General features: G+C 38.8%; 32 protein-coding genes, 2 long non-coding RNA genes and 4 other non-coding genes across 88 annotated transcripts; 19 read left to right on the top strand and 19 right to left on the bottom strand.

The window, feature by feature from the left end:
- Positions 1–12,408: 12,408 nt before the first annotated feature.
- On the top strand, positions 12,409–21,452 carry irak4 (interleukin-1 receptor-associated kinase 4). The gene is made up of 11 exons (XM_026919172.3): positions 12,409–13,041; positions 14,876–15,021; positions 15,594–15,779; positions 17,154–17,314; positions 17,447–17,511; positions 17,789–17,903; positions 18,277–18,386; positions 19,708–19,894; positions 20,169–20,231; positions 20,377–20,535; positions 21,303–21,452. The coding sequence occupies exons 1-11, from the start codon at positions 12,881–12,883 to the stop codon at positions 21,327–21,329; spliced, it is 1,380 nt and encodes a 459-aa protein (XP_026774973.3). The 5' UTR covers positions 12,409–12,880; the 3' UTR covers positions 21,330–21,452.
- A 680-nt stretch (positions 21,453–22,132) lies between these two features.
- On the bottom strand, positions 22,133–30,589 carry twf1a (twinfilin actin-binding protein 1a). Its single transcript, XM_026919173.3, has 9 exons — positions 30,434–30,589; positions 29,245–29,322; positions 28,225–28,403; positions 27,240–27,335; positions 26,519–26,623; positions 25,505–25,630; positions 24,448–24,598; positions 23,232–23,353; positions 22,133–23,076 (listed from the first exon to the last, which is right to left on the bottom strand). Exons 1-9 carry the CDS (start codon positions 30,456–30,458, stop codon positions 22,906–22,908), a joined length of 1,053 nt encoding a protein of 350 aa, XP_026774974.3. The 5' UTR covers positions 30,459–30,589; the 3' UTR covers positions 22,133–22,905.
- A 4,061-nt stretch (positions 30,590–34,650) lies between these two features.
- tmem117 (transmembrane protein 117) lies at positions 34,651–88,763 on the top strand. 4 transcript variants are annotated; one of them, XM_034307074.2, is made up of 8 exons: positions 34,651–35,032; positions 38,110–38,415; positions 59,617–59,749; positions 70,627–70,726; positions 74,828–74,925; positions 76,509–76,668; positions 80,930–81,059; positions 86,731–88,763. In XM_034307074.2, exons 1-8 carry the CDS (start codon positions 34,927–34,929, stop codon positions 87,369–87,371), a joined length of 1,674 nt encoding a protein of 557 aa, XP_034162965.1. In that variant the 5' UTR covers positions 34,651–34,926; the 3' UTR covers positions 87,372–88,763. The 4 variants fall into 4 exon arrangements, with proteins under 4 accessions (XP_034162965.1, XP_034162966.1, XP_034162967.1 ...); XM_034307075.2 differs by having other exon boundaries at positions 34,651–34,957; positions 38,107–38,415; positions 86,731–88,760; XM_034307076.2 differs by having other exon boundaries at positions 34,651–34,957; positions 86,731–88,757.
- On the bottom strand, positions 49,111–53,078 carry LOC113529538 (P2Y purinoceptor 1-like). Its single transcript, XM_026918779.3, has 2 exons — positions 52,752–53,078; positions 49,111–51,669 (listed from the first exon to the last, which is right to left on the bottom strand). Exons 1-2 carry the CDS (start codon positions 52,951–52,953, stop codon positions 50,645–50,647), a joined length of 1,227 nt encoding a protein of 408 aa, XP_026774580.2. The 5' UTR covers positions 52,954–53,078; the 3' UTR covers positions 49,111–50,644.
- Positions 88,764–102,613: 13,850 nt separating the features above from the next.
- Positions 102,614–169,946, bottom strand: nell2a (neural EGFL like 2a). Its single transcript, XM_026919713.3, has 20 exons — positions 169,599–169,946; positions 169,293–169,421; positions 161,467–161,617; positions 156,401–156,574; positions 156,109–156,205; positions 154,164–154,236; positions 153,984–154,066; positions 152,817–152,945; positions 151,155–151,257; positions 148,490–148,581; positions 146,773–146,875; positions 145,592–145,720; positions 135,929–136,054; positions 128,395–128,517; positions 126,151–126,246; positions 110,413–110,553; positions 109,889–110,082; positions 107,827–108,003; positions 103,291–103,515; positions 102,614–103,141 (listed from the first exon to the last, which is right to left on the bottom strand). The coding sequence occupies exons 1-20, from the start codon at positions 169,648–169,650 to the stop codon at positions 103,100–103,102; spliced, it is 2,439 nt and encodes an 812-aa protein (XP_026775514.1). The 5' UTR covers positions 169,651–169,946; the 3' UTR covers positions 102,614–103,099.
- An 11,151-nt stretch (positions 169,947–181,097) lies between these two features.
- Positions 181,098–188,541, bottom strand: dbx2 (developing brain homeobox 2). Of its 2 annotated transcripts, none has more exons than XM_034307522.2 (4): positions 188,100–188,541; positions 186,296–186,391; positions 183,087–183,271; positions 181,098–182,312 (listed from the first exon to the last, which is right to left on the bottom strand). In XM_034307522.2, exons 1-4 carry the CDS (start codon positions 188,350–188,352, stop codon positions 182,100–182,102), a joined length of 747 nt encoding a protein of 248 aa, XP_034163413.2. In that variant the 5' UTR covers positions 188,353–188,541; the 3' UTR covers positions 181,098–182,099. The 2 variants fall into 2 exon arrangements, with proteins under 2 accessions (XP_034163413.2, XP_026775671.3); XM_026919870.3 differs by having other exon boundaries at positions 186,296–186,388.
- A 4,935-nt stretch (positions 188,542–193,476) lies between these two features.
- Positions 193,477–195,763, bottom strand: szl (sizzled). Its single transcript, XM_053237114.1, has 4 exons — positions 195,404–195,763; positions 195,047–195,216; positions 194,817–194,909; positions 193,477–194,270 (listed from the first exon to the last, which is right to left on the bottom strand). Exons 1-4 carry the CDS (start codon positions 195,682–195,684, stop codon positions 193,960–193,962), a joined length of 855 nt encoding a protein of 284 aa, XP_053093089.1. The 5' UTR covers positions 195,685–195,763; the 3' UTR covers positions 193,477–193,959.
- Positions 195,764–198,972: 3,209 nt separating this feature from the next.
- mov10l1 (Mov10 like RISC complex RNA helicase 1) lies at positions 198,973–213,427 on the bottom strand. Of its 6 annotated transcripts, none has more exons than XM_026918692.3 (27): positions 213,270–213,427; positions 211,998–212,102; positions 210,346–210,533; positions 209,915–210,071; positions 209,675–209,787; positions 209,328–209,518; positions 209,088–209,228; positions 208,457–208,864; positions 206,604–206,804; positions 206,298–206,412; positions 205,579–205,756; positions 205,383–205,453; positions 205,153–205,244; positions 204,813–204,871; positions 204,569–204,678; positions 204,318–204,402; positions 203,958–204,139; positions 202,886–203,032; positions 202,411–202,532; positions 202,136–202,235; positions 201,804–201,950; positions 201,326–201,499; positions 200,976–201,125; positions 200,759–200,866; positions 199,732–199,872; positions 199,514–199,605; positions 198,973–199,055 (listed from the first exon to the last, which is right to left on the bottom strand). In XM_026918692.3, exons 1-27 carry the CDS (start codon positions 213,412–213,414, stop codon positions 199,022–199,024), a joined length of 3,756 nt encoding a protein of 1,251 aa, XP_026774493.3. In that variant the 5' UTR covers positions 213,415–213,427; the 3' UTR covers positions 198,973–199,021. The 6 variants fall into 6 exon arrangements, with proteins under 6 accessions (XP_026774493.3, XP_053093083.1, XP_053093079.1 ...); XM_053237108.1 differs by lacking the exon at positions 213,270–213,427 and adding an exon at positions 212,623–212,651; XM_053237104.1 differs by lacking the exon at positions 213,270–213,427 and adding an exon at positions 212,565–212,647.
- Positions 213,428–218,001: 4,574 nt separating this feature from the next.
- pclaf (PCNA clamp associated factor) lies at positions 218,002–219,713 on the top strand. Its single transcript, XM_026918698.3, has 4 exons — positions 218,002–218,146; positions 218,951–219,037; positions 219,239–219,413; positions 219,532–219,713. Exons 1-4 carry the CDS (start codon positions 218,101–218,103, stop codon positions 219,566–219,568), a joined length of 345 nt encoding a protein of 114 aa, XP_026774499.1. The 5' UTR covers positions 218,002–218,100; the 3' UTR covers positions 219,569–219,713.
- A 363-nt stretch (positions 219,714–220,076) lies between these two features.
- LOC113529648 (casein kinase I) lies at positions 220,077–250,981 on the top strand. 4 transcript variants are annotated; one of them, XM_026918996.3, is made up of 14 exons: positions 220,077–221,036; positions 232,859–233,157; positions 234,445–234,485; positions 235,145–235,214; positions 240,709–240,860; positions 241,269–241,503; positions 241,634–241,719; positions 241,839–241,923; positions 242,397–242,545; positions 242,721–242,828; positions 244,095–244,205; positions 246,463–246,569; positions 246,864–246,887; positions 247,340–250,981. In XM_026918996.3, the coding sequence occupies exons 2-14, from the start codon at positions 232,980–232,982 to the stop codon at positions 247,392–247,394; spliced, it is 1,401 nt and encodes a 466-aa protein (XP_026774797.1). In that variant the 5' UTR covers positions 220,077–221,036; positions 232,859–232,979; the 3' UTR covers positions 247,395–250,981. The 4 variants fall into 4 exon arrangements, with proteins under 4 accessions (XP_026774797.1, XP_026774798.1, XP_026774799.1 ...); XM_026918997.3 differs by lacking the exon at positions 246,864–246,887 and having other exon boundaries at positions 220,079–221,036; XM_026918998.3 differs by lacking the exon at positions 244,095–244,205 and having other exon boundaries at positions 220,080–221,036.
- An 867-nt stretch (positions 250,982–251,848) lies between these two features.
- On the top strand, positions 251,849–258,929 carry zgc:114188 (40S ribosomal protein S17-like). Its single transcript, XM_026919776.3, has 5 exons — positions 251,849–251,986; positions 252,754–252,905; positions 253,801–253,906; positions 257,375–257,440; positions 258,808–258,929. Exons 1-5 carry the CDS (start codon positions 251,984–251,986, stop codon positions 258,883–258,885), a joined length of 405 nt encoding a protein of 134 aa, XP_026775577.1. The 5' UTR covers positions 251,849–251,983; the 3' UTR covers positions 258,886–258,929.
- Positions 252,962–253,088, top strand: LOC113530225 (small nucleolar RNA SNORA71). The gene has a single exon (XR_003403121.1). It is a non-coding gene; the product is annotated as a small nucleolar RNA SNORA71 (small nucleolar RNA).
- LOC113530227 (small nucleolar RNA SNORA71) lies at positions 256,955–257,081 on the top strand. Its single transcript, XR_003403123.3, has one exon. It is a non-coding gene; the product is annotated as a small nucleolar RNA SNORA71 (small nucleolar RNA).
- Positions 257,484–257,609, top strand: LOC113530226 (small nucleolar RNA SNORA71). The gene has a single exon (XR_003403122.1). It is a non-coding gene; the product is annotated as a small nucleolar RNA SNORA71 (small nucleolar RNA).
- A 1,023-nt stretch (positions 258,930–259,952) lies between the features above and the next one.
- srpk2 (SRSF protein kinase 2) lies at positions 259,953–321,531 on the bottom strand. Of its 6 annotated transcripts, none has more exons than XR_008302348.1 (16): positions 295,063–302,014; positions 282,923–283,077; positions 282,295–282,403; positions 278,189–278,276; positions 277,852–277,939; positions 277,655–277,761; positions 276,829–276,994; positions 274,621–274,646; positions 274,214–274,481; positions 270,963–271,784; positions 270,212–270,312; positions 267,801–267,908; positions 266,936–267,005; positions 266,079–266,171; positions 260,936–262,493; positions 259,953–260,719 (listed from the first exon to the last, which is right to left on the bottom strand). XR_008302348.1 is itself a non-coding variant. In XM_053237109.1 (16 exons), the coding sequence occupies exons 1-16, from the start codon at positions 321,407–321,409 to the stop codon at positions 262,309–262,311; spliced, it is 2,469 nt and encodes an 822-aa protein (XP_053093084.1). In that variant the 5' UTR covers positions 321,410–321,531; the 3' UTR covers positions 259,953–262,308. The 6 variants fall into 6 exon arrangements, 5 of the variants coding, with proteins under 5 accessions (XP_053093084.1, XP_034163173.2, XP_053093085.1 ...); XM_053237109.1 differs by lacking the exon at positions 295,063–302,014 and adding exons at positions 321,070–321,136; positions 321,394–321,531 and having other exon boundaries at positions 259,953–262,493; XM_034307282.2 differs by lacking the exons at positions 266,079–266,171; positions 295,063–302,014 and adding exons at positions 265,620–265,712; positions 321,070–321,136; positions 321,394–321,531 and having other exon boundaries at positions 259,953–262,493.
- Positions 321,532–322,982: 1,451 nt separating this feature from the next.
- Positions 322,983–336,971, top strand: pus7 (pseudouridine synthase 7). Of its 8 annotated transcripts, none has more exons than XM_053237157.1 (18): positions 322,983–323,135; positions 323,608–323,730; positions 323,862–324,188; positions 324,805–324,889; positions 325,153–325,266; positions 326,319–326,463; positions 328,327–328,344; positions 328,592–328,703; positions 329,987–330,064; positions 330,282–330,410; positions 331,785–331,910; positions 332,027–332,088; positions 332,300–332,460; positions 334,216–334,342; positions 335,316–335,417; positions 335,553–335,682; positions 335,846–335,937; positions 336,470–336,971. In XM_053237157.1, exons 1-18 carry the CDS (start codon positions 323,092–323,094, stop codon positions 336,604–336,606), a joined length of 2,112 nt encoding a protein of 703 aa, XP_053093132.1. In that variant the 5' UTR covers positions 322,983–323,091; the 3' UTR covers positions 336,607–336,971. The 8 variants fall into 8 exon arrangements, with proteins under 8 accessions (XP_053093132.1, XP_053093131.1, XP_026775690.3 ...); XM_053237156.1 differs by having other exon boundaries at positions 323,859–324,188; XM_053237161.1 differs by having other exon boundaries at positions 323,014–323,135; positions 323,637–323,730.
- Positions 336,972–339,605: 2,634 nt separating this feature from the next.
- Positions 339,606–348,954, top strand: cd151 (CD151 molecule). 3 transcript variants are annotated; one of them, XM_026918726.3, is made up of 9 exons: positions 339,606–339,747; positions 342,559–342,643; positions 342,902–343,093; positions 344,408–344,482; positions 345,836–345,856; positions 346,022–346,126; positions 346,398–346,553; positions 347,467–347,553; positions 347,656–348,953. In XM_026918726.3, the coding sequence occupies exons 2-9, from the start codon at positions 342,560–342,562 to the stop codon at positions 347,713–347,715; spliced, it is 780 nt and encodes a 259-aa protein (XP_026774527.3). In that variant the 5' UTR covers positions 339,606–339,747; position 342,559; the 3' UTR covers positions 347,716–348,953. The 3 variants fall into 3 exon arrangements, with proteins under 3 accessions (XP_026774527.3, XP_053092953.1, XP_026774528.3); XM_053236978.1 differs by lacking the exon at positions 344,408–344,482 and having other exon boundaries at positions 347,656–348,954; XM_026918727.3 differs by lacking the exon at positions 345,836–345,856.
- A 164-nt stretch (positions 348,955–349,118) lies between these two features.
- On the top strand, positions 349,119–352,631 carry gatd1 (glutamine amidotransferase class 1 domain containing 1). The gene is made up of 7 exons (XM_026919813.3): positions 349,119–350,174; positions 350,261–350,337; positions 350,430–350,535; positions 350,825–350,932; positions 351,078–351,169; positions 351,270–351,363; positions 351,529–352,631. Exons 1-7 carry the CDS (start codon positions 350,126–350,128, stop codon positions 351,642–351,644), a joined length of 642 nt encoding a protein of 213 aa, XP_026775614.1. The 5' UTR covers positions 349,119–350,125; the 3' UTR covers positions 351,645–352,631.
- Positions 352,632–352,728: 97 nt separating this feature from the next.
- On the bottom strand, positions 352,729–359,115 carry chid1 (chitinase domain containing 1). 3 transcript variants are annotated; one of them, XM_034307580.2, is made up of 13 exons: positions 358,961–359,115; positions 358,330–358,456; positions 357,944–358,093; positions 356,950–357,082; positions 356,817–356,861; positions 356,114–356,220; positions 355,408–355,469; positions 355,156–355,248; positions 354,846–354,947; positions 354,295–354,447; positions 354,072–354,152; positions 353,082–353,121; positions 352,729–352,991 (listed from the first exon to the last, which is right to left on the bottom strand). In XM_034307580.2, exons 2-13 carry the CDS (start codon positions 358,435–358,437, stop codon positions 352,893–352,895), a joined length of 1,173 nt encoding a protein of 390 aa, XP_034163471.2. In that variant the 5' UTR covers positions 358,438–358,456; positions 358,961–359,115; the 3' UTR covers positions 352,729–352,892. The 3 variants fall into 3 exon arrangements, with proteins under 3 accessions (XP_034163471.2, XP_034163472.2, XP_034163473.2); XM_034307581.2 differs by having other exon boundaries at positions 358,330–358,453; positions 358,961–359,103; XM_034307582.2 differs by lacking the exon at positions 358,961–359,115 and adding an exon at positions 358,653–358,845.
- Positions 359,116–364,684: 5,569 nt separating this feature from the next.
- thoc5 (THO complex 5) lies at positions 364,685–375,737 on the bottom strand. 4 transcript variants are annotated; one of them, XM_034307053.2, is made up of 20 exons: positions 375,616–375,737; positions 375,113–375,210; positions 374,054–374,197; positions 373,815–373,928; positions 373,636–373,733; positions 372,729–372,875; positions 371,795–371,909; positions 371,273–371,405; positions 371,033–371,110; positions 370,619–370,662; positions 370,393–370,492; positions 370,165–370,273; positions 369,905–370,006; positions 369,434–369,530; positions 369,011–369,122; positions 368,283–368,386; positions 367,900–367,987; positions 367,616–367,731; positions 365,018–365,211; positions 364,685–364,874 (listed from the first exon to the last, which is right to left on the bottom strand). In XM_034307053.2, exons 2-20 carry the CDS (start codon positions 375,206–375,208, stop codon positions 364,811–364,813), a joined length of 2,055 nt encoding a protein of 684 aa, XP_034162944.2. In that variant the 5' UTR covers positions 375,209–375,210; positions 375,616–375,737; the 3' UTR covers positions 364,685–364,810. The 4 variants fall into 4 exon arrangements, with proteins under 4 accessions (XP_034162944.2, XP_034162945.2, XP_034162947.2 ...); XM_034307054.2 differs by having other exon boundaries at positions 375,601–375,624; XM_034307056.2 differs by lacking the exon at positions 375,616–375,737 and adding an exon at positions 375,531–375,554.
- A 2,166-nt stretch (positions 375,738–377,903) lies between these two features.
- On the top strand, positions 377,904–383,719 carry zgc:158398 (uncharacterized protein LOC568894 homolog). The gene is made up of 7 exons (XM_026919964.3): positions 377,904–378,034; positions 380,130–380,321; positions 380,465–380,720; positions 380,809–380,980; positions 381,073–381,229; positions 383,242–383,376; positions 383,526–383,719. The coding sequence occupies exons 2-7, from the start codon at positions 380,151–380,153 to the stop codon at positions 383,541–383,543; spliced, it is 909 nt and encodes a 302-aa protein (XP_026775765.2). The 5' UTR covers positions 377,904–378,034; positions 380,130–380,150; the 3' UTR covers positions 383,544–383,719.
- On the bottom strand, positions 381,380–385,219 carry LOC128318833 (uncharacterized). The gene is made up of 2 exons (XR_008302287.1): positions 385,157–385,219; positions 381,380–383,911 (listed from the first exon to the last, which is right to left on the bottom strand). It is a non-coding gene; the product is annotated as an uncharacterized LOC128318833 (long non-coding RNA).
- Positions 385,220–385,332: 113 nt separating this feature from the next.
- Positions 385,333–404,213, top strand: morc2 (MORC family CW-type zinc finger 2). 2 transcript variants are annotated; one of them, XM_053236838.1, is made up of 27 exons: positions 385,333–385,490; positions 387,175–387,319; positions 389,859–389,912; positions 390,010–390,044; positions 390,186–390,254; positions 390,373–390,463; positions 390,597–390,705; positions 391,252–391,411; positions 391,506–391,617; positions 391,735–391,860; positions 392,410–392,489; positions 392,638–392,720; positions 394,602–394,687; positions 395,814–395,954; positions 396,302–396,456; positions 396,546–396,674; positions 396,805–396,910; positions 397,060–397,192; positions 397,287–397,373; positions 397,670–397,960; positions 398,147–398,413; positions 398,538–398,598; positions 398,707–398,845; positions 401,063–401,239; positions 402,659–402,752; positions 402,942–403,130; positions 403,427–404,213. In XM_053236838.1, exons 2-27 carry the CDS (start codon positions 387,252–387,254, stop codon positions 403,493–403,495), a joined length of 3,111 nt encoding a protein of 1,036 aa, XP_053092813.1. In that variant the 5' UTR covers positions 385,333–385,490; positions 387,175–387,251; the 3' UTR covers positions 403,496–404,213. The 2 variants fall into 2 exon arrangements, with proteins under 2 accessions (XP_053092813.1, XP_026775332.2); XM_026919531.3 differs by having other exon boundaries at positions 385,333–385,498.
- A 521-nt stretch (positions 404,214–404,734) lies between these two features.
- LOC113530162 (glucose-dependent insulinotropic receptor) lies at positions 404,735–408,225 on the bottom strand. Its single transcript, XM_026919967.3, has 3 exons — positions 408,146–408,225; positions 406,808–407,755; positions 404,735–405,477 (listed from the first exon to the last, which is right to left on the bottom strand). The coding sequence occupies exons 1-3, from the start codon at positions 408,223–408,225 to the stop codon at positions 405,405–405,407; spliced, it is 1,101 nt and encodes a 366-aa protein (XP_026775768.2). The 3' UTR covers positions 404,735–405,404.
- A 10,761-nt stretch (positions 408,226–418,986) lies between these two features.
- Positions 418,987–423,470, bottom strand: prnprs3 (prion protein, related sequence 3). Its single transcript, XM_026919684.3, has 2 exons — positions 423,328–423,470; positions 418,987–422,650 (listed from the first exon to the last, which is right to left on the bottom strand). The coding sequence occupies exon 2, from the start codon at positions 422,648–422,650 to the stop codon at positions 421,019–421,021; it is 1,632 nt and encodes a 543-aa protein (XP_026775485.1). The 5' UTR covers positions 423,328–423,470; the 3' UTR covers positions 418,987–421,018.
- Positions 423,471–429,276: 5,806 nt separating this feature from the next.
- incenp (inner centromere protein) lies at positions 429,277–441,158 on the bottom strand. Of its 2 annotated transcripts, XM_053237187.1 has the most exons (21): positions 440,983–441,158; positions 439,966–440,115; positions 439,723–439,830; positions 438,770–439,386; positions 437,489–437,552; positions 437,312–437,375; positions 436,506–436,644; positions 436,287–436,320; positions 436,097–436,196; positions 435,763–435,897; positions 435,560–435,577; positions 434,014–434,123; positions 433,695–433,818; positions 433,395–433,517; positions 431,703–431,893; positions 431,465–431,579; positions 431,067–431,153; positions 430,893–430,976; positions 430,711–430,803; positions 429,994–430,141; positions 429,277–429,867 (listed from the first exon to the last, which is right to left on the bottom strand). In XM_053237187.1, the coding sequence occupies exons 2-21, from the start codon at positions 440,103–440,105 to the stop codon at positions 429,683–429,685; spliced, it is 2,679 nt and encodes an 892-aa protein (XP_053093162.1). In that variant the 5' UTR covers positions 440,106–440,115; positions 440,983–441,158; the 3' UTR covers positions 429,277–429,682. The 2 variants fall into 2 exon arrangements, with proteins under 2 accessions (XP_053093162.1, XP_053093163.1); XM_053237188.1 differs by lacking the exon at positions 435,560–435,577.
- A 187-nt stretch (positions 441,159–441,345) lies between these two features.
- On the top strand, positions 441,346–470,290 carry si:ch211-272n13.3 (ankyrin repeat domain-containing protein 26). 13 transcript variants are annotated; one of them, XR_008302369.1, is made up of 46 exons: positions 441,415–441,920; positions 442,385–442,712; positions 443,848–443,962; positions 444,197–444,370; positions 444,741–444,847; positions 445,000–445,137; positions 445,258–445,406; positions 445,730–445,756; positions 448,399–448,435; positions 448,525–448,615; positions 449,159–449,219; positions 449,298–449,488; positions 451,277–451,406; positions 451,500–451,564; positions 451,777–451,900; positions 452,254–452,343; positions 453,460–453,518; positions 453,633–453,708; positions 453,800–453,844; positions 454,082–454,399; positions 454,515–454,595; positions 454,704–454,768; positions 455,047–455,874; positions 456,722–456,963; positions 457,510–457,686; positions 457,946–457,979; positions 458,143–458,284; positions 458,488–458,701; positions 458,825–459,008; positions 460,119–460,265; positions 460,404–460,790; positions 460,966–461,547; positions 461,661–461,813; positions 461,979–462,154; positions 462,772–462,865; positions 463,218–463,244; positions 464,119–464,196; positions 464,656–464,790; positions 465,072–465,184; positions 465,695–465,839; positions 466,095–466,385; positions 467,283–467,518; positions 467,776–467,986; positions 468,292–468,349; positions 468,816–468,861; positions 469,037–469,129. XR_008302369.1 is itself a non-coding variant. In XM_034307364.2 (45 exons), the coding sequence occupies exons 2-45, from the start codon at positions 442,513–442,515 to the stop codon at positions 469,198–469,200; spliced, it is 7,149 nt and encodes a 2,382-aa protein (XP_034163255.2). In that variant the 5' UTR covers positions 441,346–441,401; positions 442,385–442,512; the 3' UTR covers positions 469,201–470,290. The 13 variants fall into 13 exon arrangements, 12 of the variants coding, with proteins under 12 accessions (XP_034163255.2, XP_053093152.1, XP_053093155.1 ...); XM_034307364.2 differs by lacking the exons at positions 441,415–441,920; positions 468,292–468,349 and adding an exon at positions 441,346–441,401 and having other exon boundaries at positions 469,037–470,290; XM_053237177.1 differs by lacking the exon at positions 468,292–468,349 and having other exon boundaries at positions 441,415–441,794; positions 469,037–470,290.
- Positions 470,291–470,535: 245 nt separating this feature from the next.
- ccdc77 (coiled-coil domain containing 77) lies at positions 470,536–478,383 on the bottom strand. 2 transcript variants are annotated; one of them, XM_026919358.3, is made up of 12 exons: positions 478,296–478,383; positions 477,592–477,644; positions 476,353–476,530; positions 476,059–476,201; positions 474,270–474,366; positions 474,094–474,175; positions 473,908–473,993; positions 473,501–473,649; positions 473,124–473,370; positions 472,370–472,495; positions 472,129–472,281; positions 470,536–470,892 (listed from the first exon to the last, which is right to left on the bottom strand). In XM_026919358.3, the coding sequence occupies exons 2-12, from the start codon at positions 477,630–477,632 to the stop codon at positions 470,746–470,748; spliced, it is 1,449 nt and encodes a 482-aa protein (XP_026775159.1). In that variant the 5' UTR covers positions 477,633–477,644; positions 478,296–478,383; the 3' UTR covers positions 470,536–470,745. The 2 variants fall into 2 exon arrangements, with proteins under 2 accessions (XP_026775159.1, XP_026775160.1); XM_026919359.3 differs by lacking the exon at positions 478,296–478,383 and adding an exon at positions 477,745–477,898.
- On the top strand, positions 478,310–483,226 carry hdhd5 (haloacid dehalogenase like hydrolase domain containing 5). Its single transcript, XM_026919361.3, has 8 exons — positions 478,310–478,808; positions 479,322–479,537; positions 479,635–479,747; positions 480,073–480,166; positions 480,493–480,526; positions 480,625–480,799; positions 481,320–481,508; positions 482,511–483,226. Exons 1-8 carry the CDS (start codon positions 478,716–478,718, stop codon positions 482,920–482,922), a joined length of 1,326 nt encoding a protein of 441 aa, XP_026775162.2. The 5' UTR covers positions 478,310–478,715; the 3' UTR covers positions 482,923–483,226.
- A 292-nt stretch (positions 483,227–483,518) lies between these two features.
- On the bottom strand, positions 483,519–491,088 carry LOC113529841 (ras-related protein Rab-19). Of its 2 annotated transcripts, none has more exons than XM_026919363.3 (5): positions 490,944–491,088; positions 490,408–490,461; positions 489,872–490,060; positions 487,143–487,326; positions 483,519–484,100 (listed from the first exon to the last, which is right to left on the bottom strand). In XM_026919363.3, the coding sequence occupies exons 2-5, from the start codon at positions 490,456–490,458 to the stop codon at positions 483,823–483,825; spliced, it is 702 nt and encodes a 233-aa protein (XP_026775164.1). In that variant the 5' UTR covers positions 490,459–490,461; positions 490,944–491,088; the 3' UTR covers positions 483,519–483,822. The 2 variants fall into 2 exon arrangements, with proteins under 2 accessions (XP_026775164.1, XP_026775163.1); XM_026919362.3 differs by having other exon boundaries at positions 490,408–490,483; positions 490,944–491,038.
- A 439-nt stretch (positions 491,089–491,527) lies between these two features.
- Positions 491,528–497,159, bottom strand: ccdc34 (coiled-coil domain containing 34). 4 transcript variants are annotated; one of them, XM_053237189.1, is made up of 8 exons: positions 497,040–497,156; positions 496,468–496,599; positions 495,620–495,886; positions 495,057–495,177; positions 494,783–494,890; positions 492,350–492,508; positions 492,130–492,259; positions 491,531–491,964 (listed from the first exon to the last, which is right to left on the bottom strand). In XM_053237189.1, exons 3-8 carry the CDS (start codon positions 495,877–495,879, stop codon positions 491,762–491,764), a joined length of 981 nt encoding a protein of 326 aa, XP_053093164.1. In that variant the 5' UTR covers positions 495,880–495,886; positions 496,468–496,599; positions 497,040–497,156; the 3' UTR covers positions 491,531–491,761. The 4 variants fall into 4 exon arrangements, with proteins under 4 accessions (XP_053093165.1, XP_053093164.1, XP_026775410.2 ...); XM_053237190.1 differs by lacking the exon at positions 494,783–494,890 and having other exon boundaries at positions 491,528–491,964; positions 496,386–496,599; positions 497,040–497,159; XM_026919609.3 differs by lacking the exon at positions 497,040–497,156 and having other exon boundaries at positions 491,536–491,964; positions 496,386–496,543.
- A 910-nt stretch (positions 497,160–498,069) lies between these two features.
- Positions 498,070–501,477, top strand: LOC113529515 (chymotrypsin A). The gene is made up of 7 exons (XM_026918745.2): positions 498,070–498,202; positions 498,385–498,488; positions 498,605–498,684; positions 499,006–499,084; positions 499,255–499,435; positions 499,611–499,744; positions 501,245–501,477. The coding sequence occupies exons 1-7, from the start codon at positions 498,151–498,153 to the stop codon at positions 501,404–501,406; spliced, it is 792 nt and encodes a 263-aa protein (XP_026774546.1). The 5' UTR covers positions 498,070–498,150; the 3' UTR covers positions 501,407–501,477.
- Positions 501,478–503,256: 1,779 nt separating this feature from the next.
- trnat-agu (transfer RNA threonine (anticodon AGU)) lies at positions 503,257–503,330 on the top strand. Its single transcript has one exon. It is a non-coding gene; the product is annotated as a tRNA-Thr (tRNA).
- Positions 503,331–503,426: 96 nt separating this feature from the next.
- On the bottom strand, positions 503,427–518,747 carry slc7a10b (solute carrier family 7 member 10b). Its single transcript, XM_026919998.3, has 11 exons — positions 518,379–518,747; positions 515,031–515,235; positions 513,987–514,138; positions 510,708–510,833; positions 510,045–510,198; positions 509,456–509,579; positions 509,150–509,253; positions 508,162–508,258; positions 507,857–508,006; positions 507,059–507,236; positions 503,427–506,464 (listed from the first exon to the last, which is right to left on the bottom strand). The coding sequence occupies exons 1-11, from the start codon at positions 518,626–518,628 to the stop codon at positions 506,334–506,336; spliced, it is 1,671 nt and encodes a 556-aa protein (XP_026775799.1). The 5' UTR covers positions 518,629–518,747; the 3' UTR covers positions 503,427–506,333.
- Positions 518,748–520,418: 1,671 nt separating this feature from the next.
- On the bottom strand, positions 520,419–524,860 carry faap24 (FA core complex associated protein 24). The gene is made up of 5 exons (XM_026919585.3): positions 524,605–524,860; positions 524,043–524,180; positions 523,553–523,692; positions 522,565–522,720; positions 520,419–520,893 (listed from the first exon to the last, which is right to left on the bottom strand). Exons 2-5 carry the CDS (start codon positions 524,149–524,151, stop codon positions 520,651–520,653), a joined length of 648 nt encoding a protein of 215 aa, XP_026775386.1. The 5' UTR covers positions 524,152–524,180; positions 524,605–524,860; the 3' UTR covers positions 520,419–520,650.
- A 60-nt stretch (positions 524,861–524,920) lies between these two features.
- bmb (brambleberry) lies at positions 524,921–534,131 on the top strand. The gene is made up of 13 exons (XM_026918865.3): positions 524,921–525,066; positions 526,070–526,337; positions 526,664–526,792; positions 527,790–527,975; positions 528,433–528,655; positions 528,865–528,981; positions 529,511–529,690; positions 530,617–530,823; positions 530,946–531,105; positions 531,899–531,963; positions 532,090–532,214; positions 533,613–533,713; positions 533,853–534,131. The coding sequence occupies exons 2-13, from the start codon at positions 526,077–526,079 to the stop codon at positions 533,980–533,982; spliced, it is 1,884 nt and encodes a 627-aa protein (XP_026774666.3). The 5' UTR covers positions 524,921–525,066; positions 526,070–526,076; the 3' UTR covers positions 533,983–534,131.
- A 5,886-nt stretch (positions 534,132–540,017) lies between these two features.
- ankrd27 (ankyrin repeat domain 27 (VPS9 domain)) lies at positions 540,018–564,548 on the top strand. Its single transcript, XM_026919397.3, has 29 exons — positions 540,018–540,170; positions 547,876–548,004; positions 550,115–550,225; positions 550,311–550,467; positions 551,323–551,477; positions 551,557–551,616; positions 551,714–551,767; positions 552,125–552,190; positions 552,887–552,963; positions 553,079–553,200; positions 553,773–553,851; positions 554,033–554,165; positions 554,563–554,655; positions 554,852–554,976; positions 555,522–555,604; positions 555,823–555,938; positions 556,617–556,709; positions 556,848–557,045; positions 557,754–557,798; positions 558,078–558,197; positions 558,287–558,331; positions 558,850–558,972; positions 559,256–559,453; positions 561,315–561,434; positions 561,591–561,755; positions 561,948–562,047; positions 562,160–562,199; positions 562,496–562,556; positions 562,645–564,548. Exons 2-29 carry the CDS (start codon positions 547,903–547,905, stop codon positions 563,032–563,034), a joined length of 3,231 nt encoding a protein of 1,076 aa, XP_026775198.2. The 5' UTR covers positions 540,018–540,170; positions 547,876–547,902; the 3' UTR covers positions 563,035–564,548.
- LOC128318917 (uncharacterized) lies at positions 554,971–559,262 on the bottom strand. The gene is made up of 4 exons (XR_008302344.1): positions 559,064–559,262; positions 558,859–558,961; positions 556,565–556,630; positions 554,971–555,961 (listed from the first exon to the last, which is right to left on the bottom strand). It is a non-coding gene; the product is annotated as an uncharacterized LOC128318917 (long non-coding RNA).
- Positions 564,549–576,716: the final 12,168 nt, after the last annotated feature.

Here is a 576,716-nt window from a genome sequence, read left to right as displayed (position 1 = left end):
TCGGCACTTGACACTTGTAAGACGTCTGAAGTGAAGCTGTCATCTTACCTAGCTATCTTCCACAGTGAACGCACATGTAAATCATAACAAACAATGTACTTAAATATTGGTATTCCATGAGTGCTATCTCCACTATGTTTTTAGACATCACTACCAAATGGCAGAGTCTGAAAATAGTGCACTGTATATTAAATAGGGCATAGTTTCAGACACAGAGCATGCTGCAGGAACAGACATACGCAAATACAGCATCTCTTAAGCAATCTGTCACACTCAGACCCTGCCATCCATCTGATGAGTAGAAATTGTGCTCTTGGGAAGTGACTAAATGTTGGTACGAATACAGCCATGCTTCCCAGTACTTACGTAGTGCTCTTACAAGTAAACCCTTGGGGAAGTTAATGAGTCCCTGTGTCCCTCTGCATGGATGGGTTGCAGTTGGCTGTTTCTCCCTCAGATGGCATCCAGACCCTGTCCCTTTAGGATGGAGTGGAAAGTTTATGTCCATGGTTTGCCTCTTCACTATCAGAAATGCTTTAGAGCCCTGGATAACAAAGACAATCCATCCAATTAAACAAATAATGACTTGAGTGGAGATAATTACAGCAGTGGAAACTGCAGACATGCACACCCTGGAGCAGAAGAGAAAACATGCATGAGTCGGTATATCAGACATCTAAACCCTGACATAGAGTCAGGGACCAGATCAGTTCTGGTGTCTGTATGTGGCTGTGTGTGATTCTGAGGGGAAATTGTTGCTAGTAAGTAGAATGTGGTCATAGAATTCACTATAACATGCAAAATACAGGGTGTCCCAAAAGTGTCCATAGACAGGGGAAATTAACACTTTTTAGCAAAATGTCTTCCAAAATTTTTCATATTCAGTTTATATTATTATTTTTTTTTTTTCAGATAGCCTTTAAGAATGCCTTTGACAAAAGAATAATGTGTTGAAATCATTCTTATGGCTGGATCAGGAAGTTGTCGCAACGCTGCGATGGACTTTAAGAGTAAACTTGGCAAGCGCATCACACACAACACTGTTGCCAAACCTATTAACAGATTAAAAAAGACTGGTAGTGTTGCAGACCAACCAAGAAGAGGACGTCTGCAAACATCCTCCAACGTGGTCCTGGCACACATAGTCCCCTGTGTATGGAGACTTTTGGGACACCATGTATAAAATTAGGGGTCTGTGTTTGATTATGATTACGATTGGTTGAATCTGTTTTTGTGAACACTTCCTACAGCAACCAATCTTGAATACCACAGTGCTGTTGAATTCTTCAATCTGATTGGTCAGAAGGTGTTGATTCATTTTTTATAACAGCTGCTCTGACAGCTCTGACAGTGACCAGGCATATCACAGGTTGGCTTTGCGGTTTCTTAGTAACATACATTTCTTTGTTTTATTATTATTTATTTCAAGAGGCGGGGCTGGAGAAGAGACACCTATTTATAGCTGCTATGTATAATGTAAGTGCTAAAAGGAACTAACTTTTTTCATGGACATTCCACACATTAAATGTAACTATGTATGTCATTCTTTAATAAATGAAATTCGCATTGGTTAATTGCTGTGGTAAAGGGAATAAAAGACTCTGGCTGTATTGTTATTCACACCATCCCATCACTGGTTAATTTCCTGTAACATGCCCTGTTGTGTTTTAATCTTTACTTAAAGAACAATCATGCAATTTATTAAACTCCTCAATAAGAACAAATGTAAGACATTTATTTCTACATTTTTCTAAACACAAATCAGTGTTTTAATTAGTCTATATTACCTCTTGGGCAGCTTTTCTCCCATCGGTAAACAGACTGATGGTGACTGATTATTAAACATTAGAAATAGTACAGTCTTTAGGAATAGGAGCTCATGATTCTTCTCCAGAGATTAATCTATTTAAACTGAGGCCTTGAGAACACGACACACTGACCCCCTCCTCTTCCCTGGGTGCTTTCATTCTTCACTGAAAAGACTCGAGGATTATAGCAAGGTACTAATTGGAGATCAAATTTGGTAGAAAGTCCATTGATAGAGAGCTTTCGAGCCTTTGTTGAGTTGTGCAAACTGTCTCACTCTTTATAGAATACTATGTGTAAGTACTACATTTGAGGGCTGTTAGGCCAGTTATCTGCATCAGTGCTTTCGTTCTCTACAGGCTAAGCACAGTGGAGGCAGACGTCAATTAGCTTGGGAAGGGTGGTGTTTTTTTCCACAACTTAGTCTAAACACTGCAGTTAGAAACACACTTTGTAGTGACAAAGTTGCTTTCCTTCAAACTAGTCTACAAAAAGTGGATCCAAGGGTAATCATAGTGTTACTTTGCTCTTTTGGTTAAACATGACTGAATTTGTGGCACAGTTACGTACATGATGTTGTATTTAGTAACATGCAGAGCTTATAATCTAGAAAATAGGAAGCTGCAAAAAAAAAGTTATACTGTAATATTATGGTATGAAATTGTTGTTATGACAAGACCAATACACAGAAATAAAAGTACAATATATGTTTAAGTTACTTATTCAATCAAAGGAGAAGGATTACACACGGAGAGAGAAAAAAGGGAAGCTGTTTTGACATCTCGTAAAATATAATTATTGGATTTAGAAATTGGAAATTCCATCCAGTGTTGAAATTAAATAGAAAATAGTAAAAGTCGCAAAACAGATGTGTTTCAAATCAATACCAGTGTGTTATTATATTTAACACAGGCAGTGTGGTCATAATTTTAAAGACAAATACGTGTAGTGTCGTAGCAAAGGCAACTTACCTTACTTGCATGATGCTTATCTAAACATCTAAACTCGTGGGGGAAAGAATTTAAAAAGCAGTAGCGATAGTGCATTAGAATAAAACAAAGCTAACTTACTTTCAACAAACAAATACTGCTTCATACTAAATGCAATGTGTGTGTGTGTGTGTGTGTGTGTGTGTGTGTGTGTGTGTGTGCGTGTGTGTGTGTTAGTATACACAATTGTGTGTGACCAGGCAATTAGTTGTCTGGTCAAAACATAGAGAACAAAGTCTAGTTTGACCTCTAACCTTCCTCCTGAGAGGTTAAAAGAGGTCATGGAGTAATGACACCTTTCAGAACATGAACAGAAATTACCCACTTACCTGTAGACTGCATGAATGGTTTCAAACTCACACCCAGTCACACAAAACCTTGGACCATTGGCACAAAAAAATATAACCTTTTCAATTACTTTACAGCCTTTAACATGTCCACTTCTCAAAAGGAGTTTGAGTATAACTATTGTTCTATTATTTTCTACTCTAGCCGTTGATATGGTATGGCAGGTAAAAATGGGCCTTTATGGATTAATAATTAATTAATTAATTAATTAATAATTAACTAATTAATTATTAGTTAAACCTTTGTTGTCCCAGTCAAACCACTTACATACCCAAACTCAGGTAGTACTCAGGTCACTAATGGACTTCAGCTACCCTTCCTATTTCTCTCTTAGATCTTCCCTGGTGATCAGCACAGTTTGTTTGTCTGGTCAGGAGAGATGGCTATGCGACAGAGAGCAAATAAAACTCCCTCAGAGCAGAGAGATATCTCCACATCTCCACATTCCTACTGGACCAATGAGAAACACAGCCCTGGGGCCACACAGATGAGGGGCCTTTTGTAGGAGATAGGGCTGGAGACGAGAAAACTTCCTCTTTGTTGGCTTTGGAAGATATTCTGATGGACGAGGGGAGGCCTGTCCACATATTTCCTCTTTTGAAGCCAACCTTCAGGTGTTTTGGTAAATAGCTGACTTCAAGATGGCGGGGGGAGGAATTGGTGTTCCATACTGTTGCCTCGCACCTCCGGGGTTGGGGGTTCAATTCCTGCCTCCACCCTGTGTGCGCAGAGCTTGCATGTTCTACCCGTGCCATGGGGGTTTCCTCCGGGTACCCTAGTTTCCTCGCCCAGTCCAAAGACATGAATTGTAGGCTGATTGACTATTCCAAATTGTCCATAGTGTGTGACTGTGTGTGCAATTATGCCCTGAGACGGGCTGGCACCCTGACCAGGGTGCCCCAAGCCTTGTGCCCCGGGTTCCCTGAGATATAACTGTTGTATAACTGCATACAACCGTTCATTATTAATAGTGTTATACATTATAAGTGCAGTAGTATAGAGTTGCAGTTCTTATTTCCCATTTGAAAGGCCTGACATAGCTAAGCATGTGCCTGAATTATTAGGGGGAATGCTTTTAACTTTAAAAACCCCATGCTTGGCTGCTTAGTAATTGAAGAGTAGATCCAGAGCAAGTGTTAGTGCACTACACAGACAACATTCCTGTTAAGGGTTTGGGGAAGTTTCCTCTGGAACTACTCATTGCTGGAAAACCTGAAAAGAATATACAGTTTGTCTTTAAATATAGTTTTAAAGTGTTATGGCGTGGGAGGGCTACAGAATTATCCCCCCACACAGCAAGAAGTCTATTCATGTTACTGTTGTCAGTCTTCTACTCCCTCCATTTCCTCCACCTTCTCAATTTTACGTCACAATTTTAAACAGCACACAATTCCATATCATGGTGAGCCAGTGATTAAAGTTGCAAACTCTGTGTTCCCATAAATGGCATAAGTGCTTTTTCTCTATGAGGTCTCATTTGTGTATGTATATACAAATTTGCATACGTAAGTGGCATAAAGCCTTAACAATTCCATCTGCTTGTTTTGGGGGATTAGAAAATTGTTAGACCTTTATAAGAGACAACAGCAGACCCAGCATGAAGTACTGTGCTGACTGGTAATGTGACGCACAAAGAGAGGATTTGAGAACCACACACTGTGCAGGGACGCTTCATGACTCACAGTAGAGGGAAAAGCTACAATGTCCTCCAGAATTATTGGCATTTTTTATAAAAAATTAACAAATACACTTGACCACTTTATTAGGAACACTTGTACACCTGCTCATTCATGCAGTTATCCACTCAACCAATCATGTAGCAGAAGCAGAATGTATAAAATCATGCAGATTCAGGTCAAAAGCTTCAGTTAAGGTTTACATCAAACACCAGAATGGGGAAAATGTGATCTCAGTAACTTTGACCTTTGCATGGTTGTTGGTCCCAAATGGGCTGGGGTGAGTTTTTTAGAAACTGCTAATCTCCTGGGATTTTCATGCACAGCAGAATAGTGCAAAAAACATCCAGTAAGCAGCAGTTCTGCATTTGGAAATGCCTTGTTGATGAAAGATAAGGTAAGAGGAGAATGGCCAGACTAGTTCATAATGGAAACTTAAATAACCGATCTTTACGACTGTGATGAGCAGAATAGCATCTCAGAATGCACAACATGATGTACTTTGAGGCAAATGGGCTACAATAGCAGAAGACTACATCAGGTTCCGCTCCTGTGAACAGGAAGAACACCCAAGAACAGGAATCTGAGACTGTAGTGGGAACAGTCTCACTGAAACTGGAAAGTTGAAGATATAACTATTAGTTTTCCTAATAAAGTGGATAGTGAGTGTATATAAAAAAGAACATGCAATAAGTGAGATTTTGAGCTTAAACATACAGGGATGCTGTATAGTTTTATTTAAACACATTTTCTTTCAAAAACATAAAGGTTTTTTTTGTTATAGTGCATTTTTTCCTCCAAAACACTGGTTTCAAAATTATTTTCACCCATAGAATTTACATATTTGGTGAAGACTCTTGTAGAGAAGAAAAACAGCACTGAGTTTCTATCTGTAATGACTGGCAATGACTGACATCCCATTAAGAATCTTGTACCACTTCTTCAGTTAGATGTTTGCACATGTACAATTCAGGCCACAAATCTGGAGACTGAGATGGTCATTGGCAGAGGTAAGAGGTTTTGGGCTAAACTCATGGTATTACTTATGCCATTAAAACTCCCTTAATGCCTAAAACCCCTTGGACCACCAGTCAGAAAAAAACCCTTAACATCAAAAATGCAGCACCATGTTTTACAGTGGCTATCCAGAATTTTTTTTTGTATACAGTCACTCCCACACATTCCTTTTTTTTTACCAAACATGCCAATGGTGTGTATGACCAAAAGGTTAGTTTTAGGACTCACATGACCACAATATACGATTCCAATTGTAGTTTCAATAACACTTTGTGAAGTTCAGACACTGCATTTTGTGGTTTACTTTCAGGAAGGGCTTCTTTCTTGCACCACTTCCAAACAGCTTGTTTTTATATAATTGGCATATAACAGTTGTGCATTTCTGTCCCCCACACATCTGTCTCAATGTGTGGCAGACAGTACGCTCAATGGTCCTGGCAATTCCTGGAAATTTCTCAACTGTTCCATACTTTTGAAACTTTTGTCCATTACTAATTTACTAATATCCATTATGCAGCTTTTTCATGTCAACATCCATCTCTATCATTTATGTACTTTTTATTTTTTGATTAATTTCTCTTTTTTTTAGTACATTTTAGATGTACTAAAGGGGACATTTTAAGTGTAGGTAGTGTTGATCATGTATAAAAAGCAATTATTTTCTTACATTGCAGTTTAATACTTATATCAGCTCTCTCCAGCAAGGCAGAATGCATTAAGACTTGGACAATAAATCCAATAAATTGGTTTTCTTAAATTCACAGTCCACTTACACTGATACATCTCTTCCACGGATACACGGAAATTTTGATTTTGGCCCCAGAGCAGTGTTTTTGTTTTTTTTTTCACACAGGAATCGTTTCAAGGATAGTTCAAACATAGTAATATATGAATTGAAAAAAATACATACAATTCATAATACCTGAAGAGCTATCTCCGTTTACAGTACAAGCTCACACTTGCTGACAAGAGAAAGTGGGAGGACCGGATGACATGTACATTGTATTATTCGAAGAAAGAAGCCCCTGTTTTTTTCTTCATTTGTCATTTAACTAAAGTCTTTAGATTGGGCTTTGAAGTCATTCAGACAGGTAACCGGTGTAATGCCTGGTGGATTGTTTGTTTAGCTTGAGAAAAGGCATAAGAGTATCTATTTCTTTTTAGCTGCCACTCTTGTGACACTTGCAGACTGAATGCCACAAAGGGGAAAAGTAATAAAGAGGAATGACTTTACGAAAGTCAAAAAAATTTTTTTTTTAAAAAAACATAACACAGTTAAGAAGGTGTGATGGGGCCTGTCTCAAAGCTGGCAAAGCTACAAAGGTGGTTTTGTTTGAATGTGTTTATGTGTGTGCATGTGCACGTTTCTATAATGTGTGGCTCAATTTTGAATTACAATGAAGGCATACTTCTTTTCTTCACTTGTCTACAGCATGACACACTTTAAAATGCCTAAGACACAGGCTGATGGTCTGTCTCTGTATGTAAAACAATTCCTAGGAGATTGAAACAATCTCAAACTGTTTGGTGGTGCAAACAAGAAGTACGAAAGAAGGTCCTCAAGGGTATTAGCGATATTGCTTTGTTCAATCACAACTGCACATCCTGAGTGGCGTTAAGCCTTAAGTCATATATGCAGACCACGGAGGATAAGACACTGCACAAATAGATCCTTCACCTCTGCCCTCAATAACTTAAACCTCAATAAATCTGACCATCAAGTCCTGAGAGGGAATTGGTAAGAATTACCCTTGGGGGCAAATTTGAGCTCTTGATCACAGTGGTAAGCTTCAGGGTTGATCAAGAAACTGCATCAAACTCAAATACAGACTAAACATGCACAGGATTTTGGTAAAGTTATAAAAACTTGTTAAAGCTTCCATTGGCATGCATGGATTAGTAGTGTGTCAGAGACTCAGCCTCCTCATCCACTTCCATTCTGAAGTAAAAGTTATCCAATCGCAATCCCCAAAATTAACCTTCACCTTATGAACAAAACTACAAAGCTAATCTCAGATCAAGGCTAAAGGGGAACTTTTGTCAACAATAGGCACCGCATCACCGGCGTCCATTCCCAAAAGCACCATTTTTCAGAGGTTAGCTTCCATCAATCATTCACTAAAGCTAATGAGAGATCCACCAATCAAAGGTCACGGCTGAGCTGGAATTGCCACCTGATTCCCAAACACTTACCTCAAGGCTATATCCTGTTAGAATCTGAACAAAAGAAAGAAATCAGGGGGAGGCTTTACAATATCTGGTGGATTAACCTTTTGTGCTGATATGTGGGTCTCCTGACCTGGCTGAGTGGTAGAATGATGACCAAGGATGGGACTGGATAAACAGAAAAGAAAAAAAAAATATTTGGAGGAGGTCACCTTTAGCTTTCCTTTCCTAATAAATTAAACCATAGGTCAAAGTTCTAAGCAAAAGAATAGGGCTTAACTGTCTAACACGCTGGTGCTAGTTAACATTTAGCTATAGGCTACACATTGAGTACCTAAAGATTAAATTGAGCTTGTGGAACTTAGTTACCAAGCTCAACACATTTAGTTTGGCTCAGTCAAACTGTGAATTTATGACTAAATCCAAACTGTACCATCCAAAATGCTTCAATCGTGTGAACTATAATGTTTCTAAATGCCACTACTGCCCTCTATGTGCTGCTACAGAAAACAAGCCAATCATCCAAAATAAACCAAACTCCCTTTTTCAGGGACTATAGGGAGTGAAACAATTTAATGCACTCTGTGGGTGGGGGTATTAGAGGCTATAAAAACAAGTACACATTTGTGCGCGCACACACACACACACACACACACACACACAAACACATGCGTGCATTTTTCTATTTAAATGTTGATAAAGGACCTAGTCCAGCAAAATTTGAACCATGTGCAAGTAAGTAAGGCTTGCATAATCAATGCACCTGGAACCTGGAGACATATTTCACTGTCGAGTTGTAATGAAAGCCCATCACGGTTTTCTTCTCTCCCTCAAGCAAAATGATTAATGTATTTGCTTTTTTTTATACAGATGTGGCTTTTTTTGCATGTATGTATGTATGTATAGGGTGATCTTTGTGTGAAATGATTGTATTGGCTCTTGTGTGCACAATGTAATTTTACAAAGGCGATGTATCCCTTTGTAAATGAGTATTGCATACTAACATGTATAACTTCCACAAAAAAAAAAACACTGCTAAATCCAAAACTTTTTTGTAATTCATCCATTTCATTAAGAACTCCAGGGCAGGGTCAAACGGGTCAAGAACTTTGCCATAGTGCTTTGCTTATATTGATTGCAGTGCTTCCTCCTCCTGAATGCAGATGCAGGCTGACTTCTGACACAGAGATTGTACTGAATAGTGAGAATGAAAGAATGGAGAGACAGGAAGAAAAGCCCCCCATGGCTAACCCTGTCTATCAGAGTGAGTGGAAAAGGAAGCTGGCAAGAGTCTTAGAGAAAGATCACTAATGACTATAGACTCCAAACTCTCACTTCTACTGTTTAGGCCTCAATTCACATCTGTGTCCTGTGACACTAGCAGTAGCAGTGTCTAATTGTATTTCTATACAATTAGACAGATCTATTGGGAAGTGTTATTTCTTGGTGTTTTAAATCACAGAGATCACGCTGAAATGCACTCCTGAGACCTCCTGTGCCACCATTTGCTCGTTTACTTTTGCTGCAGTGAACTGTTTGTTTGGGGAAAAGCTAGAAACAGGGAAATTCACTTATATAATCTTCTTATACACAAAGGTAAAATCATGATAATGATTAAAATGTTTGATGTAAAATTCAAACTAACACATGTTTGGGTGTACAAAATTTTCCAAAAATATCTCCTGGGATTTTTTTCTTAAAAGATTAGTCATTATTTGGTTATCTGTAATACCCGATGCAGCCCATCAAGGGCCATGAGGCTTAAACATTTAAAGAAATCAAAGGGAAAAGCTATCCCATACTAAGTTCCTTTATCTATTTGTTTAATTCTTGCTAATTTCCTGACCAATGATTTGTTGTTAAGACCATTAAAAGCTTAATATTTGTCCATTTTGTGTTTGACCCTTTTTTTTGCCCAGGAGTGTAGATACAGGTAATATACAGAAGATTTACATCCTGAGGTCTGTGTGTGATACTGGTTTCCCCTGCTGTTAACGTGATTTCTGCTCTGTACGCCACTTACGTGATCAGTGGGGTCCTGCTGATATTCCCTGCCCACCTCTGACCACTTCCTGTGCCAAGTGTGTTTCTCTGATGGTGATTTAAACCACTCTGGCATCTCTCCACCAGGGCTCTTGTTTTCCATCAGCAGGGGAGCTTCCTCTTCCCCTCCATCTCTCTCTCTTTCATTTCAGTTCAATTCAATGGGCTTTGTGGGCATGACAGTTTATTGCCAGAGCATTCAGATGATTCCAGCAACACTACAATAATAAATGGTAGTATCGCTTCTCTTACTCTATTCCCTTTTTGTGTGTGTTCATATATAAAGCACACTAAAATGATCTTCTTACTGAATTCAGTGCAGCCAGCACAAAGTTGGCTCACATTAGACAAATGTTTCTATTATTTTTTTTATTTTTTAAGAAATGGATCCTCATGAGTCTATGGATGGTTAACGTTTCTAGCTTTCTAAAGTTCTACCTTTTCGGAAAGGGAAACCTGCTGTTGTAGGATTCTACCTAGAATCCTTAAAATTTCCTTGAGAGGGAAAAAAATACTTTAGGCTGCTAAAAAAAAATTTCTGAGAATGTACTTTATTATTCTTAGCTTTCCGATCTCTTATTGGTTTGTAATATTTTAACATTCTGTATAATTCATGCCATTTCCAAACTGAAATAATGATTTCTTTTGTTCTATTAAGGTAGAAGAGGACAATAACAGTCCAAGAGCAAAAAGGACGACTATTGAAATGTTGGTGTGTTCATTAAAATGTGCTTGTGTCACTTTCATCAAAACATAGACACAATGTAGGTCTTGAATACATGTAAATGAAAGCCTTCCTGAATGAATATGGGGCAGTCTGAGTGTATTCAGCACTCACAGTCGTCACATAGTGCCCTCTATCATCAAGGAGAAACATTACTAAACCACTGTCTAAATGGCATGTCTATTCTGACACACACACACACACACACACACACACATACAGTATTAGAATACATCACTAAGCAAAGTTATATTTTGTCATTATGTTATAATCAATAGTTTAATAGCACAGATGATTTACACTTTCACTAAATATTGTGCCTTTATACATGCCATGTGGCTTTTTATGAAGCCTCGTCCCATATACAGTATAGTACATAACCTGCTCTATTCAATTGTAATGAATGTTTTTAATTACAGTGTATTTAAGTCAATAGGATCCTAAATAAGAACAAGATGGAGCTGGACAGTTTTTATTTCAATTCCAGTCTATAGAGCAGGAACAACCTTACACTGAATCTCTAACAACTATACTGAATATTCCCCTGATCACTGGGTAACATACACACATTCACAACACTTTCCTGTATCATGAAAAGAATAAGAGAATATTTTCATATTATTCTGATGCCAAAGCTGACAAGGACTATTAAAAACACACAACAGTTTTTTAAATTAAGCCTTTACGACTTGTTATCATGATGTTAACATTAAACGGTACTGTTCTCATATTGTTGTCATTCCCAAAGCACCTAAATCCTATTTTTTTTTATCCCCTGCAAACAATGCAGTTTTTGCCTTCTCTATCTTATTCTGGCCAAGCGAAACTAGCATGTGGAACAAATCTTAAACACACACCAGGATCTATAACTCCCAGTCCAAACCACAAAAGATCATACGTATCACATGGGAAATGACTGTTTACTCCATATGGGTTCTAGAAAAATATTTTATTAATTCACTCTCTCTGTCTACAGCCTATATATCAAAGGAGATTTATCTATCAACTCCTATCCAGTGCTTTGATGCCTGCTCTTAGTGAGCTAGCCCATGCTGTCAATATTTCACAAACAGCATGATGTTCCACTTCAAAACCTAATAACACAATAACACAATAATGAAATTCAGACACAGACCAGATCAGATCTGTCTCTCTAATCACCATTACTGAAACTCTGTGCAGATAGTGCTTATAGAAATGAGAGACAGAGAGATACACACTGTAAATTATATTCCAACAAGGCCCCAAATGCCCATTCCGCCATTTTTATTTTATTTAAGTGGTTAAACCGATTTCTTGACCCCACCCCCAGAGATACTAGATCTCTCAACACTCACAAATATTTGTGGGATAAATCAATCATTTGGAAGAATTTATGAATATTTGGAATGTCATAGCAACAACATACCTGCTGACATGTCATGAAATCTTAGACTGTAATTCAATAAAAGAGGATATTTGGAAGAAGGCCTATTTTATACAAAAACCAATTTAGAAACAGTAGTTGCAGACATTTAGTCAGACACTTGTGTTATAACACATACTGCTGTCTTTTGAAGAAAAAAAAAAATACAGTTTATGAGCTTTTATGATGCTGTGTTGCTTCTAGATGTCCTTCAGGATCCCACCACTGGAGGGCAGCATTGAGCTCTGCACGGAAATACAGGTCTCCAGTGTAAAACAGTGGTTTGTGGTTATATTCTACCGAATTTAGACGTTTTGACTTGATTTTTTACGTGTAGAAATGATGGAAAGATGAAAATAGTTTAATCATAAAGTTACCTAAGATAATATGGGGAGTGGTTTCTGCTTGAAAGGCAGTTGTCAGCTGGTAAAGGCAGTTGTACAGCTGCAGGGGAAATGACCTACAACAGAGGAAGTTGGTCAATATGGGAAACTCCACACGCACGCGAAGCAAAACAAGAAGCTCATCACTGCTAGTCTGGCAGCTCGTGCACTGTTTTCCTAGAGCTGTTAAAGTGGAGCTTTGGTTTTAAAACGAAAGAAAAGATTCTTTATTGGAGTGTAAGGCGGTTTGTTGATTTTAAAAAATCATAATAATCGTAATAATAATACTAGGTGTCTTCAGGAGCAGTGTATAGCGCGTGAGTATGAGCTCGAGCGTCACCTCTGAGACGTTAGTGCGGAAGCTGAGCCACTCCACTCTGCACAAACTCTCTGACTTCCTGGATCCACAAGACGCCTGGAAAACTGTCCTGGTAAACATACAGAAAGACACAGGAGAGCCGAGGTACACCCAGTTACACCTCAGGTACAGTATTACTCAAAACTGCACTCACTCTTTGTTTCCAGCTGCTAAAAACAACCCCCTACAGAATTTGTAATGGTTTTAATGGGAACTGTACTGTTTTAATGGAAACTCTAATGGTCCCTGTGGGTCTTCACTGGTCACTTGTTGCCATCTGTATATTGGTGGAATGTTATGTCTAGTGGATACCAATAAGGACCAATAATGGTTTTAATGGTTAGCTGGTTTTGTAATGGTTTGTAATGGTATTTATAGTGGAAACCATTAGAATTTCTGTCATGGTTTCTGTTGTTTTTGTTTTTGTTTTTGTTTTTTTCCATCAGGGCTGAGACATGGACGCTTTCTGGGAAAAGTTGATTCGCTGACACATGACATGTCAAATCAGTCATCATTTTTGAATATTTTTTGAATTCTCCCATGAAAATATTCATATCAGCAACTCAAAAAAGGAAAAATATTATGCTTAGAGATTAGTGTATATATATATATATATATATATATATATATATATATATATATATATATATACCAATACATACATCACAGTAACTCAGTCAACTATGCAACCTTCTGTTACTGCACATTATTTTGCAGAACATCAGATCAAGCGTGATGATGTGTTTTAATTTGCATCTCTGTGGTGTCAGTCATTGGCAATTTTAATTGCAGCATAAAATGCATCAGTGGATCAAAGTGTAAAACCTAAACCTGACCTGATACCAGTCCAGTATTTCAGGTTAATATCTGCCCTGATGATGGCGGCACGGTGGCATGTTTGCATCGCACCTACAGGGTTGGGGGTTCGATTTTCGGTTCCGTCCTGTGTGCATGGAGTTTGTATGTTCTCCCTGTGCTTTGGGGCTTTCCTCAGGGTACTCTGGTTTCCTCCCCTAGTCCAAAGACATGCATTATAGGCTGACTGGCATCTCTAAATTGTCCATAGTGAGTGAATGGGTGTGTGCAGTTGTGCCCTGTGATAGGTTGGCACACTGTCCAGGGTGTCCCCTGCCTTGTGCCCTGAGTCCCTCCAGGCTTCCTGTGACCCTGTGTAGGACAAGCAATACAGAAAATGGATGGATGGATGGATGGATCTGCCCTGATGAGATAGTCAGTATCAGATATCAGACATCTCTCAGTTACACACTCAGCATGAAGTGAACAATGAAAACAAGTACCAGGATAGCACAAGCAACCAAATAACCCATAATATAACTGCAGTTGTGTATTTCGTAAAGAAAATGCTTGCACAGCTTAAGCAAGTCCCTCGCTTTGCTGCTAGTGCATTGCTGTAGGTCAGGGGTGTCCAGTTTTATCCTTAAAGGGTCGATGTGGGTTCAGGTCTTCATTCCAACCAAGCAGAAGTCACATCTGAGTCTATTGAAAGCCAAGGTCAACTGATTAAGCTGGTGGAATCAGGTGTGGCTCCTGTTTGATTGGACTGAAAACCTGCACCCACACTGGCCCTTTGTGGATAAGATCGGACAGCCCTGCTATAGGAGGTTGCAGTAGCATTCTATGTGGTTGGAACGTTGTTGCTACTGTGTAATTTAAGCAAGTCCTCAGTGTTGCTAAGCATTTGCTAAGGTGTTGCTAGGTGGTTGCTATGGTATTCCATGTGGTTGGTAGGTTATTGCTAGGTTGCTTTCAGCCCTGATGGGATACTTAGTCCCAGATCTGACATCCAGCTTCAACAAAGAGGAAGTGAATATTGTAAACCAGCACGAGTTTAAAATGAAACAACAGAGGTCATGTACCATAATAAAGAAAAGCTGGCAGATTTCTCAGGAGTGTAACAGTTTGCAGATTGTTTTCTAATGTTTCTTTTTTCTGTTTGCAGGAGATTTGAGAGGTTGGTGGCCCAAGGTAAAAGTCCTACAGTGGAGTTGTTGTATGATTGGGGTACCACAAACTGCACAGTCGGGGAACTGGTGGATATTCTCATCAGACACAAGCTGCTCGCACCTGCCAGAGTACTACTGCCAGGTCATTTGATTTGTTCAAAATGTAATACCAGAACAACTGCTCTGTGTTGATGATGATGATAATAACAATGGCTAAATATTAAGAACTATTTGATTCCTGGCTCTTATATGTAGGCCTGTGTCGTGGGGCCCATTATTAAGAAACCATGGACAAAAATTGGTTAGATTTTCCCCTTATTTTATTTTTTCTGATTTGTTAAATCCAGGAAATGCATACTTGCATCTGGATACCTCAGTTAACAATAACAAATCTTTTGGGGAGTCTGACTAAACCAGTGAAATTGAAGATAAGCTCCTAAATGTTCTCCACTATTTTTCTATAGAAAAAAAGTCTCTTGACTTATAATATTACTTTATTGTCTCTGATTACCTAGCTACCTAAGATTGTAAAACATACTATTTTATTCCTAGGCTATTAATGTTTATTAGTCATTTTTCTAATAAACCCTGCTCAAACACCACAGCCCAAATATGTTTATGAACTCAGGTTTGTAACTCATAAAAGTGTGAGATCATTGTCACTATGGTCATGTCATAAAATCGTGGTTATTATTGATATGCCCCTGAAATTAGATATAACTCCAGCACCTGTTGCCACACATTGGAGAGAAGTCGAGGATCCACCCACTAAGTATCACCGGGAGCAGACTCAGCTTTGTGCAGTAAGATTAGATAAAGCACAGCTGAAAGAAGAAACCCCTTACGCGTTGCCTGACAGCACCACAGGACCGGAGGAGAATCAAGAGCCTAATGAAGAAGGTATGGTTGTCCACGTGTGTTCAGGTCATGTCGGGATTACAGTACGATACAGATATTAATGTGTACCGGTCCTAATCCGATACTGACATCCTCACAGTGGCTGGTCTGAGTTCATGCTCCTCAGCACAAATATCCCATTATTAGTAGCACATTGTTAGTATTAAGTAGTATTAAGTCCAGTGCCACTGTTTGTTGTAATCACAATATTTCACCATAAAAGACAGGTTTGGGGCTGTATATGCACTCAAACATTTTGAATGGCATTGAAGGGCATTATTAAATGTTAAATATGAAATCAATCATCCATGTAGAAGGCATGTTTTCTTTTATGTGGAGACTGTGGAGGAGACAGCATCATAATCACTGATAATATGTTAGGGACAGAAAATGCAGATAATGTAGGGAACTGAATTTTATATGGCCTGTTGATTTAAAATAAAATTATGAACTCTGTCTACTTAAAGTACCATAGCAGATAACTGCTTGGTCAGCTTATCCATTAAATCATTTTCTTTAGAGAAAGGCACAAACTAACCTAAATATGAATGCAAATTATTAATGATAAATCTTAAAATAGCAAACCAAAAGCAAGTACATTGCATGCAAACATTACAATTTTATTACCTCAGCATTGTTCAGTCACTTTACTGTGCTGGCACACTAAATAAAAAATAAAGGAATATGTGATTTTTGACCTGTTCAGTGACTTCTGCTGCAGTTTAGTTTGTTTTTCACTCCTGCCTAGGCTTCAGGGTTTCTGCTACTGTTGGTTCTAAATATTATTCTACGTCTGGTTCGTTGTGGAAAAAAATAGGGTGTATTGTATCAAGTACTATTTTAAAGGCTAGCGGCCAATTAATATAGGTGCGCCCATATAATCTAATAAAAAAATTTGAAATGATCTCAATTTAATGTGACTAGGATTAGGATGCTTTCTGTGTCCTTGTGACAGTCAGCCTTAATCAGCCTTATTTTGTCATCTGCTTTTATAATATATCATATTGCAATTCACACATTCCTTAAAGGCAAGCACTTGATTTAAAGGTAGTGGTTTAGACATGACTAAAAAGCTGCAGTCCCAAAAGCTCTATAAAAGAAAAATCTGGTGGCATGAATTGTCCACAGGCAATTTTAACAATCTGCACTTGTGTAAGCTTTCCCTGTGTAAATACTGATATATACTAATAACTTAACATACCAATACAAGTAAGTAAATCTGAATATTGCCCTATATTGTGAAGAAATCAAAAACCTTTATTACAATTTTGAGACAAATAAGCAAAAACCACTAAGATTTCACCAATGTTTGCTATTAGACATCAGACTCTGCAATAAAACCTAATCATATTCTCTGAATATATCCTCTGAATCTAGGTTTCTACGCCTTCAGCTATCGGGAGCTGACACAAATCACAGGGAACTGGGATGAACGGCCAGCTTCAGTGGGAGGCAGCAGACTCGGGGAGGGCGGCTTTGGAATCGTTTTCAAGGGTCTGCACAATATCAAGCCTGTGGCAGTAAAGAAACTGAATTTAGTAAGTCGTTGAGTGATGGACGTACATTCACGTGCACATACAATATGCTGGTAATAATAATAAGCAGCACATATGTGAACAGATGTGAACCAGTGTGCAATGTGGTCATTATTCTTGATCTTCTGCTCATAGGTAGATGACCTGTCTCCTGAGGAGCTCAAGTCTCAGTTCAATCAAGAGATTCAAACACTAAAGAGGTGAGATTACAATAAGCAATCTGATCTTCCCTACCCTTCTGTCTGTCTGTGTCAGTCTTTTCCCCTCTGTCTCTGTATCACTGATCTCTCATAATAACTGTAATAGCTTAGTATTTATTATTTAGATATTACATTTGCTAACTGCATACCATATATGATCATATGGTCATTCACTACATAGACGGTGACCCAGTGTCTGTTAGTTTGTCTAGAGCATTTTTCCCTTTCATGGCAATAATGTGTTTCTGTTTTTTGTTTTTTTTGTTTGTTTTTTCAGGTTAAAACATGTGAATCTGGTGAATATGGTTGGTTATTCCTGTGATGGCCAGTATCCATGTTTAGTCTATGCTTACATGTCTAACGGTTCGTTATTGGATCGACTAGCATGTTTGGTATGTCATTAAATATTTTGATCAGCAATTTTATGTCAGGTTTCTATACATAAGATCTCTGACTTTTTTGTCTTTTGGGTGGAAAAATTTCATAATTTGAGGAGGTTTACCACTATGTCACCACACCAGTCAGATGTTTCCAGTGGACATTGATTTAAATGGTTGCACTGAGAACCCCACATCCCAGTCTAAAGCAGTTTGAACCCTTTTTCATAACCTTTTTTTTCAGAATGACGATCCACAAATTCTATTCTATTTGTACATGCAATTGAGTTTAATCCAAACATAGCAAATTAGATATCGTTTACAACCAAGTACCAGTGGCTTTTTAATGTACTTTATATAAAACATTATTGGATAATCCTGTGTGCAGGAGGGAAGCAGTCCTTTGTCCTGGCAGCAGAGGTGTGCTATAGCACTTGGAACAGGCAGAGGCCTTGAATACCTTCACCACCACAACCACATACATCGAGATGTGAAAAGGTACTGAACTTAATTCTTAATTCTGACACATTAGAATAGTGCTGGTCAGCTTTGGACTCAGAATCCATACCTCAATGTTATATAATTACTTATGTGTAGTCATTTTGCATTGTAGTAGTCCTGTTTATTTAACAAAGATGGATTTTTATCATGAGGGTTTAGTTTATGTTCACACTTAGAAAATAATAGGTATGTCACGTTGATCTTATTAATGTTTATTTAGTCCCATAACCAACATTCAAGACATAAATAGCAGTTATTGCTGGGTATGTGAGGAAAACACATAATAAATGCATTAGCTAGCACAATAGCCAAGTGAAAGCTCTAATACGCTGCCCAGTCTCATGTTTTGGTTGCCTGGAAACATTTCTGAGTAGGCTAAAAAGTGGTAGCTTTTACAGAATGTAATAAAATATGGCAAACTAGTTAGCGAGCTAAGTTTGTTCTTTCAGACACAGATGAGTATAGCAATTCCTTCATAGGGGACAACTTGACTATATCTTTTTGTGTCTGAGATCTGACGTAGTATATTGTGTTTGCGTCCACAACAAAAAGTCATGTTGTTGGCCACTGGTTAGCTGTGAGCTGTTGTGTTTTATGTTCACGCTGCACATAAAGGTAAAAGATGGTGCAACAGAAAAGCGTTCACCATATCATTTGGAAATCGCAAGTTCAAATATCAACAATGCAACAGCCATCTGTGGCCGGGAGTCATGAGAGCAAAGTTGCTGTCTGGGTGGGAGGGATGGTATTACTCTCTCTCTTCTGTCAGTCAAATACTAGCCAATCTTGGGCGTCATGTATGCAGAACAGGGCAGATAGCACCTTCCTCCGAGTGTGTTACAGTGCCCTGTGATGCAGCAGTTCGAGGACACTTCACCTGTCTTAGAGTGAGCACGTGTTTGACCTACCCATCCTGGTTGGTAGCTGTCATGTGATGAAGGAGAGCTGACCGATTTGTCCATTCCTGTACCTGCAGGTGTACATGCACACACTGCGCCTTTCTAGTTTAAGAAGATTTTTAGCCCTGTACTCCACCACGAACAGTCCAATTTGTGCATTGCACCCAGTGCAAACATTCACACCTTAAAAGTTGAATCAGTCGAGTTATTTGACTCCCAGCCTCACATAGTTTTCATACTTGGTGTGGACTGCACCTAGGTTCTGTTGGTTTTCTGCCACCTCACCCAGGTTTGATATTTGGTCACACATACCAAACTCTTGATGTACGTGGCTTCAGTTTCTGAGAAAAACTATAAAAATGAATAATAAGAGTGCACTTTAATAAAATAATATGTACAAAATGTGTTTTACTTCTCAGTGGAAATATCTTGTTGGATGAATCCTTCGTTCCCAAGATTTCAGATTTTGGTTTAACGCGTGCATCGGCTAAGCTCTCATGTACGACAGTGATTACTGAGAGAATTGTGGGTACGACAGCTTACATGGCACCAGAGGCCCTGAGAGGAGAGATCACCCCAAAATCAGACGTCTTCAGCTTTGGAGTGGTACGTCAACGCTAAATTCTTAACAGATGGAAACTGGACACTGTAAATTGTGTAATTACAACATGAAAAGGTATAATAGTAACTTTTGGAATAGAAAAGTTTCAAATCAGAAGTGATGGAGGTATAATTCACTTGTAATTGCAAGTAAAACATACAGTCAACACACAACTTTACAGTGAAGAGACATCAGCCAGTGTTTTATAACAAATGAACCAATGAACCATGCACTCAGTACAGTTAGGCCACGGTAAATGTGACATGCTGGTTCTTGCAGGTTCTGCTGGAAATTCTGTCCGGACTCCCTCCTGTTGATGAAAACCGGGACCCAAAACTTCTGGTCAGTCCTGAGCACTGAATGCTGTTCTCATAATATTATTATTACACACTCTCAGCCACATTCATGCACCATTATCACACACTTGATGTCTTTTGCTCTGGTTGAAGCACTATTTCTGTAATGTCACATTTGTTGTCTTCCTCAGATGGAAATGAAGGATGAGATAGAGGATGAGGAGATCACACTGGAGGAGTTTATAGATAAGAAAATGCTGGATTGGGATATGGAGTCTGTGGAAAGGATGTACAGTGTGGCCAGCCAGTGCCTGAGTGAAAGGAAGAACAGGAGACCTCTGATGAAGGAGGTGTGTATTGCAATTTTGATGCATTAAAAAAAAAAACGGGAGCTGAAAATCTCATAGGAGTTACTTTTTAACATTTGACAAGCAAGTGTTATTGGATCAAGAGCCTGGCATGTTGGGGTATGCAAATGCGGGCTATGTAGCAATGGTTTATCAGGGGAAACCAGGCAAGTGTAGTGTGTGTAGGGTTGGTGGTGTTTCCAGTTAGCATATTTAAGTAATCTATTTTTTTAATGAAAGATAATGTTCACGTTTGGTATGTCAGTAAATATTTTGACCAACAGTTTTATGTCAGGTTTCTATAGCTGAGATCTCTGACATTTTTCGTCTTTTGGGAGCTCAGTATTATAATTTGAGGTAGTTTACCGTTATGTCACTACACCAATCATATGTTTCGACATGGCTCAGAGATCAGCTATTATGGACCTGAGCAAACACATCAGTGTGTTCTTTATTAAGCTGTATTCGTCCTTTGGAGCCGTAATATCATTTACCTTACTAAGTCCAGCTGTGCACAGTGTCATTGTGTTAAATGTTGAAGTGTGCTAATAAACAAAAACTGCTTTAGGGCAAAGCACAGCTTTGATAACTGCTACAAATATGTATTAAATGCACAAGCTTTAACAAGACAAGGAGTGCATTAGCACCATATCAACATAATTTGTATAATGTTTCTTGATGCAATACAGTGTCTATATATAAATCTAGGTAACTGAATAGATTTTTTTTTCATTTGTTGAACATTTCTGTGTTGTGGTTTCATCTGCTAGGTGGTGGCTGAGCTGGAGGGATCTTAAATCTTAAGAAAAATCTCACCTAGACCCAACAAGCAGAGCGATGAGAGACTGAACTCATTTGTACTTTATATTTGTTTTTGTTTTTTTTATTGCCCTATTAAAGAAATTCAAACTTCTCAGTAAGTGGTTTGATGTTGTTAAATTAAAGAAGTCACTTGTGATTTAAATATTTTTATTCTTTAAAAAAAACATTACAGAGAAAGCACTCTCAAGACCACCAAACATGAGACATAATTCACTATATAATTCCATTTACATGATTGTTGGCTCGTGCAGATGTTCAACAGTGGTTTATCGCACATTTTTGGCTTATATATATATATATATATATGTATTGTCATGCTAGAAGTTTTCCTGACACGTTGTGCTACATTGTAGGAAGTACACACCAGTGCCTTAGAACAAGCAATAGTAGCAATTAAGTGAGCTAATATTAAACAAATTATTATTGTAAATATTTATTTCAAGTAATTCATTGAATAAAAATTCTAAAGCCAATTCATCTCATCAATTCTTTTTTTCCCTCATCTCTCAGCGTACAGTGTAAGGTTTCACACCAGGCTTATTTGCAGCTTTACTTTCTACCCAGTGAGTCAAGATTTTTACACAACTCTGGGTTAACTGGCTGCTTTTTCTGGCTGTTTTTCACTAAACGGAGCTATATTAGACAGAATGCCAATCTAACCCACGCTACAAACATCAAAACAAGCCCGAATTCTATGCAACTGCATTAAAACGTACATCACTTGCATAGAAAAAAATACCTTTCTTGGCAAACGGGAACATGAGCACGTGACAGTCAGTCATATCAAAAATGATACTTTTATTGTGATATAAAAAGCAATGTCTAACGTTAAAATATCTGTGACCAGAGTTCGTAAATGTGAGCATACAGTGTTTTGTGTTGAATACATCTATAACTTAGGCCTCATGTAAAAATACAAAACTTTTTACAGACATTAAATTTGGAATTTAAAAAACAAAAATGAAAGAAAGAAATGGGTTTCGTGGAGGTCTTTTTGTTCTTGTTCACATTTCAGAGCGTACATGCTCATGCTAAAGTAGTAACCATCCAATAATGTAACAACTCTTACAGCACTCACTGACCTTTGCACAATACATGAGATTTTCAAAATGGTACATTCTACCGAGGTAAATGGCACCTTCCTATAGTGGATTGGGTTATACCAACATTCATGCTGGTGTTTCTAAACATATAAATGTGTGGTATTTACTACTAATGATGCCAGTGTCACATGTATGTTTTATGGTACTGCACTTAGAGTAAGATTTGATTGTGTAGTCCTGGCATTAATACACACTTTTTGTTCACATCACCAAATTTAGTTAGCTACAGAGGTCAAACCACCACATGATTAAGTTCCAATGCGTGCATAGTTCATTATGCATATGCTGCTGTCTTTGCGTTGATTTGGGGACAAAATATACATATGCTTTTTTTTGTTTGTTTGTTTTTTTTTTTTAAAGGTAGATAGCTTTGTGTAAAACAGGCCTCCATTGTTTGGAATGCTCCACTGGAGTACAGGGAAAAGAGGGAATGTGGTCAGATGTATGTTTAATCATCAGCTTCCTCGCCGTCTCCGGGGTGTCGAGTGATCCTGCGATCGCCTCTCCTTCCAGCAGGACCTTTGGGTTTAGCGAACGCCTGTTTGTGCGCATGCTGTTTGGGGTGGACCTCTTCATACAGGAAGTCAGCCGTCAACTCCTCCCCGTTATCAATTTCCATCTGCAGCGGTGAGAAATACAGATAAATTAGGAAAATATATGCCAGCTGATGCTTGTGCAAAAAGTTTTTTATTTATTTATTTATTTCTGGTTAGATGCAACTTACAGGAAAAATATTATTAACCAACCACAATAATATTTTTTAAGTTCTCGTACCTTTTTCTCTACTTCCATCTGCAGTTTGTTCTCCACCATGTCCATGAGAGGATTCTTACAGCTGGAGTAAAGCATCCTCTCTTTAATACTGCAGCTGTAGCCCGGCATCGAGTAAATAAACACTGAAACAGACAAAATGTTATATAGATTTTAATGTCTAGTTACCTCCAGAAGTGAAAAGGAAGAATTGCATCCAGTGATTCCATTTCACTTCCACTGAAAGACGCCAACACACTGATTGTCTAAAAGCAATTGTAGACTGCTATTTATTGATCTAATTTGCATTTGACATTCAATATAATAATATATAAAAAATAATAAATATCATCACTAAAACTACATCTGTCTTTATGCCTGTCTTATTCATAGCCTTACAGCCATTTTTGCAGTTGCGTTTGGTAAACTGGCTCCTTTATATATCTACCGTCATCTTTGCAGAAAGCCTAGACAAGCTTAGAAAGTTCATTAAGAAAACTTTCTACAACAATTTTGGAGGAAAAATATTTAAGTTTTCATAAACTAGAGATATCATGAGAGTTTTAATGATTTTTTTTTTGGCTCAGAATTCAGCCACAGAGTTATCTACCAGGTTTTCTCATACCAACACACATACTCTACACTCCTGGGCAAAAAAAATGGGCCAAGCCCAAAATGGCCAAATATTAAGCTTTTAATGGTCTTAACAACAAATCATTGGTCAGAAAATTAGCAAGAATTAAACAAATAGATAAAGGAACTTAGTATGGGATAGCTTTTCCCTTTGATTTCTTTATATGTTTAAGGCTTGTGGCCCTTGATGGGCTGCGTCGGGTATTACAGATAACCAAATAATCACTAATCTTTTAAGAAAAAAAAAAACATCCCAGAAGATATTTTTGGAAATTTTTGTACACCCAGACGTGTTAGTTTGAATTTTACATCAAACATTTTAATCATTATAATGATTTTACCTTTGTGTATAAGAAGATTATATAAGTGAATTTCCCTGTTTCTAGCTTTTCCCCAAACAAACAGTTCACTGCAGCAAAAGTAAAGGAGCAAATGGTGGCACAGGAGCTCTCAGGAGTGCAACTGTTTAATTCTTGCTCATTTTCTGACCAGTGATTTGTTGTTAAGTCCATTAAAAGCTTAATATTTGCCATTTTGGTCTTGCCCAGGAGTGTATATGCCAGAGTTACAATAACGATACAGCAAGAACATGGACAAAGACATTTACCTATAGACTCCAGGTGGTCTCCCTCATGTGTGTGTTTGTAGAGGAAGAAGTGGTAGCGTGCGGCATCTTTAGGAATCCTCTTGGGTAAATCTTTCAGTTCTGTCAGTTCGGTGTTCGATAACATGATGAGCTCCTTGTCAAAATCAATTTTCTGTTGATGAACAACATACAGACGTAAATCTTTTCAGCCTTTTGACATGTCACCGTCACTGTCTTTGTCACATTTCTATGAACCTTCACATTTCATGAATTCAATCCATCATGGACTTGTATACCTATTGCAGCCACCTTCCTGGTCTCAAAATTACAGACCACGCCCATTACACTGAATGTTTGAGTTAATCCTTTGCAAGTTTTTATATATAAGCGAAGAGTAAAATATTAAAAAATGGAAAGAGAAAGAGAAAGATATTGGACTGGTGTTGTGTAGCATCGTTTTGTATTACATGATGTCCACATAAATGACCTTCATTGAGTAGCATACTGTATATTTCTTCAGTATTAATATACAACATAAAGTATAAAAAAAAGAGAAAAATGTTTTATCAGAAAGCACTTGAGGAATAATTGTTCCCTCATAAGTACACAGAAGCTGTGTGTTTAATTCCTCTGCTTTTCACCCTCTTTCAGCAATTCTCTGGTGATAGTGACACACATCACTATTAATCTATTAATCTAATCACTATTAATTCAGTGTTTTGCTAAATTAATCATCATTTACTGCATTTTTTTTTTGTATTTTCCTTTAGATAATGATGGGCTTGATTGAATGATTGAGTGACTACCATTATATGTGGCAATATAGGCTACACAAGGACTTCAGACCATTGTGTTACAGTTCAAGAATGCTCATCTTACTTCAGTTATTATCTTCCACATCTACACCAGCTGAACCTGAATCAATAGTGTTAACAGTGATGCTTGATACAATGCCTGCATCAGTTCCTGGCTGCTCTACTCAGCTCTTTCAAACCAATACTGTATGCACAGCACCACTTTTTGGGAATATGTGGTGAGTATACCTCAGCCACCTTCACTACTGGTGTAGTTGGCTTACCAGCTGGACGTAGTTCAGCTTCTTGTCCTTGAACTTCTGCAATGCCTGCATGGCTTCCCCATGCAAAGGGAAAGCCACACCCTGCAGCGTCTGCTGCTTGGTGTCCACACTGACGTCAGTCTGCACCTGCACGCAGACAGATTCAGCACAAATGATACATATTTATTGCTTTACTAACTATTTTCAACTAATCTACACACATTAATACGATAAAAAGCATACATAAGCAGCTTTCATCATCATTTCCTGAATGCAGTTGAATACAGGATGTAACCCTGCCCTGAATAATGTCTGTATGAATGAAAGGAATGTCATATTATGCTGTTTCTAACAATAATTGGTGCCATCAGCAGCAAGCCTTTTTATCTGTATAATTGTTCTTGCCAAAACTGTGCTCTTAGATACACCATGAAAAACCATAATCTTCTAGTGCTCCTGTGACCAGTGCAGTATTACTCGCTTCTCATAGTCACTTCCTTTTTTTGCAATTTCTCCTTCTCTGATTGGCTAACTTCAGGAATGAGATATGGTCCAGCTTTTTCAGCGCATTTCCTTATATGGGTATGGCCTTGTGACACACTATTCCCATTGAAAACGAGGAGCTCAGCAGTTACAGCAGAGGGCAAAACAATCTGCTCTTTAAAATAGCATGGGATAATGTAGCACTGAGCCAAAGAATAAAAACCTTAGCTACACTACATATTTTAAAAAGATACTCACCTTTGCAGCAAAGAACATGGTGAGAGGCACGTTCTTACTCAAACCAAATGTGTTTATTCATCAGCTTCTGAAGGTGTCCAAGCATCTTTCTCTCTCTCACTCCAACTAATTTTACATTTACTTTACAGACACTTTTTCTCCAAAGTGACTTACAAATAAGCATGTGAAGGTTAAGGGTCTTAGCAGTGCTGGGACTTTAAATCATAACCAACCATTTACTATGTTTTTTTTTTTAATTATTGTTTTAAATCTAAGACCTAAATGTTTTTCTTGACCTAAATGAATCGTGTGTACCTCGCTGAGCTTCATCTGTCGCAGTTCCTCTTCAGCAGCAGTGAGTGGAAGAGGTGCAGACTGGGACATGAGGTACTTCTTGTAACCACTCAGAGAAATATCATCCTGAGGAAGAACAGTGAAAAGAGCGGGGTTCTTTATCCTGTCTTTCTTTTCCAGGTGTTTGTAAAGATGTAAAGATTTCAAATCCAAAGTTATTTAAATGTGAATTAGATACAGAACTTCTGAACTTCTTCTGAACCCTCTGACTTGGATGTTCTTGTAAAAGTGAATAAATTGTACAGAACAATTTTATAGCAAACCCTGTAATTTTATACAGCAGTATTGTTTCGTCTCCCCTTTACTGTCTGTTCAGGTTTGTTCATGAAAATAGTGCCCTTTCTAGTTTTTTCCCTTTAATAGTTCTGCTGTAGTATCTCATCTCATGATTCAGATTTTGCATTATGATCCAATTCTTTACCAAAAAAATAACCAGCAAAATAATTATAGATTCAGATAGCTGTCTATAGTTTACTGGATTTTGGTACATCTCTAATCTCTATCTACAGATTTAGGAGTGAACTGTCCTTCCTACACTTCAGCTTTAGAGCAAATTACATGCCACTTTTTTTTTTTTTTTGCTCTAGAGTCATAGTTTATCCATGTTAAACTACCAGTACACTACTTTATCACAAAGCAACCTGGCTATGCAAATATCACCTTCCTTATATAACATACATACCTTTACAGTGCCAAATATTTCATCTTTAATGTGCCCACCACCAAACTCCTTCTTCACTGTAGCCCTGGTAGCAGCATAAAGCATTTTATGCCTCACCTGTCAGGACACAAGAATAAACCAAAGTTAAATATTAACCAAATGTAAATATGAATTTTAATCCACACTGTATGAGTTCAGCTACACAATCACAGTGCTGTATTTCAAATTAGAACAACTTACAAAACTTATCACACCTCTTTCTTAATATTTTTATGAATATTTTTATGAATGTATGGGCTGTAACATCATTTTTTATTCTGCAGTGAAACTAGTTCAGTGTTAAGTGAAAATTAACTTTAGTTAAAAAAAAAAAAAGAAGAAGAAACAGCTCTTTGCTTAGGACACAAGTGTGTGGCTGACAAAGAACCGAAACTTCTTGGCAGACACGCTGTAAAAGAACTTAGACAGAACTTGCTGCATAAATAGCCTGCACTGAAAAGAGGCTATACCTTTGGGCTACATACAAGCATCAGGAAACTGGACATCATTAATACAGCACTGAGACAACAACAGAGGAAACCATACATGGCCATTGACCAGTGAAATCAGCTTCCTCTTATTGCTCATTACATTGATCAACATTTCGACTTTTTAAATGAAACAGCAACACTGATCTCAGACCTGTAGACAACTTTCAGAAACATCTATAGCCACACCCAGGATTTTGTTTACAAGTCCAAACCTGTTCCAGTTCTACTGTGGCATGAACATGTTCTGGTCGAAAGCATTCTGCTTTGTGTTACAGATTTGCTGGCTGAACCAGACACTTCACTCAGCCTTTATTATTTAAAAAAAAAAAAAGTCTCTATACAATAACAAAACTCAGAGAGCAATCATAAAGGTAAATAACCTTCAACATACATGAGTCAAGAGAGTACCATCCAGCACAGTTCATTTCCCCAACTATTTAGCACAATACAATCTAATCATATTTTAAAATTCTTACAGGAGAGTGGTCTGGCGACCAGGCGATGAAAACCCACTCGTGTCCTTGACTATTAGTAGAGTCCAGTCTATATAAAACATAGCATGGTAGATCCTTATCAAGAAGAGGGAGAACGAAGGAATTATAGTCTTCCTCCCAGCTCTGAGATGCCCGCTTGGTGTCACCGAGTGCTAGCTGTTCTATAAAGCACAAAAAAACAATAATAATAAAGCTATTGATTTCATCATGATTACATTCAGACCAATGAGGCAATACATTGATGGTAGTTCCTTACTCTACTTCATTATTATGCAAATAAACACACGATTATTTCAAAGACAAGCTGCTGTTCTTGATGTGTTGTTGCCATTTACATTTAGAATAACAGTGGCTATTAACAAAATTGCATACTTACCTTACTATGCTACATAATACCTCAAAACAGGATGATATGGAAATTAGTGCATATTAAAGAATCCTGTAGTACACATTGGACAGTATCATACTATACTGCATTGGATGCAGCCTGCTTAATCAGTTCACTAACTTACAGAGCAGCTATAGGAAAAAATCCATCAGATCAGTCAGATAAGGAAATTAGAACTGAGAAGGAAATTACATCATATCAAAACTCATTGTTTTTTCATGGTGTCACTCTATAGCGTAGCAGTCAACATTAGTACATCGATACACACTACAGCTGCACAACACATCACATGTCACCCCAGTGGAATGTGCCATGCACATATGACAGATACCTGAAATTTAAAAACGGAGCCTTATTACAAAGTACTAAATGTTTTACTGTATACAGTGAGTATCAGATGTTCCAAATGAGTGACACTTCTGTGATAGACTGAATCTCAGCATTCACATGTGACATGGCAAATAACTATGACACATTAATCAGGCATTCCGGTGTAACCCTTGCAATGTTGTGCAATACATGTTGTGATCACAATACGCAGCAAATAATAATGGCAACAGAGTATATTGTACGTTTGTGTATCCATACTGCAAGTGGTTATAATGTCTCCTTACCATCTTTGATCACAATCTTCAGAAGTCTATAATCTCCATTCCTGGCTCTGGCAAATATGTCTTTCACCTCCCCAGAAGCTTAAAGGTAAAACACAAAGAATTAAACAACAAGAAAAAAAAAAGGGGGGGGGGGCAGCAGCAGCATGTGCTCCCTTTTTCAGTGTACGTGGGCCAGATGTTTTTACACATCAGCTGCTGAATTCCACATCTGTATCACATTAAACCTGTCACTCAAAATATGTTTACTTCTCGGAAAGATTTTGTAAACGTGGCACATATTTGCAAAATGACTAAATGTTAAGTTAGAAAAGGACTCAAAATGTTGAAAATGAGGAATGCAACGTGTGTTTAACTGACTATACCATGTTCACATCGAAACTTGATTTGCACATTGCCTTAAGGTTCATCTAAACATGAACGAGAGTACCATCACCACTGTTATTTATGCGTGACCAATAGTTTTAATATTGCTATTAATTTATTGGTTGTTATTTATCTTTTATTTTTTTACTGCAGCATCTGTGAGAGAATGCAAATCTAAGAATTTCATTGTACAAGGATGCTTGTGCATGGGGCAAAGATCTTGAATCTAAGAAATCAATTTAAAAAATCATGTTAGATCCAGCTGCAGACCCAAAAATTCAGGGAAATGAATGCAGAGCAGCTGAAGTAAGGTGCCCCATACTACTGATCTACTAATATATAAATTAGTACACATGTACATACTGGTTAGTAAGGCAGTTTTGATCATAGCCTAGCAGTTAGTTAGTGATCTACATCCCATGGCCTGGTGCAGTGTTGGTTATGATCAGGCAGGTATTTGGGGTGGAAATGAGGCAGCTGTGTGGGCGAAGGCGTTGCCCACTTCCACATCTCTCAGCACAGCAGAAGCCCCTGTTTCCAAACACACATGCTGTTAGCGATCAGCCAGGGCTGGTGGATTGATCAAGCTGTTACCAGCATCACACCTCAATCCTGATCTTCAAACTAGCCTTGAGATCCACTGCAACCAAAGTGAAGAGCAGGTCTTACAGCCAGCTTACCGCTTCTCTCTTACTGTCACAGCTGAGCTACAGCCGAGCGGCCGAGATCTTTCAATCAATCTCACAGAAAACTCCATTCAAAATCTTTCACACGTAAAATACATCACGTGAGACAATAAATGGCACTGCAATATAAGGACATGTACCTTGAATTCCAGTCTGATGGGACATTTTCTCCTTCGATGCGAGCACTTGATATCAGAAGGCGAAAAAAAAAAAACCCAGGAACAAGGAAATAGAACTACAGTCACGTGACCGGCTCCGGTCAGTGGCGTCACTTGTCTTTCCTCCAAGCGTGTTGCAGCAATTGCGCATGTGCAGTGAAACCTTTTTCCGTGGCAAATGTACCACGTGCTTGATTCCCACCAGTGCCAGTGTAAGGCTCAACATTACAGGAAAATGGCTATTTTTTGAAGTCTAATAAGGAGTTTGCTTTTATTATAGCAAATGGATACTTTGGATAAAAAATATATTTATCCCAAATAAATATAGTATAATAAATAGATTATATATAAATATAAATGATAAATATAGTGAACTTATGTTAACATTTATATGTCTGTACTGTTAGCTAAGTGGTGTTTGTTAAGATTTCTCCGGTTACCTGACAGAAGACCGGAAGTGAGATGGGGAAGGGGCGGGACTGTCAATCATTCCGGTTTCATGTGTTGATTGGCTCCCATTTTTTATTAAGAAATAGTGCTAAAATTTTTATCACGAAAAAATTGCTCTTTTTTCCTGTTTTGGAGTGATAACTCGTTAGCATATCCTGGTATTAGAATGTATTTTATATTTTATAGTTTATATTTTTCTGTGCTGTTATCTTGGTATCACAACTTATTTCGCTTGTGATCTCGAGATAACAAAAGTTGTTTTCTTGAGATAATAAAAGTTTTTTCCTCGAGATAATAAGAGTTGTTTTCTCGAGACAACAAAAGTTGTTTTCTTGAGATAATAAAAGTTGTTTTCTCTAGATAAACAAAGTTATTTTCTCGAGATAATAAAAGTTGTTTTCTCGAGATAATAAAAGTTGTTTTCTCGAGATAAAAAAGTTGTTTTCTTGACATAAAAAAAAGTTGTTTTCTTGAGATAATAAAAGTTCTTTTCCTGAAATAAAAAATGTTGTTTTCTCGAGATCACAACTTATTTCTCTCATGATGTCAAAATGCACGATTAAGCATACACGCTGTACATCATAGATGAGCACATCCATTTTTACTCTGATCAGGGGCTGACACAGAGGAAATAGCTGTATGTTTGTCAGTGCTAGGCAATTTCCAAATTAGTTTCTGTCACTTGAGACTCAGAAATCTGCAGCTATACTGTGATCCTGAACAGGTGATCAGTTTCATCGCCAGTGAGATTGAGGGACTGGGATGTCAGCATGATGTTTCAGAGATGCCACCTAAATGGTTTGAGGCTCAGAAGACATTTTTACCTTCATCAAAATCATTGGAAGTAGGATTTAATTAGTACAGAATCGCCATAAGACGAATATATGACAGTGTGCCACTGACCACAGTGATGTATAGCCTAGTATCTACGTGATCTCAGAAAATAACCATTGTTATTGGAAGATCATGAGAAAATAAGTTATGATCTGCCACCCCTGTTGCCAGCTGCTGCCGTGGTGGCTCTGTTATGGCCCCTGGTGCGGCTTGTTGTCATTCACTGGGTTGGCACAGAGTACTCGCTGCCGAGCTTGTTTGCTGGCTGGTGTGCTCCTCCAGCCCCGGCTGCTATCAAGTGCCATCATGTTTCAGGGCAATTTCCTTCGCCGTCCTCTTCTGTTGCTGGGCCAGCTAGCCCCATCAGGAATGGCTTGGCTCGGTACAGAGATCCCATAGAGACTGGCAGCCATCCTCTGCTTCCCGGCAGCTTCACCTCCCCTTCTTTCTCTCACTGAGCGCTGTCTGGTCAGTCTCTCTCAGGAGTCATTCCACTCTGTCCAGCTGGCTTGACCAGTCCTATGTCTGCAACAAGAAGAGGTTTAACCGCTCAGTATTGTTAAAACAATGCACTTGCTCTTTTTTATTGGCACACCCTCATTTACAACATGAACACATGCTTGGTGTTTAGCACAGAACTGGCTTAACCACGGAAACCCAATTCAACTCATTGGTATGCAAATAAGCAATCACCACACAAAGGCACAACCATGCTACAATAGAAAATTATAGTGATTCACTTGCAATACTTCACTCAAATCTTTGATTGATTTTTTATAATGATTAATTTTACACATATTGATGTTTTCTTACAAACGTGAATCTTTCTTCACACTAACATCATAACCTCACATCCCCCACACTGAATTTTGCTCACTTTCTTGGGATACAGAGCTTACCCAGGCATTAAAAACACTTGAATTTAATCATCTTCACCTTTAGTGTGCACCAACATCCTAAATCTTGCCTTGGACACAAGCCAGTGTCAATGATCATATAATGCAGATGCCATGTTTTTTATTATTACTATTATTTATAGGCTCCAAGAAAGATATTCTAAGACTTTATCTAAATATAAAATGTTGTCTTGAACTTGTTATCTCTTACAACTTCTTTCTTTTCTGGGTAACATTTATAACCTAGAAATAAAAAGTGACCCCAAGACACAACTGTAGTCACCACTTCTGATGTTCCTCTTGTGCCTCACTTTGTGTGTGTGTGTGTGTTCCGTTACACTGCATTCCCGGTATGTGCTGTAGGGGAAAAAAATCAAAACAATGACCCGGGATTTGAGCATGACAGTGAGTCATGGTACTGGTCACTCTGTTTGTGGGTGTGTGGGTGTGTGTGTGTGTGTGCATGTTCGTATATATGTGTATATATGTGTGTGTGTGAATATGTGTATGTGGTTGTGTGTGTGTGTATATATGTGTGTGTTTGAATATGTGTGTTTGTGTCTATATTTGTGTGTGTGTATATGTGTATGTGATTGTGTGTGTGTATGTGGTTGTGTGTGTGTGTATATGTGTATGTGTGTGTTTGTATATGTGATTGCATGTGTGTGTGTGTGTGTGTGTGTGTGTATGTGTGTTTGTATATGTGATTGTGTGTGTGAATGTGTATGTGTGTTTGTATATGTGATTGTGTGTGTGTGTGTGTGTGTGTGTGTGTTTGTATATATGTGTGTGTGAATGTGTATGTGTGTTTGTATATGTGATTGTGTGTGTGTGTGTTTGTACATATGTGTGTGTGTAATTGTGTGTGTGTGTTTGTATATATGTGTGTGAATGTGTATGTGTGTTTGTATATGTGATTGTGTGTGTGTGTGTTTGTACATATGTGTGTGTGAATGAGTGTGTAATTGTGTGTGTGTGTTTGTATGTGTGTGTGTGAATGTGTATGTGTGTTTGTATATGTGATTGTGTGTGTGTGTGTGTGTGTTTGTACATATGTGTGTGTGTGTGTTTGTACATATGTGTGTGTGTAATTGTGTGTGTGTGTTTGTATATACGTGTGTGTGAATGTGTATGTGTGTTTGTATATGTGATTGTGTGTGTGTGTTTGTACATATGTGTGTGTGTGATTGTGTGTGTGTGTGTGTGTTTGTATATATGTGTGTGTGAATGTGTATGTGTGTTTGTATATGTGATTGTGTGTGTGTGTTTGTATATATGTGTGTGTGAATGTGTGTGTGTGATTGTGTGTGTGTGTGTGTGTGTGTGTTTGTATATATGTGTGTGTGAATGTGTATGTGTGTTTGTATATGTGATTGTGTGTGTGTGTGTGTTTGTACATATGTGTGTGTGTAATTGTGTGTGTGTGTTTGTATATACGTGTGTGTGAATGTGTATGTGTGTTTGTATATGTGATTGTGTGTGTGTGTTTGTACATATGTGTGTGTGTTTGTATATATGTGTGTGTGTGTGTGTGTGTGTGTGTATGTGTGTTTGTATATGTGATTGTGTGTGTGTTTGTACATATGTGTGTGTGAATGTGTGTGTGTGTGTAATTGTGTGTGTGTGTGTGTGTGTGTGTATATGTGTGTGTGAATGTGTATGTGTGTTTGTATATGTGATTGTGTGTGTGTGTTTGTATATATGTGTGTGTGAATGTGTGTGTGTGTTTGTATATGTGATTGTGTGTGTGTGTTTGTACATATGTGTGTGTGTTTGTATATGTGTGTGTGTGTGTGTGTGTGTGTGTGTATGTGTGTTTGTATATGTGATTGTGTGTGTGTTTGTACATATGTGTGTGTGAATGTGTGTGTGTGTGTAATTGTGTGTGTGTGTGTGTGTGTGTATATGTGTGTGTGAATGTGTATGTGTGTTTGTATATGTGATTGTGTGTGTGTTTGTATATATGTGTGTGTGAATGTGTGTGTGTGTAATTGTGTGTGTGTGTGTGTGTGTGTTTGGAGGCGGGCACTGGATGACAGAGTGGAAGGCGTGATCTCCCCTCAGCAGCTCTCTCTCTATCTCCATGCCTGCATTTGTGTAACACTGAAGCATCGCGGTTTGTTTACTGTGTGTCGTGTACACGGTGTAGAATCCCGGAGTAATGGTGCGCTGTGACTCTTGCCTGTAAGTCTGGCTCTGTGCTGTGGAGACTCCCCGCAGTCAGTGTGCACCTGGAGGCGGATTAGAGGAAGCTCCACTGGGGAAAGACGAGCTAAACGCCGCTCAGATGAGGTGATGGGCTCCGACAGGCTTTCGCACTGCCCTCGTAAGAAAACCAACCATGTTTCTCATGAATACCGAAGCAGTAAAAACTACACACCAGTCAATCAAAGTAATCCGGGTTAGTGTCTCCGAAGTGGCCCACAGCATCTCTCCGTGTCGTAAAGTGTCGCTTAGCGATAGGAAGCAGTTGTTTAGGTTGAAGCAGCTTCTCAAAACAGAGCCTTACACTACAAGTGTGTTCATTTCCTGCGTAAATGTGGGGTATAAACGCATTTACCTACACTATACAAACATATCCGGCTTTTTCATTTGATTTTCAGGTTGTGTACATGCCATATTGACAGTATAGCTGCATCACACGTGTGTGTGTGTGTGTGTGTGTGTATAAAGCCAGAGTAGGAGTCAGCTGCAGTGCTATTCCAAGCCTTCTCACATCACTGCTCTTTCCCATGCGGTTATTTTTGGGAAGTCTTCATTACCATGAGCTTTATTAATCATAGTGCTGGCCTCCCCTATACCTAGGCAACAGAAGTTTGAGGTGCAGCATGGTCTTGTGAAGCTGCAGATGCGTAAAAATAGATCAGCAACACTGGGATGAGCATGTTGTTGCAGTTACACTCCTGAGCAAAGAAAAAGAAAAAAAAAAAAGGGCCAAACCCCAAATGACAAATATTAAGCTTTTAATGGACTTAACAAATCATTGGTCAGAAAATGAGCAAGAATGAAACAAATGCACTCCTGAGAGCTCCTGTGCCATCATTTGCTCTTTACTTTTGTTGAAGTGTTTGGGGGAAAAGCTAGAAACAGGGAAATTCACTTATATAGTCTTCTTGTACACAAAGGTAAAATCATGATAATGATTAAAATGTTTGATGTAAAATTCAAACTAACACATGTCTAGGTGTACAAAAATTTCCAAAAATATCTTCTGGGAAATAACTTCTTAGTCGTTATTTGGTTATCTGTCACACCTGATGCAGCCCATCAAGGGCCACGAAGCTTAAACATGTAAAGAAATCAAAGGGAAAAGCTCCCATACTAAGTTCCTTTATCTATTTTTTAAATTTTTGCTAATTTCCTGATAAATGATTTGTTGTTAAGACCATTAAAAGCTTAATATATTGCCATTTTGGGCTTGGCCCCCTTTTTTTTTTTTTTTTTTTTTTTTTTTTTTTTTTTTTTTTTACCCAGGAGAGTACTTTTACACTCACTCACGTTCAGTAACTGCTTTGTCCTGGTCAGGGTCGAGGTGAATCCAAAGCTTGTGGCGGGAACACTAGGAGTGAGGCAGGAATACACCCTGGATGGGATGCCAGTCCATCACAGGGCACCGTGCACACATTCACACATTCATTCACACATAGGGGCGAGTTAGCATAGCAAATTCACCTACCATCATTTTTTTTATTTCTTGGGAGGGAGGAAGCCGTAGAAGACATGAAGGAGAACAAGCGAAACTATTCTCAGACAGTTCAAGATCAAACCAGGGATCTTGGAACTATAAGGGGGCAACACTACTTGCTGCCCACTGTGGTGTCCCAAAAATTGCTATCATTTAATTCAGAAACTAGATTTCTAGGAATACTCTATATGAACAAAGGTTTGCGGACACCTGACCATGACACCCATATGTGCTCGTTGTACATCCCATTCTACATTTTGTCCCCTTTTTACTGTTGCAATAACCTCCACTCTTCTGGAAAGGCTTTCCAATAGATTTTAGAGTGTGGCTTTGTAGATTTGTTACAATTCAGCCACATGAACATAAGTGATGTCACCCAGCATCAGTGCCTGAGGAGGCCTGGAGTGCAGTCCGTGTTCCAGTTCAGTGGGGTTGATGTCAGGGCTCTGTGCAGGCCACTCAAGTTCTTCCGCACCAATGTTGGCAAACCATGTCTTTATAAACCTCGCTTTGTGCACAGGGACATTGTCATGCTGGAACATGTTTGGGCCTCTTAGTTTCAGTGAAGAAAAAATCTTAATTCTAGACAATTCTGTACTTCCAAATTTGTGGCAGCATATGGGTGTGAATGTCAGGTGTCCACATACTTTTGCCCATATAGTTTACAAGCTTCAGTTGTCTCTGTTTCTGTACTGAACAGGGAAACGGTGTGTAGGATCATTTATGTTCAAGGGTGGCTGCAGGAATTTTGGGCCCTCATACAGGTTATTGCACTGTTAGCCCTGCAGCTTTGGTCAATTTTCATTACCTATGGTCAGCCCCCTTTGGCCCACTGTCTACTCTTGAGCCCTTGGATACACAGCCCTTTACAGCACCCCTGTAATGGTTATATTTACCCACTGCACACTTCCAGTAATCTACAAATAAACCTACAAATAAATAAAGTGTAGTTTAACGATACATGCAAGACATCAGATTAGAAGTTTAAACTATGTATTAATCCCTAATTTATTCAAAACTACATGTAAAATACTTAGAGTTAAATATAACTGCACTGCAGTGGTCAACCGACCAGAAGAAATGATTGTTCTGGCAATTCTTTTATGAATATATGATCATTTATGTTTTCTTCAGTAGTATAGAATGTTTTTCTAATTAATGCTGTGCTTAGACTTTGTCTGATGTGCAGTGTAGGGCGGGGTGACAATATAATATCGATATTACCATAAATTGTTTCACAACATGCTTTTTGGGGTTATCATGGAAATTGTAATATTATTACCATTATTAGTAGTAGTATTAGTATTTTTAATAATTATTATAACAGTAATATTATAACATATAATAGAACTATATATTATTTATAACATTTTAAAAATGCAACCATATTGCTGGCAGTTTGTGAGCAAACTTATATACTATATATAATACTAACATAATACTGATGCAAATGTATATTTTGTGTCATTGAAACGGCTTTGAGAATCATATGATATGATATTTCTGCCATCACCCCTTACTGCATTGGAGTTTTTTTGAGTGCGGATGCTTTGGGGTATGTTAATGTAACTCAGTATATATGTTTATAGTAAAATATGGAGAACTGGTTACATTTCAGTATAATTATTTGTGAGGAGCATTTTGGGTTGTCTGCTCAATTAATGGAATTTGTGTTGAAATACTTATGCACCTATGCCATGTACTTTATGCATACACCTATTACTTTTGCATAATTCCAGTTTAGTAATCTGGTACTCTGTTAGTTATTGCCCTCTGTCTCTTTTTTTGAGGAGGCGGGTGGATGGCGAGGATTAGAGGAATGGAGATAGGTGTCCGCTTCCGTTATTATTTCCAGCACCCATGGTCGCGCCTGGTTGTAGCCTACCTTGTCACCTTCTTCAACTTCCTCATCTTTGCTGAAGACCCTGTATCCCACAGCCAGACGGAGGCACACATGATTGTTGTGGGAAACTGTTTCTCTTTCATAGTGAATAAGTATCCAGGTGGAGGGTGGAACTTCCTGAAGGTGCTGATGTGGATTCTGGCGATCTGCACAGGACTCATTGCTGGGAAGTTCTTCTTCCATCGAAGGCTGTTTGGTATGTAAGCTGACCCTATTTTATGTTTGCAATTCGGCATATGATTGTGGTGTGTAATAGTAGTGTTTGTTACTGTTTGTAGTGCTGAGTAGATCCATTTTACACACTTACACTGTTTAGGTATTTGTGTACGCTTTGATGGTAGGACCTTGGACTTTCTCAGATTGGAGAGTTAGTTAAGAGTGAGGTCTCACAACAGCCTGTAGCATGATGATATTTGTGTACTTGATTTTCTTAACGTTCCTGACTGTATAGCTCTTATATGTGAGATGAATACACTTGAAAACATGGAAGCTCAAATAATAACTCACACCCCATCTGTTATAGTGCATGGTGCTGAGGAATCATTTAGTGAACATGACATATTTAGGTCACAATAAGACAAGTCCTCAAAATGCATCCTTAACGCAGCCTCTGCCTGTTTCTAACCTTTCAAACCTTACCAAACAAAAACTACACTGCCAAACTTCCTGACCTTCTGAGATGATAAACCCTTTCAAAATGAGCTTAAACTGTTACAGTAAACACATTAGAGCATGTGCAAATATACTGGTCATCAATGCCTATAAGTGTTGCTGTAAAAATATTGACGTGTTGTTATTTAACAGTCTGTTTCAGCGTGATTGAATTCTGTACTGTAAAGACCTGACTATACAGCCGTTTTTGGTTACTCCTATGAACCAGATCTCATCATGTCCATCAAAATGGAGTAACTATATCAGAATGAGCTCTTGTAGCCCATAATGAATCAAGTAACTGAGAGATTTTAGAGTACCTCAGACATTTTAATTAGGATGGTATAATTAGAGTGTGTGAGGAATAATTAGAATTATACCACAGCACTGTTGGATTCTCTTCTGATTGGTCAGCAGGTGTTGATTAATTTTTGATTAATCAGCACAGCTTTGTCAGCGCAGGCTGCCAGGCAAATCACGGGTTTATATTAATGTCCTGGAAAAGTCTGCAGTCTTGCATGACTCTGGCCTATGTTCAGTTTTAAGGATGCTCAAACCGGAGTCCACGCCTTCAGAAGCTTCTGTCTCGACGATTGCTCCGCTCTTGCTGACAGAACACTCTCCAGAGTGTAGCAGTATATCCAAAAAATCAGCTCTCATTTACACCAAACATTCTGCCCACATCACACCCACTCTATTTAGATTGCACTTGTTATTCATCCTGTACTTTATTCAACACAATATCCTGCTTCTCACCTTCAAAGCCTTATGTGGTTGTGCCATGGGTTACCTCAGTGAACTATTACTGCCTGTATATTAGGGCCCTCTAGTTCCAGTTCACATGTGGTCCTCAGATGTAGACTTTCTTCCATGGGTGGCAGGTCTTTCAATACTGTAGCACTCAAGCTTTGTAATCCTCTTCCACAGGGCTTCTGTGAAGTCTTATCTCTCTCCTGCTTTAAACACATCTCAAATGTCATCTCTTTTTTAGTGCTCTCAGTGTCTCGGTAACTAATCAGGTCCTCTCCTTCTACACACTATCTCTGTCTGGTTTCTGACATCTCAGTGTACCTTTATGCATCTGCTCTATCTCCATGAAGTCTTCTTGTATAGATGATTGTATGCGATGGTTATTGCATTAATGTTTTTTTTATGTGAACAGGAAAACATAAAGAAAAACATACATTTTCTCTGTTTAAACGTTCTGTAAGGAGAATGAATGCTTATAGCTGTAAGTGACATTGAACGATGAAGTGTAATTTGTAGCATGTAGTGATATTTGATATTTTATGCTTTTTTTATGGATTGTAAATAAGCTGTTGGACAGCACAGTGGCACAGCGGGTAGCGTTGCTGCCTCACAGCTCCAGGGTCCCTGTTCAATCCTGTGAGATTAATTTCATTTACATGTGTGAGGGTTTGTCTACAAGCCTGTGGTTCTTCTTTATAGAGACATTTACACCTTATACACAGTGAATAATATCCTCTAGCTATTTAATGGTGCCTGTTTGTGACAGTTTAACTAATGTATTGCAGTGTTATCTGTGGTCTGCCCGAGAAAGAGCTGTGAATAAGAGGCTTTATTTAGAATTTCCTTCCATTACAGAGAGTGCATCTGAAACCTTTAGTCATGTTGTACAGAACTAGGCTAGCAAGCAGATGAAGATGCATTCAGATGGCATTACTTTGGTGTGTGTGTGTGTGTGTGTGTGTGTGTGTGTGTGTGTGTGTGTGTGTGTGTGTGTGTGCGCTCTGATGAGCCTCTTAAGATCTCTTGTTGCTGTACAAGTATTTAAGTTTCTTTAGTAACAACTCATTCACTGGGATTTCATATAATCTAAGACTAATAATAAATTTATTTTTTAAAGAAAGCACTTTAATTTTACAAACAGATGCATATAATTATTGATATAGTTAAGCTTTCTGTAATGAGATGCTTATGTGACATTTATGGAAGGAGTCTCCAGTTTTCTGACATGGGGCTTCAGGACAGAGATATTGTGCTTTCCTATCCAATTTTTGTCTAATTTACTTGAAGAGAAAGAAAAAAGAGATGCTGGTGAGGGAATGACTGTTTATAGCTGCTGTAGGAATTAGCCTAATGTTGTGGACGTTCCACAACATTAAATGTAACTATGAACTGATACAAAAAAAATTATTATTCTTTAGTTAAGAAAAAATGCAGTCATTGGCAAGTTGCTGTGGTATAAAAGGAATAGAACACTATAATACAAGGACATGCCATTATAGGAAAATAATCACACCACCCTATTGTCATTTATTTTCTTTCAGGAAGTGCATCCTGTCATGTTTCTTTCCTTACTTATCTCATATCTGTTCATTATGTAAAAGTATGAGAGAGAGAGAGAGAAAGCAATGAAAACTGAAACTGAAAAGTGAGAGAGAAACACGACAGGATATGTGGCTTAAACTATCACCTAGTACTCAGCTACTTAAGGTTATGCATTTCCTTTAAGTTTCTATCCTTTTCTCTCTCTCTGTCTTTCTCACCATCTCTACATGTATTTACTTTCTCTCCTACCATTGGTCTTTTGCCCGTCTTTCTTTTTCTCTTTCTAGGTTTCTCTTTATCTTTCAGCCTTCCTGCTCTTTCAGCCTCTGTCTCTGTCCCTGTCCTGAGTATAAATTAGCCACTAGGTGTGGCATGTCACATCCTTTGGTCTTCAGTCATTTCCTGTGAAGGACACTGCACCCAGCCCAGCCATACTTTCCCTTCAGGGATCATTTTCACAAAGCTTCTAATGCCAAACACCACATAGTGAATAATAAAATAATAAAATCTCTTCTTAGATTACCACCAAAGATGAGATTATATTAACAGATATCACTTCAGTCAGTCTCAGGAGGGAACAATGTGCTTTCTAATGAAAGCTATGTGGTAGCTTGCTGAATACTAATGGAGGGTGCGAAACAATCAAAGCCTTTTGTTGTTCATTGTGCAGCCCACTCTCTGATCTGAAATGCCTCAGAAAATGAGTCTGTTAGATTTAGAGGATGGATGCCAAAAGTCCTACCGGAATAGAGACACAATCTGCATATGAATCATCTTCCTATGTCGAAGCCCTTTAAATTCTATAATTTGTTCTCCTCAACTGCTTTAAAGGATTAAAACAAATCAATTGTCAGCCAAAAAAAAAATAAAATACTGTATACGTCTATTTGCATTTGCTTTACTAGTTCACTAAATTTAAAGCACCTCTATTAAAACCCACCTACAGTTTGTCAAAAGACATACATTGATACTAGATCATGAATATTACTATGAAATAAAAAAAAAAAAAGATTTGCGTATAGACTGTGGGATAGTATACACTCAGTGTACCTACAGTATTTTACGTATATTATAACAAGCTACCTGCAAATTTTACCTTGAATTACAAACCTAAATGTAAATCTTAATAAGCTTTAGACACTTGAATCAGCAATGTATATCAACTCATTGCCCATTCTTGCCTGTAGTTGATGATTCAGAGATGATTCATATTCAAGTGAGTCATATACAATATAAAACTAGAGAACTTATATTAAAGACATATTTTGAATACGGTTGATATCATATGATTTTCAGTAGTCCAAGATGGAAGGGAGTGCTATAAGCTTTTAAAAAGTCCTTGTATTATAAGTGGTGTGTACAAATGGTGGTGGCCAGTATGGAGAAAAATATAATGGCAAATCATAGTATTTAAAGAAAAAACTTACATAAACTAGAATCCGCTTTCAGCTGCTTGTTACTGTCAGAAATAATAACGTAGCCATTGTTATAAAAGGCATCATGATATGGTAATTCTACTCATAGAAAAACGTATTGTGTTATAAATTGCTGTAATTAGGGGGCCAAGCACCGAAGGTGCATAGGCACCCTATTGTTATTCTATGCTTTCTTCTTCTTCTTCTTCTTCTTCTTCTTCTTCTATTCTGGCTAGAGTTGTGAAATTTGGCACACTGATTGGGGAGGGTCGAAGGAACATTTTGGCCAAATTTGGACCAAGTGTTGCCAACGCTGTAGCGCCACCATCCTATCCTGCAGGGCCTAATTTGGAAGTACTTTTATGGTCATAACTTTTGAACTGTTTGTCCAAAATTTAAAAGCCATCCCTGGATTCCCTGGGTCGAGACGAGTTCAATGCACCCTATGAGGTCAAAATTAGACTTTTTTGTCATCTTGGCTATTGTTAAAAACTGTTTTTTCGCTGCTCCTCCTACAAGTTTTCTCCAGTCATCACCAGATTTGGCACACATGATCTTCAGAGTAAGCCTCACAAAAATTATCAAAAGAATTTTGAATATTCCGAAGGGTTTGTCTGTAATGGGCCAACAAATCTGATGGCGAAGCCGCCAAACAGGAATTGAGGTTGTATCTCTGCAACAACTTTGTGCACTGACACAAAACCTCGTAGGCATTTTCAGAACCATGACCTGAGGCTATGCAACAAATTTCATGATACTGGTCAAACCGGAAACTGGTCACCCACTGGTCAAAAGTTACAATAACGTGCCAAAAATGCTCCTACAAATTTTGTCCAATCTTCACCAAATTTGGCTCACGTCATCTTGACACCTGTCTAAACAATGCTGCAGCAATGCCACCCTGCTGCCAATTTGTTCATCTAGACCTTTCCTCCTACAGTCAGAGAATTCCAAAACTGTCCATGGTCAAAACATATATTTCATGAGTGAAACTACAAATCACTCTTGAATATCTTACCTAAAGTTATGGCTTTGCTTTCCTGTGATTGCTTAGGCAAAAACTGTAGCATGTCTGTGAATGTGCGGCTCACCGAGTCTGGGTGCTTGGTCCCCGAAAATGCCGCTTGCAGCTTTAATATCTATATATTTTTCTCAAATTTCCCAGACCTAAGTAGCAGGCTTGATTTTAATGCTGTAAGTGAAGCAGTCCATGTCCAATCAGATCACATTCCATGAAACAACTATAGTCATTTAATAATAAACTTTCAACGTCTGTAGTTGATTTGGTTGAAAAACCACAAGCTGTCATCTATCCATCAGGATGTTGTGGTCCACTTTAAGTTCAAGGTTCAAGGTTTATTGTCATCTTGTAGTTGCATCTCCAAGGCATAGACTTGTTGTACACACAAACTGTATTCACATCCTACCCACCCGCATGCCTTTCCGTCTGCCCACAAAGAGACATTTAACATATTGTACTCAGAACCTACGACAAAAGAGAAGCGCTTCCATCCTGCCCTCCCCGTGTACCCTCCAAGCTGCCCCATCACACACATTAGGTATTGCACAGATAGTTACACACAAGTTATTTGGTTATTTCAAATAATGTAGTTATTTATAGCACAGTTAATATAGCACACTTCCTGTTATTGCACATATAAAAGTCATGGCACATATTCCCTAGTTATTGCCCGTAGTTATTGCACAGATTCCCCAGTTATTGCCTGTGGTTATTGCACATAATTTAGTTATTGCACAGATTCCCCAGTTACTTTCCATACTAGATGTGGTACGAATTCCTAGTTGTGCTCCTATTGTACTGTAGTTATTGCACTAATTCTTAGTTATTGTACATATTGAAGTTATTGATATAGCCTGTACACTCGGGGGCAAAAAAATGGGCCAAGCCCAAATGGCAAATGTCAAGCTTTTAAAGGTCGTAACAACAAATCATTTGTCAGAAAATTAGCAAGGATTGAACAAATGCACTCCTGAGATCTCCTGTGCCACCATTTGCTCCTTTACTTTTACTGCAGTGAACTGTTTGTGGAAAAGCGAGAAACAAGGAAATTTACTTATATGGTCTTCTTGTATGCAAAAGTAAAATCATGATAATGACTAAAATGTTTGATGTAAAATTCAAAGTAGCACAAAATTTGGGTGTACAGAATTTTCCAAAAAATATCTTCTGGGATGTTTTTTTTTTCTTAAAAGATTAGTCATTATTTGGATATCTGCCACACCTGATGCAGCCCATCAAGGATCACAAGACTTAAACATGTAAAGAAATCAAAGAGAAAAGCTATCCCATACTAAGCTCCTTTATCTATTTGTTTAATTTTTAATTTATTTATTTTTTAATTTCCTGACCAATGATTTGACCTTTTAAGACCGTTAAAAGCTTAATATTTTGCCATTTTGGGCTTGGCCCATTTTTTTTTGCCCAGGAATGTAGATGTGTGAGCAGCTTTTGTCCTGAACCTCCTACCTGATGGGAGAAGATTATACCTCAGGGAACACCTCTGGGAGCAGAGGTGATGACCCGTGTATGTAGGGTCCTTGATAATATTAGATGCTCTTTTTAGAAAGTGCAAAGTGTAGATGCTTTCAATTTCCATTAGTTGTGTACCAGCTTTTATGATCTATTGGGGTGTTGTTGTTGCATCTAGCCGCCTTGTTGCAGCTAGCATATTATTACTATTATTAGTAGTAGTAGTAGTAGTAGTAGAACGAGAAGGAGGAGGAGGAGTAATAGCAGCTAGTAGTAGCAACTGGTTCTTTCCCTGATCCTCAGTGCTAGTCTGGCATATTTCATCTATATTTGGTCACATGGGAAAAGAAGTTTATGGCATAAGTGGTGTGTTATTCCTACACAGAAGCAGTTACTGAAGATGAGTAAATGAATGTAAGGCAGCAGGATTTAGAATTATTGACTCAAGTACAGCATTTCATACCAATTTATAACAATCTCTCTATTTAATTCTACATGTACTGCTCCTAGAATCATAATCATGTGTAGGCAATAGGCTACATACGAGAAAAGTCACACAGATTTGTGCTTTGAATGTGAATGAGAATTGGACTCACCCTCTTTGATCATTACTTCACAGGTTTCATTACTACAGGTTCACCACCCTGGTCCTGGAGTACCCCCTGTCCTTCACATTTTTTAACATTCTTTCTGCTCAAACACACCCACGTCAACTCAGAAAGGTCTGTCTTGGGAGCAGGGAAAACACAACAGGGTTGGGAACCACAACAGGGTTGGGAACATGTGACTTAAATGAAACCAGCCTCAAATGTTGCTTGAAAACAGAAAAGGGTAGTAGCCTGATTAATATATCTACTGTATGTATATGATGAATAATGCTGGAGTTTTGCTTTTATTCCTCCAATTGATCACTAGGTGTCAGCATTTGTGTTAATGTAATCACATTCTTCAGAGTGTTGGGTTACTTTTGAACTGCTGCCTTTTACTCCATATCAATATACTGTTTAAATCTTTGTAAATTTACACTCAGTGAGCACTTTTTTAGAAACACCTGTACACATACAGGTGTGGCAGCAGTGCAATGCATAAAATCCTGCAGATATGGGCAAGCAGCTTCAGATAAGGTCCACATCAACTTCACATCAACCATCAGAATGAGGAAAAAATGTGATCTCAGTGATTTTGACCATGGCATGATTGTTCGTGCCAGACGGGCTGGTTTGAGTTTTTCTATAACTGCTGATCTACTGGGATTTTCACACACAACAGTCTCAATAGTCGAATGGTGCAATAAATTAAAAACATCCAGTGAGGGCAGTTCTGAGGACCGAAACGCTTTGTTGATGAGAGAGGTCAGTGGAGAATGGCGAGACTGGTTCGAGCTGACAGAAAGGCTGCAGTAACTCAGATAACCACTCAGTACAACTGTGAAAAGCAGAAAAGTATCTCAGAATGCACAACACGTCGAACCTTGAGGCGGATGGGCTACAACAGCAGAAGACCACGTCAGGGTCTGCTAATGTCAGCCAAGAACAGAAAACTGAGACTGCAGTGGGCACAGACTCATTAAAACTGGACGGCCGAAGACTGGAAAAATTTAGCCTGGTCTGATGAATCTTGATTTCTGCTGAGGCAAACAGATGGTAGGGTCAGAATTTGGCACCAGCAGCATGAACCCATGGACCCAACCGGCCTTCTGTCAACAGTCCAGGCTGGTGGAGGTGGTGTAATGGTGTGGGGAATGTTTTCCTGGCACACTTTGGGCTTGTTAATACCAATCAATCATCTCTTAAATGCCACAGCCTATTTGAGTATTGTTGCTGACCATGTGCATCCCTTCATGTCCACAATTTACCCATCTTCTAATGGCTACTTCCAGCATGATAATGCACCAGGTCACAATTCAAAATGAGTTCAGTATTCTTCAGTGGCCTTCCCAGTCACCAGATCTGAATTCAATAGAACGCCTTTGGGATGTGGTAGAACGGGAGATTCGTAGCATAAAAGTGCCCCAGAAAAATCTGCAGGAATTGTGTGATGCAACCATGTCAACATGGACGGGTCTCAAAGGAATGTTTCCAGTATATTATGGAATCCGTGCCACAAAGAACTGCTTTTTTGAGAGTGAAGGGAGGCCCTACCCAGTATTAGTATAGCGTTTGTAATAAAGTGCTCAATGAGTGTATATATTGTAAATATTCACATTCAAATAAAATGATTTACCTATATCCAATTAATTATTATTTAATTGTTTTCTTAAATCCAAATCTTATACCAAATTGACCCCAAGTCATTACACTCATTGCTGTAAAAACAACCAGCACACTGCTAAATGTGATTTCGTCTCATCCTCATAGCTATTCTTTTACAACAATATATGTAATTCTGTGACTCCATTTTTGGACCTTTATGGAGACTTTAAAAGCGATTTTAATACTGCTTTTTATAGTGTATCAAATTACATTACTTTTAAATAATAAGATACATTTTTGCAACAATAGTCATGACGTTTGGACTTGTCACATTTAGTCTTTGCCTGATTTCACTGATCATTGTCACACAGACCTGGCAACCCTGCGCAGACCCTGTGACTCTGAACGCTGATCTGAACACAATCCAGAACTGTGTCCTGGAGTTTGTCAAACTTGGACCTCCCCGCCATAATGCATGTGGTTTTAGATAGCTATATAAAGAACAAAGGCTGTAACCTTAAACATTATGACCCTGGCGTATAACATTTTGAGCATGCACTTTTTTTGTAAGATGAGGTAATTTGTCACATTACTTGCACTGTTTCCTTTCTTCATTATCAACTTGGCACATTGTCATGTGCTGAAGCTGTAAGTACAAAGCAGTGCTTGTCTCTGATGTGTGGAAATCGCAGGTTTGCTTTGTCTAGAAACAGTGTATCAGTGTGTTTGAACAGGCAAAACAGGACGCCTTGAGTGGAAGAGCACAGCTGCTGTGTGGTGTGTTTGCAAACACCTGCTGTGTTCTCACTGCTTAATTCACCACTCAAAATAGCTGTTAATTTCTCTACCCAAAATTTACTGATTTTCTGATTAGGCTTGAACTAGGAATTGTGTGAGCGTAGTGTTTTCTTGTCAGTGGCATTTTAAGCGTTGAGAAACATCTGAGTTTGCATCATTTATTCCAGATGACATCATCGACCAGGTACCCATTGCTAATGAAATCATATTCAGAGGCGCTGAAGTAGGCTGTTTATTCAGAGAGTAAACATTAAATCACCTTCTGCTTTGTTGGATCTATGGAAAGAACAGGTGTTTCCTATGTCCAAAGAGAAAAGCTAACAAATAAAATAAGCCTACTGGTTTCAAGATAGAGGATTTCTGCTACCTCTTGTTCACATTGGTGCTTAAAGAAAATCGAAAAGAATTTAACAAGAATGTTTTCAAAACACATACTGTAGATAAAATATGCACATATTTAACACATTTTATACTTTTGGTGTGTATTTTAATAGCAGTATCCTATTAACAGAGATCAGACAGCAGTATGCTCATCCCTGATTAATCGATGTGACCAGTGTTTCTGCACTTATCATCTCCCAAGGGTCAGTCATGGCATTAAACTACAGCCCTTTTACAACATGATGAATGGATTCTCTCTGGCTGAGTCCATGGGGAGCTGGGCACAAGTAGTTAGGACTGGGGTTCAGTATGCCTGGGTTCAGCCTGCATAGCCGGGAGGCCCCCAAGAGGAACACACAGACAATGACTTGACATTTATAATGTGACATATAGCCAAGAAAGGCTTACACTTTTGAATATTGAAATATAATAATGCAAATTACAGTGTGTTAAGGATGCAAGGTGCAAGGTTATTCATCTTATTGTTTTGTATAAATATATATAACCAAGAAAGGCTTACACTTTTGACTATTGAAATATAATAATGCAAATTACAGTGTGTTAAGGATGCAAGGTGCAAGGTTATTCATCTTATTGTTTTGTATAAATATATATAACCAAGAAAGGCTTACACTTTTGAATATTGAAATATAATAATGCAAATTACAGTGTGTTAAGGATGCAAGGTGCAAGGTTATTCATCTTATTGTTTTGTATAAATATATATAACCAAGAAAGGCTTACACTTTTGACTATTGAAATATAATAATGCAAATTACAGTGTGTTAAGGATGCAAGGTTATTCATGTTATTGTTTTGTATAAATATATATAGCCAAGAAAGGCTTACACTTTTGAGTATTGAAATATAATAATGCAAATTACAGTGCTATAAGGATTCATAACAATAATATTCAACTTCATCCAGTTATAAAGTTTAGTTTCTACCATTTCTTTAAAATATGTTTTGCAGAAACTATAACCGAATAAATGATTAAATTGCCCTCGAGAATTGCTTGAATTTCAGTTTATAATAACTACACAAACTCTGGAATTTAATCAACTTTCTCTAAAATCGGATTTCAAAAACCAGTGATGTTGTAATAACAAATACAATTAACATACAGTATAATTGTGCAGTCTTTGGCTGCAGACCAACAAGAATCAATTGATTCAGTTGCATGTGAAAATCACAAACTGGATAGCAGGCACTACGATAAACTTTATTACACACTTCTAACATTACTCATCACACATCAACTTACTCTGAAACACATTAATCCTACCTTTGGCAACTCAGAAAAGCAGAAGATGCTGGTTCTCCCACAGGTTAAATTTCCATAGGAGTTTCTCCTTCCTTTATCATTCCTAGGTCTTTCTTAAAAATGTGACAATGATGAATGAAATTCCACAAATTTCCAATGAGCCTCTGAATGCCAGTGCACTTCAGTGCTATCATGAGACTCAAGCTCAAGAAGGCTCAAGAAGAATGAGAAGGCTTTTGCTCTTCAATATTCAATCACAGTATTTTTTTCTTCATTTGTTTCCAATATTAGTCAGAATAAATTTTGACTTGATTTAAAATCCAGTGTTGATTAGTGTAGTATGTGCTGTACACAAGTAAAATAACCTGTAAAATAATCTTTCTCTGGATCCAGAGGTGTTGTATTTTTCAGAAATAATTTTTGTTTGCTAAAATTCAAATCAATCAGCAGAATTCACCAAATCTGGTTGAACAAATCAATGAATACAGTGGAATTTTGAAAAGGGCAGTAGTGGCTCAGTGGTTACAGCTTTGGACCTCTGGTTAGAAGGGTAGGATACAGGATTTTAATGCCACTTTTGGGCCTCTGAGCAAGGACTTTAGCTTAAGTCCAGAAACTAGAAGCTGGCAGGCTTTATTAGGATAATTAGACATATGTATGCTTTGTAGACCTTAATTCAAAAAGATGATTATGCTGGGAGATTTCAGATAGTACTTCTTAAATTTTCACCCCAAAAATAATTTTGGGGTCAATCAGTTGGTTAACATGTCAGTTTTTGGCACTTTTTTTTGGTGAATTCTGCTGAATTATTTGAATTTAGATAAATATTTATTTCTGCACATGAATAAAGCGGGCAATGCTTCCTAGACACACAAGGCCAAAATCACCACTGTTAAAAAAAATCCTGCCAGAGTAATTTCCCTGTCAGACTTCTTTCCCTCTCACAGTGGATTCTGAACACCCACCCTCCTGGTGTCCCTGCAGCACAGGCGTGCCATGGCCATCTTCTGCCTCCTCCATCTCTGCTGGAAGTGCTGGCTGGCAAGAATGTAGAGCACAGGGTCCAGACAGCTGCTCACACTGCACAAGGCCTCCAGGAACTCATAGGCTATGTAGAGTGTGTTCATGTTTTCAGTCGTCACCTTGCCAATGAATCGCATGAACACTAAAGTCACAATCATGATGTGGTAGGGGGCATAAGACAACAAAAAAACCAACAAAGCTGCTGTGATGAGAATGAGAGGCTTCCCAGTTCTGCGGGAAGGCAAAATCTGCCTTCTAGAGGCCTTCCGTCCTGACATGCTCCTCAACACCTTTACCATCTGGGTGTAAAAGGCGCCCATCACTACAAATGGCAGCAGGAAACCCACCAGTGTGCGCATTAGCGAGATGGTCGTGACATAAGAGAATGGGCCGTGGATGTGGTCCATGCAGACTGTAATGTTGCCAGGGCGATTCACGTCAAAGGTCATGAATAAATCAGGAATGGAACCCAAAATGAGGATGATCCAGGTGAAAAGGGAGCAGAGGCAGGCCTTTTTGCCATCCCACCAGCGCAGGGAGCTGAGTGGGTGAACCGTGCCAGTGTAACGATCAAAACTTATCAGAACCAGGAAGAAGATGCTACCATACACATTGATGTTGAAGAAGATCCTCTTGAACTGGCAGAAGATATTCATGCGTTTTATATGCGGCTGGCGTAGGGTGAAGTAAAATGTAAATGGCAGCAAAAGGAGCCAGGAGATATCACATAGCGCCAAGTTTAGCAAGAAAACCGTCCCTGTGTTCCAAGGCCGTTGACAGCAGGTGTAGTTCACAATGGCCGCCATGTTACCCAGCAACCCCACTGGTAGACCGATGACAAATAAGACCAGCAGGATAGAGCAGTACCACTTACCATCCCTGAACTGACTGCAGAATGGTGTGGTCTCATTTGGGTAATACAGGAACGCGTTCTCTTGGTGTTCTGTGAGGAGATATGGAGACGGAGCATGTTCTCAAAAAGTCTGATGTGTTTGACTCTATGTAGCTATGTGTTCAAATTTAAGTGTGATCTCTTATTAGATGCCCAAATCACAGAGAGTTTATATGTAGTCAATATTTAAATGTGGCCTTAATACTAACAATAGAATATGTCCAGTTTTTCCCTTCAGATTTTGTATCATACACTTTTCCAATATATTTGCCCTATTAAATTGCACACCAAGCTGTGTTTGTAGAAGGTGCTTTTATTCATTAGACTTAATATATCGTTTTCTGTAACTGGCCTAGTTGTTCGTTTTTCCATGTTAATTTTAATTGATATTATCATTGTAGGAAAAAAGCCTCACTATCCTACAACAGCAAACATTTTTAAAACAAATCTCTATGCTACACGTAAAATGATGATAGGAACTGTAAACCACATCCACTAAGGATCAGTTTCGTAGATTTCAGATTAAAAATCAGAGGTTATGTATACCCTAATATGTAATATGGCAAATATTAAGCTTTTAATGGTTTTAATGGTTTAACAACAATTCATTAGTCAGAAAATTAGCAAGAATTAAACAAATGCACTCCTGAGAGCTCCTGTGCCACCATTTGCTCTTAACTTATATAGTCTTCTTGTATGCAAAGGTAAAATCATGACGATGACGATGATGATGATGATGATGATGATGATGATGAAAATGTTTGATATAAAATTCAAACTAACACATGTCTGGGTATACAAAATATTCCAAAAATATCTTCTGGGATGTTTTTTTTTTTTCTTAAAAGATTAGTCATTATTTGGTTATCTGCCACACCTGATGCAGCCCATCCAGGGCCAAAAAGCTTAAACATTTAAAGAAATCAAAGTGGAAGCTATCCCATACTAAGTTCCTTTATCTATTTGTTTAATTTTTGCTAATTTTCTGACCAATGATTTGCCATTTTGGGCTTGGCCCATTTTTTTTGCCCAGGAGTATATATTATATATACTATACAGTTCTCTATATTGAGATTATGAGTGTCTAGTGTCTATTCTAATTGATCATGTGTGTGAAAAAGTTGAGTTCTTACCAGGATTATAAGAGTTATTGATGAGAAAATGGATCATGCTGAAAGACCGCTGCTCTGTTCTCTCTGTCTGTCTACCAACTCCACCCACCTCATCAATCAGCAGCGGACTGTGTGTGTGTGTGTGTGTTTGCCTGTGTGTTTTTAAGGACATGGCCCTGGTATATGAGAGTGTAAATACTGAGATCTGCATGTATTTATTCATGCACCACTACTAGGTTGGTACATACTGTGGCATTTCCTCCATACTGAGTTAATGTGAGCTTTCAGGACTTAACAGTTAACAGTGTTGTTAGGAGGCATTTATGAGGAACAATCTATTTTTTAGCTCACAGCAGTAACTAATTTGCCAATTTTGGAGCTTGTCAGTTATAACCACTAGAGGGAACTGTCTGCAAAGGGATGAGTTTTTAAAAAAAAAAAAAAAAAAAAAAAAAAAAAAAAAAAACAGGTAGAACCATGCAGGTTCTACTTGCGTCATCTGTATTGCAGTACAGTATACCAATTTATATTATGTCTATTAACTCCTGTTCTATTATCCACTAGCCAAAGCATTTTCTATCATGCTAACTCTACAAACCTCCACCACATTTGTCTCTCTCTCTCTCTCTCTCTCTCTCTCTCTCTCTCTCTCTCTCTCACACACACACACACACACACACACACACACACACACACACACACACACACACACATATTACACATTAATGACTTTATTATATGAGAATTTGAAAATTGTTATGACTTTCTGTTTTCTTTTCTAATAATAAAAGACCCAGAAGATTGACTTTTAGTTGGGTGTACGTGTGTGTGCGTGTGTTTGTCATGTTGTGCTACGTCGAGACGTATTGTGCTGCTAATATACAGCAGTCTTTATGTTCTCTTAGTAGGAGGGGGAGTTTTTCACTGTTTGATAGATTATCAAATGTTTGGTGTGTGTGTTTAATTTTGGGGTAGAATTTTTCTTTTATGTCTGTATATGGGGATTCTGTTAGGAAGTGCAGCTCTGTCTCAGTTGTGTTTTGTTTGCAATGTAGGCACAACCTTTTTTCCTGTGGGAACCATGTTTTCCTGTGTCTACCTGTTTCTATCGCTAGCTCGTTGTTTTGTTTTGTTTTTTTTTTTTGTTTTTTTTTATCTGTCACTGTATACAGATAGTCTGCCATGGTGTACTGTCTTTTTATGGCCAAATAGCACTGCATTTTACTGTGTTGTGTTTGGGTTTCCCAATAGGTGATGTAGTTTTGTTTCATTTGTATTGAAATTTGGTCTAATTGATTTGTTTGTCATTGTTGTTCTGGTCTAAAGTGTCAGTGTGGTGGGGGTCAGTAGGTGTTGGTGATCCTTCAGGGCTAAATCTTCGGAGCAGCTGAGAGAGGGGACTGTTTTCCTTGATCAACTCTTGGTATTGCAGGGCTTTGTAATGATGTGATTGGGAAATCTGATTGTCCATTTCTGTATTTTTATAATTAGTGGATATTTGCCTAATTCTGCCCTGTATGCATTGTTTGTTGTGTGCCAGTGTACTTGTAGGATATTTTTACAGAATTCTGCATGCAGGTTTTCAACTGGATGTTTTTCCATTTGGCAAATTCTTGGTTTGTTAGTGAACCCCACACCTCACTGCCCTAGAGGGCAATAGGCTCAATTACTGATTCTAATATTTTCAGCCAAATTATAACAGGAATCTCTAAGGGACACTTGATGGTGTAAAATGCCCTGCAGGCTATCTCTCAGTTCATTCACTGCAGAGGTGAAGTTGCCTCTCGAACTGATTTTTAGTCTAGATAGTTATAGATGAGTGAGTTATGTGGTTAGTTCCTAGTGTGAATGTGTGTTGTGTACCCTGGGATCTGGATCTTTTCTGAAAGGTCATGATTTTAGTCTTTTTGAGGTTTACTGCCAGGGCCCAGGTCTGGCAGTACTGCTCCAGCAGGTCCAGGTTCTGCTCAAGGCCCTGTTCTGTGGGAGATAGCAGCACCAGGTCATCTGCATAGAGCAGGCATTTGATTTCTGAGTAGCGCGGAGTGAGACCAGGGGCTGCTGATCTCTCCAGACTCCAGACAGTTCATTTATGTAAATGTTGAATAATGTTGGGTTTAGGCAGCAGCCCTGTCTCACGCTGCATTTCTGGGGAAGATATTTTCTTCATTTGTAGTTAATTTTTATTCCACATTTACTTCAGTGTACACTGATTTAATAAGGTCATAGGTCCACCCCCCCCCCCCCCCCCCCCCGGTCTTTCTTACACCTTCTAGCTTAAAGTGCTGATCAGTTCTCATCCTCCAGTCTCGGGTCACGCACAAGGCCAAAATGAATAGAATGAATGGAAGCAGATGGCTGATTACTCTACCATCAGTGTGATGTTGTAATCACATTTAAAATGAAAGTGCCCAACACACACACACACACACACACACACAGAGTTTGCCTCCATGGCTTTTTGGCTTTTTTTCTCTTAGCTTCCCCTTCTCTCTTTCTCTTCTCTATGTTCCCCTCTCTCTCACACATTCACACGTACACAAGTAATCAGTCACATCTACACACATACCGTTCACCTCCACTAGAGCTAAGTCTTTGAATGCCCAAAGCAATTAAGTTCATTCATGCAAATCAGTCCAATTATGCAACTAAGACAGACCTTGAAATTACCCGAACTGGGCTCAGCACAGAATGCAGGGAAATGTTCAGGGAAAAGTTCAGCAGTTAAGAGTTTCAGAGGGAGAGCCTTATTACCGTATAGATCAGTTTGTTCATAGTGTTTCAAACACAGTGAAAGCACAATGAGATATACAATTAAATATTCTGATAAATAAAGACATACAGGTATCCAATCGTGTCTAAAATAAAGTGAAGATTCTGTGTTTTATTAGAATAAATATATATTTTTTATACCATGAAATAACTGTCATTTAGAAATTCGTTACCTAATAGGCCTCGGTGATCAGGGACAGTGTAATCTAATAGAAATAATAGCATTTTGCTTACAAAAGCACTTCCTGGAGCAGTGCTGAGTTGCTTGAACCATCTCCGTGATGTCAGTATGGTTCAGTTTACGGTATAATGCTTAGACTGGAGTCCGCAGCCTCCCAGAATATAGTCCTAATGACCTCTTCACCAAACTGTTCACCAAACTGCCATCACAGAGGCAGTTCAAGGCCAGAGATGGCTTAGGGGACACCACCACCTGAAGTAATCAAACTCCTGAATAAGTGTCCTTTTCTTGTCATTACCCTCAAGCACTTCCTTTGAATTTATTATCAATTCTGCAAAGATCTTCCTAATTGGCACAGTCATTAGACTGAGGATTATTCAATAGCCTCAATTTGCTTACCACTTACAATTCGCTTTCCAGCTCTCTTCCTTTTTTTGAGAAATAAAAGCCCTGGTGGAAGGGAACTGACAGTAAAGTCTAAGCATTATGACCAATAATTTGCCACATAGATTGGGAGAACATGCATGGATGTTGGGCATGGTGATATAGTGAGGACAGTCTGGCTAGCTAATTGTAACATAGAATTGGGTCAGGTGGCTAAGCCTTCCTGATAATGATGGAAATGCTACTATTCCACTTCATGATATTGCAGCTTGTGGTCCCCAGGAACTTTCACTTGATCATATTGACAGCTGGGCCATTTATTTATAGGAGCAGGTAGGCACTTTGCTCTTCACCGTGGACCTACAGCATTTTCAGTGCTGAGTTGCTATGCACACAACATGACATGACAGGCTACTGTGAAATTTATCACTGTCATAGAGAAAGCCCACCATAATTGTGTCAGCAGCAATGAAAACAGGAAGAAAGACTGGCAGGGCACATGCTGTCTTCTATTGGTTAAGAAATTAGATCTATTGACAGATTGGAGCTGGGTTGACATGATTTTGTTTGGGTCTTGGGATTGTCCTAAAAACAGAGTTGAAGAGTCCAGATGTTATAAGACATGTTGAAGACCCGTATTCATCACATCATTGACTGAGCACTTTGCCCTGTAGGCTGATTCAAGGGAGGGTTCGTGAGTAATTTGAGATGGACCAGTACCAAGCTGGCTTCTCAGAGCCCCAGGGTCTCAGTGTAATGGGAAAATAAATGGCCTCATCATGCCTGAATGAAGGCCGGAGAGCTGTGTCTGGGAAAAAGAATAACGCAGGCTATCACTCAGACACAGAGAAGGCCCATAGGCTCATGAAGCTAATGCAGTAGTAAAGATGCAGTGTGTAAGTCAGACAAGTGTGCGTTTACATATACACACACTGAACTCATCCTCATCTTGTTGGCTTCAGACAGACACTGTTACAACATTCCCAGTTTGTCTGACTGGTTCTTGGAAAAGTAATAATCCCGAACAAGTGAAGTTACAGTGCTTTACCATTTGTGTTTTCATTATTAAAGAAAGTTGAGGTCAAAAGTTTTTTACATACCCTTTTCTGAATCTGCAAAATGTTTATCATTTTACCAAAATAAGAGGGATCATACAAAATGCATGTTATTGTTTATTTAGTGCTGACCTGAATAAGATATTTCACCTTGATTCTTGATCCACAGCTGTGTATTTTGTTCACCCCCTGGCTCTTAATGCATGTTTTTTCCTTATGGAGCATCAGTGTGCACCTTTGAACCTTCTGTAATAGTTGCATATGAGTCCCTCACTTGTCCTCAGTGTGAAAAGATGGATCTCAAAATCATACAGTCATTGTTGGAAAGGGTTCAAATATACAAAAAATGCTGGAAAACCAAAGAATTTGTGGGACCTGAAGGATTTTTCTGAAGAGCAGCAGGCAGTTTAACTGTTCAGGACAAACAAGGGACTCTTGAACAACTATCAGTAAACAAAAAAACACAGCTTTGGATCATTCAGGTAACAGCACAGTATTAAGAATCAAGGGGATGTAAACTTTTGAATGGGGTCATTTTTATAAATTCAACTATTATTTTCTCTTGTGGACTATATGTAAACATCTTTTATCTGAAATATCTTATTCAGGTCAGCACTAAATAAACAATAACATGCATTTTGTATGATCCCTCTTATTTTGGTAAAGTAATAAACATTTTGCAGATTCTGAAAGGGGGATGTAAACTTTTGACCTCAACTGTATTTCTCATAATATTGGAGACTTTATTCGTACTTACTTTATTCGTTCTTTATTCCATGTGATTATGTTACTAGCTGTGTCACTGTCTAATTTAATTCTCACTGCTTGATTTTATATTGCTTGGCTGTCTGGTGCTATACTCAGATACTACACTCAGTGCATGAAAGTAATATGTGGTTTTATGAGGATTTATGAGGATTTTTCTTCTGCCTATGCAACACTATGTGTTTGTGTACATAATTAGGCAGTCAGCTAATCACTCTTCTAAAACATATCTAAGAGGTGAGCCTCCTTAATGCATTTTTAATGGTGGCGATTAAACATTTTAACGGCAAATCATAAATAGCATTATACAAAGCTATTACGAGTAAATATTTGAAATAAATTAATAGAGTATAAATAAAATGGATTTCCATGAACTCTCTGCATGAATGATGTAAATACTCAATGTCTCCTTTCCTTAAATGCAATGAGATTTATTTTCTTACATCCAGTGGGTATTCATTATATTTTAGCATGTAGTGGTTAACAATATTATTGTCTAAGAGTGTGAAAGTCATCAGTAATTTGAGATTAAGTATACATTTTAACATATTACTTTGTTATCATACCACGCGTGGAAGTTGCCTTCCTATATAGAAGCTCAACAATATAAAATATGCCTCAAGGGGTCACTAACTGACTGCATGCTGGCCAAAAAAATCTTTTTCATATCCATGAGATATTAGCATCATGACTGCTGTTGTGGAGAAAGTGAACAGTGAGGCAAGTAATGTGGCTCTGATTACATGCTCTTCAGTTTATTCATTGTTGTTGTATTGTAATTTTGGTCATTATAGTTGTTATAATGGGAGTTGGCTTCAGTTCCATCACATCTCTGTTTGCAGAAACTTAATTGTCTCAGTAAAGATGATGCCAGCTGGGCATACAAATAAAACAGGAGAAACAATCCTTAAACATGACAAGTAATGAAGAGTAAGACATTAAACTAGGTTAGAACATGGATTTGAAAAGACAGAACCATGTTGGAAGTTTTGTATCAATTCAGTGTGCATATAGGGGATGTTGTGTTGTTCTCCTTGGCAACACACTGCATTATGAAGTTGGTGCATTGCAAAACTAATCTAATAACAATATAATAAGAATATTAGGAATGTGATTTATTCATTATTCAGTGCCCAGTAAGTGTTTCATTTTAAACGCACGTTCTGCGCTTAAAGCAAGATCCTACGTAATAGTGCAGCTTAAACTCAATTTCCCTGAAACATCAAGGCAGAGGAGAAACAGAAGGACATGATTACACATTCAGAGCAGACACTTTGCTATCTGAATCAATCTCATATTCTCAGAGAGGGAGTGTGCGCAAGAGAGAGTTATCCTGCAATGATTTGATTTTTTTTTTTTTTTTCGGTAATTTGATTCCCAAAGGAAGAGAAAAGAGAAAGCTTTACAGGTTGTGTGTGTCAGAACAATCTCGTCATATAAATCTGATCATATAAAGTCAACATGAAACCCAAACAGCAGATTAGAATCAGAAAAACGCCAGCAGTTTATATCATCTGAAACCCATTTTACTGCCAGGTGAATTATCATTAAAGTGAACTTAAGATAATGGACTTGCTTTGAATAAACTTTATATCTCTTGATCATCGGTTCTGAACCCATACTGATGAGAAATGCTGGGAAATGCTGCTAGGGATTGTGTGTGCATATTTTAAATGTTTTATGAAGATGAAGAGTTTGTACTTAGAATGGACTCTTCTCTGCGTACCAGGGCGGTTCCTACGATTGAAGATGTTTCGTGAGGACCATGGCTCCTGGATGACCATGTTCTTTAGCACTATCCTTTTCCTCTTCATCTTCTCTCACATCTACAACCTCTTCCTCCTCATGACTGAAGGCATGAGGTAAGGCCTCCTACTTTTGTACTTACTGCTTTACATTTACGTTTACATTTCTGGCATTTGGCAGACGCCCTTTTCCAGAGTGCCTTCCAGAAGTGCTTTGAATTCTCTATCAATAAATACATCCTGATACTGGTTCACTAGGTCATGGACTAAGAATACTATCAGGTAAAAAAAACTCTATTGGGGAAGTAATATAGTAAGAAAAGCACACAGGCAACACATTTTTTTTTTTTACTCAGAAACTAATCAGCTAAATTCCCTCAGAAAGTAATGAGCTGCTTGTTATTCAGAAGCTTATCAGCTAATATTAGTTACCAGGCAGCTAATATTCTTTACTCAGAAGCTAATCAGCTAATATTATTTACGCAGTCAGCTAATATTCTTTACTCAGAAGCTAATCGGCTAATATTCTTTAATCAGAAGCTAATCAGCTAATATTCTTTACTCAGAAGCTGATCAGCGAATATTATTTACTCAGAAGCTGATCAGCTAATATTACTTACTCAGTCAGCTAATATTCTTTACTCAGAAGCTGATCAGCGAATATTACTTACTCAGAAGCTGATCAGCGAATATTACTTACTCAGAAGCTGATCAGCTAATATTCTTTACTCAGAAGCTAATCCGCTAATATTATTTATGTAGTCAGCTAATATTCTTTACTCAAAAGCTAATCAGCTTATATTATATACTCAGTCAGCTAATATTCTTTACCCAGAAGCTGATCATCTAATATTCTTTTCTCAGCAGCTATTCAGCTAATATTCTTTACTCAGAAGCTAATCAGCTAATATTACTTACTCAGTAGCTGATCAGCTAATATTCTTTACTCAGAAGCTAATCAGCTAATATTATTTATGTAGTTAGCTAATATTCTTTTCTCAGAAGCTAATCAGCTAATATTCTTTACTCAGAAGCTAATCATCTAAAATTCTTTACTCAGAAGCTAATCAGCTAATATTACTTACTCAGAAGTTGATCAGCTAATATTCTTTTCTCAGAAGCTAATCAGCTAATATTATTTGCTCAGAAGCTAATCAGCTAATATTCTTTACTCAGAAGCCAATCAGCTTATATTATATACTCAGTCAGCTAATATTCTTTACTCAGAAGCTGATCAGCGAATATTCTTTACTCAGAAGCTGATCAGCGAATATTCTTTACTCAGAAGCTATTATCAGCGATTACAAAATGAAATTCTTGGTTACTCAGAGTGTCATTCCATCTCATTGTCAGTGTGTTAATGCTACACTGCTTACTAATGTCTGCAGACAGTGATTTTGAGACAGTGGTGATTTTTTCCACATTAGCATGCCCAGGACAGGCTTGTGAATGGATTATCTGAGTCACCTCTTAAACAGGATATTCATTAGATCATTTAAATATTGCATTAGCCATTTTGGCTCCATATCATGAAGCAAGATGAATGTCCCACTTAGGGCCTACCTTTTTGCCTGAGCCGTGGTTTCACGCTGATGTCTTCTGTTTCTGAAGCGGCCCAGAACCAACAAGGGACTTGAAGATTGAGTGTGTTTGTGTGAGCGTTATGACCACGATCCATCACTCCAAGGTTACTCTAAGCTGACAGAAAACACACCGGTCATTTATGTGCACATGCTCTGATAGCTGTCACTTTGTTGTTTCTCAACATAAAAACGCACTCGATACCTTGCTGACACGACTCGTAAAAATCCAGGCTGTATTAATTCAATAAACGTTCTAATACATTTTAGAGACATAAAATAACGCAACATTGTAAGCCCAGTACAGATTTTATTTCAATAACTTGTTAAGAAAATTACTATTTAAATTATGTTTTGGTAAACCAGTAAAGGATGAAAGAAGGTAGCTAGCTGATCTATTTCTCATAATTGTCACAAATGTCCAATTTTTCTGCCTAACCAACAAATGCCATGTTGTCAAGCTGTATTTGGGTCATTTAGTGTGAATTGCTGAGGTCATTCTGGTATGACCAACTAATTTCTCACACACCAGGAGCCATGACAGTGACATCCATCATATCCAATCGCTCTGATTGGCTGAGAGAGACAGGAAACGTGTCGCTGCATATTATCGGTCAATAAAGAATTGATTTGTGAATGCAGAATGAAATGCATGAGTAGCCTACACAGTGTCATTTTTCAAAAATATTGCTGCTGTCTTGTGTTTTTTCTCAAACATGAGCTAAGAACATGTGCTCATATCTAACTGCAGGATAGTTTTTTTTTGTTTTTGTTTTTTTACAACAGCTCAATTGAATTTGGCTCAACCACTGTTATGTTACTGGTCCCCCCTGATAGTATAAAACGCAGTTAATTCGTTTGGCACTCATGGCTGCCGATGGGTGGTGCTATGCCACAGCAGGCAAATATATCACGCACAGTGAGCATCTCCTCCATCGCAGAGCACTGTCTCTTCTGAACTGTTTTCCCTCCTTAACCATGTTCTCTTTTCTCAACCTCTCCTTTTCCCTCCACTTACTTTTCGGCCCATCCTGTCAGGCACTCAATGAGGAATTGTTTTGCTCTGTCGTGAGAAATTAATGTTTACACATGTGTAGACAGCAGACACGTGGGACGCTCAGCATGCTTTCTACAGGAGACATGCTGCTACACAGCCACCGCTGAGAGAGAGTGTTTTCCCTTCAAACACCTTTATTGGCACAGTCGCTTTCGCATTATTAAAATGTGCTTCTGTATTTTTTTAGAAATATACAAAGCACTAGTCAGACTAAATATTCTAAACATAATAGTTAGTTCTTCATATTAATTACCCTCTTGTAATTACACCTGAAAAATTGTGCAGTTTCTCTGATATGTTATCATGAGTCCGTTGATCTGACATCTGCATTAGATCTTGAGACTTCAGATCTTGTACTCTTTCATTTTGTTTCATCTTATCAGCCAGAAGGCAGAATTGCTTGGAACAATGAAATATTCAACATACATGTCATAAGGATCTGATCATTAGGATCAGCACAAGCAGATTATATATCCGGGTTAACAGTTTTTTATTCACGGTTACCTGATGGACAAATAGGTCCAGTAAGCTGCTGATATAACTCAGTCCAATTCAATTCAATTTTAGAAACCCGTCCTCTTCTGGGTGATGCTGGATAGTGGAATTATGAATCATCACACTTCTATATATAATAGCCACCAGCATTTTTAAGTCAGTCCTCCAACAATTGGAGAAAGAAGCTTTTTATTATATACATTTGTTGAAATTGGTTTATATATCTCTCAGCACCTAAAAGCTGTGGCACGTGCAACTCTTTTCTGAATCCTGCCACCTGCTGCACTATGCACATGCACCCAGGACGTGGATTGAGGATTGTATTCGATTCAATTTTATTTATATAGTGCTTATAATAATGGATATTGTCACAAAGCAGCTTTAAAGATATCCATATACAGATTTAGATTTATCTCTAATAAGCAAGCCAGAGGGGACAATGGGAAGGAAAAACTCCCTGAGACGACATGAGGAAGAAACCTTAAGAAGAACCAAACGCTAGAGCTGTATTCTATAGAGTCAAGCAGCTCTATGTGTGTTGGAAAGATCTTCAGTATAAGCATTAGGGTCATTTTTGATTTCAGTAGTTACTAGGAATTCTTTTTAATAGCCATACTGATTAGCTTGAATGGATGCTAGACAGTCTTCCTGGAAATCAGTGACAAAACAGTGATAAAACTGTTATATAACTGTAATGCATGCACAACACAGAGTCGCCTCACATTTAAACACTTGACTGAGCAAAAACAAAGATGCTAGTCAGACATGAGTAGTGTTTTTACGAGCGACGAGAGAACACCACAGTTCAAAGCTAAAATATCAGCCAAAGACTTTCTGCCTTTTTTGTGGACACAGACAACATATTTCATCACAAGAAAAGGGTAGAGACTAGGGCTACATAAAGTCACCCCACGCTGGGATTAAACTACCTGCTTATATTCCATACTCTGTATTAATGCATATAATTAACTTGTCATACTTTTAAGGTGAATTACATTAATTGCTGCTTTTTATCCTAATTGGACTTTCTGGCAAGCAAAACAAGAGACTGGGCAAACACACTGGAGTTTTCATTTCCCCAGTAGGCTAGCTAATGAATTTATAATTGATCCACCACTGTGTGTATCAGCACAATAACAAAAAGGCTGTCAATCAACTCCTCTGAAAATTTACCGTATTCATTTTTTCCCCTCGTGTAAGCAGGTAAGCATGTAGTGAACAGATTTAATCTGTAAAGACTATGTCTTATTGGAGATTTATGGCAATGTTGCCGTTTGTTTATTTCACAGATTAGCTGTAGGTTTTATTCCTTCTAATGGTGGCAGCATACACACTGTCACAATTGTCATACTGTTCCCATGCTTTTACATTCCTTTTCTGATATTTTTTTGTCTGGTATTTGGTAGATCTTTGTTTCTTGGGTAATCTTCACTGCTTACTTTCTGAAGTGCCTTCTGTCATGGCGTATGCATTACGTATGTATGTGTAAGTATATATTAACAGTATGTATCTCTGTTTTGCATACCCTCTATTTAAGCTTTCTTGTGTGTGTGTGTGTGTGTGTGTGGGTGTGTGTGTGTGTGTGTGTGTGTGTCTCTCTCTCTCTGCGTCTTCCTGTCACACCTCTCTTTTGTGTGTATGTTAGGACTGTCTGTCTCACCTGCTGTCTTTCTCCTCAGACAGCATCTGTTGCCTCTCATCTCATCTCATTGATATTCTTTTATTCTCCGTGACCTTCCAGCCCGCAAGGGTGAGGGGGGAGGAATATTCACCAAGCACCCCTCAACCACGAGCACTGAAATCAAATTTCAGCTGAAGATGCGTCCTAATGCTTTCTCTTATATTGAATAAATCATATTACTGTCACACATAAGATTGCACTATAAATGGGCATGAGCTAGGAGTTTTATGTTTAAACCTCTTTAAGAGATTGTAATAAGATCGTCATTATTGTTAAAGAACAGTCAGACGTTTGGCACAGAAGCTTTTGTTCTTTCTAATGTAGCTTTGTCTGGATTGGCTAAAAGATATTAGCAGTCATCTCAGGATAAAACCACTGATTGAACATAATGAAACATCAGTGTTGAGGTTTAGCCAGGGGTTAAATTAGGGGGATCATAGGGAAATGGAGCTCCCCCACCTTTCCTTTATGAGAATGAGAAGTGGAGCTGTACTAAAATCTAATGAAAATGTAAATTACAGGATGGTGTAATGGCGATAATGATGATCTGATACAGTTTCATACTGGTTCGTATAAAAATGCTTTCTTTTCAAAACTGTAAAACGTCATTAGTCGAGGCAGTTGTTAACTGCTGTGTATATGTGTATTTGGATATCTTGAAAATCTATGTGTAGTTAGTAAATTGAAGCACTAATGACAGAATCTGACATATCAAAAACACATTATAAATAATATTAATTGATGCCATGATGGCAAGAGTGTGATTGAAATATTATACATTCACCACATAGTGAAATCTTATGCCTTGCACACAGATACTGTTAGAGTCTTTAGTGTCTAGTCTGACTAATAGCAGAATTACTGATATGAACATGTCTTGCTGTGCTCAGGCTGTCACACAGCGGCACTTAGTATCTCATTCTGATTGGAGTCAGCGTCTGAGTGAGCACCATCACGGGACAGTAACCTGCACTCGCTGGCTCATTCTGTCTCTGTCCATTTGCTTGTTCACTGAGACTGTCATATCAGGGAGGAGGAACAGAGAACAGTAGGTGCTGCTCATGGAGTAAGCTTCAGGGAAAGAGTTAGACAGAGGAGGAGCCTCTCTCCTTTTCCCCATCTTAAGGCATCCATTATGGGCATAAATCATTTGCTAATTAAGCAGTGTTATTTAATTAAGAACGCCCAGCGCGTGAAGATCTCATTAATCACGCCCGATTTAGAGCCATGGTGCGTCTGTGCCTGGTGGAGAGAGGGATCTGCATGGACCCAGTGACACATCTGCAAAGAGAGAGAGAGGGAGAGAAAGAAAGAGCAAGAGAGAGAAAAAGAGAGAGGGAAAAAGGTGGGGGGGGGGGGGGGGGGAGTGAGAGGTTGACTGAGAAGGGCCTGAGTTATGGAGAGAAGGAGATGATAAGGAGGGGGATGATGGAAGATGGAGGAAAAGAGCATGCACATGTGAGAGAGAGCAATGAATAGAGGAGAAACAGATGGAGAGAGAGAAATAGAGACTGGGGTTTTTTCACCCACTTTTCTCAGCTATAGAAAGGAGGGCAAGGTAATGCACTAGAAGAGTCACAGCTACATTAGTCAGAATCACAGTGTTGCTTCATTCCTGTTTTTCCCTCCACGTGAGCCACTTGTGTAGATCTAACAGAACTCATTAGTAATCATATTCTGTGGTCCGGAGACCACCAACTCCAATTCACAATTCATTCAGAGAGATATAGAGAGAGAGATAAACCATGTTTTGTCTGCAGTTTATCTCTCCCCATGCAGGGGCAGCTAGGGGCAGAATGGGTCAAATTTAACAAGGTCACTGGTGCCCTGAAGTGCTGAGCTTAAAACATCTTGACCTACAAAATCTAAAACCCCATCTGGTGATGGATCTGGATGGTGATTGTTTCTGCTCCCACTCCCAGTGGGCAAAAAGTAGCCAATAATATTTAACTGGTGTAAACCTGTATTCTTTTAAAGCATTGTTATACGAAATAATGTAAATGGACACCAAATGGGCACTTGATATTGATCAATCAATGGAATTGATTTGCTCGATTGAACTGAATAAACTTTTAATTACTCCTTTGGCTGCTGCTGATGGCTAGGCATATGTGCTGTTATTGTCGGACAGTGGAAAGACACATATGTAACACAGCACAACTACAGTTATGATGCTAATTGTGATATGAAAGCATCCTGTGTTCTCTGAGTGTGACTGAACTGGGACCCAAATTCGCTCCTCAGGACTGCTTCTCCCCACAAAACAGTAGCAGTGGAGCTAACTAGGCCAGTGGGCAGGGCTAAAGCAGAAGGAGGCGTGGCTCAGGAGGAGCGATTGTTACCGTGACAACCAGGGTGGGTCCCATGGGAATAGCAGATATACATACAGCTAGAGCTATACATCAAGGATGTCAAATTGTATCTGGGTGAAAAAGTGTGTGTGTGTGTGTGTGTGTGTGTGTGTGTGTGCAAGAAAGAGAGTAAGAGAGCGACACTATCGTAGTCCACAGGATCCATGAATTACAGCCCAATACTCCCATCATAGTATAGTTTTAACATCAGGGGTTATCATAAATTACATAGGTTCAGCTCTGTTAGCTGTCAGTTTTTATGTTAAACATGTCTCATAAAACTCTGCATGACACTTCTAAATACTGCACTCTGTCCAAATCCCCCTGGGGCAGAGCAAAAAAATCCCTCTGTGTTAATTTATTTTTGATTTGAGTTTGATTATTTAGTGACTAATTGCTTATCATAAATGGTGTTAAACGCAGCTCTGTGCAGTGGCTGATTGGAATAAATACAGCAGGTGCCTGTGATAATGAGATATTGATATTCACACTAAGTTCATTTGGACCTGTTCAACTCTGACTTGTATTTTTTTTTTTTATTACATGCATTATGCAGCGGATAGTTTATGCTCAGTTTCTGTGCTTCTCTAAAAATTGCTTCAAGGAGCCAGGGAGCACTGAGAGACTTTCTGAACCGAGAAGGTATGGTGTTGATGGAAAATATTGTTGAATGATGGTGCAGTAGCCACACCAGTGCTTCGTGGAGATCCTTTGCAGTGGAGCGGAGAAGAACCCTGAGACACCACATTACTATTTTAATTGGAAGCTAAGTGGTTGGGTTGTATTTTCACCAATGCATTTTCACCAGTGTTCTTCATGCAAATGTACCAGATGGTAATATGCTCCCTTGAAATCAAGTGAAGGATATTTACATTAAATGTAGAGTGCTATCATGTTGGGATGCCAAGCAAAGACAATTAACCAGAAGCTGTTAATTACTATAATTCAGTTGATCTCTTCAGCATGTGACTAGACTTTATGAGTGAGAGCTCTGCAGCATCAGGCACCAAGGCTTGAGACTGAAGAATAAGCACATGCATATTAATGTGCATGGCTGGAGTCCTCTAGGCCCATGGGCTTATGGTACAAGTGGTGTATGATGTGTTGGACGGACTACACAAGCATACATTCAGAATCATTTATAATCTTGTCACGACCATGTTCAATGGAGGAAAGAGGACTCTGAACTTCTCTTCCCACGTGAAAAAATGCTAGAAAGTATGACTATGCAATTTTGCAATTTCTCAAGTTGTTGAGTCGAAGCAACAAGCAGAATCTTTAATCTCCACAATGAACCAGAACAGCTGGGTCCTCCTTCCAGAAGATCCCCTGTACTAGGCCTGATTTCCATCTAACCCCTGGAGGTTCTAATTAACACAAGGGCCGTAGGCAAAGTGGTGCTTTGTATATGCATCTTAGCACACTCCCAACGGGCTGCTGTGTTGTTGTTTAGCAGATAACCATCTCCGTCTTTCTCCATTCTCACTAGTGGTATAACCTCACTTCAGCAGGATCCATGTGTAATGGGGACCTTCGGTCTGCTTTAGTGTAAAGAGAGTAGCACTATGACATGACATTATAGCAGTTTATGGTTCTGATACAGTGACAGGTTATATTTGCACATTGCTTACTGACTGACTGACTGCTTCCCATTGTTGAAATGTCGGGGGGCTCCCAAGTGGCGCCACAAAAAAGCATTCACCCTATTGTTGCGAGATTGCAAGTTCAAATCCTGACTTGCTGTGCTGTCTAGGTGGAAGGGATTACATTACTCTTCCTTGTCACTCAGAGCCATTGTAACCAGTCATGGGCGTCTGTGAGCTCATGTATGTGGAAGAGGGTAGTTAGCACTTTGCTCTGAGTGTTCAGCCGCCCTGTGACGCAACATTTGACGCAGTTTGAAAAGACATGGCTTCACATGTCTCAGACGAAGCATGTGTTAACCTTCACTCATCCTGATTGATTGCTGTCGTGTGATAGGGGATGCTTCTTAATATTTGGTGTCCTAGACTAGCTTCATCTCCTAACTAACAGGATGCTGCTTTAAACATAGCCAACAAGTTTTAGAGATATTGATTTTTAACATTACTTACCTATGTTAAAAGGTTTCTGAATATGTGCACCACAGTGTCAGTACAGGGTTGGAAACACTCTTCAGGGTAAATCAGTTCCTCCTGCTCATCTTGTCTGAAACAGGGTTAGTGTAACAGCAGTGCAGCAGTGGTATATTTGATAGAGATGCTCAGGTGCTGGCTGAATGTAGTTTTACACTAAAGGGGCCTGACGCAGCTGTCTGTGTCGCTTACGCTAAGAACTGCTTCCCAAGTTCTACTTTTTTGCTGTGGTTAATTATGGTGATGTGAATGTCCCATTGACCAACTGTGGTCCTGGGAAAAGTAGTTTTGCCTATTTCTCTTTAAATAAGGCCACTGTGTTGTTTGTGTGTGCCTCATATGAATAGTTTTGTGTGTGTGTGTGTGTGAGAGAGAGAGAGAGAGACAGAGAGAGAGTGAGCATAGAGTGAGTTTTTTGGAGGAATATTGCGCTGATGTTTCAGCACACAGAACTTCCTTCATTAGACCAATTAACTTGGTACTGCATTAAAATTTCAGCCTTTATGAATAAGTCAAACCCCCAGGCTTTAATCACATGGTGTATGGGGTAGACAAATTTTAAGAGAGTACAGACACAGACACACAGTTAGGGATACAGAAAAATGACAGGAGGGGAGTTTAAAAATAAACAGCGCACAGATCCATCCTGTTCACAATTTGGTGCATGTAAAAAAAAAAGAGAGAGAGAGAGAGAGAAATTTTCCAAAATTGCTCTTCCTCTTGCTAGAAGCCTGTATGCTGTTTAAGTGTGATGCAGGGACTTGGACAGAGTGCTTCAGATTTATCGATCAGAATATACGTCCTCAGTGAAGGACTCCCTGTAGGATTGTTATAGTGACTGGCAGTGTTCCAGATCCAGAAGATGTTCTGAAGTGTCTTAACAGGGTGACAAATCTGCATCCTAATCACACAGGCTTTATGCACAAGCAAAGCGTATGAGCATCCATGCCTCTTGCGTTCGCTCTAATGAGGGCCTGTCCACCAGTCCTAACAGTGGAATATAGATGCACTTAATACATCATGCATACCTAACACAGGAAACTGATGGCAGTTTGCCAGGCTGTTTGATGCAGTATTGGTGTTTGTACAGTGAGACACATGAATGAATAAAGAGAAAATGAGTGTGGTGTAAGGTGTGTTGTTGAATAATAATCACATTACCAGCTCTTTCTTTAATGGCTGGGTGCATGTAATTCTCTGCTATGGGGAGGAAATGTCAGCTAATGGAAAGAGGAAGGGACGGATAATTGGCATTCATTAAGATGAGAGCCCGTTAAAGCTGTCTGTGTTCGTTAATAGGATAATGACATTACTACTTTAGTTCTGGGAGGGAGACAGGAGGATGCAGGATCAGCAGCGTTCATTCCATCATCAGCACATCCAACACAAAGTCGGCTGCAGTCACTAGTTCCCTGGCTCTGGCTATTTTCAGGTTAATTTGATTAGTTCTTGACTTCTAATGCCCAAGAATAAGCTACTGGCAGGGTGGAGTATTTTGTACTGTACGACTGTAAAATCAACTAAAGAGGCAGCATCTGATTCTACACTTGAAAAGTTTGGCGTTTTTCTTTCTGCGTTGAGGAAAATGGAACGCGATCGAGTGTGACAGCCAACGTCATGACATTTCATGACCATTTGTGGCCCTTTCTCCCTCTTCTTTTCATAAATCTTCTATATTCCTCACCTCCTCTCTCCTCTCTCTGTCTGTCTCTGCAGCACTCACATGGTTACAGAGTACATGGGCATAAGGAATGAGAGTTTTATGAAAATGGCTGCCGTTGGTACGTGGATGGGAGACTTTGTGACTGCGTGGATGGTAAGCTGCCCTTCAACTATACCTCTGTTTTTTTCACTTTTACCTCTTCTTCAGTAGCCAACATAAACATAATATTAAATGCCAAATCAATTTTTTTTTTTTTGGCAATTTTTTTCATTGCAGTTGCTTTGAGAACTGACCTTACAAACTTTCCAGTGTTGTTCTAGTGGAATAACTGGGTATTTGTTGCTAATGAGATTTTTGTTTAAAAAATAATAAGTTTCATAATTTAATTGAAAATTTAATCTGGCATTCTGAGTCTAATGGAAATAAATAACTTGAAATAAATAATTACTGAAATTCGTAAGTAAGTGGACAAAAATATTCATATACAATTTCATGGCATTAAATTTTATTGTTTATTTTTTCACATTACGCAAATTATTTTTATAGCGTACTCATCATTTTATTTATTTAGCTCTATTTAATCAAATGCTCTGTAGTACACAAAGAAATTGTGTAGGCCTATAGAGTAAATACTAAGTAATATAGCTTTAAAGAAATATTAAACTGTACCTTTCTTTGTCACTGGAGTGGTGCCATCAAGGGTCAATTTCTGTAGCTTTAGTGTATATCTATTACATTTAAAACAATTTATGGACCACTCTTGTACCTTTACTCAGCTTTTAGAGTACATTAAAGGTGCATTACACCTTTAAAGGCACACACACACACACACATACACACACACACACACACATACATATACATATACACACATGCATACACACACATACATACATATATGCATATTTACATACAGTATACATATGAAGGTACAGAAGATATTCCCTTGATGGTACCACCACAAGGAAAGGTTTACTACAGTTATAACCATTTTCCCTATTACTATTTCTAGGAATAGGAATTTGTATGTTCAACAAGCACAAATGGGTGTGATGGTCAGGTGTCCGCATACTTTTGGCCAAATAGTGTGGTTCAGATTGAATTGAGATGAATTGAGTATGATACCTTTGGCTGCACTTGAACCAACACATGGTGTACAGTTAACCTAGAATATATAAATTTATACCATGCATTTACACCGATCACCCATAACATTAAAACCACCTGCCTAATATTGTGTAGGTACCCCTTGTGCTGCCAAAACAGCTCTGACCTGTTGCCTGTTGAGGCATGGACTCCACAAGACCTCTGAAGGTGTCCTGTGGTATCTGGCACCAAGACGTTAGCAGCAGATCCTTTGAGTTCTGTAAGTTGTGAGGTGGGACCTCCATGGATTGGACTTGTTTGTCCAGCGCACGATTGGATTGAGTTCTGGGGAATTTGGAGGCCAAGTCAACACCTTGAACTCTTTGTCATGTTCCTCAAACTATTTCTGAACTATTTTTGTAGTGTGGCAGGGTGCATTATCCTGTTGAAAGAGGCCACTGCCAGTAGGGAATACAGTTGCCATTAAGGGGTGTACTTGGTGTGCATCAATGTTTAGGTAGGTCGTATGTGTTAAAGTAACATCCACGACATGTCAGGACACAAGGTTTCCCAGAAGAACATTGCCTAGAGCATCACACTGCCTCCACCAGCTTGTCTTCTTCCCATAGTGCATTCTGGTGCCAGCCCTTCCCCAGGTATGCGACGCAGACGCACCTGGCCATCCACATGACGTCAAAGAAAACATGATTCCTTAGACCAGGCCACCTTCTTCCATTGCTCCATGATCCAGTTCTGATGCTCACGTGCCCATTGTAGGCACTTTTGGTGGTGAACAGGGGTCAGCATGGGCACTCTGACAGGTCTACGGCTACCCAGGCCCATACGCAGCAAGCTGCGAAACACTGTGTGTTCTGTCACCTTTCTATCATAGCCAGCTTTAACTTTTTCAGCAATTTGTTCTACAGTAGCTCTTCTGTGGGATTGGACCAGACAGGCTAGCCTTCGCTCCCCAGTGCATCAGTGAGCCTTGGGCGCCCATGACCCTGTCACCGGTTCACCGGTTGTCCTTCCTTGGTCCACTATTGGTATGCACTAACCACTGCATACTGGGAACACCCCACAAGACCTGCTGTTTTGGAGATGCTCTGACTCAGTTGTCTAGCCATCACAATTTGGCCCTTGTCAAAGTCACTCAGATCTTTACGCTTGCTCATTTTTCCTGCAACCAACACATCAAATTTGAGAACTGACTGTTCACTTTCTTCCTAATATATCCCACCCCTTGACAGGTGCCATTGTAACGAGATAATCAATGTTATTCATGTCACCTGTCAGTGGTTTTAATGTTATGGCTGATTGGTGTGTAACCTATTGGCATTTATGCAGAACCATCAGATTGTGTGTCAGAATAATTTCTATATTTATGCACTTCTATTTTTTATTTCTTGTTTAATAGAAAAGAGGTTTAAAAACGTACATTCACTTATGTATTTCAATGAAGACAGTAGCAGCTCCTTCTTATACCATGAAATCAGAAGAACTCAGGATAAAGCATGTTAATGAGATTTATACTTGATCACAAGCAAGGGTCATTCTGAGTCACGCACAAGCATGCCGTGCCTATGTCTCCTGTCTCATCTTGGCTGGGTTAGCTATCCTGGGGGACAGAACTGTCTGTAGAGGATGAGTAGCCCCGTCAGTTTGGACTGTTTATGTGTGTGTCCATGTGACAGAGTGTGTTTGTGTATGCATAAATGTGTATGTGTGTGGGTGTGGATGGGGCTCAGCTTTGACAACCCAATGCTGCCTACATTACATTAGTATGCCTGACAGGGAAGGAGAGAAAAGAGTTAGAGAAAGAGAGAGAGATACAGTGAGAGAGAGAGAGACAGAGCAAGAGAGAGAAAGAGCAAACAGCCTCTGAAAGTGCTGAATCGAGACGTTACAAGGCTCTTTTCATTCCATTAATTCAACACAGCTCTCTATCAACGACCTCCCTTTCTCCTCTATGGGGCTTTGCCTTTTTTATGGGGGGGTGTGTGTCATGGTCCAAGGAGGGGACACATACACACTCTCTCTTTCTCTCTCTCTCTCTCTCTCTCTCTCTCTCTCTCTCTCTCTCTCTCTCTCTCTCTCACACACACACACACACACACACACACACACACACACACACACACACACACACACACACACACAGGCAGTTTCATACTGCTGGCCATAGCACAGAGATTTGATGCCAGTCTCTCCTCAGTGAGGAGACATGCTGTGTTCTTGCCTCAGGGCACACTAATCTATCGACACGCTAACCTTGGACAAAATGTGTCATCCTGAAAAGGCCAGATTTGCATAGAAAAAGAGAGAAGCAGAGGGAGACAGGACCAGAGAGGCATAGAGAGGCGGCTGAGTTTAATTACTTTTACTGATTCCTCACGGGTGATATTTTTTCCCAAACAGCAGTAAACTTTGACAGCAAAAGCGTGCTCTGACTACGAAATCCGTCTACAGGGAACTCGATTGTCTGTGTGTCAGACTTGTAGAAAAAGCAAGAGGGAAAACATTGAATTAAAAAGTACTGAATGTTGTATGTTATGTCTCTGTTTACTAACATTCCAATGGTGGATGCGCCAATATAATATTTTCTGTCCTGATTTCTTTCATATATCTATCTGCTGATTCCAGTATATAAGAATAAAAATGCAATGACCCACATTTGAAATAAAACATGGTTCAGCAGCTTTCATATGGCAATATTTGAAGCAGCGTGCAGTATATTTAAAGCAGTTTCCTGGCATTAACAGCACAGGAAGGATAATGATGTGTATCCATAATGTCAGTGTAAGGTAAGAGCACTGTGTGTGCCCATTTTTGAGTAGGAATAAAATTTAAAATAAAAAACAAAATAATAATAAAATAATATTTTAAATACTTTTGAAATAAGCAACATTTCAAACATGTCAAAAGAATAAGAAGAAATTCATACTTGTTAATAGGTAAAATGTCTAGAAATAGACTTAATAATCTTATATTTGTTTTAGAATGATGAGAAGCATTAGATAAACATCATATATATTCAATATGTTTATAGCTGCTAAGACATATTTTTGTGGTGAACTGTTATGGCCTGTATTAAGCATAGTTTCATCACATTTGCACAGAATTACCAACACTGATCCATCTCTCTCTCTCTTTCTCTCTCTCTGTCAGGTGACAGACATGATGCTGCAGGACTCACTGTACCCGGACTGGGGACGAGCAGCTCGACACTTCTGGAAACAGGGCAACAACAGAATCGTGCTCTTCTGGTGAGCTACAGGATGATTCTCTCCCTCAGGTGATGGATTTCTGGGGAAAACATGACAGGCATGTCAAATCAACAGGCAGCAGCGTGTGAGATACTATTATTTCTGTAAGCCAGTTGGAGGATGTTTACTGAAAAAGAGCCATAGTAGCCTGTAATAAATGTTTTGTGCATTTGTGTGGGTTTATGCAGGTATCTGTGAAGAACTATAATGACAGTAAAGCAGCTTACAGCTTACCGCATTCAACAGCACAGACGTTTACTCAGAAGAGTAATGTGTTGCTTTAAAGCAATAGTTCAAGGAAAAAATGACTTCTTACACAAGTTTTACACTGACCTCAAATCAAATAAGATATGATATGATGGTAAATTATTTTTTCTTTAGTTCTAACCAATGTTAACAAGACACATGGAAGTTATGACCAGTAATTATCTTAATTTATAAAAGGGATAGTTTTGGTCCTGACATCTGATTGGCTGAGCCACATTTGTAAAGTCCCTGATAAACGCACGCCAATGACCGCATCACAATAACTGAATTCTGTATTAAAGCACCAGGTTTTAAACCAATAAAACCTTTACACTTAAGCCATTGTTCTGTCAGTGAATTGCTTTAATCTATGTCTGTTATTTTGCTCAACAACCAATGCTTACAGTTAACACGCATTGTATGTTTACTGTGAATATTATTAATGATAATTTAAAGTATTTATTGAACACTGGATATTATCATATCGTTTTATAAAAGAGTATAACCCATGATAAACTCGTTGTATTGCAATTGCTGAAACATCACGTTTACCTTAAATGGCATGACATTTAAGATTTCTCCTGCCATCTGGTGCAGCGTTTCACAGTTCCAGTTGTGAGGATTTCTCTGTCTCAGCTCCTGATCATCAATTGATTGGTGTTACAGCAGGGAAGTGCAGTGCAGTGTAGGAGAAGGAAATTGGTCAAGTATAACGTGAAATAGGTGAAGCCTTGAGTTTTTGCTCTGAAGTTTATGAAGATTTTTATCTCACTTTGGAGTCACAGCCAGGTCTGAAGGTAACAGTTCACCTGACTGAAATGTCTAAAAAAAAAAAAGCCGTTTGGTTGTTCAGCATCGTAGAATATCTCAGCATACCTGGTGAAGGAAGAAGACCTAATAACAAATGACTAATATTTTACTTTCATTATTTTCTTTGCATCATTAATTTGTTTAACAGGACTTCCTGCATATCCTCTTTGTAAAATGCAACTCCACATGCACTTTGTCATGAAACTGTTGATATTATATTCTGATGGGGGGTGGGGGAGGGGTTTGATAGTATACTTAATACTTAACTGAAAATTGCAAATTGTTTGCAAGGGTAAGTAGTTGAACGCTTGTGTTTTTGCTAACGAGATTTCATTAGGCTTTAACTGTAAAAGCTTTAACTGTAACTGTTGCATACAAAATTAATTCAGCCTTCTTATTTCTGTTGAACGGCAGGAAGTGTCGTTGTAACTGCATAGTAACAAAGAACTTACATTAAAAATTTCACCACGTCATCAGCAAACCTACACAATTTGCTCTCTCTCTCTCTCTCTCTCCCTCTGTCTCAGGACAGTGTTGATTTCCCTGACCTCTGTGGTGGTATTGGTTATTAGTACAGACTGGATTAGTTGGGATAATCTGAACCGAGGGTTCTTACCTAGCGATGAAGTCTCTCGAGCCTTCCTCGCCTCCTTTATTCTTGTCTTCGACCTCCTCATCGTCATGCAGGTGAAGCACTGCCCTCTCCGATGACTGGTTAACTCTTATGTCCTTCTGCTTTCCTCTCTCTTTGTCTTGGCTTCTCCTTGACTCTCTTTTCCCCCTCCCTTTCTCTCTCTATTCACTTTATGCTCTCTGAAACAATTGTGTTTTTGTGCATTGTGCATGTTTTTTGAGGATCTCAGTTATCATAATCCCGTGCTTGTGTTTCTGGCTTTGTGTTTGAGTTTTTTCAACTGATTCATGTATAAGTGTTGATCTCTAAAGTGTGTACTCTATATAAGTCTCTCTGTGAAATATTGAAATAGCATGAGATTCAATTCATAATGTCACCTTTAACCTGAGAGTATTACCATTTACACTACCATTAAAAAGTTTTAAATCACCACTAAAATTAATATATGCAATAAATCATTGTAAAACGGAGCCAGCACTAAATGAGAAACTCAGAGGTGTGTCCAGAATAATTAACAGCTCTGTAGTTGATTCCAAAATGTTGAAAGATGATTATTTTCCAATAACAGAAGGTCAAGAAGTGTTTTATTCCCCTTATAACACAGGCATTTGCCCACGATTACATTTTTTTATTAATCAAGGAACAACACATCACACTTTTTAACTGTCTATAGTTATGTTTAATGTTGTGGCACATCCGTGAGATAAGTTACATTCCCTCACCAGCCTCTCTCTTTTCTCTCTTTTGAAGTTAATAAGCCAAAATAAGCCAAAATACTTATACTCCTCTGTCCTGTATCTCCTTACGGATAACTTCATATCAATGATTATATGTACTGTATTTATTCTTTCAATAACAGCACTTTTTTTATATGTTTATTATTAAGCTTAGATTATGTGGAGCTTCCGCTAGAAGTCCCTGTGAGTAAGTTGTTACTATAGGAACAATATCATATTAGAACAAGTACATTAATATAATCCTCTGATTTGCCTTGTGATTTACTGTTCTCATCTGATTTACTGTCACAGCTGCTGTTACAGCAAATTAATGAACACCTTTACAACAATCAGATTACAGAATTCTACAGCACTGTGGTATTAAATAAAATTACTCGTAGAGTGCCTTGTATATGCAAAGCACTGATCAAATTTGAAGCCCGAAACTTTGAGAAAAATTATCATACTTTAATAATTGCACTATATTATATATGCACTATATTAATTATTAACATATAGTTTTTCCCAAACTACTTGAAACCATACACAGGTGAACCATACATGACTCAGAACGCTTTATAAAGTGTTCCACTATTTCAGTCGTCCATGATTCAACTAATTAACATCATCTTGAGTAAAAATGCTGTGATTAGTACAAACCATTTCAGTTTCAGCAGACTATCGTTATCTAATGTGGTGATGCTCTGCCAGCTTAGGTCCATTGTGTGGCCGTTATTTTGCAGCCATTGTTTCTTTCTAGTTTGTTTTGGGGCTATTTACTTTCAGTACCTTTGGTGGAACTCATTCTTAGTGAGATTCAGATCAGAAAATTTATTTATTCAGTCATGAACATTCCACTATTTGGAACTGAAAAACTCTGAAAAGTTGCTTTAGTGGTATACACTAAGTTTAAACAGTAGTTTGTGGACACCTGACCATCACATCCATATGTGATTGTTGAGCATCCCATTCCAGATTTAGTCCCCTCTTTGCTGATATAACAACTTCCACTCTTCTGTGAAGGCTTTCCACTAGACTCTTGAGCGTGGCTGTGGGGATTTGTGTTCATTCAGCCACAAGAGCATTAGTGAGGTCAGACGCTGATGTCAGGTAAGTCTGGAGTGCAGTCGCTGTTCCAATTCATCCCAAAGGTGTTCAGTGGGACTGAGGTCAGGACTCTGTGCAGGACACTCGAGTTCTTCCACTCCAACCTTGTCCAAACCATGTCTTCATGGAGCTCATTTTGTGCACTGGAGCATTATCGTGCTGGAACAAGTTTGGGCCTTTTAGTTCCAGTGAAGGGAAATTGTAATGTAATTGTAATTGTACTGGATACAAAGACATTGTAGACAATTGTGTGCTTCCAACTTTGTGGCAACAGTTTGGGATAGAACCACACATGGGTGTGATGGTCAGGTGTCCATAAACTTTTGGCCATATAGTGTATTTCAGGGCCTGCTGCAGGGTAAATTGTAATTCCTTGGAAGCACTTGGTTAGATCTAAGCAGTTTAGATTCTCTTGTACACGTCTGAATTCATTCTGTTATCAAGCTCTAACTGCAACCATGTATTTCTGTTCTGGAGGTTAGTGCTGGGCATTGTGTGGTAAAACTTGTGGTATATTCTTCTTTTTAACACATCTGTTAGTCTTTGATAGTATTCTTTACCAGTTCCTCCTCCTCGGAGTACAAAACACACCACAGTCTCTGATGTGGTCTCATTTTTCAGCCTCGTGATGGTCTGCTTTACTGAACCTGGCACATCTTTGGGCCTTATGTTGAGAGATAACAGCATGCAAATCCACAAAATCGTGACTGGCCAATTACTTAGAGACTGCACTGTACCCATTAGCCTTGAGTTATTGTATCCCTCACAGATCCACCTCACTTTGATTTAGAGTAAAGTACAGTCCGCCCACATAGGACCTTGAATTCTGCTCAATATGCTCTTTCTGAGAGACACGTCCATTTTCCATTTGCGGCCCTGTGTACCCTGCAAACATGTTTATTAGCCTTATTTACGGCTTCAATTAGCCCTTTACATCTGGAATATACATCTCCTTAATCCATTGTTTCCCTCAGAAGCACAGTCAATAAACAGTGAGGTCTCCGATACAGGGATGTGTGGCTTTACCTTTGTCTGTGTTCGCTGTGTGTGACAGTCAATCTCCATGCGCTGTATGACGCCCCTGATATTTTATTCAAAGGCTAATTAACTTTCCCTGTTTGTTGACCCTGATCATACAGAACCTCTTCTGGTTCTTCTGGCCCTGGCTCTTAGCAGATTTACAAGACTTTTTTATTTAATATACTGCTAGTATGTTTATGACAGTATTGATATACTGCTAGTATGCTTAAAACAGGAGCTGAAGCTAGTGGAAAGAAGGAGAAGGAAGGAAGAGACTGTAATTATCATTTTTTTAATGAGAGGAGATTATTTTTGTTTTATACCACAACATTCTTGACTCCTCAAATCTGATTGGTCAGAAGGTCAGAATTTTCTATAACAGCAGCTCTGTAATGGCGACTGCTAAGTGTATATTAACAAGCTCATTCTAATATGTCATCATTTATTACACAGGTGGTTATAGACGCTCAACAAAAACTGATTTGAAAAAAGTATGTGTTGATATGGTGGAGTTTTCTGTGGAGAGACATTTTATTTGAAAGGAGTCACCAGTGTTAGCACATTGTACCAGTCACAGGGAAAGTCTTCAGGACAGAGGGCTTTGCAGTTTGACAAGCTATGTTTTTTTTTTTTTTTTTTATGAGAGAACAAAAAGAGAGGCTGATGAGGGAATGCCTGTTATAGCGGCTATAATGTAAGTGATAAGAGGAATTAACTTGTTTCATGGACACTCCACTAAATTAAACTATAAACGAATAAAATGTATGCTTTGTTGTTCTTTAAAAAATAACCAATAGTTATGGTTTGTTAGGCAGAAGGCAGAAGCACAATAAAACACTTTGGGATGTGCTGCACATGCACCACACCCCGCTGTGTTTTATTCATTACTTAATTAGAGGTATCTCTTGAGGTTTTCAAATTCAAGTTATCTAACACCTCTGTTCTTTTCTTCTGTATTCTATTTCTTTTTCTCTCCAACTCTAAAGACTAGCTTATGTGGTAATACATGTTGATATATGAAAGCTGTGGTCATATGTCATCAGCAGCTATTGAGATCCTACATCAACCACATGCTGTGTGAGGTTTGAATGGGTTTATACTCTCCTATATCAGTGGCACTACAGGCAGATAATAGGCAAATCTGACATCTGCTCATCTGATGTTTAATGTCACTAGTCACTGCAGAGCCCTGCAGAAACCTTCAGCAGACTCGGGGGTTTCTGTCTGATTGTGAATAAATGTCAAAAGAATTCATCAATATCTAAAGTTTTCTGAACTGTAAAAGTCAAAGAAGGACTTTTAAGGAGTGCCTGAAAAATCTTTCCATCTACTAATATTGGTGTCATCTTTTTTCTTTTCAAAGAGTTTATTGTACATGTTTGGAAGTTGGTTTCCAGCTTGTGTGTACTCTAAATTATGAACTTTATCATCCTCTGCTTGTATAACTATGTTTAGATTTTTCTTTCCCCAGGACTGGGAGTTTCCCCATTTCATGGGAGATTTGGATATGAACCTACCTGGCCTGTCTACAACTCAGCTAAAATTTAAACTCCCAGTCTGCAAGCGGATCTTCAAGGAGGAGTATCATATACACATCACAGGTATGCGTATATTCATTATCTGTTTATGTATTCATCCCCAACATCAGGGATCATTAAAATATAATTAAAGCAGTACAGTTATCTGGTCGTTATGTTCTCAGGCATCATTTCAGTTTCTTCCCATAGGACAGACTAAGAATATTTCACTTTGTAATTAGATATTTGACGATGGTGTTTAAAATGTAGGGACGCACCCAGTACTACAGCCCTTCAGCAGTGGTTGCCAAGGTTGTTATTGTCCCTTTGCTGGGCAGATTCTTTTCATGTTCCAGCCATCAGCAACATCAAGTTGCCAACTCACTGAACCAAAAAGCTCACCTAATTTTACAGTGTCTCATAAGTAAATCCCCTGGAGTTTCAGTCTGTGGTTATCAGGGGCTGCCAACGCTTTGTTTGCACTTCTGTGTGCCAGACACTGTTCTTGTCCCAGCTATCAACATGATCAAAGTGTAGCTTGATGGCAGATATATCCAAGTAAAAGTAAAAACACTAAGAAATTTGAACAGAAGGACATAAGCAGTTTACCACAAATCATGGTGGCAAAACAGAAAAACACCCAAAAGACACTTTTCCTAACTTTCCGTCACATATCTGGAAGTAGGAGCTTTCCAGAACACTCACAGCATCCAATGTTGTACACTATGCTATTTGTGTGGTTATTGCATGCACTATGAATGTGTTATCCTTTCTTTTTTATTGATCTATGCAACTAGGCATCTGTGTGACATTTGAGGTGTCATGGTATCCCAGATCATGCTTGGAACTTTCTAGAATGTTCCATGAACATACAACACTGATATACAACAGTTTCTGATACATGACAGCTGGTGAAACTGACGCTCGGCATCACTCAACAGTTAAAAGTATATTTTTTCATTGTCTTAAAGACATTTTGATGGAGGTTTCTAGTTAAAAATAAGTTTCTAAGAATGTAAACAGTGAACTTAATGCCCATGTTTAAAATTACTTCTTAATCAAAATGTATTAATACATAGTTTTTACTTAGTAATAAGTTATTTCCCCAAACACGTAGATTTCATTTGCCCCGGGTAAGCCGGGTATGTCAGATGCTCTGCCTGTTTGAGAATAGTTCTGATTTGTTGAACACTTTTCTTGGTCACTCCATAATTCAAAATGTGTTATTTAACAGTGTTAGAGACGTGAACAAATTTGTTGGTACCCTTCCACGAAAAAAGAAGAACCCACAATTTTCTCTGAAATAACTTGAAACGGACAAAAGTAATTGGCATCCATCATTGTTTATTCCATATTTAATAAAAATGAGACTTTGCTTTTGACTTTTGATTCAACAGAATATTTTAAACGATAAAACAAATGAAAATGGCATGGACAAAAATGATGGGACCCTTAACCTAATATTTTGTTGCACAACCTTTAGAGTATCTGTAGCTCTCAGTGAGACTTCTGCACCTGCCAACAGGTAGTTTGTCCCACTCTTCCTGAGCAAATTGCTCCAGCTGTCTCAGGTTTGAAGTATGCCTTCTCCAGACTGCATGTTTCAGCTCCAGTGATTCCATAGATGTTTGATAGGATTCAGAGCAGGGCTCATAGAAGGCCACTTCAGAATAGTCCGATGTTTTGTTCTTAGCCATTCTTGGATGCTTTTAGCTGTGGGTTTTGGGTCTTTATCCTTTTGGAGGACCCATGACTTGCCACTGAGACAGAGCTTTCTGACACTGGGCAGTATGTTTCACTCCAGAATGCCTTGACAGTCTGGAGATTTCATTGTGCCCTGCACAGATTCAAGGCACCCCGTGCCAGACACAGCAAAGTAGCCCCATAACATAACTGAGCCTCCTCCATGTTTCATAGTAGGTATGGTGTTCTTTTCTTTGAAAGCTTCATTTTTCATCTGTGAACATAGAGCTGATGTAACTTCCCAAAAAGCTCCAGTTTTGTCTCATCTGTCCAAAGGACATTCTCCCAGAAGAATTGTGGCTTGTCAAAATAAAATTCTAGTCTGGCTTTTTTATGTTTTTCTGTCAACAGTAGACTCCTCCTGGGTCTTCTTCTGTTGAGCCCATTGTCGCTCAAAAAGTGACGGATGGTGCAATCAGACACTGATCTACCTTGACCTTGGAGTTTAACTTGTATCTCTTTGGAGGTTTTCCTTGGCTCTTTGTCTACCTTTTGCACTATCCTTCTGTTCAATCTGGGGATGATTTTCCTCTTGCGGCCACGTCCAGGGAGGTTGGCTACAGTCCCATGGACCGTAAACTTCTTAATAATATTTGCAACTGTAGTCACAGGAACATCAAGCTGCTTGAAGATGGTCTTATGGCCTAAGCCTTTAACATGCTTGTCTATAATTTTCTTTCTGATCTCCTCAGACAACAGTCTCCTTTGCTTTCTCTGGTCCATGTTCAATGTGGTACACACGATGATACCAAACAGCAGAGTGACTACTTTTCTCCATTTAAATAGGCTGAATGACTGATTACAAGATTGAAGGCATGTGAGAAAACAGTTAGCTTGAAATATGACTATAATGAATATTTGTATACTGAATATTTATAATCTTTTCTAGGGGTACCAACAAATCTGTCCAGGCCATTTTAGAATATCTTTGTAGAACAAGCAATAATTTATCTCTTTTCACACTTTCTTTGCTTTACTCTATGACATACCAAAGGCGTGCAGGTATACATGAGATAATAGCTTTTAATTTCATCACTTTTCAGGAGGAATGAAGCATTGTTTCAATGCGCTGTAAGGGTACCAACAAATCTGTCCACATCTGTAATGTCTTCATCGTTGTTCTAAAATAATACCAGAATCGTTTTATTGGCCATTTATAAATCGGATAGTTTCAGTTCTAAAATCTGATCGGCAGAGCAGTTTTTGAAGTCGTTGCAAATTCCTTGATATACACACACCTGTGACTGCATGACAGTAATTGAATTCTGTATTAATGCTTCAGGTTTTAAACCAATAAAACCTTTACACTAAAACCTTTACACTTATATTGTGTCCATACATCTGTCCATTTTGAGGGAATCGATTGTTCATAAATCGATTGTATGTGGAAAGAAGCGTTTCCAGTGTGTGGTGTTTTTGATAGACATTTATCTGAAGCACCTGCTGGAGGGAAGGAGTTCAAATATGTGGAGGTCTGGCAGCAGGGAGTCAATAATGATTTTTTTTCTGCTCGCTTCCTGGCTCTGGAGAAGAACAGGTCCTTGTGGGAGGGCAGGTTGCTTCCTATGAGCTTTTCAGCTGACCTGAAAATACACTGCAGTCTCTTCAGCTCATTACTGGTTGCAGAGCTGAACCAGACTGTTATTGAGGTGGTGAACACACTCTCAATAGTGGCTGCGTAGAACTGGGTCAGCGGCTCCTGTAGTAGGTTGCTTGCTCAACTGTCACATGAAATACATCCTCTACTAAACCTTTTTGGCAATGCAGTCAATGTTGGCTTCCCAAGTAGATAGTGGTCCTCAGGAACTTGAATGTCTCCTCAGCCGTCACAGTCTTGTCCCGTATGATAATGAGAGATATTGATGGGTGCACCACCTGAAATCCAGCTCCACCATTTTGAGCATGTTCAGCTCTATGCTTTTGTGACTGCAGCAAAAAAACAATAGATGGTTAGATAAACAATTGATGGTTAGAGTTTGGGATGCGAGGGTCCCGCTGCTTCCTACCAGCCAGAAAGCTTGTGATCCAGTTACAGGTGGAGGCAGATATGCTGAGAATAATAGCTTGGAGTGGATCAGATCCAGAATGATTGTATTAAAAATGAAGAAAAAATTTCCTATTTCTGGAAGCATAAATCTAAGCTGCTCACACTTGTCTCTGAGGTGTACATGGAATTTCCACCCATAGTACGCAAGCTGGACTTCCAATGACTGACTTCAGAGTTTTCAACAGTAACTACGTCTAATATTTATTTCAGTATGCCTTTCCTGTGACAAGACGAGGGCAAACGAGAAACTAACATTCAGGACAATCTCCTCTGGAATCTGTGCCCACACATAAGTCATAAGACTTCCTCTGAGATCTAAGGACAAGCAACTCAGCAGACGCCTCAGCTAGACTTCTCGCTCACCAACCGAGGTCACACTATCTGAACTTAACTATAAAGCTTCTCTACTGACCTTCCCCAGTGTTGGCATAGTAGTGTAGCTATAATTACCTCATTTATCTTCAGTGTCCATATTACCACTGCTCACTGTACTCCATCATATAATATGAATACAGAGAGAGAATACACTTTCTCAATATACAGTGTATTTGCTATGCTTCCTCCTTTTCCTGCTGCTGTCCTATTTTCCATTCTACCATTTGCATTCACAGATTTTGTAAATAAAATATTTTATTTGTCTGTGTATTTCTCTTTTATAAATAAAGTTTTAGCAAACCACAAATATTATTAGGGTGAATTATGACTTATCATCAGGTTTATTTCATTTGAAGTACCTTGGACTAATGACACTCTTATTGGAATTGTTAAAGCTGTTAATGATTCTGAATATCTAACTGAATAGTAGTAATGAATCAACCTCTCCTACATTTCGTGCGTCACATAAATTTGTTTCGGTGAAACCTAACAGAGTGCTTGTATAAAAGTTTATTACCCAAGTGTTAGCAAGCCTCTCCTAAGAAACTGCCCTTTTAAATCTACTTCACCTTCTTTGGCTTCCTCTGTTTACTTTGATGGCTTTTTGTGGGAATGGTCTTTAGTTCCCTCATGCATTGCTTAATGAACTGCATATTCAACAATTAGCAGTTCAACGTTAACCTTAAACCTTAGTGTGTTGCACTGCAATTCTCTTTCATCAGAATAATTTTGCATAACTAAATTTAAAACATGCAAACATTAATAAGACTTCCGAAGTGTTAATTTCAGATCTTTCCTGAAGTACATGGCTATTTGTTTCTTAATCTACATGTACAGGCTGATTTCAGGCTTGTGTGTCAGTTCGCCACTGTCCTCTATGATGAAAGCATGTATGTGTAATTACTAATTTCTCTTCTCAAGGAAGATAACTGCTCTTTTAAGAGTTTATAGCAGTACATGCACTTTATTAGGAAAACCTGCACACTCATTCACGTAATTATCCAATCAGCCAGTCAAATAGGAGCAGTGCAACAGCAGTCTTTTCCAGTCTTCAACTATCCAAGTTCAAGTGAGCCTGTGTTCAATGTATCCTCAGATTCCTGTTCTTGGCTGACAGGAGTGGAACCTGATGTGCTCTTTAACTCTTGTAGCCCATCTGCCTCAAGGTTCAACCTGTTGTGGTTTCTGAGATGCTTTTCTGTACACCACAGTTGTAAAAAGTGGTTATTTAAGTTTTAGTCACTTTCCTGTCAGCTTGAAGCAGACCAGCCATTCTCCTCTGACCTCTCTCATCAACAGTGCATTTCCACCTGCAGAACGGCCTCTCACTGGATGTTTTTTTGTTTGTTTGTTTTTCCATATAATTCCATGAAATATTCAACCCAGCCTGTCTGGCATCAACAACCTTTTGCCATTCTGAAGTTTGATGAGAACATGAACTGAAGCTCTTGACCTCCGTCTGCATGATTTTATGCATTGCACTGCTGCCACATGATTGGCTGATTGAATGAATGTGCATGTATACAGGTATTTTCATAATAAAGCTGTGAGTGAGTCTTTAAGATAACTCCTTAATTTTCTTTATTGCAGGTAAATGGTTTAACTATGGCATCATCTTCTTGGTCCTCATTCTTGACTTAAACATGTGGAAGAACCAGATCTTCTATAAGCCCTATGAGTATGGCCAGTACGTTGGGCCAGGAGAGAAGATCTACACAGTAGAGGAGCCAGACACTCTTAGCCACTTCAACCGCAGCACGCTAACGTGGGAATGGCGATCGACTAACGTAGACCCCCGCACCAACCTCACATACATCCACAGAGACATGTTTCTCCACAGCCGCTACATTGGTGCCAGCCTGGATGTCAAGTGCTTGGCATTCATTCCAAGCTTAGCTGCCTTTATCCTCTTTGGTTTCTTCATCTGGCTTTTCGGACGTTTCCAGGACAGTGACACGTTCGTGGAGAGCCAGGACAAGACTTACGAGCGCATCAAACGTAAGTCGCCCTCAGATTTGGGCGTCACACCTGAGGAGGTTCATGTATCAATGAGTGAGACCCTGAAAAGGAGTGGCACTCCAGTGTTGCTGCTAGTGGATACTCACCATTTCGGGTCCTCAACTAACTCCATATCCCCCTGTTCTAATGAGACCCAGGAGACACAACCTAGCAGTTCTGTAGATAAAGCAGCATGTGCCGAAGCTGCAGATGTTAACAAACTGACTCCATAACCTTAAGCAAAGCTAATATAAACTCTGGAGAGTTGAGTTATGTTTCTGCCGAGCTCCTCCAACTCCATCCTTGCCTTGATGGGATCATTAATGATGACCAAGCCAATAACTGAACACATGCCTCTAACACAGGGCCTGCAAAGGGACATTGTAAGCTGGCAGTTAAATTCTTCAGAGACCTGCTTTCAAACTTGTAATAGAGGAGCTCACATAAAATTGAACAGTGTGTTTTCTACATTTTAATAAGCTTTTCAAGAGACTACTAGTGGCACTGAAATTTTGGTACTTCTAATAGTTCAACTTTCTTTTCATTAGAGTATTGTATATGGTCCAACGGTGCTTAACATTTTATTTTTTTTACATATTTTTATTGAGCTCCTTTGGTGCCTACATGGAAAATCTGTTTATATACCAAATGCATGGCAAAGTAGTCATGAGAATTAATCGGCAGAAAAATCTGTGCCTTCAGTAGTTGTGTCCATTATTGGACAATAGAGGTGAAAGGTCTTTTGAGACATCATTACATTATATTAATCTGTTATGCAATACAATGTGTTCAGAGTGTGTCTGGTATTAGCATTTTATCATTATATTTACAATGAATTAAAACATTTTCTTTTAAAAAATCACACCAAAACCAATTATACCAAATAGAAAGCTGAAAAAAATAGTAATCATCATATGGTCATTCAATAAATTGTTGAATTTTCACACAGAACTTGACTGTTTGTCATTTAAGTAACAGCCAATCCATCAAGATATTATGGGTATATATATTATAATATATTATATTTTGCATATATTTTGCTGGGACTGATTACTTCTTGTTCCTATTAAGATTTTATGTCATTAGTCTCATGTTTCTTTGATGAATTTCCAAGACTGTCATTTCGTCTTTACATCTAGTGGCACAACAAATAAAAACTGAGATCTGTCTATTATATATGATCTCTGTCATTCATTTGTTGAAGAGGTTTGACATGACCAAAGTTTTTGTCTGTATATTTGCTTCTGTTTTTGTTCATTTCACATTATGCTGTTAAATTGTTTTTCTTTTCAAAGAAAATATGAACATGTTTATTGATTTGCATGTCTCAAGTATTGTTATAGATAAATGACATTCAGCATCTGATCAGTGATGCTTTCTTGATGAAGTCTGGGTTGTTGTTTTGTGTACTGGTGAAAATGATGCTGCTGGTCTTGAAACGCTTCCAGAAGACCAACTGTTTCCATTTCAAATAGGCTCGGTCCACAGTGACCCTGTTGCCAAGCAACTCTTCAGGGCTGACCTCTTCCAGCTGCTGCCCCAATTAGTTCATTAGGGAGGGAAAATAACTTTGTGCAGCCAAGGCAAACCAAGTCGTTTAGAGGAAAATTTGGTAAATGACCATCAGCTCCAATTAAGGCCAGCATGTAAAGGATGCATTATTAGACCTTACCGTAAGACTTTCAAATACATGACTCATTCATTAGTGACCAGAAATGTTGATTGTTTTGTTATCAACACAATTTGTTATGTGTTTGTTATCAATATACAGTTAATGAAGGATAGTTAAAGCAACAGTTTGTATGAGTACATGTTTGAGGCAGAGGAACAAAAACAAAATTTCATTTTTGCCAATATAAGATCCCATGTATGAACCAGATAAATACAGGGGATTATGAGGAGACAGATGGAGTAAATGAACAGGATTGTACGCAAGACAAAAAAAATCCACAAATTAGTAGCACTTCAGTTATAAGACTATACATTTTTTTAATCCGACTCAATCAAGTTGGTATAACTGACATTTTTGGAAAATAATCTACTTCGCTTGAAGTGTAGGCCCTGAAACAGAGACAGCAGCTGAATTTGAGATCAAATTGAGTTGTTCTCTGTCTGGCCATCGTCTAAATTTCTCCCAGATCAGTTGTCATGTCATCCCTCTCTCCCCCATCTACTAGATCACAGTATCAGTTGATAAGTCTGCCATCAAGCCTCGGCAGAGCTTGAACTCTGAGGGCTCTCTGAATCTGTCAGACTTCCATCATGATTGCTCCTGTGAGATTGTGGTAAGGATATTTTTTGGCAGCTGCTGGTGTGTGTGTACGTTTGAGCTCCGAGATTGCCTTTGACACTCACACAGCAAGGGTGGACCATTGGACAAATCCCAGGGTAGAGTTCGTCACTTGTTCAGATGTGAAATACTGCTCTTCTCTTTTTTTCTTTCTTTCTCTCTTTCACTTTCCCCCCTCCATTTCCTTTGAATTGCTTTCTCCAAAGACATGAAACTATATTTTTATCAACACTACTGCAGGGAAAGCCAATACAATATCAGAAGATCCTCTTGCCATAAAGAACTAGGGAAATGAGAAATTACACATTTAGGCCCTATTTCAGTGTAATAGCCATTGTCCAAATTTAGCCAATCTAAAAATTTTATCTTGGTGACACTGAACAGTATAACATATCTTTCTAATTACTTTTGCCACAAAAATAACTCACTGTGGTGATGGATAAGAAAAAGAATCATTCATTTATCATTCATTATTCATCTTTAGTCAGCTTTATCCTGGTCAGGATCGCTGCAAATCCAGAGCTTCCCCTGGGAACACTGGGTGTGAGACAAGGACACGCCCATCACAGGGCACCATGTACATACAGATTCACACACTCATTCACACACTCATTCATACACAGGGCAATTTAGCATAGCCAATCCACCTACTGAAGTGTTTTTGGAATATAGGAGGCAACCGGAGAACATGCAAGTGAGAGAAACTACACACAGAGGTTAGAAATAAAACCCTTTCGCATCATAAATGTCATTGTTGCGTATACTGTACTATTATAGTTTTGTAGGTGACTTGAACTTGTAATTAATTTCTATTCTTTGTCTTTAATTTATCAGTGCAACTCATAGTAGGCACTACATCTACAAGTTAGGGTAGCTGAAAAGGTGATCATTTTCTATGAACCAACTGATTTATTTATTTTATATAGTACTATAATTTATATAATAAAGTTATTTTATATAGTACAGTTTTGAGTTTTTAATAATGATTCAAACACAACTAAGGTGTTGTAAGGGCTCATAGTTAGATGGTCATGTCTTTCCTAGAAATTTCATATTGTTATTAGCCTAATGCAAACTGCTGAAGTTAATTACTAGTCGACTCTAAAGGCAGCCTCACTAGTATTATCTCACTTCAGGTAGAGGCATCTGTTGCACTGCTCTCATCTCTCCAATAGAAAATTGGACATTTAGGAGCCAGCTGGACAAACCCAGCACGCCTGCTGTGACTCCACTTTCCAGCCTCTGGCAAAAAGCCACCACTCACTGAGAGCTGCAGAAGCCAGTCGTGCCAGGAGATACTGTTGCCAAATCCATCCCAAACACGCTGAGCTGTGTTATCCTACTGGCATTTCACTGATAATAAGTTCATAATGATTAAGTATATTCCTGTGACCTTAGTTCATTCTCCTCTAAGGCTGCATTTCAAACGCGTCTACATGGATGAGTAGATTTTCTCTGCTTTTGGATTTCTCTTTTCTTTATACTTATGTTATGTAAAAAAATAAAAATAAAAAAAAAAGAATAAAAGAGAACATACCCTTTACCCTTTTAATTGTACATTTTCCTAATTTTGTGAACTAGTACATCTTCCACAAATAAATGAAATTTTATATATTGTGTAAATTTTGTAAAATGTATCAGTAGAACCACTTAATGTTAACATTATCTTTTCTAACCTCAGAAATGGCATTAGGTCTCTTATATAGTATACAGAGAAAGGTGTTTTATGATTGCATTTATATGGAATAGACCTTCCAGCCATTAGAAAGGCAAAAGGCACTTAAGCAAAAGGCGTCAGAAAGGCACTTAATTGATAGCCTGGAAGATTGATTTCTTCATCAGTTACGCCAAAGGTTGCTGTTAATGGAGACAGATTGAGACAAATCCTAAACACATTTGAGTGTATTCTGTAAATCTAACCTGTATGGAGATTGAGGCATGGCTAAATGTGTGCGCAGAAGACCTTATATTATTTTGGTATCTGTTGCACAATAGACTTACGCTAGGGTTTATCTTTGCATGCTTCTCATTAGATATACTATATGCAGCCTTAATCTTAATCTTAATCTTAATCTTAACAGCCTTAATCTCATCCTGAATATTCAAGCTCCAGATCCATTTATCATCATTATGTTATATTATGTAATGTTTGGTTGGTGGGAAAGTTGGGCTAAATCAATTTATACAAAGTTCAGACAGATAGAAAGATACAGACAGGTGACAAATTAAAGGAAAAACCAAAATAAAGTATCTTAATAAGGACCACCACAACAGCTTCAATGTGCCTTCTGAAATTGTGCTGGAGGGATGAACACCATTCTTCCAAAAGATATTTCCCCAGTTGGTATCTTGATGATGGTGGTGGAGAACGCTGTCTAACACGTCAGTCAAAAATCTCTACCTGTGTTGAGGTCTGGATACTGCCGGGGCAATAGCATATGATTTACATCATTTTAATCCTCATCAAACCATTCAGTGAGCCCTCAAGCCCTGTGCATGGGGCAGTCATCTTGGAATAGACCACTCCCATCTGTTTAATCATAGGATAAAGATGATCAGTCAGGAAACATTGTATATATTTGCAGTGAGTCTCCCTCTAAAGGGGAAGTGCTAGAAAAAAAAAAAGTGCCAGGTCAAGCATTCAGGCCTGGTATACCCACTCACTTGCTTGTTGAAGGATGGCTCATCTGACCATATCCCTTTTTGCCTCAACTCTGTAGACCAGTGTCTGTGGTTTTCTTACCACCAAACTCTCAAATGTGCATTCGTCGTTGTAATGAGGGATTTCTGCACTGCAACTCTTTTATAATATCTAATAATATAATAGCTCTCTGTTTAGTTGTGGACTGTTATTGCTGACAGTCTGATCACATCATGCATTGACATTCTTAGTCACCTGAAAAACAGTTGCTCTGCTGTTTCCATATTGCAATAATGCACAAACATCATAGTCAGTAAATGTGCACTTTTAACCACAAGTTCCAGCCCTATTTACTGATGTCTTTCCCATAGTTCTAAATGCAGATGTCACTTTAGTCAGTGTTCCAGCTGAGGAGTCTTCATGACTGAAGCGCATGCTGTCCGGTCCCAGAAATGAACACTCATTCAAAATCAGATCTTTATAGGTCTTTTCCACATTCAAACTTGAGCCAAAATTGAGGTTAACTGAGCCTGCTCAGCATTTTGTACACATTCCACAGAGCATGGTAAGAGGTTAATTGTTTAATTGTATCAGGTAGTACATCTGTCTGTAAGCATCTGCACTATGTTTTTCCACTTATTTATTCAGGTTTTCCTTTAATTCCATACTTCATACTGATTTCCACCTTTGTATAATTGAACTACAGATGTAGCTTATAGATAAAGATATATGTTTCTGAGTATTCAGTCCACCGTGTAGGATCCAGCTACAGGTCTGCTACACTGAAACTTGGGGAAAATGAGGTTCAGCTTGAGGATGAGACATACGTTGTATTCGCATAATTACATTTTATGTTACATAAGTCAACTAATGGTTAACTTCATGTCAGTTTAATTTAATTTTTATTATTTCCAACATCTATTTTTGGATTTGATACTTAATCATTCATTCGTCAGTCTTTTCATTTTAATACACTGTCACAGAATTTATTCCATACCGTTTGGTGCGGCTGCTAGGCAATTATTTTTGAGATGTTTTTATTATACTCATATGTTAATCATCTTGACTTAAAGACTACTTGCTCAGTTTGCTTGGTATTCAGTTTCTGTGCATATTTTTGTATAATACATGATATGAAGAGACTGAGTGCCATTGGTCCAATTTTTAGAATCGTCTTTTTTGTTTTAAAATGTACTTTATGGGATTCCTCTCCACCAAAAATATGCTTTCAGACTTTCACGAACAGCACCAACAGGATTATCATAGAAGAGTTTCAGATAATATAAATTTGACACAAAGATTTAATCTGCCAATAACACTGTGTGTAAATCATCAGGACTGGGACTCAGCAGACTAAAGTAGGAAGTGGTTCTCAATACCCACAGGACAAAAATAATGTACATTTTTTTGCAAAAAAAAAAAATCGAATATGACTAATTCACTGGAGAGAATAAAGATTCTTATTGGAAACATTCTTACCCTTGAAAAATTTTGACCCTCTGGATGACTGCAAAAATGCCTGAGACACAAAAATGAGAGGCCTAGAATCTAGACCAGAGTTCATTTCACTACCTCTTATCTGATGATGGTTATCAAGCTTGATCCGGGATTTGAAAAGCTTATTAAGCAAATTATAGTCCAGGCTGCTGGAAGTGGTGTAATGGTGTGGGGAGTATTTTCTTGGCACACTTTGGGCCAATTAATACCAATGAATCATCGCTTGAATGCCACAACCTATTTGACTATTGTTGCTGACCATGTGCATCCCTTCATGTCCACCATTTTCCCATCTTCAAATGGCTGCTTCCAGCATGATAATGCACCATGTCACGAAGCAAGTCCTCTAAAACGTGTTTCATGAACATGACAATGAGTTCAATGTTCTTCAGAGTCCTTCCCAGTCACCGGATCTGAATCCAGTAAAACAACTTTGGTTTGTGGCAAAACGGGAGATTCACAGTATGAAAGTGCACCTGAAAAATCTGCAGGAACTTCATGATGCAATCATGTCCATGTTGAAATTCCTTTGAGATTGTTTCCAACATCTTGTGGAATCCATGCCATGAAGAATTGAGGCTGTTTTGAGTGCAAAGGGAGGCCCTACCCAGTATTAGTATAGTGTTCCTAATAAAGTGCTCAATGAGTGTATATGGATATAATCTTTATAATTACAGTCATTAATGAGTTGTAATTTATTGTAGTAAAAATGTACAGAAACTTTAAATGCAGAAGAAAGACAGGACAAATAGGAAAAGGGAAATTAATTCATCCCACATTTGCCTAGTGGTTTCTATCAGACATTATCCTGTAATGGATGTAACGGATGGATGACCTCCAAGAGTTCACTTATTCCTGAATCATTTCCAGGATACACTCAGTGTGTGATTAATGGAATGGATGTGTTATAAAGAATAATTGCCTTATCTTGCTAGAGAACCATGAATACTAGTGCTTTCCAGTTTCTATGCAGACAGTATGAACTACAGAACAAGATGGGAAGCTCTCAGAAGTCACTTAGGTTAATTGAATTAGGATTCTTTACACTGTAATATTAATCCATCTGGGGAAAGTAAATAAATAATAAATCACCACTGCTAATCGTTACAAGTGATCACAAAACAAGAACCAGTAGAAACCTATAATGATTTCAAAGATTTTTTTCATCACTGTAATAAGTTAATTCCAAACAAACCAGTAAACTTCACTTGGAACCTCACCTTGTCCCTCAACACCAGCTCCATAACCAAGAAAGCCCAGCAGCATCTCTACTTTCTGCAAAGGCTGAGAAAAGTCCCACCCCCATCCCCTCATCCTCACCATATTCTACAGAGGGACTATTGAGAGCATCCTGAGCAGATGCGTCACTGCCTGGTTTAGAAATTGCACCGTCTCGGATCACAAGACCCTGCAGCGGATAGTAAGGACAGCTGAGAATCATCAGGGTCTCTCTCTTCCCTCCATCATAGACATTTACACCACACACTGCATCTGCAAAGCCACCAGCATTGTGGATGACCCCACACACACCCCACACAAACTCTTCACCCTCCTGCCATCTGGCGAAAGGTACCGAAGCATTCGGGCCCTCACTGCCAGACTGTGTAACAGTTTCTTCCCCCAAGCCATCAGACTCCTCAATACTCGCTGACCGGACTGACAACACACACACATGCTCATACTCAACTGAACACCATCCCACTCCCTTTGCAATTTTTGCACATTTCTGTATTTACTACTTGCATTTTTGCTGCTACTGTATTTATAAAAATATTGTATATAATTTTTATAACTACTATACTCTCTACCTGGCTGCTATCCCAATAACTGTTATGGGAAGCTCATCTGCTGAATAATATGTCATAGTATGTTATATTTACATTCACAGCATTTTTATTATATTGTTATTCTTTAGCACTACCTGTTATATCTGACACTTTCAGACCAGAACTTTGTACTGGTCGGCACTGCACTGTCTCTTACTGTGCCCATTGTCCTGTTTTAATAGTTATTCTACTGTCTTGTGCTGTTTGCACATGTTTGCACGTGCACCATAGTGCTGGGGGAACGTTGTTTCTTTTCACTGTGTACTGTACTAGCTGTATATGGTTGAAAAGACAGTAAAGCCACTTGACGAGTTAAACAAATCAGAAAATAATACAATGTTCGATAGTCTGCAGGACATATTGTATCTCAAAAAGTGACATAAACAGAAGTGTGTTGGTCAGGCCATCATTTGTCAGAACAGACATTACCATATCAACAAATATACCGTGTTACTATTTAAACCTGGAGCATATATGGTGTATTAGGTTTCCTCATTCTGTCCAGTAGATCATACAGCACATAAAGCGGAGGTGGCAATATCTGCTCCTATTTTCCAGGTCATCCTTTTCGGCTTGCAAGCTGAGTGCAATTCAAATTGAGGAACTGGCCTTTCTAGAGTATCCAAATGAGTAGCTAACATGGCCTAACCTTCTTCATGGAAGGCTAACTCTGATTTGCATTCATAGATGACTATATGACTGGTGCGGTGGAATTCTGCCTTCAGCATTGCTACTTCATTTGAAATTACCACTCTTACAATTTTGTTAATGTATTCCAAAATGTTGGGTTGAGAGTAAGCAGTAGTTATAGACAGCTCAGGTTACCACTGGCTTTAGTTTGCTTCTGCTGCATCCTAATATTAACTAATAAACACACTCTAAGCTGATAAATCATTTAAACAATTAACTTAACATGACATATTATCAAGTTACAAGAGTTAGATCATCAGTGGTCAAAAAAAATCCCTTATACAGTGGAAGAGCTTGGATACTGTTGGCTGGTTTATAGAGAAATGGGAAAGATTCAACATGTGAAGGACATGAATATAGCCAGTTGATCTTGGCACACTAGCAGGTTATGTGCAAAACCATATTACTACTGTATGAAACAGTATGTCAAACTATGTACTGGGTAATTCTATGGAAAAAATAAAGCTGTGACCACAGCATGACTCATGTTTATTTTTAACAAAAGAAATGATATATAATGTACTGTATATTCTGTCCATCAAATATAAGTGATGCTTCCACCTCCTGCAGCATATTTCACCCAGCCACACCTCACTGTTTCAGCAGGGTTGGAAAAGTGTATTCCTTGTATTCTGTTATTTAATATCATTAATAAGGTATAGAGTCAGGTTGGAGAAGATTCTTATTTCTTTCTTAATTCCATTGAAGTGGTTTTGTCTGACAGTTAGCTCTGCAGTGTTGTGATTAATATCTCTTGACATTTTACCAATGTAAGAAAAAAATGTCACATTTGTAACATCACATTTTCCTCGGTAATGTGGATGCAAAAATAAATGAATGAATAAACTACACTTATCATGTTCATTGTAGTATTTTCATGTGTACTGCATATATATGAATATGGTATATAGTATTTATTCGTGATATCACCTCTATAACACTGATACATTGCTATTTAAAGTATCTGTAATATGTAAATATTACTTTTAAATATTTGTCTGCATTCTCCCTGAAAAATGTTAAGCTTGTGCAGGCAGTAGGCATGTTATGTGCTTTTGGTAGTTTTTGATGCCATATGTTGCCATAGTTCTCATCAACTGGAAGTCACTCACTACTGCTGAGGATGGCCCCACATGGACCCTGAAGATTATTGAGATTACTGAGGATGGTACCACTTAAAATCTATGAAGATGGCTTCTGAACAGTTATGCTATGATGGCTTAAGACCACAACCGCTATGATAGCTTTAGGACTGTAATTGCCACGAACAGATTTGCACTCAAGTTTCTATCAATAAACAGTGGATAAGTTCAGCAAAACAAACTTCATGTGAAACCTGTAATGAAATTCCTGGTTACACAATTGCACAGTTATAGAAGGGATTTATTTATAATTGCACTATCTGGTGTCACCCAGCTGAAGATGGGTTCCCTTTTGAGTCCAGTTCCTCTCAAGGTTTCTTCCTCATGTTGTCTCAGGGAGTTTTTCCTTGTCACCATCGCCTCTGGCAACCACTGAAAATGCCATTACTTAAAAAGCATGCCACATTTACATATATCCTATCTACCTTCACCAGTGGTCATAAATGTCATTTGCTTACTGAGATAAATGAATGAGAGTCTCATATAGTGGCACATCGTCAGACACCTCAGGAATAAAGCATTTTTCATGTAGTATCTATGAAGAGATAAATAATGCTTCCTGTTTGTGCAGACCCCACCTCCGCCTTGTCCACACCACACCACCATCACTGATTACACCTGTGGCCTTTTTTGCTGTTGTTGTTAAGCCAGTCAGCATAGAAATCAATTTCAATATTTCTATGGTTTATGTATAAGAAATAGGATTCTGAATTTTACATTGTGTCTTTTACATTGTGTCATTTTTGTTTCATGTTTTCTTATGTCTCCATAAACTTGCATCCTATCCTAATCTAGTTTCTAGCGTATATGATTTTGACCTTATTGCCAGTGTTTTTCAAGGAGCACATGATTCCCCTTCAAGACTCAGGATTTGGTTTATTTGTTGCACTTAGGATAATTGAAACCATATAAGATTGTAGTTTCTATTTTTTTCTGATTGTTCAATATATTGAAGGGCTAAAACATTGGAATGGGCACAATACAAACAAGTGTAAAGTCATGCACAGTGGTGGAAAGACTAGAAAAGACTGACTTGAGCAAAAGTACTACTGCTACTGTAGCATTAAATTTAAGTAAAAGTAGTGATCAAGAAATTTACTCAAGTAAGAGTAAATCATTCATCTGATGAAAATATCCTTGAGTAATTGCATCACAAATTACTTTTTTTATATTTCTACAACTGACAAAACTAATTCGAAAATGTTCTTTATCTGAGGAATGCTTTTTTGAACAGTTATGTTAACTAATCAAGTGAGCTATGATAACATGAACACCACCTTGATTATCAGTAGCATATAAAGAAAGGTATTGTTAGCTGGCTAGCTAAACTAGCTAAATCAGTTAGTAGCTTGTTAGGTTAATTTGCTAGCTAGCTAGCTAGGTAGCTAGCTCATGTTAATTCATGCATGTTTCTAGCTATATAGTTAGTTGTCTAGCAAACATTCCCCTTATGCATTATCTTCAGTGTTATCTTTAGGCTGTAGGAGCAGTATATTTAACACAACAGGCAATCACTGCTGAATGTTGAAGAGAGATCTTAAGTTTAATCTGGAGCTTTCATACTCTAATTCATTAAACTATCTGGCTAGCTAGTCTAACACACTCAGCTAACTAATGGCTTACCTGTATATGTTTCCACAGGTTGGATTTTGAGCAGAGAAATGTTTACATCTCCATGGGTTTTGGCTTTGCAAGTCATTATCATGCTCTAGTCAAATAAATGTAGGGCAATTGATTATTTTATTTTTTAAAAACTCCGGTAAATGTAATATGATTTAATTATACTCAGAATAGTACCATTACAGTGAACCATGTATTCAAGTACCATAATGAGAGTACATGTAGTTCACCCCTGCTGGCTTTTAGTCAGTAATTGATTCAATTAATGAAAAAAAACGTGTCTAATTATTACACTATGTTGCCAAAAATTTTGTGGACACCTGACCATCACCCCATGTGCTTGTTGAACATCCCATTCCAGATTTAGTCTGCTTTACTGTTATAATAACTTCCACTCTTCTGGGAAGGCGTTCCACTAGATTTTGGAACGTGGGGATTACATTAGTGAGATCAGGCACTGATGTCGAGCGAGGAGGACTGGGGTGCAGGCAGCGTTCTAGTTCATCTCAAAAGTGTTCGGTGGTGTTGAGGTCAGGGCTTAGTGCAGGCCACTTGAATTCTTCCACTCCAAACTTGGCAAACCATGTCTTCCTGGAGCTCGCTTTGTGCACAGGGGTATTGTCATGCTGGAACATGTTTGGGCCTTTTAGTTTCAGTGAAAGGAAAGTGTAATGCTAAAATGAATATATTTCATTGTCTCTAATTTTTTTTTTTGCAAGTGTAGACACTCAGAGTCAGAAAGATCTAACTACTAATGCTAAGTGATATTTTGTGATATATGTAAAATGGTTCAAATACACTTTTTTACAACTGTTTTGTTGAAGAGTTCACTGGGCAGAGTTAAACCCTTTCCCTTGTAAAGCTGTAGAGCTTGTGAAAGAATATTTTCTCTGATTACCATGTTAATTATTGTGTGACAGCCATAACTGTATTTTTAACAGTGAGGTGTGAATTGATGAGCGCAGCTCTTGCTGTCAGGTGTATGAGCCATGAGTTGTAAAATGTTGAGAAGCTCTAGTTTCTAAGAGCTTCACAAATTAATTGATGTAGTGTGCTGTTTGTTAACACATTACTTTAAGCACTTGGTAATAGAGCCTGGAAGATTCACAGAGACCAGATTTTTTTTTACTTTTTTTTACAGTGAGAATGAAATAAGACATTAAAGCGTATGAAAGTGTTAAGAAAAAATGCATAAGAGAAGTTTTTAGCAGAAGTAGTAGGGATTCTTGTTTTCAAAAAGTCTATATTCTACATATTCCTTCTACATTTTTGGGCAGTTGATAAACATTTAATATCCAGTTAATTACATCATCAATGTCACAAGATGTTGAAATCAATTCTCTGTACTCTAATGTATTCCTCCCCCTGCCCTTAGAGTACCATTGAGCATGTCATTTTAATTCATTCAAAATAATTTATGGAGATTAAACAATGGATTAATCTACATAAATTATTCTAAATAATGTTTGAAAAAAATATTTTATGGAGATTCATATATTGTTTAATATTTCTTAATAGCCAAGTAGCCAAGAAACTAGTAAAAATGCCAGAAGCTATAAATAAACATAAATATACCATTTGGCAATTCTAAATTTGGAAGCTAGTTAATCCCAACTAGGAAACTACCTCATATTTGTCACAGGCAGACCCAAGTCAGATTTTGCATGGAAACGTTATCAGCGAGTGGTTAATAGTAGCCAGGATATCTGCAGGACATACAGTACCTTTATGATGAATTCATTTTGTTCACCATTAAAAGGTAACGTAACACACAGGTTCTGTGGCGAAACGTTTCCAGGTGCTATGTCATTATCTAATATCAGATGTGATTGGTCCAAAGTCCAAACTGTGGCGCTTATTAGGTGACATCATTAACCTAGCTCATGGATAATGCTCCACAAATAATTTTTTACAGCAGTACTGATAATGTCTGAACTTCATTGCTTCTGGTATAAGATGAGCTTTAGCTTGCCGTCTACAACACATTTCCAAATTCTTTGCAAAAAAATGTTTTGTTTTTTTTTCCTAGAGCAGAAATATTTGCAGATACAGGGCATTTAGCACTGGAATTTGCCATGTCTGCCTTTATAAGCACTTAAGATGGGGATGGAGTTAAGGGATCTTGGGGGACTGACATGTAAACACAACCAAGCAGTCCATTATGAACCTCTTTTCTTTTCCAAATGTGTTTTTTTTTTTTTCTTTAGCATTTGGTACACTTGCTTTGCTTTACTTCGGTAATAAAACAATTATATATAAATATATTTATATATTATAGAAGAAATTCTTGCAGCCATAACCCCAATAAGAACTTTTTAAGAATCTTTCTTTTTAAGAGTCATTGAATTTTAAATTTGCTGAAACATTAGACAATCTGAATTCACATTATATAAGCAGAGCTGCAGGCTAAAAAGGAACAGATCTGCAAGTCGATAAGTCCATAAATGAATTTCTGATCAAATGCAGGTACAGAGAAAAAGAGAGAGCTGGGGGTTTTGGACTGTATCCTGGGTGCTGAGCGGATAATCTACAGGATCAGCTCCATCAGCAGACTCTGCTCTAGAGGGAAAAGCTGCAGCCAGGGAGCTTATTACCACTCAGATCTGACCCTACTGAAAGGATGAACAGAACCATTGACCTATAGGTGACTAAAGACTAAGACTAAGGTATTCATGAAAATAGTGAGATAAGAAATGTATTTCACTGGTGTGGTGTAGTGTATTTATTTGATGCGGGATATTTACTGTTGTCCAAGTTCTCTGGCTGGAGAAATCACCAACAGATTCACTGAGTGTAGTATATCACTTGAAGAAAAAAATTATAAAAATCAGAAATGAGGTTTCTGATTTAGAATTGTGCAAACTTCGTGCTCCCTAAAGCACATTTCAGCATGCTGGACATGTAGTGAGAAGACCAAGAGAAAAAAAAACTGCAGTCCAAGTGTGGAATGACCTTGTGTGTTCTGTATAATGTGAGCACATGGTGCTGCGTTTACATTTAGGACATGCTCCTATTTTCTCTGCTCTGCCTAAAAAATGCTGAATACTCATACAATATTCAAATATACAACAAGATGAGATGTTTGGATGTAAAATATGGAAAAATAAAACAAAATCCTTCAAACTGAAAGCAGATGCACGTGCACATGTATATGTAAAAAGAAAAGTTTGTTTTCAGATTTTTTTCCAGAATTTGAAGAGAAAAGTCCTCCGACACCTAGCCACAGTGTGTTTGTAGGTGATGCAGTTAAAATTAACATTTGGTGAAAGTGTGTTAGTGCAAATTAGCTTTTTTTTTCAGATATTTCATGCTATAATAACATTTAGTTGATAATAACATACAATTCATGTTCAAACTGGAACTTAAGCTGAATATTACTGCTTGGTCCAAATTGGTGTGCAAATCTTGGATAAAATGGATAAAATGCCACAGTTCATTTAGTTAGTGTTGCTTAGGGAGTTAGAGGCCCTTTAACTCAGTGTTAAAACTGACCAATAAACATTTAAATCAATATCAAGAAAAATGAGCCAGAAAACAGAAGGAAAAAAAACATCAGCAAAATAAATTACAAAGAAAAGTGAAAAAGTAGTAAACAGAACAAGTATATTTTTATTAAGCTTGATTCACATAATTTGTCTTTGCAACATTTATATTATAATACATAATACTGTGCTCGCAGATCCCATTTTTTTAATGCTGTTGCCACAAAAATTTGCCACACTTATATGACCAATCTTGAAGTTTAAAAAAGTAATAACTACAACACATCTGTAAATGGAAATGAAAAAACTTTATTTCACCATTAGACAAGAGCAAGCGGGATAATCCTTTAAAATTGTGAAATAAATCAGAAGGGAACGAACATACAAAAAGTGTTATGGAATCACAAAATATAGACAACTTCCATAATGTGATGAAAGAGAAATACAATAGCGTTTACATACTATCTAAGATCCCTAATTCTTTTACTGGTTTCATAAACATTTCTAAATGAAAGGATATGATTTTTAACATCCAGTGTGGTCATGCCTGTGTATACAGCATTCTGTACAGAGCAGTGAGCTGTTTCACCTCAGTGTGAAAAAATGGTTACTTTCTGTAGCAGATATGAACAGCAACATTCTCTGTCATCAGTTTGGTATAATACATACTTTGCATTTGGTATAAAGATGTCGATTTGGGACAGGGTGAAAACAGTGGGTTTCTTTTAAATGGAGAACAACTGTACAAACACCTTTAGCAAGATGGACTGCAGCTAAAGGCACAAAGGATCCACTGAGCAACAGATGTGTCCATTCTGAAGGGAAAGAAAGAGAAAGGAGAAAGAGAATTGAAGTTACATTGTATTAATGCCCAGGTTATAAGTATAGCACTGTATCTTTGATACAGTTCACCCATGTGGTGCTAATAATTTTCTCTCCGTGTGTGTATGTGTGGTGTAAAGACCTTGCACTGGCAGAGCGTGCACTCGGTGCCGTGTTTGACCCAGGAGGAGCCGCTGAAGCGCATGATGCCGTGTTCATCCTCGCAAGTCTTGGTGATGTCATTGCGGACGCTCTGAGCCAGGCAGGGGTCCGTGACGCAGCGTGGGCAGCATTCGCCCTCGGGCACCATGGTGAAGTCACAATGCGCCGGAGGGCACAACAACGGCCAGCAGTCCACCTCTCCCTGCTGCAGCCCACACAATACACCACTCAGCAAGTTCACTTATCATCACAGACTGCTCTCAGTAAGCTATTTGCTATATGGATAACATTAGTTACATTCAAGAGTATAAGAGTTTTGTGGTAAGGTCATGTTTTGCGTTTAGGTCTATACTTTATTTCCATATACATTTTATTTCATTTTTATACATCTTTATTTTAGTTTACAAAACATTCTCCAATAGTTCTAGTTTTTGTTTTCCTTCACTATACTGGTCCTGGTTGCTTTCCCAATAAATTGTGCAATACCCTTAGCCGCAGTTTGTTTATCCCTATAAGAGCAGAAAGAGAAGACGAGAATTTTACACCTCTGTCAAAACTTGGAAAGAGTGAGAGTGCTCATTTCTGTGAAGCCCCTGGAGTGCATTGCAACAAATAACTGAGCCCAAAGTAGACCATAATAAACAATAGTTACTGCCTCTGTAATGAGAAATGACCCTGCTTGGCCTGTACTGAGAGACTGTTTTCCACAAATGAAACACTACTCCTGCATATTAGCATACATTCTATCTGGTAATTAGGGTGTGGATTCATTTTAATATGTCGCATGGAAGTAGCTACACTCCTGATGGCACTAACCATATTTACAATGCAGAGCTTTGTGAGAAAGCGCAAGGCTCTCTGGAGCAAATGCTCCACTCTTCATTTCTCATAAATCACATGAAAGCAGCAGCAGAGAAAGCTGCACTGCCTCTGCCCCCTGCTACTCTCAGTAAGTCCCTAAAATACAGGTCATATATTTCACCCAACCTTATAGATTTGGGTAAGCAGTGGTATAGTTCTACCTGACCTATTTCAGATAACCCTTTTCATTTCACCAGGTTTAACACTAACCCCAGTGTGTGTGTATGTGTACGTGTGTGTGTGTGTGTGTGTGTGTGTGTGCCTGCCTTGTTTTAATGCATGAATCTAAGCAAGTGAGGAGAAAATAACTGCACTTAGCTTGTTATTTGTCCAAACGCTCAGTCATTTTTATTAATGGAATGTTATAGAGCAAGTGGACCGCAGTGCGGATGCAAACCCAGCAAATTATTTCAGCAGAACTGAACTGAGCCCTCCCGTAGAACCAGTCAACATTGGAAAAAGAATGGCTAAGCAACTCTAATTTTTTGAAACATTGAAACCAACATGGCTACTATTCCAGATCCTTGGTGGCCAATCATGAACTATTTTTTAACCAAGGCAGCTTATTGAGAAATGGAAGTGTTTATACAGACTTTAACAGATTTCATTTCATTTGCCCTCTCTGATCTGATGCATTTATTCTCTGCTTTGAGTTTATAACACACATCTCATCAGTTCATGGTGTTTGTCAAAAGTGGTAATGTGAAGCAACAGTGTGAAACAAAATATAAACATTTTAAATTGTCTCGTTAATAGCCATGGACTACTCATTAGTGGTTAAGCATTAAAAGGTCAATGTTGTCAATATTCAGTCATGTTAGTTACTTATCCAGACTTTAATGAAGCTGGATTTTCACATACTTTAGTTGAATACCCCTTTTCTTGATGTTAGAAAAGTGACATAACAAAAGAAGGGTGTAGGGGTCGCAGTGTAGGTGTGGTGAGACTTGCTAAGGAATTATAAAATTTGGCCCTGTATGCAGTTCTAAAACTTTAATCTGAAGAACCAGCAGAGAGCTTGTATTGTAAAATTAGTTCAGCAGAAAGCTCCTCTTTTGCTTTCACTGCAAAAAATTACATGAAAATATCTTGAATATAGTCAAATATGTCTATATTTTAAGATTACACCCAAAGGTATCCTATTATAAGATTACACTAAACCAAATAAAACATTAATAAATCTATTACTAAACATTCTTACTAATTTCATAAAGAAAATTTTGCTAATTTTGAGCATTTATGTGTAAAAAGAAGCAAAATTAGTCAGTAGAATAAGACAGTTTAAAGCTTGAAATTATTTTTAAAAATGTCAATTTTTTAAATTAATTTTATATTTTGTGTATTGTAAACTTATAACAGGAAAAACTAGATAAATTTGACTATATTCAAGATGTTTTCATTTGCTAAGACTTTTGTAATGTTGCCTTCTCCTCTCATTGAGAAGGCAATTAAATATCCTGTTTTCTCTCTAGTCCTTTTACCCTCCTGCCAGAATGCAACCCCGTATCCAGCAGGAGCAGCCAGAAAAGCATAAGAGCATACTAGATATCAGGAACCAGTTTTGGCACACATCTGTGTTCATATGCTAATGCGAAGCAGGAGGAGGGCTGAGAGAGAGGGCAAGGCTGTGTTTCACTGTGTTTCATCTGTCTAGAGCTTAATAAGAGCAGACACACCTCCACCCAGACAAGAGTGAAGGACATTTGTGGGGAAAGGTGCTACCCAGGAGGAAGCCATAATAGTTTTTTTCCTTCCTGAGGAGCAGAAACTCATCCTCATGAATGGCATGTAGTGCATTTGCATTTGATGAACATATGGATGGGGTGGAGGAACAGCTGAGATATGGAGGGAGGGAGGGAGGGAGGGAGGGAGGGAAGTGTCTTGTCAGAAGAAGTGTAGTGAAATGTGTTCCTCTTTCTTAGCTCTGCAGGAGAGCTGACAGCCAAGGGAAAGGAAGAAAGCAGGAGAATGGTAAAAAGAATGACGAATGAAGGGAATTCTGATGAATGCATGTGCTGCTCCATAGAGATCATCACCACATTCGATTATAGGATGTAATATCTGTGATTACTTAATATAAGATCCATGGCAAAATCCTCAGCTGGCTATTTTCCAAAGCATTCATTACTGTTTTTACTGTGCAGTTACATCAGCTATATCAAACCCATCAAATACAGGAGATATCATGCTACAGCTCATCGCCACTGGCAGGATTTGTGCTGTTTAAAATTTTGGTAATGATAAAAAAAAGAAAGTGACACATCTGATTATAAATGTGTTTCTCTTAGTATGCACTCAGAGTTGGTCATTTTAGGAGCAGGTCAAATAAAAGGTAAGAGATTAAAGTCAAGCTTCTTCTAGACTAGAAGAAAGGATGAAAGTTAGCTCCTTAAGCCTGTCATTATGGTCCTGAGTCTTGTGTTTCACTTGCTGGCAGACTACATTATACAGAACACACTAGATTAAGTTTCTCTTGTCATTCAGAAAACATTTGATTCAACCGATTCTCAGTCTTTCCCCGACCAGAGCAGATTAAACGCTTCTGACTGGCTGTAGTGCAACACAGTAGAGCCAAAAGTTTTAGAAAAGTATCTAAACTGTCTTTCTGTACATCAGAAATATGGCAGATAAAATGCTATATTTCGATATATCTTTACACCAAATAGCAGTGCAGTGCTTCTGTACTTTTACACCAACAACCTTACATTTACTTGGTAGCCCAGTGTCTCTAATTTAATGGGGAAAAACACATCTCTCCTCTCTCACGCTCTAAAGACAGTGCTGATCTCATCCCACCACAGTACATGAACTGGTTTTATCGTCTAATGCAGAGGTATTCAACAAAAATTTGTGAAGGTTCAGCTACATAAAATTCCTTAGTGCACTCCCAGTGCCAGTCCCAAGCCCAGATAAAATTGGGGAGCATTGCATCAGGAAGGGAATCCGGCATAAAAACTGTGCCAAATCAAATAAAATTTAAAAAAAATAATAAAATTCCTAATTTAGAAAAGCAGTTATCATGACTGAATGGTGACAAGACTTACCTTTTAATCCTTAATCATTAATAATTAGTTCATAGCTATAATTAAGACAATTAATTAAAGTGATTATGTTTTCCTTTTTCACTAGCGCTTCACTTTTGACTAGTGCCATGGACTCTGAACAGATGAGACATCTGTTCTGTAGAGAATAAAGACATTTGTCTGCCCAATCGTCCTTAAACATTCTGTTGTCGTCAGCTTTTTTAACAAGCCATGTTGTCACTTAAGTAATTAGACAACAGAGAATTAAATCTCTGAAAGTCTGTTCTGAAAACTCTTTCCTTTCTCATTGAGTTGCCTTCAAATAAATACATGTGCTTGGCCACAACAGATGATCTGCTGCAGAAGATGTGATGGCTCCAGTTTAAAAAAAAAAAGTTGCTGAACTACAGCCATTCTTTTTTCCATACATTGATCGGTTCTGCTGCAGTAATTCTTGAGTGTTCGGCTTGATCCACTGAAACACTGGATCCAGCTTGGGGCTGTGCACTGCCCCTGGTCTAATATCTCTTATCAGTCACTAGTAAAGCTGCCACCTGTTATAAGATCTGTATGTATTTTATCTTGATCATTACATATACAGGGAGCTGTGTGTGTGTGTGTGTGTGTCTCACCAGGCACTGGCACTGCTGGCAGTTTTCTGTCCAGGTGTCTCCACTGCTGTAAGTGACCAAGCCGTTCTGGTGCAGACACTGAGAGCTGAGGCGTGGGTCACACTCCGGACAGCAGAACAGGTCCACAGTGGGATTCTCACAATCACACACCATACGCCTGCACATCACCTCTCCCATCTGAGGACAAACAGACAGTAAACATCCATACATATCACCACTAAACTAGCATGCACATGTGTGCATTTGTAATTTGTATAGTACAAGAACAGCTCAACTGAGCAGTAACCTCGTGAAGTCTTTGCTTTGGTCCTGAAAATATCATCCTGACCAGTTCATATCAGACACATATCAGATAACCTTGATCATGCAACGACCTGTGGATCTCAGAAATGAGAAACTTTCCACTTCGCAAATACAATTATATGTTTGTGCTTCTGTTCAGTCAACCACAGAAGACCTAATTTTGACTGGCAGGTTCCCCATTTTCAAATCAATTAAAATGAGTCATCTAATTAAAAATGATTTTCTCGCTCTGTCCTTCACCATGAAGTGACTAATAGGAAGGCTGATTATTTAATATCTAGAAACTCATCTTCTTCTGTGCCACCATCAGACACAAGAAAAACATTTCAATTAAGTAGGTAATTACTGAACGTGACCAGAGAAACGAATGGAGGTCAGTCGGTTTAATGAAGATACTATTCTTAAAAGCCTTCAAGGTGTCGGTCAAATTAGCAGCAATTAACTGCCATCATTACCTAGTGATTAAGAGAGAAGAAACAGGGTGAATTTGACAGTTAGAAAATGCTACATTTTTAAACTGAAATACATTTATTTGTTGTAGTTTGATAACATTGATTAGAGCAAATTTATTTATAAGGGAGAGTCAACAACACTGTGTTTTTCAGACCATTTGAGTTCATTTGCCTTTCCTCTTTTTCTTTTATTTTGTTTTGAAATTTTCATCATTTTTAACACCATAACTGATGATGTGATTTTACAGTAGTTTAAAATGTATCAACAAAAATGATTATTACACATTTTTTAAATTTTATACCATAGCACTCCTGAATGCTCGATTCTAATTGATCAGAAGGTGTTGAATATTTGTCTATAACAGCACAGCTGATGGAAGCTCCAGCTGTATGGCCAATCACAGTTTTATATTAATGCACTCATTCTAATGCATTATTGTTTCTATAGTAATAACATACACAGGGACTCTCCACATAAACACATTTTAAAAACATACATAATTGTTGATATTTCTGTTAGGAGACATTTTTGGAAGGAGTCTACAGTAGGGCCTTTCGCACTGCTTTAGTTCCAGAACTAAATTTACAGTACTAAAGTACTGGGCGATTGTGCGAGAACTATTTCCCAGTACCGTTTAAAGGGTTGCATTCGCACCGACAGTGGGCACTAGGATGTGACGTAAGCCGGTCGACAGCGAAGTCATTTGTCCGCGGCGTTCAACAACGGAAATAAAGAAGAACAATGTAAACAACCGGAGGATGGAGGACGCTGTGATTGGAGCTGTGTTTTTGTTGTGTCTCGCGTCCATCTATCGCTGTTCTCCATACTTGTGAAATAAGTTGACACTACAGTATGTTTACACAGCGTTTTAAATCAGTACCAGTTGTGCTGGTTAGACCCTGCTCTGGAGTAGGAGCTAATTTGGTTCTTGAAAAAGGCAGAAAAAAGAGTCTGGTGAGGGAGCGACTGTTTACAGCTACTACAGCATAAGTGATAACAGGAACTAACTTGTTTCACTGATGTTCCACAAAATTAAATGTAACTATAAATGAATAAAAACAATGCATAATACAAAAATTGTTAGCGTTGGCATATTGTTGTGGAATAAGAGGAATAAAACGCTTCACAATGTACTGTTATTTGGAAATTAATTAACTTTGGTTTGGTCGCATCACATACACATCACAGGATTATTTTCCTATAACAGTGTGTCATGCTTTATTCCTTGCATAGTCCGCACTGCGGATTCATAACTGTCTGATGAGTGATGATTGAATGTGTGTCCTATCCATAGTATCTTACTCACTTGGCATGAGCAGACAGAGCACCTGTCATTGTCCAGGACCCAGATCTGCCCATTGTGTTTCACTTTGCTGTCATAGATGCAGTCACCAGTGCAGTTGTGTCCATGGGGACACCTGCAGTCATATCCACCATCCAGATTAAAACAGACAGTGTCATTGGCACAGGTATTCCTCCCTGTCTTACACTCATCTATATCTAAAGAGAGAGACAGACAGACAGATAGAAGGGGGATTAGTTCATTATGGGCATGAGATTGAGAGAGCAAGATGGGCTGGGTTCCTCATAGAAACTATTCAGTCACTGTTTTACTTCCCAGTAAACAGGACAGTTGACAAGGTGTAAACTGACAGTAAACAGGACAGTTGACAAGGACAGACTTTTATGGCAGCTTTCTAAAAATTTTCATATAATCTCAAATTCCAAACACTAAATCTTATGACATTCATTATTACAAGCATAACACTTACTGAAAATCATATAAAGTGTTTAGGTACAATGTAAAATGTATTTAAGACTTTAGACTACCTTCACATGACTCTCCTTTGGCAGTAAACATGCCGTTGTCATGGTATCCATCACGGCACTCGCAGTGGTACCAGCCAGGTAAGTTCACACAGGTAGCACGGCTGTCACACTGCACAAAGCCCTCAGAGCACTCATCAATATCTGCAGAAAGAGCAGGCAGGACTTTTACAGTTTTACTGAGTAATAATTGCTGGCTCAACCTCTTTGCTAGTGTTTATTTTTGGAGACTGTTATTCAACTTTTATCAAAAAATTATTCCAAGATAAGGATAGAAGTCCTGAAATAATGAGTCCAGAAAACAGTAGGAGTAGGATATAAAAAAATACAAAAACAAGATAAACAACTATCATTCATTAGGACCTTAGAAAAGAAGGAAGAAAGAAAAGAAAAGGTCCTCTATCTTATCAACAGAGGGTCGGTGTGGCTGCAGGTTTTTATTCCAGCCAAATAGGAGACACCTAATAGTCATCTGAAGACCAAAAACAGAAAAAACCTACAGCCATGCAAGCCTTACAGTACTCCACAAACTGAAATACAATACATGGAAATGAAGTTACGGAAACAGGCAATGTTAGTAGCACAAGAGGAAAGTCAGCAATGTTCTCATTTCGCTCTTTGACTAAAATATTGGTTGCCATATTCAACTCATCAAAAACATCAGCTCTATTAGCTAGATTATATATGGCTTGTTTCTGATGTTTATTTACATTTCAGGAAAGAATTGTTGTAATTTGGCTTTTGAATAGTGAAGTCTATGTACTATTTTAAACTGTATTAAATTCTGTCTTGTGATAACTGAACACCTCTTCATACAACCACTCAGGCTATAGATTAACTTCACTAGAGATTAACTTCACTGAGTAATGTGTCAGATAAAAACAGAAAGCACCCCTTTGGTATAAAGGCTAATGGACGTAATCCTCTCTATGGACGGATGGATGGCATGTGCCGCTGGTGTTCATTACATAAAATTTTCATCTTTTCCTCCCCAGTGGCTGCCTTTTAAAGCACCATTTACTGCCACCCTTAAGAAGGTTATTGACTATGTTCTCTGCTTAGCAGTGCAATGGCATTATGTAAGCTCGGCCTCTCTCCGGCATGATAATGGCATACAGGAAGACTGTGATCACTGATAAACTATCTGAATTACACAGCAAGTGGCTTTATGAAGACAAATCTGGCTTAATGTCATACTTCATACCACAGTGTTGCTGAATTCCTGATTGTGATTGGTCAGAAGGAGTCTCCAGAGATTTTTTTTTATTATTATTATTAACTTCAAAATAGAGAAAAAAAAGAGAGACTGGTAAAGGAACGACTGTTTTATGCTACTATAATGTAAGTGATAACAGTATTTAACTTGTTTTGCAGACCTTCCACAATTTTACATAACTATAAACAGATAAAACATGTCATTTTTAAAATATATTTAACTTAATATTTAATCATTTGCAAATTGCTGTGGTATAAGAGGAATAAAACACTCCGGGATGTGCTGTTAGATGTTGATAATGGCATCACATCACCTCAGCATTGATTTTTCTTTCCTATAACAACACACCCTGCCATGTTTTATTCCTTACTTACAATACAGTATACACAGAACAAACCCTAAAACATCTGTTATTAGTAAGAATTTAAAATAGTGCAATGTCACGTACAGAATTGTGGGTAAGATGAATATCAAACTGTCAGGTTAGCAGTACCTGTCAGCCACTGCATGTCACATGACCACGTCACATGTCCCATTGTTCATGCACACCTGTTTCCTGTTTCACGTTAATTATCACCACTATATAAGTTCTAGTTTTGCTGTATGTCTTTGTCAAGCTTCTGTTGCCGTTCACGTTGTGTGTGTGTATTGCTTTGCCTACCATAGCTTTGACCATAGTCTGAGTGTTTTGTTGTTTTGTGTTTACTCACCATGTTAGCTGTTCATTTGTGCACTGTTCAAAACAAAAGTCTGTACTCACATCCATCTTTGCCTCTGAACCATGACACAAACCATGTACATTAACGTTTACAAATGCGTCCGATCAGGAAAACAAACCTCATCTACAAAGGGCATAGCCGCAGTCCATTTCTCATAAATGACACAGTCTAGATTTAATAGCACACCCAGACAAATGGGTTTTAATACTCAGAGGAAAGGAGATTATATTTCGAATAATATTTCATTAGACAGCAATGGGCTGGGGGATGGGCCAGTTATTAAAGAGGAGGGATGAAAACAGAGGCACGGGGAGGTTTTAGTATGATTAAACGCTCCCACTAGGGCTGTAATGGGCTCATTATGATTGCCACGGATGCATCAGGCTCTGTCATCATGAAATTACTCTGTTGTATCCTGGGCTTCTCGCTCTGAGACCCACTTGCTCCTCCTGTAGAAGCTGCCACTCTGTTTGTCCTGCTGTTCCAGCACTGCAGTGAGGATTACTCTAAAGAAGATGCAGCATTTTTGGAATTCTTAGGACCAAACTGAAGCGTGATTGTGTGTAATAATCATGATTAAATGTGAGTGCGCAGCTTGGAGTGAGGTGAAAATGAATAGTTCTTTTTGATAACAAGCATGAGGAGGAATAATGTAAGCTGTTAGCAGCAAAATTATCCAAACTGCAACGCATTTTCTCTTCTCCTTTGCAATTTTGGGCTGTTGAAAGTTGCTAAATACTCTACTACATTGTACTCAAAAGAAGGCAATACACTTCTTAGATACACAGATAGGAAAGGCTTTTAACAGTACAAATTAAGGGTGGACAATCTAGACAAAATTTTATCTTGCAATATTTTGAAAATTTTGGAAAGTAACAGTATGTACATTTTTGTAATGTAAAAGGTCTTTTAGCTTTTACAAATTTACATTTTAATCAAGAAAGACTGTCAGATCCTGATGTGTTCGGTTTCCTGTAGAGAATTTCTAAATTGTTTGTCATTGCTTTTTTTTTCTAATGTCACCCTGCACATTATAAAGCTTTTCACTGTGTGTATTGCTATGTATTGTACCATTTGCTGACCTTCTACTCCCTATAGTGAGAATGGTACCAATTATTTACTCTGTCTGTTGTTTTTTTTTTTTTTTTTACCTCAACTGTGGGCTGCTTTTGCTTGCTATAAACATTATTGGCAGGTACTGTGCCACAAACTAGTCCAGCAGCAGTGTAATATCTAATATCCTATTCACAGGTCCATATAAATCACTCCACACTAATTATTTCCTAGCTATCTCTTTGTCTTAATTTTGTTTGTCATGTGCATTTAAAAGACCCATTCTGTTTCACCACACAGTAGCTGAATGTAATTTATACTTAATTATACTTAATTCTGCATGGTTACAAGGGGTGTGCAGTCAGAATTGTGAGAATACAGTTTCTATGGCTGTCAGTCACCACAATGTGTGTATGTAATATTTGCAACCTCTATTTAATCACAGCAACCAAGTCAATATTTGGCAAAAAAAAGACCCTTCGCCTATAAAAAAGTGTTCTTTTAGGCACAACGTACTGCAGTTTTACAAGAATGGCAAGTTTTTTTGGATAAGATACTTCTGGGGACTTTTGCTGCCATATTTGATTCTGTCTCTGCAGATAATACCAACAACCTTCATTATGTTTTACATTGCTCTGCAACATTAACTTATTTCGAAAATGAATATTTGGAAACCTAAACTTTGCTCTTTTCTACTCACACAGTAATTTCAGAAAATAATTTATATAAAAAAAATTGTTTGTGTGTCTATGGCTACATTCACACAGCAGGCAAAAGTGGCCCAAATCCGATCTTTTTCTTCAAATGTGACACAGATTTGTTACCTGCATGGCTGTGCGAACAGCAAAAAACACAGTGATTCCGATTTGGGCCACTTTCATATGTGGTACTGAAATCCTATACGTCTCTGATATGTGGCAATGCGACCAATGTATGAACAGGCAGATCGGAATTCATGTGACTTTTACATTAATCCAACTTGACATTCATCATAATTCCGGCTACCGAGAAGGAAAGATGGAGGATAACAGTGAAAGAGGATTTCAGTCGCAGGACAGTGAGACAGTGAGATAACAGACCTCATAAACATTTGGAGTGATGTTGCTGTACAAGCAAAATTAGAAGACTTATCTTTGAATATTATCTTTGTGTTAGCTGGCATGCAAAACATTAGCTAGTCTACACTGAAACATTCACTTAAAACTGCAGTTCACGTAAAGCTGGTGTAATTTTGCATCTCTGTTCTTTTTTTCTATTATGTATATCAGTTTTTCAAAAGCCTTACTTAGCAACAGCAACTAAGTGTGGGCAAGCCTTGGGATCAGTCATCTGTAGACCACAATCGTAGTCTAGATGCAGCCTCAAATGAAATGTAAACGTGTACACAAGTCTGCATTTCAAATTTCTGAGCTTTCTTTTCCATGTCAAGCTAGGGCCATGTGTGCTAACATGTGAAACATATGATTTTCTAAGAAAGCTTGCCAGACATGCTCCACTAAGTGCCCTAAACAAAGCACCTCCCTAGAGAAGAGTGTACACTTGTTCTTATCTCAGGTTCCACTGTGAAAACCCACGTACTGTCTTTGTCATTGCCAGGGAATTCAACTTTACGCAAGTGTAATGCATGTTACAGACCCACTGCAATGGCCTCCCTTTTCAGTAACTCACATTTATCCAGTATCTTACCCAGCGGATTACAGATTTTGTACTTTATTCAAAATGCTGTTTCCCCATGCACAGTGTGTACAGCGAAGAGTTCTGGACCTGTACATAAGCTAACAGAATCACACAAACAGCATTTGATTGCTAAAGACACGCAGCAGACGCCACCACTCATTATCCAGTCATCCAGAAACATTTCACTTTAAAATCTATATTTCAAAATACACTCCTGCTGTTTGCTTTGGTAAAATCTGTCATGATCTTTGTACTGGGTGAATTTGCACTTGGCAGGAGTTTTGAAATTGAAAAGCTGTTTGACTGCAATGCCCTCTAGCCAGAAAGAAAAGACCAAGACACCTGAATCCATGCCAGCTTGTTCTGCGTGTAGGGAATCTGAAGGCAGACAGAAGGCATGCAGACTATTTATACCACACAAGCATTTTGACAGCATTTTTAGCAGAGGATGGATGTACCACCGGAGCTAGCAAAGCTTTTACATTAATATATGTCATTTTCAGAGATGATTTTCAAGTCTAACTTCCACAAAAAAAAAAACAGAGAGATGAGATACAAGAGAAGTCAGCATTGACTGTGAGAAACAGTGCAATTATAAAGTTGAAGTGTAAGATCAGCATAAGCTTATTAAATTACGTGAAAGACTGCTGAGAGAGAGTAGCTACATGGGGACTATATCACCATGACAACATGGGAGGACTAAAGACATCTCCATATTTACTTTTCACACCCTTGTTGTGGTCTATGTCATTTAATTGCTACCACAGAATCTGAAATACAGTAAAAAAAAAAAAAAAAAAAGAAAAAGAAGAAGAAGAAGAGGAAGAAGAAGTGCTAAGATTACTCTTAATACCACTACTGTCATTAAATTTTTTTTGGGAATAATGTAATTGAATATGATTATCAATCTGAAACAGAGTAAAACAAAAGATGAGAACAAGATCAGTGAGAGAACAAACTAAGTGGAGGAGAGATGGTGGGTGGATGGTGAAAGAATGGCAGCGGGACTGAAGGAGTGAAGTAAAGGAGTGCAGAACAGGAGAGCAGGTGATGCAACGGCCACAGCTGTTCCCCTCATTATACTGAGCGACAAGCTGGAAACAAAGGCTCTATTAAAATGGCCCTCAAAGGGCAGAGGATGTGTGAGTCTACCCTTACTGCACTCGTTGATTCTGTCACTTGTCCTTCCTCCTGTGCTTTACTTTCTATCCCATCTTTCCCTGTGGACAGGAAGACTCAGAAGACAGCATGATGAGAGCTGAAACAGCAGCACTGAATGACAAGATCAGCTCACACTGAGACACGAGGGCAGACACTCTACTTAAAAAAAAAAAAAAAAAAGATCACTCTAATGATTTTAAGTGAAGTCAGGGGTATTAGTAGCAGCAGGTATATTTCTGGAGGTTCCCCATTCTCTAAAATCTCACTTATCTAAACAGAAAAGTGCATTATTTAGAAGCATTATTTAGAATGCTTCCTAAACGGAGGCTATAGTATCAAGCAGTTATATCAGAAAAGACTACTAAAAAATCACAATATTTGCAAAACTCTGGGGGGAAATGGTATATATCTTGGCATACATATACTTACTGTAATGTTAAGATACAAAAAGGTATCATTCGTAAAAAAAAAAAAAAAAAAAACAGTAGCCAAGAATGTTAATGTACATTAAAGAAACAAAGTGATTCATTATTTATTCTTTATTAGATCCACACAGGTGCAAGGGGGTCAAAACAATGTAAGTGTAGAGCAAGGCACTTTGGAAGGATTTGTCTGGTTGAATGTAGCCCAACCAACAAAATTCAACTGAAAAACAGAAACGTTTTAGGGCAAAAAAAAAAAAAAGAAAAACGTACAATAACCAGATTGTGTAAGTGTGCCCACCCCATAACTGATACTGTGTTAAAGCATCCTTTGCTTCTAATGCAGCACTCAATCAAAAGACTCTACCAACTTACCACATCATGATTTGGCAATTTTATTTCGCTCTTCCTCGCAAAAATGCCCCAGATCTATCAAATTGTGAGGGGATCTCCTGTACACAGCTCTGTTCAAGCCGTTCCACAGGTTTTCGATAGGATTGAGATCTGGGTTCTGACAGGGCCATTCCAAAACATTGATCTTCTTCTTCTGAAGCCATTCCTTTGTTGACTTGGATTTGTATTTTGGGTCGTTATTGTGCTGGAAGGTGAAATATTTTTCTTCATCTTCAGCTGTTTAACAGAGACCTGCAGGTTTTGTGCCAAAATAGATTGGTATTTGGAGCTATCCATGATTCCCTCTATCTTGACTACAGCCCCAGTCCTCACTGAAGAGCCCCATAGCATGATGCTACCACCACCACGTTTCACCATGGATATGGTGTTCTTTGGGTGATAAGCTGTCTTGTTTTTGCACCAAAATATATCTTTTAGAATTAGGACCAAATTCTAGAAGATTCATCATCAGACACATTTTGCCGCATGGTTTGGGGTGATTCAGGTGGGCCTGGATGTTAATTTTTAATTATTTTTTTTGTGAGAAAGCGCTGCAATCTAGCCACCCTACTCCATAGCCCACACATGAGAAGTATACAAGAGATTGTTGTCAGCTCCTTTAATGTTGCTGTAAGTCTCTTGGCAGCCTCCCTGTTCATTTTTGCCTTGTCCTTTCATCAGTTTTGGAGGGATGTCCTGTTCTTGGTAATGTTTCTGTGGTGCCCCATTTTCTCCACTTGTTGATGATAGTCTTCACAGTGCTCTTTTTTTTAAAAAAAATTCTTTTTATTTCTCTACTGATCAAAACCTTTTGACTGTGAGATCCAGTACACGCTTTAAGCTCTTTGCAGGCCCTGGCATCAGCAGTCGATTGAAACCATGAAACAGCTGATATTTATTTGGGGTTAATCAGAATTACTTCACAGGTGGATGATAATTACTTTGAAAATGACTCTAAATGTGATTGCTTAATTCTAAGCACAGTCGCATGGCTCATTATAAAATGTTGTACATACTTGTGCAACCAGTTTATTGTAAAAAATATTTTTTCTTTTTTTCCCCTAAAATGTTCCTGTCATTTTCACTTGAATTTAGTTGGTTACTATATCACAAGTGGAAAAATATCTGACACCAGTTTTCTTGGTTTCATCACAAAAATGGGATGATGAATTTGAAAGCATACAAAAAAAAAACACCAAATACACACTTCTTTTGAAAGTTGGTTATGCAAAACAAAACATCCTACTTAGGCACTACTACACTACTATATAAGCATGATTATTGCACTTAACCAGTACACATGGATTCACTGAGCAGGTCATAAATGGGGGATCTGTGTCACCTGGTATAGACAGCTCATTAGCAAGCCTAAAGAGATTCAAAAAAATCTTTGTGTTACACTAACTTTATTATAAATAGTTTGACCTTTAGTTGTACCTCTGCGCATTCTTCTATCTCACTCAGGCTTATTTGGCTCTGTGAGTGCTCTAGTCGGTCTCTGAACTCTCTATATTTGTGCATCTCTGTTTCTGTGTGAGTAATTGGAGGAGCTTCTGAATGGGGCTTTAATGAGGTGCATTTGCACAGAGCAGCACTTTAGGTCCCAGCCGTTATTAAGGCAAGTAATTACACAAATCTCCAGGAAAACCAGGCACAATCTATACAGGAACCAGACCAATGTCTAGAGCTTACAGTCAATAACATTGTCACGGCAAACACAGAGAGAGAGAGAGAGAGAGAGAGAGAGAGAGGGAGGGAGGGAGGGAGGAAAAAAGAGAGAAAGAGAATAGTATTATCATCTTTTATAAATGGCAAACTTTGTTAAAGTAACAATGTTCTATACCTTATAATTTCCTTATTAATATATTTACTTATATTTCTTATTAATATATTTACAATATTAGGAATTAACAACTATGACACTTGACCTGTTTGCTGTATATTCATCTATCACCCCTTGTTATGACCCCTGTGATTTTCCACTCTCTGTACATCAGTTTGTGATTCATTTGATTTTCCAATTTCCTTATTTGGCCGTTATTTCCTTTTCTTATTATATCTCCTGCTGTCTCTTGATTGATTTCATCTGTTGCTTGTGTCCTGCCAAGATTTTGTTTCTCCCCCAGTCCTCTGGAAGTCTTGCATGTTTATAGAGCAATTCTAAGCTGTTGATCCTCTTAGTCTATTTTTTTTTTATCTTCTTCCCAATTTTTTCCCTAGTTTTCTAGTTCTTTTTTTAAAACTTGCATATCTACTTAGAATAAAAACCTGGATTTACCTTTGTTTACTGTGTCTACTGGTTGGCGAACGTAATAGAATGTGAAGCGGTCTGGGAAAACCTGTTCAATGTCATTGGCGCTGAATTCAGAAAACAGCCAAAATGCTGAAAAATCTGATTTTGATGAAAATTTAGTTTTGACATCTAACACATACTTGACATCTCTACTTTAAAAAAAAAAAAAAAAAAAAAAAAAAAAAAAAAAAAAACATAAATATAAATGAGGCAGTGGTCTCTTCCACGATGTCAATGTCCACATCCAAAGCACACGAGGGCTCACTGACCGGTTTTAATGAGTATGAAAATGATGTAAATCATACACTATGCCCTCCACAGCACCATCTTAATGCAACTTAACTGAACCTCTGGGAGATTTTGGATCAATATGTTAGCGCTCTCCACCACCATCATCAAAACACCAATTGATTGAATATCTTTTGGAAGAATTATGTTCATCTCCAGGACAGTTACATAAGACTGGCACATTGTGGTGACCCAACAGCTTTATGTTGGGTTTTTTCCCTTTAATTTTCACCCATTTGAATATGAAGTGTTAGAAGGATTCCAACTGGGCCACTGATTAACAACATTCAACACAAATACCAATAGTGATCAGCATGTAGCCTCTGTATACTCACTGAGATAAAGTACACTTCAGTCTCTGAGGTTTGCTTTGTGGCTATTGACTTGCACTACATATTCATGCAATTACCTTTCAAGCTTTAAAGCTTGAAAACATACTGCTATGCTTTGGAATCTTATGAGTTTCCACATCTCTTGTTCTCAGAGTACAGCAATACAGAGTGCAGTCTATGCATTATACAGTGCTCTATGCATCATTACCCAAAAAGCGGACTGCTGCACTGCATTACAAGTATGCGCGTGTGCTGAAAAGTCCATTCCCTGGAGGGGGTTATGCCATGCTACTGGCTGTAGCTGCAGACTAACACCTGGGGAAATGACATCATCACTAGGACTAAGCAAAAGGTTTGGGCATGGAGAGAAGAATAGCACATTTTAGTTCTGTTTGCAAGTCTGGTCTGCAATATATGATTTGATCAGATAGATATTTCATAGTTCTGTGTTCACAAGGAATTTTTTTGCATCCATCAAAAAAGCACCATGCATTTCAATGAGTGTAGCAGTAGGAGGAGTGGTGTGTTTTGGTGTGTGTCTGAACTGAGAGGGAGATACTTGGTGATGAGCCCAGTTGTCCCACGTATATTTATATAATCTTTCTCTCTCACTTGTTCTCCATGATCGGTAAGCCCAGTGTGTTATGCTCTGTCATCCAATCAAAAAAAAAAAACGAAGTTAACCAGAGATGTACTATTGCCAGAATGTACGCTGCTATGCACGCTTGTCGGCCAGGAGGAAATGATCTGTCCAAGACATTCACGCCAGTGGTGTGGTTCAAAACTAGAGGAGAAACTCCAGAGCTGTACTATCCAGTGCTAAAAATATATAACGAGTTCACACCGAGCCACGGCTCTGCATACTGTCAGTGTGTGTACATGTCTATCAGGTTATAGCAAAAAATACATACATTTCACCTAATATCGATCTCCGTTCACAAACAGGCCTGACAAGACAGCAAAGCACATCACTGCACTTTCTGCCACATTGTGAACAAAGACTAAGCCTAACATTTCTGTGAGTAATAATCCTTCCCTAGTATTCCATTGTAGATAAAGGTGCCATTTTTCCCTGCAGTAACATTCTGCCTGTGTTTAGAAGTACACCTTGTACTTGCATGATTATTGCTTCTTTTCGTTTCAGTTTATTCATTTCACTATAAACACTGCCTTATAAGCTTTCATTCTATCTGTCTATCTACAGGTTGTCCAAAAAAGTCTCCATACACAGGGGAAATTAACACTTTTTAGCAAAATGTCTTCCAACATTTTTCCTACTTAGTTTATATTATAAACTATATACATTTTTTCAGATAGCCTTTAAGAATGTCTTTGATAAAAGAAGAATGTTTTGAAATCATTCTCATGGCTGGATTGGGAAGCTGTTGCAAGGTTGCGATGGACTTTTAACAGGAAACATGGCAAGCATATCACACACACTGTTGCCAAACTTATTAACAAATTCAAAAAGACTGGAAGTGTTGCGGACCAACCGAGAAGTGGACGTCCATGAACATCCACTGACAAAGGCACAACTCACGTGGTGCTGGCATACATAGTCCCCTATGTATGGAGACTTTTGGGACACCCTGTCTTTCCCTGACTCTCTCTCAGAGCTGTTGCTGGGTAGTCAGTAAATCCCAAACGTGTTGCTAAAAGCCAGTGCAGAGCAGCTAAGAGTGAGAGAGAGTGAAAGCATTTCTATGTTCACTCCACCCTTAGCCCCAACCTCCTTTATTTTCTCTCTGCTTCTCTCTGTGTATCCCCTGAACTATCAACACAGCTAATACAAATGAGAAAACCTCTCGGGTCATTCTGTTTGTAAGCAATTTTCTTGAAAAAGTAGACTCAAAGAAACAAAAAACCTGCACTCCTGAATGCTTTGACACATGTGACAGTCAAAATCAGTTGGTTTAATTACTATGCACAATTTCTATCACTGTTGGATGCCGGGAGACATCAACACACTCCAATGCATCAAAGGCACGACTAAATAAGCAAACACAGCATGCACAGAAGACACATAGTGATTCATAGCTGACATTTGCTGTAGTGCTGTATTGTAATGCTCTTCCCAGAAATGCCCTCGCTCTCCATGGGCATCTGAACTATGTCTGTCTTTCTTTTTCGCCATCCATCTATCTGTCACACTCTTTGTTTGTCTGCACAACTCACCCACTGAAAAGTTCATCATTTGAGTTCTTTGACTTTACACATTAAAAAAAAAAAAGCGCTTCACTGATTAATGTGTACTGTGCGCAAGTGAGAACAGCAGCTGTCAGAGTAGTAACAGGTTCACGGGGATTGGCGTGCACACACACACACACACACACACACACACACACACACATGTACTGCTCTTGTACAAAGTTAATAAATCTCTATTTAACACTGAACAATTTAGAGATTACTCACTCTCTCACTTCCAGTAACCACTTTATCCTGGTGAAACTGGAGCCCATCCTAAAAGCTCTAGAAGTGAGGCAGGAATATACCCTGGATGGGATGCCATTAAATCATATGGCACTAGACACACACAGTCACACACTCACCAAAACCAAGGGGCAATTTATCTTAGCCAATCCACCTACTGCCATTTTTTGGAAGGTGGGAGGAAACCAGAGAGCCCAGAAGAAACCCATGCGGACATGCGGAGAACATACACAGACTGTGAGGCAGCAACGCTACCTGCTGCACCACTGTTAGAGTGATTAATATTGTTGAATTGTGCAGAATGGTCTGTAATCAGAGTTAAGTTCGAAATTTACATCAATGTTCATTAAGATATCAGTATTCATATTTGGCTTATGCACATACTTTTTCTTTCATTTTCTCATGGTTCACATTCTGCAGTCAATAATGCCCTAGAATCATGCACTCTGGCCCCCAATGGCAGATGGAGTGAGGTGACCCTTATGGCCTTTTTACTAGGGTGCTTTGTGCATATCTGTTCACTGACTTAGCTTGCCGTGACAAATCAGCTACACTACACTCACTTATTGATCTCTCTATACGTTTGGATATTCATCTTGAGCGTCAAAGGTGGGTTTAGTCACTTATTAACCGCAAACGAGTGTTCAAGCTCACCCATCAATGTGCAAAACCACTGGAAGGTCTCAATTCTTCTCAAGAGCACAGGCAACAGCAATACAGAGATAATGTCTGCTTGTATTGGGGAAAACCGCAGCTTCTGAACCCACTCCTGTAATCATTGTAGGAGTGACACTGTGGAAGGCTAATGCAGTGAGTGTGATATCTGAAAACTTTGTTTCTCGTTCATTTCTATTGTCTGCAGTAAATTTCATTGATCACTGCCTACTTAGATATGGAGATCACCACCACAACAATATCCACAGCTCTACAGAATCAAGCCCTCAAGGAAAGACGAGCGAGTCAGGCACTTTCTCACACAAACACACGAACACACACACACACACACACACACACACACACACCTCCTCCTCACAGTCAGGCCTGAGGCAAATTCGCTACCCTGTTATCTTAGACCTCTCATGGCTACATAAACACAGCCCTCACATAATTGGGAGACCCTAGACATTGTTTCAAGGTCTGACTTCTGTACTGGATCCTGCATCCTAAAGCCCCAGTTGCTACTAACCTTCACTTCAGTGGTCCAAATTAGCCCAAGTACTGACTCCTGCTCAATTTCGGAGCCTGTTAGAGGTCTTTTTAACAAGAAGGCTAATGCTGTTCCTTGCTCCCCCACATCATCGCTATGACCATGTGATTGCACTAGTAGAGGGCGCAATACCACTAAGGTTCCACAAATACATTTCCAAAGCCTTCAACCAACGGTATATCTTCATATCTTCATCAACTATAGGGTTCACAATAACATGATGGTAAAATTTCCCTATCCCTATCATTTAGTACCATCAGCTTTAGAACAACTAAGAGTACCAAGTGCCAAGCTAGATTTATATAGTGCATATAACCTTGTCTGAATTAGAGGCAGAGGTAAGTGGAAGACCGCATTCAGCAATAATTGAGGACATAATGAATATTTAGTAACGCATTGTGGCTTGGTAAATACCCATTCTGTCTTCCAGTCCTTTATTAATTAATTAAATTAAATTAATTAATAAAAATAATTAATTGATTAAAGGATGATTTTGCAAGAGATGCTAGATCACTTTGTTATACATTGATATTTTCTACTATCTATCTACTTCCTTTCTTTTCCTGAGAATGTCACACATGTCAGGATTTTACTTAAGAGACATTTCGGAAAACAATTTATTTGTAAGGATCAAGAAGTGTGAATGACGCAGGCAGAGGGTTTAATTGTCTGAATGGGGTCACCATGGATGACAACAAGGTTGAGATAATACAAATTTGACACCAGGTTAAAAAGGGCAGTTTCATTCCAGATTACATTTCAGAGTAAATTAGACCTAACCTTAAAGTAACCCTGACTATAAACCTAACGTCTAAGTGTTAATCTAAACCTAAGCCTTCCTAAACCTTCCTAAATTTCACACTACCTAACACTATTTGTAACTTATGCACAATACAAATATATACTAGTCATCTGGAAGAGTAACAAAAATATATAAAAAAATTTGTATGTGTGAGAAAACATTAGAGTCTTAAAAAAGTTAGATATTTTATGGTGCCTTTATTGTACTTGTACAGTGTGTGGGTGATCCTTTTTATGCATTTTTTCACTCAATTTAAAATTAATCTTGATAATTAAGAATAGCTGCGCATAAAATCACAAATCACAACTCTTCTCCTGTATCTACATATACATGCCCAATCATTCCACTACACACCTCATTATAATATAAATGCAGGCAGTAAAACACTAGTGACAAGTTCAGTCCCTCGCCATAAGTAAAGTTACAGTATGCAGTCTAAAAGAATATTAAACCGTAATATTATCTGTTTTCTATGAGTAGCAACTACTCAACTACTACATAGCAACTATGTTTGTAACAGTGTATTACATCACCAACGAAGCTGCTAAATAAATCAATCTTCTATTACTTTTTAAAAACTACAAACAGCAAAAGTAATTGGTTATGGTAAATAAGCTACACTGTGTGAAACCATTTTTATAGGGTTTTGTTAAATTAGTGTTTCTGAGACGTTAAGTATATACTGTGTGTTGAACAAGCAGCAATTGTGTGTTGCTACAGAAATGTTATTTTTGCCACTATCATTACAATCAAGTGTCTGAGGGCTCTTCAGAAACCTAAATGTCTATCTCTGTACTCTGGGAATGACAGGGAGTAAAGAAAAGCAATCGGGCTTCAATCGGCCGCTGCACAGGGACACGTCGTAAAAAGGCTCCTTTATGTGGAATCGATGCAAAGCTGGATGAGTAGGAGTGTCCTGTTGCAGAGACAGGCCATATAAGTGCATATTTCTCGCTGCAGCTTGCTTTTGTCTTAGGTGTGTTCAGCATTTGCTGCTACCCTTAATTACCCATAGAGGAGTAGCAGCACTGCTGCATTATATAATGTTGAGATTACGTACATAGTCTCACTGAGCTTTAAATCCATGTTTTGATTAGAAGGTCTCTGCAAACTCAGCCCTTCTCAGGGTAATTCACAGCTAAATTAGATGTGAACAGAAGCAACTTCATCACAAAAAGTCAATAAGAGCATGTGGAGGATGGATGGCAAAATGAATCTGAATCTATTTAACAAAGCACAGAGTCTCAGCTGCTGAACGCTATACGATGTAGCTCTCCAGCTGCTATAGAGGTGAGAAGGAATTAAATCCTTATTTTCTATCTCTTTCAGCATGTGGAGTTAAACAGAGATGAAAAGCCATGTGTAAATCAACTTTCATGTGAAATCAAATTTCAACTGTAATAAATATAGTGTATTAGGCTCTAGTTAAATTAGATGAGGAGTTTTTGTGTGATTATCAAGGTAATTAGGACAGAATGGTCATACTCAGAGAGTCGAAAGAGAAAATCGACAAAAAGTTTTTTGTTTTTTTTTTACCCCATGCTTAGACCATTGCACTACTCATAAGCCACACCTACTTTTCCTGGGACACACTCATAGCAGTGGAAAGAACCTTAGTTTCACTACATCATACCAGGTTAGATACTGCAAATGCAAGCAACAACTGCACATGGTGAAAAGCAAGAAAAGGTAGTGTAGGGAGACCGAGTGATGAGACCATTAACAGGACAGCAAGTACCTCTTACCTGTCTCACACCTCTGCCCAGTGAAGCCCTGCGCACACACACACGTGTTGGGAGAGATGCAGGTGCCGCCGTTCAGACATAGACCCTCACACAAGGCTAAGGGTCAAACAGAGATTAACAAATACATTTTAGGACTATGATTGATTGTTACACATAAATGATAGAATGGATAGATGTACTGTACACTTATGAAGCTAATGTTAAATAGAGGAGTATTTGTAATTCTTCAGACATTTCTTCTTTTTCAACCTAATCTCTATGTGCTGCCTCCATGACAGTATGTGCAATCACCATAGAAAATAATGGACATGTTGTTCTTTACTGAAGAAGTAAAGGAAAACCTAGTTACTTGAAACACACTTATAATGGACGAAAAGGGCAGTTGGTGGAGGAGTCAGTAAAGGTTTATGTAAAATACATTTTCATCGAACGCTTTAATGGTTGTCAATTATGCTCTAAATCTGAGGGCCTGGTATTTCTAAGCTGTTTGCACCCATTTTCATTTTCTGTCATGCACATGACAAATGGACTTCTTCTTATCCACATGCATTTGAAGGAGAATCGTGGGAAGTGTGAAGACAGGTGGAAAAAGGAGTGAAGAAATGGAAAGCTAATTCCACACTCACCATCCACTTTATTAGGAACACCTGTACATCTGCACATTCCTACAGTTATCTGCTGGTGTTCTGGATGTTCTAGCCCATCCCCCCCAAGGTTCGATGTGTTGTGCATTCTAAGATGCTTTTCTGCTCACCACGGTTGTAAAGAGTGCTTATTTGAGTTACTATAGACTTCCTGTCAGCTCAGACCAGTCTGATCTTTCTCCTCTTTTCTCTCTCATCAACAAGGTGTTTCAGCCTCCAGACCCTCCACAGACAGGATCCTTTTTTTTCACACCATTTTGTGTGAACTCTAGAGACTGTTGTGTGTGAAAATCCCAGGAGATCAGCAGTTTCTGAAATACTCAAACCAGCCCATCTGGTACCAACAACAATGCCATGATCAGTCACAGAGATCACACTTTTTCCCCATTTTGATGTTTGATGTGAACATTAACTAAAGCTCTTGACCTATATTTGCATTTCGTTGCTGCCATATGATTGACTGATTAGATAGCTGCATGAATGTGCAGGTGTACAGGTGTTCCTAATAAAGAAGATAGGGAGTGTATATTCTTTCATTGTAGTATACATTGATACATATACCAATTTCTTCACAGTTCAGAAATTCAATGACTTTATTTGGCAATTCCCATCTTCTATATGGAATGGCTGTGACATTGTCAGGATTCAAACTCACACTCTGAACAACAGCGTGAATGCTTTTCTGTTGCACCACTCAGGAACCCCTTTCTGAGTCGTGTTTATCCATGTTTCCAGGTTCCTTGTTTCGTGTATTGCTGGTTTGACTTCCTAGTTGTGATCTGCGCCTTTGTTTATGGCTGGAAATATCGATTATCCCTGTCTGTTGATGCCTGCCAGTGTTCAAACCCATGCTACAAACTATGACAGTGATTATTGGATTACATGCATTGTAAACTCAACTTTTTTTGCTATTCCTCTTCACATACACACATTTGACCATAAATCTCTAAATAATTGTCTATTTAGAGATGGATTTACAGTGTGGAGAGTATTTGGGGTTATGTGCTATCTAGATATACATGCAAGTGCTTCTCAGCCTGATCACATATATATATATATATATATATATATATATATATATATATATATATATATATATATATATATATATATTCTTATGTAGTTTTAAACAAATGCACTAAAAAGTACATACATACAAAAGTACAAGTATATATATATATATATATATATATATATATATATATATACCACAAAACCCTACTTTTTAGTGCATTTGTTTAAAACTACATAAGAATGTATTCAGTAGGATATTTGTCATGTTTGCCATTAGACATTCACTGAGCAAACAGTTTTTCCAGGAAAACATGTCAAAAATTCATGTCTGTAGTAATCACACACATGGTAAAGATGCAGTAAATAGACATTAGGTTGATAAAATGAAGTAGTATTCTTTTAATGCCTAAATGGATGACTGTTTATAATCCTTAGTGGTCAAAAATAAAAGGCCATTTGAAGCCAAAGATTAAACAAATAAGCAGTCCAATCAACCACTGAGAGGATTTAAAGCAAAGCAGGTAGATTAAGGTGTGCTAGCAGGTGTGTGCGTGTGTGTGTGTGTAGTGAGCAGCCCCATCCTCACCTTTGCATATGGTGCCATTGCCAGTGTAGCCAGGTTTACAGGAGCAGCTGTGGCCCCCTACAGTGTTAAAGCACAGTGCATTCTCATCACAGCTGTGCTTCCCCGACACACACTCATCATGCTCTAGAACAGAGACAGTGTCAAAGAGAAAAAAAAATCAGATACAAATGTCATAATAATAGCTTTAATGTGTGCTATTGTCTTAAGGTGAGGAAAGCATAGATGAAACATGTGGAGTTATCATAAGAGCCTCATTTAAAACTAGAAATCATGAACTGGAGTGACTTTTCAGCCTCCTCAGCAAACGTTATGAGAACTGCATGTGCATATAACAATTTCTGTCTGCATCTTTGTCTGCATGGGATTGTGGGATAATCCTCTGATTCATAACAAGGGTAGGTTCAGCAAGATTAAAAAAAAGTGTAATTCCCAAAGAAGCAAAACAATACGTGGATAATTAGCCTAATAATAATATAATAATAATAAGACTAATAATCATTCTAGGTGACATAACTTCTATCAAACTAATTCACATTGTTCAAGATAAACACAAATGATTATGAACACACCACTCTAGACAATATTGCTCATATAGAATGCCCTGTATCCTTTTCCAACAATCATTATCACTCATGTAAAAGGAAAGACCAAAATAACAGCCACTGGAAGTATCATGTGATCCTAATACGAAGAAAAGATGCAGAATCTGAATGTCACGTTGGAAAATAATTCGTGTTTAATGTCTGTATTGATCTGAAGACTTTTGGTAAAATGGACAGAGACAGAAGGAGGGAAAGAGAAAGAAAGGTAGGCAGGAGATAGAAATAGATAGAGAAAGGAGAAAGAGAGAATACAAGGTGACTCAGTGACTTCTGTAAAGTCAGAGGATGACTCATTCCTGCATGGGTGCCCTTGGAAAGAAACTCTGGTGAACAATGTTTTACTTATCTCACTCCATACACTTGTCAAAACTACTTTCATACTGAACAGAATACTAGATCAGATGATGTTATGATTTCCAGAAGCTCACCCTTTTCTTTGACTTGTGGATATTCAGTTACGATAAAGATCCTTTTGCCTCTTCATCAGTGGAGTGTATGTAGTGTATTTGTACAACTGTGAAAACGAGCACTGAGCTTCCTTTCACCCAAAGGCAGACTAATATTGTAACGCTTGCTCTTGGGCATGTAATATAATGTAATGTAGTGATTATACTGTAAGACATTCAGATATGCACACAGCCATGCATGCATATCAACCCTGCCTCTGTGCAGTCCTGAATTAAGCACAGAAATCTTACTGCGGAGAGTCCGAATGAGGCAGGAATTAAATGTCAAGTAGACGGGTGAGGAGATTAACCCAAGGTCACTGTGGCCTGCTGGCAGTTGGACCTGCACGCTGTGTGTTACTGCAAGCATATCGACAGGACTGCAGAGACACTGTGACACTTTCTCACCTCCTGCCACTCAAATCTACTCCCTCTCCCCCTCTTTCGTTCTAGTGTTGTTCATGCTCCTGTCAGATAAACAATCAATTATGTACAGGCAGTCACCAAGGGGATGCTCTGTGTTATTTTGCTCTCTCGCTCCTCTCCTCTTCTCTTCCACTGCTCTTGGAACACCTGTGCAGAAACAGAGCTGCGCATACGAAACCCAGAGCTGGATGCTAATGAATTGCATTTATTTAAAGCCTGAATACAAGCTCTTTCACCATTTATGAAGAAAGGGCCTGTGCTATAATGCTTTTCAGAAACTATTCCTGAACACATACACTCTTTCAAAAGCAACAGATGTCATGTTTATATATTTGGTTTTCATGCAAACTGTGTTGTGAAAATGCAAGTCTTGCATTTTGTGCATAAAGCACCAGAGGAGGGAGATACAGATTTAGATGACATAAAATAGCATAAATAATGCCTTAATTAACCCTGTCTCTTTTGAACAGCCACCACCAGCATCTTACAGACACTTCCTTATATAAATATAAAATTAAAAAAATGCTTATTTTGTGGAGTATTCAAGTCTCCGAGCCTGCCAGGAAGCTGTTGCTGAACATGAATTATAACACTATTCACTTCCCCACTACCGACAGGTGTTGTATTCACTGGCATACATTTATATTTGTAAACCAAAAATTCCAGTCATCTGTGGTTCTTTTGGAAGGCCAAAGCTCTGAGGGAGGCCTGAGAAACAATGCTGATAGCAGCGTCTTTGAACTGGCTTGCTCTAATCCTGTTTCCCCTGTGACTCCGGATGGGTAAGTGAGGTAGATGGTGCACACACCTACACACAAATCGGAAAAGAGTCAGCCAGTTCTGTTATCATCAGATTAAAGCCTTCTTACTGACCTCTAGAGAACGCTTCCCCCCCCAACACACACACACACACACACACACACACAGATCAAGAGAAAGAGAAGGGGGGGGGGGGGGAGGAAAAGAGAGAGTGTTCCCTTCTCAGGGATTAAAGACTAATCTTCATTATTGTTGGAGCACTTGAAGACCCGCCTCACTTCAGTAAGAAATGAAGTGAAATCTTGACCTTCATGCTAAAGGAGGGATAGAAGGCTGATCATGTGTTGGGGTCAATCAGGAGAAGTTGTACTTTCATTAACCCAGCAGTAATACTCGTGTCAAGTATCAGCCTTAATACTAGCCTATACGATGCTTAGGTATGCAGTACATACTGTATTTTAAAAAGTCTGATTGACTGTATACAGTAAAAATGCACTTTCAGAGTGTCAGAATTACTGTCTGGGTTACACATCTTAAATCCATATTTTATATACAGCTGAGTGCAAAAGTTTGACTAGCCAAAGACAAAAAAACCTTAAATTTATTACAATAAGGCAGTTAGTATGTTGAGTTTTACAGATCGTCCTGCATTTTCCCAAGTAACAAAAGACTGCGATTGCAATATAAAAAAACTTTCTAAGTACTTGCCTTCCCTTTGCCTTTAAAATGACCCCAAACCTCTTTTGTATCTTTTGAGCTGCTTTTGGTTTCAGTCTTCCTGACATTTCAGTTTTAACTCTGCCAGACTGCTTAGCCAATCTTTGTCTGGTCTTCTTGACATACAGTATATGTTTGGTTCTGTCAAACAGCCAAAGATGGCAAAAAAAATCATGTTTTTCCCAAAGCTTTTTTGAGTATTTCTGGCAATACACTTATAATGACATCTCTACTTTCAGAAAATGTAAATATATTTTAACAAAATGATATGGAACTGTTTTTATTTGGGTTAATTTTAAGCTTACCTTGGTGTCTGACTGCAAAGATTACACTGGGTAAGGTTTTACAAACACAGCGGTTAATGCAGTCAGTCTGACTAAACCCCCTAAACCTTTGCTAGCTAAATGTGATTTCCTCCCATGGTAAATGTCACACTTTGATTAAGTTTTTGGATACCTATGTGCCATAGCAAAATAGACATAAGCCTAATCAATTTGGTTTGTGATCAAATAAAGACTGTCAAAATGTCTGCAATACTGCCTGCACCATCACATCATCAAAACAGAGAAACGTGCTTACAAAGCCTGCACAGACAACAGCAGACAAAGTTTTAAAGTGTTTAAATAACCTAATAAAAACACATTAGTCAAGAGAAATTTAGTCAACAGAACAGAACTCACTGAATTAATCAGCGATTATTTCAGCCCAGATGTTAGCATGAACAGAGATCAGGAAAGTGAAGAGACAACGATGAGGCTTGTGTTTAAATGTTGCGAGTAACTATTGCTTCAGATGATGAGACTGTTGCGAATGCTGATGATAATCAAAGTGAGAACTCATTGCTCATATTATAATTTGACAGAAACATTTTTTCCATAATTACATTAGGTTATAATATAGATGTAGGCATGGCATCTTTCAGTGGAATTGCATTGAATCTCCATTTTTATATGTTTGGGGTTAACCAGATTTTAAAATACTAGAACTTTACCTCTAAAATACTTGCAAAAGTGAAACATACTTCAGTTCAGGAAAGTCTGTAGTTTTCATAACTACAGTATATATAACAGGCCATGTAAAGGGTTTCCCAGGCCATCAGACAACTCTGATGTCATACACTGGCTTCTTCAAATCGGGTCTGAAGACTGAGGTGCTCATGGCTAAATTTTAACATTGTTATTTCTGAACTGTTTTTTCTGTAAATTTTTTATGTTAATTTCTTTTCTTGTTAACTTCTTTTAGCTCAAGACTGTTGCACTCAACTGTACATTCACTAGCAGCAGCCTTAAATCACATGGTCAGCTCAGCCGCTGGGTGAAGTTTTATATTAAGACTAATACAGTTATAAATCTGTGTCTCAGGGGCCACAAACAAACCACAATGCTCTGAAATCAGCAATTAATTGCCTTTGTCTCTTGGGAGGACAGCAAGTAGTGTTTTGTCAAAGGGGTGGTATAAGGGATAATACAAAGTAGAGCAGGATTAATATGGTGTGTGTGTGTGTGTGTGTGTGTGTGTGTGTGTGTGTCTGCAATTAGGGACTAGAAATTTTCTCTGTGGGTTAACTTTCAAAGCAAACAGATGCTCACTAGCCATTAATTACAACATCTGTGATAAAGATACATTCAACATACCAGCACTAAATATACAGATAAAGTGCATCAGAAAGTGTGTGTGTGTGTGTGTGTGTGTGTTTGTGTGTGCATTTCTGTCTTTTTAAAATCAAAAACACACAGGACTAATCCACTCCTTAAATGAAACCAGAGATGCGTCTAATTAAAAGTTTGATTGTTTTGAAACGTTTCAGCTCAACCTGGAAGTGTGTCTGATTCAATCATTGGCAGCCTATGCTAACTGTGAGAGGACTTTTCTCTTATCAAGAGGGATTCAAAGAGTGGGACAAAAATAGTGTGCATGGGACAACAGGAGAGCGCTATTGGCAAACTAGCATATCTGTTTACTGCCAAAAACACTGGAGTTTTACTGCAGACTGAAAAAGGGCCTAATGTGCATCCTGTGTAGATTTTTAGAAATCAAGGGTTCTCAATCTTCAGACCTAGGGTTCTCAGACTTTTTGCAGTTTATTTTATGAATTTAATCCAGCTATTCAAATATTAAGCTCATTATTTAAATGTGTACAGTAATATTTTGGTTACTTAATGAACTACAGAACTTATTATTCATGAACATTCATATAACAGTTTCCTTTACATTGTCATCAGTTTCAAGTTTATTTATAGGCCTACTTATATTTGAGTTACTGAGGTTTGAATTTAACTCATTCAATTCAAGTTACCAGTCAAACAGGCTAATAATTATAAGACTCTAGTACCTTGAAAAAAGTGGATGTTAATTTTCACCACTTTTTTTTTTTTTTAAATCACTGACCCTCCTGGCTATGCTTTAAAACCCAGTGCTTTAGGCAATCCAGCAGACAAACAACACAACAATGGAGTCAACAGGGCTTATCTGTCAGTTAAATTTCACAAAATGTATAAAAGCTATAAAAAAATTATACATTGTCCTTCTACAAGAGAAATTGCTCCCAATTCACAGTATTGAGAGTATCAGCTTTCTCGTCTTGCTACACTCAAAATCAACCTAAGGTCTTTATTAGTGTCTGTCTGCTCAGACCCTGTATCTTAATCAGTATTTTTATCAGTTTACACAGGCGTGCTAAAGGCTACACAATATTGCAAGGAAAAATCTCTACTCAGTCAATCTCTGCTCAAAATGGAGTCAAAGAATTATAATAATAATAAAAAAAACTATTTCACACAATAAAAGGGGTAGGCTGGTTAGAATAGTAATCATATTTCAGCATTCTTCCAAGATGCATGCTGTCTCTTAACAAGCTCTGTTGTGGGCATCGTGATAAGCAACATCAGTCACAGGAAAGAAACTGTATGCCTCTAGGCCCTAAACATCTTCCTCAGGGTCATCATATTTATCGTACACATCTGTTCCATATCTTAATTTTACAACGAGAAACAGAAAATACTTCAATAATGATTAGTCATATACAATACACAGTGTAGAGGCTGAACAAATGAATCAGGTATAATAATTCACCATGCCTACAGGCTTTAATAGAACCCATATATAGAGACACTGAGCACAATATTACCTCTACATATTTAATCAAATGATTGCAAAATTCACATATAGAAACAAAGTAGCTCAGCACTGAAGCATTAATAAAGCTGCCATAAACCAATGGGGTGTCACCTAGAATAAAATCAATAAACCAGCAGTCCTTAAGGGCTACAGCACTGCAGAGTTTACCATTCCACCTCACTTAACTACTGATTCACTTCATCAGGTAATTGCCAAGGCTTGCTTGAGTTGAATTTGGCACGTTGGAGGAGGAAAACCTTTCTTGGGACTGGAGTTTCACTCTTCAGCACTAAACACTGGTAGTTTCACTTTGCATCGCATCACATCGCATCACATCGTATGTACTAACTAACTCTGAGCAACACTGATTCAATCAGTTCTTGCACAAACACTCTTAATTCTCAGCTTCAATATTACCTTCAGTCTCATTGAGAGATGCACTGCACACAAGCCCATTTGCAATCTCACAATCCACTATTTGTTCACACTGGTCGATATACATGGAGGAGTGTGGGTGTCAGAGAGAGTTATATCCCACTCTACATGCCAAGGTGAAGATGGTACATGTACAGTTCTATCTTCATAAGTCAATAGAAGGATGACAGGCATTTGACTTCAGTAAGCACCTCTTACAACCAAGTCACTATAGCAGAGCCAGAGAAAGGCTGACTTAATCACACAAATTGACTTTTATAGGGGGATGCAAAGCTCTGAGCGGTCGCCCCCAGCTCCCAGGCTGTTTAATCATGATCTATGTGAAAGCACTGTGGCAAAATTGAATCCATCTCTTTTACGATATTGATGTTCTGCGGATCAGAAAAATTAAATGATGTAAATGGTTCATCTGCTGTCTGGTAAATAAAGCATTAAGAAATTATGTGTAGTCTATATTCAAACTGGTACAGCTGTACTACACACGCTGAGATCAGAATAAACATTAAAAAAAAAACCTTATGGATATGCACTGCACATTAAGACTAACAATCTATACTGGATTCGATTCAGGGGGAAATTTATTTCTATTTCTGCAGTCTATAAAAATGGAGCCTTTAAGAGTTGTTTCACTTGATATGGCTTCTAGATTTTCTTGGGAAAAAAACACGAAAGGCATGAATTTCAGTATAAACATTTAACATCCACAACAACAAAAAAAATGCTCTACACACTGACACGCAGGTACATTTACACTTCATGTGGCTTAACACTTCCGGGCAGTTTAATCACTGTATTTTAAACACAGTATTAGAAGAAAATGCACATGTTGCTGAAACTCACCCCAATTTCCAGTGAGCCATACTGCACTGGGAGAATAGCTTTTTAATTACACACAAGGCACTTTAGAGTCACTTCTATTACTAGTCACTTCTATTACTATTACACTGCACCATTAAATATAATACACCTTCTGGACATTTGGTGAAGCTGGTTATTGCATTGTACATTCAGACCAAGGTATCTGTTCCTTACCGGTGCAGGAGTAGTCATCAATGCGGATGTAACCCGTGTGGCAAATGCACATAAACGATCCAGGGGTGTTCACACACATAGTGTTCTCTCTGCAGTAATGTTTCCCCTCCGCACACTCGTCAATATCTGCAGGAAAACACAAATCACAAAGTTTTTAGTACAGAATTTAACATTTACAAAATCATTTTGACACCTTACACGATGATGTAATTGATGTTACTTATGAGCAAAAAGCTCTCTTGTTAATAAAATAAATGGCTAGAGGCATAGATTCTCATTACTGGGTCAAAGATTAAAATTTGTCTTCAGCCTGTAATACTTGCAGTCCGCAATTCAAAGATACTATCATTCAATTACACTGATATAAAAACTATATTAAAGCTGCAATTAAACCGCAGCACTGTTGCAACTGTGGAAAATGAAAGGATTTTGCTCAGCTGTGGGTGGCCATTTCACAATAAAAACTGAGACAGAGGAAAACACTTCAGTCAACAAGTCACAACAAGTCAGAGGAATAAAGAGGTCATGGACGACTGGAACACGCTGGATCTTATTTACTCTGACAAAAAGTTAAATGCAGGGTCTTAAATCAAATCATCAAAGTGATTTAAAAAAAAAAAAAAAAAGTTTGTATTTCCACCAGTACTGGTCTGAAATATTTGTGTAGATTTATGAGTGTAGGGGTTTCAAATGAAAAAGTAACCCAGTTTGCTTCAAACATCCATCTTTGGCCAATCCTTGAAAATGTTCCACTTTTCTTTTCATTGTATTCAGTCTATATCTTCTTGCATCAGCATGCATGTTTATTATTCAGTCAAACATCTTTGGCCTTCTGTAAAGCCACTTTCAATATTATTTTTAATTTAAATAAGTCACTGATTTAAAACTAATGAATAAAAGAGTAAAATAGCAGGCTTTTCTCTATTCACCTCTCTCCTCACATTACCTCAAGAGAAACATATATCCTTGAACAGAGCTTCAGTCAAGTCTCAGCTTTGGACTGAATGAATGAACACTCGCTTGTTAAGCGATGGAGGCCATCCATCCCATCACTCTTTAGTGATGGCAGACAAGCTGGCAAAAACAAGACAGATAGACAAGAACTGTGCTAGATAGAGTAGAACTGGGAGACAAGTTAACAAGCTGTGAATCTTGGTTTGTTCCTTTTTCATTCAGTCATTCACTCATGCATTATTTTATTAATGTATTCCTCTAGCTGTTAAACAATTCATCCATTTATCAACTCAGCATTTGCTATTTGAAATAATCCGACATAAGCCTGATACACTGACACAAAGACTCCTCAGATGCATCTCACCTGAGTGATTACAGCAATCTCTAAAAGCAATTCTCACAACGAGGTGATGCATTCAGCCACATCAGTGAGATTACTGAGGCCTCACAATCAGAGGGTTTCTGTCTCCATTAGTAATTCCATTCCCTTGATCGTCCTGTCACATGTCAGCCATAAAACGAGAAAGAGCATTGTGAGCACAAGGCTTGCGAAATCAATGCACACTTTTATTCCAAGAGTGATCTGGGTCAAGAGACTTGTTCACACAAAAAGATAAATGAACAGAGAGATACTCCTTTAACTTCTCGGTCGTTTTTCTATTTTGCTGGCACCAAAGCAGAGACTCACTAATGCACCTTGGAGCTGCAGAGATGCATGGTTTTGAATATCCCTATAGATTCCAATCAGATTCTAACCCTATGACCAAACAACTTAGAGTAATAAGAAAATGATGAATGATCTAAACAAATGCCTAATGTGCAACCAAACAACACCTAGTGCAGTCCTATATATGACATACAGAACTTCTTGAGCCATATAAATATACTGAATTATCTAAGCACATGATGACACCACATTTACAGTAGTTTTTGCAAGTGGAATATATAAGGGAAGTCAGTGAAATCTCACAAAATTTTAATTTCAATTAATCAGTAATGAATTACAACTACTGACTCACTAAAATAATTATTTATACCGACATAAAAACAATACTGATTTTGCTGCTACACTGAAACTTGAGGCTAACGCATATGCAGTATCTGTGCTAAGAAATAAAGATCAGAACTTGTATTAAAGTTCATGTATGTTTTAGTAAATTGCATTATATACTTACCAAAAAATAGCTAATTAACTTCAACATTAACTAATTTTTAAATTTCCAAATATCACCTTATTTGTACTGCCTTAACTTCAACTAACTATTCAAGTTTTAGTCAACATCCTAAATGAAAGAGAAAATAAGTCTACTGGTTTACAAAAAAAATCCATAAAATAACTGTTCCACTATCCAGGTCTATGTTTACTAAAATTCATCCCAATAACAACTGCTTAAAGGGCAGTTCAAAGATTCAAAATGTCTTCATAATTCACTTGTTGAGAAGTCATTCAGATTGTTTTGATAAAAAAGCACAGTTCTACAAAGACTTCCAAGAGGGAACTGTTCTGAACAGCAGTTATAGAAGCCAAAGGCCTGAAAGCCTCTAAAAGCTACATTCCTGAAAGCTGTTACACAAAATGGTTATGTAACTCTCAGAGACTGTTTTACAATAGTTATGGTTTTGGCCATTTTTTTTTTTTTTTTGGCACAGCCATTATCAAGTCAACTCATTGAGGCCAGCAATTGATGTACACACACACACACACACACACACACGCACACACACACACCAATCAGCCATAACATTAAATCCACTGACAGGTGAAGTGAATAACATTGATCTCATTTATATTATCGATTTAATATCTTGTTAAAATGGCACCTGTCAAGGGGTGGGATATATTAGGCAGCAAGTGAGCAGTCAGTTCTCGAAGTTTCCTGGGAAGCAGGAAAAATGGACTTTGACAAGGGCCCGATTGTGGTGGCTAGACGACTGGGTCAGAGCATCTCCAAAACTGCAGGTCTTGTGGGGTGTTCACCGGTATGCAGTATTTAGTACCTACCAAAAGTGGTGGAAGGAAGGACAACAGGTGAATCGGCATCAGGGTCATGGGCACCCAAGGCACTTTGTTGTGCATGAGGAGTGAAGGCTAGCCTGTCTGCTCTGATCCCACGGAAGAGCTACTGTAGCACAATGTTCTGCTGGGAAACCTTGGGTCTTGGCATTTATGTCTATGTTACTTTGACATGCACCACCTAGTTAAACATTATTGCAGACCAAGCACACCCCTTCATGTCAATGGTACTCCCTACCAGCAGTGGCCTTTTTCTGCATGATAACACGCCCTGCCCACTGCAAAAATTGTTCAGAAATGGTTCGAGGAACATGACAAAGAGTTCAAGGTGTTGACTTGGCCTCCAAATTCCCCAGATCTCAATCCTAGTGTCTGTGGGATGTGCTGGACAAACAAGGCATTCCCATCCACAGAACTGTCGCTCCCTCAATGTTTTTTTGTTTTTCGCACCATTATGTCTAACAGTCTAGAGACTGTTGTGTGTGAAAATCCCAGATGATCAGCAGTTTCTGAAATACTCAAACCAGCCCAAATCACGATCAAAGTCACAGAGATCACACTTATTCTCCATTCTGATGTATGATATGTACATTAACTGAAGCTCTCGACCTGTATCTGCATGATTTTTTGCATTTCGCTGCTGCCACATGATTGGCTTATTAGATAACTGCATGAATGTGCAGGTGTACAGGTTTTCCTAATAAAGTGGATGGTAAGTGTATGTAATATCTGGGTGAATATTAAAATGGCATAAACATGACACTTGTAGATGTTGTAGGTCATCTGAGTACTTCCACTGTGATTCACATGCACAAGCTCAAACCCAACCCAAAAACATTACAGCCATTTGTGCTGTTATAACCTACAGTGAGAGACAGTTAACATGCTGTTGTAGTTTACATTTTTTTTTACATTTTGGCTGCTTATTTTGCAAAATGACAGAGTATGATGGCACTGGGGAGGTCATTATTATTCAAGAGCAATATCTGATTATACAGACAAAGAATTGCAGTGGATTAACGATACAGAGCCAGAAGGAGAAGAAACTGAACCAAGCTGGAAGCAGATTTATGTTTGCAATAGAGTACATCGCAATTCACCACCATTCTCAATAGCTAATCTGATTTCCTGCAGCTCCTCCGATGCACTTATATTATTATAACAGCTTTTATACTTGCTAACAAGCATTTTTCAATTCCAAGTGCCTTTTTAAAAAAAAAAAAAAAAACTCTTCACATAGCACAACAGCCCTCTATGTGGACCAACCCCTGAGAAATATTTCTATTGCTTTGATAGAAAATGCATTCGCTCAACAGGTTTCATAATTCTTGTATTTGTTTCTCACTTTGTTCAGCCACCAGCAACACTATTTGTGAACTGTTTCTGAAATCGCTATTTCAAATTACGTCAAACACCCAAAATCAAAACCTGACTGAACTGCTAAGTAACGAACAATATATAAAACTAATATCAAAACCCGAACAATATGTTTATAGAAAAAAGAGAAAAGGGCCACATTGTACGTTCAGGTCCAGAGGGGTGCCAATATCAAAATGTTTTCACCAATATCATTCAGTGAAATGGCGCAACTCAAATCCCAAATTGGCCCATACAGTACAGAGCACCTAATTTCATTCTTGAATGACCTCTGTGGAAGGACCGAGCCATTCTTCAAGAAGAATTTTTGCCCATGAACATGAAAAATTTATACTGATTAAATTATAATGATTGAAGTATAACGAATGATATAATGATTAAAGTGTTAATAACAATTTTCTGTAACAGCACAGACTCTGACAGTAATGCCAGTGCAAGGAAAATCACATCTTTATATTAATGCACCCATATTAATAATGTTATCGTTTCTATAGTAACAACTATGGCACAGTGGTGAATGCATTGGTCTACTAATTGGATTCTCAGTTGTATCCAGTCTCAGTTGTAAGTCTCTCTGGATAAAAGCATCAGCCAAATGAGGTGAATGTAAATGTCTTCAGTAAATCAAAAGGACTTCTATGGTGGGCACTCATAATCCATCCAGAGCTTTTTTTTTTTAACAAGAAAAGTGTAGTTATTTAACAAATACAAACATATAATTGTTGCCATGTTAAATCATTCTATTAGGAGAATGCTGATTATGGTAGAAGTCTCCACATCAGCACACTGAGGTAAGTTTTCTACTGCAAGAAAGTCTTCAGGGAAGAGGACTTTGTGGTTTCTGTCTTCTTAATGTCAAGAAAGAGAGAAAAACAGAAAGACTGGTAAGTAAATGAATGTTTATAGCTATTGTATGCGATAACAGGAAATAACTTCTATTGTGAATGTTTCACATCAGGTTTCACAACAGCTTTATTAAATTATTATTAAACTTTTAAATTCTTTAATAAAATAACTGGCAAACATTCATAAGAGGAAGTGCTAACTTTACAATAATGCACATTAAATACACAATCCTTGTCTCTGTGTTTGTGCTACACTGAATGGGTGTACTGCAGTAAAAAGGTAGCACTGTTGTCGGACTATGTTGTACATCGGCCAAACAGAAGCAGGTCTCTAAACCATATAACCTCGCTTCAACACTAACACAAGTGAATGCGACATGGACAGGCCTCACAGGTACATATACCAAATGTAAGTGCAAATTATTTGTAAGACTGCCTTCATCCTGTCTGAATTTCTAACATTTCAATACTTTAGTAGTGTGTTTTACATGCCAAGGAATAATACTAATCTCTGAATTGTGTGGTATGAATAAGCTATGCCCTAACTAGATTTAATAAATCTAAAAAAGTATGTACTTTTTCAGTAGGTACTTCAGCCATTGCCAAATACTAGTGAGCCTTGATTTGAGTTACAGCACCGCTTCAGTGGCCTTGCTTAACAACCACACTACACAGCTAATAATGAGTCAGGCTAGTTCATTCTAATTAGCCTTTGTGAGTCATTGGCTCTTAGAGAGTGTGAGTCCACAGGAGGGATCCAGGCATTGAGAGGCACTTGAAAACACTGCCTTAATGTCCCTTCTGTGGGGGCTTTAACTGACAGAGAGACAGAATACCTTGAAAGCACCTTGGATCATTAACAGGATTTGGCGAGGTGTCAACAAAAAAGGAGACAGCAACAGTGCATCCTTTGAAAGCCATGCCGTTGCTATGGCCTCATTAACACAAACTCACAGGCAGTAAATCATCTCATGATATGAGATGCCTCTCATTGCAGAGTAAAATAAGAAACAATAAAGCGAATAATGCTGTGAACGCTCAGAGAAGAAGAATGGACTCTGTTAGGCCTGATTAATGTTAATGAATTATGCTGTCCCATTTAAACTCCTCACTTACCCAAAGTGGTGTTGACGGCTTGCATGTGTTATGTGTGTGTGTGTGTGTGTGTGTGTGTGTGTGTGTGCGTTTATTGTTAAGACAGAGGCTTCTCAAAAGGTTCTCGTGCATTTAAATGGAAGTTAAACCCTTTAAGTCTCAGCTTATTATTCAGTTATTCATCTTAATGCATATTATTCAGAAAACTAAAATGTATGTTGTGAGAGCAAGGAGTAAATATTGAGAGTTTAAAGGGCTAAAAAGGAAGAAGTTCTTTCAAGAAGTCAACCCCAGCTAAATCCCCTTCACTAATGCCATTTCTAGAAATGACGCTGCATGCTAAGCAGAGCTAAGTTGCTTACTGGGTGCTTTTAATTAACATCATAAATTCTCAACTTATTCAGTTATTCATCATAAGCCATATTATTCAATAACTACTGTGAAACTAATATAAGAGGAATTATTTACAAGATTAAGGACTTTAAATCTCCTGTGAATCCATGTACTGTACTTGTTTGCTTATGTTATGCTGTGGATGGCAGGTGGCACTTAGGATTTCGATTTCAGTGTGCTGGTGGTTTAAAGTGATCTCTTTGCCCACACAACGGTTCTGTGTGCGTATGCCCTGAAGGTCACTCTGACGAAACCGTGGCCAGGTCATCCTCCTCGCCCACTCGCCACTCTCTCCCTGACTTCACCTCAGCTGTAATTACATTTGGGATTCGGTTGCTCCTCTTCAGTCAACGCCAATTAACCTTCCTCCACCTACTGACATTTTCCACTCAAACTCAATCAAACAAAGCCTTTCAACAGGTTCTGAGACACTCGTCCTGAACCAGTCTACTGTAATCCCCCTTGGAGTCCAGATATCGATAGAAAGCTACGTCCTTTAGGTATTTTTTTATAAATGTGTTTACATGGCAAAATTTAATTTTCATATAAAATATCTCTATCTTTTTCTTTGGTATGATCAATATTGGTATAAAAATGTAATAACTGTTTTGGGAAGTTAGGAAGTGTTGCAGAATTCCAAAAAAAAACACAACAAGAAGACATACCGGGAGAATTTTGTACTCTACACACTGGGTGAACTCATTATCTGTCCACCTCTGTTGCATATCAGTGAGCACCACAGCCCTGCTGTGATCACATTCAGCATCCTGCATTCCACATCCCAGATTATCACATACACATAATGGTTCCCCCAAAACAGTGTTTGCTGTGTTGGAAAATTCAGCTTCTATTTGAGTGCACCCAGCAAGGGGAGGAATTGAGGCCCCCTGCTTTTCTGTCTGACAGAGCAGCACTCTGCTTCTAAAGAGTATCCCCCTGAGTCTCTGCCCTTCCACCAACCACATGAAAAATTGAAAGGGGACTGATCTCATCGTCAGAGTCTATTTCGAGAGCAGCGATGTGGATGACAACTTTAAAGAAGTAGCTCTCCGTTGTCTCTGCCACCCACAAAAAAGTACCCCTGCACCTCAGAGGATGCTGAGGAACTGGAAACAACAAGGAATTAATGAGGTGAGGGTTTTTGAAAATCGAGTAGCTCACTGCCTCTAGGTTGAAAGTTGCCTGAACTTTATTTTGGAGAAATACAATTTTAAAAGAGGGTAAAAAGGCATTATGAATCCTCGTTGCCTTGTAACTTATATAGTATTGCTGGAAAATGGCTTGCCTTGAAGGAAAGTTAAAATGTGAGTGCAGTAAACGGTTTACGTATGTGTGTTTACTCACTGTTTTACTGAGTAAATGTAGTTAACATTTCAAATGATCTCATTTCAATATATGATCAAACTTTTCCTTATTCGAGATGCTGCTGTATTCAAATCAAACCTATCATGTATCAGATTTTAATCATACCTTGATAAGACATCGTCACGGATGTTCACCACAAGCACAGTTTTTTATGCAGGTCACATGGTCTTTAAATTAGATCCACTTCACACAGCATGTTAACTGTGCTTATAAATATTTAATGTAAATCCATACAAATAGTCCTTCTAAAATCATAAACTGCTACAAGAACACAAAATATAGTTTTTTCCTGCTACTCTAAGCACCTTGGGCTTCAGCCAAATGAGGAAAAAAATCTGATGAATTGGTCTTCTAGTTAAGTAGGGCACTATGACTTTCACCAATGAAACATTTCTAGGTTACACTTCGGTTCTTGTGGTAATCTCTAATATAATAATAAAATTAGATTAAGAAAAAAAAACATTTTCACAATTCTAAGGATATAATTATTTTAACATATACATACTAATTCCAGTGTAAGTACTACTTTCTCAATGACTAATTTTTAGCAGCCTTTCTGTATGATATTTCAACTCAAGAGCGTGGTGCAGAGCTAAACACTGCAGGATAAAGAATTCATTTAAAGCTAGTCCATTAGTCTAAGTAGAGCTTAACCCAGCAAGGACCGCTGAACTCTCCATTAATTTTAAATCTGTGTGCAAGATAGCATATTTAATTATGCATATTCTCCTGTTCTTGTGTAATTACCTGACAACGATTTCCATGAGGCGTATGTAAAAGCAGCAAGGGGTGACTGATGGCCCATGCACATCGGTGCAGGTTTATTTTTGGATGAGATGAACTGCTTTCATTACATATCTGTCTGATCTGCGCAGTGGTAAAGGCAAAGCAGGGCGAAGCTCTCCGAACCAATCGGCTCAATTCATTAGCCATGCTAAGAAAGTAGGTCAGACAGTAAGAGGACTGAAAAGGAAAATATGGACAGGTGTAGGTGATGTACTCCTGCTGATGATGGACATTAGCTGTCTGAGAAAGGTGTGGCAGGGAGGAATATGTCCATCACATCATGCTATGTAGCCATGGGTCAGTGAAGGCTATGCATCAAGGTAATTAACCTCATTTTTTAATTACCCAACAGTTAAATCTTAGTCTAGCGCAGTAGGAGGAATATAAACTACTTCCAGTGTTAATGACAGGAATCCTGTCTGACTGAATAAGGAAACCCCACAGATAAAAAGTAATCGTCACTTTGTGCTCATTAGGACTTCACAGAGCATTTAAAAGTAAGAAGTGACTCCCTTAAAATAACTCAGGTGAAAATGGAATTTGAGGTTAGCCTACTTTGTCTTTATAGGTTCATCTGTACCAGCCACTCATCTCATATCATTTTTAATTGGTAAAAATCCAATTAGCAAGAGGGAAATTATCTGAGGATGCCCTTGATACGCAAGATTCAGTAATATACAGTATATTACAGTACTCCATTGGCAACAGTTAGCGAGCCAGTAAATCTTCCGGACGAAGGTTATTCATCTGAATAGTATATCATGTGATTCACCTGATGGTATATCATTACCTGAATAAATGTAAAACACCTGGAGCAGCTGCCCAACAGCTTACCTTCACAGTAGGCGTTGTCTGGGCGGAGCGGGCGGAAACCGTCTTTGCAGCTGCAGCTCGCTCCTGCGTCCAGATTCAGACAGTCTGAGTGCTCCATGCAGGTGTTGCTCTCCGCACAGAAATCATGGCCTTTTGGACACAAAGGAATTTACTGTCATAACTATTGACAGTGATAAAGTGTATAATGTCTCAACCAGGGCTTCAAACCAATTTGAGGAATGAAAACAAAAATTACTGGTATCTGGCTAAGAACAAAAAACACAACCAAATACGTAATCGGCTTTAAGAGTTCTGGAACAATAACATTAATTTGACATTTCTGGTACTGTTACACAGAACTTTTTTATTTTTTTTGCTATGTAGCCCATTAGCTTTTTTTATTTATGTCTTAACTCCAAAGTTACAAGGCAGTTCACAGATGAAGAAACAAAGTACATCAAATTTTCTCTAAACATTCTCTCCACATATATTCTCATTATGTTCATGGTAACATGAGACAAATAACCTACTGCTTGTTGTTGTAATTGTTAGAATGAAAGAAAAGCTAGCTAATCCAGACTAGGGATGGTCATGTAGCCTGCTGGCATGTCTATGCAACATTCAGTGAGAAATTAGGTAACTTGATTGTACTCTTAAATCAAAAATAACCTCTGGTAAATTATTACACAACCAGTAAAATTTCATAGCCTGTGTGTGTGTTTTGTTCTAACCGATTTAGGTTGGAATAGAAACACAACAATGGAAAGGTAAACTATTTTTTCAGCTCGGAGCAAAGCAATTGAATTTTTTTATTCCATTTCTCAGCCTTGGTCTCAATCATAAAATGAGTGAAAATGGGGTGGAAAGTACAAGACCTAAAGGTAGATCTAATGTTTAAGCCAGAAATGAAGTGCATTTTGAATTTCCTTGCAGTGTTTCAGCTGTGAGTGCTTACAATGCAGTATACTGCATTACGCTCATGATGATGTATTACCATCTATGAGTGACACTTTAATTGGAAAAGACTGTCATAAATTATTTTAATCTCACTTGTCTATCTTCTTTTCTTCTCATTTATTATTGCAACATTCAACTTGTTCTTGTCATCTACCCACACAAAATGGGTTATACTTGTGTTCTCTCTCTCTCTCTCTCTCTCTCACTCCCTGTCTTGAAGATTCAGTGATGTAGATCAGCCTCACCTCTACACACTCTGCAGCATCTGTCAGTAAGAGTGACCTGCTGTGTTTCTGGACAGTTGAGTTCGGGGCACTTGCTGTTCTGGACTTTGTGCATTGTGCGGTCCTGGTAAAATACAACACACCTGACTAAGCTGTGTGTCTTTGAAGCAAAGTACCAAAGGTAGCTCTGTACTGAGGACATCATGATAAAAAATAAAAACAACACAATAAACCTACAGTACCCACCTTATATTCAAAAGCAGAAGTGATTTATGTGTTATTCTGAGAATTTTTAAGTATTTGGATGAAAAATGAACTTAAAATACTAAGGTCACAGTTTCCATTTGATTGGTCATAGCTACAGTGATCATGTCATTAACATTTAGGGCTGACAGAATAAATTTTCATGATATTTATATGTACTCATTGTAAAACGTATTGGCTATATGAGCCTTGCTGGATTACATAAGCGGAGAAAATTGTGTATAATGTCTAATGATTAAAATCAAATATTAAATATAAAATCTAATTGTGTCCTAAAATTGATATTACTTGTACATATTGAGTCCAAAATAAAGTTATACTGGGCAAATACATTATATGGCCAAAAGTATGTGGACACCTAACAAATCACACCCATTTGTTCCTTTTGAACATCCCATTCCAGATTTAGTCCCCAATTGCTGTTATAATAACCTGCACTCTTCTGGGAAGGCTTTCCACAAGAGCATTAGTGAGGTCAGACACTGATGTCAGGCACTGATGTCAGGCAAGGAGGCCTGGTGCACGGTCGGCATTCCTGTTCATCCCAAAAGTGTTCAGTGGGGTTGTGTTCTTTCACTCCAGCTTAGGCAGTCCATGTCTATATTGTTTCTGCTTTGTGCACAGGGACATTGTTAAGCTGGAACAGGTTTGGAGCTCTTCGTTCCAGTGAAAGGAAATCTTAATTCTCTGTTTCCAACTTTGTGGCAACAGTTTGGAGAAGGCTTACATATGGGTGTGATGGTCAGTTGTCCACATACTTTTGGCCATATAGTGTAGCACACTATGTACATAGGATCTACAACACCATTATGTATACACTACCCAATAGTATAACCCCATGTTACACGCAATGTAGTGAAGATGTACAATCTAGCTTAAAGGCAAGAAATTATTTTTATTATGGGTAAGTAAATAAAAGGGTAAAAATTATATCGTCTTGTGCTTCTCTTAATAATATAAATGTAAAGCAGAGTGTGTAAAATATAATTCAAATTCATTAAAATTCAAATGCAGCTTGAAGGAATTTGTCAGCATAGCAGCGTATACAACTGTTGCCACTAAAATAACAACAGGGCAGTGTTATTGGCAGACCTAGCTACTGTTGGCTGTCTGGCTAGTCAGGTTAATGGTCATTACGATGACTATGCCTAACTGCACAAATACTATCTGTTCAAAAGTAATACAAATACAAAGCAATATAAAGTTTATTTAAAAAACAATACATGACTCCATATCTAGTTGTAAATTAACTTTAATACCAAGTAATACTAATGTTTTCTTCTAATGGATTCCTAGCTGAATGAAAACAAGATAACCGGAAGTTCCTTACACAAAATATCTTAAACAAATCATCCATCAGTGCACTGAAAATAAGGTGGATAACTTACATTATGCAATGCATTTTGATATTTACCTTTACCTAATTTAAAGAATTTCACAGTAAGATTATAGAATACAGGCTCCAATCTCTCACCTTGCATTCATAGAGTTGGCACAATCCACTGGCATGATGCACAGCTTTTCTTTCCCCTTCTGCCAAATCCTGCCCGAAAAATATGCACATAGCTGCACATGCACACGCACACACACACACACACACACAAAGGAAAAGTGTACATGTCCAATATTCTGGGAAAGCACAGTAAGTGTAAAAGTCTTCAAAAATCCCAGATTTTATGAGGTTTTATGTGTCAAAGCACTACAGGTCTTACAGAACCTAGAGACGAGTCATGCTGTATTAGCTGTGGTTACCATGTTATAGATTTTTGTTTCTAAAAGAAGAAGGAAAATTCCTAGACCACCAACCAGCCGGGTTTTATCACTATCTGTCTATCAACCTGACAGAACTGAAACCAAGCTTCTCTGTTTTTTTTGTCTCACCAGTGTCTGCACTATAGACTGCCTTGCATTGTCTTTTTTCTGCAAACACTGTGTCACTGTGTGCATGGCTCTGCTTTGAGCAGTCAATAAGCACATAAGAAGGCCAAGCAGCTTTCCAGTTTCTTTCCCAAGACACACTGCATTGAATGCAGATAAAATGTACCACAAAAAAACAGCATAGGATTGTGATGCAATTTGTTCATCAACTGTCCCAAGAAACATTTGTTCTTGCTTCCCATTCTGTGCAAATGAGACATATGGCCAGAATCTTGCGAAAAACCCAAAACTTTTATTAGTGTGCTAACTTTGATGAAAGTTGCTGCTAAGATTTTACTGACAACAAAGTAACTGAGAAAGATGAAGATCACAAAACTATATGAACAAAGTGCCTCACAAGAAAGTAATAACTGGAAACCGTGACAGCAATGGCATTTCAAAACACAGCAAACATTATTTGTTGAGGTGCTTCACTTTTTCACTTTTTTAAGGGCATGAGAAAACACACAAATCTGTGTGTGTGTGTCGAATTTATAACAAAAAGCACTTTAGCCCTGTCCTGTCATGTTGAACAAAAAGCTCAACTAATTAGTGCCTTGTTTGTCTTCATGTGGAAGACACAGACGGCTGTAATACACCACAGAGATAGGAGAAAAAGATTAGCTCGCAAAAGAGCTTACACAATACACAGTGTGTATTTCAGTCAAACTCTTACAAAGCCAGCACTACTAGCTGAGTCATAAGATAAATGCTACTTCCACAATTTAATCTGACTGAAACCTAAATTATTAAACCTACTGCAGTGAATTGAATCCCTCTTGGTACTGGCTTATGTTCACTAAAAAAATGATCAGAAGGTTTAGTTTTAAAGCATTGTGCGTGAGGGGAATAGTGAATCCAGATACTGTCCAGGGTGTGGTACACATTTTCGGTTAACATTGGCCGTGAAGCTCTGTGTGACTGCACAGCAAGTACTGTACTGCTCAGCCCTTATGTTTTATCTGGGTCAGTATAACTCAATGTTTAAATCTTTACTAGAAGGGAGCAATATTCAGGTCATTTTAATAACAAAAAGTATTAAAACTGTCTGACTGAGTCCAAGAAAGCAAAATTGGCCATGCTCTCTGGGTGAAAGGCAAAGGCATTATTCTCTCCACTGTTAGTCAGAACGACACTAGGCATTTGTGGGCGTCTGTAAACTCATGTATGCGGAAGAGGGCAGATAGCACCTTCAAGTGTGTCACACTGCTCCGTGACGTAGCATGAGCAGCAGTTTGAAAGGATGTGGTGACTGGCTTCACGTGTCTCAGAGAAAGCACGTTGATAGCTGTCAGATCACAGGGGAGAGCTAGCTAGTGAGTGAGAATCAGCAATAAATTGGGATAAAATGGGGGAAAATTTCTAAAAACTGAAAAAACAAACTTGACTGATATGCATAAATATGAAGCAAATATAATTTAAATTCCTTTCACATAACTTTCATCTCGTTTGCACCTAAAGCCTGTACAAAGGAGGTCTTTTTTGTGTCAACTCCATAATGTTTTTACAATACATATTTACTATGTATTGTACAGTATACTGTATTTACTATATATTGTGTTTTTCAAACTGTATTAACATTAAGCCATTTATTAATGATCTTATTAATATTGAAATTGGAGCTGAAGCAGAATTTGTGTAAAACTGGGAGTGAAAATGAGAAGAATTACCATTCTAAAAAAAAAACCTGACTAACACTCAGTGCTAATATTAAACATGGAGTGATCTATGCTGCTTTATGAGTTACTTGTGGCTCTTTGAATGAGATAATATGTTCACCACCATTTATATGCATTGGGAAGTTAAATCAAATTGTTTCTGATTGCAGTAGAATAGAGATTACAGTCATAGACTCGAATGAATCCAATATCAGAAAGATCCACTGTTAGGCCAAGAGGTTTAAATTCAGGTTTCCATTTGCATACACCCCAGAGGGCTGCACTTTATTGCCTGCTCGTGAATAATTTATTTGGATATGTATATGTAAGGGAGGACACCTCTGGAGACACAGTGAGCATGTAACTAAGCAACGGAGAGATGTGGTCAGTTGTCAGGCAACCCTGTGGGGGCGTAAGATGAAAAGCTCTGCTATAGTATCTTCAGCTTCTATGTGTGTGTACGTATGTGGGAGTGTGAGGGAAGAAAAAGGCAACTTTGGCAGCAAGGAGTGGATGAGTGCATGGAGGAGGAGGTAGGAGGTGTTTGTGTGTGTGGGTACTCACGCTGGCATTTTTTGCAACATTCTCCTGCCACATAGGCAGCAATGGAACCATCAGGACACTCCAGAGGGGGACACACGATGGCTTCACACTGGACTGTACCATTCTGAAAAGGCAAAAAAGTGGGGAACATCATGCAAACATTCAAAGCCAAAATAAGAATCCATACAGCTGATTGATGCAGAGGTCCCCAACCTGTTTGCCTGCTCTAATACATCTGAACCAATTAGCCACCTAATTAACAGGGCCTCTCTGAGTTGATGTGGATGTGCTAGAGCAGGGAAAACAGAAAAAAACATACAGGACAAGGGTACACTCCAAGGCAAATGTTATCCACACACATGCTGGGAACATGGGGAGACAAGCATGTTGACCCACCTGCATCACAGCAGCAAGTATTTACTTCTGAGCAGTTCACTGCCTTACACTGTTCTTACACTTCTTCACTAATATCACATAGGGAGCCTTTCAGAAAGCATAGTGAATAACAGCAAACCACCCATAAAAAAAGACAATTATGCTGCTCCAAATGGAAAACAACATATGCCATCTTTCACTGTACACAATGTCAGTTACAAGCTGTGCTTATAAGAGTATTAAGAAGCTGAGCACAGTGCATGCTGCTCAAGAATACCATCACAACTCTACAGTGCTGTACACTCTAGTAGACAGCTGTATTTTCTGGATATTTACAGATAAAAAAGTGAGATGCAGCATATAGCAATGAGAGAAGAAATGACCTGCTTCTAATTAACCTTTCATACCATGGTTCACGTCACAGATTTTGTGTAAGTGGATGAAAGCAGTTAATTAGGTAATTAAAGATTGCTTCATGCTTGCCCAGACATGTATATTAAAATTTACAGCTTTTGTGTACTGAGATGGGTTAGTTTAGCTAGTCACACACACACACACACACAAAAAAGCTAAAAAAAAGGAAAAACTGGTGGCTCTGTTATGACGTATTAGGATGCATGTTGCTGGCATTCACGGAATGGTTTGGTGAGTATAAAATTTATACGCTATAAGTATACGCTATACCCTTCACAGTCACCAAATCTCACCGCAAATGAACACCTATGGGAGTGATGTGCTGGACAGCATTCTCCACCATCATCATTAAAACACTAATTATGAGAATATCTTTTGGAAGAATGATGTTCATCCTCTCAAAGACAGGTACTTGTAGAGTCTATGCCAAGGGAGCGCTTTGTTTCCCAACACCTTAATAAGACAATATATGTTGGCTTTTCCTATAATTTGTCACCTGTGTATGTGTGTGTGTGTGTGTGTGTGTGTGTGTGAGAGAGAGAGAGAGAGAGAGAGAGATTTTAAATAACTGATTCAGTACACAGAACGGCTTCACAGACCCAAAGCAGTGGACACCAGTATCACTTTGTGTTTACAACCACTGTGCAGCAAGCACTGTCAAGATGCACAGTAAAGCCACTTGTAAGGGAACCTCATTATGCTGCCTAATCCAGGCATTGTACAAATTTCCCAGCATTTCTTGACAAAGACAAACCATTTCAATCCCTTTTCTGTGCCTCTTCTCCCATTATATCCCCTTTCCCCACTTAGTGCCCTCAGGGGTGGAACCGTCGCCTATAACAAAGGCAGCGAGGCCCTGCTGGGAGCTCCATACACAGAGGATGCTCAACGCACCGAGCATGTGCAGTTCTTGCAGCCATCTGTCCAGGCCTGCTCCTCCCTGTAGGTCACCCCCTTCACGCTGCACGTCCGCTCACAAAAGCAGTTATCCAGGCTGTTCATCCTCTCCTCTGCTAGTGACAGCTGCAACACAACACACACAATAAATCAAATGCATGGCCAGACGAGTCATTCCAGTCCATTATAGCCCCAACTTTAACTAAGAGTATGCATGTGGATGTATAAGGTGCAACAGGCAAGCTTACATGACAGAGAGATGAGTGGGGGAAAAAATCTCTTGTTTGGTAATGAGCTGGCAGCTTGGCACTGATATATAAATGTGGTTTTCTGATTGCACAGCCACTTACTTTGTAGAGTCAATACGATATTCATAAAAAATCAGATGCAAACTTTTGATACCATGTGATACCTTATGACATAAGCCTAGTGCAAGTCATCAAGTTAAACAAATGACACAAAATGACAGTGATCTGTTAGTGTTTCATGATTGTGCTCTGTGAAAATATGAAGAGGAGGATCTGCAGCATCTTCCTACACTACAAATAACCTGATAAAACATTGCTGTACAAGAAGTTCACTGCTAGCTGCATACAGCAGCAATCAACACTGCAGAAAACGCTAGATAAGCAAGAAAAAATTACACTTGGCGAGTGAAAATAACAGATCTTACCCAGTATATTGTTCTTGGGGTTTAGCCACTATTGGTCATTGACAACACAAGATTCCAACACAATGAAATCATTGAAATGTGCTGTACAGAAGTATAGCTGTACAAAAGCACTTTTCCAAAGAGCAATAAAACCAAATCTGCTCTTCTCCATTACAACCCTACTCAATCCAAGGTAACTAATTTAACTTGCTTTTCATGGCCATTATTTAAACAGGGGAAACCTAATCAGCGCAAAATAAAATGTTTCATGACGCCCCAATTGTTTAATAGTAAGTATGTTAGTCATTTCAGTATCAGAATCAGCATTAATATCGACGATGTACTTGTGCATGTACTTAGTCTAAAAGAAATGGTATCAGTGCATCCCTAATAAAAGCATATTTTATCCTTGAAATCAATGTGTTGTTGAAAATATATAAAAATAATACATTGTTAACGTTAAACATCTGTTCATATCTAAAAATATCCATTAACCTCAAGAAGTATTTTACCTTGCTGGATGTTTTGGCCAAGATATCTTGGAGTTCCATTATCTTCTGTACAAGGCCATGAAAGTCATTGCAAGTAGGACAAGCTAAAATGCAGAAATGCAGTGAGATGAAAGGATATAAAAGAGACTGTATTGTGTGTTGTATCACTACAGTAGTTCAATGCAGCTCAAGTGCACTTACTACGATTAAGATCTGGGCACTGCGTGATATAACCTTGAGGCATCACGATTATATGAACATCTTGCATTACCCCCTGTAATAACAGAAAGATATCAGTCAGAGATGGTCAATAACCAGCTTTGATTTAAGAGGATTTTTATCATTTGTGTACATTAGCATTGTTTTCTCTTCTCTGTTCTCACTAAATGTAGCACTTGTCCATGGACAACCGTGATGCTATGTTGTTTATTTCTGATTAGGGCTTTGACTTCATGTTATGCATCTGGATCAGTGTGAGCATCCAGATTTCAATTCCTCACTCTCATAACTCCATTCATTTCCTATCGGTTTCACTGTACTGAATAATAAGACAAAAGATGAATAGCTGATTACCTCAAAAAAGAATGTCGTATAATAAATATATTTAAAATTCAGCAATATATATCAGTTATCAATGTGTCAATACTTTTAACTCACTGCTATGTTTCCAAATTGAATCCTAAATTCATACACAGTTAACAACAATATTAAACAACAATAGTTATACAACGTAACTAGAGTTCAAGAAGTATTTTCAATTCTGTTTAACATGATTAGGAATGTAAGTAGTTCCATGAATTTATCCTGTATATATGAACGTAAATAAAAGCACTCTAAAAATCACACATTTTATTCAGAATTCTTAAAACTGTACAGTGCAGTAGATATGCATTAGTTAAATTTGTCAGGCCTGTTTGAGACTAATAAACATGTGAGCACCTGATAATTGAACATAATGTAATGTAATGTAAACTGCAGCATTGATGGAGAAGACATGAAGGCAAGGTTTCGTTCACCATCTGAGTTTAATAAGCATAACTATGAGATCCAAATTAAATTTGCCTCATAGGTGCATTAATTTGATCAACTTCTGTCCTCCAGCCAAGCTACACAAGTGCAACATCACGCATAGACACTCTGTATCCATGGCAACTCAGCCACCCCGCTTCCATCCCCCCTCGAAGGAGAGGAATGGTGCGATTTATGAGAAATTGTTTTTGAAATTGTCTTGCCACTTCAATTTAAAAACCATAAATTCAAAACCCAACAAAACTATTTGCGGATTCTTCAAGGCACGGCAAGAGGAAATGGAGGTGAGCGGTTCAACTATGGAAAGGCTCAGGATACAATTTAGTGTTCCCGCATGCAGAACGGAGAGAGGGGACACATGCACTGATCATTTCCATTAGAGTCAACATGCAAGGTCAACAAGTAGAGAATCATTTTTGCATAGACCTGCTGCTAATGGTACGCTCTACAGTTCTGTAATTATAGGCTTAAACTTGTTTATCAATATTTCATTACTGCTGTACTTCACCAAATGCCAGTGCCATCAATTTTATTCCATGTTAATATTGGATGCTCTTGAGAAATATTCAAGAAGTAGTACAAATTAAAAAAGCATTCAGTAAACATACATAAGAGAAGCAGCAAGTTCTTAAAAAGTAATTCAAGAATACAGACTGCACATGTAATGTCTTTTTTTCCCCTTGAAATGAAACGGGATGAACATCTGAGCGCTGTTCTATGGCTCCGTGGAGACAGAGAAGTGGGTGGGGGCTGATGAACGCTCGTTAAGATGTGAAAATGACCTCCAAGACTCCCTTCATCTGCCAATTAACGCTAGAGAAGCTTAACAACCTGGAGCAACAATTATCTCAAAGAGACTCCTGCATGCACACACACACAACAGCAGCATGTTTAAATGGTTGAAAGGCTGCATGGTGGTATGATAGTCTCATTTATCACTGTAGAGACGGGCAGCTGAGAAATGGAATCAACTTCAAAAGATGCGGCTGCACGACTGAAATCCTTTCTTTCCATCTGATAGAGAGATGGCTGTTTTAAAGGCTGAATAATAGGGTGCATGCCAAACTATGGGAGTAATAATTAAATCTTTTGCTAAACACAGACGAGACAAAAATACCTTGAATAGGCCGTGTGCACTGTTCCTTTGTCCAATCCAGAACGATGCATCTTCTGGGATGTCCATGAGAGGCACAGCCACCACCCGCTCATAGATTCTACACAGGAACAAGGACAATTCAAATTCCCTAACTGTTAAACCGAGTATAACATAAACCATCCAATCACAATGTTGGAGTTATAATATGGAACTCATCCTTATAGAGATCTGCAGATACATAAATGACAACTTTATCAGAGTATAGTTTAATAGGAGGTCCTGTCTGGGGCAGGTGTGATTGCAGGCTACGTACCTGTTGCAGTCCACATAAAGAGTGACGTGGGATGCGCTGATGGTCACTGAAACTTTGTGCCACTGGTTGTCTGCGAGCAAGTAGGGGAAGATCTCAGTGTGCATCTGTCGCCCTTTGGCCAGGAAATGGAGACGCACCTCACTCTTCTGTCCGCTGCTCTCCAGCTCTAAAAACCTGCATTCAAAGACAAATTTTTAGGTGTAGGTCTTTAATGCGTTCTAAAAATATTCAGTTGAAGTGGGCCTTAATTACAAAGCCTTTGAATTAAAAAGACACATTGGCTTTCAACAACCCCACACAAACAGCCTCTAAAAAGCTCTTCAGCATGACTATTAGAAAATCTTGTTCAGCCGTTGGACCACATATACTGACCAACCACAAAGAAAACTTGTAATTCCACACAGGAATGCAAAAATTCAATGTAATTCACCAATGAGTCAATGATAGCTCCATTTTTTCATCATTAACACCAAAGCTACACATAAATTCAGCTGGATTGTCATTGCAGCATCCCATACCATACTATATACTCACATACCACTTCATTAGTTACACCTGTACACCTGCTCATTCATGCAATTATCCAATCAGCCAATCATGGTAGGAGCAAAATGCATAAAATCATGCAGATACAGGTCAAGAGCTTCGGTTAATGCTCACATCAATCGTCAGAAGGAAAAAAGACGTGATCTCAGCAGAAAAGCATCTCAGAATGGTCTTTTTCCAATCTTCAAAAGTCCGGTTTCAGCAACCTGTCTTCTGCGGCTGCAGCCTATCCACCTCAGGGTTCAGTGTGTTGTGTGTTTTGAGATGCTTTTCTGCACACCATGGTTGTATAGGTTTAGCACAAACCAGTCTGGCCATTCATCTGAACTCTACTGTCAGTGCTTCCTCCACAGAACTGCCGCTCACTGGATTTTTTGTTGTTGTTGTTGTTGTTGTTTTTCGCACCATTCTGTGTAAACTCTAAAGACTGTTGTACAGGAAATTCCCAGGAAATCAGCATTTTCTGAAATATTCAAATCAACTCCTCTGGCGCCAATAACCATGCCACGGTCAAAGTCACTGAGATCACATTTGTTCCCCATTCTGGTGCTTGATGTGAACATTAGCTGAAGCTTTTATGAATTTGTGATTGGCAGATTGGAAAACTGTACGAATAAGTAGGTGTACAGGCGTTCCTAATAAAGTGTATTATTTCTTAATAATTAGATTTTTTTTTTTATTCTAATGGACACTCACTAACATGGCCAGTTTGTCCGTCAACTTACTTTCTAAATCCCACAACTCACTCTCTTGATACTGAAGACTGGCTTGCAGAAAATACATGATTGTATAAATTGAAAACAGCTAATGGTTAGCATATGCTCATGCTCACTGTCAGTTACGTATCCTGAATTTGTGCTATTGAGATGGTCCAAATCATTGGAACTCAAACATGATAGATCAATTCCACTCCTTAATTCTGTTCTTATTCAATGAGACACACATGGCCTTCTGTCCAAGCACCCAAGGAAAAATACTATCTAGATTTAATAGAAATAATTTTTCATCGTTCTAGTATTTTTTATTTTTTTTAACCAAAGCTTACCAATGAAATAATATTACAACAATACTAAGTAACTGCTTTATCTTGGTCATAGTGGATTTGGAGCCACACACCCATTTGCTCATTCACACCTAGGGGCAATTTAGATTCTATGGTAAATATTTGTATACTGCCCAGCAAAAGGTTGAGAATAATTTTCTCATTTTTCAGTACTTAGACATTTGATGATATTTCATATATGATGATGGATCAGAATAAGAAAGGTGTGAAACTCCTACAAGAGACAAGGTAGATCATCTGATTACAAATAGAAACTCCTGAAACATCTAGAAATACTTGGTGCTAATTGTTTTAGTAACAGATATTTGCATGTGTTGTATTGTTATCTTCAGAATAAACATGGCAAATTATCCTAATCTGACAAAGAATATGATGATTTATTATAAACAATTTGAAACTTTAGCTGACCCAGGTTTGTTTATTTATGAAAACTCCAAAAACTCTGACGGCTAAATTGGTTAAGTGTATATATATATATATATATATATATATATAGAGAGAGAGAGAGAGAGAGAGAGAGAGAGAAGCAAACACAGACCGTCAAAAAATACTATAACAAAATCATAAAAACCATGGCTCTAAAATAGACAGGCTTGTAGGCTTGTAGGGAAGTGAACATACTATATGCTGCATATTTTACACTATCAGCAGAAGCAGGGGACTGGACATGTGTCCCTGGGGTGCAGCAAGCAGCTGGAGGACATCACACTCTCCTTTAATGATAATAAATGTGTCCATCTCCTTCCTAGATACGCCACATAGTGTAATAACAGCCCAAGAGATTTACAGTCCACACCAGTAGACTTTAGTCCTCACCACTGACACTGCTGTGAAAGTGAATTAAGACGTTATGCTGCTTTTTAGTGTTTAAGTGAAGGTGAACATTTTAAGTGAAGGTGAACGCGAAGCTTCATAAAATAAACTGCTGACACTATCACACTTAAAAGATGCATTTATGTGAGATGAATGGAAAACACAGATTCTCTCTAAAAAAAAAAAAAAAAAAAAAAGCCTCACATGTTGTTATTCAGCAGCATTACCTCTGAGTTGCTCTATTGAGATTCAGTAAGAGGAGTGACATTAATGGAAAAAGCTTCCAACACAGTCATCAGCTGCACTGCCTGGGTAGACCAGCAATTTTTAGTTCTCTCTCAAGACTACTCTTAAGAGCATTATTCGAGAGAAGCCAATTACTGACAGGCGAGTGTTGATTTATCTACAAACCAAATCTAATGAGTTATATTTCTTTTTGCATTGCATTTTCTGGCAGCTTAAATCTGACTACAAAGAGACATATTACTACAGGCGTTAGCGTTGTGTAGGAAGCGGGGTTGCATGGATGTTTACGCCTGCTTTATCAACAATGCATACAAAAGGAATAAACCACAGCAAGCATGCTGTTAAAGAAAATGTATGATGTGGTGTAATGTTTGCTATCTTTAGTGTATTAATGAACAACATGTCACGCTTTGAACCGTACATTTAATATTGTGGAACATCTGTGAGAAATGTTCCTGTTATTACTTATGTTAAAGCATGTATACACAGTCATTTGCTCACCAGCCTCTATTTTTTCTTTCTCCTGAAGTTAATGAGACAAAAAAAGATGCAGTTTATCATGTTCCCCAGAAACTGCAAAGCGCAAAGTCTTCTGTCCTGAAGAAGGAAAACTGACTGCCACAAAGCACTGACACTAGATACTCCTTCCATAAAAGTTAAATAAATGTCTCCTAACAGAAAGCTTTACAATATCAATAAAACCATGTTTCTTTGTTAAAAGTGCAATGAGGTTTTTAATCTGTTCATTTTTTGATTATGTGGAACATCTGCCATACAAATCACTACAAATGAGTTGTTACTATAGAAATAAAAATCAAGCGCATTAATATAAACCTGTGATTTGAACTACAGCTGGAACAACTGTCTACAACTGACCAATCAGATCTGACAATTCACCAATCCTATGGTATAAACTGTAATCAACATCTTTCACAAACACCTTTATTTACTAACGTCAGTGAATACAGCACTGCTGGCATACTGACTGTAAAGGTTATACTACTGTTGTTTATTCATGCTGAGTTCTGCAGCTGTGCTTAGAGCTTCATCTGATTTTTTCATAGCAGTGGTAATAATAAATGTTCACACTGTTTCTGATTTAAAACACTCTTCTAAATCTTTTATCCTCTTGAAGTCCCAGCTTATTATTCAGTTATTCATCTTAAAGCCTGGGATTTTAAGGGGTTACAGTTCAACACACTGATATATATATATATATATATATATATATATATATATATATATATATATATATATATATATATATATATATATATATATATAAACACACTCAAATATAATTTGCACATTGTTCACACAGAGATAAGATGGAAAAAAAAAAATTGTAACATGTTCGTTCATTCATTCAATCATTCATTCAACTTCAGTAACCACTTTATCCTGATCAGGGTCATGGTGGATCCAGAGCGAGAATACACCCTGGAAGGATCGCAAGTGCATCTCACACACAAACATGCACACACATTCATACACTCATTCACAAATAGGAGCAATTTTAATGTAGCCAGTCCACCTGCATGCATGCTTTTGAGAGATGGAAGGAAACCTGCATGGACATGAGGAGAACCCATGTGCAAAACCCAACACAGACAGTAACCTGAGCTCAGGATCAAACTGGGAACCTTGGAGCTGTGAGGCAGCAACACTACCCGCTGTACCACCATACAATATATAATATTGTTATTAATGAAAAACATTTTATTTTATCATCATGTAACATAACTTATGTGTGTTTTGAGACAAGTAACAAATAGTTTAGAGAAAAAAACACTTCTATGGAGAGCTTGAATAGAATTAGCATGCTAAAGGAAAGTCCGATCAGAGCAGTGTTTTAGTGGTTCTTAGTCAAGCCTGAATAGAGTCTGCTGAGTGGTAATTCTACCCTAGGCATGGAGAAAAGAAAAATTTCTAATCAGCCTTTTGGGTACAGAGAAAATGATCACTGTGCAGAGAGAAAAGTCCTGATGAGAAGCCAAGGCTAGAGAACAACACAGCAGGGAGAAAGAGAGAGAGAGAGAGAGAGAGAGAGAGAGAGGGAGAGAGAGATCACTGTACTACATACTGCTCTACAATGGGAAATAAGCTTTCTCAACCGTTAAGAAGCATTCAAGGACTTGCTCTCTAACCCTGCTTTATTGTTCTCCATCCATAAATTGTATACTGTACCCTGACATTATCCTGACACATGTCAGGTTCACATTTCTAGACCATACAATACACTCTAACCAATAAAGAATATCATTTCTTTAACCAGAACATTAAACATTACATTAACAGGCCATTTTTCTGCCCTAGCAGTTGTGTGTGTGCGATAATGATAATTTGATAGCTAAATGATAACTGCTACTTGTTGAGGAGTGAGAAGCTCCTGCATCACCTCTGTTCCGCATGGTGGATGGAGAAGATGGCTCCAGAGTTGAGCAGCTTCTGTTTCAGTGTCACAGCCATGGTAAACTCAGTTCTGCCTCTCAGCTTCTGCAGCATGTGCTGGGTCATCTCTTCGGGCACTTTCACACTCCTGGAGGAGCCTGCCAAAAGCCAAACAGTATTAGGGTAAAGTACAGACTCAATGCAGAAAGCTTGGAAAATGTGTGCATGCACTTTAGTAAATGTGTCTCTGCAGATAATATGTTTAAGAGGTCATTTAGTTGTATTTCACTCCTGGGCAAAAAAAAATGGACCAAACCCAAAATGGTAAAATATTATGCTTTTAATGGTCTTAACAACAAATCATTGGTCAGAAAATTAGGAAGAATTAAACAAATGCATAAAGGAAGTATGGGATAGTTTTTCCCTTTCATTTATTTAAATGTTTAAGGCTTGTGGTCCTTGATGGGCTGCATCAGGTGTGGCAGATAACCAAATAATCACTAATCTTTTAAGAAAAAACATCCTAGAAGATATTTTTGGAAAATGTTGTACACGCAGACATGTGTTAGTTTGAATTTTACATCAAACATTTTAATCATTATCATGATTTACCTTTGCATCCAAGAAGACTATATAAGTGAATTTCCCTGTTTCTAGCTTTTCCCCAAACAGTTCACTGCAGCAAAAGTAAACGAGCAAATGGTGGCACAGGAGCTCTCAGGAGTGCATTTGTTCAATTCTTGCTAATTTCCTGACCAATGATTTGTTGTTGAGATGATTAAAATCTTAATATTTGTCATTTTGGGCCTGGCCCATTTTTTTTCCAGGATTATTAAATCAGCTTCAGATTACTTAAAAGACTACAAAATAACATCAGGGACATATGAAGGTCAGGTCTGTGTTAAACAAGATGCAGCATGGATTTATTTTTTAATGTATATGCAGAACACTGCACACTTGGGAGCCAGAGGCAACAGAATATAAACACAAGTCTCTTTAGTGATCTGTTTTTCAAAAAAAAAATCATTGAAAGAATATGCAAACTATTTGAAAACTAGGAAATATAGCTACAGGCTATTAAAAAATAAAACAAAACATTTAGAAAAGGGTTCAACTGACAATGTTTCGTGAATTGTCACAGCTGCATATATTTGGTGTCTTGAGAAAAAATTTGTCTTTGACTAAATGTGATTCACAGTGGAAATAATTAGCATTTATGGTTATGAGGTCAAAGAAATGTTCTTTGTAGGAGTTACAGGAATGTTATATCATCCTTACATCATCCTAAAGAGCTGGAACTGAGAAAGTTCTAGATCCTGTGAGAACAATGTGAGTGTTCAGAGCTAGAACACTATGGTTGTGTCTGAAACGTAAACCATGCTGCCTACTAAGGTTTGCATAGAATGTTGCCTTATGAGAAATATCCTTCCTATCCCATAATCCCATGCATCAAGTAACAACAAGTAACAATTAACTCATAAGATAGCATAGGCATCAAGGCAGCTGTTTTTAATATATATTTAGGACGCCACCACTGGACAAACACCACATGCTGACATGGATTATGGTTTTTCACATTTAATTCCAATGTACATAAGCAGACTCAGGTTTACAAGGACTGTACACTAAGGCAGAAGTCATTTATTTGTGGTCACTTGTACATTATTGTTTTTAACATTATGGATTTCCTGGACTTCAGAATACATCCAAATGGATTAGGTGCTAGAGGTTTCTCATGCAAGAAAGGGGAAGAGAGATTTTGGTTTGTTTTTTTCCTTGCCTCTCTCCTGAACTTAGTCTCATTCCCAGTACCGCTGAGCAGAGGCACTGCCACTCTAATGGAGGCATCAATAAATTATCAGGTTCCTCAGACGTGATCACATCAAAGGGTTCACTGTGGCAGCTGAGGGAAGCCATGACACACTTTTGAGATCCAGGCAGCCCACTACAACAGCGCCGTCTCTTCAGTAATACTCACGCTGTTCCAGATGGTGAGGGGATCCAATTAACATAATGCACAATACAAAAAATTGTAAAGGATTGGCACTGAGAGAAAGAAAGTGAGAACAGAGAGAGCACTGGTGCTACACAACACCAGCAAACAATCATTTTATAACACTATTTACTGTCTTCAGGACTATTGAGCCTAATGAGCATGGCTGAAGCCCACTGAACACTATAACACTTTTCCATCATTTACAATTAAGTACAGCAGTTCGGTAAAGATCATGTTTGGGGTTTTGGAATGTTTTTTGCTAAACCTCATGAGTGAATCTCTAAATACAAAGAATTTGCCTAGCCAAGAAAAGAAGCAGTGGATATAAGGCTGAGGAGAGGGGTTCTATAAATTGTGATTGAAAGCATAGTAGTTATGATTCAGACTTACTGGCACTTCACTGGCACATTCTGACAACAGTTCAGCTAAAAACTTCAGCTAGGTGACAGTTGACTTTAATATCCATGGACCCAAGTTTGTTGGGAGGTGCTCCCCTGTTATGATGGTGACCGAAGTAGTAGTAGGAGAAAGAGGAGAAAGGAGGGATTCTTTTATACAGAAAGAAATTATACTATTTATGCATTATCGAAGAAAGGACCAGACTGTTAACTGAATGTGTATAATATACTGACAGACAATGACTGTTGATCGATTTAATCACACCAGGGCTTTAGTCTGCCTGCATTTCTGCATTTAGAGAACCATCTCCAGCCTGCCAAAAGAGGAACCTTTCATCCTTACCCAGAACCACAGGGTCTTCACTGGGGGAGAGCAGGGAGAATAGAGGACAGTGGGCGAGACAGGGGTCCAGCTGCTCAGGATTTCTAAAGTGCATCCAAAAAATGACTGTAACCATAGAAACAGCTCCTCCCATATGGTTCAAACCCTTCAACCACTCCCAGTCCAATTGGTCAATTATCTCAGTAACATGACAAAAAAAGGGAAACTGAAGCTGTACAGATGGATGAATCCTTCTCTGTGATGGCCCATGCTATGAAACTCTCTTCCTCTTGCTGGTCGGCCTCATGAAGGTTAAATCAATAGTTTCACTGCACAAGATGCAGGTCGATTAGGTATTGGCAAGCAACTACAGAAGGTGACCACCTGCTCTCAATGGGAGATGCTTCATATGCCACTGAGAAAAGCCAGAGACAAAAGCTCACAGCACTCACTGCTCAGATGGTCCATCAGTTAGGCCGTACCATTTCTCTCAGCAGAAAACAAGACACTCTAAATTCTATAATAAAGCAATTTCAATGCTTTAAACAATATTCCTTCATAATTAGGGAAGTAATTACATTTCTAAAGCCTATCATAATCCAGAGTATTATAAAGAAGTCCATTTAGACTTCGTTCCATAATATACCTGAGACATCGGGAAGCATCTGCAGAATAATTCATAGAAACACAACACAAGGGATATCGACAGGATTCATGGGAAGCAACGATTTAGACAACAAATCAACATTCTAATCATATCCTCAGGACATATCTTTTATGGTTTAGAACAAAGCAGTGGAATCAAAAGTAAAGAACTATGTATTGATGTGTATTCATAACATAACACAACCTATCCGATTATCTTGCAGTTGTTATTCTGTTTGTATTAATAATAATAATCATAATCATAATAATAATAAAAATTACTGTCACTGACATTTTCAGTTCATACTTAATTACAGCTCAAAAAGGCAACTACAAACAAGAAAACGAGGGGTACAGCAAGAAATGACACAGAATAATAAGTCCAAAAAATATAAAAAGTGCTATTTAATTCTTGAAGGTGTGTTTTTACTGAACTAAGAACCATATGGTGTAGTAATACAATACCTGACGTTTTCCTAGAAGCTAATTCATCTAGGAATATGTAAACACACTCTAAAATACTGAATAAACTGGCAAAATACAGGGGTGTTTTCTGAGCTATTTGGATTAAAAGAATTATTTATTATTATTAGTAATAGTAGTAGTAGTAGTAGTAGTAGTAGTATTTAGATTAAATTTCTGATACACATATATGAAGGATATCCCAGTCAAACTAGTTATGTGTCAGTTACTCTTAAAGTGTCCACTGAAAAAGAGCAGCATAATCTATGCCAACCCTTATCCTAGATTCCAAGGACTCCTACAAAGCTAAATACTGTCATTACACACACCTTCCCTTGGGCAATATGAGTAACATATGGAGGAAGCACCATATTCAGCTTGATTATCCAAATGAAAAACATTCAGCAGACGCTCCATCCAGCTATCACATGCATTCAGACTGCTGCAGTCTTAAAACCATGGCTTTATCAGAGCAGCTATTTGGCTGCAACTATCATGAATCCCACACCAAAGGGCACCTTCAAACCTGCTGGGATGGCACTTTGGGCAGTGACTCTGACTGACTGTCCTGTGATGGCCTGTAAGGGTAAAGAGGATGTCCTTGGCACTCAAAGAATTTGTAGAAAGAGTGAAAGTGTGACTGTAAACTGAGTAAATAAAACTTGCCAATGCACACGGTCATACAGAATCAGATATGAGTGTCAATATGCCTGAAGCAGTTCAGACCAAATGCTGCAAATCAGCATCTTGTAGAAAGTTTTTTTTCTTGAACATCAGTGGAGTGAAGCTTATAAAACTAAGACATGTCCATATGGAGGCTCCTTGGTGCGCAACAACATACAGAATGAAAAAGCAGCAGATAAAGCATCTGACATTTGAGAATGCTTTTACTTCGGAGATGTCAGACTGCAGAGTTTAACATTCTACACAATCTAACACAGATAATTTAACTCATCAGCTAATTACCAAGGCTTTTGCCTTGTGCTGGATTTGGTGTGTTAGAAGAAGGAAAATAAATCTCTTTAGGGCTTTGGCTCTCCCTGACCACAGTTTGGCACTTCTGTTTTTCATACATAACCATACACTGACAGTCCTAACAACATGGCAGTTTACACTCCTCTCAGTTCAGCTTCTCTCCTCCTGCATTCATGTCACTTGTCCCAATTAGGAGAGGTATACATGGCTGAGGCTCGCCAATTTTATCCCATCAGTCCCTCGGGCCTATCTAAATGTCAGTCAGAACAACACCCGTTGGTGCATTTACATATCAAGCTTGTTTTGCGGAATAGGTGTAGGTGGTGTGTATGAGTGTATTTGCGTGTGGGAAGTAAGAGCTAGTTTGTATGTGAGTCTTGCTCTAGAGAGACAGAGCAAGACAACAAAAAGGTGCAAGAGAAGGATGGAGAGATACAGATAGAAGGAGATAGAAGCAAAACACAAAGGACAGAAGGAGAGCATATTAAGAGAATGGTAGTCCATTTCCAATACTGAAATGCTAAACGTAATCTTTCTTCACTGATGTAAAATACATTTACTAAATTGGGAAATTAAATGTGCATGTACTTTAAAAAAAATATGTGGAACTGTTGATTAGAAAAGGGTATCAAAACAGGGAGTACATAGTAACCCGGGTTTTTTGGTTAGAATTTTCTGCGTCTAAATTGTTATTCATTATATCACCAGGTTTTTAGAAAAACACTCAAATATCTTTATCTTTACTACTGAACATCGCCAAGAATAGATATCAGATGCACTATATGCATAAATAGGCCACTGTGATACACACCACAAAACAATATACAGGCTGGTGTGTATTCTCTGAAGGTTAATGTTACTATATTGCTTTTTATTCTCTTGTGTGTGCCCTGTCACACAGAAACACAGTCTTTTGTTTGAATATGGCTCCACAGGGCCCAAGTCCCTCCACACTGCAAGAATATTAGCCTGCTCAAGAAACAGTAATGAGAATACTGATGATGTGTTATATACATTTGCAGTCCAGCTATGTGATTTACTGAGGTGCAGGAAAGAAAATCTAATTTATCTGCGTGTGATTTTCTACAGAATATCATGAGCTCCAGCTCAAATTGCTTTTGATATTTGGTTTTTTTTTTTTTGTGATTTGGTGCAATCCCATTGGACCATAGGAAGATTAAATCTACAGTTAAACATATAATATAATAAGAATAACAGTAACTATCCTACACTACATAATTATTGGCATCTTTCAAGTTCTGCAAAAAAAAGAAAATTGGATGAAATAAACATTACACAAAATTATTCAAATTCAATTGGAAAAATACTTAATTTTCCTCTAATACAAAAATCCTTCCAATAAAAACACTTTCTTAAACAATGCTGTTTTCCTAAAATACTTCCTAAATCACTGTGAGGAGGAAAAACCCTAAGACCATAGTTTTGTAATTGCACAGTTTAGTAGATTCTTGGGGTTGTCAAGTTTTAAAATCAGCCATGAGACGCCACATCCATAACAGTCCAAAAAAAAAAGCTTCCACGGAACAAATCACAAAATGCAGTGCCTGTACGTTACCAAGTGTCACTGAACCTCTAACTGAAATCATGCATTGTGGTCTTGGAGTTTAAGACATGGGCATTGATGAATATTTCAATAAGGTAATGACTCCAAACATGCATTTAAATCAACACCGAAATGGTTGCGGGCAGACAAAATCAATGTGTTGCAATGCCCATCTCAAATAATGAGATATTTTGCATGTTTTGCAAGGTCCAAAATCCTCCAAAAGTGTCCTCAAACCTGGTTAGACATTTCCAAAAGAAGCTCAACATTTCTATTCTATCCAGAGATAGAATAAAATTAAACTATACATATGTTTATATTCAGAATATCGCACTTTGCATGGTATTTTTTCTACAAATTCATAACTGCTTTTCATAAATGGTGAAAATAATTCTGGATTTAACAGGAGTGTAAATCAGGGGAGTCAGACACCAGTCCTGGAAGGCCAAAACCCTACAGAAATGTCTATTTTCTCTCCTCTGAAGGTCTTGATCATTAGCATATGATTTGGATCTGGTGTATTGGATGAGATAGAATGTTAAGCTGTGCCATGGCCTTCCGAGACTGGAGTCTGACACCCTGTACATAGTAAAGAATAATGATCTTTAAAAAAGAAATTCTCCACATACCAAGGTGCTTAAAATGATTTATTGAAAATGATGTGTGTGTGCGTGTATACGCAGAATTCCTGCATTTAAAGTAGGATATGATGCAAAACTCTCCCACAGGCTTCCACATATAGTTGTGGAGTATATAGTTGCATCAAAGTATTTTGTTCTTGTACTGTATATGGTCTTGTATGAATTATAGTACATATTTTAACACACACACCACAATATTTGGCATTAAACCTTTTGCATTCCCTGGCCATGTTATAACAGTGCATCACTACTCACAGTGTTAAAAGAGCCAAATAACGCAAGCAATAAAATAGTCTTAAGCGAGTTGGTAGATAAACTCCTTCGCTTCTCTATCAACTCAATTACAACTATTTTATTTCTTGTGCCATTTTTCACCTTTAACACTGTGAATATTGATGCACTGTTAAAACACACCCAGGAAGTGCATTACTATTCACAGTGAAAAAAGAGCAAAATAGGACAATAAATAACATAGTCTTAAGTGAGTTGGTAGATATACTCCTTCTGTTCTCTATCAAGTATGATCATAGCCTGGAAATAATAGCAGAACTGTTGGATGACATGCACCACTGCATTGGCAGTACTTTGTGTTTCAAAAACCATATCTTGTTCAGTGCTCTGTGGAAGCTTGTAGGACATGGTTTTGTGTGCTGTGAATCATTTTTAAGAAATTATTATTTTGGTTTCCTTTGTTAGCTGATGTCTTGATTGTAATGGGCACCTGAAGGCTTGAACAAGCTTTAACTAATGCATGTACAGTATATCCCTATATACTGCAAGGCTCAAAGAAAGAAAGCATGAAATAAACAGTATACAAGGTTTGGTGTTACCTTGAAACAGGAAGGCTCTGGACTCGTCATTGAAGCCCTGCACCTGTGAAACTCCCTCATACTGCTCTCCAGGGCTGAAATCTTGGAACACACTGATGCGCAGCGCAGGATCCACACCAAACCCTGCAACTGCAAGCCCAACACACAAATCATCAACCCCTAACCACTGCTATTAAATGGTGGAATTCCTCAGAGAATTACAGGAAAGCCCCATTTCAATCAAGTTCCATTGTGGCTACTGTTTGGGTAGCCTATGAGCATCACTTGGCTCGCCATAAAACGCACATTAACACCATGTCTACCTACCACAGGAGAGGAAAAGTAGTCCGAACGCAACCAGGAACTGTAATAAACCCATGGTGGATGGAATTTAGTCCATGTTTTTATTTCTCTTCCCAAAAATGAGGCGTTTTGCGCAAAAGCAGCGGTCCGTGTTGTTCAACCCAGTGCAGCCTTATACATCCCGAGCTGTTCAACACTGCATCAGAGCAACATCAGCTCCAAGGCACTAAACTATAATAATAAACCCCTCCGACGCAAGAATGTGTTATCCCCAAACAGAAACGCGTAAAACTACACCGCTCTAGACACGTGGGAAGGTGGACTGAAGGAAAGCAGCTTGCGGAATCGTTCCTTACCCTGATCCAAGAGAGGAGAGAGAGAGAGAGAGAGAGAGAGAGAGAGAGAGAGAGAGAGACCAAACTGAGTCCCCCTACTGGTGTCCCCGTGTTTGACAAACCTCAACTCTTCTGTCAAAGTCTCATGCACAGAAGTAACATTACGCATACACTATATGGCTCACTATATGTTTGTGGACACCTGACTATCACGCCCATATGTGCTTTTTGAACATCCCACTCCAGATTTAGTCCCCTCTTTATTGTTATAATAACCTCCATGTCTTCTAAGAAAGGCTTTCCATCAGATTTTGGAGCGTGGCTGTGGGGATTTGTGTTCATTCAACGACAAGAGCGTTAGTGAGGTCAGGCACTGATGCTGGTGAGGAGGTCTGAGGTTCAGTCAGTGAGCCAGTTCATCCCAGTGGTGTTCAGTGGGGTTGAGGTCAGGGCTCTGTGCAGGACACTCAAGTTCTTCCACACCAACCTTAGCAAACCATGTCTTTATGGAGCTCATATTGTGCACTGGGGCATTGTCGTGCTGGAACAGGGTTGGGCTCGACCCTCTTAGTTCCAGTGAAGGGAAATTGTAAGGATACTGCATACAAAGACATTCTATACAATAGTGTGCTTCCAAATTTGTGGCCACAGTTTGGGGAAGACCCACATATGGTGTGATGGTCAGGTGTTCACAAACCTTTGGCCATATATTGTCTATATATGCATATATGCATATGTCTTTATTGGGGCATTGAGTGGAAGATTGATTTGTCACAATATCATTCAAAACTGCTGAATTTTTCTCATTTAAGAGGCTATATATAAGTTTTTTGTTATTCTTTATTATTTTGAACTACTAGGCTGCAGTTACTGATATTATAGGAAAAATCTTTGCAACAGTTTTAGATTTAGACCCTGTTCTACATATTTTGGGCACTTTGAAGACTCTTAAACAAAAAGATCAAAAGACTGTATAACATTTTGAGTTATGAAGCCTAAAAGAATATCCTAATGTGCTGCTTAGTGTGAGTGACAAGGCCTCTCTATTAAAAATCAGCATAAACGTATAAAATCATGTATCTTTATAGATGTTTTTTTTTGTCAGCCATTTATTTTATTAAACATCACCTTATCTGGAATATATAAGTGTTACTGTCATAAATTTCTTGTATACAGTTGAATTGTGCTGTTCATTCAAACACACATGTACATGTTTGACTTCTAATTGATTTGTAGTTTCGTCATGTTGTCCTCTGTCTTCCTCCCATCAGAGATCAGTATCTGTTATAATCACTACTGTGTATACCACTACCAGTTCTTCTTGTGCTTGAGTTCTGTTAAAGTTATTCTCTTTGTTCTGGAAACTCGGTTTTAAATCCCTAATAAAACATTTTCCTGAAAACAAAAATATTCTGAAGGAAATGCGAATTACAAATTACTAGCCCTTGGGTCTATAAGTGAGGATTTAGGGTATTTTTAGATCTAAAATTTTACTTGGCAGCATAAAATTAATACAAACCAGCTTACAGTCAATTTCACCTCTTGAAGTCTTACACGATTCAGTGCTATTAGTCACTATAGACCAGTTCAATTCCACTCATATTAGGTGAGAGTTGGAGAGCACTGGTGTGCACAAGAATATATGGATTTTTTATAGATACATCAAAATGAAAAAATGAAAACCAACACACACTTTTTTGTGTTTGACTTGTCTGATTGTTTCTTTAAATTGAACCAAACTCTCTGCCAGGTTGCACAAATTATGTAAAGTAGTGTTGGAGTTTGTAATGTAATGAGGTGGCCCAGGGAGAATGCCTGGGTGGCTGGGGGTGCCAGGCATTGCATCAACCTGTCAGGGGGCTCAAAAATGCCTACTAGTGTCTCTGGATTGCATGACTATACTGTAGTCTATAGCATTGTCCTCCAAAAACTCTGATAGAAAATACTTTATTTAGTATATTGGAATTGTACTTGTATTAGGAAAAAAAATGGAGAGAAATAAATCTTAAACATTAAAGAATCATTCAATTGCTGTGCCTACACACAGCCAGCTTCTATCCATTACATGCAGCTAGAAAACAGTGATATGGAAAACACCAGGCTTTTCACAGTGCATTTTGATCAGTCCTCCTCTCCCTTCTTTACCCATCAAATTCAGCACTAAGGAAGTTTAATACCGCGCCCAGCTCCCCCCTTCTATCTCACGTTGTGTGAGGTGTGGAAACACTTGACTAGTCAGGCTGGTTTGTGGGGGAGTTTCAGCTTACAGTTTTGCTCTGAGAGTTTTGTGTACTCTGGTTCATCTAGACTCATGTTGGCTAACCTACTCTTTTGGACCAAACATCTTTTGAAGAACAATTTCCAGGTTGACATTACATCAGATCATATCCAGTATCTCTGCTCTGTTCTTTGATAGTGTGTCAAACTAGTCACTCAGGCAGACAGCTAATGAGACGATGAAATTCTGAGCCGTGTCTGAAAGGGGCCCAATGAAGCAACATGCTCAGGTGCTGTTGTGAATCCAAAGAGGTTTTTGCTTGCTCTGGTGGCTTACTTGGCAGTCCTGAAAGAGGAAGGAGTCTTATCAAGGAGCTAGCAGCTTTTCCATGGATGGTACATCATTCTTTGCTGCAGGGCTGCTGTCCAAATCCAAATGAAACCCACACAAATATTGCCTAATAAGAAGAACAAATCAGACAAACAGCAACAGCCTGTTCGATGTCTGTCGTATTAAATGCTGATACTGGGGATTCATTTTTATCCTCATGTTCAGTTATGATGTGGGTGTTCCCTTACAAAGGTCAGTCTATGACTCCTACATACAGAATGATGAAAATCAAATTCTGCTTCTGATATGCAGCTTCTCAGCAAAGTGAAAAAGAAAATGGAACCACTTTGAATTCCAAGCAGAGCTACACACCAAGTGAAGTAGCTCCAAGCATCATTTTCCAGCCTTGACTACATACAAGACTACATACGGTACCATTTACACCTTACAGTGCTCTATTCATCTTTAAAGCTTATTATTTATTAAATATAGTGAAAGGAACGATATGAGAGTGAGGAATGTAAGTCTGGATCTGCTGATGGCTCCTGAGTTTAAGGGGTTAAACAAGTAGCATAGCATAGAGTCAAAACAAATTTAAATGAAATAGATTGACTATAGTTATCAACAGCACTACACAGAATTACAACATTACTATGATGTAAACAGTATTATAATACATGGCTGCTGAATGCTCGATTCCGATTGGTCAGTAGGTGTTGATTAATTTTCTATAACAGCAGCTCTGTCAATAGTTTTGGCTGCAATGGGAATCACAGGCTTATATTAATGTGCTTGTTGTAAAACTTTAACATTGCTATAGTAACTATATAGTAGTAACATACACAGGGACTTGTATGGTTATAAATTTGGCATTTAGGAGGAGTCTCCAGCATCAGCACTTTGTAACAGTCATAGGTAAACCTCTAACACTAAATTAGACACTGGAGAGTCTTCAGGACAGAGGGCTTTGCAGTTTCTCCATAACATGACAAGCTGCATTTTTTGTCTTATTAACTTTGAGAGAGAGAGAGAGAGAGAGAGAGAGAGAGAGAGAGAGAAGAACTGTTCATAGCTTTTATAACATAAGTGATAACTGGAACAAATTTGTTTGCAGCTCTTCCACAACATTAAATGTAACTATAAATGGATAAAACATGCAACATACATGTTCTTTAATAAATACAACATTGCAATTGTTGGCAAATTGCATGGTCCAAGAGGAATAAAACACTTCAAGATGTGCTGTTATTGCAAAATAATCAACTTTGCGGATGGTAACCGCACACCTCTTTGTGTTTTAATCCTTACACAATACATTTCCAATTTTAAATAATTTGTCTCCATACTGCTGTATCATCAAAAATTCATCTCCCCGTCTCCACACCAGAAGCAAGTCTTTGTGGATTCTCCTGCTAATTAACTGCAGTTTTCTTCTAAACATGTGTGTTGTGACAGACTGTGTCCAAAACTTCATCAGTTACAACAGTATTAATATGAAAAGACAAAGCTTGACAGAGTGACAGTGTAGTCACCATGAGCCGTAATTTACTAACATGAAATGAGAAAAACAACACAGACTGAGCATGCATTTAGCATTTTAATATATTTCAGTATATGTTACTTTAAAACTGAGATACAGGGGGCAAGTTACATTTGATCACAGTTAAATAATGCCCCATTGCCTCAGAATAACCTTCTGAGCTTATCATCAGGGCACTTTGCCTATACACATGGGCCTTTCCACTGACTCTAAATGAAAGTATATGCATGTAAGGTCCAGCACTGCACAAGTCATTGGAGTATCCAATCCAGGCTCAACGTGCCAAATACTGACAAGTAGTTCTTGCATAGATAATAGGCTCTGGGTATGACATCATATTTACATATAATGTCATACCCAATATATCAAAGGGTTGTATCAGACATTTTATTTAATCTACATAGTATTATTTTTCAGATGATTACTTGGTGTCAAAATGCCTAAGATTCCTCATGTTCTTTTCCCAAGCTGAGCCTCTTTATTTTCATATACATCTGTAAATTGAATACACCAATGATGACATCTAGTGGACAAAATCCTACAGGTTTTTAAAACTGAATTAGCAGTACATACACTAAGAATATATTAGAGTTAAATTTATGCAATGTATTGTGATCCTTTTAATATTTGGTGTAATAGGATGGCTTTTAATATATTATGTAATAGGATGGCTTATATGTTTCTCAATGTTTACACTATAGCAATATACAGTACAATGGTGTCAGTGTCAGTCAATAGTTGTTATTCATGCTTTTGACTTTTTGATTTTTGCTGTTTTGACAACTTCTTCGGCATAGCCGCAGGCGAATACCCTTAAAGCACACTGAGACATGCACAGAAAATGCTAAGTATAATATTAAGTATATAAATACTGAGTAAACAGTTTATTGGTTAAAAACTTGAAGTTCATACTAAACACTCACCATCCACTTTATTAGGAACACCTGTAAGCCTGCACGTTCAAGCAGCTATCCAATCAGCCAATCAGGTGGCAGCAGCGCAATGCAAAGAAATCATGCAGATACAGGTCAAACATCAGAATGAAGAAAAAGTGTGATCTTTTAAAGTGTGACTTTGATTGTGGCATGGCTGTTGGTACCAACACCTTGTTGAAAATGGCCAGATTGATTCGAGCTGCCAGGTAGGATATAGTAACTGAAATAATCACTCTTTAGAATCGTGGTGAGCAGAAAAGCATCTCAGCATGCACAAAACATCAACTTTGACGTGGATGAGCTACAACAGCAGAAGACCACATTGGGTTCCACTCCTGTCAGCCAAGAACAGGAATCTTGACCTATATCTGCATGATTTTATGCATTGCGGTGTTGTCACAAGATGATTGGATAACTACATGAATGAGCAGGTGTACAGGTGTTCTTATTAAAGTGACTGGTGAACATATATCAGTGCTTCCTTTGTTTATTTTTTTATTACTGTGGTGGTATAATTCATTGCACAACACTCTGGCATGTCCTACCAGGACAAAATAACTACTGAACGCCTATTTGGGGCGACTTTTAGATAGATATTTTTGTCATAACAATTAACTGCAATTAGAAATAATTGAAAAACTGAATTAATTGATAACTGGGGCACTTGTTTCTCTGGACAGTACTGGTCTATCTGTGTAGGATATATACAAGGGAAACACTAAATAGAAAAAATGTAATCAGTAGAAAATTAGTCTAATTACAAACCTAAAGTAGCCTCATAATTCACATTAAATTCCATAAGCAATAGGGCAGGAACATCTTGTGACCATAGATTTTCAGTGTAGAAGGGCACCTGCCCCCATGGACAAGCCACCAATGCAGGTTATTGCCTTCGCTGTAGGTTTCTGTAATTTCCACACCATTATCCGCAGTTATCCTTTATGTAATGTTTTATTTAGTTATAATTTATTAAAATGTTGTTTGAAGTGTATTAAGTGTTGACCATCTGCTACAAGGCCACAGTCTTGCATAACTCAGTGTTATCTCTGCTGAAACACATCTAAATTGAATCAAAACCGGATACTAAAATGTGTGTGTTATTGTCCACCAGGACTGGATGAGTAACACTTCTATTTTTAAATCTATTAAATTCATAAATCTGAATTTACAGTTCTTGCATCATTACTACATCAGTAGTGCAGGTGGACTGTAATTCACAATCTATCATTTACGGTTACTTTTTTCATCTTTTTGTTATTCACAATAATTCTGGGTTTATGTGCTGTCTTTGTGCCATTTAAACAGGACTGTTATACTGTTGTAGGCTACCGTTGCAGGTGGTTTGAGGTTGTGCTCACACTTGGTGCTGACATCCATCTGGGGTGATCAGAATACAAGTGGACAGAGCTAAATACAGGTGTGAACTGGGTCAAATGCATCTTGAGATCCTATCCCTCAGAGCACTTCCAGAGGTGGTCTGGGATGCATGTGGCCACATTATATTTGTAGTGTGAACAGTAATGCATCCTGATATGTCCCAGACAATATATACACTTTTTTATATTTATTTTTGTCATAACAATTAAGTGCAATTAGAAATGACTGAAATACCTGATAATGACTTTGATGCATTAACTGGGGCCTTTGGTTCTGGAGATTATTGACCTATCTGTGTAAATATACAAGGTAAATGTTGCTTAGTATTTATTGTTTGGTTTTGAAGTTGCATTGGGTTGCTTTTGTCAGATTTGGCAATCTTCCTACTGACAAAATGTGATCACAAAAGGTCAGTGGAGATCCGTTTGTGACACATGAAAATACTGCTGTCTCAGCTGTCCATTCGTGATCAGATCACCCAAGACAGATATTAATACCCAGATACGATCAGATCACACATTTGACCGCATTCATACTATAGTCTGCTTGAGATCACCTGACATGGATGTTAATACCAAGTGTGAATTGGGATCTTTGTTGTCTTAGTGAGTTTTGTGGCTAATGGTGGTCTATGTCCCTTTGTGAAGCATTGATGTGCAAGCAATCCAATAACTGCCACTCTGAGTTTGTGACTTTATCCATCTTCTCTTTCTTGTTTATTTCTTCCCCACACTGCCTCTGTGTTTTAAAAGCACAACTACAACTATGTCTAGTATAGAACAGATTATCAGTAACTATCTTTTAGTATTAAATAAATGAAAATTTTTCCCCTCATTGTTTTCTTATGAATTGTTTTTATGACACCTAATTTTCCATCCTACGTCATAACAGAAGCATTTTTTTCAGGACATATCCTCACATGATTCCAGTAACTATGAAAAGAAAGTTGACCGAAGTGATTCTGAAGCTGTTGATGACAAGGGAAATACCTCCAGCTCTGTTCCAGGAGAGTTTGTTGATGGTGAAGTGGAGGGGAGCTGATGTGCCTTCGCGTGTGCCTTCACATCTGTGCCTATGTTCCTCTTGTCAGAGTCCCTGCTCAGAATACCATATTTTTGTCAGTTGAGCTGTACCCAATTTAATACCAGTGCAGAATTGCAAGACACTTTCTATGGTGTTAGTCTTCCTGCTTCTTTGTCTTGGAGCCATTTGAATGTGCAACTGGACATTTCTGCTGCAATGAATAATCTAATTTGGAGACTTGCATTTCTGAAGAACTGCTACCTTGACTATAAGTAATTGTTACTGCCCACTTAAACGTCCTTAATGTTGTATTCATATCCATATTTATAATATTCTCACACATGACTTCTTGAATATGTTCAACACAGTAATGTTTGTCTTTTCTGAGTATAACCTGAAAACAATTACACTGTTGTTCATCACAAAATCCCTGAGAGAATTCTAGAAACAGAGTGAGATACACACTGCGGTGATATTCATCTCTCTCAAGTACAATTTTATAACAGTATTTTAAAAAATACTATTACATAATAGTATTAAAATACACTAAATACACTTAGTTTCTATATAATCTGCCACCTAACTGAACTATATGTTTTTAAATGAATTCACATAAGTTATTTGAGTAATATATTCCAATTTTGTCCAGACGTACTTCCTTACCTGGAGTTAGCATTTCATAGAAGCAAAGGTGCTACCATTAGCACGTTCTGTTTAGGCTCCCTTAGCTGACATTCAACAGTCCCCAATCCCCTTCAACAATTCTGAGGGAAAAAAAATTCTGCTTAACTCAGTACCCTGAGGAGGTCAGATCAGTTGAAAAAGAAAGGTAGCAAGTTTTGTTCTCCACTACACAGGACATTGACTAAACATTGTTTTAAAGGGTTACATTCACTGTATGGTACTAAAAACATTCTGACATTGTAGTTAATACTCTTATTTTTAAAAATAAATTGAATATCAGCCACAGAAGCACCACATCTACAGAAATTCATTCATTTACCTCCCTTGCTACTATAAAATGTGATTCCTGAGATGGTAGCCATTTTGAAAAGGTAGAACTTGATGTTGTCTTAGCCATAGATATCCTAAATGCCGCAAATTGATCCTTGTTTATGAGTCACATCTTTGGATGATCAAAATCCACCCAATTATACAGTAAAACTGACTACACTCAATTCTAGGCCTAGAGACGTTATGATAGGCTAGTGATACTTTGGGGTATTTCCAATAAGAATTTCATGAAATTAGATGTAGGACAGGGTATTGTGCTCTTTCTGCCCTACTGTATTAAGAGTATGGGCACCTAATATACTGCTCGCACTGTGATATTTATGTTGGAAAATCACTACAGCACGTATTACCCCTGGTACCACTGAAAATATGCCACCGAACAGCATCACATTATGTTTATGATAGAAGCTGATGCCATTCTATGATACAAACCAGCGATCTCTGGATATCTTTGAAACAACACAATACGATGTTCCCTTTTTTCTTCATTTCTTTTCTTCTTTTCTTTATTATATGGACATAGATGACAGAGAAGTAGTCAGCAGGTAACCTCAGAACCTGATAGTCATCAGGGTATTATTGAACTATTCTAGGTGGTGTGAATGTTACCTTAATAGATATCCAACTTCAGCTCCAGTTCATTTGTGATCATACTCTGCTCATTCAATTCAGCGATAGTATATTTAAGTGTTTGTTTTGACCTTCTCATCTGAATTTTTGCCATTCGAAGTTGCTTCTCTAAATGCTGGATTCTTTGCTTAGCTTTCTTTCTTTGTCAAGTTTTTGGTTCTAAACCTCAACAGACAAAGGCTCTAGTTATTGAAAAAAAAATTAAGAAAATGAAATAAAAAAATCTCCAAGACTATTATACAATAAACAGTTAGTCATTTTAAAACCATTACTACTGGCAGACAGTGTGCATACAAGGTGTACTGAAAGCTTTACATATTCTCACTTCAGGCTCAGGTGGGTCAGGTGACTCGTCCTCAGGTCTAGGGGCTCAAACGGAGCAGCAGCCTGTTGAGAGGTATGGGTAAGTCTCTTTTTAACCAGGTCCTGGAATTTCAATTATGCAAAGTACTATTAGCAATATTAATAAAGAATTAAGTGTTATCTTTTGCAAATGCATTCTTCAGCATGTTTATTCAAAAAAAAAAATGGAACCATAATCTTGGATATCAAACTGCACTATTCATAAGCTCTATGAACACTGTCTTACCTTTCCCAGATAACTAGGGAGGTCAAATATTGAAGGGATGACATTTGCTCTCAGTTGTACAGTTTGCCCAGTTCTGTCAAAATCCTCAGGTTTAAAGTGATTGCTGCAGAGATCCATTGTGTCAGTTGTAATGAAATTTACTCTCCTAGTTGCCAACTCCCATTTTTCCCTCAGTAAAGATGTGCGAGGGAATCTGCAAATTGTAAAATATTCTGTCAGTGACAATGTAATTCAAAATACAACAAATTACAGTGTCTGCACAATACATAAAAATCTAACGTGATGCATGATGTTTGTTCATTCTGAGTCTTTGGAACATGGCTATATGATTATGGCTATATATGAGTGAAATGACCATAAATGACAATTTAGGACACATTAAACAACACTTTGCATGTCTAGTAATGACATTGTGTCTAGTACTGACCTAGTGCATGATGTCAACAACTATCCTTTGTTGTCATGTGACGTCACAAAAACTCGTGTACTTTACTGTCTGCTCTTATGACTCCCTACACAAACACTGCATCTCTCTGTGAAGACTGCCACACTGTGGTATATATATGGATGTTCCAATTAACCAGGTTGACAAAAGTTAGGATTCTTCAAGAATTCCAAAAGTTATTACGAATCAGATCCCCGAGACTCAGGGATTTGAAGATTTTATTGAAGATATTATCTGAAGAAAGGCGTAGCTTACTGAAGGCTGGCGTTAATTATAAGGGTGTCACAACCAAGGACATGTGGGATCGACCAATCATCATTTTGTTCTAACAATATATTTTTTTTACTTTCATGACAGTAAAATGTTGTGATTACAAATTTTTGTGTTGAATTCATTTATTGAATTCATTGATTACATTACTGCACCCAGCTTAAGGTTCATTATGGTAAAATGCACTGTTTAACTCACTCATCCTCACAACTCCATAGATATGGTGGCTTACTCAAACGTTGATATGAGATGTACTTAACTTAATTAGTGGATTTTAATTTTAAAGAATTCTCAACAATATTGACAAACAGAAAAGATATTCCAGAAGAGATCTCAACACTGTTAAAGTACATGTAAAGAAATTGTCACCTGATGTGAATGAGTTGAATGTAGGACATTTTTATGAGTATTTCATGTCGTGTTTTAACAAATTGAAAAGACTTTTGATTATTAAAATGAAATATTTAGAATTTCAGATAAGAAATCCTATCTGTCCGACAGGACCACAGATTCATTAGACATAGAGTCAAAATGGCCACATAGTTACAAAAGCTTTGCATTGTGGGTAATTGTGTAGGTCGCAGTGATGTCAGTGAAAACACCCTGTAGGCTGGATCATAATAAACCCATTTTGGGGTAGGTAAAGCAACCCAGCACGTGGGGTTCTACATATAACCCAACAGTGTAACTCAGTGCATGTTGTGTTACATATTGGATCACACAGTTACAGAAATGACGTAAATTTGGCGACATTTAACCAAATTTTTTTATATTATACAGTGATTTGTGAAAAGAGAATATAATTGATTTTTGGCCTTTTTATTAAACATTATGTACATGTGAGATTACAGGAGGAGTTTTATTCAAAATGCAAAATTCAAAATGCTGCCATTAATTCATTTGTTTTGTAGCAAAGCACAGTGAGCACATTAACATTTTTACTATTCACAAATAATAACAAAAAAATTCAATTTATTTCTCAGTTAAAAAAAACATTGTAAGTATATTGAATTAGTTTTCAAATAATATTCAATGAATTTATACAGTCATATACAACAGGCAATATTTATGACAAAAAAAAAAAAAACTGAAAACAGAAACCAGGTCAGCTTTGGCTGTCAGAGCACCTTCTGGAAAAACATATTTACAAATTCCAAAATTTCAGTGTTATGTTTTAATGCATGTATAATCTTTCTGAAGTATTAGTCAAATATTAAGTATCTTCCTGGAAATTAAGGGAGGAAGATATATATGGGTGCATATATTCTGATCGTCAAACATTTCTGAACACCATATATATTTGAGAATTTTTGGGTTCAGACTTACAGTCCACTCTCGTAACTAGATACTTTTCCTGTTAGTATCACTCTAGCTACTGAATAATTGGAAGCTGAATAATATGATGGATTGCTTTTCTATATGAATAACTGAAAAATAAGTGGGAGTAAAATTGAGAGTTTAAAAAGTGGTGGCTTTATAAACACTCTAAAATGAGGATTTATTTTAATGGGAACAATCTATACCTTGATCAGTAATATCAGGTACTTGTAGCTTATTATTACAGTCATACTAGCATGTATGTATCTGTAGGCTTAATTTGCTTATGGTTCCCATTAGGATCTGAGACTTAATAATCCTTAAAAAAAAAAAAAAGATTTCGGTATCTCTGGTAGAACACTTGTTTTAATTTTCTCCTTATTAAATTCTTGTTCTGTACCTTTTTCTGTGTGGTACTAATAGTAATGACGCTCTAATTAAACAAACTCCAAGTGTTCAAAAACTTTTGACTGAAGTGTACATGGCTTATCTTTGAACATTGTTAGCAGCCAGATGTGTGATCTTTCAAGGGCTTGCCAGCAGGTGTTTGCGATGTGTGGCGCCCTCCTCTGGGGAATGTTTGTGTATGCCCTGTTTCTCCTTTTTCTGGGATGCTCCTAAGCAGGAGCTCTTCCATGGGTGGCCTTGAGCTCAGGCTTTCTCTCTCCTTCGAGTTCCTCCACTTCATTCTGCGGTTTTGGAACCAGATCTTTACCTAGAACAGGGCAAACAGCATAAGCTATAGGATTTACATCCTCAAAAACAGACAAAATAAACATAGTATACACTCTTAAACAAGGAACGTCATTACAATTTTTTTTTTTGATACAACCATTTAAACATGAAAAATATTTTGCCTGTTTAACATTTGTAGAGTTCGTAGTAGTATAATAAACCAGACTGATCACAGTGTTGCTACAAGAGTGGCACATTCCTGTTATTTTACTCTAAAAATATGCCTGTGAAAGCTTTCAGTCATTCAGCTCATGTAAGTCCTAATGACTGCACTTGTACTGACTTCATGAAGAGATTTGATGAAGCCTTTCATTCAAGAGGCTTCATCAGTTCCAATAAACAGTGGAGAAATCATTAGAGAATAATTGATGAAGCATCTTGTGTGAACAGAGAAACTGTTATTATTATTATTATTATTATTATTATTATTATTATTATTATTATATCTCATTTTCGAGTCATATTGTAATATCCCACATAAACACAATTAAATCATAAACCGTAAATTTCATGATGTGACTCTGGAATCAGATATTGAGATAACCATGAGATATTGACAATAGCAATTGAAGCTGTACACGAATTTTTATGAATTTGTACAGTGAACATTTAAACAATACATACAAGAGAATGTGAATAAAAAAGGAGAGAACATCTGTATTGATTTAAAATGAGGCATCAGACACACAGACACACACACAAAATGTAGAAGTGTAGATATTTATCTGTATAGACAGGCTGCAGTGTGTTTCACCTGTGTTTCCTTCAGACAGAGTTCTGTGGCCAGTCGGTTGCGATCTGTCTTGCTGATATATTTCTGTCTGCGAAACGTTTTCTCAAGTTCTCTCCTCTGCTGCTCAGAGAACACAGCTCTCCTCAGGATTCCTCTGTGTTGTTTAGGGCATTGGCCTGAACTCCATACTGCAGGGCTTGTCCCTTCTGAGAGAGAGAGAGAGAGAGAGAGAGAGAGAGAATAATGTCAAATGTTTGTCTCTGTGTACCTGAACAAGTAGCTCTTTGTATTATGTGGTCTTTCAGCAAGTTTCCAGAAATCATCTGTTGCAATTTAACCCTTAAGATCCAGTTTATTATTCAGTTATTCATCTTCAGTAAGTTCTATGAATTATTTACTATCCGCAATTAAATTAATATAAAAAATGATGTAGTCACAAGAGTAAGGACAGAGGTTGCAGGTATAAATGGGCTAGCAGAGAAATCAGTATAATATTTCATTTTTGGCATTAACATCAAATTATTTGTTGTTAGCAAATGTCTTAAGGTATATTATTTTGGATTGTTGTGGAACCCTGCACCCTAACACCACCAATGATTGTGAAAAAAAATACACTAAATGGTATGAAGGAGCAAGGTTAGGACAGATTTCTTTCTAGCTCCGACTGTAGATTCATGCAGCCTAACACTGACAGTTGTTCTGGGTGTAGTAAATGCAAACAACGTGGATTATTTATTTATTAATTATAACATCACTGTTTTCCCCAAAAAAAATATGTTTGGAGGAGAAATTAAATGTTGATAGTCTGAGCACTTATTGTCCAATCAAACCACAAATTGCACATAAGGACAGATGACAGAACCCTAAGTTTATTGGGTTTGTTTGTTTGTTTGTTTGTTTGTTTCAATAAAAGGGTTACAGATTTTCTGTTAATCCTCTGAATAGAACACATGCCATGAACCCAGTAGAAAAAATGAGATGGAATATTATATTCCTATATTTGATTATAAATATTTGTTATCCATCATTGTAAGGTATGTAGTCATAAACATAACACACCCATCACACCCATATGTGGTTCTTTCCCAAACTGTTGCCACAATTGTCTAGAATGTCTTTGTATGCAGTAGAATTAAGAATTCCCTTCACTGGAACTAAGAGGCCCAAACCTGTTCCAGCATGATAATGCCCCTGTGCACAAAGCAAAGCCCATAAAGACATGGTCTGCCAAGGTCGTATTGGAAGAACTCGAGTGGCCTGCACAGAGCTCTGACTTCAACACCACCAAACGACTTTGGGATGAACTGGAATGCTGACTGCACCCCAGACCTCCTCTTCTAACATCAGTGCCTGAAATCACTAATGCTCTTGTGTCTGAAAGCACAAATCCTCACAGCCACGGTCCAAAATCTAGTGGAAAGCCTTCTCAGAAGAGTGCAAAAGGGGGGCTAAACCTGAAAGGGGATGTTCAGCAAGCACATATGGGTGTGATTGGTCAGGTGTCCGCATACTTTTGTCCATATAGTGAATTACATTATTATCATCATTACATATTGCATACCCCTATACATTTTTAGGGTGTAACTTTTATAGGGAGTAACACATGTCTATTATAATGTGTGTGTGTGTGTGTGTGAGAGAGAGAGAGAGAGAGAGAGAGAGAGAGAGAGTCATGACCAGTCAGTGATAGAGAAATAAGAGGTCTAGTGGTCTGGAAGCAGCAATCCCACGCTTTTTTAACCACAGGTGCAGCTTGACAAAAAAGTCAAGCACCACAATTTCTCCCAATCTATTCAACAATACCTCCTTAATCTGTCCAACAAATCGCCGCACTGACCACCTTCGTAGCAGAGGGTAAGACTGTTAGTCACGCTCCTAGTCCGTTATTTGGGATCAATGGTTTCCACTTAAACGCTCTATTAGTGGGTCAACTCACGAGCGGGCTGCTTATTCCCCCTCTCTCTTTTGTAGCCCCAAATCTCCTTTGCGCTTTAACAAAAGAAATGCTTCTTGCCATTCCTCTGCTGTCCCTTCAGCAACCAGTTATCCCTCACTCTATCTCTTCCCTTACAGGTACACAGACTCTCTCTATGGGAAGATGAGCTCCAATAAGTCTATAAAAGTCATCCCAATTGATCGCATTATTCCTCCCCATAGAGGGAGTCTGGAATGGACAGAGAGCAGCACGTGAAAAGAGAAGGCGGATTTTCAAGCCTCGGCTTTTTATCAGATACAACAAAAAGGCTGCAGAAGTGTTCCCTCCTTCTTTCTACATAGGAATGTAGGTTTGCATTGTGTCACTAGAAATTGCCCTTCTCAGTGATCTGACACCAGTTTTGTGGGGTCCCTTAGAATGTCTGAGCTTAAGATTTGGGAATGGTTCACTGCTCCGGGATCAGTATAGAAAGGCAACGTAGAGTTCATTGCTGTGGTGAAAAATGGCAGTGGGGTCGCGTGTGTGCAGACTGACTGAAAGAGCTAATTGGTCATGGGGCAAAGCAGCATTGTGTGTCTGGGGGGTGCTGTGGGAAAGTGTCAAGCCACTAAAAAGTTTTCAGAGGATTTTTTTCTCCAAGGCAGAGGGTATGCAAGAGGGTGGGTAGGTGGGTAACATTTAGCTACCTCACTTGTCAAGCTTTATAGGACATTCATATCAAGCCTTTTCAGGTATCATCAATGTTATAAACTCTGCGTATAAATCTTTTGCCATATCCTGTATACCTCTGCATGAAGATTTCAGAGATGATCTCCATTTTTTTCCACTTTACTCTAAATAAATGACTAAACACATCACTAAATTGAATCCTTTAAATACAATTTTAAATCGATTTGTGAACTTTGCTGCAGCTACTTCAGACATTAGAGAGATGGCATGGCAGAGCATTCAGGCTGACTGGAGCTCACTGAAGAATGGGTCTGGTCATTATGGTGCTCTTAATATCAATTGTAACCTACTCTGGCAGAAAACAGGAGGTGTGGTTTTATTGTGCGCTCTCTCTATCGCTCTCTCTCTCTCTCTCACTCTGAGTGTGTGTGTGTGTGTGTGTGTGTGTGTGCGCGTGTGTGTGGTACACGGTAATAAAAGCATTCCCCCCTACTAAATAGGCATGATTGATGAATAAGCTATAGCTATGCAGTGCTGTGCATATTAGAGAAGAATTAGCTATTAGTTATAGAAACACTCACTTTGTGTGTGTGTGTGTGTGTGTGTGGGAGGATAATATACTCACTGCAGAGGAGAGGCGGAGAGCACGTCAGTGGGCTGGAGCCACCATAACATGGGTGAACGAGAGGAGAAGCACACAGCAGTACACCGCTCAACACTGCTTCAGAGAACAGCAGAATAATCACAGAGTGTCTTTTTGAAATTTTTTCTTGTCCAGTGAAAATATAGTATAAAAACAGTAAAGCAAATGTAAAGTTCTCAAACCCAAGACTACTTAAACATTAAACTTTTATGTGTAATATAGAAGTAATACATACTGTGCATCCTTACACATACACAGTATATAAGTTGAAATGATTAGAAATTATATTCCCAGAAACATTGTAGCTCAATGATCATTGTTAAGTGCTTGAGCAAGCACCACATTGTACACTCTCTCATTCTCTCTCTTGATCAATTAATATAAATTAAATTTATGCTGCTTTTGGGATGCTGGGCCCTAATGTGTTGTACTGTTTCCACTAAATTTTGTCATCATGATCCAGCAGTTTCTCATAATTGCAATTTTATAAGAATTCAACTTCTCAAGACTCCACTTTGTATGAAAAGTTATGAAAGATAATGTTAGGTTTGGGGTTGTTGGGGACCAGTTCTTTCATTTTTATAAAATCCATACTCCTCACTCAATCAAGTTCTTACAAAGTTTACATGAGATCAGGTTCTAACAATCATATATTCAAATTTCACTCTTTCTTTAACTCTTTATTGCTCCCATCCACAAACACATGGATATTTCTCTGTTTTGGATATATGATTTTAATGAAGTTTCAATAATATAATGAAATTAATAAAGAAAACAAATTTAAAAAACAAGTTTGGAATATTAACAAAAATGAAAATTGTTTACTCATAGCCATTTGATGCAACAAAATGTTATGTACATGAAGAAGCTTTTCAAATGAAATTTTTTGTTAAATCATACTTAAAGAATTATTAGTCAGTTGGTGATCCAAAAAAATATATATCGATCTTTGTTATTAAAAAGATGTGATTAAAAAAAGTCATAGAAGCATAATTTTATACTGCTTGACAGTGAACTTTACCAAACCTGATAGCAACGTAAAAAGGTTTGTTATGAATTTTAGCTAGTTTTAGTTAATTAAGTTAAGGTGTAATGTATATAATAAAGATTCAGGCTTGAAAATCCATGGTTTTATAGTTTAAGCAATTATTATTTATAGATTAAAATAATAATAACTATTATAGCTTAATTACCTGTGGTACCATAATTATATGATTTACATATTATCTAATTTACATATCACAACTTGATAAAACTTAATAATAATCTTCAGATAGACTAAAAATAGCAACAAAAAGAACATTAAAGTACCTCAGTAGTAATCACAAGAATTTTCATTGTCTTGTTTGTTAGTGAAAAATGTTGGTTTTAAACCAAACAAGTCACTGGGTTTAAAATTATTTGGAAATAGCTGAAAGGTACACTGTAAGCCAAATCACAAACAGTATAACTGCACTCAATCTCTGAGATATTTAACTCCAGTAAACAAAAGAAAGTGGAACTGTGTTTAAATAGTGAAATTATACTACAAAAGTATTTAGTAGTAGTAGTAGTAGTAGTAGTAGTATTTAGAGGCATTATATTTGTGATGGTTTTAGAATAAAAAAAGAAACATTACAAATTTAAAATAAGACCTGTTGTGTCAGATGTTGCAAAATCATTAATATTGCATTTATTAGTTACTGACACCTGTTTCAGTAGCTCATGCCACATACACAGTTCTCAAATACTCATAATTGCCTACATTTAAATGAAGACATGATGCCACCACTGTATGCCACCCTACCTGAACGTGTCTTGAGTGTCTCTCTCTCCATCTCTTGGGGAGTGTTACTCGGCTGAGCATGTGAAGCCACCCAGGAACTTTTAGGAGCCAGTCCCAGTGGCCCACACACCAGAGTAGAAAGGTATCTTTTCTGGCTGGCAACAGGTATGACCTGGGCGGGGGGTGATTTATTGTCAGGACGAAGCAAATTATCAATAAGAAAACTCTTCCCAGAATTGCCAAATCCAAGATGCCGTGATGGAGATTCAGCCATTGCTCTCCACTTCCCCCTTTACCATGAATTTGCTCCTTCTGAGTCGGATCCAGAGCTCTTCGAAAGTTTGTCCCAACTACTAACATTTTCCTGAAAGACCGACAGGGTAAACTTCATTAAAAAGCAGAAAGAAAACAATAACTCCTTTCCCTCTTTTGCTCTTGGGTGTGCGTTGCTGTGTCCTGATTGGCTGAGTTCCTCCAGTGTGATTGTGAAAGGCGATAAGAGTGGAGCCTTTCTGGTGGACAGAAGGTGGGACCACTTCATTCATTATGTCAAAGTGGCCATTAAATGATAGACATTGGAGACAATGGACTCCTGACCAAAGTTTAACTTGCACACGAAACAGAGTCCTGGAGCAGTAAATAGTTGTGTCTTTTTCTGAGGCACTTATTCAAAAGCCCATCAAGAGTCAGCCCATAAACCTATCCTCCTCACAGTCTATCACTTCTTATTATAAACAACTCCATTGCCTGTCATTTTATAGCTGCATACGATACAGATTTATCTGCTATCACATATTTTTGACAAAGACGAAATGTCAGATTATATAATCTAAAACTTTTATTTGAATCTCTATCTCAGTTGCACCACTTTGAGATAAGTCAGTTCTAGTCCACTTCACCACATGCATTCATATCTGACAAGAAAGTGATTTTATCAACATGACAGCTGATCCCTTATTCCATATATTCCCTGTCAGTCGCTGCTTGTCACATGTAGCTACAAGATGAAACTACAAGATAAAAATGACTGAGGAAGTTGTCAAGATTATATTTCATGCGTGAACTGAAATAAGTCCAGTTTGAGATAGACACTGACAAATAGAAAAGCCTAAAATGTAACTGACATGAAAAGATAGTGGGGCTTGCTATGGGTCTAAGCCTGTTTCACATACTGCACTGGGTAATAATGATATATCTAATTTATTTACTTATTACTTATTACAACATCCTAATAAAAGTTTTTTATTTCCTAAATCTAAGTGAAGTCATCCTCCAGTCTTGCAGTACTTCTTGTTTAGCTGCCATAAGTGCGAACAATAGTCACTGAAGTAAATTTCACATAATTTGATAAACAATTGTGTGCCATCACAAATGTAGCAAATAATTCTACCACTGAGAATATATACGAAAAGCCAGAATAACCCAACAAACTGCTAAACATTATGGCAGCTCGTAAGTTCACTTCAATAACTACAGTGAAGTGCAGTCAGTATGAAACCATTCTTTAAGTAAGAGTCCTTTTGAACAGCACCAGGGTCTCCAGCAGGGCAAAAGTGAGCAGAAACAGCGCTGGCTAAACAGAGCCCTAAACAGGCATGTCCCAGTGCAAGGGGCGCTGGGGGATTTCTGTGGGGTAAAACATCACCTCATGCTGGGCATGGTAATCAGCCTGGACAGCCAGGCCCTTTGTGCCTCAGCCACAGAGCCAAAGGGCGCTTGTAATCAAATTTGCAGTTTTATCCCCCTCACTGGTGGAGGACCTGCCGTCTGGTGATGAATATGTAATGTGTTTACGGTTAACTATGAGGAGTTGCTCAACTGTGGTGGGCTTTTGGGTGGATACTAAGACAGGATTAAGTTATGCCTGATATGGAGTGAGAGAACGAGCAGCAATGAAACACACACATCTTCATTTCTCAGTTCTTGGCTTTACACAAGAAAGGACTGCACACTGTAAATCAGTGTTATGTAAAGTAAATATAAAAGAAGGGATGTGATGTACTGAGAATTCAGCAAGCAGTTCATATTATTACCGGTAGACAAGAAATAAGGAAAAATGAGGACATATTTATCACTAATTAAAATGCATGTAATGCGTGTAATGCACGTAATGAGATCAGAACTTATATACATATTCTGTCAGAAAAGTTCCAAAGTTCCATGTTTGGTGTAACTAATCTTTCCATTTGCCTCAGAGTACACTGCAAAATAATCCCATAAAACTTGAAACACATAAAACTCATCTCACATTCTTTCCCTCATGCCAGATATCAAGTGTCTCTCAATCACTTCCACGGTGCATGGCTTTGCCACATGAGAACGCCAAAACTGTTGTCCTATTATGATCTCTGAGCTCTCAAACACTGGTTCATGTGAATCCATCTGAAGTCCCTCGCCATTTTTTTCAAGACAAATGAAAGAAAATAAGAGGCCTCAAAGAAGAGACATAAAGAGCGAGCTCAGATCCAGTGCTCAGTGGACCAGCTGTGAGAGGTCTCCTTCTCCTTTTCTCTCTCCGACCCCTTAAAAACAGAGCGCACTCAATAGCCTTTCCCCCACTGGCACTTCATATTGTCAATGGTGGGCCAGACTCCATGAATTAGAGGGGACAATGCGGTGAAGCCTGGCACTGAGGCGGCTTTTTGTGGCGCAGCACGGAAGTTTCTAATGTGCTCTCTCCCTATTGTGTCTATGGAGTCATAATGAGGTAGCAAAGGAGAATGAATTGCAGCAACCCTGTTCACATTTGCTAGCCGCTCACACACATACACACACAGACCCACACACAAAGACTTCTGTAGTTTGGGAGACCCAGAGGGATGATGCCACATTCCCAATGTGCACAATAAAAGAGAGCTAGGACAAAGTAATGTGAACAAAATCATATAAGGGTAGCAGGAAGTGGAAAAAGGACATTAAAATGAACAGGGTGGTTAAAAACTTAAAACAACATTGAAACATAATAACACAAGGTGGTTAGATTACTAATTATTGACATTTCTTTTTTGCTCAAAACTCAATCTGGTGTCCATTTCACCAATAAATGACAACAAAACTGTAAAGAAAAATGTTGCGAGTAAATGTTAGCATTTTTTAAATGACCATGTACATCTGAATGTTCTTTTTTTGATACATAATAAAAAACACAAATGTATATATACACCGATGTGATGGAAGCAGGAAAAATGGGTAAGTGTAAGGATCTAAGCAACTGTGTCATAGGCCAAATTGTGATGGCTAGACAACAGAGTCAAAGCATCTCCAAAACGGCAGGTCTTGTGGGGTGTTCCTGGTACGTGGTGGTTAGTATCTACCAAAAGTGGTCCAAGGAAGGACAACCAGTGAACCGGTGACAGGGTCATGGGCGCCCAAGGCTCACTGATGCACGTGGGGAGCGTAGGCTAGCCTGTCTGGTCCAATCCCACAGAAGAGTTACTGTAGCATAAATTGCTGAATAAGTTAATGCTAGCTATGATAGAAAGGTGCCAGAACACACAGTGCATGAGCATCAGAACTGGACCATGGAGCAATGGAAAAAGGTGGCCTGGTCTGATGAATCACATTTTCTTTTACATCGTGTGGATGGCCGGGTGCATGTGCGTTGCTTACCTGGGGAAGGGCTGGCACCAGAATGCACTATGGGAAGAAGGCAAGCCCCAGAGGTTTGCCAGCTGATGCTCTGGACAATGTTCTGCTGGGAAACCTTAGGTCCTGGCATTCATATGGATGTTACTTTAACAAGTACCACCTACATAAACATTGCTGCAGATCAAGTATACTCCTTCATGTTAATGGTACTCCCTAATGGCAGTGGCCTCTTTTGAGCAGGATAATGTGCCCTGCCACACTGCAAAAACTGTTCAGGAATGGATTGAGGAACATGACAAAGAGTTCAAGGTGTTTACTTGGCCTCCAAATTCCCCAGATCTCAATCCGATCGAGCGTCTGTGGGATGTGCAGGACAAACAATCCAATCCATGGAGGCCCCACCTCACAACTTACAGGCAGGTGGGCTTACTGTTATGGCTGATCAGTGTATAAATAATAAGAAATGAGAGGAGCATGACTGCAAAGAACTGGCATCCCATTCAGGGTGTACTCCTACTTCATACCCAATATTCCCAGGATAGGCTCTGGATCCTGACCAGATTAAAGCAGTTACTGAAGATGCTGAAGATGAGTGAGTGAATGAAAAGAGGGACATGTTAGATTGGAAAAGAGACAAGCAGACCCAAAACTTACAGTTGGAGAAATGTTTTTATTTAAGCTTCACTATAGGCTACATTTAGGTGTTACTCCTCCTTACTGTTTCAAACTAACTCCCCTCTTATTCCCTGGTACATTATTTAAAACCCTGTGGGCCTGTAACCAGTAGTGCCACTTTAAACATAATTCTGGTGGACAATAGCTAAGGCTAACTCTAGATATTCCTCAGAAATCACATTAGTAGTCTGCACTAAATTGTGTCTTTGGCTTCTGAAGTATTACTGTACCACCAATGTTATGTGTTTGTGTGATCTTATCGTAGCCATAAGACCATAGATGCTTTATCTGCTAGCAGTAAAGAGTATTATGAATAATAAAGACATTTCCAGCCATGTGACGTTTTAAACATTTATTAAACATCCACAAAAATCAGGTGTGGGTTTTATCATGCTGGAAGCAGCCATTAGAAGATGGTAAATTGTGGCCATGAAGGGATGCACATGGTCAGCAACAATACTCAAATAGGCTGTGGCATTCAAATGATGACTGATTGGGATTGATGGCCCCAAAGTGTTCCAAGAAAACATTCCCCACACCACCTCCACCAGCCTGGACTGTTGACACAAGGCAGGTTGGGTTCATGGATTCATGCTGTTGGCACTAAATTCTGACCCTACCATCTGTGTGACTCAGCAGAAATCGAGATTCATCAGACTAGGCTACGTTTCCATCCACAGAGCTTCCACTTACTTGATGTTTTTTCTTTATTACACCATTCTGAATAAACTCTAGAGACTGTTGTGTGTGAAAATCCCAGGAGATTAGCAGTTATAGAAATACTCAAACCAACCCATCTGGCACCAACAATCATACCACAGTCAAATCACTGAGATCACATTTTTTCCCCATTCTGATTGTCATGTGAACATTACTTGAAGCTGCTGGCCCTACCTGGCTTATTAGATAATTGCATGAATGAATAGGTACAGGTGCTAATAAAGTGCTCTGATAATTGTGAGTGTATGTAGAAACAGTGTAACATGATAGCTTTGGATAGTCATACATGCTGCAGTGCTTTCTCTAAATCAGTGGTTCTCTGTAAGATTGCTTCTCTGTAAGCAGGATCTCTGAATCCTGATTCAGCTAAGCTTTATTTTATTATCAAATGAAATAAATGAGGCCAGTGTGAAAATATTTTTAGATGACATTTATTCATATTCCGCTTACAAACACCACAGGACACACATAAATACACTAATACTTGGATAGAAAATATTATCTTTTTACAAAGCCTTTACTCAAAGGCTCGATATTTACAAAAAACTATCGGAGTGCATTAATTTCATGTGCTCAGAAATCGGAGCGCAAATTTTCAACCAGAGGAGAGAAGTGAAGCTCCAAAACCATTTTACGGTATTTGGCAGACACCCTTAGCCAGAGCGACTTACATTTATCTCATTTACACAACTGAGCAGTTGAAGGCCCTGCTAAAGGACCCAGCAGTGACAGCTTGGCAGTCCTGGCATTTGAACTCATTACCTTCCAATCAGTAGGCCAACGTCTTAACCACAGTGCTACCACTGCACCATCCTCCTGTTCAAACACCAGTTCATTCTGCACAGTTTCTCGTCACCTTAAGGTCTTCCTCTCCTCTGTAACTCTGTGTATAATGTCCTCAGCACTTGTGATGTTTCCACTTGCGGGTAGCGGCGGCTATGTGCAGGTCCTTCTTTAGCCAGGGGAAGAGACGTGCGAGCTCCACGGTGCCATCAGAGCGCATCGTGCCTGTGATCAGGTACAGCTGCGCGCGGCCAGGCTTCACCAGCGTATGCGCACAGCGCAGGTTCAGCAGAAGCCATTGCTGAAGCAGGTTGGCGGTGTCGTATGGCAGCAGAGGGCCACGCTGGATGAACTCCACCTTTCCCTCCACCTCCAGCTCCGGCTCTGAAGAGGCCACACGGCGACGGAACAACTTGGCTTTAATGGCTGCAGGGAAAGAAAGAGTCATTAATAAGCAAGTTCTTACCACCAGGATACACTCTCAGAAGTAAAAGTACCAAACAACTCTTCTTGTACCATCAAGGAACATTTTTTTCCCCTTTAGGAAGGTGCATTAGAGTAAAGCTTTACAGGTAGATCAACAGTCCTTAAGGTCCAATTATGTACCTTAAATTACTTTTAAAGGTAGACTATAGTCACATTTCCAGGTGAAAGATACATACTAAAGGTACAAACGATGTTACTCCAATGACAAGGAAAACTACAGTTTGTTAAAAGTTTAATTAATTATGTTGCCAAACTGGACAGCTTGTCTACTTACTGTTAAATCCCTTCACAATTCTGTATAGCTCATACTACATTCTATAAATGTACTATAAGATGGAATAATAAAAACAAACAGACGGTCTAAGAAAAATGTTAGGCATACTACCCAATCTGACAATGCTGGTGGTGCAATATAAGCCAATACTTCTAAACACAGCATGTTTTCTTGACAGAAGTCTGCTATAATGTTCTCATGATTTTGCTTACCAAAGTCAGTGAGACAAAGGGCATCCATCACCATCTTCAGAGAAGGAAGCTCGTCTACTAGAGGACATGTCTGGCACATAGGCTGGGGAAGTTCTGGAAAAGAAAAGACAGGCATGATTGAATGGAACGTGGAATAACACCATGATAGAAGTAAAAAAAAATGTTAGGATTATTCAACAAAAATAAAATGCACTTCTACCTAGCACATTAGAGAAGTCTAGGGAACTGACCTTTAGAGAACCTGCTGATATGCTTGGGCAGTGGGGTGAGACACATGTCGTCCTGAGCAGGGAAACGATCACAGTCCAATTCTTCAGGCCATGAGTGGCCATGGCAGGCCAGGACCGGGGCACAGCTGTCCCTCACAGCCAAACACAGACTTCGGCAAGGCTGGATAAACCTTCAGATAGGACAAAATTGTGCATGGTTATCTCATGAGCTTGAGAGAAAAGATGTAAATTGTACACCTACAAATGTAGGTGATTTAAGTAGAGGGATAGTAAGACTATAACAGTACAAGAAGTCTAAGAAGCAACAGGCTCCCAAAAAAGATAGCGGATAACATCTAAAAGATATAGGATACTTACGTGTCCAGACAGACAGGAGCAATAAGGGAACAGATGAAGGTCTGAGCCTGAGGGTGGCACCCTGTCTGCAGCAGGGAACGCCAGTCATCAGAGCGTGGTACTACCTCACTCTCCAGGCTGCTGTCGCCCAGAAAGTTAGGCAGTCGCATCTCTGAGTAGCCCACGTCGTGACATACACTCAGCTGGCGAGGTATGGGCACGCAGCGGGTGGACTGGCCCAAGTCAAAGGCCCCGATCTGGGCCACGAGAGTGAAGGCAAGCAGGGTAGCAAAGAGAGCCATATTTCCAGAGAAGACGATGGTCCTGTCAGAGAGAAGGTCTTGTGCTGAGGATAAAGGCTGGTAGACTGATGCCGAGTGAGGATCTCTTGGTTTATATACAGTGAGAGCAGACTCAGCCGGGGTTGTTATCAACGACCTATCAAACAGGCGCAGACGACGCGTCAAGCAGGAGATAACAATGTGCAGACGCAGGGGGAGAGGGAGAAGGAGGGGGCATTAAATAAACAATCAGAGACTTAGGGTACTTGATCCCTCTCAGCCCATTAAATGATGCACACTGTAGAAACCGGTAGGATATAGTTTAAAAGGTAAATTTCTCCATTTTTTTTCAAAAACCTCAAACAAAACAGTATCACTGTTTATTAAATTCATTAGATAAAGTATGACCAGAATAAGGAGTAATTAATTACAATAATTCAGAAATCCTTGTTACCTGTACTGATAAATGTCTTTACAAATGCAATGCATTTATTTTTTAAGTATTTATCATGAATAAAACAATGGAAATATAATGCATGAGCCCCAAATGTTGACTTCAGGAATGAACACAAGCTTGCCCAGTAGCTACACAGCAGAAGAGGAATATAGCAGGCCATTTTCTTTGTTAAAAAAAGAAGAGAAAAAAATCATTAAAGGAATGACAACTGAAAGACACTATGCACAGACATATTTTATTTAAAGGAATTATATCTCAGGTGTAAAATAATAGCTTCTTGTCCTGTAGGGAGGGGGCTAGTGGACAGACAGGCAGTCTCCTAACTGATGACAGTTCCTCTGTCTCCCCAATGTTAATTTGAGCTTCCCTGACCCAAGAGACTTCACCATACAGCCTGTCTCCCATTAGAGCAGCCTTGTCTGCAGTCTACCTGACCACTACGCCACCTTTGATCTAACGAAATAGGGAGCCATTCATATTCAAATGTTAAATGGGACACCACTTAGCTACTGTGCCCTCCCTAATCCTTACATGCATCAGCTTACTGTCCTACATGACGGACTTGGCTCTCATTATGTAGAGCAATGGATTATCCCACATTAGCCAACAACTCTTCTTCAGTATGTCTTAAGCTTTAGTATTAATGGCCTATTCTATCCTTAGAATGTTTCTCAACGAGTTGCTCCAACTCAGGGGGTTTATATGTACAACTTAAATTGTTCATACATCCAAACTAGAGTAACTTAGGTTTATCTCTACTGGCCATATATATTTAGAAGTTTCCTTCATTGATCATTAGTTGACCAAAGACTCTGAAGACACCACTGAAAAATTCAGGCCCTTTTTACACAACAGGTGTGTGTAGTAGAAAAGTTTCATGCCATAAATGTCTCCTACCTACAGCTTGTATATTGCTCTGTCTCCAATATATAAAGCTTCCAAGAGTCAGAGGCCTCCAGCTGCGACTGTTACCATCTATATGAGAACTTTATTCCTGGCCCCAGTTTTCAGACAAGGACCCAAACTAAAGTACTCAATGAAAGCAATCAGGCAGAGTAGACGGTGTGATTATTGTTAGAACTAGTGGTGCCATTTGAAGTGAATTAGGGGGGAAAGTTAGCCATGCCACCATGTGCCTTCTCCCAGTCTCCCAGTCCTTCATTGCTTGAGTCTCCAGCCCTGTCACCCCGGCCCCAGCCTCGATGGGCCCTTTACTGCCCTGGCTCAAGGTGGTGTAGACGGCAGTTAGCAAGGGGACCTAACTGGGCAATTAGAGACACAGGCCCATTTTGGAAAACAATAGAGCCCCCCCTTCTATCATTGTAATCCCCCCAGGAGCATGTTTGTCTATCTAATAGCTCTCCTGCCCCTTTTTAGGTATTATGTTTGTGTTGTTAATGTATGGCCAGCCTATAGAACACTAATGGGACCCATACAAGCATGTCTGTCAAAGCAGTGGTAACATCTTGATTTCTTTATTTTTTCGGTTACAAATCGCATTATGCACATCATGGATATACCATGGATAGTGTGGCATCATGGAGCTGCAGATAAATTATCAAAACTTAACAGGTGATAAGGATTAGGAACTACCATTGGAATTAATCTCTGTCTGCTTATCTATATAAATCATGTAAATATTTTGACCACACACACACACACACACACACACACACAACTGATCTACAAGCAAGATTTTGGTTTCTTGGCATATACCATTGGTATAGACAGTTTTAAAGATTAAAGTTCCACATCAAACGTGACATAAACCAGATGATCATAGACATGCTAAAAAGATAACTGGTAACTGATTCAAGATTGAAGCTAAAATTATAGATCTTAATAAAAAAAAAATTATAGCTCCTAGTAAAAAAGAAAAAAAAAAAGGATGTAAATATTACCTAAATGAACACAAATCTGATCAGTCTCAGTTAAGGGTACCGGGAGCCCAGTGGACCCATAAACACAAGCACAACACTGAGACACACACCTGAGTGTCAGACTGGTTTCAAACAGCTAACTCGCACCAGAGTTTTACATCAAAGAGCAGTCATGCAGTCAGGCCTTCTCTGATAAAAGCAGTCTCCACCTCAATCATTACAACCTCTCTGACACATACATGTTACATACACTGTACTTCCTTCAGTTTAACTTCTACAAAATGAAAGAATCTCAGCAACTTCTATGCAAAAAGTTGAAATATGTTTGTCCCTCTTTTTACAAAGTGATGTTTCTGACTATATACCCACATGCTGTCGAAAAATTAGGAATATACCTAATATATACCTAGGAAAAAAAAAAAAAAAAAACACAACAAAATTATCTTACAAGTTACTTTACAGATCCCCACGTCTAGTCTCTTGGTGTCTTTCTCCACTGTCTCTACAAATAGTTATTGGCACTCAATTGTCGTATCCAGACTTGGTCATGGAGACGCTGCCACGCCGAGACGTTCAGACACAGGACTGTCTGCAACCTAGAGACTCTTTGACTCTGACAGTGCTCTCAAAACAGAGACTGAGAGACAGACCTTGATGTATGAAACCAGAAAAGTCATTCATTTTAAAAATATGTGAATGAGGTTTGGAGTCAGCATTAACAAGAGAACATCTAGGACTTTCAAGTATCTACTTTTAAACCAAGATGCACACACAACTTATCTTCCTTACCTATTAAAATACGAGTTTCCAGAATTGTATACACCATCATACAGCACCTACAGTTTGTGTGATATGTAATTCTATATTAACACAAATTATATTTTTAAAAAAAACAAACCAAAAAAAAAAACTATGAATATAAATGTAAAAAAGTAAAAGCAGACAGAGGAGAGTTTATTTATTTATTTTTTATTTGATACACAACATGACTCTTTACAGCATATCCAGTTCAGAATTCGGCTTAATACGTGTTTTCCTTCGCTTTAGAAGCAGCCCTTGTGGAGAAAAAAATAATAATAATGACTAAAAAATTAATAAAACAGTAATCTTGATCTAGCATCAACCATTTTATCCACACTAACATCTATCTCTATCTCTCTCTCTCGTTGCGAAAAACTAATTCTGTATTCTAAAGAATCCAGTCTATATAAAAGTTCTACAAAGTTGAAAATGGTACATATAAATTAATATATATATATATAGATATATATATATAGATATATATATTAATTTATATGTACCATTTTTTTACATATATATAAAGGTTCTACAAAGTTGAAAATGGTACATATAAATTAATATATATATATATATAGATATATATATATTAATTTATATGTACCATTTTCAACTTTGTAGAACTTTTATATAGACTGGATTCTTTAGAATACAGAATTAGTTTTTCGCAACGCCTGACTCTCTAATAGCAAAGCTGAGAGCATAAGAGACAAACCTATCAGCAGCTCGCAGGGAGACAGGAGGGTCACAGCCAAGGAAAGCCCCATTCTCATAGGTGTACTGCAGCAGTGCATGAAAACATGGGTCCTGTAACATGACATTAAACAGACATGGACAGCTTCAGGCACAAAGAGATGTTACAGAACATGTTTATTAGTGTTTATAATCTGCTTTGAATTCCTGAACCTCTGGACAGATGTAGGGCAATACTACCTTGATCAGGACGTGTGGGTTGCCGATGATGATAAGAAGAGCTTTCGGTCGCGTGATGGCCACATTGAAGCGTTTGGGGTTGGACAGAAAGCCCAGTGCACTCTGCAGATCGTTGCTTGGTAGCGCCTCATTGGAGCGCACCTGAGGATTTAGAATTATGCTGAAACCGAAGCATAACTAAAACAGCACAATCAAGGTCTTTTTCAGAAATATATTTTTATACAGTTTAAAAAAAACAATAATTTTTAAAACTCTTCCAGATCATTTCCATGACTTTCATATAGTACTGCTTATGGAAAGTAATCTTAGAATGAATCGTATGCAGACAACCTAAATGTAAGTCAAAAACACAACTCCTGATAACCGCTTATTCTCACACACACACACACACACACACACACACACACACACACACTTCCTCAATAAATAATTTTATCACTTTTATGAAATATTTGAAGTAAAAGATATGGGCTAAGTTACCAGAGATTAGTGGCTGGTTTAGCTGTCAAGTTTAAATTAGTTCAAACCCACAAACCACCAATGAATATACAAAATGACCCAATAGCACATGACTAAAGTTCAGATTTTAAAGCAATAAAAAAAAGCATAACAATTAAGCCCATTTAAAATCCCTCATTTGGTCAAAATTTCATGTATGTTAGTCATTTTCCAGGTCTACTTTTCAAAGTAGATTTCCATCTCAGGGAAATTCGCATAGTAAAACAAAGGTAAATAAATTTATGTAGAGTCACTGCTGCATGCCGAGATCTAGAGTGTTTAAAGTGTGTAAGCAATGTCAGCTAAGAAGAAAATATGCTTAAACGTGCTCTCCCAATGACCTTACTAGTATTTCCACGACAGTTTATCCATCTGCCATCTTTCAGGCAACTCAAGACTTGAAAACTAGACTATAAGTGTCCGTGAGAGCTCTTATCCAAAACCACAGATCTGGTCACTAAATATCTTTTCTGATCCTGTATCAGTCTAGAGTAGGTTTAAGGTCAAAGGGTGTGAAGCAGCATGTTACCGTAGAGAGGATAATGACCAAGAACTCCTGTCCTTGGAATTCCTCAACTGAGCCAACCTTAATGTCAGCAAGCCCAGCCCTGTGCAACAGCACTCGAATCTTTTCCACCTGATGACAGGAATAAGGGGGGAGAGGGGGAAAAAAAAAAAAAAAAAAAAAGGGTTTTTAATGTAGACTGTAAAAGTTCATGCGTACATGTGTAGAGAGCATAAGAGACCTGTTTTTTGTAAGGAGTGATGATGCCAATGTCAGTAGCTGGTATGGGGTTGTAGAGTCTTTTCGCCAGCTGGCAACAGTAAAGCATGGCCTGCACTGCTTCTCCAGGGTTAAACCAGGACGGGTTAGTGCCTTCCCTCATCTCTGTGCCCTGTAGGTGGATACGGAGCAACAAATGGAGTAGATTTTTTAGACTAAATTATGCTTACTAATTGAGAATATGCATGCTTAATGAGAAAAGCAACACGACATCTTGGATCCTAAGCAGTTGTGATGTGAATTTTTTGGTTAAACCACACCATGCCAGGCAACATAATTTAAGCTACATATTGGCAGGAAAGGAAGCTGCACCCTGACTCCATGGAAGATGAGGGGAAAACCCTTGGTAGGAAGGCGGCTCCAGTGACACAGGGAGTCCACGACAGCTCTCTGTGAGCGTACACACAGCTCACCACCGTAGAACAGCCGAGACGGTAACTCCAGTAACACTTCATGGGAGCGGTAGTTATACACCAGCTTAGTCACCTTAAAACAGGAAAAGACTAAAAATTATTATTAAAATTAAAAATAAAAAAAAAATAAATAAATAAAAAAAAAAAAAAAAAAAAAAAACTACAGGTGCTACAAAAGAGATCAGTAGTGTAGCTATCTAATGAGGCTGTTCAATTTATCTAAAGCTAAAGTTTAACAGCAATGACCACTGAATTTACATGAAATAAAATGTAACACTAGCAACATATGAATTTAGTTGCACATTTTCTTTACTACACTTGCAGCAAAGGAAGAGAGTGGGACTATGAGCTGATTTTATGTGTTAATGTTTTATCACCAGTAACGGGTTGTAGCCCTTCTCAGTGCAGGAATACAGAGGGGTGGCCATCAGTCTCTCGAGCAAAGACACTCCCAGTCCAAAAGCTTCAGCAAGTTTAGACTTCACTACTGGACCCAGCTGCTTTGGGTCTCCAGCCAGGACTATCTTTATGAGAGGGGAAAAACAAAAAAAAGCAAAATGCAGACCAAAAAATGTATGCTAAATATTGTATACTGTATTTATCTGCTAGTTGAGCTATATTGTTATTAATACCAATTTAAGTTTCTTATAAACTCATTTTTTTCTGGTTATTTTGCTCAGAATATAGGTACAAAGAATGCATGTCCAACCTGGCCCGTCTTCTCACACACCAGGCCCAGAGGAATCAGAGACTCAGGCTCAGTAGCTTGACCAGCCTCATCCAGAAACACATGAGTAAAATGGCCAACACTAAGGAACCAAACACATGCAGTATTTGTGGAACTTCAGCAATATTAGTGGGATGCCTAGGAAACCTTTCAAAACCGTATAAAATACGGTTGACTAGTGCTCTCCACTCTTGGTAAACAATTTACAATAAATTTACAATAATTTACAATTATTTATCTATAGCACTAGTTCTCACCCTAAGCCAATCTGGTAAAACATGCCAGCGCTGGAGCAGGTGCTGACAACAATACGGTGGAAAGAAGCATGGCGTACATCCTCTCCAGCATGACAGTACTGTCGCAACACCTCAGGGACAGACTGCAAGCATACAGAGCACTAAATCTTTTCCAAACCAAATGACCAGTTTAACAAAGCACATAAAATGTGTATTTAGTAGTTATTACTGCAGTTAACTTGTATTTTTTATTTCTTGGCCTTATTTACTAGTGGTTCAATAAGGAGCTCTGAGGAGAACTTCATGTCCATAAAAATAGAAATAAAATCTACTTTAAGTAAACATTCACAAAAATACAATCACTAAACCTAGTATAAATAAACACAAGGAAAAAAAAAAAAAAAAAAAAAAAAAAAAAAAAAAAAAAAACGAGAACTCTTTAAAACAGCTAAAAATTAGCTGGTCTTTATCAGTGCGCTTGTGGAGACTGCAGTACCTCCTCAATCCTGCAGGTGGCATTGACTCGTGCCAGGCTGGCAGCTTGCAGGTAGCCGCTCTCATGCAGTCGGATACAGACAAGATCTGCAGCGCTGTTAGATGGAGTGCAGACCAAAACACGACTGCCTGGCACACGGTAATACACCTGCATATGCAAGCACTCACAGTTAATATTTTGGACTATATTACATAAATGAGTGAACGAATAATTAAATTGTACCAATAAATAAATAATACAAGTAAAAAGTGAGCGTAAATAAACTTACAAAAAAGACATTCATTCATTTATTTTCCTAATTAACGTATGCAACATGAAATACACCCTGAAATTAAAAATCTTACTTTTACTCATCAAACACAGAAGGGTTAGTGATTTAGTATTTATGGCACTCCCAATTCCTGTTCAATTTTCAACAATTGAGCAGTGAGTGAGTGGACTGACAAGGCAAGTCAGTCATCGCCACTGCAACACTCAGAAGCTCTGGTCAAACAGACAGATAGTTATTCAGAGAACATGTAGGAAACCTCATTTTCATTAATTCAACTTCAGTAACCACTTTATCCTGGTCAGGGTCACAGAGGATCTGTAGCCTATCCAGGGAACACTAGGCACAAGGCAAGAATGCATCCTGGATGGGACGCCAGTCCATTGCAGTGCATCATGCACATTTACACGCTAACAGCAATTTGGCATAGCTATGTTTTTGGGAGGTGGGAAGAAACTGCCATTGATGTTCTGTGATATTTTCAGCAACTACTTTGTTCACAATATTTACTATCATTTAAACCTGTAAGTGCTAATTATTGCAAAATTCTTGTATGACTGTGTGATGCAATCATGTCAACATGAACCAGAATCTCAAAGAAATGTTTCCAATATCTTGTGGAATCCATGCCATGAAGGATTGAGGCTGTGTTGAAAGCAAAGGAAGACCCTACCCAGTATTAGTACAGTGTTCCTAATAAAGTGATCAGTGAGTGTGCATTGCCATTTATTTAATATTGTCTTTAAATATTCCTGCATAATGGCAGACAGAGAAGGAAAAACGAGTCAGTCATGTGATGAGTACCTGCAGTATGGCCTCTATGAGCGTGATGGTTTTGCCTGTGCCTGGGGGGCCGAAGAGCACATAGGGAGTGGGGCGACACTCTCCACTGAGAATGCGTTTGACTGCCTCCTTCTGAGCAGGGTTAAGATTACAGTTAAAGAACTTGCCTGGGTCTGGGATGGGCTTAGCCACTGTACATAAATCTAACAAAAAAAAGTGAGACAAGCAAGACAATCATGCTCACACTACAAGCTTTGACCTCCTCAACAGCAACCAGTAATGACAAGCACAATGATTAGTCAGCAATCCTGTGGCGTGCAGGAAAATCATGACTAAATTTGCATAACCTAAATATAAATAACTTGCTCAATTATGGCTTACCTGTTTTTGTCTGTGTTGCCACAGAGACCATATCCATAGTCAGAGAAGATGGCTTCCCCCTATTCTCACAGGGTTTTTCTCTACCCTAAGAACACCATTTCACCATTATCATTGTAAGAACATATTTTAGGTGTGCTCTCTGATAACATTCACCTTAATCACTGCAGTACAACAAGAACATAGAACATAATCTTGCTAACAGTTCTCAATCCAGTACTTGTTAGATTTCTTTAGGAAACATTTCCACACACCTCTTCATCTTCTTGGGTTGTTTTGTTTTCGTCCTGCTTGGGTGACAGTTCAGGCTCCCAATCACCTGTCCACAAAGGGCTCTGCAGCTGCAAATATCTGGGGAAGAGCACTAAGCCACCAACAAGAGATGAGAAATACTTCATCAAAAGACTCCTTCTTTCATAAACAGCTGCATAAATGATACATGCGAGAAAAAAAAAGTCAAAACGGGGAAGGGGGAATTGCTTTCTAGCCTTAGCTCACCATTCTCTCGAAAGTGCTTGGTCTGTTCCAGAGCACAGTGGCATCTTTTCATAGGCAGTCTGGGTTTGAGAACAAACACATTCTGATAATTATTCTGATGGATTAACATGAGGGATATTTATGAATTTCAAAGTAATTTAATCCAGACATGGAATTTTATCAGCATATTCTTGTCACTTATACGTATATAGCTATAATCATTTATTGATCGCGGTTAGGTGCATGTTTTTCTTAGTTACAATGCAACAGAAAGCCTTAAACTGGTCTACAGTCAGTACTAAATCCAGTGATGACTCATAATAGCTCCACTGCTGTTTTACAAGTGAGGTTGGATAGTCACCTGTTGTATGTAAACTCCACGTCCAGTGGCTCCCCCAAGTAGCTATTCAGTAATTCTGTGTTTACCCGCAAACTCACATCCTCCTCATTGATCTGCAGGTGTCAAGCATCAGTAAACAAAACTACTACAAATGTAGTATAAAAGATAAGCTTTGCATAGGTTAAATTTAGTACAGACCACACCCATTATTTATTCATAAGACAAACTGAAGTCTAAATGAAGCAGAGCACCTCAGTAACATAGCCGATATACTCCACAACAAGCCCTCCACTGCATGGCTTCTTCAGAACAACTTTGTCTCCTGTTAGAGACCAGACACACACACAGCTTTAAAACATAAAATCATAAAACATGCTACACTCAAAAGATCATGACCGAGCATGCTGAACTGATACAAACATATCAACTGAGAGAGCTCTTCCTCACCTATGAAAAGACTGGGCCTTCCTTCACTCAATCCAGGCACCTCCAGGTGCAGGTACCCTGCTCCCTTCCTTAGGAGGGCACCACTAATACTGAACTCTCTGAGCTCTCTTTCAGCCTGCAGCTCCTCCAGCCAAAGCAGGGTAGAGAAACGAGGCAACATGGAGGACAGACACAATGGCTACAGAGGAAAAGAGAACATGAGTGATTAAAGTTTTTCTATGCCAGCCTGAAAGCTGACAAAAATATTACAATTTGAACTTTTTTTTCTGTAGTAAATTTTATTTTAGTTTCAATTTTATCTGTTTTTTCCCATTTGTTTTGAAATTGCTAGGAGTACAATTTCAGATGTAAAAAACTCATAGATTTCAGATTTTTAAGAGAACTACAAATACAGATTCTCCTCTCTTCTCTTCGCAGTCATGGTGCAAGCATGGCAGAAGACCGATTGGCTAAATGCTGAGTTCGACCACTCTGAAAGCATATTTTTTTCCTCAGGGAATCCTGGTTATTCACTTTTGATCTAAATTACATGAAATCTTAGGGTTCTGATTTTTTTAAAATCTTAAATCTTAACCTTAGCAATTTATATTCAATTCAGATACATCAAATATGTAAATACTTTTATCAGCTTCCAGGCAATTTTTCAAGGCAATGCATTATACACCTTTGAAACCTGAGACTTTATTCCAAGCATCCACACACTGTAAATTATCCCTTACCTCCCCAAGAGCAGGCTGAACTACCAGCACATCGGTTTTGGCCTCCACACAATCTCTCAGGGCCTGTGGCACTGGGTAGTTCCCCAGGAAATTGGGCAGATGCCGTCTCACCAATCTGAACAGGAAAACACACTAGAACAGGCATTCTCAAACACACGCCACAGTAACAAATCTCAGCCAGAGGCTGTGACTTAATTTGCCAATTTGACAAGCAGCAGTGCCAAATGCAAATACACCAGACTGTTATTTCCAAGAATATCCACTTGTGCTTGTGTTTGTTCGGCTCATTTGTGTTTGAACGCTCACCTGACTGGAGGTGCGGGAGGCATGACAGTGACCACCTGAGCAGGGGTCTGTGGTGTTGGTGGTAGCAGGGCTACTGGACAGTAGGGGGCACTGGGCTTCAACAACTTCTCCTCCACACTGCTCACAGAAACCTCCAAGCGCCGCCCGATGGTGAATGTGGAGAAGTGCAGCAACAGCAGCTCTGCACATCGGCCCAGGTTCCTACACAGAGCACAGTTACGGTCACAAAGTTAACTCACTGTCTCATTACCCAACAAACCTTAGAACGTTTTTTCAAAGTGTCATATCTTTCAAATGTGACAACTTCCTTGTAATGCATTTTGTATACTTTGCTTTTTAATATAAGTGCATACAAACAACATTTAGTACCATTTTCATAAAACTGCTTGTTTTTACTTGCGCGATAAATGCATATCAGTCCAAAAAGATATTTCTTAAAAGTATACATGCATACCCTGCATATTGACTGTGTGTTGACTGGCTTACTAGTTGAAAGGTCCGTGGACAAAACAGGATAACACCTTCAGTGAGAACTTTTTTTTACTGGAATTTTTACTGGTAACCATTTTGTGTAAATAGTAACATTGTGTCAATTTCTGTGATGCTAGTACTTTTTCTCTTCAGTTTTGTCGTTGCCAATTCCCAGCCATTAATTAATTCCCCATCACATGAGAGTTACCAATAGGGCTGCACAATATATCGAAATTATCAAAATATCACAAATGTAAATATCACAATAGGGCTACATATTTCTTCAATATCGCAAGGGCTACTTCAAAAAGTTACAAAAAGTCAAAGTTTTAGGGCAACGCAGATAGCAGAGAATGCTTTCTTTTCCTTGAAAGAACATGAAACATGTCATTGTCAGCTTTGATATATATATAATTTAAATTGATTTTACACACACAATTTTACACAGCATTATCGTACTTTATATTACATATTTCTTCAATATCATGCAGCCCTAGTTACCAACCAGGAAAGGTACAGATTAACATATGCTTCCTCTGAGAAATATGCAGCTCTGCCATCGTATCTTTTTCCCCCACTGCTGCTCATGTCATCACAGGGCAGCTACCTGCCCTTCCTTCAATCTCCTAAAACAGGGTGAATTCTTTTCTGTTGCACCACACAGTGGCCAAGTTTGACCATTTTAATAATAAACGCATGTATGGGATTAATAATTAGACCAAAAAAGGAAAGCAATAGTTTTTCATGCAAATGGACATTTCATCAATCATTCATAGAAACTTTAAGGAAATAATTATACGTCGACATTTAAGATTATTTTACACACAGCTTTATAAACGATCCCCTGCTCTGTTCTGGTATTTCTTTTTATTATTTAGTATGAGACAACATTTAATCAAGCTCAATAATCTAGATATAGTTACTACACTGCACTTTGTCAGATCATATACAATTTCTTTCAGTTCACTGCATTCTGCATGTTAATATTTGTTGGGTCACAGGCAAGCTTGCGCTTTTGGCGATATCTGGATTTTATATTGTGTTACATGCTTTAACCTCATATCTTAAAATCAACTGTATGTGAATGAGTATATCAACTCCACCTGGAGATGCCCTTACACCCAGCTTCAGAATTATTGGCACCCTTGGTATAAATTGGTTTAAAAAAGGCTACGGTGGGGAGAAAAAACCTTGGGGGAAAAACTTTATCAAAAAAACATTTTTAACAAAACCATGTGACAATTTATAGCACCCGCTGTCTTTCTTTTTGTGCCAAAGCCACTCTGAGTGTTTGTTGCTAAAAAGGTCTATCTAGAGAACTCCAGGTGCATCCATTTGTGATTAAATGAAAGAAAGGATTTCTCATTTAAACATTCGCTTACTTAGCCTGGCAGCCTACAGCAACGGACACCTTCTCTCCTGGTAATATTTTCAGATTTCTCTCTATTGCCCGCAGACGTGGTGCCTCCTCAGCATTCTTCTCTCTATCATCTGCAACCCCTTCATCAATATCTACATCAATATCATTTTCATGTCTTTCCTCATCTTCCTCCACAGGTACAGAGGAAGGATTGGGCAGCACATAGAGGCCATGCCCCGCTATAAGGCCCCTGCCTGGGGCCCGGATGAAGGGCATGTAGGGGTTGGCTGGGACGGTTTGTTGAAGCTTGGGGTTTGTTGGAATGGCAGTGCTGGCATAACGTGGTGTCAGTCCAAATGAAAACTGCTCCTCAGAGTCCCAGCCAGCAAATTCACAGCACTTCAGTTTGTGAGTCTCTGAACCAGTATTGCTGAACAGGAAACCAAGGAATAATATAAAATGAGAGAAAATAGTTATAATATTTAATAACAATCCTGTTACATATACATCATCTTCATAATTATATCTGTAATCTGGTATATTTAAATTTGAAAACTAAGTAAAAAAGATCATATAGACTGAAATAGTTTATACAGTCACTGTGATCTCAATCACTGACTGTGCTGGACAGACTGTGTCTCATATTAACTCACTGAAGAAAGATGAGCAGCTCTTTACTCTCCCCCAGCAACAAAGATCCAAACTGTGTTTCTTCACTGACCACCAGTCCTCCCTTATTTTCCAGCAGTGTCTGGATTTCATCCTCTGGCAACATCGTCACCGACCCATTCAGGCTATACAGTGTTAAAAAGCAAGAAATCTTCTGTGTGACTCAAGGAATAAGTGGACAAATTAAAGAACAATGGGTGAACGCATGAAAGGTGGTCACTTGCCTGTGTTTATTAATGGGGGCCATACAGAGTGCTCGCCAGCAATACAGTGACTGATTGCTCTCCACCACCACAACACTCACTACATCTCCTCGTGTGGGTTTGTATCCAGCAGGCAACAGCAGAGAATCCAAACTGAAAAACACACTGTCTCCCACAACCCCACTACTGCCAAACATACTCGACACACACACCTGAGAGACAGACAGAAGGGACGCAGTATTAGTTTACATAAAAATATAGGTCAATCAATTCTACAAATAGACAAACTGAAAGAAGGGAGGTAGATGGAAAAAAAAAAGACAGAAATAAAGAACAGGAACATTAGCTGTGTGTGTGTTTGGACTGACTTGGTCCATGCGCTGGTATCGTAGCGGGGCAACAGTTCGAGCCTGACTGCTCCACTCCGTGGGGCTAATGAAGTATTCTGCCTGCACCCAGTCTCCTTTCATAGGCTCAAAACCTAAAACAAGGACACACAATCACATAACAAGCTTACTTCAATCGACTGACGTCATATTTATCATATATGACATCATATTATTAAATATAATACAGCATTATTCATGAAATAAGTGTTGACGCTTGACCTTCACACAGGGCAGATCGAGGGAAATATGTCGTCTGATTTATAAATCCGCCATCTTTATCACATGACGTTACTGTTCCAATCAGAGACCGGAGCTTATTAGCATCTGTTTCGAGCGAGCCCCTGCCTCCATCCCATGCATCCAATTGCCTCTCTACCTACAGAAAGAATTTCACAGGCATAGATTCTACTATTATTAGTACGTGACCATGGCTAGTATTTCCAAAACCTGCAAAATAACACTTATGCAGCATGCATAAGAATCACCTCAGTATGCTTGAGCAACACCTAAAGCTAGGTTTTGAGCTAATAATGCATGATTTTTGCCATTCAAAGTCACAAAAGAATAATTGATAGGCTACATGCTCCATGTCATGTGGTAAAATAAAAAAAGGAAATTAGTAAAGATGTACAAGAAGGCATGGTACCAACCCTTAATGCCCTCCACCCTCCATGGGCTCCGTCTCGAACGGCCAGAGCATTAACAGCATCACCCACGTGCAGAGGCACTCCTCCCAGCACCTCTCCAGCAGTGAAGTACACAGAATGGTCAATCAGCCCATAATTCTGACACAGCTGAGTCACCACACCGCCTCGCATCTGCCGTATCTCCTCCATACCTAAATACTCAAAAAATATGGAGATATCACAATAAATAGCAAAGCCTAGCATGCAGATCTTAAAGTAAGAAATGCCAGAACAATGTCTGCCAGAACTAAGCATGAGTTGGAAAATCATGGTTGATCATTTATGGATATAGCAGGACTATTTATCGAGTACGGATTACATGAATCCACAGTTTCCTGAATCATGTGAATGCCATGATTCATCAAGAGCTATACAAACACTAAACTGGTGGCTAAACTTCTGCTGATAAAGCATCAGAATGTCAAGATCACAATAAACTAGCAATACATGTTGAAGCCTTTCCAAACACTGTCCCTAACCATCATGATTATTAAAGTGTAGTCCAAGTCAAGTCAAGTTTATTTGGTTATCATTTGCAGAGTATCTCAAGACATATGTACATTAAAATGCTTATGGAGAAGCTCAGGTAAACTACCTGTAGAATAAAGCTGGCTTTACACTGTATGATTATCAGCCTTATTTTGCAGTCACAGGTAAAAATCACACACCGTAAAAGAATCCTTTGTTTGTTAGGTGAGATCAGCAGTCTTAGAACACATAGTGTGATATGCTCACCGGAAACCGATTTAGTGTCATTGCGACCGAAGACAACCAGCAACAAAGTTCTGGCAGTGTCAGAATGTTTTTATTAAAATCTCAGACACTGCTACTTGTATAAAAGCCATCAATCAAAGGATGGCTCAGGTTTATGCAAAACAGATGAGACAGCTACAAATACGGTAATAGCAATGGCAAAACTGTAACAACACATTCCTTCTAAAGCTCACTTTAAAGAATGTTTGTTTATGCCACCCGATTTACTTCTCGAGCCCGGATCGCTATGATTGATGGTGTAATCTGAAGGTAATTATTTTTTAAACGCAGGTTTACTTTTATTGGAAGAGGATCTTCATCACTTAATCTGACAGGGAGAATGTTATTGCACGGTCTGTTATAGAATTTGGCCAAGATTTTATCGGAATCATCTCATACATACAACAAGTAATAATCTTAAAAGACACCGTGTAAAACTGACGTAAGGAACAGATTTTATTTTATTTTTAGATAACCCTTCAATGGTCAAGGTCACTGACCACTATCAGAATTGTTACAGTTATGTTATATTATGTTATACTATATTAGTAATTGTTAGTTATATAGTGCTGGTCATTTTAACTAATTAAGTTTATGAGCTTATGCTAAAATATATTTTTTTAAAAAAGGATAAATGAGGTCAACTAGATTCAGATGGCAATTTTATTAAAATGGTGCTGTTCATAAGTGTAGAAACTGTTTCTTCTTTTTAAAAACTTGGTTCTGTGGACAGATAAGAAAAGTTCACCAATAAACTGTAGAATGAGGCAAATATTTTAAGTGTTGGCTTTAGCTTTTAAAAATGAATGTGTTGTGATTTGATGAGGTTTGTGTGAATGTGTGTTTGAGAAGGCCTAGCTTACCTGTGCTGTAGTAAAATCCATCCTCTTCATCCTCCACTGTCCTCCAAAGTGGAGAGAGCAGCTTAGAGATGAGAAACTGTACAGCAGACACCATGACTTCTCTCACTGCTAACACACAACAAAAAAGATTAACGAAAGCTAGAAACTGCAATAAGGAAAGTGAATGGCGGATACAAACGTTTTACAAACTGGAAAGCACTGAATACAACACCCAGCGTTTCCTCAGGACAAGTTTGCTTGCTAACTTCAGTCAAACTGGCTAGCTAACTAGGCTAGCTAAAAGGGGTGAAATAAAGCAAAACTTCCACTCATTACAAATAAAGAAAGACTGTTTAGCCGAAATGCTATATGGACAGTACGTAATAGGACAATTTTAACTGCAGTTATAAACATGTTTCCAGGTCAGTTACTGAGGTAATTTAGTTACCTCCTTTCTGTCACTAAACAAAACCCGCGCTTTATCCTGACAAACTTTCCCAAACTGTCGAGTTACTGTGATTAAAAATGTATATAGTAAGGATATTCTGCTCAAATATGCAACACTTCACGATATAATATAAGGCTAACTTTAATGCTGAAGCTTGGAGATGTGATAATAAACTGCTGACTCGCTCAGGATCTTCACCTCAATTGCAAACATGACATTTTTGAGTCATTTCACTCAGGTGAGTCATTTGAATCGGTTCAGGTAAATGATTCGTTACACCGTTTGATCAAATGAACAGGTTGATCAACTGCCTTCAGTCAGAAAGCAAACTGTCAGTGGTGTAAAAGTGTTTTTTACTTTATATACATTTTTATTATTTCCCTTAGTTTAGGAGTATTTAGGAGATTTATTATTCACAGCCAACACGAGCCAACCTGAGACGCTGACTGAATGAGCCAGAATGAACTCACTGACTCACTCAAACGACTCCCTAAAGCAGAGAAGCGAATCTCTACGGGATGAAATTAGTCTCAAAATTATTAACAAATGCATGCATGCACAGTTATCCATGAACGTGATAATTATATTGCAAATATATAATATTGCAAAAATATTAAAAATAAAAATAAAAAAATTGCAAATCATGCATCTTACTGTCCACAAACAAATGCCTAACAATATGTGTGCGAAATTCAGAATTAAATGAATGTGCAGCGATTTGTAGAAATAAACACATATTTGTGAATGCAAATGTTCTCTTTTGTATTAATGTATCATAATTTGTGCATGCAAAAAAAATAAAATAAAATAAAAAAAAATGTGCATTTGTGCATCAGGTGACGCACGTGCAATCACTGACGTCTTCTCTGAGTCGATTCTGTTCGGTTCATTTGGATCTTGAGACTTTCTCTGCGCGAGTTTAGCCATGCACGCTCCACACATAAACAACACATAAACAACTAGCAATGCATAGGCCCCATTGCTGCTCATGAATGCGTGCACACCTACCCATCGATTTGAAAAAGTTCACAAATGTGCGTTACTACCCTTAAATATTTTTCAGCTTGAGTCTGCGAAATTATGTAAATGAATGTGCAGCGATTTGCACAAATAGAGACATATTTGTGAATGCAAATCTTCTCTTTTGTATTAATGCATCATAATTTGTGCATACAACAAAAAAGATGATTTGCATTTGTGCATCAGTTGACGCACGTGCATTCATTGACGTCTTCTCTGAGTCGATTGTTTTCGGTTCATTCGGTTTATGTGTGCATGGCTAAAACCGCAGAGAGTCTTTCTTTCTGCGGTTTTAGCCATGCACACATAAATATCTCCCGATCCAAACACAACTGTGTCTAAGAAAAGCAGTTAGCACTAGCTACTGTAGCAGTCTCATATTTACAGAGTTGATGTGGCACGTGCCCACTTGTGCTTGATTTGAGAACAAGTGCTAGTGGACGGTTTTGGCATCCTCCCAAACAACCTCAGAAACATCTCGTAAAATGTATAATACTTATTTAAACCAGCAAACTGCATGGGTAGGATTGCACAAATTATAAATGTTTTATCTGTATCTTAAATTTGCACTTTATTTACACAGTACTTCTGAACCCAGTTTGAACTAGCCACGCCCCTGATGGGAGTCGAATCTATAAGCTTTGGAGTCGATTCACCTGTACTTGTGATCTGTCAGCAAGTTACCTCTGCAAGGTTCCTGATGCAAGGAACCCAAGCACAGACAGAATTTTCATGCCCAAATGAAGTAAGTGATTATCTCTAGTACTACTCCAGTCTGAATGGTTCTGAATGGTTCTTGATAGCTGATAGTGACTCATTAGCCACTCATCATAGTGGGGGGAAAAAAGTCTTGGAAAATGCACTCTCTGCTTAATGTGCCATCAGTGAGGTTCTAACAGCCATTACAAGAACCATCAATCTTTACTCACAAATTTCTGCTCATATAGAGTTTAATTAAAGAGTTTCATACAGAGCTCAATCCCTTAAAACCAGGGGTTCTTCATCTTTATGCAGTGAGGAACCCCTTTAAGAGGAACAGAATTTCCACAGACCCCCGTATGACCACAACACAGATTTCATTTTAAGAACAAGCCAAATATATACCATGATATTAAGTAATTTGAGCCATTATGAATTTTCCACTGCCCACTGCATCATTAACATTTCATCATTAACACTTCATCATTAATGTCATTATTTCTAACATTGACAGATTAACAAGTTAATTTTATTTATACTTGTTGACGGTAATCTCCACCACCATCATGTAATTTATAAAAAATACAATATAGTCAGGGATCCCCTGGATATACATCACAGATCCCTGGATAAATATATGTTTCTTTATTGATTATTTGTGTAAGTATTTAGAAAATGTAGTAATCAGTACAAATCTTTTGCTCATTAATCTCAACTAAGTTTCTTATAGGCATTCTTTAAAATTTTAAATTAAAAAATTTTAAATTTTAATATCCACTTTTTGATTCGGGTTTCCTTATGTTTTCATAAAGTTTCATACTGAACAGACCAGTTGAAGTGTTCCTAGTAGGAAGACTTCTGAAGAATTTAGAATATGCCCTTGCATGATACACTCCACTTTTTATTTATTTAATGCTGGTAAAAGTCCCACATTTATTAAGGGAACTTGATTTTAAAGAAGGGTAAGCCATTAAACTACTGTGCATCATAATTTCCCATTTTTCCACCTAAACATTGACTAAAATTCTAGGGAAGATCCAGGCTTCATTAACAGACATTAAAGGCAGAAGCTCAGATAGTAACATTAGAATGCTGCTCAACATCATACAATAGGGGAGGAGGTGTTTGACCAAGTCAGGCATCCATACATGTTTGGAGCGAAAAAAAGATGTTATATGTTAGGTGGACTGGGATTAAACAGTGTTAAACCAGAAACGATATTTAAAAAATATTATTTCAAATGTGTGAAATGGGCACACCATCAAGAAAGTAAATAGGAAGTGAACACTAGGTGTCAGTATTACACAAAACTGAATTAATAAAAACAAGCTCTTGAGGTCTTTCCTTTTCTCCTCCTAAAACTATAATGAGATTAATCAATCACACAGGCCTAGATTAATGTAACCAAGGTTTCCGGAAGCCCTCCTTCACCAAAGAAGTCTGGGTTACTTTAGTACTAAGTATTGGGGTACTAATTTCCGAGACACGCGGGATATCAATTTGCATTTCACCCAGCGGCGGTATCCATGGGGCAGGTGGAGCAGAGCTTAATATATCAGCCATTCAACAAATGTTAATCTTCATAAAGTACACAACTCTATACATTTTAAATTCCATTGAAATACTAATTACCTATTCTGAGTGACCAACAATTTTTAAAAAAAATTGCTATTTGACATATACGATTTGGCATATAAGCCAAAGTTTCATAACTTTCATAAGTTTTCAAAGTTCACCAAAGATTCCTTTTATGTTTTATTTTTTGTATACACACTAACTTTTTGGGTACAGTGGTTTGAAGAACATTCCCCAATGTTAATGGAACATTCTCTGAGCTTATACAAACCTGGTTGGTTGTCATAAGATTATTATTGTATTAGTATCTAATAAAACATGATGGACACAATTGCTTTGTAATATAACAGCCATACATGCCCATGCTATAAGATGAGATGGTATGCTTCGGATCATGAGCAGTTTCTTCCCTTCTTCAGACTCTTCTCTTTCCATCATTCTAGTACAAGTTAATCTTTGTCACATCTGTCTATCGGATGTTGTTCCACAATTGTATGGGCTTTTTTTTTAAAAGATGTTTTTGGCAAACTCTAATTTGGTTATCCTGTTTTTGAGGCTTGCCACTGGTTTACAGCTTGTGGTAAACCCTCTGTATTTACCCTAGTGAAGCCTTTTCTTGATTGTTGACTTTACCACAGATATGCCTTAGTCCATTCATCTGATTTGGATGCAAATACCCTAAAATTAAAGCAGAATGTCTGCAATTTGAGCTTATAGTCATTATATAAGAATGAATGCTGGCTGTCAGGGATTACCTGCAAAAACAGAGGCAGGTGTGACAGTCAGAATCTCTAGAAAAACTGTGGCAGGTTCTCCAAGGCAAATAGACTGTCCTTATAAAACTGCACAAAATGTAATCGAGACTCCGGATACATTTTTAAAGGGTTCTCACACCAGATGACTTTGTTTCGTTTACTGCTATTTACTAATTTTCTTAATGGAAAATAATTTTTATGTAGAAAAAATTTAATTATTTTTGAAGGCATCTTTGCTTTACAGCATTTCTGTATTTGCACAACATTTGTGCAGTACTGTGTATATATCATGTCTGTAATACAGAACATTTGTTGATCTGCATTCATTTTTGGTCAGCAAAATATTATAAACAGTGGCTCATCTATTGTAATTTCTATGGAATGTTTATTTAAATAGGCTGTCTATACCTGGAATGTTATGGTGAACTTTGAGAACTTCCCATAAGGAAAGGTTTGGGAACATTCCTTGTATGCACTTTGTAGTAAAAGTGATACCTATTTGACAAACTTCCTGTAATGAGACCATGAAAGAACATAACAGGAACACTCCTCGAAGGTTAGTTTGCAGTGTAGTACCTAAAGGTAACCTTTGCCAACATTCCTTGTTAGTTGCCATGTATAACCATAAGAGAAGTTGTGTTTTAAACAGCTCTACATTGAGAAGTTGTGTTTTAAACAGCCCAATGTAGAACATTCCCAGAACCAAATACTCAAGTTAGAGAAACATTCTGTGTTTGCTGGGTATCTTTCTCTTCATCAGTGCTGTGAAACTCACTTTGTTCTCAAAAAAACTTGGTCATGGTTCTAAATATATAATTGCAATGGGTTTTGTTAAGACACCACTTTTGGGTCCGCATTGTCCGGGCTTCACCCGGGGGACACTGTCACCATGGAGTACATTAAGGACTTATATATTTAGTTATAGTTTTGAACCCCAGCATAAGAGAAGGAGCAACATGGCGCCTTTCCAGCCTCATAGCACAGCGCCCTCAGGTACAGCAGGGCGTGTTTCCTGCAGGCTTCTTCCCTCAGCTACAGCGACATCTGGTGGCAGATATGTGATTTCTCAGTGGCATTTTAATTGCAGTTAGTCTTAATACGCTGGTGTGCTTTAAACCAGTGACATTTAACAACTTTACAGAGTTTAACAAACCACTCGTCCATATTTGAACTCGAGTTCAACTAAAGCGCAGATCAGTTTAAAAAGGTAAGTGAGCTAAAATAACAGTGCAGCTGCCTAAAAGTCTGAAAAACAGCATATTAGAAGAACATATTACTCCTGATCGCACTTGAACCAGCAGGTAAAAGGCAAAAATTCATGTGAACGAAAGGTCTGACGAAATCATACTTTATCAATTAAAATAAAAGAAAAGAAAAGAAAATAATTGCCTTATTACAATCAGGCAATATGCAGGGAGTCCTATAGCGAAGTCCAAGTGGGCGTGGCCTCCATTGTGTTGCTCAAACTATCTCCCTACTATTGGTTGAGAGCAGGTGTCGTCATTATATACCCCGCCCCCTTTCATCTGTGTTTGGCTCGCTTTTAAAACGCTGGCGGGAAGTGCGTGAGTTCACTTCTTTATCTGTGGCCTGTGGGGAAGCGCTCGAAGCGCCTAAACAAGCAAATATGGTGAGGACGAAAGCTGATAGTGTTCCTGGTAGCTACAGGAAAGGTAAGGTTCTAATAAAGATTATATTGACAATGATAATTGATAGTAATAAAGATAATGAGTGTTTTTTTTCTCCCCAGTTTTTTGATAGTGCTGTTAGTTAACAGGTTCAGTAGCTAGCTCTCTAGCTAGGCAGCTAGCTAGAGAAGGGAATATTGATTATTTTGGGGTTATTGTCCTTAAATACTACGTATAACTTGCAAATTCATTCAGTTTGGAAATGAATGGATTGCTATTAAGTGTTGATATTAATAGTTGGTAATATCCGGTCTGTGGTAAGCGGCTTAGCTGAGTTTAACTGCTGTGTCTCCCGCCAATTTGTTTCTCCTCTCAGCATCTGGTCGAGTAAAAACAAAATGTCGGGATGAAGAGAAACAGTGAGATGGTTTTCACTGCGTACATACAGAGTGTCACTTTTAACGTTTAGGACAAAAATATATTTTTTTGAAGATTTCACAAAATGGCAGCGTGTAAACATGGAACATTTCTGAACATTTATCTGTGAGAACTTTTTAATGTTCCGGTTATAAAGTGTTTCTCGGCTTTCACAAATAAAACTATAAACACTGCTGTAAAGGGAGAAGGACAGAAAGTGGAGTTAGTCAGAAGAGATCTATTTAAAGATGGTCGCTTGGATGAATGAGCAGGAGAAATGGCGCCAGATTTGTTTTACACTGTGTGTGTGTGTGTGTGGGATTCATGTGGCTTCACTCAAGAACTTGATCCATGTATATAAATGTATTTTACTTACATTTATTTTAGTAGTAATGTGTTTAACTAACTGTTGTTTTTGATGTGTGTGTTTAGCGGTTGCTGCTTCTGCGCCCAGGAAGTCACTTGGTGCCTCCAGTTCAGGGAACTCCTCAAGCAGCAGCTCTCAAGCCTCCACACCCGGTATACTCCTGTTCACACCTCACTGTCCAACATCCTGCTTTAATCTCAAGGCTTTGGGCTTTGCATTTGCTTATTAAATACCCATTTGAGCTATGTTTGCGTTTTCCACCTGTATGGCCCTGCTGTTTTGTTGTTTTTTTGTACAGTATATTGTGATTTACTTACAAGATACCATAAGTTATACTGTTGTTGTTGTTGTAGGAAAGAATAAGTATGCTGGTGGAAATCCTGTCTGTCCACGTCCGACCCCAAAATGGCAGAAAGGCATCGGAGACTTCTTTGGTGGCCCGAGCAGGAAACCGGAGAAGGAGAACGTGCACCCTGTTTCTGATGGAGAGGAGGCTGGAGGCAGTGGCATGTCCAAAGCACCCAGGAAGTATGTCTCTGATGTTTTTAATTTAAAAAAAAAAAAAAAAAAAAGCACATTTGATTTTGTGTGAGAAATTCACTGTGAATTGAATAAATAGTGTCTAAACTTATTTTACCTTGTTCAGATCCAGACCGCTTCCAGATGATGAGGATGATGAATAGCTCTACTTGTTCAGTGCATTGAAACCCCTACTGGTACATGACCTTCACGAATTTTTTTTTTTTAGTGTAAATCTTTGTACATACCTTTTTAATGTTGCTTTCATTTTTGTACAGAAGTTTAATAAACTGTCTTTTTCAAGAGGTACGTCTGTATCTTCCTGGTTTATCTTGAAATGGAAGCCATCCATTTAATGAAGCAAAGAAAACTAGAGAGCCTGTTAATGATGAATCCATTATGGTGTTGTAGAGTTGAGCTGTCAGTGGTCATAAAACGTCAAACAGTAGGACTGGAATGTAGCCAGATTGTGTTAAATGATTCATGCAGATGTTCATGAATTTTGATACATTTTTAATCCTTTATAGGGAAAATTAGAGACATGATACTGGAGAGACATGATAAATTTATGTAGTATAATCAGAAGGAATATAAGGAATGTTTTGGGTTTATTTCCTTCATATTTTTTTCCTTCATTTTTTTTTTTTTTTTTTTTTTTTTTTGTGTTTTGCTGATTGTCTCATCAATTAAATGGAAATGGACTTGACTTGTACCATGAAGTATGTTTAAACCCACAAGTGCCTACATGTACATGCACAGCTTTCAAAATAACACCATGTTGTGATGGCACATACAACTTAATTCTTTTGGAAGAAATGAGTTACTAAAACCTTCACTGGCTGAAACGCGCTTTTACTTCGCAGCCTAACGTTTTGGCATCAAATGAGTTTCACTGTCCATTATTTCATAAAGATTGTCTTGACACTTCAACTGACTAGAAAAGCAGTGGTCTAATTCACACAGCTGGAATAAAGCAAAAGCTTCTAGTTTACTTTTGGTTAATGATTATGTATTATCAGAAGGTGATATTCTGGATCTTCTAAAAGGAGATCAGCTAATAAAGCATGAGAAACTCACTATTTAGAGCACAGGATGAATAAACATACAGCCTGGTTTTATTAGTGTGTGTGATGCTTTGAACAAGTCTATGTCTACAGAAAGAAACAAAAACAGTGTGGCAACGCAGTTATTTCAAATTGTGAAATATTTCCTTTTCTCTGCTCTCTAACCTCACAGTTTAGCCGGATAACAGTTCTCTAGCGATAGTGGCTCCGTCCTAAACAGCATAACATCATACTCAGTAGCAGGGCTAGATGTAGGCATGTCATTGCGCTGTGCACACTACCTCCTGCACCACCGTGTTTAGTGCGGTTTGGGACACAGCCAACGCCTGAACAAAAACACGCCGCGTGTTACCCGGATGTGCTGTTGTTCCATAGGCGGTGCTGTTCCGGGACTCACAGAGAAGAGAGACTGGCCGAGGAGATACTGTTCTGCTCAAGAAGATTAGAAAAATACATCTATACACATTATCATAATTATTATTTAAACCTTTCCCTTCAACACGACGGTTAGAGGATTGTATTGTCGCGGAGATGAAATGAGTAAATCGACCTTGGGCTTTATTTGAAGGTAAGAATTTGAGTTTACTTTTCAATGAAGCTGAAATGCTGTATGGGGTTTAGCACAGCTGAGTGTTGCTAACTTGAGAGCTAGCAACAAACAAGCTGACCTCTTCTGCTTCTGCTTCTTCTGCTCTTTCTTCTTCTTCAAGACCTGATGGATGTATCATTATCGAACGGATGAAGAATCAGAAATGTGTTGCGATTGTATATTTTATATCTGCTTTGATGTACTTCATATTTACACAACCTGTTTGTGTTATTTTCCTTTCTATCGGATAATGTTTCAGAGAGATGGAGCTGATTGATCACTTTATAGCTGTGATGGAGAGTGGAGCTGTGCCTGAGCTGTCAGCTACTAGACTCTATAAATATAATATCAGTCTGGATTTCAGCAATATGTCTGATGAAATGTAGACAGCTAAGCAGTTAGTGTGTGTGTGTGTGTGTGTGTGTGTTTCCTCTTCAGGACATATTCTTCTTTGCCCCTATCCTTTTTGTTGTGTTGAGCAAGTCTTGTGTCAAATGTGTCTCCTTAGTCTGCACTCTATTGGTATGATCTTTATGTAGTTTTGGTTTAAAGCCTATTTTACACACTACACAAGCTTATAATCTGGTGTGATTGATGGCACTGCAGGTGTAGCTCAGATCATCTGTTCACTGAAACAATTTACATACCAAGACCATGATGTTGTTGGATAGCCTTAAAACTGGTTATTATGTTGCCCATGGAATATAGAAAGATCAAAACTCTTGTAAAGACTCTTTCTTGTTTTACTAGCAATGCATCGATCCAGCTTTTTCCATTTTTAAAACCGATGCCTGATCTCTGACTTTCAGCCAATACCTGATAACAGTCCTGACGTCCTCTCAGTAACTGAGCTGACTCTCTGCAAGCTTCTGTTGGCGAGTTATGTGAAACCTCAGAGGTGTGATGGTGGTGATTTGTGTGTCGTGTTCACATGTTTGAGATGGTAAACAGAACACGTTATCACAGCATGAAATGCGTCAGATCCGATCTGATACATGTCCAGTGTTTCAGGCAGGTATGAGTCCCGAAAAGGTGCACTCCTCTTATTTATCAGTTCACATCTGGATTTCAGCACAAATATTCAATAACCACACAGACCAAAAATGATTTTGTCTAAGCTTACATTGCATGTAGGTTTGAACTGAAACAAGAGGTAGATGATTGAAGTTCATATTGGCCCAAGTGACACCAAATAGCATACCTACTACATCACGGTTTTTCCTGAAGCATCATGGTCTTAACATAACATACTTCTGAGAAACACTATCCTGCCTTTTATACTTATATGTTAAACATCCAAGCATTTGTAACCAGTTAGAATAGACAAGTACTGTTCATTTAAAAGGAATTTGACAGAAATAGCATATTGTCGTTATGTTGCTACACTTTGCTGTTGTGAAATGTCCTGCACTATATTAAAACAAAACTGCTAAAGCCATGAGTTAAAGTGCCTATGAAATCCAAACTGGATTGATGTTTTAGAGTTTTCTTTTTGTTGTTTTTTTTTTTATGAATCTCTTGGCATTGTGGACACAAATAAGCCAGTATACATTTTAAAAACTCACATAATTGTGTTTAGTTTATTTGTGCAGTTTCTTCATCCTGTACTCATCCGGTTTGTGTCTAATCAGATGCCGTTACACAAACTATGTGTGTCGCTTTACAGTAGCAGCTAGTTAGCATCAGACATTGGTCATTCGTGTAGTTTTGGTTATGCAGCTTCCTGGAAGTTAATTCCACTTGGGTGGAGTCTAGATTTGCGTGCCTGTGTTCATTCCCCCTCCAACATCCTGATCCAGTACAACCTCATTACAAAAACTGCACTTTCCCATAAATACTGTCATGTGAAATTAGTATTCAATACAATTTGATACGGTTTTACTTTAGTACCATATGTTAATTGTATTTTCCCTGTCCCCCGAGCAGAGCCTAACGTACTGCTGGTGAAAGGCAAAAAACCTGCTGTTATCTGGTACCAGCCATTGGGCTCAGGTAATCAGACAGCACTAAATAACAGTGTAGATGTGGTCAAATGGGTCTTGAGATCCGTTCACTCATACCACATTCAGAAGGGATCTGAGACGCACACTGCCACATTACATTTGTAGTAGTTCAAGTTTCATGGTTTTCACACTACTACATTTAAACTGCCCAGCCACGCTATTAATACATGTGACAGGTTGATTTTTATTTCCTGTGGCTTGAGCATTTATGAGCATTAAAATGAATTAAATCTCTATTAAGGATGTAACAATACACAATATTGAAATACGACATGACACGATGGTGTCTCAATATGTTACATTTTCGATACAGCAAAATTAAGCATTGCCTAAATGTGTGACTTAAAACATTCAACATTATAAAAAGTACAGTAACTTAAACATGGCTAAGCTTTCACTGGTGTGACTAAAGCAGTGGTTTTACACTTTCTGCTGTAAGCTGGCTGTGCTTTTAGGGTCACGCAACTCTCTGTAGCGTTAGATGTGTTTTTGAATCCTGCACTACGTTTCAGTCCACCCCTCACTGGCTGTCAGCGTACTAACTTACCATGAAGCCAAAATGCTTCCATACACCAGACCTTAAAGATTCGGGATAATCTTCTACAGGAGCTCCTGCTTGCTGCCGACTAAAGCCATTGCTGTTTTTCTCAAGCTAATACATTAGTATGCTAGTATGCTAGTATATCGGCTTGTGAAAAAAAAGCATGCTTAGCAAAGCCAAACACCCCTACAATCCTGATTCGAGAAAAAGAAGAGGTTGTAATAAAAGCAGTATTTTATGCTGAATATGCTACTTTATCATGCAGCCTGTTGAATGTATTGTTTGATACACAGATGTATCAAAGCGAGAACCTCATATTGAGCGATATGTTATGCGGTATCATTACACTCTGAATCTCTGTAATAAAATGTGCATATTGGTCATGTTAAGTCTCCTCTTGTAAGCGTGCTTGTCACTGTCTTCAGCCTGAGCTCTGCTTGCTACTGTAGGAATGTAGGATGTCTGTGAATGTGTATGCATGTAATGAATCTACAGCTTGGTGAAATAACTATTTAAGGGAATGGCACGGTTTTAATACAGCTTCATTACTTTTGAATATCACAACACATCCTGCAATGATTCTCTTAATGCTGTACTTTGAGATTGGTAGTATATATTCTGCTGTACAGCTGTAAAGCCATTGACTGCCCCAAATTCTCAGAAACCATGTAGATAAATCTCCAGACATGAGTTTGAGAGTCCTGTATGTTGGACATGTTCTATAAACCCAAACTTTAGAGACTAATTACCCTGTCTTTTCATTTGTGTGCTTGTAGAAAACACATGAAAAGTGACTAGTTGAGCAAATGATGCACATAATGATGCACAGCCAGATGACAGTGTGTGGATAGCTTGTATTGATCGGTCTGATTTGATTTAACTGATTTAATTAGGAAATGCTGTCTGATCTGACAGCTAAACATAAGCACTTCGGTTGAGTGTTCAGTTGGTATTGTACTAGTATTTTTGGTTGTGGTTTTGATGTGACAACCCTGCTGCTTACGATATGCAATCACAAGAGGGCCCTGAAAACACTTTCGAGACACATGAAAACAGTACTCGATAGTAATACCTTAAGATACCTTAATGGATCTTAATACCTTAAGTCTTGAGATCTTGCTACCTTCAGATCTTACATCTGAACAGAGCCTTTGAGTCTGTCAGTTTTGGCATGGCGTGCAGCGTATCTAACACTTTTTGTGGAAATCAGTCGAGCCTTTCGACATGGTGTTTACCTGACTTCCTGTTTGAAAAGGAAGTCAACATATGGAATCAAATCCCAGTACACAATTTTGCGATATTCTGCGGTATTACAAGGGCAAGTATTATGTGTCTCAGGATAGTGCAGTGCAGCTTTACTTCCAATGATGCGTTCATTGAAACAAGCAGCAATGAAAAAAGTACAATGAGAAATTAAATTAAAAAATAAAAATTCAAGATTAGGATATCTGCTGAATTTGCAGCATGTACATATATAATTTGCATATTTCATCGTGTGCACAGGATCCAGAGACCTTAGTTTATTAAAGGCAAGCAGTAATAGCATGAGCTGTGACTAATAAGTGTTAGACGTGTGCAGTGGTGATTACCAGCAGTGGCAGTATAATTTTAGTGCTTAAGGGATTTGCGCAGTCTGTTATTGAGGAAGGTTACAGTGTAGGGTTCAAACGGTTTTGATCCTGGATTGTCTGGTACCTCACCTCTTAGGATACTGTACCATCAAACCCAGTACTGATTGTAGTGTTCTTTTACTACAATAATGAAGACCTAGTGACGTACACGTAAACAAAGAAAACCTTTTGTCTGTAAGGTGAACCACGCAGTCAAGCGCCTGCTGAATCCGTTCTCTCAAATGGCTTACCATTGAAATGACCTGAAGTCCAGCGTGATTGGAGCCCTGACTGAACCTTTTAAAGCTTTGAATAATACATGATCTCTCTCAGATTGAGTGTCTGTGTCTTGTATGATCTGCGAGCTGTGTGGTGGTGCTCTACATGACCGCCTCATGACAGGGTTTATTTACCAGGTTTGATCAATCAGGTTTGCTGCAGCCCCATCAGGATCTCCACTCAGTCTGGGTTCGTCCAATCGACAGTGGGACGTCTCAACATTTCAGCTCTGTTTCTCACACTACCTTAGTGACAGCTCATGTCTCATCTCATGACTCAAATGTGTATGTATTGTCTAAACTGAAAATGTTATAAATAATAAACTGGTTCTCTGATTCAACCTGTTGAAGGGTTGTAACAATTTTAAACAGATTAAAAATCATAAATTCATTAACTAACACACCGGGCGCGTAAAAGCTCCCGTGTGCGGCCAAGTCTCACCTTTTGGATGCTTGTAAACCTAAGTGACTAGGCTAAAAATGATCAGCAACATAATGTAATAGCATATCGTGAGCTAATTACATGCATTAATAATGATGAAGGGAAACAAACAAATTCATTATTTTCTTCTAACAAAGTTTCTAATGTAGCATTTCATGTTTTTGTGCCCTTTAAAAAAAAAGCCAGCAAGTCATTGGTCAAAGTTTCGGCTATGAGACGTGGTGTTCTGTCCTCACATAAAAGATGTTCAAGTCTGGCTAGCATTTTTGTTTTCTCTTCATATGTTCATATGTTCAACTCTGTGGTGAATGAGTGAAGTAGAAGGAGAGCTACAATCTATGACTGCTCTTGCTCACTTTCAATATTTCCACGTAGCTGATTGTGAAAAGAAGCTCTGTCATCTACGCCTTGTAAAAATCATTCTATCATCTATCATATAGCTCATACGCTGGACAATGTGTGTAGTGCAGCAGGTGGTTAGAACCAGGAGTTGCCCCAGTTTCCCAAGCTAGTAATTTGTCCATAAAATAGTGTAATTTAGCAAATTTTCTATCAGGTAAGGCACAAATACACGTGATGACAGACTAGCTTGCTACCCAGGCCCTTATCTGTCACTGAAATGGGGAATACTAGGAAATGAGTTTGTACCTGTATGGTTTAAAAATCTTCTGCTTTGAATTATTAACAGAGTGCTTAATGTAGTGCACACGTTGGACACGTGATTAAATATTTAAAAGGTATGAAATATGCATGGTCAACATGTTAGTGACACTACAGCCAAAATGTAAAAATGTAGACAATAATGCATGTCTTTGGATCCTGAGAAAACTTCACCTGATGTCACAGCAAGTTCAGGAAAGTCTACAACCACTATCGGGGTGAATATTTTCTCAGCAGGATATTTGATTTTTTTTTTTTTTTTTTGAATTTCACCAGTTGCTTGGCTGAGTAATGCAAAAAAAAAAAATAGATTATAGTGTTGCTTTCAGATTAGCATTACAGCAACAGAAATAACTCCTCAGATGAGATTTTCTTATTAGTACACGGACGAAGATTTTCAGCAGAACGATAAGTCAAGGGCAGATCATATTCAAACCTCATTAGACCTAAAAACTAACGTCAACCGAGCCAAGTAAATAAAATAGATGTTTTGTGTGGAATATACATTAGATGGAAGTTTCTTTAGATACGTTTAGATCTCTGTTTTAGTCCTCTGATTTGAAGTGCTGGCTGTATTCTCATAAACATACATCATTTTTCTCTTTTTCTATAGCATTTGTCTTTGTCTGAGGAAAAAGTGCGTACCAGTACCTCTGGTTTTTCTCTCGTTCGTATTTACCACTTCCTGGTTCAGTGCACTCTTCTACTGATTCACTGTCCTCGATTAAAAAGAGTGTGGAGGAGTGATGTACAGTGCCTTGCCGTTTTTTAGTTGTATTACAACCTGGAATTAAAATGGATTTTTGGGGGCGGTGTGTACCATTTTATTTACACAACATGCCATATTTTTTATTGTGAAACAATAAAATAATTTTTCATTAAAATAAACCAATAATTATAAAGCAATTTATAAAGCAATAATTAAGACAAAAAAATTAAGACAAAAAAAAAAAATCTCGAGAGTGTAGAAGTATTCAGATACTCTCATCTCTGCTATGGATTTTTGCAGCTCCTTCAGTCTTATCTTTGGTGTCTTTGTTGAATCTTTGGTTAATGCTCTTCTTGCTCGGTCTGTGAGTTTTCTTGCCTTCTCTTGTCAGGTTTGTAGTGGTGCCATATTATTTCCATTTTGTTATAATAGATTTAATGGTTCTTCATGGGATGTTCAAAGTTTGGGATTTTTTTTACATAACCCAACCCTGATCTATACTTCTCCACAACTTTGTCTCTGACCTCTTTGGAGAACTCCTTGGTCTTCATGTTGCTTGCTTAGTGGTGTTGCAGACTCAGGGGCTTTTCAGAACAAGTGTATTTATACCGACATCATGTGACAGATCATGTGACACATTGATTGCACCTCACATGGACCTAAATCAACTAATTATGTGACTTCTGAAGTGAAATGGTTGGATCAGATCTTATGTAGGGGTTTCATACACTCAACCTTTCAGTTTTTAGTAAAAAAGTTTTTTGTTCCATTCTGCTTCAACAATTTTTTGACTATTTTGTTTGGTCCACTCCATAAAATCCAAATAAAAATCCATTTTAATTTCAGGTTGTAATGCAATAAAGCAGGAAGAACACCAAGGGGGTGAATACTTTCGCAAGGCACTGTACCATGAATTCTGCCTAAACTATGAAGAGATGCACTAATGCAATATAGATTAGAATACTACATACCAGGTTACATGAACTATTAATCTCTAGTTTTATACCATAATGCCTTTAAATAAAGTCAGTGTTGTGGTGTTCATTATTACAGTTGTACTCCAGGGATACACAAAACACATGGAGAATTTATTTGCCGCATTTGCCATAAAACAAATAACCCATGCTTATGTTTAGACTTATGATACTGCTGGAATAACTTGATGTTTTGATTTGTCCAGTTCCTGCCATTTTAAAGTTCACACTCAGAGACAAACTCCATTGATTGGTCAGAGCCTGATCCTTAAAAATCATGCTAAGGTATTTCAGAGAATATGATTTATGCACTCTAAGAGGCATCCTGCGTTAATACTATCTCAAGTCGTGTGTTGTGGAAACTCAGTCCGAGTGCATGTTTCCATAAAGCAGGTTATATGACACTACATTATAGAGGAAGTTTTAACACGGCCAACAGTAGAGCTTTAGCACTGACATAATTTATAATATTTATTCATCAACCATTATTCATCAACCATTAACGTTTATTACTTTACTAGACTCTTTATCGTAAGAGGGTGGGGAAAACATTTTATTTCATTTTGACACCAAAAAAAAAAAAAAACAATGAAAATGCTGTTCATTGTTTATAGATGCCACAGAAATTCAAACCAGCTCTCTTGTCTCATTATTATTGGGTACACTCTCAGAAATAAAGGTGCCAAAGTGTACATTTCCTTGTTGCTGGGGTGGTACCATTAAGAGGACCTTTAGTTTGTCCACAGGAAGATCCATTTATTAAAACGTAAAAAAATGTACATCAGTGGTCCTTAAGATCCAATTATGTATCTTACATTATTTTTAATTGTAGACTATATTCCCATTCCCAGGTGAAAGATACAGTACATACTAAAGGTACAAAAGATGCCTGCTTGATGGTATTACCACAGCCACAAGGAACACTACCTTTCTTTCTGAGTGTGTGTGCGTATATACATTTATGGCTAAAAGTATGTGGATACCTGACCATCATAGCCATATGTGGTTCTTCCCCAAACTGTTGCCACAAAGCTGGAAGCACACAATTGTATAGAATGTCTTTGTATGCTGTAGCAACAAGATTTCTCTTCACTGGAACTAAGAGACCCAAAAACCTGTTCCAGCATGACAATACCCTGTGCACAAAGCGAGCTCCATGAAGACATGGTGTGTTAGGGTTGGAGTGGAAGAACTCGAGTGTCCTTCACAGAGCCTTGATCTCAACCACACTGAACACCTTTAGAATGAACTGGAACACCAGCTGAACCCCAGACCTCCTCACCTGACCTCATTAATGCTCTTGTGGCAAAATGGGTAAATCCCAACAGCCACATTCCGAAATCTAGTGGAGAGCCTTCCCAGAAGAGTGGAGGTTACTATAACCTATATCATATAGGTCCACAAACCTTTGGCCATATAGTGTATTTTACTTGCATCATTTGAAAGCAAATTACTAATAAGTAAAGTACTTATATTTGAATACTTGAATTGTTCTTGTTCAGGTTATTGACTGCAGTGGCTCCCAGTCCAACTCCTCAACACTGTCTGCCTTACTGTACAGTTAAACACTATTTATCACAACTGTATTACATATTTCCATGAAGACTTTGATCAGCTAAATTTGAATTGAGCAGCCCTGAACTGTTTGTTATTTTAAATAGGAAAAATCTGATGCCATAAAATCCCTCTTTCAGTGAGTAAGGCTTCAGCAAATGATTATTTAAGTAACTGTCCAATATGCCAGTTTTTAATGTTCACTAACTGTAGAAGAGTGTTTAAGAGCAGTTTTTTTTAAACCCCTTTCTACAGTGATACTGGAGATGCATTTTTCTGCTTTTTCTGTTAAAGTAGCTGTCAGACTGAACATGAATAAAATTCAACAGATGGAAAAGCCAGTTCACTGAAGGTGAAAGAATGTGGACGTGAAATATGATAATGGTTATGTTTGCATCATGCTAACTTTAACTAGGTGAACTTGTGAACCTCAGTTTTGTGAGGTAATAGAAATCAAAAAGGTGGAGCTGTGGTCCCTTTAGTTGGTTATAAAAAAAAATGGAGGATCAGCTTGTTAATAAATAATGGAATTATCATTGTATCCAGCAGATGAACTGATAAGATTTTGGAACTGATCCAAACAAGGTCAGGTTCACTGCAAGGTCTGAAATAGGTTTTCTTCAGTAGCCTTCTTCCTGTTTGATATATATTTTAATGGTATTTCAGGTATATAAATTAGTAACAAGAAGGACTCGACTTGTTGGCAGTGAAGGTGTCCCCTGCTGACGTCATGATCACACTCCCCAGAACCAACATATTGTTGTTCAATGCAACTTGATGGTATCACGTTACTCTACATGGCAACAGAATGCAGTGATGGTGCATTCAACTGTTTTTGGTGCTAACAAACTAACATTAGCCAGTGACAGCTAAATCCTTTATAATCCTTCATTAGCTATTGAATATACACTCATTGAGCACTTTATTAGGAACACTACACTAATACTGGGCAGTATCACAGTATCACAAAGCGTCAATTCTTCATGACCTGGATTCCACAGGATGTTGGAAACATTCCTTTGAGATTCTGGTCCATGTTGACATGATTGCATCACAAAATTCCTGCAGATTTTTCAGGTGCACTTTCATGCTGCGAATCTCCCGTTCTACCAAATCCCAAAGGTGTTCTACTGGATTCAGATCGAGTGACTGGGAAGGCCACTGAAGAACACTGAGCTCATTGTCATCTTCATGAAACTAGTTTGAGAAGACTTTTGCTTTGTGACATGGTGCAATATCATACTGGAAGTAGCCATTAGAAGATGGGTAAATTGTGGCCATGAAGGGATGCACATGGTCAGCAATAATACTCGAATAGGCTGTGGCATTCAAGCGATGATTGATTGGTATTAACGGGCCCAAAGTGTGCCAAGAAAACATTCCCCACACCATTACACCACCTCCACCAGCCTGGACTGTTGGCACAAGGCAAGTTGGATCCATGCCAAATTCTGTGCCTACCATCTGTCTGCCTCAACAGAAATTGAGATTCATCAAAACCAGGCTATGTTTTTTCCAGTCTTCACCTGTCCAGTTTTGGTGTACCTGTGCCCATAGCAGCCTCAGCTTTCTGTTCTTGGCTGACTTAAGCAGAACCCAACATGGTCTTTTGCTGTTGTAGCCCAGCCACCTCAAAGTTTGCTGTGTTGTGCATTCTGAGGTGCTTTTCTCCTCACCACAATTGTATAGAATGGTTATCTGAGTTTATAATTTGGGCTTTTTTGGGTTTTGCAGGAAAAAAACATACCCTTAAAAAAGACAATACTTCTACTGAAATAACCCAGAATTCTCAGTTCTCTGAAATCTGACTAAAAGGGTGTTGTGTCTTTCATAAATGATCAATGCATTGAATGTGAAAATTCTTTTTTATCATGTCAGTGACTCACTAATCATTCCAGTCTTAAACAGCCCCTAAAAGTTCTTCCTAACTGTTTAATATGTAAAATCATATCACCTCTGCAAGGTGTCATACAATTTTTAAGGTCATGTGCACGCTATAAATTATTGACTATGGTAGAAAATAATTACAAAGTACATAGCAGTGCATTTTAATAACCAAAATTAAAATGTAGATAACTTCACGATTCTCGATACCAAAACAGCACTTTGGCTGAAAATTGAAGATCCAAACTTTAGCTGGATTATGATATTTATGATAATTATGATTATGATAATTATGATAGCTCTTCATAATTTAAAACAAATAAGCAACTAAATAATTCAAACCTGGTTTCATTCATGTTTTGAAGCTAAAAATAGTGTTGCACAAGTGTCAAGGAAAGGCACAGGGAGATGTGATGGCAATAACAAAGAACTGAATACCATCTCATGAGCTTGTCATGAGTCACTACACAGGAAAACAGTTCACCACATCCCTGAAGAAAAAAAAGGTTAAACTCTCAGTAAAACACTCTCATCGTTGCAGAAGTTCCCCACCAAGTCAGACCCACCAAGTCTTTGTAGAGGTCATGATTCTCGTTAACAAGATGCTTAATGAAGTTGCTCTTGATGCCACTTTTATTGTGAAGGGATTTTTTTTTAACACCATTTGCATATTGTTTTTTTGAGTCTGAGGTTATTCGTGGTTAAGGTGATAAAAATGTGCCCAAATACACTCCTTAAGCTTGTAGGTAGCTTAAAGGCAGAATACGATGTCTGATTAATGTGGGCCTATTTAAATACTTGTGCATAATTGAAGGTATTGAAAGTTATATAATTGAAAAATTTAAAATTTTTGAAAAGGCTTCAAACTTTAAATACTTTTCAGTTGTAGCACTAACAGAATGTGAATCATATATTAATGCCTAAAACACACAGGAAGAATTACCACTCTTAAGATTAAATGAACCATTTCTGTTTAGGTTTTTTCTCTTTTTTTTTTTTTTGCTTTATGTACTAACCTCAGAAACTGCGTTGCCTTGAGTTCTGATGCTACTTCTTCATACCAGTGACCAAAGTCTGATGCTCATTATCTATAGTATGACAGTGATTTTCAGATGACTAACTTTATTTGCATTTTTCTGTGCCCAGGTCAGTTATCATGCAGTGAGAGGGGCTGGCGTGTGGTTCCTGATCCCGCTATCCCATGCCCACAGTGCCAGACTGAGGTGCTCTCTCAGGGGCCTCTCTTGCTCCCTCTGTGCCCGGAGCCATGGAGCACACGCGGGAGAAGGAGAGCGAGCGGCCGGCGCGGAACACTAAGACTGCTCAGAGCCGCAGCACACACTCTCGCCCGTCTGGCTCTGGCTCATCTGGTGTGCTGATGGTCGGCCCAAACTTCCGTGTGGGGAAGAAGATCGGATGTGGAAACTTTGGGGAGCTGAAGCTTGGTACGTTTTAAATAGTGTGAAGAAAACTAGACAACTCATTAGCTAAGAAAGCCTGATGACTAAGCGGGCAGTAGGTCTATAATTTGTGGTGTTACAATGTCCATATTTGACACATGGTAAATAAAATCACTGGCCCAGTCAGAGTATCCAGGTGTGTTTTTGGGGATCATATTGGGTTTGATATTGTACAGGATATGTTTGTGCATGTATATATTGATTCATCATTCATTTATTAAAGGCCTGATTTTGTTTTTCTGAACATTTTTCCAAATTCCCTGCCCTTTGTAGTTCAAACTGCTTGTTCTTGAATTTATGTGGCTTTTGGAGCTGGAACTATTAACAATGTTTTATAGCATCGCATTAGTGGAATGGGTCAGATGCCTTTCTAAAGAAAGTAGAAGTCGTTTCGCACTTCTTTTAATGTCTCTTTTTTTTCCATGATACACCAGTCACAGGACATGTTCATTGCTCTATTTCAATGAACACATAATTGAAATTGCGTTTAAAAAATCTTGTATGCATTATAGGTTGGTATTTTTCAATTCCAGCATGGAGGAAGCCATGCTCTTTATAGATTTGTGTTGTCACAGTGACATCTGATTAAACTTCTTAGCTAATGACCATGAAAAACAAAAAACATGCAGAGCATGAGGTACCCAGTACCACTCTTATCCTTGTTGTAGAATAGATCGTCTTGTTAAAATAAGACATAATACAGGGCTGTTCAACAGATGGCCTGTGGGCTGGATACAGCAAATTATTATAACGAGTAAGAAAGAAATCATCAAACAAGGAAAGCTCAGATATGAAATTCATGGTGAATTTGTTGTAAGGCTCCGCAACATGCCGTGAGCGAGCAAAATGGTATCGGAGGTGAGGCATAAACAAGTAAAAACTTGCACACAACGGAATGTCATGTTTATTGAACCGTTCCCTTTCCTTGATGTTTTTTTTCTGTCACATTACGGTATGTATGCGATTGATTGAAATGGTAAACACATGGTTATCCAATCCCCAGCTACAGACAGACATACAGAGCTATTTCACTCAAGCTGAGTGAAGAGAGATGGTGAACTTCAAGAACACTTATGCTCAAAATGTAACCCTTTGCTGTCAAGCTCCTTCACAATGTTATACAGCTCAGTTCATCTTGATATTTACTTTCTCCACTCTAATGGTTGATTGTTGTGTTTAGTAAAAGACTGAGATTAGTAAAACATTTTATGCCAGTTCTAGTAAGCGTTTAGGGCCAGCCTAAACTCATAAGATATTTCTATTTTGTTCCAGGTAAGAACCTTTACACCAATGAGTATGTTGCAATAAAACTGGTAAGTGATCAAGAGATTCCTCCATTTCACAAAGCTGAATACAAGGGCTTGAGAATAGGTTGCATTTGTTAAATTATCAGGGCTCTAAATCGGACCATACATATATATATAGGGTTTTAATATATATATACAACTCACATGTGGTTAGCACATTTGCCTTGCACCTCCAGGGATCAGGGTTTGAATCCTGCCTCCGCCCTTTGTGTGTGGAGTTTGCACGTGCTTTAGGGGTTTGCTCTGGGTACTCCATTTTCCTCCCCCAGTCCAAACACATGCATTGTAGGCTGATGGGCATTTCCAAATTGTCTGTAGTGTGTGAATGTGTGTGACTGTGCCCTGCGATGGGTTGGCACCCCGTCTAAGGGTGTCCCCCGCCTTGTGCCCAGAGTTTTCGGGGACAGACTTCAGCTGTATGTGTATGTGTGTGTGTATATATATATATATACATATATATATATATATATATATATATATATACATATATATATATATATATATATATATATATAATATGAAGTCCCTCTAAATTAAATTAGTTTATGTAGTACTGTAGCAAGGATAGCAGTGCTGCTGTTATAAAAGTGTATTTTAACCTTGCATGTAAAACTATGAGGTCACCAACAAGTAATGTTTCTCCTGGTTCTAATCCTTTGGTACAGGAACCTGTGAAGTCGAGGGCGCCGCAGCTGCATCTGGAGTACCGTTTTTATAAAACTCTGGGCAGCACAGGTGACTGATTTCTCTTTCTCTCACACACACATGCCCTTCTCTTTCTCTTTCACCTAAAGAAACACCCATACACTAATTGTATAATCTCAGTCTCTCTTTCTCCATACATATTTTTTTTTTATTTCCATTACACTTACTTACTTTTATTTCTTTAAGACATTTTAAGTAATTAGCTACACCAGTCCTGTAACCTGTTGTAGTGTAATATGATAGTGTTGATGTAATGACATGCAGAGTGCTGGTTAATGACTGAAGTTTGCAAAAAAAAAAAAAAAAAAGTATTGCACTCTAACAAATTGAGTCATTTTAGGTAGGAGTGTTGTATAAAGAAACCAACAAACAAACAAAAACAACAATGAAACACTTCTTTCTCTTGTTCTGTATCTCTCTCTCTCCCACTTTTGCACACACACACACACCCCCACACCCACACACACACACACATCCCCACACACACACACACACACACACACCCCCACACACACACTTTATTCTTGCAAGCCCAGGTGCCAACAGCAGCCCTCTTCCTGTAGTGTTGATGAGACACATGCTCATTGTGCTGATATAGAGTGCTTGTGTTAATGGGAGAATGTGTATAATGTGCAAGTATGAATACAAAGAGCCTTTTCTTGTTTAATATCGGGCTCGTATGCTGGCTGTCTGTAGTAGTAAAACTGCTAATGATGACTGTGTGTGTATGTTAGATGTAACCTGGTGGTTAGCCTTGAGTTCTGCTACATTTAGGTCAACAGTAGAAGATTGCATCTGAGTGTGCTGCAGTTATGCCCTACACAGGAAGTTTAGTTTGCTGCCGTGGCTTTGCTGTGAAGTGAAGTGAACTGTGAAGCTGTTTGTGACACCAGTATATTTTCATGCTTTCATGATTGTAGTTAGGTTTTGTTTGAATAATTTGAATTTCCAAAAATGTTGATTTCACCAAATTCCACAATCTTTAACAAAAATTGTCACAGCACATTGATGGATAAAAATCTAAAGTATTTAAGTAAAGTATACACTCACCATTTTAGTAGGAACACCTATATACCTGCTCATTCATGCAATTATATAATCAGCCATTCATGAAGCACCATCACACCAGAATGAGGAAAATATGAGACCTCAGTGACTTTGACCAAGGCATGGTTGTTGCTGCCAGATGGGCTGGTTTAAGTATTTTAGAAACTGCTGATCTCCTGGGATTTTCACACATAATTCACTAAACATTTTACACAGAATGGTGCAAAAAGCAAAAACATCCGGTAAGCGTCAGTTCTGTGGGTAGCAAAACCTTGTTGATGAGCGAGCTCAGAGGAGAATGGCCAGCCTGGTTCGAGCTGACAGTAAGGCCGCAGTAACTCAAAAAAAAAAAAAAAAAACCCTTTTTACAACCATGGTGAACAGAAAAGCATCTCAGAACACACAACACAGCGAACATATGGTGTCTATGATGGAGCCAATGTCCTGTAATATAATGAAACATAATGACACATATGAGAGCGTTGTTAGGTTTGTTGTATGTTAATTAATCTAGAATGTTGAGCAGAATGACAGGTACTCCTCTTGATAACTCCACTGATTTTGTCCTCCTCTTCCTTATCACCAGTCCAAGCCGGACACACCATAGCCACTCGGTGCAACAGTCACCATCTCCAGCAAAGATAATACTCTGGGTTCTATACTTTTTAAAATACTTCATTTGAAATGTTGGTGAAACTCAATATCTTATCTTGCTAAATGTGCTAAATATTTTATTAGCCCTGCATACGTGTGTTGGGTGGAGCCAAGACACCCAGGGAATTATCATGCCATCTGGCACAGAGGACGAACATGAGAGAGAGAGAGAGAGAGAGAGAGTAACTGCATTATTCCCCTGCCAGCAGTGTAGGACTTTTGCCTTTCTGTTTATTCACCCATATCTCCACTCCTCTGATCTCCACTGCTCTGTGTTTGTCCCACTGCTTTAGTGAGTCATGGCAGATATGTGATCAGTGGTTTTGAGGGAAGTGAGTGGGCTGTGATTCTGTATGTAGCTGAAAAATTCTCTTTCTCTCATTCTCTCTTTTTGCATGTGTACACAGCTATCAGTATTGGATTGTATACACTAAAGACAGTTATTTGATATTCAGTGGAGAGAAATTTTCTTATGGGAGAGAGATTCCATATCCCTATCATTGCATGAATGAGTGGATCATCTAAATGGTCTTGTACTTGTAAATTCTCTCACCCCTTTTTTCATATTTACACTTATACACCAACCAAGCATAGAGATGTACATCAAATATCATCTTTAATAGAGCTTAATACTGACTCTAGGTGCAACTCTAGGTAATACTCTAGGTGCGAGTGTCAGTCATTTTCCAGTTAGATGTTGAACATGGTGTTGCTGAGTGAGTGGTTCAAGCCTGGTGTGGGATGAGTTGTGTTTCTCAAAGGCTGTGTGCTGTGATTCATGTGGAGCCTGGTAAACTCTTTTCATGATTAATGCTGAAGTGGAATGATATACAGGCACTGGAACTGGCTGCTGGTGTTTTACAAAACAGTGAGTCAGCATTTAAGAGTAAAGACCTGTTCACACCCGAAGAGTTTTTTAAATGTGCCTTACGCACAAATGACTTCCATTTTGACAAGTCTTTCAATCAGTCCTGACTCCCATAGACATGTGTAGGACGTGCATAAAAACCAAGGCCATGTGTCCTGCTCTGCGCTGCATTCAGTTAACGTATTGCCTAAAGCTAATGAATATATGAGGCTCCACCAGCAGCCCAGTTCTACATAAACGTGAATACATGGAGTAGTTAAACATCCAACAGTAAATGTAACCATAAACCTGTCATTAAAGCCACGGTGAAATAATTGCATGAAGTGGTTTTTCTGCATCATGTTAACATTATATTTCTTAGCTTAGCAATGTTTTTGAGATGGAAAAAAAAAATGCTATCCTAGTACTATTATCTACATGAGCTTTAAATGAGAGACTTGCATCAATAATTACACCAAGGTCTTTTACTGTTGCGTATGATGTAAATGAAAAACCATTAAGAGTTACCACATAATTAGAAAGCTTATTTCTATCTGCGGCCCTAGTAGAGGTACTTCTGTCTTGTTGGAATTATGTAGGACAAAGTTACTCGGCACCTAACGTCTAATTTCCTTTACACATTCTGTCATGTCATCTGGTTTTGTTGAACAATTTCATACTTATAGTGGTCAAATCTGAGCCAGGTAAGAGGCGTTTTCTTAACCTGTATAACTTTTTCTAATTTGTCTATAACAATATTGCGATCTGCACAGCACTGACTGTGCATTATACATTATGCAAGCAAAAGCAGCAACCCTGATCAGAGGCCAGTGGTAGGTTATTTACTACTTTAACCAGTGCTGACTCAGAACTGTGATGAGGCCTAAATCCTGACGGAAATGAGTGTGATTCCTATGCAAGTATGAGCTCAGCTGCTGAGCTACAACGTTTTCTGGGATCTTGGTGATAAAGGCGTGGTTGATCAATATCTATAGTTATGTATAGTTTTTCAGCTGACATGGATCAAGGTTTCTTAATCAGTGATTTGAAAACTGGTAGTTTAAAACATTTAGGTACATAGCCAACGCTAGGGAAGTTTATTATTTTTAAATTAGTATTTGTTTAAGAAAATGCAAAGATATCAGATCTAGTGCTCAAGTTGATGATTTTGAGGAGAACAGTGGAATTTAGTCAGGCTGTTGGATTGGCATAAATTTGTGGATATAATGGTCTCTATGTAATTAAATATTAGAGTGTGAAATTCATACTGAATTTTTTGTATGTTCTTTCCTTGTCAAAAGGACTATATAATAATATTCAGATCCCCTACAGAAAGCACTGTTAAGTCATTCACTGCAAGATGACCAAGCAGAAATAGCAAACCAAGCTCAGAATCACTTTGCTTTGCTGCTTGTCTCTTCCTATGTGTCATAGCTGAAAAGCCAGTTTCCTCTTATGTTTCATCTTGCCCTGTCCAATTTCTTTCTGGATTCTTTTTTTCTGTATCACTTAGGCCTTTGTGTCAACTAAGCTGTTGTCAGCAACAGTGGAACCAGAATACAGTGGATATAAAATGTCTGCATACTCCTGTTAAAATGGCAGGTTTTTGTGAAGTAAAAAAAACCATGAAATTAAGATAAATCAAGTGGAGAAAATGGAGCACCACAGTGACATTACCAAGAATAGGAGATTCCTCCAAAATTTACAAAAGGACAAGACAAAAACTTACCAGGGAGGCTGCCAAGAGACCTACAGCAACATTAAAGGAGCTGCAGTAATATCTGACTGATTACTCTCTGCATGTGACAACACATGACTGGGCTATGGGGTAGGGTGGCAGAAGCCCTTTCTCAAAAAAACTTCAAAGTCCAATTAAATCACCCTGAACCATGTGGCAAAATGTGTTATGGTCTGATGAGGCCAATTCCAAAAGATATAATAATTCCATAATTCCAAAAGGTATGTTTGGCGCAAAAAAAGTACATCACCAAAAGAACACCATACCCAAGCATGGTGGTGGTGAAGCATGGTGGTGGCAGCATCATGCTTTAGGGCTGCTTTTCTTCAGCCAGAGCTGCAGGTTTTATCAAGGTGGAAGGAATCATGAATAGCTACAAATACCAGTTGATTTTACCGCAAAATTTTCATGTGTCTGCTACTAGATGAAAAGGAATTTCACTGTTTAGTGCAACAGTGACCCAAAGCGTACATCCAGATCAACAAAGGAATGGCTTAAGAGTCCAGACCTGAATCCAAGTAAAAATCTGTGAGGCGACCTGAAGTGGGCTGTGCACAGGAAATGCCCAGACAAATTAACAGATCTAGAATGTTTTTGCGAGGAAGAGTGGGAAAATTTTCCCAGTGGGAAAAGTCAAGATGTGACACGCTGATAGACTCTTACCCAAAAAGACTGAGCGGTGTAATAAAATCAAAAGATGCTTCAACAAAGTATTAGTTTAGGGATGTGCACACATATGCAACTAGGTTTTTTTTATTTTTCCTTTTTTTCCCTAACAAAGTTTCTGATCATTTTTCACTTTATTTGTATATTTTGCGATTTCATATTAAAGGTGGGGAAGGTTCTGACATGATTTATCTTAGTTTCATTTTTTTTACTTCAGAAAAACCTGCCATTTTAACAGGTGTGTGTAGACATTTTATATCTATTGTAAGTGGTTCATCAAGAACCATCAGCCATTGCTTTCATAAGATGCATCAGTAACTCCACTGTAATCTTTGTTTTGTATTCATTTACACCCTGTTCTTGTATGAGCTTTCTGTGCCAAATAACTGGAAGGCAGGGAGGACTGTCTCTTATGCAAAACTTTCCTAATAGAAATTGCAGAGGCTGGAACAATTTTATTTTTATTTCAAAAGAAGTTGCTCATTTAACCATCAAATTTACACCCTTTCATATTTTTTTTTGCTATATGTTAATGATTAAAGGCTAACTAACTTGTTATCCTGCTCTCTCAGTGGAAGGGTTGCCACAGGTATACTACTTCGGCCCCTGTGGGAAGTATAATGCAATGGTTCTGGAGCTGCTAGGTCCCAGTCTGGAGGACTTGTTTGACCTGTGTGACCGAACATTCTCCTTGAAGACGGTTCTCATGATTGCAATTCAGCTGGTAAGCATGGCTTTCACTAAAAGGCTCAAAAAGCCACAAGTCTGTGATCTGTCCTTTGGGAGGTTTACAGCATGCCACTTGTCTGATTGCATGAGTGGATCCCAATTCCAGTCATGGTCTCTTTTTTGTGGTTTTCCAGCACATCTGACTCTTCTTGTGAGGTGTCTGTTAATCAGCTGACGAGTTGAATCAGATGTGTTAAAGAAGGGGAAAACAAAAAATGAGTGTCTTGCTGTCACTCATCTATGCACCTGCTCATAATGATCGTAATGATCAAGCTTTTTCCTGTAATAAGTGAATTTTGGGTTTAAACTTGAAAAGCTTACTACAGTAACCTCAAACTTGGTGTTACTGGTGGTCTAAATTCAGATTTTTGGCTGACTTATTATTTTGTTTGTGTGTGTGCAGATAACTAGGATGGAATATGTCCACTCAAAAAACCTCATCTACCGGGACGTCAAGCCAGAGAACTTCCTAATTGGGCGTCAGGGCAGTAAAAAGGAGCACATCATCCACATAATTGACTTTGGTCTTGCAAAAGAATACATCGACCCAGAGACCAAAAAACACATACCTTACAGAGAACACAAGAGCCTGACTGGCACAGCTCGTTACATGTCCATCAACACACATTTGGGAAAGGGTATGCACAGACACATACAAACACTTGACATTTTACTCTGAGTGCTTTTATACGTACCAGCCTTGATTTTGGTTGAGCTATAAGCAATCAGCCGGTACATTAAAACTTACTTTGCTTTATATTTTTTAAGAGCAAAGTCGACGGGATGACCTGGAAGCACTCGGCCACATGTTTATGTACTTCTTGCGGGGTAGTCTGCCATGGCAGGGGCTGAAGGTCAGTGTGACTAGTGGCATTATTTCCCTGACCTTTATTTCCCATCTTGCTTGAATAAGGCATGTCTTTGGCTAGTTTGTTGGGATAAAGACAGAATGATTTTCTCCCCTGTACAACAGGCAGACACATTGAAAGAACGTTATCAGAAAATCGGAGACACCAAACGAAACACTCCCATTGAGGTTCTCTGTGAGAACTTTCCAGGTATGACTGAACCTCTGTCTCTGTCTTTTGAAGCTTAATATTAAGATAAACCTAAACCCCATTTACATAAATTATAGCATGCCTGTTCCTAATTGAATTGCATTTTGTGTGAAAGAATAGCCTAGCTATTAACATAGATTATGTTAATGATTTACATTCTAACAATGTTCTTTAAATTTAACTGTTTATAAAAATATAACCAAAAATTGTGTATTCTATCATCAAAAAATTTATCTAACAGGCTTATTTTTTGAAAGTGTTTAATAGATGTCACACAATGGTTGCCTAGAGGACAATTGGACTAATGTTGTATCATTATATTATATAAATTGTGCTAATGTGATATTAAAGCTATTAAAAATTATAATTATGCCATACTGAATGCCATATTGTGATAACAGTACATTGTTGTCAGTACATACAGCACTTGAATGGGGCTGTCATACTGCTTTGTCTTTTTTATATGTCTGTAGAGGAGATGGCTACATACTTGCGCTACGTACGGCGGTTAGATTTCTTTGAGAAGCCTGATTATGAGTATCTAAGGACTCTCTTCACTGAACTATTTGAAAGGAAAGGATATACATTCGACTACACGTACGACTGGGTCGGCAGACAGATTGTGAGTATTTACTGTAAAGGGTCACCGCTAATAGTAGTTGCTAATCTATGGTTACTTTTGCATTTTTTAATGAAGTGGTAGCTTAAATATTGTATTTCTCATCAGAAGTTGGTCTTATGTGACTTTGTAGTTTGTAACTTCTCTGAACAGGCCTGAATTTCTGTTTGTCTCCTAGCCGACACCAGTCGGGTCAGTTCATGTGGATTCAGGAGCCTCTGCTATAACTAGAGAATCCCATGCCAACAGAGAAAGACCTTCACAACATCAGCCGCTGCGGAACCAGGTACACAGCATCAGTGTAATATATTAATATTGTGAATTTGAAGAGAAAATGTGATTCAGGTCAGTTTGGATTTTTAGCACCATGTTAGATGAAGGTATAGGGAGAGTTGATGAGAGAGTGAAACAAAGAGCAGTGGAATCAGGAAGATAGCCTTGGAGAGCTAAATTAATTTCCATCCTGGAAAAGCTCCAGCCCCACCCCCTTCTTCCAGCGGCCCCACTGCATCTTGATTTGCTGCGCTGCCTGGGCTCCATTGGCTGAGCTGGAGTGGTGCTACTCTGTGTGTCCTGACGCTGCTCTAGCTGATCCCTGACTGCTCCTTAACTACAGCCTAGTGCTGTACTGGGGCCTACATTCATGAAGCATCTCAAATTGCTCTTCTAGGATTCGTTATCCTGACAGTATTCCTACTAAAATGCTTTCTGAATATGGTTCCTTCATCTAGACTCAAAAAAAGCAAAATATAATGATGATTCAAGAGTGTGGAGTAAGATAAGAGTGAGGAGAAAAATGAAGCCACATTCTCTTGCCTTGTGTTCATTCATCACAATCAGCAGCCATCCTCTGTCTCCATGGGCTTCCTGCATATCACGAATGGAAGGCCGTTCTGTCCAAACAGACAAAGGCTCCCATTTAAAATCCCCTATAGTACAACAGACCAGCTATGGCCTTGGAATATGCTAACACTACATGAGCACATGGATGGCTAATGTGTTGTTTTGGACTGATTTTAAGGGATAGCATTACTCGATCAGTGCTTCAGTTTTTGGCTTGAGAGAATGGCTGAAAGGAAAGATGAATCATGCTGAATATTAGCTGCTTGCATAATCATACTTATTTGGAAAGTGCTCTTGAGCTCACTTGCAGGCGGTCCAGACACATGCCACTAGCTTATGCCTTTTCTGTTCTTTTCAAGTCAGTTGGAGTTATTTTAACTTTTCTGCTTTTCTGTGTGTGTGTGTGTGTGTGTGTGTGTGTGTGTGCGCGTGTGTGCGTGTATGTGTTGCTCTTCACTCTCATTACCACATTGCTTGCGTCACATTCACATGTTTAACACCTCTCTGTCCTGCTGCTGTCCTCCATGTCTGTTTGTTTTGTGCTGTGTATGTGCAATGCATGGCCACTTGCGTCTCTCTCTCTCTCTCTCTCTCTCTCTCTCTGTCTCTCTCTCTGTCTCTCCCTCTTTCTCTCTCTCTCTCTCTCTCTCTCTCTCTCCCTCCCTCTCCCCGCCTTCCTCGCTGTGGTCTTGGTGCTTTGTGGGGGCAGACGGTCAGCTCGGAGCACAGGGGAGCATGGGACACGCAGCCTCATCGGCACACCAACCTGTCTTACCTGAGCTCATATATGGCTTCTGACCGGCATGGGGGCTCTGCACAGGTAAAGCGAGGATCTGCACGCACTGGCCCTCACCTCGTCTCTGCCACACCACAGAACTAAAGCATTGCTGCTTATTTTCTTTTAATTTCTCCCCTTTGCTTGCAACTAGCTGAGCAGTAGACCCATTTGTTAGACTTCTCATGAATGTACACCAGTGTTATTCATGAGTGGATTTGCATGGGGTACACAAATATATGTTGAATATCTAATTTTCAAACCATTAAAAATCTGTGTAGAATAATAAATTGTAGAATATGTTGTTAAGGCCAAGTAAATCATTAAAATTGGTCTAGGAACATCTCTGCACCCTCATACAGAATGCAAGGATCAGTGACTATGAATATCTGTCTATTTCAATCTGTTATATCAAACAGGTGACTAGCTAGCTAACTGCTAATAAACTAGCTTGCACTTGTCACGGGTAGGCCCATGGGATTTTAGTATCTGTGTGTTGATTTGTTAAACAGTAGCCAAACCTGTAAAAGCTGAACTAAGGCCGCCTTCAAATATCTGAGTGTGGCATCTCTAATAATTTGCATATCAGACACGATTGGTTCAGGACCATAGAGCCTATTTTGTGACCTCACTACCTGTCACAAAAATAGGAATTTAGTGCTAATTTGTCCAAACTATATAATCAGAATCAGCCATTCAAATGGAGTTGAACCATTTAATAAACATGGTATTTGAGTTGAGAAGTATTTTAACTGATCCATAAAGTTATGACTATTTCAATTTTCCTTTTTGTTGACATTTTTGTTTATATTTAATGATATGGTTCATGTATACTCAGTCCTTGTTGAGGTGATCTTAGGAAGCAGTTTTAAAGCCTCTGGCAATCTGGTTTTGATACAAAAGGTCTGTCATTTAATATGCAATTATCAGTGGTAGATTGACATGTACCCTATATGGCCAAAAGTATGTTGACACCTGACCTTCACACCAATATGTGTTTGCTGAACATCTCATTCCAGATTTACTCCCCCTTTGCTGTTATAATAACCTCCACTCTTTTGGGAAGGCTTTCTACTAGATTCTGGAGCGTGGCTGTGGGGATTTGTGTTCATTCAGCTAAAAGAGCATTCGTGAGGTCAGGCACTGATTTCAAGCAAGGAGGTCTGTGGTGCAGTCGGCGTTCCAGTTCATCCCAAAGGTGTTCAGTGGGGTCGAGGTCAGGGTTCTGTGCAGGGCACTTGAGTTCTTCCACTCTTCCACTCTTCCACCATGAACCATGACTTCATGGACCTCACTTTGTGCACTAGAGCATTGTCATGCAGGAACATGTTTGGGCCTCTTAGTTCCAATGAAGGGAAATTGTAATGCTACAGTGTACAGAGACAACTTTGAGGCAACAGTTTGGGAAGATCCACATATGGACCTGATGGTCAGGTGTCCACATACTCTCGGCTATATGGTGTATATCTCTAACTATAATTTTATTATAGCCAAAAGCTACAAAAAGTCCTATTTTGTGCCTAATCATAGATGTATGGGTGTGTGAGTGAGCATACTGATTGACAGCAACGTCTCCCTGGCAACGTAAATAACGTGTGAACAGTGCTAGTGATGGAAAAGAGCTTCCACATTGCTTTTATTTTTATACTCATGAGTCACTGAGTGGAGCGTTGGTGTATTTTGTATATATTTCTAGAGTCACTAAAGTAGTATATCTAAAATTCTAACTAGATGCAGTTATATTCATGATCACTTAGGCACAAAGATCTGGAGTGGGCAGATAATTTCTAGTTTCTGTGGTTGGGGTAAATTCTGATTGGTACTTTAGTAGACTGAATATAGTTCCGCCCAACTCAAATCAACCAAAACAAAACTGCAGAAAAAAGAAGTTCCAAAATCCTTTAACTGTGAGAATGGCTCAAGTGAAAACCTTGAAAGGGCGACATAAATTAGAATTGAATTGAATTTTTTTCTAGAGGAATCCAAGTACTGGAACACTTGGATTGGACAAAATGGAGATGTTGTAGACAAATGATACATGTTTTTGACACTTATTATCAATCAAGAATATACAGAATTAAAAAAAAAAAAAGGTTTTCTTCTGACTCACCCTTGTATTAAAAAAAAGAAAGAAAGAAAGAAACAGCAACAATGTCCTTTCTTTTCCAGTGGGTGGTAAGTTTACACAGCATCTCCAGCTAACAGTAAAAAGCTAATTATGAAAAGAAGGTGACACAGCCTTTAAAAATTTCCTTCATATAGACATGAACTGATTTTTGATTGGACACATTCTGTGTTGCAGGTGATCAGCTCAACCAATGGGGAGCTGAATGCAGACGACCCTCTGGTAGCCCATTCCAACGCACCAATAACAACGCAGGCAGAAGTGGACGTGGTGGATGAGGCCAAGTGCGTTTTTTTTTTTTTTTTTTTTTTTTTCTACTACAGCCGTGCCCCGACTTTTCCTTGCCTTCTTGCTGTAAAGATTTTGTCCTGGCAGTCTTCTCATCTTGATTTCTCAGGGTCTTGCTGTTGCTCTTTGGCACCACCTCATTTTTGTCATCTATTTGTACCCTGTGCTCTTGCTTTGTGTGTCTATGTGTATTGCATTTCCTATCACCCTCGATATGTTGCATGTATTTTCACTTCACCTGTTTGTGTGTACAGTATTAATCTCTATCTCTCTCTCTACGCTTTCTGTAGCTGCGTGAAAATGCTCAACTTGTGGTGAGTCTCCCTTTCCCTGTACTCATCCCAATTCAGGGACGGGCACACAGGGGGAACACTAGTACTGACTAGAGAGCTAATGCTTTACATAATACAGTACTATCAAACTGGCTGGACAATGTGTCTTGTCTCTCACTAGCTAACTTTAACATTATTGATTACTATTTGGTCTTAGGTTAACAACTCCATATTAGGTGTTATAGAGGCAGCAGCCCAGAAGTCGTCTGACACAATGCCATGTGTCTTTCTCAGCAGCATGTCTATACATTGTCTTACTAATGACCATGTTGTTGTCGTCTTGTGCTTTGTTTTTTTTGTGTTTTACCTTGTGTGGTTCACGTGACTACCTTCACAAACCCACTAATGTCTTTTCTTGTAAATTATAATAGATAGGCATGACCTTGACACATAGTTTTGACAATAATTTTGATCTCTTTTTCTTCCCCCTTCAGGTGCTGCTGCTTCTTCAAGCGTAAAAGGAAGAAGAGTTCCCCAAGGCACAAATGAGCCAAAATATTCCTCTCCTTATTTTCACTGTACTGCTGATGTGAGCCTCTCCATGGAGACGCATTTACAGCTGGAAATTTACAAGGCCAGTACATACAGTACATACAGTGGCCCTGCAAGAATGTTAAGCTTCTTAACAGTCCAGAGACAAATGGACAGGACTGTCTCCCCTTTGCACTCTTTTAATTTGCCTTTTCATCCTGATACTCCTTTATTTATATATTTTAATGTTTTTACGGATGTCTGTCCCTATGAAGAGCCAGTCAATATAGGACAGTCATGCTGCATTTCTTCCTAAAGGGTTGTATTTTGCTATGGACATTTAACTTTTCCCAAATGTTCAACCATTTCAATGACCTTTCTTGCTCTTGTGCTTGGCCTGTTTATTGTTTTATTTTTTTTTCCTTTTGTCTGGTTTTCCCCATGCTCTTGGACAGAGAGGAATTCATCACCTGGTGGTACCTGGACTCAGTAGCACAGATTACTTCCACTTCGCTTCGGTTTTCTTCTACAGATTCTGTGCATTTTGAATATATATGTCCATTTACTGTATGCATCCTGCCTTACTTACACCCATAAACGCATAAGCACTATGTCGTGACAAAATAACTCATTTAATTCAAAGTTCAAAACTCCACAAGACCATAACAGTCACAATGAAATGAATGTTACACTGGAGACAAATATTATTGCATGTAACAGTGCAATACATACATCAGTATGTATACGTGTATGAATCTCTAAAGGGGTTTTGCATAGATGACTGGCTTGCGAAAGAAGATTGTCCCCTAAGACCAAAATCTAAAAAAAAAAAAAAAAATTACTCAATATATTGAAGTATTTATCCTGAAGGTATTTGTGGCATGTAAAATGTTTGATTAGGTAACCAAAAGCCATATTTCATGGAACTGTGTATTTAATCGTATTGTAGTTTGCATGATCCAATCCATGGCTTCTCTTAATACATTTACAGCAGGGGTGTAAACGAGAAAGCGCAAATCAGTACCACTCATTTTAGCTTCAGCTTGCAGAGCACATTTGCTATGTGCTGTTATATAGAAACTTTCAGCTTTGAATGTGCAATACCCTTTCCCAAAGTCTTAAAGGTTAGAATTCTCTATCACCACTATTTTTTTTCCATTTTTTTCTTATTTGTGTGTCATATTTTCAAATTAGGGAAGATAATTATAGAAGACTGTTTTCCCACAAACATATGAGGCCAACAGATTACAGTAGGTTTATGTATATTGATGTGGGTTCGTGCAGTAAGATGGAAGGTATCGCTCTTTCATATTGCCGGGTCTCTTCTCTCATGTCCCCTGCAGATGATTGTGTGTAATGCCTTGAGTACAGGGATGCATTCACACTAGCCAGATCATTAAAATGATTATACCTGGGTAAAAAATATCAGACAGATAACTTTAGAGGATTGGACTAGCTCCTGTCCTATCCTGTATGAATGCTGAGATGGACTACAAGCCTGTCATAATATGACATGTGATTTACCTGCAAATAATTATACTGAATATATCATCATTAGATGTAAAGAGCATTTGTCTTAATGCCCAAGATGCTCCAGAGATGTTGGGTATTAGGTAAACAGTGTTCAAGTTCTTTGCACCTTGACATACTTGAGCATTTAAGAGAAAGTTAAATTAACCTTTCTTTAAATGCATCGTGTTCTGGACTAATACATCTACTTTTTTTTAACTGTGTTATATTTCTGCTTTGGTCCTCAAGCTAGCTTTTGTTTGAGTGATTGTTTCTTCATGTGTAATCTAACAAGCAGCTGCCTGTTTATAGCATTAATTCTATTGCAGAACTTTTGTACTGTAACTGTTTCTTTTTTTTATGTTTGGTTTTTGTTTTTGAATATGGATTAATAATTGCGGCCTAAATGGTGAACTTTTTTCAGATTTTGCCTTTAAACAAAATGAACATTTATTTTGTATTTAATGAACCATGCCTCAAATGGGAATTTTATGGTGTGTTTCTGTGCATTTACAGTGCATATGAGTGTATGTGGTCACTTTATTTGTAATTTTATTGATTGTGAATATTTGTGAATATTTTTATTTCATTTATTCGGAGAACACTAAGGTCTCCACGGCACCTCCTGGTGGGGTGAATGACTGGATCTGTGCTTTTCTCCTAAATTAGCCATATATGGTAAAAAATATATATGTGTATATATATGTATAATGATTATTTGTGCATAATCATTTAAGTTATGACTTAAGTTGTTTTGTTTGGACACTGACTGAACCGGTGTTGAAATCATTGTATTAGCTGGACATCATCATGAATCTTAGACTAGGTGACGTAGGACCAGATTTCCATTGTATGCGTTTATTTTAGTCATGTATGGTTGATACTGAAACTGATCATTCACTGTTATGTTCAGAATTTGTTTTAGCTTATATTATTATTAATGGAAGCTTTTTATCTTTACATTTGACATTTGATTTCTGAGTTTTTGTGGGGCAGAAGGATTACAGTAATGTGACTGTAACTTTGCCTTCGTACCCCCAAGTCGGTATCTGCTTTGAGTCATGTAAACACTGGTTCACTGGGGCATTGTGGGACACTTGTATTTCAACGTGTTTTTTCTTTCTGCACCACTGGTTCCAGCACCATCCGCATCTATCATGATTTGTGTCTTGTCAAAGATTCAACGCTTGCTTACTTTTACTTGTTTAATTCCTGAGTGCATTGAGATAATGTGCTCACATACAAACATGCCCTACAGAAACAAGGGCACGTTTAGAGAGATCATTCCTTATAAGTAATCATCCTTTCTCAAAGCTACAGTCTTAAACCATATGGTCTGGTTCCCTGTTCACACATTATGCCTTATTCAGAAAATGCTTTTTAATGAAACAAGTCTGGAAAGTGAAGTAAATGTTTAAAAAAGATTTAGCTTGAGAGAGGCGCATTCCCTTGTTTAATCTCCCAACCACAGGGAACTGAAACCACTAATGAAACCACATTGAGATCAGTCAGAAGCTGTCTTGTTGTAAAATATGTAAAATATTTCATTGTTTGATGGTCTCATGATGAAAATGAAGTCTATTACAGAGCTGGGTTTTATTTTATCCCTGGTTTGAAGCAAGCCTGCACAGATAAATAAAAGCAAAGGAAAGTTAACATGAAAGTTAAGGGAAGGTGATTTTTCACAGACTTTTTTTTCTCCACTATTTCGACCTTGTCTTGGACTAAATGCTGTTATTAAGGATTTCTAACAAGGAGCTTTGTTCATGTACAGTGGCATCAGGGCTTAATGTGTGTCTGGATAAAACAGGCCCCCAAAATGTATTATTAATATTGTGTGTTAAAATGTTGAATGTCATTTCCAAATTTTATCCTTATGCTTTAACTGTGCTAAAGGGCTCCAGTTGTGAAGAATCCATTAGTTTTTGAGATTTTGGGAAGTTTTGTTTTCAGACAGACAGGCAGCCTCTCTGTGTAATGGCCATTGTTCAGAGGCACCGATAAACACTTTTTATTCCTTCAACCCAGAGGGGAAGCTCAAGTTTGGACCCTTTTTTAATGTAAAATAAAAAAAAAGATCTCTCTCTTACCCTTCACTCGGTGTCTGAGTCATTTTGTATTTGAGCGTCAGATGAGCATGACTTTGCTGCTTAAAAAACATTCTAACTGCATTACATTAGAACAGTCACTCAAACATGATATAAAAGTGTTTCTTTTGTTCCAGAAAAACGTCTTGATCCAATTTTCAAATGTCCAGTTTTGGTGACCTGTGCCCACTGTAGCCTCAGATTCCTGTTCTTGGGTGGCAGAAGTGGAAGCCAGTGTGGTGTTCTGCTGTTGTAGCTTATATGCTTAAAGAATTGACGTGTTGTGCATTCTAAGACCAAGTTACTGTAGCCATCCTGTCAGCTTGAACCAGTCTGACCATTCTAATCTGACCTCTCTCATCAACAAGGCGTTTTTGCCCATAGAACTGTCACTCACTGGATGGTTTTTTTTGTCCCCCCACTATTTTGGGTTAAGAGACCATCACGCTTGAAAATCCCAGATAAGCAGTTTCTGAAATACTCAAACCCACCTAACTTGCACCAACAACCATTTTCCAGTCAAACTCATTGAGTTCACATGTTTCCTCTATTCTGGTGTTCAATATGAACCCTGACTGAAGCTCTTGACCTGTATCTGCATTATTTTATGTACTGCACTGCTGCCACATGATTGGCTGATTGGACAATTGCATGAATGTGCAGGTGTACAGGTGTTCCTAATAAAGTGGACAGTGAGTGTATATGGTGAGGTTTACTCATTTAGCTCTGAGGAGAACTAGGTTCAGTAGGAAATTAACAGAACTGAGTGGTAATTAGAGAAAATGTGTCACTAAGGGGGACACAATCCTGCAAGCAATCCTTAAAGAACCCCTTCTCCAAGTATGTAGTGGATATAACATTAGCGCTAGTAACTAAGAGGCTCATTTGAATTAAAAATATGCACATTCTCCATGTCAGAAGGTGGCAGTGCCTCCCTGATAGTGTTTCCGGTCTGTGCTTTAAACTTCCGGTGGAGCTCTTTCAGGCTCTCTTCGGCTAACCAGATCCAACATGGTGGGTATCAGACATTTTCACTGTTGCTAAAATCTGATTTAATCCTCATTTTACACACACAATGGAACACAATTAAGGAGTTAATCGTTTAGTAGACGTGTTCAGATCTTTGGATGTGTGAATATTACACGCGTTTAGGTTTTATTTTGGGTAAAATCATTAAATAATCGGCTCAGTCTGGACGCAAGAAGACGTCCGATGGTTAGCGTCCTGCTAGCTAACGTTGGAGAAGAAATTGGCTATAGTCTGTAATGGCGATAATTTTTTATGTTGCAAAAAATTAATAGGTTTATTTCTGCTGTTCATAGTGTTCTCCATTTTGTGTGAATTCTGTATTTATAGTGTTTTTGATGAAAAAGCCTGAATAGTAACAGGAAGCTGAAAAATGATTTTATTAGCCAACACCTGGCTAGCAAATAGCTGTTATATCTTTATTAGAGACTCTTCATTGCTAATGCTGGTGCATTTATCAGATAAATTCCATCAAATACACTTGTTCAAGATTGTCACTACCTTCAGAAACTACAAGTCCTCTCTTCTCTCACTTCAAGTGGCTCCAGCATGTTTATATGTATTTAACAGTAGATAGACACCAAATGGCTGGAGAATTAGTTTAGTTTGCTTCCTGGATTATGATACGAACACAAGGTTGTTGTACGAAGATGTTGGAGATTTGCTCAGTTTGGGTTCTGAGGTTGCTGTGGATAATATGCCATCCTGCTAGGCTTCTGCATGTCTGATGGATGTCTGTGCTCTTCTGCCCATAGGGCCGCGTCAGGACAAAGACGGTGAAGAAGGCCGCTCGGGTCATCATCGAGAAGTACTACACCCGCCTGGGCAATGACTTCCACACCAACAAGCGCGTGTGTGAGGAGATCGCCATCATCCCCAGCAAGAAACTCCGCAACAAGATCGCTGGGTAAGAGACTGACCAGTGCTCCTGAGCAGAGTAACGAGTGTCGCGGTGTCGTGGGTCCCTGTATCGAAAGTGACCGTGGTGTCTGGTTGCCAGGTCATTGATACTACAGGGAGAGAAAACTGAAAGTCTTTCCCGTGTTTGCTAGACAAACGTGTTCTTGCCAAACCCTGTATCTTTCAAACACTTTACATCACATTCTACTTCAGGAGTAGTTGCTCTCAATTTTTTTTTTTTTTTTCCAAATTTATCTTTTATTTATTTATTTATTTTGCAGGCAGGGTTCCCTTTGACTGTAAAATAAATTCCAAAGTCCATTGAACTGTTCCACTCTTATGACCTGTTCCACTATTATTATCACGTAAACAAGTGCAATATTTTGACTATTTATTAGCTGTATAGAGCTGTTTATTCCTGAGCTTTCCTCTGAAAGAACAGTAGGTTTAATTTGTCTGAATTAAAACTATTCTATTCATGAGCAAGTCAGTTTAGCTATAAACTCAAAAGGAGTTGTGATTTCCACCGCTGTTAGAATTTAAAAAAAAAAAAATAGTCTCTCTCGCTCGGTTTCATGAACCCCACTTTGAGAACCAGTGATGTAAAGGATATTTTGGAGCCAAGGTTTCTCAGCAACTATTTACAGCTCAACTAACCGTAAACACTTCGAGCCATTTTCAGACAAACAGTTTTTCAATCAATCAGTCAAGATGTTTAGCATTGCATCTGTAAGGCTAATGTACCAAGGAAAGCTGGAAGCTGTCGGTTTAGCGTTATATAATGTGCATGTCTAAGTCCCACAGCAGTGATGTTGCCTTTTGTCCATCTGATGCAGTTGTAAGAGTGCATCCTCTTGATGAAGAGAAAGCATGTTGAAATAATGTGTTTTGTGTCTTTGCAGGTATGTGACCCATCTGATGAAGCGCATCCAGAGAGGGCCAGTCAGAGGCATCTCCATCAAGCTGCAGGAGGAGGAGCGTGAGAGGAGGGACAACTATGTCCCAGAGGTATGTTTTAGCTCTTCTAGAGCATTTATACACCCTGTTTACACCCGGACATTTCATGCGTCTTGTATGTGGATCGCATTTTAATAAGATTACAACCAGATGCTTATACACTACGATCATTGCAGCATCAAAAATCATGATCTTTGTGCCACTTGCCAGTATTTTTAAAGGCACTGTCTTTGAAATTTATGGACCACATGCGCCACCTGTTGTAAGAAATTGAGGTGTCGAATGTGGCTCAGAAAGACAGATGGATTCACACTTTCACTTTTATTTGGATAATCCCTATTTATATATAATCCTGATAATCAAGACGCATAGATAATCAAGTATAAATGGGGGCTTAGTCATCTGCTCCCAAGTCTGGTCCTATTAACAGTCTGTTCAATATCATGGCACATCTTTTATCAGGCAGTCCAGGAGCTTTAGGTTTCAGTTTTTCTCATGTTTCTCTCTGCACCTGTGATTTCCAGCGTTGCATTAGGTCCAGTTTGCATCATAATGAGAGAGAAAAAAGCTGGCGGTTGCAGCGGAGATGTTATCAGGCGATGAGACAGTTCACTAGGTTAAAAACAAATGGTTGATGGCACATGTAATTCTCAGTGCGGTGCTTGTGTTTCAGGAATTCCCGTGATTCAGTTAATTTGATTTTAAGAGTTAAATCATGCTCGTCATATTCTCATGTTGACAGATTTAGGCTGTCTCACGCTTGGCTTGGTTTTGACTTGAGATCTTACCAGAGAGATCCTTCAAGGCAAGTAGTGTAAATATGGTTTTATTGAGGATTAGCATAGCAATGTTAGACAATCGCTTCATCTTAGATTGTGAAGTAGAACTATATCCGTTATCCAATATTGTCCATAATATCCAATGTTGATCCTTTACAGATTAAATTCAGTAAAATGCCTCTGTTGTTTTCAAAGCAAAATGCAAGCTGTTGTGAATGGCTTGTGTGGTTTAGTGGGGGGGATCCCCCCCCCCACCTTTTTTTTTAAATTTTATTTTAGCCCCTTTATGTCCTATTTTGGTCACCTGTCAAATTCCCACCCACCAGCCAGCTCTCCCATCACACAGCAGCTACCGGGGAGGGTGAAGGCTAACACGTGCTTCCTTCAAGATACATGAAGCCAACCAACTGCATCTTTTCGAACTGCTGCTCGTTGTGTCACTGGGCAGCGTAACGCACTCGGACGAAAACGCTAACTGTCCCCTCGCTTACGCATTTGACTGGCTAGTGTCACTGTGATTGTGGAGAGAGAGCATGGCCAGTTTTGAGCTCTTGGACTCCTGGCTGCTTATGGCTGTGGCAATCTTGGGATCCAAACTAGTAATCTCCTGACAATAGTTGTCAAGATTAATCTCTGTTAATGCATTTGACTAGACAACTATATCATAACGGGTGGGGGAGAGGTGTGCGGTTTAAATCATGTTGGGCTACTCTTGGGGTTCCACGCAACTGACACGTGAGAATGAGCAAGTGCATTGGAGCTTTCACTTGCCTGGTGGGCTAGCTAATGAATTAGATGTTTCTTTCTCTGCATGAGGTTGGTGGACCTCAAAGCTTTTTGTGTGATATTTGGGCAAAGCACCATAAATTATTTATACAATTTTACCCACAATTTCAAAGCATCTGGTGTCTATTTAGTGATTAGTATTTTGTTTATAGTGTTTAAAGGTCTTTCCCCTTTAGCCTGGTCATGTATTACTGGAAAGAATAATAACTTAAGATGGTTGCTGAGTGGACATGTTTGCCTACAAGGACTTTGGATGCAGTAATGTGCAATGTTTTGTCATGTACACTGCTTCAAATGTAGGACCCTGATTTTTTTTTTTTCTTTTTCAAGTATTATTTTTGATTTCTCAAAATCCCTGAACAAAGAAATAAAAATCCTGCCATTATTTGTTCTGAACTCTCATCTTATAAATGTTAAATTTAGCAGGTACTTTTTTTTTTTATCCACAATGTGAAAGCTTGTTTTTGGCCACCGTGGTTTGTTTAACTTCCTCTGCTGCCCTGCACTGCACTTCACTGATGCACTCAGTGTGATCCTAGCCCAGTTTGCTCTGAGTAAATGCATCACATATGCACATGCACCATTTTATTGGTTTTTCAACACTACCTAGTGCACTTCTTTTGTCTTTTTTTTTTTCTTCCTCCTCCGCAGTATGTGTTGAATTAATTTTTCAGTGCAGCTCTAGTTGAAAACGGCTGTACCTTCTGCCTGATCTTATTATTCAGATATCCATCCAGAGTTAAAGAACCGATATTCACTAAAACATGAGGAGAGGGTGAGAAGCTTGTTTTAATGTGTTTTGATCAAGTTTAATTCGATTTTCCACTGCAATAAAACTGTCCTCGTCAGTGGCGATGCACGTGTTGGATTTTGACAGACGTAAACTAGAAGAATAACGTGCTTTAATGAATTTCAGCTCAATATTTCAATCCCTACTGCAAAAGTGTGCTTTTGTTGATTAAAATTCAAACTTGGTAAATTCTAACTACCACTGAGTTCAAGTGAAAATCTCATTGGATTAACAGCATCACAGTGGCACTGTAGGTGCCTAATAATGACGGTCAGGACACACATCTGCTTGTCATATTTACTAAATTAGTGAATGAAGACAGAAATATATTCTCCACATGAGCGCAGAACTCAGTGTAAAACTCGGAGCTCACAGTTGTGATGTGCTGCTTGTGCAGTGCCACTTCTGGTGTAAAATGGACTTTATCTGCAATCCTGAGGTGCCTGAATTTGTGTCATCAGTTAAGACTTGTGCTGAATGTTATTGAAAATGTTTGAACGTCAGATGTGGCTTTTAATTTTCATATTTTACTTGTAGACGTAGGGCACAACGGGTACTCGAGTATTGATTTCAGTATTAGCTAGGTTTTCTGGCATACATAGACATACCTATTTGAAGCATCTCATTTTGGCAGAGGAGGTCAATAAATTCACTCACTGTTTTAGCACAACAGAACAAGTGTTTAGATAGAGCAGTTAACCCAGATTAAAACTGCAGTTGCGCTTCTGTGAGCTCCAACACTGACCCTGTATCGAAAGTGACCATGGTCTCTGGTTGCCAGGTCATTGATACTACAGGAAAAGAAACCTGAAAGTCTTTCCCGTGTTTGCAGGATTGCTTTGTTCCTGTTAAACCCTGTATCTTTCACACACGTTAAAGCGGTGCTTCTCAGTCAGTGTCCTGGAGTACTGGTACCCTGCACTGTTGCGTTCCCTGCTCCCAACTTACCTGATTCAGCTCATCAGCAAGCCAGAACTAGTTAGAAGATGAGACACACTGAAATGTGCAGGCCCATGGTACTCCAGGAGCAGGATGGAGAACACTGTTTTAGAGCATTAAAGCTTGTGTGTACAGTACAGAATGAGTCCATGATGGACATGAACATGTCATCCATTTGCACCTAAGCTCTCATGGTTCACTAAATAGTAATATTTCTATCTACAGGTTTCTGCTCTGGACCAGGAGATCATTGAGGTGGACCCTGACACCAAGGAGATGCTCAAGCTTCTGGTACGTTTAATTTCAGGTTATGAAAGGAAGTGTTTCTGTGACCCCCTGTATCGAAAGTGACCGTGGTGTCTGGTTGCCAGGTCATTGATACTACAGGGAGAGAAAACTGAAAGTCTTTCCCGTGTTTGCTAGACAACGTGTTCTTGCCAAACCCTGTATCTTTCACACAAATACTCTACACGCGTCATTATCTTAATTGTGCGTTATGTAACCATTTGCCGCTTGATTGACTATAAACACCTCAGCCGCCATTTTCAGAGGAATTGTTTGACACTTTGCCCTCTTTCCCTCGGATATAATCAGTCCTCTCCTCATGTCCCATCACGTTCGGTCTTCTCACTGACTGACTTGTGTGTTTTCTGACAATGTTATCTATAAAATGGGCAAAAGTAGCAGCAGCTATCCCAAAGCTGGACTCCTCAGCACACAGCTTACTACCAGATGATACCAAGATGAGAGTTGTGTTCTTGGAGTCATGTTTGTTATTGATGCCCCCATGACTGCTGCACAAAGTTTGAAATATAAAACATAATTTGGAGGATACAGTTTCTATTTGAGATGTATATTAAATACAATCAAATGGTATTAATTATCCAAACAATATCCTTGGTTTAGGCAGTAATAATGTAAAGCCATTTGATTTGTACTATTTTAAATGGATAGCCATAAAGTCCACTAGCAACAGCAGCCTTGTAGCTCAAGGTTAAATCTGAACCAAACATGGACTGGCTGATGGACCAGTGATACTGAGGGGTAAATTTCCTCTTTGCCTGAGCTTGGCTCTGTTCTTTATATGTAATTACTGATGTAGCTGGATTGGATTGTTGATTTGACACGTGCCTGGATTTATCTGTTCTTCATAGCCATTGTCTGTCTGGTTACAAAGACAACAAGTCCATAAGCTCAAACCTGCTCATAAGCAGGCTTATTCAAAGCAAACAAGAACAAATTGCATATTAAGTATTGTATAAGTTGTGTGCATGAGGTATAATAAATATAGCACTTGTTGACTAAGTCTAGCATGTAATTGCTATTGAGTCCTCAAATTAAATAACATTTTGTAGTGATAGTAAAACAGGCACATTAAATTAAACTGCATTTCTTACATTATGCACAAGAAACAAGAAAACCTTTCATGTCCTCTACAGGTACACGTTAATGTACCAAAGATCGGCACGCATGTTGATTCATTTTTCAACTTTTCCCTGAATGTTTTCCTTGGTTCTTTTCTTTTACAAAATGTATTTAAAATACATGTTTAAATCATTTGAATTTGACTAATATATTGTAAGCAAAAGTTTGTAATGATACCAGGTGTTTTGTGAGCTGTGGTGTTTAACTTGTTATTCTGTCTGTTCCTTTGACAGGATTTCGGCAGTCTGTCCAACCTGCAGGTCACTCAGCCCACGGTCGGCATGAACTTCAAGACTCCTCGAGGAGTCTAAGTGTTTGTAATATATCTCATAATAAAACTGTGGAAAACAAGGAACTTGAGTCTGTGTGTAATGGTTGATCTTGGCATTTGTGCTTTGTGGTCTCAAAACTGAAAACTGATGATAATGCACCACCACACGTCTCTGAAAGGGGACTTTTCCCCCCAAGTAATTCACTTCATTTATGTTTTAGTCCCAGGGCTTTTGCTTCAGCTAGTCTCATATTTATGACCAATGGTGGTTAAAATTAGGATAAATGGAAAGTTCCACTAGACTAATTTGTAGGAAGAGAGAATTACCGGTTCCTTGTGTATAGGATTCAGGCGTCTACGTTCTGCCTAACTTAAAGTTGCTGGGGTTTAAGAGTAACATCAGCATCCTGAAACTGAAGTTGGGCAAAACCTCTCTACATATTCAGAAGGAAGACTAATACAATACAGTGATTACCTCATATATACCATTACATCTTGATTAAAAGGTAATCCATTTTTAATCTGATAAATTTGCTTGATTAAATTTTTTAACTAACTTTTCTGAACAGAAGGTCTAAGACACTGTTTATCTGGTGCAGATGTGTTTATAGTAGCCAGGAGTCCTAGTGGTGCCATATGGTGTTTATAGTGGAGGTCAGCTGGCCTTGTTATTACGTGGATGGATGTCGGTATGTCCTTATCCATGTAAGTGATGTTCCAGGTCACAGAGACACATTGTGTTGTCGGACATGGCCAGAAAAGTGCTGTATTGTCTGGCTTCATAATTCTCAGTGGATGTTGTTTGAGCCTCCCCTCCTGCACTCCTGTGATTTTAGACTGCAGCATGCATTAGTACCCCCTTTCTGCAATGAACCCTTTCTGCAATGAGCTACGTTTAGTGGCTAGTTTACATCTGCAATATCTGCTGTTGCTGTGATACATTTTTTTGAAGCTCCATTTAATACATACACAGCATCATAACATGAAAGGTTTAAACTGAGAAATGCCTAGTGAGTGCTAATGATAACTGTATTACTGGTTAAACTAGACCCTGGAGAAGACAGAGTGCTTTAAGTGTTGAAAAGCTGACAGAAAAAAAATGAGCCATTGATTTATAATTTTATTAAATCTGTCAATGAAAAACAGACAAGAGATGTAACCATGAATGTTGGGGAAGAACAGTCAGCATGGCTAAAGTGAGAGATCAGGAGCTTTTGGTGCAAAAATTCACTATTATTGCAAAAATGTTTGATCAAATTTGATCAGCATCACACTAGTCCATACAGAGCAGCACTGTTCACTCTAACGAAGGGGGAGAGAGATGACAAAATAAAAAAAAACAAAAACAAATGGCAATAATAGTAATCATAATTATATCATAATTACAAAAAAAAATTAAAACATCTCTAAACAGACAAAACACAATCACCTCAATAATAAGACGATATTCGGTCACCGTCACAACATCAGAAGTTCTTTTTTTTTTAAATATTGTTTTTAAAAATACTTCACCATCTACTTATACTTTTTTTATTGCGAAAATAGGTGATGACAGATGGAGCTGGAGGGTGGAAGAGGGCCGTTGGCACTGAGAGCGAGCTGTAGTGTGTGAAGGGTTGTGTGTCCTCTTCTCACACACATACTCACACACTCCAGCAAGGAACTCCATTCAACGAGGCTCCTCCCGTTCTTAAGCTGTATTTCTGTTTCGCAGTGGAGTAGATGTCGGTTTGTAGAGCGATCTGTTGCGCTCTGTACACTGATCATAATCCCTGAACAAACGCAACGCAAGTGCAACCTCAGTCTTATGTTTTTTACACCTCGGACAGAACTGGACTGATTTGGGGCGGTCACCTTATGGTCACGTGATGGTGCTGCGGAAAAAAATAAGTTTATGTTTTATAATGGTAGGAAGCATACATGTGTTAGAAACAGTTGTGGAATGCTTAAAGAGTAGGTGTTGACAGTACGTGGTTTCAACAAGAACCCTCGACATCGAGGCTTCGACCAGTTTTTCAAAAAGAGCAGAATGAAAGAAACGAATGAAGTAGAAGAATCTCAACACAAGTGAAATGCACTCTTTTTCTCACCCTCAGGTTCTCCATGCTTTCACTAGCTCAGAGAAATATCACAGAGAAATGAAAGGAGGCAGTCTGTAGAAGTCTCTTGGACCTCATATTTTGTTCATTTCACACACTCTATGCCATAGACTGTTTATAATCCAGAGGGAACAGTGTGTCTCTCTGTGTTTGGACTCTCCTGTGTGTCTGCAGGGGCCTGAACACTGGCATGCAGCTCTGATGGGAGGTGGTGGTAGATTTTGGGTCTGAGGGAGGGCTGTAAACAGTTCTGTGGCAGAACCTTGGCTCAGGGGGCTCTGTCTCTGTAAGGGGGGACAGAGGCTGAGAGAGAGAGAGAGACGTGAGAGATAGTGGGCTACTTCCATCAGTAAAGATAATAGTAACACTGACATGCATACACCATAATCAGTTCCACCAGCTCACAGTGACAACGATGTCTGAGGTTCCTTAATGTGTTTGGAGCCAATTGGAGTTTGAACACTGGAGTATTGAGGCAAGCAAACACAGTTATTTTGAAGGTACTTCAAGGACATTTGGGCTTTTTTTTTTTTTTTTTACTTCAAATCTTAGCCCGAACTTTAAGGACACTGAGTTGGCTGTAACCTTTAATCTTCTTAATGTGTAAATCTGTTTAATGCTTATTCATTCATTCACACATTCATCTTCAGTAACCGCTTTATCCTCGTCAGGGTCACGGTGGATACAGAGTCTCTACACTCTGGATGGGATGCAAGACACACGTACACATCCATACACTTATTCACGTCTAGGGGCAATTTATCATAGCCAATCCACCTACTGGTTTGTGTGAGGAAACCGGAGAACCCGGAATAAACCCATGCGGACACAGGGAGAACATGGACCTTCACACAGTCAGTAACCCGAGCTCAGGATTGAGCCGGGGACTCTGGAGCTGTGAGGCGGCAACGATATCCACCGTGTCTCTTAATGCTTACTCTGATGGTAAATAGTTATACTCCATTGTTATTCCATTGCATATTTCTTCTTGTCATTTTATCAGGATACAAAACATCACTCTATTCATCCATCTGAAAATGGAATCTGAGTTAATGAGCAGCACTGTGTGTGTGTGTGTGTGTGTGTGTGTGTGTGTGTGTGTGTGTGTGTGTGTGAAGGTGCAACAGAGTGTATAGTGAATGCAGATTTCCACCTGTAGTGGCTCACTCCAACATGGTCCAGTCTTACATTAGTCCACACACACACACACACTTTCCTTCCCCAATTCCCCAATTCTCATTCTCTCTCTCTGTCTCTCTCTCACTCATTCACTGTCTCTCTGACCTCTTTTTCCCCCCAGACTGAGCGCAGGGTGCAGTCCTAAAGCCTGCCACTAGGGGGAAAGAGCTAGGAGTGGGAAGGTGCTACGAGTTTAGCCACGGATGATTGAGGCAGTCTCTTGCAGAGGCGCGTTTTTCTGGAACCATCTCCAGCATGGGCAACAGGAAGTTTGTGAAGTGGCCGGCGTCCTCGGCTGACCAGCCATACTTCTCCACCAGGACATCAAACAGAGACCACGGCTTTAGTTTAGTGATGTGCCGCAACTCACCTACAGAGGAAAGCAGAGAGAAAACTGGAGTTAGTACTGGGTGAAAAGATGCATTTATATCACCAGCCAAAGAGACTTCACTCATGATGAAATGGTGTCTTGAATAACAACGTCTGTTTTGATTTTTTGTGCAGATGGTCCATGGTGCAGTCAGCAATCAGCAAACTACACTGAGCACTTCCAGTAGCTCTCTCATTATGTGACAATCATCTGAGAAGCACATGATGACAAGTAAAAGCACTGGATTGTTATCAGCAATACAATCATTAATAATACAATGGTGCACTGCAATATTTAACCCTTGTGTTCTGTTCACTACTTAGCAATGCATGTACTGTTCATGGGTCATATTGACTTTGGACAGCTGAAACAGAAAAACAATAAACAATAAAGAAACAATAAAGATACAAAACCATTTCTCATGCCTGGGGATGCTCCGACCAGCAGGTATGTTTAATCAGGTATGAATGAGATGGAGGTAATGTTATATAGACTGAATTCATCTATGTGTTTTATTTTTGTAAAAAGCAGTCTGAGTCAATTGAAATGTAACCACTTTTTGAATCTGTTTTATTAAACATAACCTGTGTAATATACTGTAGACTATACACCAAATAATTAAAAAAAAAAAAAAAAACATTTGTGGCCTAAATGTTTAAGTGGCGATCTTTGGGAGTCCAAGCACCTCCAGTGGCCAGTTCTTGCAAACTTAAACAGGACAATCTAAAGTCCACAGATGACCATTGTTCTAATGTTTTGTGAGGACTGCTCAATATTAACTGGATAAAATGTCTGCTAAAATGTCTATTCACTGAAGGTGGCCATCTTTTTGAAGTAACCCAATGGTAATTAAAATCCAGTTAAAGATGAGCAGAACAATACAGCACACCAAAGTTTAGCTTAATTGGACTTTTGATTCCTGAGAAACAGCTATCTGAACTTAATTCTGCCTCCTATCGTTATCCATACCTCAAACACACTTCCTCATAACATAAAGTTTCGTGTGAATCCGTACAACCAGTCCTTGGTTACCTCAGATGCCCAACTGTTTTATTAAATCAAGCTAGCTCCAACCTATTTGGATTAACTGGCATGTGGAGGCCATGCTGTTAGCAAATCTTAACATGTTTTTAATAATTATTGAGTATTAGATTCTCCTGAGTAATTCGACACCAATTTTGTGACCATATGCCAAAAATCCTAGGACTAGTTTCCAAAAAAATATTTCACATATTATGCAAATTATCATCAAATTGAATGGGTGTGGCTAAATGGTCCAAAAGGCAATTTTTTGTGTGTGTGTGTGTGTAAAAAAAACAAACAAACATGAATAGCGACCCAGTGGCCAATTTGCATGGCTTACTAGTGTGTCCCTAGAGGAACCTAGCATTGAAGTTTCGTGACAATAGGGCAATGCTAGCCATGTTAAATGCCTGCTGAAATTTGACTGGTGGCAGCCATGTTTTTTAAGTAATCAGGTCATCATCAATGGTCCACTTGCAGATTAGCACAGAAATGTAATGTACCAAATTTCAGCCCAATAGGACTTATGGTACCTGAGGAACCATTATTTGAACTTAGCCCTGCCCCCTATTTATGGCCGCTCCTGAAACTTTGCATGAACTCAGAATGTTGTCCTGTATGTACCTTTCAGGTTTCATAAGGAATCCATACAAACAATCATGAGTTAAAACTGTCTGAGTAAATCAGGCTCTGCCTCATAAGAGTTGATTGGCATATGACGGCCATATTGTTTATAAGCGTCAATATGTTTTTGGTAGTTTCTGAGGTTTCCACTACTGTGTGTAGTTTGACACCAATTTTGTGAAGATCCAAAAATCCAAATAGGTTCTGCATATTATGCAAATTAGCTCAAATTCTAAGTGCGTGGAGCAAAATGGTTCTTGAGACTATTTCGCTCAGTGGAATCAGTGCTTTGTAGGACTTACAGTTCATGAGATATGGACCAAAACATAAAACCTTGTGCTATTATGCCACCATCAGGCCTATGTGGGTCCCTTTGTGTGCCTAAGTAGTGGGGGCCATACTGTATCTTTCCTTCAAATTCTGTGTTTCTATGTCTTACGGTCTTTGCTCTCTATACTGTTTAGCAGAGAATTAGAATAATAATAATAAAACAAATACAACAGGGTTCCAGCACCTTCTGTGCTTGGACCCCTAACAAGTCTTTCTGACCCAAACAGAACACCAGGGTTAATCAATAGGCAACAGCCTTCAGCACCATCATTGTTTGAACAAGGATTATACAAAGCATCAGCATGATATCTAGATGTACATCTGTCCAGCAATTACATGAGAAAATTTGCTATTGGTATCAGATTTGGAGATGTCAGTCATGAATATATCAGGCCTGTGCATCCTCATTACCACTCCGACTGGATGATGCATAATCTGTATGATGATGCATAAGTTTTTTGTTACGTTTATAGTTTCCAGTTGAAACTCTGGCCTTAATGTGGCTGGCTATTCAGGTGCATTTCCACAAGAGGAGTTGCGATTTGATTTAACGGGCTGCAGAGTCAGGGATCCTCTCTCATTCCTGCTCCAGAGTAGCTACTATTCAGCTTCTCAGGAATTGCTGGAGTGGAGTGTACTGGTGTTTGGTTTGATGGTTGGTCAAATTCATAGAATGACCAGTCCTCTAACCTGGCATTTATATATTATGTTAACAAGCAATTATTAAAACTCGACTTATATTTACAAGACAAACAAGCAAAGTGGAACATTTTTGCTTTGTGCTTTGTGCATGCTTGAATACTGTTGCTTCCTGCTTGAAAGTTTAAAAAGCTACATTAATGTTAACATTATGTTCACAAAGCAAAAAAATAAAATTATGATCTCAGTGCTATGGAAATGCAAAGCAGGAACTCGTCCAGGAACTGCATAGTACTTCTTCAGGACAGTTTCAAAACTCCTAACTTCAAGAACTTCTCAATGTTTTGTGGGAAGGTGCCTTGCCATTTAGGCCTGCCATCTAATGTTGTGTTTCTTAATCAGTCTGATGTGTGATCTTGCATAAGGATTGCTGGGATTCCTGTCTTGTTGTTTTGTTTTCTTATTCTAGGATTTGGTTCCTGTAGACCTGAAGATGGGGAGCTCTATTACCTTTCTTTGAGAAGAACTCACGGCTGTATTTCCCTGCAGCGATGACTTTACGTGGGACTTTCCCCAGCAGTTCCATAATCAGAGCGATGTGGTCTGACCACCACACAGACAAACACACAAACACACAGACAACAAAAGACGCACACAGACATCAGTAAAACATGCACACACACACTTCTGCAGGAGGACGAGTAGATGCATGGCAGTCTAGCTCATGAACAGACAGACACGATTCCTGTGAAGTCCTCGTGAACTGTGGAGGATTTTACAACCTGCTTGCAGGCAAGCATGACTGTGACTCTGCAGTGAGCATTTATATATTTTGCAATATCACACACAAGCCAGGGTGGACTTAGTATATAAAATTCATAATAGTGGTAAATGTGATGCTAACGATGTCTGTCTTTATCGAGTGGGACTGCACATGCATTCGTCCTCCCTGAGTGCTCCTACAGCTACCTCTCCGGTTGAAGAACTCCCGAGAATATTTTCCAGATAGAGCAAAGTGGCGTGGAATACAGCCCAAGAGCTCTATGATGTGGGCTATGTGATCTACAAAGCAGAGGCAGAGGGAAGGAGGGAGGACAGAGGAAGGAAAAGGAGAGGCACAGAGAAAACAGTGCAGGAAGGTGGGGAAGAATGGATGACAGATGTTGAGAGGAGAAGAGGGAGGCAGAGAGGAATTAGAGAGAAAACAGAGAGAAAGAGAGAGTTAGTAATACTGTGATAAAGTACAGCGATAAACACAGATTAACTGGAAATACATACAGACAGAAACTCCCCATGCTTAGCTGAATTTAAACAAGCCATTAATTGAGTCAAGTCCTCCAGCATTCTCCTTTTTTTAGACCTGTGGGGCAATGTTTTTGGTGTGATGGTGAGGAAGTAGTGCAGAGAATGAACTTGAGGGAATCAGAGGGAATGAGGAAAAAGTACATGGCCTACAGGGTAGAATGGACAGGAATTAATAATCTGATCTCATGTGGGATCTCATAGTGGGAAATAATAATACATTTCTGTGTTACTAAATTTCTGCATTTCTGTTTCTTGCAACTTAGACGAAAGGATGAGATTGAGCTGAAGACAGTGGAGTAGGAGGTTTGACTAAAGGAAAGGAAAGGGTAAAGTGAGGAACTAAGTGGTGAATGGAAGATACAGTAATCTTAGAAACCATAATATACAAAAATATACAAATGCCTGTATGGTAAAGCAGTACAGTCTTTGATATAACCACATGAATATAGTAGACATTATATGAATTATTAATGTAGTAGAATAACTGATTAAAAGAAAACTGACTGTGATTTGCGATTTACCTTCATCACGTGAGTAGTCCTCTCCTGAATGTGGCTCGAACAGATAGTCTCCTGTCGCCAGCTCAAACGCCTGAAGGGGACAGAAACAAGAGCAGTGAACAGCCTGTAACTGGAACACAATCAGTCCAATTATTGAACTGCATAAATGCTACGTTAAAGTGTTCTCAAAGAAGCCAAGCTCAAATATCGCAATCACACAAGTCTTATATTTAAATATTTATTCCAGTCTACAAAATGGAATTTTCAAGTTCTAGCAACCCTGACAGAAAATAAAATTAAGGCATCTAACTAATAAATAGAGTTACATATAGAAGTGTAGCAACAGTCTGATACACGGTTATTGACAAAATTGTCAAAAATGAGTTGTATAGTACGTTATGCTTAAATGTAAAACACAGACACCAGCCATTTTTCCCCCACAACAAATATGAGCACTTATTACTAACAATCACATAATTTAGAGCTAGGTTTGTAGCCTGAGGAGAGCAGACTCAGCTGAGAGCCAGTTATTTCACTTCTGGGACATGTGAGTTGCATTTTCTTGCCAGCTAGTGATTAAGACTCTGCAAGAAGCTTGAATGTTTTTCTAAGTCGGAAGCAGCCTAATTATGGTAATTCTGAGATGACTTGACAGTGGGTTTCGTAATTATCATGTGCAAAGACCAACAGAAAGAGATGATCAGATATCGCTTATTCACTGGACAACTTCAGTGATTGACATGAAGAATATCAGGGACTGGATGAATCTAACTGACCAGTGTTTGCAGGATCGTGTTTCTGTGTGATTGGCTGACAAATATGGTCATATGGTAGAGTTGCACACTGTAATGAGCATGCACCGATAAACTCCAAATAGAGTGCTTACCATACAGGCAGTGCTCCAGATGTCTGCAGGAGTGCTGTAACCAGCACCAATTAGAACCTCAATAGAACGGTACTGCCGCGTCTGAATGTCTTCTGTGAAGTGCTTGTGCTGAAAACCAAAGAGAATCTGTGATTTAACACTGTCTCAGTCAAACTAGTGAGACACTGGCCTATCAATAGTACTAATTAGTGTTCTATTAGATAAAGTCTTGTGCTACAACCTCAGCATCTTGCTAATGTGTTCTTTTTTATCCTTTTAATTTCTTCCCCTTCTCACCAAGTTGCAATTTATGTGGACAGAAATGGATGCACCTGCGCTGATGTGGGTGGAGCGGCACAACAAGGGATGTGACATCTGACATTTAATTTTCAAAACCACTTTAGTCCAAAATTTAGCAAAGTTACTTGGTGCCCTCTTGACACCTGTGATCACAAAAATACTGACAACACATCTGTTACACCCACACGTTGTAATTTTGAAAATAAATAATAAATAAATGAATAAATAGCATAGTTTCTAGGAGCACAAAGTTGCAATCTTGCTCCCTTTCCTTATGCCTTGCTTATGCGCTTGTGTTATTATCATGAAAATAATGCCCTGTATTTCCAAAAATAAAAATAAAGTTCAATGCATTTTCCCAGAAATAAAATAAAGCAAGGACTACAAGGCTGGTTTGAGAGTAATGACAAATACACACAACAATTAATTATACACATTTCTAGTAGCATGCCTCCTTTGGCCTTTGAAACAGCATGAATTTGCCTGGGAATGGAAACTACGACATGCTGTTTGTGTTGCGCATGAAAGCTGTACCATGCAGAAGTGACTGCATTGCATAACACCCTTTTCCACCTCATCCCACAGATGCTCAAGAGGGGTGAGAGCCGCAATCTGTGCAGGCCACTAAAGCAATGTAAACTCGCTGTTATGTTCTTGGAAAACTCAGTGACGATACGTGCCTTGTGACATGATACACTATCTTTCTGGAAACGTCCAACAAGTCTACATAAACTGTAGCCAAGAAGGGATTCACTTTTGATTAGCTCTTCAGGAAATGATGATACTCTGATCCTTCCATCAGCATAATATTTAAGAGCTGGACAACTTTTTCCAACTCAACAATCCTGTTGTCCTGTCTAATTTTCTGATCAAATTTTCTAGTTTTGACTGATTTTGACTTTTCTCCGTATGGTTATGTGATTACAGTGTAACTTTAGGAAAATGCAGATATTGATATTCCCAGTGGTTTTGTCTTGTTTCTGGATTTACATTCATTCACTCTTCATCAGTAAGCGCTTTATCCTGGTCAGGGTCACGGTGGATCCAGAGCCAACCCCTGCTACACTGGTCTCAAAGTTGAAGACTTCACCCCAGATGGGATGCCTGCCCATCACAGGGCACTATTCACACACACATTTACACCCACGGGCAATTTAACATAGCCAATCCATAGCCAAGCCAGTAAAACCTGGAGGAAAGCCACACGAACATGGGGAGAACATGAAAAACCCCACACAGACAGTATCCCAGTATCCCTCAAATCGAACTGGGGACCCACTGTGCCCCTGTGCTGCCATGTCAACCTTTACATTTTCTGTTTAAAAGGCTATGCAGTTTCTATACACTAAATAGTTAGCCTCAGTCATTAGCTCGCTTAGGCTTGGCATGCGTATGTCCTACTTGCCAAACAGTGTTCTCACAGTTTTACTCGCTTGATTGCATTGTTTGCTCACATTCCCATTTCAAAAGCACAAATTCACAAGTTTTGTTCAAACAAGTTCCTTCTAGAATCCTCTAAGCTTTGCCTACAGCTGCTGACCCACTTGTGCTGAAAGCCACCTGTCTCTGAGGCAGTTTTTCCTGTACCACACATGGTTTGTGGCCATTTTAGTCAATTAAAGATAAAGTCTTTGAAACACTGAAAATCCAAAGATGGTATCCTGTACATTAATGTTGAATTTGGATGTGACATTTAGCCTGTCTGACTGCTTGCATGATTCTCACCATTCTCTTTTGAGCCCTCTGATCTATAAGCTGAGTTTGTCCAGAGGATTTCTGGTCACTGGTAGTATTTTTGCTTCTTGCTCCATTCTTACCATACCCTTGAAACTGTCATGAAAAGCCCATGTTTGAAAAGCTCAGGACTGGCACACTAGGGGCAACTGTCATGCCACATTTAATGCCACATGTTTAGAAATGCTGGTCTGCCTGATTTATACCCTGTAACACAGTCACATGATTTGGAAGATTTTTGTAAAGATGGGGGTGTATGTAATAACCTGGCCACTCAGTGTGCACTGAGGTTATACTGAAGGCAAAATCTTCAAAAAGATATTTATTTACATATTTACATATTTATATTGTTTCCCAGATTAATCTCAGAAGCTGACTACAAAACAATTGCATCTTACCACCCAGCAGGCATTGCCCAGGTCTGCTATTTTCACTCGGAGTATGTCAGCATTGCGAGGGTCGAGAGGATTCACCAGGAGGTCAGCTGCTCGTGCTTTAGCTGAGTGAACAAGTACAGCTGTTATAGTAGCTACTAGAACAATACCAGAACAATAAAAGAATAAATAAAACTTATTGTGTCATTACAGTCACACTTGAGATATATTATAATGCGTAATCTGAATCATGTTTCATAGTAGCACAGTCTTTCTTTTTCCAACATTATTGTATTTGGCTCAATTACGCTACATAAGCACTAACTTTAAAAATGTATTTAGAATACTGATCATGCTTATTTTGGTCTGAAAGTAACAAGGTTAAGATAAGATAAGATACCTTTATTGTCAGTGTACAATGAGATATTGTTTGGAGCAAGCCAGTAGATACCATCAAGAGTAGACAGTACATATAAAATAAAAAATAATAATAATAAATTTTATTTTAATTTTAAAAAAATAATTGTTAGAAATGGCAAGCAATTCTAGTCCCTTTCATTCCTATATCTCTAACTTACACCTATACATTTGCCATCAGCAGGATGCTCATACATGGAAAGGGTGTTTGATGGGTATATTTATAATATTTCATATAAAAATAAATGTTACACACTTTACAAATATTGCTATAAAATGTAATTAAAAGGGCCAAACTCTGGTCAGCCATTCTCAGAAGTGAACAGATGGTGGTCAGAGGTGAGTGTGTGTGCGCCACCTTTAGGAGTGTCTCCGGTGCTGGAGGATGAGACGGTGCGGCTGCGCTCGGCGTCGGGGTTCAGGTTTGTCTCTCCTTCCTCAGGCTCACACTCTTCAGGCTCGGGGTCGAGCGGGAGCTCGGGGAAGCGCGGTGCCGTGGCTCGATGTCGAGCGCCATTGCTGAGTGCTGCTGTCTCTCCATTGAACAGCTCATAAGAGGCATCAGAGGCGTCCCGATCAGTGGCGCTGAGCTCTGACTCCACCAGCGGGCAGAGCAGAGGTGAGGGTGAGGGCACAACAGGCACAGCGTCTGATGGATGATTTGTGTCCACCACTGCATGACCGTTAGTTTTTAAGGTGTCGTTGTGGCTCTCTGTGGAGTTCCTAAGCTCCTGGGCTTCATCCTCTGCTTCATCATCATCATCATCATCGTCCTCTTCGTCATCAGCTTCATCTTCGTCTTCCTCATCTACTTCCTCTACTCTTCTTTCTTCTTCTTCTTTTGGCAGCTCAGGCTGCTCCTCCTTTGCACACTCCTCTGTCTTTGGTTCGGGCTTCTCATCGGAAGATACAGCTTCAAGACTGTCTACTGCTCCTTTTGCATCTTCCTGACCTGCTTCAGCTTCCTGCTGCTCTGCTGCTTTCTCCTGCTCTTCCACATCTTCTTCAGTTTCTTCTCGTTCATCCTCCTCTTCATTTGCAGGGTTGTTGCTCTGTTCATGTGGTGGTGTGTTGGTCTCTGTCGCCACTGAGGGATCTTCATCATCAGGAACTTCTGTGTTGGGAAGTACTTCACAGTCCTCCTCATCGTCCTGCTGTTGTGGCTCTGGAGGAGCTGCGCCTAGAACATAGGAAATAAAGAAGAAATAGAAGGGTTCTGTTCTCAGACAAAAATGAATGGACCAGTTAGGGTCCTGCATGTGTGTTTGCACATGTGTGTGTACACACCGCCACATTGAGGGGGCGGAGAGGAAGTTGGAGGCTTGCCTGTCTCTGCATTTACAGACCTTAGTATCTCCCGCTTCATTTATTTCCAGTCCAGTAACACTCAACTCAATACTGAAATAGGATACAATTGATTAAAATATACACTGACTGGCCACTTATTTAGGAACATTCATGCTCAATCATGCAATTACTCAATCAGCCACTCATGTGGCAGCAGCACAATGTGTAAAATCTTGCAGGTACAGGTCAAGAGCTTCAGTTAATGAGAAAAATGTCATCTCTGTGACTTTAACCATTGCATCTTTGTTGGTGCCAGATGGGCTAGTTTGAGTATTTCAGAAAAGGCTGATCTCCTGCCCATGCACAACAGTCTTTAGAGTTTACAGTGAGCAGCAGTTCTGCAGCAGGAAACTCTGCTGATGAGACAGGTCAGAGGAGAATGGCCAGAATGGTTTGAGCTGAGAGGAAGGCTATGGTAACCTTAAATAACCACCTTTACAACCATGGTGAGCTGAAAAGAAGAACCATAGGCTACAGTGGGCTCACCAAAACTGGACAGTTCTAGATTGGATAACACTGCCAGGTATGATGAATCTTGATTTCTGACTCGAGTCAGAGTCAGAATTTGGCATCACCTTGAATCCATGAATCCAACCTGCCTTGTTACAACAGTTCAGGTTGAGGGTGGCTGTGTAATGGTGTGGGGAATGTTTTCTTGGCACACTTTGTCTCCGATAATACCAAGTGAGCGTCATTTGAGTGCCTTAGACTATCTGAATATGCTGCTGACCATGTGCATTTTTATGGACACAAGTTACCCATCTTATAATGGCTATTTCCAGCATGATGAGCACAAGTTGTTTCAAAATGGTTCCATGAACATGGAATTAGTTCAGTGCACATCAGGGGGCTCCCTATTCAACAGATCTGAAGAGATCTGAGGGATACAGGGATTTCTTTAAAGCTGCTTCGTGACAATGTCCATTGTTAAAACGCTATATAAATAAAATTTAAATTAAACTGAAATTGAATCCAGTAGACCACCTTTGGGATGTGGTAGAATGGGAGGTTCACAGCATGAGTGTGCTGCTGACAAATCTGCAGCAATTATGTGATGAAATCATATCTGTATGGACCAAAATCTCAAAAGAATGTTTCTAATACAAGGGGGGTCCTACCCAGTATTAGTAAGGTGTTCCTAATAAAGTGGCCATTGAGTGTACAATATAAGCTAAATCCAAATTGGGTTACAACATGTTAACGAGTAGATGCCATATAAACGACCCACTCTTGTGGGATTCACTGTTTCATAAATCAAAATTACAATGAATGTTAACATTTTTCAACAGTGGCAAAGCAGTGGAAGTTTTTGTGATTGTAATTACTGGGTAACTTTAGCCATATTGAGCCCTTTCTTAGTACTTTACCAACACATCTGAGGGAAACGCTGATACACCTGAGGGTTTTGCCTGTTTCCACCATCATTCTGCTTTCACACTATTCAAATAAAAGGCTTAAAGGATGACTACTAGCTAAATCGTTTGCCTCAGTCTAATTAGCTAGCTAATGCTCAGCATCCCCAGTTTCCAGTTGCCTAGCAACAGTGATTAGAGTTCTCATGACTTTAACCAACACTAAGTGTATCTTATGTCGTCGAAAGCACAAGCTCACACATCCATATGAGCACACCATCAGAGCGAGCTCTTTCTAGAATCTTCTGAGCTCCACCTGCAGCTGCTGACCCACTTGTGCTGAAAGCTCTCTCTGTGTTGATCGAAAGCCATGTGATGGCACTAATAATGATGACGTGGCAAAAATGGAAACTGTAGAGGCATTATAATGCACAGAATATGGGCCTCTGACAAAGGTGGCTACGATGATTGAGGGCTGTTAGGATAATAGCATAAATCAGATATATTTTAAGGGTAGTTTGTAGAGATTAAAATAAAACCCAGAGTCCTCATTTATCAACATTACATAGAAAAGGTCATGCAAACAATAAAATTTGGATTTATCAAATGTGCTTATGCAGGTCGTATACACAAGTGTACACTATGAAGCTTAATAGATTAGCAGTATTAGCAGTTCACTCTCTACGTAAAGCATTCGTAAGTGAACACCTGTTTGGTTTTCGCCGCTTTACTTATGCATGGTCAAAGTTGTGCATGAACACACAAATCTAAGCAAACCTTGTTTTGATAAACCCAACACTTTGCATTAAAAAGACTGCACAAACAATTTTAACACTGTTTGGTGTGTTTGCACACAAACACCCAGATGTCTAAATCTCAAATGTCTCAGTTATAATCAGTAACTACTTACATGTGTGGTTGGTTAATCTAACAGGCCGCTCCCTCTCTCCCTCTCCTTCTTCCTCTTCCTCTATGTCCTCCTCTTCGTCGTCCTCATCTTCACTCTCACCGAGAGCTAGTGCAGGTCCTGGTGGCGGGTTTAGCCCTTCGTTGGCTTTCTGTCTCTCAGCCTCCCTCTCTAAAGCCTCTATCTCCAGCATGCGTCTCTCCAGCAGCTCTGCCTGCCGCTTTTGCTTCTTCTTCAGCTTCTTCTTCTTGTTCTTAGAGATCTTCCCCACCTGTAGGGGGCACCACATACACACGCGAATTAACCAAGCATTATCCATTCCTGCTTTTGCTCAAAGGACCATAAGGAATCTCTTACTGTTAGTTAATTAATTCAGCAGTGGCTATGTTGGGATTGTTAGTGCTACATACCTGTTTGAGTTGGGGTGCTGTGCTCACTGTAGAGAGGAAAAACAAACAAGTTAAACCATATTCCTCAAACTAGCGCTCAGATCACAATTCTAGTGAGCTCCATATAGTTAACATATCACAATGCCGAATGTATAATACATCAATTAATCTCTGTTATGTTATCCTTACATTCTTTTATAAACTGTTCTGTTAGACCATTTAATTTTATTGAATTAAATATTTTGGTTTACATGACAGCTTAAGGTGCCTGTTTATCATGTTACATAATACTATGCCATCAGTACAATAGTTAATGAACTTTAATTCAATTCAAATTAATTCAATTTTATTTGTATAGCACTTTTAACAATGGACATTGTCACAAAGCAGCTTTACAGAGTATCCTCATAGTATGCTATTAATGAGTAAAATTATACAATACAATAATAAAAAATTAAACTAACATTAAGTACTTATTTGTAGCCACCTATGGAGCTTGTAGCCTAACCCAATCAAGTAGCAAATCAACCAATAAGCTGATTTGGAAACTGAAGAAATTTATAAAAATACATTTTACAAACCACCAAATGCCCTCAAACATTCATATTTCTATTATAGTGTCTGACATATACTGACACATTTATATCATAGCTATGTAAAATGTTAGCATCTAATATGTACATTGGGTACCTTTCAACAAGAAGTTAAAGTCTGGTAGCTTTAGTGTCCTATGAGCTTGAAACATTATGGGCAATTAGGTCTATGGATAAACCTCCACAGCTGATCTGAGGTCAGTTGAGAATTGATCATCACTGCTGACTGTGACCTGGAATGTAAGTTTTTCCACATTTTCCGGACTTCATTCTACCATCATATTATCAGGATGTCGCTGTTTCAGTATTGAATTTGATAACTGGGTATAGGCTACATGGGAGGTGAAAAACAAACCCTTCCGAAACAACCAAGGTCCAGGCCTCAGCGTCTTCATGGCTAATTACGGCCTTGCTAGCCCTCTCACTTTAACACGTTGTAAATGATGGTTTAAACAGAAACATGAGTGAAAAGTTGAAGACAAAATGCTGTTTGTACTTAAAGATATAAAGTTCTTCAGTGATCCAATAAATAATTTTTTTTCTTTGAGTTTAGGCTAAAAGAGGATTTAATGGCACTATATGTCCTGTCTCTCTGTCCCAGTTCCACGTTAAAGCTGCTGGCTATTTCTGATGCCTGGCTCTCATCATCTCCTCACTCCTTCATATGGTCCCACCCTGCTGAAGGCCACACAGGCAGCTCATCTACAACCAGCCTGTCCTTAGACACTCTGTCAGCAGATCAGGCTCTATTCTAGCAGTCATGGCGTCTATAATGATCCTATCATGATCATGATCATGAATCCAAGACTTCCGTAAAGGCAAAGCATTTCTGCCTTAAATATGAGTTGACAGAAGAAAACCATGAGTAACTAATGTGTTATGTGCGTGGTGTTGTTGCTTTCCTGCTAACACCAAGGACAAATTCGGGTCAAGTAGTTTGTGAGTGTTAGTACAATAGCTGGAAGTGGAAGTTTGTCTATCGAGGATCTACAAAGAGTAGTTCTCAGAATTCAGCTCATACTGCACTTTTCACTGAATATATCACTTCTTCTGAAATGTTTGCATGAATTTTTGGTACAGCTACAGCATTACTAGTCCAAAAATCATGCTGCATATCTAAGTTAGATGTAAATCAATAATTATTTCTCGCTTCCTCTATTAGATTTCTGGTTTCCTCTATTATTTAAACCTAATCAACGTTGATACTGGTGATAAAAATAGCTAAATGGCTAAGGTTAGATACAGGTGTACTTCCTTCATATGTTTAAAGTATTTGACCAACTCGATATTTTCCAGTTCCCAAACACGTCAGGCCTGCGCAGGAAGGCACTTTATTTAGACTGCATAAGCATAGCTGAAGATCATTACATAATGCACACTGTGGGGCAGGGTTATTTTGAGCATTTATTTAATTATGTTTATATTTAGCATTTAAAAGATATGCTCAATTAATGTGACTAAGCCATCTTATTCATGTATGTGCAGGAATACAGGTTGATAGTGCAAAATGTAGACACATGCTGTGCTCCTTGGCCAAATAACTGATAAATAATCACGATGGTTATTATGTTATCCTCTATCATGTTGTGGTGGTATTTTGTGTAAAAAACTGCGGATCCAGAGGGAGGTATAATACCTGCAGATCCAGAGGGAGGAGGCGCTCCTGCTTTCTGCCACTCGGTGGCTTCAACCGCCATGCGCCTGACAAAGGCATCGTCCACACACATCAGGATGTTCTCCGGTTTGATGTCTGTGTGAATGATCTTGCACTTAGTGTGGAGGTAATCCAGACCCTGCAAGACCTGCCAATTAAATACACAACATTCACATCACTTTGCCTGGCTCAGGAATGAGCTGCGATTCATGCTTCTTCAGATGGTTGAAGGCTGCTGTGGTGGTGAGATAAAACATATATTATATGAACACTTAAAGCAGCAGTTCTCAAATGGGTCCAGAGATCCCCAGGGGTCTGTGAAGCATAGCCAAGGGGACTGAAATTTTTAGGTTTTTTCAGTGGTGGAAAGCATAACCCACCATTATAAAACTAATTATATGTATTATTTAGGTGGTACAGTTATTAACGTGTTGGTCTGGTAACTTGAATTGAATGAGTTTAATCCAAACCTTAATAACGCAAACAAGTAGGACTATATATATAATTTCAACTTGGACCCAATGTGTTCTTTTTGGGGAAAGCCCAGAAAAAGAAAACTTTATGGTTCTAATAAACAGAAAAATATTTATTTACACATAAATCTAATAAATAAATCTATAATGAAGGGGTCTGTGGAATTTATTTTAGAGCTAAACAGGTCCCTGGCTGCAAAAAGTTTAAGACCCCCTGGATTAAAGAACATCTAACTTAGATTTCTGTCATACTTAGTATGCATATTTAAAATTCAAACCAGTTCACAGTATAATATATTTCCAATAATGTGTTTTGTGAGTATAGGTGTGTGTACCTGTCTAATGATGCTCTTGACACATGGTAAAGGCAGGCCCTGATAGTTGGACTTGATGATCCATTTCAGTAGATGGTGGCCGAGAACTTCAAACACCATACATACATCTGAGAGAGTGAGTTAGGTGCAATAACACAATCACATGTATATGAGAGCTAAAAATACCCACACACATGTACACACACTGAGGAGGATACGGATCCCGTTTATCCCCGAGATCTTGAAGTCATCGATGAGCTGAACCACCATGTCTTTGTAGGGGTCAGTGGGGTCACTCTCACGTACCTGATAGACAGACATAGGCGTGTACGATTACCACACACACTCTGAAATGAGCTCTTGGGATCAAATGGCCTAAACTGTTAGAAACACATGGCATATCTTAAAGCATGTCATCTGACACGAGCTGCATTAGCTTAATGAAAATTATTTCTGCTCCAACATACAAAGGAGAGTGTGTTTAAATGGACTGAAGAGGATGCAGTAAAATGGCTGTGTATATTGGAGTCTTGTATTAGTGGCCTTTTCACTCACACATCGGAGTAGTTTGATCTCGTCTAGTGCCGTCTCTGTGTAGTGCTGAGCACTCTTCACCACCTTCATCGCCACAAAGCGCTTCCCTCTGTAGACAGAACACAAGACTGTTGTACATCCAGGCTATACAGTGCATTCAGAAAGTATTCAGTCCCCTTCATTTTTTTCACATTTTTTTTATTACGATGCAGCCTGATGCTAATATGCTTTGACTTTTTTTTTTTACATCAGTCCATACAATGACAAGCAAAAACCAGATTTTTGATAACTTCTCAAATTTATTAAAAAGAAAAAACTGAAATATCACATTGACATAAGTAGTCAGGCCCTGTGCTATGACACTTGAAATTTAGCTCAGGTGCACCCCGTTTCTGTGGATCATCTTTGAGATGTTTCTATACTTTGACTGGAGTCCATCTGTGGCAAATTCACTTGATTGAACATGATTTAGAAAGGCACACACCTGTCTATATAAGGTCTAATAGCTGAAAATGCATATCAGAGCAAAAATCAAGCCATGAGGTCAAAGGAACAGCCTGCAGAGCTCAGACACAGCACTGTGTTGAGGCACACATCTGGGGAAGGCTATAAAAAATTTCTGCTGCATTAAAGGTTCCCAGGAGCACAGTGGCCTCCATAATTCTTAAAGGGAAGAAGTTTGGAACAACAAGACTCTTCCTAGAGTCTCCCAGCCAAACAGAGCAATCGGGAGAGAAGGGCCTTGGTAAGAGAGGTGACCAAGAACCCGATGGTCACTTTGGATGAGCTCCAGAGATCATGTGTGGAGATGGGAGAAACTTGCAGAAGGTCAACCATCACTGCAACACTCCACTGATCTGGACTTTATGGCACAGTGGCCAGATGGAAGCCTCTCCCCAGTCCAAGACACATGAAAGCATGAAAACATGAAATTTGGATTTTTTATTTTTTTTTGCAAATTCCAAGCAGGCTTTCATTTGTTTTGCACTGACAAGAGGCTCTGTGTATGTGTATGTGTGTGTGTTTGTGTGCGTGTGTGTGTGTCTGCCCATATGGGATTTTTGGCTTCCAACTGTCCCAAATGGCAATCAAACTCAGAGTGCCTGAGGCTACAACTGCACATCCTATATTCCCTCCACTGCATAAAGTTACCTCAAATGTTATCAGTCCATTTTGCCTTCTTAAAACCCCTTTCTGCAGTAATGCAGCCACATTTCAGTTTGTGGACTGTTTCTTTCTTTCAACAAACTGGCAAGTGAATTTATAAAAAAAATCCCATTGGAACAGATGGGGAGTCTGTTGCACTGCCTTCTGCATTGTTGCACTGCGGTTCGCTATATAGGTCGTTTTTATCTTCCATCTTTACTAGGACATACAGAATGAACAATATGTTTCTGAGCCTTTGGCTCTGGTAGGTTGCAATACAGTTTATCAAAAAAAAAAAAAAACTGAATTAAAGTGTTTTCTGGCTGACAGGAGAAAGTTAGTCTGGTTGGTTTTGTAGTAATATAGTATTTTGATTTGCCTAGGGCATTAAATACAAATAATGAAAAATCCTCTAATTTATGGTTGAAAACTGGTAGATATTCCAGCATCTTTCAAACTAATCTCTACCCACCACATGCAGTATAACTATGTGCAGTTACCACAGACATTAATTTTGGCACATTTCCCTGTACCAAGAAAAGAACAGAAAACTTGTTTACTTAAAACTCACTTATAATGTGTAAGAGCAGTTGTTGTGGCAGTCAGTAAACATTGATGTGAAAAATCTTTTCCCCAAAAATATTTCAATAAAAGGAAAGTTCTCAAAAGTTTTCAGTTAAAGCAACAAGGACACAAAAGGCTAGTAGGATATTTAAAAAAGGCTATTAAACAGAGCATAAACTTAAAGAAACTTACAAAAAAAATATATAGTATAAAACACAAGTAGGAAAAACCATAAAGCACCTCTGTTTAAAGTTCAGTCAACCTTAGCAGTATTTTAACATTATATGCTTAGATATCAAGGAAGCCTGCATTTCATAAAATCTATAAAGTATAATGTAACTGAAAATTAGTGTAAAGAGGGGAAGAGTGTGAATGCTAATGAAATATTGTTAATAATTTTGGATTCAAAACATTTTGCAGTTATATCTGGGAATGATTAAAATATTTGTGCGGTCATCTGTGAAAACTTATTTTCTACTTTACATAGTTCTGAAAACTACATTTTTTTTCTGAACTGAAATCTCTTTTGCATGTATTTGCATGTACAGCATTTTAAAGTCCTTTTAACCCCAAAGTGTCAGAGAAATTCATATTTAAAGATTCAATTCCAGTGACAATTATCTACATTTGCAACCTATATATATATATATAAGTTTACTGGGAAATGAGTTCTCACTTTGATTATCAGCAAAATCCACATCAGTCTCTGTCTCATCAACTAAGGAAAATGTTCTGTTGGCTAAAAGTCTTATTATTAATGTATTTTATTAGGCCATTTAAAAATTGTAAAACTCTGTGCACTGTCTGAACAGAGTGCCTCAGTGCTCTTCTCCATTTTGATAATGATGTGATGGAGCAGGTGCATCACGGACATTTATACAGCTGGTATCTGATAATAAACTGAATTGATTCCATTTGCTAAGGTGTGTAACTATCCAAAAAACTAAATCAAATCATCAAAAAAATCACACTTAGCCAGCAAAAACTGGATCCTCATCCAACATTATCTTTGCACATAGATTCCAGGCCAAGATTAGAAATTAACCTAAATAAAAACATTTCCAAATCATTTTGGTTTATATATATATATATATATATATATATATATATATATATATATATATATATATATATATATATATATATATAAAAAGTAGCAATGTAAAGGTATATTATTGGCAAAAAAATCATTCTTTTTACGGACCTCATCACTTTTCTGTCCAGCAGGAGTGTGAAGAGAGGCAAGTGCTGAATGTGCGTCGTTAGCTGGTGTCAAATGTCACATGTTGGGTCCACATCATTACATATGTTGGACAGGCTTACAATGTTTTTCAACCCATGTAAGGCACTTACTGATGATTGATGCACTCTCGTCCAAAAGTTCTACTGAAATCCTGTCTGTGTCTTATAGACTCTAGGAGGTTAGATTTAAGCAGGCAGCTATCATTTACCAAGATTTATGGCATGAATCAGTGCATAAATGCATCAGAGTAGGTCAGGATCTAAGGAATCCAAGAGTCCAAGAGTGTGTGAGCTAGTGGGCTGAGAAGTGGAACACATATTTTTGTAAATTTTTTTGTGAATTCTTCAATCAATAGTTGTACATTAAACTCTAAATTTGTATAATTTGTCCTTGGGACTCCTTTTCAGAGGGAAGTATTTCTGGCTATGTGTTACCAGTGTAGGTGAAAGTAAACATGAAAGGGCTTCAGTTTTGTCCTGATGATGCACAGATACTACAAAAGTGCCAGCAAGCAGAATTGCATTCCTCCACTAATGGGAAGGTGGATAAAATTAAATAAAAAACATCTTTGCTAATACATTCGCTCCTGTCTGTTTCATCACAGGATGTAATGTAGCAGTCACACATTTTAAACATTTACTGACTGAATTCAGCAGCTGCCCTTAGTCTTCCATCATAAGTTTCAATCCAACAGGTTTTCCATTCTTTTTTCAGTACAGTGAAACATGTAGAAATTATGTGTATTTATGCTACAGATGTGGTGGATAGAAATTAGGCTCTTCAAGAATTCTGCAGTATTTCGTTATTTCATTGCTAGTTGCTGACTTCCCACTGATGTTGTGTAAGTGGCTGAGTGTTTGGGCTGTGTTTATGAAAGTTTCACTACAGCTGTCACTTGTGTTGGCCTCCCAGGTGAACAGACGATGCAGGTGACGTGGCTACCTGCTGCACTAAAAACTAAAGTGCTGAGTGTGAGTTTCCAGGTTGACATATGAGCTATTAGTCTAATTGAGGGAGAGGCAAGATCTTCAAACAGATACAGGAGTCGAAACATGAGACTAGGACACAGATACTGGCATACACCAAGCTCCTGGGCAACACTGAGTCTGAGTTACTGAGGGTGTGAGCGTGTGTGTGTCTGTAAGGATGGTGTTTTATGTGCATGGTAACTCACTGGATATCCCAACATAGCCAGACAGTAGAGAAGTGACCCCAGCCCAGCTTTCGGATTACATGGTACCTCCCATTGAACAGATCCCCTATCTTCACCGGATGGTATCCTCCTAGAGAAAAAAGAACAAAAGAGAAAAAAGTTTAGGACAGTCTAAAAGTAGCATGTTAATTTTAACGTGTAAAAATACTGCTTCCTCTGGGGAGTATATGCCATGCTATACCTGGAAAAATACTGGCCTAAACTCGGCTTTCTTTGTCCACTGTCCACAGAATTATAAATATAACTAATATAGAAGTATAATACAAATATAAATGATCTAGAAGTCTCATGTCTCTAAATATTGACACTAGAGTTCTAATTAACTGACTGGCAAATTTTGTAAGTAAGAACAAGAAACAATTACAGAAAACACCAGTAGGGTGGGTGATATAAAGATATGATATGCAGACGACATATAGACATTCCTGAGAGGATTACAGACATTATCAGTACCGCTATAGTGCAGGCAGCTATCATTTACCAAGATATTGGCCAAATTTAATTTCTTTAGTTCTGCAAGAGAGAGAGAGAGAGAGAGAGAGAGAAAGAGAGAAAGAGAGAGCAGACAAAGAAGAGACTCTGCTGGGACCTTTGCAGTAGTCTGCCGGGTCCTCCTGTTCCTCATCGTCAGAGCCCAAAATCTCTTCCTCTGGCTCTGGGGGTGCGACTGGCTCGGGTTGGGGTGGTGGAGGAGGAGGAGGAGGAGGAGGGGGAGCGGACGGAACTTTCTGCTGCGTCTCAGGCCTGTTAGACAATAAGAACAAAAGAGAAAGTGAGGGACAAACCATTTATCATTTAAACTTTCAAATGGTGCCACTGTGACTGGGCAAATACAGCACTGGTGTGTTGTAAGTGACCTCATCATTGGAAACAACTTCATATGCTAAACTATTTATAACTCACACTACGTTCCATTCAGCCGTGGGCTGCCTATGTAGGCAGCATTTTTTCATAGTGAGATAAAGTCTGTCCCCTGCTGAAGGCAATCCACCAGATTCACCAGATTTTGAACGGAACTTATGTTATGGAAAGAACTTATGGCTGAGAAATACTCATAATGTGATAAAGAGCAATTATGGTGATATGAAAAATTAACATCCTTACAATGGGGTATACTGTTTCTGCTTGATCAGTTCATTCTGCAGGATGTGCTGAAGGCTTAAATTGGATTGGAGCACACAGGACCTCTGGCACCTTTGGTTTATGTGACTGGCAAGTGGAGAGAACTTGGGTGCTATAATTTGATTATAGTTTATAATAATACAATATTATGATAATATAACAATATACTACACTCACCAGTTAGTGTAACAGGAACAACCGTACACCTGCTCATTCATGTGATTATCCAATCAGCCTATCAGCACAACGCATAAAATCATGCAGATGCATTTCAAGAGTTTCGGTTAATGTTCACATCAAACATCAGAATGGGGAAAAATGTGATCTCACTGACTTTGAATGTGGTATGGTTGTTGGTGTCAGACAGGCTGGTTTGAATATTTCAGTAACTGCTGATCTCCTGCGATTTTCACACAGTCTCTAGAGTTTAAACAGAATGGTGAAAATAAAAACATCCCATGAGCAGCAGTTCTGTGGGCCGAAACATATCAGCATGATTTTATGCACTTTTATTCAATCATCTGCTGCAACATGATTGGCTGATTGGATAATTGCATGAACTAAGCCGTTGTACAGTTGTTTCTAATAATGGGGTCAGTGAGTTTATATGTTAAGAACTCCATGTAATGACACATAAATTGCATGGTACTGTTTTCACATTGTTGGCACCCATGAAAATCACAGGGCTCTTCCACCTCCTAACTCCCAATTTAACCCGTGGGTATGGGGATATATTTGATATAAACAAACAAGACTTAACATTTCTTTATTACTTACTTGATGCAGTACAGAATTACAGACATGGTAATTAAACCAGGGGATCACATTTTTGAAATACCTGATGTAAGATAAAACACACACCCCGCACACACACACAGCCAGTGTTTGGTGAGCCAGTTGAGGTCAAAGAGAATGACAGAATGCCTGCCAGTGGGTTGCTATGGAAACAAGCCAGGCGAATCTGGCTGATGTAGGGTTAATATATTCGAAAGCAAATACAAAGAACCGGAGTCGCACCAACACTCATAACTGACATTCCAGCAGTATCCGGGCACACACACACACACACACACACACACACACACACATACAGTACACAAATGCAAGAATCCTGTAGGAAGCAGCAGCACTGACAGCAGTGATTAGTGTTACTAAAGCATTCAGAGATAAAAACTCAGCAACACTACACACACATCACAACCATTAAATTCTCTTTTATAAGCTGGTTGTGTCTATGCAGTACAGAATTATAGATAACATGATTATGGTGATTAATTACTAATATTTACAATCATAATTTATCACAGGTATGCAGCCAATTTATATTTTATTGCTGTTAATATATTTTGTCATTTTAAGCAGTACCTGCAAATGACTAACAATAAGGCAGCAACTTGTGCTACAATCCATTGTACTTGGAAGTCGGAAAGTTCCAAGTCAATTTTCTTGACTTCCAATCTAAACGCATTCCAGTGCTTTGGTGTAGAAAAACATGGATGTCCAGAGCATGTTCATATTTGTATACCCAGTCTCTGAATTTGATAAATATATTAAGAAGATATACATGAAGATATACATCTTACAAAGCTGTTAAAACAATGTTTCACAACAGAAAAGCTAGATATCATGTAGAATCAAGTTTTATCAAGTAGAAAATAATGCAGAGCGAATTCTGTTGACGGCTGACTCTGCACCGCCATATTGCTGTGATCTCAGGTTTAGAAAAGGCAGATGTTCCCAACTCGGAATTCCGAGTTGAATGACGGTTCAAAGCACTTTTCCATTTCAGAGTTCAGATTGTTCCGAGTTCCGAGTACAATGGATTGCAGCATTAGAGCAATTAATGATTTTTTAAAAATCTAAACACGGGTAGACTCAAAATATATAGCTAGATGTGAATAAATATGCCACTGCCAGACACTTTATAAATATGAACAGCTATCTTTAGCTAATTAGTTCATTTTAACTAATCTTACTTATACTGCAGCCAATTCGGTTTTATTTAATTGAGGGAGCTAAAAAATTGTGAGCATGATTAAAGTATGATTAATTGTGTAACACCAATATACAGATTTGTACTGTGATAACCAAGTAAACCAATACACAACCAGTCCATACACACACACACACACACACAGACTTGAGAGTCATCATTATTCTCTTAGCATTCCACACATTTCACAATTCGAGCAATTGAATGGTCTCTTCCACACACACACACACACACACACACACACACACTCAGAAAATCCTAGACATCTGTCTGCAGACATCCCTGTTCAGATAACTCAATAGCAGAACTATTAGACATACACCAAGGTGCATATAGGAGTGCATTTACAGGAAGAGCTCACAGTAAAACAGTGGACTCAGAGAAAAAAGTAACAGGATATTCAAATTACAAAAGGATATTCAAAATAAAAAAATAACGATAATGTCGCATCTCAATAGAGCTTAAATCACTGCGAAACAATCTTCCAGCCAAGCTACAGGAACAGGGACTGTGTAGAGCTAAGCGCTTGCATGCAATGACGCTAGACACATGCCTCAGGATGGCACAAGGTGAAGCGTGAAGCTAACATGTCAAGAAAAGTCTGTGTTCTGTCTGTCTGTGTGTGTGTGTGTGTGTGTGTGTGTGTGTGTGTCCATAGGCAGGTCCATACAAGATGACATTTTTATTATACCCATTTAGTATCATCACTATGTGCTTGTAATCACACACACACACACACACACACCTTGTCCATTCACACCCTTCACAGACATTCAGAAGCTCAGCGTCACATTCTAAGAGCCCTGCCCTGCTTGGGCAGGCTGCGTACACTTACTCGTGCTGTGTGTTTAGTCTTTACATGCAAAAGCGCATAGTATCTGGGATTGGAATAATGATCACTACTGCTGAAGTGGAATCAGTGGAAAAAAGTGAAGGAGAGAATGAGGAAGAAGAGGAGAAGGAGACAAAGAGTAGCAGTGGAGTGTATAAATTGGACACTGTGTCAGTGAATGAGATGAAAGAAGTCTTTCTGTCAAAAGTTTGCATGCAATGATTTTCGCAAAAGTCATTTTGATATATATATATATATGTATGTATATATTCTCAACAGTCCGTGGTGTATGGTGGAGGGGGGTGGAGAGAAAGAGAAAGAAAGAGAAAGAGAGAGAGACACATCTTTTTAAAATAGGAACAGCTCCTGCCAAACCAGGACAGAAACTGGGCACAATTGAAGGGTGTGTGTGTGTGTGTGTGTGTCTGTGAGCATTTGTTTTATCAAACTTCATGGCTGATATGCTGCCTCTTGTATTACACAAATAATGTCCACAATAATCACTACAAACACCTTTACTTACACAGTTCAGTAAAAACATGGGAAGTTTGTAGGAGATCACAGAAAATTTAAAGCTCCCTTTTGAGTCCAATGATGCAAACAAGGCTTCATGCAAAATCAGCTTTAAGCACTTCATCCTGCTGTGTAAATGAAGACACGGTTCCCATAATTCACAGCACATTTTGGTGATGAACGCAGAATAACAGCATGAGCCTAAATTACAGGTGCGTGAGATGGGAACGTCTCCCACATTGCACAGAGGGGTTATTATGATCGCTCGTTCTCTAACTGTTTGTTATATTTTGAAAAGTATTTTATGACTTTGACAAGAAACAAAGTTAGACTTGATGAAATTCTTTAGAAATGAGAGCGACACAGCATCTTTGATGCGTGGTAGCTGGGGGATAGAGGATTTACTACTGCAGCATTCTTCTCTGTGTTTCTCACTGCTGCGGTACACATTAACACCAGACAGAGATGACAGCAGGTATTTAGCTGGCTAAATATCCACAGTCCAAAATTAAATACATATTGTTCACAATAAGTCCACAGTGTTTTTCTTTCACACAGAGGAGATCAGTAGAGAAGCATCCTACTCTGAGACACTGCTTATCTTGAGGGCTGAATTTTTTATGGCATTTCTTCTTAATGTGAGCTGTAAGATGCTGTAAGAGCTGTAAGCCTGTTTAGCTTATCCTTCAAACCGTGGGCATGTTCTCTTTACAGGAAAGTGCACTGAACAAGCCAAAACATTGGCAGTATTTTATTAATTTGAAAAATCAAAATACTGACTTAAAAGCATAATAAAATACATCCTGATCACATGTTATGATTAGTTTCTTGTGGCTTCATTAGGTTTTGCACACAACTGACCATTGGTGCACATTTAAAATAATAGGATGTGCTGGATCACATGCTATTTTATAAGGCTGGAAGCCATATTGTTAAATTAAACCAAATTTGCAGGGATTAACAATCATCGATCATTAAAACTAGGACTATTCATGCAGCAATATACTGGCAATATACTCGACTCCTATTAAATGTTTACTTCAGTGCCTGCCATCTTATTATTTATATATCATAGTGTTTTTTAATATTTCATTTTTAAATTGTCTGTGGATTTTAGGCTACATTGTATAACATTTGACAGCAAAGAAAAAAAATTGCAATTGCATCTCGCCTACTTCTACTCAAGACAAATCTGGCTGTTGACTTGAGCATGTGCGTAACACATTTCTAAATACAAACATTTTTCCAATGTAAATATCGATGTAACTTTGGACTTAAGAAGGACTTGCCAGTTCTGAATACAGTCTTTAGTGATGAGAAACTGAGTTATTCTCACTGTGTTTGAGGCTGTTAAGTGAGCAGTTCTGGGCCATGTTTTTCGACACAATGTATCAGGCTCTATAGTGAAACTAGAGTTCTGGCCTACAAATCCACACAGAAGGTAGCTGAAGCCAGGTGTTCTGAGACTCAAAGATCATACATATAAAGCCCTTCCCTTTAGTATTCCCTTCAATACCTTGTCCCTAACACACATGAACACACACTGATTGGTTGGATGTTGGGGATCCACATTATTTGTTCTTCTTCTTCCATTTACAATGTCTTGGGCGCCAGACGTTGAAAAGTACTGACCTGAAAATCCCTGACCCACCTTTAAAGCCAAATGAAAGCTGAATAGAATGATGTAGATAAGAAGAATTAGCCTTTAAAAAGGTAGAAATTAAATTTTCTCACTACTCCTAAACCATAATCCAGTGAAATGGCAGGTGACGATTTACAGGATAATGCCAATATCCAACAGTGCAGCAGTTTATGTACCCCTTTCCAACATAAATAAGCTACTTCTCCCAAAAACCAAATAAATACTACAGACCAAATCATTTTTTCTATACAAAATAAGAACAACCAACAAATCTTTCATACAGTCTTTCATTCACACTGAGGCACCCAAAAAAAAACACATATTTATCCATGCTGTGCATGTAAGTGAAGAGTAAACTCCCTACAAACATAATAAAAAATAATATTACCCTAATAAAATAATCAGTTTAATTACATGCTAGTCAGCTATATCAATGCTGTTGGGATAACTTTAGATTTCGAATTTACACTTCACACAAAGTCAGATCGTATCTCCCAAGTATGTATTTTCACTTTCTCACTTCTCAATTGACCTTCCCCTGATACTTAACATTTAGTCATGCTCTTAAAGGATGTTCTCAAAAACACCACTGAAGGTTCCAACAACTCCACCCTACATAAATAATCTAATGTTTTAAAGTGTGAAGTTGTTCTTTGCTGTTGTGAAGCAGATTAAATACAAGGCACCCAGGCATGGGGCTTAACTTTTTTCCTGTGACATTGACATTAAATTGGGTTATTTCTAACATTTGGTCAGCGAGCTCCACCACAGTTAAGATTGAGAGGAAGTACCCGAGCTGATTTGACTGGATATCACAGCAGCACGTGTAAACTTTCATGGGATGGTATCAGTTATGCTCATAAATCGCTTCATGTTTGCACTAGCAAAGTGACCATGAGGAGAAGCTGCTGTTACTGAAGAATGGCACGGGCCTCTAGTAGCTACAACTCAATCAGTTATTCTGTAAGTGTAAAAGCATAACAATACTGTGTGTAGGAAGTGTCTTACAAATAAAGTGTGAATAAATAAGCCAGTAAAGAAAAAATGGCAACGCATAACCCATTTATTTGTTTTTAATAAATATTGTGCTGTGGCTTGTTTCCCATTTGATTATTTTACCTGCTCTAACACATAGCATGTATACATCAGCTAATTATCAAGCCCTGCAGAAGGAAAGGGCAGGTAAGCCAATCGGAGAGAGCACTGTGGTGAAAATCCAGGAGCAAGACTGGAATACATCAGACTATATATCTACATTATCACAATATAGCTAGAGATGATCCACTGCTCTCCTGAACTACTAACTATCCTTCTGACACCTAGAGTCTGTTACAGCCATAAGACTGGTAGGATCATAGCCAAAAAGTACGTTTATCAGGAACTGAAATTCATATGCAAAATGTCAGGATTAAAAACAAAAACAGTACATCATATACACTGGCAAATGATTTAACATACGGGTCTAAGATGTGTCACTTTTGCTCAGGGAAACATCTATTCTTATTAGTTATCCCTTATATCTATGACATGTCGTCTCTTTTCCAAAATGTTATGTTAGCTCAAGCCACGCAAAGGTCCAGTGCTTGAGGCCAGTGGGACTGACTTAAGGTTACACAACCAAACTGTATTGTGTTAACTGAAAGGTAAAATATATCTCGATTTCCACTGCCATGATCAATGATTTATCTGTATATGGTATGTGGCAGGTATTAATTTCAGACCCTGGCCCTTATGTTGATTTAGTGCTTATACTAATGAGTCAGTCACACCTATGAATCACCTTCTGTCTGAATTCTTAGTATTCGAGAATGTTCTGGAGCTCGCTGAAAGCCTGCTGTCCTTGGCTATACAAACTCTTCTTAGGTAATCATACTTTGGACACAGTTGTCATCTCTCCTCCACTTCTTTCCTCTTTTTCCTCTGATTCATTCTGCCACTCTCTCTATCTCTCCCCACGTCCAGGCTTTCTTTTGCAGCGTGCCCGCTGACTCACCCTCTCCCTCTACAAATGTGGGAATGTGCGTCTGTGTGTGTCGGCGTGTGCCAAAGTGCAATCTTGGGGATATTTCAGTCTGCTCCCTGATGTCACCACCTTGTTGTCTCACTGTCACACATATACACACACAGACACACAAACATAAGTCCATGCATACAAATCAATAGCCAATTCAGACACACATTTAAACCACGCCAGTATTTTTTTTAAATGTATTATCTTCGGCATCGTTCTGTCTGGATAGTTTGTATATTTTCATCTTTGATTACTAGTTACATTCTAAACAGAGGACGTTTTTCACATCGACCACATTGTTCATATCTTCACCTGCATACCTTATGCACATCTGGAAGATTGAAAGCAACATCTTCAAGGTACGTGAGAATCAAAACATTCTCATACTGTCTGTCTGGGTTCTACATCTGTTAATTTCTCTTTAAAACATTTCTGCCATCATCATGATTGCTGTTGTGAGCCGAATATCAAATAGAAACGTATGCTCTTTCATCCAAAAGTATTTACTAATGAAAAAAATCCAGAAGATTAGTATGTAAAACAGACTTTTTAGTAGGTGCGAAGGCTAGATAAGAGGGTTTTTTTAGATTCAAACACAAACTGTGATATGGAAGTGGGTTAGTTTTAATACTCAAAAACTGTCCGAGAATCCTCTGCATCCTTCTTAGAAGTCTCCTGCATTTGCGGTTCTTTTACTACATTTATAATGGCCGTATTTTACAGTCAGTGTCTGCAAGAGCTCCTATAGATGAACGTCAGTGACATTCAGCAGATATGTAAGAATACTTGCAAGGCTCCTTCTAGGAAGCTGGAGAAAAGGCTTCAAACTGTATGCTTCATCACACATACGCCACTACTAATGTAAATAAATATAGGAATAATAGTTAGAGAAACCTGATGGACAAGTTGCTGTCTCACTGTACTGATGAATGTATACAAAACAGAAATGTGTCGCAGCACTGAATTCAAGTAGTCCATAGTACATAAGTACACAACATGCAACGCAGCCCTATTTTTTTCAGCCTGTTGAAGACACTGCAACATCTCTCAATACTGCCCCCACTATTCATATTGGTACTGCACCATGCACACTTGATTTGATTGAATTTACACACGCTAAACACTCGCCATCTTATGTATGCGTAACTCAAAGTGTGTCAAAGAGACTATTCGTCATAAAATACCACTTATATTGCATGAGGTGTAATAAACTTTTAAACACAGTCAAATCCAGTAACTTTCTATGCTACTATATTGAATCAGGAGAGGCTACAGGGGTTTAAAAAAACATGCTTTTCCTAAGAATGCTGTTTAGCAAGTGGCTAGCGTACGAATGTATTAGTTTGTGAAAACAGTAATGCTTATTCTCAGCAAAAAGCAGCTGCATTCAGGCAGCCTTCCTGGCTGATTCACTCAAAAGAAATCATTGTGGCGACTGGGAAGTTCACAGCTACACATATGAGACACTACTCAGAGAATACAGGATTCAAAAACCCATCTAGCACTTGGCCAGAGAGCTAACGTTTAATTAGCCATGTTTAATTTTGTTACATTCTACTGCCCAGCTTTTGTTTCGTTATATGCTAAGTCTCTGAATGGATTAAATTTCAATTACTGTACTCTTATAATGTCAAATGTTTTAATCCAGGGGTCTTCAATTTTGTCCATAAAGGACCGGCATGGCTGCAGGCTTTCATTCCAACCAGGCAGGATTCACACCTGTTTCTTCTTGTTTAATCAGTTCATCTTGGGCTCCAATCAACTATGAATTGTGCCTCCTATTTGGCTGCAACCACACCAGCCCTTTGTGGATCAAATTGAAGATCCCTGTTTTAATCAGATGAAAATCTAAAGCACATATTTAGGTGTACTGAAAAATGTATCATATCAAGACACCACCATATCTTATCAAATTGTATTCTGAATCTTGCGTATCGTTCCACCATTGGTAATAAACCTGGCGTGTAGGTTTAGAGTAACTGGCAACACTGGATGGCAGCAGCTACAGAACACAAGGACAGATCCAGTCACAAAACTGGACTGAATTTACAGCTTCCATCCTTCCCCTCTAGACATGACATAGATATAACTGCACACTACAATGCCCTTCATTGCTCTACTTGCTCCTAACCTGTGATACACTCACATCCACCACACACACTCAGCAGCAGAAGTAATCAATAAGACTCAGATAAATCACTGAATGTTTTCTTGTATGCTGAGATCATCCTGAACAACCACAGCTGATGAATGTGTCCATAGCCGTTTCGATTTATCATAGCCTAACAAACGTAAATAGCTTAGAGAAAATAACACAGGTCAATCTTTATCCCTGTTTTATCAAGTGTGACGAAACACAATCAAAAACACATCTCATAATATAGTGATTTCTTCTTGCTGTGCAGCCCTAGTGCTCAGTGCTGAATAAAATTTGCATCAGGAAAAGGCTTGCCAGTCTGTGTCCGGTTACGCCAGCAATCTTAACAGGCACCCTCTTATTCTACATACAGACAAACACACGCACACACACACACACACACACACACACAAAGTGCTACTGGGACACTCACCCAACCCCCACAACACATGACCTGTACAGGAAGGGTTCAAACACACATATTTGCATTCACAAAAGAGCTAAATATTGTGTGTGAAGAGATAACAGAAGGAAATAGCTTTCTTATCACAGCAGGTTAAGCAAAGCATAATCAGTGTATCAGAGTGTTTATCCTCTACAGTAAAACCCTGTTCACTCCTATAAGGATAAAACTGCCTAATTATCATATACATACTGTATATCCAAGCTGCATCAGGATCCCAATATAGTCATACTATTAAATTTTTCTACTTCGTACATGATGCTTCTACAACAGGATTGTTACAGTGTCATGGTTTCACTGTCACGATCAGACGTTACCTCACTGTTAATTTTTCAAAATACCAATTAAGATGCATTTCCTTCTGGGTTTGTTTCTGCTTTTCCTCACAGCCACTCTCACATTCATCTTAATGAAAACAACATGATAAATAATGATGTAAGAGATTTTATGAAAACACCTTTCAAAAGTCCTTTTCAGGCCCAGTTTTACATGGGGAGGTTGGGTAAACTAATTATTACCGGAGTTTCTCTGGGATTTTAGTCCAAATCTGTCACACAGACTCCACGTGTCTATAAAAATCTGGAAAGATTACACTGTACTTTACCATTTATAAATGAGATTCTGGTCCATGTTTACATGACTGCATCACACAATTCCTGCAGACTTTTCAAGTGCACTTTCATGCTGCGAAGCTCCTGTTCTACCACATCCCAAAGGTGTTCTATTGGATTGGAGACTCTTGTGTGTGAACATCTCAGGAGATCAGCAGTTATAGAAATACACGAACCAGCCCGCCTGGCACCAACAATCAGGCCACGGTCAAAATCACTCAGATCACATTTTTTCCGCATTCTGATGGTTGATGTGAATATTACCTGAAGCAGTTGGCCCGTATCTGCGTGATTTTATGAACGGCACTGCTGCCACACGATTGGCTGATTAGAGAATTGTATGAACGGGGGCAGTGGTTGCTCAGTGGTTAACAGCTTGGACTACTGATTGGAAGGTCACGAGTTCAAACCCCATCGCTGACAAGCTGCTGTTGCTGGCCCCTTGAGCAAGGCCCTTAACCCTCAACTGCTCAGTTGTATAAATGAGATAAATGTAAGTTGCTCTGGATAAGAGTGTCTACCAAATGCCATAAATGTAAAGATAATGTAAATGAATGAGTAGGTGTACAGGTGTTCCTAATAAAGTGTTCAGAGAGTTTATAGGTGATGTTTAAAAGGACATGTCAGAGAAGTAACAGTTTGAGAGGTTTTAGGCAAGTTACTGCATTCTGAGTACATGTACAGGCTACGGATATGTTATGGTCATGTGACCTACTAACCCACTCACTTATCTTGGGCAAATCGATCATAATTACTACAGATGTTTTCCTGCTACACTACTTAACAAACATATGTCTGGGAATCCCACAGAAAGATAATCAACTAGAGGATTTAGTCTTATTGTTTCCTTTTGGTTTTTGTTATGCTATATAATAGCATGTGCAAAGTGACTTTTGTCCAAATATTTCATAATAAATATTTCCTTAGTATTTTCAGCACCAGCATGTGTGATTTTTCTTAAATTAGTCAATTAATATTAATAGTAATAGCGTGAAACCTTGATATTTTTAGACTAGCTTATCATAGCGTGAAACAATGCACCATAGGAGAAGTATCCCTTCAGCAGAGTGAGAACGGTACCGTTGACTTCACTGCCATGTTTTCCCCATGTTTTTTACAGAATTAATGATTTGAGCCAATTGTCCTCCATTCATAGCTTATTGTTAGTGCATGGACATCACCTCCAGATGTCCTAACATCTTGCATATGAGCTGTACCTGATCAATAATCAATAACCTCTTCCTCTGTGGAGTCCAAACAAATCAGCTTGTCAATTCAGTCATTTAAGTTGACAACAGTTAGATGGTTTCTGCTTTAGAGTCTAAAATCTGGAGGTCCACCAGACCACAGTCACACACCCATCCACACACACACACACACACACACACACACACACACATTCTACCTGTGTTTGAAGGCTCGGTGGCGCAGCCGGAGTGCACTCAGTGCTAAGTCCAGAGTCTTGTTGGAGTGAGAGACACTGCGCTCCATACTAACACACAAGACAGGACAGTTATGTCCTGTTTTTCATTTTTGTTCTCACTTTTCCCCAGTGTCTGTCAGGGTGCTGTAGAGGGTGTGGGTGGGGCCAAGAATCCATCACTCACATGACCACCTCACACCTAGCTGACAACTCTCCATTCTTACCGTCAATGTCTCTATAGATGCGCACACACACAAACTCATACAAGGCACACACAACCATACAGTCGCTCAGACACCACCACAAGGACCTTCAATTTCTCCGACTGCATGCATGTAAACAAACACATTGACACACACATAAATATACACAAATTATTGTCTGTTACACTTTCAGAAGCAAGAGATTTATTATCTGCTTTGCTGTCTGGATCAAGGGTGTTAAATCCACAAAGCAATAACAAACAAACACGAAGCATTTAAACCATTATATGATTCACTGTTTATTGTAACTGCGGACACATGACCACTCAGTCCCTTAGTGAATAAATATTTCCTACAAATACTTAATTTGGAATGAGATCTCCAGAAGGCTCTCTCCGGGTTGCTCATTATAGCCTGCCTATCTTGGAGTATCTTTCCCATTCCACTCCAACATTCCTCTAAGCCCAAGTGACCCGCTGTTTCCTGCAGGCTCCGATCTCTTCTAAGGTTCCCCTTTTCAAGTGCAGAGCTCATCTGACTGCAGATATGGAACAACAGAAAATGTAGAATGTTGTAGCGAAACACGGTACTTGTTAAGTGTACTTAACTTAACAAATGTTACCGACAGACACTGCCGAATCTACACCAAAAATCAATGGTGGCATTTTCTGTATGAATAGGTTTAGTAACAGATACTGCTACTGCTGAGTTCGGCTGTTGACAGAGGTTAGGAGATCTCCACCCATCTGTTCCCCACCCCTGCTCTGCTCAAATTCAGTGCACCTGAGCTCAGTCAATGACGCACACACCTCACACACACCCTGCATACCCGACAGGTAAAGCCTCCTCAGCTGGTGTCAGCTAGCTCGAAGGGTTATCATATGGCTGATGAAGGTTCCTCAGATGGCCAAGTGTAATGTTCCAGCCATCATCCAGGCAGCATATCTGCACTGATGCTGCAGCTGAACTACTGTTCTGACCTAAATAAGCAAACCTCCCAGTGCTGCAGTACAGGATTATGAGATATGATTGCGATCCTTTTGGCACACACTGGTACCCAGAATATTTAGCGTAAGCCTTCAATGTACAAAAAAGATTTAGAAACAAACTTTTAATTAGGCATTATCCTCAAGGAATGGCCAGGTGTACCTGTTATCAGCATCACACTTGGCATGTTCATGTTTGTTAACTGCACTCATCGGGGAAGGTAAAAGTATTACAACTCTGTATATTTACCCAGTGATACAGAGATACACAATGCAGGATGTGTCTTCTGCTGAGGCAGAGATGGATAGAAGGGGAAAAAAGAAGAGCAACAGAAAACTATATAGAGATTATGTAGAAAGCAGTGTGTCGAGAGAACAAAAGTATCAGAAGAACCAGAGAAAAAAGAAGCAAATGAGTGGGGAGAGAGGGGTCTCTGAGGACTAATGGAAGGCTGGTTAGCTTTATAGAGCGTAAAAAAGCGTGTGGGATCAGTGTTTGGTTGAGAGAGCTACAGACTGTAAGTGAAATAGAGCCATGGACCATTGAACTGTCATGAACGGTGACTGACCCTTGTCTTTTTGAGTATCTCAGTGCTTATGTCCTAGAGACAACAGGGACAACAAAGGTACCCTAATATAATGAATTTCTATTTGTGTGTAAGGGCTCTTTAGCTCTAAACAGCTATCCTGCTTTCTTTTCTTTCCTCTTTCCTTCATGGTCTTTCTATCCATCTATAAATGCATAAAACCACATTGTAGATCTTTCTGCCCTTTTATATATAGAAATATATACTCTTCTTCTAGAAGAGTACCCTCTTTTTCTATTGTCTTTTTGTCACTCCTTTGTGCCTTGTTTCTGAATTAAATATATTTTATTTTTCCAGCTCTCATTCTCTATTCCTATTTGAGAACTATAAAAATCAAAGTATTGTAACGAATCATCACCTAACCTAAAATGCATGTCCTAATCAGGCCTAACACACATAAAAAATCCCCCTTAAAGTGGCCTTGTGATACATGCGAGCATGAGTGCAAACGCAGGCCACAAACACCGCACTCCTCTCACATTTCCCACATTTATCATCCATCCTTGAGACACACACTCCATTTCACCTTTGGAACGCAGCTAATTGTGCCCCAACAGACGTATCTTACAGCAAACCTGTGCTGTCTTACCAGTGTGTAAGTACCCTCAACAGAACCTTGAATGGATAGCAGTGGATTCTGGATGGATCTGTGAAAGTCTTCACATTCTATAATAGTCATGCTCTAGAACTGTCTTTAGCTCAGAGCTTTAAATCCCAATCCTCCAGGACAGCCAGTTAACATTCATGTTTCATTTTCTCAACCCCTCTGTCCAAGCTAATCAGGTAATGTGCATAAACTGGAACATTCAAGGACACTTGATATTGTCCGTATGTAGTAGGAGCCATAAAAATTGCCCCGACAATCCAGGCATGGTAGGCATTACAATTATTCTTTAATGCAAAGCCATTCAGCCTGCAATCTGTCCAGAGATCCCATAAACATAATTTTCAGATAGCCTAACATTGGGATCCTAAAGCCCTATGACAGTGGCTATTAAAAGCATTAATGACATGAACACAATCTGCTCTAACTGATTCATATTCTCTCAGTGCTTACTGAGCTTACAGATATTTTTCCCCTCTGGATTTATATCAGTTTAGATGCCTTCCCACCAGTGTGAATGTTACTCTGTCACCAAAAGCAGGGTCAGTTGTAGTCCGTGTTGTACCCACAGAGCACATGGGGGTTAAATGCCCTTCCCATGGGCACAATAGAAGTGCATAGAGTAAGATGCTTAACATGTCATGTTGCATTCACACCTGCTGGCAGTTGGTGGGACAGGCTCAGAGCTCAAGTTTTCACAGATTCTATTCTCCAAATCCATAGGGTGTTAACCCTGAATATGAAACACTGTGGTAGCTGTATTAGCTCCTGTGTGTCCAAGACTAGTAAATCCAGACAGCTGGGATTACTGTATAATCTGGAATATATTTTACAGTTCATTATAAGGGTTTCATACAATGTTTCACCACTCACCTGGACATAGTGGCAATGAACAACAAAACCTCTTCAGCTTATAACTATCAGACCAGTCACATGATCCTACAGTTATTCCTGTTTGTACCTGCCTGCAATACTTTTTTTAGGAACTAACTTATTCTATTTCCCAAAATATAAAAATACATAATTCAAACACAGAGACCCTTTAAAGCTGTAACTTGCCATCTGAATCAACAACCAGTGAAAATGTTTGAGAAATGACATCATAACAATACCACTGCTACGATGAGCTTTTTACAATGCAAAAATTTACAGCTAAGTATTTTGTTAATATAAAGTAAGTCTTTTAATGGAGTTTTACTCCATGTCGTCTTGCTCCTGTACGCATGAGAGCATTTGTTTGCACACTCCCTAAACTGAAACATTCATGATGTGGCCTATGCTTTCTGCAGACATTACATGACCCACATTTTCATTCATTTACAACTTTATCACATGCAAAATCTTGCTATGACCTGAGAGTCTGTGTCATATGGCTGGACGATATGATGATATAATTTTTGTAACTGTGATAAATTTAGTAAGATACATTTTTCTAACTCATAGTGTTAAGTAACTGATTCGGTGCATTTTTATATTTTTCTACCAAATGTTTTACTTTTCTTTCCTTTTTAGTGCTCCCAAAGCCAGATCTAGTCCATCTAACATGTACATCACACGCCTGCCACCCAGCAGACATTGCACCTTACTCCCACCCTTCACCTTGCAGGTGGTAATCCCACAACATGGCTCCACGGTGCTATTTTGGGCTGCGCCCGAGCGGGTTACTTGGGTGTCCGGGTCACTAGGTGCACACAACCCCCAGGCCTGACTCCAGGGTTGGATCCCTGTAACCCTAATCTGGACAGGGTCTTCTTGTACCTTTTATAGGGGGTCTTTAGGTTCACTCTTTATCTGACTTCTACCCTTAGATCCAACCACCAAGGGTGGCCCTACTGGGAGCATTAAGCTCCTGGTGACATAACCCTAAGGTTCACCAAAATACACAAGCCCTTTCACCATCTGGATCCTCTCAGAACTGAGAGGAGCCAGTTGAGGTGGTTCAGGCACCTTACAAGGATGCCCCCTGGTCGGCTCCTGCTAGAGCTGTATCAAGCACATCCCACTGGACAGAGACCCCAGGGCAGACCCAGGACCTGCTGGAGAGATCTCACAGTTGGCATGGGAATGTCCACCAAGATGAACTGGAATCTGTGGCAAGGGATAAAGAAATCGCTGTGACCCCCACCAAGTAAATGGTAGGAAAATGAATGAATGAATGAGTCTAGTTTTCAGTCATAAATCATTTATTTTCATAGGCATTAATTAAAAGTATCATGTAAATCATAGTTTTTCATATGTTTTTGTGGTCTTATTGTCTTATCTGTCATTTCGTTAGGAAAACTTAATTATGATATATATTGTACAGCAAAGGTTAAGTATCGTGATATGATGTTTTCCATATCGTCCACCTGTGCAAGCATGCTAAAAATTTTAAGTTGCATTATCTTCTAGCTATGACTCGGCAGTTCAGGATTCCACACTGAAGTATTATGCACGTGTATGCAAGATAGGTACAGCACTTATCCTGTGTTAAATTGGTGTGTCGATTGTGTACATCCAAAAAAATTAATGCAACATGAGCACATAGTGCAGTACCAATGTAAATAGTGGGGGCAGTATATATTCTAAACAGTATTTAGTATTAACACTAACCAATTTCTCGACTACAGTTAGTAATTTAGTTTTAAAAGCCTCTCAAGCGGCCTTCAAACCTGCCAAAAATTCTGTTTTACATACTAATCTAGTAAATACCTCTAAATTTAATGTCATAGATGATGGCAGACTGGTCAATATGGAAACCTGCTGGACAGGAATGTTTTGATCTAGTAGATGTTTTAATCCTTGAGTTGTACATAAGGTACGTAGATGGTTAAGTGCATAATGCTGCCACTGCATCCACATGCATCATGAGTCAAATATAAACCAAGCCTTACACCACCTGCAAGGATGTGACAACACGGCAGCGTCTGTCTCCCCAACCCATTACACAAGCTACATCACTGAGCAAACTTGCTCAAGGGTCCTAGCATGGATAAAGATTTTCATATAGAGTATCCTTCTACCTTCAGAGCACTTATCTGTCTATATCTACTGTTCTATACATGCCTATTCTTGTAAACGGCAATGTGCTATCTGCGTGCCTGCTGCTGTACTGCAGGTGCCCTCCATATTCTTGGCACAGCACTAGCAAGATTTGAGTCTATTTATCCATCCATATATCCATCCATCTGTCTCTCTTTCTATCCCTTTATCTATCTGTCACTCTAAGGGTATGGACAATAGTCTTCTGCCTGCTGCTGCGCTGTTGCGTTCAGTGTCTTGGCACTGAGTTCTGAGTCACTAAGCATGGATGGCTTCACTTGGTATCGACGACGTCACGGCTACTTAAATAGAACAGATACTGGGCTACAGTATTGTGCGCAGTGGGGTGGCCTCTCTTCACACTGTGATCAAGTATAACTATCATATACCGGCATTACCAAGATGCAGGCCTTCATAGTTAAATATACAGTATACACCGCGTACAAAGTGCAAGAAACACCAGAGAAAAAACAAGAGCTGCACAAACAATGAAAAACTGAAGATTGATATTAGGTGAGTGCTGACATTTGCATGTTATTTCAAAAGGTCATCAAAGATCATTTGTATCTGGCCACATTTTTGTCTTATATTTGAATATGGCATAACAAATTAACATAATTTATCATCGAGTCCAGCATGTGTTTCTGTGTTGAGCAGACATAAGACATAAGTGACAAGTGCAAATATTGATTTCAATGTTGTGTTGATGTTGATTTTTACCTGATATGATCTCATATTTTACTAAACAGAACTTGCTGTTAATCTGTTGCTTGGCTTGAATTGCCGTGAATTTTTTTGCATTCGAGTTATAGAATATTTAATGTTTGACAAATGATGCTTTATTGATGTCTTTCCTCTGATGTGTTTTGTGCTAATATTGTGCAATGATGTAAATTGTTGTCTAACATGGCTGTGTTCCAAATATGCATCAAATGTTTTGTCCTGGTTGAGATGTCCTACATTGGGCTCGATGTGATAAAATGCACATTTATATTTAGCTGCACTGGTTTAGAAAACAATACATTATGACGGACAATCTGATATCATTAGATAAATAGAGAATCAGAACTGTATGCTTTGTTGTTAAGACAGAAAGCATGATGCGCCTTTCGCCTGTGATGTGTTTGAGATGTTGAGATGAACATCCCACTGCCTTGCTATGATCGTGTTGTGATGTTAAAGCATGTTCAGATCATGTTTTCCGGTTCTGGGTATGATACTACTTCATGTTTTGTCTTTGTCAGCATCAAGGCCAATAGGGTAGGACATGCAGTGCAAAAGCGCCCTATTTTCTGTGTGTGTGTGTGTGTGTGTGTGTGTGTGTGTACAGTACGAAACGCACTGTTGTTCATCCCTGCATGCATCCATTCTCCATCAGACCAACACACTAAGGCAAACCCAGACAATAAAGACAACAGACTGCATAGACAGACTGTACACACACAGAGTGAGAGACAGGAAGGAAGAGAATGATAGATGGAGATCATACAGTGAGACACACCGACAGGTAAATGAAAAAAAATGAATAGGCATTCCAGCGTCCTGAGACACGTTACCTTTCTGGGGACGAGGATTTTTCTGAGTTGACGGACATGAGCAGAGGCTTCAAGCCGCTCGCTCCCAAAGGAACGACAGAGGCAACCAGGAACGAATAAAACACTCTCTGTGTATCTGCCTCTCCTTGCTCAGTGTCTCACTCTTCTCATCTCCTTTCTGTGCCGCTCCACTGAGACAAGAGAGGAGGGCTACCTCGTCCTCCCCTGCTCCTCTCTTCCACCGTGGCAAAAGAAAGGATGGAGGGCAAACGATGAAACAGAGCTCGAATAACAGAATGGAGGGGAGACGAAATCTTGCTGCGTTTGAGCAGACTCAGACGGCGTGAGGAGCCCCTCCTCACCCCTCTCCCTCCCTTCTTTTCTCCTTCTTTGCTTCCTTCCTTTCCTCTGCCTCTCCTTTCACTTTTTTTCAGGCTTAGGGGATATTTTCTTTCCTTCTGTTGACACTGTCGTCCTCCACTAACCTCTGAAATGAAGAGCGGAGCTCCTCACACTGTCTGCCTGCTGCTACCTCTTCCTCCTCCTTCTCTCTCTCTCTCTCACTCTTTCTGTCTCTCAGTGCAGTGGTTGGCTCAGCAGGCCCTTCTGCAGCTCTCTGCACAACAACAGAGCTGTGAACGCAGCGGGTTAAACCACTGCCTGAGAGGGAGGGGGAGGCTGTGCAAAGAGTGAGAGAAAAGCATGTTCATCTTTCTCACTCATTCTCCCCCATAAAATAGCTTGGCCCATGCTTGCCTCACCCCCTCCCTCCTTCTCTCCCTCCCTCCCTCCCTCCCTCTCTCACTTCCTCCTGTTACAACATTCTGTATCTCGGGGCAACACGGCACATATACGCTTTCCGCCTCTTTCTCATTTTCTCTCCCATCCCTCTGCCCCATCTCTCTTCCTCCACCTCCCTCCATTTCACAGCTGTCTTCTCTGCTGCTCTGTTTGTTGCTTTTATCTTCGCTTTCTCTCTCCATCAGTGCTCTGGAGCTCTCTATGCTTTTCAGCAGATGCAGAGCACTGGAGGGTGTTCATCACGGAGAGGCTTCTATACATTTAATATGCCCACATCTCCATGCTACATTAAAAGGTGGAGAAAGGGCTTCACAATAACTGAAAATTAATATTGAGCTGACAGTTACTTACCACAATTATTCAGGAGAAAAACACCTTTTATTATTTCAATTCACAGCAATTTTTCCACTTTGTATGTTTTCTGTATTTCTTAAAAAAATGTATCCATACAGTAGTCACATTAACTGAAACTTTTTAAATGCTGAAAATAAATAAATCTTCCACCACAGTATGCAACCAGACAGACAGTTAGTTTTTGATTTAATGCACCATCAAATTTTAAAGTCCATCAAATCCAGTTTCTAATGTTAGGAAATGAGCTAACTTTAAGTAATCACAGTCGATTATGATTAATTAATTATGGGAAACAATTAAAATATGATTAATTGTTCAGCTCCTAGGAAGAGCCTAATAGATTTTCCAAAACACACCGTTTGGTGTAATGTGCTGAAACAGAAAACCCTACAAACCACAAATAACATGCAAGCCATGCCATATAAGTCAGAGCACACACACACACACACACACACCCACACAGTAGCTTCCTCAGCTCTTCCTGTATGTCTGACAGCATGCTTATGTAAAACAGTAAATCTTGATAAACATCTGAGAGCAATGAACCCATGTGTACTGATGACAAAGACACCATGTGCACCCATAGCCTGTCTAATTTTTGCCAAACACACACACACACAAAACTAAACAAAGACTCAGATATCCACATTCTAGGAAGGTAAGTGTGAATACCATAAGGCATTCACACAAACATAACACTGTAAGGAAGATTTGTCAGCCTGAAAACACATGAATATGACATTACATGCATGTTCTTTACCCCTCTAAAATCATTTTTGGCATAGAAGCCATAAAGATAAGCCATTTTAAAGAGGTAGCCTAAGCTCTGATAATACAGTAAGTGTATGATACTTGGTAGAAATGAAGAGGAGTAATGACCTTGATGCTAATAATGCTGCCCTATAAAGAATGAGTAGAGGTAAGACTTCTGTTCATTGTGTGGTGACTGATAAAACAAATTTTCTCTTCCACTGCAGCCTATAGTGAGGATATATAGTTAATATAAAGCCCTTGGCATTTTGTCTGCAAATGAAACACATCTAAAACAATAAAGTTGCCTGTGGTTGTATAAAATTACAAGCAACTTATATTTGAACGCATCCTTAAATAAATAAATAAGATTTTAATATTGTTTTAAGGTATTTAACAGCCCGGTTGTGTGTGTGTGCATCATGAGTCCCAGGCACGAAGAGGTCCAGTCTGCACCCCATTTCACCTCCTCTCATCATCTCTGTCCCTCCATCAGCAGTAGTGGAAGTAGGCCATGTAAAGATAGCTGCAGCCTTAATACTGACTCCCAAAATACCAAAATGAGCAAAGAGAGAGAGAGAGACAGAAAGAGAGAGAGAGAGAGCGAGAGAGAGAGAGAGAAAGAGAGACAATCTGGGTCTTTTCTCTCTCCGCTCCTCTTCTTCTCTTCCTACAGCAAAAGTGCTCAGTGAGAGCGTGGGTGTGTGTGTGACTGTGTGTTCTCCTTCTCTGTTTCGTGTGAACTTGTTCTCTAGCTAATCACAGTTCAGACAGTTGCTATAGTGATGGAGCTGGTTTATTCCGGTATTCGGTCTGCTACGTCACAGAAAGTGTGGGGTTCTCAGGCAACCACCGCTGAGACACCAGTGTGTGAGCGCGCTTCAGTGTGTGGGTGTCATAAATACATGTCTGCCAGTGCAGGAACACAGTGAATATTGCTGCTCCATCACCTTTTTATAGGACAGCTGGACGGATTGAATGATGGATAGATTAGATTCTAATTTTGTTTAAACTTAGCAAGAAGCAGCCTTATTTTTTCCGATGGCTTACACGTTTGAACACTGATGTACAATGTGAGAGAAAACAAAGTTTTGAGATTATTTAAAATAATAGAATTATAAGTCAAATTATGATTTTTGTCCTTACATTCAATAATTGTGATAAATAAGAGTGATATTATTGTCAAAAATTTCATGCTGTTTTCAGCAACTGCACCGGACAGTGCCAAATGTCGAAATATTGGTTAGTGAGGTTACTAAGGTAAGGTTGATATGAATGAAAGGTCATCATAAAGATGCATGCACGTGTGTGTGTGTGTGTATGTGTGTGTGTGTGTGTGTGTGTGTGTGTGAGATCTTTGACCTGGTCAGCAGTCAGATGCTTCTTTTGCCTGGCATCTAAACAGGGCTGAGTCACCTACAGCAGTCAATACCTTCTCTCTCTCTCTCTCTCTCTCACACACACACACACACACACACACACACACACTTGGATGCATCAACGCTATCAATCTTTAAGCAATTACAGCCTCTGCCTCCAGGCCTTTCTCCACATCACACCTCGATTCTCGAGTGCTCTACACCTCTGCAGACTCACACACAGTTAAGCATCATCAGCAGGCTCAAACTTGCTCCAGAGTTGCCTTTTCAAATTGCTTTGCAGCTGAAAAGGACAACATCCAGCCATGTATTAGAAATGAATAGGTCTAAACTTTGAAAGGTTTAGACAAAAGCCTAAAACTATAGTCTCCGACTCCTCTGAGTATTTAAGGCCCAGCTTACAGAAACAGAGTGTGTGTGCTCTCTGTTGGCCTGAATGGGCACTGCACTTCCTCTCTGTCCACAGTTAATGAAATACTCTTCATACCAAAACATTCAGGATAGCGATATTGAATTTAGACCCTTAAGTTGTAAAACAGGACATGGGATCATAATGTGATAACATATATTATACCCAGTGCGGCTGAATGCTCTGATTAGTCCGCATGTGTGCTTTATTTTTGTATAACAGCATGGCTTGGAATGTAGTTACGGCTGTGACATGAACTATAGGGTTATATTAATGCACGCATTCTAATATGTTTTTGTGTCTATAGTAACAGCTCATACATACACTTGCACAAAGGATACTTCACATAATCACAAAGACTAATAATAATCAGATTTTTAAAACATGTTTAACAAAGTAAGATGTATAATTGTTGATGTGGTGAAGTTTTTTCTTAGGAGACATTTATTTAACATTTATGGAAGGAGTCTCGTTTGTAAGCGCACTGTAACAGTCACGGTGCTTTGTGAAGTTTATCAGCACAGTCTTCAGGACAGAGAGAGAGAGAAAAGAGAAAAGAGAGAGACTGGTGAGGGAATGACTGTTTATTGCAGCTATATAAGGTAAGAACAGGAACTAACTTGTCTCTTAGACGTTCCACAACATTAAATCTAACTATAAACTGTTAAAAAGCACAGCGTTTCTTTCATTAAGAAATGAAACACTGTTACTGTTGGCAAATCACAGTGGAATAACACACTCCAGACCGTGCCGTTAGGGGTCGTTGGGGGTTGCGCGGCATCAAACCCCCTCAGTATGCATTATTTTTGTATAACGGCACGTTCTGTCGTATGTTATTCCTTACATAATTATTACTAACCAAAATCTGGAGTCTGCCAAATTATTACCTAAAACCCCAAGGCATTAAGGTTTCCTTTCCCTGGAACTAATGGGCCCAAACCTGTCCCAGCAGTACAATGCCCCTGTACAACACGAGATCTATTAACACATGGTTTGCCAAGGGTGGTGTGGAAGAACCCAAGTGGCCTGCGCAAAATCCTGGTTTCAATTGCACTGAACACCGGAATTACGGCTGCACACCAGGCCTCCTCGCCCCACATCAGTGCACGACCTCTCGTGCTCTTGCTACTGAATGAGCACAGCCACGTTCCAAATCTAGTGGAAAGCCTTAGAGCCATGGAGGGTGTTATGGCAGCAAAGGGGGGACCAACTCCGTATTAATACCCATGGTATTGGAATGGGATGTTCAATAGGTGTCTCCACATTTTTGGCCATACATGTAATAATGCTGTCAAATCACACTATATAAGAATGAACCAACTCTTAAAATGCACTAGTGTGGACAAGCTGGCAGCTCAGCAGAAATCTTTGATTCTGATACTGAGAGTGCACAGCATGGCAGCTATAACAGTGTTTGGGAGGTTTTTCTGCCGTGTTCAGTAGCCTCAGCAGCATCAAAAACAAGTCTGGATCAGCCTCTTTGAGCTAGCATGCATCTGACTCTTAACTTGAGTGGGATTGGACAATGATGTGCAACCCAGGGCTGTGTTGCATGAATACTTTTTCTTATTTACATAGCAAGACCTTTAAATGTGAGAGTATAAAAAATGTGCACACTGGTTTCTCTGCAAGTTACTAATAGCCATAAATGCATAAATCTGTTCTCTGCATCTTGACACAAAAATACATTCATGTGCATCTTCACAGAAGTATAAACACCTGAGCTCTTTATATCAAAATCTCTGACATATGCTAACTTGTAATAATCAGTACACCAGCATACACCAACCAGAATAAATAAAAAAAAGGACTTATTAGCTTCTATTCTAAAGTTTATGTCTTGTGTGATAAATTGTGTAATATATCAAATGGACAAACAGGTCAAAACCATAGACTGGGTGATTACTTTGATTTATAAGAGGTTTTGGTGAGTTTATATATGATGCATTGTTAATCGAAGAGAACACCAAGAACAGCTACTCTGTTAGGCATTACAGCAGAGAAAGAAGGTATCTATCTTCTTTAAAGGGCTTGTGGAGAAGTTTCTCTAATCTCTGGATAGGTTCAGTAGCTTGGCAGTAGTACTTAGCTTAATTAACAGCTTTGAGGCAGTTGAGTGATGTTTTACTTCAGGACGTTTTGCCTTTGGACACACTAGGTATAGTATTAACATTTACACCACAAAATAAATTCAGATATATTTTAGACTATTGTAAGACTCAAAACCTACAACTCAAAACAAAGATCTCATATTTAACATTCAGCTCTGATGGAATCATAAGTTAACATTAACAATCTCTCATCTGCTTGTCATGACCTGTCCATGGTACCAGGAATTTACAGTGTTGCCTTCAGGAATTTTGTATGAGGCGGGGCTGATATGCCTGCTGTTGACCATTTGCTGGTTAACCTATAAATGTCATGAGAAATAGATATTTAACATGAGCATCTACAGTTGCAATCTGATATATTCAACCACTCCCTCACACACACACTTTAAAAGGTATTATGATGATGTGTATAGAATTGAATGAAAATATACAACATGTGTCAGTAAAAAAATAAAGAATATTTATTGATACATACAAGCAATTTTGATAACATAAGTTGACATAATTTTGAGTTTAAATGAAAAACATCTAGCTCTCTTGACAAATGTCCATGTGCACTATTATTCAACCCCCAACTTCAGTACTTGGTGGAGCATCCTTTTGCCTTGATAACCTCTAATGAGCAATTTCAGTAAGTGCTGACAATCTTCTGCACCTCTCTCTTGGAATCTTTGCCTATTCTTCTCGTGCAAAAGCTTTCATCTCATTGAGGTTTGAAGGCTTCCGTGATGCAGCTGCTTTCTTTAAATCCCACTAAAGATTTTCTATGGGATTTAAATCTGGAGACTGAGAAGGCCACTCCAGGACATTCCAGGGAGGATTCATTCCTTATCCACGCTTTGGTTGACTTAGAAGTGTGCTTGGGATCATTGTCTTGCTGGAGACTCCAATTATCACCAAGGTTCAAGTTCAGCACAGAAGGCTTAACATTCCTCCTCAAAATGACTTAGTATTTCTGTGAATCCATGATGCCTGTCACACGGTCAAGATTGCCAGTTCCTACAGCAGAAAAACATCCCCACATCATCACTGACCCACCTCCATGCTTGACCGTGGGGATACTATTCTCCTGGTCTCGGCTTTCTTGCGCCAGACAAACCGCTGATCCGTATGGCCAAACAGTTCCAGCTTTGTTTCTTTACTCCATAACTGTGTCCCAGAACTCTGCAGACCTATCCAAATTACTTCTGGCATATTCCAGTTGACCCTTATTGTGCTTCTTGGTCAAGAGTGTCGTGCGTCGTGGAGTCTGGCCATGAAGTCCTTGGTTGTTAAGTGATCTTCTTTGATTGCCACTGACACATTTGTCCCAGCCTTCATCAGGTCATCCTGTAAGTTTTTTGCAGTAACATGGGGGGTTTTCTTCATTGTCCTGATGAGATGGCTAAGGCCTCTTGATGAAATTTTGGGCTTTCTCACACAGTCAGGCAGGTCATTATACAGGGATTAGATAATTGTGTGTAGCATGACAGTATTAACAAAATATCTTGCTACTCTACAATACTACATCATTCACTTTCTTTGTTCATTTGCTGTATCGTTCAACTGAGAAAGACTTAATCTGATGCAAAATCTAGCTCTGCAGAAAAGTTTAAAGTTATAAATCCTTACTTTCTTTGGGGGTTTGAATACAACTGATTGCAACTGTATCTACTTACTACTAACCTAATCAGGGGAAAGCACATGCACACATAAATATACACACAGATATAGAGGAAGAGCTACACACATATTCTGGGTAGCTTACTTAGTTTATCCTTTACATATGAGTGAGATTATGAGAGTGATAAATGAATCCCTGTAAAAGCTTCATGCCTTGAGGCAGCTTTGCATCTCAGACCTATAAATCAACTCTAATGAGTTCTAATTAGTGCAAAACTCCTTGAAAGTCATTCTGGAGGTTTTCTCTCACAACAGCTGCGTAATGAGTTGGACCTCACTGGCCTGATGTAAGCACATGCTTTCAATTTAATGTTTCATTGCTTCTTCAAGTTAGCAAATTCAAACCACTTTCATACGCCATCAAGAACAAAAAAGAAAATGCATGTATGTGGTGCTTTCTGGGCCTATTAAAGGACAGCGGTGGTCACGCGGCTCACTGTGCCTACAGCACACACAGCCTGCTCTCACCAACACAATGTGGAACACAGCCTGCAGGCCAATGTTGTTTCAGGATCTTCTCCAAGCAGAACATAAGAGAAAGAGAGAAAGAGAGAGAGAGAGTCAAGAAGAATGTTGTCTTTGTGATTCTTCAATATTTTCCTTTCCAGTGATTTCCAACAGAGGGCAGCAGTGAGCACTCAGCAAAATTCTTCTCACTCTCTAGTAAACATACACCATTACAGACCTAAACAATGTGCATGTGTGTGTGACGATGCTTTCTGCAATTACTATAAATAATCTAATGTGATTCCAGTTGAAGTTGATTCTGGTTAACTGGTGAATTTGTTACACTGTAAAGGACACTGTATACATAGTTGTAAATGTTTTTCTTTCCTTTGTTAAAGTGGCATAACCTGTGGCTATTATGTCATTGTGTTCAGATGCACTGAGCACATTAATCAAACAAGAATGAATAATAAGCCAAGCTCAAACAGGTGTTCACAAGCAGCAAAGCACAAAAAAACAGAGCTTAAGGGCAAAGTAGATAGTAATACAACAAAGATGACGGTTATTATATACTGTGTGTGTGTATGTGTATATATATATATATATATATATATATATATATATATATATACATATACATATACCTATATATTTACTAAAATATCACTTGGGAACATATAATTGTAAATTTAAACAGTATACAATTCTATTAATTATGCATGTAATGTTCCACAGTTTGAACACCAGAGGTGCGCAACCCAAACAGTTAAAATATATAGAGAGCATGCTAGTCACGTGATCACATTCTTTGATGGAGAGCCTGCACTTGTGAAGTCCGATAGCCAGTTCGCTCCATATTGCAACGACCAACATGCATTACGTTATACGGTTACACAATCACATTATAACGGTTAAAAAAACTCTTCTGTAGCTGTCAAACAACACCAAAGGCTGTGGAAATCGGGCATTTTAGTCGACTTTGGAGCTCTATTTCTGCTGTAGAGCTCATTATGTTTCAGTTGATCATTTTCAAAGTCCCCAGGTCAGACTGGGAGAATGTATAAACTGATTTTTTTTTATTTTGGTGACCCTGTGTTACATTTTGTTTACAATATATGCTACTGTTTGGAGCAATTTTTGATTTATTTAGTTTTATACAGACAAAAATCCACACTGTTTTTCGATTCAGAAATAAAATTCTTTTTGATCTGAAAAGTGTTTTCACTCATAATTTTTCTTTTTTCAATTTTTGTTCAAAATATTCTGAGAATCAAATCGAATCAAAAGATGATTGAAGTGTTTTGTTACACCCCTAATCATAAGTCATTTTTAGTATGCTTGTAGTCAGACTGCGGACCTGTATGAGCACAGATAACACTTGATTTTAGAAGTTTTACTGTTAAACATTGAATTCATTAATTGCAGTTTTATACATCAGCCTTGTCATGGCAAATTTCTTCCATTTGTAAAATGACACAAACACTATATAGCAACCAAACTGCTTCAGGCTACAAAAGACATAAGTGTGCTTAACGCAAGTTCATTTTGGTGAATTGCATTTACTGAAATCAGCATTGCAATGTATTTCTGCTATGACGGATCTCTGAGGTATCAGCAGCTTAAATGATACTTACAAACAGTTTTCAGTACTCAGTGTTTTCTAATAATCGTCAAAGATTTGGCATTTCTCCTGTGCAACCACTTCTTCTGTGGACCATAAATATATCTGCTTACAAAATAAGAAATAATTTTATTTTTGAATTCCCAATATCCATGTATACGTTTGGCTAAATCATATTCTAAAACCAATCTGTCTAAGCTTTAATTCTAACAAAGGACTACATTAGGCCCATCTCCTCAGCAGGAACAATTAGTACCACAGATTCCAACTCAAAGAGTGGAAGAATTCAGGATACAATATAGAGTCACTTAAAGGGCTTTTACTGTACAGCGAGAGGAATCTTGTCAGCTACTTGACTACTGCTCACACTGCATGACTCGATCTCTTGATGATGAACATCGCATCACAAATGTGTTCATACTTTATGATACCTTGTTATGCTGCTGAGCACACTGCGTGTCTGTCCACTAGCACTGAAGCAGGAACTAGGGGTGCTGAGGGTGCTGCAGCACCTCCGGCTTTCAGGATTACTTTCATTGCAACTGCTAACATAATAATATATAGATAAACAAATAAAGAAATAAACAAACTTTAAAACTGAATCTTTTGAGTATATGTCAGAGATAGTATTCCTCTTATAACACAGTAATTTGCCAACAATTACAATTACAAAGTTATTAATGAACGATACATTTAAGCAGTATTGCACGAGCAAGAGTGTAGTTATGCTGAATATCAGCACAGCTGTGATCCAGGCCAAGTTTAGTTTAAATTAGTTAAATTTAGTTTATTTTTGCTCCGTAAGTGGAAATCTAAAGAGGCCACATTTACTGATAGTCCGTCGGCTAGCTGGCTAGCTAGCACACAATGATGTACATTCCTGTTAAAGGTGCATCAGGGTGAAATTTGCTTCTTCTTCCTTTCAATCTTCATCTGACTAGCTTTCACATTTTAAATCAGAAGTTGTATTCATGAAAAAGGTATCGTTTGCCATTTCCACTCAAGACGTCGCTAACACTACTGTAGTAACAGTGTCAGTGGGACTGTTGCTAGAGGTGGAATTTTACGTAGCGAACATGAACACGCGGAGTGATACACACAGTGAAACGTCTCAGTGTGGTTATTCTAAATATAAGCACTCTTGGAATGCTACTCATCCAATCAAATTAGTGAACTGTAACTAACTGGTGTTAACTGTTAAATTTTATGGAAACTCCAAGAGACTCAAGTCTTCAAGACAGAGGAGGTAAACAATAACAGGTTCTTTCATCCATTTTTTTTTTTATTAGGCTTAGATTATATGAATGAGCTGTTACTACAGAAACGATAACACATTGGAACGAGTGCATTAATTTAAAGCAAAGACCAAAGAATATAGACACGTTCACTTAGTGCCACTTCCATCACCTGGGTGGTTTTTTTTTTTTTAATTATTTTTATTTTTTGTAATTTTGGTGTTGGATTCAAAGTCATGAAACAAGCCAGTCATGCAATGCTTGCAGCTTACATCACGTAAATATGGTTGCTGAGCAACCACTCCACGGTGATGATAGCAAAATCACAGTTAGACTAACTGTGCTAACTAGGCACCTGATGTGCATATCAGATCGTGACACAGCTCACACTACAAAATGTCCAATTACATTTCCAAAAAATTCAGTCAAACACACTTCGAATCATTTGCCCTTTCACACTGTGCAATTAACGCACAATTTACCATCAGATTCACATGTGATTTACCATCCAATTCAAAAAAATTTATGGTGACAGCAAAATCATGTCTAAATTGTGCCAAAAGTGTACAGGCCTGGACTAGACCTCTCAGTAAGTTGTTAAAAAATGTCTGAAAGCTGTTGGCAAGCATGAATGGCATCACCAATTATTCATCATGCCCTGTAAGTCTTCTATTTATCACATTCACAAGGACTTGCAGGTGGAACTGCTCCCAAAAGGCTCCCAAGACTGCAGCTCTGGGCAGATCTTTTCGTTATGATCTTTTCCCAGACAGTGCAAACACAACTGGTGACATATCCTTTCTGTATTCTCCTTCCAAATGCTAAAGTTCCTCTGAAGATAAGGGTATTGAAGATTGGGTCTGTGGCTCAGTGGCTAGTGGGGACTTTATGGGACATGCCTATTGTGCTCCTCTGTGCTGCTGTAGGTGAATGATTCTGGAATTATTCGTCAAGTGAAACCTCTTAATCCAGATTAGAGAGAATATCTTTTAATCTTCTGATAAACTTTAAGTAGAACCTCCTTGTTCAACTAGATCTCTACCGTGAGACCACTGCCATAAGTTTGATCGTCTCCTGATGTTTTTTTCTGCCACTCACCTGATGATTGAATAGCCTAGAATCAGGAATATAATAGAATATACAGGAATATAAAAATGGATTTTTGTTGATCGCAACTGTGACGAGTGAGAATGGGTACAATGTGTTGGAACATTTAGAGGCTTACATTTCATGTGGACTAGCATAGCTTTGGAAGATGGCGAGATGCTGTATTCAATTTTGCTGCGCCCCGAGGAGAGTACCTTGTTGGCTCAGCGTAACTAAAGAAATCAAAATGTAGGCCTAAAGAGATGCGTTACGTCATCGTACTGAAATCATTGGATTATCCTACTGAAAAGACAACAGCTGTTGCCTATGGTCCTATCTCAACAGTAACCCAGTTCTTAAGCCAACACACACACACACACACACGCACGCATGCATGCAAAAACAGATACAACATAAAAGTAAACTGAACATCAAAACCCTTTCATGCAGCCAGAGCAGAGCTTCACAGTGGCACTCACACAATACTCTTTAGCCAGGAACGATGATTGCATGAACAAACAGCAGAGAATACAGACATGCAGAGCTGTCGCACGCTTTCAGTGCTGTCACATGTGAATTCTTACATACTGCAATTGTCGTATATCATAGAGGAAGCAACACCCAATGAAAGATACAGTTCACTGGATTTACTAAGCCAACCTCTGGTCACCTTCACATACATTAGCAAGCATTTAGTTTCAGGTGACTTATGTTTCTTGTGTCTTTCGCTCAGCTAAAAATACACAATCTCTCTCTCTCTCTCTCTCTCTCTCTCTCTCTTTCTACATAATATCACCACACCCACTACAGATGTCTTTCTTGCATGAATGTGTTTGTGTGTTTTAGGGAACTGAAAGGTTTCTATGTTCTTTCTCTGATGCTCTGTTGTGGCTGTAGGATTTGAGGAATCACAATGTCTAGTAGGGAGTGGTGAATCTGTCATATTTATGTCATTTATAGAGAGTACGCTGTACCACGATGGACACATGGATACATGCAGACAATAGATTTGAGGATAAATGGTTACGATCAAACAGTCACGGCCTGCCTGCAGAGAAACAAGATACTTCTTTGTTAAGTCAAAGATATACATGTTATTCACAATTTACCTGAGAGCCCTGAGATGGCTGAAGTACTTTTCAAGCACGCAATTCACACCAAAGACCTCAGCACTCTTGAGACTTCTGAAGCCCGTGACCCTGTGTCTCTTCTGATTGAATTTACCTGTGCCTTATCTTCTCAAGAGATTAATTTGTTTGAAGCCTTTTTTTAATTCTTAAAAGCATCCAACGTGTTCAGAAGGATTCCAAAGCAAAGACAATATATATGTCAAGATTCCAATTTAGATGGAAGCACAAGAAATAATTTAATACTATTGTTCGACAGTATTACACAATCATCCCTAGACACCCTTAGATCTTTCAAGCCTTAATATCAGGGTCTGAATTGAAAATTTTCCTCTACCTGCCAATGGGACAGGTATATACAGTATATGTAAGAAAAAAAACACGACAGGGGACATGTTATGTTATAGGACAATAATCAACAAGGCAGTTGAATATTTTCCAAAAAACAGCATATCATGAAGTGTTTTATTCCTCTTATAACACCACAATCTGCCAATGATTACAATTTTAAATGCTGTGGAATGTCTGCAAGACGAGTTATTTCCTGTTACCTAATCTAATGTTGTCGTCTTTCTTTCTGTTGAAGTAAATAAGAGAAAAATACAAAGCTTGTCAAGTTACCAAGAAACCAAAAGGAACAAAGCACTGTGTCCTGAAGCCTCTCCTGTGAAAGAATACTCACTGTCTGTTACAAAACGCTGACACCTGAGACTTCTTCAATAAATGCTAAATAAACATCTGCTCACATACCAACAATTACACACATTTTTAAAATCTGTTTATGTGGAATGTCTGCCAAGTCGCTTTGTTAGCTGTTACTATAGAAAGGATAATGTATAAGAACAAGTGCTTTAATATAAACCTGTGGTTTGCCTCGCAGCAGAACTACTGATAAAACATATCAGTATGTTGTATCCCCCCAAGCCTCTCTGTGAAAAACAGACAATGGATCAACATTGTCAGTGTTACAGTAGGCTTATCTTATTTAACAGGCAATGGTTAGATTCAGCCTTTACGAGCCCTAATGCTATTTTTCAATGCTCTTTTATATACCTACTAAAAGTTTCTTTTGTCAACAAAAGACAAAATGTTGTGAGTCAATAAAAAGCTTATTTGATTTGATACCTGTTGATTCATAAATATGACAGGCAGCCTACATACTCAATTAAATTTATTAAAGGCCACATTGATTATGCTTAAACCTGTTACACAATGCATTAGATGACTTTGTCCAAATTGATAGTTCTCTCTGAATACTTAATTATGATTTGGAAGCAAAGTAAATTGTCGTCAAGGAAAAATCTGTACTGAATAAGCCTGGAAACGGATAATTTGCTTCTTGTCATACAGACAGACGAAGTTAGGCCTCTGTTTCAGTCTCTGCTGAGATCCATCATTGTCTGTGCGCATTTGAGTGAACACCATGAACGGAGCCTTATTAATAACAAAATGTACAACTTATAGTCATACTGCCTAGACAGTAGAGCTAGGTTATAAATCGCTAACCACCGAGGAAAAAGAACCTAAACCATCAAGCAAAAAGGACAAAAATCTGGCCACTCCTAACTTTAACCAAATCATACTCAAAGTTTTGTTAAAACTAAAAAAGACAGAGAGCATTCTCTAAAACAGATTGTAGTGTTCCTGAGCTGAGTCATCACAGTAGCAGCCAGAGTTAGTTAGTCAGTTAATATTTGACAATTTTGGACGCATAATTCACACGCCACACCATGCTCAGATACCTCATACATCATGGGTCAACTAGTGAACCCAGTAAAGTACTTCAGAGGACTCAACCGTATAATGTAAAAAAAAAAAACTGTAGCAAAGATGTTTTCATAAACGTATGGAAAAAACTGGCCTAAATTCAGCGACAGATTTCTAAACATGAACTAAAGTGGCTTCTATAGCGGACACTGTTACAGCTCTTCTAATCTCATGAATTTATGTAAATTATTTACCTGAAGTCAGCTTAGACACTAGCTACACTGTTGGAGACGTTAGGTCAGATGGGGAACAGTTTTTACATTCTTTCCTAGATTTTCCACTTGATTTACCCTCTGTGGTCAGATTAGCAAACTGGCAACATGGCTTGTTTAAAAAAGTCAACAGAGAAGTATGCGTATGTTCTCCCCACTTCATATTCAAAACAGTCATCTGTCCAGACTCCATGATGTTAGTCAAAAGTGATAACGTGTAGCGCTACTATGAACCAAAACACAATCACTTCAAATCGACTGCTTTATAACCATAAACTAATCATTAATGGTTAAGCATTAAAAGGTAACGCTTGTCGCCATTCAGTCACGTTAGCTGTTTATCTGAACATTTGTAAGCAAGAAATTTTATGAAAACTTTTACAAATTTTAGTTGAATACCCGTCATACACCATCACTAGCCTTCACAACACTCACTTGTTCTGCGAGCTTCAGACTACATGGCTAGATTTCTTTTCCCGCTCTGTCTGTGTGTAATGTTAAAGAGTAACTCGGGAAGTTAGAGCTCAGAATTATGTCATTTTTTTACCTTTCCAAGTAGGAATTCCGAGGTGAGGAGGTGTTGTATGTTGTCTTTGGTTTTTCTTAGTCAGAGGTCAGAAATTCTGAGTTACAAGCTGTAGTTGAACACGGCATAAGTCTTTGCTTAATACTCTAAATTACATCAAATGTAAATTATGGATATCGAAAAAAATATATACAATAATTACAACAATAATTGTAATTATCATTGTATCACCAAGGCCTCTGCTATAGTGTGCTCAGTTTTTCAAAAATAGAATAACATTAATTAATTTGTTTTTCTTATATAATATGTGAAGAGATGTTATTAGACAGTAGATAGTGTTAGAGATTAGACAGTCTTCGTCTGAGTGTGTTATGCTGCCCTGTGATGCATCAGCAAGAGCAGCAGTTCTATAAGCTGTGCTTCATGTGTCTTGGAGGAAGCACGTGTTTTCCCTAACCTCCCTGGCTGATAGTTGCCATGTGATAAGGGAGAGTTAGCTAGTGAATGGGAATCGGCAAAACCAAGTTAGGGAGTAAACATGGGGGAAATACAAAAATAAATAAATAAATAAAAACACAATAAACATTATACAGAAGACCCCACATGTTGTTTCTTTACTCTACATCCTAATCATATCATATCATATCATATCCATATGTGCTTTCTGAACAGCCCATTCCAGACTTAGTCCCCCCTTTACTGTTATAGTAACCTCCACTCTTCTGGGAAGGTTTTCCACTAGATTTTGGAGTGTGGCTGTGGGGATTTGTGTTCATTCAACGACAAGAGCATTAGTGAGGTCAGGCACTGATGTTGGGTGAGGAGGCCTGGGGTGCAGTCAGTGTTTCAGTTCATCCCAAAGGTGTTCAGTGGTGTTGAGGTCAGGGCTCTGTGCAGGTCACTCGAGTTCTCCTGCTCCAACCTTCACACACCATGTCTGCATGGAGCTCACTGTTCCAGTTCCAGTGAAAGGAAATTATAATGCTACAACATACAATGTCATCCTATACAATTGTGTGCTTCCAACTTTGTGGCAACAGGTTGGGGAAGAACCACATATGGGTGTGATGGTCAGGTGTCCAAAAACTTTTGGCCATATAGTCTATAAGACACCCCGATGTAAGTGAGCCCACTTCATGGTTTGGGTCTTAAGACCACAGAAACCAATTTTCTGGTTCCTGAATCTGGTCTTGATCTCTTACAATCTCAGACAAGACATGGTCTCCTTCCAGCATGCTGAAGGTAATAATCAGTATTTACGTCAGCAGTGTTCTGTGCTCTTAACCACCAAGTCTTTTTAGGTTTGATTATAAGTAACATCACTTTACCAGTACTGTCACTAACGAAGTGAGAGAATGACTTTTCAAAACTGCTTGACACTGCTTTCCAATCTTCTGAAGGCTTTGGAAACTTGTTCAAAGGGAAGATACAACTAATGGTGTTGTTCTTTCGGCTGCTCCCATGAGGGGTCGCCACAGCAGATCACCTTCCATTGTCCGCATATTGATTTGGCACAGGTTTTACGTCGAAAGCCCTTCCTGACACAACCCTCCTTATTTATCTGGGGTTGGGACCGGCACTGAGAGTGCACTAGCCTGTGCACTGCCAGGGGCTGGGGTTGGCACCCAGTGTGGGGCTCAAATCCACGATCAAGAGTCCCATGCTTTACCAACTAAGCTAGCCATGCACCACACAAACCAGCTCACCTGGTAGTTTTGTAGTTAAATGAGACTAAACACTTGTGGGACTAGACGATTGGGAGGATACTGGACAACCCAAGGCACACAATTAGTCCAAGAAATTTACTGGAGTCAATAATTTGAATTTTTTAAACCGTATCACTACTAATTAGCATAAAATTGTGGAAAGCTCAATTCAAACATTGCACTGTTGTCATGTCGCTTGTTACTGTCCCCACATCCTGCCTCTGTGTTGAAAAATTACACAGGAAATGAATTGCTGCCTGTCGCTTAGCTAGTGTGACCCCTGCATTCACACCGGGTGGAGCTAATGCCAGCAAGATACTGTAGATGCTAAGAGCTTATCCTAAGTGAAAAACTCTGTGTAGTTGCATATTGTTTTCTTTACATATTCTATTTTATTCACATTACATTCCTTTATAGGTTACTGGTCCCTGGAGGACTAGTGGTTAGGCCAAGACGCTCTCACTGCCGTGGCCTGGGTTCGATTCCCAGCCGGGGAACCAACCCCATCCACTGGAGTCTGGAGCCTGGCTAGCTCAGTTGGTAGAGCATGAGACTCTTGATCGTGGATTTGAGCCCCACTCTGGGTACCAACCCCAGCCCCTGGGGGTACACAGGCTAGTGCGCTCCTGGTGCCGGTCCCAAGCCCTGATAAAATTGGGGAGGGTTGCGTCAGGAAGGGCATCCGGCGTAAAATTTGTGCCAAATCAAATACGCGGACCAATGATCCACTCTGGCGATCCCTAACAGGAGCAGCTGGAAGAAGAACAACATCCTCTACAGGATACTACATTTTATTATATATCTACTAGATTTTATTAAATTCTATTTTTATTAAGTGTGTATATCTTAGTTCTGTTCGTTGCTGCGCTGTAAGACAAGGAACTAAGGAAAAACATTTCACTACATCACATGTATGTAAAATGTATGTGACAAACAAAGAACCTTGAACCTTGAGAGGTCATGGTCAGGGTCTGGGTGTCAGGGGTGTGGTGGTGACTCGTGTCTGTGTGTGTAGCTGGTCTTGGTGTCAGGTCAGAGCTGTATGGATTACTACATCCATACAGAGAAGCTCTAGAGCAGCAGTTTATTCCAGCACTTTCTGGAGCGCGAGAGTGGCGGGAAACAGGGAATCACCCAACGGCTGCCGGCTGACGTCACTCTCCACACAGACCAGTTTCTAGCAACAGGGAAGGAGCGTTTATTCAGTGCACAACATTCCGTTTTACACAAGTGTGTCGCCTTGGTGCTTCTGCCAGGACTCATATCTGTCTCACACACCCATACACACACACACCACACCCGCACCACACGCCCACTGAACCGCACACTGCCGTACTGAACGGTGTGTGTGAGCTGTGGTGTTTTACTCCTGCACTCCGCCGTGTCATCCCTCCATCCCCTAACCCTGTATGTCAATATATTCATTTCTTTCTTTCTTTCGGTGTGCTTGTACACGTACACTGTACCTGACACAATTACACGCTAGAGCTAACATATGTATACATATATATATATATATATATATATATATATATATATATATATATATATATATAAAACAACAGAGATGTAAACACAAACACGGAAGAAATAAACAGACACACAAACTGCCTCCGTTGCCATGAGCAACTTCCGACTCGCTCCGGCCATTACTGCAGGCTGGAATACTGAGCTGTACAGCTGAACGCTCGCATGTGTGTGTGTGTGTGTGTGTGTGTGTGTGTGTGTGTGTGTGTGTGTGTGGACCGACCCTGTGCACATTAACAGCCCTGTGATGTTCAGGGCGCCTGCATCTCTCACTGTCGGACACAAAAACACACAAGTCGCGCGGTGAACCGACCGCCGCCCCTCATTACTTACCTTCGATGGTGAGTCGCCTTGTCTTTCTTCCCTTTCGGCCTCCTTTTCCGAGCCTGAATAGCCATGACTGGAGGAGAGAGGTCGGGGAAGGGTGCGAGGAGAAGAGGGTGAAGACAGGACCGGGGGAGGAGCGGGTGAGAACAGAGGAAGAACGCGATAAGCTAGCTGTCCGGTGAAAGCATCTCTTTCAACCCAACGCTCTTACACACACACACACACACATACACACACACTCTCTCTGGTTCAACAAGAAGCTTCTAAAAAGCTGTACCAACATTAACAGATAGTTTTTTGATTCATAAAACAAATAAATAAAATCTCTACCTTTTCTGGAGCTCATGATGTCCTCCGTCCTCGCCGTCGGAGGCAGCGATGGGCCGCTTCTCTCGCCAGTCTCGCCGGAGGAGGATGCGCGCTCCCTCAGTCAACCAGGAGCGAAAGCGCGCGCACGAGTGTCGTTCGAGAACGAATCGACTCTTTTACAAACGAATCGACTCTTTTGTAAACGAATCGACTCTTTGGATTTGAATGGTAAAGTTAAGGCAAAAACCAACAGGCTTTCGGTAAATTAAAGGCAAAACTAATAATACGGTAACAATTTTTACAGAAAATTCATCAGTGTTTGATAAGTCTAATGCTGTTATATGCAATGCAACTCCGTTGTTTGGCCCAGCATATTGTAGTGTAGTGTGTTGAGGAGGTGAAAAGTTATCAGGATAAATAGGAATTATCTTCAAATTCTTCTGGAAACGCAGACACAGTATTATGAATGCAGGAATGTTTGCTGTCTATGCAAATACATAGTGTCTCGCTGTTTTTGCAAGTATTTTAATAAATTGGAGAAGAAGCGCAGTGCAAAGAAATTTTATTATGTTTACTAGATACTAGTTTAAGATTTGATTTAATAATAGACAGACCAAAAAAGAAGCATTACAGGTCACAATATCTCTAACTTCGCTAAGCTTGTAGCTTCACTACAATATCTCTGAATCAATCAATCAATCAATCCTGTGAATGAACCGTTTGGGAGCCGAAAGAGTCGGTTCTTATTGGTGAGCTGAGCCAGTTGTTCTGATTCACTGAAAGGAATTCCCAACATTAGCGCGCACAGATAGACGGGCGCGCGCGTTATCTGTGTACCTGCTCCCATAATGTAATGCTACAGGCGGTGAGTTTGCTCTGCACAGGTGAGCCCCATCTGTAGGCTGTATCTGAAGTTCATACAAGTGGTTCATACAAGCTCTTAACCCTAAATTTTAATCTACTGTGTTGTATTCAACGAGTAATTGGATGGGAAGGGCGTGGTTAGCTCCAGGGTTGGGGGTTCGATTCCCATCTTCGCCTGTTTGAGAGGGTTTCCACCGGGTGCTCCCCAGTTTAAAGACAACCAAATTGCCTGTGTGTGATGGGTTAGCACCTGGTCTCCATTCTACAGATGGAGGAATAGTCTATATGGTTTGAAGTAGAAGCCTTTATTTGTCATAGATACCCTACAGCACAGGGGAATTCTTTTCTTTGTTTATCCCAGCTTGTTAGGAAGAGAGCGTTACCACATTTTCCCAACAGTAACAGCTCGGTAGTGCTGGGGATTGAACCCCTGACTGTCTGATTAGTAACCCAGAGCCTTAACCACTGAGCCACCACTAGTGCGCTGGGGCCCAAAGTTAAGTGGTGGTGTTTGAGTGGGTGTAAATTGGGAAGTTATACTAGGAATAAAAGTTCCTAATGGCTCCAATAGGTAAACAGGATGACGTTCAAATTTGTGCTCCTTTCTATAACGTTAAAGCCAAAACTAAACAAAATAAAACAAATTAAAACTGCACTTTTTTTTTACATGCATATATCTAACTCTTCTACATCTACATGGTGTAAAAACAAATATTAAATAATATACAAAGTGCGTTTATATGGCTAGTACACAATCGAGGTGATTGGGATTCAAGCCAAAGCAATCCGGGAGGCGGGGCTTATCCGAGTAAACACTTCCGGAGTAGCGCGGACTGTAACACATGCTGCTTTCTCATGCTGATAGCGGCACTGCGGCCAATAAGACTGGTGTGGATCAGGTGAGCACGTTATTACGAGCCAAGATCTCTGCAGTACAGTTAGACATTTTGGGTGTTAAATGCATGAAGTTCTAAGACGTTTAGAGCTGTAATGCACGAGCTTGTCTCAGTTACCTAACCAGACACGGTCATGCTTGGCTTCTAAACACCAAACTAGCTGCTGGTGCTCACATGCTAGCTGTAGCAGACATTACAATTCCTGCAGTATCTCCAAGAAACAGCTTCACTGTGGTATTATGTGTAATGTGTAATGATTAGGGAGTAGTTGATCATAGCCTCGACCTTTCTGTTTGTCCAAGACATGCAGCACTCTAAAGCTCTCCTCTTCTGCAAACATTTATCATTTAAATGTCCTTCTAGTTGCAAGAATTAGAAGAATGCAGATTGTGTGATTGTGTGTCCAGCTTTATTTGTGCTTCTGTTTGCACCGTGTCTGTGTTAAATGTCTATATTTCCTGTTTTCCCCCAACAGAACTGTCACTCTGTGTCCTTATCCTTCAGGAGTGAGCCTTTTCCCTAACCTGTCAAGGAGTCTTCAAAAATCTCATCATAAGCAAAAGATTTTTCCTGCTCTCCAACAGTTTTCCTCCTGGAGGTGAGTAACCCTGCTGGGTTTATTGTAAAGTCATATGTTACTTTTTTTCTTGTTACTACATTCTAACTACAGCAGCATGTAAGAATCCTGTGAAAACTCTTTTTTTCCTCCTTCCTTCTTGCACACAGCAGATTTGTGCCAATGGAGGACAAGGAGGCTTCAACAAACCTGATTCATCTTGGGGAGAAGCGAGGGTGCCCTGAGGAGGACTCGGAACATACTGCTAAGAAAGCCCGACTTGAGGATGAAGCAAATGGCAGCCATGTCACCAAACAAACAGAGGAAGACAAAGAAGAGATGGAGGCAGAGGAGGGTGGGGAAGAGGAGTCTTTGGAGGATGAAGATGGAGAAGGAGAGAGCTTTGCTGATATGATGAAACATGGTCTCAGTGAAGTGGATGTAGGAATCCATAAGTTTGTCAGTGATCATAAAGGATTCTCTGGAATCTTGAAAGAGAGGTTAGTGTGTTTGAGTTCATATGTGTTGGCACTCTCATGTTCCTTATGTCAAAGTCCTGATATGCTGGCATTCTTCATATATTCACGGTGTAGACTGCTAGATCAGGAAAACAAAGATGCCGTCTTGTCGTGTCTGTCTGATTGGTGTAGTGTAACAGACTTTCGAAATGGGGAAGCAGGAGGCAGGAACTGAGTGAACTCAAATGTAAAGTTTTAATAATAAACAGAACTTAAGCATAACAGAAACCACAAACACCAACATAAAACACGGGTGAATCTCTCTCTCCCTCCCTTTCCAGACGCTTCTTTATTACTTTCTCTCACTGATTAGACAACTCAGTACCAGGCGTGCATCCTCATAGCCTGGCCCCTCCCTCCTTGTCGTCACATGTAGTTTCAGAAAATTAACCATTAATGGCTTTTTTGTTTGTTTGTTTGTTTGTTTTTTGGAATATCCTGCCAAATAACAAATCTGCAGTCCTATAAGTGTCCCATATTCTGGCAGTGAATATTGCCCAGGATTAAGATGGCAACACTACCATAGAGAGATGTAATGATGTAATAAATGAGTGAGTATTGTTTGAATAAACACACATTTTATTACCTGTTTTATTAGGTACTCTGATTTTGTGGTTCATGAGATTAGCAAGGAGGGGAAGATCGTGGGCCTAGACGACCTCTCCATACCTGTAGAAACAGAGGTGAGACACATGCCTGTACAGTATCAAGGTACTGGATCAAAGCTCAGTCAGAGCTGACCAAGAACCATCTCACTCAAGGATTTACCTGATGAGTAAAAAAAAAAAAAACTCTCTTACCTGATCTTGCGTAGAGAAATTTGCTATTTACATGATATACGTGATATTTTCTCAGTCCCATTCAGTTTCAGTAATTATGCAGTATTTGTCTGTTTGCGATCTATAAGAGTGTGAGTTGTCAGTCTCTTGTCTGCCCTCTGTTGTAGGAAGCGTCTGCAGAGACTGAGCCAGTAGAGTGTCAGGACCTGACAGAAGAGCAAAAACAACAGCTTGCTGATCTGCAGCTATTCAAAAACAAAGAGGGAAATGTGGCTATTGAGGTGACATGGTTTGCACTACTCCATTTTATAAGACTCTTCTCTTATAACTCTAATGTGAGTCTAAATGTGAACTAGTTGATAGAGATATTCAGGTTAATACCACAGCACTGCTAAATTCAAATCACAGATTTTCATATTAATGCACTCATTCTAAAGTGTAAATTCATTTGGACTTGTACGGCAGACACCGTACATAATCTAATCGTAATAAAACTAGACCAATTGTACAGAGACCTTTGTTTAGTATTTTTGTAAGAATGAAGCATTTATTTAGCAATTTTGAAGTCTCCAGTGATAGCGAATTATAGCAGTCAGTGGTAGAGCCATTCCTTTATGTTTTCTGCCATTCTAAAGATGGAGAACTGGTTTCTCAGTAATATTTTCATTTTAATTAACTTCATGAGAAAGGGAGGGAATGATTGTTTAGAGCTGCTATACATAAGTGATAACAAGAACTAACTTGTTTAATGGACATTCCCCAGCATTATATATAACTTTAAAGGAATAAAAAGTATGATGTTCTTTATTAAATAAAAAATTCTAATCATTGGCAAATAGTTCTTCTATTAGAGGAATAAAACACATACTTAATTTTAAATTGAAATGTTTTTCAGGGGAATTTAATACATTTTCTTTTTAAATAAATCACTTGTTTTTGTAATTGAGTTTTGAAGAGAGGATGATGATTGGCCCTGTGAGAGTGCTCAAACTTTGACCAACTTTTTAAAGACCTCTACTCTAGTAGCCTAAAATATCTAACTGTTAATACTGCAAGCAAAGCTGTCAAAATGTGTGCAAGATGTGTTTTTTTTTTTTTTTTTTTTTTTTTTAAATCAGATGTCTCAGGTATTACTTTTTTATCTGCCTGCAATATTTTGTAAAAAATAATAATAATAAAATAAAAATCAGTTTTTTGATGAAAATATAATATAAATTATGAAGTATAAATGAAATAATTTTTTGAAATGGGGCCCTTTTTGTGTATTTAAATTTAATTGCAGTGTCAGTGTATCAGAAGGCATTGTTCATCTGTAATATGTTCATCCACACAGGTGGAAGGAGATTCCAAGGAGAGGCGTACTTTGCTTCATAAAGCAATCAAAGCCCTATACCCAGGACTGGAGACCAAAACTGAGGAAAGAGAGGGCAAGAGGTTCATAGTGGCATATCACGCGGCTGGGAAAAAAGCACTAGCAGGTAATGATGCATCAATTCTTCCCTCTCAAATCAAAACAAAGATGGCTGTATCTCTACATGACATTATCTCACTTTTCTGCATGTGTAATTACCCATGTCATGCCACAATCTCTCCATCTTTCAACTTGCATGTTTCATTTAATGAAAATAGATCTGGCATGTACAGGTGCATGGACACACATGGTTGAGGCAGCTGTGCACATGTCTGAGAGAGGGTTAAGTGCACACTACAGGGTCTGGATAAAGGGTTACTATTAACTGAGAATTTTATTAAGATATTAATAGTAAGAGAGGCAAAGCTCTGGACAAATTATAATCATGTAGTTAATTGTATGTTACTAATAGGACCTCCTTTTTTTGCTGAAAAATACATGAATAAAACAGTAAATTATTAGGATAAATAGATAGATGAATATGATGGTGAAATGGTGAAATTTGACCTTTTTTTGCACATATCATAACAAGAAGTAACACTTCCACTGTAAGACAATGCACGCTAAATGAAATATTTAATAACAAATATGACCATGAAAACTGTCTAGTTTTATACCTGGCTTTTTTATACCAGCTATGTTTGTAGCTGTGTTTGTTAAACTGGCTCCTTAGAACATTAATAAAAATCATTTCTACGTTTTGGGGAAATATATTTGTATATATAAGTAGAGATGTCAAAGTATGATTTAACAAAAAAAATGGCTAAACTTGGCCAGAATTCAGCTACAGCTGCATCGACACTCCTCCACGCATATAATACAGGATCTATCAGAATGAAAATATCTATGTGAGGGAGTACAGTTGAGGTGGATAGCACAATGAAATGACAGTAAAATTGGATATTAAAAGGCGACTCTACTGACGGACATTATGATGATCTGAAAGTTAGCTTAGACTAGAATAATAATAAGTTCAGCAGATATTCAGATGACGTAATGATGTACAATGGGCAAACTTAGAAATTAGTAGATAGAGAATCAGCTATAGACAGACACCCAGAGTAACCTACACAGGATATAACATAATGGAGGTGAATGTCTTACCTGGTGCCCTCACACCTAATGCAGAAAGACATTTGAAATTCAGCCACTGATCCTTCTTGTGTTTTGAATTTTTTCAAATATTGTCTGGTAAAGTTTGCGCTCAAACTCCTCTGTATTTTTACCAAAGATTAAAATATTGTCACTCTTGTGTTTGGGGTCGCGTGATTCCGATAAAGCAAGCTCGATGTGTCTAGTGCTTATTAGATCACTTGAGATCAGACATGGCATGTTAACATGAAATGAGCAACGTCTGGTGTTCAGTAGTATTTTGGGATTTGTGCCTCTCACAAGTTATCACCCACTAAAATCTAGAAAAAAAAACTCTTCCTACTTCCACAGGTAGAGTTATGTGTTGGAAAAGCTGCACACATACTCATTTCTTGCTGAGTCATGGCGAGCCACACTGCTCGGTGGGGAAGCGCTGTTAGACAGCCTTACGAAATGACTTACCAGATTGTTTTTCAGGAAAATCTTTGATTTTGCTTTGATCTGGAAAGCTTTTTAGCATAATAGTAGTTTTGTATATAGTAACAGAAAAGCGACTACTCCCACTTATATGGTTCTCTTCATGTGTAGTCTTTTGGCATGTGTGGGTCTTACATAACAGACCATTGGCCTTTTGAACATGTGACATGGTAAAGCCAGATGGAGGGCTGTTTACTGGAGAGCATTTACTGCTCGAGTCAGGACCCTGGCATACAGAAGTGTTTTGGCACATCTCCTCCCTGCATGCACATCATGCCCTGTCTCTGGGTTCTCCACTTGGTCCCTGACCGATCTTAGTAACACTTTCTTGTCCTCCTAATGCTCCTCTTTATTGGGACAGAAGTTCGAACAGCTGCAGGTAAGAACCTCACCTCCACTCAGCTCCATGAGAGGGGTTGGGGGAATCACGGGTTTGTTTTGTTGGATTTTCATTTAGGACAATTGCTGTTCAGGTGTACAACGGATTGGTAGTAAGTTTATACTGTTTTTGGAGTAATCTAATAATTGAAATGAAACACTTTTACTTTTGGCTGTTAAATTGTGGTATCCACCCTAAGCTGTTGTTTTACCATCTCACTCTTTTTGTCTGTCTCTCTTCATGGAAGCACCAAGAAAACACTCATGGCCTAAGAACCGTGGCAGCTTTTGCCATTTTGTGCTTTACAAGGAGAATAAAGACACCATGGATGCCATCAACGTTCTCTCCAAATTTCTCAGGTGTGTTATGGCTCCTGTACATAACAACAATGGTTATATTATTTAACATAGTTTGGTTTAAAAGATATTTAATTTTTGTGAACAAATCAAACATTTGCTCCTTAATTGCCTTTATTGTTCTTTTAGTAAATGTTATTCTTAACACAAGTACTGTCCTACTCTTGTGTTTGTGTATATGTGTATTCAGTATATCTTGCAGAATCTGTCAGTAAAGTCACAGAAGATAGCTATGTGCATGGAACCAGTGGAGTAATGTAAGAGGCAGTCAGCATATGGTGCTTTCAGCTCAGCGCACATAGTCAGCACCACGATTGTTGTTGTAACTTGGCTGTTCATGTTAAAAGTAATTCACGCTCATTCAGTACTGATCACTGATCGCTATGTAGAGATCCAGTGTTTGTTTGTTTATATGGTTTTTTTATTGTGTTAAAAATCCTATCATGTGTCAGAGAGACAGTTATTTTTAAAGACACACAGTGAGAACCTTTATTCTCTGCCACAAGCAGAGATAAAATCACAGTTCCATTTAACTGTTTTATTATTATTTTTTTTTGAAAGGTATTAAAACACACTATGAATGTGAACTTGTTTTAAATCATGTAAAATATATTCTTTTGGATTTTATTAGGAAATCAGGCTATGTAGTTTTGTAGTTGAAAAAAATAAGCATACATAATCATAATTAGTGTTTTTAATGTGGATAAAAACACACAAAAATGTGCCAGAAATATAATTAAAATGAGGAAAAAGGAAAACCGCTTCCATAGGACCCTAATCAGGATGTTTGCAAGGCATGCCAAGTCACATCTGAATTGTGGTTAGTTGTGCAGCCCTGCATTCCACAGTAATATAATATGAAACACACCTTAAAAATAATGCAGGAACTGTCTGACAGTTCAGGTAAGTAAAGACCTAACGACCTGACCTGCTCAGACACTGCGCTTCAGAAGAGAGAAGAGTCAAACGAGAGTTCCCTCCTAGGTGCCCTACATCTCTGGAACTGCTGCAGAAGGGATGTTTATAAAGCTTTTACAGCTAAGGATTTGTATGTTGACCAGTCTGAAATTTAGAGAGAGTTTTAATTTCCTTTAATGTCTTACTGCTTGTTTTTGTATACTGTAATAGGTTTATTATTAATCAGTTACAAAACATCTACTACAGAACATGCCAATTATGAAATACTTCATTTCTGGAAAGCGTATTCAGACATTGTATGTTTTCTCTATGCTCTCTGCGCAGACTCTCATACCCTGCCTTTCTTTCGCTTTCTGATGTGTCCTCAGAGTCCGACCCAATGTCTTCTCCTACATGGGCACAAAAGACAAGAGAGCCATCACAGTGCAAGAGATTGCTGTGTTAAAGTGAGTGCAGTCAGCTCATCTGACTCACTGTCTGCATTGCGCAGAAGTCCAGCTCCTGTTTACAACCTTGCTTGTATAAAGTCTGGATTTTTATTCTGTCTCACATCCCTGGTTGTTCAAGCTGATGTTTATTTTGATCTTTTGTAGCTGTAGCTTTGTGATTATAGGGAATGAGTCGTGTATGTATTTTAGAAGGTTTATTATTGTATCTTCTCAGAATCAGTGCAGAACGATTGGCTCACCTCAATAAGTGCCTGATGAACTTCAAACTGGGAAACTTCAGCTATAAAAAGCACCCTCTGAAACTGGGGGAGCTGCAGGGGAACCATTTCACAGTGGTACTCAGGTCAGTGCACACTTCACCAAGGATATACTTCAATGTAATTCATTACTTGCTACTATTTATTTTAGTACTTTTAGTTCATGCACACTTGTGTTTTACGAACTAAACTCAGGCCATGATTTATTAAAGGGTTGCATGTGTAAAAATACATGCAAACTTAACACCTGCAAAAAAAAAAATGATGCAAGCTGATTTACTAACTGGGTCTGTGGAGAATTGCATTTTTCACAATAGTAAAATAGCACGTCTTGTCCGTTGCACGAGTTTGTCTTTATCAGTATGCAGTTTAGGATGTTTTCTAACTAAAAGTGCAAAATATAGGCATGCCAGTGCAAATATATTAATTTAGTATCCACAGTATGATTTACTCTGTCAGAAAGTCACTTTCAGAAGGGTTATTGCGTGTGCAAATTAATACTGTATATCCGGAGAGTATATTAAATTTGTGGAAGCCCATTTCCTCCAGCTGAAGACAAATTTATATCACTGACTAAGTATTAGTGATGAGAAAGCGTATCTAAATAATGCCTTAGTAAAGGCAGGGTCCTGGGTTCGATCCTGAGTTTGATTAATGTCTGTATAGAGTTTTTGCATGTTCTCTGAGGGTCCACATGGGTTTCCTCTGGGTTCTCCAGTTTCCTCCCACCTGACAAAAAACATAGTAGTAGGTGGATTGGCTAAGATAAATTGCCCTCAGGTTGTGAATGTGTGTGTGCATGGTGCCCTCTGATGGACTGAAGTCCCACCCAGGGTGTATTCCCAGCTTATGGGATAGGTTTAGGCTCAACCATGTCCTGACGATGAAGCGGTGAGTGAGTTTTTCATTCACTTTATTCTTCCAGGAGTCTCTTTGATATCTGAACTTGATGCAGCTGCCGAGAACATTTAGCTCACACACACATACACACAAAAAAAATTACATTGTGTATCCTCCCCGTATTTTGCACTCGAGATAACTCACGCTATTATTCTTTGTAAATCACCCACAACACGCCCACTATTTATGCAGGCACATTGTACACTCAAATTAGCATTGTTTCGGATCTTAGTAAATCGTGCCTTCAGACTACAAATGTAATCTAATTACTCAGAGCTTTGTGCCTATTCATCTTGTGCATATTTAGCTGCAAGGCTTCTCAAATTCAATCCTAAGGACCCCTTTCACTACATGGTGTGGTGTCCTCTACTGCCAACACATAATTTATTAGATGTTTTTGGCACTGAAGTTGGACCGAAGTTGAAAATGATTGTATTTTATTTTTGCTGGTCTTGGTCTCATGGCATAGCCCCCATGGCATATTCATACTGGAGTTGAAATAACACAGTCATTTTAAGCAGTATTGAGATAATGGCTCCTCTTGTTTTCTGTATTTGCAGGAACATCTCAGGCTCTGATGAGCAGGTGGAACAGGCCATGACATCACTCAGGGACACTGGCTTTATCAACTACTACGGCATGCAGCGCTTTGGCACCACAGCTGTACCCACACACCAGGTTGGCAGGTAAAAACACACCTGATCAGGCATCTAATAGTTACTAATTACACATTCACATTCAATATGCTGCAGTGTAGGTGTTTTGGGAGTCAGTCTGATTTCTATAAACACTTTACTTCCAGAGCCATCCTGCAGAACAACTGGACTGAAGTGATGGACCTGATCCTAAAGCCACGGCCTGGGGGTGTGTGCTTATCTCGTGATTCTAGCTTTAGCACTGATTGTAAAAAGTAAAAAGTCTATAGATAAGATCTCCTCCTCAAGAACAAGAAATAATATTTTTTATTAATTAATCTCTCTGCCTCACTCCCTCTCACTTACTGTTACCTCTCTATGTATCTCCTCCTTTTTCCCTCCCACTCTATCTTCCTTTTACACACACTGACTGACATTAGCGGAGAAGGGCTATCTGGTGAAGTGTAGAGAGGAATGGGCCCAGACACAGGATCCTGAAGCAGCCCTGAAGAAGCTGCCAGTGAAACGCTGTGTAGAGGGACAGCTCCTGAGGGGCTTGTCAAAGTACGGCAAAAAAAACATCATTACAGCTTTCGGAATGGTGAGCACACACGCGTGCACACACACACACACACACACACACTCTCTGTAATTAATACTGTAGTTGCTTCAGTATCATGATTTTAAATAAGGATAATGCAAGTTTAAATACTTGTGGTGAGACAGGAGGATGAAGAAAGAGTCACACAAACTGGCTGCCCAGAAAGTGCTTCCTGATGGAATACTTCACTTGAAATTAAGTTTAGTTTGGGTTAATTTAAATTAAATGAAAAAATAAATTTAATTAACACTTTTACAGAATTTGTATATTATTATTATTATTTTAGTTGGTTTTACCTAAATTGAATTTTCTTTTTTTTTTTTTTTTTTGTTTGCTTCACATGCATATATCTCGGATTTGACAACGGCTTCAAATGTGGCTCAGCCAATTAGATTTTAGAATCGAAACCATCCATTTTATACTTTGTTTTTTTGTGCTCCTGTTAAATATCACAGATGTGTATCCCTTTTCTATTTACGCAAACCAAACAAAGGTAGGTTATTAAAAAAAAATGTGGTTTTTCTATTAGAGGGAATAAAAAAATCTCCAGATGCATATCAAACATAATATACACTCATTCACTGTGCACTTTATTAGGAACACTACACTAATACTGGGTAGGGCCTCATTTTGCTCTCAAAACAGCCACAATTCTTCATGACCTGGATTCCACAGGATGTTGGAAACATTCCTTTGAGATTCTGGTCCATGTTTTCATGATTGCATCACGCAATTCCTGCAGATTTTCAGGTGCATTTTCATGCTGTGACTCTCCCGTTCTACCACATCCCAATGGTGTTCTATTGGATTCAGATCCGGTGACTGGGAAGATCACTGAAGAACACTGAACTCACTGTCATGTTCATGAAACCAGCTTGAGATGACTTTTGTTTTGCTTATGGTGCATTATCATGCTGGAAGTAGCCATTAGAAGATGGGTAAATTGTGGCCATGAAGGGATGCACATGATCAGCAATAATACTCAAATAGGCTGTGGCATTCAAGCGATGATTGGTTAGTATTAACGGGCCGAAAGTGTGCCAAGAAAACATTCCCCACACCATTACACCACCTCCACCTGTCTGGACTGTTGACACAAGGCAGTTTGGTTCAAAATTCTGTGCCTACCATCTGTGTGCCTCAGCAGAAATCAAGATTCATCAGACCTAGCTTCTGCTGTTGTGGCCCATGTGTCTCAAGGTTCAACATGTTGTGCATTCTAAGATGCTTTTCTGCTCACCACTGTTGTACAGAGTGGTTATCTGAGTTACTGCAGCCTTTCTGTCAGCTCGCCATTCTCCATTGACCTCTCGTCAACAAGGCATTTCCGTCTGCAGAACTGCTGCTCACTGGATGTTTTTTCTTTATTGCACCAAACTTTAGAGACCCTTGTGATTGAAAATCCCAGGAGATCAGCAGTTACAGAAATACTCAAACCAGCCTCTCTGGCACCAACAATCGGGCCACAGTCAAAATCACTGAGATCACATTGTTTCCCCATTCTGATGGTTGATGTGAACGTTACCTGAAGCTGCTGGCCCGTGTCTGCATGACTTTATGCATTTCACTGCTGCCACATGATTGGCTGATTAGTAAATTACATGAATGAGTAGGTATACAGGTGTTCCTAATAAAGTGCTTGTGAGTGTATCAGAGGTGCTATACAAATAACATTTATTATTAAACTCGGTCTATCCTAATGTCATTTTCTAAATCATTCATTGTTTTTCCTCACCGATTTCTTTTTCCCCTCAGATCCCTCGCAACAACAGGCTCATGTATATCCACAGCTACCAGAGCTTTGTGTGGAACACCATGGTCAGCAGGAGAGTGGAAGCCTATGGCCTTAAAGCTGTGGAAGGAGACCTAATACTCAAAGGAGGTGTGGTTCTTCAGTATAATTTAAGTGTATTAATGGATTTGCAGTGGTATGATTATGATTTGAAAGCTTGCTGCTCATGTTGCTTGAGTTCTATATGGACACACTGTTCATTCTCTATTCTGATTGGTCAGAAGGTTCATAACAGCAGTCCCAGCTACAAAGCAAATCACAGGTTTATATTAATGCACTTGTTAGTGGCAACGTTTTTCTTTACGGTTTTCTTTTCAAATGGAGACCCTTCGCTGCAGTTAAGTTGCTTTTAACAGTCCATAATTAGTAGCCTAACCTCTTTGTGTTATAATGTTTCCACTACAATGTTAGTTTTTAATCATCCTCTAAAAACAGATAAAAACGTCTGCCATTTTCTTCTTTAATTTAAAAAAAAATTGCGTTGACAAATTGCTGTGACATAAGAGAAATAAAACACTTTTGGGATGTGCTGTTATTGGAAAATAATCATCCCAACATTGGTTAATTTCCTATATAATCACACCCCATCGTGTTTTAATCCTTACATGAACACATCGTTGTGTGCTGTGGAGTGTAGGTTATAGCTATGCACATTTGAGCCATTATAATGCAAATAGTGCTCAAAATGTTTGTCTCATTCATTCTCAGTATTTTCTGTGTTATTCATCAGCTGTTTGATGGCAACTTTTTCTTCTTGCTACATCAACTTATTAATATTTTGGTAAAGCTTTTGAATTTGAATTGGTAGAAATTCTAGTTGAGGAATGGTTTACAAACGTCTGTGTTTGTCAGTATGAGGTTGTAATGTTGACTGTAGGGTTGAGTGGTTGGCATATGAGTTACTCTAACAATAAGTGATGAAACATGTCCTGCAAAAGTCGTGAAAAAAGATTTCCTAAAGAATATGAATGCTGATGGTTAGTATAACAGAATAAGACATATTTTTGATAGGTTGGTGTTTGATAATGATATTTTGTGTAATTTTAGTGCTTTTGTCTTGCAGGCACTGCTCACATCCTATCTGCAGAGGAAGTTGATAAGCACTCCATTCATGATATTGTGATGCCACTACCTGGATTTGATGTCATCTATCCCACACACAAGGGTCAGTCAGAGCACACCTTGATATTTTCTCTAGGATTATCTCCAATTCCTGTGTGAAGTTTAGATTTGATTTTGTAAATGCCTCGGTGTAATAGTGTTTTTCAAACTCTTCGGTCACGTGCACTCTGTCCGGCAGTGGGGAAAGGCTACAGAGACATGCTGGCAGCCGATAATCTGGACATTGATAACATGAGGCATAAAGTACGAGATTATTCACTGGCTGGAGCCTACCGCCGTATCCTCATATGCCCAAGTGATGTCAGCTGGTCAGTGGAATTTCACTTCAACTCCTTTTTTCTTCTTTACTTTTTATGCCTGAAATTATGGATAATGGAATAAGCTCAGCTTGTGATGCATCAGATTGGTTCACATTGCTCTCTCTGTCTTTTTTCCTCTCCCTGTCCCTCTCTTCCTGGTCATCTTTGAAAGGGAGCTGATTCATTATGATGACCCCAGAGTGCCTCTGGTCCACACGGATGTAGAGAAATTGGAAAACAAACCAGCACCAGTTTTTCTGACAGGTCAGTAATTTTAGTCCATTTGTCATAGTTGTACAGGGGTGCCAACACTGACAGTTTAGCCGTAGCATTTATGATTTTTCTCCCCTTACTTCAGTGATACAGGAAGGAGACACCTGAAGAATGTTTGAAAATTTTGACATGTCAGTCCACAAGCTATAGTCTTGTGATCCATGGTCTTCTAATAGAAAGCAAGAAGATAAAAAACAGAGGAGCTACTTATTATTAAGTAGTGGTCATACCAGACTTTTGACTCACTGTTGCTTGGCACACCTCTGAAAATCTTGTCCACTGACACATGCTAAGGTTTTTGTGGTAAAATTCTGTTTGTTTTTCACTTTCTGTCTGCTAGGATTTTCTTGTTGCTGCATTGTTGGCAGCTGTGGTTGTATCATAAAATAAGCAGCACCTTCCCTCGGGTGCTGAATGTAAAAGTGCCAGCAGCAGATTCACTGTTCTTTGTGCTGTTTTTCGTATGTGACTATATTTCTTTCTCTTGTTCTTTTGCCTCTCTAACCCCATGCTGATGATGTAGAGGGTAAATACAAGGCTCTGAAGATGGAGTTCTCCCTCCCTCCATCTACCTACGCCACCATGGCCATCAGAGAAGTGCTTAAAATGGACACCAGCATCAAGAACCAGACGCAGCTTAACACTGTGTGGCTGAACTGAGGACCATCGTCTGTCTGGAGTTTTACTTTCCCCCAAGCTTTTGTTTTTAATAATTGCAATCAGACATAAGCACAGAATTGTTCAGTATTTAATGTCTTTCTTTTTAACAAGCTTAGAAAACAGTGAGTATAAACCTTCAGTTTAATTGGCCTTTATTGCCCTGCACTAGCAGGGTGGACACTGCGTTTGCAAAATTGCCCACCCTGTTCTTGATGAATGTGTGGAGAACTTTTTGTCTGATATCAGATTGCGCTTTAGATGTACAGATGGGATAAATAAATACTGTGTCTTTTTTATATTTACAAAATGACATTTTGCAAATATAATTAAATCACTAAACATCCCTATGTTCAGATCTTCGTTTACGCTGATGTAACTGTGGCTCATTTTACTCATCACATTAAAGGGTTAAAATAATAGATAAAGAAACATGTTTAGTTTGGTGCCCAAGGTTGTGTCAGAGACAGCATCACTGCTTTTACACTGTATGGCCAAAATTATGTGGACACCTGACCCTCACACCCATATGTGGTTCTTCCCCAACCTGTTGCCACAGAGTTGGAAGCAATTGTCTAGAATGTCTTTGTATGCTGTAGAATTAAGATTTTCCTTCACTGGAACTAAGAGGCCCAAACCTGTTCCAGCATGACAATGCCCCTGTGCACAAAGCGAGCTCCATGAAGACATGGTTTAGCCAAGGTTGGCGTGGAAGAACTCGAGTATCCTGCACAGAGCCCTGATCTCACCCCACTGAACACCTTTGGGATGAACTGAAACGCCGACTGCACCCCAGTTCTCACGTGACATCGTTAACTTGGTGTTAACGCCCATGGTTTTGGAATGGTACATATGGGTGTGATGGTCAGGTGTCCACATATTTTTGGCCATATAGTGAACCTCTGTGCCATACAAGTGTTTACAGGAAAAATATGTATTTTCTGTCAAATATAGAGTTACTAAGGCTCATGGCACAGTTTGATCCACCTGTAATCACAGGTGCTGCAGCGCTGACCATCTGTGCAACACTCTGTTCAACCTGCCTTTAGTTTTCCTGCAGTCTATAAATAATCAATCTGTTTACATTTAATCATTATCACAGAAAAAAGTGCCACCAATTGTATTAATGAATCTCTATTTCAAAGGAAACTAGTTGTGGCTACAGAGATGTAAGTACATTCTTGCATAACAGTTCAGTCCATAGTAGAAATTCAACTAATACAGACATGTTTTACAAAATGGATTTTGCCAGGTTAAGGCAACAACTCTGGGGAGAGTATGTGTTACAGTGATTTTATTACAGGTAAGAGTGTTCTTGGGTAAAATGTAAAGTGGAGTGCCTAAAACCCCCTTGGCTATGATATAACCATTGTAACGTACAGCCTTAAATGTCTTACTGGTTTTATAAAACGGTAACAAAAACAATGGTAAAAAAATAATTATATTCACAAGAAACAATTCTTATACCACACAATTTAGTATTGTGTTTGGGTTGTTAAATAACATAACAGGCAACAGTTAGACTATTCTATGGACAGAACAATGGATTAAATGTAATGGTTTTATTGGTTTAAAACATGTGTTGATACAGAATTCAGTTGTTAATTATGCGGTCACAGGTGTGCACATATCTCAGATTTGACAACAGCTTCAAATGCGGCTCAGCCAATTAGATTTTAGAATCGAAATCATCTAGTTTATAATTTGTCTTTTAGTGCTCCTGTTAAATATCACAGGTCTTTGTGCCTTTCCTATTTAAGCAAACCATAGAAAGGTAGTTAAAAATCTGTAGTGTTCATCTTTCAGTTACAGAGATTAAATAAATCTCCAGATGCATATCATACATAATATGCAGTTGCAATGCAATACTGTAGGCCCAGATTACCTTCACTCAGGACTGAAATTAGGTAGTTTTCTAACCCTATGCTTTTTTCTGATCATAAAGTGCAAATCTAGAAGATATCCACCACAGCCTCCAGGATCAGACTATTGGTAGTGAGTGAACCATTCCGAAAATAGTGAATCATTTCCGTAAATCGAGTCTTAAACATTAATTTAAAGGGAATTCTGTCAAATTTTGGAAAGATCTGGTTTTTTTTTTTTATTTTAAAAAAATAATGCATCTAGAGTGCCTACTGAGTGTTTGCAACATAAGTGATAGAAACTGTGGTCTTTAAAAACTACCTCAAAGTTATTACACCAAATAGTGATGCATACATTGCTTCGTACCTTAGAAACTATATAGTGAACTAAAATGACTGGTTGCTTTGTTGCTTGCTAGTGTGAACATAGTGTAAATGTCCTCCTTGTCCATGAAAATGAAAAATTTTTTAATAAGGCAGTGTGTTTAGACAGTGATTGCACTGTGCAGTAGTGACAATATAGACTTTCAGACCCACAACCCTGCAATTTTAGAAACTTTTTCAGTATTAATAATAAAAAAAATTAATTTAAATACAGGAAGACCAGAAGGACTTCATGGCAATGTCAATTAAGTGAGCAAATTGGACAAATGGAAGGTAGTTATGGGTTCAGTCCCTATCACTATATCCTAGTGATCCTAGTGATACTACTAGTATATCCACTATATCCTGATCAGGATAAAACAGCTACTGCTTTAGAAACCTTCACTTACTGTATGTTTTACTGCCACCATTTTCAATAATCAATCTTCTCTGCTTCAGGAATATGTTGTTTTTATGTTTGCTAATATGGACCCAGATTAAAATATTTTCTATGTACCACTTTTTACCTTATCAACATTACATGGAAAACTCAGAAGCCACATGTAGCTGTACTGACATTCAGAGTTAAAAAAAAAAAAAAGAAAAAAACAACACATTAGACATGCTTATCACATAGTCATTACACTTCTGTAAGTGATTTCTTTTTAACGAGTTATTTTATGCTGAATAAAAAATTTGGGTGAAATTTCCCTTTAATGCCCAGCTCTACTACAGTAATGCCCAGTGCTTGGTGTGTGCGCGCCTCCTGAGTGTCCTCATGACAACCCCTCTCTCTCCCTCACACACACACACACACACACACACACGGCTAACAGCAGTCAGAAAGTCTTCTGTAGGAAGAGTAGTTTAGTGGAGAAGGAGCTTCTCGGTTTTAGCTTGGTGATTACAGCTACAGCAGGTAAGAGAATTTCTCTTCTATTTAAATATTAAATCAGTTTGCTTCACTTTTATTTTATTTATGTATTTATTTATTTCTAGAAGTAATGACCTTGTGGATGTCATCTGTAAGTCATGTTAACATGTTATTCTTTAGGTGTTTTTTTCCCTTACTGATCAGGTTTAATGCTCTTTTTTACCCACTGTTTTTAAAAAGAGAAGAGTTGCTATCCATTATCTAATCGCTGGTTTATTCTCAACTCTAGCTGTCAGACAGGGTCCAGGTGTCCGCCTGTCGGTAATGAATTACAGATAGAGCACATTCCGCTGTGTGTGTGTGTGTGTGTGTGTGTGTGTGAGAGAGAGAGAGAGAGAGAGATACAATGTGTGTGTGTGTCTGTGTGTGTAAGAGGGAGAGAGACATACTCAGTGTGTGTGTGAGAGAGAGAGAGAGAGAGAGAGAGAGAGAGAGAGATACAATGTGTGTGTGTGTCTGTGTGTGTAAGAGGGAGAGAGACATACTCAGTGTGTCTGTGTGTGTGAGAGAGAGAGAGAGAGAGAGAGAGATAGATACTCTGTGTGTGTGTCTGTGTGTGTAAGAGGGAGAGAGACATACTCAGTGTGTGTGTGTGTGTCTGTGTGTGTAAGAGGGAGAGAGACATACTCAGTGTGTGTGTGTGTGTGTGTGTGTGTGTGTGTGTGTGTGTGTGTGAGAGAGAGAGAGAGAGATACTGTGTGTGTGTGTAAGAGGGAGAGAGACATACTCAGTGTATGTGTGTGTGTCTGTGTGTGTGAGAGAGAGAGATACTGTGTGTGTGTGTGTGTGAGAGAGAGAGAGATAGAGAGATTGTGTGTGTGAGAGAGAGAGAGAGAGAGAGAGAGAGAGAGAGATACTCTGTGTGTGTGTGTGTGTGTGTGTGTGTGTGAGAGAGAGAGAGAGAGAGAGAGAGAGAGAGAGAGAGAGAGAGAGAGAGAGAAATGCTTAGACTAACCTGGGGCATACACTCTCAAGCCCCTAAAAAGATATCTGAGCAGGGGTTTGACTTTATTGCAGTGCTTGATGTAATAAATCACACTTGCTGTGAATACTAATGTTATGTAGTGGACTAATGTCCATTTTTACATGGATTAGGCATTAAACAAGGATTACCCTTCAGTTATTATTATGGCCATATTTCATTATTATTGTTATTATTAATATTAATATTTTTATTATTATTATGGTCATATATTAGACTATATGCTGGTGAAAGTTTAATGTTTAATTATGCTTATCATGGCAATAGCAAACTATTTGTTCTCAAGCATCATTATGTTGAGCCTGCATGAGAAATATATGGACAGTATTAGTTTTTTTGGCTGTATTAATCAAAGCCACATATATGCACTTTTACCAAGTTTATTGTAAAAGTTCTCACCAATGTATCACTTCTAGAATCAAGCTATTTACGTAATCTAAACTGTGAATTAGATTTAATTTCATCCCTGAAGTTCCATGGTGGATTAAACCAGGATAAGCGTGGGTGTCAAATTGTGATGTGAGTCACTGTGGTCTAGTCTCTATGCGGACTGTTATAGGACTTACCTCATTTCTCACTGCAGGATAGTGTTACTCAGACAGTGACAGCTGTGTCTCTGAGTTCCAGATAGGGGCCACAGGGTAGTAAACATCTGACTCTTTCTCACACACACACATTCTGCTGTCAGGAAGCCAATAGCCAGAGAGGTATGACAGAGCATGACTGTTTCATATCTGTTCTGATAAACTGTATTTGACTGTATTTTGGATGGATCATATTCCTCACTTGTGTATATACATTATATGTACACAATACGCTATATAAGTATGTGGGTCTTCCCAAAACTGTGGCTGCAAAGATTTCCAAAATCTAGTAGAAAGCATTCCAAGAAGAGTGGAGCTTATTATAACAGTAATTATAACAGCCTAATGGATAGAGAGTCGGTCTTGCAACCTGAAGGTGAACCTGAAGGTTGTGGGTTTGAGTCTCAGGTCCGGCAGGGATTGTAGGTGGGGGGGAGTGAATGACCAGTGCTCTCCCCCAGCCTCAATGCCACGACTGAGGTGAGACCCTTGAGCAAGGCACCGAACCCCCAACTGCTCCCCGGGCGCCACAGCAAAAAAGGCTGCCCACTGCTCTGGGTGTGTGTTCACAGTGTGTGTGTGCACTTGGATGGGTTAAATGAAGAGCACAAATTCCTAGTATGGGTCACCATATTTGGCCACAAGTCACTTCACTTAAAATGCACATATAGTTGTGAATGGCCAAATGTCCGCATACTTTTAGTGTATGTTGCCACTTGAACATCACGGCAGGAAAAAAAAATACTAAACGGGATTCACTGTTTTTAATACAACATGATATCCGTGTGACCTCTAGTAGCTGAAGTGATATTCACACCATGTTCTCTCATTATATGGTCTCGCACTGTCTGCATGCCTTTCCTGGTCGTTTTCTGTATAGATCTTCTTTCATGGTAAATATTTTTTCTCTACAGGTTTCACTTCTTAAGGCAGTATCCTTAAGGAGTCTTTGGATGTCTAATGGTTCTAGCTTTCCTCAGTTCTACTTCAAACTTTTCTGTAATGGAAATTATCTGTTGTAGGATTCTATTATTAAGGGTTCTCAAGAGGGACAAACCAAAGTATTCTTAAGAGTGCTATATAGAATCTTTTTCTTAATGTAGGATAGGATAGGCATTTGGAAAGGGCGGTTGAAAATGTGTATAGTTCATGTCTCAGCACTGGTTAAGTGTTTTCAGATCTCATGGACGTTCAACATATGTGTTTTGTGTTTTGATTGTGTTCTCCCAGGATGGTGGCTCACGAGGAAAAGTCAAACTCTTGTGGAACAGTATGCCTTAAATACCTGCTGTTCACCTTTAATCTGCTTTTATGGGTCAGTCATTTTTATTTTTATTTTTATTTTATTGACTCAAATTATAGCCAGTTTGTTAAAAAAGTATTTCTGAATATGTGAGAGAGTTTTAGAGGTTGAAATTGCCTGGTACATCCCTGGTGTCCCATTCAGGGTGTATTCCCGTCTTATGTCCGGTGTTCCCTGAGCAGGGATAAAGCAGTTACTGAAGATGAATAAATGAATGTTAACTGCAATATAAGGATTCTATCTGCTTTAAATCTCTTTTTTCTCTTCCAGTTGTCTGGGGGCGCTGTGATGGCAGTGGGACTCTGGACTCTAGTGGATAAGAGTGACTACATTAGTCTACTGTCTTCCAGTGCATATTCTTTTGCTGCCTACATCCTTATAGCAGCAGGCACCGTTGTCATGCTCACTGGAATTCTTGGCTGCTGTGCCACCATTAGAGAGAACAAAAGACTTCTGATAGTGGTGAGTTAAAAACATAATATAGTCATTTATGGGCATGTTGCATAAATTAGCATTAGCAATAGGCTGGGCGATATAAAATGAATGGTCTCAAAGAGTTTTTTTTCCATTTATTAAAGTCAGATCGTGCATGTTCACTGCTAAAACTTCTCCAGCGTGGGCCTGGGCAAACAGAGCCACTGCTGTGAAGTAAGCTTAAATCCTCATCAGACACTAGGAACATCATGACTACTATGTGCCATGTGATATGCCATGTGAGAAGGCAGTTCAAACACAGGCCTTTGGCAAAACATGAAAGAATACAACACATAAACTGCCCTAGATCCCTCTACCCAAAAATGTTTTGGAAGATTTTTAGATGAGTTGCCACAACGCTCCCTTTGATAATATCCAAAGAATCTGTAGGGAGGATTGTCCTTTTCATTTCATATTAATGTGTTAGGGAATGGATGTGTATTGCTTCTCTAACTGACACCTTCAGGCTCTAGTGCTACAGTAAAAGCTACCGAATACCGTTTTCGCACTGACATCATCTGTCAGAAGTTTCTAAATGCATGACTGTGAATGTGTTTTGTTGTGAAACTGTCAAGCATAGTGATTTAAATAAAGTGGTGTGTATCTTTAAGACCCGTGTGGGGAGCTGAGTCACAGCTGAGGAATGATGGGCATGGGTGAGGGAGGGGGAGATGCCAGGAATGAAGGGGAGAAGAGTGAATGAGCAAAGATCTCCACACAGGAAGGGAGTTGTAGGGAGGTGTATGTGAGTGTTATGTGAATTTACTGTTACATCCAGCCTTAGTCCACATTAATGTTTGCTCTCTCTCTCTCTCTCTCTCTCTCTGTCCTCTCCCTTCCTCCCTCTTTCCCTATAACCTCTTTCCTGTATGGAGACTTTAGCCACCTTACTATTTTTCTCTCTCTCACACACACACACACACATACACACACACACACACACATATACATGCACACATTGTTATTACATTGTTCTAGCCAAGGTCATTCATTTTTACTACACTTTAACATTTGTCTCCATCAAAAACAAGTCTTTTTGGAGCTGAAATTCATGTAATAACAATGTGTGTGTGTTTGCTTGTGTGTGTGTGTGAGGGAGAGAGAGAGGGAGAGAGAGATACTGTTTTTATTTATTATGTGTATTTACCACTGTTACCCAATACCTAATTTTTTAAATTTTTAATTTTTTTAATTTCTTATTTTTTTCTGTATAAAACTGCTTGCAAGGTTTTTTTCATTGAGTTTATATTATACATTCTGAATTTTTGAGACTTTTATATTTTTCTGAAATTTCTTTTGCAGTTCTTTGTTCTGCTGCTGTTGATATTCCTGCTGGAGATCACTGCTGGAGTTTTGTCCTATTGGTATTACCAAGAGGCAAGCGATTCATCCATGTATTGTGTTTGATTCCATTAGATTCAGTTCAACATCTCCAGTTAGGAGGCTCTCTCTCTTCTTGTGCTCACTTTTTCCCTTTAGCTGTGCTTTATATTGTTTTCTGCAAAGTTTCTGAACTTTATCTTTCCTCTAAACTTCTAAAAATATATCTTCTAGGCCAAGGTCTTGGAGGTCCAGAGTCCAGCACAGTTCAGTGATTTCAATGCTCTAACACACCTTTTAAAAATGAGCTGAATCAGGTATTAAAAAGGAGGTAGCTCACCAAATTGTGCTAGACTCCAGCCTTCCAGGACTGAAACTGCTTGAAAACCACTGTTCTAGGTGCATGTAAATACTATCTCAGAATTTAACTTGATTAACTCATAAATGCAGATTTGGGGACGTCAGCAGGTCAGGAAGCATAATGCATGCTTCAGGTTACTGCTGTTTTTATGGCAATTTGCATAAACTGATGATTGAACAATGTTTCAGAATGATACAATCTCTCACATTAGTCACTCACATTAGATCAGTGGTTCTGATGTTGGGTATAAACACAAAAGTGGGTTCTTAGAAGGCACAGAGTGGATCATGGGGGTTTCTTCTTCTCTATCAAGTCACAATTTTTTTTTTTAATTTATAAATTTAGCATGGTCTCTTATATAGTGTAAGAATATATAAAAGACCATGCTAAATTTATAAAATTAAAAAAAATATATATATTATTGCTGTCTCTAGTTAAATATTAGCAAAGCAGCAAAGCAGTACTTTAGTTTATGAGGGTTTGGGTTTTTTCTTAACATCTTTTTACCCTCACAGGACGTTCAGTTCAGTTTAGTACATGAACTCGTAACTATTATCACATTATTCATTTTGTAAAACAAATTAAAAGGTTTGGAAGGTTAAACTGATTTAGGTTTTTGACATAAAGCACAAATGTGGGTTCAGAGACAAGACTAGTTCAAAATCAAGATACATTTGCGATCTCACTTCAAGCTCTGTTTTAATAAGTACGATGGTCTTAGCACCATTCTGATTTTGGTACACTGGACCCATATCATTAGCATACAAATACAAAGATTTGAAGTTTCAATGTCATTAAGTATTAATATTTAGCAATAATCAGTCATATTGTATAGTATTATCAAGACACTACTGCAATGCCAGCTTTAACATGCCACATGATTAACATAAATTCTAACAGCCCTCCCTTTTTTAAGGAAACATCAGTAATGCACGCATGCTATGCACCCAGACTTCTTAAATGTATCTGTGTGTCTGCATGCCTTCTTTTGAGTGTTTTTTTTCCTGTTAATAAACCCTCTCTTCCTCCTCTCCGTATTCTCCCTGCAGTGTTTTCCTTTCTGCTATAAGGTAAACCACTACCACTCTCTCTCCCTCTGTATCACACTATACTCATCCAGCAACACCTTTCTTCTCACATCTGCTCCACACTGAATATAAAACCTATGGTATTTAAAATGTCAGAGTTGTCAATTTCTTATATGTGTCTTAGTGGCATTGGTTATTTCTGTACAGCTGAATGATGAGCTGAGAGCAGACCTGAAAGAGACCATGGTGGAGAAGTACCAGCATCCTGATCACGAGCACATCACCAGAGCTGTGGACAAACTCCAACAGGATGTAAGAGGTTTTACAATCCATGTAAAGGGAATATAAGAATATAGTTTCATAATGAACATAATGTATACATTTTTATATCTATTCTTTTAGTACTAGACTTAAGAAATAAACATGAATCAGATTTTCAGCCCTTTAGGTGAGGAGCAGAAAACAAAAAGAGATATTGCTTCAGCTAATTAAATCATATTAAAGTTGTTTTTCACCAAATGTTGTCAGAATAACACCCTGAATTCTCTGTGTTTTCCCACGCTCTCTGTGTACTGTGGAACAGTTGAAGTGCTGTGGCAGTAACAGCTCGGCAGATTGGCAGGAAGGAGCCTGGATACACACGTTTGCTGACAGACGGCTTGTGCCCGACAGCTGCTGCAAGACCCCTACTGTTCGCTGCGGAGTGAGAGACCACCCATCCAATATCTACAAAGTAGAGGTGTGGCTTATGTACAGCTCTTTCTTCAACAACAGGGTCAGATATGAGGAATAAAACGCTTTGGGGCATGCCTTTATAGGAAAGTAATCAGTGAAGGAGTGTTTTTTCCTATAACAGCACATAGCAAGGTGTTTTATTCTGCTTATACCCCCGCAATTTGTCAACTATTTTACATATTTATTTAAAGATCTACACAGCATACTTTTAAAGTTACATTTGATGTTATTGAACATCTGCAAAACAAGTTCGTTCCTGTTAACACTTACTTTATAATAGCTATAAATAGTTCCCTCACCAGCCTGTTCCTCTGTGCTGTTATAGAAAATTATTCAACACCTTCTGACCAATCAAAATCAAGGATTGAGTAGTGCTGTGGTATAAACCTAGATAGCAGAATAGTCCAGGTAAAATATTATGGGATGTTAGGCCATAAGGTTCAGTTATGACAATGGCAAGTGTACTGTGGGCCAAAATGAGACCTGTACTGTAAGCAGGGACTTTTTAAAGTTTTTTTAAAGTTCAATAGTGATACGTAACAAAAATGTCCCAAATGCAACCAAACCTAACATAACATAAGACACAATAAATCTATTGTTTAACAAGCCACTTGTGTCTGACTGCATCAGTGTCGGACTGAATTGGGTTTGGTCAATAAAATACCAAACTGTTCCCACATGGCAGGGTAATGTAAAACATTTATATGTAAACTCAACAAGAATGTAAATGTAATGTTTTCTGTGTTTTCTCTCTTGAGTATGTACATTTTGGTGTTTTCTTAAACTTCAGAACTTTGTATGAAGGGCCACAGTAATTCTCCAGAGTCGTTTGGTTGTTTCAGGACTTCATCAAGTAAATTTGCAGACAATTTTGTTGCTTTGTAGATCTCTGAGAATGTTTTTTTTTTCTACATCAGGGTGGTTGCATTTCTAAATTAGAGGACTTTATTCTTCAGCACTTGCTGATATTAGGCGGCGTGGGTGTTGGAATTGCGTTCCTACAGGTAAGAAATCCCAACATCTTTTCCAGATCAATATGCGCTTTTGCCACTTTTCATATACAGCATTCTAATTCTTTGTCCATTATCTGTTTTTATCTTTTGAAGATTTTAGGAATGCTCTTTACCTGCTGTCTGTATCGAAGTTTAAAAGAGGAGCCTTACTAAGAATTTGCATCCTGTACTCAAACACCAAACACACACACACAGTTTCACACATTTTACAGCCTTTATCTTCCTGTTGTGCTGCTATGCAATGTAAATATTTTGTGTAAAGTGGTGAAGGACAGGAGACCATAGCAATATATTTTGGCTGCAGGGCAGTCATTTTTTAAAAGGAAAAGCATATGAATGATTGAAAAACGCTAAGTGTGTGGCCTGTGATGAACCAATCTGATTTATAATACTGGTTCATCATATAATATTGGTTCATCATAGGCCCGTAACTGACTCAGCCTTGAAGTTCATGAAAGTCATTGGATGAGATGTAATCCCTGCATCAGCTTCATTACTCCACATACTGCATTAACTGTATCAGTTTCCATATCTCTGTCTACTGTAAAGATTACTTTGCTAAAAACAAAAAATAAATCCAGCTTCGTCTGACCAGCTACCAGCTTTCAAAAACAGAGGCCAAGCTGATAGACCATCTTTGCCAGGTGGTAAGTTAGTATTCCAGCTTCCTTATTCCATCCATCTTCCATACTGCTTATCCGACACAGGGCCTTGGGGAGCCTGGAGCCTATCCCAGGGAGCTCAGGGCACAAAGCAGGGGACACCCTGGACAGGGTGCCACTCCATCACAGGGCACAATCGCACACACACTCATTCACACACTACAGGCAATTTGGAAAGGCAACACATGTCTTTGGACTGGGGGAGGAAACCGGAGTACTCGGAAGAAACCCTAGAAGCACGGGGAGAGCATGCAAACTCCACACACACAGGAAGGAGGCGGGATTCGAACCCCCAGCCCTGGAGGTACACGGCAACAGTGCCCCCCAGCTTCCTTATTACTTGACTAAATTAGTAAATACATGAGATTTGAGGTTTTCTAATTGCTGTATTGTGTTATTTTCTTTAAAATAAACAACTTGTCTATGATGTTGCATTAGTAGTGGTAGTTCAGAGACTATTTCCATCTACCAGCATTTACCAAGCCTGAACGGCTCGGCCTGTGTTTTGGTACCTGATGCATGGTCAGACCAATGACTTTTTCAGCTGGATAGCTTTATCTGAAACTAAGGTTCATGACTAATTCACCTCACATGAAGTGATCAGGCCTAAATATTAGTATTTTTTTTCATTTGAGTATACATAAACCTAACACAAAGGAAAATGCTTTGCACTGTTACTTAAATATATTTAATATGTATTTTTGAATTGACTGTAAATTGTATAACTGAGTAAACATAAATATATGTGTATGTGTAATATATCTATCTATCTATATATATATATATATATATATATATATAATCACAACATGTATGCTTGGGTTGTATCCTGAAAGCTTTTGTTACCTGAATAAATATAATGTAAAATATAATATAAAACTACATTATGAACTGCATGGTGTGTATGATGTGGATTGAAACAGGATTGAAAAATTTAAATGGCAGCGCCACCTGGTGGCTCCGCCCATAGCTCCGCCCCTTCAGCTACAACGTCCCCAGTGTTTCACACTTCATCTCCAGTACAACGTCCGCGTTTTAACAGTTCACTACAGCCTGCTGAACCTCCCACTAGGAACACTAAACGTGCCTGAAGTGTTATTGCGTCTCAGTTCGCCTACTATCCGTACTAAATAGTATCCGAGATTATATTTGGAATGTCCCAAATCATAGTATGTTGAAATGAGTATCCTAAAGGTACCCGGATGATCTACTATTTCCATTAGATTTTTGAAGTGTGGATCCATGGACACTTTTCAGCTAATATTGCCCACAACTCCTTGCGCGAGGGAGGAGAGGTTTTGTGACTTTAGAGAGGTGTAAATAAAATGTGGAAAAATAAATCAAGGGAATGGTAAATTAAATTATATAGTATCAATTATATAAGCACTAATGAATGAAGAAAAACAAATGCTACGAGGAGTTTGTTTCCGGTGACAGTGTGCGTAACTAGGCAACAACGTTCTCTTCCGTTACATCATGACGTGTTAGTTAGTATGTCCCAGTACTTGCATACTCTTTCGTATGTATAAGTACATGCTCAGAAGTATTTATCTTTTCTTTACAAAAAGAGTACATACTTCTAGTGCATAGTAGTGCATAAGTAGTCGAATTGAGACGCCGGGTATGTAAGCGGAACTACAGCTATGAGACTCCAGTTTCGAGACGGAGCGTTTCGTGGGCGGAACTAGCCTTACAACTGTGTAATAATCTGTATTATGTATAAATCTATGAATAAAGGTGGCTGCAACAGACAGCTTTTCTTTCTAATCGCGTATCTTGCTTGATTTTCGCTTTGTTAATGTACTTTATAGACTGTTCTCACTGCTGTTAGCTCTTGAGAAGTCGTTAGCTAGCGAGGTTTTTACAGCAGTGTGGACTGTGAGCTGAGTGTAAACAATAAAATGACATCCAAACCCACATGCCTTATTGTGGCCAGTGCAACGCCTCAAGGTAGGTCAGATTTAATATCATGGTGTTCAGGTAGTGTTTATCCAATCTGAGCTGTAATGATATTTATAGTGTATTTCCACTGTTAGGGGTGTCGGCCCGGTCTTTCCAGCAGTGTTTCTCTCTCTGTAGTCCTGTGTTTAACCTGCAGACAGCTACACCAGGGGTGAGCTTTCACACATCCTGTAACCCCCACTGACTGGAGTTCATGCAAATAGCAGTTCAGGGAAAATACTTATTTTTATTTCTGTCTCACAGGGGAAAACTATTGACTTCGTCGGGATTGATGAAAGCTCTGCTCGATGGGTTCAGGATTTCAGTGTTAAACCATATGCCACTCCTGCCAAACTGGAGTCTATTGATGGTTCTACTCACTTTTCTGACTTTGATTATATTTCACGCCAGGCACTTTTGCTTTTACATTGATATACTGCTAAAACAGTTAAATACTCTCTTATACTTCAAGATTATTGCCTTCATGCCATATAATTGCACTGCAGTTTATTTCAGTTCACTAGTAACACTAGAAAAAGTAGAATAGTTCAGGGGGAGTGAATACTTATGCAAGACACTGTAAACTGTAATGCACTACTAAAATATTCATCTGGCTGTTTCTGTATTGCACAAGCACTGATTTGTGTGTTGCATTGCAGGTGCCCGCTACCAGGCTCTCCTGATCCCAGACTGCCCAGGAGCTCTGAAGGACCTTGCTCACAGTGGCTCACTAGCACGCATCCTCACACACTTCAGCTCTCAGAAGAGTGAGACTCTCTGCTGTACAGTACAAGCTGAATTAGTCATTGTTCAACATGATTTCTTAATGAGTGGAGAAACTGGGACATGATGATTTGCCAGTCACTTAAGCATGACAGAACGTGTCTTTGTGTGTGTGTTTGGGTCTTTCAGAGCCTGTGTGTGCTGTGGGACAGGGTGTTTCTGCACTTTGCTGTGCCACAGAGGGACAGAAATGGATATTTAGTGGATATAGCCTGACTGGAGTAAGTCTTAGGATTCAACAAATGAGCTATCAGAAGGATGTAATGAAAAATTTCAGTTACTGCATCACATCATTATTCATTCCTTTTTTCTTTCTCAAAGCCCTCTGTGTTTGAGCTGGTGCGCTCTCCGGATTTTGCCAACCTTCCTCTGATTGTGGAAGACTTTGTGAAAGACAATGGCGGATCCTACACAGGTGAGTTTGCAAGATCCTTTTCACTGGAACATCATCAGTGCGCCGACTGTACGTACATCATACCTGTCTTGACTTGTTACAGTCTTGGTTAGTAAATGATGTCAAATTCCAAAAAGCAAATGTTTCATTATACTAACAGAGAACTGATGTTGATGTGTGTTGCAGCCAGTCAAGAGGATGCGCTGCATGTGGTCCTGGACCGCCACCTAGTGACTGGTCAGAATGTTCAGTCTACCACAGCTGCAGTCAGCAACCTGATCCTGCTGTTTAACAGCAGGTAAAATCCCTCGCCTGTTCAGGTGTAAAGCATTGTTGACCAGTGACACTGGAATACTTCAGGGGAAAACCGATCACTTTAATATTCCTGGTCTTGAAAGCAATTTGTCTTAATATATACTCTTAAATTTATCTACACTGGATCTACTTAAAGATCCAGGAGACATCCTGGAGAATTTTAAATTCATACTTTGTGTAGTTCTGAAAGATTTGCAGACCTAAAGTTGCTAAAAAGCTATAAAAACCTATAGTCTGCCAATTACAGATTGACCAAAAGTTGCCTGAAAAATTACCTCAACACAATGCAGTGTTAAATTTGAGTTGCCTAGTAATTGGTGCCAATTTGTACATTTAGCAGCTGTAGCCTGGTGTCAGTATGAAGCAGTATAAATTACAGTACACATTATTATTGAACTATTATTTTGTATATTTTTTGCAGTATTTCACCAGTATCACATAGGAATATACAGTATGTATGTGATAGTGGTGAATTATCAATCCCTTGGCCTTAAAATATGATTGTTTTTCTTTTGATCTATTGGGAGGTAATGCATGCGTTTGCCTCAAGTATGAAGAAATGACTTTGTGTTTCTCACAGGAAGTCGTGAGCTTCCTGTAAATCATTGGTAAAAGTATAAATAACTCTCCTAGATTCCATTAAATAATCTCAGATAACATTAAATAACCTAACTAAGTGTTGGCATTGATAGTGCCATGTGGTAAAAGAAGTGTTGATGCATAGAGAAGAGTAAAGTTAATGTCCTTTCCATTAAAGCTCTTATCAGCATGTTTCTGTGAATGTCACTGATAGTGTTGATGTGAATAGATGAAGACTGCTACTCCACATGGTATCTAATTTTCTGAGCCCAAAACCTGTATCTGTGTGATTGCGTCCTGCCTTTAGTTGAAATAGTCACAAAGATGTGATTACTGAACTTGCACCAATTACAGTATTGTATATATGCCTATGATTAAAGAATGCTAATAAAGCATGTATTGTCATTGATTTCTTACACAAACTCACAGAATTAAGTAGCATTTTGTAGCAAATTAACATCAAACAATTGAATTAAATGTCACAACAGTGCACTAGCTTTTTTCCTTTTTATTTTTATATAATAAAAATAATTTTATTGGCATGCTCAATAGTGGCATTGTCATAAATAACAATGTACCATAACCCATCAGTGTTTGGAAGAAGGAATTACATTTTTTTGTGTGTGTCCACGTGGATTTGTTTGTCTCAGCCCAATTCACAAAAGGTCATAGAAATAGTCCAAGCCTTGTCCAAGTTCCCACAAAGAGATTCCTGTACCCAGTTCTGTTGCCAGTGCAATTCGTAGCTCGAGAGACTAAGGGGAGAGAATAAACATACATGTAACTGAGCTTATGTTCTAACCATGTTTGTTGTAATAGTTGCTTTTAAACATAGATGTTCATACCTTCAGAGTTGGATAATAGACAGTATGCTTCACTGAACTTCTGAAATATAAAGAAGCAGCCAGTGTTACAATTCAGTTTAAGCAATTTGCTTTAGTATTTAGTTTTACAACAAAATCAAACTGAGTGTTTGACATGACTGAATTAAAGTGGAAGCAGAAAACTATTTATTAATAATAAAAGGTATTATTGCGAATGTCTTCCTGTAGCCATCAAACCCAAATCACTGCTGAACCAGAAGAAGGAGGCTGATGATGGCTGAATGATGACATTTTAACCTAAAATCAGCCTCATTACAACATCAGAAACAATCAAAATCAAAAAAATTAAGAACGGTTTCAAAATAAAACTACAGCAAAATTAAAAGATTTCTGGCAGTTGGTATTTAAATTTCTCTCTGATACATTAAAGACATGTATAGAGCCTGAGGCCATAATTTCAATATTTGGTATCATACCACGATCCTTAAGTCTTAATCAAAGTAAGAAAAATCTGATCGCTTTTACTATGCTTTCAGCCCGGAGGTTAATACTGCTCAAATGGAAAGAAAAATCCCCTCCAACCTTCAAGCAATGGCTTAAGGACTTACTACATTACATGGCCTTAGAAAAAATACGGCACACTATAAGAGGCTGCACCAACATGTTTTATATTACTTGGCAACCTGTGTTAGATCAGATAAAGAAGATGGACCCCTCAGTTATCTCACATGAGTAAAAGTTTTCTTTTTTTTTTTTTTCCTTTTTTTTTCTTTTTTTCTTCATATTAGAGGGGGAATTGCTGTGGGCAGGGATGTTATTTAAAAAATGAAATGAGATGTCTAACTGTATTATTTGTCTCATGTTTGACAAAATATTCAATAAAAATACTTTGGAACAAAAAAAAAAAAACTACAGGGGAATTTGTGAGTCAATGAGATGGTCGTGTGTGTGTGTGTGTGTGTGTGTGTGTGTGTGTGTGTGTGTGTGTGTGTGTGTGTGTATGTGTCTAACCTTTTGTAAGTAAAATAGTGTTCTGCTGCATACTCATCCCAAACAAGCTTTGGTTTGACTTCCTTCAGAAGCTCGATGTACCTATAACAGACCAAGAGAGGAATAATTACAGCTCATAAAAAACAAACAAACAAAAAAAAAAACAAGCTACTATTAGGAAGTGCTGTGTTTTTCTATGTCACACACACATATAGGTATTATAGCACTTATGCTGAAGCCATACCTGCCCCCCAGCAGGGGCTCAGCTCCCCCATTGACAGTGAAGTCGAGGCCATACAGGTTGAGACCCAGCAGGATCTTGTATCTCCACTGGCTCTGTGGTGCGAGCTGCAGCACACAATCTCGCATCCAGGGCAGTGGAGAACTAGGGCCTGGTCTACAGCACACACAAAACATAAACAAATCACTGAACAGAATGCGTAAATCCAACATTTCCATGTTCTGGTCTATAAGCACAGACTGCCCAATTACTAGCCAAGTAACCAGTTTCACATAAAATGGTGTTTGTTTTAAAGAACAGATATAAGACCTTACCAATACGATTTCAAAGTCAGTAAGTGCAAGAGAATTTGTATAAATGTATCTCTGTTAGAGCTGATACATATTTCAGTAACTTAAGAATCTTAGATTATTCTTACTCCCTGTTTCACTACCTCATATTTGATCTTTTAGCAAATTCATTAATGTCCATTTAAAGAAAGAAAAAACTAAGGACACAATGAATGTGTGAACTCTAGACTTATTAGTGAGATGTTTCTGCATTGTGTGTCTAACCTGCCCGGACTGGAATAGTCATAAGTCATCAAGCTGAATGCATCAACGACAGGAGCCAGTTTTTCAAAGTCTTCCCTTCCAAACATGCCTGGTTGGTTTGACCTGAGTACAAAAAAAAAAAAAAAAAAAAAAAAAACAGGTATAGTTTCTCATGCACAGTAGTTCATAGTAGTTCTAACTCTTGTTAGAATGCAAAGTCATACAAGATTTTTAAAACTGTTTCTCCTGTTATGTGCGGATGCCAGTGTGCAGAAGCCAGCATCATGGCAGGATTAGCTGCAGGGTGAGTGGTCATATGGTTATTATTTACCCAGGGATGATAGCTGGAGGAATGACAAGGATGCACGTAAGCTTTCCAGCCTTCAGGTACTTGCACAGGTGTGTAACCAAGTGGATCAGCTCCCTGGATCACACAAAAGAGGCACAGCACACACTAAACACTGTGCTTCTGCTAATGTCTTTAACAGAATGCTGACAATATGCATTAACACATTCACTCTTACTGATACAGGTATTTTGCTTTTGCTTTCTCTGATGCACACTTAGACACAAAAACACTTACTTTCTCTTGTTTCCTCCCAGCTGACTCCACAGTTCCAGAGTGTAGCCATCAAAACCTTCTGCCTAAAATGCAACAAAAACAAGAAGACTACAGCATGAAGCATTGTACAAACCCCCAAACTACAGATCTCAAACATAAAGGATAACAGTCAAGTTTCACTGTTGGCTCCTAAAAACAAACAAACAAAAAAAAAACCCAAGAGCTTCTTTTCTCAGTCAGTATTTTTGAGTGACATTCAATGTCATATTAATGAGAACTTGGAAGTAGCTGAGAAGTAGTTGAGCTGAAAGTTTCAGAATGCTGCGCAGCTATACAACGCATTGGCATTGAGTCACGGCAGAGACTTGGCTCGGCTAGTTAGTGACCTATGAGATGACAAGCACAACAGCTGATAGTGGTATTAGCGTGAAAGTAGAAGATTTTGAACCTTTTCTGTCTGAGCAGAATTTACAGATGAGAGGTTGAAAGAGCTGGACAGACTAAAGGACTAAAGCTCTGCTGCATCACTCTCTTTAGGTAGAGATGAATTCCCATTGGTGCCATTATCAGCAAGTAGTGAAAAAAGAAAAAGTAAACTCAGAATTTTGTCATAAAATGTATATCTTTTGCATCACATGTTGATTATAAATACTGATATGCAAGTAGGGTGGATCTTTCCTTTAATGAATTGTTTTTAATCACAATTAACACATATGACATACTGTACCTTTGCCACCTCAACAATTTCTCTGCCAATCTCCTCAATCTCATCCTCACTGTCCAGGACGCTCACGTAGTCCTGATAAGACCAGCCATCAAATAATAGCCGAGGTACTACAAAACAACGTAAATGTAGGACAGGTTATAGATAAGTTAGTATCATACACTCCTGGAAAAACAAATGATGGCAAAATATTAAACTTTTAATGGTCTTAACAACAAATCACTGGTCAGGAAATTAGCAAGAATTAAACAAATTGATAAAGGAATTTAGTATGGGAAGCTTTTCCCTTTAATTTCTTAAAATGTTTAAGTCTTGTGGCCCTTGATGGTGTGGCAGATAACCAAATAATGACTAATGACTAATGACTAAATGTTGTACACCCAGACGTGTTAGTTTGAATTTTACATCAAACATTTTAATACAAGAAGAATATATAAGTGAATTTCCCTGTTTTTAGCTTTTTCCCAGTTCACTGAAGCAAAAGCAAATGAGTAAATGGTGGCACAGGCTCTCTCAGGAGTGCATTTGTTTATTGCAATTTTCTGACATGTACTTTTGTTAAGACCATTAAAAGCTTAATATTTGCCATTTTGGGTTTGGCCCCTTTTTTTTTTTTTTTTGCCAAGGACTGTACATCATTGTTTATGTTTATAGAAAAACAAAGTATGGAACATTTTTTATGAAGCTACCGGTTAAAAATACTCACATATTTTATTTTTTTTGTTGGCTTTCCTCACAGCCTTGACCCAACCTGTTACAAGACATATTGTTTCACTGTTGTTAATTCAGCATGGTAGAGTAACAGTATGCAAGGCTCTATGAGATTAAGATGCACCTACCCTGGTCATGGTCATGCAGGCCGGTGATATCAAAGCTTTCTGGTCCTTTGCGTCTGAGCTGGAGCCATACCGGAGACACAGAGGTCAGCTTAGGCCCGAAAACCTTAGCAATGTCATACCCATGGGAGTTCCACTGTGGGAGACAAGAAAAAAAGAGACAGAGACTTAAAAATCTGCACTGAGATGAGCAAAAAAGTCTAAAAAAAAAAAACCCAGCTATAGCTCCAATAAACATTCAATCATTAGAAAAATTACAGTTAAAAAAAAAACAAAACAATCACTATCAGAAACATCCATCTAGAACCAGTATGTTCAGATTTTTTGCCTGTCGTTAATGGACCTCACAGCTACAGGTTTTTAGACTGGTTTTAGACTGTGCAGTGTTAGAGTATTACTTTTCACAGTGTATGAGATGATCCCATGTTCTATAACATGTTCTCCATGTCAGACTATATGATGAAGATCCTCTGACGTTAGACCTAAGATTAAAGAAAATGACTATGTTCTGCTTATGTCATCAATCAGTGCGATCTGGGCTCATGCAGGAAGTGATGTCACATAAACAGAAATAAGCCAGAGATTTTCTCTCTGCTGCCACAATTCAAAATTCCATATCGTCATCCTATTAGTGGCTTTTAGACGAGCATTACAGCAGAACTCACACTGACAATGCCAGAGGTTTTGCTGTCAAACAGATATTTGGCAGTAAAAATAAATAAATCAGCTGCAGGTGAGCACATCTCATCATGTGTTCTAAGACTGCAGATCTCAACTCACAACCAAAGAATTCTTTTACAATTTGCAATTTTTTTCTGTGACAGCAAAAAATCATACATTGTAAAGCTCACTTTAGGGGGATGAACCCATCCCTGGATAAGCTCCTGTTGTGTATAAATATACACATTTAAAAACTGTAGATATAGAAATTATCAAATCATTTGAACAATGTTGTAAAGTGTACATAAATGCAGAAAAGACACAGCATGGACATTACCGGTGTGATGTAACCCAGCACTGCTCCCTGGAAGTGATGTGTTGATATGGTCTGAGGGCAAAATCTCTTCTCTTCTCTCACTACATCCCTCCACTGGGGAGTGGTCACTATCAAACCCCGCTCCTGCACCGGCTGCTCCGCAATAGCTGTCTAAAACACACAAAACACACACACAGAGAGAGAGAGAGAGAGAGAGAGAGAGAGAGAACAGAAAAAAACTCCATTTTTAAAAAGTAGTGACAATGTCTACTCAGCCTCATGGAACATGACAACACATTAATATTATGATTGCTTTACTTAATCCTCCTGCATCAGGTAATGATGATGATGATGATTATCATTATTATTATAAGAAAACAGACTCCTTATTTCCAAAGTGTTCTTACCTCCGCCTCCTGCACTTTGTTGAGTTTTTTGGCATCTGTTTTTGAGAGTGTGCCTCTGATAACAGGGACTGATGTAGAGATGTAGAGAAACAGCAGAACAGCTCTCATTTCACTCTGCTCTTCTCTGCTGAAGGAAGAATGTACACATTTCAATGCTAGTACATGTTCTGCTGAAAGGTTTAAACTCTTATAAACATTTATTCTCGAGCTCTTTAATTCCAGTTTAGCATTAACGTTACTATGAAGTCGGTTTTCACTAAAGAACACTTTAATATATAAAGAAAATATATAAATATTGGAATATTTTCAGTAGTCTGAGCTACCTCTGAGCTCGAACTACTCCATTCTGACAGCTTTAGTTAGCAAGCTACAACATATCCGGGAAAGAATGGCTGCATCCCAAATGGCTCTGTCTTTAGTCTCACAGCGCACTACATAGGGTTTAGAAACCGTCTCGTCACACCATATGTAGTTCACTTCCATAAGTAGTGGTGATCCATTTGGGATACGGCTCTGCTTGTCAGCAGCAACCAGTAAAGCTTTGATTTAGCTAACACTGACACCGGCTTTCTCTTACTATATGCTGTAAAATAAAATAATAATAATAATAATAATAAAAGTCATTACTTACCTATATGCGTATATGCTATGATTATTATTTAATTGTTCTGCAGAAAAACAGTGCGGAGTAAGCAATGTAACATGTCAGTGGTAGTCTATAAAGGGCACTTAACTCTTGACTAGCTGGTCAAACAGGCAGAGTGACTGAGAGGCTTCATCCCGCCCCCTGAGAGCTCAGCCAATCAGATTCAGCCGTGTCAGAGACCCATCAGAAACCTGCCAGGGTGCGTCTCAAACCAAACTTCATACCTTTACAATATCAGAGGGCAAGAGACAGAGACAGAGAGAGAGAGAGAGAGAGAGAGAGAGATAGAGAGAGAGAGAATGGATGGATGGATGGAGGGAGGGAGGTAGAATGGATGGATGGATGGATGGATGGATGGAGGGAGGGAGGGAGGGAGGTAGAAAGAAAGATAGGAAGATATGAAGAAAGAAAGATATGAAGAAAGAAAGAAAGAAAGAAAGAAAGAACGATATGAAGAAAGAAAGAAAGAAAGAAAGAAAGGCATGTAGAATAAGAAAGATATGAAGAAAGAAAGAAATGTAGAATTTAAAAATAATTAGAAAGAAATATATGAAGAAAGAAATGTAGAAAGAAGAAAAGAAATATGAAAATGAATGAAAAAATGAAATACATGTAGAAAGAAAGAATCCATGGGGAATATTTTTGAGAGTTACAGTGAGCTGCTAATTATCAAGATGTCTGAGTTGTAGTTTATTAGTTTGGTCATTGCTTCAATGTGCTTTTTGGACCTTCAAATCTTGTTAAACCCTTTATGATGATGTTGCAGGCACTTAACCTGAATATATACTAGGCTATATATTATTATATTTCTTATATATTCTTTATATTTTTATTTTTTAAATAAATTGCTGATATGAGAAGAAGGAAACATATGCCTAACAGGGTGGAAATACACAGACAAGCTTAGCTCTGTTAAATGCTAGATTAGACCTTATGATAGAATAATTGTGGGACTTGAACACCTTTTAAATGTCAAAAACTTGAATCATTTATTGTGGATTTTGATGGATGTTTTGGATCACTGTCCTGCTGGATCCAGCCACGACCCAGTTCAGAGGCAGGCAGATTTTCATGTATAATCACCTGATACTTTATGGGTCCATGAAGCCATGTATCCTAACAAGGATCCCAGGGAATTTGGAGAACTCTTATAGTCCTGTACATACTAACAGAGTGGAAAATAATCTTGTGGCCAGGCTGACATAGCAGGAAGGAACAAAGTAATACTCCACTAGTTTCAAAGGAAACTGTCCTGATTGTCATCCACTTAGTCATAGGACCACTATTACACATATAACCTTTAATTTCAATATCCTGTTACAAAGTAGTGATTTGATGACCTTACCCAAGTTTCTCTAATTCACACAACAGTTTTACTCCTGAATCCAGGAGCATATTTTGTCCTAGGTCAAGCTCTTTTAGATGACAGTTCATGTCAAGAACTTTAGCCAGAGTCACACAGCTGTGTGTGTGAGGTTGCGTTCCCTGTGTCTGGGAAAATTTCACAATTTGCCGTTAATTCATGACCAAATAATGTTTCCATTAGAATGAATGAAAAAGGGAGAAAAGAGAAATGTGATCTCAGTATTTCAAGTTTGCAGAATGAATTCTCCAGTCCAGCAGAGAGCAGTCCCAACCCAATATCCTGTAGATTATTGTCACTCAGATCCTACATGTGGTGGATGAGGGCAGAGCTGCAGCTAACGAAGTGCAAATTTTATGCGTAAAGTTACACCCAATGAGTCTGAGGAAAAAAAAAAGAGTCTGTGTTACTTTTACAGAATTTGTTAATATAATTTGGGGGCTATTTGATTTGAGCAACTATTTACAGAGCTTTTTTAGTACATTTAACTGCAGGCAACAGCCTGAGACGACATCCTTCTGATCAAACTCCATGTGATCTTCTGAGGTTCGCAAGAAAAAGCCCAAAGCTGACCAGTGTGCAGGGTAGAGCTCAGTTTTAGAGAGGCTTCCAGACCTCCAGAACTTCTCTGGAGAAGGATTCATCCTGATCATGTTCTTGATATAGCTGACTTTATTTGTTGTGCACCTCATCCTTTTTACTCTTTGTGTTAACAGGGTTTGTAGAAGAAATTGATTTGACTCCAAAGAGAAGCCCAGCAGGAAGCAGACAAAAAGGTCTAGATGTCCATTCTCACTTGCCAGTGCTTTGTCTATTGCACTCTTGTGTAACAGTGTGATATCTCTGAATTGCATTCTTGTGATGAAGGAATTCTCTTTTGAGTATAAGCTGATATTGCTGTTAACAAACTTCAAAAACACATATAGAGCTGCAAGAAACTCCTGAATGCTCAAATGCACAAGGCAATACACCCTCCCCAGATGCATCCCAAATTCCTCTCTGAAGATCTGTGTGAACTGTCCTGAGTAAACAGATGCATATGTGATGTCAATGCCACACTCTCTGATGTCTTCCTCATAGAAGATTATGTTTCCTTTTTCCAGCTGTTGAAATGCCAACTTCCCAAGGAGGAGAATACTCTTCTTGTTAAATCGAAGATCTACATATTGATTTCCATTGTACTTCCGATTCTTCTGCTGTGTCTGAAAAATCAGGAAGTAAATGTACATTTACATAAAATCCCACAGAAGACAGGAATGTGGGACATGATGCTTTTATTTGATAGAAAGATTTCAGATTTTGATTTTTAATGTATTTGAAAAAAAAATCTAAAAAAAATTTCGCTTTGTTATTGTCTGTGGATTGATGGCCAAAAAATGAAATTTAATCCATTTTAAAGTAAATCTGTTACACGAAGTGTGCAAAAGCTGAAGAGGTGTGAATATATTCTGAACCCACTGTATGATAAAACAGAGAATTTATATAGTTCTGCAAGGTCGTCCTCGTCCGTGTCCCTCAGAAAGTGCAGAGTGATCTTCAGAGCCCCATCCCCTTGCATTGCTCATTTCTTCCACTGAACTTAACCTTTTCAGCTCAGTCTACACAAATGTTACAAGTACCTTTATATTTAAGTATCTCTATATTAGTGAAGCAATATACAAACTTCATTATTTTATGGATTTCATTTTTCTTCAAAAACAATAACATACCTGAAAAATGTACACCAAATCATTCTGATTTTTTCAGTATTCATTTGCTCCTGTTTACAGCTATAGTGCAATCAGATACATTCAACAAAAATTAACATGCTTTGTATTTATGTTCCACAGTTTGCAACATTTTAAATAGTGCTACAAAGGTTGCAAACTAAAATCTTAACACTTATGTTGCAATTATGATACCTTTGCTCATCATGGCCTTCCTTCTTAAAGTTAAATGGCAAATGTCGTGACTGCTCATTCTCTAAAGTTTCACAGCTGGGTGTAGGGGAATCTAAGTTCCTGTGAGTTAGACATAATAAATGGCACACGCACACAAAATAAATAAGGATCATTCCGGATTTTTAACATAGTATTTGAAATAATGCTACAAACTCTGCTGACTATAATCGTAACACTTATGATGGCTTTACGTAACCAAGCCACCTCATATTCACTGCTTTTCTAAGTATTGTATGTAAGCAACTTCTGGAACAACCACGTCACTGCATTTTCACTGAACATTATGTGAAAAGAGAAAGGAAAAAAGCAATTATGTTACCTTTGTTCATCATGGCCTTCCTTCTTATAGTTAAATGGCAAATGTTGTGACTGCTCACTTGCTAAAGTTTCACAGCTGGGTGTAGGGGAATCTAAGTTCCTGTGAGTTAGACATAATAAATGGCACACGCACACAAAATAAATAAGGATCATTCCGGATTTTTAACATAGTATTTGAAATAATGCTACAAACTCTGCTGACTATAATCGTAACACTTATGATGGCTTTACGTAACCAAGCCACCTCATATTCACTGCTTTTCTAAGTATTGTATGTAAGCAACTTCTGGAACAACCACGTCACTGCATTTTCACTGAACATTATGTGAAAAGAGAAAGGAAAAAAGCAATTATGTTACCTTTGTTCATCATGGCCTTCCTTCTTATAGTTAAATGGCAAATGTTGTGACTGCTCACTTGCTAAAGTTTCACAGCTGGGTGTAGGGGAATCTAATTTCCTGTGAGTTAGACTTAATAAATGGCACACAAATACAAACTAAATAAGGATCATTTAGATAAGGAATTTTCAGAAAAACAAAGCAATTGTGGTAAAGGCAGGGTGGATAAAGGAAATACCACTCAGCATCAGCCTGATTATCTAAGGAATCCATCCTACAGGACACAGAACCTTGACCAGAAAAGCACAAACAACAGTCTATGTCAGTCTTTAGTCCTCCATGAGAGTTACATGTTTTTACTAAAGCAATATCTTAATTGTTAAAAATAAAATTAAATAACCTGACAGATTTATTAATTTGTTTCTTGCTAAAGAGATACAAAATCTGTAATGGGTCATGTAAGCCTTTAAAGAAATAGGTAAACGTATACAGGACCATGTTTGTCTCATTTGATCTCGTCTGATGTTTGTGCATACGCAGGAAAATATTTCCTCACATGACTGATCAAGGATAACTTTTTTACAAAGAAGGATCAAGATTAATGTTAGAATTTCAATACACGTCAATACAAAACCAATCAGCCAGCAAACTGTTTTGCCTACTGTGAACTTATACACAGCTTAAATTAAAAGCTGCAACATTTCTAAGAAGGTCCTATTTATCCTCTGTAAGTGCAATATATGCTTAAAAAATGACAAATGAGTCATACACATACACCTTAGCAGAACATAATTAGTATTTAATTCAGTTCACTACCTGCCTTAACATTACCTTCCCAGTATATAGAACTAATTGTGCTTGTACTGGAAAGCTTTTGGGTAACAAAAAAAAAATCTCTCATTTTTCACAAAATCACAAATGTTGTGCTACAGCAGTCTGAAACACAACTTCACATTTCTTTTTCTCTTCTCTCCCATGCACTGTATACTGCTTGTCCTTTCAACAAAGTCATACCATGCACTAGTTTACTGAATTACATTTTGGGTAGCTTTCTGTCCTCCTAGAAGAAAAAATGGAGTCAAACCAGTTATCATTTTCTATCTTACATTTTGTTGACATTTGCACCCAGGCATACAGAAAGTCTGTCAGCCATTGTTCTTGTTAATTGTATGGTCATTTGATTTGTGCTCAAAATAAAATAAAATTTCAAAGTAATTGTATAAAATTATACAAATGTGCAGAGGCAAATCTACGAAAATTGTGTCACTGTACAAATACTTATGGACCCGACTGTGTGTGTGTGTGTGTGAGAGTGAGAGAGAGAACACATGAAAACACTGCTGTGAGAGAGATGAAGTTACAAAATTGCAGTTTTTTTCATTCTTGAGGTTGCAAATTTAAAGCTATCAAACTATTCAACTATAAACCCTCAGCTCAAAATGTCCCTCGTTGTATCAGTTTTTCATTTTTGCTCATTTTCATGCCAATAACACTGGAATTACTGTATTTATAAAGTATTTACTTGTTCTAGAGCATGCTTGTGAAGAAGAAAGAGGGAAGTAAATCATGAACACTGCTGGCACTGGGTTAAAAGCCCTGTTCAACAGTATAACAGGAGACAGTATGAATGCGCCACCTATTGATGAAAGTTCATTAATCTGGGATGTGACATCTTAGACGTGAGGCTTCCTGGTCTCAAAAAACCAAATTCAGCTCAAAGGATGGCAAAGAATCCACAACGGAGACACACTGTATCACAAAGTGTTTTATTTCTTATTCTACACAGTGAAACATTACAATATAGAATCAAACACTTGAAAATTTAATCAAGCTGTAAAAACGAAGGAAAAATGTAGAGAAGAGGAAAAACAGAGATTTAACGATGACTGAAAAAGCCCTGAGGGTGGTTGTACTTAAAAGGCTTCAGACGATTAGGTCCCCTGGAAATCAAGAAAGACTTTTGTCAGTGACTGAAGTGTGTGAAGTATTTAAAAAAAAAAAAAAAAAAACTGGTGATACTTTGGTATAAGATCTCAACAAGATCTCAGTTGATGGTGTATGCCTGTGCACTGCATGTTTTTACCTGGCAGAGCGTAAGCACATCTTCTCCCTTGGGAATTCTCTTGGGCCCTCTGAGCCGTCACACACTTGGCTTTCGGTCTCCAGATAAACATCCAGACACATGCATAGACGCTGGATCTGGTTGGTCAGTAGCTGTAGGCCTGGTCGGGGTCCCTGGAGTTCAGACCTAAACACATTCACCTCGCTCTCCAACGCCTGTCCAAAGAAGAACCAATAAGAAAGGCTGAGCACAATATGATATACAGTATATAACCTTATAAACACACAGACACTGTTGCTGACAGAGTTGAATTGTAATTCAAAACTTGAGATCATGGTGCAGCCACACACCACTGGCTACTGGATTACTTTTGAACTGCTGCCTCAGGAAACTCCATATTTTAATAATGCCATGCTAAAATGTACTGCATGACATTTTGCTATTGTGTACAGTATTGTTTATTTTTATTATTCTTTCTGCCTTGTTCCTTATTGTATTTTTATTTTTTTTTTGTATTTTTGTTGTCTTCGTAATTTATTGTTTGTTGCCCTTCTACCCCGTCTTTCTTGTGAGGAAAAAACAAAATAAGAATTTCATTGTACCAAAGTACATTTGACAATAAAGATCGTGAATCTTGAATGATGTCCCTTTTATATATTTTATGTACTACATGACGTTCCTTTTATTTTAAATATTAGATTAAATGTGTCAGTGGTAGCCATGTTGTTAGACTTGGAGTGTATACAGTTTGATACAGTTTGAGCAGGTGATATTTGGAGTATTAGCCTTTTTTTGGCATCTTTGTAGAGCAGAAATGGCAACTCCATCACACTTAACCAAAAGAAAAAAAAAAAAAAAAAATCTGAATGCTTTCATGTCCACAAACAAATACGCAGCAGCCCTGGAAATCAAGCTGCAACTTCATGCAGTGATGCAAGCAACAATTTAAACCACTGCATCTTCATTAGTGCTACAACAACTAATTGACAAAATCAATAAAATTTGATAATTAAAAAGGTATTTTTTTCATATTTCATTACTGATTAGATGGACTGTGATATGAATCACACTGTCACTTGCTATCGCTTATTTAGACTAAAAACACATTTGGAGACGGAAATGACAGAGCATGTGACCACAGAGAAAACAGTACAACTAAAGTCCTATAAAAATATTAAATCTGTTTACATTACACTACACTGTTGGCCCATTACATAACTTGTGTCTTCATGGGAGTAATATGTCAATTTGTAATTAATGATTTGTGGAAAAACAAGAACATTGGAGGCACAATATCTCTGGTCAAACCATGCTTAATAACTGCTGTGTCTTTTGAGTTGTCCTACCTTATCTGGGTTTTAGCTACATTGCACACATCTGGCCAAAAACATGATGGGCTGAAAATAACTGAACATGGTCTCAAATGAATGAATAATTAATGATATTGATGTTTTCTCACTTCAGAACACAACTCATGCCATGAAGCATGTGAATTTTGCAGTGTTGTGCAGTAGCGTAGCGTTTCTGAGCATATACAGGTCAAGTCTCTGTATCTGTATTTCTGTTCACATTGAACTCAATTCAGGAAAAGTCGATTCACCAAGTCCAGTCACTGAAAACTAAAGTCAACCCCAAAGCTTTGGAGTCAATTCCACACACTGAAAATGACTCACTCCATGCGTACACACTGCAAGCAAAGTTAATTTTGCAGCGAATTTATTTTGCCTTTATTTTCAATTTGTCTGGTTGGAATTGAACAAAGCCCTTGAAATGCAGGTAAAACATAGTTAGAAAAAAGTGCAACAATTCGGTAAAAAATTTTTTAAAAAAATTCCAGGTAAGCGATGCACATGCACCTGGCCTTCCACATGATGTAAAAGAAAATGTGATTTATCGGACCAGGCCACCTTCTTCCATTGCTCCGTGGTCCAGTTCTGATGCTCACCTGTCCATTGTAGGCACTTTTGGCGGTGGACAGAGGTCAGCATGGGGACTCTGACAGGTCTGTGGCTACACAGCCCCATATGTGATGCACTGTGTGTTCTGACTCCTTTCTATCATAGCCAGCTTTAACTTTTCAGCAATTTGTGCTACAGTAGCTCTTCTGTGGGATCAGACCAGACGGACTAGCCTTCACTCCCCATGTGTATCAGTGAGCCTTGGGCGCCCATGACCCTGTCACTAGTTCACCGGTTGTCCTTCCTTGGACCACTTTTGGTAGGTACTAACCACTGCATACTGGGAACACCCCACAAGGCCTGCCGCTTTAAAGATGCTCTGACCCAGTCATCTAGCCATCACGATTTGGCTGTTGTCAAAGTCTCTCTAATCTTTACGCTTGCCCATTTTTTTCCTGTTTCCAACACATCAACTTCAAGAACCGACCGGTCACTTGCTGCCTAATATATCTCAACTCTTGACAGGTGCTACTGTAACGAGATAATCAATATTATTCACTTCACCTGTCAGTGGTTTTAATGTTATGGCTGATCGGTGTACAACGATTATCAAAATCATCATTAGTTCATCAGCTGTAATCTTCAAACATCAAAAGACATCTTTCTGAATCAGGTCATCTTTTCCTCTTCAAGAATAACATCAAAATCGTACTGTTCTTACCCGCAGGTTATCATCTGTGCGGCCACTGCGCTCTCCTTTCCAGAGCAGTGAAAGTGAGAAGAGAGGGGTGATCTCTGGATAGCGAGGATTCAACACCACCGCAGCCTGAAGACGAGCTGAGAAAACAAAAGTGTCACAAAATTAGAGCACACTTGAGCTTTTAGGCAACTGTAAGCTTGTGAGAACACAATGTTTGCCTAGAGATTTAAATCCCATGCGTTGTTCATGTTTTCATCTTGTGTTTTTAAACCCAGTGAAAAGTATCCACCATGATTCCTACTCACCTGTTCCCCTCTCCACTACTGCCATGAAGAACAGGTCAGTCTCCCGCGCCAGACCAGCCTTCACCACATGCTGCACAAAGCTTAACTCCTAAACACACACAAAATTGGCCACAGTGTACACAGGTATTTATTCCCTAGATTTAATAAAACGTATAGCTTTTCTTCCATCTTGCATTAGAATGTCATTACAATGAACAGACTGAGAATGACTTATATTGTATTGTATTGTATTGTATGAAACCTGGGTATAAATCTACTGACAACAGTGCAATGTGAAAATCATCTTCTGAGCAGCTACTAGTTCAGCCATAATCCCAATATCATACAACAATTCTGACTGTACTATAACAAAATGAAAAGTCCCTGTAAACAAACAGACGTACCAGGAAGTCCTGGCAGCTCATCATAGTCCAGCGAGCCAGGCGAGAGACCACTTTAGCTGGGAAGAGATGCTGGCATTCGGTGGAGACAGGAACTATGCTGTGCTCTGTAACAAGGGACACGAGCATCAGCAACACATATTGTCTTGTAAACACATAATTAAAGGAAAATTCCAGAGGTTTTCAACATAATCTGCACTGAGAAAATAACAACAACAAAAAAAAAACCAAAACACTACACTAAAATGGAAGTATAGGACAGTTGTTGGAGTACGTTTATGCAAAACATATTACTGTAGAATGCTACCATGAACATTTAAGTCCGTTTTATTTGTAAATTTAACTCTAATTCATTTTCCCATTTTCAGAAGGGAGAATTAGTAAATGTAAGCAGCACAGGTCAAAGTAGTAAACCTCAGGGTATGTGCATAGACACCAAATAAACGCCAGAAGAAGCGTAAGTAACAATAAGTAATTACATTTTACCGTATTGCTCCAGCGTTGGAAAGTTTTATAAAACTACAGCTTAGGAAGAGACAGACATGACAGAAAGTCTTTCCAAAGACCCTTATTGTTATTATCAGAGTGTAATAGCTGTAGTTTTGAATTTGCATTGTATAGTTCTACAACTGCCCTAGGCCTTCCATTATAAGCATGTCTTCAAATGTTTTTATTCTTTTGTAACTACATTCTCAAAACTAAGCGTGCTGAAGGTAATGAAGAGTGTGAACCTAGAGAGCTGAACTGTTTGTGCAAAGCCAGGCGAGACAGCAGGCGTCCTCTCAGCAGCTTCACGGTGCTCTCCATATGACTGGCACTGAGAGAACTGCGTACCACTTCCACCTGCAAGTGTCAGTCACAGTTACCTAAATCTCTCATTACTACACTTTCTGGGTGATATAAAAGAATATAATTATGACTAAACATATGACAGCATTGCATCCCGAATCCAAAAGCATTCTTTTAACTGTACATGTACAACAGAGTATAACATAATACATAAATAGAATAATACAGCATTTTGAAAAAGTAAGTGCTAAAAGATTATCACACTGTTGTTTTTAAAAAAAAAAAAAAAAAAAAAAAAAAAAAAGAAGAAAACCAGGCAGATGTCAAAAATGCTGCTGTAAATACATTCGGGAACCCACTCATACCTGCGGTGTGTCACTAGAAAATTGTAATCCTCCAAAATTCTGCACCCAGATGTATGGATGTCCAAGGTCAGTCACATAATCAGCAAAAGTTGTGATGCTATATAACAAGAAAGTGAGACATCCATAAGCTGCACATTTTACTTCCCAAACTGAGGCCCTACCATTACTGGTGTAGTTTACCTAATCAGTATTAGATTAGATTAGATTCAACTTCATTGTCATTGAGCAGAGTATGAGTACAGAGCCAATGAAATGCAGTTTTTCGCATATCTCAGCTTGCTAGAAAGCTGGGGACAGAGCGCAGGGTCAGCCATGATACGGCACCCCTGGAGAAGATGTGGTTAAGAGCCTTGCTCAAATGCCCAAAGCAGCAGCTTGACAGTGCTGGGTCTTGAACCCACGACCTTCTGATCAGCCAATCAGTATGTATAAACAACAACAGCTGTAGTCAGACTGAGAGAACTGCCTTACCCCACTTTGTCAAACTGGTAGCGGTTGGTAGGGTTGGGGGTTTCTTGGCCATCATCATTGGCGTACAGGCAGTTCAACAGAGATTCTGGGTTCAGCAGCTCCCTACACAGCAAGAGAGGCATTGTTGAGGAAAAATGATAAAAACTGAGCAGCTGTTTTCTTGCACTTGGCAATAGCTTCCTCAAGCTTCCTCACCTTTTCCCATGAAAATCACTTTTTATTTATTTTTGTTTAATGGTCTGAAGAACATGATAACTCACCCTGCACTGATGGCTCCTGAGAGGTCTGCGGAGGCCGAAACTTTTGCTTTCACAGTGAGAATGTTGAGGTTCATCAGGTAATAAAAAAACAGATGCAACACACTGCCATCTACAACAGAGCAGGGAGAACAGGGAGAATCATGGTCATGCAGATTAGTGCATGTCAGAATGAATAATACTGTTGTTCAGATTGACATCCTGTACACTCAGAGACACACACACACACACCTTTACACTTGAGGTCGATGCACAGTGAGAGAGGATGCCGTTTCAGCATTTCTTTACGCTTGTCATCAAGCTGAACGCCAACAGTACCTCGCCGTCGTTTCTGAACAAAAACAGAGTGACCACAGTGACAGGAATTTGTGAAGATTTACTCCAAATATGACAAAAATCATAACATCAGTGCTTGAGGGCACAATGCTGCAGAATGGGCAAAATGAAACTGACATACAGTGTTCTGTTGTTCTTCCTCTGCATCAGAATCACTCTCATCATCTTAAGGGAAAAAAAACAGACACAAGCAATCAACTTAATCCATTTTGACTTGTTATTATTTTATTTTGTCACAGTTAGACATGAGTGGCATTTCAAGATACGGTGTCATATCCTGAGTGATTCATTTAATTAGCTTACCACACAAGTTTTGTGGCTAAAAGATTCTAGTTACCCTGCCATTCTCTAAAAATGTTGTCATCTAAAACCCATTTTGTGACATCAAAAAACTAAGCTTATATAAAATGCTTCTTGAATGAATTTTTACATTTTTAAGTATCACTCTATATAATCAGAATCAAACATCCAAAAGGAGAAAACCATTTAAAAAAAAGACTTGCACAAAAACATATTTACAAAAGCACATTTTTACCTTGAGAATCCTCGGGTGGTCTGGAAAGAGCCTTGGCTTCATCCACATCTCCGCTAATAGACACAGACAGATTCTTGTCTGAAACACAAACACACATTTACAATTATCAACTGACACAATCAGCTGCACCTATTTTCTATTTTCAGTTGTTTCTTTGATTGTGTATGAGATACCACAGCTATAAAGTCTGAAAAAAGTGTGGTGTTTGAAAGAGAAGCAGGAGAGAAGCATCTGCATTACCACAGGCTTGTCCATAAGCATTGGCCTGCACAAGCAGCACATACAGAGGAGGAGGAAGGTGCCGTGCAACCTCAGCCTGTTTCTGCACACGCTCAAATGGCATGGACAAGTACTCCTGCACGGGCAGAGACGCCTGAGAGAAAGAGAGAGAGAGAGAGAGAGAGAGAGAGAGAGAGAGAGAAAGAGACGTTGGTCAGTATGCTTTCTTTCCTCAGCTTAGAGCATTCTCAGTACTGTTAATGGATTCTTTAATAATGCAAGATTAGCTACTACTTTTAATACACAAATACAGCGTAAATGTAATATCATGCTTATTCCAAGCAAGCCGAGCTCCTCTATTTGTTAACGGTTGGATATGTTTTAGTTCAGTTAGATTAGATGACCTCCAGTAGAAATAAAAGCAATTCTTGATGCTATTAAACTCTGGGACTAATCACTGATCACATCTGATAAAAGTACACCGTGGTCTCACCAAAACAAATAAACCATCCGGGCACACCCTTACTTGTGTCAGGGAATTACCTGCATGATGGCCTGCAGGCCTGGCTGAAGACTGCTCAGGTACTCCTTCTTCAACTCAATTCCTTTCAAGATCTTTTCCTTAGTGCACAACGAGCTCTTGTACTGCTCAGCCAACCTAAAATACAATTGGCAACAACCAAATCCTAATCAATCACGTTCCTTTTAAAACCCTGCACACCATAGAGTTGTATAATAATGGATAAAATTATAAACATGATTGTTTTTCCAATACTGAATAAATTATCTATTGTACATTACAAGCGTATATTCCTTCAGATGTGCTTTAGGTGCTGAAAACGCTATACAGAGAGTTTCAAGGCGCTAGGAGCTTTAGAAAGTGACTTTTCACGCAAACGCATTCATGCAGGAGTGTGTATTGCTTTTAAGATAGAATTATCTATTGTACATTACAAGCCTATACTCCTTCACATGTCCAAATCTTTTAATCAACATAAGGTCAGTTCCTAGGATTAATCTAATGAATCCTTTAAATGCTAAACATGATTAGATGCTACACACACACACACGCCAAATAGACAGCTAAAACATATAAACATAAATCTTTATGCATAGTCAATAAAAAAGCTACATTTAACGTTAGCCAATTAGTTACTTTTAGCAAACATTCAGCTACGCTCATCAATATTGTAGGTGATGATGCTTAATAAGTAAACGAAGTAAAAGATTGTGATTATGATTAAATTACAATTAATTGTGGAGTTCTATTACTCTGTGTGTGTATATATATATATATATATATATATATATATATATATATATATATATATATATATATATATATATATATATATATGTATGTGTGTGTGTGTGTGCGTGTGTGTTGAGAGGTTGTATGGGGGACTTGTGTGTGTGTGTGTGTGTGTGTGTGTGTGTGTGTGTGTGTGTGTGTGTGTTATTTCTTTTCGTTTGTCACCTCTTCCTCTGCTCCAGTTCCCAGTCCAGCCGAGCGAGCGTGAGCTGGTGAGGGTCGTCTCTGGTGAGATGAGGGCGGGAGATTTCAGCTGGAGCCTCCTTAAAGAACTCATCCACACTGACTAACTCAATCTCTTCATGCTGGGACCTACACATGCACACACACACACACACACACACACACATAACACGGTTTCTTTTTAGATTTTTAAAAAACATTAATTTACAAACATCACTAGAAGGCATAATAGCACACTGAAAAAATGCTCAGGTTTGGTCTTAGGAGTATTACGGTTGAAATTTTCATGGTGTGATAACCTTTTAAATTGACCTTTAAAAAAAAAAAAAAAAAAAAAAAAAATCAAGGAAAAATTATTTTTAAAATTTTTGTATAAATATGAACGTCCTTCTGTATACAGTAAATTCCCAAAAAGAAAAAAGATCAAACCTCCAATTATTCATCTTTCTTAGAAATATATTTTTGAGAATGACTTTTTCATTTTTTCTCCACTTTTCCAAAAAACCTTTACACTGGCAGTATTTATCTATTTATCTTGTTACTGAAAGTGTAAGAGAGGTCTCTTTCAGCCACCACAAAAATAAAATTAAAAAAATAAATTAAATAAAATAAAAAATCTAACTAGCGCAACAGTGTGCAATGCTGCGAAATATTTGGGGAGTCCCAGCCGGACACAAAAGGGATGAGAACCACTGTAGTAAAGAACTTGATTGAGAAAAAAAAAAGACAGAAATACAAAGAAACGTAATTTAATTGCTATTTTAATAAAGTCAGTGGTGAGGTAACCGTCCAATCATGCACCATGACTAACTGTGAAACCGTACTTAGGAATGTCAAAAGACTAGCTTGAAAATGTTCCAATAAGCTAAATGAAGATGTCCTCACTTACTTGAACTCGAGGCATTTCCCGATTTCTTTCTGAAGATGCATGACTTCATAGAGAAGATTCTGAAGCTGTAGGTGCAACACGTCCACTTTCTGCTTTGCCTGCAAAAAATCAGAACTCCATATAAGTGCACTAGAAATGTGACAGAAATTAAAAGAAAGAAGAGCGTGCACTGTGTGTACCTCGTGTGTCTGATCCCGTGCTTTCTTCAGCCTCATGTGTGACAGACGATTCAGCTTCTTCAGAGTGATGAAGTGAACACATCCTTGCCTGCGTTTTGCTTCAACCTCTACACTCTGGATACATGAACACACAAACAGTGGTAGGTTTGCCTGAGATACACTCTGCTGTAACTCAAGGTAGCTGATTTTCTTTCTTTCTTTCTTTCTTTCTTTAAAAAAAAAAAACAGAAGGTACTCACCCCTTCTTTAGCTCCACTGGCTTTCAGTTCTTGGATTTCACCCATTAGTGTAGCCAGCGCCTCACAGGTGTTTTTATACAGGGTGTAATCCTGTTCAGGGTCTCGACTCTCCAGTTCCACTTCTTCGTTATATGTACGCACATCCTAATGGAGACACACTTAGTTAGAAATGCACACAGACATTGTGTGTGTGTGTGTGTGTGTGTGCGCACACACATTCCCTCATATCCATCAGTTGGTCTAAGATAATCTATTCTAGTCAGATGCAGATCTAGTGGAATTACTCCCTTTTCTCACCCAGGTGTATGTACAGACAGATGTCTGAGATTGTTTTAGAGCACGGGTGTCCAATCTTATCCGGAAAGGACCGATGTGGGTGCAGGTTTTCATTCCATCCAACAGAAGCCACACCTGAGTCTACTGAAAGCCAAGATCGACTGATTAAACAGGTGCAATCAGATGTAGCTCTTGCTTGATTGGAATGAAAACCTGCATCCACAGCGGCCGTGTCTGGATAAGATCGGACACCCCTGGGTTAGAGACTGACGAGTGTTTTTTCCTGAACCTGAGTCCTCACTGACAACAGCTTCCTCCAGGCACAATGTGGGTGAGCGTAACAGGAAACCCTGCCTATCAATACCAGCTGACACGAGCCTGGCATCTTAGCATCATCTCCGTTTCTCCTCACACGTAACAGATCATCTGTAAGATATCTCGGATCATAAAGCTCTAAAGCGTTTTCGGTCACTCAGATGATTCTGAATGTACTGTAGTAGTAAAATGAGGCGACTAATGAGGCGACTGCGGTTGTGTTTTCATTCTGAAGACACTTTCGAGGAGGAGTGTTATAGGGGAAATGGAGAAACTGACCACTTAAGGACCATAAGTGAAGGAAAAAAAGATGCAAAGGGGCTTTACAGAGACTGCGAACTTCATGAGACGCCTCTGTTTACTACTACAGTCCATCCTGAATGGTTATGTTGGGGTTGATTTCTAGACTTTGGAAGGAGAGAGTCTGTAAATCTGAATGTTTTACAGGGGAAGAAGGTGGACACTGACCTGGTCTCCTTCTCCTCGAACCCTTTTAGGCTCAGGTGTGCCTCCATCACTCCGGATCACTTTGGTCTTGCGCTTTTTGAGAGGGTCAGAAGACATGGCTGAAAGCAGAAACACACCATTTGGCAGCATAAATAGATCAATAATACATTAATCATGCAATTTCAGCACACTGTCTTAGGTTACTCTCTGTAGTGAAGGGCTATTAGACGCCCTGAAGAGCACAGAGGCTACGTTACACACCGCTATCTGACATCTGTAAAGCAAAAAAGTACATTTTTGTTACTATATATAACTAAACAACACACTGATGTTTACTACTATTTCCAGAAGCAACATGCGGCTTTAGACTTAACCGCTAATCCACAGTATCTAGCTTAGCCTGCTAGCAACGAGGTGGTCCACTTGTTTATTTTCAAACCTCACGCAAGATCTTCCATTCACACAAGCATTGATTTGATCAATTCGCATTGTAAAATCCGCGAACTAACATCATTAGTCCTCACCTTTGTTTAATTTCTTTCGCTCAAGCTATACTCTTAACCAATAACCGAGCCCGGGATCATTTGTTGAAGTCAACTACAGTTGCACTTCCGGATTTCTTTGGGTCCTTTTTCAAAATAAAGGTCTGAGTTTGAAAGACGTTTACTTTACTCACTTCACACCATTTTTACTTAAGGGTCGCTTAGGTGATGGCCCCGATTGTATCTGTTATTATTATTTTATTTAATTATTTATTTTTCAATGGGTAGTGAAAACTGCCCAACACATAATTGTTGACTTAGCACTAGACAAAGGTAGGCAACCTCCTTGGTCCCCCCAGAAGCCAAGGGCCCCTAAAATGCAAATTATATATATTTTTAATTATTAATGCTAAATAACAGGCCCCAATCCTATATTTTGACCATGGCCCCCAAATCACTAAATTGTCGCCCAACATTTCAAACTTTTATCAAAAGTGTTGCTTGCGGAGAGAGGTGTTATCAAGGACACCTTTCATCTCAACCATGTACTGTTTTTGCTTCTCCCATCAGGAAAATGCTACAGAAGTCTGCATCGTCACACAAAAAGGCTCATGAACAGCTTTCTCCCTTTCCTTTCCCTCAGCTTCTAAGCGTTAACTACTAGCCTCCACCTAATAACTAAACAGTAGCATTAGACACCGTACTATACTGTACTGTACACTACTGCTATTATCTGCAATTACTTGCACTTTACTGCAATTATCTCTCATTACAACAGTTATTTATATCAAACTGTTATTTGCACATTATTGCTATTTGCACATTTGTATTTTATCCACTGTATGTATCTACTGTATCATATTGCATGCATCATGCTGTTTACTTCTACCTGTATACTGTTTATCTCAACTTACTGCACCATATTTCTTATTTATTTCATTTAACCTAATTGCCATTTGCATTACTGGTATGCATCATTCTGTTTACCAATACCTGTACCCGTTTACCATAACCTTATTTCCTCATTTAACAAGCTATTTGCACTACTGGTTGGATGGTAACTGCATTTCATTGTCTCTGTACTCGTACTCTGACAATGACAATAAAGTTGAACCTAACCTAACCTAACCTTTATTATTCAGTCACTTTTGAGTTGCTTGGAATGTTGAGGTTAGGTTACATTTGTAACCCTGTTGTATGAACCCTGGGTGTGTGCACACATACACTATATGACCAAAATTATGCAGATACCTAACCATCACAACCATATGTGCTTTTTTAACATCCCATTCCAGATTTACTTCTGCTTTTGCTATCATAATAACACCATAATAACTCTTCTGGGAAGGCTTTCCACTAGATTTTGGAAAGTGTCTGTGGGGATTTTTGTTCATTCAGCCACAAGAGCATTAGTGAGGTCAGGCACTAATTGGCACTAAACAACCAGGCATATTGGGTGAGGAGGCCTGGGGTGCAGTCGATGTTCCAGTTCATCCCAAAGGTGTTCATTGGGGTTGAGGTCAGGGCTCTGTACTGGACACTTGAGTTCTTCCACTCCAACCTTAGCAAATCATAGAGCTTGCTTTGTGCACAGGGAATTGTCGTGCTGGAACAGATTTGGGCCTCTTAGTTCCAGTGAAGGGCAACTGTAATGCATACAAAGACAACTGTGTACTTCCAACTTCATGGCAACAGTTTGGGGAATGCTTATATGAATGTGATAGTCAAGTGTTCACAAACGTTTGACCATATAGTGTATTTTCATTGACAGAACAAAAATAAACAAAATATTTGGTCATAATGTGTCTAAAAAGTCTGTTACTCTAGTTAATTTGTTAAATTGCAAAATTAATAGAAAAGTGATTAGACATTTTCTTTGTTCAGTAACAACACAGTTTATTAGTAGTTTTAAATTATTGTCGCATGTCAATCATAAAATTCTGTGTGAATGAGCTGTTACTATAGAAGCGATAACAGATTAGTAAAAGTGCAATAGAATAAACCTGTGATTTGCCTTGCAGAGCTATGCTGTTATAGAAAATGAATCAACATCTGGTCAGAATCAAGAATTTAACAGTGCTATGGTACAAACTATATATCATGTAGAAGAATGACATGAACTCAATGCATTTTTAAAGATATCTAGGCTACGGCATAAACGTAATGCACTTTCAAGATTTCCTTTTTTATAACATGTGCAATGTCTGTAATCACTCACACACAACAAACATTATTATTATTATTATTATTATTATTATTATTATTATTATTATTATTAGTTTGAGCAAAAGGAGGACGCAGCTAAAAAAAAAAAAAAAAAAGACTTTTATTTTGAATATGCACGAAAGCCTTCCTTCCACCTGAGGAAGTAGACATGCAGTGTAGATTATGCATTTCTCAAGAAAGAGAAGATCTACAAGCAAACTCACGGTGCATGGGCAACCTTTAACCATTTAAGCAGGTATATGATATTCAATTTGTAGGAGTTTTGTGTTCATATAGGAAAACTACTGGCTAAATGCTTAGCAGGGAATAAGTGTGGAGCTGACTGCAGGAAACTCAGGCACTTTTACTGTGTGGTAATTTATTGTAGTTAATTCATGCCATAGTCTGCATGGTATTGGGTCATCAGTGAAGAAATTTGAGTATAAACTTGCTTAGGATGTGCTGTGGAGCTGTCAGATGAGTTGAAATGCCACTGGTATTGAAGAATCAACAGCTACTATTAGTATACTGAATGCTGGAAGCATAGACAAAAACCATCAGTAGTATAGAGTGGAAAAAGTTTGTATGGCTCAGCCAGAGGCAGTGTATTTAATCAGTCAAAGCATGTATTTAGTAGGAGTGTGCTATTCCCCAGGTCATACTGTTCATCACAACAGCAGCACTTAACCATGAAAGATCTACAGTATAAGCTGCTGGATTGAAAGACTGAGTTATGAAATACTTCTCCCACAGTTCCAAGCCATCAGATGACCTGTTTGCTTTCAGAGTGATAGAGACAGAACTAGAAATTCTGTTTGCACTACAACCAGGAAGAAGGATTACAAACCAGATTCTGTACAGTCTGAGTGCAAGAGCCGAGTGCAAACAGGATTTAGTCTGAGTCAGTGTAGAATTTGTCCAAGCTGTATTTGGCACCAAGCTATATTTTGCACAACAGGGTGTATTCAAGAGAACAAGAATAATGGCAACATCCTTGCAGCCAAATGGCTTTGAAAACATTACACTGGAGTCTTCTGAAAAACCCAGCAGGACAGAGCATAACTGATATTTTTTTGGCTGGGATATGTCTATATACGTGTGCTTTTATTTTCTTTGGAGGATATATTAGACATTCCACATCACTAGTTCACATGCAAATGCGGTTAGTGCTAGTGATCATAACCATAACATTGATTGGCTGAAATTAAACACAAAATAAGAAGAAAATGCTTGCCATTGCTACTTGGTCTTTTAGAATTTAACCTGCATTTTCAATAATTTATTAAATATCATGATCTGTTTCATAGTGCTCTGTGTCTGTTGGATAAAGTATCAATCATTCACATATTGCCATCAGAGCTTCAGTGGGTTTGTATGACGGGTGCTTGAAATGGAATAAGTAAGTGTTTTAGCAAACCATTAACAAGTTTTGAGGCTATTAAGTGAATAAGACTCTAAATGTCCAATGTTTAAAACATAAACTATTTTACATTACTTTAAAAAAAAAAGACAGATTAAGAAGACAAACTATTCAATCATTCACAAAATGTAACCACTGAAAAAAAAAAAAAAAAAATCTTAAAATATATATATCCATATTTTTGGTTTAAGGAGCCAAAAGTGGAGACGATTGCGCCGTGCTTTTTTTGTGGTTCTCACTGTATCACACCAGAATCGGTTCTTTTACGTGTATCACACTTAGAGGGAGATTTACCCAATCATAATTACTATTTTAAAAAGTTATTTCAGGACATGTATGTATGAATTAAACAAGCTGATATATTTATAAAGTTGTCATTAACTGAGAGAGCAATCTGTAGCTCTCTCTCGTCCCTGTACACTTGTCACATGCTATGTCGCACCCCCCAAAGTGCTTTTGTTCAAATCTCAGCAAAGGCGGGGACTAGTAGAATATCAGACACGGAGGGTAAACATACTCTTGAACACACATATTAATCCACACCACCTATGTATAATGTGACCCATCATCTTGAGCTTCTGGCATTCCGTTATTTTCACTCGTGTAGTAGTGAAGCATAAATTCCATAGAAATCCATTGAAATGACAGTTTGTATATGCCATGAACTTCCAGCTAGTTTGGGTTTTTGATTCTCCGGCTAGTCATAAGTAAAGCAGAGTGAGATTCTTCGTTTGTCTCTCTGGAGGAACCATTAAAAGGTCTATGCACAGGGATTCCAAAGTAGAACCATTTTAGGAGGCTAAGAAACCCTTAATTCTTGGCCTCTTATCCAATGAACCCCTGAAAAAACTTTTTTTTTTTTTTAATATGACTGTATGTATGAATGACATCAAAGCTGTACCGTGTTAAAGCCTGACGTTGTGTGTTTCAGCATTGAGCTTTAGTGAGGGCAATGTACTGCACTATGGCTCGATGGCAACCCCTCACAACACTGAGGAGTCGAATTATACATCATCCACCTGTGGCTGTGTTTTTCATGTGCCTGCTGGTCCTAGCTGGAGCTTTCATTAGCATTGGGATATACTCACAAAACCATGACATCAGGAATCCAGACATTAACATGGTGATTATACTGTTCTTTGTATTTCTTCATTCTAAAAAAAAAAAATCCACCTGAAATGCAGTGTCCTAGTTTGAGTTTGTGTGTTGGCAAGCCTTTTTTGTTATTTATGTGTGTGTGTGTGTGTGTGTGTGTGTGTGTTTCAGGACTGGAATCAGATGCTGGGCTCTCTTGCAGATTTGAAGTTCTGCACACAGTTAAATGATACAGCTCTTTTAAACGAGAAGCCGGATATGTACTCACCTCCACTGGTAGATCATGCAGATGAACTGATCAACAATACACAACAAAAAAGTGACATTATTAGCGTCTTTCTGCTAGTTCCTCTAACGCATGTTGGAGATTACCTAGATCACAACAGCATTAGTACCTCGTTACTGGGAAGCCAGTTAGGCCTGAAAGGTATGTATACCGGCTCTAAATGCAAACTGCTGGAGTGTGTTGAGGGTTTGGGGATATATTTTTCAGTTTATTAATTTTCTGCCCATAGGTTCTGCTGGGAAACAGTCATTAAATATATCGCTGTTCTTGGAGATACAGACTCGTCTATCAGCCACTGATTCTGCACTTATCCAAAAGCCCTCTAACATGCAAACAAAACCCCAGTCCTACAATTCTTGTCTGAAGATTACCGCTCCACGGCACATTCTGCCTCAAACTCCGTAAGAGTACACTGCTGCAAGACAGCAGCAATACATACTTCATGGATGTTTTTATATTATATATCTGTAGGCTGAGTTGACGTTATTTTCAGGTCACCACCACAATGCCCTTCTAATAAAAACCTGGAGAACAACAGATCTCCTGTGAGGACATTTGCTATACAATCAAGTAAGAAGAGCTCTAATGCGCCATCCTGCCTCAGCTTGAAGTTCACGCCTGACCCCAAACTGACTGTCCTACTCACTCAGGTAAAACACATTAACGTACATATGGTTAGAGAATATATGCATGAAATACTTAAGAAATAATAATAATAATAATAATAATAATAACAACTTAATAATAACCTTTCAGTTTCTTCGTTTTGATAGGTGAACAAAATGAAAATTCTTGGCCAGTTAATTGAATTATTTAATGCTTAATTGAAAAACTACAAAGTAATGAAAATACACCATGGTAGGTCCATCTTTTCAGTAGGAACTTACTCCACAAAACAGAGCAGACAATTAACATAAAATATAAAAATAGTACACATGTCGCTGCATCACAGCTCCAGGGTGCAGGGTCCAGGGTTGAATCCTGTGTTACTGTCTGTTTGGAGTTTCCCATGTTCTCCCCGTGTCCATGTGGGTTTCCTCCAGGTTCTCCAATTTCCTCTCATCTCCTGTGGTAGGTAGATTGGTGACTCTGCATTGCCCCAGATGTGTGCAAGTGTGCAAATGTATGTGCACAGTGTGCTGGGAGGGACTGGCACCCCACCCCGAGTGTGTTCCCACCTTGCAGTGTTCCAGGGATTGGCTCTGGATCCACCGCAGCGCTGACCAGGATAACATGGTTACAGATGATGGATGAATGAATAAAACTATTATACATGATTGAGTGGGATGCCAGGTTTTCTGGTGGTGTATCAGAGCTGTAGTAACTTTTTTTTTTTTTTTGGCAAAATTTGTCATTTTTATTGTTTAGGCCAAAAACTGAAAGGGTCATTTTTGCATATATTTGACTGAAATTTTTGGAAGTTCTTCCACAGGCTGTCTTTGGGAGTGCTTAATATTTGATAAATGTAGAGCTGCCCACTTAACAACATAAGTATTTTCCTTATATTTATAAAAAGTGTATCTTGTTGCAGGTAAATCACACCTGTTGATAAAAGAGCCCCTGAGGCAGATTCCTAGATCTAGAGAAACCACATATGTATCTGCCAACTCAGCCAAGCTGTCCAAATTTTATTTAAATAATTATTTAGCTTTTAACTAGTGCCTTTTTGTGCTTGCTCCATTTTAGGGGAGGGTATAGACAGCATAGACCATCTTTTTGGTCATAACAAAATCACATTATTGGGACTCTTTAGGGGCTCAACTGTTTAAATGAAAGCCTTCTCACTGGGAGATGATGCCAGTATCACTGGCCCACTAATTCATCTTTCTCTGTCGAACAGAGTGACATTAGCCAGTTGTGGGCACCTGTGAGCTCCAGACAAATTCATCTGCCCTGACATTAAGCAATTAAAAAATGTCAGTGTATAGTAGGAAGAACATGTTAACTTTTACTGTCCCAAATTGGCAGCTCTCCTACAATGGGGAGATACAACTAGTAGACAAGGAGTAGTTTTGAGGAAAAATAGGTAGCAAAAACAATAAAACATACATTGGTGAAAACAGAATCCAGGAATAACAAAGAGAAACGAGGTTGTCAGACCATCAGGCTCTGTGCTGGCCACTCGAGTTCTTCCACTCCAACCTTGGCAAACCATGTCGTCATGGAGCTCACTTTGTGCACAGGGGCATTGTCATGCTGGAACATGCTTGGGCCTCTTAGTTTCAGAGAAGGTAAACTGTAATGCTACAGCATAGAACGACATCGTATAAAATTGTGTGCTTCCAATTTTGTGGCAACAGTTCAGGGAAGCTTCACATATGGGTGTGATGGTCAAATGTCCACATACTTTTGGCCACAAAGTGTGTATGCCTCAGTAATTCACCACCCATTACAACTGCTGCACCATTGCAACATTTCAACTGCATGTTTCTGCTGGAAGCTTTGACAGGAAACTGACTTTTTTTTTTTTCTCCCCAGTGATTTATGTCTAAGTAACGGTTCAGCTGTGTAGTACTGTATTCCACCAGTTACTGCAGGCCTTGTTCAGAGCCATATGACTTCATATACAGTATCCTGGAAAATGGCATACAGAGTACTTTGTTGATGAACTATAAAGAGTCATGCTTATGTATCATCTCCTCACTGTTTCTCACTCTACCAGGATGAAAAAGCTCTTGTTAGATATCACCTGCTGATGGCTACCATTGTGCTGCTGGCTCTCTGCATCATGATGTGTCTTTGTGGAACTCTTACCTGCTCCAAATCACGCCATCAACTTGCAAATGATCCTCAAAAGGTAATAAAAATAAACCTACCTAAATGCATATGTCAAATTAAATGTGCATTTCTCTTTTTATGCACCTGCTTTTTTTAGGTGATTCAGTGATTCATTTGGTGTTTGGCACAGCATAATGCCTTGTCTAAAATATCCATTGGACCTTACAGGAAACTCTGCTGCGGTGATGAGGATGAGAACTGCATCAAGAGCAGTGCACAAGGATTACTGCTTGTCAAATCACTGTAAAAGTCTATTTATGTTAAACATCTGTGAACAAAATACCAAGTGTTCTTGGATTTGCTGTGAAGCAGGTGTACTGTACATTAAAATCTTCCACTGGGTAGCCTTTGTGATCAGTTTACCTTTTCAGTCTTCTTTGTTCAGTGTGCAAAGTGAAAGTTTTTTTTTTTTTTTTTTAGAAAGTATACAATTAGGATTTCAAGCAATAGCTTTGAACAGCAGTTATTAATACAATTATACACAACACTCACATTTTGTGTTGTGAGGGTGACAAATGCAATCAGGTTATCCTGTGTGCATGCATCAGTTGTTTCTAAAAAATAAAATAAAAAAAAATAAAAAAATTGTAGCTCTACAGATGTGAATACTACGCTTCACAGTATTAATTAAAAGGTATGCAGGCACAGCATTAATTACATTTACATGCACATCGATATTGAGATATTAATAGGAAATTAATTGCTGCAGTCTCATCAGTAACATTACCTAATACTAATGGCCTTACACAGCTAATCAAACACAAGACAGGTTCAGTCAGACAGGCAAAAAAGTTTCTGTACCGCTTCTCCTACAAAGGGTCTCAGGGAGCCTGGATCCTATCCCAGAGGACTCAGGGCACAAGGTGGATGGGATTGCTAACCCATCACAGCACAATCGCACACACACTCATTCACAAACTACGGACAATTTTGAGATGCCGCCTACAACACATTTCTTTGGACTGGGGGAGGAAACCGCAGTACCCAGAGGAAACCCCTAAGGCACAGGGGGAGAGCATGCAGGCTCCGTGCAGAGGCGGGAATCGAACCCCCAGCCCCGAAGGTGCGAGGCAAACGCGCTAACCACTAAACCACCGTGCCCCCACCCCAAGTCAGGTCAATAGCTACGTTTATATACACATCGATATTCTGATATTAATCAGAATTTGGCAATATTCTAACCATTGAGTCTAAGTATTGAATCATGTAAACGCTGCAATCCGATAGCCTGATTCAGATTAAGACGATATTCCGATTTCCACCCCTGGAATTATGCCTGTTTATTGGGAAATTTGTTGCATGTAAACACCTTAATCAGAAAATGCACTGAAAGGAGATACATGTGCATGCTCAGTCTGCAAAGAATTGTGGGTGCTAACTGATGCTTATCTGTAGGCTAGGTGTTTAGGAAAGGCAACTCAGGCTTACTTACAGCAGTCATGTATACAGGAATAGTCTGATGCCTGGACGCATGTAAACACCTTATTCGGAATAAGGCTGCAACCTGAATATAGACCTTACAGAGAATTTGATTTATGTAAACACAGCCATGCCTCCACCACAACCTTCATCCTTAATAACAACAGCACCAAAGCTTATCTCCATGCAGAGTAACCTCAAGATACACCACAGGAGAAGTGACGAAAGTGTAAACACTCAGTGCACTGTTAATACCTAACCTTCCGCGAATAATCTCTAATCTCCTCCTCCCTAACATAAATCTGCAGAAGAATGACTTTAAGGATTAACTAAACACCTAAAACATCTACAGAGTAGGTACACGGACTATAGTTATTTACCAGGGAAAGACAAACCTCTCCTTTTCTCTTCCATGCCACACGCGACTCCGCCATGAAAACCAGTCACGTCCGTAATGACTGACAGTTATATTTGCGAATCCAACGCGCAGGAATGGACACGGCGCTTTGTGATTGGCTGAGTGTTGGTCAAGGGGCGGGCCTTTGATTTTGGTTCTCGAGTGTTTTTGCGCAGGACAACGAAGGAAGCTCGTGTGGTAAATTTTCGCGGCCTTCGGAGTGTCGGGCTCATGCACCCGGACCAGGAATAAACACGACCAACTTCTGACAACCGAAAAAAGACTGGGCCGAAACAGCCAACGACAATCCCTGGAAGGTTAAATGGTTTGCAATATTGAATGGACATTTATGAAAATATAACTGTACTAGTGGCATTTTAGTACTAGTTAGCGCCTGCTAGCGAGCTAGCAGCTGAAGACATGGCATTACTACTAGGTGTAGCAATGGCAGACCATAACTTGACCACCGCTCAGTGTTGATAGATATTCAGTCTTGGCTCGAGGTTAAGAGTGCATGGCTCCTGTAGGAGTGCTGGTGGTAATGTGGGAGTCATGTGAGACATGGTTTATGATAACTTTAGTGATTTAAAGTGTATTGAGTGGGCCCTGCTGCTGCAGTAGCCTGTGTTGCGCCCAGAAAGGCATGTACATGTAGAGCAGTGCAGCCATGAAGCTCTTAACTCACTGTCTCAGTGTACCAGACATGGCCACCATGCACATCACACTTCAGCCGGCACTTCATTCATCCTGTTAGCTGATGATCGAAGGTAGACCGCATGCTCACACTGTATCTCAGTGGTTTCAGGTCATGCAGAACCCATCCTGAGCTCATTGTTACCTCTAGCACTAGGTTTCTGGACAGGTAGATATATTCAGATCTCTTTTAGAATTGAGGATCTGTGGTTGTGTATTGTCTCACATGACATGTGGCTGTCAGATACACCTGACAGTGTGACCATGTGAAGTATATGATCTATATACCAAAGTGAAGATGAAATAGAAATACAGTACTGTGCAAAAGTCTTAGGTACATGCAGAGAAATGCTGTAGAGCAAAGATGCCTTCAGAAATAATGAAATTAAATGTTTCTACATAAAAAAGTACTATAAAGAGCAGTAAACAGTAATAAATGAAACAAAGTCAATATATGGTGTGACGATCCTTCGCTTTAAAAAAAATAGTAGTCTCAGGTACAATGTGTGCAGTTTTATAAGGAAATGAGCTGTAAGTGTTACTGAGCATCTTGCAGAACCAGCCACAGTTCTTCTGGAGACTTTGACTGTCACACTTGCTTCTTATTTTTGCAGCAAAACCCAGCAGCCTTCATTATGTTTTTTTGTCTGAAAAGTGTCTCTTATGTAATATGCTGCTTTCTTTACTGACACACAAACATTTTTCTGTAGCATTTAATTTTGTGCTGGAAAACTAATGTAAATCTAAAAGGTTTTTGTACTGAATCAATAATGTAGAAGTCATAAAATAAAAATCTATAACAAAGTTTGTACTTAAAAAAAATAGGGTGCCTAACACTTTTGCACAGTACTGTGTGTATAACAATTAAGTGCTTACTTAAAAACGCTGCACCAAATGTCATCATAGAGGTTGTTAATGTTGTCTGACTCGATAAAGTAGAAGTCATAAAATAGAAATAACAAAAATTATAACAAAAAATATTTAAAAAAAAAAAAAAAAGGGTGCCTGAGACTTTTGCACAGTACTGTAGGTGCATATAAAACAGTTTTGTCAAGAGATGCAGACTATACCTTGCCAAAAACAGAAACTGTGATGTCGTTAATTTCTGTATTTCATTTAGTTTTTCTTTTGTGAACACATCAAAAGACATCTATGTTTTACGCTGTGTGTGTGTAGATATAGATATAGATACAGATAGATGCATATTATATATATGCTTGGAGACAGGAGTTGAAACTTTACATTTAATAATTGGCACAATTGTTCATTACGATTTGTTCTTTGCTGTTTTTTTCCTTTCTTTTGTAGGTGCTGCAGAGGCACATCACTTCGAAAGTATGTAAAGAAGAGAAGAGAGTGTTTTTCTCTGTTATCCACCTGAGACTATGGCTTATTCAAATTACAGCAGCTTAAACCGTGCTCAGCTCACCTTTGAGTACCTGCACACTAACTCGTAAGTATCACTGTTTTCTGAGTGAGAAAAACTGTGTCTGCATGATTGAGTAAAAAAAAAAAACTCACTCACTGACTACTAAGAGTTTTAATTACAGGAGAAGGAGCTCCTTTTGGGTGTGCAGTGTATTAAGTAATGCAAGTAAGGTTACTTCTGTTGGATGTGGTTCAGGACTTATTTCAGCTTATTTGTTAAGGATGAATAAGCAGTTATAAGAACAGGACAGAAATGGGTTGTTTATCATTTGAGGAAATTCACTGAAGCTGAAAACCACTTCAAATTCTTTTGTCACTAGGCATGGGTAGTGATGAAGCATGTTGATGTAATCACGCATAAAAAAGCAGTGTAGAGTGAACAGTCATGTGAGGTGACGTGGTCGAATAAGAAAAATAGTAAAATTATCTGCCAGATCGTATGTGTTTTGGATCTTATCACCTGAATATCAGTTCCATATGCACAATATTGTGCTATAACATTTTTGAATTAATAAAACAATCACCCCATTGATTGATTACAGAACAGGTACATATGTGGTGTCCTAGTGGTACAACAGAAACGCATTCACCGGGAGATTGTGAATCCCAACAATGCTGTGGCCATACATGGCCAGGAGCCCAAGAGAACAAACTTGATCATGACCTCTGGGTGAGAGAGATGGCTTTACTCTTTCCCCTGTCCATCTGAGCAACATTAGCCAATCGTAGGCATCTGTGAGCTCATGTATGTGGAAGGGGGCAGTTAACGCTTTCCATTGGTGTGGTAGCTGGCTTTAAGTGTCTTGGAGGCAGCAAGTGCTAGCCCTCATTATCCCCAGTTGGTACCTGTTGTATGAAAGGGGAGAGCTGGCTGTTGGAAATTGGCAAATGACCAAACTGTTATTGGGATATTATTATTAAACATGGAGTGACTCCTGATTGGGCGGGACATCTGGGGGATGCCATAAAGACTGACATAGTTTTTATGGACTCATTTATAATTTGTATATCTTATTAATGGCATATTAAGTTGTAAATTGCATGAGTTTTAAACAGTCAGTGTTTTGTTGTTTTTCGGTGGTGTTGGAATGGAATCTCTAAATGTAATTTTCTCCCTTTTCACTTTTGTGGCCACACGCGTGCATTGATATGGAACCGGACAAGAGCTTGTAGAACAACGAGGAGGACTCATTTTCACATTTACTACTGATCATCAAATACTTAACGAAGAGCTTATGTTAAATAAATGCAAGTCATCAATCTCTGTAATGGGGTGCGCTTTACTGATGCACCAATCAGGAGCCCTTTTAAAGGCTTAATACATTTTATTTACGAACAGGAGAAACTTTATCAAGTGAAACCTCTCCCAATGAGACTTGTTCACATTAAATGAAAGTGGATTTTTTTTTTTCCGAAACATACCATATTCTCACTCAAAATCTTAGGAGCTAATTGTGCCATACTTTGGTGTTAATACTCATCTTATTACACTGGAATTCCATGAAGCCTATTCGCATTTCCAATATATTTGCCATTTTATCCATATATCTGTAGGAAAAACGGTACTACAGCTGTCCCTTTGCCCCAGTTTGCTAGTTTTAAGGCGTGAACAGTGTATCAATGTCAGTTCTTAAGTTCTTTTTTTTAACCATTGTGTTTTGGAACTGGTTTTGGCTAGCTGTATGACCAGGAAGTGCTATAGTTAAATGAATAACTTATTTTATCAAGTATAATTTTTTTTCCCCTTCTGCCCAGGCCATGAGAATTGCACCACTATGTTTGACTGTTTGACTTGACTGTTTCTGGGGCTTGAAAGTATTGTCATCAAAACTTCCAGCTTTTTGTTTAAAAATGTGCATTCCCACCATAGCAATAGTGCCAGAAATCTTTTTAGTTGTTTCTCCAGAGAAGGTATTATCTGCAGACCAGAAACTTGTGGGCTGGGGCTTAAAATACTGAACGTTGATTGGTCAAACACAAGTTTCACAGAATGACAAACCTGCATTTACTCACCAAGCGTGTTTTAGATCAGAGGCACTGGTAGACTGGAATGTACATGCTTAATTACGTAAAACAAATGTAATGTAGATAACACAGTAAAGCATTTCTTTTGTTTTACGTAATTATCACAGTAATTACACTGACAACTTGTTCGGCAATTTTGTAGGTTCAGGAAATTTCTGTAACTCTTTAGTTCCTTAGTGGAAATGCTTCTATTTGTGGATTATCCTTTTTGAGAAAATTACTTATAATCAGTGTAGATAGGATTGACTTCAGACTTGCTGAACAAAAAGCTATAGATATTTTTTTTTCTTTTTTTGTGTGTGAGTGTGTTTTCATAAGGAGTTTAGATGACAGTTATGGCATTGCTCTTCCAGATCATAATGTATCCAAATGCAGTCTGCCATTAATATACTGTGGACTTGCTTATATATTGGCTGATCTAGTGAATCTTGTTAGGGGGCCAAGCAAAGGCGCATGTCTTCTTCTTCTGGTTCTCCTTCTTCTTCTTCTTCTTCTTCTGATTTTCCTTTGATTTTATGTTCTTTGTATTTAACCAACAGGACAACACATGAGTTTCTTTTCGGAGCTTTGGCTGAGCTTGTAGACAATTCAAGGTATCCGTCTACTATTCCCTCCCCTTTCTTATTGATAAGTAAGAAATGTTGCAAATGTCTTAAAAATAGAAATCTCATTACTGTTTTTCATCTACAGAGATGCAAATGCTACAAGGATTGACATATATACGGGTACTGAATAATTCAAAATCACATATGAATATGTTGAGATGTTTTACCATGACCAGGGTATTTAAATGGAGTTTAATTTAACATGCTATTTTCATCATATGTTTTTATATCAATTCATATTTAACTGTCTTGGAAATTCAGAGAAAAGACCAGACCTTCGAGGAGGCTTCATGCTTTGTTTCTTGGACGATGGAACTGGCATGGACCCAAGTGAGTACATTTAATATCTAATATACACTCAACTTCAAAACTCAACACTACAGCATCACTCAGTAGACACATGATGTAGTTGAAGTCTAAGGAAGAATACTTTATCTCGTTTGCATAGGTGAGGCAACACATGTCATTCAGTTTGGCAAATCCAGCAAAAGGTTTCCTGAGTCCACCCATATTGGCCAGTATGGAAATGGCCTTAAGTCGTAAGTGCCTTTAATATGTGCTTCTGTAAGTTCTCATGAAAGAAAAACCTACCTGAAATGTTCCCTAAAGCTTTGTATTTACCATTCTCGTCTAAGTTTTTTCCCTGTGATTTCAATTATTTTTCTTTTTTAGTGGCTCAATGCGTATTGGCAAAGACTTCATCCTGTTCACGAAGAAAGATGACAAATTAACATGTTTATTTTTGTCCCGAACGTTTCATGAAGAGGAAGGGCTGGATGAGGTAAGAAATTATTTCAGTGTGTATAAAGCAAGCATGTATCAGTGTTTTTAAACAACATCTATTACTATGTTTAGTTAAATGTAATGCACTGAGCTCATTCTAAATACAGTCTAAGTATGTAATAGGTATAAATAAATTGAGAAATGTTTGTGACTTTATCGGAAACAACTACAGACAATCTAGATACTGAACACTTTAACGAAGCAGTTGTAACACACAACATATATTTGTGTTACTTTTCTATAAAGGCATATCTAGTTAACCCTTCTTGTGTGCCTGCTGTCATCAGTTAGATTGAACATTGGGCCAAATTCACACCGAGCAAGTATTATTTGGAGCAGACCTAAAGATGTGAAATAGAGATGTTCCTCTTTTCATCAGTTGATGATCCTGGTTATAGAGCCTTATTAGCATTTGAGAATTTGCCATTTAATACATACTTATAAAAACATAAGAAATGCTGAGCAAAGTATGTCTCGCTTAATTTACAATAAACAAACCTTCTTGGATATCATTTTCTGCCATCTCACTCTCACATGCTTTTAGGTTATAGTTCCATTGCCCAGTTGGGATCTGAAGACCCAGCAGCCTCTTACTCAAGACCCAGAGAAATATGCGATTGAGACAGAGCTCATTTTCAAATACTCGCCTTTCAAGAGCGAAGAGCAGCTCTTCCAGCAGTTCAAAAAAATTGAGGGAGCCAGTGGTATGATTCACAACTCACAATGCACCAAGTTCTCATAAAGTTGTATACCTCTGAATATGTGTAAGCCTATTAAACCCTGTGTGTGCATTTTTAGGGACACTGGTTGTCGTTTATAATCTGAAACTTATGGACAACAGAGAGCCCGAGTTGGACGTGCAGACAGATCACCAAGACATCCTGATGGCAGGGACACCTGTAGAGGGAGTGTGAGTATTTCAGATATCATCCCACTCATCTATGTTGTCGTATTTAATTTGTTCTTTCCGTATTTCTCTTTATGTTTGTTATTTTCCTTCATGAGTAAACATTTGTTTTTGGAACAGGAAGCCTGAAAGACGGTCATTCCGTGCCTATGCAGCTGTTCTGTACATCGATCCTAGGATGAGAATCTTTATTCAGGGACACAAAGTCAGGACCAAGAGGCTCTCCTGCTGCTTATATAATCCTAGGTATACATACACAGCATTTGTACATGGATATACATACCCATAAAATATTTTTGTAATTTAACATTTTTTGTGTTAGTGGGGGGAAAATGCAGGTAATAGACATTTTCTCTTGTTTTGTTTAACATTCAAAATGTTTGACATCCAAATAATAGATGAGCTTTAGTCCCTAAAGCTGAATTAGGGATGCATAAATCTCAATTTTTCCATTTTCTTTTTTCCTTTATGATGCCAGCATGGAGTGTAGGTATTAGATCAGTATTGGTATCAAACGTCCTTACAGAGCTGCCTCTCAACAAGCTAAGTAAGGTGAAGCCTCACATTGTGATAGTGACATGTTTTAAGACTTTTTTGTCCTGTGTTCACGTGTGAGATATGTAAAGTTTCTATTAACATGGTCACAGGATAAAATCCATTAGTGGATCAGAAAAAAGAAAATATCAGATTTGATCTGATACTAGTCCAGCGTTTTACGGTATTGTTGGATGTTCACTATTGGATTGATACATCCCTAAGCAGAGCTGTGCTCAAATAGTATTTGCTTTCTTGCAGGATGTATAAATACACATCAACACGCTTTAAAACACGTGCAGAGCAAGAAGTGAAGAAAGCTGATCATCTTGCAAAACTTGGTGAGTATATTAAACACACCTGGATTTTATAGTGTATGTATTGGTGATGAGTCCAAAGCTAGCCATAAGAAATACTGACTTGTGTAGATTTGTGATGTGGGTGTGATAACTGCAACATTATAGTCCTGTCTACTTTTTTATTCTAAAGTGGAGGAGAAGGCCAGAGAAGCAGAGAGTAAAGCTCGCGCTCTGGAATTAAAACTGGGAAATGATTTATCTAAAGAGGCCAGGGTGAGAACTCACAGCAATATGTTACACATTACAAATGCTATATACATTATATGGCTAAAAGTATGTGGACACACACCTATATGTGCCCATTCCAAAACTATGGGCATTAACATGGAGTTGGTCCCCCTTTGCTGCTCTAACAGCCATGGAGGCTTTCCACTAGATTTTGGAGTGTGGCTGTGGGGGTCAGCTACAAGAGCATTAATGAGGTCAGGGACTGATGTTGAGTGAGGAGGCCTAGCACACAGCCGGCATTCCAGTTCATCTCAAAGGTGTTCTGTGGGGGTGAGTTCAGGGCTCTGTGCAGGCCACTCGAGTTCTTGCACTCCAACCTTGCTAAACCATGTCTTCATGGACCTCGTTTTGTGCAGAGGGGTACTGCAATGCTGGAACATGTGTGGGCCCCTTAGTTCTAGTGAAATGAAATCTTAATGCTACAGCATACAAAAACTATACACCGATCAGCCATAACATGGATACCACTGACAGGTGAAGTGAATAACATTGATTATCTCGTTACAATGGCACTTTTCTAGGGTTGAGCTGTATTAGGCAGCAAGTGAACAGTGATTCTCAAAGTTGATGTGTTGGAAGCAGGAAATATGGGCGAGTGTAAGGATCTGAGCGACTTTGACAACGGCCAAACTGTGATGGTTAGACGACTGGGTCAGAGCGTCTCCAAAACTGCAGGTCTTGTGGGGTGGCCCCAATATGCACTGTTTAGTACCTACTAAAAGTGGTCCAGGAAGGACAACTGGTCAACTGCCGACAGGGTCATGGGCACCCTAGGCTCACTGATGTGCGTGGGTAACGAAGGCTAGCCCGTCTGGTCCGATCCCACAGAAGAGCTACTGTAGCACAAATTGCTGAAATTGCTGGCCATGATAGAAAGTGTCAGTACACATAGTGCATCACTGCTTTCTTTGTATGGGGCTGTGTAGCCGCAGACTGGTCAGAGTGCCCATGCTGACCCCTGTCCACCTCTGAAAGCACATACAATGGGCACATGAGCATCAGAACTGGACCATGGAACAATGTAAGAAGGTGGCATGGTCTGATGAATCATGGATGCGTCGGTTACCTGGGGAAGAGATGGCACCAGGATGCACTATGGGAAGAAGAGGCAGCATGATGCTCTGGGCAGTGTTCTGCTGGGAAACCTTGGGTCCTGGCATTCATGTGGATGTTACTTTGACACGTACCACCTACCTAATCATTGCTGTAGACCATGTACACCCCTTCATGGCAACGGTATTCCCTAATGGAAGTGACCTCTTTCAGCAGGATAATGTGCCCTGCCACACTGCAAAAATTGTTCAGGAATAGCTTGAGGAACATGACACGGAGTTCAAGGTGTTGAATTGGCCTCCAAATTGCCCAGATCTCAATCCAATCAAGCATCTGTGGGATGTGTAGGACAAATAAGTCTGATCCACGGAGGCTCCACCTCACTGCTTTCAGGACTTAAAGGATCTGCTGCTAACGTCTTGGTGCCAGATACCACAGCACAACTTCAGAGGCCTTGTTGAGTCCGTGCCTTGACGGGTCAGGGCTGTTTTGGCAGCACAAGGTGGACCTACACAGTATTAAGCAGGCAGTTTTAATGTTATGGCTGATAGATGTATAATTACAAATACTTTTATATAATTGTGTGCCTCCAACTTTGTGGCAACAGTTTGGGGAGACCCGCATATGGGTGTGAGGGTCAGATGACCACATATTTTTGTCCATATAATGTAGATCAGACTTTGAAGGTCTCTTTATAAGTAATAGTAATATACCTTATGGTCTGTTTTAATAGTTTTACCTTTTCCTGCAGGTGTATATTTATAGATTCAGTTGCTCATTTAAATTGTTGCTGTCTGTCTCTATTGTTTTCAGGCTGCGTTGAGAAAAGCACAAGATTCAGCTACAGCACTGCGTGCAGAAGCTAATCGAAAACAAGCCATTCATGCGTCTAAACAAAAGTACTACACTCACGCGTACACACACACACACACACACACACACACAGAGTTACATAAATGCTGACACAAATGGGCAAAATCTACCAATATGTGTCAGCCAAAGACATTCTGACACAGTTCTCAGTACTTCAAAGAGCTGTCAAAGTGTATCACACCAGCATTCTGTTGTAAACTGTTCAAACAAGTCCTGAACCAAAAGGTTCTGAATGTATCTATGGTTCTACAAGTGAGTGGAAGTAGTGGAGTATTCCTATTTGCTTGTTTCTTTGCTAACTACCAATAGCAAGTCGTGACCTCAATAGCTTGTGACTGTGACTTCATGTGTGCAGCCTGTAAAAGAACCCCACTATGTCGCTTTTGTCCTCTTGCCATTCTCATATAAGCCAAGTGAGCCAGGTGGCCTAGCAGTCCTCTCCTCTCGCTTCTAGAATGACAGTTACATACATAACCACCTCCTTACATTTTGGACTACTAGGGCATTTTCCTTTGGAGCTAGTGGAAGTTGTGTTTAAAAGTCATCACAAGGGTTCCTAGCATGTCCTGATAGCATGCACTCATGAATAGTGCTGATATCAAGGATTATAAGTGTTGATACTGCCCCCTATGGGAGGTGAGAATCAATCAGACTTGCTACAGAGCACACGAACTGCAATGAAGTAACATTCAGTCAGTCTAGGTAGACTGTGAGCTCCATGTTGCTGCTTCACATGTCTGTATGTGACGCTTCTCATAGGGGGCGGTAGACAAAGTGCGAGTTGAATTCCATTTAATGAAAGAAGGGACTTCATAAATTGCATTAAAATACATTTGAACAATCACTGCCTTCACCCAGTGGGCTAACTATGGATCCCCTTTATCATGCTCTCCCACTTATTGTACCCATTGCACCTGCATCTGTTAGCATTATCTCATTAAATGCCAAGACCAAGTGTGCCCTGTGTTTGAGATACATCCCACATGTCCCAAAGTGTCAGAAAGAGGACGAGTGTGATGCATCAGGGACTTTTTTATAGGTTACCCATGTTTGGTCTCATTCACAAGGTGATGAATTTGCTATTAGTACTCGGCAAGGGAAGAAGCAAGAACTATCTGATTGACACTCTGATTGCTGATGTTCATGTGGCAGGGCACTGAAGGAGCCCAAAGAGCTGAATTTCATCTTTGGTGTGAACATTGAAAGGCGCGACCAAGATGGCATGTTTATCTATAACTGTAGTCGACTCATTAAGATGTACGAGAAGACCGGGCCACAACTGGATGGGGGAATGTGAGTACTTTATGTGAACATGTAGCACATGTAAGGTTTCATATATACCTGTCTTGTGTAATAGTAGTAATAAGATCATATTTTAATAAAGAAATGATTATATTTGTCTTATAATCTTGACTACATTTCATCACTAATTCAAGGGGCTTCATCTCAGTTCTTCTCAGTTTCTACTATTCAGTTGTTATTGGTTTTTAGACTTCAGTGATCTAGAAATGTCAAAATTTTCATATGCATCTTGAAAGCCTTGCATGGTTGATGAGTTGAGTTATTCTGCAAATCTGAAATGTAAATGTCTCGTGTTGGCTGTAGTAGGACATTTGTTGCTATTTTTGTGCATATTTCAGGGCATGTGGAGGAGTAGTAGGGGTGGTAGATGTTCCCTATCTTGTATTAGAGCCAACACATAATAAGCAAGATTTTGCAGATGCAAAAGAGTACAGACATTTACTCAGAGCTATGGGAGAATATCTTGCCCAATACTGGAAGGATATTGGTATAGGTGAGTATGTGAGGTGTTTTCCAACTCATATTTCCATCCCCCCCCCCCAAAATGAATTGTTAAGTTGTATAACTTCATTTACTGAACAGCTCAGAAAGGCATAGTGAAGTTCTGGGATGAGTTTGGCTACCTGTCAGCCAACTGGAATGCTTCGCCTTCAAATGATCTCAGGTTCCGCCGGCGCAGAGCCATGGAGATTCCTGTGACGATACAGTGTGGTATGAGCACAGGCCTTTTCGCTCTAGCACACACTCTGATAATGGCCTAAACATGAATTATTGCATATTTTCAAGTCTGTACATAGAATTCTTTCATTAACTCTCTTAACCCCTTTTTCTGTTCTCTCAGATAAATGTCTGAAGTGGCGTACATTGCCGTTTCAGATGGATGCTGTGGATAAGCGTTACCCAGATAGCTGGGTTTGTCTCATGAACCCTGATGGAACGCAGGATAGGTACAGAAAATAAAGACAATAAGAGAGTTTGACTGGTATTTTATTAATTCCCTCTTTTTCATTATTTGTACACTCCTCACTCCCTGTCTTTCATCCCTATAAAATTATCCTTTTCCACTCTTTTGTCTCACGCCATTTATGACTCCCAGGTGTGATGCCCCTGAACAGAAGCAAAATTTACCAGTTGGTGTTTTGAAGAAAGACACCAAAACTTCAGAAGACAAACAAAAAGAGCTCTCTGAAAAAATTCGCCAGCAACAGGAGAAATTGGAGGCTCTACAGGTACTGCTCCATCCTTTTAAATATTATTTTTCTTAGCAATAAATTGTTGTCTGTGTGCCTTAATGCAACCCATTAACATTATCTTCCATTACAGAAAACCACAACAGTTAAGTCGGCAGCAGATGTAAAACGGCTCCCACTAGATGTCAGTGCGAAGACTGCAGAGGAACGTACATCTCAGGTACTGCTTTTGAAGCTTCCCTGTTTGTTTATTAACTCTGTTTAGTGGTGTATGTGTCCACCTTTTATTTATAAAAACTAAGAGTCAAAATGCTTTCTTTTGGTTATTGGGGTTAAGATTAGGGTTCAATTTAGGTGTATCATAGCTGCATTAATAATTATTATGGAAAGTTCTCACAAGGATAATGAGACAGGTGTGTGTGTGTGTGCGTGCATGTATTTGCTTGTTTGTATATATGAATGGAAGAAAGGAAGAGACAGAGAATGTATTAAGACTTGTCTGTTTTTTTCAATTAGACTGCTATTCGGTCGTCGCAGCGTTCAGCGGCTCGTCCTCGTTCACCCCCTCTTCCCGCTGTGGTCAAAAATGCTGTCAGTCACTCACCTGCAGCTAAATCTCCACCTCCAAAATCTACAGGACCTTCACGTCCTAGTAGAACTCCACCAGCTGCTACCACTCCAGCCAAAGCCAAATCAGCCTCCACCCCGCCCTCCAAGTCAGCAAAAGCCACCACTAAAACCGTGCACACACCTCCACCTTCAAAAGCATCGGCTCGCAGGAGCGTAACTCAAACACGTAGTACAACAGTAAGTATGCACAAACATACATCAACGTTAGTCAGAAGTTAGTAGTGGTTCTGAAGATCTGAATCGCAGAACATGAAGGTTGTGATCATAAATATAAATATAATGAGTATAAAGTATAAAGTGAGTATAAAGTGAGCCTTAGGTTTTTGAGAGAAATTTGAATGATATATCTGTAACTGGTTCTAGCCATCCTCTACAAAGACGACCAGGCAAACATCAGCCAGCAAGAGAGGAAGTGCCAAGAAGGGTAAAGCACAAAAAGAAGATGAAGAGGAAGAAAGTGAAGAGGAGGAGGAGGACGATGAGCAGGAAGAGGAGGAAGAAGAACAAGAGAGTGAAGAGGAAGAAGAGCCACAACCCAAGAAATCCAAACTGGCAGCACCTTCTCAGCCTCGTGGCAAGGGAACAGTAGAGAAGAAGGTCCTGCCAACCAAACAAGCTAATAGCACAGAGGTATATCAATTATGCTACCATACTCCTCAGTCCTCTTTGCTAATTTTATACTATATAAACACAATTGGTAAATAAAGCATAAAACTTAGATTTTTTTTAACTAATCACAATTCTTCTTTCTTAGAGAATCAGCAATAGCACAGAAGAAGATTTAAAACAAGATGCACTGAAAAATGCCCATAAAGGTACCTGTGCTTTTTATATGAATACAAATCCATGTACCTTCAAAATTTGAAACATTAGCTTGGCAATGGTAGACTTGCATCAAGTATGTGCTTATGTGTTTTTCACAGATAAAGGCTTACAGGTGGAGGCAAAGGTTAATGGAGAATGGTTCACTGGCCGGGTGACTGCAGTAGAAACAGGGAAAGAGAGTGTGCGCTGGAAAGTAAAGTTTGATTACGTACCCATGAACACTCCACGAGACCGCTGGTACGAATTTACATACATGCAAAATACTTACTCTACAGCTTCGTATAAATTCAGTTGTACTCCTAATTGGCAGTTGTAGTTGTAAAGGTACCTTGTAAAGTGGCAATTTTTCCAGTTGTCATTTCCCACCTCGGCACGTTTGACACACGAAATACCTTTTGTTTGCTCTGTCAGAGCACGTAAAGCTCATAAAAAGCTACTTTAGTTTTACAGTTACAGGCCTGATTGGTACTGTTCTAGTAGCGTGAACTTTCATGCAACAATTTGGACTGTATAGCAACAACAGCGAACAACAGCGAGTAGCGTTAGCAGCAAGCTAGCCAGCTTATGTTAATTATATGAGTTATAATTCTAACGTTAACGATTTTTTTCTGTGACCCAAAGATTAATCAAACAAAAAACAGACATCTGTTGGTTGCATAAGTTCTGTATGCTACTTGGTAGAACCACCGCTGGCTACAGTTACAGCTGCGAGTTTTCTGGGATATGGCTCTCTTACCTTTGCACATCTGGGTCCTGATATTTTTTGCAAGTTTTTCTAGGCAGAATTGCTCGAGTTTGGATGGACATTTGGTGAAAAGCAGTTTTCAAGTCTTAATTGGATTGAGGTCTGGGCTTTGACTGGACCATTCTAGTGCATTCAGGTTTTTGGTTTTGAAACACTTCAGTGTAGCTTTGGCAGTATGCTTAGTGTCATTGTCTTGTTGGAACATCTGCACCACTCTCAAATCTCTTGCAGACTGGAACAGGTTTTCATCTTAGGAATTCTGTCTATTTGGATCCATCCATCTTGCCCTCAACCCTGAGCCATTTCCCAGACTTTGCTGATGAAAAGCATCCCCACAAGATGATGCTACCACCACCATGCTTCACTGGGGGGATGGTGTTCTCAGGATGATGAGCAGTGTTGGGATTCTGCCAAAAGTAGTGCTTTGTGCCTTGGCAAAAAAAGTCAGTTTTGGTCTCATTAGACCAGTGAACCTTTTCCCACCAGTTTGCCGAGCCTCTAACGTCTTTTGGCAAACTCCAAATGGAATTTCATATGGCTTGCCACATTTCCATAAAGCCCACTTAAGATTCATGGTTGCTTCTGTGACCAATGCCCTCCTTACCCGGTCACTGACTTTTGGTGAGCAGCCTCCTCTAGGCACCGTCGTGGATGTGATATGTTCTTTTCATTTTTAATAATGGATTTAATGGTGCTCAGTACAATGTTCATTGTTTGGTATACCTTTGTATAACCAAACCCTGATTGATACTTTTCCAGAAACTTTCCAGAATCTGGTCTTGGTTTGATAGCATCTTGGTCTTCTTGATGCTGTTTATTTAGGTATGTTCTCTAGCATCTCACATCTTCCAGGAACAGGTGACTTTCTATTGAGATCATGTGACGCTTTAATTGCATACACTGGACTCTGTTCAACTAAATATGTGACTTCTAATTGCAGCTGGTTGCACCAGAACCAGTTTAGTTGTTTCATGGTTATTTTATTTGTAAATAACCATGCAAACAATATACAGTATATATTATGGACTATTTTGTGTAGATTCATTACATATAAACCCAATTATGTCATTTTCCATTCCGCAAAATGTGGATTAGTTCAAGTAGGGTGAAAATCGATACGAGTCAGCTAGGTACTACTGATGTAACCTAATTACTGTAAAATAAATTAGTTTGCTTTGTCTTTTCTGAAGGTTGAAATTGCTGCATGTTGCACTGTTAAATACTGCACAGTACTGGTGGAAAGTGTGTTATATAGCCTGCTTTCCAGATTTCACTGTTTCACTGCCTGGGATTTTCTATGGTTGCAAACTGTAATGGAATATAAAATGTTCATTCCAGTCTTTGCTTTCTACATAACCACCTCTGCAGACGCATTAGTGCTTTACATGGATCTTAGTTTTGTTGGTGTACAATAAATGATGATCATTCCATTGGTCATACTAATACTTTAAGCCATATTGTCCTATGAGTTCTAGCCAGCTTTTCAACATTATAAATGTTGTACTACTAAAATGTACCACAAAGGAATTCATCACTAGGTAGAAATATATCTGCCTAACACACTACTGTAGAGTGCGCCATCAAAAAATTGACACTTGACACTGTGATATGTCTTCTTGAAAATAGAGTTTGTAACATGAGCATTTTTGACAAATTAAATGTTAATCTATTGTGTAAACTACTTTTTATTTGTTGTCTTCCTTGCTAAGGGTGTTTAAAGGCAGCGAGGATGTCCGCCTTATGCGGCCTGCCTCACCAGAGTCACGTAGTCCAGACACCAATCAGGGCCCAGCACGGTCTGTGACTCCACCCACCGCAGCAGAGCCTGATACGACCCAGAGCGGCCCGAGCAGAGAAACGACAGAAGGCCTTGTCACTATGATGAGGTGGGTGTGTGTATGTTTGTGACAAGACTAGTAATTCAGATTTTTTCCTCTTGCATCATGATTGAGATCAACCATCAGAATGGGAGAAAAAAATGTGATCTCGGTGGTTTTGACACACAAAAGTCTCTTGAGTTTTCTCAGAATGGTGCACTAAAGAAAAAACATCCAGTGAGGGCGGTTTTGCAGACAAAAACGCCTTGTTGATGAGAGAGAAAACCAGAGAAAGGCCAGACTGGTTCAAGCTGACAGAAAGGCTGTAGTAACTGAGATAACCACTCTGTACAATTGTGGTGAGCAAAAAGAATGCACAACATGTTGAACCTTGAGACACATGGGCTCCAACAGCAGAAGACCACATCTGGTTCCATTTCTGTCAGCCAAGAACAGAAAGCTGAAGCTGCAGTGGGCACAGACTCACCAAACTGCAAAGTTGAAGACTGGAAACGTTAATGGTCTGGTCTGATGAATCTCAATTTCTGCTGAGGCAAACAGATGGTAGGGTAAGGATTTGGTGCCAACAGCATGAACCCATGGACCCAACCTGCCTTGTGCCAACAGTCCAGGCTGGTGGAGGTGGTGTAATGGTGTGGTGAATGTTTTCTTGGCACACTTTGGGCCCGTTAATACCAATCAATCATCGCTTGAATGCCACAGCCTATTTGAGTATTACTGCTGACCATGTGCATCCCTTCATGGCTACAATTTACCCATCTTCTAAAGGCTACTTCCAGCAGGATAATGCACCATGTCACAAAGCAAAAGTCTTCTCAAACTGGTTTCATGAACATGACAATGAGTTCCTTGTTCTGCAGTGGCCTTCCCAGTCACTCGATCTGAATCCAAAAGTGGATAGATAGAATGTGGTAGAACGAGCGATTCGCAGCATGTCTCCCTGAAAAATCTGCAGGAATTGAAGTGAAGTGACTTGTGGCCAAGTATAGTGACCCATACTCGGAATTTGCGCTCTGCATTTAACCCATCCAAGTGCACACACACAGTAGTGAATACACACATACACACCGTGAACACACACCCGGAGCAGTGGGCAGCCTTTGGGGGTTCGGTGCCTTGCTCAAGGGTCTCACCTCAGTCGTGGTATTGAGGGTGGGAGAGAGCGCTGGTCATTCACTCCCCCCACCCACAATCCCTGCCGGACTTGAGACTCAAACCCACAACCTTCAGGTTCACCTTTGGCTTGCAAGACCCACTCTCTATCCATTAGGCCACGACTGCCCCACGATTGTGTGATGCAATCATGTCAACATGGACCACAGTCTCAAAGGAATGTTTCCAAAAGCTTGTGGAGTCCATGCCACGAAGAATTGAGGCCCTCTCCAGTATTAGTATAGTGTTCCTAATAAAGTGCTAAGTGAGTGTGCATATTTGTTTTGAGTTTACATTATTTCATGTTAATTCTAGGACATTGCTGCGGTACTTTTTCCCGCCTGATTTCCGAATCCCAAAAGATTCTGTCAACACTATGAGTGCTGAAGACCTTGTGGCTTTCCCCATTGTGAGTACATTCTTACTGTTGTGTGGCTCAGTATTTTGCATTAATTTAATCAGTATTAAGAGGGAGTCCATGTTAACTATGGTTTGGGCGAAGCTTTAAACATGTGAGCATTCTCATAGTCCCCTAGTTGATGTCTGTGTGCTAATGCAAGTTTAGCATTGGCTAACACAAGCCGTGTATGTGTTGCAGAAAGAGTATTTTCAGCAATATGAGGCAGGGCTGCAGAAGCTGTGTAACTCATACCAGAGCCGTGCTGAGTCTCGAGCTCGGGCCGTGGAGGAAAAGAGCAACGGCGCAGAGGCTAAACTCAGAGAGTCTGAAGAAAAACTGCGCAAACTCAGAACAAATATAGTCGCACTGCTGCAGAAAGTCCAGGAGGTCTGAGACACTCTCTCTCTCTCTCTCTCACACACTCACACACACACACACACACTATTATTAACACCACTGCACATACACACACAATTACACAAAAGTTCATCCTCTCACACAGGTATTAGAAATCAATTCTATTATTAATTATTCAATAACTAAAATGAAGTTAATTGTAACGTTACATAGTTTCCAAAGTGAGAAATGTAAGTCTGGACCTGTTGACATGTCTTTGGACATTTTCGAATCTGATCTGTTCTTCTATAAATGGTGTCTGAACATATATGGATTTTTTTTTCTAGGATATTGAGATCAGCAGCGATGATGAGCTGGATGCCTACATAGAGGACCTGGTCACTAAGGGCGAGTGAAACACTCCAGAGCTTTCTACATCTCTCCCTGTTTTCCTTTGTTTGTAGGTTCTCTCAAAATCTGATTTCCTCTTTGTTCATCCACATTGTTGATTTATTTTATAAGTTCTGTTGACTGATGAGAAGTCACAACATTTCCGTTATGCCTCCCACTTCCAGCCTGAAGCTAGAGATGTACAGGCAGTATTTTCTCACAACGTACACCCGGCACCTTCACACGGTTCCTTCCCCTAGCTGATGAATTTAATGATGCATATATTGTGAGCTTTGACCAAAGGAGCTTATATGCTTCACATCTTCTACATAACACAAACACTAGCCTCTTTGTTTTTCTCTTCATTTGGATATACATATCTGAGTCATTGAGTATTTCATTCCCAGCTCCGAAAAGATCTGCCGTGTATCAGTATGAGCTTGCAGCATTAAGGAGAAAAAAAAAACTACTGTTATGAAGAAATCTGTTTGGAAACTTAATTACTGTAACTTTTAAGTTCAATCCCTGCTAGCTGTTTTTTTTTTTTCTTTCTTTCTTTTTCCTGTAGGTTCCCTGTGTTTTGCAAGCATTAGCATGGGGTCCAGGACTGTTTATTTTCTTTTTTCTGAATAAGTGCAGATGGTTTACCCCATGGTTCACAACATTTAGTCCACGTCTTTATATAAGTATATTTTTTAAACACTTTTAAGAAAATGTTCCAATAAAAGTTAGGATGTTTATGAAGTGTTCGGTTGTTTCTCCTAGGACATATTCTTTAAATGATTATATATGATTATAATACACAAGTCTCTCTTTCTAAACATTCATGCGGTGCAATTCAACATTGCTCTACAAAATGCCTTTAATCGGTAAATCTTGTGTAAGTGTGTAAGTCTGAAGCCCTTATAGCATTTTCCTACTTAGGGTATGAAGTGATAATAAAAACCCACAACACAAATGCCAAAGGATACTCATCTGATGGGAAATTGAACAATTACACAACTGAAGAGGAATAAGAAAATATTTTATACAATTGCATTGGGCATTTTCTTCATTTTTTATTTTAGCAAGGCCAGAATAGGCTCACATTACTATATCTGATTACTGTACAAGAACATTGACATTATTTACAGTTTTGTAAATACAGTTTTGACATTTATTTATAGTTGTTTAAAGTGGTTTTACGAAGTTTTTGACCACCTTTCTTAGCTAAAAAGAAGTAAATCTCAAATACTTCACTTTGTGAAATAGAGAAAGGACCGCCTAATGTGTTAAACACAAACTAAACTTTTTATATATCTTCTTTCTTTTTTTAATTAGTGTTTATTTTAAAGAATCATCTTTGGCTTCACATTTACATTCAGCATCACAGCTAAAGACTACTATCATCATGTTCAGATTGTGCAAATATTCTGCTGTGACTGTATTAATTGAATAGAAAAAGAAATACATTTTCTCAAAAAAAAATCTAACTCAAGTCATTTGCTTTTTAAATTTTTAATTACTTGATCACAGAATTTTTAGACAAAAGGTTCTTCAAAATGTACCTTGTATAGTTAATGTTCCTTAGCTTCCTAAAAAGATAAACACTTTGTTGTAGGGTCGTACACATACCCTTTAAGGCAGGGGTGTCCAATCACACCCCTGCAGAGGGATAACTGAAGAACCATTAAGGGTTCTAATTTTAAACTTTTTTTTCCGAAGTGTTTATTTACAAATAAGTCACAGTCAGTGTAGTGTAATATAGCTGCACAGAAACCTTGTTCATTTGACGTGCTGTGCGAAACCATATAGAGCAAGTGCCTTTCTATATAAAAAGAACTTGAACATTGATCTGAACATTTAGTTTGAAATATTATAGGCAAACCAGTCTAATCCAGGCCTGGTCGTGTAATGATTAGCCCTTCGTCTGGTTTTGTCTCCCGCTTTCGCCGTTCACATGTCCCTCGAGCTCTGTGAGATGCTCAGCACTCTATCTTTCGCTGGTTTCATGTTCATGCTGAACACTCTAAGAAAGGAAAGAAAGCATGAAATTCATAATTACAGTCCACCAGCCCTGGTTAAACAATAGCTAACTATATATACGTTTAAATCTAATCCGTTTTAGACTCTGCTTTTTAACACCTGCTGCATTTATTGAGCTCTTTATTCTCGTGTTCTGTTTGGGTCAACATTATCCATTTTCATTTTTGACTTAAAATGGAACCATGTAAGAAAAATATTTTTCAGTATACAACTTTATGTGCTTGGCTAATATTCTCTACTGAACCAGAAAAAGGACAAATTTATCTATTCATCTGCTTTACCTCACTTCATATTTATATTCCAATCATTTTGACCTGAGTATAAAATAAATTACAGTAAGTAATGAAATATTAATTGACACAGACTGCATTCTACTTACTAAATAATTAAGTAAGTAAGTAAGTAAGTAAATTACAATATATTACATGACCTCCATGTCTTATTTGCACTCATACCAGATTAGACACATCTGCTGATGGGAGCACCCCAGGCCTGAGAAGTGGTTTTATATCTTTACTGTTCCCCAAAACATACATGTATTCAAGGTAGGCTATTTCAAATATGTATATATCAGTCCTGTGAACAGCACATCCAATAGTGAACAGAACACAAGGGTCAAGGGGTTCAGTATAAGCTACAGATTGCCTGTCCTACAGCCGTTATTTCCAGCCCTGTCTGAGGTTGTTTTCCCACTCAAACACGACTGATCCAACTACTCAGCTAATAACAGTCCCTCCCTGAATTGAAGTGTGCATGTTAGTGTTAGAACAGATGGGGAAAAATGAAAGGTGCAGCACCAGGACTGAGCCATTCAGCTACAATGCTGAGTCAATTGAATTAATAACAGTTGTTGAATTAGCACATAGTGTAGTGATGAAGAAACTGGTACATGATTGAATAAACCACTACAGAGCCCTAATGAACACCCACAAAGTTGAATAAAGTTGTACAACACGTTTTCCAGAGCTCTTTTGTGTCCAGTTACACATGCTTACATATGTTAAAACAGCAATTCACACATCACTGCGCATTTTGGTGTGTACCTGAGCACTACAGAGTTTGTCCAAATAATACTAGCCATATAACAGTGTACTAAAGTTGTGCTATTTCGTAGTCATGTCTACAAGCTGATGCTTTCAAGCTTTTCCGTGCTTTCAGACATTAACTACAAAATACACTAATGCTGGGGTTTGAAAATCAGTAGGTTCCCGCAGCAGGCTTTCTGTGCATATTAAGTACCCTAGCTGGTACAGAATACCAAGGGGATGCATGAGACAGGGTTTTTGCAGGAAAGTGACAGTGTGTGCAGGAACCTTGTAGTCCTGTTGTGGCACAGTGTACACACTCTTCTCCACACCGTGCTCCACACAGCAGTGCGCAGAGCAGGACTGCCCCATATGTAAAGCGCAGGAGTGCTGAGCGCGTTAAAGCGCGCCATGATGGCAAACGCGTTGGTCGCTTCGTTCCTAAAGCGCAGCCCTCCGTTTGACAGATATCTGACCATGATATTCACGAAGGAGGGACACCACAGCGACAAAAAGCAAATCACCACGAACACAATGAGGCGCAGTGACTCCTTCTTGCTGTCTCTCTCCGGGCTGGGCGCCTCGCGTCCGAGCTGGTGTTTGGCTATGATGTACAACTTAATGGTCATCAAGACTTTGAGCACAACTATTATCTGCAAAGTCATGACACCGAAGGCGCTCAGTTTGACCGCTTGTGCAACTGGTAAAACGTTCTGAATAGTGAGGATTAAGTAGGTGTACACCCAGCAGAAGACACAGCACGCGATGACAAACCAGCGCGTAATGAAGCGGTTGTAAAAGAACGGGTGACCCACTGCCAAGTAGCGGTCAAACTGCGCGAACAGAAACGTCATCACGTTCACCCCTAAAAACGAGGGCAAAATGTAAAAGGTGCTGTTTCTGGATGGATAACCCTCCTGCACGTCGAAGAGGCCGAGGTAATAGACGGAGAAGCCGGTGAGGGTGTCGCTGATGCTGGTGTTCAGCATGAAGATGAAGCGGTTCTGCTGGCGCAGCGCCCGGGTGCACAGGATACCCAGAACCACAGAGCCCGCGAGCAGAGCCGCGCATGTGGCGAACACGATGTGGTAAATGAAAATGAAAAAATCTCCCGTGCTTGTAAAGTCAACCGAGAAAGGAATGGTGAAATTTAAACCTGACATTTTTTTTTTGACTGAAGGCGAGGAGACCCGCTCGCCCTCCACGAACAGAGGACAGGGCGGTGGTATATGAGCTCTGTGTGGAGACCCTGGGGACTTAAATTCACTTTTTCAACAAATCATTGTGCCAAATGCCACATGAGAGCAGCCATCACCTTGTAAAGGTTTCAGAAGTGTTGTTATGTTTGTTGTTCTGATGCAGGCCATAGACATAGACATAGAGGTCTATGGTTATATGCTAAAACAGTGTAGGCCTTTGTGTCTATTGTAGAACTCTATGCCTGCTTCATTAGTTATTTATACATTTAAAGGCTTTATTATTAAATTGGTCATTCATTCATTAATCTTTAGTAACTGTCTTATCCTGATCAGGGTCATGGAGGATGCCGGTATGTTTTTGGGAGAAAACCAGAGGAAAGCCATATATTCATAGACAGAACATGCAAATCTTAATACAGACACTAACCCAAGCTCAGGATCAAACCCAGGACCCTGCAACTGTGAGGTGACAACACTACCCACTCCACCACTCTTCATGTTTAACATGTTACCAAAAACAAGACAACAGAAAGAATATGTGTGTGCATGGTTCAGCTGAACTGGTGTCCTATCCAGGGTACATTCTCACTTCATGCTTAGTGTTCCCTGCTCCAGATCCACCATGACCCTGACTAGGATACAGCAGTTACTGAACGTGAGTAAGTGAAGACAACAGAATTCAATACACACTTGAGTGATCAATGTGACTAGCCTAAATAAACATCATGAGGATTTCATCTAGCTCCCAGTAGCCTGGTTAATTTCACAGACCCATTGTTGTACACAACATAAACCTTGTTATATTAACGTTACAATTTAAAAAAAAAAAATCCCCAATTTTCAGTGTGGCCTCCGACTTTTGATGATTCTGATGATGGTTATGGTACTGTTTATCACTAGCAATGACAGTCACTGTTCACTACCACTGAGCTTCTGTATAATGCAACACACCCTTACCACCCTTTCCTCTTTCCCTCTGTTGGTACGCAATCACACTTTAATCTGTAGGCCTACACAGTGTCGGTCTAAATGCAATGATTTCACAGGTCTGCTTTCACAATACTGAATCTGGGCTGGTAATTATTACCTGATGATCAAGTGACGCTTCTGAAAAAGTGAGGATTAAAAAGAAAAGGGGGAGCAGAGCTCAAGTTACAGCAGGTTTACACTGTGTTAACTTTGTGATTGTGGTAATCCATAGGAAATAAAGGATGTATCATGGGGTTCTGTGTCATGTAATATGCAGAGTTGTTGTTTTGGAAAGAAATGTCCATCAGCTCTTTTCGTAGGGCCTGTGTATTATCACTTGGTGTTGCTATTGCTCTGTGAGGCCTGTGATTCAGATGTAGATGGGTCAGGACATTATGCAGCACGCAGTCATATATATTGTAATATAACAACAACAACAAAATAGGATTGGTGCACAGCAATAAAATTAGCCATTACAGAATAAGCATAGAGGTTGTTAAAAAACTGTGGCATAATTTATACTTATATTATTTATAATTTAAATCATATTAGTGTGTTTACTAACAGCTGTTGACTAATATAGACTGTCTATTATGAAATGTAATCAATCCTGTGTAATGTAAGGTTATTTTGATACATTAGAGTGTTGTAATTTCAAGGTTCAAGGTTCAAGGTTCTTTATTTGTCACATATTACATACAGTACTGTGCAAAAGTCTTAGGCACATGCAGAGAAATGCTGTAGAGCAAAGATGCCTTCAGAAATAATGAAATTAAATGTTTCTACATAAAAAAGTACTATAAAGAGCAGTAAACAGTAATAAATGAAACAAAGTCAATATATGGTGTGACGATCCTTCACTTTAAAAAATAAAAAAGTAGTCTCAGGTACAATGTGTGCAGTTTTATAAGGAAATGAGCTGTAAGTTTTACTGAGCATTGCAGAAGCAGCCACAGTTCTTCTGGAGACTTTGACTGTCACACTTGCTTCTTATTTTTGCAGCAAAACCCAGCAGCCTTCATTATGTTTTTTTGTCTGAAAAGGGTCTCTTATGTAATATGCTGCTTTCTTTACTGACACACAAACATTTTTCTGTAACATTTAATTTTGTGCCTGAAAACTAATGTTTTTGTACTGAATCAATAATGTAGAAGTTATAAAATAAAAATCTATAACAAAGTTTGTACTAAAGAAAAAAAAAAGACTTTTGCATAGTGCTGTACATGTGATGTGAAATGTGCAACAATGAACAGAACAACAAAGAACTAGATATACAGAATATAATAACATCTAGTAGACTATATGATATATATATATAAAAAAAAAAGATTTTCTTTTAACATTTCTGTGTTATCACAGTGGAATAGCTTTGATTTGAAGTACAGAAGGTACAGCTTGTGAAGGGCCTTGCAGCATTTTCCGCATGGTTGCTTCTCTCTCATGCTGTTGATTGAAATGCAGCTGGACACGAGCGCAATTAAGGAGCTTTGTTTCCAGGCTGCTCTAACTGCTCTCTCTCCCGGGCTGACTCTCAGTCCCACTCCGGTCCTGTGCTCCCAGCAGGCTTCAGGTGTTTTCAGGCTGTTTTGACAGGTTTGAGAGACCGCAGAGGAAATCACCGAGTCTTTTAAAAAGCTCTGTGCGGGCCTACAGTGCGTGCACCCTCCTGCCATGTCCACATCTGCGTGTTTACCCCTCTGATGGCTTTGCTCCCGCATGGCCACCCTGATTAAACCCAATTCCTCTGCTTTGGTTAGTGGTTTGAGCCTGGGCCCCGTCCTGCCCCTCAACAGCTTCGGGAACGTGCTGCTGTTCCTCTTCAATATCCTCCTGGCTACAGTTATAATCTTTCTGAACGTGTCGGTGTTCGTGTCCATCCTGGTGAACAGGTCGCTGCGCGGCGAGAACCGCTTCATGTACATGCTGAGCACGTGCCTGAGCGACGTGTGCTCGGGAGTGTCGTACTACTACTGCGGCGCGCTGGACGTGCGCGACAGCTACGACTCTCCCACTCGCACTTACTACATAGCGCCCACTTTCCTCGGTCTGTCCTACATGGCCATTTTAGCAGCCCAGGCGGATCGCTACCACGCCGTGTCCGCGCCATTCAAGTACTCCCAGCGCATGACGCGCGGCCGGACGCTGGCAGTGATCGCGGTCTACTGGGTGTACGCGTTCATCATCGTAGCCGTCAATAACTTTGTGACGGTCGGCGTTGCCAAGCAGGTCACAGGCTTCGGCACTTTCGTGAGCAACATTTTCACCGTGATCATCATGATCGGGCTGAACGTGCGCCTGTTCCTGATCGCCAGGTACCAGCTGGAGCGCGAGCCCGCCAGCGCGGAGCGGGAGAACAAGCGCGCGTCCGTCTATCTCATAGTGGTCGTGGCCGTGTTCTTTCTTATATCCTGGCTGCCAATATTCTTGCACATTATCGTGTGTAATTTCTCGGGCACCCCGTGCTACTCGTTCCGCAATGAGGGCTCGGACCCGCTGCGCATCATGCCGCGCGTGAACGCCGCTCTCACACCCGTGCTGTACATCAGGGGCTGCGCGGGGCTCCGAGCCACACTGCTCACCAAAGTGTGGAGAGGGTGCTCCAGGCACATAGGGTAAATCTGAGCTCTCTCTCTATCTCTCTCTCTCTGCATAACACACCAAAATGAACAACATTTGGGCTTTCATTAACTTTACACCATACGCTCCCAGAAATAAAGGAATAAACTGTACTGTTCCTTGTGCCTGGGGTGGTGCCATCAGTGGTACATCTTTTGTACTTTGGTTATGCAAATATTACCTGAGAAAATGCATGTGGTGAAACTAGCTGGAAAGTCCTTAAGGTCCCATTATGTACCTTACATGACTTTTTTTAAGGTCTAAAGAGACATGCTACTATAGATGTAGCCCTTACATCTATGGTAGCATGTCTACAGATGTCCCACCCCAGTGACAATGCAAAGTACAGTTTGCTACATTTATTTCTGAGAGTGTACCATATAATCTTCACCTTTATTACGCATAACAAAATCCAGAATGTTGATATGATCTTTTATTTGTAAATGAGATCAGAGAGCTCTCAACACAACACAAACACACCCATAACCAATCCTCTTCACTTTCCAGTGCTGGGTAAACTTGGTACAAATGTGATAGATGAATGATAAGGGGTGTCAGAACTATACGCCAAAAAGCAGTGACACTAGAGTGCATGGAAAATCATTTCCAAATAATCAGGAGTAGCTTACAGCTGGTCAAAACAGCAAAACTGGCACTCAGTTTATTAACTGTGCTTTTACACTAACACATAAGAAATAATGAATGTGTCCTGGCTCTATGTAATGTAATATGCCGAGTTATTGTTTTGGATTAGAAAAAACTGTAGAGCTTGGGAACACTTATTTATGTTCTGTAGTTAAACTGACTAAAGCATGTGATAAAAAAAAAAAAAACAGGCCACAGCAGAATGCATCATGCAGCTGTTCATACAATATAACAAAATAATAAGTTCCAGTTGCAAAACTCAGCATTGCAGGAAAAAAGACAGGACTTTTTATGTAGACTATGCAGGGACACAGTGAGAGATGCTGTACTGGCTGTATTCATCCCCTCTTATATTATAATCTAAAACAGAAATGCTCTCGTCTTTAAGGAATAGTAATGCATTACTGACAGCTGACTTTCCACTCCATGATCGTCAACGCACACTGCTGTATTCTGTAGTGTTTCCCATTAAACTGAAAAGAATTGGGCTTATAGGTCACATTATTTTAAGTTCCATGTTAGAATGGTGAACTGCTTCAACCTAAATCATACACACCAACAACGGCCACTCATACGTGTGTTAGATCAGCTGTAGTGGTGGATTGAAAACACTGATGTGTTATCCTGAGCAGTGTTACAGTTGTTATTTTACTCGAATGAACGCATCATGGAAATCAGTTTATTTACAGACTAAATGTGGATAATTTCATCTACTATCTTTTTCCTCTATAGAGTTTATCCAGGGTATCGGGAGAGGTCTGTCACACCCCATGTCCAGCCTGTTTCCATGGTGTGCAAAACATAGAAGAACAAGTCAAAGAGAGTAAAAACGTGGTGCCTTTGTCTTAAAATAAACTTCTTCAGATTGATATGAAATAGTTATAAAGTCGATTATGTGGTTGGAGAAAGGACCACATTATTCATGTCTAGTGTTCAAATAGGCATACAACTAAGTGTGTTTAGTTTTGTGTTGGCAATAAGTTAAGGGCAATGCCTTTGTTTGTCAGTCATGCTAATATTTAGACTAATGACAATGTTGTTGACATCATGTCAGTACTTAGCTGTTGTAATTACTTATTTTGTGCTTGGTTTTGATGATTATGGAATTTATGTTGAGAACAAGAGTCAGAGGCTACCTCCGAACCTGCATGCTACTGTACTTAAAAGTATGGACCAGTGGTGGCACTTTTACCTAGTTTCACATGATCAGCCATGCTGTCGTCACCATGCAGAACACTGCTACCGTGACAGGGATGTAAAATTACATGACATAATACAAATAATTTATTGACTATTTCATGATCATTTAATTAAAAATTATATTTATTCTTTAGGTTCATTTTGTTGTGTTTCATTATTTCATTCGAGGACAATATGGGTGTGCTTCCTATTAAGGCCTTCCATTGTGTTTTATTACTGCTGATGTGTATACCGACTTGTAATTGTATTATAAATTTATAAATGTAATAAATGTAAGGCCAAGAAAAAAGTAAGGGACATGCTTTTTTTTTTTTTAATCCACACCATAAAGAGTGATACAACAGCTTACTAAAATTATATCAGCATCTTCAGGCACTACACAGACACCCTTTCAATTTTGAAAACGTGATGGTGATGAATGTTGCGATCTTTAATGTGAAAATTATATCTAGAATTTATCCCTTATTCAATGCAAAGACTTTTTTAAAGTTACTTTTAACACAGTTTAAAAGCAATAAACTCAAATTCATTCATTCGTCTTCAGTAACTGCTTTGCAAATTGCAAATTGCAAATATTTCTCATAAATTGTAATGCTAACACTGTTATAGTTATTTCCATAAGTATTTGGACAGTGACACAATTTTCTTAATTTTGCCTCTGCACACTGTAATGGATTTGAAAAGAAATAATCAAGACGTCATTGAAGTGTAGACTTTCAGCTTTAATTCAAGGGGTTTAACAAAAATATTGCATTAACTGTTTAGGAATTACAGCCTTTTTTTTTTTTACAGAGTCCCTTCATTTAATAATAATAATAATAATAATAATAATAATAATAACATCATAAGAAGAAGATGAATATAACTTTCTACATCTATAAGGCATCTAAGGTCAACCGTAATAAAAAAGACTAAAAAACATTACCGTGTCAACAGAAAGAGTCTCTAAATCACAAAAAGGGATTTATTAAACAAACAAATTAAAGCAGTGGCCTAAAAAAAAAAAAAAAAAAAAAAAAATGCTCCAATCTAAAATGTGTCACATTGAAGCAATTTAAGATTTTAAAAAAATTGTGTAATTATTGTACTCGGTTTTTTAAGGTCAAAGTAGCAAATGCTCCACTTATACTCATTTACACACCTGTTGGCCTTATATTTAAAGACAGTCACCTTCTGAGTCTCATCATGTGTGGTGTGATGTCTTCTCTCTTTGTCTGTCTGCCTGTTCTGTCTTTCTGTCTTCTGTAACTTTTTGACCATATAGTACACAGCTATAGAAGGGAATTATTAATAATCACACTGTCTGTGTCACCCAGATGCGGGTGGTTCCCTTTTGAATCTGGTTCCTCTCAAGGTTTCTTCCTCATGTCTTCTCAGGGAGTTTTTCCTTGTCACCATCGCCTCTGGCTTGCTCACTGGGGATACATTTATAAAATGTATAAAATTTATTAAAATTTATATCCAGAATTTATATATTTCTATAAAGCTGCTTTGTGACAATGTCCAATGTTAAAAGTGCTATACAAATAAATTTGAATTGAATTGAATTCTGTCTCCCGTACAGCTGATCTACTTATGTTGATATAGGCTTAATTAATCACAATATATGGTTTCGAACATTAATAAAGTTTGCTTTAATGTTATAAAGTCCTCTGTGAAGTAATCATAATATCATAGTTTATATTTTAATATTATTGACCAACAACTGGAAAGCAAAAAAACAAAACAGAGCAAAACAACTTGTTACTGTGTGAACAGATAATGTACAAAATGCATACAGTAAACAGTTTCAGTGATGCTTTTAAGGCCTAGAAATCATATTCATCTCTAGAGGTGATCTAGATGGATAACAGATAGTTTGTTTAGACTGCTGCCTGAAGGAACCCAACATATATTCATATATATACAATATTCATATATTCACATATACAATAAACAGTAACAGTGCAAAAAAAATATCTTAGCAAATCAAAATATCTTGAATATGGGCAAATTTAACACATTTTTTTTTATTATGAGATTATAAATCAAGTATAAGGTTATTTATCCTGTTTTAGATGCTTTTACTCATTTCATGCTTTATTTTTTTTTAAATTTAATTGCAAGACAATTTTTAGAAATAATTGCTTAAAATTAGAAAAAAAAAATGCTATCTGCCAATCAAACAAGACCTTTTCAAGCTTGAAATTAGTAAAGTAAATGTCTACAAATAGGGTTAATAATCATATACTTAGTTTATTGTAATCTTTTTATTGTAATGTAATAAATAGATAAATGTGACTATATATGTATACATATACATATATATAATTTAATGTGAGTACATATTTTCAGTTGCTAAGATATCATTTTTGCTGTGTATAAATAAAACCCATGTGAGGGGGTAATGCTACCTGGTGCATCCTTTGACATGTACACACACAAAAAAAACATGTCATTTATTAGATGTTCATTTAACATAAAGACGAACGCATCCCATTTGAGTCAGCACTAAAGACTAAAGGTCAAGAAGTGCTTGGAAAGGCTATTAAAAACAGTTACTTAGCTCATCCCCATCACTCCATTGAAAGCTCAATCAAATGTACACTTCAACAGTAAAATCTAATGTCAGTGAAGGCAGTGTATGTTTATTAACTCCACAGTAACCATCATCTCTGAGACATGTTGTGCCATGATGTTTGGAGGCTGTGGGGCTCATTATCTCAATACACTGGTGATATTAGCAGAAGTCAGAGCCCTGTGGTTATGTACATGGTCTGAATTTCATTTTAGCGCCGCTTCATTAACCACGTTAATGATACCAATGATGTCACGAATGGCTCTCTCCAAGGTGTTAATGTTTCCCCATAACAGTTAAATTAAGATAAGTGGCAGTGACAAGGTCGTTCTTCTGTGTGCATTTTTGAAGGGTATCAAGATGCCTTGGAACCCAGGTAGACCAGGAGAGCTGTTAATTCATACTCAGGGAGCAATTAGTAGCTGATCACTGATCATTAGGGTTAAATGTGTGTGGGTGTGATGTGCATATGTCAAACCAAGTAAATCGGCTGTACTGAAAAACAGGGGGAGAACAGGTCTCACACACACACACACACACACACACACAGACATATTTAACCCTAATGTGTGTGTGACCTGTTTTCCCCGTTTTTCAGTTTTTCACTGATCATTAGGGTTAAATGTGTGTGGGCGGATATGTGCATATGTCAAACCAAGTAAATCAGCTGTACTGAAAAACAGGGGAAAACAGGTCTCACACACACACACACACACACACTTAACCCTAATGTGTGTGTGTGACCTGTTTTCCCCTTGTTTTTCAGTTTTTCACTGATCATTAGGGTTAAATGTGTGTGGGTGTATATGTGCATGTGTCAAACCAAGTAAATCAGCTGTACTGAAAAGCTGCCCTTTTAGAGACAACACAAATGATGTTTTGCTTCAAGGGTGTGTGTACCAATTACTTAGAAGATAATTGCTTAGACTGACTTCAGGGAAAATTTGTGTGTATTTTTTTTTTTTTTTAACAGAAATTAGTTTGTTCCACCGTTTCAACTGCATTGTGCTTGTGGTTCTACAATTCAATTCTACAACATGACAAAAGCAATATAAACAATCAGAATGTAATTCATAAGTAAACTAGAGTCGTTTTATACACTCATATTATACTTAAGTATAATATGATATGAAACAAAATTTGATTTAAATAATTTACGTAAACCACATTTTCTCCAAAAGATGCTGCCACACTGTGCGAAGTTTGACTCTCAGTATGACAGAAGCCTTGAAGCAAGAGTACGAGGATTCACTTTTCACAGGTTAAAGGCTCTGACAATGTGACATTTCATTTTGTAAGTGAAGGCAGGGTTATGAATGCTGGAGAGGTGAATTTAGAGTTTAGGATATTGTTCAGGTACTGTTTACCTTTAATCTATTCATTCATTCACCTTCAGTAACCTGTTTATCCTGCTCAACTCCACTATTCAAACAGATCAAACACCAGTCAGACAAACACATGTAAGTCCAATAAAACAATGCGGTAAGGTAAAAACCCCGTTTCAGCAGATTCACTGACATCTGGTTGCCAGACGACTGTTTCATAAGTACAGATAGGATATTTTAATCCAGCTTATATTACTGTCTGTGTGGAGTTTTGTCTGTGGCCAAAGATATTTTAAGGGTGTTCCTGATACTGATACTGTAAGCATGTAGTGTTCCTGAAATGCTCCTATCTATAAATCTATAAAATCTATAAAAACTACAATATTGGAGGTTAGTGAAACTGAAAGGCAATGCACAAAAGTTGCATTTAAGCATGAAGCTGCAATGCATTTAGAGTTTTAGATCATCATATTAGTATTTAATAATACTTTTAGGGAATAAATTGCTACAGTCAATTGAATCTCTGTAACAGATCAGATTCAGTAAAATGGCAGAACATTTATGGCATTGATTAAACATACATACATACATACATATATATATATATATATATATATATATATATATATATATATATATATATATATATATATATATATATATATGTATATATAGGTTGGACATAACTCTGCTATACATACCATGCATCCTACTATTTGGAAAGTTGGAAAGAAAAAAACCTAGATTTTCATGAATCTTGACTTGTGTTATCGAGATAACTTGGAAATCCTGTTTACTGGAAAGGACCCCAGGACATTCAGCTGAGATAATCTTCACAGCCTAGTTTGGGATATATCTTAGTCATTTCAGCATTAATGACAAGACATATATGATAGTACACTTCTTGTTGACTATTTAAAAACAAAAAACAAAGCTTTGAAAAATAATTACACATGTATTTGGAAATGACTGATTGATATACAGTATATTTGAGCTAAATTTATTTAACCATTTGAGCCAACAAGCAATTCAACGATGAAAACTTTGACTTCAAATGTGAATCTGAGAGCAAATACAAAAAAATCAAAACAATCACCAGCACCATGCACACAATGGGCCTCATTTATCAATCTTTTAGTAAAGTTGTGTGTAAATGTTTGCTAAAGCCAAATTAAACTAAAAACCTCCAGCAGGAAATTTTTGCAAAAGTTTTAGAAATTCGCTGATTTTCCTCACGTGCAAATGTTGATGAATGCCAGTCACTCGTAAATTACCATGCGTGTACACGGCACAGCTGATTTGCATTTGGTTTTGCCCATAAAGCACTGCAATGCTGAATAAAAATAAAAATAGACTTTCTCAGGGATACAAGTGAAAGTTATTTGACTTCTGCCTAAGCCAATAAAAATATAATTTTTATTGAAAAAAATATATTTTATAAAAATGCATATTATTTAAGTGTAACAACCCATTGAAAAGGCCAAAATCTGATGCAAAAACTACAGAAAATGTGAATTAGATGTGAATTAAATGAGGAGAAAACAAAATGGTTTGACATGAAAAGGACGAATGGTCTTATTTGTCTTAATTTATGGATTTATGCATTCTTGATTTTTTTTTATATTTAATATTTATTTAGTCAATGCCTGTAATATGAAACGACTAGGTTTCACAAAATATTCATTCATGCGTGTGTAATTGATAAAAGTGCAGCAACTCATCATGATTTATATGATTTGAAGCCAAACGATTAAGGTTTACATTGTTCTTCTTATACTTAAATTTACACACACTCAGTAGCACAAGTAGGATATGAACATTTTTTTTCTGAAATGAATACCACATTTCTTGTGCAAATACTCCCACAAACAGATTTTTTCATAAATTGTCTTAAGCTTACACTGTGTTGTTTACAGACTAAACTGAATTTAAAAAAAAATGACATACAGCGAGTGAGACAGTGAAACACAGCATTTAATTTAAGATTAAGCATGGACAGAGAAATATTGACAGTTATGAGTTAAACGTATTACAAAACCATGAGTACAGGGTACATTAATTATGTCAGCGCAGTCCTCAGAAATGGATAAGCACACCAAAGCACATCCACATCTCCATCTTAGTCTGTATCTGTTACAATGCATCAAAAAGCAATCATCACAAAACCATTTACCAAGCACACATGGTGTTATATATGTATATAAGCTGAACTGGGAATCTTGTAGTGTAAATAAGTTCACTTATAAGGAATAGTCAGAGTTTGTGTCTAAACTCTTAAATTTGAATTGCGACTAACTTTAAAAAAAAAAAAAAAGTCAACTCAAGTCTTACTACAAACATAAATAAGTCACACATTAAAGCACATCTAAAACTAAACACTTCAAAAAATAATTTTTCAGTCTCGAGATTTTATAAAAACCTTAAAAACAGTGCAGTGAACTAAATGTACATTCATATAGCCTACTGAATCATTAAAGTTTTATCATTTATATCGTCTTCACAGACTACTTTTGTGTACTGAGTCATAGATGCCATCACTGAGCTATTTACAAAGTAAATAGTAAATCCACTAAACACAAATCCACAAGTACACTACATAAAAGACACTGAGCCTCATTTATCAATCTTTTAGTAAAGCTGTGTGTAAATGTTTATGTAAGCCAAATCCAACTAAATTATTCTGCCCGATTTACAAAAGTTTCGGAAAAGCTGATTTTCTTCATACTCCAATATGTATGTTGAGCACCAGTAAAGTGCAAAGATCCTTCCCCACACAGCTCATTTACGACCATAACTCTATAAAAATGTCAAGCGCACAGAGGGCTGAAATCACAAAATGACTATTAAATGGTTAAGAAAAGGCAGAGAAGCAGAATTGGAAGCTATTTTGCCTCACGTCAATTCAATTCAATTTTATTTGTATAGCGCTTTTAATTACAGAAATAGTGAATTAGGTCTGAATTAAGTGAAGTGACGAGAAAAAGGTGTCAAAAGAAAATGTTGAGGAAAAAAAAAAAAAAGATCTACACTGTACCCAAGTAATCATGCACACCAAGCATGCCACACAGGGAAACTGCTATTTTTAAATTGGTTTAAGTGTCTCAGCTGACGTGCTGGAGTGTTGCACAGTGTTAAAAGAAGATGCTGTGGCAAAGCGGAACCGATTTATAAGCCAACATTTAGCCTCCCAAAAAAAAAAACATTCCGCTCTTTACATATCCTCTCTTATAGGCGTGACGTTCATTTGTTCATATGCAATACACTAAGCTATGTAAACTTGACAGTATAATCCATATATACAAGTGCAGCAATCCATGGAAATTATATCAGTTGCTCCATCGTTGTTTATATTAGTTAGACTTGTGTAAATTTACACACACTCATGAGTGCAATTTAGGGTTGATAAATGAGGCCCATTGTAATTTCTATAGCGCTACAAGCAGTACCATTACTGACCTAAAGATATGAAAACACTGAAAAGCAGCATGCGTCCAGGCTGTGGATGTGATATCTATAAATCAGCAGGAAATAAATAAAAAGTTATGTATATTTTTGTTTGCAGAAATGATGCAACACGTTGAGGAGTGAGGGTGCAGTAGTGTACATACTCATGCAGTGAGATCATGATAACAAGACAGATTTATCTTCATTCAGTGTAACGACAATATCGAGTGTCTTTGAATGACCCATGTAGACAAATGCAATCCTGTTTTAGCTTCAGTAACTCCAGTAGCTTCTGGGTTTTTCTTAATCAATATAATTTATAACAACGATAATGTTTGAGGCAGAAATTATTACTTATTCTTAAATATGGATTCCTTGCTTTTTTATGATTAGCCAAGACTAAGACTGTATATCACCAGGTCATTATTATATTCTCAACTCACGGTGTGTATGTTGGACATTAAATTTTTGCTCTTGTAGTTCAGTTGATATGTCTTGCCATGACAAAAGAGGGTGTACAAGGTTTCATAAAAGCTCAGTAGGTTCAGTAGAATAACAGGGAGCACATAAGCAGACAGATGAGCATGAGCCCATGGCTAAGTGGCATGAGCTGTTCACCACCATTATCATCAATGTGCACTTGAGCCTGTGTCTCAGCATGTTGCTCAGCATAAACCATGTAAAGCTCAACACAGCGTCGCGCTTTCAGCTGCTCAATCAGTGCAGGATAGCCGATCTCCAATATGCTTACAGTATCATCATCTTCCTCATTCATCTCATCACTCTTCTTCTCCTGAGGCTCAGTAGGTGGCTCTGTAGCACCAGTAAGCTTTGCAGCAAATGGCAGAGGGTTATCCGTGGCGTTGCTGGTTTTATTTCCTTCCCCAGCGTGCTCATGTCTCGTAATGAGGTCTGATCCTTGAGACTCTGGTTCCTCAACTGGTTTCTCACCTAGTCGCTCATTTGGATCCTTTTCAGTGAGAACCTTTTCAATATCCCCTGCCTCCTGGGGCCAGGAGCCTTCAACAGCTCTCTTATTTCTTCCCTGGTCCTCTCGCAACAAATCTGTCCTCTTCATACAACTGTCCATGTACTTGTCATATGACTGCGGTGGAGGATTTTCAAAGATCTTGTGAACATTATTAGTTGAACTTGATCCAGTGTCACCTGGCTCTGCACCTGGAGAGCTGGGGTTTGTGTTACTGTCAGAAGGTCTTGTACCATAGCGGCGGTACATGTAGTGGTTATAATAATATTCTTCTTGTGGGCTGTGAAACATGAAGTGTGGGCGTGGAAAACTGCCCAGGCCATAACCTACTGCCATGCCAGCCATAGCTCCAACTCCAGCAGCCAATATCGCCTGCTTACCGAACCCCTTTGACTGGATAGAGGGCTTCATGCCCATACTGTGCACAGACTGGGCGAAAGGAGAACCTCCTGCTCCGTATGATCCATAACCACCATATCCATAGTTACCACCATAACGAGGGCTGATGATTTTATTGTTGGGGTTCCAGTAGGGGTATTGTGCTGCTCCAGGATATCCTCCTGCACCACCATACTGGTTGGGACTGGAACCAGGATAAGATGCTCCTCGGACTGGGTACCCAGGGTAAGATCCACCTTGAGGATAAGGGTACCCGCCACTCCTTCCTGGGTAGCTGTTGGGATAGGAACCTGCACCTGGATATGACCCATGACCTGGATATGACCCAGCCCCTGGGTATGATCCTTGACCTGGATATCGTCCTTGACCTGGATAGCCTCCCTGATTAGGATATCCCCCTTGATTTGGATAGCCTCCTTGATTAGGATAGCCTCCTTGATTAGGATACCCCCCTTGATTGGGGTAGCCTCCAGCACCCCCTCTGCCTGGATAAGAGCCTGCATGTCCTCCACCAGTGCCAGGATATGGTGGAGGGTTTTGGTTAGGTACATGAGGCTGGCGAGGATAATTGGCTGGTTGGGAGTGTGTTCCTCCAGAAGAATGTCTGGTGTTACTGCCTCCTCTGTTTCCCGTGCTGGTCCCTTTACTGCCCGTGTTGCTAGTCCCTTTACTGCCCGTGTTGCTGCCCTTGCCCCAGCCGAAACCCCCTTTAAAGCCACCGCCTCCTCTTCTGGCCACTGCACACGCCACCAAAGCCAGACACACCCAGACCACTGCAACACGATTCATCTTTAAGCAAACAGAAGAAGAAAAAAAAACAAGAAATGTTAACAGAAATTTTAGACAGAAGAGACAAAAGGCTGTTAGGAATGAAATCTAAAATAACTAAGACCCAAAGCTGCTAGGCAAATAAACCCAGCAAGACACCACGTGACCTAGCCGCCCATCACTTTCACCAGATTAAAACACCTCTGCACCAATAAGGTGTCGTTATTATTGTCAGATCGACTGTTATTTCTCTCATTGTCCCTGAGAGAAATGAACAAATATTAAGTATTGGAGACAGGAAACAAAGTAATACCTAGCATTCAACTGGAGATGCCCCTGTTTGCTATTCCACAAGTGGCTAGCTATTTAGCTAGTTATACATCAACAGGCCAGTAATGATTAACTACCCATCTATCTCGCTAACTAAACAACGGTACTACAGCTAATGAGTAGTAACAGAGATCATTTGTTAATTGTATGTGTATAAAAGAGCTTAGCTAACGGAACTGCGTATTATTTATCCATCTTAGCTAGCGTGCTAAGCTTACCAGGCGAGTAACGGCGCAAAACTAGCTAGATAATAACATCCTTTCTCTGAACGAACCACATAACTTATATACATTTATAGACATGTGTTATGCTCGGGAACCAAACTTAGCGTTATTAGAGGAAAAATAAACATGTATATACACAGCTACCTTCTTCTGTATGCTCTGTATTCACCCGAGAGGCTGCTGTCACTGTACGACGCTAATTCACTGAACAACAACCAGAGCGCTCGGCTAGGGGCTGGGATCCGACTCCCTAAAGAGTCGACTCTCCGAGTTCAGGCATTTAGTGTGGAGTCGATTCCGCCCAGTTCCATACGACTCGTGTTCCAGAAGTGTCTGCTACATTAATTAGAAATCTTAAGGTTAGTTCATTTTTCTTGGATGTTCAGAATGATTAACTTAACGGGTTGTAACATTCATTTATATATGGACCCAAAATGTAATAAAAAAAAGTTTGGAGAAAAAAAAATATATGTACAGTACTGTGCAAAAGTCTCATGCACCATATTTTTAAGTACAAATTGTTATACACTCCTGGGCAAAAAACAGGACCAAGCCCAAAATGGCAAAATATTAAGCTTTTAATGGTCTTAACAACAAATCATTGGTCAGGAAATTAGCAAGAATTAGCAAATAGATAAAGGAACTTTGTATGGGATAGCTTTTCCCTTTAATTTCTTTAAATGTTTAAGTCTTGTGGCCCTTGATGGGCTGCATCAGGTGTGGCAGATAACCAAATAATGACTAATCTTTTAAGAAAAAAAAAAAATGTGTTAGTTTGAATTTTACATCAACCATCCATCCATACTCCATGTACTGCTTATCCTACACAGGGTCACGGGGTAACCTGGAGCCTATACCAGGGGACTTGGGGGACAAGGTGGGGGACCCATCACAGCGCACAATCACACACTCTCACTCTATGAACAGTTTGAAAATTTGGACTGGGGGAAGGAAACCAGAGTACCTGGAGGAAACCCCCCAAAGCACAAGGAGAGCATGCAAGCGCCACACACACACACACACACACACACACAGAAAAAAAAAACGAGCCTCCAACCCTGGAGGTGTGTGGCAATGGTGCTAAACACTAGGCCACTGTGCCCCACTACATCAAACATTTTAATCATTATCATGATTTTACCTTTGCGTACAAGAAGACCATATAAGTGAATTTCCCTGTTTCTAGCTTTTCCCCAAACAGTTCACTGCAGCAAAAGTAAACGAGTAAATGGTGGCACAGGAGCTCTCAGGAGTGCATCTGTTTAATTCTTGCTAATTTCCTGACCAAAGATTTGTTGATAAGACCATTAAAAGCTTAATATTTGCTGTTTTGGGCTTGGCCCAAAATCATGTTTATTTTATGACTTCTGTATGATTGAGTAGGTATTGTATTGTATATTTCCAAGACACATGCTTGTATATTTCCAAGCATTACTTTTCCAAAAAAAAAAAAAAAGTTACAGAAAAATGTCAGTAAAGAAATCAACATATTACATAACAGACCACTTTTCAGACAAAAAAAAAAACCATAATGAAGCCTCCTGGGATTTGCATGCAAAAAAAAAAAAAAAAAAAAAGAAGCAAGTGCAATAAAGTCTCTCAAAGAACTGCAGCAGATTCTCCAGATGTTCAGTAAAACGTACCAGCTAATTTTCTTATAAAATTGTACATAGTGTATCTCAGACTGCTAATAAAAAAGCAAAGGATTGTCACACCAAATATTGACTTTGTTTAGTTTATTAGTGTTTACTGTTCTTTTCTTGTGATGATTGTTGAAGGCATCTTTGCTTTACAGCATTTCTTTGCACATGCCTTATTACCTTTATACAGCACTGTATATTCTCTGTAATCGATTCTTCGAAGTGACTCCATCGATTCCCAACTCGTGACTCGGAGTCGATTCCACATTGCACGGTGGATCATAGAGATAAACGCTCGGAAGGCCAAGTCGATGATTCACCTGTCATCCTATGGCTTGACCACATGCAATAAACTGATACCTGGATCGATCATAAAGCTTCACAATTATAGCACAAATAGTATCTTGTCGAAATCATAAAACGTTTTGGAGGTAAACAGTCAGCTGTTGTAACAGTAAATAGTAATTATACATCACAACTAACTGAAATAACCAACACGATTCGAATAAATGCTAGCATCCATCAGAAAGAGCTGAGACCCAGGATGATTCAACATGCACGCGGTGCTGACCGGAATCACGTGGTCATGCTGTGACGTACATTTTTCCATCTGCCGCTTGAGGCGAAAGGTGCGTGAGTACCGGGTGCTGAGAACTCACGTGAGCCGAGCTAGCTCCAGGGTTGCCAAATGTCCCTGACAAAGCAGCCCAACACCAAAACACAAAACTCTGAAGTAGCATTAAGTAGGAATTTCACCAATGCCTGAAAGCTTATATTAAAGTAGTATTACCTATACTGTGATAAATAAATAAGAAACAAGTATAGGAATGAGTCGACCAATTCACTGACACAAATCAGTTCATACAGAAACATAATGTTATGTTAGAGAATGAGAGCAAGAGGCGCATAACGCTGCGGTGGCCATACAGTCTCCAAAACCACTCTCACTCCAAATCAGTCTCCAAATCCACTCTCACTCCAAATCAGTCTCCAACTCCATTCATTCACTCCAAATCAGTCTCCAAATCCACTCATTCACTCTAAATCAGTTTCCAAATCTACTCTCACTCCAAATCAGTCTCCAGATCCACTCTCACTCCAAATCAGTCTCCAAATCCACTCATTCACTCTAAATCTGTTTCCAAATCCACTCTCACTCCAAATCAGTCTCCAAATCCACTCATTCACTCCAAATCAGTTTCCAAATCCACTCTCACTCCAAATCAGTCTCCAAATCCACTCTCACTCCAAATCAGTCTCCAAATCCACTCTCACTCCAAATTAGTCTCCAAATCCACTCTCACTCCAAATCAGTCTCCAGATCCACTCATTCACCCCAAATCAGTTTCCAAATCCACTCTCACTCCAAATCAGTCTCCAAATCCACTCATTCACTCCAAATCAGTCTCCAAATCCACTCTCACTCCAAATTAGTCTCCAAATCCACTCACTCCAAATCAGTCTCCAAATCCACTCTCACTCCAAATCAGTCTCCAAATCCACTCTCACTCCAAATCAGTTTCCAAATCCACTCATTCACTCCAAATCAGTCTCCAAATCCCCTCTCACTCCAAATCAGTCTCCAAATCCACTCATTCACCCCAAATCAGTCTCCAAATCCACTCTCACTCCAAATCAGTCTCCAGATCCACTCATTCACCCCAAATCAGTTTCCAAATCCACTCTCACTCCAAATCAGTCTCCAAATCCACTCATTCACTCCAAATCAGTCTCCAAATCCACTCTCACTCCAAATTAGTCTCCAAATCCACTCTCACTCCAAATCAGTCTCCAAATCCACTCTCACTCCAAATCAGTCTCCAAATCCACTCTCACTCCAAATCAGTTTCCAAATCCACTCATTCACTCCAAATCAGTCTCCAAATCCACTCTCACTCCAAATCAGTCTCCAAATCCCCTCTCACTCCAAATTAGTCTCCAAATCCACTCTCACTCCAAATCAGTTTCCAAATCCACTCATTCACTCCAAATCAGTCTCCAAATCCACTCTCACTCCAAATCAGTCTCCAAATCCACTCTCACTCCAAATCAGTCTCCAAATCCACTCATTCACTCCAAATCAGTTTCCAAATCCACTCTCACTCCAAATCAGTCTCCAAATCCACTCATTCACCCCAAATCAGTCTCCAAATCCACTCTCACTCCAAATCAGTCTCCAGATCCACTCATTCACTCCAAATCAGTCTCCAAATCCACTCTCACTCCAAATCAGTCTCCAAATCCACTCATTCACCCCAAATCAGTCTCCAAATCCACTCTCACTCCAAATCAGTCTCCAGATCCACTCATTCACCCCAAATCAGTCTCCAAATCCACTCTCACTCCAAATCAGTCTCCAAATCCATTCACCCACTCCAAATCAGTCTCCAAATCCACTCTCACTCCAAATCAGTCTCCAAATCCACTCATTAAGTTTTATTTAAACTCGGCCACTCTGATGTAGCATTAAATAGGCCTCTTAATTTAGCACATCTAATTGCTCTTTTAACTTCCTAATTAATATTTTTTTTCTCCTCATTAGTCACTAATAGGAATACCCTTTTTTTCATATTAAGAATATTTTTAAGCTGTTTGGTTACCCATGGCTTGTTGTTCGGAAATACTGTCAAGCTTGTTGTAGGAATAATAGAATCAACAAAAATCAATATAACTGTAAACCACCAAAACCTAATCATTCAAATCAGAGCTATCATTTAAAAACAAGTCCCAGTCAGTACTCTCAGAGCAACTTTGCAGTTCTTTTATGCTAGAGACAGTCCAGTTCTTTATTAGCTTTTCCTCTCTTTCCTCACGCTTTACCACTGGCGTGTAGGTTGAGGCTAAAAGTATTGTATTATGGTCAGCCGTTCCAGTCGGCGGTATTGGCATGGATTCCACAAGATGTTGGAAACATTCCTTTGAGATTCTGGTCCATGTTGACATGGTCGCATCATGTAATTCCTACAGATGTTTCAGATGCACTTTCATGTTGCGAATCTCCCGTTCTACCACATCCCAAAGATGTTCTATTGGATTCAGATCCGGTGACTGGGAAGGCCACTGAAGAACACTGAACTCATTGTCATGTTCATGAAACCAGTTTGAGATGACTTTTGCTTTGTGACATGGTGCATTATCATGCTGGAAGTAGCCATTAGAAGATGGGTAAATTGTGGCTATGAAAGGATGCACATGGTCAGCAATAATACTCAAATAGGCATTCAAGTGATGGTTGGGCCCAAACATGTGCCAAGAAAACCTTCTCCACAGCATTATACCACCTCCACCAGCAGAGACTGTTGACACAAGGCAGGTTGGGTTTATCGCGTCAGGCCTTTGGCACCAAATTCTGAGCCTACTATCTGTCTGCCTCAGCTGAAATCACACTTCATCAGACCAGGCTTTGTTTTTTCAGTCTTCAACTGTTCAGTTTTGGTGAGCCTGTACCCACTGCAGTCTCAGCTTTCTGTTCTTGGTTGACAGAAGTGGAACCTGATATGGTCTTCTGTTGTAGCCCATCCGCGCCAAGGTTCGATGTGTTGTGTGTTTTGAGATGCTTTTCTGTTCACCACAGTTGTACAGAGTGGTTATCTGAGTTACTGCAGCCTTTCTGCCACCTCTCTCATCAACAAGGCGTTTCTATCCACAGAACTGCCACTCACTGGATGTTTTTTTTCCTTTACTGAACCTCTCCGAGTAAACTAGAAATCCCAGATCAGCTGTTACAGAAATACTCAAAGCAGCCCATCTGGCACCAACAATCGTGCCAGTGTCAAAAATCACATTATTTCCCCATTCTGATGGTCGATGTGAACATTACCCGAAGCCACTGTCTTGTATCTGCATGATTTTAAGCATTGCACTGCTCCCATACGATTGGCTGATTAGATAATTGCATGCATAAGTATGTGTATAGGTGTTCCTAATAAAGTGCTCTGTGACTGAATAATAGCTATGCATAAACAATATACAGTCTATATTATTGTGACATAAATGTGAGACACAGTCGCTTGGGACCAAGTTTTTAATCGTAATGTCAGGATTAATTCCCCAATTTGAGGAAAACTCCACCTTTTGTTTATGTAACTTTTATTCATACTATTGTTTGTGAGCAAAAAGTAATCAAACTTTAGTCTACTCTTAATATAAAAAAATAATAATTAAAAACCCCCCCACATAAAGCAGCATATTGCTGAAATATATAGGCAACATTTAACCATCTCCTTTACTAGGCATATTTGGGGAGAGAGGAGAAAGAAAAAAAAAAAAAAAAAAAAAGCCAGAATTTGTCATTTTGGTACTGAGCTCATACTAAAATTAACCTTTAACTTGCCTTTTCCCCCTTAGACCACTCAGACAAATGTGGGGAGCTTAAATCCTGCAATATGTTTAAATACGTTGGAAGGTTCAGATTGAAATTCTGAAGAAAAAAAATTAATGACACAAACTGTGATCAATTAAATTGTTTCATTTCTCAACATAAAAAAAAAAAAACATTAAGATTATGCAGGTTTAACCAAGGAATTTACATACATACACAGTGATTTCTGTAACCCATAAGTATCCCAAAGTGGCCATGCCATTTCATAACGAATGTACGAAGACCTCCGTTACTAACAGTACTAACAGTATTAAGAAATACTGTAGGTTAAAATAAAAGTGGAAGAAAAAAAAAAGAGGGGTGGGGGTGTGCACAGCATTTTGTTGCAAAACCCTTTTGTGATCTTTTATTACTCTACTTCTGATACATTTTTATAGCACTTTATTTAAGTGAAATCCAAATGTTTTATATAAACACATATCTAAAATGCTTACATATAAAAAAAGGCAGAAAAATAGACAAGACAGACAGTTCGCAGCTAGTTGGGCATGGCACCCATGCGGGGAGGGGAGTGCCAGACAGCAGAGCTTGTGCGCTTGAAGAAGCGTGGTTTGCTCCTTTGGAAAATCTTCTCCAGTTTGGGCTGCTCAACTTCCCCAAAGTACGAGTGCAGATCTAGTGGGTCATAATATTGCTTCATAATAGCCTGCTGAAGCTGCATGCCTGTATACAAAAGAGATATGCTTAATATATTTTGTTTAAACCCACTTTCAAAGAACTCAATTAAAATAATGAGGAAAGTAGTATTATAAGCTTCCAGAGATCCACACATAGATGTTGAGATCTTACCCTCAGCCCAAGAAGGGATGGGTTTCCTGGGTGCTGACTCATCATCTGTTGAGTCATCACTGTTCTGGTCCATGCCGTAGTCCTCTGGATTGACCAAAACCTCAACCTTCTTGCCTTTAGGTGTAATCTGGTAGGACTGAGGAGACTGCTGTAGGATATAAACAATAAATAGATTATCCTCTGGTACAGACCAACCACATCACTTCTCAACAATCTGTACAATAACACAAATCTAAGGAAGATGACCTGAACACATGAATCCAGTCACCAGATTTTAAAGAGCTGTCCCAGTCATAGAGAACAGCTTTGTGTTTAACTTAACAAGCGCCATTACGCACAAGTTCATCAATGCACTCATGAGGAGTGAGGAAACTATTTTACACAGTGAGAGCTGGGGTGTAATAGTATATCAGTATGGTGCTATACTGATAATATACTGAGAGAGTAAAAACATTTTGATATTCTATTAAAATCTAAGAGCAGTCAGTCTGTTTCAATAAATATTTCAGCACTTCCCTACAGCTAGAAGGATATTTTGTCATGTAAAATATTATCATCTTACCAAACTTGATTTCCATCAGTAAAACCGTTAACTGCTGACAAATTCAGCTTTCAGGTCTCATTAGCATTTATTCTGGTATTGCAAACTCTACTCAGATGGCCTTTACCAGATTCATAAACAAGCATTAATCTGAACAGAGACAAATGTTAACTTACCTCTACATCTACAGTAACATTCAGCCCTGATCCCTTATCAATTGTCTTGTTATGAGCTGTCCCTTTGCCTACAGGAGTTTTCATGGCTGAATGCTGAAGGAGACAAACAAATGAATACCAGTAATACCTGAAAATAAGAAGAATGATCTGGCAGTACATGTAGAAGAGGACAAGAGTCTTACCTCAATATCTACAGTAACGTTTAGTGCAGGACTGTGTGTAATTGTGGTGTTAAGAGCTTTGCTGACAGGCAGGTTTACAACAGTCTGAGAAAGTGAGGAAAAGGTATTATTACAACACAATTAATGGTAAGGTAGCATGACGGATTACAGTTTCTAATAAAACAGTACTCGTACAGTGGTTGTAGGGGGTGCAGCGGCAGCGGCAGCAGCACGTTTCTGTTGGGCCATTCTCTCCTCCTCAGCCCTTTTCTGCTCCTCTTCCTAAATAAAGAATACACACTTTCTCTGAATATTTGTTATGTCTGAAATTCCCATAATGCATGCCAACAAGTCTAGTCTTTATTATGGATTTGTATGCCTGAAATACCCTTAAAATATAAAAAGGGTAGGTATTGATGCTAAAGAGAACCAAAAAAAGAAAAAAAACAAAACAAAAACAAACAAACAAAAAACAAAAACCACAATACACTTGTAAATCCTTTCTTGATGGCTACTATAAAACAAGGTGTGCTGGCTCATAAACGCCCACACAATAGAATTCTTTAAATTACAGGAGCAGGTCAGACACTGACCTTCCTCCTCTTCTCCTCTAGCTCCCTCCTCTCTTTCTCCTTGGCCGCTCTCTCCAGTTCCTTCTGAAGAGCTAAGGCCTTCTCCCGCTCTACTCTCTCGCGCTCCAACCGCTCCCTGAAACACAGTTTAATTTCCTGTTATGTGTTGGCCCTGTTTTACCATCAAGATTCAAAAAGTGTGAGGGAAAAACAAACAAAAAAACAACACATACAGACTTGGTGGGTTTTCAGCACCAACCTCTCAGCAGCAGCCTGTCGTTCCCTCTCCCTCTCCTCACGTTGCCTCTCACGCTCTCGTTCACGCTCCCTCTCTTGCTCCTTCTTGAGCTCCAGAGCACGAGCAGCCTCGGCTTGTTTGCGTGCCTTCTCACGCTCCTCCTCGGCCTTACGTTTGGCCAGTAGCTCCTGGTGTCGCCTCTCCTCCTCCTCCTAGGAAAGAACACACACTTTTCAGAGTCATATCCAGTAGGGATAGATGATGTGGCCTTGTACAGCAATCCTACAACACCTACTTTCAGAAAATACCAATCTTTGTTAAGCTTCCAAATTTTACTGTATCAATACATAACTACAAATCAAGTTAAGATCTGCTCTCAAAATGTACTGAATTTCTTGGGGCCCTGAGTTCAGTTGTGGACTGGATTGAAAAAGCTCCCAAAAGGATTACAGCTTTTATCTGCTCACACCCATTCTCATGCACAACTGCTATAGTTTTAGAAGATTGGGGAAAAATTTTGTTTATACAGAGATTAAAAGCTAGACTGGGACACCAATGTTGCGATGTATCTAAAGACCCAAATCATCAATCGCTCCATTTTAATATCTGTTACTCCATTTTAATATCTGTTACTGATTTTGTTCATACAGAGATTAAAAGTTGGACTGGGACTTCAATGTTGCGATGCATCTAAAAACCCAACTCATCAATCACTCCATATTATTATCTGTTACTGAACATATATAACCCTACACTGAAGACACATGGCTTCACATTTTGCCCACATGACACATTCGGCTGCTCCCGTTAGGGGTTGCCACAGTGGCTCGTCGCATATTTTAATTAGGCAATTGTACAGTTTTTACGCCGGATGCCCTTCCTGACGCAACCCTCCCCAATTTTACCCGGGCTTGGGACTGGCACTGGGAATGCACTGTCATGTGCAACCCCAGTGGCTGGGGTCAGTTCCCTAGGGGAATCGACCCCTAGCCACAGAGATGAGAGCACTGTGGCCTAACCACTAGTCTTCCAGGGACCCAAATGACACATTAGGTGTTTGTTTTTATAAACACACACCCACACACAGAGGATGTGGTTAAGTGGAACTGAGGGAAGCAGGTATTAACTTGCATCAGTCAGCTAATCTACAATTAAAAATGCAATTACAATTGAAGCACATCAGCATAGATGGAAAAAAGAGGACCATCAAAAACTATAAAGCCCTCACATTGATTAGACAAGAGGCTGCCTATTCAGCTCTTCACATAGCCTACATTTGGTTTTTTTTTTGTTTCTGTTATGTAAATGTTACACAATCATAATTAAAATATAGTAATAGCAATATTAAACAATTATTTTACAAAATATTGACAGCTTCTCTGCAGTACCACCAAAGCCCACCTGGGAGCAGCACAGACCAAAGTTATGGCACAACTAATGTTTAAAATTTAGTGCTACACTGAATATAGAAGAACTGATGGAAATACAACTACTAAACTACAACTACACACTAAATAAACAGAGGAACAATAAACTTACTCTTTTTACTCAAATATAATGACACTGAAATTTTGAAAGTTTGACATGTTGTACAAAGATTGAATTTTTGAAAGTAAGAAAGCTCAGAAGCAGCTTCTGTAATTTAGAAAATAGATGTATATTTTCTAAAATGTTTTTCATGCAGTGGGGTTGGGAGTGTACAATTGTGCTCACAGCTTGCTGAAGCTTTTTCTTCCGTGCTGCTTCTTCCTGTTTCCTGCGAAGTTCCAATTCCTCTTGACGCTTACTTGCCACTTTTTTCTTAGCTTTCTCCTCAGCAATCCGCTCCACACGCAGCTGACAGTGTAAGATAATAAAGGTTACAATCCAGACTCACACACATCTGTTCATCAGAGCATCTCAGTAGAAAAAGTTTAACTTGTTTAACAATTAAACCTACAACCTGCATATTTAATGAGCATAAATTAATGAGTACAAAAACACTTTTTTAAAATTATAAATGCAACAACCAACCATGTCATTTTTCTTCTCTATTTGTGCCATTTTCTCTTCTATTTTCTTTTTCTTTTCCTGCTCTTTCTCCTTTTCTCCTTTCACCCGGGCCTCCACTACTCGTTTCAAACGCTCGTCCCGTTTCCTAAAAAGAAATATCAATTTTTCTTGCTTACACTCCTCATAAACACACACGTGTGTGTGTGTGTGTGTGTATATATGTGTATATATGTGTGTGTATATTATATATATATATATATATATATATATATATATATATATATATATATATATATATATATATATATATATATATATATATAAAAATCAGCTTTCATACTTTTTCATTTCTTCCTGTTTCTTCCTTCTCTCCTCCTCCATTTTTTTCTTTCTTTCATTTTCTTGTTCAATCTTCTTGTTAAGAGCATCCCATTTCTGCCGCTCCCGCTCCTGACAGAAGAGGAGACAGGTCAGTGAGAGTAAGGACAATAAACATAGAAAGCCATGGGATGATTTTAGAGAGATGTTAATCGGGATGGAAATAAGGATGATTAAATGATCAAAGTTTTAGGATGACCAAATGACCAAAGGCAGCACTTTGGAATTTAAAAGTCACAGCCATGTAGTTGGAGTAGTAAAGCACAGCCAAATATACACCAATCTTTCAGTAAGGTCTCTAGTAAACCTAGACACATGAATAGAGCATGAGTCCCTTGTCCCAAATGGGGTGTAACGGCTTTAATCTATGGTGTAAAACTAGGCACTAGAATTTCAACTAAGGGTGTTTTTCCCCTGAACAGCGTAGCACAGCAAAGGTTGGCAACAAAGGACAATCAGTATCCAGGCCAAATACATGTATTGCTTTCCTGTCATGTAAAAGTAGGAGTATGTCAGGGGGCAACTAGTGATGTTGCAAGATGCAGCAATCCTAATTTAATGGCAGAATGCACACCAAAACAGTGTGCCAATACTTTAAACTTTAGATACACACAGATTCTGTGGCTGAAATGCAAATGGCATTCTAGACAATAATTGTAAGGCACTAGGTAGGATATACAGCACCATTATGTTATACCTTATGCAGCTAGAAGATGGCAAAAAGGACCAGAGGTATGTAATGTAAAATCAAGCTAAACTGCAAGGAAACATTAGCGTAAATTGAATTGATGGATAAAACTGACGTTAAATATTGAGGTTAATGTTTTAAATATTAGATGATAATTTGCTAAATCAGCCAAAACCATGGCAAGTGAAATAAAATTTGCCAGACATTTACTACACTACTATGCCAAAAAAGTGATTCCAGACACCATCAGGATGACTTCATGTGACCAATCAATGGACTATTTTACATATATTAGGTCCATCTGTATGTCTCTGGTAGACCTCCTTGGTACTTAGACAGAAAGGAGAAAATTCAGCAAGGACATAGCACTGCTTAGATGGCAGTGACAAAATACACAATCAGAGGTAATTTTCCACATCAAGCCATGCTGCACTGTTAAGTGGAAAAGCACTATGAAGCACAGCTCCTTCAGCCATGTTTGGTGCTAAACCACCCCATCTCATGCCTACTTCTGTGCACGAGCAATAATGAAGGCAATAACGTGGTGTATGGAATTTGACACATGAACATACCAAATTGTGCATAATCTGGTCAGTGTTAACATGCAAGCCAGAACACAAAATCCCAAGCAGACCAGAATAAGACTAATAATAACACTGACTCAAATACTGAGGACTAAACAGAACTGTGAACAGGGTGAACCGTTACACCCCTAAAGGTTAGACGACAAAAGGTAAGCACCCAATTACATGTGCATGTGCGCAGACACACCAGAAATAAGGTTACAATGGATTACACTGACACCAGAGTTTGCACTTACCACTGAGCCAGTGCTCAACTGGGGGAACAGAGAAGAGCAGGATTACTAGCTCAGCAAGTATGCTGCATCTACTTTTAGCTGATTAACAGCTATCAAATATCTTCAAGTGAAAAAATCCAAACCCACAAACTACTTGGTGAAAGACCATGCTAACCAGTGTAATTTTAGCATAAAATGTGTGTGCAAGGTGAGCAGACAGTTACCTTGATTTCAAGTTTTCCGCTCTGTTTAATAAAGGATTTCATGACAGAGGTACGACCAAGAGAGCTTGGAGTCATCATCAGCAGCTGGTTCTTCTGCACCGTGTGCAGGAAGGAGCGCATGCCAGGTGTGATGCCCTGTAATACCCAAAATAAAACTTATTTAGCTAACCTAAAACTAGACCAGGGAAAGTTGACAATTTCCAGATTAACTACCATTTAGATTATAGAACAAAAAACAGACAGTGATAGATACATAGACTTTATTGATCCCCAAGGGGAAAGCTGGGAAATTTTTCCTTCCATTATAATTGGTTAATTATAGAAGGTGTCTTACTGTCATGCACTTCTTAGGAGGAGAGTGCTTCTTCTTGGGGGTGCTGAGTGCTTCTGCCGCTGCTTCTGCAGCTGCACGTTTGGAGGCTGTGCGAGAGGCACTGAAATACACACAATCACTAGTACACACTATTCCAGATGACAAAGCTAAACACAAGCTAAAACAAATAGTGTCAGCAAAGCAAACTCACCGAACTTCATCCTGAGCGTTTTTCCCACTGTCATCTACAGATAAAACAAACACCATTGTTAAACCCATTTCAGCACTTTTATTAATAGATTGTTAAACTACACCACCTGAAGTAATAGCTTTCTTGATCATGAGTATGCTTTACTGTGTGGCCCAAGCTCCAGTTTTTGACAATGAGGCTTCTCTAACAATGAAGTGGAAGGTTCAGACACAGCAGTACCTGATCCTAAGGGCCGAGCCATGGAGCGTGTGAAGCGGGAGTTTTCCTGGACACTGGGAGATGCTATCATCTCTTCCTCCACTAGTATGGGAACATCTTCCTCTACTGGCTTCATGGGCTCAGACTCCTGATTAAACACCTGCACACACATGTATGAAAGTTCCCTAAATCACTCGAGGATGTAAAAGCTAACTGCTAAGAGGTCATGGCTTTTAATTAACTTAAAGTGCATGTCAGCTGCAACATGTAGATGAATGGCTATCCAATTCATTTAAAAATTGAATTTCATTTATAAATATTAGTGATCAAGACAGAGCAAACATCAGCAGAAGCATTACAGTATGTTGGACTGAAAACCATGGAAGGCAAAAAAATTTCATAAGCAAAGAAAAAACTCGCCAATATCAATGTTATCAGATGTTAATGTTAATGTTCCAGATATGTTTGTAGTTATTTGTGGGTAGCTAGAACAACAACTTCAGTAAGTGGCTGTTTGAATTTAACTACTTACATGCAACATCACTTTCGGAAAACATACTTAGTCTTTGTTAATATTTAATTGGAACTTTGAGGAAAATAAAAGACTTAGAAATGAAGGAAATGGTAAATGCAATGTAATTATTAGAGCCTGTTATTAGAGTTTACGACATAATTTTCACCAAATGTTTAATGAATTTTACTTATTAATTTATTTGAATTTTAAAACACTAGAATGCCTTCCCACCCTTGCACTGCAGCAGTCATTATGAAATTTTAATATCTCATGAGTGAAATTCAGACTGACAGTGTTTGATGAACATCTTTACCTCAGGCTGGGTTGGCTCTGTTTCAGCATTAGATTCTGCTGCTGGCTCTTCCTCAGTAACCACCCTACAACAGAGGTGGTGATTAATCTCTGAGATATCAGCGCTGTTCACTCTGCATGATCTATGCTTAAAAAGCCATAATAGACTATAGGAAAGAAAGCAAAAAATTTTACTTACTCCTCCATCCTTTCCTCCACCACTTCCTCATTTTCCTCTGGTTCTACATCCACAGACACATCCCCTACACAAACAGGTTAAAAAAACAAACAAACAAACAAATATATAATAAACAAATAAATAAAAACATACATCAGCAATGAAGTTATACACAGCAGCAATACAAGATGATAAATATTTAGTTTTTAAATCACAGTTGGCTTCGGCAATGACGGTCTGCAACCAGGAATCCATGTTTAAACTCAAATATACTGCAAAAAATATATCAAAATGCTTTGGAAGTGAATCTGTAAAAGTGTAATCTGTAACACTGTACACGTGTGTGTCATGCTCGACTGCAACTAAACACACACACTCGCTAACTACAAAATTCTATCCAGTAATAATAAAGGATTCAGTTTCTAATATGGACTCCGTTTGTCTCTTTTCTATTGGGGGAAAGGAATGGATTTGGAATTGTAAATCTTTACCAAATGATCAAAATTAAAATCCCTGGTCTGTAACGGAGTTATGACTAATCTTGGAATCTAAATCTGAAATCTGTGTTAACAGCACTGCTGTGAATCGATGCTCCGATTTCTGTAAATCACAACTGCTAAGAGTCAGAATTAGTGCAACCATTTCTTACAAAATCCATAGTTACGCTCCCACCAAGTTTATGCACATAATGCAAGTGATAAATTGCAAACTTTCCTGCCAGGAGCTCATTTCCATTAAAAAGATGTTTTGTGATTAAAAAAATGCTTTATGTAGTGACATCACTTTCAACAGCAACCAGCTGCTGGGTTTAAAAAAAAAAAAAAAAAAAAAAAAAAAGACTTTCCACCAAGAATATTGGTGGAACACCTTTTTTCACCCCCGTCACCACCACTGGTCTACTGTGCACTGATTAATTTTGGTCGTTATTGGTGGTGATTATGTCTTACCGAATCTCTAGAGTGAATAAATTCCACATAATATAAACATAGCCTGAGGTCACATGGAATTACAAAACACTGCCCTTTTCCCCCCTCTTTTTTTAATGTGCTTGTTTTCAAATCATTTCACTAACAAACATTTGTTTGCTAAAGTTATTTTTCAGATGATGTTTCTATTACCTACATTTCAAATCGCTAAAAGATTTTTTTTCCCTGCAAAAAATTTACTTTGATAGAAACCTGGTTTATGGAAAGACTCAATTCTTCATAACAAGATTAACTATCCTATTTGCTAATCCTAGTGGCTCTCTTTAAATGAACTCAAATCCTGACATTGTGTGCAGTTGTGTCTGTATAATCTCACCACTGACGGTGCTGCTGCATGTCGAGTTGCCCAGCCTGGCCTTCTTCTTCAGAAACGAGCGTCGAGAAGCACGGCGCACTGCTTCCTGAGTCATGCTGTGCCTGAGGCCTGCCAGCGAGCGCCGCACCACCAGGGAGTGTCTGGCCGAGCTCCGCGTCGACGCCTGGCCACCTGCAGCTGCGATGGTAATCTTCTGTGCAGAGCGGCCTGGAGAGGAAGAGCACTGGAGCAGCTTTTCAGCAGAAAGACGCTCAACCGAGGGGATTTTCACCACGGCCTCAGACACCAGTGTCTGCACAGGAGATGAAGAGCTGCTCGACTCCTCCACCTTGTGCTCCTTTTCCTTGGAAACATTCGCAGGTGACTGTGGAGCAGCTTCCAGCTCCTCCTCCAACTGCTCCTTTGCCTTGGCAGCCGCTTTGTTGCGCGTGCTACGTTTGACCGGCTCGCTGTCTGCAGCTGCGGTGGCTTTATTACGGCGTGTGCGGCGAGCAGGCTCCTCAGCCACACTGTCAGTACTGTTACTGGGGGCATGTGCAGTCACCAACTCAGAGATTGAATTTAGAGTGAGCTGGACTGAGGAACGTCGCAGGTTACTGCGCTTCCCTTTAGAGAAACTGAAAAGAGAAAAATAAAACAATAAACAGACTGTTACAGCTGATACATAATAACTTTAAAGATTTGTAAGGAGGTGCCAATAGAAATTCTGAGCTGATACATACTGTCAAGTACATCACTGTTTAATAGAGTGTAGAAACACAATACACAAACAGGGCATGAAATTTTACTGTTTGAGCTCCAACAAACAGCTGTAATATAGTCCATAAAAATTTACCAGAGGTTGTTCTTGACAGTAAGAGTAAAAATAGTTACTGTATAGTACTCACTTTAGATCATGAGTACAAGCTCACTTTAAACCGCTTGTTTCAATAGTGTAATCTCATCACCCTCACCGTCTTTTGCTACGAGCTTCACTGAGCTCTGTGGACACCCGTTTCCTGCGGTTTGTCTTTTTCTGTGATGGAGTCTTTGGCATAAGCTCTGGCTCTGTGCTAAAGTCACTGCAATACAAACCCAGAGAATTAGTTCACCTCCACTTAATGTCAAAGATCAGTCTGAACAGTAACAAAATGTATTTACAGACGATTGAGACAGCAGCACTGTGTCTCACTGTGACTCAGATTTGCACTGTATACCTGGAGAACATGCGCTTAGCCTCCTGCTGAATCTCCTCCAGCCATACCATGTGAATGTTCTCAATCTCACTGGTGAACTCCTGCAGCTTCCCGTTGAACACCTGCACGAGGGAGCGCGTGGCCTCCGGCAGGGAACTCATGGCTGCGTCCCTAAAATAGACAAAATGAGACTATTGATCGAGGGATGATCTCAGAACTAAGAAATGTGTACAACATAAAAATCAGCAGTAGCTACAAATTAAAGAAATGCACAGTGGACATGATGTATGCCTTTTTGTCCACAGCAGAACTGCAGATCATTATATGAAAAGTAGATTTGACCTCATATATGCTGACCACTTTAAAATACCATCTTAAACAGAAATATAGTGTTCAATTAAAAGTTTAAAAAAAGAGGCATGTGCAAAATGTCCACAAGGCACATCAGAGGTGTGAAGATAAACTAGACTGTCAACATTAACTGTCAAGACATCCATTTGATCTGACTATGACAAAGATCAGGATTTATTCTTTGTGCATTAGGCCATGAAAACAGGACCACAGCAGTGGATCCACTTGGCTAGTTTAACTTAACCTTTGCTTAGAAACATGTTTACGCCTCAGAGCTACCAGATTTACTTCTGGCTGCTGTCAAACTTATTCTGAATGGCTAAGTAAGATGTCATATAATCTACACCACCATTATCTGTCTCATCATAATGATTTTTGGTTAAGGCGTTATTTTTGATTCCACCGGATTGTAGCTAGCTAGTTAGCTAGCTGACAGTCGCTAGCTAGCAAAAATCTTAGCATTGCGTCTAAAAACAAGATAATTAGCAGCCCAGTAATCATTAACACATAACTCAAAACACAGACACAAAACATTAAAAACACATCTTAATTAAAACAGCGTTCGAATATCGTTACTAAGCAAAATTTACATTAAAGTAATGAAATCATTTGCTAAACGTGGAAGCTTTGTTGCTACTACTACCAACAAAAAGCTAACATACTATCAACTTCAGAGAAATATTCTACCTTTTGTTAAAAAATAATTATAAGCCTAACAGTTCACTTGACGTCTTCTTCTGGCGCCGTGTCTCCTTTTATCATAAACATTCAAATCCGACTGCGCTACAAAAACAATAGCAATTCCTCTCAGATGTATGAAGTCGTCTTTTCGAGCCACCCGCTCAAAACGGTTTAAGTAGTTTAAAATTCTGAGAACACCAATCATAGGCTACGCGCCAAGCCATTGGTCGATATTCTTGTCCGTCAGACGTAATATGACCAATCAAAATCAAGAGAAGACGAGCTGACACAAAATAGGCGGTCCTCGTGGAGGAAGTATAGCGTCACGTAATTTGATTGGACAACCCGGACGTCTATCATTGATTCAAACCACCCAATCCAACTGAAACTGGAACGGACAGCTCCGCCTTCTGGCTATTTTTTCCGTATGTGAAAAAAAACAGCGCTTCAGCTTTTACCCTTGATAACACTGACCAAAAATATCTATCGAAATGCGGATATATTTCATATCAAAATGTCCAGCTGGTTACTAATGAACATTTTCGCAAATGTGAAAGCTTTGAATGTGACGTTCCCTTCAGAGACACATTCAAAAAGTATTCTGGGTTAACTGTTATTGTCGTCGCCAAGTTAATCGCATCATGAAATAAGTAAAAATTCTGATTTATTGCCGAGTTCACAGAGAATTTTATCCGCTTCAAAACAGCAACACAGCAGCTTGAATCAGATGCTGAGACACTGTTGCGTTGCCTTGGTTACCGAGCTAGCCTAGCGTGGATTCAGCGTCCTCTCGGTAATCAGCTAGCTGGCTAGCTAAGGTGGGAGAATTTCAGTTATGTGGTAGCTAGTTAATCCTAACACTTAATCCAGTTATCTCTATATATTTATTTGATGTGTGAGACTTGGTATTGAAGTCCCTCCCAGTTTGCCTGTTGATCAGCAGGGTGAGTTAGAGCTGGTCGGTTGGTAAAGAATGTTAGCTAGCTAACACTGTAGAACTAGCTCGTGAATTACCTGGAATATAATCTAACAAGCACATTTAACCAGTGAACAAAGTGAGTAGTTAGCTAAATATCCAGGGTATGTATGTTATTTGTTTATGTTTGAATGATAACGTTGATGTGTAGAGCTAGCTAGTTAATTAGCTTGCTGTATTGTCATGTAACGTTACTTGGCTGATTGATTAGCCACTCATACTCTGTGATGCTAGTTTATCTTGAATAACATAAGTTAGACAAGAAGAGGTTTTCCTTCCATTAACCTCATGTCTCTTACAGAGCTTATATAAATCCAGTGGACTTTCTCTGACACCTTAAAATCCTCCTGACTTGGACTCTGCTCATTGATGCATTATGTCCTTGGGCTTTAAAAGGCTTCAAGTGAATCCTCTTATGCATTTTATTTTTAGAAAGATAAGGGGAAGATGTGATGAGCCAGTGCCAGCATCTGAGCCTGAGCCAGCGCCTGAGCCTGAGCCTGAGGTAAACCTGTAAGAAGAATGAAGTCTTGCTCCTGTGGACTGCAGTGCTGTATAAGATGAAGAAAATATTCCATTTCACCAAAAGAAGAAAAGGCTCTCCAAGTGCGTCTGAAACAGCCAGTGTGCTTTCGGTCGGCTATGACCTGAAGGAGAAAGACTTGGGCAAGGTGCACAAAGCTGCATTCACTGGAGATGTGACTAAACTCAAACAGCTCGCCAAAAAGAATGACTTAAACCAGCTTGATAAAGAGAACAGGTGAGTTGTAGGCAAGTTACTCATCACTAACAATGTAATAACAATACTATTAATGATTCGTTGGTTCCAGCTTCAGGTTCAACATCTACCAGAAGTTACTCAAAGACAGATAACTAGTTAATAGGGCTGCACAATATAACAAAGTTTTCGAAATATCACCATAAGCATATCGCAAGGGCTTGCAATAATTGAAAGATTTTAATACTTCAAAAAGTTACGAAAAATCAAAGTTTTAAGGCGACGCAGATGCAGAGAATGCTTTCTTTTCCTCAAAACAACATGACATGTTGGTGTATGTTAGTTATGTCATTTTAAGTTTTTAAATATATAAATATATATAATTATCATTTAAATTGATTTTACACACTTATAGCATTATTGTACCGCATATCGCATTATTTAACAAGTTATCGTATACTACGTTTTTCTACCACCCCAAAGTTGATTATTTTTCAATAATACTGTGTCCTGAAGTATATTATTCATCTTATACCACAGCAATTTGCCAATGATTGCAATTTGTTTCATCTATTAATGAACAATGGGTCATGTTTTTTTAACCATTTATAGTTACATTTAACACTGTCTGTCTGCAATACAAGTTAGTTCCTGTTACCACTTACGTTATTGCAGGAGCCAACAGTCGTTCTCTCACCAGCCTCTCATGTTTTGTCTCTTGAAGTTAACAAGACAAAAAAAAAATAACTGGAAACTGTCCTGAAGTGTCCTGTCCTGAAGACTTTCCGACACCTGACACTCCTTCCATAAATGTTAAATACTCTATATATATTATAAATATGCTATATGTATTAGAATGAGCGCATTAATATAAATCTGTAATTTGAATTACAGCCAGCACTGCTGTCAGAACTACTAGAAAATTAATCAACACCAATCTGATTCAAGAATTCAGCAGCACAGTGTATAAGGGGTCTTACCCAGCCTGATCTTTGGTAATACTTGCTATCATTTGGAAAGAATGTTTCTTATTGTTGTTAGCTTTGAGACATAGATAGTTTTGTGTTATATATGTATCATTAAGCTTAAAATTCCAGTTACAGTGCTGCTTTCATAACATGATCAGAATGAGTTGTATGGAAAAACTGTATTTATCACTGTGCTTTTGGGCTTGCAGAACTGCACTACATATAGCCTGCGTTCATGGACACACAGAAGTGGTTCAGTATTTGGTGGAAAACAAAGTCAAACTCAATCTATGTGACAATCAAAACTGCTCCGCCTTAATGAAGGTATGACCACATGTCCTCATGTGTCCTCATGTAAATGTACTTTCCCTAAATGCCAGTGTATCAGTGGCAGTCAGAAAAATAACTGATTTACATTGTTGTAACTCAAAGCTAGATGGTTAATTCTGTTTTTCTCCAAGAGCGTTAACTTTAATGATGAACACAATCGTTATATAGTCGCTTTACTCCGTGTGCCACCTTGAATGTGTTTGTTGGGTTTTCTGTGGGTCTTGCTAGGCGGTTCAATGCCAGCAAGATCGCTGTGTGTCCATCCTCCTGGAGCATGAGGCAGATCCCAACTTGGTGGATATCAATGGGAACACAGCGTTGCACTTGGCTGCCCGCATCCCCTCGCTGCCTGTGGCGCTGAAGCTCCTCGAACACGAGGCGAACATCAATGCCCAGAACAAGGTGAAGCCACAACAGGGTTTTCACCAGGACTTTCCATTTAGCATTCCATTTAGCTGTATCCCTACTCAACAGGTGAGGGATACATCTCTGTTAGTGGATCCTAGTGAAATTGTACCCTCACAAACCAACAGCTGAAAGAGCAAAGAGAACTTTAGCTTTCTTTCTGATAAGATCCCAGCTTTCGGTGGATAATATTATGTGATTTATTTTTCCAGTATGCTAGATGTTTAGGATTTAGATAGTTAAAATATATTTAGGCATTAGGTAAATATATAAATGGATATGGATACATTTTATTCGCAAATGAATATAAACAAAAGTACATTTATTCCGTGGTTTGTTAAACACTTTTTTTAAAATGTATTTCTAGGAAGGCAATACTCCTTTAATATTGTCAGTGGAAGAAAATCATGCAGAGATGGCTGAGTTTTTGCTTAAGGAGGGGGCAGATGTTAATCTCCAGAACCAGGAACGACGGTAAGGATGCTAGTCCTTAAATTTAAATCTCCAGTAAAAGATCAGCTTCTTGACACCCAACAGTTACTTGTTATTACAAATAATGCATACTGTAATTACACTGAACTGCCAGGAACTCATTCATATTTTTTACACATCTTTTTGCCAACAAGAACCCCTTTACTGATTGCTGCTTGCAATGGCCAGATCAGTATGGTGCGACTGCTCTTGCAGTACAATGCTGATATCACTGTGAAGGATAATAAAGGATGGTCATCTGACGACTATGCTGTAATGAATGGGCATCATGCGTAAGTGCATTGTTTGTTTATCTGTGTGATTTAAATTTTCACCCACAAAAGTACTGCTCTATCTCTCCTTATTTGCTGAAACAGTATAGAGACCTAATCTGTATTGCAAAATATTTTCAGTTGTTCACATCTAATCGTTGAGCATGGGACGAAGAGGAAGCCCTTGCAGTCACCCTCCCATCTAGGCTTTAATAAAAACAAGCAGACTTCGCTATTGGGCAGTCCCGAGGCGGGCTTTGCTCTCGGAGGTCCAACTCTAGGCAAAGATGGTGAGTGTCACCTCTGAAGTCTGTTAGTGATGTGTACATATAGTGCTTTCCTAAGATTCACTGTTTCATATAATACACATGGTTCAGAATGAATGAATGAATGAACTTCAGATTTTTCAGGTTTCATTATTGGCTATACCGAATGTAACATTGAGAACCTACTCATGTCTCATTACCTTATTAAAACATTTCATAATGCTTTTGCATCCTCATCTGTGCTCAAGAATGCTTACACCTTTATACTGTGCAATGTTCCGTCTGAAGTCCTTTTATTTTCCTCCCATTCATATTGCTCACATTTGCATGTAAATGGAAAACTGCAGGAGGAAGTGCAAAAGAAGAAGGGAGAGGTATAACAAGTATTAACAAAACTGCTAATATGCCGCAAAGCAGACACAACATTATTTACCATTAATCAGCTAGTTAATGAAAAGATATAGTGGGGTCCAAAAGTCTGAGACTACTACTACTTCCTTACTTTACTCTCTTTAAAACTGGAACTAAACAGAAAGTTTTAGAATTTTTAATATTTTGAAGAAACTGAAAACGTTCAGTATTTTAATTATTCAGTATTCAAGATGTTGTACTGATTATAGATCACTGTTTTTGTTATGTTGAATAAGTGAACTATTTTGTACAAAAGGTCAGATTTCTCTTAAGTCCTATCCCTTCCATTGAAGCATGTGTTCAGAAGACACTGGATTTGACAATCTTATGGAGTTCAAATTCAAGTTCAAGTGATGCAGCTGCTCAGGATGCTCTCAATAGTCCCTCTGTAGAATGTGGTGAAGTGACAAATGGGCTTTTCTTAGCCTTCGCAGAAAGTAGAGATGCTGCTGGGCTGTCTTGGCTATGGAGCTGGTGTTAAGGGAGGTGGTGAACCTCACCTGCAGGTGAACACCAAAGAATTTGGTGGTCTTGACGATCGCCACAGGGGAGTCATCGATGTTGAGCGGAGAGTGGTTGCTCCGTGCTCTCCTGTCAACAACCGTCTCTTTTTTGTCCACATTCAGGGACAGGTTGTTGGCTCTGCACCAGTTCGTTAGCTGCTGCACCTCCTCTCTGTGTGCTGACTCGTCGTTATGGCTGATGAGACCCACCGCGATCATGTCATTGGCGAACTTGAAGATGTGGTCGATCTGTGCATGGCTGCATAGTCGTGAGTCAGCAGAGTGAACAGCAGTGGACTGAGCACACAACCCTGAGGGGCCCCAGTTCTCAGTGTGGTGGTGCTGGAGATGCTGCTCATGATCCAGACTGGAAGCCTTAGTAGTCAGGAAGTCTAGGATCCAGTTGCAGAGGGAGGTGTTCAGTCCCAGCAGGCTCATATTTCCAATTAGGTGCTGAGGAACGATTGTGTTGAATGCTGAAGTCTTTGAACAGCATTCGAACATAAAGTGTCCTTTTTGTCCAGGTGAGCGAGGGCCATATGGAGGGTGGTGGTGATGGCATTGTCTGTTGTGTGCTTGGGACGATATGCGAGCTGCAGGGTGTCCAGTGAGGGGGCAGCATGGTCTTATGATGAGCCTCTCGAATCACTTCATGATGATGGATGTTAGTGCGACGGGATAGTATTCATTGAGGCAGGACACTGAAGACTTCTTTGGCACAGGGACGAGGGTGGTGGCCTTGAAGTATATTGGAACGACGGCGCTGCTCGGGGAGCTGTTGAAGATGTCAGTGAGAACATCCGCCAGCTGGTCTGCACATCCTGTATGCACTCTGCCAGGAATCTGTTGGCTGTTGTCTGGTCCAGCAGCCTTCCATGGATCGACTCTGCATAAAGTATTCCTTACATCAGCCGTGGTAAGACACAGCACCTGGTCGTTGGGAAGAGGGGTGGTCCTCCTTGCTGCCACAACATTCTGCGCCTCAAACCGAGCATAGAAGTTGTTCAGTGCAACTGGAAGGGAGGCGTCACTGTCACAGGCTGGTGATGTTGTCTTGTAATTGATGATGGCCTGGATGCCCTGCCACATGTGCCGCATGTCGCTGCTGTCCTTGAAGTGGCTGTGGATTTTCTGGGCATGTGCACACTTTGCCTCTCTGATGGCCCAGGACAGTTTGGCCCTTCACTGTTCTTAGGGCCGCCTTGTCACCTGCTCTAAAGATGGAGTCTTGGGTCCTCAGCAGTGCACGCACCTTCGCATTTATCCACGGCTTCTGGTTGGAGCATGTGGTCATGGAGACAGTGATGTCATTGATGCACATGCTGATATAGCTGGTTACTGATGCCGTGTATTCCTCCAAGTTGGTGAAGTCGCCATCATTTGCAGCCTCCCTGAACATGTGCCAGTCAGTGTGCTCAAAACAGTCCTGAAGAGCCAGGTTTTCACCTGCTTCAGAACCGGTTTGGAGCATCTGATAAGCGGTGTGTATGCTGGGAATAGCATATTGAATAGCCGAGGTTGGGGCGGGGCTCCACGTGGGACGCGTCGGGATGTTTGTGTAAACAAGATCCAGCATGCTAGCCCTTCTCGTTGAAGAGTCCACATGCTGATGGAATTTAGGGAGTGCTGAACTGAGATTCACATGGTTGAAATCTCTGGCAGGGTATACGTTCTGCAGTTCTCTAATAGCCCCATACAGGTCACAGAGCACCTCCTTAGCATTAGGGGGGAATGTACACTCTGATTATGAGGACAGTGCTGAGTCCATGCCATCTCGAGTTCATGCATTAAAGCAGTTGTCAATTATAAAGTCATTATTGTCATTAAAGCAAAAGGCCAAATACTAAGAAATTATGACTCTATGTTTCGCTCAAATTATTGATGATAATGAAATGAAAAAGTTTGTATTCAATTAAAGAATCCAAAATAATAGCAGTTTTCATTGGTGGTCTCAGACTTTTGTCCCCCAGTGAATTTGTATTGTTGAAGATGGTGTGAGTAAACGAAACTAATGTGTCATAAATGTTACAGAAGCTTCATTAAAAATACATCCACAATCCAAATAAATGATGTGTAATAAATGTGTAAATTGTGCTTTCCAGATACAGAGGACAATTCACATGCAGACTCCATCAGTAGGTAAGAAAATATACAAATAGAATTCTTCAATTGATTTAAGACTTATGTGTGAGTATGAGATTCATCTTCCTAATAAACTCAAATTTTAGAGCATCAAAAAGTGGTGCGGCTGATTCCTGGCCCTCTACAGATGATGATGATGATGATGATGATGATGAAGAGCTTGATCTGGGCCCAAAGGTAATTATTAGTGCTCTGCAAAGATTCACATCCTGGAGACATTTTCTCCTATAGAGATCTTTGTAATGTATACATCTGTCTTATAGGTATGTATAGGTATAGTGTAGCATGATGTACTCATGATGCAAGTAACAACGTGTTTCCGATCACATAAAGGGTGTTAGAAGCTTTTCAAAAATATAAGTGCACCTGACATAAATGAAAACAAATGAGGTAAATCTGTACTGTCAGTATTATGAATAATTCAAGAATAAGCAGTGAAGTTTTAGATCACATGAGTCATTATGCAGTACTGATCAAAGGCATTATAATAGACCAGTTCTGTGGTTCAGTGCTTGATATATTTTGTCTTAGATTAGATGCTGTTGCATTGTGCCCAGTAATAATTATCCCTTTAAGAGATCCAAGGAGACTCAAGTTAGCTAACCTCTGTGCACAATCATCCCAGTATATTATATATCAGCCAATTATGTTTGAGGTGTTCCTGGTGTTTTGTTAACAGATTATCATCACAGTAAGATAATACCTGTTCTGTTTTTGTAGAAACCTCAAAAGCTAAACTTGAAACAACTCATGAGTGCCTCCAAAATCGAGGGGAAAAGATGTAAGTACCATGTCTGATGTTTAGTCCATCTTCCTTTAGCTTGTAGTTGTGGTTTAACTTGAAACCCCTGCCCTGTAGTCGCTGTGGACCAGGATCCAGATAAATCCTGGAGTGGCACTGAGTCTGAGCCTATCAGCAAGAGCAATGCAGTAGAACACATGGCTTTCCCTGGTAGCAGTACCTCCACCCAGCTTCCTGTAACCCCTAAACCTATCTCCTTTTCCAACCTTCCCCAGATGACCTCCACCCCCCTCATCAGCTCCCAAAAGGTAATCTCACCAGTCAGTCTCTCGGTGTGGTCTTTTTCTAAATTCTGCTTTTCTATCCTTTTGTCTATGCATTCCATCCCATCCCTTTGGGGTAGGTGATGAGGCTGAAGTCTCAGAGTTGCCTTGTGGCAGCAAACCAGATGTACAAGCCAGTGAAAGTTCAGAAGAGGAATCAGAGGACAGTGAAGATATTGAAGACGATGAAGATGAGGATGAAGAAGAGGATGATGAGGATGAAGACAAAGATGATGATGATGATGATGATGAAGAGGACAATGAAGAAGATGAAGATGATGAAGAAAGTGACAGTGAAAAGGAACAAGAGGAGGAAACCAGTGTTGCAATAACACAAGAATGTGATAATGGGAGAGATGTCCCTGAGATGCCGAAGATCACAGCTGTAGAGGGAAGTGAGGAGAGCTGTGATGTTCAGATGCAGCCTGATGTAAACACAGAACCTACAGTACAGCCTGAGCCATCAAACACATTGAGTGAAAAAAGCGATCACACTAAGGAGCACTTTAGTTTGATGGAGGCAAAAGACTCAGAAAACAATGATCTAATAGAGAGAGCAGAGTTAGAGGACATGGAGAGACAAAAAATAATGCTTTCAGAGACCACAGATGATGCCATGGAGATAGCAGTTCCACGCACACTAGATATAGAAAATGACTCTCTTGTATCAGGCATTAGGGTTGAGTCAGCATGCTCTGATGAAGAGGAAAATGAGAGTAACACAGGTACCACAGGAGCATTTAGAACACCTCTACAAATTTCAGGCACTACACCAAGAACTGAGAAGAATTGTGAAGGTGATGGTGATGAGGATAACTGGGATGAGGATGAAAACAATGAACCCTTCAGAGCTGGGAAACACAGTAATGTTGGTGTTTTAAAATTTGCAGAAAACTCTCTGGTACTTGAATCAAATATCACATCCAAGCAAAGTAAGACTGGTGGCACAGTATCTAAGCAACTTCAGCAGACCACTGAAATAGGCGATGAAAAACATATCACTAATGACATGAAGGCTGATGATACTTTTTCACAAGCACTCTCTCAGTTGTCCACAAATCAGGGCAAAGCAGATGGTGATGGCAGTCAAGAAAATGTAAATAATACAACAAAGCCATCAAAATTAATCTTGAACCTCATGAGACATAAAGAAGAACCTGAAAGCTTTGAAGACACCTGGGGTCCTGGCTCAGATAATGAAAAAGAAGGTTCAGTGGAAAGTGACACTTCAGATATTGTGCCGGTTAATCCTAAGTTTTATGAGAGGGAACTTTTAAGAGCTGAGGACTGGACAGTAATACATCATGATGATGATGAGAATTTGCCAGTGTCCATGATCGTTGGCACTGATGACTTAGAAGATACAGAAAGTCATATCAGGTTACCTGCGGGAAGTGTTGCTAAGGATGAACTCATATGTCATGAAGAAATCCCACAGACAGTCATTGATGATATTGATGTGACTTCTCATTCTGATAAAGATGATGAAGATGAAGAGCGTGGAAATTTAAAGGTACAACAGCATGTATACCATACTATTCCAGAGCAAGGAACATTGCAGGTACAGGAAAGCCTCACGTAGTTTTAGTTTAGGGAATGGAGTATTTAAGACCTTAAGCTGTTTTGGTGCATTAAGGTGGTGATAATTACTCATTTCTTCCATTTTATGTTACAGAACTACTGTAATCTAAAATTTACTTGATTTATTTGTTAGTTCTTTATTGAATTAAACTATAATGTTGTCCATTACCTTTAACAAATTTTTCTTCTCAGGAAAGAGAGGAAGAGTCATCTTCAGAAGATGACTATGAGGAGGAGGATGTGGATGAAGAATGTGATGAAGTGCAAAATGAAAGATCAGATGTAGAGCATCTACAAAAGACAGAAACTTCTAAGAAGAGGGGTAAGGTTTAAAATCTTATAGCACCATGTAAAGCTTGTACAAGAAATTTAGTTTTCATGTATTTCATGAAGGTGTTTAAACACTGCATTTCAGATTTTTTATCAGAGTTAGGAATTGAAAAGGAGGATGAGGAAGAGGATTCACCTTGGGACTCAGAGGTTAGTATTGTGGCACTCGTCAGTTTAGCTGCTAAAATAATATACAGTCCTGTATGAAATGAAGTGACGTGTGGCCAAGTATGGTGACCCATACTCGGAATTTGTGCTCTGCATTTAACCCATCCAAGTGCACACACAAATATGGAAAACCCATTCAAACTGCAATATAACACATAGACATGACCGCTGTGAATTATTGTTCCTTTTTCAAGCTGAGTGACACTCGTCTCTCTCAGTCTGGCTCAGACAGTCCAAGCAAAAAGGAGCAAAGTGGGCTGAACTCCCCAACCAAGTCACATAAACCCATGACCAGTATTCATGAGGAGGGCAATGAAGGTATGTATTTGTATAGCACTTTTTTGCCCTTTCATGCTTAGAGCTGGAAACCAGTTTTAAACAGGACAGGCTTTGCTTCAGTAAACCACCTCTGCAGCCATTTCATGCCTTAAGAAACATTCAAAGCTGAAAATACACTTTTATTGTGGTTCACTGCTCCTGCTTTCTATCAGATGACGTCATCTAAGCATTTCAGTATGGACTTTACCATTATAAGATTTATAAAGGTATAACAGGGAGTTATTTGTGTAGGAGCATTTTAATTTAACTAAAGATTATACGTTTTGTAAAGGACAGTTGAACACACTCTACTATTTTTCTATAAATCATCTGTAATTGATTCCTTTTTTTAGCCCTGCATTATATTCCATCTTTCTTAAGAGGATCGAAGCACAGTAGTGTATTCAGGAGTTTTTCTCTGCATGGAGGTCAGGAGGCAGTGGGTATGCCAATTAAATTGCTGCACGATGTCCTGTTTTTTTCCAGGACTTATATAGCCCATAACCCCCTGCTTGTACCATTTCACGTCATGTTACATTACTTTCTCATATCTGTTACAGGTCTCAGTCCATAATGGTTCTTTTGTGTTTTTGCATATCTGTTGTCAGTGTCTATGTTGAACATGGTGGTCTGTGTAGCTTGCATCCTGTAGAACTTATTTATTGTGAAAAGAGGAGATGATTTACAATTAAACTATGATAGGTTGTCTAAGTGACAGATATTGGTGCTTAAAATGAAGCTAGAATACCTCACCAAGCATTGAGGTTGAGTTATGTACATTTGAGTTGACAGATTAGTTTAAAAGACACAAAGATACACACTAGTGTCTTATAGCGTTGTCACGGCACTAAAGTTTAAGATAATGACAGTGACAGTGAAGCATATGAAATAATATAACAGTAATATAACTTGTTTGATTAAATGTTTTGGTTGCCAGTTGCTTCTGCATGTAGTGGGATTTCTAACATACCTGATAAAAAAAAGTTGGTACAAAAAAGCGAGTTTAGTTTTACTATTAGTGCTTCAGTTACAGCTTGAACATCACAAAATATTCCTGTGTTACACTGAAGAACATAGTTCTTAATCCAGTAGTGCTGTTATTAATTCAGTTTCTCGTTTAGAATTGATTGATTGAAATAGAAACATACAACTGTGGAATCTAACGCCATCAGTGTTATCATGCCGTGACATTAAAGGTATGCTCCACGGGAACTGATGTACAGTGACTGCAGCAGGATTTAGTACGGGTACAGAGAGTTTGTAGTATTGTAATATCAGTTTCAGGACCTGTAACTCATGCAGCTGCACTAACATATACTATGGGGCTATGCGGTTTGTAAATATTAATGTATGTAAAATGACTGCATTACCTTCAGTGCTTTGCCTGCACATCACAAGCTCATATGCATCAAGGAAGTTGCCATTCTGCATGTGCATGCCTGCAATGTAGCTGCTCTAGAGGCTTGTTTATTCATTGTTTATGTGTCTTGTGTTTTGACTAAATGTGTGTTTTTTTTTTACGCTTAATGTGTCAAGATTTCAAATTTCTTTCCTTACAGTTTTAAGGACTAGTCAGGAAGAGGAGAATAACAGTGATGAAGAGAAATCAGAAAAGCAGGTAAACCTTCAGTATGCCTTTTCATTACGCTTTGTGTGTTTATTTTTTATTTATTTATTGTTATTTATTTGTTTTGTTTTAAATTTATGAATGATTCCTTTTTTGTTTGCTCAGAATAAACTGCTTCATAGAGAGCCAGTATCAGTGCTGAGTAAGCTGCTGGAGTCCACAGATGCTAGAAAAAAGACAGGTAATAACAGTGGTGTGTGTTTATTTGAGTATGACTTTAACCTGTTATTTAGATATTCCTAACAATCTCAATGCTACATCTTTGCTTTCAGATGTAATGGAGGAACTTGGTTTAGGAGATGTTGATGATCTTGAAGGTAATTTTGGACCTGATTGGACCTTACATGATATTCTAAATCAGGTTTTTTTTGTAAGGATTAAATGTTTTGTGTATTTTTATCTTATTTAAAAGAATATCACCAAGTCCAAGCAGGTCAGATGCTCTGTATTTCATTCTGCTCTTAACTTTGTAGTGTTAGGATTTTTACAGTAAACGCTACAACATTTATACCTTAATGTATAGTCCCAGATTAAAGATCTTGTTCCCAACACAGATGCTTCAGACTGGGACTCAGCAAGTATCACCAGTAAAGCCAGTAAAAACCTGTCAGTCTACAAACCCGAGGAAGAGTTAGCGAGTGAAACCCCAGTGCCTCTGCCAGTCGTCCGAGAGCAGGAACTGCGTACATCTGTTGCAGAAACACAGGGAGCTGCCAACACAAAAAAGGAAGAAGGAAAAGAATCTTCCCTCTTAGGAACTCGTCCACTGCCAAGTCCACGCTCATTCAAACCTCTTACCAGCACACAGCCCCAACCTCAACCTCAAACACACATTCACAAGGAGTCCATTAAGAAACCAGTGAGTGAGGAAGGTGAGAGATAATTTTGCTTATTTAAACCTGAAACATGTTCTTTGTGATTTGGGTATACAAAGATGTTGGAATGATCAGTCAACCTAAAGTCTTTGTTTTTCAAATAATATTGCAGAGTCAGACTGGGACACAGACACCACCAACAGTCCTGCAAAGATGACAACTCCACTTCCAAACATTGTTGAGACTGAAACAGGTATGTAGGTCAACTGAACATAGACCGATGCCAGCTTCACATAATCTCCTCAACAAAAATACCGTCAGATATTCCTCCTGTCGAATATTATTTCCTCTGATGCTCCAGTGTCACCACCAGAGGAAGATGGAGAGAGTGACTGTAACTCAGAGGCCAGTGAACATCCAGAAGAGGTGGGCAGAATTCAGTGTCTCCTGCACACACACATCTTTATTTCATGCACCTGTCCCCCTTGTTTGTTTTTATTTAGGTGTCTTCCTGTAGTTGATATTGTTGTTAATAAACAACCATTTGAGCAGTGTTTGTGGAGTTGAAACTATATTTTATAGGCTTCTCAAGTCTAAAGTATTGTGTATCCTGCAAAATTAATTTTGGTTAATGCACAGTTCTTCCCATCGTTTGTTTTTTTTCAATGTTAATTGTATTTCTTTGTTCATTTATGCTATCAAAGGAGAGAGAGACATTAGATGCACTTGAGGTAGATCTAAGTAGTCCATATCAGCTAGCCCCCTCTGAATCCCAGACCACTGAGGTAGAGGAGAAAGAAGAGGAGAAAGAAAAGCAAGAGGATATAGAAAATACATCTTTCCTTGAGACTACCTGGGAGCAACGCTATGAGAAAATCTGGGTGGAAATTGAGAAAAAAGAGACAAAATCCCAATACAAAAATGTAGCCGCCGAGCTTAAAGAAAGGTTTGGAGAGATAGAGCAGAAGGAGCAAAGTGAGACTGCCCAAGACAAAGAGGCAAAGGAAGAGAAAGAAGAAGCAAATAAAGATACAAAAAAAGACACGGAAGTTTCTGTGGGTGCATCTGAAGAAGACTCCAGTGAAGACGAGGGAGAGTTGATAGTGCGACCCACAGCACGGGCTAGAAGTGTTAGACTGCTGCCTATTCCTGAACAGAGGGAGTCTGGACAAGAGGAATCCTACTCTGAGGATCTTCCCAATAATGACTTTGCCAAACACAAAGACATCCAGCAACATTCTTTAGGGACTCTGAATGAAACTGCTCAAGAAACAGAACGGAGCTCTTACCAAATATCTGGCTGTAGTGCAGACTCTATCTCTAATGTAAGTGAAAATAAAGAGAACTTAAGCTTGGCTCACTTGAGTGATCTTGAAACTCCATTTGCTATGAACCAAGAATCTTCTCAGGAAGCTGGGATTAGTCCGCTGCATTTGGTTGGGGAGGCAAAGGTCCTTCCCTCTATGCCAGATGCAGCCTCTTGCAACTCAGATGAATTGGTTGAGGAGGGCCTACAGAGGTCCACAAATGAGGTAGGGAAATGGAGAAGAAGGAAATCACAGCTTTGTAGCAGTAATCTCCAATGTCATGTTTGTCTTTTTCATTTTCTTTCCTTCACTAATACTGCAACTATGTGCAGGACAGATTTTGAATTAGTCCTACTTCTTCCCTTCATATATTTTAGTCTTTACATTTCTCCAGATTGCTGTTGCAGTTTAACTGTTTCAGTGCTTTACGTTATACATACATGATTGTTTATTGCTAATGCTTATAACCTTAAGAAAACAGCAGTGAATCTGCAAAATGTAATTGTGGTGTTTGTGGCCATTTGCAAAATCCATGATCCAAGTGGTGCACATTAAGTATTTACTTGTGCAGCCCTAGTTCCTTCCTATCTATTTATTCGAATAGCAGGGTCTGAACTGCTCATGCCTTATTCCCCATCTGGCTCAGGCTGCTTAGCCATTAAAAATTAACAGCTTGATTTTTGCCCAGGTGTCAGGTTATAAAATCGCACACCTTATACTGTCTTTAGGGCCTCTCCTCGCACTTCAGCTCTTGTGTGTCACTCATAATTTCCTTCAGCTACCTGGAGATCACATCTCATCTTTCCTGAGTAGTGTATATCATGTGAGTGTGTGTGTGTGTGTGTGTGTGTGCGCATTTACACCCCTTGTTGATACTGTTTGGTATAAAGTTTTTCATTATTAGTGCTTCTTTTAAAAATTTTAAAAGAAGACTTCTGTCTTGTTGAATGTTTTATTCAGTGTTTGTGTTTTTCTGCTTGTTTCAGTATTTGTGTAATTCAAAAGTTACATATTTGTACACAAATGCTAAATTAATGTAAATTAAACAAACAGCATATGCTCTTGTATTTAGGGTGGTGTGGCAAAGGCTGGTGTCATGAGAGGAGAACCTAAATCCAGTGCCTTAAGGAAGACTCATGGCTCTGGTAAACAATCTGACGTTGACCAAGGAAAAGGCAAGAAAGCAGACACCAACCCTGACAAGCCAAGCCCTAAACAGGAAGAGACGTGTGATAGTGGATCTCAACAGAAAGATGATAAATTAAAGAAAAGGGAGCATGTTTCACCAAAATGGCCAACAAGAAGCCCAAGGAGGTAAGATTCTATAAGTTGGAAGCTGGGTTTGACATTTGGAAATGTTAATATATCTAATAATTCTGGCTTCCATCTATTCATTTTTCTGTGTGGAAAAATTTAAGCATAAACATGGCTAGTTAGACACCACTTCCGGTAAATGTGGCATTTTTTAAAATCAGTAGTCTTACCTGAGTTCAGTACAAAGAGTAAACTTACAACTGTACAAACCTACGTACTCATGGAAGTATAAACAATTTAATTTTCTTTCAATGACAGTTCCTAGTCTGACTTACAGGCTGTGGATGAATTTAGTCAGCTGGCATTTGTTCTGAATGAAATCAGGTACCTTTAGCAATGGACAAAAACATATAAATGTTTCACTATATACATAATTTAGAGACTGTTAAATGGAAAATAATTAATAATTGTGTCCTGTGGTCTGTGACCTTGCTATTATTTTGTCGGAAACACTCAAAGCATCTTTGAGTGAAGGCTGGTGATGGGCAGCAAAATCTTTTAACCATCATGATGAATGATGAGATTTGTAATCCCCAACACTAACAGGAGGACAACACTACTCGATGATGAGGCGAAGAGAGCTATGGGTAGCCAGGGGAACCTGCTACATGTTCCTGCCCCAAAGCAGTCTAGAGATCCCTGCCCTGTGAACCACCATAATGGAGGCCCCCTGTCTGTGTTTGATGATAGTACTTTAAGTGAGGTGTCAGAAGATGAAGGAAGGTACATATGCAGTATGGCATTCTTTTCATATGATTTGGACTTTCTGGCTTGCTCATTATGCACTCAAATATCACATACGACTAAAATCTGTCTGTCTTGGAAGCCACATACATGTGTGGTACAGTATAGATACTGCATTGTACCATTTCTAGATTGTGCAACCCAGGTTGTCCCTGGATATCAGTGTCATGTTTATATTAAATAAGACCATATGTAGCTAAAAACAAATTTTGCGTTTTCTTGTGTTGATTCTGGGCAGGTCTCCATCCTCACGGCATAGGGCTGAGAAAAAGGTAGGGTTGTTTATTAAAAACATTGTATTAAATTTATAATCCCTTTATATGATATGTGGTTATTGCTGTATTTTTCATTCCTCTTCAGTGGATAATGTGCAATGTGTATATAGCTGTACTGTAAACAGAAATGTAAAACTTTGTGAAACTTTTATCTGTGCAGAATGGTGGAGAGTTGGAAATGGCAGATGACTTTGAAGACCTCACACAGTCATCCGACACAGCTACTGAGGAGCTGGACTCTGCTACATCAGGCTACTTTAATGCCTCTCTGCTCATCAAGCAGCTGGACACCAGCTCTTTAGGTGAGCAGGACTTATACATTTTCTTATATTTCAGGTAGGCACTATGTTGAAGACTACTGATTTGAGCAATAAATATTTTCTGAGTCATTCCTGCAGGCTTCATGTGACTTCATTTGTAGCAATGTAGCAAGATGCACTTTATGCAGAAAGGCAGGTATTGATGCTAGCTGATCCTTAATCTTCTTTTCTACCTGTTTCTGTAGATTCAGTGAGCATGGTGAAGTTGCAGAACATGTTCCATGAGTATGAGCACACCATCCAGAAGGAACGCAACAGACACAGCCGACTGGCTGATAAGGTTTCTCAGCTGGAGCAGGAGCGAAATGAGCTCAAACTCCTGCTGGATGAGAGCAGAGAGAGCAAGTCCAGCCTGGAGCACCTCCGACTAGAGCTGGAGACAGACCTCAACAACCTCAAGTGAGTTACACTGGATTTTGTCTTTGTACAATTTTTACAATTTTCCTGACAGTGTCAGGATGTTTTCATGGAAAAACAGAGGAGATAAAGTCTTTGAGCTCAAATTTGCACTTTCCTCTGTAGGTTTCTGCTGAAGCAGGAACAGGAGAAGCACCAGAGTGCTTCTATGCTGTATGATAAGACCCGGGAACAGCTGTTTAGGAAAGAGGAGCAACACCGAGATGAGGCAGAGGAGAGGGAGAAAGTGGAGCTCAAAATGAGGAACCTGGAACTAGAGCTTAGGGCCATGATGAACAACATGAAGCAGGTAATCATCTATGACAGCGACAAAGTTGGACTTTAGATCAAATTATATGTAAATGATATAATGATATGTTCATATAAATCATTCAGACTCCTGAGACTCGTTCAGACTCAACTCCTGAGATTCTGTAACACCAGTGTGTCCTGCTGCCTGGTTTATTAGTCATGCTAATTTATATGCTTCATATTAGGCTTATTATCGTCTTACCAGTCAATCTGAGCATTTAAATTAGTTTGCATACATTTGTAATGCTGGCTCACATCACAGTGATTTTTTTGTCTCACTGGTCTCACTTCTCTTTCAGCTGTAAATATAGATAATTTATATTGACTACAGTGTAAAACTGTCTAATGTTAGCTAAGTCAAACATACATTGAAAGATTTTATTTTATATGAATAAACGCAAATATAAACGCAATAACCCTCCGGCGGGGGGGTTAATTAATACTAGAAAGTTAAAAACACTTGTACAAATTATTCCAGATTTTTAAATCTTTTTCTTTTATTTTATTGGTTTTTTTGAGTGATAACACATATTTACATACTCCATTGTTACATTTCGGAGCTCCTATGCAAAATACGTTCAGGTTGGCCGTCGTGTAATATAATATAATGAGATGTAATTGGATATGGTGGCAGCTTAATATCATGTACAGATTTGTTCATTTGTAAAATGGAACAAGCCTAATGTGCACCCCAGTGTTGCAGTATAACACTTTCCAGGCTAATATCTTTCAGCAGGTTTTTCTTACCTGCTCTGTAATTTCCTTTGATTCTGGCATTGTGGTGGCCCCTACTATAAAGTAAAGTTTAATATATAGGCAGTGTTAGATTCAACAGGGCTGGATATAATCGAAGTAATCAAAAAGAGACCAGTTACTTTTTTGCAAATATAATATAGTTAATTATTTTAAAAATGTTTGTTTGTTCCCTAAAAAACTGAAACCATTCAGTGCGACAAATATACAGTAAAGGGGGAAATACTTTTTGTAGGACTGTAGTATATAATTAAAACTGAATAAGCTGCAATCTACTCAGTTTACCGCACAATTTGCGGATAAGTTGCACTTTGTCTAATATGTATATTGTATGTATATGTGATATGTTGCATAGTTGGAAGAAGACAGGAATGAAACCCAGCGTCTTTTGGCCCATGAGCAAAGTGCTCGAGCCTTACAGGAGGACCTGCTGAATAGTCATCTGCGCAAGCAGCAGGACATTGAGGAGAAAAATCTCAGGAACCTCACCAAGAGCAATGAGGTAATAGTCAAACTATATGAATCTGATGCTAGTTGGGTAAGAATCATTCCTGGAGGCATTGTATTTGTCACAATGGGTGTTGACACATTTATCATTGTAAGCCTGCATTAACCTAAGGCTGATGACTGTGTTGTCCAGGCCGCATCCCAGCTGACTGAAACCAGTGAGCGTGAGAGGGAGCTGCAGCAGCAGGTCTGTACTTTGCAGGAGGAACTGAGCTCAGTGCGGGCTGAGCTAGAGCACTTTCGTTCCCTCAGCCGGCAGGAAGAGAGCAGACTGGTTGATGAGAGAGACGCACTGCGGGAGAGACTAGAGGATGCTCGACGTGACCTAAAGCTAAATGAAGAGACTCTAGCCCAGACCGTCTTCCAGTACAACGGGCAGGTGAGCACCCTGAAGTCAGAGTGTGCGCTGCTCAGCACCAAACTGGAGCACGAGAGGCAGGTGCGCCAACAGCTGGAGGCTGAGGCTGAGACCAGTAAAGCACGGCTCCAGGTAGCACTGCAGGAGACTGAGAGGTGTCAGGTGTGTATGTGTGCTGTTCTTGAGTTAAGGTGTATACGGTGTGTATTTGTACTCCCTTTTGCTGCTGTAATTGTCTGGTGCCAATTTTATATACGTTGCATCCTTGACCAAAGTTCATTCAGTTTAGTTTGTGTTAGTACTGCTCTTTGCTACCTCCCTCTGCTCTTGTTGTCAGGCGGCACGTGCAGAGACAGAGCGCACCCAGCAACGCGAGCGTGAACAGCATCAGCGATCTGAAGAGAAGTGGACATCAGAATCCAGCTCGCAGCGTGACACCATCCAGTCACTTTCTCAGAAGCTGAGTGAGGCCGAGGCCCGCACCAACAGCCTGGAGAATGAGTGGCACAGAGCCACTCTGAGTGTGGCTGAGAAGAGTGCGCTGCTGGAGACGGCAGCTCGCGAACGGGAACAGGCCCGTGCACGGCTTGAGGAGCTGGAGGGGACGCTGCAGAGTGAGCGTGATCGGGCCAGCCGTGCCACCGCTAGACATGATGCCATGCAGGAGAGGCTAGCACAGGCACAGAGCGAGGGTGCCTTGCTCAGGCAGCAGTTGGAAGAGGCGCAGAACAGAGGTACAGCCAAGGAGCAGGCTGTTACGGACGCGCAGGAGTGCTTCACTCAAGCGCTCAACCAGCTCCGTGCCAACGGTGAGGAGAGAGTGCAGCTGGTTGAGGAGAGGAGCAAAGAACTGGCAACCAAAAATGCAGAGCTCAGAGAGCAAAACTACAGACAAGAGCAGGAGAAAGCTGATCGAGAGGTGTGTATGTTTTAAACTTATGAAGATGAATTGGTCCTGTTAGACATGTTTTCATTAAAGAACATTTACAGTCATTTTAATCGAGTTGTGATGCACTGTTGTCCCCATGGTAGAGTTCTCTGAGGCAGCTTCAACAGGAGCTGGCTGACTCTCTAAAGAAGCTGTCCATGTGTGAGGCATCTCTGGAGGTGAACACTCGGTACCGCAGCGACCTGGAGGACGAAAAAGTGCGCAATCAGAAGGACATGGACAGACTCAAGGGAAAGGTGTCCAAACAAGTCCCATTTTCTAATGACGTCATACTATACGATGATTGTAGCATAAACTGAAGTTCAATCAAATTGTAAAGATCAGTCACTTATGCAAAGTAACCAGCAATATCAGGTTGACCAAGTGTTAGGAAGTAAGTCTTCTCTCTGTTTTACCTCCAGCTTCAGGAGAGTGAGGAGCACAACATTCAGGTGGAAAGGCGCATTAACACTTTGATGGGCACTTTGGATGAGAAGGAGCGGGACCTCATCAGCACTGGGCAGAAACTCCAGGAGGTGCTCGCTGCTACGACACGTTCAGAACAAACCATTAAACAGCTAGAGGAGGCAGTACAGAGGTATAGGATTTGGAGATGCAATATCTGATGCGTTTCTTTATGTACTGTGTTGCTAGATTATGATTTTTGATTTTATTGTATTAATTGTAATAAGTAAATTGTAGAATCTGTGATTTTTTTTTTCTTTCAGATTTGATCATTAGTCTCTGCTGCTTAGAATCTAGGTTCTCTAAAGCAGTGGTTCTCAAAGTGGGGTCCAGAGACTCCCATGGGGTCCATGATTTTTTTTCATTTTTTACAACAGTGTAAATCACAACCCACCATTATCAAATATGTTATATTTATTATTGAGTTGTTTTTAATCTGACTGACTGGTTAAATTAATTGATTGTGTTTAATCCAAGCCTTAAAAACTCAAAAACAAATTGGCCTATAAATAATGTCAGCTTGGACCCAATGTACTGTATTCTGTATTCTGTCACTGGAAAGTTCAGGAATAATAAAAAAAAAAAAAAAAACTCTATCAATAAATAGCCAAAATATAATAGGACATATTTGAATATTAAGCCTACTATTTAAATAGTTCATTTAAAAAATGTCTGTGCTGAGGAGTCTGTGGATTTTTGTTAATTGGTTACAATAGTTGAAGAGAGAATGTGATTTTGACATGCCCACAGATTGGAGATTGAGAACGCCAGACTAGAGGCAACAGTAAAACAACAGAATAACCGCATTGAAATACTCCAGAAAGAAGCTCAGGAAGCTACTGCTGTAAGTACAGATTATTTTATTACAGATTTTTGTTATTATTATAGAATTAATCTACCTCACTTCCATTGTGTTATGTTAATCAGATGAAGTGAATAAATATTGAAGACTACCATATGATCAAAAAAGGGAAAAATGAACTCTTTAAGAACTAATAGACAGCTAGTGTCTTTACTTGTATCATGCATCAGCAGGGGTACTCAGTAGTGAGTCCCCAGCACTGGTACAGAGATTCTCTGCTATAGAACATTAAATCCTGAGTGTGCATTTATATCTTGTCAATCCTGTACATTGTCACCTCCATGAAGTGCTTCATTCTTGCTCTGAACTGATAGTACGAGTGTTCTTTTCACAGCTGACAGATTCATCACCAGGAGGAGGGGTTGGTATTTTACATGTAGCTGTGAAGCTAACTGCCTCTTTCACTGAGTTCTTGATCAACTAATTTACTAGGTGTCCAGATACAACCCAAGCCAAAGTACAAACCTTTAAGTTGTTGGGTTCCTGTGCTCCAGCTAATAAAATGATGTTGAGTGGAAGTGCAGAATGTCACAGAATTTTTACATTTCAGTTGGGTGAACTAGATGGTATTATATCTCTGTTGGATGACTCAAAAAGGAATTACAGGTCTTTTATCCATATACTACAAGCTTTGTAGCAAAGAAAAGGAGATATTCTGCATCATAGACATTATTGCATTTCAAATTAAGAGTGCTGAACTGCAAAAGGTGAAATAACTAAAATTTGACTGTCCAATTTTTTAGGGAGAAGCATGTTTAAGTACCCATTTTCATAAGACAGAAATATAACGTATACCTTTTTTGAGGCATATGTTGGGGTAAATTTTATCTTATTGTTATAACAAAGTGTTCTTGTGATATATATCTATAGAGTATACCATCAGTGCCACTGAGTTTCCAATGCATTACACCAAATATCAAGGCCTTCAAGACAGTGCCTGTCTTGGGCCTTATTTGAATAATTAGTTGGGTTGTTTATGGACATTTTCTGCTCTTGGTGGTGGTATTTCTATTGGGATTGCTTTTTCATTTGGTTGAGCTTGCTGCTACATGAAACTTTTGCTGTGTTTATGGTTTTTGGGTATCTGAACTGCACTTTAGTGTTGGTTTGTCATGAAAATAGTTTAAAATCTGCATGAAGTGTGTTGCTGTATGTTTAAAGATTTCAAAGAACTCTTCGTCTTGCTGTGGAAATGCCTCGCGTGCCTTTACATTACCTCTTTCACATTTTCACAGGTGCGAAATCAATTGGAGAATTTAGTCACGAATTTGCAAAGCAGCAAGATGACTCTAGAGGATCAGCTCAATCGTGAGGTGTGACTTGTGTCTGAGTTGACTTTTCAGTTGCATTGCAGAGGACTGTGTTAAACTTGTGTTTATTAAAGTACATTCAGCATGACTTCACTAGCTGCTGTAGTAGTTATACCAGTGGGTGATGTTTGGATAGCAAGTCTTCAAGACTCTTACCCTTACTGGAGGCCCAAGAATGGAATATATACCTTTTTTTCATAAGACAAGATAATAAAGCTTATGAGCGCAAGTAAAAAGTTCTGCAGATGCTACAGACTGGAGATGTTTTTGTGACATGACAACCATTTATTACAGGACTTAGTTACAAATTTGTGTGTGATTCAGATTAATTTAGGAACCTATTTGTTAGGACAATATAGAATTTTCGTAACAAATTATAACAGACTTGTTCACTAATGTCACTATTGTTAAGGGTATGCTGGTACAAGCAAGAACTTAGACTGATATTGGTTCTCCTCTCAGGTGCAGAAGCAGAGTATGCTTTCCCATAATGCCCATGACTCTCAGGCCCTGTGGGAAGAAGAGCTGAAGAATCGGTCACGGTTCGGTCTCCGACTGGCTGAACTGGAGAAAGAGAAAGGAGAGCTCACCAACCAGGTCATTGTAACAACCAGCCACACTTTTGTTCTGCAGTTATGTCATTCATAAGATGAAATTCTTTGTAAAGGAAAAAAACCATACAATGGAGTAAAGCTGTCGGAACACGATCACTGTATCAGTAAAAGCAATTTAGTGAATTCATAAGTAATTTCCAGAATCTTTGGTTTTGAAAATGGTTTTGCCATTTTCAACACACATTTCAGAGTAAAACCTTTTCAATATACAATTTTGATGAAATAGAGTTCACTTCTTAGGCCATTGCTCTCTGTGTACTCCAGATGGAGCTAGAAAAGAAGAAAGCCAAAAAGATAGCAGAGCAGAAGAAGGCTGTGGATGCCCGACTGGACCAAGAGATGAACAGAAATACTGAACTTCAGAAAGAAATGTACAGGTGATACTTTAAGCCCGTCTGCCTTTCCCTACAGGTTATTTTTATTAGATGCCATGCCATGGTGAGTGATGTACATGACACCAAGGCCTGGTTTGGTCAAATGCTTAGAACCTATTTATAGCAGGGCATATTGGCACTTGTTTGTCTATATCGGTCCTACAAAGGCAAAATGGTAGTAGGACTGACGATAAGAAAATGGCTTCAGAGTTTGCAGTGCATATTAGAAGTGGTTAATATTAATTAGCTAACATGAATTAACTTCTGATTTCTAAAGGTTTTGAGGCATTATGTGTGCATAATTGCAATAATTTCAAACCTGCTACCGGGTGGGAGGAACTTGGGGAACCCGGAGGAAACCCAAGTAGACAGGGGAGAACATGTGAAACTCTGTACAGACAATAACCCAAGAACAGGATTGAACTGGGGACCCTGGAGCTGTTTTATATGTACAGAAACATTTGTTTACTCTACTTCTATATGTTGAATAAATGAAACTGTGTGTGTGTGTAGATTGCGGACTCTGGTGAAAACTGCTAAAAAGAAGCTACGGGAGCAGGATGGAGGAGAGCTGGGTTCTCCTCTGGGCAGTTTGAGAGGAGAGCTGTCCTACAGACAGAATGAGACGGAGGGAGCCGTCAGCAGGATGAAGATAAAAGTATGTCTCCACGTACAAAACTTTCTGTGCTCAAAGATAGCAAAATTGTTGGCTCCTATGTGCATTTTACATTTTAAAGATATTGTATGGGGCTATTTCTGCCATGTAGGTGACCAACAACTCACAAAGTTTCAGCTTTTATTATTTTGAGCTATTATTTTTCTCTTTTTTCCTGTTTATTTATTAGTCTTCCTCCTTCCCCACTCATACTAGTTATCTTAATCCCTGCATCTCCCCCTCCCTGTATATCTACAGGTGGATGAGCTACAGATGCAGTTGGAGCGGGAGGCGTCACGCTGCTCCAAGCTGGAAGACATGAACCGGGAGCTGAAGGAGCAGCTCAGCTCTCTGAAGAGCCTGGGTCGCAGTCACGAGCGTCTGGAGCGCAGTAAGCAACAGCTGGAGGAGGAGTTGACAGGCCTGCGCAGGAGGGTGGAGGCAGGAGTCATGGACCAGAGCCAGGCCGAGCAATTCCGTCGGGAGACGGAGGAGAGAGCCAGACAGGAGATCCGGCATAAACTAGATGAGATTAACCTTTTCCTGCAGGTACAGGCAAAGCTTATAACGAGCAAGGTTTTTAGAAAGGTTTTCATTGAGATGTGTTTGTCAATCCATAACATTTCTTGCATGATGATATTAATTGTTGCAGGCGCCACACTTTTTTCATTTTCCGGCGTAAGAGCCCAACTGCGGGCTGCAAAAATGACAGAAACATGGACCTAGTGTAATCCCAAACCCTTGATGTTGTATTTAGACACCCTTAGCTCATCAATCATCATTTACACCTAAAGATGAGTCATACCTCTGCACTGCTGTTTGATTAATTTATTATACAGGCATGCCTTGTAGTGCTAGTATTAATTGTAATTTATGAATAGATTTGTTCTTTGTGTTATCAAAATATTTGACACATCTTTACAGGAACCTTTACCTGAAATTAGCCAAACAAAATATAGGCAATCTTTATATTATAATTTCATAATGCAATAATGATGCTTTAACTTGTTCGTGTCTCAGTAGATAGCAGTTGAACCTTGCAAGCTATCAAGATACATATTCTGACACTTAGGGTGTATTGCTATATGTATTAACTAACTGAATTTATTCTTGGGAATGACACCATGCAGTTCTCAATAACAAATATCAACCTCATCTATCTAAAATTCTGTTTATAAAGCACTTATGTGTGTAAATGTATCTTAGAACAACAGGTCTGACCAAAATAAAACACCTTAGACAAACATTTGTCCTTCCAGTCCCTTTGTTATGGGACAGCCTATTTCTTACAGTGTGTAAGACATTATGTGTTATGTCTAGAAGTGTTGCTTCCAGAATGAAATGCTGGTGGCAGTATTTTATTTTAAAATGTCTTTACAACAGGTTGTATAACTGATTATCAGGTCATGCCTGATATAGTAACAGTGATGTGTTATTTGTTTGCAGACACAGGCAGCATCTCAGGAAGTTCTGGAGCAGATGAAGGCTGCTAATGAGGCGAGTCAGAGAGCTGAGATGGAGCAGCGCATTAGGGAGCTGGAGGCCGAACTGAGCCGCGCACACACCACTCAGCAGGACAGTCTTCTGCAGAGAGATTCCAGCCGCACAGAGCTCGAGCGCTACAGACAACTCTACACTGACGAGCTGAGACTCCGGAAGAGCCTCACTACCAAGCTTGAGAGGTGAGACACACACACACACAGCCCAACACCTACACTGTTAGAAGGAGGTTATTTTTCCATACGGGTTGCTTTTTCTTAGAATGCTAAACTAAATACTGCATTTTGCGATGTGTTATTTTGCACAGGTATTGTTCTTGCCAGTCATACCTCTGCAATGCTGAGCAGTTTAGGTCCTTAAATGCATTGCCGCATTGCTATTATGTATTGGAATCATTGTGCATTGTGACATTTCTTCACCGATATTGTTTTCTTTTCAGGTCTAATGAGCGGCTAGCCGAGGCCAACGCAAAGCTACTAAGTGAGAGGCAGCGCAGCAAGTCTCTCCTCAGCAGCAGTATAATTAACGGAAGTCTAGGAGGACCGGCTCTGGACACACATCCCTCTCTGGGCCGCTTGGGTTTGGGAGCATCTCTGCTCAGCCCTGTGGGGGAACAACACACCAACCGTGTGGAAGCCTACCTGGCAAAGGTAAGCTGGAGCAGACTCGAGTCAGTGTTCAGTAGGTGTGGGTTTTAGCTTTTGAAACATTTTCATTTTCAGTGTCATTACAGGCATATTTGTAAGTAAGGATTTAGCAAATCCTTCCTTAGGCAGTTTTCAAATATCAGCCATCTCCACTCTTCAGCAAGTAAAGCTTTCCACTCCTTTCTACATCAGCAACTAAACACTGCTCTTCCACTTTTCCTCCCTTTTCTATTTCTGTCACTCCTTTGTTTTTTCGGGTTTCCTATAGACTGTGCACACATAACCTCTTCTGTTTCTTACTTCTTCAGCTCCTAGCTCAAAAGTCTGTCTCTCACCTCTCCTCTCTTCAGCCTGATTCATGAGCAGGTGTGTAGTTGGGTGTAACTCACTGCTGCAAAAAAGCATGGCATGGCTTTCAAATGAGTTATTCACTAATCTAAACTTTAGCTGTTAAGCTTGATAAAATTGTTGTGTGTTTTTCAGCTTTCATATTCAGCACTGATGGATCTTATCAGATGTACTGTGTTGTTTCCATTACATGCATTCATTTCATAGTAATGTGCTTAAATCCTTATTTCAGGGTTTATACTAAATCTTATTTGAAAGATTTAACTCAATGCTGAGCACAGGAAATCCTTTGACCCTTCATCCATAGATTAGAATAATATTGTAAAATGTTGTGAAAAGTTTGTTCTTACATTATCAAAGCTTATTACAGCAACCAAACTTTCAGCCTGCGCTTTTGCCTTATATTATGAGGTCTGCAAAATAAAGCAGCAGATAAATGATGAACATACAGTAATAATCTGTTTTATCCACCTGCCCTACGTAGATGCAGTCTGAACTGGAGAAAAACATATCAAAGGAGCTGGACTATGGTGAGCACTTCTGTTTATGTACAGCAAAGAACACTGTGACTGCACTATCACTTATCATAATTCAGTTATGACTGTATAGTTTGTGTGTGTGTTTTTTAAAACAAACTCAAATCAGTTTCTAAAGCCAAACTCCTCCAACTGAAACACATATGTAATCTTGGTTTCTTTCTGTCAGGCACAAGCGAGCTGGAGGGTGCCTCTACCCGGATGCCTCCAGTGGGTTCCGCTTGCGGATCCCAGAAGAATCTCAACTCAAATCTGAACGTGGAGCAGCAGGACCCACTGAGCAGAGCCACACAACAGTATCTGGAGGTTCTCAAAAAGAACTACATGATCTGAAACATTTCAAACCATGTAGAATGGGACAGCGGGACTGAGTCCTTAGCACAATAAATACAACTAAAATATCTTTACCTTATTTTTTAAGTAAAGGTGAGTAGAGTGTGGAGACAAAACCACTGTAACCACTTAATTTTTACAGTTATAATGTTATTGGTCTAGTGCTGGAAAATGCCCTTTACAGCCTTCATGTACATTTTCTCCTGGTGGTTCTGTGCTTGTTCTGTCTGTTGTGAATCTTCATTGAAGTATTGGCAACAACACTGGTACTTGTCACTCACTGCAGGTACTGCCTCTGCCTCTGTGCAAACATAATGGATAAAGGCTTGCAAATAAGCTTTGTGACAGAAAGCACTCACTTCATGCAGGTAGACATGATGTGTGAACTACAGAGACTACAGAAATGAAGATGTAGGCCAGACAGGAAAAACAGGGAGGGGATGAAAGGACAGTGTAGACTGCTGTGACTGCCACAAGCCTTCAGGAAAAATTCTACATAACACTACTACACTAGCACCAAAAAATGGCCAAAGCCTAAACACTAACCCTCCAATATTTTATTACGATTTTTATCGATGACGCATTGACAATGCACTTTGTACCTCAGATACTCAGGAGCAAGAATAAAACTTTTTAAAGACAATTAAGTGGTCGTGAAAGCTATAGCGGTTATGTAATAAATGGGTACATGTAGAGTGCTGCTACATTTTTATGCCTGTTACAGCTTAATGGTATTTTGAATGTACACTGATACGAGTTTATATTTGTACATGCTGTTTTGAAAGCATTGGATTTAGTACCATGAATACTATTGCCAATTAATCATGATGGTACCATCTGTGCTCTTGTGCAATATGTTGGAAAACCTTTGTTTTAATTTCTGAGGATAAAACATTTGATTGGTTTATTGTTAATGGTTCTTGTATTTTGAGACAAAACTAGATGACCTAGTGACTCTTCTTCACTGTAGCACTGCGTCATGCGGTACTGTACGGTACAGTGGTTCAATGTGGTTTGCTTTTTGTGTCCATTCTAAGCATTTCAGTATTGCCATGTTTTAAGAACAGAAAAATAAAATAAAACAGCCTCACTTGTGTGTTTGTTAGTGAATTCATTAATTATCTGATTGATCTTCAAATTGAGATAATACTTTGTTGCACAAAATTGCTCTTCAGGCAAAAAAAATAAAAAGGCCAAATACCTGCAAAACATTCCATTTTTTTATTAAACCATTTGACAAAATAAATAAATTAGTAAAATAGAAATCACATATTTGAAAAATCCAAAATACACAATTTTTGCCAAAGCTGGTAGAATTTGCACATAAAAAAAATACAAACTACATACAATCACAAGTCCTCTGTTCTGCATGGCTTTTGTCTACATGTCAATGTTACACAATAACGATACTGAATAATGAACCGGCCCAACATAATCAATCCATACAACTGATTCTCACCCCTAGTGGGACCTTCCTTGGTGAAATTTGATATTAGGCTGCACTGAATAGGCTCAAAAAGGGCAAGATCTTCCACATTTTAAAATTCAGCTGAATCTTAGTTCATTCTCCAGTCCGTATATCTTTGCTTTTAAGCTTTTTAATTCGTTCTGGATTTTCTTGGTGCGGGCGTTTGACTGTCGAACTTCATGCAGGATGGCCAAGTCCTGATCTGGGCCCACGTTAAGAGTCACCTGAGAAAGAAATGGATTTTGTCACTATTTACATTTGCATGAGATCATTTAGTCCATTGTGTTCTACAGCTCCAAAAAAAGCATAAAATCCCCCAAATTATGTAGAGGTTTTGTTGCGACGATAACTGATTTATGCTTATAAGCATAGCACTGGTGAGAATATCTGAGCAACAAGTAAGTAAAATATTAGTTTTCTTTTAACTCTTTCCAAAAGTACTTTCCAGATGTTATTTTAGTACACCTAACTGTTTTTCCTGTATAAGCTTTTCATGGTTTATAACAAGGTGCTGCTGAATTGTTGATTCCGATAGGCCAGAAGGTGTGGATTGATTTCCTACAATAACATGACTCTGACAATAGTGCTGACTGTAATTCAAAGGTTTATATTAATTCACTCATTATAATACGTTGTTTCTCTAATAGCAACTCATTCACAGGGACTTGTCCGGTGAACAATGTACATAATCTAAGGCTAATAATAAACAGATCTAAAAACACTTATTTAACAAAGATAAATGTATACTCATGAAGTTTTCTGTAAGATGTTTAATTAATGGAAGGAGTCTTGGGTGTCAGCACTTTGTAAGTCAGTTTCATGTAAAGATTTTTGCTTTCTAGTTTCTCAGTAACAAAGCTGTGGGTTTTTTTTCATCAAGAGCAGGAGAAAAATCAGAGAGGCTGGTGAGGGGATAACGTTTATAGCTGCTATGAGGTAAGTGATAACAGGAACTGACTTGTCTTGGGGACGTTCCACAATATTAAATGTAACTATAAAGGATTAAGAGTATGACGTGTGGTTCTTTGCATAATTAAAAAAAAATGTCATTGCTGACAAATTGCTGTTGTTTAAAAGGATTAAAACACTTCAGAACATGCTGTTGTTGGAAAATAATAAACTTTTCATCTGGCTACATTACACCTCCCAAGCACTGATTATTTTCCTACAACAGCATGGCCCCTGATGTTTTATTCCTTATGTAACTAATCACTACGCCATAAAAAAGCACTACAACAGCACTAAAATAGCAGTTGCTAAGAAATCTATTTTTTTTTTTTTAAAAGCTCACAGACACATTCATTTGACTAGTGTTGGTGTGATTGAGAGAGAGAGTATGCCATCCCTCCCACCCATCATTCAAATCATCAGGATTTGAACTTGTGATCACCTGACAAGGCAAATGTTGAAGTCTACATTTTTTAAGAATTTCCCCAACACTGATTATTTTGGCCAATCACCTTAAAGAGCTGCTTCTCCACATCTTTGAGTTTCTGTCGCAGATGTTTGATGTCAGTCTTGAAGCCTTCCACCTCCATGGATCGCCTCTTTTCCAGAGCTTCATAACGCTGAGTCATTAACTGGAGACGCTTGGCCATTTTGTCTGAGCGCTCCTGCACACCCACATATAAACAATACATCATATGTATACCACAAAGAATTCCATTTGACCACTGAGTGCCTTTATGTTTGTCTACTTGCCTTGAAGATCTCTCGGCCTACGTCTCCTTCCTCTCGGATCTGTGCCAGATCAGTCTCCAGACCTACACACTGCTCTCTGTACATGTCTGCTAGCTTATGGGCTTGCTTCAAATCCTCTTGTAGTGCCTAAGGAAGAACCAACAGAGCAACTTGTACATGAGGCCATCACTATAAATAATGATGTTTCTTTATAAGTTGTTCCTAAAGAAGATCTATTTAGAGTATTTTGTTGGATCAGTCATGGAATGGACAGACTGTTCCATGATCACATGGATGATTGAACCAGGAAAGGTCAGAAAGAAATAAGCATTTCAATACTGTTTTGATATTCCTCATGATAAATGTTACACAAGTGGCCATTTCCAGAAGAAGCTGACTTTTCCGATTTTTTTATTGTAAGAACGGCTGATTCGATCAAGTGATTTTCAGAGTATTCAGAGCAACTATTATTATTATTATTATTATTATTATTATTATTATTATTATTATTATTATTATTGTTGTTACTTAAATAGTCAGTAGTTCGTTTAAATATTCAATAGTTCACCAAGCCTATTTTTCTGGTTTGAAAATAAATTAAAAATTGCACTACACTGCAATATCTTCCAGGAAAGTTCTGCTCCTGATCTCTTCGATGCCTCATCTACCAAACTTCCTTAACATTGTAACAGGGTTTCCTCCCACGGTCAACTGCAAGTGGAAGTTAGCATGTTAAAATAGTTTTAGAATGCAGACACAGTTTCTCTGCTCTTACCCTGATCTCATCACGATGCATCTGGCTGCTCTCTGGAGTAGGTTGGGTGAGGAGCAATGGGGTTGTGAAGGCTCCTGGCTGCTCTTGGAAGCTGCGTGTCTCCCTCAGCCTCTCCTGGCACGAGTCCATCTCTCTCAGGAGCCTGTCCTTCTCCACCATCCAGCTCTTCTCATGAGATCGACTTTCAAACTTCAGCTGCAGGAAGTCTCTGGTGCTCTCATAGAGTAAGTTCTGCGTGCGCTGGAGTCTGAAGAGATGAGATGAGCAAAAGTGGACTGAGAAAAGTATGTGTATACAATATGCAGTCAGTCAATTTTCACTAAAGCTCTAGATCATTAGAAAATAAATATGAGGATTTGTCAGAAGGATGGAGCTACTTCTCAGTTAATGCAGCGAGTCTCTCCTGGTCTCTCTGCCGCTGGACCTGCCCCTCCTCCATGTGAATTCTTCTGTCCTCCAGCAGGGACTCCACCTGCTCTTTAGCCAGGCGTGTCTGCTCTTCCAGCTGTGCCTGCAGTGCCTCCACCTAGCAATACCAATCATAACACACACTTCCTGTGATTTAGAAGCCAACATTGTGTTTGAATTCACTCCCTTCCTCACTTCTTTACTATTTACTAGACTGCTCTTTATAGAGCACTAAATTAAGACAGCAGTGAGGGAGACATTGGACTGAATTCAGCCAAGTCACTTGAAGCACAAATGCATGCAAGCTACTACATTTTTTCAAGACCATTCTTAAACTAGAGTTCTGATACACACCTGTAAAGGTTCTGATACACACCTGTAGTAAAAGTGTCTGGTTATCTTTCTTGTACTGCTCAGAGTTTGTCTCACCTCCTCCACTTTTGGACAGTCTCTTACCCCCCTCTACAGGAGACAGATCCAAATGGTGGACTGAGGAACTGAGACCAAATTTCATAATCATAAGCGCAAGTGTATAATTCATAAAACAACAACAAAAAAAAACCTTTAGATGATCCAGGCCTTGGTTTTGCCACATTTCCATACTCCTGCGTTCTGGGTTGGAGTTTCTTTTGTGGAATAGTGACCTAATGAAAAGTTGCACAGGAAGCAGATATTTAGGTTTATGCATCTGCAACAAACGTTTATCAACAGAAATTCAACAGAAATGAAGCTTCTAACCTTGTGTGGAGGCTCTCTGTGAAAATAGGTGATCTCGCCTGCATCTGGGCCCACCAGTGCTAAAAGTTGCTGAATCTTCTTCCGGTCTTCAAGCTCTCTAGATAGCAATAGCAGTAGACCCGAGTATTAAATCTTTTCACTTTAGCAACCTTGCTTCATATACAGTATGGGGGAATCTGATATTTTGCGGTACAACTTAATGTCGCTTTTTACTGAACACATCATGCCAAATTAATCAGTCAGTACGACTTAGCCACATTACGTTTATTGGGTCCTGGTATGTTTATACTTACAAATATACTGTTACTGTTCTGTTATTAATTTTAACTTTATCAACCATCAAAATGGAGAAACAATGTGATCTCAGTGATTTTGACTGTGGCATGATTGTTGGTGCCAGATGGGCTGGTTTGAGTATTTCTGTAACTGCTGATCTCTGTCGATTTTCACACAAACAGTCTCTAGAGTTTACTCAGAATGGTACAATAAAGAAAAAACATCCAGTGAGCGGCAGTTCTGGAAGGAAACAACTTGTTGATGAGAAACATCAACGGAGAATAGCCAGACTGGTTTGAACTGACAGAAAGGTTGCAGTAACTCAGATAACCACTTTGTACAACTGTGGTGAGCAGTAAAGCATATCAGAATGCACAATACGTAGAACCTTGAGGCGGATGGGCTCCAACAGCAGAAGACCACATTGAGTTCTGTGGGCTAAGAACAGAAAGCTCAGGCTGCTGTGGGCACAGACTCACCAAATCTGGACAGCTGAAGACTGGAAAAGCGTAGCCTGATCTGATGAATCTCGATTTCTGCTGAAGCACACAGATGGTAGGGTCAGAATTTGGACCCAACCTTACTTGTGTCAACAGTCCAGGCTGGTGGAGGTGGTGTAATAATGTGGGGAATATTTTCTTGGCACACTTTGGGCCCGTTAATACCAATCAATCATCGCTTGAATGCCACAGTCTGTTTGAATATTGTTGCTGACCATGTGCATCCCTTCATGGCTACAATTTACCCATCTTCTAATGGCTACTTCCAGCATGATAATGCACCATGTCACAAAGCAAAAGTCGTCTCAAACTGGTTTCATGAACATGACAATGAGTTCAGTGTTCTTCAGTGGCCTTCCCAGTCATTGGATCTGAATCCAATAGAACACCTTTGGGATTTGGTAGAACGGGAGATTCACAGCGTGAAAGTGCACCTTAAAAATCTGCAGGAATTGCATGACGCAATCATATCGACATGGACCAGAATCTCAAAGGAATGTTTCCAACATCTTGTGGAATCCATGCCACAAATAATTGAGGCTGTTGTGAGAGCAAAGGGAGGCCCTACTCAGTATTAGTACAGTGTTCCTAATAAAGTGCTATGTGAAGGTAATTAAGTTCATTATAATAATAAACTCAGTTGCCCCACACATTTTACTCAAAATATTCCATGATTTTTCTATGACATTTGTATAACTACAAATAAAATTTCCATATACATTCCATTTATCACAATACTGCAAATATAAACACTTGCACAATTTAGCGCAAAAGTATTCTCTGGACCCTTTTCCTGCACATTATCAGTTTCTATTTTAAAAAAGTAACCACGATAAAGTATGATTATATTGCGGCTAATGAAAAATCCCAAGACTATTCCAAAGCCTAACAGATATTTTGTCATCTGCCAAAACATTTTTCAAAATTTTTTTTCAGAAAATTTTATTTTCTATGACTTTCCAGCATTTCCAGAACCACAGAAATCCTGTAAACTGTAAAAATAAAATTCTCACTTGATCTTAAGGCGGTCGTTCTCAGCATATAGCCGAAGAGCCTGTTCTCGCTCCTGGAAGAGGTAAACCTGCATGTCACTCAGAGCCTTCTGCAGTTCTGCTATCTCCTCTTCCCGCTGACGCACTTCCCACTGCAGCTTGTGCTACGGGAACACACAGAGGTTTAAACACACAAGTGCACAACCACAGAATGAAATTTTGTGGTTCATGTTGTGAGCACTCCATATTCATACATGAATACAACAACACACAGGAGACACACATGTAGTCACTGTTCTCACTGTAAAGGCCTACCTGGTCCTCTGTAGTGCTCTTATACTTCTCAAGCAGCTGCAGCAGGTCATCATGTTCTGCATCAAACTGAGCTACTTTCTGTCTGTAAAACTCCAGCAACTCACGAGATGGTCTGAGATAAGCCAAGCGCTCAGAGATGGGAGGCAGTGGGGAGTCGGTCTCCTGCTTAGTCTCACAGCTAATCCACACAGAAGATTAAAGAAAGAAAAGTGAGATGTTAACAGCCAGGTCTGGATATTCCAGATTTTTTTATGCAGACAAAAAAACAAAAACAAAAAAAAACCTCAAGACAATCAAATTAGGTTTGAGGCTATGTTGTGAGATGAGGGAGAAGTAAAACCTTACATAAATCATTAAAATAAGGTCTAAAATGAATTAGATTACATAACAGTGACTGTCTTCAAAAGTCATCAACAACTGCAGAAAACTCACTTTATGATTAATAATCAACAACTGCCAATTTTAATGATAATTCTACTTTAAAAAAAAAAAGTTTTAGTCTTGGACCATTTTAGTTAAGTCCAAAACCCCTAACTGGATAAATGGGATATTTTGCGGTGCATTCCATCTAATTATACCTTAATAACTTACACTCTTTTTCCATATACCACCACCTGACTGGTTATAGTTTCAGTCTCTGATCTCAGAGAGAAAAGTGAGTAGACGTTCTACTCAAGAGACACTATATGACCAAAAGTATGTGGACACCTGACCATCACACCGTATGTGGTTCTTCCCCAAACTCCTGCCACAATGTTCAAAGCACACAATTGTACAGGATGTCTTTATATGCTGTAACATTACAATTTCCCTTCACTGGAACTAAGAGGCCCAAACCTGTTCCAGCATGACAATGCCCCTGTGCACAAAGCGAGCTCCATGAAGACATGGTTTAGCCAAGGGTTGGAGTGGAAGAAGTCGAGTGTCCTGCACAGAGCCCTGACCTCAACCCCACTGAACACCTTTAGGATGAACTGGAACACCGTCTCTACACCAGGCCTCCTCGCCTGACATCAGTGCCTGACCTCACTAATGCTCTTGTGGCTGAATGGGAACAAATCCCCACAGCCAGAATCTAGTGGAAAGCCTTCCCAGAAGAGTGGATGGTATTATAACAGGAAAGGGGGAGTAAATCTGGAATGGGATGTTGAACAGGCACATATGAGAGTGATGGTCAGGTGTTCACATACTTTTGGCCCTATAGTGTACGTGGCATTATGTGGACTACTGAACACCTACCCTTCTCTGACACGCTGCCGTGTTGGTGAAGAATCCATCATGCTTCTTACTGCCTGGAAAACAGGAAATAGCACAATCAGCTAAAACAGCTAAAGCAGTCCAGTGTGTATCAACATAATGTACTTTATACAGCAATATCAGGATGTCAGATACCGGTTCATAACTAAACTTTTCCAGTACAATGAACGCGCAAGTGCTTGCTATTAATCAGGAAATTACACCAAACTACCAGAAATAGAGTGCAGATATGAATAATAGTTTAAAAGCTGCATTAAATGAAGCTCTGGAGTAGAAACAGGCAGTGTATCTGTGAGCGCTTGTTAAATAGCGCGCGGTTGCCAGGCGGCAATGACGCAGCGCAGAGACGGGAAATTTAAACAGACAAAACCGTCTGCGCAACACAGGCCAGCCAACTAGCTCACTTATATGTATTTATTATATTTACAGCATAGCTGCGTGGCTATAAGTTGGCTACTAAAATAATTCTATTTAAGCAGCAGTAGCTAAACTGGTCTGACCAAACAATTAACGCTGAAAAAATAATTAGCTAACTTTAAAGTTACTGAGCTAGCATAAAGATTAGCGACGGTCATTAGCATTGCAAACCAACTTGCTGGAATATAATTTAGATTATTGCATGTTATTAAAAATGCGTTTTATATCATTATTATTTTACAAACTGCTGTCATAGAATTAATTGTTACCTTGTACAGGACACAAATTCGGCTTTTGTTTGTTTGCCCGTTGAACCGGTAGTTGATCAGGGTAACTCAGTGGGCATCAATGCTGCGCCTCTTATGCGCAAACACGCAGCACGAGTTTTTAGGTAGTTGTGTTAGCTGATGTTAGTCGACGGAATCCTCGCCATTCATTTATCTTATTTTTAAATAATCTGTGCTTGGAATATTGTTTGAGGACTAGGACCGTCGCCTGTTTTCTGCAAATAAATAGTTAATGATTTTAGGTAGCACATTATTTCGGAAACGTTGGTCAGCCTAGGTAACTAGCCCGGCACAAGTTAAACTAGTTTAAGCAGCTGGTTAGCAGCTGAAACTAAAACCTATAAAGTGTCATGTACTGAACAAGGTAGTTGTGTAGTTACTGCATTGTGTCACGGTAAAGAAATGGCAGAGTTCATTTCGCGATTGAGCATGTTTAGATTCGGGTGGCAGGCTCTGAAACTGAGCAGGGCAGCGCAAATGCGGCGCTACAGCAGTGTAAGTTGACCCATTCATCCACTTTTCTATAAATGTCTTGGTGTTAAAGATAAATGTTTCTTTCCTAGTGGTGTGATATTTAGTCTAAAAACAATAGTGTTGTATGTGAGAGGACCAATAATGAATTATAATGTCGATCTATTAAAGGGTTGACGGTAGTCAGGGAAGCTGTATTGTTTCGGTTTGTTTATCTGACTGCTTGTTTGCACGCATGCGCATTTGAACACCATTAATATACCGGCAGTCAGAACTAGAAAGAGCCGGCTGAGGGTCAGGACGCGCCCATGAGTGTCCTGAAACATGATCGTTGACATGATTTGCATGTGATGTACCTGTCTCTCCTAAGTACACAAATAGTTTAACATGAAAATAAAACGACTTCCCTTGTACTGAGGGATGTTTTAGTCCATCAAACCAAATGAACTCCATTCAATTATTAAGAATTTTGAATATTTTCCAGCAGCATCATTTCTTGAAAGTGACTGATCTGTTTTTTTGAATACTGTTTTTAAGCCTTCCCAGTCCAGTCACAACTCTTTTGGTCTGCTTTTTGACATTGATGGGGTCCTGGTCCGTGGAAAAACCCCCATTCCAGCAGCCAAGCAGTGCTTTAGGAATCTGGTGGATGGAAATGGAAAATATAAAGTCCCGGTGGTCTTTGTGACCAATGCCGGGAACTCTGTCCGGCAGACCAAAGCAGAGCAGCTCTCTCATCTTCTAGAAGTAGAGGTCGGTCTTGCAGTTCAGCAAAGTGTACCCTGTCCAAGAAGTCAACATTCATCTGTTAATGTTTTTATTTGTGTGTGTGTGTGTTGGGTTTTTTTAGGTGTCACCAGATCAGGTCATGTTGTCCCACAGTCCTTTACGGGTCTTCAGTCAGTTCCATAAGACGTGTGTGTTAGTGTCTGGACAGGGGCCGGTTGTGGAAGTTGCACACAAGTATCCTTAAATAAACAACTTATGTTGCTGTTCATATTTACAGAATGTCACCTCAGTCAAACTATACTGATATTGGTTTGTGCAGCAGCAATTTGAAATAAAACCTTGACCTTTACCATAGTGAGTATAGTTTCTTTGCATTTGTATTCTGTACCTACAAGTACTGTACATTTATTTATTTGTTACTCAAAGCACAACTTTTTAGTCACCAGCAGACAATCTTTATGTTGCGCTGCCACTACTCTATTATAATAATTACTATTGATGTTTAAAATAATCCGGGCATTTCTTTTAAAAGTTTGACTTTAACAAAAACCAACTCCAGTTTGGGCTTTCAGAATGTTGTCACCATTGATATGCTCCGAGAGGCGTACCCTCTGCTGGACGTGGTGGATCACAATCGCAGACCCAAGGACATGGTGAGGAACAACATTTTCAGTAATTCAACAGTTTTCACATGACGGATAGGGATTAAAACAAAATTAGGTGTTAAAAATTTGTTTGAAGACTATTCTTTCATTCTTTATTTGCAAACTGAACAGAATGTTTATGGATTTGCAATATATTTTGCAATATATTGAATGGCTCCTTTACATTTTACCTGACACTTTTTCCCATTTCTTACACACTATGAATTTATTTATGCATGCAAACATTGAGAAACATGAGCAATTTCTTAGGAACATTTGAATAGGAAAATGGTTAAACATCTTGCTGAAAATTGCTCACAAAATCTATTTTTTAGGTTCCTCCATCCAAGGATCTCCAACCAATTGAAGGCAAGTGTTATTACTCAAGGTTAATTTTCTATTTTATCTTAATTTATTGCCTTCACTTTGAGTTCCACTTAGAGTTCACTAAACGCTTTCATTTTCAGCTGTCATTCTCTTTGGTGAGCCAATCAGATGGGAGACTAACCTTCAGCTGATTGTGGATGTTCTCCTGACCAATGGGAAGCCAGGAAATCCTGTGACATCACCGCATTACCCACATATCCCTGTGCTGGCCTGCAACATGGACCTGTTATGGATGGCAGAGGCAAAGAGTCCTCGGTCAGTTTTGTTCCCCTTTTAGTAATGAAGACTTTCATTTAAATTTAAATTAAAGGGGGGCTCCAGAGTGGCGCAACAGAAGAGCGATTGTGATCTGACAATGCCACAGCCATTTGTGGTCGGGAGCCAAGGGAGCAAAATTGGCCGTACTCTCTCAGTGGGAGGGATGACATACTCTCTCCCATGTCATGGTGTCTGTGAGCTCATGTATGTGTGAGAGGGCAGATAGCGCTTTCCTCTGAGTGTGGTGTGCTGCCCAGTGATGCAGCATGAGCAGCAGTTTGAAAAGAGGTGGTCGGCTGGATTCACATGGCTCAGAGAAAGCACATGTTAGTCTTCACCCTCCTCAGGGGGAAGAACTGAAATGCATATTTTTTGTAAACATGGGTACAATTCTGTGGTTATACTTATTACTTCTATATTAATATCACATTGTGGTTAACACTCTTATTTAAAAACATCCAATAATCCAAAACTCGGTATCAATGACTACTTTATTTGGTTTGTTATTGCTGTTTAGATTCGGTCATGGAATGTTCCTGTTGTGCTTGGAGAGCATCTATAAGAAGATCACAGGTTATGACCTGCAGTATGAGGCTCTGATTGGGAAGCCCAGTGTGGTGACCTATAACTACGCAGAGCTGCTGATCAGACAGCAAGCAGAGAAGCTGGGCTGGACAAAACCTGTCCAAAGACTGTATGCCATTGGGTGAGTTAAGGCCTTGGTGTACTTCTCACAGAGACAATGTTCATGTGATATAATTGCGTCAAAAAAAAAACACACATCATGAGGAGACTTGTGCTTGCTTGTTGTGTCGTGCTGATGTCAGCTGTGTGGACAAATACACTACATGATAAATTGTGTGATTGGATCATTAATACCAATAGCCAAAATAAAACCTGAGAGAGTATGTGAGCTTTCATTTCTCCTAATTTCTCTCAAAAGTCTTAGGCACCCTTTTTTTTTAAATATAACTTTGTTATAGATTCTTATTTTATGACTTCTGCTTTATCGAGTCAGTACAAAAACATTTTAGATTTCCAAACATTAGTCTTACACAAAAGTAAATGTTACAGTAAAATGTTTGTCTGTCAGTAAAGAAAGCAGCGTATTACGTAAAAGACCACTTTCAATCAAGGAACATAATGAAGGCTGCTGGGTTTTGCTGCAGAAATAAGAAGCGAGTCGACAGTCAAAGTCTCCAGAAGAACTGTGGCTGCTTCTGCAAGATGCTCAGTAACACTTACAGCTCATTTCCTTATAAAACTCCACAAATTGTACCTGAGACTGCAATTTTTTTTAAAGCAAAGGGTTGTCACACCAAATATTGACTTTGTTTCATTTAGTACTGTTTTACTGCTCTTTATAGAATTTTTTAAAAAAATATTTATTATTTTTTAATTTCATTACTTTTGAAGGCATCTTTGATCTACAGGATTTCTTTGCATGTGCCTAAGACTTTTGCACAGTACTGTATATGAAGGCTTTTAGGATTAATTTTGCTATTGATATAAGACATTTGGTTGTATGATTTGCTTATTATTTATTTATTTTATTGATGCTGTGTTCATTTGGATGATGAAATGGATGATCATAAAAATGCACAGTCCATGTTTGCCTCTTTTTGATTCCTATCATTACAAAGCTTGTTTTGTAGTATTCTGGACCTTTAATGATGATTTCCTCTGATAAAATCCATGTCTCCAACAGGGACAACCCCATGGCTGACATCTATGGTGCAAACCTGTATAACCGCTACTTGCAGTCAATGCACCATGGCAGGGCTCAGGTACATGCACAAGGTGGCTCAGCCAGTCAAGTAGCGCATGATTTCCACTATGAAACAGTTGATGATGCAAAAAATTCAGGCAAGGTGTTGGTCGGGGGCTCATATGAGCACCGTCTACCTGAGAGCTGCAGCTCCATCCTGGTGTGCACTGGCGTCTACAACAGGGAGCAGCAGGAACTCTCCCCTGAGCAAACAGTCACAGAGCAGCGCATCTTCCATGGGCATCGGGATTTCCGCTTCGATCCAACCCTGACCCAGCCTTCATTTGTAGTTCAGGATGTATTCGAGGCTGTGGAGCTTGTCTTCCAGCAAGAAGGCTCTAGTCTGCAATAAACCAGAGGCTTCTAGACCTACCACAAGTACCTGTATCTAATTGTAATACAGACAATTAGAGAACAAATCTGAACACCTCACACACTGCAGTGCACCTCCAGGTCAGAAATGTATACTGTAACGCAAAACAGTGGATAATGTGCTCATTTTTTTAGGATTTGTAGTGATTACAAATAGAAAGTGAACTGTTTTTATTGATAATGTATTAATAAAACCATATTGTAGTTGGAGCAGTTCTACTTATAATGTATTTTAAATTAGATGTCATGTTTACCGTACTATTTATGTAATGATGGTTGCCTTTTTTTTTTTTTTTTTTTAGCATTTAAGCATCATAATAATTCCCTATAATACATCATTTTATTATTGGATACAAAATGTTTTGTTACTATGCTGGCATGCAATTTTCCATATTATATTATGATTTTAAAAAAGGATTAAATTTATATGGGGAAAAATGTTTGAAAACCTATTTTTTGCAATGTGTTGTTTAAAATGTGAGAGTTTTTATTTGTTGAGTTTTCTTTGTTTTTATGCAAAATAAATATGATAAGACTTTCAAGGCTTAAGTGTTTTGTTGAGAATGTTCACAGCCATAAAGGTCATTTCTCTGCTTTATTTCTCATTAACATGGGAAAAGAACACAAAAAGTTTAAGTTAATTTATAAGTTAAAATTTAAGTTACACTATCATATTGTACACAATACATACATGACCCCCTGTGCGCGGTATATATGTGACAGCATGTAGTAAGTATTTGAACACTGAGTGTGTCTGCAGCCATTTCTCCTCTGAACCAATAGTCCCTGTACTAATGTGGTTAATGCTTGTGTTTAGAGAAGTCTTTAGAAGTCTTAAAGAGGTCTCTGAAAGAACACCATTCCTTTAAAACCCAATATTTCAGCAGTCACAAGACTTCTTCTCTGGGGACTCCACCTCATTGATTGGGTGAGTCTGAGAATATAGAAGGAGATTTGGGGAATCGGACAGGGTTTCCTGCGGGACTATGCCTCCATTTCGTACTATCAGCTCCCGTGCCATTAGCTCAAAGGCTTCTTGTACGTTATGGTTCTCCTTAGCTGATGTCTCTAGGGCAGCCAGAGCACCCTTCTGTTCAGCCAGAGTGCAGGCATCTTCAAACAACACTTGTCGGTGGGGCTGCAGGTCACATTTATTACCTGAAGAGAGAACAACAAAATGGAAGTTGAGATATTTTAGTTGGACTTTTGGTAAGGTCAAAATGCCATGAAAGCAATTCTATGTAACTTTATACATTCCATACAAAAGAAAACAACATTGCCTGAAATGAGAAAATAGGTTAGAGCTTATAAACTTAAAGCAAGTTGTCAATTTATTTTAAGCTCAACTCCACATTTTCTTTTGTTTTCAATTACAGGAGTAATCACCAAGTTATGGATCCTATAATATACATAAACTTAATGGATACCCTTTTATAAGTGGAACTTCAGTGGAACCTCAGGTAATGTGCACTGTGTAGGTCATCATGACACAAGCACATGTATGAATGAATCGATTTTAAACAAGAAAAAAGCAATGTAAGACTGATCTGGAGGTTGTATTTAAAGGCACTGGTTATTGTTTTGCAGAAGCATCAGATCTGTATGTCACACAATTCAGGTCCACCACAATCATAGGCTTTCTTTCTCAATATCCTCACTATAATTATTAGTTCCCATTTCAACCCTAAAAGGATCTCTCCAACAAGGTAATAGTTTGAGAATTTATTTGAGGCTTTAGATACTGAATGCACTTATATCCAGAATAAATCTCTAACTGCAAACAACATATTTGTGCCATACATTTGGTATTTGGCATCCATATGTGTATATCTTTGCAATAACGTGTTTTATTATTGCAGTGCACATATTAAACGTGTTATAAGCATCAGTGTGGTGTGAGGGATCCTTAGGAATGCCTCAAGGCTAAGACAGGCAGCGTGGCCCCATTGGTCTCATGGACTTCTGTGAAAGTCTCTGGTGACTCCATGGCACTTCCCAGTACAACACACTTATGGAGAATGATTGAAGCACAGTAAGGAAAAGTACAGAAAAACCTACAGGGCACAATTTCAGAATTGCAGTGTAGTTGCTTGGGGTCATCAAGCTTTATAATCAACTATTTGAAGTCACATCCAGAACAAAAAGCCATTCAGTGGGGGCTGCAAAAAAGTCCTTCCTGAGAGCCTGAAACATAACCTATGCTTGGAACACACCTCCATCTCTTTTTGAAAATCACACTTATATGTGCTTTTTGAACATCCCATTCCAGATTTACTCCCCCTTTACTGTTATAGTAACCTCCACTCTTCTGGGAAGGCTTTCCACTAGATTCTGGAGTGTGGCTGTGGTGCTTTGTTCCCATTCAGCCACAAGAGCTTTAGTGAGGTCAGGCACTGATGTTGGGCGAGGAGGCCTGGTGTAGAGTCGGTGTTCCAGTTCGTCGCAAAGGTGCTCAGTGGTATTGAGGTCAGGGCTTTGTGTAGGACACTCGAGTTCTCCTATGTCTTCTCCTTCTACTCCTATGTCTTCATGGAGCTTGGTTTGTGCACAGGGGTATTGTCATGCTGGAACAGGTTTGGGCCTCTTAGTTCCAGTGAAGGAACAATGTAATGTTACAGCATATAAAGACATCCTGTACAATTGTGTGCGTCGAATTTTGTGGCAAGAGTTTGGGGAAGAACCACATATGGGTATACTCAGTGTGACATTTGTTGGTTGATCATTGATGCATCAAGACAACGACTTCAAACACACAAGTAAATCAAAAACTTAATTGTTTAGAAAATTAATTTTGGAATGACCAAGCCAGAGTCCAGACCTTAATTAAATTTAGCTTCTGCAGCATGACCTGAAGAGGGCAGTTCATGCAAGAAATGCCGGAAATAAAGATAAACTGAAGATTTTGTAGGGAACAATGTCTAAAATTCCTCCTTACTGTTGTGCAAGACTGTTGTGCAAGATTGTTGTGTGGGCATTTGGTGGAGGTTATTGCTGCTACCTGTTATTAAATACTGGAGTTCACATGTTCATTTTTTTCTACATGTCTTTTTTTTCAGCTCAGCCATATTGTTCTCTCCAGGAAAGCTGAGAGTAAGCTGTGAGCTGATGTAAGCTAGTTGTTTCGCCAACAACTAGCTTTCATCAGCTAATAATTCATGGAGCCTCATAGTTCCAGTGGAAATCTAAAAAAACAAACTTTAGACACCAAATGTCTGGTCTGATCAACTACATTTAAGGTAAAGAATAACTGGTGTAAATTTTTAAAACAATATCCAACCTGTTCCTTTAAGTCAGAGCCTGAGAATTTCAGAAAATTGCACTGTGTTTGTCTTTGGTCTCAAGAGTTTTGGTCTAAGTGTTGCTTCATGCTGTCACTAGAATTTTATTATGCACTCCGAGATATAAGGTCAAAGTAAGAAAAAAAAAAATTCCTATAAAGCATTTCATTTGCATAATTATTCTGTCTACTGTTTTCCCTACTCCAAATTACCACTAACCTATAGACTAAGAAGACTGATCATTAGATCTTTAGATTATTTTATCCTGCAGTCTTAGTGGTTCTCAAAGTGGGGTCAAGCAAGCATAGCCTGGGGGATGTGTGATTTTTTAAAATTTAGTTACAGTGGTGGAAATCTGAACCCACGATAATTAAAGTTATCCCTTAAATAGAATGGGTTTAATCCAACCTTCGATATCTCAGAAAAGTACACCTATAAATAATGTCACCTTGGACCTCATGTGTTCGGTCAGTGGAAGGTTCAGGAATAGAAACTACTATGGCTCTATTATTCGTCAAAGAAATTTGAACTGCGAGGGTCTGTGGAATTTATTTTACAGTTAATGGGGTCTCTGGCTACAAAATAGTGAAGAACCCCTGCTATTATCTTACCAGTTAATTGTGTCCAGGAATTCCTGGACCAAGTCCTGGCCTGGTCCTCTACAGACCTGTTTGGTACGACATTCGTCATATACAATAAAATAATCTACAAAAATTCACAAAAAAAAGTCCAACATAATCCATTCTCACGAATGCATTTCAATACAATCCACAATGACCGAGAAAGTACTTTCCATCAAGGATCACTTTCCTCTTTTCTCACTTAAAATATAGCACTCATTTATATTGGCTGCCAGTCCAAGGTTCACCTAAGGCTCCTCCAAGTACATAAACACAGAGTAATAAAATACAATGACTCGTACCTATAAGAACAAAGACTACATTGGCAACTCCATACTGTTCTACTGCATGTATCCAGTCAGGTAGTGAGTCAAAGGTGGAACGGCGTGTCAGGTCATAGGCGATCATAGCCCCATGAGCACTGCGGTAGTAATTCTGTGTGATGGTCCGGAAACGCTCCTGGCCAGCTGTGTCCCATATCTGCATCTGCAATACACCATAAATCTTTCATGCAAATATTGAACAACCAAGCGTGTTCATATTATAGCTTTAACAACAGTTTGCAGGAGGATTCTCCAGAAACAGGATCTGACCCTCACAGTTCTACAATAATTAGCTACCAGAATCTTGCCGCAACTAATGTGGCAAACACTGTGTTTTCCATTTATTCTTGTAACCATCTGTTATAATAATTAGTACTAAAAACATGGGCCTACTGGCTACTAGCATCTTGCAAGCTAACAATGCAAATGCTGGACCAAAATGCTTTGAAAATCATGAACACCTCAACATCTTCTTTATATACAGTAGAGGTCAAAAGTTTACATCCCCCTTTCAGAATCTGCAAAATGTTCATTATTTTACCAAAATAAGAGGGATCATACAAAATGCATGTTATTGTTTATTTAGTGCTGAAATAGTCCACAAGAGAAAATAATAGTTGAATTATTTCCCCCGTTCAAAAGTTTACATCCCCTTGATTCTTAATACTGTGATGTTACCTGAATGATCCACAGCTGTGTTTTTTTCTTTACTGATATTTTTTCCAGAATCCCTTGTTTGTCCTGAACAGTTAAACTGCCTGCTGTTCTTCAAACGCTCACTGATGCGCCAGAAGGAAAAAACATGCATTAAGAGCCAGGGGGGGTGAAAACTTTTTGAATTTGAAGATCAGGGTAAATTTAACTTATTTTGTCTGCTGGGAAACATGTAACTACCTTCTGTTGCCTCTGAAGGGCAGTACTAAGTGAAAAAATATGATATTTAGGCAAAATAAGAAAAATGTACACAAATGTACACATCTGTTCAAAAGTTTTCACCCCCTGGCTCTTAATGCATGGTTTTTCCTTCTGGAGCATCAGTGTGCGTTTGAACCTTCTGTAATAGTCCCTCAGTTGTCCTCAGTGTGAAAAGATGGATCTCAAAATCATACAGTCATTGTTGGAAAGGGTTCAAATATACAAAAAATGCTGGAAAACCAAAGAATTTGTGGGACTTGAAGGGTTTTTCTGAAGAACAGCAGGCAGTTTAACTGTTCAGGACAAACAAGGGACTGTTGAACAACTATCACTAAACAAAAAAACACAGCTGTGGATCAGTCAATTAACAGGTAACTCAGGTCTGGAGTGCTTGTTTATGTTTGGATGGGCCTCCTGTCAGTTATTTTATAGACGTCCCCTCACTCCGGCCCATCTCACTCTGAAACTGAAGCAACTCTAACATGCTAATATTGGAGCTTAGAGTTCATAAGAGCTTAATACAAAGAAAAAAGGACAGCAACTGCTCTTGTGAACATCCTCATGAATCAATTTTGTATGTTTATAGTGTTATAACTTGGATCTCAAGCAGCTGAGTGGCCTATCTTTTACAATGCTAACATGCTAATACAAGAGCTTAGCGCTCATAAGAGCTTATTACAGAAAAAAGGACAGCATCAGCACTGAATTCTGAGTATTTATAATATTAGAACTTGGCTTTCAAGCAGATAAATGTCCATTTGTGCTTGAAAGTGATGTCATAACAGTCCAGCTCTGAGTATTTATAGTATTATATATATAATATATATATATATATATATATATATATATATATATATATATATATATATATATATATATATATATATATATATATATATATTACATACGTATATATAATACATACAGACTCATGTCCAGATTTGAACCCTATAGAGAATATTTGATTTCACATTAAACACAAACTAACCAGGAAACAGGAAACCAGGAAATTTTTTTCAGCTACTCATCAACTGTTTAAATAATAAACACTGAATAGAACAACACTGACTTTTCTGTAAAAAGCTGTCCGCAAGTTTACCCACAAGGCTTAAACATTGAAAAAGGGAAAAGCTATCCCATACTAAGTTACTTTATCTATTTGTTTAGTTCTTGCTCATTTCTTAACCAATGATTTGTTGTTAAGAGCATTAATAGCTTAATATTTTGCCCTTTTGGGCCCAGGAGAGAAAGAGAGAGAGAGAGAGAGAGAGAGAGAGAGAGAGTATACACACACACACACACACACACACACATAAAGATATATATATATATATATATATATATATATATATATATATATATATATATATATATATATATATATAAATTTAGCAATAAGCATTAGTCAGTCTGGGACTTCTTGAGTCTATTCAAGTAACATTTAAAAATCAGAAGGCTTGACCTTAAATGATTAACCCAAAAGGTTAGATTTTGAGGAAATAGGGTCATAGCTTAGCTGACACAAAGTTAATATTCTTCAAAGAATATCAGGTTTGTCTAAAAAAAAAAAAAAAAAAATCTCACAAAGAAATATCTAGAACACAATGACCTTTAATGGGACCTGTAATCATAAGGGTGATAGAACATTATTCATGTCATAAAACAAGTTAATAAGGTGGGAAAGCAGGTAAATGCTGCATACAGCAAACACATTTCCTACCATCTTGTCTGATACACCCTTAATAATTGTGAATCAGCTAAAACAATTTTTAATTATTTTATTAGGTACTCACCTTCACCTTCTTGCCATCAATATCCATGGTATGAACAGTGAAGTCTACACCAATAGTGTTATGCTGTTTGTCTCTGAACTCTCCAGACTTGAAGCTGTGGATGACGCATGTCTTTCCCACGTTGCTGTCTCCAATGAAGATAATTTTAAATAGGAAATCACAGGCGTCCTCTTCCTGTGCTCCTGTGGACTGTGTAGTCATGATCAGCACTGAGATTGTAACACACCAAGAGCTTCCACGTTCAACTGATCCCTGTAGTTTGCTTATAACTATTTAAATGACTTTTCACTCTTAAACATGATAAGTGTTCAGAATATATTCTATCATTCTGATAGAAAATGGAATCAAGTTCTCCTGTCGAAAACGAGCAAAGGTTTGAAAAGCACCTCTATATCTAAAACATCTAAATCTTTTAACATATTCAATTAATTAACTACTATGAACTAAGAATAGATTGTACGAACTGATCGCTGCTTCTCCTTTGTTTTCTCTCCCCTGCTCAACACGATCTAAACTGTCAACAAACACACCCCTACCTGTCCTGGTAGGTGAGATTTCCATTTGCCAGCCCATTTGCACCACTGCATCTCCTGGAATTGTTTTTAAGCAAACCTTGGTGACCAGAGAAGAACACACTTTGACAAGTTTATTTTTCCCCCTCGTTCACTTGTTAATAGGTATTTAAAATATGCAAAAACAACAGTGAAAACAAATATACACAAATTTTTAACTTTTGTCTCTTGGGAGGTGACCTTTGGTCAGCACAGCAGCATGTAAACACGTAGCTTAGTGAAGCATGCCTTGTCTCGTTCTAACAGCCTTTTGTTCTTATACGCCAAGCGGGAGCTCAGCTTTCACAACTGCATTCAATACATTCAACTACGGACAGAGAATTAGAGCAGAACTTGACTAACCAAAGTTGTCCATTCAGTTTTCTCTCCCACTGTCATCTCCTCACACCAAACACATTCCAGTAAACGTACAGTGATGATAATAATATTAAATCCTGCATTGGAAGCACTGAATCTCTGGGGGAAAAAACAACAACTTAAAGTGATAACTGATATATTACCTTTGGTCCAAGAAAGTTTCCTTATGTAACAAGTTATGAACTTAATGCCATCCAAGTGTATACGACCCTCTTCGTATTTCATCCACAAACCCACCCACACACACAAAGACTTGTGTTGTCAACACAGTTCACAGAGCCACAAGGCACTGCCAGGCACTGGACAGTACACAAGTGTGTGAAATGGACATCTGCCATTTTCTATCTGCCCACACAAATCAAAAAATCTGCTTTTTGTGAAGAGGAAAATGACGTAGGACTAACATATGTTGATGATAACTAACATCAGTTTTGCTGCATCAATGACTACTGAATTCTGTACTCCACTGAATACATGCTGCTTAGAGTGCACAGGCTATTTGTTGAGACAGAGAGGTCTTTGTGAGGGAAGTGTAGGAGTAAGCCTGTATGTATAAACAAGAATAAAGACTCATTAATTACTAATCCCAGCAAGTCACATTCCCAGCAAGTCTTGTTTTGGTTCCTTGGAAACTCTTACATGAAACCAAACATACAGAGTATGTTGACATATTGAAACTTGAATATCCTTGCTTATGCAGTAGCATTTTATTGGAGAGAAGGGGAAAAAAAATTCAGTTTTAAAAAGTGTTTGTATTTTTCAATCATTTCTGCCACAATTACACAGTTATAAAATCATCACATTCTAGCCTGTGAGCACTATAAACCATTGAACGCTAAATCCGTGCAAGATCAGGACCACAAGCATTTCTAAAATCATCTTCAAATATAAAAACCCTTCTGTTTGTACTGTACAGTTTAATAACAGTAAAAGTTCCATGTTTGATCTCAACCCGAAAGTATCACAGTCTTTTGGATGCAAAGCTGATTGTGTCTTTTGGTTTGTAAGTGAGACATGGAGTTGAGCAATTTTTCGGTGGACCTGGCTGTTTCCTGTGTGCTGAGTTCTTCCTAGGCGTTCTGTCCTGCTGGGGAATGTGAATGGGCTTCCATGGAATAGGATTCACAAAACTGGGAGCTGGATAGTTTAGATTGTCATAGCCATCTGAAAACAAGAAAAAAGGTTTTAGCTTCCACTGACACAAAATGAAGGAAAGGTGTATTTTACATGACTAAACTTTGAAAACTAAAGATTTGGATAAGATGATCTAACTATTTCATTTCCAAAGAAAATGTGCAGCTCATTTTAAAGAGAGAATTTTCCACTTACCAGCAGAACATGCTGATGACTTACGTTTATGTCTTTCTTTGTCTGTTATGTTTTTAAGCCACTCTTTGAACTTCTCATCTGCTCTCTCTTTCTGTTCTCTCTCCTCCTTTTCTCTTCTAGCTATTTCTTCCTGTCAATATAAATAAATAAATAAACAAACAAACAGAAAAATAGTTCAGCTTGTTTACTTTAATAATTATAAATGCCTCTATGAACATACTTGCTCTTTCAATTTCCTTTCTTTTTCCTCTTGCTTTTTCTTATGGAGCCATGCATTATATTTTTCTTGGGCTTTTTTTTCTATCTCCAACCGTTTCTGTTCTTCATGAAGCATTTTATTTGTTTTCTGGGACTCCCGGCAAAGCTTTTCCTGTTTCTCCTGGAAAAGAAAGAAATTGGTTGATAATAGGAAAAGTTTAATATAATTGAACAGAATACACTCCGAATGTGGGGGGAAATGGAATTAGTATTATTTTTACATTAACACAGCTGAGTGTGTGCTCATTTATTGATAGGGATGTAACGATACACTCCGGTCACACTGCAATTCAGTTCACAATACTGACTTGATTATTTCGATTCGATTCTTAGAATATTTGGAACAAAATTTGAATGAAAAAAAAAAACAACGCAATGTGCATTTTTGTCTGTATAAAACTAAATAAATCAAAAACTGTGAACAGCAGTTTAATATTGTAAACAAAATGTACTACAGATTTACCATATCTTAAAAACAAATAAATAAATGTATAACTTCTCACCAATATTTTGACTGAATAAACAAAGTGTCTGATCTAGGACAAGTGATTGACAGAAACATAATGAGCTCTGTAGCAGAAACAGAAAAGCCATTTCTGCAGCGTTTGGTGTTGTTTAAAAGCTACTGAAGAGCTCTGTTTAACAGTAATAATGTGGCGTAACCGCATAACGTATAATGCATGTTGGTCATTGCAATCCGGAGCTATCGGACTTCACAAGTGCAGATCTCGCAGGCTCTCCACGAAAGAACCCAATAATGTGACCAGTGTGCTCTCTATATACACGCACTTTATTAGGAACACTGTACTAATACTGAGTAGGGCCTCCCTTTGCTCTCACAACAGCCTCAATTATTTGTGGCATGGATTCCACAAGATGTTGGAAACATTCCGTTGAGATTCTGGTTCATGTTGACATGATTGTATCATGCAATTCCTGCAGATTTTTCAGGTGCACTTTCATGTTGCGAATCTCCCGTTCTACCACATCCCAATGGTGTTCTATTGGATTCAGATCCAGTGACCGGAAGCAGCCATTAGAAGATGGGTAAATTGTGGCCATGAAGGGATGCACATGTTCAGCAACAACAGTCAGAGAGGCTGTGGCATTCAAGCAATGATTGATTGGTATTAATGGGCCCAAAGTGTGCCATGAAAGCATTCCCCACACCATTACACTACCTCCACCAGTCTGGACTGTTGACACAAGGAGGGTGGGTCCATGGATTCATGCTGTTGGCACTAAAATTCTGACCCTTTCATCTGTGTGCCCCAGCAGAAACCAAGATTCATCAGACCAGGCTACATTTTTCTAGTCTTCAACTGTCCAGTTTTGGCGAGCCTGAGCTTTCTGTTCTTGGCTCACCAAAGTGGAACACGACATGGTCTTCTGCTGTTGTTGCCCATCCGCCTCAAGGTTCGAGGTGTTGTGCATTCTGAGATGCTTTTCTGCTTACCACAATTGTACAGAGTGGTCATCTGAATTACTGTAGCCTTTCTGTCAGCTTGAACCAGTCTGGGGATTCTCTGGTTATCTCACTCATCAACAAGGCGTTTCCATCCGCAGAACTTTATTGCACCGTTCTGAGTAAACTCTAGAGACTGTTGTGTGTGAAAATCCCAGGAGATCAGCAATTACAGAAATACTCAAACCAGCTCGTCTGGCACCAACAATCAGGCCACAGACAAAATCATCGAGATCACATTTTTTTCCACATTCTAATGGTTGATCTGAACATTACACAAAGCTGTTGGCCCGTATCGGCATGATTTTATGTATTGCACTGCCGCTACATGATTGGCTGATTAGATAATTGCATGAATGAATAGGTGTACAGGTGTTCCTAATATGAGTGTATTTTAACTCTATATGTTGTGCAGTTTGGGACCTCTGGTGTTCAAATGGTACAACTGCATTAGATGCAGAAATAATAGAACGCTGACACACATTTCCACAAAGCATGCACATTGTCACATTTTTGCATTGCGATGCATTGTGTCATAATGTACTGTTACACCCCTATTTATTAGTTATCTTTAATTGTCTTTCATTATTGTTGTTGAATAACAACAGCTCTGACAGTGATGCTGGCTGTAATTCAAATCACAGGTTTATATTAAAGTTCATGGACTTCTATGGTGGACAATTCATGCTAACAAAATAAAAACTGTTACAGTTGGCAAATTGCTGTGGTATGAGAGGAATAAAAATTGGTGAAATATGCTGCTGTTGGAAACAATCAACTCTGGGATGGTAACAGTAACGCCGCTTCGAGTCAGCTGGATTAGACCACCTCGCAGTTGATTACTTTCCTACTGCCTTGTTTTATTCCTCACATATTTTATATGTTATTTCCACCCCTTTCAGGAAAAGGTGAAAAGAAAGTAAGTGGTACCTGTTGTCTCTTCATTTGAAGCCACTCTTGAATTTTACACTCATTGACTGTTTTTTTTCTTTGTTGTTCTGTTTCTTCTTGTTCCTTCTTTTGTTTCAGAGCTTTTAGCTGAAATATATAGTTTACTCATAGTTTTATGATTTTGTTCTAAAGCAGACAAAAAATATATGACACACAAATATTGCATTTAACATTATTCAAATCACAGAAAAGTCTATAAAATACTGAATGGCCGCAGCACTGTAATAACTATCCTAATTAAAAAAAAATGTACCTGCAGGGATTTCTGATGTATTTTGATTCGCTCTTCTTTGGCTTTACTCACAAGCCACTGCTCCCATGCACTCAGATTCAGCTTTCCTGTGGAGGTATCTTCTGCATGAAGGGACTCATTCCTGGGAGAAAAAATAAATAAATACACATCAGACTGCAATTGCTGCAAACATCATACTGCACACAGATTTAGATAAAATGTTGAACTGTTGAACTGAAGTGACTTGTGGCCCATCCAAGTGCACACACACAGTAGCGAACACACACACTGTGAACACACACCCGGAGCAGTGGGCAGTCTATTTTGCTGCGGCGCCTGGGGAGCAGTTGGGGGTTCGGTGCCTTGCTCAAGGGTCTCACCTCAGTCGTGGTATTGAGGGTGGGAGAGAGCGCTGATCATTCACTCCCCCCACCCACAATCCCTGCCGGACCTGACACTCGAACCCACAACCTTCAGGTTCACCTTCAGGTTGCAACTTCTGTCTCTCTATCCATTAGGCCACGACTACCCCCAATAATATGAAACGAACTAATAAAACATTTGCCTACTAACTAAGAATATACCTGCTAGGACCTATGGGTAATACACCTTCATGTGCTGCGAGAGAGGGGTCATCAGGCGGCTGACACTGATTCTGTGCTTCTTCCTTATCGTCATCTGATAATTCAAAGCTATCGTGGTAAATGGGGGACAGCAGGGAGTAGGTTGAGTCGCCCGTGGATTCCACGCTCCTGCTTCTCGGGATGCTCCTTGGGACAGCGGATTTGCTTTTGAGTGGAGTTGAGGTCAGACTTTTCGATGAGGCAGACTGAGGGACTGACATCTCAAACCTGCCAGGACAAGAAATAGCAATAACAAGTTCAGTGGCCATCCTCCTCAGAAACTTATATATATATATATATATAATATATATGTGTGTATTTTCTAGATGTTGGGTTGGTGTGGAACAGATATATATATATATATAAACCTCTGAAACTGAAATTTTGGCACTTCAATGGGCCACAGTGTTGAAAAGTGCAGTGTTTCCCTGAGTTCACAAAACTCAGTTCTTTAGCTCACTTTGTCAACCCTGTCATGAAGTAAATGATTAGCATGTTCGTTTAGTTAGCCATCTCACAACAAACTGCATTTTCGCGATCTTCTAACAACAGCAAATTGGAGTGAAATTCTAGCTAGCTAACTAGCTAGTTATCTTCTCTAACACTCTGGCTATTGCTAACGGTCAAGTTAAAGTTTGTTTAGAAGACATGCCGGAAGCTATGATAATATGTTCCTATAAATGTAGCTACGGTGAAGTTCTGAAGTTGGACAGCATGAATAACTCACCAGTGTGTGGAGAAAATCAACGGCAATGGTTTACACTGATTTCACTCTGTTTGTGTGCGAGTGTGTTTGCATTATTGCCTGCCTTTTAATGTCCCGCCCCCTCTACGCGGAGATCGCACCACACACACGTCAATCATGTGACCCAGGACAGTGATTGGCTCTCTGAGTGTAACCACGCGTCTCTCATAGAAACAAAGCGTCCGTGGATGCAGCCCTGTGAGGATGATAAGAGTAATGTCGTGTGTGGGATAAAGTGGAAAATCTACAGTTAGTTTATTTTCTACCCAAATGAAACGATTGTATTTGAATAAACAGGAAGATATACGACTCAGAAATGCTATGAAACAAACTATGAAAACATGAAGAAAATAATTGTTCCACAATTTAAAAAGAGAGATCTAGTACTGAAGTCACACTTGACTGTGTACTGAGGACTTTCTGAGCTTTACACAAGATATACACTGATCCCAGACCTTACCCTCTGAATGTCAGTATGTGTATACCATCATGTATGTGTGCTTTTATACAAATGAGGCTATTTATGCTATGTAGCACAGTATTAGGCAGGCTACACAGATTTAATGGGAACTCACTCTCTTTATGCAGCCTATTATTAGTTTAACCAAAGCAAGGTCATGCTTGTGAAAGTAATACCTCTGAAACCTGATGGTGAAATAAAGATATTTCTCAGAGATTGTGCTGAATATGCTATTCAGTGTGTCAGCTGCACATTTTCTTTGCTGCACTTCCGTTAAGAAGGAATACAAGGTGTGTGTTGTGTCTGAAAAATAAAAATAAAAATATGTCTGAGCTGGGTCTTAAAAATAATAAAAGATACATAAAATCTTTTATTACAAAAAATAATAATAAGATACATTTGAAAATATCAATTTTCCTGACACCTCCCATTTTTGTTCTAATATACTGGCATACATAAAGGAGTAGGTTATTTTATACACACACACACACACACACACACACACACATATATATATATATATATATATATATATATATATATATATATATATATATATATATATAATCAAACTTTATCATTAATTTAAAAGAAATCTGCAAAATAAATACCAGTAAATTTGCGAAAATTTAAAAATTCAAAAATTTAAGCTTCAAGCCAGAAGTTATTAAAACAAAATTTGCTTTTTTGACTTATGGTCATAAATGCCCTTACACAATCAACCCCTTCCACGTCTCCTATTTTTAGTCTACATGTTACAGAGTAACTTGTTTATCAATGCTTGAATAAACATTTCATAACTATTTGAATCAACAAGTATTAACAGGGCAGTTCAAGAACATTTAGTATTTTAAAATAAGCTAATGTATTTTAGTACACTAGAAATCATTTGTCTTACAATCTGAATAAAAGCAACAAATATTATTTACAAAGATTACAGCAGGTTTTATTTTTTACATCTAAGTGGACCCGTCAAAAAAATAAATTTCAAGCTAAATAATAACTTATTGAATTTATAGGGGTTGTATGGGCTTAGGTTGAATAAACAAACAAACCAACCAACAAATAAATTAACTGCCACAATTCCTTAAATCCTCTTTGTCAAGCTTTTAATGCAAGAATTGCAATAAGATTTCAGTATGTGCCATGGGAAAAATATTCTGATATCGCTAAATGCACAGGTGAAGTTGGAGTTATTTTGGAATGATTTAACAAGATATGGTGACTCCAAGGCCTCAGTAGCTCTATAAAAACCCTCACACTTTCCAGCTATAGCAGTGTGAAATCATGGCTCTCCTGTGGATTCTCTCTTGTCTCGCCTTTATTGGCGCAACATACGGTATGTAACTTTGTATTTAACACTAATAATATTCGCCTAGTACTTGTGTTCAAGACTAAAACTGAAGCTATTTGCTATCTTACACAGGCACTGTCTAGAGATTAGGATCATAGCGACATATGGAAATATTGGTTTAAAAGTCATTCAGCAAGAAAGAAATTGTGTGTGTGTGTTATTTTAAGGTTGTGGTGTCCCCGCCATTTCTCCTGTGATCACTGGATATGCCAGGATTGTGAACGGTGAGGAAGCTGTGCCCCACTCATGGCCCTGGCAAGTGTCTCTCCAGGTGAGACCCACCCTCCTGTCTCTTCTGATCTCTACCATGCTGAACTCCCTTTAACAATACAGGCATGAATAAGCTGAATGGAACCACACTTCATTTTCTTGCTGTTCTCTTCTCAGGACAGTACCGGCTTCCACTTCTGTGGTGGATCCCTGGTCAATCAGTACTGGGTGGTGACAGCTGGTCACTGCAATGTGAGGTAGGGACAGAAATCTGAGCTTCAGGGTTTTGTTCTCCCTTTAGTTTTCTAAGAGAACTGCCCTACAAATTGGTATAAAACTTAACGTAAATGAGACGTCAATTAATGTAAATACCATGTAACTTTTAAGAATGTGTGCATGTACACAACCAGCTTTTGCAAAAATTAAATGAGACGCAAATGTATATAGACGTGAAAATATATTTCTGAATGAAAGGCTACTAAATCTCAATTTTTCAATTGGTTATTATTCCAGAAAATAAAACTATAAACCAAAATATCATTAATGTCATGACAGGGAATGTAATTTTTGGTTTGCAGGACCTCTCACCTTGTGATCCTTGGAGAGCATGACCGCTCCTCTAACTCTGAGAACATCCAGGTCCTAAAAGTTGCAAAGGTTTGTATTAGGTCTATAAACGTGCATGAACTCATATAATCAGATGTTAATTAGCACATTTATAGTAAGCTGATGCTTTGATCAGAAAATATTTTCTGGTTCAGATTAACAAGTAAGATAATAATAAAATAATAACTACTCTCTTTATATCCATTCTCTCTCCAACACAGTCCATCAGGCACCCCAGCTACAATTCATTGACCACCAACTATGATGTTGCCGTGATCAAACTGGCGTCGCCGGCCCAGCTCAACGCCCGTGTGTCCCCTGTGTGTTTGGCTGGGAGCAGTGACAACTTCCCAGGTGGCTTGAAGTGTGTCACAACTGGCTGGGGCTTGACCAGATACAATGGTAATGCAAAGCTTGTGATGGGTGTCATAAACTACACCAGACTTTATCTATATCAAGTGAAATTGTAGGCTTTTTAAAGACTCTTCTAAGAACAATTTCTGTTTTTTGGTTCTGTTATTCCACTTGTTCAGAAGGAATTTCTTCCTTTAATGTCAATGCTCTTGTTCTCTTTTAGCTGCAACCACTCCTCCACTTCTGCAGCAGGCTGCTCTGCCACTGCTGACTAACACTGATTGCCAGCGTTACTGGGGCAGTAAGATTACTAACCTGATGATCTGCGCTGGGGCCTCTGGCGTTTCCTCCTGCATGGTAACGCTGATCATCATTAAAACTTTATCAGTAAAACTGTAGCAAATTAAGAGGTTATGAGTTAGAGGCACAATGATTAGTTAAAGGATTAGACACAAAATATTTTTAAACTTTTACTTTTTTTTTTTACTTTTTGATATTGATTAACTAGTCTGCTTCACCATACTGTCAAGTCAGTAACTGGTTAAAACAAAACACATCTAAACATGTAACAACTTTTTAATGTGCTGATTATATTAGGCTTATGTTATTAGAATAAAACTAAATCAACCAGTATGCAATAAATATTTTATACCACAATTTTGTTAAGAAAAAATTAATTATAAAATTATAATTTAATACAATTGCCTGCTCTGTCATAAAAAGGCAGTGATTAATAACATGCTTTCTGGTTCTGCCTTAGGTTTGGTATAATCTCTGTCTACATCTGTTAAAAATATTGGTTTAATCTCAATAATATATGGATAACAGAAACTACGACAGTATATAGCAGGCTTTAAAGAAGAAGTTTAGCCAAATACTCAATCCAGAAACTTTTCACAACATGGAGTCAAACTACCAGTTTAGCATCATGCAAACTGTATGTCTAAATGATCAACTATGATGATTTAGTTGAACAACTAACACACCAGGTAAAAACTTGTTTAGCCAAAAAAGCAACCTCTGGATCAGTCATAAATTTCTCAGCAGTTTTGAAAAATCTTTTTTTAAAATATCGCGCTTAAAATTTCTATGAAAGCGACCATGATTGACAAATAAATAAATAAATAAATAAATAAATAAATAGGTGGTATTTTCAAAATACTTTTCCCTGCAGAACAGTTAAATTTGATTTTGTTCCATGTTCAGATTATGTTCTGGGAAATATAGATGTTTCTGGTTAATAATTCAATTCATTTTTATTTAGATCGAGCTTTTAACAATGGACGTTGTCACAAAGCAACTTCACAGGTTTCCAGATATACACTCCTGGGCAAAAAAATGGGCCAAACCCAAAATGGCAAAATATTAAGCTTTTAATGGTCTTAACAACAAATCATTGGTCAAGAAATTAGCAAGAATTAAACAACTGCACTCCTGAGAGCTCCTGTGCCACCATTTGCTGGTTTACTTTTGCTGCAGTGAACTGTTTTGGGAAAAGCTAGAAACAAGCAAATTCACTTATATAGTCTTCTTGTATGCAAAAGGTAAAATCATGATAATGATTTTCTTAAAAGATTAGTCATTATTTGGTTATCTAACACACCTGATGCAGCCCATCAAGGGCCTGATAACAAGCTCGTAAATGGAACCAGGATTGATAGAGCAGGGAGAGATCTACAGTATTTTTTTAATTCTTGCTAATTTCCTGACCAATGATTTGTTGTTAAGACCATTAAAAGCTTAATATTTTGCCATTTTGGGCTTGACCCATTTTTTTTGCCCAGGAGTGTAGATGTAGGCTAATAAGACATAAAGAACTCAAATGTATGCATATGTTTTCTTTCTTTCTTGTTTCAGGGTGACTCCGGTGGACCACTGGTGTGCCAGAAATCTGGCGCTTGGACCTTGGTTGGTATCGTCTCCTGGGGCAGTGGCACCTGCTCTACGTCCTCGCCTGGAGTGTATGCTCGGGTCACTGGGCTTCGCTCCTGGATTGATCAGACCATTGCCTCCAACTAAAGCCTTTACAGCCATGGTGGCTTGACCCCATTCTCTACTTCTTCCTTATAAATAAAGCCCAATACAATGCACATCATCAATTGTTTGCTTATGTTGCCAGCAAAACTGATCATTTGAGTTGAAAAAATATATCAAACATGAATATACAGGAGATATTGGTCAGCACTGTATTTCTTTTAAAAAACCTAACATACATACTAAAAAAAACAAAAACAAAAACAAAAAAAACACAAACAAACAAACAAACAAAACCCCAAAAAGAAATATTCATGTAACTAAAAAGTTTAATATTTATGAATAAACAATGACAAAAAGTGGCAAAAATAAATTATTTTTTATTATAAATAAAATTGAATTTGAACAAACAAAATAAAATATAGATAAACAACTAAAAATATACAAATAAAATATAAAATATACAAATAAAATAAATGAGAAAGACATTATGGCAACTGGTGCCTTTTAAGTCTCTATAGCAAACTGTGACATACAGTAATTTCTGGAAAAAAAAAAGTTTTAAACGTCTAGCTTAGCTGAGAGTCATTTTTTATCAAATCAGCTACAAAAGCTACATGGACTTAGTAATAAATATAAGGATTTGGGTTGTGATTTCTAAATAAAAAACTACGTACTGTAATTAGAAAACAAACAAACAAACAAACAAACAAACAAACAAATATAACAGACCCTCTGGTTCTTCTTCACTGAACACACTTTGAGAACCACTTATTACAATATTAGACCAAATGGCCAAAAGTATGTGGACACCTGACCATCACACCGTATGTGGTTCTTCTCCAAACTCCTGCCACAATGTTCAAAGCACACAATTGTACAGGATGTCTTTATATGCTGTAATGTTACAATCTCTCTTCACTGGAACTAAGAGGCCCAAACCTGTTCCAGCATGACAATGCGCCTGTGCACAAAGCGAGCTCCATGAAGACATGGTGTGTTAAGGTTTGGAGTGGAAGAAGTCGAGTGTCCTGCACAGAGCCCTGATCTCAACCCCACTGAACACCTTTAGGATGAACTGGAACACTGACTCTACACCAGACCTCCTCACCCAACATCAGTGTCTGATCTCACTAATGCTCTTGTGGCTGAATGGGAACAAATCCCCACAGCCACACTCCAACATCTAGTGGAAAGCCTTCCCAGAAGAGTGGAGGTTATTACAACAGCAAAGGGGGAACAAATCTGGAGTGGGATGTTCAACAAGCATGATATGTATGGGTATGATGGTCAAGTATCCACAAAGTTTTGGCCATATATACAGTATAGTGTATAAGAATAAAACCTATGAGGCAATTTAATGCCATTAATCTGTGAATTCGTAAATGATTGTTTATTTAAAAAAAAACTTGTTAAATACAAAACGTGAACCTGTAAAATGCATAGTGTAATACAAAAGACGTATTTTCTATTTTTATAGATTAATGGCATTAATGCTCTCAGTAGCCAAAAGGCATAAAAACATTTCCCATAAGCTAATTGTACTTAGCATACGCTGTGTAACGCCATTTACTGTTTATAACGTCGCCATGTTTGTAACGTTCTACTTTAGCTATTTATTAATTTCCCTTTTTACTGGATAATTTACTTTTTAATTTTTATTCTACAGAGGATAAATTTGACTTGCGACAAAAATATTGGCCCCTCTCAAGACATAAGGCTAACGGATACCTGTTAGCGTCTTGAGCCAAATCCAAGTCCTGGTAGTCCTCAGGGTCTCTGGCTAACGAATAGCGAACGAAATCGAAAAGGTTAATCATACATTTCTTACATTGAGTTTGGGTGAACAGTCACCCGAAATTAAAAAAAAAAGTACTTTTAGCTGGCGCTGCAGCGGCGCCGTGGCTTAGTTGGTTAAAGCGCCTGTCTAGTAAACAGGAGATCCTGGGTTCGAATCCCAGCGGTGCCTTTTGAGTACAACTTCGTGAAGTATGAAATAATAATGACAAAGATACCGTATTTACTCTGTATAATTACGCTAAATAATCAGTCTCCAAAACCAACATAGTATTAATTATGCTTTATTCACTACCAGAACTGTTAAACCATTTTATCATTTACAAAAAGACAGACAACCGGTAAACATGGAAGTATCTCTTCCACTGAAAATAAACTATACAAATAATTTACAGTTTCAAATCTCATTTCAAGACATTGAAAACTCGTTCTTCTACATAGGTCTGCATAGGCAAAATGAGCATGTTGAAAAAAGTACAGCTTAAAGTGACTGAGACAGTGCTTGATTTCTGGCAGTTTGAGATCTCCACATCCCTTCATTTATTACATACTTAATCATGATATCTGTAAAGGAAAAAAAATGCTGTCCAGTTCACTGGCTCTGCAAAAATATTTACAGTAAAGGTTTAGGGACACCTTGCCTGTTTCCTGAAATGTCCCAATTGTTTTTACTGACCACAAACACACCTCAAAGTTACACAGGACACATTTGGAGAGGAATGACACAGGGTTGGCAGTAATGGAATGGTCTACCAAGTCAACCGACCTTAAACCAATCAAGCTGATCTGCAGGGAGTTGGACTGAAAGGTTTTAGAGATGTTCTGGAGACCAGTTCTGAAAACCTTGCAGGGTTTAACCTGCAACAGACACAGCAGAGCAATTCTTAGGAATGCCTGGAAACACTGTTCTTATGGAGAAAGTGTGTGCAGCTGTTAAGAGATATTTCATCAATGTATAGTTTAATTATTTTTTTAGTTACTATCACAAATGATTACATGTGAGATATACTGTAATTTTCTTCAGAATAAGCATGGTCAGTCCTTAAAATGTTATATGTTAATCTGCAAACCAAAACATTTGAGAAAGCAAAGCGTCCCTAAACTTTTTGAGTGGCAGTGTATAACTAAAGAAACATACTTATATTACAGTATCATAACAGGGATCATTGTAGAAATGTGTCATGTGCATAGGTTTAGTATTATGTTTCCACAAGTGCAGAGTACTGGAATATACACTCACAGAGCACTTTATTAGGAACACCTATACACCTACTCATTCCTACAATTATCTAAGCAGCCAATCGTGTGGCATCAGTGCAATACATAAAATCATGCAGATATGAGCCAGCAGCTTCGGGTAATGTTCACATCATCCATCAGAATGAGGAAAAAATGTGATCTCAGTCATTTTGACTGTGGCATGATTGTTGGTGCCAGATGGGCTGGTCTGAGTATTTCTGTAACTGCTGATCTCCCAGGATTTTCACACACAACAATCTCTAGAGTTTACTCAGAATGGTGCAATAAAGAAAAAACATCCAGTGAGCGGCGGTTCTGGAAGGAAACGCCTTGTTGATGAGAAAAGACAGTGGAGAATAGGCAGACTGGTTCGTGCTGACAGAAAGGCTACAGTACCTCAGATATCCACTCTGTACAATTGTGGTGAGCAGAAAAGCATATCAGAATGCACAATACGTAGAACCTTGAGGTGGATGGGCTCCAACAACAGAAGACCATGTTGGATTCCACTTCGGTGAGCCAAGAACAGAAAGCTGAGGCTGCAGTGGGCACAGACTCACCAAATTTGGTCAGAAGAGCATGAATCCATGGACCCAACCTGACTTGTGTCAACAGTCCAGGCTGGTGGAGGTGGTGTAATGGTGTGGGGAATATTTTCTTGGCACACTTTGGGCCCGTTCATACCAATCAGTCATCGCTTGAATGCCACAGCCTATTTGAGTATTATTGCTGACCATGTGCATCCCTTCATGGCTACAATTTACCCATCTTCTAATAGCTACTTCCAGCATTATATTGCACCATGTCACGAAGCAAAAGTCTTCTCAAACTGGTTTTATGAACATGACAATGAGTTCCGTGTTCTACAGATGGCCTTCCCAGTCACTGGATCTGAATCCAATAGAACACCTTTGGGATGTGGTAGAACGAGAGATTCGCAGCATGAAAGTGCACCTTAAAAATCTGTTACAAGATGCGATCATGTCAGCATGGACCAGAATCTCAAAGGAATGTTTCCAACATCTTGTAGAATCCATGCCATGAAGAATTGAGGCTGTTTTGAAAGCAAAAGGAGGCCCTACTCAGTATTAGTATAGTGTTCCTAATAAAGTGCTCAGTGTACATAAGGTTTAACATTTGTGTGTAGAGGAATATGGTTCACCTGAAGTTACTATAATTAAACAAATATTAGGTTCATGTTGTTTGTTTAGAATGCAAACAGAATATAAAGAATAAACATTAGAATACCTTTTGAATAATTAGAATAAAATAAAAATTGTGCACCTTGTCTTCACAGAAAATAACATGTTCTCAAGTATAAAGTAATTAACAAGTGGTTTTAAGATAAGGTCTAGGGAATGCACCCTGCTTAGTTAGCAAAGCTAATGCATTCCTGAATGCCAGATTTCTAGCTGCGTTTTAAAAAGGTAACATACACTGCAAAATACAAGAACATCTCTAACTGCAAAATAGCAATAAATATATTCAGCATTAGGTCCTATGTCTCCACTGTTATGTATTTTATGTTTATATACATGCAACTACCAGAGAAATGCCTGAAGGCACTTAAACACTTCGGGTAATAATTCTGAATTAATCCAGTTATAACATACTAAAGTATTTCAGTGTATCTTTTCACTTAAGGCACAGTAAACACAAAATGATAGGCAATATATCAAAGAAATTGTTAGAAATGTTTTAAAAGTATTTAAATGTACATCTATGGGAAGTCCATTTGAGGTGTTAAGATAGTGACATTAACTTACGTGTAGCAGTAGATCCAAAACAAGAGAAAGAAATTATACAAGGTTTATAGACATTTGTGTTTGAATATTTACCCAAGAACCCTATTTTGGGGCTTTAAAATAAGAGAGCAACTAATGTTTAACAAAAACATGATACAATTAAGGTAATAAACAAACATATAATATAAAAGTCAAACAGGTCCAGAGGCCTTGCTAATGGCAGAAGACTTGTCCATCCATTCTCTTGGCGTTATGTCTTCAGTGGGGTCAACTTGGGGGAAAACCACAAAAAACACTCTCTGACCCAGATACGTGGCCCATTCTGTAGCAAACACAACATACGATCATGTGTGTAAACTTTAAACATCAATATAGTTTTCATTACAAATTATATTATCAACAATGTGAGTAATGCAATCTTGGAAATATTTACATGAATTTTAATATTTCGTAGTATTTGGTATGTCTGCCTTTTTCATTAATGAAAGTGTGAGCTCAATTCTAAAACTTTCTGTTTATTTCCATCTTTGAAGGGGAAAAAAAAAATCCCAGATTCAAGTGTGGTCTCAGACACTATAAACAGTATTTGTGAAAGGCCCTTTTCACATAGCATATTAGGAACACCGTTTGCTTTGTATGGTGATGCACAGTCCAGTAGGTGTGGGCGATATTGCCTTTAAAAAACAACACAATATTTACCACAGGTGCTCGTAACTTGGGAGAAACAGTACTGCACAGTTTACAGCCACACCGATGCAATTTCAATACATGTAAATGAATTTTTAGGCAAGTACATACAAATGTTATCATTTCTAAATGGTTATGATTTAGTCTGTCCTTTACTATATAGTTTTTGGGCAACGTTGAGTTTAAATGTGATAGGGTACTGAATTAAAAACATTTATATTAAACTTACCGATGAAGTTATAGATACACTTTGGCTTGTCTTTCCAGTACACTCCCAGAAAGTATACAGGTACTCCAGTGAGCATGATGACCAGTCCCACTCCACAGACCACAGGATCCGAGTACAGACTGAAGCCCAGCAGCAGGACCCAGAACAGGAGGTAACACACAGGAACCAACAAACTCACCTACGCAAAGGATAAGAAGAGATCAGGCGTGAATTAGTTGCAATTAGTCAATGGAAAAATTCAAAATTTTCTAAAAGTGCATTAGGATTTAGAAATGTTCTGCTGTATATTTTCAATTCAATTTTATTTATATAGTGCTTTTAACAATAAACATTGTCACAAAGCAGCTTTATAGAAATTCAGATTTAGATCCCTAATGAGCAAGCCAGAGGCAGCAGTGGCAAGGAAAAACTCCCTGAGACAACATGAAGAAGAAACTTGGGGAGGAGCTAGACTCAAAAGGAACTTGTCCTCTTCTGGATAAAGGGATTATAAATCATTACAATATACATTTGTAGAAGAGTAAAGGTAAACAAATAATAAGTGTGTTAAGGATGTTTATGAACTATTGTGAATAAGACTCCCGGGGTGAGCACAGGTCAGTATTTATGACTACAGCAGCAGTTCTTTGAAGGTATAAATTTACAGTATCCAGTATACTACACTATCAGCAAAGTTGAATACTGAAGTGTTTTCTCTTTTGTACTTCAATGTCATGCTGCTACCACAACAGCTTAGTCTTGACACACAAGGAAGCATCTTGGCTTTATTTTCTGAGTAGAGGCTTGTTTTAATGATACCTTGATAGGCCTGTACAGGTTTGGCTTCTTCCATCTGTAATACAGCATGCCAGCAATAGTGACTCCATAGGAGAGGTAGTTGATGAAGGACACATAGTTTATAAGGTTATGTGTTTCACCAATGCACATGATTACAATTGTGGCAGTGCACTGTATAAGAAGAGAGAAAATGAGAGGAAGGGAGACAGGAAGGGAAACATACAGACAAAGGCAAATGAAAACGTTAGAACTTGCTGATACCAAACTGATGTTAAACCATGACAAAACAATATATTAAGTATTTTGTACGTCATATAGCAACTCACACAGACAAGCAGGGCTGGAATTGGGGTGCAGCTCTTAAAGTGAATCATAGCTAGTAAGCTGGGTAAATGTCCCTCTCTTGCACCAGAGAAGCAAAGTCTGAAAGTGCACAAAAACATACCACAAACACACACACACACACACACACACACAGTAAATATACAAATACTCACACACAAAATAAAAAAAACATCTACTAGTAGGCAAGCATTTTCAGGATGAGTTCTATTCCTTTTTTGAGTAAGAGCAGAATGGAAAGATTTGAGTGTGATTATGGAGAAGTCCTACTCCTAAGCTCATTTTGAATAGTAACTCAGGGTATACACAACCTCTTCCAAACCTCTCACTCCCAATTTTCTTCTTATGAGTGAATAAAACAGTACAGATGATGGATTATTCATAGAAACACTACATTATATTACAGGCCTACTTCATTTTGAGTTGTGGAGGTTGAGATTAAACTCAAGTGACCAGTCAAATGAGCTGATAAATATAAGAACTCAAAAATTAATTAAAAAAACTTCGATGATGGGAGGCCCAGCATTGCCGCCTCACAATTCCAGGGCCCTGGCTCAATCCTGAGCTCAGGCTGCTGTATGTGTTGGTTTCTGGGTTCTCTAGTTTCTTCTCACCTCCCAGAAACTTTGCTGGTAGGTGGATTGGCTATGATAAACCGCCCCTAGATGTGAATAAGTGTGTAAATGTAAGGTGCCCTGTGATTTTCTGGTGTCCAATCCATGGTGTATTACTGCTTTGCCTCCAGAGTCCCTGGGATGGGCTCCAGATCCAGGTTTCTGATTTCTAACACAGGAATTTAAAAAATAATCACAGTCCCCGAGCTATGCTTCACGGACCCCACTTTGAGAATCACTGCACGAAGCTTACACTGACTGTAAGTCACTGAACTTCCAGAAGGGGGCAGCAGAACATTTCACTATATTCAATCACATGCCTTCTAGGAGACAGAAGTCCTGGGATGACAGAGCTGACCTGGATGAGGTGAAGAGGTAGCCATTGATCCCTCCGAATGTGGAGAGTGCCACAGAGATGGGAATGATTGTGGAGAACATTCCAAGCAGCTTCTCTCCAAATGTCTGTTGGACATAAGTGTCAGAATGTAGCACATCCTCAAGACAATCACTACTGAGATGTCAGGTGTAAGAATGAATTGGGGTATATAACCTAAAGTTTGGGAAATTATGTCAAATCACTTAGAATTATACTTTTAGACTGAGCCACTAGTTCAAATCTCTGGCTGAACAGCTTGCAAGAGGGAAGAATGTGTTGTGTACTTACTACAGCCACAGCATTGGAGGACAACAGCTCATCTGGGGACATGGAGGAGAAGTAGGCGATGTTGGTGAGCGTGTACACAAAGGTCACCAGTGGAATGGAGATGTAAATTGCACGTGGAAGGTTCCTGATGAAACGACAGTTTTCAGAATATTGTTCAACAGCACTTACGAGTGGAGTGTATTTCAGATGTATGAAAAATACAGCAAGATGTAGATATTCAGGGATTCCATCATATAGCTATAATCAGTAAGATAAAATATCACTCACTCAGAGTGTGGAAATAAAGGTACAGTATGTTTATATTCTTCAGTCAAAGAGCTAAAGGTCACATTCTGAGAACTTGTTGCTTTCGGATAAGTCTTTTCCCAGCCCTTACATTGAATCCCACAAAAATATGGCACAAAATGATATGAAACCATATTTACAGCATACCAAACTATAACTGCACCTTATTAATACATTGTTATTTATTTGTGCACTCAACCAGTACCAACCACCCAAACTGCTGTCATTTATCCTTGATAACAGCCAATATAACATTATCAACACCTTTATCAAAACACTCAGTATTAAAGGAGTCCATGCTCACCTCCTGGGATCCACCACCTCTTCTGTGACGTAATTGAGAAAGTTCCAGCCACTAAAGGCAAAGGACGCCTGAAGGAACGCCAGAGCAATCTGCCCCACTGACGGTGTCTTATAAAACTCAAATGCTATTTGTGGTGTAAGACCCTTGTAATTACCTGAGGAGATAGGACATTATATCACTGTTTACATTTATCTGTTTGAGGATGTTTAGATAAAATACAATAGGATAATCCTTTGCATTGGGATACCACTTGAAACCATATACTCGGAGAAATAAGAATTTCTGCGACCCTGACCAGGATAAAACTCAAGAGGAATCGAGTTTGCTGGGATTATATTTTGAATAATCAAAAATTTGACTGAGCCATGATTTGAGGCTACTGTTTCCATATTCAATTTATTTGTCAGATAGCAAATGGTACCACTCTTGTGTAACTGGATTCCTAATTTTATTCCTAACCGTAACACTTCCTATATTTAAAATAGGAATGTTTTGCTTTTTCTTGTGTACAGTAACACCATTCAGTGGCTAAGGCCAGCACACAGCAATATCATAATTATTCTACTTGATTTCCTATCCTTCCTACTTAACTAGTCATGTTTTTTTCATTAACATTCATAGGTGAGACCTGTTAAATGGTACCTGGTGCTACAATGCACTCACCTTCGTAGATCTGGAACAGTCCCACAACTATAATGAGGCCCAGGGCCAGCAGCTTCCCTACAGTGAAGATATCCTGGATACGTGTGGCCAGACGCACGCTGAAGCAGTTCACCCACGTCAGAAATACTGCAAACACAGTCACACACACAAGCACACTAAACATCAGATCTCCAAGAGGAAACTGGGGTCAACTGTATATAACTGTATATAATTTTATTTGTGGACACTTTCAGCCACAAAACATGCATGCTAAATTAGCCAGCTAGTTAACTTACAGTAGATATTTCTAGTGATTAACAAAATCTTGATATATATAATATATTGTGATATTTGTAATGATTTAAAATAATACATCCTTTAAAGTGCCAATGAATTGGCTTTAAAGGTATGTTCTCTTTGATAGGAGTGTATGTGTCAAAGGGTTTGACTGATTTTGAGATGCACTAGTTATGAAACACTAGTTTTTTAATTTTAAAGGCATTTTCAAAAGTTACTGCAAATAAAAACATTATTTTTTTTTTGCTTCTGACTTTTGGGACATTTTTCACACATAGTTAGGTGTACACCTTAAATATATGTTAGTCATCTGGAATTTGGAGTGACGTGGAGAGTGACCCCTAGCCACAACCACACACAAAATCATCAATGAACATTGTTTTTTTGGGATTGTAGCTAGCTAACCATGTACATTACATAACCACTCCTAACAGAAATATGACTAGCTTCTAGCTGAAGATTAGCGACTGCCTTGTTCTTGGATGCATACTTTTGTGATCACACAGGTGTCTTCACCCCATCTAGCTAGGTGGCAGATAATGTAAAGAAAAAAACATTTAAGAAAAGAGAATGGGGCCCAGGCTATATAAATTACAGACATTTTCAGTCGCCTATTTGCAAGCACCCACGCAACAGCTTGTGCAAGAACATGATAGCTAATATGCTTGGATACTTGCTAACAAATGCTAACTTACAACAATTCACAGTAATTACAATTACATGGTCTATTCTTTGGTGAAAAAAGTAAACTATATAGAAATCTTTACAATGGCTGGAACAAGGCTTTCTCTGAATTTAGCTGGTTGGCTGGCAGATTGTCAGTTTGTTGGTCTTGTTAGTTTTATATAACCATGAATATACGCATCCACAAAAAAGGTAGCTAGTAGCTAAAAGTAAAATAGAAGCCAGTCATATTTCTATTAACATTACTTGAGTAATAGAACTGCACAGTAGATAGTTACAATTCAAGGATAGCGATATCTGCTGCTGTGGTCTTGGTTCAGATCCTCTGGCCATGTTTGGTGCAGGGCTACACAAAAAAATCATACTAAAAAATGATGCCGTTTCCACTGCACAGATGTTATACCAAATGACCTTACACATGCACCTGAAGCACAGCAGCTTGGTGAGTGTACAGAAGAAAAAGGGGAGAAACAACATTGGAAAGCTACACTATGAGTGACCTTTAAAATGGCCTAAACACCTGCCTGTAGTGAGAAGGAACAAATTTGTCCTAAATGAAGTTTTAATATGTACTGAATATTAATTATATTGAAATATTTAAATATATTGAATATTAAACATATATAATATTAAATTAAATACTAAATAAATGATGACATGCAAAGAATAACCAGCCAGTGACACATTACGCATAGAGCACATTCATCAAGACCAAATTACACTGCTACTGGCAGAAACATAGAAACCTTGCCATGACTAATTGCTTAATCAGCTGTTATTATTGTGGGTTTAGCTGTAAATTTGGAGTACACTCTGTGCTCTTGGCACTCTAATATGAATAAAGTTTTAAACTAAATATCAGTTGTTTATGTTCAGGATTTAAGCTATTGCAGTACAAAATGCAGACAAGCAGTCATTCTCAAACATCTGCTAGGGCACTGCAGCTACTACAGTCTGCTACAGAAATGTTTGAATCAAATAAAAGTACATACAGTACTGTTCCTTACAAATTGGTCAATTAATCATGAGCAAGAATCCATGAAGAATTGTGCAGCCCCGGGTGACACTTAATGGTTCATTGACTTCTTGCTCCAAATTCCAGTTGACCAACAGGCATTTAAGCGCTATGCCTTCTTCCAAGACCAGTGAAAAATATGCCAAAAGAATTCCAGAAGAAAAAAAAACACTATGAGAATGTGGGAATCCTTAAAAAAGGAGGAGTGGAATTGTAAATCTTTCAGCTCATCCATCACTGTCCCAGTCACTCTCTTTTCCTACATGTTCTCTTTTTCCCCCACTGTGAAACCTAAGGCTTTTTTTTTTTTTTAACCTCACCTAACAAATTGCTCTGTGGCGTAATAGAACAAAAACAGAGGGCAATGAGCAGGTCTGTGAAAAGATGGAGTGCCTCACTCTTTTACAGAACTCTTCTCTTGTGTGGGCTCCACAAACAAGAGTAAGTAATTAGGGTTATGCAATAATCACACGCCTAGTCGTCTCCATCACAGCACAGTCAAGTGCTCCGCTGTTGTTGCTTACTGCCCCCTGTGAGAGTTTGGCTTAATCAAGAATGAATGTGCTCTGCATGTGACATACTGGCCGTCTACTGTTTTGGTTTTATCTTTCAGAATGCTGTTTCTATTCACTGATCACTTTTTTGAGCTCTCATTACACTGCCACTGTTTCATGGAGTGTAGCTGCTGGAACTCTGGGAAGGTGGGTTGGCTGATTGGTCAATTAGGCAGGTTGGTATTTCTAAAGAACACAAAGCCAAAAAGAGTAAGATTTACTCCTTAGTGCTTCACATCTTCTTAAGCTGTGCTAATGAGCCAATAAGACCCTGAAATATGCCTTAACATTTTTGTGTGCTTCAGTATTGAACAAATAGTGCAATCCTATTATATTCAATTAACACAACTTGTGTTAATACAGAATGATCCAATGAGGTGCCTATAATTCTTACATTATTGTCTAAGTGCCTACTATTTAAACCCTTACACACGTTTTGGTCTTGGTGTCCATGTTAATAACACCGTTCCACATGAACTTACTACGAATTTTCACCAGACTCTGAACTACTGTGACTTTTCTGCACCATTCTGAAAAATGTTTTCTGTAGCAGCCTAGACACAGTATGCTTATTTATTTATTTATTTATTTATTTATTTATTTTACAAATTTATCTCCCAGTTACTAAAACAATACAGTCATTCATTAATAACAGTCATTTAAAAAAAAAAAACAGGGCCATTTACCCAAGAAAGAGCCAAGGAGTGAGAAAAATGAATTAAACAAACTATAAGACGTTGCTTTACTCACATATGCAGACAGTGGAAAGCATACGTGTGGCCATATACGGAGGAACACAGTTGGGAAAGGCAGGCTGTAGGACATAGTTGGAGAAAGTGAGGGCTATTACCGCCAGAGTAGTAGGGTACATGATCAATACTGCACTCCATAAAAGCAGGAACCTGGAAGAAGGGGGAAGAGGAAAGGGATGGGACATTTTATGTAACTTAACTGTAAAAAGAACGAAAACTGATTAGACTACAGGTGTTGCTGATGCATTTCATGAAATCCATGAGAACATAATTTCGCTCAGTAAGAAGAAATACTATGACTTTTACAACTGAAATTTAGTCTGCAACTTGGCATAATTTCTGTTTGAACTTAATGCCTTATTTGTAATCTACCTTACTCTCATGTGCAATGTTACAACTGAGCATATGAAGCTTTTCAGAGGAACTGCACTGATGTACACCCCTGAGCAAAAAAATGGGTCAAGCCCAAAATGGAAAAATATTAAGCTTTTAATGGGCTAAGCAACAAATCATTGGTCAGGAAATTAGCAAGAATTAAACAAATAGATAAAGGAACTTAGTGTGGGAGAGCATTTAAATTTCTTAAAATGTTTAAGTCTTGTGGCCCTTGATGGGCTGCATCAGGTGTGGCAGACAACCAAATAATGACTAATCTTTTAAGAAAAAAAGCATCCCAGAAGATATTTTTGGAAAACTTTGGACACCCAGACATGTTATTTTGAATTTTATATCAAACATTTTAACCATTATCATGATTTTACCTTTGTGTACAAGAAGACTATATAAGTGAATTTCCCTGTTTCTAGCTTTCCCCAAACAGTTCACTGCAGCAAAAGTAAACCAGCAAATGGTGGCACAGGAGCTCTTAATGTTTAATTCTTGCTAATTTTCTGTTGATTTGTTGTTAAGACCATTAAAAACTTACTATCTGCCATTTTGGGCTTGGCCCATTTTTTTGCCCAGGAGTGTATATTCCAAAAAAAACCAAAAAACAAAAAAAAACCAGATTGATTGATTGACAGCTTTATTTTTAATAACTTACCCGATCAGGCCTCCAAAAATCTCTGTAACATATGAGTAGTCTCCCCCTGACTTAGGGATGGTGACCCCAAGTTCAGCATAACAGAGAGAGCCAAGAGCAGCGATGCCCCCTCCTAATGTCCATACCACCAGTGCCAATCCAACAGAACCCGAGTGCTCCAGGACCCCTTTAGGAGAGATGAAGATCCCAGAGCCAATGATGTTACCTGCAGAAAAAAAATCTGTGATGTTATATTGCCATGGTTCTCAAAATGGCATGGGTGACCCCCAGGGATCCGGGACATATAGGCAGTGAGTGCTCAATTTTAATATTTGTATTTCTAATGACGTAATGATGGTTGAGATCACAATGGATACTACTGAGATAATTATTACAGTTTAGCTATTAAATGTAAAAGCCTAATAGCAAATGACTTGATGGGTTTAAAACGATGCCAGTCAGACTAATGTGAATTTACCTGCAATATTAATACAACTCACTAAATTGCTGTTAATATGACACAAATGATTTCAATTCTAGATTTTAAAACAGTATAAATAAGACTGTTTCAATTCTGTGGGGGAAAAGTTCAGGACTAAAAAGCTTTACTGCTCCAATGAATAAATTTGAATTCTCTTTACACTGAAAAGGGGTCCTAGTTACAAAAAGTTTCAGAACCCCTACAATACATCTATAGTGCAGCAGATGGAACGTAGCCGTTCTTTTAGTCTATTAGCTATGGTATTTTAAAATTGCACTGTAATCTAATGCTTAATTAGGCCTTATGAAACAGGTAAATTAAAGAGTACCATGCTAAGCATTGTAACCTAGCTGTACTTCAACATAGTTGTGGCAATTGGCCAAGGAGGACACTGACTATATGATGAGGATGTCAAGGATGAAATTCAATCAAAGTGATAGATATAAAAATAAAATGGTAGGATTGAAAATCTTTTTTTCTGTTTCTCCCACCACCCAAAACATGAATAAGTGAGTGTTTCATGAGTGAAACGAGTAAAAATCATTTTTACAAGGAGGATGCCACAACAAGGAGATTGCCCTGATTGAAACCAATCAAAATCATTGAAAACTTCTATAATCGAAAGTTACAGTATGTAATGAGTCCTCTACCAAATCACTAAATGTGTCATTGTTCCCAGTGGGCATTGTGACCGACCTTGGACAATCTTTAACCATGCCAAGGGTTTACTAATATTGCAAAGCCTGTTTTGTTGTTAAAGTGCAGCCATAATATGCATATGAAATTAAGGCCATGTCACCTCAACAAGCTTTCAGTCACAGGACAAGTGGCGCACAGTGAGCTTACATAAAGGCATATATCAGTAATTTACTGCACTGGGTGTCAGCAGTCCAAGCTGCCACCAGCAATAATCCATACCACATGGAGCTGTGTAAAGCAGAGATGCACTTCCTGTGGTTTACAGATTATATAACTGTACATTTCACAAAAGCAACTATTTGCACTATAGTGAATATGTGCATATGACTTTGCCTATGTGTCCACACACTGCCTGTGACTCACTCTGCCTACTAGATATTTTGTTCAAAATAGTAACAGCGTTTATCTGTAACGTGGTCACTGTCGATGCCTAATTACTCATGTTTTAGGACTGTGGTGTGATTAACAGGTTTTGGGTCTATGTGTTATTAACACTATCTGATTTGACAAGAACCCATGTCTGTGTGTATTAAATGATTACAATTCTTTTAAGCACAATTTGAAAACAATTCATTTGTGTGGGCCACGGGGCTTGGGGGTGTTGCAGGCATGGTGGCTTAGTGTTTTGCACGTTTGCCTTGCACCTCCATGGTTGTGGGTTCAATTCCTGCCTCCGTCCTGTGTGCACGGAGCTTGCGTGTTCACCCTGTGCTTCAGAGGTTTCCTCCCCCAGTCCAAAGACAGGTGTTGTAGGCTGATTGGCATATCCAAATTGTGTGTGCGATTGTGCCCTGTGATGGGTTGGCACCCTGTCCAGGGTATCCCCCATTTTGTGCCCTGAGTCCCCTGGGATAGGCTCCAGGTTACCCCGTGACCTTCTGTAGGATAAGCAGTATAGAGCATGGATGGATTTCATTTTTGCTGGCTGAACTGTTCCCATAATGATGTTGTCTCTCTAGAGCTGGCTACTGCTCTGACTAATAGAGCTGCAATATTAGCATGGTCTGGAATTGCATTGTCCCTTATGGACTTAATATTGTCTTGTTAACAAATGCCATATAATCCACCCTGTTTATTATGTAGGTTAATTTGGACTTCAGCTGGTGTGACAGATTGTGTTGTTATGTTCCTGCCATTTGCTTAGCTGTGTTGTGAATGAGCAATGTAAAATTACAAAAACTGAATGGTCTCTTATCTGCTGGAAACTAATAAAAAGTTGATTACAAAAAATATTAATGGCACAACTGACAGTGTACTAATTTGTCATGTGTGATTAAGAGAGAGAGTGAGAGAGAGAGAGAGAGAGAGAGAGAGAGAGAATTACAGGTCAGGCGGTGTGCATGTCAATGCCGGAGTAATGGTGCGTTCAAGTCATGGTAAGTCAAAGGCCGTATTTACGAGTTGAACGCACATGAACGCCACCACAAAGTCGTAATTACGAGTGGGAAACTCGGCATGTGGGGTGTTGTGTCGGTAAGAAAACATGGTGGAATCAGTGGGTGCAGTGTCTGTATTTGACGGTAAATTAGTTGAAATTGAATGGGTATTTAGCAGTCACGTGTCTCTGTCAGGCTTTTTTAGTTACAGTAGAACAAGCTAATAAAGTTTACAGTGGCTTCATAAAGTGACGAAAAACATAAAAAAAAAGCACAACACGCCTGATGCGCATTCTTTGTTCTTCATTTTCTAGAAGTAGAGTTAAAAAAAAATACCTTGCTGTATTTTTGTAGTTAATTAAGAGAAGGTACACCGCCATCTTGCTCCGACCAAAGTGACTTGAACGCACCTGACATTGTAATTACAACTTCCCAACTCTTAAATACGATCTTCCCAGGAGCACTTGAACGCACAGTAAGTATCTGAGCCTCACACATCTCTAAACCAGCTGAAGTGACAGCATTTACCAGCTCGACTCCTTTCACCTCATAGAGTTAACTGTGTAACTGTATAACTGTTTCAAGCAGTAAAAGTAATCAATAAATTGCTATTTTCCTCAAGTTCTTTCTCACTGCATGATTTATTGTTTTCCAAAGTTCACACCTATCTAGGTTAAGTTTCTCTTATAAAGTTTGTTGTTGCTAATAATAATAATAATAGGATTATTATTATTATTAAGAAGGAGAATGTAAGTAACTACATTGCATGACATTACATAGGAAAGTAAAACTTTTTCACATGCTTTAGCTCACCTATAATGATGGTGCAGGCGCTCAGGAGTCCTATTTCTTTCTTGAGAGTCACTCGCTCCGGGATCGTGTCGCACTTTACCTCTCCGTCTTTCATGGTGCTCGGCTGAGCCTCGGCCTTGTGCTTGGCGTTTCTTTGCCGCTCCGCTCCATGCATTTCAGCGAGCAGCCCCAAAAGCAAGCTCGGCTCTCCCTCTCTTGAACTGCTCTCAGAGCATTGATGCACGGTGAAAAGAAGGCGCATGCGCAGCATCCTCCGCCATCCAGGACAGAATGCTAACGACTCCTCAGAAGTGAGCGAGTGGAGGACTAGTTGACTGCTCTATATAAGGAAATGGCGTGTGACTAATGGGTTTAAGATGTGTTTCAACCTTCGACAGATTTGTGGTTTTGTTGTGGGATAGCTGTTATCTGCAGGCACAGAATGATCACAGGATCCATCACTGTGTCTAGATGGAGGTGTGTAGAAATCTGTTGAAGGGGTCCATTATGTTTACCACTCTGTAACTTGAAATGTGTTAACCTGCTATTCCACCATGTACAAGTAGTCAAAGTCTGTATGCCAGTCCAGCAAGGCTGCTGTTAACTCCAACCATGTTACTCTCATGCAGCTCCTGGGAGGGCACAATCTCATACAGAGAAGGTAAAATACAGAAGAAATGTATAAAGGAATTCCAGGAGCACTTAAGACATATTTTACAATGAAGCAGCTTCCTCACACCTCTATTCACCCTTGAAGGATCTCTGGCATGGAATTTAGTAAGTCAAGTCGTGAATTTGTGCTGTGGCTTTTCCCTGGCTAACAGCGCCGGTCACACAATGAAGGGTCCTGGATTCAGTTGATCCCCGCCAGAGAGCCTGTTCAAAGTGGAGCTGCTTTGTAAGCCGGCAGGAAGGCCCAAACACTGCCAGCAGTGTGCAGCCCTTAAAGGGAGAAGTCGAGCAGAAAACCAATACATCACAAGAGCCACCAAGGAAAGAGGGAGAGAGAGACCAAAACTGAGGGAACGACAGATTGCTTGAATGAGGGAGTCGCTGAGACAATGAGAGCATACTCACCAAATACCTTGGGAGTCTAGTGGAACTCTAAAGCACCCTAAATTTATTACAGTTTGAAAATAGGACACACTGAGACTCACTGTATATGGCATCTATTGTTAAAATTCACCTTACTCAACCATCAAGACAAATATGTGCAGTCTGGGGTTAGCACAAAGATGCCAATACAAGACTAAGGTTTAAATCGTGGTTAAACAATAGACCGAATAAAGTTCTGTACATTCTGTCTAAGAGTTAAATGCATTTTTGCATATTTGTCAAGTTCAGCTCCATCTTGTGGGAGTATCTAAAAAGAAATGTTTATTTGCACATACTAAGAAAATTAACTAGATTAACTGGACAAATCTACATTATTTAAAAACAAAATCACATACTTTAGTTAATGGTTACTTCCCTCTATGTCAGCGTTTCTTTAATGTATCCAGTGTGTTAGAGAAAACCCTCTAAATCAAGCAATGCAAGTGTACTTGACCACGACTGGGAAAAACAGCCTAGCTAACAAGAGACACAGTGCATCAGGATTGCAGCGGAGTCAAACCTTTCTCTGTTGTGTACTGTTTACCCTCATTACAAACAGTCTACTCAATTGTGATGGGTTCAGTTGCTATTGTAGAACAGCAGGAGATAAGTTTAAATCACAGCATTAAAATAAGACAGCACAGTGATACAATGGCTGGCGCTGGTACCTCACAGCTTGAGGGTCCCACGTGGGTTTCCAGGTTCTCGTTTCCTCCCACCTCCCAAAAACATGCTGGTAGGTGGACTGGCTACTCTTTTTGCCCCTGGTGTGAGTGAATGTTCAAATGTGTGTGCGCATGGTTCCCTGTGATAGACTGGTGTCCCAACCAGGGTGTGTTCCGAGGATAGACTCCAGTGCCTTGACCAGGATACAGAGGTTACTGAAGAGGAGTGAATAAATGAATAAAAATGACAGACTACGAATTCACTTTTTTTTCCAAAGGACAAACAAACAAACCAAAAAAAGCCAGTTTATCTGAATTTTATTAACTGCACTGCAAAACAATGTTTTGGACATATTCGGCTTTCCAGAACAAAAAACAAAAATATTCCTTTTTCCTTGAAGAAGAACTAAACTCAAAGGTTTTTATGGCCTTGGAGTTTGAGTATTTAGTTTGCATTAGGTTAGAGTCTTTACATGGCAAACAGCAGGTAAGTCCTGTGTGAAAGTCTCTGCAGAGTGCCATGTGGCACAATATCATGGCAGTATATCATGGAAAAAAGCCCAGATGTGCTGAGCAGTGGCCTGCCCCACAACAGGCTCCAGCTCCTCAACTGAGACATTGCTGATCTTATGGATGCTAGAGAAGCGCTGGAGTAGGGCCAAGGCCTTCACCTTGCCAACCCCAGGGATCTGCTGTACCAGGTTCAACACCACTGGGTCCAGCAGTCTGGCTGTGCTTCTCCTGCGGAATGGGTTCTCCTTGCTCTCTCCATGCACCTGTGGGAGAAAACATTTATAATGTGACATTCAGAAAGAACTGTAGCAGGTGGGATGTGATTTAGTCTGTTTGAAGGAGGAGATCTGGAACAAGTCAGAGAGAACATAATGGCTGATGTAGCACACCTGATATTTGTTTCCCCAACATGTATTTATGTATTTCTCTCTCTCTCTCCCTCTTGTTCTGGCAATGAGCTTTGTGTGTAAGACAAGCTAAGATGCAGAAGTGCATAGCAAGCTGGAAAGATGCTGTTTTAAGTTTCCGTTTAGTGGCTGCCTCGCCTGTGTGATGCTCATAAATGGAATGGTCATAAATACAATAAATAAAATTCACATTCAAAATGATCAAGATCCACGCCATTATGCAATTCATCACCAGCAATGACCTTCTCATGCTACACAATGTAGTTAAACCTATAGCTATCCATGTGCATTTGAATGTGGATACGTTACTGGACTGCAGTGTGGAGCACTCACCCTACCTCAGTACAAGTAGTATTTAAGTATGCTGGCTTTCCCATATCAAGAAACTGTTACATAGGCTACAGTTGACAACAATAGCCATCTAATGATATTTTATCAGATTGACTTTAGTATTTGGGTTACATTCCAGAAAGATGGAGCCACAAATCAATATATGAACGCATATTTCTTTTGTTTGTACAGAAATGTGTACAAATGGGGTTTTATTTTGGAGCTCAGTAAAGCAAAGTTCATCAAACAAATGGCGCATCTCCCAGTAGTCTCATGCTAATGAAACTACTCTTTTTGCAGAGAAGTCCTGCAAATCAGAAATGCGCACCACTATTAACTACTTTCCCATGCAAAGACTGAGGAAAAGAAGAAAAATAGATGTACCTTCTCCTATGCCTCAACACTTTGGGCTAGTTTCGTCCTTTAATGCAGTTTTTGAGTTGGAAGTTGGGGGTGGGAGTTTTGCTCCATCCCTCCCCACGAGCTTCAGCAAGCTGTTCTTTAAAGCTCAAAAGTAAAGTAACAGTTACACCCCTAATGTGCAGGGTCAGAGGAGTTTCTAATTTGCTAAATTGTTATGAATATATATATATATTAAAAAAAGGTTGTTTTGGGTGATCAGGCAAATTTGGGTGACCAGGAATGTTTTTTTAAAAAATTTATTTATATTTTAAAGAAGTCAATCAACACTTTTAGCAAAATATTTGAAGGCTTTACCATATTATAATCAAATCACCATTATGGCATTCTCAGTGAAAGTACACATACTGCCAACTGTCTGTTTCTTACTGTATTACAGTACGGTATTTGGGCACAACTTTACTTGAACATTACAGGCACCACTACCATTCAAACTGACTAACAAGTTTAATTAGTTAGTTTAATTAACTATTACGTTTAATAGTGCCTGGAATTTTTAATATCCTATTAAAGGGTAACAAACAAGACTAGACATAACGACATTTAATGTCTGTTATGAGGTGGTCCAACTGGGCAACATTTTAGTATGTATTAGTTCAATTTAGTTAAGATCGAACTCCAGTGTTTTTAAACAGTCTTTTAAAACTACATTGAACTACAGCGTTTCAACAGTAGACATATTTTATTGCTGTTTAGATGAATGTTGAGCAACACTAGTGTATTTGGTATTAGAACTAAAATGTTTTGGGTAGAGCTTTACATCTGACAGTGACTCACCATCTGTGCAATGAGCTGGGCTGCTTCACCAGGACCTGAGACATGCAGCAGGGTCAGGCCCAGCTCCAACACCACAAACTTCTGCAGTCCACTGAAGTACTGCTCACTGAGACGAGTCTTCTCCGCCAAAACAATCCCATGGAAGTTACTATTGGCCTGCAACATAATTACCTAAATTAATAAGCTGTAAAAATGGTTTAAAAAATGGTTATAAATGGTTTCCATATACAATGTAATGTGTACAGTGTAATAAAGAATTATGTTTTTAAGTGCAGATTAAATGACATGATTTCCACCAGCATTAATTAAAGAGCAATGATCTATATTTATGGCATCACACCATGTAACTATGGCTAGATTAATCACAGAAGATGATCTTTAATAGAATATGTATTTGCTGGTTGAAGATACAAATAATATGCACACAATTGTGCCAACAAATCTTCATTTTTCATATCTACATTTGTGTGACACTCACTTCCAAATTCATAACTCCTGTGCATGCTACATGAAACATTTTGGGAAAGGTATAACCTGTTATGGAAAATGGTGGGGGAAAAGGGAAAAAAAAAAAAAACCCTTAAATGGAACTCCTGGTCTTCACAACCCCATGGCTATACATGCAGCAGTTTTGCAACAAAATATATTTTAAGACAAATACTTTGGCTGCATGTGTAATATTTCTCCAACACAATACAAAAGATATTTAAAAAGTTCTTATGGTTAAAGAAGAAATTGGAGGATTTGTTATGTCAGTATACCTCCCACTACTACCTGCACCCTACAATGTGTCAGATAGACAAACATGATTCATTTTGACAACTTTAAGTTTCATTCATGCTGACATTATGGTACACAAGTTACTGTCAACTGACAGCACAGGAAAAGAAACATTTCTTTTTGTCAGGACCCACATACAATCAAAACAACATTGCTTCAGATCATATGTTGCACTTAAAGTGAAGATACATCATCAAAACTTACTTACATTTCTGAATCGAACAATTTTTCTTTTGTAGTCATTCCCTGCCACCAAGTCACTCTCTGACACGTACAGGACACAACTTTTGTTACTGAGGTGAAGGTCCACAACACCAAGCTCCTCCTCAAAGACAATCTTCACACTCCCTGTGAAGCAGAATAAAAACCAGTAAGCAAGTATATTAGAGGTGAACAAGTAGCAATAGTCATTTGGTCTTGATTAGGATTTCAGAACTGTAGAGACAATCTAAAAAGAAAACATATTTGCAAATAGCTAAGGTCTAAATGATAGGTCTGCAACCCTGATGCTGAAGTACTCCCTGTCCTTCACATGTTAGCGTTTTCCCTCCTCTAACACACCCACGTCCTCTCAGGAAGGGCTGGTAATTAACTGGTTAGTTTAATTAGGAGAGATGGGAGAAGGGAAAACACTAAAATGTGCAGGACATGGGTACTCCACGATCAGGATACTACAGTTTACACACTTTGGTACACACCTTTAAAATGCTGCACTAGTGTGGAGCCCCTCCACTTGGCGTTGATGATGACATGTCCGTATGGAGGTACAGCACTAACCACCACTGCTGCTGAGGGCTTGGGCTCCATCGCAGTTACATAAGCACTACCATATTTATCTACAGATAGTTATTCAGCACCGACATAACATAAAGGAGTATCTTCTCATTAGTTAGTGGCAATAATCTAAGACTGCAGCTAACAGTTTATGGCAGTGTTACCACCAGGGCTGCACGATACTGAAGAAAAATGAGATATGCAATAACTTGTTAAATAATAATAATAATAAGCGGTACAATAATGCTATAAGTGTGCAAAATCAATTGAAATTATATTTATATATAGATTTAAAAACTGAAAATGGCATAACCAACATACATATTTCATGTTCTTTTGAGAAAAAGAAAGCATCCTCTATGTGAGTCGCCCTAAAACTTTTCCTAACTTCTTTAAGTATTAAAATCATTCAGTTATCGCAAACCCTATCGCGATATTTACATTTCGATAATTTCGATATATCATGCAGCCCTAGTTACCGCTTACCTTCATGACTAGTTCACCACGGCCAGCTCGCTAGCAAACTAAACTAGCTTAAACCAGCTTAAACTAGCTTAATACCTGCGATGTGCCACTAATATCGAACTAAATTATTATTTTCGAAATTCATTCCAAAATAATTTCCCTGACTGCAAATGGTTTCAGGAGGCAACTTCTGTTTAAAAAAAGAAAATAAAATCGAGCTAGCCTGCAAGTATAGCACATCACAACAACAAACCCTCTTAAATCTCGCGCGCGTTAACGTTCCAAAAAATCTCGCGAGATTTTCATTTTCCCCAGCCGCTGTTCATTGGCTGCTTCTTTTCCATTTAAATGGTTGAAGAGAAACAGAGACGCATCCTCAGCTCCAGGCGCTCACACACAGGAGTTATACAGCAGTGCGGTTAGGAGGCACTCTCACATTCAAACAGCGATTACAGCAAGGGAAGTTTGGTGGAGCAACTTTTGGTGAGTGCACTGATTTGTGTTTTTAACTCGAATCCTCAATCCTTATGATGCTGACTTAGATTTTTAAATTGTTGAAAAAAAAATAAAAGTAATGTTACCTGTCAAACCTGTTATTGTCAAAGAGTCATGAAATGCAAAACCAAGAGCAGTAAGGTAACACACACACACACACACACACAGAGTAATTCCTGTCAGCTGTGGTAGGATCCATGCCCGGACTTGTCCTGGACCAACAGACACAGACCCTCAGTACTGCAGTGTAATTGTCAAATTTAGCTTATTGCAGTATGAATAGATTTGAACCTTGATCACTCTTCAGGAGTGAGAGTTTTTTTTTTTTTTTTTTTTTTTTTTTTTTTTTTTTTTTTTTGACTTCTTTGCTATTTGTGTCTGGACCCAATATGAGAATAGGTCTTTTGTGGCACTGGGGCTGTTGATGGTCTCTTAGTTGTGAGAAAAAAAAAATCAAAAATTAAACCTTACACTATATGGTACTTTGAGGATTTGTGTAGGGACCTACAATAAAAGAATATTCTCTTATAAAAGGTTTAAATTATAAGCCATTTAGAAAGCTAACACTATCAACCTTTTTGTTTATAGCCCTTTTTCTCCAAAAACATTCGTGCTTTCATTCATGTTCAGTAAGTGCTTCATCCTGGTCAGGGTCACTGTGGATCAGGAGCTGATCCCAGGTGGGAAAATACCTTGGGTGGCATGCCAGTCCATCACTGGTTCCTATGAACACACTTTCACACCCAGGGGCAATGTTAGTGAACCAATCCTCATACTGGCATGTTTTTGGACAGTCGAAGGAAACCGGAGAACCTGGAGGAAAACCAAGCGAATGCAGGGAGAGCGTGCAAAACTCCACACGGACAATAACCTAAGCTCAGGATCGAACCAGGCACCCTGGAGGCACATGACATGCTGCACCACTGTGCCGCTTGTTTTTCAGTCATTCTTTTTAAAATGTTGTTTAACCCCTTTTTGTCCTTCTTTTTAGGGGTCAAATGGTTCAGAGACATTTAATCAGTATGGAATCGTGGATGTTGCTGGGGTGTGTGTTGGCTCTGTGTGGTGAAGCCGATGCTTTCTTTGAATGGATGAAGAAGGTGGCACCAGCTCCGGCCGCGGTGCCTCCAGCTATGCCCACTCATCAGACTGCTGTCCGGAGTGATGCCCCACCATTTGAGATGAGTGTCACTGATGAGAAGATTTTGGCTGAGGCGAAAATGATGGATATGAGTCCTCTTGACAGCTGCCATTTTAGAGTAAGTACAGACTTTCTTGAGACATCCCATACAAGCAGGTTCATACAAGAATAGTGGTTGGACAGTGTCACAAACACTGCAATATGGTGTCTAATGGCTTGCCTTGTTGAAAATCTATGAATGCTCTATAAAGTACAAGTAACCTGAGTTTGACTCATATTTTTTTATTTTTTATTATTATTTTTTTTTTTATAAACAGTGTTGTATTTGTGATTCCTTTATTGAGTCTTCATGAACAAGCCATTTTTATTTCTTTGCTCACCCCTCAATTTTGGTTTATATTCAGAGATTTTTATATTTATAGACTTTCTGACTTCTGTTCACAGGTTGTCTCTCAGCTTAAGGCTACCTGCAATGGCCTTTCAGAAGAACAGCTGGCAAAACTGGGAGTGGCTTTGTTCAACTGCCAGTCAGAAGTAGAGGGACGCAGGACTTTCCTGTGTACTGAGGAGATGGTACAGTGCGCAATGATTACTGTATTGTTGTTATTCCTCTTTCAGCTGCTCCCGTTAGGGGTCACCACAGTGGAACGTTGGTCCACATATTTGATTTGGCACAGTTTTTACACCGGATGCCCTTCCTGACACAGCGCTCCCCAATTATTATCCAGGCTTGGGACCGGCACTGAGAGCTCAACTGGGGTTGGTTCCCTGACTGGGAATTGAACCCGGGCCGCAGCAGTGACAGCACCGTGACCTAACCACTAGTCCTCCACGGACCCCGCAATGATTACTGTGTTAAAATTAAAATTTTGTGCTATAGTGCTTTCATAGAGCCATTAGCTCATGTTCTTGGTCAGATTGTGCACGATTCATTGGTACTAATCACTTAAGACAAAATTATTTTTTGTCCATAAACCTCCTTTAAAGTGCAGCCACCTTTTAGTGCTGCTCAACAGTAAATTGGTAAAAATAATAACCAACCAGCAAAGACATGTCAAGATGCCCACTTTTATAAGCCAGTCAAATGACTGATGGGTAAAACCAAAGTCTGGCCTACCTAAATACACTGTTTCACTTGTAAATACATAATGCTGGGAAAGAAAATGTGTTCAGAATTCCATTTCATGTTGTCTTTAAACCATTAGAGATTTAGGTTTACTGTTGGTAAGTGGTTTGGTCTTCAATTCCTTGACCTTTGCATGTGCAGTAGGCAAACGATCATAAAGACAATTTCATGACTTGAAGAGATGTGATGTACTGAACAACTGTTACTTTGATTTCATTCAACTGTGGAACTCTCATTAAACATTTGTTGGCCAGCTCATAGAGGAAAAAGACTTACACAAGTACATTGTAATGATTTTTTTTGATAACTGAAATCAGCTCTAGGTCCCAGATATTTATAGAGTAAGAGCATTGATTATTAATCATTCCTATTTGCAGTCATGTTGATGTAGTTCATACCTGATATGACTATTACTGCTCTTATTTTTTCCTCTTTTTTTGGCAGTCCATTAAAGAGTGCACAGCCGACATGGATTCAGATACCTGGAACGCATACCACATTGTCAGCAACCGTGCACGCTCAGTGTGTTATGCCACACGTCAGCAGCAGTTTCGAAGGCAGACTGAGCTTACTGTGAACGCCCTGATCTCAACAGCAACAAACCAGCTGGATGCTATGAAAGACCTGAAGGTCTGTATATCTAGAATCCTTAACTTTTAATAATAAGATTTTTTTTAACAATAGTGGGTAAGCTGTTACGCTTATGGGTAAGTGATGATCAAGTAAATTAAATCCATATGAAGAGATTGACATAAACACTCTGTTGACATGTTATTGGTTACAACCATCCTGCAGCCACTGGCCATTTTATTAGGTATAGGTGTATAACTATTGGCCTAATAGTTATTAGTACCCCATCCGTTGCAATGTACAGCTTTATCAGCCACTCTATAGAGCAGGGATTTCAAACCTTCATAGTCAGGGACCTGTTTATTTTTATTTATTTATTTATTTTAATGCTTAACACCTATCTCTGTCAAGTCAGTAAGGTGAAATAAACAGCAAGTTCAGATTGAGGAACTTGAGGGATTGATCTTGCATACAAGAAGCATATTCCACCTGCCAACACTAGGCCAAATAATTGCAGGAGGGTCAGCGTGAACTACGGGACATGACTGCTGCATCACTGGACAGGCTGTTGGAGGGTCACAGTGCTCTGCAGCTCCAGCAGGGGGCACTAAAGGAGGGCCAGGAGCAGTTGGATGCTTCAATCTCGGCCAATTTGCAGAGGTTGGCACAGGAGAAGGCTCTGATCAGCACTGGGCAGCAGCTGGTGGCACAGCTTATCCAGGGAGTTACACAGAGAATAGGTGTGTCTCATGGTCTTATGATCAGTTCAGTCTAAAAAAACAATTCTCTTTGAAATTGAGCCTTTCTGCCTGTTCTGTTCTGAGGTACTACACTTTTTTGTTGATCACTCATTTTGAGATTCTTTGAGAGGGATTGTATTATAAATACAGGTTTGGTGTGTGATTAAGATGTTAATGTCTGACATGTCCCTTCTGTTCTGCATGAGTAGAGAATGTCAGTGAGCAGCTGAAAAGTCAAGGTACAGACGTGCAGGAAGGTCATCAGGCTATTCTGAATGACCTGGCTGAAGTCAGAGGGCGTGCACAAGAGATCTACAGTAAAATGGGTAAATCTTCAGTAAAACACACTTAGCTAGTTTAGCATTTCTTTATATTCCTGTTCCGGTTCATTTTTTTTTTTCCATTTGAAATTGAGAGACGTAGTCTATTATAGATAGGCTAAATAATAATTTGGTAGTGTCAGTTGGTTTGCGTATTTTTCTTTCTGCTGTCTGCTTAGTGAGCCTGCATGGTATTATTTATGAGAAGTTAGCACTGTGTGTAATGAATATTGATGGGTGAAAGGCACCTTTATATCCATGACTTACCTGCTTGTTAACATGACACCTGGCTGCCAGATCCTGATCTTTCAAATCTAACTGTGTAAATTACATATTTGAAGTTTGCTTCAAGTCTTAGCTATGTGATGAATAATGCTTAAAAGTTGCATTATCTACCTTGAAAGTACTGGGAAGATGTTGAATTTCTTGTAAGATAAGCTATATGAAACATGTAAATGTATATAAATATACCTGACTTTGCTGTTGTTGTGTTTAACAGTTGGTGAGACTGATTCTCCTCTGAATCTTGTTTCAGAGCTTAATATGAATGGGGTCCTACAGCAGCAGAACACAACAGTTCAGTTCTACGCTGAGCTCATGAGAAAGCTGGAACGCATGAACAGCACTCTGGGATACATGCTGACATACCTGGACAGCATGCAGAGTAGGCTAGAGGATAGACTACATATGATCCAAGGATACCTGGGATGGGCTGGTACATAACTTATTATTTAAAGCATGTTAAGGGTAAATAATATTCAGTGTTCACACATCTGGAGCCGCAATCACAAAAAGTGGCATTAAAAGTTCCTAGCTATGGCTGTATTAAGACAGGGAACATCTCTCTCAGGTGATTTAACCACAAGTGGACAGGGGCAACACTGTTTATACATCATATTTAAGTGTGTTGAATATGGAGGTTGCAAGAGCTGGCAAATCTGGCAAATGCCCAATGTCACCTTAAGACCATCCCAAAAAATACTAGCCCAATAGTAAAACTTTAACAAAATGAATATTCATGTGAAAGAACATTTTCTAATTTAAATGATCATGCACTCAGATTGCTTGATTTTAAAAATTTACAGTGCACACTGTAAGTGTTCAGAGATTTTATCAAATCAGTGTTATGTAACTTGACTCTGGATAACTCGGATTCCAGTTTATTTGCAACTGTCCTGAGGCCGATAGGTCGGAGAGTGGACAAAACTTTGATCTGTGTTGTATTGCATTGCTTCTACATCCAATTGCCAGTAGAGGAGAGAATGGGGTTTGTGGGTAAGCGTGGTTCATAGAGACTTGCCGGTGTGGTGTGCTACCCTTAAAATCTCACCACAGAGAATGTGTGACGTAATGAGCACTCCTATGACCCATCCATTTCAAAAAAAAAAAAAAAGTAACATGACAAATTCTCAGAGAGGAAAAAGTTCTGGAGGTGTGTAAAAACATCAAGTGTGATACAAAAGTGTGTACAGTGTGAACACAAATCTTTATTGCCTGTTCAGTACAAAACAGTCCTGAACGTCCACGTGCAACTTAAGAGTATCAGGAAAAGGAGATTTACTGGTTTTAAATCCTGATGCCTGTAAACTGAATTAAGTTTCTCTTGGTTGTCCTGATTTTTTTTTTTCCTTTCCTCCCCAGGTCTGAGCCTGCGTGCTGTTTGGATATGTGTGATGCATGCTGGATATTTCCTGTTCTCTGCGGTCCTGCTGTCCTTCTTGCAGTGTCCCACATTTTCCCGTGCCTCTCTGCTCATCACTGTGCCCATCAACGCCATCGCTGAGATCAATCAGCAGTCAGCTCTCGACCTGGTCACGCTCTCTCTGCTCCTCTTTACACTCTCACTGGGTTAGTTGCTTCGTGTGCGTGCGTGTGCATGTGCATGCGTGCACACGCGTGTGTTCACTTTCATGTTTTCAAGGCTTTGTATCTGAGTCTATGCAATAACATTGTGTGAGCTTGTTTTCCAGCACGTTGGTTTGTGCTGCAGTTGTTGTGGGCTCTGTCTAACCTGAAGGGCCAGAAGTGCAGTGATGTTCATGCTGCTCTTCTGGCTCCTCCAGTTGAGAAGACTCCTGAACAATCCCCAATCCCTGCGTACAGTCCAGCAACCTCCTCAACACCTCTAGAGTGAGTCTTTGCATAAGGGATTACTACTTTAGCCCCTTATGTCCTACTAAGGAATGGAGGCCCATTAATGCAGGCCATTTCTTTATAGCAAACATTAAGTATAACTGTTATTACTTTAAAAAATCCTCTTCCTTTTCTTTTTATTTCTTCACCCATTTTCTTGCCAATTTGGTCTCCTGTCAATTCCCACCCACCAGCCAGCTCTCCCCTATCATACAATGGCTACCAACCGGGAAGGGCTGAAGGCTAACGTCTTTTACTTCGAGACAGGTGAAGCCAGCCAACTGCATGTTTTTGAACTGTTGAGTCATGGGTTGGCATACCACACTTGGAGGAAAGCGTTCTATACCCTCTTTCACATACATGAGCTCACAGACACCCACGAACAATTGTTTAGTGTTACTGTGATTGACAGGGGAGAGAGAGTATTGCAATCCCTCCCACCCAGAGAGCTCGGCCAATTTCCCTTTGGCTTCTGGCCACATGTGGCAGGGACATCACTGGGATTCAAAGTTGTGATCTCCTGACAATAGGACAAACGATTTTCTGTTACGTCGCTCCACCAATATTAAACTTGTCAGTTTCAGGCTATTTGCACGTAAATAGGTTCTGTAATATACAAATGATTTTCATGTTCATTATAATCCAAACACAAAAGTAGAAAATTTTTATTTTTTAGTATTCTTGCACTTCAATAATTTATGTATTATTATTATTATTTTTTTTTAAATCGGAGCAAGACGCTGAATTTCTCATGTTTCTCATCTATTCTAACTACATGTATCTCTTTTAGAGGAGACCTCGACTGTGATTTGGAGTCAGAGGTGCCATGTCAGGACCAATACAGCTTTATGACAGGTGTGTTCTTGTCACATACACGTGTGCACATTTCTCGGGGTGCGTGTGTGTGTGTGTGCGCGCGCATACCGGGGTGCTCTAAAATGCACGTGTTCATAGGTTTGTCATTTATTTCGCATGGTGTAGGTGATCCGTGCATGGTGGCTTTATCTCCGTCCCACACGTATAGGCCACCCAGCCATGGGCGTCTATCCGTAGGTACCCCCAGCCATTCTACACCCAGACTGAAGAGTCGACATGGCCTCGGAGGAGTGAGTAGAAAACACAAACGTGCATATCTCTATAAAGAGGACAAGTGCCACTGCGGTAGCTTTTTGGAAATGTTTTTCTTTTCTTTTTGTGTGTGGTTTTCTTTTTAAAGCTAACACCGGGCCTCATTTATCAAGCTGGATAGAAATAGGTTTATTCATAAATCATTTGTAGGAGCATTTACACAATTACACAAATTTGATATTCATGAAGATCCTGTAATTTCATAAAAACGTTTGTATTCTACTCTTGCTTCTGAGAAGGTGAGAATGTATGCATAAGAAGACTATTGCAAACCTTAATTGATCTACTTAAAATCAAATAATTTGCATGCATTACTGCACTTTTATATATACTGTCAAGTTTAAATAGCTTACATATTTACATTTACAGCATTTAGCAGACACCCATATCTAGTGCAACTTACAGAAGTGCTTTAGACTTTCTAAAACACTCCTCATGCTAGTTCAACAGGTTATGGATTACAAATACTGTAGAGAAAGTTTTGTGAAAGTCATTTTGTTTTATTAGCATTAATTAAAGAATGTGAAAAATAAAGAAAGTGAGCTAACACAAACCCAAAAATTAAGACAAATAAAACGAGTCATTCTAAACAAATGCCTCAGCTGACAGAAGATTAAGGGATCTCGCAGGACTTTTAAAAGGACTTTTAAAGGCTGGCACGATTTATTTTTTTAAGTGTAAAAACTGCCTTATAAATCACTTCCATTTGCCGTGGCATTTTCTTTTGATGCTGTGCGACACTTTAGACCCAGCACATTGGCTGAGACACTTTAAACAGTTTAAAACACTTTCCCTGTGTGATATGCTCGATGTCCATGATCACCTGGGAGCACTGTAGATCTTATTTTCTGTTTTCATGTCAGACCATTTTCTTTTCACCTTACTTAATTTAAGGTGCTGTTACTCTGTTAATATTTTTTTTTTGTTGTTGGCATAGATGTGATTCAAAATAACTTTTTTTTTTTTTGCTGTTTACTCTCATTTTAGCACTGTGAGCTTTGCCTTTTTGTGGAGTTTTATGGGCGTCACCAAATGCAAATCAGCTGTGCACACACCTGGTCATTTACGAGTGATTTACGGGGCAAATTTTTAGTTTGATTTGGCAAATATTTACACACAATATTACTAAAAGATTGATAAATGAGGTCAATTGCCTGTTAGACAACCAAATTAAATATTTTCTTTATGTACCCCAACAGCACATAAAACTATTACACTATTAATATTTTAACAGGTGCTCTCATTCAACGTTATATTATGGTATAGTACGTTAAAATAATGTTTATACTCCATCCTAATTTTTGTTTAATTCTTATCCAAAATGGAATAATTTATTATTAATAAACACTTTGACTGATGCATGTACTGCTTGGCAGGCTGTTCTTGAGAGCATTACCCAGAGGAACCTGGGAGGTGTCTTGGATGCAGTCAGCCACTCCCGGAGCTCCAGCCCCAATCAGTCAATCGCCAGCAACAGGTATGCCCATTTTAAATAACACTAAGTGTATTTTATTTATTTATTTATTTTTTTTTTGTGTAGTTTCATGTGGTAATATTGATTATTATTTCTGTTTAGTACTTCCTGTAAACACTGGATTGACTTCTTCTTCTCACAGCTCTTTCTCGGGGCGTCCTCTGTGTAGTGGCACCACCAGGCTGGGACAGCCGTGTAAGAAGAGGGCACTGGCAGGTCAGGACTTCTGTCGGGTCCATGAAGGGGGACACAACTCCTATAGTCACCTGTGAAAAGCTGTGTAGCACTCCACTGCCACCTGTAGCACCTGCGAGTGTACTGTGTATATCTTGTGTTTTCTCCAGTATCAGCACTTCATTTGTTTGAACATTTTGTCCTGTTTTTAGTCATCCTATCTATGAATATAAAATAGTGTAAAGTATTTATAATAAAATATTACAAAAATATAATTTGTATTTGTATTGTAATTGTTAAAATGAAAGTGTAGTTTGTATGATTACAAAACATGTTGCTTTAGAGAAGCAGCAGCTTCCAAATGAGCTTGTCCATTAATCATGAGCCTAGTGCCTCAACAAGTTTTATATTTATTTATTTATTTATTTTACTACAACTCACAATTAAACTTAATTAATGTAAGACATTTTTAAAACAGGCACTTATAGTTGTTTAGTGTTCTGTCCATGAGATTCTGTCTCTTAAGGTTAGTGAGACAAAAAAAAAAAAGAAAACATCTTGTCAGGTTACAGAGAACTTACTTACTGACCATTACAAAGCTCTGACTTTATTTATGTATTTACTTATTTATTTATTATAAAAATGCTTATTATCAGCCTTCAATTATGTGGACTGTCTTCCAAACAAGTTTTGGTGAATTAGATGTTACTGTAAAAACTATAATGTATAAGAATGAGCACCTTTAATATAAACCTGTTATTTGACTTGTATCTGACAGAGCTGCTGTTATAGAATTATCAAACCCATAATCAAGACCAAGCAGAGCATTCAACAGCACTGTGATATAAAATACAACTACACTTGCATGAGGTACAGAGGTAAAACCACCTCAATAAACCTAACAAGAGATCAGTGTACATCATTTAGTACATCAATGTTACCTATTCTGAAAGCTCCATTAAAAAGCTCCATAATTACTGTGTAGAGCCATGAGGTTAATTGTTTTATTGACCTCAAATTATGATTGGCATATTGCACACTACTTTAATTATTAAATTCAGCTTTTTATTTTGTATAATAGTAGCTCTTTTAAATTTTTTTTATTTTTTTAAATAAATAGACATACATGAGCACCTTCAGGCTATGCTGCATCAATGCACACTAAACCATGATCAGAATAATTCATGCATCTGTATATGTGTCATGACAGTGAAAAGACAGAACAAGGGCTGTTTAGACACTATGGAGGATTTATTAAATACAACTCAGCAAGCGAAGCTGCCTGTTTCATCTTATCTCAGATCCATCTGTTCTATAATGAGAAAGTGATGACATTAATTAGTTCAATCCTGAAGTAGACATTGCTGAGAAATAGTTTCATCAACAGCAAACAAATCCTTGAAATCTCACCTTCATTCCTCCCCTCATTGTTATTTTGTCCTGGAGGCTGTACTGTAAAATGAACAGAGAGAATACTGCATAGTCCATATGTTTATCTAATTTTGTAGTTGAATATTTAAACAGAAATAACTCACTGTTAATATTCTGTTCAAAAACCACACCGCCTCCAAATGTATTGCCGTGTGCAATGATTTGATGTGCCTGGCTTCCCTCATTCCTTATGTTGATAGTCCCGTCTCCTTTTTGAAAGGCAAAAATGAACAAATTTTTCATTACATAAAGATGGTGCCACTTTCACATCAATGTGAAGAAATAATTCAAGCTGAAGCAAGTACCACTTTGTTCTCTGGGCAGGACAGGACCTGCTCCTTCTCTGGCTGGAGGTCCTGAAATTCAAGAGAAGCTGTTACAGTAATCTACATACGGTACACGGCAGCATGTTGTTCTTTTTTTCCTCTCAGGCAGTCACTGCTGTTTACTAAATCAGAGGGAGTAATTGCTTTCATTCTTGCTAAAGAATGGACAAACAAATATAAGTACAATTCAAAATGCTATCTAATTAAATTACAGTAAAATACAATGTACTATTCTCACCAGTGTAAGTGGTACGACTTGTAACGTCTCCTTGAAAGGTATTTCCCTCCAGAATTGCACCCGTCTGCACACCTCCTCCTGTAACGTCTATGTTCATCCTTCTAAGTTCTGTGAGAAGAACAAAATCATTTCCAACCTCTGAACATGCAAGACAGGTCCTGAGCTAAGTGTTAGGGTGTTTCTGCACAGATATTTGCTTAATGAAGGTACTTACCAGAGTTTTGTTTTCGTGCTGGTGGTCCTCCAGCCATGTTACACTATTACGAAGCAAGATAGTGTTCCAAAGTGCTAAGAATTTCTCTCTTGATTTCCTTCCTGCTTCCTTTGTTTCCTTCTTGCTTACCTGCTCGTTCAGTGGCCGACTTTGTTGTTTCAAAGTTTTACTTCCTCTTTGTCCCCCTAGGTATTGTGACGTAAAAGGAAGTATGATGGTCTGATGGAAAATATCTGTTGTGTTAAGACTTTATATGCAAAACAACTGCCAGTATGAACGCATATGCCAGTATGTCATTAATCAGAGAAAAAAACATCATGCTAAAAACATAACTTAAGTATTTTTAAACTGTGTGTTTTCTTTCTTGTTTTCCTTCTTGCTTCATTTGTGTCTTTCTTGCTTACCTGCTCGTTCTGTTACGTATTGTGTTGTGTCACAATTTCATTTTCACTTTTTCTCAAAGGTATGGCGATGTGAGGGAAAGTAGGATGGGCTAATGGGAAACACCTTCTGCGTTCGCATATCATATGAACATCTTTATACTGTATATATAAAATAGAACATTAGAAAATTAGACACAGTGTCCCACACACAGGTTATCCGTATAGAACCATCAACAATATTTTGTACCAAAGGCTTGCATTTTGCTTTTGAAGTACAGGATCAGGCCTGCAGGAAGTGAGAGAGACTAGTGCAAATCACATGTAACATGAAACCAAGAAGTTAGTACAGGATGCCAGGAACCATAGGGGAAGGGACGTATTACAGTTGAGCAAATCTACGACAGGTACGACAAGGTATTACAAACTGTTTGAGATTATTTATATCAGATTCAGAAGAGGAGATGCAAACTTTGCAGTATACAGTGCCTTGCAAAAGTATTCAACCCCCTTAAAAGTCATCAGATTACTCTGGATTACAAATGACACTTACACAGATTGTTCCACCCAGCATTTCTATTGCAAACCAATATGCTCTTAAAGTAAACTTACAAAGTCAAAATTCATTATCTGTCAGCAGATCAACAAAACTTGGTAGAACCACCTTTTGCTGGAATAAAAAGTAAACAAATCCTTGAAATCTCACCTTCATTTCTCCCCTCATTGTTTTTTTGTCCTAAAGATTGTTGTACTATAAAAGGAAGAGAGAGTGTAATATTCCATAACTCTATTTTGTAGTTTTCAATATTTTAAATAACTCACTGTTAATATTCTGTTCAAAAACCACACCGCCTCCAAATGTATTGCCATGTGCAATGATTTGATGTGACTGGCTTCCCTCATTCCTTATGGTGATAGTCCTGTCTCCTTTTTGAAAGACAAAAAATTACAGGTTTTTCATTACATAAAGATGGTGCCACTTTCACATCAATGTGAATAAATAATTCAAGCTGAGGCAAGTACCACTTCGTTCTCTGGGCAGGACAGGACCTGCTCCTTCTCTGGCTGGAGGTCCTGAAAATCAAGAGAAGCTGTTACAGTAACCTACGTACAGTACATGGCAGCATGTTTTTTTTTCTCTCAGGCAGTCATTGCTGTTTACTAAATCAATTAATTGCTTTCATTCTTAGCTAAAGGATGTAAAGACTGGACATGGACAATCAAATATAAGTACACTGCAAAATGCAATATGATTAAATTGCAGTAAAATACAATGTACTATTGGTCATTTTCTCACCAGTGTAATTGGTGCGACATGTAACGTCTCCTTGAAAGGTATTTCCCTCCAGAATCACACCCGTCTGCACAGCTCCTCCTGTAACGTCTATGTTCATCCTTCTAAGTTCTATGAGAAGAACAAAATCATTTCCAACCTCTGAACATGCAAGACAGGTCCTGAGCTAAGTGTTAGGGTGTTTCTGCACAGATGCCCATGCCATCAGATGAGGTAGCATACTTTGGATCATGAGCAGTTCCTGCTCTTCTCCATATTCTTCTCTTCCCTTCATTTTGATACAAATCTTTGTCTCATCTCTCCATACGTTCTTGTTCCAAAACTACAGACTTTTTTTTAGATTTTTTTAAAAATCTAATCCGGTCTTCCTGTGTTTGAGGCTTACCAATGGTTTACATCTTGTGGTGTGAAGTCTTCTCTTGATTGTTGACTTTGACACAGACATGCCTTCCTCCTAGCGAGTGTTCTTGATCTTGCCAACTGTTGTGAAGGGGTTTTTTTCTTCATCAGGAAAATAATTCTTCCGTCATCCACCACAGTTTTTTTTTTTTGTTTTGTTTTTTTGTGGTTTTCCGGACTTGTTGGTGTTTCTGAGCTCACCAGTACATTCTTTCTTTTTAAGAATGTACCAAATAGTTGACTTGGCCACATCCAATGTTTTGAATATCTCTCTGATGGTTTTTTTTCAGCCTAACAATGGGTTGTGCCCTCTAAATATTCAATATTTAATTTCAACTCAACTAGACAGCTAAAATAATAACTTTTTCAATGTCCAAATATTTTTCGACCTCACTGTATATGTGTGCTGGTCTGTGAAAATGAATGTCGCTGTGGCTGAATGATGAAAAATCAAGTAATATACTTTGGCTTAACTACATGACATAGTGAAACAGACATAAGCCTAATCAATTCAGTTTGAGGTCAGATACTGTATGTAAAAATGTCTGCAAAGCTCCTGTGACATCACATCATAAAAACAGAACAGAGAAGATCACTTACACACTTTGACGATGAGACAGAGACCGATGTGGATATCGCCAATAATTAAAGTGATAATGTGATAATGCATTTTTTAAAAATTGTAAAGTATAATTCTTTAAAATTTGGCAGTAACATTTTTTCATAAGTAGATTAGGTAGGTGCATCTTTTCAGTGAATTAAATATTTTAATGTGATTTTTTTTTCACTTTTGGGGGTAGCCAGATTTCAACATGCTGTTTATGTAATTGTGATTGAGACACATGAAAAAAGATGCAATGGTCAAAGAACACTATATGGGCAAAAGTATGTGGACACCTGACCATCACACCCATATGTGCTTGTTGAATATCCCACTCCAGATTTATTCCCCCTTTTGGTGTTATAATTATCTCCACTCTTCTGGGAATGCTATCCACTAGATTTTAGAGCACGGCGGTGGTGCTTTGTTCCCATTCAGCCAAAGGAACATGAGTGATCAGGCACTGATGTCGGGTGAGGAGGTCTGGGGTGCTGTCAGTGTTCCAGTTCATCCTAAAGGTGTTCAGTGGGGTTGAGGTTGGGGCTCTGTGCAGGTCACTCGAGTTCTCCTGCTCCAACCTTAGCAAACCATGTCTTCATGGAGCTCGCTTTGTACACAGAGGCATTGTCATGCTGAACATGTTTGGGCCTCTTAGTTCCAGTGAAATTAAATCTTAATTCTACAGCATACAAAGACATTCTAGACAATTATGTGATTCAAACTTTGTGGCAACAGTTGGGGAAGAACCGAATATTGTGTGATGGTCAGATGTTCATAAACATTTGGACATATAGTGTATCATTATACATGTTTAAATAATGAGCCTACTATTTAAACAGTCAGACTGTATTTATAAAATACTGTATATCTGTGCTGAAGGGATCCACAAAATTAGTTTTACTACTACTTATTATTTATTTATTTATTTATTACAGCTGAAGGGCTTTGGGCAAAATTTTTTTTTTAGATCCCTGGTATTAAGGATGTGTGTTTACAGTTAGCCAAAATAATCAAGGGGTTGTGTGTTTGCTTTTACCTGCAAGATGATTATACTTCATATTGAAGCATTCATTCATACAGTCTTAATTGTGAAATTCAGATTTTTGCATTTAAATTCAGATTTCTAATGGCATGATTTCCCTCTCAGGTTCCTTCCTGATAGTCTGATAGCTTTGAACACTTAAACACACCATCTGAGTGTGACTCTGAGGAGAGTGGGCGGGTCTGGTGAGAGGAAGGCCGTTCTGATTGGCCAGTGAAACTGTCAATCTTAAGTGGTAACGTTTGGGGAAGTGTTGTGGCGCTGGCTAATGCTATCATGTCGAGTCAGACAGGCTGGATTATTATCGGTCTGCTGTGATAAATGTTAAACCTGCCATGCAGACGAGACTGACATAAATCAGGTAAGCTTTTCAGACGTGTTTAATGAGGTTTAAAGCACATTATTTGACTCGTCACATTTGCTACAGCACACTGAATAGCCATGTCAGTGTATTAGCTAGCTTGCTATGTGTCTGTTTATCCTTCTGTCATCCCCCCTCATGTTTTTAACCAGGTTTGGTTTTAGTGTTAATTACAGCTGGTTAGGGTAATCTGTTAATATTCTAGCGCAGTGTCTGTGCACTTGCATGCTAGCTAAATCAGCAGGTTGCAAGGTGTGGTGCTCAACATCATACATGTCGGATGACCAGCTGAGGAAATGTCACAAGCTAAGTATGCATTTTAGCAAGACCTGTATTTCCTTTCTTATGTAGCTAAGATCAGTGTGTTAGCTAACTAGCTACACTGTCATGAACTGTCACATGGCCTTTATTTGACATCTGTAGCTGTCAATAGTATCTCTGACTCTATAAGAGAGTAAAATTATACTCATAAATGTATATTATAACCATAACTACCACTCTAAGGCTAATATTAGGTTATACTAATACTAATACTTATAAGCTAATACTTATAAGCTAGCCAAAAGCCAGTGCTGGTTTCTGTAACTGGCCCTGAGTGACTAAATCTGATTTCACATGCTGTCTGATCACCAGGACTGCATGAGCACCTGAAACAGCATTGCTGACATTCATGTTTATGTTAGTATCAGTCAGGAAGAGCTTTTCTGATCATTGTGTTATGTATTCTGTTGCTTAAAAAAGGAAGTATGCAAGTTTATTTATAAACACACAGTTACACCTAAGTGCTGTACATACAATTGCAACAAGCATAAAAAACAAACAAACAAAAATAGACGCATACATGCATGCACTTTACATAATCAAGCTGACATGAAAAAGGCGGTTTTACACTTTGTCTTTTAAGATGATTACTTTCATGCTTTTAGTATTTCTTGGTGAAATACTATAACAGACTATGCAATAATGTGTTCTCCATGTCAGATTGCACAGTGATGATCTACTAACGATGAACCTGCGATTAAAGAATGTTACTGTGTTCTGGCTATGTCATCAATCAGAGCACGCTCATGCAGAAAATTAGGTCACATAAAGAGAAACATGCTTAAAGATATACACTCACAGAGCACTTTATTAGGAACACCTGTACACCTGTGCATTCATGCAATTATGTAAGCAGCCAATCGTGTGGCAGCAGTGCAATACATAAAATCATACAGATATGAGACAGCGACTTCGGGTAATGCTCACATCATCCATCAGAATGAGGAAAAAATGTGATCTCAGTGATTTTGACTGTGGCATAATTGTTGGTGCCAGACGGGCTGGTTTGAGTATTTCTGTAACTGCTGATCTCCCAGGATTTTCATGCAGAACAGTCTCTAGAGTTTACTCAGAATGGTGCAGTAAAGTGAGTGGCAGTGAGTGGCAGTTCTGCGGATGGAAACGCCTTGTTGATGAGAGCGGTCAATGGAGAATGGCCAGACTGGTTTGAACTGACAGAAAGGCTACAGTAACTCAGATAACCACTCTGTACAATTGTGGTGAGCAGAAAAGCATCTCAGAATGCACAATACGTAGAACCTTGAGGTGGATGGGCTCCAACAGCAGAAGACCATGTCAGGTTCCACTTCTGTGAGCCAAGAACAGAAAGCTGAGGCTGCTGTGGGTACAGACTCACCAAAACTGGACAGTTGAAGACTGGAAATATGTAGCCTGGTCTGATGAATCTCGATTTCGACTGAAGCACACAGATGGTCGGGTCAGAATTTGGCACCAAAAGCATGAATCCAACAGTCCAGGCTGGTGGAGGTGGTGTAATGTAACCTTTGGCCCATTCATACCAGTCAATCATCACTGAATGCCACAGACTGTTTGAATGTTGTTGCTGACCATATGCATCCCTTCATGGCCACAATTTACCATCTTCTAATGGCTACTTCCAGCATGATAATGCACCATGTCACAAAACAAAAATCATCTCAAACTGGTTTCATGAACATGACAGTGAGTTCAGTGATCTTCAGTGGCCTTCCCAGTCACCGGATCTGAATCCAGTAGAACATCTTTGGGATGTGGTAGAACGGGAGATTCTCAGCAGGGAAGTGCACCTGAAAAATCTGCAGGAATTGCGTGATGCGACCATGTCAACATGAACCAGAATCTCAAAGGAATGTTTTCAACATCTTGTGGAATCCATGCCATGAAGAATTGAGGCTGTTTTGAGAGCAAAGGGAGGCCCTACACAGTATTAGTATAGTGTTCCTAATAAAGTGCTCAGTGAGTGTATATTCAGTGGTGTGAATCTGTTTTTTTTAGTACCGGTAAGCAGTCCAGCAGCTGTATTCTGCACTAACTGTAACAATATTAAAGAGGGCTTATTAACACCCATATATAAGACATTACAGTAATCTAGTTACGATGAAATAGAAGCATGTATAACTTTGTCCTGGTCTTGAAAAGAAACAAATGATTTGATTTTAACAGTTGATTTAGTTGAAAGAAGATTTGATGATCAAATCAGTGCTAAGATCCTGACATGAGATTTAACATATTGTGAAAGTGATCCTAGGTGCTGTAAAGTACTGGACAGCTAGCTTAAAATTTAGCTGTACACTAGGGATGTGCTAATCCAGTACCGAGTGCCAGGACTAGTACTGGTTTGAGATGCTGGATCATGCTAGATTGGATTAAATCTGACATGTTTTATGTTGTAAACATGAGGTGTGATGCCTTCCTGCTTTAAGACAAGATCTGTGTCATATCGGTCAACAAATATGACACAGATCTTGTCTTAAAGCAGGAAGGCATCACACCTCCCGTGGTTAATGGAGATTGTTTGCAGAGAGTCGGTTACTGTGAGGATGCCATTATGTTTGTATCATATTCTGTGTCATTATTTTTGGATCGATTTCAGACTTGTATTGTGTATTCATGTTCAAGTTTAATATTTACATCGTGTTTACCTGCGTATTGGTCATTGAAAATGTAAGGTTATTACATACAAAGAAACTTCTCTTGATTTTTTGGCAAAGTGTTTTAGAGGGAACGAATCTGTAAGGCTTATCACTACAGCAGAGTGTTTCCCTCTTGTGAAAGTATTTGTCCTCCACCATCACGAGTGTGTGGTCCCCCGCCAGCCAGTTCTGGCCCAAAAAAACAGATCACATGCGTTTCACATTCCTCTGCTTCTCAGCATCCATCTGAAGCACTGTGGTGATGAGGGTCAGAGATCAGGGGGTGGGGTGTGGAGTGGAGTGGTGTGTTGGAGGGGAGGCTCCTGGTTTAAACTAAGGCTTGGATCTTGACCTGCCTTCAGTGATCTTGTGATCTGACTATGTACGCTTCTTATTCAGCATGCTTCATGCTTGGACTGGACTCTCAAAAGCTCACTGATGGCTCTGTCTTTCTTGCTTCGTCACATTAAGGGTCTGAAGATGCGATTATTCTCTGTGTCACACACACTTCTTAATCGTCATAAACAAGTGAGTATGCAGATACCTGACTATAGTGAAGGGATTTGTAGCTTGAATACTAAAGTTGAAGTGCTCTTAAGTGAGTATACAACAGTTTGAAGATTTTGCTGAATAACTATTGTCACTGATCAAAATATATTCATTGTTGATCAAACTTTGTTCAGGATTAAAACAGTGATTATCTGTTGTAAATCCTTTCTAGCCTAAGACCATGCTTAATCTTCCTGTGCGTCTAGGATATGTGAACTAGCCAGTACTTAATACATGTCGGATCATAGTGGAACGGGATCTGGCACCTTTACAACTTTTCTCCTTTTCATTAAAAGAAATTTAAGTAAAGTAATAAAAATAAAATAATTTTATGAATATTTATTCTTTATGTATCACCTCCTTTCCAAAAAAAAAATTTATATCGGCTCGTTTCCATGATGACCAACTGGTCACTTAATCATAGCGTACTTGCGTTATCAGTCATATGTGCTCACACCTCATGGATATGGCATTGACATGCTGAAAAAAGGCAGCTGACTTTTCAGCTGTCATTTCTTCAAGAAGGGAGCAAGTGTTGTGGGACACAACAAGATGGTAAAAAGCAAGTTCCTGTTTCTGAAACTTGGCCCAAAATTCAACCTTGTGCCGTGTGTACGTTTTTGGATTTGTAACGGACACCGTATTGCCACAGGCGAGCAGAGAAAATTGCGACATCATGAGGAGACTGTAAGTTACACGACTGTGTTGTGGAGTAATTTCCATAATTAGGCAAGCTAAGAAAGTCTTTTTACTTTTATATTGGAATTTGTGCTGTGTTGTTTAAAGGACATAATGTATTTTTGTAAGCGTTCTGACCAAAACGTTTGTTGTGAGGCTGAGCTCTTATTGTGAATTTGTACAGGTACCTCATGCTGTGGTATGTGGCACTAAGATGTTAGCAGCAGATCCTTTAAGTCCTGTAAGTTGTGAGGTGGGGCCTCCATGAGATGGGAAATTTCGAGGCCAAGTCAACACCTTGAACTCTTTGTCATGTTCCTCAGACCATTCCTGAACAATTTTTGCAGTGTTGCAGGGCACATTATCCTGCTGAAAGTGGCCACTGCCATTAGGGAATACTGTTGCCATGAAGGGGTATATTTGGTCTGCAGCAATGTTTAGTTAGGTGGTATGTGACAAAATAACATCCACATGAAGGCCAGGACCCAAGGTTTCCCAGCAGAACATTGCCCAGAGCATCATGCTGCCTCTGCCGGCTTACCTTCTTCCCATAGTGCATCCTGGTGCCATCTCTTCTTCAGGTAAGTGACGCACCCAGCCGTCCACATGATGTAAAAGAAAACATGATTCATCAGACCAGGCCACCTTCTTCCATTGCTCCATGGTCCAGTTCTGATGCTCACCTGTCCATTGTAGGCACTTTTGTCAGTGGACAGAGGTCAGCATGGGCACTCTGACCGGTCTACGGCTATGCAGCCCCACACACAGCAAGCTGCGATGCACTGTGTGTTCTGACACCTTTCTATCATAGCCAGCTTTAACTTTTCAGCAATTTGTGCCACAGTTGCTGTTCTGTGGGATCAGACCAGATGGACTAGCCTTCACTCCCCACGCGCATCAGTGAGCCTTGGGCGCCCATGACCCAGTCGCCGGTTCACCGGTTGTCCTTCCTGGACCACTTTTAGTTGGAACTAACCACTGCATACCGGGAACACCCCACAAGACCTGCAGTTTTGGAGATGCTCTGACCCAGTCGTCTAGCCAGCACAATCACATTTTTTTTTAATGCACAGTTAAACGTCTGTATTTTTTGTTGTTTGGTTGTAGCCACAGTGGACCTTTTTCTTTTTAGTTTTTTTTTTAATATAGTAAGTTGGAACTTTATTTATTTAATTATATGTTTATTTATTTATTTATTAGTTTTTTCTTTCAAGTTTAAATTGTAATATTTGAGGGTCAGAGATGAGTCCTAGGGATGAAATAAGTTCAAAATTTTAACAACAAAACGTGTTTTCACATATTACTTCTTGTTACTTCATATTACTTCTTGTTGTTTAATACACACGTCCCGTGATTGATTGACAGTTAGGCGTTTTTCACCTCGGTCTGAATACTTGAGGTCATTGAGGTCTGGGCTTGTTTGGGGGAAGGGCTCACTGTCACAGCTTTGTTTTCACATAGAAAAATTCCACTGAACTGTGGATAGATTGTGCAGATTGTAATTCCATATGTCACTGTTATTCATGCAGGTTTGCAAAATTACAGATACTAGGGTCATCTGTTTGATTTATTTTTTATTAATATTTTCCTGTGGTACTAACACTGAAGTGGTGAAGAACCATGTTATCTGAAAGAATGACGTGCCTTCATGGGGCAATACCTGCAAATGAGGAGCCATTTTTGTATATGATTATTTTTAGACATTCAGACCTGGACGAGATGTGCATTTTTTGTGATGCTGTCAGTGTAAGCACTTGCCACAAATGTAAACTAATTACAGTGCCGATGTTGCATAAGATGTTCCATCTCCTCTGCTGATCACAACCCTTTCCCTGCCATCACAGCACTTGAAACAGGAAGTAACATGACAAGTTGAATCAATCACGGTGCCGAGCACAGATAGCATCCACACCTGTCCACACTGCACCAGAGTTCATTAGAAGCGAACCCCAGAACACCATTTCAGTGTTTGGGGCTTGAAGAGTTCTGTAATAAATATTACGGAGCCCTGCACATGACTTGCAGGTTAAAAAAAAAAAAAGAACCAACAACAATATATCGTGGCCAGGAATTGAGAATTCGTTCCCATGACTTAATAATACGTGAGGACGTTTTATTAATTTGTTCCCTTGTTTTAGGTAGACCGTGGCCATGTTTATTAATGCATTCCCTCGTTTTAGGTAAATCATGGCCATGTTTTATTCATTCGTTCCCTCGTTTTAGGAAAATTGTGGCCATGTTTTATTAATTTGTTCCCTCAAATACATTTACCTAAAACAAGGGAATGAATTAGTAAAACGTGGCCATGATTTACCTAAAATGAGTATTTATTTATTTTTTAACCTGCATGTCATGTGCAGGGCTCCGTAAAATACAACTGAAGCTGCGTGAGATCACTTGAGCAAGTAAATCATCTATATTCAAAAGAAAAGCTTAAACCCTTTTGGAAATATAAAATATATACAATAATTTTCTAATAATTGATCTAACTCTCCTCTTACACAGACCTAGTCTTACACAATACACCAGTTAATCAGTTATCATTAACAGAGATAGATCTAAACTAAATATAAATGGCACACTGTCCATTTATTATTTTGAGGTAAGTGACCTTACTTTCCTGGGCATTTTTACATAAGCAGAGGACCTGGTGTTTAAAGCGTTAGTGGTTGAGTTTTGGAAGCCTAATTTAATTTCCTACAGAGCTCAGCTGAGGAGCATCTGGCAGCAGAGAGTGACAGAGAATCAGGAGGCTGAAAGATGTTGTTTGCATGATTCAGCATGTAATTGCTAGGCAATTCTTCAAGACTTGTTTACTTACTTTATATTTTCACCCATTAGCCTGTTAACTATGGGTAAGGACCCACAGCATTACATTTACATTGTCTGTGCCCACTGTCTGTTTTGGTAGTTTTGTACTGTCTTGTGCTGTCTGCACACGTGCACTGTGCACTTTATGTAAATATGTGTAGTCTCCTGTAGTTCTGTGTTTGTTTTATGTAGCACCATGGTCCTGGAGGAACGTTGTTTCATTTCACTGTGTACTAACTAGCTGTATGTGGGTGAAATAACAATAAAGCCAATTGACTTGACTTGACTTTACAGCTTTTAACAGACTCCCTTAAACAGAGCAACATACAGAAGTGCTTTGCAGTCCCTATCAAAACATATCCGCATGCTAGTTCACTAGCGCAGGGACTAAGAATATCAACAAGCTAAACCCATGTACATCAAGGTGGCATCTGAGATGAGAACATTCATGACTTCGTTACTTAGCTATGTATTCCGTAGTCAGGCATTTTCTTTGGGCTTTGTAATATGAACATGCCATTATGCCACCTTTCAAACACAGCTACCACAGCTATGACCCTAATCAACAAACCAGACTCTATTAATATGAGCTAATAGGATTAATGTGATGATGCGCAATGCCCTCTCCACTATATTTTCTGTCTCTATTTCACCTGGCGTCCTCCTTCTGGTTAACTTTTCATTTTCCTTTTTCCCCTCCCTGTCCACTGTAGTCGACTGAGTCAGAGTCCTGGGTCCCTATGGCTGTGTATGATGAAGATATCCTGAAGAATCCATTTTACCTGGCACTGGAGAAGCAAAGACCAGACCTCTGCAGCCGAGTGGCAGAAGTGCATGGCATTGTAAGCAATTTTCTTTATAATCAAATTTTTTTAGTCTGCAGCTGTAAGTTAAGATCTGCAGTGTATAGAAATATGCCACAAATAAAAGGAGTCTACACCCTTCAATGAACGTGCAGATTTTGCTCACTGTTATTGTCTATACAGTCTTGGTGTCAGAAAATGGTATCATATACACTATATGGCCAAATGTTTGTGAACATCTGGCCATCACACAGATATATGAGCCTTCCCCAAACTGTTGCCACAAAGTTGGAAGCACGCAGTTGTATAGAATGTCTGTGTATGCTGTAGTATTACAATTTCCCTTTACTGGAACTAAGAGGACCAAATATGTTCCAGCATGACAATACCCCTGTGTACAAAGCAAGCTCCATGAAGACATGGTGTGTTAAGGTTGGAGTGGAAGAACTTGAGTGTCCTGCACAGAGCCCTGACCTCAACCCCACTGAACACCTTTAGGATGAACTGGAACGCAGACTGCACCCCAGACCTCACTAATGCTTTCGTGGCTGAATAAGCCCAAATCCCCACAGCCTCGCTTCAAAATCTAGTGGAAAGCCTTTCCAGAAGAGTGGAGGCTGTTATAACAGCAAATAGGGACTAAATCTGGAATGTAGTGTATTTGAATTGTGTTGCATTTGGTCTACAGCACTTGAAGCTTATTGTACTCAACACAGAGTATGTTCTGTGTTCAGAATGCAAATGTGTCATTTTGGCCCTAATTGCAAGCGCACAGAATCACTATCATCGCTTATCCAGTTTTCACCATGTGACCGTTACCATGCCATACTGAATCAATTGTAGACTCTGTCTGGAAGCAGCATGTGGCATAAGCCTTCTTTCATAAATCACAAGATTAAAATCTCTTTAGTCCTTATGATTCATCTTACTCTAGAGTAGGGCTGCTTAATGACATGGAGTCATGATTCTCAATCTCACAGGACATATATTTACTAAACTCTTACATTATTCTAGTTAATTTAATGATTAATGGCACATTCTTACTACAACCAGTAAATTCTCAATAACCAATATCCTGCACAAAATAACCGCTATTTAGTATAAAACTCATTATATGAGGAGGCCATTAGCAGTGTGTCCTCCCAAACCTTCGCCACTGGACACGAGCAGTATTAAAGTCTGGTTAAAAATTTCGTCATGACAGTTTTCTATTATTCTGCCGATAGTGACTCATAAACCACTCATGGGCGAAAATTTATCTTGGTAAGAGTGCTCTGTGCGTGCCATTCAAAGGTCAGAGTGAAACAGCTAATACAGTGAGTCATATGAGTAATATGAGTAATATGAAATATTTGTTTAGCTGGCCTGGACAAATTTGTTACTTTTCACTGCAAATGGCTGATTGGATCATTTTAAAATCACTGGGACAAAAGTCGCCGGGACCAATGGCCATAGATGTTGTACCATGTGACCTCATTCACACCTAGTTTTCTGACGTTGTTTCTCTTCTTTTCCTTCTGTAGACTCATAGTGCATGTGTGAATGAGGTCACATGGTACAGAGCCATGGCCATTGGGCCCAGTGAATACTATGTTCTATGCAGTGGTTACCCAAGTGCAAATGCTGCATAATCAACACCGTTCTTCAGTCGAATTGTATTGAGAAATAAATATAAATTGCAATTTTAATACAATTTGTTGTGCAGCTTTACTGTAGAGAAGGCTTCTGCATTAATATTAATGCTATGGAAAATCTCTCTGTGATAACAGTTTAGAGAAAGAAGGTAGCTTTTTTTTTTTTAAGTGTGAATCAACAAAATGTACAATGGGATTTTAGCACACTTCTCAGCTATACTTCACAACCTCTCACCTTGTAGTGAAATGTGTGTTAAACCTTTGAGCAGACAGGAAGTGGCATCTGTAGACTCTTGAATGAAGTTATACATAAAGTGTTTCTGCAGAGTTCACTCTGATGCAGAGCTTATTTATGCTTTATTTATTCTGGAGTATCTTTTGCAGATCGACAAGAGTAAAAAGAATTGAAAATCTTTTAGAGCATCTGTAACATAAAGTGGGGGGAAATGTTATGGGATCTAGATACTTTCTGAATGCACTGTAGTTCAACAGCTGTCTTCTGTTTGCGTCTGTAGGTCTTGGTTCCATGCCGTGGAAGTTTATCAGCTAGTTCATACACAGGAGCACAGTTTGAGAGCTATGTCCTCTTGCCTGCAGAACAAGGCTTCCAGACAGTTGATGGGAAGGTACATACAGACACACCCACCTCGGATCAATCACTGGGAGAGTTAGCAGTGTGTAGTAAGCACTGATCTCTGTTGTATCTTTCAGGAGGTGTCAATAGAGAATAACCAGGTGCATTTGGTGACTGGGTTTGTGAGCCCTGCTTCAGTCCCCATTTTGTTTGAGGAGACATTCTACAATGAGAAGGAGCAGGCCTACAGTATCCTGTGTATCACTCGACCTATTGACTCTGAGCCGAGCACAGGTAGAGTTCACCTTTATACACTGGGCCCTTACTGACAAGGTGCTGGTGCTGGAGCCAGTTCAGGAAACCGGTGGAGGTTTTAAAGAAGTGGCCCATGTTTAATGATACACTGAGATGTGGGAGGTTTATGACACGTGAGATAAAAGTAATAACAACCATAGTGTTTTACATGTTTGTCTCTGATTGGCAACATTTTACTACCTGAACGTGTCTATATATATAAAGAAAACCAAATACATGGTCCTAAAAGATAACACACAAAATGAATGTGTATGTTTAGTGCTTTTACCTAGCTATTCTGTGAACATAGCTACCCATTTGAAGCATGGCTTTAAACCTGGTATTAGTGTAGCTATTTAGTTACATGAAAAATGTTTATTCCCACACTAGACCACTGATATTGAAGTTATTGATATTGCAATATTTAATTTCATCATTTTTTAGCAATAATCTTCATGTTCGTGTCTTATTTTAATGACAGTCATGTATCGATGGATAAATCACTTTATTAATCCCAGAGGGAAAGTCACATATTCATGTAAATAAATTGGCAGCGTTGTTATTATAGTGGTTCCAGATCATTTTAAATGCTGGAACTGATGCTTTTGAAATGGAAAAACATGGAACAGTTCCAGATTAGGCCCTGGCACTGGCACCTTGCTCATTGTAATCATATTCCTCAGAATGAAATGATACTTTTTGTGCACTTTGTTAGTTTTCGGTTCAAGAGAGAGGCTTTTTTTATTGTGCAATTCTGTAAAAAACACAGAGAAGTGAGACTTGTCACTGATTAGGCAACCTCTCTGAGCTCCATGATTTATGGAAGCCTGATCCTTATGATACTTTGTTTGTCAGTTGAGCTGAATCTTGTCCCCGCACACTACTGCCTGAAGAATGTGGATGAGGTAAAGGACTTCCTGGGCCGCCATGCCGAGAAACTGGATAAATTCATTGCTGCATTCTGCCAGTCCTTCAAAGAGCAAGAAAGGAAGGGTCTGCGCCATCACATAGTGAGTGAGAGTCTATTTCCCCTTATTACTCCTTAATGCAGTCAAGTGAAGAATAACTACATGTTCTTTTCCTCCCCAGGATGCTGTACATGCTCTGTATACAAAATGTCTTCAGGGCTTGCTGAGAGATTCGCGTCTGGTACGTAGAGATCAACTTGTGCTCTAGAGATCATGCAGCTGTGTCTATACTGGTGTCTTGTGTTGTGAGTTGATGAAGTGGGTGTTGTGGATTTTAGAAGGTGCTGACCAAACAGGAGCTTCAGATGACTCTTCTCAAACAAGCAGTGGAGGTAAGTTTGCATAAGGCTGCTGTCACACTAATCTTTTTTTTCTTTTTCAAGTACAAATGATTTAATCCTAAGGGAAGAAAGCAAGTGCTTTTAAAAAATTAGTGTCATTCTTGTCCTCTTCACAATAGGCTAACTATTGAGAACTCAATCACACATGTTGTTAATAAATCAAATAAATCGAGCTAGCTAATTACCCATTACAGGTGGAAGTCTTTATTGTTACAGTGTGAGTGTCAAATGAGCTACTTTTTTCAAACAAGAAAAAAAATAAAATAAATAAATGCATAGTATGAAAGCAATTTTGGGATCTGTTTGTCTATGGAGCACATTATTCAAGCTGCTCTTGTTTTTTGGCAGATGTACATACATAATGGTATCCATGATCTCCTCTTTAGTTATGTGGGAACTCTTGAAGCAACTCAGGTACTGTTTGTATGTATGTATGTGTACTTAAATGTTTGCGTGACGGTTACTTTTTTCATTTATAAAATATGCATTTTATGTTTCTGCTATATTTAATGTTGGCGTATTATTCTCTTTTATACCACAGCACTGTTAAATTCTCAAATTTAATGAGTCAGAATTCATTGATTAATATTCTATAACAGCAGCTCTGACAGTAGTTCTGGCTACAGGGCAAATTACAGATTTATGTTAATGCTTTATTTCTAAAACAACCTATAATTACCTAATTATAATAAGCAATGGATTAAAAAACATGTTTAATAAAGTTTTCGTCAACAGGAGAGGCTCTATGGTTTCTCAGTAACATGACAAGCTATAAATTTCAAGAGTGAGAAAAAAGAGAGGCACGTGAGGGACAACTGTTTATAGCAGCTATAGTATAAGTGATAACAGGAATTAACTTGTCTCTCAGACATTCCACAACATTAAATATAACTATAAACAGATAAAAAGTATGACACGTCATTCTTTAATTAATAAAAATGTTATTATTGGGAAATTGCTGTGGTGTAAGAGAAATAACACACTTCAGGATGCACTGTTTTGGGAGAGTATTCAAATTCGGGTTAGTAACAGCATCACACCACCCTGTCGTTGATTATTTTCCCATAACAGCACATCCCTTCGTGTTTTCCATATCTTGTACTTTAATAGGATGCTGCATTCAATAAAACAACAAGAGGGCTGCAGGAACTGCAGCAGAAAGATCTTGGAGTGAAGTCAGATTTCAGGTGAATGGAATACAGTGAAGTACAATTCAAAGTTGATTATTTGTCATTCAGCTCTCGCTCTGTCTAACACCTGCTTGCTTTCTTCTGCTGTTTTTACTTTTCTCTCTTTCTGCAGTATAAATATTCCTCGTGCAAAGCGGGAATTAAGTCAGCTTAACCGCTGCAGCTCTCCTCAGCAGAAGCTGCTCTGCCTCAGGAAGGTTGCCTTCACCATCATGCAGTCACCCAGCCGCAAAGGTGTGTTACTTTTTGTGTAACCTGAGCCTTAGTTCCTTACATTTACATATGTGCTCTCATAGTCTGGAAGCAGTGATTCTTTGGAATCTGTTTATGCTCAGGTAGTGTACATTGTTGGGGGAAAAAAGTGTCAATTATGTCAATTTGTTTCACCCAGTAACTGTGCATCATTGTTTTCCTTGACAACGCAATTTAACAGGGCTATGTTGTTGCAGTTTGTGTCTTCACAGACAATGTTGCCTTTGTCCCTCCGTCCAACCATTCTCCTGAACTTTACTATAGTAACCAGATTAGCTGACACACACACACACACACACACACACACACACACAGTTTCACCACAGACTGTTATTATTGAAATACACAGTGCTGGCAGTGCAACAATACTTCACTGTTTGTGTAAAGTAGAGCAATCTGGTCTTGACAACTGTTTGCTAAACTGCCATTGAGCCAAATTTTAGATCAGTGAAGCAAACACAGAAGGAGTGTAATGAAATGGTGAGACTGGAGCACATTTACACACTGACTATCAGACAATGAAAGATGTATTTCCTCTCTCTTTGTTTATCCAGTTAACTTGGAGGCTGTATGTGCTGATGATCTCCTTTCAGTTATTCTGTATTTACTGGTGAAAACCGAAATTCCTAATTGGTAAGTAAATCAGTAATCCATCATACTCAGCATAGAGCATCATACTCAGCTTGTCCCAAAGCCACTCTATTTATTGGCTTGACCATTATTTAATTAAATTTACCCTGAAAGCCATTTAGTGATTTGTCAGCTTTTTTTCCCTTTTGGTTCCACTGACAACAAATTTGTTCACTTTCTCCAGGATGGCAAATCTCAGTTACATTAAAAACTTCCATTTCTGCAACTCCACCAAGGATGACCTGAGTTACTGCCTGACATCGTTTGAGGCAGCTGTGGAGTACATCAGCCAAGGCAACCTTAGTCAAGGGCCAACGGTGAGAGATGAGGAAAAAAAAAACCTGCAGGCTCTTATGTCTGACATTAGTTTACTCTTATTCATGAAATAATTTTTAACAAATCTTACAGTCCAACTGCATTCCTGGATGATGAATAGTTTTCTTTTTGTTTACAACGGTGTGGATGCTGAGTAACAAAATTCAGCTGTTTAATCATGTAATGTAATCCACCTTCACCTGAAAATCAAAAAACTGCATTCTGTAGCCATGAGATATGTTTTATCAAACAAGTGTTTGTCAGAGTAGGTCACACGCTTTTTAACTATGAAAACCTAAGAGATTTCTTACACAAGTTCCAGTCATGGCTTTTGCACAGAACCATGTTTTTCCCTTCACATATTCATATGTAAACTGAAATATTTTCCCTGGTGCATAGGGCTTAGGAGAGCTGAATGACAAACTGTTCTTCAGGCAAAAGATGAATCTTCTTTCTCAGAGTGCTTCTACACCTATAGACTGTTTGTTTGAGGTGAGAAACACACCGCATCCTTTTTCCTCATCAAAAGATACCAAAGAAATTAATACATTCAATATTATCTTCAATTAAAGGGAAACATGTTCCACCACAAGATGTCACTCTAAAATGCACATCATACTGAATTTAGCACTTTTCATTTCAATCTGGCATATCTTCAGTGGTCTATGTTGTGTCTGTGTGTCTTTAGCATATAGCAAATGGGAACAAGGCAGAAGTCCAGCGCTTGCTAAGTGAAGGCGAGAGTGAGGAAGACAGGAGACAGTTGTGTCACCCACTGTGTTCCTGTGATGCCTGTGACCTGCATTTGTCAGGGTTAGACTCTAACTCTTTGCTTCTTATTCTCTGTCCTACACACACACACACACACACACTTTATCATTATCATCATGAAACATTTAATGAAGACCACAGTAAACAAATGTGGCAACATACATTTTTCTGTACATATTTACGTGAGCAAAATAAAAAAAAGTACCACTGATCTAAACACTTTTTCACAAAACTAGGGAATAGTTTGGAGAGATTTATATTTCTAATACGATATTAAGAACAATAGCTCAACTGAGTTGTGGCACAGCACCCCAGTTGTTCACGATACAGTTTTTTTTTTTTCATGCATTTTTATTTTCTGGTTTGTGTTTGATTTAAATTTGTCAAAACTGGCTTGGTTTAACTTTAAGTCTTTCACTTCTTTTTAGATGGCATTTCCTTTAAAAGTGTGCATATTGTGGTATATACTATTCAAATTTTTAAAAATATTGTTAAATCTTGGTTGAAGCACCCATTCTCAGTCAGTGATGAGTACTAATTATAAAAAATGTATTAATTTTTCTTTCTTTCTTTCTTTTAATTCCCAGGAGATTAAATGACCCATCTATAGTCACTCCATGTTCCCGGGATGACCGAGGCTACACTCCTCTTCATGTTGCTGCTATATGCGGTAGCTGCCTTCTCATATGCTTTAAGTTACTGTCATATTTTAAGTGTGAAATAGTACATTCTGTAAACAAGTCTGACTCCTAATTCTAAAAAGTATTAGTTAGTAAAGTTCAGTGATTCAGTTTCTTAGATTTGTTTCTCAGTCTTTTACACATGCATATAAACCTCTGTGGCTAGACCTTTTTAGTTGACGTGTAGAATGTGTGTGCGGATGAATAGGTCAGTCTCTGCTGGTTGACCTGCTGGTGTCAAAGGGAGCTTCAGTGAATGCCACAGACTACCATGGCCTCACACCTCTGCACCTCAGCTGCCAGAAGGGCTATCAGGGTTTCACGGTGAGTGTCTTGTCTCAATATACCTGCACATAAGCCAAAAAAAAAATGTTCACACACTGATGTGGTTTTCTGTGAGGAGATGTTTAATTAGCATTTTTGGAAGATTGTCAGCCTTTGCCAATAGTCAGAGGTAAATCTGTTCCTTAGACACATGAAAGTGTTCAGGACAGAGGACTTTGTAGTTTCCTGATAACAAGCTGCAGGTTTTTTTTGTCTTACTAACTTCATGAGAAAGAGAGCAAAAAGAGAGGCTGGTGAGGGAATGATTGTTTATAGCTGCTGTAATGTAAGTGATAACAGGAACTGACTTGTTTTGTGGATGTTTCACAACTTTAAATGTAACTATAATCAGAGAAAAGGTACAATGTGTCCTACTTTAATAATTAGTTGTTAGTGTTGGCAAATTGCTGTGGTATAAGAGGAATAAAACACTTTAGGTCATGCTGTTATTGGAATAATAAACTTCAGGATATTAATGGCATGTTAATTATTTTACTTTATCAGCACACCCTGTTGTGTTTTATTCCTTACTTATTTCCTTTGAAACTGTGAAGCATTAAATACCATAAGTTGCAAATGGAATATTAGGTGTATTCTAATTCACCAAATGATTCAGAAATACTGACCTGTATTTTGAGATTGTGGTCTCTTTATTACCTCTCTTTTCTGTTTCTGTAGCTGCTGCTGTTGCACTATAAAGCAAACACAGAGGCTCAGGACAACAATGGGAACACTCCTCTTCACCTGGCTTGCATGTATGGCCACGAGGATGTAAGTGACTTGGATAATACTCTGTTCACGCAATTCCTTAAAGACTATATCCTTATGAAATGAAATCATACAGAGTTATACTAAAATACTGAGAATCCCTATGTGACCCTCTTGTTAACCTGTGTGTGTGTGTGTCAGTGTGTTAAGGCACTGGTTTACTACGACCTGCACACATGCCAGCTGAATGTGCAGAATGATAAGGGGGATACGGCACTGCACATTGCTGCTCGTTGGGGTTACGAAGGCATCATGGAGGTGCTGCTGGAGAACGGTGCTTCCACTCAACTCCATAACAAGGCCAATCAGAGCCCACTGCACTGCGCACTCAACTCCAGGGTCAGAGCGCCACGCAACATTCAAACATTCTAAGTATTCTAAGTATTCTTAGTTAGTTAACACCTGTATACACAAATCTGCTCTGAAGAGAAGTGGCATCTTTGAAGAGAAGGCTACAGTAACATAAATAATCACTCTTTACAACCGTGGTGAGCAGAAAAGCATCTCAGAATGCACAACACATCAAACTTTGAGGCGGATGGGCTAAAACAGACAAAGATCACATCAGGTTTCACTCCTCTCAGCCAAGAACATGAATCTGAGGCTACATTAGGCACAGGCTCATCTAGACTAGACAGTTCTGTGGGCAGAAATGAATTTGGACTTGGCTGACTACCTGATGTGGCTGACACATCATGTGGGGCTGTTGTAGCCCATTGGCCCCACATGTTGTGTGTTCTGATGTTTGATGTGAACATCAGTTTTTGACCTGTATCTGCGTGATTTTATGCGTTGTGCTGCTGCCACATGACTGAGTAATTGAATAATTTCATGAATGTGCAGGTGGATGGTGCATGTAGTTAAAATAATTACACTATGGTATTTACATATAATACACTATGGTATAGTACATATATTTACATATAGTTGTCTGTGTGTGTGTAATAGTGGTAGACACATAAGTCTATGGATTTAATTATTTTCTGTTGTAATTATTGTGAATAATCATGTGCTGTTCTACTAAACAGTTTTTTCTTCATGTTGTAGGTTCTGTCCTTGCTGGAGCGCACATATGATAATGCCAGTAAAAAGGTAAATGGTTTTGAAAAATAATATTAAAAAAACAAAACTTTTTCTGTAGCATCTTTCATACATTAAAATGCAACCCAAGTGCTTTACAATGGAAAAAATGCAAAAAACAGCAAAAGCGAATAAGCAGAAAATAGGGGAAATAAAAATGTAACAGAAAGTCTAAAAGTAAATAATAAAAAAAATAAAGATGAAATGGTAAACTGTAATAGTAAAATATAATACTTAATAGAAATTAAATAAAAATGCTATTATATATATATATATATTTTTTTAAACCAGGCTCCCAGTCATTCTCCACAGCCAGCTGACAGCAGCAGTAGACGTACCTCCGTGTCCAGTACATCCTCAGTCATCTCTGTGGAGGCCAATTCTGAGAGTGAGCGCACTCGCCTAAAGGAGGTGAGACCAGCGCCCTCTGTGGCGTGACAATGGGTTTACATGTTGAATGAGTTTTGGCCTGAGACTTTCTCTTTTGTATATAATGGAAGGTGGAGAAGTTACTGCGGGCAGTGGCAGATGGAGATGTGGAAATGGTGAGCAGTTATTGCACATAAACAAAATATGATTGCAAACAAATGCCATAAATCACACTTTGCCTTTTTCCACTGACACAGTGCCAGTGCCAGTGCCAGAGCCAGAGCAAGGGCTTGTTCAGAGAACTTGTAGGTTTTGTTTTAAGAACAAGCCCATGTTTTTGCCACTTTAAGAGTGAACCTATAATGTGGCCTAAAAATAACCATGGATGGTTTTTTGACGTGAACATCAGCTTTTGACCTGTATCTGCATGATTTTATGCATTGTGTTTAAGAATTCCCTTGAAATAACTTTTTTCTAAAAAATGATGAAATGACATCAGCACCATTTTGTTGTTGTAACCAAACAGATTTTTTAGAACTGCCTTTTTTTGTAGTGAAAAACTGGCTTTATTTGAAGCGGTTCACTGGTGGGATATAAGGTGGATAAGGTTTCAGTACTGAAAGAGCCTTTAGTACTTGTGCTTTTCTTTTTTTTTCCCCTCATATTGCTGATATGTGTGTGTGTCCTGTTTCAGGTGCGCTACCTGTTGGAGTGGTTAGATGAAGAGCCGGAGGATGAAGAGAAAGCTGAATTGCCTGAAAAGACGGAACTGTGCCACCCTCTGTGCCAGTGTCCAAAGTGTGAACCTACACAAAAGGTTTACACATTTTGTTAGATATAATACACACTATTTATTGCCTTATTTAATTAGTATTTAGTTATTAGTTGCACAATTAGCTTCAAGGTACCTTGATATAGATGATGACAATTGTGAGCTGCGATGTTTCCTATACAAGATTTTTAACACAGCAAAGAGAAGAATTATTACTGGACTAATACTTTTCTTTTTTCAGTACACTTCTTTTAGTGTGTTATACAGTTATCATACAGAGATTTTCACCAATCCACCCTTATTTTTGTCGGTTTGTATGTGTTTTTAGAAGTTATGTGTCATGCAGCCGGACAGGTTGGGAGTGAACAGCAGCAGTGCAGATGGTTTCACTCCGCTGCACGTGGCAGCACTGCATGGACACACAGTACTCGTCTCTTTGCTCATCCGCCATGGAGCCAACATCAATGCCTGTAACAGCCAGAATGCCACTCCACTCCATCTGGCCTGCCAGAATAACCACACACAGGTGCTGCTTCACTACTAACACTGCTCCATATAATCACTGACCATTCAGGCAAACTTGTGAAATCACTCTTCACATGGTTCATTTTTCTTTGACGCTTAAACAGCAAGCAGGCACATACAGTACTGTGCAAAAATCTTAGGCACATGCAAAGAAATGCTGTAGAGCAAAGATGCCTTCAAAAATAATGAAATTAAATGTTTCTACATTAAAAAATACTATAAAGAGCAGCAAACAGTAATAAATGAAACAAAGTCAATATATGTTGTGACAATCCTTCACTTAAAAAAAAAATTAAAAAAAAAATAGTAGTCTCAGGTACAGTGTGTGCAGTTTAATAAGGAAATGAGCTGTAAGTGTTTCTGAGCATCTTGCAGAACCAGCCACAGTTCTTCTGGAGACTTTGTCGCATTTGCTTCTTATTTTTGCAGCAAAACCCAGCAGCCTTCATTATGTTTTTTTGTCTGAAAGGTGTATCTTATGTAATATGCTGCTTTCTTTACTGACATACAAACATTTTTCTGTAACATTTAATTTTGTGCCTGAAAACTAATGTTTGGAATCTAAAATGTTTTTGTACTGAATCAATAATGTAGAAGTCATAAAATAAAAATCTGTAGCAAAGTGTGTACTAAAAAAATAGGGTGTCTAAGACTTTTGCACAGTACTGTATAACCTATTCTATAAGTTTATTCTTTTCTTATTGGAATCCCAAACTAGAGCTTTACACAGTACTGTTATTTTGAAATCTCTGTCTGCCCACTCCAACAGATATTTTTGTTTGTACCCACCCTCAATATTTTCTAATCCCATGGTTCTCAAAGTAGGGTCTGTGAAGCACAGTTAGGGGGTTGGTGAATTTTTTTCATTTTGTTAGTCTAAAATTCACAACCAGAAATTATCAGCGTTATTACAGTTAATATTAGGTTTGTATATTAGCTTGTTTGACTGGTCAGTTGAATGGATTTAATCCAAACCTCAATAACTCAAAAAGTCCTGAAATTAAGGTTAATTTGAATCCAATAACAATAAAAATGTGCTCTGTGAATGGAAAGTTGATGAATAAAAAGTTTCTGGCTCTGATAAATAGCCAAAATATTATTGTACACATTTAAATAATTAACCTAATAATTGAATAGTAGTATTTGAATAGTTTGAATTATGTTCATGAAATAAAACTGTGCTGAGGGAGTCCATAGAATTTATTTTACACTTAAAGGGGTCATTGTTCTGAAAAAGAAAAAAAAAAAAAAAAAAAACTTTAAGAAACCCCTGTTCTAATTGACCCTGTTGGCCCAATTCCCTCCACATATAAACAAGTAATTTGTTTTCCTTTAATGAACAATTTCAATTGCAATAGTCTGCTTGTAACAACAAGCCAGGATGGGCCAAACGTGAACACAAATGTAAGGACGTGTAAACACAAAAAGGAAATTTGCTTCCAGTAGCAGTGTCTGTCGTCGTGTTTGGTTGTGATTTAGTGGAGTAGCAGTCAGTGAATCAGAGGTTCTCAGATTAGGCTGATTGACAGTTTGGCAGTTATTCAAGTGGGCTTTTAAAAAATTCAGATTTCTATTCTGGATTTATGCAAATTTTGCAGGTTGTTTAACATAAGTTAAATTATCATCCAAAGAGTTTTTATTTTATATTTTGCACAGTTTTGTCAGAGAATAACAAATATAATCTTTCTTGTTTACTTTTTAAATGCAGACACTGATACAGTGAATGACAGTCATTTACATGTACTGATAACACATTGCTATTAAAACCTAATTGAATCAGCTCAGGAATAAGTGAGGAAGGTTATGATTCAACACTGAATTACAGTACCATGTCTTTCTACATCCTCCCTTTATTTCTGTAGGTGGTGAGCTCTCTGGTGGAGTGCAATGCCAAGCTAAATAAGAAGGATCAGTTTGGGAACACTCCCCTGATCCAAGCCTGTTTAAAGGGAGATGAGGAGACAGTAGCATTGCTAATGGAGGTGCCGTCAGCATTTCACTCCACTCTCATAATAAAATGTTGTAGTATCGCCTATATATTTGTTGCTTGAATAAGTCATGTGACCAAGCATCTAATTAGGCCAGCCTGGGACAGAGCGTAAAATGGGACTGAAGTTAATTGTTTTGTCCTCCTGTAGAGTGGTGCCTCACTGAACCTGGCCAATAATCAGGGTAACACGGCTCTACACGAGGCAGTGAGAGGAGGACACAAGACTCTGGTGGAACTGCTGCTACAGGCTGGGGCTCTCACACACCTCAGGAACAAGAGACAGCGCACTGCACTGGACTGTGCTCAAGAGACTGTATGCAGGCTAACATTTATAACCATTCATCCTCACATTTAAACAGCTGAATAGTAATAGGAACACTGCCTTCTTTTTACTTTGTTGACCTGTAACTCACTTTACATTTTACAATAATATTAGAATTTTGTCACTTTAAACTATTTGGTTATTTATACTTTTTAAATGGCAAAAATATTTTTGTTTTTGCAGAATACAGCGATTCTTAGGATTCTACAGAAAACCTGTGCATCCAGTCTTGAAGCCGATACAGTCAAACAGTTCTGCATAGCCCAAGAACATCTAGGGAAAAGTGAGAGGTCTATATATAATCAACTGCAATACAAAAAACTCAAGTCTCTGTGTTCATCCATGATCTCTCTCTCTCTCTCTCTCTCTCTCTCTTTTTTTTTTTTTAAAAACAGCATCCAATGTTGTCCAACACAGGAGTCCTGTTATGCAAAGGTGCGAGACAGACTAATCTGTACTTAAGTGTGTTTATGTATGGATTTATTGTCAATGAGTGTACATAATGTTCCAGCATATGAATGCTGAAACTTTTTGGGCTTCATAGGGAGGTTGTGCACACTTGTAGAAGGACACTTAACAACTGTCCTGAACCGCAAATCCAATATTCATTAGCTCAGCATCCACACCAAGCCCTAGATAAATTGCTAGATACATTCAGCAAAATATATAGACTTTTAAAATTCTGACTGAATCATTAATAATGTATTATTAATGTTATGTATTATGGACAGAATACAGCCGATGAATAAATCCAAAGACAGTACCAGCCTCTCCACCGACTCTACAGATATGGTAACCATCTTTTCTCCTAAACCGCACCACACTGTTGACCTTATATTTGTTCCTAACGTTTATGGTTTTTGTCATATGTGAATCACAGGGTTCAGATGACCTGAGTTACAGAAGGCGACTACGGCGGGGAGAGACTATTGATGGCTGCGACCTCTTCATCCATTCGCCTGAAAACTCGCACCCCTTCAAACAGGCCGCACTGAACCAGGCCAAAAGCTTAAACCGCAGTCACACCATACACCAAGACCTGACCCACAGCTCCCCTGAGGACCTGAAGCACACACAGGCTGACAGCGGAGCAGATGACCATCCTACTAACCTCTCACCTGAACCTGAGCAGGTTATTGGGAAGGCCGACGAGAGAACACCGGCCAGATTGGAGGAGGAGGAGGAGGAGGAAGAACAAGAGGAGGAGGATCAGAACACGGGCAAAAACTTGCGTTGGGTTTCTACAGAGATGGATAATATTGCACTCTGAGAACCTCAGAGGCTGCTCTAACTTGATGAAACAAGGAAATCACAGGCTATGCATTTAGCTGTTCTTTTGAAAACTGAACTGACCAGATTTAATACCCTTTCTTCAGTCGGTGATACAAATCTCACCCAGCCACTGACACGAACAGCTGCTTTAGCTCAAACCTGAACTGCTTTTAAACAGTTTAAAGCTTCAGCTTTAATTCAGTGAACTGACTATGAGATACAACTTAAATAAAACTGCTAGGGATTGAGAGGCTGTGAGAATTAATGTATGAACTCTTAAAATGCTTGCTTAATGTTATAATTTTTATTTGTAATATAAAGGGAGATAAGGATAAGTATGAAGATGTATTTCCAGGACTAAAACAGTCAAAACACAAAATGAGATGCTGACAAAAACCGTACATTTAAAAGCCCCAGATCCTACATTTGTTTTGGTGTTTTATCCTTTCCACTGAAGTCCACATATAGCATTGTGTGGCTTTATGTAGGAAAAAAGTCATAGGGTCCTTTAACTAGTAGAGAAACAAACTTATTAGACTGAATTTAGCCTGCAGTTTTATTTGACCAGCACTTTTTTTTTTACCAGCATAGTTTTATTTTTACCAACATCATAAAAAGGGATGATTGGGCATAATTTTTACTGTTTCTTTTTAAGTTTAACATGATCTAGTTTATCATTTGACTCTTTGATTTTGACTTATCAAATTACTTGTATGTTTCATCAGCTTAGTCGACACTTACAGAAGCTTAAAGCTGATTTTATGTGTGACTGCATGAGTGACTACATATTTCCAGGTAAGAAATGCTTCTTCCTAAAAGTGGAAGTCTTCTAACATGCCTTGTATGATTTCTGACATGTCTTTTGACTTGACTGATTAGATTGCAAATACTACTCGGAATAGTAGTATAGGAATAGATTTTTTCATCTTTACTTGATTTGATTGAGTTATTTTAATTTATTTTAAAATGTGGAATGTAGATATAAAAAAATGCAGCTATTTTAGATGCCAAGGACTTTCTTCTTTCTTCATGTTCCTAATTCAATTAATCAAAACCTTCCTTGATGCATCCACAAAGTATACAGGAGACAGTATTCTGGACCAGTACTGTGTTTTAGGCATGCACTTTACTCCTTAAAATATCTACACACAGTTCTAAATGGAGGTTTTCAGACTGTTGACATGTTTGGCATACCTTTTCAAGCAGACTAATCCTAACATGGACTAGTTTCACTGTGTTTTTCAATTTAGGTCTAATGTGAACTAGTGAAATTTTCTCAACATAGACTTTTCAACTTTGCTATTCGTCACCAAACGTAACCGAACTTTCTGGGTTGTAGCATCTCTACATCTCTAATCTGGAAAAACAGCAATTATTTTTGTACATGTCCCTTTAAGTGTTATTCATGTAATAATGCAGTGAATGTGCCTTATTTAAATGGGGTTGGAATAACCTATGAAAAATCATACATCAGTGTTTTTCAGTGATGAATTAAAAAAAAGAAACTGTTCAGTCTGAGGTGGATTTTTTTTATTTTTTTTTTTTATTTCAGCAGCAGAAGGCTGCTCACAATACTCAAATCCTGACTGTACCATTTAGCAGTATGTATGCATGTGATCCAATCATCTCTTAATACAATCCATGTCTTATCCTAGTCTTACATCATTCTGCAATATTGCCAAATACAATTTACAGTATATTACAAATAATGAGTAATATTATTTAATGTTTTTTTTTTTTTTTTTTTTACAAACAAAATTTTACAAAGTTTAAAAATATTATACCAGTAATTTTGTTACCAAATCTTTGGTACCCCTCAATTCAAATGCAAGTCACCATTTACCTCTTAATTAACACAACTATTGAGCTTTTACTCCAGTAGTAATGTGCTTTCTCAAATCCTACAATGAAAATGAGGGAAGGAAACAAATGGACCCTTAAAATAAACCACAATGTTTGGTACCACATCTCACTTTTATATCACTTAATCTGTAATCAGATTTGAAATTGTTGTGCAAAATACAAGCCACAATGTTTGGTACTGTGCATGGCAATAGTAAATTTAGCAGTAGAAGGAGGAATTGTTTGCAAAATGTCTGCTAGAAATGTATGATGAGTTGCCAGCTTTCACTTTGGGTGTGTGCATGAAATGTGCTGCTAGTCTTGCACACTGATTGATGGATGTGGTGAACAGGCAGGGAATCTTATGGCCCTTCTGATTTAATGAAGGAGATGTAGGGAAATGTAGTCATTACCATTATTAAGCGCCAGGGCAGTTTCACAGCCAACCATGCATCACGCCAATAGAAGAAGATTAAACCACTTAGTCTAAACGGGCAAAAAAGAGAGCACTTTCATAAAAGTGCATTAAATGATTGACACACCGTTTTCTGAAATATGCTGCGCCTTGAGACTGCTGCCCACAGTTATAAGGCGAGCACTCTTACTTGAGATGGCTCTAAAGTGCAAATCGCCTGTGGACTCATTTGAATATGGAGGAGACGGGCAGAGGGGAAAGAGAGGTCATCAATTAACACATTAAGCAAATATCAGAATGAAATGTAGCATTCACAGATGCCTAGAACAGGAAGATGAAAGTCCCTGTGTCAGCTCTTCCGCAGCAGGATCTAAAGAGCCGAGAGCATAATTAATCTGACCCCCTTTCAACCTGTTAAATACAGGAAATCAGTTTTCTTTTCTCTTAGCTCACAGTCTCAATTTGTGACAACTGCTCTAGGGTAATGTTTCTTCTGACAGATGTAGATTCTTTATAATTCCCCACAACGGAACTGGTGCTCAATTGCGGCGATTTCTCTACTGAAGCTGCCACAGACTGAACCAAACAAATGTGTCATGCACAAACCACATCTCTTACTGCTGTTCCTCCGAAATATTTTGGATTATATTGGTTAAGTAAAATTTATAGCAGGAGTGTGAAGCATTGCTATTTGATTACTTTCATCATTTGGTCTAGATGTTTAATTTTTAAGAAAACTCGATGGCCCAGAAATAATGATATTTTTTTAAAAAAAAAAACAACTGGTAGTCACTACAATTTTATCATGATTAATCAGAATGTATTATTATTATTATTATTATTATTATTATTATTATTTTGACTCTTAATTATTTAGTGAACTGTTTGGACTGCTTGATTACTTCTGGGACCCTGTCTTCTGCGTGTGTTTAACATCCAGTGTGTTACTCTGAAAGCAGCAGTCATCTCAGTCTCATCCTCTTAGCTTGGCCTCCAGTGTTAAACAGCAATACAGCCTTCAATATAAGGTGATAGGGCAGGTGACCTGATTATCTATTAGGCTGCTTTAGCTGTTCTGGGTCACACCTTTCTGCATTTCATTACACTACCCAATTAAACATTTCAGTCGTCTCTCAATGACTACAAGGCCAGCAGGCAAGAGACCCCTGAACTTTCCCCTGTAGAACAAATGGCCCAATTTACATAACAAGCAATGATGAGAAAATCTTTTATCTTTGCATACACAATTAAATCTCAAACAAAAGGACATCTCAATCAATTACAGGGAATGACAAGTTCGTAAATAAATTAGTCTTGCCAATATATTGCGAGAGAAGATCAATAGGCAATGTTAACCAGATATTGGGGCAATGTTCTGCCGATGTTCTCAACATAGTGTCAATATCTGTCGGCTGCATTTCTCTGTCTGCTAGCGGATATCAGACAGACAAGATGGATCTCCACTCACACCAAAATATAAAACTGAGATCGTTTACATGTCAGTATGACCTTTTATGGTATTCAGACCAGCCCAGAGGGTTGCAACAAATAGATTTTGTCAAGCTCCAATGAAGGTTAAGGTGTGACATGTTTGTTGCCAGGCCCTTACATGATTCATGTTTTTTTTTTTTTTTTTTTAAATACAACTGAGTAAGGAATCACACATTGCAGAACTCTGCAGAACTATGCATGACTGATGCTTAGTTATTATGGCTTAAAACATTAAAATTAAACAAGTCTCCCAAAATCAGCAGAACACAAACTGTCGTGACACTCCTTCTCTGTCCACTTCACAACACATCATATTTTAGCATCTTGAAACCCAAATGAGTGAGGTTTTGATAACTTACAGCCCTTTACTGATAGATTCCTAACACTCTGTGTTCCAGTTTGTCCGATTTTGTTCTTTGTGCACTGTTTTTACAGTTTCAAATTATAACTGCTTGTTTTTTGGCACCTGATGTGTGTACTGATCCTGATTCCTGGATTAATCCAAATATAGACACCCTGCTCCCCAACTGCTGCAAAACAGTGCGTGTAAGGGCTGTATTTCTGAGAGGTCTTAACAGTAAATAGATGTCATCTACAAGCTGTTGAGAAACAAGTCTCTGAGGTGATTTGGATCACACAGTGACTCTAATGAAACATTAGAGGGCAGTGTTGTCCTAGAAAAACCTCCGATGAATAATTCCATACATGTCTGCTGTGGTCAGTTCAACATAAACACGAAACACATTAGTTCTTGGATTGTCTTGTATAGATTTAAAACATTTTATTCATATTCAGTAACTGCTGTATCCTGGTCAGGGTCACAGTGGATCCTGACCTTATCCCAAGAACACTGGGTATGAGGGGGGAACACATGCTGGATTAAAAGCCAGTCTATTACCACACTTTCATTCACACCTATGAGTCCATTCACACCTATGAGAAATTTGGAGTCACCAATGTTAGTGCACCTACTGGCATGTTTTGGGAGGTGGGAGGAGGCTGGAGAAACTGGAGGAAACCCACACAAACATGCGAAGCTCCACACAGGCAGTATCGACCTGGGAGCTGAGAGGCGACAATACTACCGTCTGTGCCACTGTGCCACCTTGAAGGCATTTCTCCGCTGGAAATCCATTAGTGTGTTTTAATATGAACAAAGACACACTTTCTATGAATATACACTTTCTATCACTAGTTGTGTTTTTGGCTGTTAGACTGTCGGATTTTAATGTGTGTGATAGTTATGGATTGAGAAGACTCATCAGGAAAGAGGAACCAATTACTTGACAATGATCCAGTTTATGTGGGAGAATGAGAAAAGCATGTCAACATGTGCACATATTGACAAAAGCTCAGACTAGAGACAGGACTCACCATCACATGAGCAAAATATTGGCAAGTTGTCCAATTTCAAAATGTGTCTCTTCCATGTTTGCTCCAGCAAACACAGGAGAAGCTTGCAGACACACATTAATCCATACTGGGGGAGATGTTGCATCAAACTCCTCTACAGTTCGTTTTGTCTGTATATGTGTACACACAGATTTGTTCCATTGTAGGATGGGACATAATTGATTATCATTCGCTATATTATGTTAATAGAATTTTCTCCCCAAGAAAATGACTTTATTGAATACATTTCAATTTTGTGCCACTGTCTAAACATTTTCTGGTGTGAAAAAAATAGTATACATAGATCTCAGGTTTTGATTTATAGTTACACTTCAGGTATATTTCAATAAAATCAGTAGGACAATATTGTAAAATTGGTAAACAAATGAAAGAACTATGATTAAATGACTAAAAATTAAATAAATGTGATTAAATATGTTATGTAAGATTAAACTGGTCACATTAAAGTGTAGAGTTGACGTTACTTCTTTATTATAGGACAGAAGTGACTTTTGGTGTTAGATTTGCATTTTCTTGTATTCTGATTTAATATTGATTGTTTTGTGTCTAAGCAGTAGTGTTAAAACAGACTAGATTTAACAGCCTGCATAGTCATGTTGGATAGGCTATAGTCAGGGTATAGAGTTTGAATGGACTTAAATAAAACTGTAGTAAACTGAAAAATAAAAATCTGTGGGTTTTCCATATTTGTGTGCCACAGGCCTGTGGTAGCTAGAACAAATTAAACTGGAGCATTTGGGGCATTTGTCATTTCTCAATTTTCTGCGCATAAACACATAAATGATCAATTATAACATCACTATAGCATATAGAAATATAAAAATTGGTGACAAATTTAATCCACCAGAGAACAAAAGCCAACACGTGCAGGACTATTCTTTTAGGAAGTCTGGCTTTCTTAAAACAAACAAACAAACAAAAACCATATAAACAAATAAAAAAAACCCCTACAACTAAGTGCACTTTGATGTACACCAACTTACGTTTTAAATTAGTTTAAATAAAGGATATAGATACATATATAAAAAAAGAAGGAAAGAAAATACACCTATTTGTTGTCTCGGAAGGATATGAAACCTGGAGTGGTGAGGCTTCTCACAGGAGCTAAAGTCAAGAAAAGCCTGATTTAACATGATATCAGTTCAGTTCTTGCTCTACTCATATCATGGTCTAGTTGTTCACATTGTGTTTAAAGTGTGTAAAGTGTCAGCTTGTTTATTACTCACGAAACACTGCCCTGTTTTTCTCCTAAAAAAAAAAACTAACCGGATATGAACATCAGAGATGCGAACTTCCCACCAGTCCATCTCTCGACCGCGCGCGCACTGCTTTGCGCGCGCTCGTGGCCGCCTCGTCGCTTATTGGCCTGGCCGTGCGCGCGCCGCGCTGACAGCACTAGCCGCGGGGCGAGGCGCGCGCTGACAGGAGGCAGGAGCGCGCGGCCGCTCACTAATGACACGCGCTGTGGCTCCCTCACTCCGCGCCGCTTCCTCGGCAAACGCACAGCTCCAACCACGACAAAACTGACGGAGTGACGAAAAGTTTTGGCAGACAGAGAAAGAAACTTTCTGTAACAAGGTGACAGCTCTCGAGGCAGGCAGCTGTCCAGTCTGCGGACCGTCTCCAGAGAGAGAAAGGGAGGACAGGAAATAGAGAGGAAAGAGAGAGAGAGGGAGGTAGGAGAGAGGGAGAGGAGAGGGTCCCTAATCACTAATTTAGTGGCAGCTATGGCATTGTGCCGGCGGGCACGTACACACAACTGCAGGCTTGTGTACACACTCAAGTGCTCAGACACACAGTGGATGAGACTCTGTCCTGTTGTCCAGCCTCTGGCTTAGCTTCACTATCTGGCTTCACTCAATCTTTCCAATTAATAACAGAAACAGCTTTCTTTCAGTTCACGTGTTTTCCTCTATAACATTCTTTCTTTTAATTGAATTAATGAATCAGAGGTGTTGGCAAGTCATATGGACCCTTATGGAAAAGTCACATGACCTTCATATGTGACTAATCACTGTGGTTTAGGGGTTAGCTCTGTTGCCTTGCACCGCCAGGGCTGGGGGTTCGATCCCGTCTCTGCCCTGTGCGTATGGAGTTTGCATGTTCTCCCTGTGCTTTGGGGGTTTCCTCCGAGTACTCCGGTTTCCTCCCCCAGTCCAAAGACTGTAGGCTGATTGGCATTTCTAAACATGTGTTGTAGGCTGATTGGCATTTCTAAATTGTCCGTAGTGTGTGTGTGTGCGTGTGTGATTGTGCCCTGCGATGGACTGGCAGCCCATTTAGGTTGTCCTCCGCCTTGTGACCCAAGTCCCCTGGGACAGGCTCCAGGTTACCCCGTGACCCTGTGTAGGATAAGCCATGCAGAGGATGGATGGATGTGACTAATCACATGATTCACGTGTTAATTTTACACGTGGTTTTTAGACACGTCACATGTTGTTTCTCACTTTTTTCACATATACCCCCAGCATAATTCATTTACTATCACATTATTCATAGGATTCCTTTATTTCCACATGATTAATTTATTTTAGCATGTTGTTCTATGATTCACATTTGTCTTTCACATGATTCATTTATTTTCACATGCGATTCCCCCATAAATAATTATTTTCATGTGTGTGTTCAAAGTATTCATTTATTTTCACATGGGTTTCATGATTGATTTATTGTAGCATGTGATGCCAACAGGATTCATTTATTTTTGCATGTTTTTTTTTTTCACATGATTGATTAGTTTTCAATGTAATGACATATTATTGAGAAAAAAGAGAATAGCAAAATGATCACTTTTTTCACATGATTAATTAGTTTTCAAATGTAATCGTGCATTATTCAGATGATGTCAAATGTGTTTACTTTTACAGTTTGTTTACACTTGTTTTTTCCACATATTACTCTCATAATCACCTGTGAAATGCATGTGATTTTTCTGCAAGGGAAGATCCAGACAGCACATAAAGTTTTTTCAGGTGATGCACACACACACAAACACACACACACACAGATACACACACACACTGTATTACAGAATGAAAGGCGTTTGACTGTAATGGGTCAGATGCTGCTATGAGCAATTTAAGTGTAGGTATATATCTTAGGGTTTTCATGCACATTTTCACTTTTTTCTATTCTGTTAATCATGTACAATTTTATTTAAAGTGTCTCACTTTTTTTTTTTTGATGTGCCATGTCTTCAGTGGGAGTGCTGTGTGTATCACCAGCTCAGCTTATCTAATTTCATTAATGTGATCTTCTGTCCATTGGCTGACTGCTTAATGGCTATTATTTGTGGTTCCCTTCAAATAAAGCTCAGACAGTAAATTGCAGTCTGTGGCAATTGGGATCTGAGCGCCTCCCTGCATTACTATATAATATCTATTCCTTTAATTAACTGAAAGCAATGCTGACATTTATTGGATTGCAAGTTACTTGTTAATGGCAATAAATTGTGGAGAGTGAAAAATATCATTGCTTATTTTACATCAATAATTTGTGAACCTTTTGCTAATGATTATTCATTATTCTCCCCCGTGGCTGCTCTGTTTGTTAAAGTATACTGAGATATATTCTAAAAGCTAGGCTTTAAAGGAGACATAGAGCTGAAGCTGAACGTTGTAATCAAATTCCAGTATAATGCTCTTTCACTGATAAAGCCTTCAGCCTACACAGTGCCAGTTTGTGAGCCAGATTGACATAATCATTTTAGTTTTTGCTTGTTGCTTGTTATGGTCCATAATTACACATTACATGGGCAAGGAATTGGAACTATAATTAGGATATAAATAATTCTGTGTATGTTTATGGTTCTTGGTTTTTGGGCACTCCCTTAACCATACAGTTCAATAGATAAAGTAAACAGAGACGCTTTGTGTTGGCTGAGAGTCCACTGTCTTGCCCATTTCCCTGTGTTATCATGTTTCTTTATGTGCTTCTGCTTGAGTATGTGGTCACTCACTTGCCACCAGCTTGCCAGTTGTGTGAACATATTCCCTGCCAGTGCTCAGCTGCTGTCTCTTTACTTGCTGCAGTGCTGATCAGACTCCTAGTCCTCCGTGATGTGACAGCCCTGCCACTCTGATGAATGGCTCAGCACAGAGGCTGAGTGCCGCTGTGAAATGTCCACTCGGGCCGCACCAAAGTCAAAAAGAACAGTCAGGCTTGCACGGCCACGAATCCCAACTGTCTCATCCGATCACGGCAGTGCAGAGGCAGCTGAAGAGATTAAGGGAGAAAACATCAGGCAGAAGGAGGAGCAGCACTCGAATCAGGCATGATGGAAAGGAGCAGCCTGGGGTCTCGGCCTGATGAGCCTCACAAGCCCCCATGGCCTTCAGGGCAGAACCCCTCTGAAGTGAGTCAACTTCGCTCCTGTCATCACTGCTCAAACACAGCAGTCGCAAATTTCTCTCTCCATCTCTCTCTATCTCTCACCATCGTATCGAGAGTTTGAGAGAATCCTGGCTGACAGAAGACATTGTCCTGAAATGAGCAGTCTCCCTTTCCCTCCCCTCTTCCTTCTGCCCATCAAGCGCTCTCAGTCACATTCCCTGATGGCCTTTGCAATGCCGAAACTGAGCAGTTGTGACAAGAAAATATCCAAAATATATCTGTTATTTTGCAAGACAATCAAAAAAGGGAAAAGAGATGAAAATGGGAGAGGACAGATTTAGGTAGAGGCCGATTTTACATGTTACGTAGTTAGAAAAAATGAACAGACGTTTTTGAGGGCTACAACTCTTTCTTATTTTATGTAACCTTAACTGTTGACACGGAAGGTCTGTATCACTCAACCCAACTCACCAGTGTCAGTAGACTCTGTATCTCTAGTTAGGAATGATATGGAATGTGAGGTCAAAGGTCAACCTCATGTTTAAATGAACGCTTATTAGTACTGTTTCTGATTACTGGGTGGAATAGCGATATTGGTTTCCTGAAGGGATTGGCATTGGCAGGCACTTGTCAGGCAGAAAGGCCCATATCGCAGCGGCCCTAATGGGGCCACATATTGTGCTAATTGTCAGCTGCAGTTGGAATGTGAACTGTGTGAGGCTTAATTAGAACTAGCAATCCTCCAGTGTGAAGTCTGTCAGGAGTAACGTTTCCCACAGTGCATATTTTAAAACAGCACTGACTTCATACTACTTCTAACAAAGTGATATAATCCAGTAATACAAATGAAAAAAGGCAATTTCACTCTTTTCTACTGCAGAACAAAAAAGTCCTTTTTTGCCTATTTTTTCAGAGGAGGTAAAGCATTTGTCCTTGTTAGAAAACAACTTTACTGGAATACCAAGAGAGTTTTAAAAGGTCTGTCACCTTTTCCACACAGTGAAGTATTAATATAATAATAATAATAATAATAACAACTCTGTTTTCACGGTTGTTCACACCATACCCAAGATTAAATCATTATTTAAAATGAAATGGGAGTAGTAATTAAGTGGGTTATTTCAAATTAAGATAACAGGTTGGGCAGAGTCTTGTATGAAAATCAGCTTTTGTGGTGATTCCAGTTAATCCTGACTTATCCCTTACTTTAAGATAATATTTGCTTTGCCTGTTTCTTCTCAGCAGAAATAAATCTTATTAGCCAATAAATCTTATTATGGGATCTGTTTTTACACCACAATCAATTCCAATGAGAAGAAATTAGATGAGAGCTTTATGTATTTGACAAATAGATAATTGGCCTTACTTAACCCTGACCTTAAAATGGCACTTTGTGAGAGTATAATCTTCTTAGAATTATTGAAGCGTTCAATTAACCAGATTAAATGACAGCCTAGAAACATGTAATAAATGAAGAATGGCATATTTCTCATGCTCACATTGCCTCTCTCCCTCTCACTCTCGCTCATATTTATTAGATGTTGAGATGTATAATGGAGAAGAGCTATACTGTGTGAACACCTACCAAATTTAGAAAACTTTGGATTTGTGTGTGTCTGGAGTTGTGTGTGTAAATGTATCTGTTTTGTGTTTGTAAGCTGAAGAAGAACCACTCAGAGACAAGAGTATTAACCAGGCTGTCAGAGCCTAATGAAGTGTCCTGCTGAGCCATATCAAAACACACACACACACACACACGCACACAATGCACACAGAAGGATTCCTACTGACAAGTGGTGATGTGGCTAGGATAAGTCCAGGGATGATGTGATTTGACAGATGGGTTGTGAGTGGTCGTGTAGAGAGCCTCCACTAATCGATTAGTTTTAGTTAAGTGCACTCTGAGATGATTGTGTTGTGCCTTTATCGTTCCCCTCTATAACACTGACAACCTTTCATGCCTCTCCAACAAGAGCCTGCTCTGCACGCACAGGAAATCTATTATGTGCAATGATCAAATCTCACTGGCACTTCTTTCTCACCTCCACAGTGTATGACTTTCACTTAAATCATGACACGGGGCTCTGCTAGATTGTGTGTTTTGAGCACAGCACTTTTTTTAAAAAGAGTTTAAAAAATGCTGTTTGTCAGAGAAAGAGAAAAGAGACTGAGTTATGACTTCCATTCTCTCTCTCTCTCTCTCTCTCTCTCTGTGTGTCTATCTCTGTGTGTGTGTGTCTCTCTCTCTCTCCCAGTTTTCCCTGGGGCAGTTATTATGATCAGCACCTGTGGGCATGGTTCATGGCTCAGCCCAGCTCTCTCTCCAGGGCTCATTATTACTGTATTACTGTATGTCCAGCTGCCCCAGGAGGCAGACTGACCTCTCTGACTGTCTGTCTTTTCTCTTTCCCTTTCTCTCTCTGGGAGAAGCGTGGCTCCGCATGGCATCAGCTTTGGTACACTCAAACTCTAGGACTGCAGAGACACTTGCAGTAATTGCATGGTCATTCATGACAATCCTCTGTTTTTTAAATAAGGACAAAAAACAAAACACTTTCTTCTAGTGGACAGATGGCTGGCTACTTGTGGTATCATTTATTCTCTATGTTGAATTATTTGGCTGACAAAAAAGTTTTGTAATGACCAAATGTGTCTAGATCAAAGTCCTCTCTGACCCATTAGTACTAAGTAACTCTGTGTTCATGGCTTAGCATGTTTCATAGTGAGAGTGATGATAGCAAATATGTAAAGGAGGTTCAAAGAGGTTCAGTACGCTCTTTGCTGCCCAACTAATGACCTGACGACTTAGACTTCACTGTGCCTATGCTTAACTTATAATTTAGAGAAATATGTTGTAACATGAAATTGTCTAAACATGAACTGAACCTAAGTGCAAGACATTAACATCACATTTTAACTGCCAACAGATCTAGCAAGTTATTATTATTTTCTGTTTTGTACTGTTTTTTTAGTAATGTTTTGCATTTTGCAAGTCCAGTTTATGAGCTGGTCTAGCTCTGTTTTTAATTTCTGCAGTGATGTGGTTTGTCAGTACTAGGACATACCATGGTGAGTTGGTATTTATTCTAGAAGGGCCCATTAATGAAAGCACTGAGGGCTTTCCCATGTGGGAAATCCATTATCAATGAGCAAAACCAGGTGCTAAACATCACCAGCTTTAATTATGGTCCCTTAATTCCAGCGCTTGACCTGCAGGCTTTAATTCATAGGCTTGCTTGCGTGTATGGGAAGGAGTCCGGAAGCTTCTCTCTCTTGTCCTGATGCATGGCCCCCCTGTTGACATGCACTAAGTTTGATATATACGACCGGATGAATCACTAATTACATTTTGGCGGGGATTCCACACTTACTTAGCACTGCACTTAATTATTTTTATATTGCGGGGTTTAACAGTAAAGGCCTGCAGTGTAATTTAGGGTATACCAGTGTTGTCATTTTTGGATCGGATTCTGACTATGAGAGAAATTCTATTCATTTAAAAATCCATTAATAAAAATTGCTGGCCATATGCGTGCATTCATGCTTTCTTCTGGTGGGACACAAACTGTGATATTATCAGAGGTAACATTTAATTTTATTGTTATAATTTTAAATAACACTATGGGTGGGGTGTAGCATTGCATTTTAAATATGGCTGTAAAGTAAAAGGCCCAAACTGTCTTAATTTAAAACACATGGAGGCAACTCTATTAGAGCAAGCTGATGGGGGGTTCATTGTAGGAAGCTGATATAGACTTTATGGCTGTTAAAGGACCAATAATGAGGGCAGAGCTGATTGGTTACTCATGTAACAAGGATCCCTGATTGGGCACAGATGCCTTCTTCATTCCTGTCTTATTGAACTCATAGGGTGCTGAGCCTCCTTGTCTCTTATCAGCAGTCATATCAGCACATACACAGACATTTACATGTGGTCCGGGTATTCAATTCACTGCTCATCTGAGATGTAATTTTTGTATTTTCTAATTAAAGTTGTACATGAATTGCCTTTAATTAAACATGTACACTGTTCATTAGTGTTCCCTACCACCAAATTGCTTCATTTGGTGCGTAATTGTCATGCAAATAAACCCATGTTGCTTAACAAAGTACCTCTAGTGCAGTCAGTAGAAGGCACACATTTGTATGCTGCTAATTTCCAAAATATTTAACAATGAATAAATATT

This window comes from Pangasianodon hypophthalmus, chromosome 9, assembly GCF_027358585.1.
Source record: "Pangasianodon hypophthalmus isolate fPanHyp1 chromosome 9, fPanHyp1.pri, whole genome shotgun sequence".
In the NCBI taxonomy this organism is placed as follows: Eukaryota; Metazoa; Chordata; class Actinopteri; order Siluriformes; family Pangasiidae; genus Pangasianodon; species Pangasianodon hypophthalmus.
The sequence above is the reverse complement of the archived record's forward strand: the minus strand, read 5'-3'. Positions and strand labels throughout refer to the sequence as shown.

Coding starts and splice junctions, on each gene's coding strand:
- gatd1 (XM_026919813.3), top strand. CDS start 350,126: ATGACATCCAAACCCACATGCCTTATTGTGGCCAGTGCAACGCCTCAA. Junction 350,175..350,260: donor GGCCAGTGCAACGCCTCAAG/GTAGGTCAGATT, acceptor TTCCACTGTTAG/GGGTGTCGGCCCGGTCTTTC. Junction 351,364..351,528: donor CAATGGCGGATCCTACACAG/GTGAGTTTGCAA, acceptor TGTGTGTTGCAG/CCAGTCAAGAGGATGCGCTG.
- nell2a (XM_026919713.3), bottom strand. CDS start 169,650: ATGGGTTTATTACAGTTCCTGGTTGCGTTCGGACTACTTTTCCTCTCC. Junction 154,067..154,163: donor GTGCCCAGATCTTAATCGTA/GTAAGTGCACTT, acceptor TCTGCATTTTAG/CTTGTCCTACTTGCAATGAC. Junction 110,083..110,412: donor CAAAGGAGAGTCATGTGAAG/GTAGTCTAAAGT, acceptor CTCTCTCTTTAG/ATATAGATGAGTGTAAGACA.
- incenp (XM_053237187.1), bottom strand. CDS start 440,105: ATGAGTTCCCTGCCGGAGGCCACGCGCTCCCTCGTGCAGGTGTTCAAC. Junction 439,831..439,965: donor GCTAAGCGCATGTTCTCCAG/GTATACAGTGCA, acceptor TTTGTATTGCAG/TGACTTTAGCACAGAGCCAG. Junction 436,645..437,311: donor CAGAGCCAACCCAGCCTGAG/GTAAAGATGTTC, acceptor ATGTGTGTGCAG/GTGTTTAATCAGGAGTCTGA.
- szl (XM_053237114.1), bottom strand. CDS start 195,684: ATGGCTCTCTTTGCTACCCTGCTTGCCTTCACTCTCGTGGCCCAGATC. Junction 195,217..195,403: donor GCTCCTGTCTGTCTGGACAC/GTAAGTATCCTA, acceptor TCCTATCTGAAG/GTTTATCCAGCCTTGCCGAA. Junction 194,910..195,046: donor TATCAGCAGGTTCTCTAAAG/GTCAGTTCCCTA, acceptor TTTCTTTTCCAG/AACTTCCCCAGCCTATGTGC.
- srpk2 (XM_026918965.3), bottom strand. CDS start 295,148: ATGGAGCGCAGTGTCTCTCACTCCAACAAGACTCTGGACTTAGCACTG. Junction 267,909..270,211: donor TGGGCAATGCCTGCTGGGTG/GTAAGATGCAAT, acceptor TTTGGTTTTCAG/CACAAGCACTTCACAGAAGA. Junction 266,172..266,935: donor GGACTACTCACGTGATGAAG/GTAAATCGCAAA, acceptor TCTGCTTTGTAG/ATCACATAGCCCACATCATA.
- tmem117 (XM_034307074.2), top strand. CDS start 34,927: ATGGGCTCCGACAGGCTTTCGCACTGCCCTCGTAAGAAAACCAACCAT. Junction 38,416..59,616: donor CTTCCATCGAAGGCTGTTTG/GTATGTAAGCTG, acceptor TCTGCGTACCAG/GGCGGTTCCTACGATTGAAG. Junction 70,727..74,827: donor ACTTTGTGACTGCGTGGATG/GTAAGCTGCCCT, acceptor TCTCTCTGTCAG/GTGACAGACATGATGCTGCA.
- ccdc34 (XM_053237189.1), bottom strand. CDS start 495,879: ATGTCAGTCCCTCAGTCTGCCTCATCGAAAAGTCTGACCTCAACTCCA. Junction 494,891..495,056: donor TACATCAGAAATCCCTGCAG/GTACATTTTTTT, acceptor TATATATTTCAG/CTAAAAGCTCTGAAACAAAA. Junction 491,965..492,129: donor GTCATCAGCATGTTCTGCTG/GTAAGTGGAAAA, acceptor TCTTGTTTTCAG/ATGGCTATGACAATCTAAAC.
- LOC113529538 (XM_026918779.3), bottom strand. CDS start 52,953: ATGAATAAATACATGCAGATCTCAGTATTTACACTCTCATATACCAGG. Junction 51,670..52,751: donor CAATAACTCTTATAATCCTG/GTAAGAACTCAA, acceptor ATCTCCTCACAG/AACACCAAGAGAACGCGTTC.
- zgc:158398 (XM_026919964.3), top strand. CDS start 380,151: ATGTACTGCACTATGGCTCGATGGCAACCCCTCACAACACTGAGGAGT. Junction 380,322..380,464: donor GGAATCCAGACATTAACATG/GTGATTATACTG, acceptor TGTGTGTTTCAG/GACTGGAATCAGATGCTGGG. Junction 381,230..383,241: donor TGACTGTCCTACTCACTCAG/GTAAAACACATT, acceptor TCACTCTACCAG/GATGAAAAAGCTCTTGTTAG.
- mov10l1 (XM_026918692.3), bottom strand. CDS start 213,414: ATGAGCAGCAATGGGGCCTATGCATTGCTAGTTGTTTATGTGTTGTTT. Junction 210,072..210,345: donor GAGGGTGGAGGGCATTAAGG/GTTGGTACCATG, acceptor TTCTTTCTGTAG/GTAGAGAGGCAATTGGATGC. Junction 202,236..202,410: donor TTTTACCAGATTGGCTTAGG/GTGAGAACTAGT, acceptor TTGGTTCCTTAG/TGTTGGCCATTTTACTCATG.
- si:ch211-272n13.3 (XM_034307364.2), top strand. CDS start 442,513: ATGAAGAAAATATTCCATTTCACCAAAAGAAGAAAAGGCTCTCCAAGT. Junction 451,407..451,499: donor AGAAACTTCTAAGAAGAGGG/GTAAGGTTTAAA, acceptor ACTGCATTTCAG/ATTTTTTATCAGAGTTAGGA. Junction 461,548..461,660: donor AGGAGAAAGCTGATCGAGAG/GTGTGTATGTTT, acceptor TCCCCATGGTAG/AGTTCTCTGAGGCAGCTTCA.
- slc7a10b (XM_026919998.3), bottom strand. CDS start 518,628: ATGCTGCGCATGCGCCTTCTTTTCACCGTGCATCAATGCTCTGAGAGC. Junction 515,236..518,378: donor CGCCTGCACCATCATTATAG/GTGAGCTAAAGC, acceptor TTTTTTCTGCAG/GTAACATCATTGGCTCTGGG. Junction 509,254..509,455: donor CCTCCAATGCTGTGGCTGTA/GTAAGTACACAA, acceptor TATGTCCAACAG/ACATTTGGAGAGAAGCTGCT.
- pclaf (XM_026918698.3), top strand. CDS start 218,101: ATGGTGAGGACGAAAGCTGATAGTGTTCCTGGTAGCTACAGGAAAG. Junction 218,147..218,950: donor TCCTGGTAGCTACAGGAAAG/GTAAGGTTCTAA, acceptor GTGTGTGTTTAG/CGGTTGCTGCTTCTGCGCCC. Junction 219,038..219,238: donor CTCTCAAGCCTCCACACCCG/GTATACTCCTGT, acceptor TTGTTGTTGTAG/GAAAGAATAAGTATGCTGGT.
- prnprs3 (XM_026919684.3), bottom strand. CDS start 422,650: ATGAATCGTGTTGCAGTGGTCTGGGTGTGTCTGGCTTTGGTGGCGTGT.
- LOC113529515 (XM_026918745.2), top strand. CDS start 498,151: ATGGCTCTCCTGTGGATTCTCTCTTGTCTCGCCTTTATTGGCGCAACA. Junction 499,085..499,254: donor AGGTCCTAAAAGTTGCAAAG/GTTTGTATTAGG, acceptor TCTCCAACACAG/TCCATCAGGCACCCCAGCTA. Junction 499,745..501,244: donor CTGGCGTTTCCTCCTGCATG/GTAACGCTGATC, acceptor TTCTTGTTTCAG/GGTGACTCCGGTGGACCACT.
- bmb (XM_026918865.3), top strand. CDS start 526,077: ATGGTTCAGAGACATTTAATCAGTATGGAATCGTGGATGTTGCTGGGG. Junction 528,982..529,510: donor AGAGATCTACAGTAAAATGG/GTAAATCTTCAG, acceptor ATCTTGTTTCAG/AGCTTAATATGAATGGGGTC. Junction 531,964..532,089: donor CCAATACAGCTTTATGACAG/GTGTGTTCTTGT, acceptor CGCATGGTGTAG/GTGATCCGTGCATGGTGGCT.
- irak4 (XM_026919172.3), top strand. CDS start 12,881: ATGAGCTCGAGCGTCACCTCTGAGACGTTAGTGCGGAAGCTGAGCCAC. Junction 13,042..14,875: donor TACACCCAGTTACACCTCAG/GTACAGTATTAC, acceptor TTCTGTTTGCAG/GAGATTTGAGAGGTTGGTGG. Junction 15,022..15,593: donor TGCCAGAGTACTACTGCCAG/GTCATTTGATTT, acceptor CCCTGAAATTAG/ATATAACTCCAGCACCTGTT.
- twf1a (XM_026919173.3), bottom strand. CDS start 30,458: ATGTCCCATCAGACTGGAATTCAAG. Junction 28,404..29,244: donor GAAGATTGTGATCAAAGATG/GTAAGGAGACAT, acceptor TGTGCTTTATAG/AACAGCTAGCACTCGGTGAC. Junction 23,354..24,447: donor AGACCACCTGGAGTCTATAG/GTAAATGTCTTT, acceptor TGTCTGTTTCAG/TGTTTATTTACTCGATGCCG.
- ccdc77 (XM_026919358.3), bottom strand. CDS start 477,632: ATGATGGATTCTTCACCAACACGGCAGCGTGTCAGAGAAGG. Junction 473,994..474,093: donor AAGGCCTGGATCATCTAAAG/GTTTTTTTTTGT, acceptor TGTCTCCTGTAG/AGGGGGGTAAGAGACTGTCC. Junction 473,371..473,500: donor CTCGCTGCATTAACTGAGAA/GTAGCTCCATCC, acceptor TCATCTCTTCAG/ACTCCAGCGCACGCAGAACT.
- chid1 (XM_034307580.2), bottom strand. CDS start 358,437: ATGAGAGCTGTTCTGCTGTTTCTCTACATCTCTACATCAGTCCCTGTT. Junction 354,448..354,845: donor GACTATTCCAGTCCGGGCAG/GTTAGACACACA, acceptor TGTGTGCTGTAG/ACCAGGCCCTAGTTCTCCAC. Junction 352,992..353,081: donor TCTATTATCCAACTCTGAAG/GTATGAACATCT, acceptor CTCTCCCCTTAG/TCTCTCGAGCTACGAATTGC.
- ankrd27 (XM_026919397.3), top strand. CDS start 547,903: ATGGCTGTGTATGATGAAGATATCCTGAAGAATCCATTTTACCTGGCA. Junction 552,964..553,078: donor GGAGTGAAGTCAGATTTCAG/GTGAATGGAATA, acceptor CTCTTTCTGCAG/TATAAATATTCCTCGTGCAA. Junction 562,048..562,159: donor CCAAGAACATCTAGGGAAAA/GTGAGAGGTCTA, acceptor TTTTAAAAACAG/CATCCAATGTTGTCCAACAC.
- zgc:114188 (XM_026919776.3), top strand. Junction 252,906..253,800: donor CTCCGCAACAAGATCGCTGG/GTAAGAGACTGA, acceptor GTGTCTTTGCAG/GTATGTGACCCATCTGATGA. Junction 253,907..257,374: donor GGGACAACTATGTCCCAGAG/GTATGTTTTAGC, acceptor TTCTATCTACAG/GTTTCTGCTCTGGACCAGGA.
- hdhd5 (XM_026919361.3), top strand. CDS start 478,716: ATGGCAGAGTTCATTTCGCGATTGAGCATGTTTAGATTCGGGTGGCAG. Junction 478,809..479,321: donor AAATGCGGCGCTACAGCAGT/GTAAGTTGACCC, acceptor ACTGTTTTTAAG/CCTTCCCAGTCCAGTCACAA. Junction 481,509..482,510: donor CAAAGACTGTATGCCATTGG/GTGAGTTAAGGC, acceptor TGTCTCCAACAG/GGACAACCCCATGGCTGACA.
- thoc5 (XM_034307053.2), bottom strand. CDS start 375,208: ATGTCTTCTGACCCTCTCAAAAAGCGCAAGACCAAAGTGATCCGGAGT. Junction 365,212..367,615: donor GCACAGATGATAACCTGCGG/GTAAGAACAGTA, acceptor TTCTTTGGACAG/GCGTTGGAGAGCGAGGTGAA. Junction 364,875..365,017: donor ATGTGCTTACGCTCTGCCAG/GTAAAAACATGC, acceptor CTTGATTTCCAG/GGGACCTAATCGTCTGAAGC.
- morc2 (XM_053236838.1), top strand. CDS start 387,252: ATGGCTTATTCAAATTACAGCAGCTTAAACCGTGCTCAGCTCACCTTT. Junction 397,193..397,286: donor AGAAATTGGAGGCTCTACAG/GTACTGCTCCAT, acceptor CTTCCATTACAG/AAAACCACAACAGTTAAGTC. Junction 402,753..402,941: donor ACCTTGTGGCTTTCCCCATT/GTGAGTACATTC, acceptor TATGTGTTGCAG/AAAGAGTATTTTCAGCAATA.
- LOC113530162 (XM_026919967.3), bottom strand. CDS start 408,225: ATGTTAAACATGAAGAGTGGTGGAGTGGGTAGTGTTGTCACCTCACAG. Junction 407,756..408,145: donor GGGTTTGATCCTGAGCTTGG/GTTAGTGTCTGT, acceptor GTCTCCACACAG/AGCTCATATACCACCGCCCT. Junction 405,478..406,807: donor TGCCACAACAGGACTACAAG/GTTCCTGCACAC, acceptor TTCCTTTCTTAG/AGTGTTCAGCATGAACATGA.
- cd151 (XM_026918726.3), top strand. CDS start 342,560: ATGGTGGCTCACGAGGAAAAGTCAAACTCTTGTGGAACAGTATGCCTT. Junction 343,094..344,407: donor ACAAAAGACTTCTGATAGTG/GTGAGTTAAAAA, acceptor TTTCTTTTGCAG/TTCTTTGTTCTGCTGCTGTT. Junction 346,554..347,466: donor CCAATATCTACAAAGTAGAG/GTGTGGCTTATG, acceptor TTTCTACATCAG/GGTGGTTGCATTTCTAAATT.
- dbx2 (XM_034307522.2), bottom strand. CDS start 188,352: ATGGCTGAATCTCCATCACGGCATCTTGGATTTGGCAATTCTGGGAAG. Junction 183,272..186,295: donor CTCTCCGCCTCTCCTCTGCA/GTGAGTATATTA, acceptor TCTCTCTCTCAG/AAGGGACAAGCCCTGCAGTA. Junction 182,313..183,086: donor TCTGTCTGAAGGAAACACAG/GTGAAACACACT, acceptor GCCCTGTTCTAG/GTAAAGATCTGGTTCCAAAA.
- LOC113529841 (XM_026919363.3), bottom strand. CDS start 490,458: ATGCAGTGGTGCAAATGGGCTGGCAAATGGAAATCTCACCTACCAGGA. Junction 490,061..490,407: donor AATCTCACCTACCAGGACAG/GTAGGGGTGTGT, acceptor ATGACTACACAG/TCCACAGGAGCACAGGAAGA. Junction 484,101..487,142: donor TGTAGTCTTTGTTCTTATAG/GTACGAGTCATT, acceptor TTCTCTCTTCAG/GTAATAAATGTGACCTGCAG.
- pus7 (XM_053237156.1), top strand. CDS start 323,092: ATGCTGATAGCGGCACTGCGGCCAATAAGACTGGTGTGGATCAG. Junction 323,136..323,607: donor ATAAGACTGGTGTGGATCAG/GTGAGCACGTTA, acceptor TTCCCCCAACAG/AACTGTCACTCTGTGTCCTT. Junction 335,683..335,845: donor TGCCCAAGTGATGTCAGCTG/GTCAGTGGAATT, acceptor CATCTTTGAAAG/GGAGCTGATTCATTATGATG.
- faap24 (XM_026919585.3), bottom strand. CDS start 524,151: ATGGAGCCCAAGCCCTCAGCAGCAGTGGTGGTTAGTGCTGTACCTCCA. Junction 522,721..523,552: donor AAATTGTTCGATTCAGAAAT/GTAAGTAAGTTT, acceptor ATTATGTTGCAG/GCCAATAGTAACTTCCATGG. Junction 520,894..522,564: donor CCCAGCTCATTGCACAGATG/GTGAGTCACTGT, acceptor TTTCTCCCACAG/GTGCATGGAGAGAGCAAGGA.
- LOC113529648 (XM_026918996.3), top strand. CDS start 232,980: ATGGAGCACACGCGGGAGAAGGAGAGCGAGCGGCCGGCGCGGAACACT. Junction 240,861..241,268: donor TCATGATTGCAATTCAGCTG/GTAAGCATGGCT, acceptor GTGTGTGTGCAG/ATAACTAGGATGGAATATGT. Junction 241,924..242,396: donor TCTCTGTGAGAACTTTCCAG/GTATGACTGAAC, acceptor ATATGTCTGTAG/AGGAGATGGCTACATACTTG.